Here is a 542,039-nt window from a genome sequence, read left to right as displayed (position 1 = left end):
GCTATATATTAGCTCAGCAAGTGTCCGTCCTGACAGCCGTAATGCCGCCTGTCATCTGTTCATAAGACCTCCGCGCAATACTGGAGGAATAAATCCCACTGCTGCTTTTCCCACCCTCAGCGTTTCTGCAACTCACAGAGGCCTGGAGTCAGCATCTCAGCAAACCCTTCCGTTTTTAATGCTTTGGGCGGTAATCTCTTTTACAGTTTTCACATGTAATAATACGGTGCCAATTGTGGACTAGCAGTCCCACTCGGGTGACATTTGGACATACGAGCATATCAGCAAAGCGAGGGTGGATTGCAGTAATGCAAGCGTCGTGTTTGCCTCATGAACGGAGAAAAAAAAATTGTGCGTCGAAAAATACTCTTGACCGACCCAAGTTATAGAGTAGATTGCGCTTTTTGCAGTTAATTTTGGTTTCATTTTTTGGTAGCAAACAGTTTATCTATTAAAAGTAATAAATAGGATGAGGAAATACCGAAGCATACGTTGCTACATTATCAATTTAAAGTAACGTAAAACTTTTTCTCAGTAGGCTGAAATGTAGGCAATTTAAGTATGAAGTGTGTATGAAGCTCCGCTCAAATCTGCTGTCAAAGGCAAATGCCTTCCAGGCGAGTACTGATTAAACAATTTCTTCTGAATGAGTAAATGGCAATATAATAGTCGAGCAGTTTTCAGAACGGAAATTAAAAATGAAACTACAGCTTGTTGAGGAGATGAATTATGAGGCGGAATTTCTGTCATATAGTCTTTACGTGTAAAGTGGGTTCATGCTGTCGCCTATAATTTAAAATAAAAAAGTTAAATCTGCATGTATTTACCCAAATATTTAAAATGACTTGAATTTCAAATTGGCTGAAGTGTTTTTTGTTATTTTAAAATTATTTCAAAAGAATGAAAATTTGCTAAACATGGATGTGGGTGCTTGAATCACCTGTGACGTGTAAGCTGTTTAAGGTGTGACTTTTCAGGAACCTCTTGACATTTTAGATATGTGGCATATAAACCATTTTCATGTGGTCATGTCATTGGCCCATGAATATTTCCTGCTTGTTATCAAACTATTTCATAACTGTAACAATGTTAAAAAAAACTATCATAACATTATTTATCAATGTGTGGCCCAGCTAAAGAAATTAAAAATGTAAAACAGTAAATACGTTAATTGGGACTATTGTTTTTTTTTTTGTTTGTTTTTTACATCCCTTAAAATGGTTTATAAAGCCTAAAATAGACGGCTTTGCCAACAAGGACTAGCCTATATCAGAACAAAAAAAAGGAAAATATCTGTAGATTTATTTAAATCGGTTGCACTTCATTAGAAAGTAATAACATACAGTTATCAGTTAGATATAAATATGTTTAAAAACTCAAATTTTGTTTTCATTAATAGACTATTAAATAAATGTTACTTTCATGAATTCACCTCGACAAAATCATGCCAACTTCAGTGTTAAAGCGAAGGCCCCGGTCACGGTGTTTTCTCTCCCTCTCTGCGCCCTCAGGCTTGAGCAGGTGCTCCACGCGAGGGCGTGTCCGAGCTCCTCAAATTATTCCCCAGAAAGACACGACGCAAATGTTTGTTTGATGCAAATCGTACAAATCCATTCATGTTTATGTAGTGTTGCTGGGTTGCGCTGGCGTCTCAATGCGAGCACAGTAAAACAAATACTCGTAATGTTCTCCTGAGCGAGGTGTTGATTCAGCTGCCAGGCCAACACATCAGTAATTATTAGCACACAAAAACAATGAAGCTGATTAAAGTCATGGGAATGTTTCGTCATTTTCTTGTTAGCAATATGCGCTTGACGTTGTTATTAAAATATGCAGAACGTGAAGTGATGTTATTGTTATAAAGTCGAGGTGCACTCTACATCCTATAGGCTTAGCTTATAAATATGTATTATTAATAATATTATTATTATTATGAATAGCTATAAATAAGAGCTTATTTTACGACTTAATACATGCCTTCCGTCCTGTGTTCAAAAGCATGTAAACAATTTACCTGTGCACATTCTTCCTATCCGCTGCTTAATCGACCAAAAGGAAACTTTTTCTGTTCGAACACGTTCATCTAAACAGCTTTGCCAAGCCCTTGTTTTTTTCTCCAGCTATTTCTTTAATGGCCCGGTGCCTGACGGCTTCCTCCCTCCCGCTTTTGACCCATTAACCCAGACCCACCCACGTCATTACCGAATCAGAAGAGGCGATATCGCTCCGGGTTATTTTGGCGAAACGCTCTTGTGCGCCAGAGCGAGCGGAGATTCTGCTGGGAAGCAATTATCGCGAGCGCATTCAATTACTACCTGATCAAATGCGTTAATAAATATTTAAGAAATTTTGCGGTGCCGTGGCCTTTACCAGTTTGCACAGAAAGACATTCAAACGAGTGGATGTTTTCGAAAGACCAAATGAACGGCTTTTACTTTTAATGTTTTACAGTCATAGGTACAGATTCATAGCATATCCATAGCAAATAACCGATTTATTAAGGACAAGCAAAAAGGTAATCCTTTTCACATAACGAAAAATTCACTGAGTGACATGCGATTTCACACACGCCTTTTTAGCCCCCCGCTGGAATTAATTGCCTCAAGTTCAGCTCAGACAATCATTCAACTCGAAATACGGTGCACATGTTAAAAAATAAATAAAGGTGTATTGGCCATGTGAACAATTATATGAACCCAAAATTAATGACCTTGAAACAAATAAAATCCATGTGCGTTTATTGTAGTATTTTTTACTTATTTATTCGTTCGTTGAAAATTGAAAACATTTGCAACAAGAGTAAATTCTGGGAGTTAAAAATCGCATATATCCCAGTCAGATTTCTGATAGTTAACTGATCTTTATTACGGACATGAATGTAATGGTCTGCGCCTGCAGTACATTCAGCATTTTCACTGGCATTTGGGAATTATTCTGTAAAACCACATCTTTTCATCCACATGATTTTTGTCGGTTAGAGCAATTAAGTCAAGTGCTGTTAAATGCATCCAACAATTGTAATCATGCCCGTGCATTTTCACCGCAACAAATCTTCATATTCTAGTTCACCTATTCAATTGAATATCACAGCCAAATATCCCCCCGATAATTAAATTTCTTTTTTCTTTTCCAAAATGCATTTTCCCCACATGTTCTCAATATAAAATCCTATTTATTTATTTTATCCAGGGTAACAAAAATTGGTCTCAGTATATCAAATAAGTCCAGCGGCCAATTCTTGATCTTTGGATTATTTGGGAAAAAGATTTACATAAAGTCGCTTCAAAGTCTTATTAAACCATTTGAAATCCAGTAACACCAACTAAATATGGTCAATGTAACTGACCCAAATACATATGTACACAATTCAGCTCCGTTAAGCTGACTAGAATCTGTCATCCTAAAAAATAACCATATTTAGAAAACGAAAACAGCTGTACAGGGTGTGAGAGGTGGAGGTAAAACGGTCGCTGAGCGTTCAGTGTCCCGTGTAGAAAAGCGGTAATCCAGATCAGGCAGGAGTGTGATGCGAGTCCGGCAGAACAATTCAGAACCAGAACTGTGGGTCGTCGAGGATATCTTATCAAGTCTCTTCGGGGACAAAAAGGGGAAAACTATAGCTTTCATTTCCCTTTGCGACTTTGCCATTTTCTGCGTTCTTTCCTCTTTAAAAAAGGGGGCTCACTTTTAAAAATGTGACGAACATCTAACTATTTTGTTAAAATCTGCAAGTCCATATATATTTATTCCTTAAACTCAGCACACTATTAAAACAGAGAGATGGTGAAAATGGAGGGCTTATTGGAAAGAAAAAAAATCAGATCACAAGACTTGGAACCTCCAGGACGCTTGGTCTTTGTAGTCCAAACAGTCTGTAGTGTTGAAGTTGAGCTTCCAGGAGGAGGCCGTTTGCTCCTTGTAATCCAGGCAGTCAGAGGAATTGAAGGCCAGCCCCGTGCCACTGTAGGCCTGGTGGTGATGGTGGTGGTGGTGTCCTGAGGACTGGCTGATGTGGTGATGGGGGTGTGTGGGCATGGATGAGGCCGTCATGGGGCTGAGCTGATGAGGGTGGTGGTGAGAGTGCATGGGGGCCAGATAGGACCCACAGTCCACCCCACTGAAGTAAGAACCGGACGGAGTCGGGTAGCCCTGGCTGTAGCCGGTGGTCTGGTTGTAGGGCATGGGGTAGGTGGAGCTGGTTGTGCCTGAGACGGAACGCTGCATGCAGGAGGTGTTTGAGGGAGCGACAGGCTCCGGCAGGGACACAGATGGGGGTGCTGAGCCTGGAGAAATGGCAGGGCTCCAGATTGAGGAGACAGTACTGATAGAGGTAGAGGTGCTACTGATGCCTGTGTTATTGGTGGAGGAAGAGGAGGAGGACGAGGAGCCAGCGCTGGAGACTGCAGGAGGGGTGAACTGGCCGCTGCTCTCAGAGCCTGTGCTCTCCCGGGTGGGTGAGGATTTCTTCTTTGCAGGCCGAGTTTTCGTGCTGCTGCCACTCTGCTGCTGCTGACGACATTTAGCACGACGATTCTTAAACCACACCTGCATGTTGGAGAGGAAACAAACACTTAAAAATCTGCTAGCAAATTATGTTTGAACAATGCTTTTAAAAATAGATATTCATGAAAATATGATAGCACAGAGTGCAACACACACACACGCACACACACACGCACACACACACACACACACACACACGGCTATTAAATGATTATGAAGACCTTCCGTGCATGTCTGAAGGACATGTTGGAGAGCCATTGTGCAATATCAGAGTGGAAAATAGCTAGTTATTAGCAGTTCCTGGCTTTATTTTGCATGCAGGGTCTTTCTACTTTACTGTGTGGATCTAATTTCAGTGCTTGTAGACGGCTGGGTGATAGCAGCCTATTGAGTTTCTCCGCAGAGATGGTAATTCAATAGTGGAAGGAGGGTCTGACCGTGTAAAGCGTTTTGTTTCATGTGCTTATTAAGAGCAAATAAAATTGCTTGGGAAATTGACAGAGGGCTGCTCCTTTAGGCCTTGAATCACTTCAGAAAAAGCATTATTTGCATGAAAAATCCACAGTGGACTGTGGGAGATTTCTCATCCCTGATATTTACGTCAAGTTTAAGGAAGAGTGAACTTTTAGCACAGTGGTCATTTGGGAAACAACTATGTCTAGATGTAAACATTTGTTTAGTGCAGGAAATTAATTCATTATGCTAAAAAAAGCTCAATTCTACTTTAGATAGTATAAGTTATTGAAACATAATTATTAAAATATTTCATGCTACATAATCCAAACATGTGTTTCCAAAATCAAATACAGAAAGAGAGAAGAAATCACCTGACAATTAACCCTTGTTCTGTATTAGTTGTATAACCAGGTTGTCAGATACACACACCTGGAGTCTGACAATAATAATTGCAAGCATTAATACAAATCACTACGATTTTCTACGAAAATCAATAGGGGGAGCAGCTGAGCATAGCGAATTTAACGAATATTTTGGAAAGTTGCCATACTTGTGTTTTTTCCATCCAAAGAAAACCATTTGAAACTTATTTTCGTACATGTAACATTAACATATAGCCTACCTGAACTCGGGACTCGGGAAGGTTGATCTTCAGTGCCACCTCCTCTCTCATAAATATGTCCGGATAACGAGTTTTGGCAAAGAGCGCTTCGAGAATGTCAAGCTGTGAGCGCGTAAATGTAGTCCTCTCCCGCCGCTGCTTTCTCGGTGTTGCTGCAAAAAGAAGTTATACTATTTTAAAAAAGTCATAAAATAGTTTACACAATAATAATAATAACAACAACAACAGTGTCTGAAAAACAATATCTGATAGGGTGTAATTTAATGGCTTGGACATTTTCTGAACCTGCACACCCTCTGCGGTTTTAACTATTTTAGAGCTATCTTTTGTAAATTCTTTCACTTACGCGTTCATTTGAAATGATACAATAAACAGATTTAATAAGTTGTTTAAACATTGAAAAGAGGCACATCAGACAAGGTTAAGAATAAAGGTTTTATTTAGGCTACTTAAGTAACTGAAACCGCTTAGAATAAAGGAAAAGACAGTCGGCATTCATGGCCTGATATTTAATGGTGCTAACAGTTGATGATGAACGTAAAACTCGTTTTGCATGTAGGCCTACCTGGGTATCCGACGGACGGGTGTAGTAGGTCCATGGCCGCGCCGCTCAGCCCCAGGCCGTTCATGGCGTAGGGGGGCTGTTTGAGGTATGACATCATGCTAGAGGCAGTCACGGGTCCCCCCAGATCTTGCCAATAGTTCGATTTCCCCCGATGTTGCAGTTTGACGAAGGACGGACCCAATTTATATTACTGTAATGTAATTGTAAACAAAAATGAATAAATAATTATTATTACAACAACAGCTTCAATGCCTAATAAAAGAAACTTAAGTACGAAATGAAATGTAAAGGATTCTAAATACAAGAACAGCGGAGTAGTTTTTCAACAGGCTTCTCTGCAAAATAATTAAACGAAAAGAAAGTATAAATGATTGGAAGACAACCGAACTGCTTTTTTTGGTTTTAAAATCAAGCGGGGAATTACTATTACTTTTAATGATGATCATGATATATATATATATATATATATATATATATATATATATATATATATATATATATATATATATATATATATATATATATATATAATATTAATAACAACACCAATAAAAACAAATTATATTTTCACTATTTTAAATCAATAAAATTATAATAATAGCAGCATTATGATGGTAGGATGACTGACGCGAATTAAAAAAACGTAATTATTCATTTTAAACATTTGGGATAATTCTTGTCATTTAATTGTTTCTTCAATTCATAATTTCAGATAATATTCAAAACTTAGAAATAACAAAAAAGTTTAGACTAAATTAGTCAACCTAAAATAATAAAAGAAAAGCTTTAAAAAAGTTTTTGCTATTAACTATTATTATTTCCATTAGTTTTTGGTAACGAATAGTAGCCAGATGAGTTATAGTTTTTTTTAAATACGGTTCAGCAGAAACCTGTCCATTCAAAATGTATATACGAGCAAATCTGCGATTTTTAAGTAAACTTCTTTTCGGAAAAATTACAAAACATCCAGACCTAATAAACATTGTCAATGTAAACAAGGGTCACACTACATTTAGCTTTAAATTTAATCTTATAATGCAAGTAATAATTTTTATTCTTCAATGTAACTCCAACGAATTTATTTAAACGTTTAAACAACAGAACAACCTAAAAACTCTCGAAATAAATAGCTAAAGAATGAGTTAGCCCATGCTGCTTCGATTAAAAAAATGTTTAACCATATTATTGTCAGTTTGGTCCTGTTAAAAATATTTTAACACGTTTCTGTTCATAAACGCGACGTTTTCTTTAGTTTGCCATTCCATTTTTAACCAAATTGAAGAGCTAAGTAGTTATCTAGTGGAAATGAATGTGGATGGGCCCCGTGCTGAGATGACCGAACCGTTTAGAGTTCTGTGTATTCCAACCTATTCCTTGCTTATTCTTTACTATGTAAAGACTGGCTAGAAAGAACACATCTACGTGCAAATTAACTCAATTACAATGCAGATTAGACCTCTGGGGAAACACCTTCATTTCTTGGCCTTATCACCAAAATAAATTAACAAAAACCAAAACACGCCTCTCCAATTACTCTCAAAATGAGCAGGTTTACACTGCGGCGATGACTTGAGCTTTGCAAATCTACTCGTGTTCGTTTCAAACGTAATGGTCGCTATTCTAAGATGCAATTCATTTTTAAAACATTAGCTTCTAAGTGACTGTGACATTGATCAGACTTTACTACGTAACTTAAAATCAACACTGACGTCGGTCGAGAGAATAGAACAACACAAACACTTTTACACAATTCTTACAAAACAGCCACATTTAGGCTATCTAAATAGAGAATTAATTAATCAATTAATACTTTTAAATAAAGACAAAAAATTTCAACGCTGAACGAAACTTTCATTAGCTCCGTTTTTGAGTGCCGAATCCCAACTATAAAACGAAATAATGCAAAGGCGCACTTATGTTTTTTTTATTACCTTTTTTTCTCCCCAAAACACTCCGTCCTTCTCCTCTGGAATTTTGTAGTCTGAGCTGAAGATAAAAATATCCAGCAGTGGAAGGCTTCAGGAAGTCAAATCGGCAGGAAAAACCTCAGGAAATAAATGTCGTCTAAAACTCTCCTCAAAACTGCAGATACACAGCAATGTTGGTATGACGCACGTGCCTGGCCTTTAGCTGGACTTGCTGTAGTCTATTCAGAGTGTGTTCCCGGGGTTTAGAAGCAAATACATCAAAATCATTTGCTTGGCTTTCTCGTTCGTGTCTGTCACTAGTTTAAGGTGATTGCTAATGTAGACGGATGGAGATTGATCACCTTCTCCTAACCCTGCCTCTCTAAGAGCGTAGGACACCTGCCGGTCCGCCCACTCCAGCCAATCGCCGCGCAAGCTCTGCTTGATTGACAACGGTAGCAACCAATCCACAGGTAGAACATCAGCGAAGGCCCACCTCCGCCGACTAAAGACATCAAGAACACGCACTGACCAAATAAATCTTTTAGAATTTCCAGAAGACCTAAAATAGGAAGAAAAGTGCAGACAATACTGTTAAAGGTTTCCTAAAAACGAGGACATGGAAAATATATTAGAACCCGGGATTCTCGTGCACTAATCATTTTGAAATTAAGGTAGGAGTATTAAAAATATTCAAACAATTTTAAATGACAGCATTTAGCCTGCCCGAAAGACCAAACAATTGAGATTTAGATCGAAACACCGATTAAGAAATCGTGTTAAATTTAATCTGTTGTAATTTAACGACTATAACCGTTTCTGCGTCTTGAAGTGTAGGCTACGCTATTTCATTTGGTAGAAGAAAGGAGGACACGTTTCGAAAAGAAATGTGTGGCTATTAATGTATCTATTTCGGTTAACCAAAACCAAATTTACCAAAATCGATTAAAAAGTTTAACAGCATATAATTAAACCTGTCCAATAATCAAGCATTAAAAAGATTTAAGTGCAGTAAGGCCTTTAGTGAAATATAGATCACATCTCAAAAAAGCCCACCACAAATTCACAAAGTAAGGTTTCATTAAGAATTTAAGAGTGCCGTATAAGCGATCGGTTCATGCAGTGCATCGATTTGAAAATGCAGCTAAAAAAAGTTTAATTTATCCACTTTATCTATTTTCATTTTTATTGTTACCCCACCTCATGAATATTAATGAGTGGCTAATCCCCACTTAGAATTACATTTCAGAATAGTGTGCGTAAAGTTTAATAGGCAGACGGAGAGGAAACGTGAAAAGGAGTGAAGAAAAACTCGGCCCTTCCAGAAAAGAAACGAAATCAGCACATAGAGAGAGTCTGAGCCTCAGAGAATCAAAGAAAGCACCTTTCAAGCCTCACTTTCCCAAAGAAATGCCAATAAAATACGGTAACAGAATATCACGGAGGGCGCGGTGTTTCCTTAACTGTTTCTGAAAGGCTCAGAAGATCTTAATAAGGCTTCGCTCGGTCCTTTTGTTGATCTCACAAAATCAACTCATTCTAATTGAGGCCTGAGCTGAAAGCGACCTAATGTTCAAAGCAAGTGACCGCCGGAGGAACGAAATTACATTTTTTACTATATGGGGCATCCAATCAAACGCCGGCCGGCCGGCTTTACACGTTCTTCAATAGATCAACAATGTCATCGACAAAAGTGCTCTTGGGAGTAGCAGAGATGCTGCTGTTAGCTGTCAATAGACGCGGAAAAACTAAAGGGAAAGTTATTGGATACTGCTTCAGAAGGGGGACAGGGAATGCGCATATTAAATGTTTATCCTGCCTGTTTAAAGCGCTAGTGCCTTCAGCCCACGCTTAAAAAAGACAAATTACACATGCCCTTAAACTGTTTCCAAGGATAATAATAATAACAACAAAAACGTTATCCTCAAACGAACATAACAGAAATATATAACAATTCCTGCATTTTGCTGGTTTACTCTGGGCCCCGATGTTGCTAAGACCCCGTGATAAACCCAGAACAAGTATCAAGTTATCAGGTTGCAAGAAGCTTTTGTAATAAGAGTATTTTGTCTAATCCCAAATTGCAGTCGAATTTTCTAAATGCTGAGCTCGTAAATCTTGGGATTAGAGGAGGCGAGAAGAGGAGGGGGAAAAGTTTGGTTTCTTTAGCCGGCAGGATGGGAGCGGGTCGGCGATGTTGTCGGTCCTTATTAAAACGATGATGCATAAAATTCGATATTGAAGCTCACGCAGAAGGCTCGGTACCGGCGTATTTTACCACGAAGGAAGGATTTTCGGCGGTCGAAGGGCTTTGGTGAAGTCGAACTGTTCAGCACCTGAAGTCAGGCCGTGGACTTCAAAGCAAGAGCCACAGATCGCGCTTCTCCGCCCGCGCTGAGATGCTCCACTTCTCTTTGCCACGCCGTTTGGAGAGTTTTATTATGTGATAAACAATCTATTTAAAAGAAGTCACTTTTTACCACTACTGGTTTAAGCTGGAAAACAATAGTTGGCAACAAAAAGAACAACAATCAGGTATGTAAACTGCATCTTGACATTGACACTGCATGTGAGTTTGTGAACTAGAAAAATTCAGATTAGATGTTTTTTTTACTTTGTGTTTTTGGTGAAATATAGACATATGCATTTTATATCTAAACATTTGGTAAATGCGTTGTTAAAAAAAAACTAAATTGTAATTCTGCAATGTAAAAAAAATTACGAAACTGTTTTTAATGTTTGCCCACTAAAATCATAATGTAAGCGCTAATAAAGGACACATGAAAATAAAAAGATAAAGGCTATTTTACATATAATATTACCATTCCACTCCAACACAAATTGCATGTATACAAACACACGTATAAAATTAGGCATCTGAATGGACTTCAGAACAGTTCAAAGCGGTCATTTAGATATGAACACCACGCTACCGTCTCATCGGGATTACACGGAGCTCGCCACAGGTCTAATGCATAAAATTATGACATGCGTTTTCAAGCCTCCCACATGCTCAAACTCTCCGATTAGTAAAGGCAACAAACGAATGTCCTTTTCTGCCGCCGTGTAATTGTTTGTGAGCGCCAATAAGTGTCTCACATTCAGAAGATTACAGTCATCTGTAATAACTGCAAAATAATAAATAAAAAAACGCCCGGGGGGAAACGGATGTACAGTCGGAACCAACCATCAGCAAATTAATGGGAAAGTATCAGAAGGGCTACGGGAGGACGTCAACTGTCAAAACTTATTTTGCTCGTTAAATGGAGGCTGCGAGGCTGCAGTGTTTGGCTGAGAAAGAAGTGTCTGGGGCAAAACAGATGCTTTAGACAGAGTGATTCTGCCTTAATCTCCCTCTGAGGAACGACCCCAGACAAAACAAAACGCAAACATTCATTTAGAAATAACAGTAAAGCGCTGGGGAATTTTCGCAGGATGTCTCTCGAGTGTCTGTGAATTGTTTTATTAATGGATAATAAAAAAGATCGTCTGTTATGTTTGGTCAAAGAGGGAGATCATAATGCTTTAATGCAACCTTATAATTCGAGAGAGAAAAAACACAATTAGCGGGAATTATTATTATTAAACCATTAGGCCAAATATGCAAGCAAATCTATGTGAAAATAAAATATATCAAATTAATCACTAAGAAATTAAACAACATCGAACAAAATATAGCTAAACGAGGGGATTAAATACACGGGTTTTACAATTAAAATTCTGCATTTCCATATCTGCTTAATAACAATTTGGTTTAGAGAAACAAGGCCACATCTATTAGCAAGACTCAAAAGCACACGCACTTCTGTTTGATCAGAGTATGAAATCATTTGATTTTTATTGAACAGTGAAACTTAAAGTACAGTGGAATAAATAAACCGGTGATGCTCGTACAATCAAGATGAGAAACGGAAAATATGCCGACAAGAAGAGCTTCCCTTCTAACTATACAATAAATATTAACAAAGTCCATGAGCAAAATGTACAGGATTGTGAAGATGGTTACTTTAAAAACGTCTCAAACAGTAATAAAAGCAAACAGTAATAAATTATTCTGATCGTGACTGAAAATAAAGTTGTTTTTAAGCCTCAAACAGTGAAATGTACAACATGACCGATTATTTCAGTATAAGCACTCGCAGTATTTCACCCTTCTCCCTAATGCAAGCTGTAAAATGTTTGGTAAACATATTAAACATAAAAAAGCCAGTAAAACACACTTTCTAAAAGCAACAAGTCCCCTTCTCGGATATGTAGAAAGTTGAGCATTTCAAACATTTCAGCTCTTGTTAGAGAACATGTTGATAGATTTTCCTAAAAGCGAAATGTGATATGATTTTGAAACCCAATCCTATTCACAAACAGAAAATGTCCCCAGTTTATGTGCTGCACTGAAAGTGACTTATAATTTCCTGCAAGAAAAAAAGAGAAATACATTCCGAAGGCTGTGAATGTCTCAGTGTTCAGATTCATCTGAATTACAACACATTTCACCATTTAGTCAAAGTTTTCTTTGCATCTCCTGGAGTTTTAGCTCCTTAAGTACCTTGTTTGTGAAAACCAACAAACCAAACCTAACAATAACAACAGTTTTGTATTTTTGTATGCGAAACGATAAATCTGGGAAACAGGATGCATCTCAGGGCGTTTATCAGTTCTCCGTCCCTTAGCCATAACAAAAAAGATCTACATAAGATTTAAAAGAACAATAATAAAGTGTATGCTGTGGTCTCTATGACACCAATACATTTCAAGACTTTGTAGTGTACATGTCATCTCGCTCTTCCTCTGCTCAGGAATGATCGTCACTGAAGGACGCACTTCTCCTCTTTCTTTGCCATCTTGCCTTTGTTCTGTTCCAGGGTTCTCTCCAGGTGTTCGTCTTCCTCTTCAGCCCTGCCGACACACACACACACACACACACACACACACACACACACTGGATCAGAGGTCATTGATGGAGAAGCATGAGAACAGCAGATGCACCTTCAGTACCTATGACCTGAACTCTGGCTGAAGGCTCACTTTGACTCCTGAAATTCTCACAAGTCCTGACTCCACCTAAACACACTCTGTGGCAAAGAGATGTGGGTGACTGCAATCTGTGGCGTTTAAAACCCTCTCGGAACAACACTATTGGGCCTAATTCTGTCCCACAATCCCACAGTGCCTTGCGGCAAGGAGACTCACTCTTTCTCCTGGGCGTCCAGGTCTCGGACCAGCGCATCTCGTTTGTTGACTAGAATGACCAGCTCATCCAGCAGCAGCTGCTCTCGCCGCTTCTGGGCCTCTGTCTTCTGCCAGTCTGGAGGATGGAGAGGAAAAGAGGAATGTTAGAGGGAAAAAAACTCAGGACTTCAAATGATGAACATGAACATGACAGGTGATCATTTACAAACCCTCCAAACCTGTCTGAATATCAAGCTCTAATAGATTTAGAAAAATCATCCAGACTCATCTGGGGTTCAAACTACACCAACCTTCAGAATTGCATTTTGTCATGTAGCATGGCTTTATTCCTCTGGTGCTGTTCATGTATCTTTATTTTAATCTAATATAATTTAACATAATTTATTTTAATGTAATTACTTTAATATTTTGTAATTTTATTTGATTTAATGGTTTTGTAATATATTTGTGCAGTATTTAAAATCTATGTTTTGCTTGTTAAACACTTTCTGAACTTGAACATTAATCTGCCAACAATGAAGGTTAAAGTAAAATAAAAAGTGAAATTATAAAGTTGTAGAAGTTTGCTTATTGTAATGAATAACCCAAGCAATACCTTTTTAGAAATATCTTTATTTATTTATATTGAATTTACAAGATTTTAATTGGGTGATACCAAATAGTTCCCTTCGATAAAATTATTAATTGAGGCCTGAACTAAAAGTGATATAATGCATGTTATTTAGGACAATTCAAGTAAAATAAAAAGTTTATTTATTGTTATGAAAAACACAAACAAAACCTTTTTAGAAATATATTTATTTACACTACAGGAGTTTTTTATTATATATTTATTTACACTACAGGAGTTTTTTATTATAAGTTTTATTTAATATTTTGTTCATTGTGTATGTGTTCATCAAGGCAGCATTTATTACATGTAAAAAAATGTTAAATACTTATTAAATATTTATTTATTACTTATTGTGTGTAGTTTCAAATGAAAATATTACTCGTTATTATTGCTTTAATTACTATTATCATTTATAATAATAATAATAATAATAATAATAACTAATGAAGGATCATGTGAAGGTGAGCTGAAGGTGACCTAATGTTCAAAGCAAACATGGCTCTAAAAATATGTGCGTAGTTTTTATAATCTTTTTTTTTTGCTAGTTATACACTTAAAAGGCACTCTAAAAGACACCAAAATAAAATCTTTGCTCAAAATCATTCATTATTTAAGAAAGATGAAGTAAAAAAAAAAAAGGTTAAAAAAAAGTGTTTATTGTTATGAAAAAAAAAAACTTAAAAAAAAATGTATTTATATATATTGAGTGTACAATATTTTGATTGGGTGATACTAAACATTTCTCTTATTAAATTATTGAAGCCTGAGCTGAAAGCTAATGTTCAAAGCAATAATGGTTCTAAAAAAAATATTTGTGCAGTATTTATAATCTATTTTTGCCTGTTAGACACTTTTTAAACTTTAAAATGTATCTTTCAACTCTCTCGAAAAGACACCCAAATGAAATTTTTGCTCAGAATCCTTCATTAGTTAAGAATGTTTGTTTATTGTTATGAAATTGTATATTTTGTAAATATTTTTATTTTATCATATATATAATGAGTTTACAAGATTTTGATTGGGTGAAACCAAACATTTCCCCTGGATTAAAAGTAATTGAGGCCTGAGCTGAAAGTGACGTATTGTTCAAAGGTAAAATGACTTTCCAGTTTGTTTCCAGTGTGGTCATTGTTGTGGATTTTGTCAGAACCATTTAATTCATGTTTAGGTTTTTCACATGGCATGCATGAAAACCTGAATGTTGAGTTTGTAATATCTTCATAAAACAGAAGCTAAACATTTTGATAAAAATGACTGAACAGCAGCAGAGGATTAAAGACAGGACTATCCTGTGATAAAACAATATTCAGCAAAGGCAGCTCAGCCCGTACTCTTGTGGAGTGATTGTGAAGTTGTATCAGGGCTCCAGTATGGAGGGCAGCCACATGGAGGAATTCAGACTAAAAGGATCTGATAACGCCAGTGAATATGAGGACAGTACAAGAAGTACACTAACTGCTTTCAGACGCCTCCCAAAGAGACGCACTAAACAGACAAAACTGAGATTGGTCCACTTCAGTAAACATGGAGTCCCATAATCTCAAAGCAAAAGACTTTTTTAAACAAATGATATAAAGTGCGTATAAAAGGTGTGTGACTATAGCGAAGGCCTCTGTGAGGTGACCTGCTCCTGTCCCTCTGCCAACAGCAGGTCTGAAATATCAGCCATGCAGACGAGATCAGGCCTTACTGATACCAGTGCAGATTAAGGCCCTGCTCACAGCCAAGGGGAAGTTATCTTACCAGGCCTATTCTTCAGCCTGTTGTACGAACAGACCATACCAGTGTCTTTACACTGCTTTATTAGTGCTCCCTCATGCACACACACACTTGTTAAAGAGCGACCAATTTTGTCCAGAAAGATAAACGCACCAAAAAGTCAATCTTAAAAACAAGAGCGCTTCATTAAAGCTACAGACTTCTGCTGCGTCTGTGTGCGGTGGGTCTCGAAAGGTCTGCTCCTCACTCTTGCTTAACCTCTGTGCCTTTGAAGTCAAGCAAAACCAACACACTTCCAATATTTGAGAGTTATTTGGCCCCCAGCAGCTAAATGAAAGTCTTTGGTGTTCTGACAGAGAGGCTAATGCTAAATATTTGAGAGGATTTGTCTCAGCTTTAACAAATTTGCAGCAGAAGCTGGAAAAAAAGTCATGTGAAAGAAGAAGCGCAATTAAGCTATTTGTAAATGAAAGCAGTTGTGGAAAGCAGTGGTGTATTCTCCTATATTCACACACTGAATTCTTATCATCCTACAGGCCAGCCTGTTTATCCTGCACAGTTCTCTATACGTTGCATGTCATTCACGAGCCTCCTCTATAATTCGCTCTGTCGTTTCTGCAACCCCTCCGTCAAGAACCACAATGCCCACTTCACAAAGCCCTGCCTGGAGGGTAGACTGTGACCAACAAAAACTTCTCCTGCATGTCCCAAAGAGGTAGAGGGCGAGAGAAAAAGCCCCTGGACTTTTTACCTCCTCCTCCTGTTCCCCTTCAGCGTTCTCAGCCAAAAAGCCACAGATCCTCCCCTGCACCTCCGGCAGAGGCCGCATGCAGCTGTCAATCAAGCCGAGCGGCGCCGCCCCCCTCATTAAGAAGGTAAACAATGAATATGGACGCAGAGGGACAGGGCAGAGCAAACCACTGAGCGCAACTTGCCAAAAAAACACTAACGGAAGCTGCTGCCTCCTCTCTTTTCCTCCGAGAAGAGACGGACGGACTATTTGGAGTTGGTGGTGGTGGTGGTGTTGGGTGGGAAGGGGGGGTTCAATCCCTTTTGGATTACTCCCCTCTTTTTCTCTCTCTCATCGCCCTGGGCAATCACGTTAAAACTCACATGGTCGGTGCTTATTCAGATAACCCTAACAATGCACACCAATGGTAACCATGTGAGCACTCACAACCCACAGAAGAATGCGCTGGTTCAAATCCCCATGACCCTCCTCCACAGCAAAATTTATTCAAGAGTGCAACCTGCTCGGCAGCTTCAGGAGGCACAGAGCTGAGCTTCTTCTGAAAGATCACCAAACACAAACTTCACACACATGCGGACACAACTTTTGGAGCCAGCGGAGTGGGTTTGAACTTATTTTGGAGGACGAAATAACAGGAAATAAGTAGTGTTGGAGGAATCCAGGGAAAATGCATGCTCTTATTACAGCAGATTTGGGTGAGCAGTGGGCAGGCTGAGAGCGCCAGCATAAGATGGAGCTGGAGAGAGGCCAGCTGGGAACCAGACAAAGACCAACATGGACAAGGAGGGTGACGGGACAACAGTCCCCGGATTCTTACCCTAAAAATACATGAGAATTAAAGTGACTTCATCAAATAAATAAATAAACACAAAGTGTCTGAATGGCTACTCTGCATCCCGTGTATATTTGCATGCATGTGAATAGAACTTGCTTAGTTTCAGAACAAGCAAAGTTTAAAGTTCAGACAATGATCTGTAAGATCAACTAAAGAATATTATGATCACCCAAATTAAATGAAACACTTAAAAGTATAACAACAACAAAAAAATCTCTGGTGTTATTTCCTAAACAAACACAAACATCGTCTATTAGGGGGCCTTGTACAAAAGTGCACATTGAGAGTCAAATGCAGCAAGCGAGGGCTAAATGGAAATGAACACAGATTTGGGTGAATAGTGGAGAATGAGAAAGTGTCGTCTCGCCTTATCTCCAGTTCCAGTCAACTAGCAATCTTGAAAGAGTTTGCAACATCATCAAAGCCGGCCATTTGATAGGATTCTCACACTGCACCCAATCAATCTGAGGAATACGGCAGCCCAGACATGTAACAAAGCTCAAATAGATTTACAAATGGGGTTGTAGGGGGATAAGCCCTTGCACAGGATTACATATTGATTTTAAACATATAAAAAAGCTTATCATATAAAACCGTAACAACAAAACTGGGGGACCTATGCAGAAATCCCTTGGCAAAAAGGAGCGTCCACTTTCAAATATAACGCCCCGGAGTGCAGCGCATTTGAGGAAAGAAAGAAATAGGGAGAGGGGAGGGGGAAAAAGACGAATTTGAGAGAAAGCGTGTGTGCATGGCAGGCAGATAAAAAGGGCAAAAAGGATCAATTTGGAGGCAGAGAAATAGGAGTCATGGCATATTGTGGAAGGCCTCGCCACTTTTCTTTGCCTCCCCACAGCGGAGCACAGACTGAAGGGGTTATCGTTTAGCTGACATTAACACTCACCCTGTTTGCTCTACACCTTTAACTGAATCCATCTCGCCTTTAGAATTGACTAAATATTTTCTTTGCCTTATCCAGGGGCTTCAGATCTATTAATGCGCAACAACAAGTGTTCTTCAATTTACCTCTGTAAGTAATGTCATCTGCTGCCGTATTAATATATATATATATTAATAAGAAGACAAACAAGAACAACCTGACAAAGGTTACTCCATATGTAAGGCTAGTCAAGGCTGGAAAATGTCAGATTTGAATAACTGGCTCTCTTTCAAAACTCAAAAGTGTCAATTTGAATGGAATTGGGCACACTCCACAGGAAGTTGAAGTGGAATGACAGGAAGATCAAATTACTAAATTGCAATAGTGCGCACTAAATTGCTTTCGGAATAAAAACTATTCATTTTCTCCATAAGAAAATCGATTTTAACAGTATCCGATGAATCTATTGTGGTAAAAAAACAAACAAAAAAGTAAAAAGTTAATTGTGTGTTATATCAGGCATGGGACCATAACCGTTTTCAAGGTATTGACTTCATTCTTCACGTATGAGTGGGCGCAGCCATTTGATTTTTTTTGGCTTGAGATTTCTGGTCTCGTTGACTTCCATTCATTTTTAGAGGTTAAAAACAGCTTGTTACACTGCCTGATGTTGCAAACTGATATTTTCTTATTATATTATTCTACTTTTTATGTATAGTTATGAGCATACTTGTTTGTAAAGCAAGTAATTTGACTGTTTTTTGCTGTTTATTATTCTTAGTCATCTCTCTTATAGGCAACTGAATTGGAAGTTCTAAAATATTCACAAAAACGAGCGCACTTCCGCATTGAAGAATAAGGTCAATACCACGGTATGGAAAAGTCAATGTTTTAAAAACACCCAAATTTTCTGTTATATCGTTCCTAGGGTATGTGTAAGATTTTTTAGTTTTTTAGGACAACCTGTATCTCTAGCAGAAAAGATCTCCAATGATGTCGTTTTAAATTGTAATTAAATCAGTGTTTTATAAACTAATGAAGACAGCAGAAGTCAATGAATCATTTGAATGATTTAGCCGGACATGTTTACTGCTACAAATATTATAAATGTTTCACAAAATAAAACCTATTGTGTTCAAAGGGGAAACGTTGTTGTGGTTTTTACCTAGACAATTAAAAAGAGCATATTTTAGAGGTTATCATATCGTCAGAATCTTATACCGGCCCATGCCTAGTTTATATAAATCAGTTATAGCTGCTATGTAATTGTGAGGTTAAAAGTTAAAATTTTTATTGTGTTTTTTATTCAGTGGCAGAAACCAACATCCATAAAAGACAGACTTGCTGATAGATCTGATGTTATTAACAGATTGTATATGGTTTTGTTGAAGTCATTTGTTCACATTAATTTGACTCAAAACAATTGTGTGCATTAGCAGAATTCATCATACAGAAAAACACCATTACCCATGATGCTGTAGAGATGGCACAGCTGTAGTGTAAAGCAGTAAAAATAAGTTAAGGTAATTAGGCAATCCATTAGATGACTAATGGCTAGTGATTTGTTCTGTAGCCCATTGAAAAAATATTATAGAGGGCTAATAAAAGTGGCCCTCAAAATGTTTGTTTGCTTTTGTTTAAATGTTAAAACTGCTTTCATTTAAGCCAAACTAAATAAAGACTTTCACCAGAAGTAAAAATGGACCCTTTTCACCAGACTGCTTTGATGCATTTAACAATCATCATAGTCTTAAATCCTTCAAAGTTTTAATATTTACATTCTTAAAAAAACTTATGAACATGTATATGAATTTATGAATGTGTGATATCATTTTTCCATCAAATTACAAAAAAACAAATGACCAATTGTGCGAGGAGTTACTAATGCAGCGTCTATAAGGCTGAGAGTACACTACAGCCATCTCACACTATTTTCTTCCTTTTTCTGAAAGTCTTGTTAACACCATCGTGGAGTTTTTCCTTTATTTTTTTCAGCAACTAGGCTTGTGAAAAAATGATCTGTTGTACTCTCTGATCTGCTGCGCTCTAAGTTCCACAACTATGATACATAACTCTGCCACAAATAAAAAACTTCATCCTGATACTTCAATGACTTTAGCATTTAGCATGAAAATAAAACACCCAAGTATACCTCGAAATGCAGACATCTAATCCTTTTTGACACTTCCTTTAAAAAAAGTCTCATAAAATACTGTAAAAGCTACCCAGTGGTGTCAGTGACATCTCTACGAGTGTTTAATATTCCTCATCTCCGGGTCACACAGGCTGTGGATTCTCCTCCGCGCGGTCGTGGGGTCGAGGAGGGTGAAGAGTATTTTTCTCTATCAGCAAGAGAGTGTGTGCTGATACCAGAGAAAGTGTGTGTGCCTGTCTGAACGCCTCAGCCGCTACACTTCCAATGTCATCAGCTGACCAAGCAAATCAGCAATTACCTGTCTGCATTGGCTGGGCGCGAGAGCCCGTCGGGGCTCCAAATAAGAAAGTGATGCACGAAGCTCCTCACCAGCAGCTCAGAACTATCTCTGACTCGCTTCAGAAACAGCCTGACTCTGAATGCCAAGTGCCGAGCCTCATGGGAGAAAAAGCGAGCGAGAGAGAGATAAAGTGTGTGTATGAGAGAGAGAGAGAGAGAGAGAGAGAGAGAGAGAGAGAAAATAACTGCGAGTGATAATTCAACAGGTAGCAGTGTGTGCACTGATAGGCTTGTTACAAGCAGCAGGGACTGAATTACCGCAGCCGCGGACGGACCTTGTCACCCTCGCACCAACACTTGGAACTCGCTCCGTGTTCACTGATAAGTGGACACAAGGCCGAGGCACTTCAGCATCTCAACGTTATTAGCTTAAGTTCTTGTTATCGCCTCCTGCATTTTGCGTTCAGTATCACGCCGGCTCTCGCTGTGCAGGAATCTTTGAGAAACAAGACAGAAGCGTGCCAAAATATAGAGATGATCTGCCTGAGGTGAGAAAGCGTCACCATACGCTCTCTCTCTCTGCTTGGCTATTCATGTCCGCTGTCAACCTCTCCCAACTAATTAGAATTGATTTATGATGGATCAGCCCGCTTATCAGGTGCAGAAAGAAATTACCATGGCTAGCCAAGGGGTGAGAGGGTCACCATCGAATTGTAAAATCAATTTGCATTGATTGTAAAAGGTTCATTTTGCGAAAGAGGACACAGTCAAAGGGATTAAACTTAACCAGACAACTTTGATACCGCACAATAGGCTTTATTATTTTTTTTTTAGCTGTCTGTATAACACACACTCAAAACTCTTAGAAACGCAAGCACGTCTGCAGGAGCCCCGGGGCACATCATAGAGATTCAATATTGATGTGGATGTGACATCCGCACTTGTGGCTGCAATACTTGCCATTTTTGAGAGCTACACATATATATGGTGTAGAATGCTCTGGGTGAATGTGTGTGTGTTTAAAAGGCAGGCGGTGTTTATGGATCAGGCCACAGTGGGCAGAGCCTCATCAGAGGTGTCAAACAGCATGTTTAATTAAGCAGGAGAGGATCTTTGTCTTTCACAGAGCACCTCTCAAATTCACCCCCCAAATCCCTCATTCGGTCCCTCTTACCTTCAATCGCCAGCATTGCCCTCAATTCTCGGTTCAGCAGCTCAAAGCGTCTCTCCAGATCGTGTTCCTTCTCCCTGGGCAAGTTGTAAAAGTTCATCAATATGTTAATGACTAAATCATTAAACACTTAAAGAAACCTTTAATAAACATTGATTCGTGAACTCGCCAACACCTTGCCTACCTCACATTAATCTACTGCAAATAAGCGATACACAAACCGGAACCAAGAGTGGCAAGATGACGGTGGGGTGAGAGAGAGAGGGGAGAGAGGAAAAAAAAGAAGCGGGCGGGCGGGCGGCGTATCACGCGGCAAATTAAATTTCACCACTTTCAAATGTATTGGAAATGAGCTAACTCTGTCCCTAATAGAATTTGTCCTTCACAGCCTGTTCGGTGACTAAAAAGAAAATGAAAGAAAGAGAAATTATCAAGGCCCTTTTAATTGAGCACTTAAAAAGCCCTTTTCCAGTGATATAATGTGATTAGAATACTTCAATCTGTCATTTGTGAGAGCTTTGAAACTCTGTCTCTTTCTTCTCCTCCTCTCTCTCTCTCTCTTTATGCAGAATGAACGGCCGCACAGATTTCTCTGCGTCTCACTTTTAAAGAAAGGGATGAAAGCTTTCAAAAATGAACATTATCATCTCTCTAGGCAAAAAAAATAACTGTGAAAGTAGTTAAAAAAAGAGGGTAAATATGCAGGTTATTGTTATAATGGCTTCGTCTTTTAGGTGAATGAAGTCATTTTTTCACTTCTTTTTTCGGAGAAGTGGGGGGGGGGGTCGATCCAATTCTCATAATGGCTGGAATAATACAGTCTTTGAAATCACATTATTGCAGACGCGTCCGCACTGATATGGCGTTTTGGAGGACCACAGGGGGAGGGGTGCGAGTGAATGAGGGGCCCGACCTTCTGACTGGGCTCTGGGTCTCCTGGGAAAATCATTTCAAGTGTGGGTCTCCATGAATTATAGGTGTACGCTTCTACTGAGAAAGCTAAGAAAGAGAGCAAACATGAACTTACAGCAGAGAGAGCTGGTTCTGCCGGCGGATCAGAGCGTTCTTCTTGTTGACCAGCGTGAACCATTCCTGCATCATGGACTCCTCTTCTTCCTTATTATTCCCTGTAGACACAAACAGAAAGAAACCTGAGTGTATAAAAGTTTATTATAGCAATCTTACTTTGTGTCATAGTAAACATGACTTAGCTGAAGGTCCCAGGACACTCAAGTGTTTCAGAAAACTAAATAAACACAATTGTGAATTCAATCAAATCAATAAAAATAATGACATTGCTTAACATGCCTCTTCTTTTAAAGACTGATCAGATGTATAATCAAAAGGTTGTATCTAGATTTCTGCATATATTAAAGTGTCATCCATTGTAAGTTTTGTATTAATACTTTTGTACAGAGTCTATTTGGATATCATTTCACATTTAAAGTTTTATTATTAAGTGACCCTGGACCACAAAATCTAATGTTATGTGAGCATATTTGTTGAAATAGCCAAGAATGCATAGTATGAGCTAAAATTATAGATTTTTATTTTATGCCCTCCCAAAAAACACAACTGATCAAAAGTTTGGGGTCAGTAGGATTTTTAAATGTTTTAAAATAAGCTTCTCCTGCTCACTAAGGCTGCATTTATTTGATCAAAAATACAGTACAAATAGTCAAATTGTGAAATGTTATTGCACTACAAAAATAACTGTTAAAAGCAGTTTATCATTTAATTTAATCATTTATTCAAGTGATTTTAAAGATGAATTTTCAGCTTCATTACTCCAGTCTTCAGAGTCACATGATCATTCAGAAATCAGTTTCATATCATTATTACTATAATTTTAAAAATATTATTATTATTATTATTTTTTTTTTGTTATCAATGGTAATAGTGATAAAAGCATTAATGACTGGAGTAATCATTTTATTTGAAACTACATACAATAATTTGTATGTAATTTGCACATATTTAAAATGTTATTAAATATTAAACAATTAACTTTTTTTTGTTTTTACATTTAATAAGTACCGCCTTGGTGAACAGAATCATTTTCTTTAAAATAAAAAAAACATGAAAAAAACTGACCCCAAACTTTTGATCAGTAGTGTATAAATCTATTGAATAAAGATCATGTTCAGTGATGTAAATGTCCTCCTATATCAAAGCTTAATTTTTGATTAGTATTATTCACTCAATTTGGAGAACTTGATTTGCTCTTTTTTTGAATCCTCAGATTTGAAATTTTTTAATAGTTGTATCTCAGCCATGTATTGTCCTTATCTTGTAAAAAATATATTAATGAAAATCTTACTTATGCAGCTTTCATATAATGCAAATAATCTCAATTTCCAAAATAAGTACTCCTATGACAGGTTTTGTGGTTCAGGGTCACATATATTGTTTTTGAATATTTTGAACTTCTCAGATTTTTTATTTTTATTTGTTTTTGTCATTTCTGTTTGTTTTATATACTATATATCCATTAGCTGCTCATCTTTCTTTTAAACTGTTAGTAACTTTTCCTAAAGTCTATAGTTTTTCATTTTTACATTTGATCTTTATCTATTTTAAAGCCTATATATAACAAATATATTAAACTAGCTGAAATAAAACACATTGTAAAAATACAAAAGGCTGGGTTCCATGATCAATTTTGTTTTGGGAAAACAAATAAATTAATTTAACTTACTAAATTTTATGAATTGAAGTGGATTAAATAATAAACAATTAAGTAAACTTAAGAATTGTGAGCTGCACGATATTGGAAAAATCTGATATTGCAATATTTCACTTTTCTTTAATAAATATTGTGATTTGAATACAGTTTTACAAGATGGTTTTAATAGCTCTATTTGGCATTTTTCTGGGGAGTCTTTCTGTACTCAGGTACAGAACCTAAATAATCACAATGAAAAAACAATGGTTCTCTTACTTTGTCTCATTGCGAGTCAAAATATTCAGTTAAAATATTGTTTTGTTTTCACCTTAAGTCAAAATTGAGAGCTGTTCCTTAAAATGAGCAGATTTATCTATGGGAGAAGTAAAATAATCTTGTTTTTGCTTTGAAATGTAGATATATGCACAAGAAACAAGACAAAAATTATGAAAAACATTAAATAACTAAATACAAATCATCTTTGCTAAACCTTTAAACATCATAACCTTTTGTACCCAATTGTTTTAAACTTTCTTGAAATGCTCATTCACAGGCCTTAAAAACACATGCAAGTGATAAACCTTTACTCTGTTCTGTGGCTCCTGGTCAACTGAAATTCAGACTCAACTTTGCATATCTTGCTATGTGACTATTGCGGATTCACACATTGCGATGTCGATATATTGTTCAGCCCTAATATACATTGTTATTTAGTTTAGTAATGGTAATAATGTCAATTAATTATAGCAACTCAAACCACAATATAATGGTTTCATTTCTAAAGTCTATCCCCCCCAGACATTTTCAAAATTTAACAGAGAGAGAAACACACTCTTTCGCTTGACTTTCTCTGGCACAGATAAGTTAAGCACTTTTCTCACACCTCCAACGAGTATAAAGTGCATCAAATGAGATTATCTGACAGGCTTTTCTTAACAGCGCAGACTGACACGCACGTTAGGAAGCCATCCAGATGTGTGTTCACTACCTACATATTAGACTCTGCCATTGTCAGAAAAACAGAGATGCCTCTGGATTAGAGCAGGATTAATGCAGGCTGTTACTTTCCTCCACCGAATGGGATTAAAGCCTCGGCTCTGGATCTTTGTGCAGCTTCAGAGCTTCAGATTCAATGTACATTCACAAGCCTATGCGCTGTGCCTCAGGCCTACATGAGAAGATGCTGGACTTACAGAGGCAGAAACTACTCCCTGTTCAGGGGCCCAATGATTGACAGCTAAGAAACTCAATCACTGACCAAGCAAAAATCGGCTATAAAGGACAAAAGGACACATAGGTGGGTGGATTTATTATTTTTAAACACATTGTTTTTTTTTATTAAGCAAGAAAGAATAAAATTTTTTGTAAAGTACCAAACGAATGTAAACTTTGGTGGGTAAATAAACAGTTTTAACACACAAATTGCTCAATAACTTTGTTAACTCAAATTCAAAATGTCTAAAAACGCAGCATGGTTTAGATCAAACAGCAAATCCTGTTGCAACTATTAAAGTATGCAATATGATGTAAAGTTTGATGTGAACAGCTCATGAAAACAGTGTTTTCAGTGTATTTGAATGGCTTAGTGAAAATAAAAATTTCACTGTAAATTTGCCCCCAAAATAAACTTCTATAGATTAAAGTTAAAACATAAAACATTCTGTGTAAATCTAATACATCCACAAGCCCATGCGCTGTGCCTCAGGCCTACATGAGAAGATGCTGGACTTACAGAGGCAGAAACTACTCAATGTTCAGTGGCCCGATGATTGACAGCTAAGAAATAAACAGAAGTTTCGCTGTAATTTTTCCAAGTTTAAAATAAAAAAACTATTAAATATATATATATATATATATATATATTAAGACTAATAATTTAATTAAACATACGAATTAAAACTTAGTAAAACTTAATTTAATGAAACATTAAACAAATACTATAATTTTAAAAATAATAATAATAATAATAATAATGCACCACCAAAAATGATATTAATAAAATAATAAAAAAATAAATAAAAACGATTAGATTTTTGCTTTCCATTGTTTATTATTATTATTATTATTATTATTATTATTATTATTATTATATAATTGACTATATCATTTATTATTATAAATAAGCCTTATTAATACAAAAATTAAAATGTTACAAAAAAAAAAGTTTACAAAAAGTTGTTACAATTAACATGTTGTTCATTAGTACAAATGAATGGCAGATAGTTAATTAATAACCTCAGAAACTTCCCATTTTTTCCATTCTTTTTTTGACAAGTCGATGCCATCTCAATTCAACTCTTGATTTGACCTCTGCAGGTATAAAATTAAAACAGACACTGGTAGGGTTTGGTATAGTTTGGTCCGTGGGCTAAACTGGTTAAGTGGGTTCAGGAAGAATGACTCCGATGTCAGTATTCTGAGCATTTTTGTGACACTAATTATGTCTTTGAAGAGGGATGAAAGAGGAGAAAAGATGAAAGATCCTTTAAGCTTATGTAATCACATCACCTAGTCTTGGCTCCTGTGATACCTGTCTGTTCCTGACAGCATCAACAATACAATTAACATCCGTACACAAACACACACACACACACACACACACACACTTGGTCTTTTCACTAACACAAACACTTTAACATAAACTTTTGAAGATCTTCAGATGAGAATCAGAGCATCACAGCATGAAATAAAGATGTGTGCATTGTGGATGGGCTTGCTGGAATGGTCAAATGTCTTTTTGTTTACAGATAAAAGTCAAACACAAATACAATTACTGTGTTTTTCATTAAAGCAGAACACTGCAGGTTAATAGAGAACAAAAACAACAACAACTAATAGTTAGTCCACAGCTAACAGATTACATTAAGAATCAAAATTAAACTTTTTTTAAACTACACTATGCACATCTTTCTAAGAATTTCTTTAAAAATGCTGAACAAAGTCAGGTTCAGATTCCTGATTTACTTTTTGTCATATTAGAATCAAAGTGTTTTGCAGAGAGGATTTATGAATCTCTTATCAGTAGTCCATAATAGGGCTGAACATTATTGGAAAAATCTGAAATTGCGATGTTTAGTTTCTCTGCTATATATATTGTGATATGAATGATATTTTACCAGATGGCTTAAAAAGCTCTGTTTGGAGAGCAATCATTCATTAATATCGATTGGGTAGATTTTGAAAAGGTGTGAATCATGTATGAAAAATAATAAACAAATTGCGGGCAAAAATGATTACAATAGAGCTCAGATAAAAGTCAAATAAACAGTGCTTTATGGTTTTCTGTAGAGTTACAGTATACAGTATACAGGTGCAGAAATTCAATAATGAGATTTAAAATAACACTTTAGAGTCTTCATTGTATTTATAATTCAGTAAAATTATTCTTTATTAAAGTTAAAAATTTACTTTTTTGTGCCTGAATGCTTTAAACTGTCTTTAAAACACATGCAAATGATAAAGTATCATTCTGTTATGGTTATATGTTGCAATGACTCCACAAATCTCACGTATTCTTAACTGTTGTTGATCAACTATAATTCAACTCAACATTGCATATCCTGCGAAGAGACAATTGTGGACACAAACATTGCGATGCTGAAATGATATATCGTTCAGGCTTAGTCTATAACTCACAAAATACTGCAGAAACAGAATAAACAATAATAACATTTGTAGAAAAAAATGTACATAATAATTTATATGTAAAATATATGTTTATGTATATAATACTGTATATAATTAAAAAAATCAAGTACGAACATATCACTGTAAAATTCTTCAGAATACAGGATAAGATCAGCTGAAGCAGAGATTTTTTGGCTCAGTGTAGAAAAAAACCCCTCAAAACTTCAAAAAGATTGTTTTGTAATTAAATTCTACAAACACAAATTGCTGATGTGCGACAAAAAAAAACTTTAAAATGTATTTTGAATATTTTATTTACATCCATCTAAAACAGTTTATGAATAGCCATTTCTCAAAACTGACGGGTACATGAAAAAAATCAGCATTTATCTGCATTATCTTGCTCTAGTAAGTCTTACTAAGACTTATTGAAAAACAAAAGAAGTTTTCAACAGTAGGCAGTAAGTAGAAAGTACCAATATAAATGAGGGTAAGTATTGCCCTTGTGCACTCTTCAACTGTACTGCACTTTTGTTATGTTCAGGTTAAAAACATGCACTGAATTAACTGAATTAAACTGAATTAAACCGCTGTAAAAATGCATTCGATTTTAAATTTTATTTGTATTTTTTTTTTTTACAAATCTGTTAATCAACCTCAGTCCTGATCAAAACGACTAAGTTGTTTTAAAAAATGACATGATTTTAACTCTTTAATTGCCAAGTTCACAAATGATGCCACTGAATTGGTGAAAAAAAAACACACAAAACATTTTCAATATCAAAGTATTTGTTGACTGGATTTTTAAAAACTTTTATCACAGTCTTGGACATGTGAAGGATTAGTAACAGCATTTGCTTTGATGCATTGTTAGATTTAAAAATTTCTCTCTGATGTACTGTTGGTGGCTGTTTTTGTCCTATTGACTTCCTTTATAATCACATTTGATGGTGCATAAATACAGTCTTTGTTTTTGTTTACTCCATGTAGTTCTGAGATCCGAGATGCATTCTTTGATTTTTTCAGACACATCAAGGTAAGTGCATAAAGGTCACTCTCATACACATACACACGCTTTAATTTGTTGTTATACTCCACAGAAAATCCAGAAACTAAGCTTTTTTTGGATATGCCCATCTAAAGGGTTAAAGGTGCCAACTGATAATCAACAGTAAAAATGACAAATTTTACCTTTTCTCAACAGGAAAAACCACCAACAATCAAAACTGCATGATTATATGGAGTCATGGCTTTGCAATAAAAAAATTAAAAAAACGTAAACGTAAAAAAAGCATAATGAAAGTCAATGGGGCAAAAACAGCCCTCAACAGTACATTAGGGAGAAACAAAAACAATGCATCTAAGCCAATGTTGTTTCACATGTTTATCTAGTCTACAATTACTTTATATATTGTAAATTCATCTTTTTGTGTGTTTCTTTCAACAAATTAGTGACATCACTTATGAATTTGACAATTAAAGCAATAAAAATCCTATAATTTTCTAAACAATTTAGTAGTTTTGATCAGGACTGAGGTTAATTAACAGATTTATGCAAAAAAAAAAATAAAAAAACTGTAAAAAATATTTATCTGATGCATTTTAAAGCAGTTTAACTCAGTAAATGTTTTTATCCCGAACATTACAAAAGGGTTGTAAGTTTGCCCAGAGTGTATTGTTGAGTCTTTTTTAATTTCAAAGCAATTTCTCAAAATATGTGTCAAAAAAAGATTTGTCACCAAAAATCATTCTTATAGCTGAAACACAGAGAAAGCTATGGCCAAATTAAGACACACAATAACCCCAGAGTGGATGAAAACGCCCCCAACAGCATATAAGGGTTAAAGGAAAATTGTATATCATAGATTCCATCATCAATGCTTTACTGACCCCTCAGAGGCCAGGACTAATAGACCAGTATCAAAAGCAGCATTATGACACTGTTCATCTGTCTGTATGCACAGAGCCGTTTGGAGGATGGGCCGAGTGTGAGAAAGGAAGATCTTAAACACAAGTCTGATGTGAGAACTTGCGCCCCTGATATTTTTTTCCATCACGCTGTTGCTTGGCACCATGTGACTGTGACGCCGGTCATGTGAGAGAGACAAATCCTCCAGCCACAACAAAGCTAGTGGCGGGACAACGGTCCTGTCATTTGCCCCCCTCTTAAAACTCCCAGCCTCCACCAGGGGAGCCGCTCTCATGTCTGCCAGTGCCAGATGTGTGAAATTTCCTATTTGACGACAACGCAAGGCAGAAAAAAAGAGAGGGGGTCCAGGATTTAGGAATCAAGCCTGGATTATTGTAGTCAACTTTTAAATAGTGCGGCTCGGAAGGGATAAAGTGTGCACTGACAGGTCATTGTAGCGACGCACAGTCAAATGAAACAAGCAAATAATAAATGGTAATATTAAGCTTGTGTGACATTGTAAGGGAATGACGGATTAGCAGCCGCATCCCGGAGGCCATTGCCTGAGCTTCAGCAACACTGACAGAGCTCTGACAGCATGAAAGAAGTCCTCGCTTTACCACTAAAACAAATAACACACACACACACACACACACACACACACTTTCTACAGTGGCAGCACTTCAACTATGACCTTTGTTGGGATGAGCCAAATAACTGATTTCCTGAAACTGCCAAGAGAATCAAGTAAAAATAAATATAGAAATGAACTAAATCCTCTCAGTCTTGCATTTTTCCTGTTTTTTTCTTTTTAACTGAATTTTAGTTCATGCAAGACCATATCTAGAAACACCAGAATTTATAGTCAAGACAATTTCATTTATTCATTCTAGAAATAATCGTTTGATTGGTTGCATGTACTGCTGTGCTGAGAAACCATGAATAAGAAAACATTTTCAATCATTTTAAAATAACTAAACTGAAATTCAATAATCATAGAAGGAAATGTTCGGTTTAATTTTTATGCATAAGTAAGACGTGAAGGATCTTTACTGGTAAACATTTCTGTAATTGTGTATATTATTACAATAAAAACAAATAAACTAAACTGACATCTGTGGCATCTTATATTATTTTATAAAGTAAAATCGTTTTAATATACAATGCACCTAATATGTAGATACATTTACATTGAAATACTTTTTTACAAGACCGGCTTCACATAACTATTAATTAAATTGATTGTTATTTTTTTGTTTGTCTATTAGTTTTTTCTTATCTACTGTATAGCTGTTCATAGATTTATATTTTGATTTCAGACTGTTCATTTTCAAATTTATTTACTTTTTAATGTCTAAAAAAACATTAACATACATTTCTTTTAGCTTTTTTAAGGCTAGTTTGAATGAAAATGCAATGTTTCCTAGAAAAATAGCAATTTTTTCTTCTTAACAAACAATATATATAATAAGTACACCCCTCACAAATCTATCTTTTAAACTCATTATTTAACAGGAAGCTATACAATATTATAGTTGTGCATATACATCAGATTAGTCAGTACTGAAGCTAAATCTGGAGCTTATCTAACAAAACAAAATACAATAATAGTCCAAAAACTAGTACAGCCAAATTTATATGTTAAAGAAAAATATTAAAAACAAATTTAAAGAAGAGGAAAAATCAAGAGAAGCAAAAAATAAAATTTGCATTTAGTAAAAAAATTGTAGGTGTTAATTTATTTAGCAGTGCTTAGCTTGAATTTAATTGTATTATCTTCAAATTTCTAAATATGTTTGGTGACTAAAATATTATTTTAATAAATATATCAGTTTAATAAATCAGTTTTGTTTAAATGCACCAAATACATTGCCTATATACATATAGAAATGGATAAAAATATTCAATTTCAAAATGGGATGCAATAAATTATAAAAAGCACTGTATAAATTTGCATAGTAGTCACAGACTGCTTCCCTAGCTTTGCTCTTCACTAACAATAGAGTTTTCTTTGGAATAAAACACAAAAAAAAAAAACTACAAAACAGAAATAGTTTTAGACAGCCAACTGTCTCTCTCTCTCTCTCTCACACACATACACAAACACACTCAATCAGGAGGGTTCAGGCTGGTCTGGTAGGCCCTCGGGCCTATGTCCATGGCAGGGTGATCTGGCTTCTTTAGCCGCATCAGATTAAGATAGTCATCTCAGCCACTGTTGCATTCAAAACAGATAGCATTAATGAAATCCTCACACATTTAGCCCTCTTTCCTACTAACCTTTACTGATTATTTATGGCTACAGCGCACACACACACATAAACAAACAAAACAAACATCATGTTGCATCAAATTTACACACACACACACAAACACCTGTTAAATTTAAAATAAACCCCAATTTAGCTTTAGGTACAAGTGTCCAAAATATCAATTAAATATGTGGTCTGTTCATTAAACCTTGATATTTGGCATACAAGATCTTTCCAAAAGTTGCCAGAATGCCTAAATAAGATTGTTTTTCATTTTCCAGGCATGTAATTAGGCCAAACGCTGTGAATAGCAAATTAATTATGTGAATTGAAGGTTCTATTCTGCTTTTAAATCAGAACCTTATTTAGATATTTACAGAATGATAAAAAGCAAATAACTCTGAAGTAAACCTCCGCAACAGGGGGATTGTTTTGCTTGGCATTTTGTTTAATTACAAAATTCCCCCTCATTTGATTTAGATAAAAATCTTTCAAAAGCATTAAGAAAGCAGAACAATTACAAATTAATCCTGAGTCCTGCTAAGAGCTGGGTGTCTTTACTGAAGGAAACACACACACAAACACACACACGCACACACACAGAGAATGGGGGTGGAGAGAAGAGGCCATAAAGAAAAGAAAAAGAAAAGAAATATATTAAACCCTGTGATCACAGCAAGCTCTTCTCATTTCTTATCCACCCGTTTTCTGTTTAATCCAATAGCCAGTAATCCAATTTGTCTATCGGAGTTTGAAGGGGAAGATCTCCACTCCTCCGCCACTAAGTCACTTTTTGAACATTTACGATTTATTTTAAGTGGGCTAACTCTCCTCACTCGTTCATTCTGTGCGTCTGACTGTCGTTTCCCACTCTTTTTGTTGTCAGGAGTTAACATGCATGAAAAAGAGAGGGAGAGACAAATAAAAAATAAATACGAGGGAGAAAAAAAAGAAAGAGGAGAAAAAGAACAAGATGAACAAGGTTTTGTGCGATTGAGAGGAAGCTCATTAAGGCCCAGTCAGGGAGACTTTTTGAATATGCATGAAGGCAATAATCAGATCTTCACTCGTCACTGAAGGAGAGAGCGGCGAGTACAAAAGGATTGATTTAATTACTCTGAGTGGGTCTGCAATGTGGAGAAGTCTTGTTAGCGTGGGCTGAAAGGGCCGCGCTCGCCCTGCGCAGCTCTGATGGAAGCTAGTTTAGCTTGAACCCACAATACCTAATCTCAGGATAAAGCCCCGGCCATTGTGCTTCAAGACGCCCATCGCTAGTTTCAAAATGGACCAAACACATTTTCTCTTGTTTAAGCCAACCTAGTTAACCGCTAACCTTTTCCCCTGTTTGCTATTTATCTGGGGATTGGCCTCTTTAGGTGAGCAAGACACCGAAAAAGCTAAAAGACATGAAGGAAATGGAGTTTGCTTTTTAAATTCCCTCCACTGAAGCAAAGATGATTTATTTAAACAGATTTAAATCACTATCAATTCAAATGAAATGAATAAAAAGCAGCCTTGAATCTTTTAAGCTGAGACATAATGTGTTTTATAATGTAATGTAAAGGTATCCAAATAGATATAAAATAAATTAGATAAAGACATGGACAAAACTGCCCTTCCATTAAAGAAAGACTAGCTGCAGTGGACACTGAACTTACTTGAAACTAAAAAAAGTAATGACACATCAAAAGTAATTCAAAATAAACGAATGAAATCAGATAATGCCTTCAGACTGTGCTTCAGGAGAAGCAACATACCTAAAGGGTACCAACAGATTTGTCCTTGTCAGTACATTATTACAGCTATTGTGAAGTTTTCTGAAAAATATTTAGATATTCAGATGAGCTGCTTTTTAATTTTATATGCAGATATATTTAAAACGGCAACAAGTTTTTAACCAAAAACATATTAGATCTCTAATTTTTGTCTTGGTTAAATTAAATATATCAAATTATCATAAACACATTAAAATATGATTATTAGCATGTTTTAAACCACCAAAAATACATAAATGAGGTAAATAAATAAATAATTATAAATAAACAAATGACAGGACAATCATTCTGCAATGAAATTCCATAAGTGAATAATAATTGAAATAATGACTCGCATAAGTGCAAAATAAGTTCTTTTCCTTCAAGTAAAAAAATAATTGAAAGGGGCTTTTAAACATATCAGTTTCATTACATAGCTTTAGATTGTAACTGTTGAGATATAAACAAAAATTATAGTTATAATATATATAAAACACTTCGTGTGTTTTAAAGCAACTGCACAAAGAGGGGTTGAAAATGCTAACTTTTGACAAATTTAGGGAAAATTACAAGATGTAAGATTAGATAATCAACATCAGAGTTATATACAGTAAAACCATTCAAATACAGCTAACTATAGAAAAAGACCAGTATAGACACAATAAGCTGCTATTTAGTTTTATGCACTTGTTCAGATAAATTTGTATAAAATGCAACAAGTTTTAACCAAAGGACTTGTAGATATCAATTCTTTGTTTAAATTAAATTTATCAAATTACAATAAACGCATAAAAATGTGATTATTGTCATGTTTTTAATAAAAAAAAAAAACATAAATCAGGCAAATAAATAAATAAATGACAGAACAATCATTCTGTAAAGATAACAGAAGACAACAAAGAATGAACATTGAAATAATAACTTGCATAAGTGCAAGATAAGTTCTTTTCCTTAAAGTAAAAAAAAAAATAAGGGGGGCTTTTAAAGATAACACCTGCATTACTTAAAAAGTAAAAATCAGCTTTGGTAAGTGTTGTTGAGATCTAAACAAAAGTTGATCAGTTTATAAGTTTGAAAATCTACAGAATATATGTGCATACCAATGAGGGTTTAAAGTGGTAATGTTTGACAAATTTAGGGAAAATATTTAGATGTAAGATTAGATAATCAACATCACAGTTATATAAGACCATTTAAATATAGCAAACTACAGAAACAGACCAGTATACACATAAAAAACTTTGTGTCTGTCATCCTTTGCCTTTAAAAAAACAACAACAACATTTTATTATTTGAACTGATCAGAGTATGTGATTTTAAAGCAACACATTACCACATTACAATCACAAAAAAACATATTTGTGGTAATGAAACACGAGCAGCCAAAGCGCATTACATTTTAATTCCTCAGAAAGTGTTCATTCACTAGGATTTCAATTGGCACCGGCATTACTGACCTTTAGTTGCTTGCTTTGCGGCTTATGAGGAAGGATTCATAAGCGGAGCGGCCTTATAGCAAGGAAAGAACCACCACAGGAGGAAAACAGGATCGCTTAAGTCGCCCTTAATGACAGAAAAGTCTTGGCTATACATACAGCGTTATCATACATCCTTTCATGTAATTGTTTGAACGTTCAGTGAGGGGCTGACAGAAGATAGGCTGTACCTTAATACTGGTCTCTCAGCTGCCCCTCAGCGCTGTTAACACAAACAACTCCTCTGCAAACACCACAGTCCCTCAGCTAATAGCAGACACCTCGCTCTTTACGCCAGCAGAACAAACAAATGCCACATAATAGATTTTTTTCCCTCCACATGCACAAATTGGAATCTCTCTAAAAATCTGCATTCCCCACAAATACGTTTCTACATAAGCAATTTCTGATATGGGAAGTCGCAGTGGAGACTATATGAATTTTAGCCTGTCTGTCTGAGTTAAGCACCGGGAATCACAAATATGTCCATCTCTGTCCGCAGGCCTCTACTCTATTAAACCGAGCTTGTATTCCCCCCTTCTTTTTAATCAATAAACATTATCACAGACTGACAGACTATCAGCGAGTGTTGGCCGTTCCTTGCTTCTTAATCCCTGGGCCGCCTGTCCACTATCGCAGCTTCACGATGAGCGCAACAGCCAAGACAGGCAGTTTACATTACAAAACAACAATTACAGCACTCTTCGTGACTGTACTCGCCACAAATAATGATGCAAAAATGACAGAAGTGTGGAAAACGGTTCCATGCGTGTTGTTTTTTTAATCCAAAGCAATTATGTCGCATTCAAGTTCCTGAAAATTAAACGGTTGCTGTTGCATCACGCTTCAGCATTTGAGGGATAGTAATAGATTTGATAAACAAATGCACATTTCTGCATTATAATCTATTTTATATAAGAAAATATTATATTTTATAACAAAGAAAATGCCCAGTAAATGATTTCATTGTAAATTTAAAGTCAGAATTATTAGCCCCCCTGAATTTTTAGCCCATGTTTATTTTTTTCCCAATTTCTGTTTAACGGAGAGATTTTTTCAACATTTCTAAACATAATAGTTTTAATAACTCATTTCTAATAACTGATTTATTTTATCTTTGCCATGATAACAGTAAATAATATTTGACTAGATATTTAAGACTAGATATTAATTTAGCTTAAAGTGACATTTAAAGGCTTAACTAAGGTAATTGGGTTAGGCAGGTTAGGGTAATTAGGCAAGTTATTGTATAATGATGATTTATTCTGTAGACTACTGAAAATAAAAATAAAAAGCTTAAAGGGGCAAATAACTCTATTAAATTAAATTAAATTAAATTAAAAACTGCTTTTATTCTAGCCAAAATAAAACAAATAAGACTTTCTCTAGACTAAATAATATTATCAAACACACTGTAAAAATTTCCTTGCTCTGTTAAACATAATTTTTGAAATATTTAAAAAAGAAAAAAAATTCACGGGAGGGCTAATAATTCTGACTTCAACTGTATTTGCAACGATAACAAAACTCTGATTTCAGGAAAAGCGTCAAACTATTAAGGGGTAGATTCTGAAATGATCCCAGTAAAATGAATATACAGTGCTTAGCATAATTGAGCACACCTCATTTTGAAAATGAATATCTTTTTCAATTTCTCAGTGAATATAGGCTATGTATTTGGTGCATTTAAACAAAACAGATTTATTAAACAGATACATTTATTAAAGTAATATTTTAATCACCAAACAAATTTAGAAATTGAAAGATAATATAATTAAAGTCAAGCAAAATATTGCAAAAATAAACTGCAACCTGCAAAATCTCATCAAAATGTTTTGCTTCTTGGCTTCAGTACTGACTAATCCAATGTATATGCACAAATATAATATTGCATAGCTTCCTTTAAAAAATATGAATTTAAAAGAGGGATTTGTGAGTGTACTTGTATATGGTGAGCACTTTACATTGTCACCAAGTACGAGTAACTATAAAATTGACAATTTAATAAATGTATATACAAAAGATAATTATATTTATAATTTATATAATTGTATTTATATATGGATCAAATTTGAGACCAGATCAAACCAAATGTACAAAAGTGATTTTATATACACAAAAAACATATAAAAAACCCTATTTTAAAACACTTTAATCAGTTTTTTTATCAGTTTTAATCATTTTTATTCTATGTTGTTTTTATTTCTTATACTTGTTTCTTTTATTATTGTTTAAAGCACTTTGAAATATCATTGTGCATGAAATGTGCTATGTAAATAAACTTGTCTTGCTTATTGTACTGCCTAAAACCAAGTAAAACTACTTAAACACTTCAAATACCCTTTGTGACAGTGGGTCAGATATATGTGAAGTTTTGGTTAACTAAAGTACTTATTCTGATTATAAGCATTTGACTATATATTATATTTTTATAACTAAAAATGTCTTCCTGAGAATTAGGTAAAATTTTGTGGTTTTACTCATAGTGAATAAAGATGTTAAATTACAGTTGAATCAGAATTATTAGCCCTCTTTGAATTTTTTTCTTTTTTAAATATTTCCCAAATTATGTTTAACAGAGCAAGAAAATTTTGACAGTATGTCAGATAATGCGTTTTCTTTTGACGAAAGTCTTATTTGTTTTGTTTTGGTTAGAATAAAAGCAGTTCATTAAAAAAAACATTTTAAGGTCAAAATTATGTGTCCCTTTAAGCTGTATATTTTTGATAGTCTACAGAATAAACCATTGTTATACAATAACTTGCCTAATTACCTAACCTGCCTAGTTAACCCAATTAACCTAGTTAAGGCTTTAAATGTCACTTTAAGCTGTATAGAAGTGTCTCGAAAAATATCTAGTCAAATATTTACTGTCATAATGGCAAAGATAAAATAAATCAGTTATTAGAAGTGAGTTATTAAAACTATTACGTTTAGAAATGTGTTGAATAAACCTTCTCTCCGTAAAACAGAAATTGGGGAAAAAAATATACGGTGGCTAATAATACGGGGGGGGCTTCTGACTTCAACTGTACAAATAATCAGTTTTGTCAGATATGCCTTTTCCCATTTACATATTTGACCAATTTTTAAACAAAATATAACAAACTACAACTATAAAGACACATTCACTATGTAAGGCATAATATGTGTGAGGTATAATAAGAGATCTTAAATCATGACCTTCAGGGTAAAACACAGGAGCCAGAGGTCCTCTCTTTCCTTCCCTTTCTTTCTTATTTTGACAAATACTGTCATTTCATTCTATCACCCACTTTAAGCCTGCTTTTGGGAGTGCTGAACACAGGGCCAGAATCAAGGGCCTTTGGAAAAAGCTGCGTACTTCAGGTAATTAAAGCTGGGTGAGTGGCAGACGAGAGCACTAAAAAAAAGATCACCTGGTGAAGCCCTCCGAAAAGGTGTTTCATTAAAAGCCTTTTACCATACAAGCACGGCACAATGTGGGGACGCCGTTTTTTACCACTTGTGCTCAACAGGCCCTCAGAGCAGCAGCTCGGATGAGAGCAGAAACCTATCCCGGTTAATAATCTCATAACAAAAGCTAAAAGACATCATCCTATTAACTAGTGGTCTCCAGTGCTAATGCGAGCCACAGCCCTGTGCCTCTGTATAGAGAACGCAGCTATTAAAAAGGAGTGTGTGAACAGCCGGCAGGAGACTCAGATTGTCAGATCCCGGGCCCTCTTTCACCCTTCATCTGTTCAGGAGCTGTCAGTGATATCATGAAGCTTGAGGAAATCAACATGCGTCTGAAATTTGGCTGTGAAACCAGAAACTCAGAGGTCACGTCAGTTGCGTTTCACGATTTGGATCCTCTGCGATAACTGAAAATGGGAGGAATGCTAGCGACGCCTCCCCCTTTCTCTCCAGCACCTCCAACTCCTTGTTGCACATTTTACCTTTTTTCTTTTCTTCTTTCCTCTGTCCTTTCTTTCTCGGGGGGAATATTAAATGAGTGAGCCGGCTGAAAGGCGCTGAGTCGCTGACACAAAAAGCGTTAAAAATTCTCATTTGGTTGTCTTTATTTTGCTAGCGCCATGTGGTCCTTGAAGATGTTGAAAACACGGGAAGCAGAGGAAAGATCAGAGCCGGCTCATTAGCATTGGGACAGAACTGGAGAGGCAGCGGTGTATAGTGGGCCCTACTCCAGAGCTCCAGTGAGAGCGGTTGGTGGTAAGCTCCCGGTTTCATTGTGCTTTTGTCTTTCCTCCGGGTCTACCTCACAGCGGGGAGCAACGCTAGCCCCAGGTTACACAAGGGAATTATGGGAAAAAAATTATTTTGACCAAGGTGGAGAGGACTCAAGACATGGTCAGACACAAAGATGATATTCTTGGCGAGATGATAGAGGAGTAAATGATTCTTCTTCAAAGTCTCCATCACACTCCCGCTTGCTCAGCCTACTCAAACGCTCTAAGAAATGCTCTCTGAAAATCACACTCGCATGATGAAAAGGTTCAAACACATTTCCGCTGAAGAGTTTGGTTCTGATGACAGCATCCACACTGGCTGACTAAACGCCTTACGTTTTGATGGGAAACATCACTGCTACCCTGTCTCCATCTCACCCCTGCCTTCCCCAGTCGTAGCGAAATGGATAAAGGTCTAGTTGGATGGGTTTATCGGGTAAATCCTGCTGGTTGGCCTGCTATCTTGGATGATGACCCTGAAGAATGTCAACAGCTCATTTCCCCAAAGCAGGAAGGAGTCACCATGGAAGTCATAATCTGCTCCTCTGTAAAGCCCTCGATTTAAATGGCGAATCTCTCCATCTTTTCAAATATATACTTACAGAAATGGTCTACTCCCAAGACACTACGCATGAGGAGGATATGATTAGTACTAAATACAATTGTGTTTGAACAATGTGCTTTACAATATTAGTTTCTTTTTGTCACGGTTTAGTTGATAATATGTATAAATGGAAAAAAACTTAGAATAAAACTTGCATAAGTGTAAAGTTTTCACCTATTATAGTTGCTTGCTTGTCATTGGTTCGCATATTTTTGCCTGAGATAGCCACAGAAACCCTGCATTTTCTGATCAAACCAACAGGGCGACGGCAAAAGCACAAGACACCAGAGTGATTTTTTTTGGCCATGTTGTCGGGGGTCGTCTGGTTGACTCTATCTGGCCTCCAAAAAGCGCCCAGGACCAGATGTTACCGAAATGATCAACAACCAAAGCAACAATAGCTACAGGGGGAGGGAGAGAGCAGCATAAATTAATGGCTGATTTCTCTGGCTTTGATGGAATTAGCGGTACTTCTTTTCTCAATGTGCCATGTGAATGTCCTTGCGTTAAACGTTTTTTTTTCCTATTCTCATTCTCTCTCTCCCCTTTTTCCCCCTTTTTGACAAGTAAGGCCACCCAGCAGAAAGCAACTGATGCAAAACCCCCAAGTAATCCCTGTGTTTATCTCTCCACTGTGGTAAGTCTGAACACAGACCCCATTATCTCACGGATTTGAGCAAACTTTCATTTATTTGTTGGCCTTGGGTATTCTCTTTCTTCAATTTCGATGCCTGAGTTTAGGATCCCCTGATTCCCCTATTCCAATGTAAATAGATTTGCATAGTGTCACAATGCATCTAGCTGAGGTACTGATTAGCTGACCGAGGGGAGGCCTGGTTGTGTGGGCGGGGGGATCCCAGCAGACATGTACATGTAAAAAGGTGCCTTCCAGGAGGGAGCAGTGAGCACATACATATGTATCTGTGATTGCACGAAGCTTCTCCAAATCTCCACACAGCCAAACAGAAAAGGGCTGCTTGGATTCCTGCCCCCATCTATTGAACCAAAACTAACACAGACTAAGTCAGCTAAGACTGCAAAAACTGTCTCACACATATCATTAAAAGGCATAATTCTCTGAGACATCTATATGACATGCATCTTTTTCCGAGCTCTGTTTTAAACAGCCTTTTTACACAGCTTTCAAAACATAGTCAATGAGCATGGATGAACAAGTTTGACACATGCACAGGTGTCACCTAGTTTTGTTTTAAACATTCTGCCATGGCTACATACTTTCTGTGCAAACAGACAGGGTGTGGGTACATATGATGTACACAATGATGAAAATCATGCCAGAAAAACAGAACTTGGGCAACTAATGTATACTTTTGGTTTTAAAGAAACAATTATTTAATAATTTACTCAAGTTGTCATAAAAAAGGCGCAAGGACCAAACACTGCTCTATGGATAAGACAAATGTTGTCAAGCCTGCCATTAGAAAAATAACTTGCATACTAAAAGCTAAACAGCATGTATTTAAAAACATATGGAGTCCTTTTATCAGATATATTGAAGGTGTAATTTTAATACTTCTGTGAACATTTTAAATAAAGATTAATCGTTTACTATCCATATAATTAAATTTACTGGGGGTTTAAACAACATTATATGGATACAGTTTTTTTTCTTTCAATGGAAGAAAGAAAGGTTTAAAATGACATTGGTGAGTTATTAAAATAATTTACATTTTTGTGAATTACATATTTAATATCCCTTTAGCATGTCAGCATAATTAGTTTTACTTGTATGATTTACCACACATTTCTAAATATAGAATGTTAAATAATGGTAACAATGGCTTTGAATCCCTTTTGACAGTCATCTGAAAGGCTGCAAATCTTGTGGGCCACAGAAGTTAACTGTTTCCAGTTACAGTAACAAACTAGAAGTAAATATGAGGTACAGGAGATATTTAAAGTAGCATTAAAGATAGTGCCGCACCTATCTAAAATGCAGGCGTTTTGTTAAGACATTAGTGTACATTCAGGAGTATCTCTGTTATCTTTTTAACTTAAGACCTGCTTTACTACTCTATTTACATTCTGGAGGTGTGAAATTCTGGGGGGGGTTATCAGAGCTTCAGCAACACTTTATTTAGATTCACACCCGACCCCGAGAGATGCTGAAATGACTACCTGTAGAGACGACAAATTAGCACAAGCAGCAAGATCCCGTCAACACCTGCAGAATGTTTTTCTTACTAATATATGATTTGCTTTTATTTGCTTAATCCGTTTTCCAAGTAAACGTCTGAGCAAACGACTGGTGAGGGTGAAGCGCATCTGCTGGCCTCTGAGATTTTCAGCATTCAGATGAGTGTCAAAAGCATTCAAAAGGTAGAAGTATTTAATAGAGATGTCAGCATATTAGGGTGAATAACATCAAATATGTGTTAAAGAATGACTCAACCAATTTTATTAATAAAAAACAACAACACTGAAACCCATAGACTTCCACTGTATTGGAAAAATCCACCCAAGAATATTTTAGAAATACTTCTGTTGTGTGTCTGTGTGCGTGTTTCACAGTAAAGAAAGTCAATCATATAGGTTTGAAATGACATGTCAATGAATTTTGCCAGATATTTGGGTGAACTATCTATTTTAGGTCATACAAGTGCAATAAGTGGCAAGGTTTCGAGTAAAGGAAAATGGTCTAGTTGAGTGTGGAGGTGCTACTCCCTCTGCGTTGTAATCATTTCCCTCCCGCCGTGTGCCTTTGCATAATTTGCCCCTCCTCCCCCATTAGAGCGGTCGGCTCGTCTCCCCGGGCCATGTGTTAGAACAAATTTGAGCAGTGTCATATTGCACGTATTTCAACAGGGCCAATACGGTTCCCGCCCAATTTGCTTAATGAATTAAGCTGAGGAGAGTAATGGATGTGCTAACACTATTAGCCGCCCTCCACACATCTGCATTGTGGATTCTGGCGTTTTCTTTTCTCCCCCTCTTCTAACCCTCCCATTTTCCCCCTCTCTTTCTCTCCTCAGGTTTGCTTAAGGACAAATTGATAATGAGTCTCCTCCCTACAGTAACTATAAAAGTAGCTTCCCTCGCTATCTCTCCATCTCTACTAAGCGGCTAACAGCAGAACAATAGCATTTAAATGGTCATTTCCATTAGCTCAAATGAGCTGCTCTCTGTGTCGTTAGCGTGTTTTAGCATGCTAAAGGTGGGCTGGGGAGAGAGCCAGTGTGCTGATAAGGTTCAGGTAGTACGTTAGAGGAATGTGTAGCCTAGAGAGGCCCATACAAAGGGAAATGAACAACAACTGAGCTAGCATAGCGGGGCTGTTAGCACGTGAATGCCCCTAATTACAGGCCAACCCCGCGTCATTACACTTAATTGTAAAGTGTGTCTTAATCAGTTTCCATATGAAAAGGTCTATTAATTAAGTGCATGACTGAAATTCAATTATGTTGTCAGGAGACAATTTGTAAACCAAATAATGATCAATTATGCAAACAGAGTCCCGCACACCCAAACTGTTTTGCTAAGCCTTTCATACTCACAGAAGTTGTAGGAAAAATCAGATTTAATAAAACTCAAAACAACTACATACTGAATGGCATACAAAGCCCGACTTGCAGTACTACAAAAAAAAAATATATATACAATCTACCGGTCTTCTTAAACCTAAATAAAGACAATTTTTAAAAATGCACTAACGTTTTGCTCATGGGATGCAATTTCAAGCCCAGCCTGCTTTATACAATCCCATTCTCGTCTTCTCTTTACTGTCCTCTACATTAAAGATGAAAATCCCATAAAAAAAGAAAAAGACAGACATGCACACTAGTGCCATAAAAACACAACAACAACAAACAAAAAAAGAAGCAAAAAAAGCTCAGCAGATCATTGAGGTCTTGGCTGGCATTGTGGAGAGCAGCTCTCTGTTTTTCTGTGCGTATGGAGCCGCAGTGGCACGGCACTAGCTGCTTTTGGCTGGGTCTTACTGGAATGGCAGTCAAAGGGGGGGAAAGATGAAAAGGCCTCAAGATGCTTCAATAAAGGAGAGATTATAATAAGCGCCATCATTGTGCCCCTTTTGAAAATGTTAATCAGGCATATCACTGCCTGCCTGCAATGCCACATGTAGCAGCGTTTAACTTAACTTCACACCAACAATTTAGAGGACAGCAAGGCCACTGCAAAACACATGGGGGGGACGAAAGAAAGGGATAGAGGGAAAGGGAAAACAAACAGGAATTGAGAGGGAGCACAACGATGGCCATTCGTCATTATTTCCATGCCGTTCTAAAAAAATCTAAATTACATGTTTCACAATACGGGCCATATCTCCTGCAACCAACAAACCCTCCCCCCAAACACCCCCTCCGCCAACACTATCCACCCCGTGCGTTTTATCTTAAGATTCTCAGACAATGCCTGGAGGATCCCCTTCTCTAATCTTCCTTAAAATCCCCTTTCATCCAACTGTTAAAGAATGTTTGAAAGCCTGACACCAGACCAAAAAAAACCCTCTTCACATCTGGGAAAAGCTTTCGGAGGGAGGGGTTTACTGGTTGGGGGTTTAAATGCGAAGTCAATGCAACTTAACTAATTAAATTGTTTTTGCCTCTCGAACATTTAAACTGCCTCAGAGATTAAAAAGGGGCTGATGTGAGGAGGAATAAGGTTTTCCTGCCTCGAGGAGAAATCACACTCATTTTGGGGAGTGCTAATGTCTTACGACGTGCATTAATTGAGGCTAAAGGTCTAACCTGTTTATATTAGGTAGCCAGAATACATGACTTTACAAAGGCGATCTACACTGGTCACGTAACGGTCCGCTGAGAATTCAAACCAGCAGGAAGAACAAAGGCCGCAAAAGCCAGCAGCTGAAAATGGACCATTCTGATGTTAACCAGCTCTTGAAAGTCGAGCACATAGTCTAGCACTAAACCTGAATAGGCGGTCACCTCCTGATCCAGCACTGGCCTTTGGTCGTGCCGATAAAAGCCATCCTTATGAGCCGAATTCCTGCGTTTGTCTCTAGGCTTACTTTTCCTCTACTCATGGCGCACGCATAGCAGGAAGGCTAAACGAGCTCTTTGGTCTTTAAAATTAGAGTGGACAAGCAACCGAACTAGCATGCAAATCCCATGGAGGATAAAGAATAGGACAGAGGGGAAAAAAGGAGCACTGAAAGAGAGACAACAGAAGAAAGCGAACAGCAGAGAGGGAGAGAAAAAGAGTTTGCGATTACGCCGATAGAAGCCGGTGTGTGTCGATTGCGTGAGACATCACAAAACCAGTCTCGTCCCCAGAACCGGGGCGAGTATTATGCTCTAAACACTTTTCCTTCTCTTACTGCGGAAAGATTATACTGGTTATCCTATTAATGCAGCTGAAATGCCATTCTAGTGTCTTTAAGCTCTTGCATAGGAGGTCAAGAGGACTATGCCACCGCTTACAAGCATGCTGTGGATGTAATCTTCCCAAAGTTACAATAATTAATGTTAAGCTTCTTTAGCAATACGTTTCTGAAAGAAGTTGCCTGATAATATACTTAAAGCTGTGTTAGCTGTTAGCTGTTGTCTGAGCTCGGAGACCATTTCCCCATGCGACTCACGTAGCCAAGCTTAAATCTTTAGTCAAACTAAGGGGTGGTTACAAGCATGTTGCCTTAGCCACACGAGCAATTCCATTTCAGTCTTGGCGGAGCTGAGATCTATAAATGCAGACACTCAAGCAATTATTTCTGCATGGCCAACACTGCTTTGGAATGTGGGCACAGAGAATTAATGTGGGAAAACTGAGGGGGGAAAAGTGAGCAAAAAAAAAAAAAAAGGGACTGACGTTTTTGAGACTAAAATATAAAAAGGTATGCAAGAAGCCTTGAAGAGGACAGCCACGTCCCGGAGAATAAAACAAACATAACAGGTCGCTTCTAACACTGCTGTACATCTGTTTTTTTTTTCTGGCAGAGATTGTGATGGCTTGTCTGTAAACTGCATTAAGCTGATGATATCCGTCTTGTATGAATTTCTGTGACCGCGCCGGAGAAAAAGAGAAAGGATTAGCATGCAATAAAACCTGTGTCAATCTTATCAGACTCAAGTGCAATTTTTAAACATATGTTAATCTGGCCTAAAACTCATTCTTTCCCTCTGTGCTTTTTTTAAAATCTCTTATCGAGAACTCTGTAGGTGTGTGGGTTTTAGAGCGCCTTTAAATGCCATTATTTTCATAATTGCGTTCATTGTTGCAGGTTATAAAGCAATTTGAAAATCATATGTGTGCATAAATGCATGCTGAGCAGATGTCAGGGAGATGCATTCAGAAGGGTTGCTGAATATCAAAAGGCGCGCAGATAACATTTACACACATTTCAATGCTGCGCGCGGAAAAATTTCAATGTGATTCGGGACGGTATTGTGCTCGGACAGAATGGCAGGCGAGCGAATAGCTCTCCTCTCTCGCTTCTGATTTCACCCCTAAAAAAAAAAACACGCTCAAAATTGATATGTTTAGAAAATTGGATGACAATAACGTATTTAGACGTAATTCTGCAGATGTGGCTAACTGAGGTAATGGTTGAGCTGCTGGCGAGTGTGTGTGTGTATGTGTGTGTGTGAAGGACACTGCTCCCTCTGGTGTGGGAATAACAAGTTCATTAGGCAGGAGCCACTGCAGGCCTCTGCGTTCCCCGAGCGCTCGCCTGCTCCGTTTACGGCCTCCTAGCCCATCAGCGGCTGCATCATTAGGGCTCTGCCATAATTAAGAGCTGTTAGAAAGTGAATTCTCCAACTGCAGATTAGAAAATTAAACTATTTACTGATTACATATTAATAGAAGACAACAATGGCAGTCGCCATAAGCTTGGAAGGCAACCAAGGAATACATCTGTGTACTTAATTACCATAAACAATGGTTGCATGGAAATAGAGTTTTATACGCATTCCCTTCTGTAATACGCCTGATATCAGAAGACACTTGACAATTCGTGTTCAATTATCTCCATTCTTTAATGTGCTGTGAACTGCACACAGTAAATAAATTAACCAGCCCAATTACTGTGAATTCATCTGGGAAACAAATGCAAAAAACCAGCAGACTAAGGCAGAGCGTATAATGAGAGGGGGAGGAGTATCAGGAATCATGAGGAGTTTTAGTTGAGTTTTTACATGTATAGAATAATAACTTCATACAGTATGTGAGCCTATACTGTATATACATATGCATATGTGTTCCACATATATCTTATATGAATATATGCATGTCTCTAAACATATACTTGTTAAAAAATAAAATAAAGCTGTAATATTGTAAAAAATTGACCAATACATTTTATTTTATAATATTTTATTTGGAAATGTCATTTATTAATGCAATGCAAAGCTGAATATTCAGAACCTACTGCTTCAGTGTCAAGGGAGTGTTCAGCAATCTTTCTAATTTGCCAATTTAAAGCTTATTGAAATCAATCAAAATGATAGTTTTACTTTTAAATATTTTTCTTAAAAAACATATTTATCAAATATCAAAACTTTACACAAATAATTAAAAATAATAAGAATCACGTTTTTCACAAATACATGAGACAGAAAAATGCATTGTTTTTTTTAAAAACACAAATAACAATTGATCCTTATATTGCATGAAACTCCTTACATTTATATAGCGCATTTCTGGACACTCAAAGAGCTTTACAATTTTTTTGCAGTAAATTTACAGCATCTATCTGGATGACGTGACTGCTGCCATATTGCGCCAGACTGCACACCACACACCAGCTGATTGGTGGAGAGTAGAAAGTGTGATGAAGCCAATTATGATATGGGGATGGCTAGGAGGCCATGATGGACAGAGGTCAATGGGCAAATTTGGCCCGGATGCCAGGGTTAAACCCCTACTCTTTATCAAAGGTCATCCTGGGATTTTTAACGACCACAGAGATTCAAGACCTCAGTTTAACATCTCATCCGAAAGATGGCGTATACTGAGCAGTATAGAGTCCCCATCAATATACTGGGGCGTTAGGACCCACACAGACCACAGGATGAGTGCATGCTGGTCTCACTAATTATATTATAAATTATATATATATATACACAATTATTTAACTATGAAAAATTGTTTTCAAATCCCTATTACATGCTAACACATCCAAACAATCTTTTTTGTTTGTTTTATTTTTAATATATTATAAATGCATTATTATTAATGTATAATACTCATACTGTACATATAAAATATATCAGCATATTAGACAAAATGCAGATCACATGACACTGAAGATGAAAACTCAGCTTAATCCAAGTTTTTATAAATTATATAAAAAAAACTCTTTAATCTATAAAGTTATTTTAAAAGGAAAATTATTCCAAAATATTACCTTTTTGTTGCATTTTTATTGTATTGAACAAAAATCTAGCCTTGTGGAGTAAAGAGAATGATTTCAAAAACATAAAAAGGAAACAAAAAAGTTACTCATCCCAAACATTTGACCAGCAATCTAAGTATTTATCTGAATAATTCAGACCACAATAACATAAGAGGTGAATCATATGAAAAATTAGTTGATAAAATTAAGTCAAACTTTCATTAAATGCCTGTGAAATTACAATATATAATACTTAAGAGACTTTATTAATTAATTAAGAGACTTAATACTTAAGTATTTCAAACCCAGTATGTGTATATTGAGCTTAACATATTGGTTTTGTGTATATTTGGCTATAGAGGCTGCTGTCTGTGAAGCTGACAGCGGTGTAAATTCACCTGTTTTCAGTGCTGAAATGCGTGCACTCGCTCAGACAGGTAAGCACATTAAGGTGAGACTCATACACGCGCTCTAGTGTGTAACAGTGCCTCTTATTTCTGTGTGTGAGTGTCAACCTTCCCAAAAAGTCTAGTTTGGTTCTGCCAGGGCATTCAAGCCATTTATCATTCAAAGTGTAGGGGAAAAAAAACCATAAAACCCCTTCAAAATGGACACAGTTGCTTTGACTTCAACAGAGTCCAGGTGAGAGTGAAGAGAGAGAGAAAAAGTGAGGGACAGTTGGAAGGCTGTACAAACACAAAACTGTGATAGTCATGATATCCCGATAGGAAAGCATTTTTATTTCCCAACAATACTTTTCCGAGAAATGATTGTTTCATATCAGCCTCAGCTTTTGTCAAATTTCAGTTATTGAGCTCCATATTTGAACAAAGACCCTGCTATATATACACCTGAAAGATCACCCCAGGTGCTTTCATATGTGTATATTTGCAGAGAAGAGAGAGCAAAAGAGAGAGAGAGAGGAGGAGAAGAGCAAGTGCATGTATCTATTAATATGTGTCTTTCATTATTTCAACATTTCCTTTCGGTCCAGCCCCCAAACATCAGCCCTCCCCGTTTTTCTTTCTCCCCTCTTCACCCTCTCTCTCTCTCTCTCTTCTACAGCATATCATTGAAGGCCAGATATGAGGTTCTGTTGCGCATGGCTGCACGGTACTGTTCAATAGTGGCTGGCTGGCGGACGCTATCAGCACTAGTTATCAGCTCCCATGAAGGCTCTCTTATCACGGCGGCCCAGAGAGCCTCCCTGCATCCTCACCGCCCCTTTTCATATCCCCGCTGCCGCCCCAACATCCCGGCTTCAAAGATTCACACTTCCCAAACTCCATAAGAGTTTGTGAACGCTCAATTTGCCAAAACTGTTTACAGTGTAATTGGGCGGCGTACCTGTGTCCATGAGATAGCGCAGACGCTTCTCCACGCGCGAGGCCCGCGTGTCGATCTGCCTCTGCTCACTCTCCAGCGCCGCCAGTTCTCCCACCACGTACTGACTGGTGTCTTTGAACGCTTTCTGCTGGGAGAGAACAAACGAGAGGAAAGGGGGAGTGATGAGAGGTTAGAAATGAAGCATCACATCCGGGCTTTATAATGCCAGGGGAACAGCGGTCATAATGATGACTGCTGAATGTGTGGCTTTAATTAATTAAGCAAGCAAGCCTATGCTCTTTTATGTGCTTTCTTTGGAAATTAGGGAATGGGAATTCTTGTTAAATGTGGATTCTTGCTAAAAGGTAATGGGGATTCTTGTAAAAAATTATGTCAAATTATTACCTAAATAAATAAATTAAAAAAAGGAAAAAAAAATGATAATGAGCTAACAGTGAAAAATGTTTATAGAGCATTTATTAATTTTAGCTATTGCATGTTTCAACGTTTACTAATACATTATTACAATTTAGATTGTGTTCATTAACATCAGTTAAATGGCTGTGAACTGTCATAAACAATTTCATTATTCTTAATGTTAATTGAGATTAATAAACACAATGCTAACTGTAAGCTATAAAGAAATGAACAATAAACACATAAAAATAAAAAATGAAGAACATTTGTTATTTTTATATCAACTAAAATGAAACATCATATTAACATAAAGTGGATGTATCATGTTAAAAATAGTATAAATGTATATTAAATAGGAGTATGATTTAAAAACAACTGCTGTTGTTGCTGAGTTGCTATTTATATTTTTTGTGCTGGTAAAAAAATCCATTAATTTCTTTACTGTCCTAATCCTTGGTACAGTAAAAATCTGATTTTGAAATTATAGACTTTAAATGCTTTGAATATATGCATACATTTTGCATGCAAAAAATAGCATACATGTGTAATTTAAATTGTATTTTAATGTAATTATAAATGTATACAAATAAAAAAATGTAAACAGAGCCTCGTAATTTTTTCTGCCTCTGTTTAAAGAGTTGTTTAAGTTATTTATGATCTTTTAGATCTCCTTCACGTATTGTTGTGCAGCTTTAAATGTAAATTTGAATATTCATGTCAGTAAATAAAGGAAATGAAAATGAAACTAATAAATCACATGTAAATAAAATACAAAACAACTCAAAACAGTCATTTAATTTCTTGTCTCACTGTGTTTTCTTTTTATAATTTATTAACTTTATATATTAAAGGACTAAGGGCTGAAGCTTAAAGTAGATGCTCTTACTTTTTATATTAAGTTAAAAATGGCTTACGTGTATATAAAAAATATAAATATATACGATATACATAAAATACTACAATTTCATACTTTTTTACTATGTGTGAATAATGATTGCTGAATTGATTTATGTATCCATTTATTAATTTACTTTCATGGATATTTCCTTCCTGAAACTGCGGCCTGTAGCTGTAAACGATGAGGTTTGACTTTACGTGTAGTGCCTCAGGCAGAAATGAGCACTTGCACACCAATATAAACACTCGCTAAATGACCTGAGAGAGAATCCAGCAATACAGCAGTCTGACACTGAGGCAAAATTGAAATATATGAGAGAGGTGGGTCAGTGCCTGAGGGCCTATCAGCAGGGATCTGTCAGATCCACACGTGCTCAGATTCACTCTTATGTACAGATTCAGAAACACTGCTGGCACCACACTCAGCTGAGGCGGAAGACTAGAGAGACTGTGATTAGGGAGAAATAAAACTGTTAAACTGCAAGCTTATTTCTGAAAATGAAACAATGTGGCATCTTAAAATAAAGAAAACATATGGGGTGCACTTTCTGCCACCTTAGTTGATTTGAACTTGAGCACAAGTAACAAAAATCAATCAAAATTAACATTCTTGTCATTTGATGGGGCTTAATGAATAAGAGAAGGATATGAAATGATTGCAAAAAGCCAACCGGGATGTGAATGTGGAAAGCCATGCCATCATTTTCAACAGACTGCATTTGGTTTGTTCACTTGAGTTGCCAAGTTTGCTTAAAATACACAACCTGGGCTTCTTTTTTTTAAAGATGCGCTTAAAAAACACAAGCCATACGTTGTGGATTTTTGGCCTTTAAAAATAAAGTTTTTTAAAAAGAAATGTTATTTAGGTCTGTTTTTTGAATGCATAAATTGACACTGTCAGTTTAATCATGCAAACAGCCACTTAGTGAAGTAATTTAAACGCTATAATCATCACATTCCTCCTACTTATTGAAAAACAAGTGATCTGGCCTAGCGATGATCATATACAGATGTAAAAAGATATATGAAAGGGATGAAATTCTTTCATAATCTTTACAAAAAAAATTAATAATATATGAATGATTATATATATATATATATATATATATATATATATATATATATATATATATATATATAATTTTTTAAATAATTTTATAAACTCTATAAACATCACATTTCTCCTATTTATTGAAAAAAATGTGATCTAAGGCCTAGTGAAGATCATATGTAAAAGATATACAAGAGTGATGATCAAATACAGATGTAAAAAGAAATATGAGAGTGATGAAATTGTTTTAGAATTTATAATTTTATACTTTTTATAATTTTTTTTAGAAACTCTTATAATTTTATATTATATATACATCTTTATCATATAATCGTTTTCTATATTTATAATTTAAAAAAAATATAGTTCTATAAGCTCTATAAACATCACATTTCTCCTACTGATTGAAAAACGTGATCTAGGGCCTAGTTATGATTATATACCGATTTAAAAAGACATATGAGACGGTTGAAATTCTTTTATAAGATCTTTTTTAAATAATATTGTAATGGATTAATTAATCACTACAGCATATAATTGCTTTATTGCAAAAATATATCTGTATTGTACAGCTATATTGATAGTACATAATATAATAATTAATAACTATTTAATATAATAATGAATAAACTAATATTGGGCATAAACTTCAGTTGAGAATTTGTCTTGTAAGAGTAGTACACTGAAACTCAACCCCAGTTTTTAACCTTAAATGGGGTGTGCAGCCTGATCAAAACTATTAGAGAGTCAAAATCTCTGGAGTAGTGTGGATGCCAGCTGTAAGTTTAGCCAAAGTTGCATGTTTGAAACTAATGCACTACTGTAAACACAGGCTAAGTGTGTGATAGTGACACACGCACACCTCCTTTATTCCTCTCTGCCCTCTTCCCTTTCCAACCTTCCTACTTGAGGGAGGGGGTAAAGAGCACTCATTGAAATTCACATCCTAAAGACTGCTGCAAAAAAAACACATATATTTTTAGTGCTGATGCACCTTATTTCATAATGGGAAAGAGGGAAATAGGGAAGAAAGTTTTTTTCCACCACAGACAGCACTTTTTCTGCCTGAGTCCTCCTGCTGTCCATCAAACTGCATCTTCCTCTTCCTCGCCGCTCTATCAAATACTTCTCCCACAAATCAATTTTACACATGATCAGCCCCCTCCCCTCCACTCTCGCCTCTCTGCCATAATTAAGTGTTGAAATTTCCATATATATTATATTAATGCAAACATCATTCGCTGGGTAATTCAGCTTGAGCTGGGTAATGGGCAAGTTCAACACCCATTAACCCCTACACAGAGAGGGGCAGAGCTGGTCTCCACTGACCTTGCCTCTCTCTCTCTCTCTCTCTCTCTCTGCCCAGGGTATGTTTCTGTGCTCTGGCCTGAGAGCCAGAGTGGTGCAGTAATTAAAATATTTCACAAAATCAGCCTGCATGTTGAAACAAGCAGTTAAAAAATGATTAGCCCTTCTGTGAAATTGTAATTCTTTTTCATATTTTTACCAAGTGATGCTTAACAGAGAAAGGAACATTTCACAGTATATATTACAATATATACTTTTTTTCTTATAGAGAAGTCTCATCCAATATGTGGATCAAAAAATCATTTTAAGGACAATATTATTAGCCTCTTAAAACATATTTGTAGATAAAAAACGAACATTTTAGTAACAGTTTTTTTTATTATATTACTTTAATTAATATATTTTATCATTTTAACATACTATAATTATAAGCATCAAAACTTATTTTATTTTTATAGTTATGATTTTTGTTAATTACAGTATAATTACTCTATGGATTTACAAACTATATGTTCATAAATAAATGAACAAATTACAACAAATTAAAAGGGCTTGTAGAAAAAGAAAGCTATATTCACTTCAAGTCATTTTGTGTCTTAATAGTTTCTTTATAGTTTCTTTTTTTTAGTTCATTTAGTTAAAAAAAAATACAAAAAATATTTATTTAGTAGGCATTAATTTAAAATATATATATTTTTAAATAAGTTTTATGATTTTAGTTAACTACAGTCAGTCTGATACAATCACATTAAATGTTTGATGAATAATTTTACCAAAATTTTTATTTTATTCATACTGTAATTAAAAAGTAAAAATTTAAGGGTAAATTTAGAGCAAATTAAAAGAGTACAGAGAAAAAAGACAAGAAAAAAGAGTAATGGAAAAAGGTATCACTGCTCAGCCTATTTCTTTTTCCCCTAATCTTACAATTATCAGGGAACAGCAGTCTAATTTGGCTGGTTTCATCGGCTTTAGGGAAGAACAGATTGACATCAGCGTTAAAACCCCTCTCTGGCCCTCAGACAGATGTGAGTGACTGTGTGCGAATGTGACGTCCAACTATGACCTGATGTCACAGACAACACCAGAACGAGCAGCGCTGACGGAGAATTTAAATATGCATGAAGTACTTCATCTTCAGTTGGCTTTCGTCCGTCCGCCTCTGTCAGAGCTCCTCTCTCCTCGACCGCTTCAGGCACAGATCTCTGCCTTTTCACCTCTGAAACAAAATATATTAAAGGTTGATAGAGCTTATTTTCACCTGGGCAAAGATACAAAATCACTATACATGAATATTCTGACATTTCATCTTTATCAAGCAAACCTAAAAGACAGTTATGATATCTTTATTAAAACAACTTATTGGCATATATAAATACATGAAGCTTGTTTGAAGTCCTCTTGGGGAAACCTCAGTATTATACTTAATCTGTTCATGCAAAAACAAAAACTTCTGCTGTCATTTACTGGCTTTTTGCAAACCTTTCCACAAAAGAAGATAATTTGAAAAGTGTTGGAAACCAGTAGCCATTGACTTCCATAGCATATTTTCGTTTACTGCTCTGGACATGAATGATTTCCAACATTCTTCATTTGTTCAACAGAAAAATTGTTTTTCATTTTCATTGTTTTTCATTTTGCAAAGTAATACCTTTGTACAGTGACATGAGAGCTTAATGTGCTGCACTTTAGAAAACATGTGCAATTACAAAAAATGACAGAAAATTGAGAAAAAGATAGCACACATGCAGCAAATAGACTCATCAATGAGCAATGGTCACGGCACAGCGCAACCGTCATGTTTTTGAGTCTCCTTAAAATATTTCCGTTGTGTTCTGATATTTTTGTGTTGTGAGAAAATGCAGTGCGTTTTCGAAAACTGTACGTGCTGTGAGAAAACGCAGCATGTGTTTCGTTATTTTTGTTTGCGTTTTTAAAAAATGCAGCGTGTTTCATTGTTTGTGTTTGCGTTTTGAGAAAATGCTGCGCGTTTAATTTTGTTTGCGTTGTAAGAACATGCAGCGTGTTTCATTATTTTTGTTTGTGTTATGAAAAAATGCAGTGCGTTTCATTATTTTTCATTGCGCTATAAGAAAACGCAGCATGTTTCATTATTTTTGTTTGCGTTTTGAGAAAATGCAGCACGCGTTTCATTATTTTTGTTTGCATTGTAAGAACATGCAGCACGTTTCATTATTTTTCTTTGCATTATAAGAAAATGCAGCATGTTTCATTATTTTTGTTTGTGTTTTAAGAAAATGCAGTGCATTTCATTATTTTTGTTTGTCTTATAAGAAAATGCAGCATGTTTCGATATTTTTGTTTGAGAAAATGGAGCGCGTTTCACTATTTTTGCTTGCGGTGTGAAAAAAATGAACCATGCGTTTCATTAATTTTGTTTGCGTTATGAGAAAATGCAGTGTGTTTCATTATTTTTTGTTTGAGTTGTGAGAAAATGCAGCACAGTTCGTTATTTTTGAGTTGTGAGAAAATTCAGAGAGTTTCAGTATTTTTGTTTGAGTTATGAGAAAACGCTGGGGGTTCCATTATTTTTGTTTGGGTTTTGAGAAAATGCAGCGCGTTTCATTATTTTTGTTTGCATTGTAAGAACAGGCAGCGCGTTTCATTATTCTTGTTTGCGTTGTAAGAACATGCAGCGCGTTTCATTATTTTTGTTTGCGTTGTAAGAACATGCAGCGCGTTTCATTATTTTTGTTTGCATTGTAAGAACATGCAGCGCGTTTCATTATTCTTGTTTGCGTTTTAAGAACTGGCAGCGCGTTTCATTATTTTTGTTTGCGTTGTAAGAACTGGCAGCGCGTTTCATTATTTTTGTTTGCATTTTAAGAACTGGCAGCGCGTTTCATTATTTTTGTTTGCATTTTAAGAACTGGCAGCGTGTTTCATTATTTTTGTTTGCATTGTAAGAACTGGCAGCGCGTTTCATTATTTTTGTTTGCATTGTAAGAACTGGCAGCGCGTTTCATTATTTTTGTTTGCATTTTAAGAACTGGCAGCGCGTTTCATTATTATTGTTTGCATTTTAAGAACTGGCAGCGCGTTTCATTATTTTTGTTTGTATTTTAAGAACTGGCAGCGCGTTTCATTATTTTTGTTTGTATTTTAAGAACTGGCAGCGCGTTTCATTATTTTTGTTTGCATTTTAAGAACTGGCAGCGCGTTTCATTATTTTTGTTTGTATTTTAAGAACTGGCAGCGCGTTTCATTATTATTGTTTGCATTTTAAGAACTGGCAGCGCGTTTCATTATTTTTGTTTGTATTTTAAGAACTGGCAGCACGTTTCATTATTTTTGTTTGCATTTTAAGAACTGGCAGCGCGTTTCATTATTATTGTTTGCATTTTAAGAACTGGCAGCGCGTTCATTATTTTTGTTTGTATTTTAAGAACTGGCAGCGCGTTTCATTATTTTTGATTGCATTGTAAGAACTGGCAGCGCGTTTCATTATTCTTGTTTGCGTTGTAAGAACATGCAGCGCGTTTCATTATTTTTGTTTGCATTTTAAGAACATGCAGCGCGTTTCATTATTTTTGCTTGTGTTGTAAGAACTGGCAGCGCGTTTCATTATTTTTGTTTGCGTTGTAAGAACATGCAGAGCGTTCCATTATAATTTGTTTGTGAGAAAATTCAGCACGTTTCATTGTTTTTATTCGAGTTGTGAGAAAATGCAGCACATTTTCTTTTAATCTATATGCGTTGTGAGTATTTGCAGCATGTGTGCTGTCAAACAAATAAAGATCAAATTTATTTGCTGGTGTTTTTTGTAATTGCATGTGTTTTCTTAAATTGCAGCACGTTAAGCTCTCTCAGCCACCGTACCTTTAATCAAATAAAGCCAATATAATTGTAGAACCCTGAGTTTTCTTATACAGTATAACATTTTATTAAAGGTTAAAACTTTATTAAAGATTTTATTAAAAATTCCAAAAGTCCAAAAATCAATGTATTTAAAAAAATACTAATTTCTAAAATTAACAATTTTATCTACCAAAAAAACCTCCTTTAATTCATATTTGTACTCAGTAAAACTTACTGTGGTGAAAAAATAACAGATATTAAAGAAGCCTCAAATCAGTCAGAATGATAAAAGATATAGAAATCTGTTTTTTCTAGCGTTAAGACACGAAAAATGACTTCACTGGCTTTATCCATAAAATATATTAAATAAGATTAGATATTAGATATAGATTACAGAACAGGAATTATGCTGTCTTTTTAAAGGAAGTGACACCAGCAAGAGTTAAAGGACCTCACCTGGCCTGGTCTCCACATATTGGCTGAAGGATTTGAGCTGCGTTTTCCTGACAGCAGACTCCTTTTGGAAGACAACGGGACTGCGCAGGCGCTCAGTGGCCCTCCGGAGACGCTCCGCATGTAATTCATCTACATTATTCTGTAAACGCATTAAAAAGGGGGAGGGATGAAGGGAGGGGAAGAGGGGAAAAAAGAGAAAGAGTAAAAGAGTAGTTAACTTAAAAGTAGAGCAGAGTCATTTGAATAAAAGTTGCTTCTGACGCCAGCCGACATTAAAGAAAAGAACAAATTAGACACACATGGGCAAGAAATGTTTAACGATGGAGCGGCACATGCCTGAAGAACGGTCGAGGGAAGGTTCTGGAGCATTTGGTACATCTCCGAATCCCACATTAACTCACAAGCACAAAGGAAATAAGGCAATTAAGTCTACTTTCAACAAAACCTGAGCCAGAAAATGTATTCAGATTATGCAAATTAAAAGCACTATTGTCTTGGAAGCGAACACGTGTTAGCAGCTTCTCACTGCGGCTTCCAATCACCTCAATATTGAAATGTGTTATTATGTGCTGGGGCCCAATAAGCCAAGCAGACTGGAAAGCGAAACGGCAGCGTTCAGAATAACATTTGCAACGTCAATAATAATAGGAAACGTCTAATAAAGTTCGCAATTAGCGAACACGTTCCACTGCTTGAGACTGAGAGGGAGAAACATTGTTAGCGCAGACGCTAGCTCACTGATGTGTGTACGCAAACAGCACTGCTAATAAAGACAAGGGCACACCAACAGATGCACACAGCGCCTCTGGCCTGTTTATTCTTAAATTATAACTTTTGAAAACAAAGCTGCAATTAGCCTGTCTCTAGAGAACAACAAATTTAGCCTGATCTCCGAGACGCTCCGAGTCTGTATGTGTGAATATTAACAGTTATGGCTGTTTATCCAACTGATCCCATGTGTTTAATAGGACAATATCAGCTGTCAAAACCCTAATAGGCAGCTTCTTTTTAGCCATCATGACAGGTTGTAACTTCACTTTCAGAGATCCCTTTAGGCTTGGTTAGATTCTGAACGCATATTTGTACATTGGACGACAATATAAAAGGCTGTGGTAATGATATAATGAAAGAAATATATATTTTAGTCAAATAAATAATAAAAAAGTATATGGAATGTTTTTTTAACCAATATAATTATCATAAATATCAACATCCTACTTTATAGTATGTGTTTAATTACTACACACCTCATTGTTATTAACACAAACACTTGATATTAAATGTTTACTTTAAATTTTAATACATGCTCTGTCTGCATTAAGTCTGACTCTGCACTAAAAAACATCAGAATCCAAGAAAGATTCGTGGTGTACAGATTTGCAACTTGACCTGACAGATTTAAAACTGAGCAAAATATGTGTTAAAACCCAGAACTTGTCAATTAATACTAGATTTTACAATTCAACGATAGAATGTATCATGTCACTTCCGAGTCATAGCCTTAGACATGTATTTATGTTAAATTTATATAAATGTGACAGGACTGACAGAAAAATGGAGTCGATTGTAAAATAGTATTTATTTGTAGAATTTATTTATAATTTCATGTTTTTAAATCAATTGAGGTGTTTGAAGTTTTTTTCTAAGTAACATAGTTCAATTGGGTTGAGGGCAAGGACAATGACAGGGTTTGTACATTTGTAAAGTGTTTATAATAAAGAAAAAAAATCTGAGAACCAAATGTATGACATTTACCTTTACAGAACAACTCTCAGAAATAAACCTATAAGTTAATTTTAGAAAGTTTTGGGTTGAAATACTTTTATTCACAGTAATTATGTTTTTTTTTTTAGGGACAGATACTGTACGCATCTAGTAGAATGTACTCTATGTAACATTGAGGGGGACCAATTTGCTTTATAAAAGGTATAAAAACAAAAAGAAGAAAATAATTATTCTAGTTTTAGTTTATTTCTAATTGGGAAGTAATCAATCTATTTGCACTTTTATGAACCCAAAACCCCACCTACACTAATTTGAACAAACAAACAGACACAGCAGTACAAGATTTTTAATTACTGGGGAGGACAATTTAGCAATTTCAATTGATTGTTTTTGGCGGTTATAGCCCTAGAACATAGCAGTTAGGGACATTTAATTTATTTAATTGAATTCAGTTTATTAGTATAAAGCTTTTTATAATTATTGTTTAAAAGCAGCTTTACAAAGGTGTACATTATTGGATTACACTCAAATTAGGGTAAAGATGCAATCAGATATAAGTTATTATTTAAAGTATAAAGATAGTTAACTACTGGTTTTATAGCATACAGGTGATCCAGAGTCTATGTGTACATGTTAATTAAAGTGTATTTGTCATCCTCGAAGTTCTCAATGGTTGACATCATCTCTTTAATACAATGTTGATCTATGAACAATTAATACACAATTATCATAAGGAGTCCAACTGCATGGCATATTAAACCCCAAATTAACAAATAAAAAACTAATTGAATTTAGAAACAACATCAAGCATATTCAAATAACTTAATGTACTGTAGAGTTATAATACTTCAGCAAGAAATTCTAAAAGACAAGATGAGTTAAAACAACAAAAAATGAGCAGCACATCATTGACTTACAAAACATATGTTGCCAGTCTGAGGAGAGGAAAAAAAAACCATTTCACCTTAAATCCACCCCATAAGTAGAAAGCGTAGCAGAGTCATCCCACAAAACCAAAGGCGTGAGCGTGTTACGTGTTAAAACGACACATTCAACAGCCTGGATCTCCAGAGACAGCTCAACAAAGCCCTTTAACCCCGTCTGATTCCTCTCATGTTAAAGTCCAAAGAAAACAAACAGGATTCAAACCCAAAGCCTCGCTAGAATCCCCCTTTCCCTAAGGGCCCAAGGCCTCCAACCCTCGCTAACAACCCCGTCCCTGAAACACCTGCCCCCACGGCCCCTCGGTACCCCTGGCTGGGGCAGATATCAGGGCTATCCCCACATCACGATCCTCGCCTTTTAATCTGTTATCGCCTGATCATTATTGTGGTGGTGGGTATTATTTTGGCAGAGGTGAGTGTGTGTTTGTGGGATGCGTGACTAATGTTGCGGTCTGCTGCTCATTGCAGGCGGTTATCGTGTGCCACCATGGCAGGAGGCTCACAGTGCATAGAGACAATTGCTAATGAGACACAACCGGGAGCACTGGGGGGCTGCACTGTTTGTGTGTGTGTGTGTGTGTGTGTGTGTGTGTGCGTTCTGAGAGGTAAAAAAAATGCTCTGTCCCAAAATATCCTAGTAAGGTCTCTAGGAGTTGTGGGATGGAAGAATCCTCAAGAGAGGAAGAGGTTGATTCAGATTCAGCTGGGCTTGAAACAGAGAACGTGATTCTAATGTGTTTGTCTTAAAGGTGCAATAGGTGATTGTCGAAACCAATTGTCATTATGCTGGTTTAAAGTTTCTTCACATCCTGGTAGAAATCATTAAATGAAATGGTTCAAACTGAATGAAGTGGTATTTATATGCATTTTAATATAGTGTGGAAGGTGTAGGACCAAGAAAAATTTATCCAATCAAAACATTCTATCCGAACATTACGATAGGCTGTCCATACACCTCTGCATACACTGGATTATGTCATGGGTGAATTCATGGACGAAGTTTAGGGACCATCAGGGAAACATCATCAACCTACCTTCTTTTTTAAAAATGTGGGATTGTAAATAAGAACGTTATGTGATGTATTGTAGTGATGTTGACTAGTGTGCGTTCATGCATTCAGACGGAATGGCTTTGGATGGCAATTTGCAGGGTGGGGCGTAGGCTTTCAGTGCTATAAAGCTAGTATTAGCATTTTCTATGATTGCAAATTTAAAAATGCCAGAGGAAAAACAAATGAACAGTTTTGACTCCTTTATCATTAATACAAGGTTGTGCTTGAGAAGAGGGTGAGGACGAGAAAGCAGAGGATGAGGGTCTCTTTCTTTAAAACTCCACTAAGCACTGGGGCTCAGAGCAGCAGCACTCGTAACCCTGCTGATCCTCCTGTGGGTTTTGGCCTGTTGTGCAGGCCTGCAGCAGGTGCTGGACACTTCACAGAGAATGAGAGAACAAGGCCCTGCCCACTAAAAGTCTTTCAGAATTACAATTGAACGATGCATTATGAGCAAATAAATGGCCCTCGTCTTAGTTACTAATAGGGATGTAATGATTCGGAGAGTTGGTTGAAAATCAATTCAAATAAATGGTGACTCAGATAGGTTGGGATGCTAAACGAAATGCATTGTTTTGAACAGCAGTAATCTGTTTCTGCATAATACAGTCATACTGTACAATACAGTATTGAGTTTTTAAATGACAGAAAATGGTGAGAGTGTAATTGATAAATCCACTCATAAAATTAAATTTAGAGTACTGCACATACTCTATTGACTCTACAGACCATCCATTAGTTAAATGGACTAGTGTTTGAATATATAAAACACAGAGAGTCTGTTAAAAATTGATTCAAATAAATGGTCACTCAAATAGGTTGAGATGATAAATGAAATGCAATGTTTTGAACAGCAGTGATCATTGTGTTTACTGCAAACTCGCATATCATGCACATTAGTGCTGATCATGTTGTAGTAGTCTAAATAGACAGCGAGTGTTGATATTGAGAAAGCTCCATCCTTATTTAAATGCAAGGAGTGACGGATTGTGGATTGTACAACTGCATGTTCTTTGTTTACTATCATTGATTATAGATGATTTAATTAGCTTGTAAAAACAGGCAGAGATAACAGTGCACTGAAGTGAAGTCCACTCTTCTGATGTCTGCTTGTCTGTGGAGTGGGGTTTATCAGCAGGGGACATTGTAAATGCGCAGAAATCTCAGCTTCAGGTCAAAAAAAAATTACAATAAAAGATTATTTTAAATTCAAGGAACTTATTTTATTACTTGTACTTAGTCCCTTTATTAATCAGGGGTCGCCACAACAGAATGAACCGCCAACTTATCCAGTACATGTTATAGGCAGCAGATGCCCTTTGTGCCCCAACCCTTTTCTGGGAAACATCCTTACACACTCACTCACATGGTCAATTTTAGCCTACCCAATTTACCTTGACCACATGTCTTTGGACTGTGTGGGTAACCGGAGCACCCGGAGGTAACCCACGAGAACGCAGGGAGAACATGCAAACTCCACACAGAAACACAAACTGATTCAGCCGAGGCTCCAACCAGCGACCTTCTTGCTGTGAGACGACAGCACTATCTACTGCACCACTGCGTCGCCTTATAATATATTATTGAATCAAATTTGACTACTAGTAAATAAGAACACTGGGAAATCCCCACACACACTACGGAAAATTTTTGCATATTCAATTCACCTGTACCACATGTCTTTGGACTACTGGACCATCCGGAGGAAACCCACGGCAACATGGGGAGAACATGCAAACTCCACACAGAAATGCCATCTGACCCAGCCGGGGCTCGAACCAGCGACCTTCCTGCTGTGAGACCTTCTTGCTGTGAGATGTCTTTGCAAAAGACATCTAATTAAGTGGTATAGATTTTATTGATTTTTCTTTTAGGTAATACTTTAATCAACAGAGCACTGCTGTAGTTTAATAAAACAACATGCTTTTAATTCTTTTAGATAACTCCTCGTCAAATTGGTATGAGATCTTGATTTTCATTTCCATGCAAATCATTTCTTATAATTATTTTCTGAAGATTTGTCCAGATGTGCAATCAATTAACAACATTAATGCAACTGCACTAGGAGTGCTCATGAGCAAGTTTACAGCACATAGGCTAGAGACATACTACAGAATACAATATAGAATTGCTGCTAGTGTCAAAAGAATATATAAATGAAAGAAAATAATAATAAATAGAGTGGAACTGGTAAATCCATTCATAAAATTGAATTAGAGTATAACACAAACTTACAGAATTTGGGAAATTGTGAATAAATAATTAGTTTTAGTAAAATCTGAATGAATTAAGAAAAGAAGAACTAGTGTTTGAGTATATTAAACCACAAATAGTCTATTTAAATAAGATGCCTTCATGCTCTTAATGTCTTTTTGAATGAATGTTGCAGTTTCCTTTCCTACACACGTACACAAAAATGATTCTTACAGTGTTTTTAGCATTTGTTTTAGTATTTTACCATTTCACTTTACAAGGAAATTAACTCACGAACTTCAGATTGTATTATTATTATTTTTTTTATAATAAACAAGATACCATTTGTAAATAATTTCCAATAATTTAATTCCTCTCCAAAACCAAATGTTATTATGTAATTAAAACTTAATTATGTGATTAAAACTTAATGCACCTACTAGTCTTTGGAATCTAACCTATAAGTGACCAGTCCTTGAGAAACCTCGACCAATCATTTCACACCTGCTGCTGAATGAGGCCTGCCAACCCAAATTAACACATCGCTGCAGTCAATGCATCAAAGTGCCTGCTAACATCTGCTCGCAGGAAATCCCCTCTGTCAGCAGAGAGAAAGAGAGCGAGAGAGAGGCAAACAGGTGGGGAAGGTAGTGAACATGCCCTGCAGTCACCACCTGGGGGCTCTGAATACAACAGCGAGACAGGAGGCCATCGCGCGCACACACACACACACACACACACATGCACGCACACAAACACCATCAGTCAGCAGTCCACAGGTATGCGTGATCTTACACACAGAAAGCTGGTATTTAATAAACACAGCAAATCAATCCAGTGCATGTTGACATCGGGAGCCACAAGCTGCTGTCGATACTCCTAAGCTCTCTTGTTTGTCAGTAAAGGTCAGGTGTGATGTGAGGTAATGGCTCTTTAATGTCATTCATGTGTTTGGCTTAATGTACGAATAAGAGGTATTCCTAAGGATAAACAATAACCAAGAGACAGAGAATGAAAGAAAACCAGCCCATCTTGGCCTTTAAACCTAACTAACACAGTCTAAGTGATGAAAAGATTCAGGAAAATCACTTCATATTGTAAACCTCCATAACATGACTACAACAAGTAAGCTACAGATGTCCTTCTGGAATGTTTAACTGCATAGCGAGAAACAATATCATGTCTTTCCTTGCAAATTGTTGTGTTAAACATGAATTATGCCAACTTATTTTTTCAATATTAAATGAAATGATCAAAAAAGATCATATATACAAATTTTTATTAGTCAGTTTTATTTATCAGTAAAAAAAACATCAACAGGTAAATCAAAGAAAACGGTCTCCCTTATCTACTTTTTGTGACATTAATCTACAAAATCATATTTTAAATCCCTGTTTACACCTGTATTAAGATGCAAATCTAAACTAGTGCTGTACAATATTATAAAAAAAACTGGCATTGCAATATTTAGTTTTTCTGCTATATAAATTGTGATATGAATATAATTTCACTAAAAAACAATGATCAAAATAAATTGTTTTGTGTTTTATAGTTTGAGCTGAAGAGCATTTAAGAACATACATTTACATTGATGACATAATATTGTTCTGTCTTCATTGTATAAAATATTAAATACAATTCAATTTTTGTTAAATCTATAAAACCAAGAAATTTTAAAGTTTTATTCCACTTGATATCTTAGCCACAGTCCTTAAAAACACATCCAAATGAAAATGGTTCACTTTATTAGGGTTAGATTTTGCGATAACTTCACAAATTACATTCTGAAATGTGGCTCCTGGTCATTATAATCACAACTCAATATGATCGCAGACCCCGCAATGTGGCTATTGCAGATCCACACATTGCGATTTCGATGCTGAATCAATATTTTGTGCTGCCCTAGTCTGAACACTACGGGGGCAAGAAAAATACAACAAACATTTCAATCTATATATAAAAACAACTAAAATGTCACTTAATGTATTTAGTAACAACTCATTCACTCACTATCTTTTGGCTTAGCCCCTGATTTATCTGGGATCTCCACAGCAGAATGAACCACCAAATTAGGGATGATTCAGTTTATTTTAAATAATTAAGACATTTTGTCATCTGCCAAGAAGAATTCTGATTGGTCAGTATTGTTATTGTTCATCAGCAAAAACAATTGGTATCACATTATTCTGAAGGTTGTTTACAATTTTGTTGATTGTAAGGTACAATGCAATTACATTGAAACTAGTTCTCTTTAATAGACTTATGCTCCGGTTTAGAGTTAGTGTAAGTTGACATGTACCTGCAAAGATTTCTTTAGTAAGAAGAATGTTGTAATGTAAATGTAATGTAATGTGTATTTATATAGCGCATTTATTATTAATGGCCATACACCCAAAGCGCTTCACAATCATGAAGGAGGTCTCTCCACACCACCACCAGTATGCAGCATCTACTTGGATGATGCGACAGCAGCCACAGGAAAACGGCGCCAGTGCGGTCACCCCACACCAGCTATTGGTGGAGTGGAGAGACAGTTATAGAGCCAATTCGGTGAAAAGAGGATGATTGGGAGGCCATGATCATAAGGGCCGATAGAGGGACTTTGGCCAGGAGTTACACCCCTGATCTTTCACTAGAAGTGCCATGGGATTTTTAATGACCACAGAGAGTAAGGACCTCGGTTTAACGTCTCATCCGAAAGACGGCACCCACTGACAGTGTAGTGTCCCCTTCACTTTTACTGGGGCATTAGGATTCACACAGACCATAGGTTGAGCGCCCCCTGCTGGTCTCACTAACACCACTTCCAACAGCAACCTAGTGTTCCCTAGTGGTTTCCCATCCAGGTACTGACCAGGCTCAGCCCTGCTTAGCTTCAGTGAGTAACCGGTCTTGGGCTGCAGGGTGATATGGCTGTTAGTGGATCAGTATTTGTAGATTTTAAGCAGACAGGCTATGTACAGTCTAATGAGAAATAATTTATATATAATTGCAATAGAACCAATAGTCAACAACATGTGCAAAAGAGACCAACAACTCTTCCCATAGATCGGGCTTGATGAACACGTAACACACTTCACACGAACTCTTCCATACCCCTCACTGCATACCGTCAAGATGTACCATGCACTGCACTTTAACCAATCCTAACTTAAAACAATATTGCGTACAATAATTTTGTACCAACAGTTAGACTATGTGTACACCTGTTCATAGTCTTCTTTGTATTACTGTCGACATTGCTAATTGTATATTGTCTTGGGTTTTTTGGGGGGAGAATGTTGTTGTATTTTGCACTATTGTTTTATTTTGCTGAAGCCAGCACCTAAGCTCCCCACTCATCATAGTATATGTGCTGCCGATGATGTGACAATAAAAGTGATCTGAACAAAATAAAGTGATTCTGGAAAATCTAATAAAAGTTAATTGTGTTTTTAGGTTTGATCACAATGAATCCTTAAGTATGAGCAGTAAAAACATCACTACTTGCTATGCAAACACAATTAAAATAGTTGTTTTTTTACCTGCATGCCGCCTGGTTCAGGGCTGAGGGGTGAAGTACTGGAGGCCGTCAGTGATGAAGAAGAGGATGAAGAGGAAGGAGAGCTTCCGCCATGTGGCCGAATCTCTGTGATCTTCTTGAGCTTCAGGTCCACATGCCTGCTGTTCGTCACACCTAAAGAGAGAGAGAGAGAGAGAGCGAGAGAAGGAAGGAAGTGTTATATGCAGTAGGCCACTCATCTTCAACACACAGATAAGCAGAGGACAGGACAATGTTTGCCCTCTAGCAAACTGGCCCTCTCACTCCACTCATACTCACATATACACATATATATGCTGGAGAGATAGTGAGATGCTGGGAGCACAACACACCTGCAGTTTCCCCTATCATTTGTAAATGACACTCACACACATCCTGTAAATTGACATATGTTTGTTTACAGTAAATTTTAGTTTGAATAAACCCTTTTGCGACTGAAAAAACAATAAAAAGATAGGTTAGTGTAGTTGTGTATGATTAAAGCGTCAATTATTACATCTCAGATTACAATTTCGAAACAGAGTAGTATAAATTTGGTTGGTAGCTTTTATAGAATAAAGTTATTTAGTCTCATAAAACAGCTGATAACCCAGTCAGGCTTTAATCTGTGAGAACAATCGGCAGGATGTATATTTTCCCTTACATAAAATATATGTACTTTATTTAAAAAAAAAAGGATTTATTTTTATTTTAGATTGATTTAAATAAAACTATGTTATTATAAACTGTCAAAATATATATTTTATAATTAAAATACTTTTTCATTCGTGCCAATAGCCTAGTGCAGTGGTTCTCAAACTGTGGTACGTGTACCACTAGTGGTACGCAGGCTTCCTTCTAGTGGTACACGGAGGAATGAAATATGTCATGCACATGCTACACACATTTCAAAATTTAACAAAAAATGATGTATATAATACGACATATATGACATATAGCCTATACAGTATGTATGAGATAATCTGCCACGTTTTTTTAACTTTACTGGGCCTACTACAGGACTGTATTTCAATACTGCTCATTTTGATGGTACTTGGAGAGACAATTTATTTCTGAGGTGGTACTTGATGAAAAAAGTTTGAGAACCACTGGCCTAGTGGATAAGTGTGCCGACATTCAGCACTACGGTGCTCATGGCGACCCCAGTTTGATTACCGGCTTGAGGTCGTATGTCGACCCTTTCTCTCTCTGCTCCCAATGTCTTTCCTCCACTATCCTATCCCAATATAAAAGTAAAAAAACACCTAAAAAATGTAAAATTCACATTTTTTATTAAAATGTATGGTCTATTTATAATTTAAAATTAAAATACATATTCATTACATAAAATGCATTATTAGACTTGTAACAATAAATATGTTATATAGAGATTATAGATTCTATTTGCAATATTGTTATGCCTCTAACTTTTTTTTTAACAAAAAAACAAACAAATAAACAAGTAAATAAAGGCAGCAGAACTTTGCAACTTAATAGAAATATGTAAAAATGCTTTGCTTTTGTAAGCCTCTGTATGTGCGACAATGAACTTTGTGTGAATTAATCCCCTGGGGAATTAATCAGAGCTGTGTATTTCAACACAAGACAGCTTCAGCTGCATACTTAAAAAAAAAATCAATGAATGCTCGAATAGACTCAAGTTGAAACACTCTCAATTCTTCTAGCTCTAATTCAGTGGACACTTGGACAGACTCCAGTTGAAATGTTGTCCATTCATTTAGCTCAAATACGATCTCTAGCTTTCAGCCACATTTTTTAAAAAATCTGACTTCTGCCCAAAGTTGTCTTTTTTCCATTAGTGAGGGGATGGAGTCAGATTTATGGCTCAGTGCAGAAAAAAAACAACTCTTTTTGAGAAAACGTAAGTGAATATGTCATTTAAAATCTACAGATAAAAATGAATAAAATGAACATTTGGATGTGTCTTTCCATTTGACCAATTATAAAAAAACAAAAAAATGACAGGTGCAAGAAAGTGTTTTTGCCTGCAGTGTCTTGCGTTAAATGAACAAAAACTACTAATTCTCTTTCTCCCCATAGAGACTAGTCTTCGGGTGTGTTTGGTGCACACGAGTTTATGTCAGTCTTTTATATTTCCAAGTCTGCCTTTCTCTATTAACCTTTCACAAGCAGGTTTAGCCTTGCCCTCTCTCTCTCTCTCTCGCTCACTCTCTCATCTGGGCTGGAGATGAAAGTGAGGTGAGGAAGCTTTTCATGTGGGTCCTGTTCTCCTCGTCTCCCAGCATCCCTCTCTCTCCCCCAAAAAAACACCACAGGAGCCATTTATCAGGCCTCAGCACAGCCTGGATAAAGGTGCAGGTGTGTGTGTGTGTGTGTGTGTGTGTGTGTGTGTGTACTGACCAACAGCTAACTCACACACACATCTAACTATATGTGCATCATCAAAAATGTACACACCTGTGAGTCAATGTGATATGTTAGTTAGCTTCCCAGTGATCACTTTAATTTGAGATATATTATATTTACAAGGTTAATGTGTGTCATGGAAAAAAGAAAAGCTCTATCCTACTTATAAAGTCACACTACTTAAAAAATAGATCCTCTTTTCACAATGGCAGACAAAAACAAAAGAATGAAACAAATAAAAGTAGATAATGTTCAAGTAAATAAAAGAGAGAACATTAGAGGTTTCTTTTAGCTATCTCTCATATGACTTAGGAAGACAAAAAAGTAATTATTAGTGACTTCACATCTCTTCAGGAGATATAATTGTTTGTTTTAAGAATACGTACAAATACTTTTTTAATTAAAAGTAAGAGCACAGCACAAAAGCATTAAAAACAACAAAAACAAAGGAGAGGGAAAATAATTTCAAGACAGTAGTTGTAGTTGATGATATACACTGTGACAGACAGGAGCAACTCCTTGGAAAAAGAGGAGCTTATTTGTTTTCTGAATGGCATTTTTAATTAAAAGACAAATTATGATGCTTTAAAAATGAAGTAATGCCACTTCAAAACTGGATGAATTTTAAATTGTGTTGAGGGATTATTTGTGATTTCTTTAGATAAAATCTGATAAAACTTTAGGTTAGCAGTCGTTGTAGGTTTGCAACCTTTAATTCCTTTAAAACCCTTAATATATATACACATGTATATTTACACATGTATATACTGTACTGTATACACACACAAACACACACAGTTGAAGTCAAAATAATTACCCCCCCTGAATGATTAGCCCCGTTTATTTTTTTCCCCAATTTTTTTTAACAGAGAGAAGATTCTTTTTTTTACACATTTCTAAGCATAATAGTTTTAATAACTGAGTTATTTTATCTTTGCCATGATGACAGTAAATAATATTTTACTAGTTATTTATCAAGACACTTCTATACAGCTTAAAGTGACATTTAAGGGCTTAACTAGGTTAATTAAGTTAACTAGGCAGGTTAGGGTAATTGGGCAAGTTATTGTATAATGTTGGTTTGTTCTGTAGACTATCAAAAAAAATGTTAGCTTAAAGGGGCTAATAATTTTGTCCTTAAAATGTTGTTTGAAAAACTAAAAACTGCTTTTATTCTAGCTGCAATTAAAAACAATTAAGACTTCCTCCAGAAGAAAAAATATTATCAGACATACTTTGAAAATTTCCTTGCTCAGTTAAACATCATTTGGGAAATATTTAAAAAATTAAAAAAGAAATAAAAAATGAAAAAATGAAAATGGAGGCTAATAATTCTGACTTCAACTGTGTGTGTGTGTGTGTGTGTGTGTGTATATATACAACAATAAATATATTACTATTATTTTAATTACAATTATTTTTTAATATGTAATAATAATTGTTATTGATGTTTAGAAATAACACATTTATTTAATAAATAAATGTAGAAATATATTCAGTGCTCAGCATAAATTAGTTTTGCAAACGAATATGTCATAAATAATTTTGTAATTTGTATAAATGAGTAATATATATATACACATATACACACACACACAAACACGTGTATGTATACAGACCTACATATGTACTAAAGCACTACACACACACACACACACACACACACACACACACAGACACACACACACACACACACACACACACACACACACACACACACACACACACACACACACACACACACACACACACACACACACACACACACACACACATATTTATAAAATTATTTAGATAATACAGTCTATAGTGCTCAGCATATATGACCACCCCCTTCAGAAATTATATATATAAATATTTTTTTTAGTTGTGAAATGAAGATAAGAAGCAAGGCAAAGCTTCATCACATGCAGAGTAGTTGTTATAGCTGACAAGGGTTCAGGGGTAAAAATAAATAAATAAATAAATAGAGTCATAGGTAGCTGCACCAATAAAGCACAAGCAGAAGTCATGCAGTGTTGTGTTACCCAGAAAGGCCAGGTCAGTGGCAGAGTTAGTAAAGTCATCCTCCATTAGACATAGGGATGACAGCTCCTCCTCGGGGTTAGTATGAGTGACATCATCAATGCGAGATGCAGACGCCGTCGCCTCAACATCACTCCTGCCTTCCTCATCCTCATCCTCCACATTCACCCCATCTACAACATCTGGCAGCACACAAACAAACAGAAACACCCCAAAACAAAACAGGAGGAAAGAGACAGAGGAGGTTAGTAAAAGTTGTGAGATGCTACTCCAGTGGAAAAGGGTCATTTTGCATGTTAGTAAAAAGTTAGACTCATTTAGAGATGGAAAAAACATTTTTCCTTTACAAAAAGTTTCGTACTGTCACATTGGTGTATGTTTGTGTGTGTGCATGTGTGTGTGTTTGAGTAGAGACAAATCAGGCAGATGGTGGAGAGTATCTGGCAGAGAGATGAGCTTTATGTGTGTGTGTGTGTGTGTGTGTGTGTGTGTGTGTGTGTGTGTGTGTGTGTGTGTGTGTGTGTGTGTGTGTGTTGCATGGCAGATTTGGCCTTGACGGCAAAATCTCCTCCAGAGTTCCTCTTCCGCATCCACAGATCTGAATCCCACAGAGCCCTTGACAATACACACTCAATCCAAACACATCGATCTCATTCAGTTATATGGTAACCAGAGCAGAGCTGCATGCACACACACACAGACACACAGACACACAGACATACAGACATACAGACACACAGACACACACACACACACACACACACACACACACAGACACACAGACACACACACACACACACACACACACACACACACACACACACACACACACACACACACACACACACACTGATAGGCCAGTTCAAAGTTAAAAAAGGGACTAAACAAAGAGGGCTGCATGATTTGGTGTGGAGAATAAAAATAAAATGCAATATAATAAAAGAAATCAGGAGTGCTATACAACATGTTTATACGGCTGTGCCATTTTTCTAAAACATTTGTGATTATAGATCCATATGACTACACATTAATAATAATTCATTTTTTACTTAATCTTCTTACTGTAATACTTCACTGTAAATAATTACTTAAAGCAAAATTATGTAACTTCTTATACATTACAACTGTAAATGTGCAGCACTTTTTCATTTTGAAACATCCTTTCATTCTGGTAAAAAAAAAAACAAAGAGATTTTTACACATATACTTTATACATGCTGTCAAAAAACTCAGTCTGCCTGCATACAAAGAGCACATGCTGTCAGTATTCACAAAATACTTCAGGTATACAGATTGTCTGTCATTTAAAGGGCACCTATGATGAAAATCATCTTTTGTAAGTTCTGTTTGGACAGAACAGTGTGTAGGTATAGTGTAGAAAATCTGTGACATGCTCACAGAATGCATGCATTGAAGGCCTACCACATGGTTTACAGCTGCACCTTTTTTACTATAATCATCAGCCCCTTTAAATAGTGTGGCTTCAGAGTGGCAGTATGCTCTGGTCTTTTACTGCTCTGGACTTTTCATGTGGTGTTGTGGCTGTGTGCAAAGGTGAGTTATGTTTTCATATGTTGTTTATTTATGAAGTATTGTTTGTACATGCAGTTTTTTCTTATGTTTATTTATGGTGTTTATGTTTATTGTTTATGTAGCTCATTGATTTTATTTGTTTGGTCTGTCTTTATGTATTTATGATTAGAAACCAATCTGATACCATGTGGAGAGTTATGTACTGGCACTGGTAAATAAAACCCAATGAAATGGATCTTGTTTCAAGTGTTTTTGACTGACACTCCATTGTGATACATCAAATAGTAATTGGGAAAGTTTTCACTGTAGTATTTCTCACAAACGTTACGTGAGATCTACTTCCTTCATCGCACGGGGCAAAGATGTACATTAAAGGGTTAGTTTACCACCAAATTTTTTTATTCTGTAATTAATTATTTAACATCTAGTCGTTCCACACTCTTGACAGCTTTGTTCATCTTTGGAACATAAATTAAGACATTTCCATTGAAATACAAGAGCTTTCTAAAGCTCCATTTACTGCTCCACATGAACCTCGTACAAACCTCCATGAAGACTTTTGTGTTCCAAAATACTGTAGCAATAACTTTCCTTTCATGTGAAATTAGAGTGCGCTTTAACTACGGGCAATAAATGCAGACCCTCTCTTGTTGCAGAAGAGCAGACAAAAGGAAACAAAGTAGTTTTACAGTTTTTGACACATAAAGGTGTTCTTGGAGCATTGTATGATTACAGTTGAACATGGAAGTCACATGGAATGTTTTGACAATGTTATTAGTGCTGCTTCTTTGAACATCTCAGGACCTTATTAATCTATGGAGAGTCAGAGAGCTCTGAAATTTAATCTAAAATTGCTTCATTTGAGTTCTGAAAATGAAATAAGGTTTCAGGTGATTACATCAACATGAGACCCCAGTGTTTCCTCCAGGATTTTTTCCGGGTGTGGTGGCAGGCCTTAGATCTACCAACTACCTGCATTATTTCAATGACAAATGTGGTGAGTGAAGTATAACAAGTCGAGATCGCATTCGTATCTCTTTGCTTGTGCACCAATTTCCTCTGTTCGTGCACAAAACTGTCTCCAACATTTATTAGATTTGCTAGGAATATTCATGAATCTCTCCAATAGACCTACGAAGCTGCATTGATGCGCCCTGAGGTAAAACGGCTATAAACTCCAGCTAGATAAATTCACTGCATGCAGATCCATAGATCTTTAACTATAAAGTATAATTATCGAAACTGTGTTCATCTTAACTGAAAGCTACTTCGTGTTTGCTAGCCTCACGCATCACACACCTGTCAGTCAGACCGTCAGTCAGCATGTAACCTTAAAGGGTTAAACAAATAACGCACAGCACTACTACGATTACAGTAACGTTTGTGCTGTCATATTTCACTTACCTTTTAATATGTTTTGGTGCATTTATAACCCGCTAATAAAAACAACAACAACAATGACTGAACATTTTGAATGAGAAGCTATAATGTAGACGTGGCGGGATAAATTTTGGTGTGGCGCCCCGCCATGAAAGAATGAATGTAGCAGAAACCATGGGGTGAGTCACTAGTGACATAATTTTCCCTTTTGGGTGAAGTAACCCTTTAATTAAATTACAACTTTTGCAACGTAACAGTCCCACCAAGCCAAATCATGATTTTGGTTTTATTTTGAAATAATCATGCAGCACTAAGTGAACCTGACATCCCCAGGGAAGCGCTCTGACAATCAGAGAAAAAGAGTAAACACGACAATGTGTTCCTTTTCCCCCTTTTGCTTGTGCTTTTTAAATTTACTTTCCATAATACGGTAATACACACACACACACACGGGGCAGTGCTAAGATAATTAACAGAACGCATGCTGCTGGAGCCGGTGAAAGTTTTGCTTGCGAATGTTTTGCTCTACTCAGCTCGAGCTCTCAGAATTACAGCCGAGTGTTTGTGTGTGAGTAAGTGTGTGTGTGTGTGTGTGTGTGTGTGTGTGTTGGTAGGATTATGCGTTCTGCACGATAGGCCTTGTGCATCAAGCCTATAGCATTTCCCTCCAACCTGATTTTTAATGAGTTCTACAATTAGCAGAGTTCAACAGCCCGAAAGGCCAAATAAACCTTTTTTCTTCCACAGCCTTTCTTGCTCTCCCTCCCTCTGACCCGTTTTTTACTCAGCTCTGCTCTGTTCTGTCTATACACGGGTTTGTCCATCTCTGCAGGCCACGAAAGGTGTTCTGTGGCATATCCGAGCTGCGGTAAATGCGTGATTGCAGAGGAGGGAACACTATTAGACAGACAGGGAGAGGATGAAGAGAAAATGGAGGGCGTCAAAGAGAGTGAGATGAAAGAGATAAAAGGAGAGGAATATTGTGTCTCCCCTTGAGCTGTGAAATGGTACACACGGACACGGGCCGCCACAGAATTAGGCACAGCGGCCAGCCTGCTATGTTAACACCTCGCGTATTAAACAAAACCTCGACGCGCTGCTAACACCCCTCTCGCTCGATGTGCGCGCATGCTTTTAATTATACGCAGCGGCTAGCCACAACGCTAACACCCCTTGGCGTAAACACATTTAATAACACGCCGCAGCTGCCCGCAATGCTAATGTCCCACTGTTTCTGCATGGTCCACCCAGCGGTTAGCGCTACACTAACGTGCCATCCCATTGTCCTGTAATGTGAAATAAAAGGAGAAATGGTGGCTGATGATAACGCAGGACACGGTGGGAAAGCCAAGCTGAAGAAGATGCGGTCCATAGGAGTGCTCTGTGGACAATGAGCCTCTGATTACCCGGCATGGGTGTGTGTGTTATAATGATGGCCATGATGAATTGGGGCATGCAGGCTGGTGTGTATGTGTGCGTCTTGGGGCATAGGGCACCGCCAGAGTTCTCCTGATGTATTTCCGAAGGATTATGTGGGAAGCGACTGCCTGAACAAATGGAAGTGAAGCCCTCTGTGAACACCTCAAATTAGAGTTCAGGCGACGTGGGTGTGTTGGTGTGTTTCTTAATGTAATGCTCCTTTGGGCCTTGAAAGCAGATGTGTTGGTTGCCATTAAGGAGTGAGGAACAAAATCGTTTTTTTTAAAGCCACTAATGGACATAACCGGCTCTTAATGGACATACAAACACAGACACACACACACTTATTTCTTCATGAACGAATTAAAAATCTCAGAAGCCAAACACTGCACACTCAGCCTTGAGGTTCTGTTAGAAACATTTTCACAACATTTTTGAGGAGCCTGTGGGAATGACAAATAACAGTGACAGAAAGTGTGTGAGAATAAGACAGAATAAACTTTAAACGTAATATTTGAATTCCCATCTTCAAGGACTGCTAATACAATGCAATATTAAAAGATTAGTTTGGAAAAAAATGAAAATTCTGTCCAGTGTTATTATAAACTAAAAGCAAGATGTCATGTCTGTTCCTCCACCACTATTGTTGTTTATTAGAAGGAATGTGTCAATAGAGCCGCCATTTTAGTACAGGGTAGCGCTCCTTTGAAGTGAATATGAATGTGAGTGGCCAGATATATACACATATATATACATACAGTATATCTATGATTGGGAGTTTTCCCGGTGGTCAGTATGCAAATATAATTTTACATCACTTTTCTACATTGATGGATAAGTGACTGCATGAGCATTGCCAACAAGAGCATGTGTTTGTGTGCATGGAAATGTGTTATTCACCCTCCCTGTTAAATTTGATCTAATCCATGTCCTGAAACACACCCGTTCTGCTTTCATTTCCCATTCTAACGGAGGGAGCGATTAGTTTGTGAATGAATCCCCATTATGAACGACTCGTTCACTTAGCTGAAAATAACACAAGTTTCTAGCACCGCAGCATCTTGTTGTCATATTTTATTTACATTGTTTGCTGAATTTATTCAATAGAACTAGCATAACCCTAGTATTTAATGCGAGTTGCTGCTACTTTGCCTAACGAACAGTGCAGTAAGAGACTGTATTACCATCAATAATGTCACTTTTTTAGCACAAAAGCTCGTAACATAGAAAAATGTAAAAAACTACATTTTACCTATGAAATGTTCTGCCTTTGTGCTTTTTCTTTGTTTGCTCATTACTACACTCATACACAGCACTGAAGTCCAGCATCTTCACATTCGCTTTAGTCTTGACTAATTCGATTGAATGACATTTGTCTTATGAGTGCTGTACAAATGTGACGGTGGTATTGACGCAGGCTCAGGGTCCATATGCCATATCTAGTGTATATATCTATGCCGTTCCCTCAGATGAAGGCATACAGCAGTACTAATGGACTGAACAATGAGACTGGAAAGCCTAATTTAAACCAATGCGTGAAGTTGCAGGTTTGGAGCTGCTGCAAATACAAGCATTAGATGCGTGTATAATGTATACAAAAATAATTATTCTTTTTTTTCTATTCTTCTTATTTTAATACTGTTCGTTTGATGCGCTTTAATCCACTCTCTCACGCTGGTGCAGCCCTGCCTGATGAGGGGATTCACATTCAAACTAAGGCAACCATTAAAATAATACATGACTTCATGCTTTATTAAGTCACGTCTTTGTGGATTGTCAAGACATATTCCCTTATCAAGTTCATCAACTCAATCTGGCAACCTCACGCTCTTCCTCTTGAAGCTAATACGGAAGTAGCTGAAACTGCAATTATTGAAATTCCACTAGTCCTGATTCCATAATAAAGCACATTTCTATGGAGCCCAATGTTAAATTGGACAACTTTTCAGCAGAAAAAATTTTGCTGATTTGCTGTTTGATTTTGGTTCATATCGCTAACATTACCCTTCATGACAACTGTGAGGGGTGTGAATTATTTTAGAACTCATCTGTTTTGTTTTTTTTAAGTTATATCAAGTCAGCATAATTAAGGGTGTGGCCACTTGTGTGACAGCTAGGTCTTGCTGGTCCCCATCACCCCAGTTGATTCCGGCTGATTAGCCGCTGAACTCGGCATATACATCGTATTCTTATTTTGTTTTATGTGGCTTCACACAGTCAGTTGCATTTTGGAATTATTTCTTACAATTATCAGATAATACGGCATGCTGTGTGCCCTTAATTGTGCTCAAAAACCATTCACATGGCCTCTATTTCCCAGGTGATTGTAATTCTTACATACTTATATACCATACTGTATCTATAAATGTATTTGTTTTATTTAGATAATTTATCATATATATTTTTCTTTAGACCTGTAAAACACTGCAGAATCTGACAGATTGATTAGCTGTAGGCTACAGAACAGTGATCTGAAACGTCATACAGTTTTATGCGTGGATTTCATAAATAGTCTTGCATTTACTAACATAGACTATAACTAAAGTATTTGAAAGTAATTAGCATTTTCCTCTTATAGAAAAACATCTTAAGAACAATGTTTATGGGCTCAATGTATTACAACATTGTTTTAAAGACTAAACACTTTATTGATATAGCGTACAACTAAGCACATGTGGTCAGAACAAAAACGAGTAGCAGGTAATCAAGTATTAAGCGTTTCTCCTAAAGAAAAGCCCATCTTAGCAAAATGCTAGCAGGAATCTGTAGCTCCACTCATAATCCGCCTCTTTGCCCTTGTTTGGTAACCCCCGTTTGGAGCAATGACACGTAACCAAAATGGCGCTGGTTGGCCATGCCTGCTTTTAACTTGAAAAGAAACTAAGGGCTGTAGTACTGAAAAGTACCAACCAGGAAAAAATGTTCATTATTATCCCTATAAAAGCAAGATGTAATTTATTATGGGGTTACATGATCATGAAGGATGTGAAGCTGACTTTTTCAGCCTAAACAAGACTTTTACATCATCAAGGTGTCATGTTTAAGTAGACAGCTCACTAGGCTTAGAGCAAAGCTTATGAGTGTGGTATTTCAGAATCAATGCATGCAGATTTGTGTGTACGTTTGCATACTTATGAGAAAGTGTGCATGCATATGTGCGTGTTTATGCATTGTGAGCGTACGTGCGTGTTCGGCCTATAAAAGCCCCCTGCACTCACCTCCAGCTGTCTTTGACCTTCCTTTTAAGTTGTTCCCAGCTGCACTACAGGCAATAGAGGTGGAGTCAGTATAGAGAGGCAGTTCAGCCATCTTTACTCCAGATCGAGCCTCCGCTATCAGCTGCCTGGCTCTCTCTCGCAGCTGCCTGCGCCGTTCTTCATCACGCTCCTGACACACACACACACACAAGCAGAGGGAAAGGGGGGTTATTGAACGGGTGCCATCTCAAGTAATTGACAGAAATGCCATTTTCACTCTCTCTCCCTCCCATCAGATCAGACTGATAGCAGCGTTTTTACTAACCTAGATGGAGGGTCTCTGGCACAGAGAGGGAGAGACAGCGACAGATTCACTGCATGGTTTATTTGTCATTGATTCTGTATATGTCCAGACATAATAAACCTGAGATACTTGCTGGAGTGTCTTTTTTCCCCATGACTACATGTTTATGAGTGGTTTGTGTGAATAACAAAGAGAAATAGACACAAATGTACACATCAGCTACAGTACTTCATGGTTTCCATCTGATAGTAGAAAGATGTGATAAAATCTTGCTGGGGCTTGACATGCAAAATCTTCCTAGTAAATAACTGGATGCATTTTATGCAGACTTTACACTATTTTAATGAATGCATCAATGCATTAATTTACTGCAAAGTATATTTACCACAAATAAAATGCCATTTACCATTACAGTCAAGTCAAAAGAGATGTGTCGACATTGACGTGAAAGGTCAAGTTCACCCTCAAGAGCAAGCATCTCAATGTATCAAAATAGCAATGCTGCTTTCTCAAATCTATAGCTGCTGGCTATTATTATTGACCTAACTTTCATTACATTCCCCAACCAGTGAGTGTTACCAGTATTGCTATGTACTGTAACTTCTTTTTAAAAGTAATATATTACAATCTTGAAAAAATGTGAAAGTATTTGTTACTTTAGGATTTTTTTTAAATATTAAAATATGATTAAGATTCTGATATCTTTGGTTGAGAGACAAAAACAGGCAAAAATATTAGCTAAAAAAAAAAAAACGATTATGCTCCACTGCACTGGTTTCAGTTCGCTGGTTTTACTCTCCCTCCAGCCTTAATCGCTGCGGGGTGTGAAGTGACTTTCACACCAGACGCAGAAAGCACTGCACTATAAAATGCATTTATTTTGATTGCTCCATTTAAAGGTGACCAAATGAAGGATTGCAATAAAGAATGGGAATCTGCATCATGGGCGAGATCAGTTCCGCCATGTTTTCAGAAAGCATAATGTAAACCAATGCAAATCACCACTGAAAAAGCAGTCAATTTTAAAGTAATAACTTTCAAAAACACCAACGTGCTGTGAAAGTAGCGCCGCTAAAATTATGTCTCTCGATTCCCTCTCTGTCAATAAAATGTCCTAAATATAACTTATAATAATAATTATTGGCTCGTGTTTTCAAAATAGTAAAACACAAGTTATTGAGCTAAATTAAAAAAGTTTTACAAAACTATATAATATAATCAAATAATAAATAAATATTACAAAGCATTTACAGTCAATTGCATTACAAATTTTTTGTTTCAGCCCAATATTTTCATTTCATGCAACCCTAAATATATTACTTTTAAAAGTAACTTTACTCAACACTGCTGCCAACTACTATACAGTCCCACAATTTCATGAATAATTCCACATGTTAAGTCACAACATGGTGCCAAAATTATTGTAACTGCTGTTAATTAATTCATGTTAAATGTAGATGTCACATTCGACTGACAGGTAAACAGGTAAAAGAGAACAATAAAGAAAAATAAGCATTATATACAGTAGCCTCTGGTTGAAAACATAATGGATGGCTTAAAGAAACAGCAGCCAACAGAAACAGCTATAAATGACGCATCTACAGCATGTCTATGTTATGTAGACCTGCCAATAATGAATATATGATTTAATGGAATATATGATTCGATCAACTGAACATTTTACAATACACTACACATTGCTCAAATGTTATTACAGCCTAAAATGGTTGTATAAGATTTACAGCACCACTACCATTTATTTACATTTAGCCAGGTTTGCTTATCCAAACAACACACACACACACACACACATATTTTTTCTAAGTGCTAACAGGTTTCTGGAGCAAAAGAGCAGAGAGTGAATTTACCCAACTGGTTACAAAAGCGTTAAGCTAATTAACCCCATTTCACCTGTTTCTGTGGACACTGTTTGTCTGAAGCCATTGTTCAGAAAGACAATAAAGCAGAGAGATGCAGATGAGGGAATCCCAGGAGCGCTTCTCGGGGGTCCAGCCATGGGCCCTAGGGGTCTCAGGGCAATTTGAACATGCAAGACAAAGCTAAGGCCAGGTTACATCTGAAAATGCAGTGCTTGTGCCAAAGCTAAATTGGGCAAATATGCTCTTGCAAAATGAATACATCTGATGTAAATGATGAATGGACTTGAAATAGCCAATAATATGGATGTGAATAATTTGAGCAATCAATCAAAACAAACAGAACCATAAGGTTTGTAGATTTTTTTTAAATAAATAAAAATGAACCTTTATACTAATGTTTGAGCTGTAAGGCTTTTCCCTTGTGCTCATCATACAATACAACTTAATATAATTGTCATTCTTTCTGCAGCTGAAGTTTGAAATGGCACATGATCAGTTCAACCTTGGAGGTATCATCACACACAACCTTCGACACACTGTTTTACATACAGTGATTCAGAGCTGGTCTAGCCATTAGCACCCAAAAATGAGATTCCTTGTGTGTTTGCGCCTAGAGGACAGGATTAGCAGCAGGCCCAGTGTAAACTGCTTTGAGGCAACTCTGGAAATGTTCTGTAATACTGTAGTCAAGGAAAATTAACAAGAGATGAACAGCAGCAGACAGAGGAAAGGGGAGATGATTCCATCCACGCCGACTTTGCTGAAACATTTATAAGGGGCTTGAATTGGTCAAATCTGTAAAGGGGCAGACAGGCACTGTATGAAGCTAATAAATGCTGATTCACATTAAATGGATGCTGACATTAGTGTGAAAAAATGACTTCTTATATTTTATATTGCATTTTCCAGGCCTGGGCTTTTTTTGCATTTGACTTGAACTGATAAAGACAGATTTTTTTGGAAACACTTCAGGCCTATACAGTAGGATTCTAGACATTAACATACTTTTACAGGGTTTATTAAAATAGGTTATAATTTTTGACATGCACTACCATTCAAAAGTAAGATTTTGTAATATTTTTAAAATCTCTTCCATTTAGACTGTACTGCTTTGATTCAAAATAAATACAATATATACAGTAATATTTTGAAACTTAACTTCCTTAATATATATATATATATATATATATATATATATATATATATATATATATATATATATATATATATATATATATATATATATATATATATATATATATATATATAAATGCTAATTATTCCAGTAATGAAGATACAAATTTCATGACTCTTCAGAAGTCACTTCAATTAATATACAAGATAAATGTATATTAATATACAAAGATACTTGAAAAATTACTTTTAGAAAAAACAGCATTCTCTAATGAATAGAAAGTTCAAAAGCATCACCCAAACATATTTTATACAAAATAGAAAATGTGGTAACACTTTATAATAGCTATAAACTATGAATGCTTTATTAAGCATTATAGCACAAAGATAATTCATTATCTGTTAAGCATTAACTTTACACTAATAGATGTAATAGATGTTAGTAAGCAGTTTATAAATGCAACTACAAATTCTCTTTTCTTGACTTAAAAGCACATTTAAAATGGACTTAATAATTGTTCTTTCATACTTATAATTATTCTTTTTTATTACTAAATTAAGTATCATTACTTACAAACTTATTTGAGAGAAGTTGCTGTTTTTTAAAGATTATTCACAGAATGAGTTAGTAAATGATTAATAAACTATTCAAATTAACATTTATATATCGTATTACTCAGGCATATTTTAATAGTCAATTTGTATGTTAATAAATGCTTTATTAACTTAACTTTATCCACTTTTGTGACCTAAAGTGAGGACTATTTATGCTTCATATATATATCCCCTAACCACTATAAGGAAGCCCCCGTACCACAGTTTGAAAACCACTGTTTTAATCAAATATTGAATCCATTACCATAAAAATAATATTTATGAAAATAAAGATCCTTAGTGCTATAAATAAAAGTACTGTGACAGAATTTGGAAAAAATGTAATGATTGAAATAAAACACTAAAACTACTAATAAATGATCTCTCCATCACTTAAGTCTTTTTTTATTTGTGATTTGAAATATTATTGTTAATATTTTATTAGTAGTAGTATTATTTAACCATGCCCGTGAAAATAACTTATTGAAAGCTTAAGAAACTGAAAGGGAACATTATGAAGGTGTGAGGTCAAAAAACATGGAGCAAAACAATCACTAGGAGATACAAATGGACTCCACGAAATGAATGAGCCCTGCACACTGTGCAGAACAACCACTGTGGAACGATCCATTTCTACAGCAGCAATGAGGTGTGAAACGTTCTCTCCTCTTATGAAGAGATTTCTTTAATGACTGTCTCTTCAAATGGACTTCAAGTGGCTCTTCTTCAGTTACACTGAAGCTTGACCGTTCAGTCTGGACTCTCCAACTGGGCTTTGCTGGGACTGAGGGCAAAAGAAAGAGGACGAAAAGGGAAAAGAGGGAAGAGAGATCAGTGGCCCATCCAACCTCCCAGCTGCAGATCTCCAAGGATAATAAGGGGAGCCACAAGAATGAGTCAAGCAAATGAAAAGAAGAACATCAGGGGAGGAAGGAATGATGACAAAGTGATAGTTAAAGGTGGTGAAGAAAGCGAGGTGTGTGGGAAGGCTTTGCTCCACTTTTTTGGGAAGCAAAAACAGGGGGGGGGGAGAGGTGCAAAAGCAGATAATGGAGGGCTGTCGGCTTGATTCTGGGCTGAAGATCCAGGGATAGAGGGGGTGGGCGGTAGAGCTGAGGCCCAGACAGAAGCACTCACAGTGGGCATGGGGTCCGGGTGGCTGCCCCAGCCTGGCTGCTCTTTTGGAGGGGGCTGGAGGCTGGGTGGGGGCTGTGGGGGTGCAGCGAGCCATGGAAGGAGTCGCTCGGCTGGGCACACACACAGGCTCAGGGCCCTGGCGCTAACACAGCCGTGCCAGCCAGCCAGAGACGGTGCCAGCCAGTGAAGCACAAACAGATATATTTGTCATGACACACTGAGTGTGGAGAGAAGAGGAGGACCACGCATACACACACATACACAAGCAGTGAAGAAATAGAACAGGGTATTTGGATCTTTATCCCGTCCAAATGCCGCACACATCAACACGTGTGTACACAGATATTACTTTATCTGTTGTTATTCTGATTCCAGGAATGATTCTATTAACTTCTCAGCAACCAGTTTTTCAAATAAAGAGATCTTTCTAGATTTCAGATAACAGTGTAAAAGATACAAAGATACAGATTCTTTTGATTGTAAAAAAACAAAATAAAAAAAAACTGTTACTAGTGTAAATTATTGTTATCAATCATTTTTTTGTAATATTTACAAAATTAGAAATCACTGTTAAACTAATATTTTAATAAAAGCTAATAAAACAACATTTAAACTTTGTTTGATTGATTATTTTATTATTTTTATTTTATTGTAAATTATAGATACCATATCAATACTATTTTTTCAGCTGATTTAAAATATATATAATGTTATTATTTGAAAAAAAATTATTTTTGCATACTGGTTTATTCAGTTTTTACCTAAATTAATTAATTATTAATTTAACTGATATGATTTAACTTAATTGTCAGAATGATCATGTTGTTTTAATGGTGTATATGTACTTGTGTACATTCATAAACAAATCAAATGCCATTTTTTTTTATAAATTGTGCATATACAGACTTTTGAACAGTAATAAATTACTTTAACATAGAGAGAAAAAAAAACTGATAGCCATGACAGCAAGACCAGTTGTAAGTAGCAACCAGTTCTTAATTCCCAACCCCTTTTAATTGTGAACTCATCCGCTTGTTAGGTGTGACATCTCGCGAAGCAACTTTCATATACATATATACAGTTGAAGTCAGAATTATTTGCCCACTTTTGAATAGTTTTTTCTTTTTCAAATATTTCCCAAATTATGTTTAACAGAGCAAAGAAATTTTCACAGTATGTCTGATAATATTTATTCTTCCGGAGAAAGTCTTATTTGTCTTATTTTATTTCGGCTAGAATAAAAGCAGTTTTTAATTTTTTAAAAAACATTTTAAGGTCAAAATTATTAGCCCCTTTAAGCTATATAATTTTTCTATCATCTACAGAAAAAAAAACATCATTATACAGTAACTTGCCTAATTACCCCAACCTGCCTAGTTAATCTAATTACCCTAGTTAAGCCCTTAAATGTTACTTTAAGCTGTATAGAAGTATCTTGATAAATATCTAGTTAAATATTATTTACTGTCATGTCAAATGAGTTGTCAAATGAGTTATAAAAACTATTATGTTTAGAAATGAGTTGAAAAAAAAATCTTTTCTAAGTTAAACAGAAATTGGGGAAAAAATAAACAGGGGGGCTAATAATTCTGACTTCAACTCTATATGCCTATTTCCGATGGCCAGAAAGTAATTTATATTTTTTTAAATATTGGTGTCTGAAATGCAGCCAGTCCAGAGATTGTTTTGCACAACAAAATTTTATATAAAATTTACTTTAATGTGAGATATGGTCATAAATGATTTTCTCAATTCAAATGAGCAGTGGGTTAGACACAGAAACATTATTCCATTTGACACCCTTAACAAGCAGATACAGACAACCCACAAATACAAAAAAAAACAAAAAAACAGATATTCAGGACTTTTACAAAAGCAGCCAAACATGAATGTGATGTTTGACGCATATTTGAGAAAATAAAAAACACTGCCACGTCTCGGGCTCATCAACCCTCTCTCACTCAGTCCTTTAGAAAGTGACCTGTGAAATAAAGAGACTTCCTTGTCCTCTTCACCTCCCTCTCTCCGCACTGTCTATCAAACCCTCCTCTCTTTTATTCTTCCTTCGCTCCCATTTCTGTCCTCTTTAAATGGAAAATACAGATCGTCTATGATCTGTCCCCTGGCTTCGTGGTCTGTAATGAGAAAACTTCACCTTGTGTCCCCGGCCATTCTGAAGGAAGCATTCGGCTGCTCCCGTTCACAAATCCAATTATATGTAGTCGAGAAAGAGAGGGAGAAAGAGAGAGAGAGGGCGAGAGTGTATGGAAAGGGAAGCATTGGGTGGACGAATGGGGCAGCTTTTCCTCTGTAATGTGGCCTCTGCTTGGTGTTGAGGTGTCAACTTAAAATGCAAGTAGTTGAGCATCAGCTAATCCTACAGCAGCCTGCTTTAGCCTCCAGCCAAACGAGAGTGAGCGAGCAAGCAAGAGAGAGAGAGAGAGAGAGAGAGATGCCACCGTGGCCTTATCGCCAGGCTGCAGATGTGCTTCCTGGATCAATGCACATACACCACGATCAATGCATTTGATAAAGAATTAAGAAGAAAACTGTACATGCTATCAAAGGCCGTTGTACATGGCATAATTATGCTTCTGCATGTGTGTAGATGATACTGGTGCGGTGCGAGGGTGAACAGATAAATCGGGAGATAGAGATAGATGTCTTGCGGGCTATACAGCCTGCCCTTAGCACCCGGCACAAAAAAAAAAAAAAAAAAAAAAAAAGTAAAACGGTTACAAACCCATTTCTCTTTAGAGAAGAATAAAAGCCACTGGGCCAGGTTTGTCCCTCAGAAAGACATCTGAAATGTAACGTACCTCATAAGGACATTTTTATGGAACTTATAGGGCTAATGAATTAAAATAACAATGTCAAGAACAAACTAAACTGGCAACAAACGTGCAACAACTTTAACCATGAGGTAAACACAAAACAAAACTTTCCATCCGGAGCTCCTTCACGGGACTCCACACTTGTAAACAATCGCTCATGCCATTCGCGCTGCTCTCGGTCCCGCCCAGACTCGTCGGCGCTAGCAAGCCGACCAATCACAGAGCTTGCGCTATGCGTTGTTGCGACGTGTAGTTACAATTTTTGAGAAGTGCACGTCAGTGACGGCGACGGCCACAGCGAAGGGCTATGCGTCAGCGCTGTAGCCTACGCCGGTGTTTGACGCAGAAGTATAAATCAGCCTTAAAAGTGAAGGGGACACTACACTGTCAGTTGGCGGATGAGACGCCCTTGAAAATCCCATGACACTTCTCCTGGCCAAAGTCCTTATGATCATGGCCTCCAAATAATCCCCATTCACCGAATTAGCCTAATCACTGTCTCTCCACTCCACCAATAGCTGGTGTGTAGTGAGCACACGGGCATCGTTGTCCTGTGGCAGCCATCGCATCATCCAAATGGATGCTGCACACTGGTAGTGGTGTGGAGAGACCCAAAAATCATGATTGTAAAGCGCTTTGGGTGTATTGGCCATACATAATAAATGTGCTATATAAATACAAATTACATTACATAGATGTGTGAAAACACCCTACTGAGACTTTTTTTTTATCATCTAATGGGTTTTATGCAGTTTTTTTCAGCAACCAATAAACTTCCAATAAAAGATTAATGCAACTATCCTCAACTTCATAAGATTGCTTTTACACATTACATCGATATTGTAAGTTAATCAAAATATAGTCAGTTTAATAGACCTAAGCAATCATCTAGTTGTTCAAGCGTAAAAATAGATGAAAGGCTGTTTAAATTCAAGCTCTGCAAGGAGTAGCAGTTGAGTGCTGAAAATCCATTGAAAATACAGTGGAAAATTAATGTTTATACATTTTAAAGATATGACACAGAAAAATATATTGTAATGCTGTGCTTCTATTCCTGTGGGAGCAGACATTTAAGTGCTGCCCGAAACCATAGTGGTTATTCTGAAATGCATTCAATCAATCCCACAATGCACCCTAACAATGAGTGTACAACCGATGTACACTAAACGAATAGAGCACCCATAATCCACTATGAGAGTTTGCTTGTCAAATAAATTTCCACATCTGATCACAACAGAGCATCCACACCGGCATCTTATCGATGTACATTTCTAAGTAAATTATTTAATTGTTAAATTGAAATATTTATACACAACAGAAAAATAAAATGCCTGGACAAATTCTAGACAAATCTCTAAGTGTTAAAAACAATCACAATGTCTGACCATGTAGTATAATCCATGGGAGGGATTTATCAACAAATAAAAAACGGCATCACTTCCAGTGTGTATTCCTCAGTGCTTTAATTCATTCACTCATTTTCATTGATTCATTTAAGTGAACCATATTAATGGACTAATTTAGGGAATAGAGGGTGATCTTGGTTTTCAATTTCCTTGTATCTGCTTTGTTCAGAAATGAATCAGATTATGAAAATAAACATTAATCCAACAATAAGAGAGAATATGGTCCATTTGTAATTTATACACCTCAAGAGAACATTGCAAATACTCACACTAAACTTCTAGGGAACATGAATGAACGTAACAAAAGCACAAATTAAACAGGACAAAACATGACTATTTTAATAACCGACTGTAGAGCCAGAGGAGAGATGGTTACAGAGCTAGAGGGAGATCTGAATGTGGGCAGTTGGAAAGACATACCCCTGATGCGGGTGAAACTGTAGTAGATGAACAGGTTGAGCAGGCGTTTGTGTGCTAGCAGGAAGAAAACTTTGTCCTTTACATGACAACATAATTACCCATCAGAAAAAGCCATTCACCACAAGCTGTTCTTTACAAAGCACAAACAACACACACCTGCTTCAACCAATATGAATGTTGGATTGCTTCCTTAATGTGATGCATTTCTAAGTTTAGAGAGATAAGTTTGATCAGGATTGAAGAAATGAGTAAAAGGAGTTAAAAAATAACAGGGCGTTGGTGACAGGATGTTCAATAGTATTAAATCACCTTTGCAAATTTATTGATGACTAGTTCACAATAACAACAGGATCATGTTAGGGTGAACATAAATTGAAAATGTCCTTTCTTCATATACTTTGTGGTTGCACATTACTGCTCTTATTAATGATTCACTGGTGAACACATCAAATCACAATCAGCGACATCCTCAAAACTTTCTTTTTTGTTATTCCATAAAGTTGATCTTTGTAACCTTTACTGAAAATGCATTAATCTATCTTCTGCTAAAATTACTTAATTTTTCCGCTTTCATCATTTACATGGAAAAGATTGACGTTTTTACGAGCCTTCCTGTGAAAGTTTTATTCTTTTTCAATTATTTTTCAAGTGTTGTTTAACAGGGATATTTTCACAGTATTTTCTTTAAAAAACCTTTAAGTCTAAAGTAAATGCCGTTTATATAGATTTTTTTAAAAACAACTTTAGGTTCGATATTATTAGCCTTCTTAGGAAATATCATGCCTAGTTAACACAATAACCTAGTTAAGCCTTTAAATGGGACTTTAAGCTGCATACTATCTCACAAATTGAGTGGAAAAATATTATGCACAGACACAATGGCAAGAGTTTAAAGAAATTACTATTTGAAAATAGTAAAACTGTTTTGTTTAAAAATATATTGAAATAAATCATCTCTCTGTAAAGCAATACTTGGGAAATATTTTTAAAATAATTAAAACTCAACAGGAGGGCTAATAATTTTGATTTTTTTCATCCATGTTTCAATGGAGTTATTATTGTGAAAATGATTCAATAATGGTTTGATTGATTTAAAATAATTCATATTGTTTTAATATATTTATAAAGTACTTCAATACTGTAATGATAAAGCAGAAATTTTATCAGCCATTACTGTCACATGATCATTCAGAAGTCATTCTAATATTCATTATAATACATCTGCAACTCCGGCAACTACTGGCTAGCTCTAAGTTTGGCCAGAAGCAAAATGGTTGTGCTCAACTGAGCCTGGTTTTTCTCAAGGTTTTTTTCCTTCACCTTCGCCAATTGGTAAAGTTTGTTTCTCATCACATGCTTGTTGGTTTTGGACTTGTGATGCTGTGCATCGATGGATTTGCTCTTCAGTGTTTGGACTTTCAGCAGTGAAATTTAAACCACACTGAACTGAACTAAACTGAACTTCAACTCTGAAAACTGGACTGACAGTTTAATTTACTAGAACTTCTATGGTTAGCTGCTTTGACAAAATCTAAAAAAGTATATACTATAGAAATAAGCATGAATTGAATATTCTGACACTGTGATTAAGAAACTTTTCTTATTATTGTTAAAAAGGGTTGTGCATTATGATAACATAATTAAATTCATTCTTCATGAATAAAAAAATTTTAGTTTAAAAAAAACAATTGCATGCACTTGTGAATAAATATCAACTAAGTAGCTAACGGACTAGTTAGGCATTGTTTTGTAAGTTGCAAATTGCATAAACTCTGGGTTTTGACATAACTCCCATGTTTCACCATTCAATTAATTTCTAAACTGACTAAATTAATTCATTTAGTACTTTATTTGTTAAACCAAAAAAAACTGTTTAGTCTTTTTAATTCCAAAATAGGTTTCAAATGTAAAAAAAAGTGTTTTAAACAGGAAATCAAACACTTACCCATAAAATATCTACTTATAAAACAGTAAATAAGTTCTATTTTTTACATTTCGTGTTTTATCTCTTTTGGTCTTAAGCAAGACTTGGAGCATGACCATTTAAAATGCATTAATGCCACAGAAAATCAACAAGTTAATGGAAAATATTACACTAATGCTTGTACTTACTTTCTTTAATTAAAGTGCTCACACAGACACTCCCTCTCTCTCTCTCTCTCACACACACACACACACACACACACACACAAACACACACACACACACACACACACACACACACACACACACACACACACACACACACACACACACACACACACACACACACACACACACACACACACACACACACACACACACACACAGAGAGAAAACAAATACTTTTTCAGCAAGACTGAAATAACTGGATTAAACAATTGCAATTTCATATCAAAATGAACTTAAAACTTTACGCTTTTATCCTTCATATTTTATTCATAAGCAAGAGACGTAGGAATGAGGTTAAAAAAACTGAAGGGCGGTAGGAAAGAGAGAAAGGAAGAGAAGAAAGCAGAGGTTGTTGTGGAAAGAGAGAGGGAAAAGAGGGAGACAAGGGGGAAAAAAAGAGGAGACAGACCCACTGAGAAATGACTGTGTGTGCGTAACACTGGAGAGAGCAGGAGCTTGATCACAACTCATCAAGAGACTGGAGGGGCGTCTCTCTCTCTCTCTCTCTCTCTCTCTTTCTCTCTGTGTTCCAACCAACCGCTTTGATCTCCACACACACAGCCCTTCAACTACCTTCTATCCATTCTGTTTCATTAGATGAGAATCCACCGGAAAAAGAAAGGTTTCCAACTTAAAAGACAATGGGAATGTGTAGTCACTCCCGTCAGCATGTTAAAATGCATATGGAGGACGCAGTCACGGTTCCTTTGAAAGTCTGAGGGGAATCGTTTGAGGGCGTCAGACCCAAAGAACAGGGAACAGGAGGACGACTGTGGCCTAATTGGCCCAATTAACTCCGAGTCTCTAGTGCTTGCTGGGACAATTGGTCTTCCCCGGGCCTTCCCACTGACTCTCACGCATCAGAGGTGGGCCGATGCTAACAACTGTGGACTACAGAGAGAGCCCGCCACACAGAAAACAGATCTGCGCAGAAGAAAAGCTACATATTTGATTACGTGTTGATTTGATGTGTGACGCTGCAGTGAAACGAGGCTGAAAAGCGAACATGATAGAGGCGGCCTGAAAACACACACACACAGGCGCGCAGGGAGGCCTCCGCCAGTTCAAAGGTTTGCCCCGTCTCTCTCTCTGAAAAGGAGGCTTGCGGGCGGCTCGGAAAAGTCACCGCACTGTCACACAGAGTCAGGAGGGTGAAGCAGGGCCTCGTCGGTAAAAATCAAACACAGTCCAATTAAACTAATCATAACGAGCCAGTGAACACGAGGAAGCTCACCTGGAATCTTTTTTGCTCCCCCTCTCCGACTCTCTCTCTCTCCATACTCTCCATAATTACCCTGGCCAAAGCGCTGTGAAATTACTGCACTGATCAACTAATGCTTGAGGAAATCTGAAGAAATGCACTGTCCCCTTTTTCTGACTCCCTCCCACCCATTTTATGATTTAAAGGACTACATAAATAAAAAATTATATCACTCGCTCTCCTCGGCTTTCTGTTCATTGAGGGCTGAAAATGAGGAAGAGACAACAGAGGGAAGATTCCTGACCATTTTTGAGAGTTCGAGGAATGTTCTTAGAAATTTAAGATCAAACAAAAGGCAATCGATGCAACAAAAATAATTTAAAATATTATAAAAATGAAAATGCTGAGAGATTAATAAAATAAATATAAACACTACACTGTAAAACCCAACGGTCAACTTTATCAAATGTTAAAGTTAATTCTACTTATTTGAAAAGAGTTTTGAACTCAGTGTTTAAGGTAATGAGTTAATTAAATACTTCAACTTAAATGGAGTTAGGTTCACAGTACTCCTACAGGTTAGTTTTTTTAAAACTTAATTGGTTTGTAGCAATCAGTTTCCTAAACCCGTTTGAGTTACTATAACTTTTTGGGTTTACATTGTAATACAAATATTTGATTAGGAAAACTTAAGACTGAAATGCTTAAACTGGTAGAAATGCTTAAAGCTAAAGTAAAATAAAATAATATATATATAGTAAATGCATAACAATATATCACACAATAAAACTACTGTATGAACAAAATGACAAAAAAAATTAAAGCTAATTTAAAATATGTATAAATGCTAAAACAATACACAAATAATACTTGCAAACTTTACAATGAATAGTAAGTTTATTCACCAAAATGTCTAAATTAATTTATTAATTCCCAATAATACTTAATGTTTATTAATATGAATTTAAAATATAAAAAAAGTAATTATTCAAAAGCTTTTATAAAAAAAAACAGTAATATGCTTCACACTGCATAATTTTAAATGTGTTCCAACCTCAATATTTGCTTTTGCTTAAAAAAAATAATAATAAAATAATGAAACAAAACAGTTTATCAACACTATGCCACAAATGCGTTTAACCTAAACATTCCTTTAAGAGTGTATGTGTGTGTACTGACATGAGGGGGGCGACGTGTGCTGTGCTTTTTCTAATTGTCGATTAATTAGCGATTTGCTCTCAGCAGGCGGTGAAGAACATGAGAGCGACTCAGAGGCTCGGCCCTAATGGATTGTGAAGGCCACCTACCCATAGTACAATGACCACTACTAAACAATTCATACTGTTATCCAGCTATCAAAGGCCTAAACACACACATATACACAGAGTTGGCAAGGAACAGGGAGACAGAGAGTGAAAAAAAGTGAGAGAGAGACAGAGAGCAGTGGCAAAGATCAAAGCAAGAGAGCCAGCACTGCACAATGAAGCATAATTAACATGGCATGTAAAAGAACAAGAGAAACACACACACACAGAGCAGTTCTGATGAGAGGGGTGGACACTCTGACGGGCCCACTGAAACACACCACTGACTTAGGACAATGACCAGCCTGCTGGCCATCCTCGCACACAATCAGCTCTGCATGCTAACTGCTAACAATATTGTAAATGGGGAGAAGCTGTGCTTTATTCAAAAGAGCTCTTGAAGTGGGATGACAAACATTGCTTTTCTCCTCTAAATCATGGTGAAATGGAAATCTGGGAATAAGTATTTATATATACACAGCTAAAGTGAGAATTATTAGCCCCACTTTGATTTTTGTTTTTCTTTTCTTTTTTATATATTTCCCAAATGATGTGTAACAGAGCAAGGAAATTTTCACAGTATGTCTAAGTCTTGTTTTATTTTGGCTGGAATAAAAACAGTTTTTAATTTTTTAAATGCATAAGGTCAATATTAGGTCAATATCTATTATCTATCTATTATCAATATTGTCTTGAAAAATGGCAAAGATAAAAATAAATCCATGATTAGAAATTAGAAATATATTTAAAATATTTTTTTAAATCTCCTCGTTAAACAAAAATTGGGGGAAAAAATAAACAAGGAGGCTAATAATTCTGACTTCAACTATATGTATATACATTTTTTACATTACAGATTATAACAGCAATACACCCCCCCCCCCCCAAATTATTTAATTAATTGTAAAAGATCAAGGCATATTTTTGTGTATTTTACAATGTTTTCAATATTTTTTCTATATGAATTATTACATTAAACTACTTAAATATACGTTTTCTCTATTTTATTATAAAATAACTTATTTATGAAAAGCAGATCTTTTTAGAAATCCATTACATATTTTGTTACAATAGTAAATATTTAAAACGCTGTGCTGCTTAAAAAAAATCTTAACATAACTGCAAGGGTTATTTCATAAATACAAAGTTCAAAACGCAACCGAATGCTTCTGTAGTATAAACGGCTCTACTGTTATCAGCATTCAAGATAAAAGAAACAAAAACTTAAAAATAAAACACTAAATGACGCTAAATGATCAAGTATGAAGGTTAGGGAAGGAAATTTATGTAATTACAGTATGTACAAACAGATTATAGTAGCACAGCCAAAGAAATAGCGACAATCAATGGTTTTCCACAATACATTTTACCCTCAAACAGAAGCAGCTTGTATTCATAATATATTAATTATTTATAAAGTTATTATCATTCAGGGTTTCTGCAGGTCTCACCAAGTCAAATTTAAGACTTTTTAAGACCATGTAGAATGAAAATTCAGACTTATAAAGGGCTAAACACTAAGGATTTTTTAAAGGCCCAAAGCCCAGGAAGAAAAATTACTTGCTCCATCAAAAAACTTTTCTAATTCCACAAATTTTAATAATGTTTAAAAACAAGCAGACCCTAGTTGTACACACATTTTTTTCAACACAACTTAAAATAAAACTTAAATGTATGCACAACAGTGTGTTAAAATATTAGCTATGAATAAAGTTTTGCTAAAGGTTTTATTAGAGTAGGATGTATAGTTGTTGATTGGACCGATTGGGTAGCTTTAGATAAACAAAGGAAAATTAAGACCTGTTTAAAATAATTTAAGAGCTACATGACATTATTTCACAATATTTAAAAACTTTTTAAGGCCTAAAATGTTGTTTTTGAAAGGATACCCTGTCATTAGTGTTGTTGGGAACTAGATTATATATATGGCAAAAATTTAGCATTACATTTTTCCAGAGTCACTGTAAACATTTTCCCCAACTTTTACTGATATATTAGCATACACACTGCCTCAAATCTAGCAGACATGCATTAAAAGTCACAACACAGCAAATTTAATTCAAAAGTTTTAACCTGAACTTTAACTCTAAAAATCAAATCAACCCTGTATTCTTATCTTTCATCTGAATGTCAGGACCAATTAGCAGTAAAGGGAAGCACATACAGTAATTCAGCCCATGCTAAAGTGCATAACTAAAAAGCTCTCTGCACCCCAATGACTTCATACCCACCCTCTCTCATTTTCTCATCCATCCTCACTTTCACCCCTCCATCTCTATCTCAGCTTTGAAAGAATGGAGCAAGTCTTAATTTAATTAAAATATTCCCTCTGCATGCTAAAGCGTAAAGTCTCTTCTTAGCGAAGGAGCTTCATGCAGAGGCCAGTGATAAGATAACAGGGCCTACTAATCAAAACAAGACATCAACTAATCTAATCTAAATCACTAACAATTACCAGCGTGCCAAGCCACGCTCCCGTTTGATCAATGTTTTCTATTAAAAAGTGAAACAATTCAATATTCCGGCACGCTAATGCACTGAAGCCTCATTAGCACATCGTCCTTGGGATGGAGGCGCTGCGAACGCACACACAGACGCTAATTTGTGGTTAATTTACGGGAAGAGCACCATCTCCCCTTCATCAAGAGCATAGAGGACTTTTGCTGGAGAGAAACAAGCTGACAGCCGGTGATCTACATTTAAAATGTTCAAAAGAAAACAAATACAAACAAAATATGTGCAAATGTTTAAATGAATGCACTACATTATAATTTTTAGAGTCAGCACTAGTTTTTTTTACATTTCTGAAAGGTTTTTTTATATTAAAAAACAGTAAAATAATGTAAAATATTTCAAACTTTGTCACATTGAAAAAATTACGTTTAATTTTATATTTTTGTGTGACATTTAATAGTTTTGTATGGAATTTTGTAGTGAACGTATGGAATTTTCAGCATGCATGTTAAAAACATGTTTCCTGATGCTTTTTCAAAAACCAGACAACATTTCAAGGATTCATTGACAAATACAAAGTTTTATTTCATATATGATAATTATTTTTTTCTCTTTCTTTCTTTCTTTCTTTCTTTCTTTCTTTCTTTCTTTCTTTCTTTCTTTCTTTCTTTTTTCTCTTTCATAATTCTATAAATAGCTTTCCAGTCAAAAATCTGCAAAGTTAAGTTGGACCATCTTCTGTTCAGTAGAGCACAGAGGACTTTTGCCAAAGAGAAGCAATCAGCTTACAGCCAGTGATCTACATCAGTTTGTTTTGTCTATGGTTTTTCAGAAACCAAAATACATTTAGAAGGATCCTTTGATAAATACAAAATGTTATAGCTTATTTGATATACAGTGGACATCAACATTTTTTGTCTTGCTGTAAAATTTGCATTCTTTTCCAAATATGAAGTGAGGAAAATTTCACAGTATTGTATGTTTAGCTCCGGTTTCCCCCACAGTCCAAAGACATGTGATGCAGGTGAATTGGCTAAGCTAAATTGTCCGTAGTGTATGAGTGTAAGTGTGTATGGATGTTTCCCAGAGATGTTTTGCGGCTGGAAGTTTTTTTTACTGCGTAAAAACATGTGCTGGATAAGTTGGCGGGTCATTCCACTTTGGCGACCCCTGATTAAAAAATAGACTAAGCCGAAAAGAAAATAAATGAATAAATGAATTGTATGTTTTTTTCTTCTGAGGAAAGTATTTTTATTATTATTTGGCTCTATTAAAAGCAGCTTTTAATAAAAAAAAATCATTACAGTATATCAAAATATCATCATTAGCCCCTTAAGAATGTTTTATTATTTAATTGTTTACAGAACAAACCACTGTTATCCATTAAATTGCCTAAATTATCCTAATTTGCTAGTCAACATGTCTAAGTCTTTAAATTGTATTTCAAGAATAGAAGTATCTTGCAAAATACCTAAAAAAATATTATACAGTCACCATGGCAAAGACTAAATAAATAATAAGAAAATTATTAGAAACTAATTAAATAATAGAAATTAATTATATTACTAATATTTTAAAATTAACTAAAATATTAGTAATAGAATTCAAAGTTCACAGGAGAGCTAATAATTTTGACTTCAGCTGTTGACATTTTTTCTTTCTTTTTTTATAATATTATAAATAGTTTACCTGTCACACATAGATGCTAATTTGGACCATCTTCCTTTTACCAGAGCACAAAGGACTTTTGACGAAGAGAGAAAAATGAAAATACTGCTCTTTTTGGAATGCGGAAAAAAAAGAGAGTAAAAGTTAATTTATGGCAGCATCACACTGACGTGCCATACTGTTCCTGTTCTTGGCTTTCTTTTGCATTTCATTCAAGGGCATCTCATTTTTCCATATTAAAATTCATACAGCAAAACGTCTGAATAAATCTGCTACATGCCAGATATTTCATCATGTCCTGAAAACCCCTTCTCTGCGCTTCTGAATCTTTATGCCGCTACGTTTCACACTGTTCTTCTTCTAAAACAGGATGTCAGGAGAACTAAAATGTTATTCGGATGTGGCCTGAGCTTTTTGACGTAAAGTGTCAGCCGTCCTGTAGCACACCAGAGCTCAGCAGAGCATGTTTATTTAGCGTTTGATGTTCTCTGACTGGTCACTACCTAAAGCCCTTGAGTAACCCTTAAAGACCTGTCCTGTGTGAAATGAAAGACTTTGGCATGCAGACTCTTAGTAACTGAACATTATTACTTTTTATTACTTACTTTATGTCTGACAGGTCCTGAGAGGAGCCAGAAACAGTGGTAAGGACCTACTATGTATATGTAAAATACTTTATGTAATAGTATACCAACAAATGTGTTTAATATGAAAAAAATCCTCTTTGGGAGTTTTTGGGAATCGCCACAAAGATTTGCAATGTTAAGCTTGAATTAGTTGACCAGAAACTACAGAATTGTATTTATTTAATATATTTATTCAGAATTTATACAATTTCTGCAACAAAAAGCTGCATAAATTGTATAAATTCTGAATAAATGCATCAATTAAACACAATTCTGTAGTTTTTAGGCAACTATAATTTCGACTCTTTTCCTTTAAAAATATTATTGAGAACATTACATATTCTATTCTATAACATTAAATCACTTACAAAAGCTAACACGTATTCTAATATCATATACCTATATAAATAAATAAATAATAAATACTTTAAAAGCAAATTACACCTAAGAGTGATGACTTTAATGCTTTTAATCATTCCAAGTTTAAATGTTAGAATGATCTAAATGAATCGGGCATAGGGGGGATAACTGGAAACAGAACACAGCCAGGAACTATGTTTCGAACTACAGTGCTACAGGCGTAGTTGCAAGCGTACAAGTTTATGACGCATTTTGCGAATGTTCGTTGGAACGATGGATTTGGGAAACGCCAAATCAACAAACTATGTTTGTAACAACGGAACTTGCAGCCTTAGTTAGCTAATAATGTTTTTTGGAAACGTACCCCAGGCTAAGAGCTAAAAGTATGGCAGTTTCCCCAAAAAAAAACCTTCAAATGACTATTTAATTATCCAAAATTAAATATGAAAATATAAAAACGCAGCAAGTTTTGTGTGACTCACATCAATAATCTGTGGAGTGTTTGTGGGCGACTGTGCATTGTTGGTGCTTTTGTTCCCAGCCTTCATTGCGGCATCTCTGCGGGCCTGTTCCAGAAGCAACCTGGCCCTCTCTTTCAGCTCCTCCTGACGGGACAATACCTTCTGCAATCAGAGGCAGAGCTTTCGTTGAGTTTTACTTTCAACAAGATGTTACTATGCATAACCACTCATAGAAACAGTTTCACCTTCTCCTCACTGGTGTTAGACACTGGGGCAGATGCAACTTCCTGAAAAAACAAAAACACAACATCAGATTGGAGGTCATTTCATCTACACGATATGTAGCGAGAGACAGATTAGCATCTTGTCCAAACGCTATCAGCTTTACTCTGTCATTACAGGCTCCAGCAGTCAGCTGATTGGTTTGGCTGTGATTTTGGCAGCTAAGTGATGATAAAGTGATGACTGTTAACATTGCATCTACACTGTGGAACACATTCAATAAAACAACCGAACATAACAGCGATGAATTTAAGGTGGTGCCAAATCACTGTCACCATGGTAACACACAGCTGAGGCCTTGATGACATGTCAAAACAGAATCAGGACAAATCTAAGCTGGAAAGTTATTCAGTAGAAGAAATGACAGTGATACATGGAGAGTGTGCGATAAAAGTTGGCTGTGCTGGAATACCTGCAAGTGTGTATGTGTGTGTGTGTGTGTGTGTGTGTGAACGCTATATAGATGAGGAGAGGCTCTCATGCGGAACACGCTATAACCCGTGTCAGTATTAGAGCTGCAGGCGGGACGGCCCGTACATAATGACATGCCACTCCGAGTGACACGCGGCTGCTGTCTGTGCCGATCAGGCGCCTCACAAAATGGCAAAAATATCAAACATGTTAAAAGCTTCAAACAGTTTTATGTGCTTTGATTTTATATGGCAGCTTTCCCATTTCAGCTGGAACTGCTTTTCTGCTGGGAGTGTTTAGGCATTATTCATGGAACAAACGTGTGTTTGTTACCTGAGTGCACGAGTATAGTTTGTGTGTTTTTATTTAATGCTTTGACTTGCTTGTGTTTGACTTTAGTCATGTGCGGTTTGATAATTTTGAATGCTCAACATGGTTCCAACAACTTGGCTCTAATGAATTTACATAATATTTCCATGACTTTTACAGTCGTTTGTGATGACTGAATAAGGAATTTTAAAAAGCATTTTACATCACACTCAAATTGCAGGATCATAAAATGAAAGATAGAGACAAAACATACATAGACCTTGGGGAAAGAGAACAATAAATAGAAAAAACAGATATATTTGACTGAGGGAAAATATTTAGGCCCAATTATAACCGGTTTTATTTATTTTTCATTATTTTATAATATCTTTTTGAAATTATTTTTATGGAAAAATTACAGTGGCCAAGAAAGTTTAATGTGCTGCAATTTAAAAAAACACAAGCAATTACAAAAATGGCAGCAAATTAGGTACGGTTTTTCGCAACATATTGTTTTCCATCCTATTTGCACGCATTATGGGAAAATGCAGGCATTTTGATAATTTGTATGCTTTGAAGTACATTGTTATTTGTTTGCATTGAGAGAAAACGTCGTAAGGATTTGCAACTCGTAAGCTGTCAAATCAATTAGGATTTTTTCTAATAATGCTGCCATTTTTTGTAATTGCACTTTTTCTTAAATTGCAGCATGTTAAGCTCTCTCAGTCACCGTAAAAAAATATTTTAGTTAGATTTTTTCCCTGGAATTGCGTTGTTAACAATTTTAGCTATTCTGACCTTTTTACATTGCTTGAATAAAATTACATGAGCTTGTTCAATTAAAACCATGAAACAATTTAACATTTTTTTAGTTCGTTCATTCAGTTTATTTTAGCAAACTCTGTTACCATTATAGCATATATAAAAAAATGTATATATATATATATATGTCATGAAGACGCTACAAAAAATTCTGTATGCACATGATTTGTAGGAGACCATATCAAATAAAATGTTAGGGCGTACTCACTGCACAGCAGAGATTGCTTTAGTTATATCGTTTTGTATTATTTTTAGTCGTTTGGGATGCAGTGACATGTCGTCAAATATTTCGTCAAATAGATCCACAACTTTTGACACTCATAAATTATTATAAAAGTCATTGTGCTGCATGTATTAGGAGGTTTGGTGAAGGTGCAGCAAGTGGTTTGCATCTTTAATAAACTACAACAGTTAGTGTTCATTGAAAAGTAAGAATGATTAATGAACCCATATGAAACAGTTCCATAATAGTAACATCAAGTCTTCAGTTTTAGGCTCGGGTGCACTTTGCACTCACACTACAAGTATACCATGCCAAAGCCCAATCAAACCACGCTCTGAAATACCTCTGCAGAACAGGCCACGGCTGGCACTAACACATGTCAAACAAACCAGGAAAGGCGACTGGGCACGGTTCGGATAGTATAGTGTGAGCGCAACCTTAAATGGTTGCGTATTTACAGACACTGGTCACTATCCTGAGTCCAACACCATAAAGCTACTTTAATTCATTTATTCATTTTATTTTCGGCTTAGTCCCTTTATTGATCTAGGGTCGCCACAGCGGAATGAACTGCCAACTTATCCAGCATATGTTTTACGCAGAGCCTTCCAGCTGCAACCCATCTCTGGGAAACATCCATACACACTTATTCACACACATACACTATGGACAATTTAGCTTACCCAATTCACCTGTACCGCATGTCTTTGGTCTTTGGGGGAAACCATAGCACCCAGAGAAAACCAATGCAAATGCGGGGAAGAACATGCAAACTCCACAGAAATGCCAACTGACTTAGCCGAGGCTTGAACCAGCAACTTTCTTGCTGTGAGGCAACACCACTACCTACTGCGCCACCGAGTTGCCCACTTTAATTTATTTATTTATAATTTGCAAAATTCTGTGAAAATTCATTTAAATCTATTTAAAATCTGCCATTTCCATCCACGTTCACCACATAGGCATATGAAGTTTACTGCATCACAGGGCATAAATGTGCAAGTGTGTGTGCGTTGACCTTTACCTGTGTGCGTTTAGCTGGTATGTGTGTGTGGTTGGTCTGAGAGCTGCTGTCTGAGGTGCTGTCGGATTCAGAGTGGCGCAAACTGGCTCTCTTCTTCTTGATCAGATCAGATTCTCTGTTATACGTGAAGCCCAGTTTGTGTGTGTTAGTTAGTGAAGACCCAGTTTGCCACATGGGCGACCTATCAGCAGGCCGCGGGGTCTCGTGTTGCTCCGGGGAGTCATTGACCTCAAATTTCTCCTTTTCTCTCTCTAGCCTATGAGGCAGGTCACCCATGTCAAGTGTATCAGCCTTGAGGAGCTTCTTCTGTTCTACAGTAGGAGGTCGGCTGCTCTCCAGGCTGGTTCTTGTGGTCTGGGTGGGTCGCAGGTGAAGCTCTGTGACAGATGGAGCTGCTGGCGAGTCTGCCTTGGATGACCGTAAAGATGGAGCTACTTCTTTTAAAAGTTCCCCTGGGGAGGCGGATAGAGAACCAGATCCTCCAGCTGTCGCGACTGACTTGACTTCCTGTTTTTCATTTCCATCAGAGCCACCGTTGGTTGCGGCAGCATCTTGATTGGTGGGCTCGCGGTGGATATCATTGAGTTCGGCATAGAACTTGTCTTGGTCGATGGAACTGTTTGTGTCCGTTTCAAAGTCTCCAACTTTATATGTGCTGCGACTGCTGTTAGCCTCGATCTGCACCACGTTGAGCTCCTCGCCACTGAAATGAGCCCTGATCTGATACAGGTAAGTCATCACTGTCAGCTTATCCGGGATCGCCAGTAGAACCATGTCTGAAGGCTCGAGAAGCCGAGAGATGCCCAGGTTGGCAAAACCATCATAGGCCTGTAGACAGAAGAATATAATGAAGACGTTTAAAACAATTTAAACACAGAAAAATTATGGTACTGATGGACCAAAAACATAAAAAAAAGGTAATAATTTAGATCAGTAAGACACCAGAAGACAATGTGGTATGGTAAACTGCTGGATGTAGGGTCCAAAATTCACTGTGTGTTGCTAGTGGGTGAAAAATAAAATATATTAAATTAAAGCAAAATAAAATAAAACAAACAAACTTTAAAAAAAACAGCAATAATTAAATAAATACGTTCACTCACCGGCCACTTTATTAGGTACACCTGTCCAACTGCTTGTTAACGAAAATTTCTAATCAGCCAATCACATGGCAGCAACTCAATGCATTTTGGCATGTAGACATGGTCAAGACAATCTGCTGCAGTTCAAACTGAGCATCAAAATGGAAAGGAAAGCTGATTTAATTGACTGGGCATGGTTGTTGGTGCCAGACGGGCTGGTTTGAGTATTTCAGAAATTGCTGATCTACTGGGATTTTCAAGCACAACCATCTCTACGGTTTACAGAGAATGGTCTGAAAAAGAGAGAATATCCAGTGAGCGGCAGTTCTGTGGGTGCAAATGGCTTGTTGAAGACAGAGGTCAGAGGAGAATGGCCAGACTGGTTCTAGCTGATAGAAAGACAACAGTAACTCAATAACCACTTGTTACAACCGAGGTATGCAGTAGAGCATCTCTGAACGCACAACATGTCCAACCTTGAGGCGAATGGGCTACAGCAACAGAAGACTGTGCCTACTGTGCCTACACTTCGCACAGGCTCACCAAAATTGGACAATAGAAGATTGTAAAAATGTTGCCTGGTCTGATGAGTCTCGATTTCTGCAGCAACATGATTGTAGAATGGTAGGGTCAGAATTTGGCATCAACAACATAAAAACATGGATCCATCCTGTCTTGTATCAACAGTTCAGGTTAGTGGTGGTGGTAGTTTAATGGTGTGGGGGATATTTTCTTGGCACACTTTGGGCCCATTTATACAAATTGAGCATCTTCTCATCGTTACAGCCTACCTGAGTATTGTTGCTGACCATGTCCATGCCTTTATTACCACAGTATACCCATCTTTTAATGGTTATTTACAGCAGGATAACGCGACATCACCATAAAGCATCGTCATCGTCATAAAGCACAAATCATCTCAGATTGTTTTCACTGAACTAAATTGGCCTCCACAGTCATCAGAGCTCAATCCAATAGAGCACCTTTGGGTTGTAGTGCAATGAGAGATTAGCATAATGGATGTGCAGCCGAAAAATCTGCAGCAACTACATGATACTCTCATATTAGTATGGACCAAAATCTCTGAGGAATATTTCCAGTTCCTCGTTGTATCTATGCCACGAAGGATTAAGGCAAAAGAGGATCCAACCTGGTACAAGTAAGTTGTACCTAATAAAGTGGCCATTGAATTTATATACTACATTTCAAAATAATAATAAAATAATAATAAAAATTATAAAATAATAAAATAAAATAATAAAAATACACATACTTACAAACATACAGTTGAAAGCAAAAATTTATTTGTTTATATTTTTCAAGTGCTATTTAACAAAGATTTATTTTAAAACAAAACAATAAACAATAGTTTTAATAATGAATTTCTAATAATCTTAACATTAAAAAGATGTTTACATATGTTTTTACTGGTTATTTTGCAAGATGTTACTATTCACCCTAAAGTGCAAATTAAAGGCTTGATAAGGTCAGTAAGGTAAACTAGGCAGGGTAGGTTAATCAGCCAAGTCATTGGATAACAGGTTTGTTCTGTAGCCAACCTTAAGGGCCTAATAATACAAAAAAAAGTTAAAAATGCTATTATTTTAGCTAAAGAAATAAGAGTTTCTTAAGAATAAAAAAAATATAACAGAAAATTATGTGAAAATGTCCTTGCTCAATTGAACAGCAATGTTTGACACAGCACAACAAAATAATTACTATCTCATATAATTATTTTGCCTTCAACTCCATGTTAACTTTACTTGGCGCATGTTGAAACTTAACTACTACACTAAAGAAAATTGGACAAAAAAAGCAAAGAGGGTGGAGGGAGATAATGAATGGTAGGGTGAAGGAGAACCGAGGTTACCTACAGGGTTACCTACAACAGGACACAAAGCAGGACTGAAGAACAAGAAGAAAAAGGTAAAGATGGGGTATAGGGTGAAAGGGAAGTAGCGGGTTTGCTGGGTAATGGGAAGAAGAAGCAGTTAGGGTGTAGGGTGCATGCCGGAATTAGATTTGGGATAAGACAAGCTGGGATCAGTAGGATGCGGCAGGCGGTGACAGCTAATGTCAAGGATGGTTCTCCATGATAAGAGAGCACGATACCAAGAAACACTAAACTAATCCTGCCTCAGTCTTATCGCATACATCTCCCTCTCGCCCTCCTTCCATCTCTCTCTCTCTCTCTCTCTCTCTCTCTCTCTCTCTCTCTCTGCAGTGAGTATAATTGCACTGATTTGTCCGGTTGAGGAGAACAGGCAGATAATCAAACAGCCAAACTCAATCCCTGATCGAAAGATAGAGTGAGAGAGAGAGAGAAAAACGGAAGGAAGAAGCGAAAGTAAACTGACTGACATTATCGTGATAATCCACCGAACGAATGAAAGAAAAGTTGCTTTCTCTTTCTCTGGAGAATTTGAGAACACAACAGTAGAAAGAAAAGCCTACAAATTAGCCTTGTGTCTCGCCCTCCCCTGATTCACTTTATCAGAGCTGCTATCAGAGCCCAGCTGATGGCCGACAGAATTTCAGCCTGTTGACTATTGTCTCAAGCTCAGCCGCTTACCATCTAGCGACTTTATCAGGTTTGTCCCCTTTATTGGCCTGAGTGAGAAAGAGAGAAGGCAAGAGAAAGGGAGGGGAGGTATAATCAAAGGTAAGCCGATTCTCAATTTACAATTAATCACATCTTTCTTTCTTTCTTTCTCTCGTGCCTTCTCTTTTTCCTGTTTGCTAGAGGCTAACAATAGTGATGGAGACGCAGAGCTTTGCAGAGCGGGCAAAATGTAAGGTACAGACAGGTGAATAAGAAAAAACGGAGAATGAAGAAGGGTGGGAAAACAAAATGAGTCTGAAGGTATGTGTTGTTTGGGTTTCAACTATAAAGAATGAGTGAATAATTGGTGGAACGAATGAAACTGAACTGCCTGACTGGGACTTTTAAACTTAAGCTATATTCACACTTGAGCAGAATAGGACCCAAAGCTCATTTAGTCCTTCACATGTGTGAGAGAGTATTTTTTATCTGGACAGTACAATGCACCTTTGGTGTCTAAGATTTAATTTTTTTGCGTTTCGGAAAGAAATCTCTTATGCAAACAAAGGCAGCATTTCTTTGTATTACATAATATTAATTTCAAATGTTCTGTATGTAAACGCATTTAAAAACAAATAATACTCCAATGTCACTGGATCCTTCAGAACATATTCAAATATGGGTGCTCCAGACAGCAAATAAATGGTTGCAATTTGCAACCGGTTTCCAGTCAGTGCCACTGGTTTTTATTAGAGGTTGCACTGACAACTCTTCCAATTTGCCTGATCAGAGTATACTGTATACTACAGGAATCAGAGAGTGAATTTCAAAACCTTTTAAGACCTTTTTTAAGACTCTTTCCATACATTTTAAGACCTTAAAACCCCCTTAGGTTTCAACCGAAAACATTGGCGAGATTTTAACTCACAGTATATTTACTAAATATTAATGTAAGAAAATAACTTTTAACTAAAACATCATTCATACTGTATATGATATAGAAATCTATTAAATCTAGCTAATTCAGCAGGTTGGCGCCTATAGAACTGTAGAAATAAAGGTGTTGCCTTTGTTGCGGCAGTAAACAAAGCAGCTTGATATCTAATAGCCTTTCATTGATTACATAAACTACACAGCACCCTGATATTCGCAGATTTAATTCAGGCAAACTTTAGCATACAAGCATACATTGCATAATCAAAAATTACATAAAATTGAATACCTATATATATATATATATATATATATATATATATATATATATATGTAAATTATAATTTATGCATGAATATAAATGTAATCTCAGTCAACATGGCCAAAATCTATGGCAGACCAGGCATTCTCTTCATTGGAACTCTTTATCCTCTGATATTTGCAATGCAAAATCCCTGAGTATTTTTAAATCATCTCCTAAAACAGTTGATTTTTAGATCTATTACTATTATTGTTATTTTTTTTAATTAAAACTTCTTTTGTATTCATCTTTGTATTTATCTTTTACTGCTGTACAATTTATGTCTGTAAATTGCCTTGAGATGCTAGTTTTAAGCCGCTATAAAACTAAAGTTTAAATTATTATCAAAGTTTAAAATTAAATTAAATTAAGTTTAAATTAAATTATAAAATATTTTATATTAATATATAATACTAATACTTCTTTCTTTTTATTGAACATTTTATATATGAACATTTTAGATTTGAACTTTAAAACAAAGAGATCCACCCAACAGAAAAGTAAATATTAATACTTTTCATAATGACTAAATTAAATAGATTATAACAGATTTTGTATTTGCAAAACTGTCTGTTTACAGGGACGATTCGAGCACCCAAGAAAAGGCAGAACAAAAAGGTGTCTCTCAGTCTCAAAACAACAAATCCAGCTTGATTAAAATAAACAAAGCCTGTAAACAGCAGTTTGAGTTTGTGTGAGCAAGCACATCCGGATCATTTAATCCCAAAAATCATGCTTCTAATGTACTACCAAACCCACAGAAACAAGCTGTTTGCTCTCGATCTGTGTATAAATAAGACTGCAGCACTAATAACCCTTGTGAACTGTGTGATTATTGTGTGTTTAAGACTTTCTCTTCCTGCTCCAATCATGCGCCCCTCCCCCACGCTAAACACACAATGAAAGCGTTTTGTTTTGTGAATGACATCGCTGAATGATTGACAGGTATCCATCGCTGTCAGTCACACACATATACACGCACACAGAGCCAGAGGGGCACATTTATCACGGCACACATGCACACGTGTGCGCGCAGATCAGATATCATGGGAAATTACTGCTCGTCTCTTTCTCTCCCAACGCACACACAGAAAAATAATTCTTTTCACTGCCTGTACGGGCAACCAGTCCTCTCCTCTCCCCTCTGCTATTGATTGCTCTTATCTGTCATATTTCAATGGAGATTATTGCAATCACGGTTGGGCCAGAGAGGGTCGTGCTGATTCTATCACATGGAAATGAATGCAGTATATATATATAAATGCGTGTGTTTGGGGTTTGTATAGAGTGCTCTTAACCTCCTCAGCTCGCAAGAGTCATTTATTGTTGAAAGAGAGCGAAAGCATGCACTTTTTGCTGTGTCGGAGAGAGAAAAACGGCGTATATGATAGTCCCAGAATGAGAGGGCAGGAAATGAACTCAGGAAGTGACTGCAGGTATTGAGTGCAGGGATAAAGTGATGACAGATGAAAGGAACAAAGGGAAAGGAGAGCACGTTAAATACACCTAATAAAGTCTAAATGGAGCTAATCTGAGGGCTGAAATAAGAGTTAATCTATGGTGCTCCAGAATACAGTGATCGTTCAGTGGAGCGGAGTTACAGAGGAATTACGTTTTATACATCCACAAATCCAAACAGATTCCAAACTAATCCAGGAAGCAACTCTTCGGTAAATGTACATTTGTTTGGTGTGGTGCGCTGCTGTGCATTGTGTGTGTGTTTTCAGAGAGAGAGAAAGAGAGAGATGCTTGGAGTAATCCTTGTTGGCACAGCCACCAGGCGGTTTATTTAAACAGACATTTGAGAGATGACAGTAATTTCCACACCTTCTTCGCTCTATCTCAAAGCACATCTCACTGGAAACAGCTGAATGGATGAAATAAGGTATAATGTGAAATAATGAGACTAAAAGTGAAGAAAAAAGAAGGTATGCGCAGCAGGTTCAGCAATTGCCCATTCAATTTTCAAAATATGCCCTCTGTATTCATTTCCAGGGACATTTTTAGATCTTCTTAAACAAAGTTTTCATATTTGGCTTATTAAATGTAAGTGTGTTTGTCTTATATTTGGGGCAGTTTGATGACAAGAACTTTAGCTCATTATTATTATTATAAGCAATAAATGAATAAATGGTTAGCTTCGGTCGAGTGGATAAGTCTCTTAAAGCAGCATGTGACATTATTAAAACAGTAATATTATGACAAATGTATTTTATCATTATTGTTTTCTGCTGCTTTTGATATTATCTTAAGTATTTCCTTGACTTTAGTCTTGTATTTTGCACTTTTATTGCATTTTTCTTAAATAAATTTTTCATTATAATTGTGTATGTATATATGTTTGTATATATATATATATATATATATATATATATATATATATATATATATATATATATATATATATATATATATATATATATATATAAAATTTATTTTTGTCATATAATTTTTTCTTTTAATTTCTATTGTTAGAACTGTATATATCAAGCTAAATTTTAAAACACTTAATTTGTAAGTAAAATTATTTCCTAAATGTCTAAAAGAAACTAGAAGTTAATTTGAGAAATCTATAAAGGATTAGGTCAGGTGTACCAATTATCTTTCGCTTAATTTAACACGAGATACCGGGAGTTCTTCACAAGTATGTGTAGACATTTATACAGCAAGTGAGTTTGCCTTCTATTTAGACTCCTTTGTCTTGAAAGTTCGTCCAAGTGTGTGATTAACATCCCTTTATTTCTCTTCCCTCCCTCTCTTTTCTCCGCACTCCACGGAGAAGCCTGTAAAGTTTATTTATAGCATGTTTATGAATTATGATGCTATCTTACGACTCCTAGGTGACTTGCTCCATCCACACAAACAGGAGCAAATGCACACAAACACACACACGCTTTTTCCATCAGTGTCGGCAGGGGAGCCGCATTCTGAAAGTGGCAATTAGAGAACGCTGGGTGGGAGTGAATCAGAGTTATAACAAAATAAATCACCTATGAGGAGGATTACTGATGCACAAACAAACGGAAAGGGAGAAAGAGAGTGTGTAGCATTTACCTTTTTGTTGTTTTCTTTAATATCTTGAGGATTGAGAGCCTTGTAGTCACTAGGAGGGAGTAAAGAACAGTGAGAGAGAGAGAGAGAGAGAGAGAGAGAGTTAGCTTTAAATATGCATCTCATGTAATGGCTGTAGAACTGTAACATGCAATTTCACAGCTCTGCAATCAACACAACTATTAGCGTGTGTGAGTGCAAGCAAAATTAGACACACACACACACACACACACACACACACACACACACACACACACACACACACACACACACACACACACACACACACACACACACACACACACACACACACACACACACACACACACACACACACACACACACACACACACACACACACTTTATTCAACATATTAAACATATTAATTCATCTGTGGTTCTCCATCAGCCGTGTCCTGAGGTGTTTTCTATTTAGCAAAGGAAACCGCAGAGAGCGACTCGAAAAACGAACTATATCTTTCATTAAATTGATGTTAATGAACCAGAATTCACTATGTGTTATTTAAACTTTGTTATGGGATGTGTATTGTCCTCTAGGGCATAATTTCTTTTAGAAAAAAAAAAAACCCAAACAACACTAATGAACACATTTAGAAAGTGTTACAAGCTATTCCATTTGAAACTGCATTCATCACTTGTAATACTACAGTATATATTTTATTAACTGAATGTTAAAGAATTATATATATTATAGATAAGTATTGGCGAAGCAGTGGTGCAGTAGGTAGTGCTGTCGCCTCACAGCAAGAAGGTCGCTGGGTCGAACCTCAACTCAGTTGGCGTTTCTGTGTGGAGTTTGCATGTTCTCCCTGCGTTCGCGTGGGTTTCCTCTGTTCCGGTTTCCCCCACAGTCCAAAGACATGCGGTACAGGTGAATTGGATAGGCTAAATTGTCCGTAGTTTGTGTGTGTGTGTGTGTGTGTATATATGTTTCCCAGAGATGGGTTGCGGCTGCAAGGGCATCCGCTGCATAAAAACGTGCTGGATAAGTTGGCGGTTTATTCCGCTGTGGCGACCCCAGATTAATAAAAGGACTAAGCCGACAAGAAAAACAATGAATGAATAGATAAGTATTAAACAAAATGCAACTAGGGCCTGATGTTTGTGATGGCCCAGATTGCAAAACAGAAGCATAGAGTTAAAAAAAATGTGAGGAAATAGATGCAGCAGACATACCTGTACAGAAACAAATGACATTGCTAAAATAATATATGAACGCATTGTAACAATGATACAACAATTGCCCTCTGCATTAATAAAAAAATAACAATAGTTTAGTGTTTTCTGCTAGTTAGCATCTAAACTGCTACATATCAAACTTGAAACTTCAATAAAAGCATATTAAATAACCACTAAAAATGCCAAAAAAAAAAAAAAATGAACATTTAAAAGAGATTACGAGGTATTGGTTACTTCCTGAAACCCCTACAATCCAAGAGTGGTTGGAAATTTTTATGTGACACTTATGTTATGGAAAAAAATTACATTTTCCCTTCGCCTCCTAATAAATGTATTCAGAAATATCTTTTCTTTTTTTCTTCTTTTTTTTTAAATGGACTGAATATGAAAGGTAGGCATGGGACAAAAACCGGTTTTGAAAAGTGAAGGTTTTAAGGCTGTTATATTTTCGTTTTGTACTTTTTTACGACTTTGTTTATGACTATTTAATTGATTTTTATTTTTTTTATGGTAACAGCATCTTCTGCAGAAAATGACCCTCCAAATCAAAAGCTATGATTTAGGAAACATCTGAAAAACAAATCATCTATTTACCAACATCCAGCATGAAGAACTGAAGAATGCAGTGACTTACTTTATATTCAAAGAAAATAAAGATATCCAAGATGCCTTTTTAAGTTGTAAAGAAATCAGTGTTTTTGAAACTAACGAAGACAACAGAAGTAAATGACTTATTTGAATTATTTAGCCTGACATGTTTACCATTTAAAAATAGTAATTGCAGTAATCACAATATGATGAAACCGTGATATTTTTATCTAAGGTTATCATACCGTGATAATCTTTTACCGGCCCATGTCTAATGTAAGGTCACTTTGTTCAGATTTTGTAGAAGCATAAAACAATTGCTGTTTGGCTTTAATCTGTAATGTATGCATTTTCTAATTTAATAGTCTCCTTTTTAGACCAAGACCAATGATATAATCTACTATAATAAATATTACCTAAAAAAGTTACATGTAACTTTTAAAGTGGTTGTAGTAAAAGTTAAAGTGAAAAATATACCCCTTTTAAGCTGAAATATTGTTTTGTTATGCTGCTATACTAAATAAAAACGTTAAAAATATACAGTTTTTAAGATTAAATAACTGTTTTTTTTCCTCTATATAGTGTTGATATAATAACTTGTAAATACTGTATGTTTTGTTAGCATATCTGGAAATGTTTAAACCATGTGTGTCACCACTATGCCCGCATTACATTACGTCTAGGCATGGACCGGTATAAGATTCTGACGGTATGAAAACCTTGGATAAAAAATAAATAAATAAATAAATAAAATCACGGTTTCACAGTATGATGGTATTGTGATTACCGCTCTAAAATATGTTTTTTTAAACGCCTGGGTAAAAAAAAAACTATTTATTTACCCCAATTGAACACAATATTTTATTTGACTTCTGCTGTCTTAATTAGTTTCAAAAACTGAGATTTCCTTACAACTAGAAAAGGCACCATTGGATATCTTTCTCTTTTTGGCATATAAAGAAAGCCACTATACCGCAGGACTATAGTATGCTTGGATGTTGGTGTATAGGCAGTTTGTTTTTCAGATGTTTCCTGAATCATGGGCTTACCCGTATATTTTAATTAGGAGAAAATTAAATAAAATAGCAGAACAATTCTGAGGTATTAAAAACGCAGTCAACCTTGAAACTGGTTATCATCTCATGCCTAATTGTGTCACGCTCAGTATTGTCAAAAAACATACAATATTTGAATGCAATAAAATGATTGTCAGATATTTCATTAAAGCAACGAAAATAATAAATCAGTCTATCTCTTCCTTAAAGAGATGGTGGCCAGATTCCTGGTACTTCAGCGTATGCTAAACCCAGAGGGTGGTTGGACGTGGCGCTGTCAGCACTGTGATGAATCTGCTGTAAGTGTAGTAATTAAGGAGGATTTGAGTCATTCCTGATGAGACCAGACAGAGAAATGTTCAGAAATAAGACAGAGGGATTAAAAACTCTCCATCATAAACCATATTAGACCCCCCACATAGAGTGAGATTCTCACATGGAGAGAGAGAGAAAGAGAGGTGAATTAAGTGGGATGTGTATATATAGAGTTTAGGGCTGTCACTATTAATTATATAGAGACTGCTGGATCATTTGATGATTATTCTGATCAAAGACAACAGCTGAAAATGGATTAACAGGATTAACAATTAACAATTAAACTAAACTATTCCTTTTTATTTCTGTCCAGTATATATGACTTAAAAACAATTACTTTCAAATATATTTTGATAATGTCATTGAAAAAGAAAACTAACAAGCACTAACTAACTTACATTGGTGTATAAGTCACCTTCTAAAATATCATTCAGAAATATATGATAAATAATTTAAAGTGAGAAAAGTGTGACTGGAAAATACCCCATACAAACAAGCACGTTTTTTTATTTGCCAAACATACAAAATCCTAGGTTTGTTTTACTATATTACATAAGCTGCTATGGAACAAAAGTCGTAGTATGTTTAAAGGCTTATAAATGTGGCTTATAACAGTAGTGTGCTGAGTAAAGAGCTGCAACTAAAATGACAACGGTAGGAGATATACATATCAAGTCGCCCTTTTACATCTAATAAACTGTGCATACTCTTTTAGAAGAGTGCTAATATGCCTGCAATCTTAAAGTGAACTTTCTATATGGCAGATGAAGTATTACGTTAAAGGAATTGTATTTAGGAATTAGTTCTGGTTTGTACTGAACTAGTTGTGTATAAAACCATGAAGTTTGAATTAAAACCCATAAAGAAGTGGCTTTAGGTGATCTTGACATTTTGTTGGATGTAGCTGTGAATCAACAGTCAACTTTCTCGATAACACAACTATTTTTTTTTCCATTAAATGTAAGAATTTATTTCTTGCTTTATTTCTATGTTTTTATATTCTGTCTTTTTAATTTTTCTATCTTGTCTTATGCACAGCACTTTGGTAAGTCTTGTGACTGCTTTTAAATGTGCTTTATAAATAAATGAACTTGAATTAGCTGATAGAAAAAAATTGATTTCAGATTGGAGTTTAAGATGCATTTGCTTGATGATAATGATATCCTGAAGTATTTCTGTCACCTTCATGTGTAGTGCTCAAAGTGTTTACCAGTTGCCATTGTCTTTCTCCTAAGAGCACATTATGTTAATGCTGTGCTAATCATCCTTCTGTCTTCTGTTTCTCTGATAATATGATTCACAAGTGTCTGTAGTGCTGGTCAGTATTCAAATTGTGTCAGAGATCAGAAGGGGGTGTTTTACCATATTAAAACTGAATTACATTGGGGTGTCAAGAGCGTGCAGTGGGTAGCACGATCGACTCACGGCAAGAAGGTCAATGGTTCGAGCCTTTGCTGGATCAGTTGGCAATCCTGTGTGGAGTTTGCATGTTCTCCCCATGTTTGCGTGGGTTTCCTCTTGGTGCTTCGGTTTCCCCACAGTCCAAAGACATGCGGAATAGGTGAATTGGATAAGCTAAATTGTCTGTAGCGTGTGAATGAATGTAAGTGTATAGTGTTTCCCAGTACTGGGTTGCAGCTGGAAGGGCATCCGCTTTGTAAAACATAAGCTGGATAAGTTTGTGGTTCATTTCACTGTGGCGACCCCAGATTAATAAAGGAACTAAGCCGAAAAGAAAATTATTGATGAATGAATTATATTTGATTTAAAAATGTAGGATATAAAGCATCTAAACTATTGAAAGTGTTCTTTCATTTACTCATCTGCATAGCACTGCAAATCTATCTTTAATATACCGTTAAAGTTAGAATTATTAGCCCCCCTGTTTATCCTTTCCCCTATTTTCTGTTTAACAGAGAGCGGATTTTTTCAGCACATTTCTAAACATAATAGTTTTAATAACTCATTTCTAATAACAGATTTATTTTATCTTTGCCATGATGACAGTAAATAACATTTGACTAGATATTTTTCAAGACACTTCTGTATAGCTTAAAGGGACATGTAAAGGCTTAACCAGGTTATTTAGTTTACTAGGCAGGTTGGGGTAATTAGGCAAGTTATTGTATAACGATGGTTTAACTATCGCAAAAAATATATAGTTTAAAGGGGCTAATAATTTTGACCTTAAAATGGTTTAAAAAAATTTAAAGTTGCTTTATTTATTCTAGCCGAAATAAAACAAGAAATAAAATAAGACTTTCTCTAGAAGAAAATATATTATCAGACATACTGTGAAAATTTCCTTGCCCTATTAAACATCATTTGGAAAATATTAAAAAAAAGAAAAAAAATCAGAGGGGGGGGCTAATAATTCTGACTTCAACTGTAAGACACACGTTTTTATTTTATGGTGAACAGTATATGGATGAAGTTGTGTCAAACTGATTCTGTGTATGTAAAGGCTTGTGTAAGAGGGTGTACTGACATGTTTTGTGTATGGCTTACATTTGGTCGGGTCTGAAGTGATGCAAAAGTGCGCAGAATGCCAGTCCATTCCTCCAGGAAGTGGTGAAGTTGGTGATTCTGACTCCTCTGTAGTCTTTCGTGACTTCACGACACCAGGCCAATAATGACGAACATGCGTTCGGCCTTCCACCAAGTACAGGACTGGGAATTGGACTAGGCTATGGAAAAGAAAAAAAGTCTAAATTAATTGTTTTGTTTTTATTGAAGAAAGAAAGAAAGAAAGAAAGAAAGAAAGAAAGAAAGAAAGAAAGAAAGAAAGAAAATAATTTATCCCAAAAAGTTGTTAAGTATTGTTGCTCCAGACAAGCAAACAAAACAGAAAAAAAAAACGACTTTTTTTCTATTGTCATTACACGATATGAATGTGTTGAATATTGCAGAAAAAAATAGGAAATGAATTAGAGAAACATGACTTGCAATTATACGGAAACATGAACTGTAAACCAAATAACACAAAACTCATTTAACCCGAGCCTTTACTGTTCTTCAAACACACACTAACATCTTTCCCCCACACACTCACACAACCCTCTTATTGTCCCCCTTTTCTTCGAAAGTCCTTAAATTCCAATCAAGAACATCAGATCCAACCCATCTCTCTCCAATTAGCTTTGTAAGCTCAGCTTTGTTAAAAGTCGCCTCTTTTGAAAACCCTCTGTCTAATTTGAACAAACACACACACAGAGAAAAAAAAATGCACACAAAAGACTTACATGCTCATTCTAATGAGAGCTTTGGTCTGTAAGGAGTGTATGACCATGGATAATGTAAACACATGATTAATAAAGACCAGCCTTTGAAGCTGTATCAGTCTGGATTAAGAGTCCAACTAAACGGAGGAACGAGAATTCTAATCCCACAAATCCAGAAACACAAAGCAGCAGAACCCCTTCGCACCGGGAGTCTGGCCACTTTCGGACATAATCCCGTTAAAAATGGAGACAGCGCGTTACGGATACGGTATCACTCGGAATTCACATTCTGCAGTGCGCGTGCTTGCATTTTTTCCCCTATCACAAGAACTTTTTAATAACCATAATCAAATAGCCTGAGACAAAACTTGCAGCTATCTGATGAATTGCAGCCCTGATAGATTCCGCATCTAAATACAAATCTAACATGTTATAAAAGAGTGCTCATCCTGCAGAAATACATTATCATAGGACAGGTATCTGTATGGATCTGTGTGTGCAAAGGAAGAGAGACGCTGCCATTGCCCTGATAAGAGCGCTATACATCAGCTGGTCAACACTTGACGCATGTACAGCAGCTTAACAACGCCCCCTTTTGGACACAATCTGCTACTGCAGGAGGATTCAAGGACGCACAGACTTAAAAAAGAAAAATGCTTGTGAGGGGCCCACAGAAGACTTATGCAAATTATAGACCCCAAAAATAAATAAATAAACTATAAAAAGAACAACAATATTATAAAGGAAACCGTGACATCCTACAGGTGTGATTTGAGTTGATTGGCTAGACACTGTTAGTTCCTTCAAATTCTTCGAACGCTTTCCTCTTAGATTATCATAATTAAATGCTAAGATGCGAACGAATGCCACTGAGGGCAAGTGTGTTATTTGGTGTGTTTTTACGTCTGTCTGCACAATCTGAAAGGTTAAGGTTGTCTTGAAAGAGACGGAGGGAAAAGTCAAGTGAGGGGCCCTTGGGGCTCCGAGAGCCTTTCTACTCAAGAGAGAGACACAAACAGACTAATAACAATGCTCAGGATGCCGACACAAACAAACACCTAATAATGAAGAACAGTAGTTGTATAATGCTATGATATTTCTTTACAAAACACATTCATATAGTCTAAACCTCATTAAACGGAAAACATAAATGATTTCATTTATCCTTTTTATGTGACTAATCTCGAACTAGGATTCAAGTGTTTTGCTTTAACCATTTAATTAAAGGGTCTCATAATCAAACAGAGATTACGAACAGTGATTTATCCACAGAACGGACTACACGAGTATTCACCGCATGCATACACGCACACATGCTACATGGGGGTGGTGACAGAACACGTTAAGCTCCACACCAATGCAAAACCCGCAACCACTTTTCCATGTCACTTTTCCGGCATGCATGATAAGAGAGCTGCAAGTTCCTGAGGCAGTCTTTGCTCCTTTTAAGAGATGTTTGAAGTAGCTGTCTAATTTCAGCTCAATAATTACCTGGGATTACCGGCCAGGTGCTATTAAAGCAATTAGAAGACAACAGCCGTTTAGGAGCACTCGGCTCTTTAGGCTAACAGTACCCTGTGGCACCTCTACGGCGGGAGGAAAACAGTAACACTGACACACCAAGACACGTCTCAACTCTCAGGAAGCATGGCTGTTATTTAATTCATCCTCTGCATCTGTGAAATGGGTTGAGTTGATAAAAACGCATGACTTACAGTAGTTCTTTATCAGTGTTCAAACTGTTAAAATGCCACCCATTGATTTGATTTTATTCCAGTGATTTCTGTCAGATTTGTTTAAACTGGAACAAAATGCATAAAACTTTTGCTTTTTTTCACAAGCTCAGGGCACAGAATGTATGTTTAAATGCCAATCTTGTAAAAATATATACTACAAACTAAACTTCAAAAGTACTCACCTGTAAACAGCTCTAAATTGTATATTTAAAAAACTGAACTGTTCTGTTCAGCCCTGAGTCTACGAAGATGAAAATGCAACTGGCTGGCTCATAGTAAAATGATTTAACCCTTGTGCACTGTACAAATTTACTAACCTTTTGTTATGTTCGGGATAAAACATCCACTGAATAAAACTGCTGTAAAAACGCATCAGATATATTATTTTTTTCAATTTGGTTTTGCATAAATCTGTTAATCAACCTCAGCCCCGAGGTTTAGTCTAAACAACTAAATTTTTTTAGATAATTTGAGGATTTTAACTCTTTAAGTGCCAAGTTCACAAATGATGTCACTGATTTGGTTGGAAAAAACACACAAAGTTAAAAAAATAATTAAAAAATCCAGTGAATTTTAAGTGGATGTTTTCATCCCGAACGTAACAAAAAGGTGATAAATTTGGCAAGAGTGTATCTTTGAGGTTTTTTTTTTTTTCAAAGCATTTTCTCAAAATATGTGTCAAAATAAGATTTGTTACCAAAAATCATTCCACTAGCTGAAACAGAAAAAGTTATGGTCAAATTAAGCCACAAAGTCACTCTAGAGTGGATGAAAACATCCCCAACGGTACAGCGGTTAAATGAAACATGTTTAAGATGTTTTCTAATGAACAGTTTCAAAAACCTTTATGAAATTACATTGTTTTATTGTAATCTACTGCTCAAGGCATGCAAACTAAAACAATGGTCCCAACGTACTTCCTGATGTACATTTTTAATTTCCATAGCTTCTGGGAACCTAAAAAGAACCACATATTGATAAATAATGATGTTTTAACATTAAGTTATGATTGCCTCGTTACAGTTATGAAATAGTTTGATAACAAGCAGGATATGTTTAGAGGCCAATGACATGACCACATTGAAATAGTCCATTAATTGCTGAATTATTTAAATAAAAATGGCACAGTTTTGTTTAAATATAAACTGCTGAACTGTACAGTATGATGCTCCAAACTTGATATGGTAAATATAAACTTTTAAGATGTTGGTTTTGTAAACTACCTAATTGTAGATTGTATTGTTAAAATTTACACTTCATTTCAAAAACTACAGAATATTCTGAAATGTTAAACTTTTCTATTGTAGACTATTAGTTCTAAACAAGTGATCTTACTAAAGACTAATTTGTAAACTGCAAAACCTAAATTCTTCCAAAGTTGTATTGTTTGCATGCAAACTAGGAATATGCAATTAAATGAAATCGAATCGCGATTTGAAACGTTGCGATAAGCTAATCACAAGAGGCAGCGATATAGAGTAGATACTGTATGTACTGTATTATTTAATTTCCCTTGTCCAGAGCAAATGCGTGGCTGCCATCTGTATGTGATAGTCTTACTAGCCAACTAAGTGAACATACTTTCATTCTGCCCAATAATTTTATGCACTCTAGAGAAAAATGAGTTTAATTTCTGAATATTTAAAAACACAATTTGAATAAATGTTGGAGAAAGTTAATATTTTTCAGTTCTCTTTTTAACACTTACTGCATTTTAGTAGTAAGAAGCTACGATACAGAATATTGAGCTGAATCTTTTTTAAAGTTGAAAATTTTAGCAAATTTAAAATTGCAAATCAAATCACAATCGAAATATCTGTCAAAAAAATGCTATTAGATGTTTCCCCAAATCGCACAGCCTTAATGCAGACTGCTAAAGCACTCCACTGTCCAAATATAAACTTCTCACCTGTTGCTTTAAAATACATGGTTCAGATGCAAAATAAAGAACACTTCCCCTGCACTAAATTAATAAACTTTCAGAACTGAAGATCAATGTTTAGATTTACAGACACAAAGCGATCATGTTTTAAAATGTGAATCACTTAACCAGATGCCATCCATAAAAGTGAGAGTCAATTTATGTACACAACAACAGTGATTTCAGTCAGATTTCTTCAAACTGGCGGAGGATAAAAATAACAAGTTCAGTGGAAACCACGTAAAAGTTGTGCCTTTTTTCGTGAGCTCAGGGCACAAAGTGTACGTTTACACTAAACTGCATGTATCTACTGAAACAACACTGACAGGGATTTTTGGTGTCACATAGAGCGCGTGTACTTATCAAACGCTGCGCTGTCTTGCCCTGAGCAGCGGTCGCGGGGGGAGGAGGAGAAAAATAAACGATTGGCAGCGGCGTGTTTCTGCGCTGGAGGACAGGATTACAGCGCCGTTTCTTCCCACAAACAGAACATATTAAAATGAAGCTGCATTCATCACTAACACACACACACACACACACACACACACACAGACACACACAAACACACACAGGCACACACACAAAGAGGGAAAAAACAAAAATCATGCAGCATTTCAACATCTGCCAAAAATAAGGAGACAGAAAAGATATTCATTATTCATGATGGCAGCAAACATACACACACACGCACACCTGACACATGGTGGAGGGCTGGGGCAAGGAGGAAGGAGAAGGTAAAAAGATATGAGGAGGGAAAAAACTTAATCTGTGTTGAATGAGAGTAAGGAAGATGAAGGGCGAGACAGAAGATGGAGTGAAAGAGTTTGGCAGAGGAAATGGGAGAGGTCATGTGATTAGAAAGCGATGATTCGAGAGTGCGATCCAGCTCAAAAATGTTGTAATCAGCTGTCATTCACTTTATATTCCATTAATATGCTTTTAGGATGTGTTCACACTTGGCAGGGTTTGGTTCAAATAAAGAAAACTGTAGTTGCTCTGTTTATTTGATTTGGTGTAAACATTACCATCCAAATCTTGCTGCACACCAAACAACTGGACCAAGACCATTCAAAAAATACATGACACTTCCTCCTCCACCTTTGACTGACTTCGGTACAAACTTTGGGTTCAGTCTTTAGCCAGTTTGACAATGTTTACCACTGAATCTAAGTGAATTAAACTTGCTTTTATCACTTAAGTGAATTTTGGTTCTTCTTTAGTTCTTCTTCCACAACCCTTCCCAAAAGACATTATGATTTGAACGGCCTCTATGCTTTTTTCATCATCCTGAGATCCCCATAATCCTAGACCAGGCCAAATCCAGCAGATGCTGTGGTGGTCATGGAGGAGTGGAGCACATGAGACTGATTCTTGAAAGACCTGCAGTGACAGAGGAGTCTCTGCACTGATCCTGTGGACCAGCCTGAACACCGCCGGTGACCTACTCACACACTGATCTGAACTAAACTGAACTGACACAGTTTTAATTTACTAGAACTTCTATGTTAAGCTGCTTTGACACAGACTACATTGTAATAGCACTATAGAAATAAAGATGAATTGAACATGCTTTTGATTCTTTCTGCTGATGAAGGTTTAGTCGCTGCAGATCATTCAATCCCAATTTATTTTAAACATAAGCTGAACCAGATCCATACAATGTTCAGAGCTGAACTGGTAATCAATTTAGTGATGCAGTGTTGATTCAATTGACCACTGAGTTTCACAAAAACATCCTATAGCCTCTAATGCATTAGTCTTGCGTGTGACCTGCCTTGTTGGATGACTATTATGGAAGCCTAAGACACTTCTCACAATCTTGCACAGTTGAGTTCCAGTAAATTAGCATCTCTAAGGTATCTGTATCTGTAAAAGTAAGGTATCTGATTTTGATCAGTACTTTTTTAAATACCTCATCTAAGTTTTTATGCAATACTTCAAAGGCTGCAGTTAACAATCATTTTGCTTTCAAATAATCCATCGTTTATTTAAAAGTCAATTAATCTGTTCTTAAATACACCTTCTTCCATTACCATTTCAAACGTTCATGATTTTTTCAAGAAAAAATACTTCAAATTTCATAGCATAAAAAGTGCAATAATAAAAACAAACAAGATTCTTGGGCATCATCTACCACTGATTTCACATAAATTCTACCTAACAAAAAAGCAAAAATACATGTATTTTATGTTTCATGCATTTAAAAGAGCCAAAAAAGTGCAAAACTATACTGCCTGAAACAAGAGCCTCTAAAAGATTAAAACAGAGTTTACACGATCCAAGTTGAACATAAAAGTTGACTGCATGTCTGCAGTCTTTCTTTTTTTTTTTTTTTTTGGTGATTTTTACCATCGCAATAATTACATCACTCCCTATTCTGTCACAGAATATTTTGTGACACTGTTAATAATCAGTGATTTTATATTCTAGTGACCACCACCCATCTTTGTCCACACCACATTTCAAAGCAAAGTAACATCAATAGGTCAAAGAGTATCAGTATGGTGCTCCTGAAGAAAGTTTTATGCAGCTTCTGCGCAGACTATTTACAAACTTCTGATGTTTGTGATCAGGCTTTTTGCAACATATTATCACTTTTATTTTGTCTTGGAGCAGTAGTTCCAGTTACTCAAAATAACCTATTTATGGGGTCTGCATAATTGATGACATTAAGTCATTGAACCCTACGTAACTCAAGCACTACGGGTAAAAAAAACTCTTATCAAGATAACTTTAAACAGGAAGTCAAACCTAATGTGAACACTTAGTGTGAACACCCAAGTAAAAAATTATTTTCTTAAATCTTTAAACCCAACATTTAAATAAAAATGGGCTTATTTACACTGAATATTTAAACCCAAAGACGTCTAGGTCCAAATAAAATCTTTGAAAAGCGACAGAAAGACAAGAAAAATGGCTTAACAAATGCACACTAAAAAAGGCTCACAAACAACAGAAGCTTTAATCACACACACTCTTTAAAAGTTGTAATCCACTTAAGACGCCTGTGGCAACATCTCACAACAGTTTTATGTTCATGTTTACACACATTCACAAGGTCAGCAGTCTTATAGACCTCTCTTCCACACAGCACAGATTTGGGACAGTCATTTGATTCATCAAGTGGCAGTCCATTTACCTCAATTATGCATCATTGTTTTCTCTTTAACCGCTTCTCAATTATTCAGCTGCACCTTGAATTTAATGATTAAATTGTCCCTAAATGTGTCTGTCTGCAATCTGCCTTTAGTTTCCAATTATGTTGGACTTTCAGTTGTGAAGGATTCATTGAACTGCTTTGAACCGAATGAAAAGCTCTATTATAAAAATTAGAATTCGAATGGAACAAGATGCCAAGAGAAAGCACAGTATAGACATATATTTAGTGTCATTTTAGAAATGCAAACACTGAAGCCCGCATAGAAATTCAATCACAAACCAATGGCCTCTTCAGTGTGCTACTTTTTGAGAAATCTGGCAAAAGAAGAGATTGAGGAAGTTATCAACACAATATGATCCATTTTTTGTGATATTATGTGACAAAAGAAAGATGTGTTCTGTTCAAATGACAGCACTTTCATGTGAATTTCATCATTTCACATTACAACCTTGCTAAGTTTTCTTGCTGAAGCGAGAGAAGTTCATTTGCCTAAGCTTGAGGCTGAGGGGGAGTTTTTTGGGCCTTGTACAAAACCACGAAATATGCAAGCATGACTAAATCACATTTCCGGGGCCTTTTTCCCATGCTAAGCTACACGGCTTTAAAAATTTAAACACAACAGCCTTCGCTAAAACATAAGGAAATTTGGGAGGATACGAGCGAGAGCAAATCTCCCGCACGCGCTTGTGTGCTATACATGTGTAATGTGGTGTAATCTAACGTCAGAGGCGGTGAAAACACTGCCGGAAAGGCATAGCCCAAAACTCTGAACTGTGTAAATGAGCTTTATCTAGTGAGGCCTGCACACGCGCACACATAAAAAAGCAGTATTGAAAAGCGAAAAAAAGCGACTGGCACAATGTTTGCTCTCTGATAGAGGGAGGCAGACGTTCACCAAACACACCGAATGACTTAAATTGCTGTAACGTTCAACATCATCAACATGCAAGCATATCTGGCAAAGCAAACAGAACTTAACAACAACCTTCAAATTACCGCCACGCTAAACAAACCCTCCAAGAAAAATGTGATTTACGAAAGCAAAACAGACGTGAGCCAAAAAACGTATAAAAGATTCTTTCAGTGTCGTTAGTTAAAGCAGAGATGAGAGGGTGTGTAAAGCAGGGAAAACTAAATCTATACAGCGCTAATCTGCTTTAGACAACACTCTTCAACAAACAAATTACAGGAGGCGAAGTTCAGCGATCTGCTCTGATAAAGCTGTCATTTATCAATGAATCCGCAATGCACACGGAAACTCATTAAGAGCAGAGCAGCAGTAATACTGTGAGGAAAAGGAGGGAGAGAGGGATGAGGAGAGGAGAAGAGAGAGAAACATCAGGTGTGCTCTGCTCCGCTCTGCCGTCAGATCGTTGTCCGCCGCGGTACGGTCTCGTTGGCAGATGAGAGCCCTGATAAGCGAAAGCAATTAAAAAGAATATAATTACAAAGTCACCCCTATCTGAACGAGGCCTTGATCAAAACACGCCCACGTCAATACGTCGGCCGGAGTGTGAAGCGGGATCGATGGAGTCAGTCAGGAAGGAAGACTTTTACTGTGGCATATTTAACACCATCAATCGGCATCGCGCATGAACGATGAGATGAGACACACATCTAAGATAATGGAAGACACAAAAACACAACCCGCAACACAAGACAAACTCTCTTCATGGAAAACACCAGCATTTCTTCACGTTAAATGCCCTGATTCAAAACTAGGGGTCAAAGATTCCGAACTTAGACAATATAAAGTGTGACTTTACAGTATGTTTACTTTATACACACTTCAACACATTGAATCACATTTCTGCATGGCAAACATTAAATGCACTGATTCAGAACTAGGGTTAAGTGTAGACTTAAAAAAATATTCTAAACTCACACAACAGACAGAAAATATAATTACTTTATATATACTTTAACACATTGAATCACATCCATGATGTCCATAAGAAAAATCTCATTCCAATGAAACAAAAATGAATGAATGAATGAATAAAAGAATGAATGAATGAATGAATGAATGAATGAATAATTAAAATTAAGATTAATTGATCAATTAATGAAAATGTATTAATTATTAAATTTTCTGGCCAATTCTGACTGAAAAGGAATAATAGTAAAAAATGGTCAAAATATAGAAAACTACTACATCTACATAATGATGATAAGGTGAATGAATGGATTGAATGAACAACCATAAAAAAATCAACATATATCACCATATATTTAAGTCAACCAATCATAATATATAAAAGGTTAAAGGGACAGAAAAAAAATGTCTAAAGATCGTAAAAATCGTAACAATTTTTTTGATACAAATGAATAATTCGATTCACAGAACTCTGTTATCCTCAATGCATTGCAAAAGTTACATTAAGGAGGTGCGCAACAACTTTCTTTTCCCGACTTCAACTTATATAGGCAGCTGATATTAACAGGTGGAGTTTAATAAAATTAGTCATTTGTCAGTCATTGTTCAATCCTCCATTGGCCGCACCCCAGACATAAGTCCTCTTTTCTATGAATTCTCTGCACAACAATAAAAGCATAAAACGTTTTGTGCTCTGTGCTCAGTTTTAACATCTTTCTTCAGACAGGAAGTTTCTGCAGAGCTGAATCTAGTTTTGGACCAGCATTTATCTACTTCTGCACAACTGCTAATTAGTATGCACAGCACTCACACACAGCAGTAGAAGTTCAGTTAATATATGATCCTTACATGACCATTACAAATAATTGTTTAATTAAAAGAAAAAGAAAAAAGAGACAAAAATAATAAAAATTGATTCCTATTTTCTAACAATACACATCACCGACAATTTTATTGAGTACATCTTACTAGTACTGGGTTGGACCCCATTTCGCCTTCAGAACTGCCTTAATCCTTTGTGGCATAGATTTAACAAGGTCCTGAAAATTTTCCTCAGATTTTGGTCCTTATTGACATGATCCCATCACGCAGTTGTTGCAGATTTGTCGACTGCACATACATGATGTGAATCTCCTATTCCCCAACATCCCAAAGGTGCTCTAATGGATTGAGAGCTGGTGACTGTGGAGGCCATTTGAATACAGTGAACTCATTGTCATGTTCAAGAAACCAGTCTGAGATTATTCTTGCTTTATGACATGGCATTTTATCCTGCTGGAAGTGGCCATCAGAAGATGGGTACAGTGTGGTCATAAAGGGATGGACATGGTCAGCAACAATACTCAGGTAGGCTGTGGCGTTGACACGATGCTTAATTAGTACTAATAGGCCCAAAATGTGCCAAAAAATACCCCTCACACCATTACACAACTACCAACACCCTCAAACGTTGATAGAAGGCAGGATGGATCCATGCTTTCATGTTGCTGATGGCAAATTCTGACCTTACGCTCAAATGTCACAGCAGAAATCGAGACTCATCAGACCAGGCAACGTTTTTCCAATCTTCTATTGTGAAATTTTGGTGAGCCTGTGTGAACTGTAGCCTCAGTTTCCTGTTCTTAGCTGACAGGAGTGGCACCCGGTGTGGTCTTCTGCTACTGTAGCCCATCGACTTCAAGGTTGGACATGTTGTGCATTCAGAGATGCTTTACTGCATACCTCGGTTGTAACAAGTGGTTATTTGAGTTACTGTTGCCTTTCTATCAGCTCGAACCAGTCTGGCCATTCTTTTTTGACATCTGGCATCACCAAGGCATTTGCACTCACAGAACTGCTGTTCACTGGATATTTTCTCTTTTTCGGACCATTCTCTGTAAAACCTAGAGATGGTTGTGTGTGAAAATCCCAGTAGATCAACAGTTTCTGAAATACTCAGACCAACCCGTCTGGCACCAACAACCATGCCACATTCCAAGTCACTTAAATCAGTGGTTCTCAACCACTTCTTTTTCAGGGCTAATAATTCAGAGGGGCTAATAATTCTGACTTCAACTGTATATAAAATACATTTGCTGTTCCTTCTATTATTTTATATTATAAGCATTTTATATATATAAAAAAAAAAATATATATATATATATATATATATATATATATATATATATAAATACACAAACTCAAAAAGAAACACAGGTCAACAGGGAGATTGCAAAAGACCAGCTTCTGCTTTAAACTGGACTGACTGAATTCCTACTATTAAATATCTACTTATCAAAAATATACAGAAAAAAAACACATTAAACCCCCCTAAAATCTGTTGAAACAGATCTGATAGTGGTTGAGTTTGCAGCCGGATATTTTTGGGAAATTGCTGACAGGAACAGTGAACAGCTCCGCCAGAGCGCATCTGAAGTTTACATGCAAGTTTATTTGAAATTCTGTGGCAGAAACACCATTGAGCCACGCTAGATTCTCCTGTATGGATACGCGTCCGTTATAAAACACTCACAGGACATTAATTTGGACAACTACGCGGGTATATTAAATAGTTCACACAAAAATATGCGAAGAGCGACTTTCACTTTCACTTTACGGATAGTTTGTGAATAAACTTCCGTGTAGCTGCAGAGATGATCATGAGGCTGTTTTTGCACCAATTTTTAAGTAATCAATTAGAGAACAAGAGGAAGTGCATAACTTAAATCAGTTTAATATAGCCTATTAATAATGAAATAAAAATTCTAGTATAATATTAAGAGTTAGTATCGCGGCCCACCTGCAGGACTGCAGAGGCCCACAAGTGGGCTGCGGCCTACCGATTGAGAATCCCTGACTTAAATCACCTTTTACCCCCCATTCTGATGCTCAGTTTGACCATGTCTACATGACTAAATCCATTGAGTTGCTGCCATGTGATTGGCTGATTAAAAAACTTTTAACTAGTAGTTATACCTAACAAAGTGGCCCGGTAAGTGTATATACCCATATATACATAAATGTGTTATTGTATATATATAATATATAGTTTAACATTCTATGTAATATATGGTTTAACATTCCATTTCCATGCAAATAATATGCAAGGTGTCTGTGTGTGTGTGTGTGTGTGTGTGTGTGTGTGTGTGTGTGTGTGTGTGTGTGTGTGTGTGTGTTTGTGTGTTTGTGTGTCTGTGTGTGTGTGTAGTGGCAGGGGCTTTAGTGGTTGAAAGGCAGAGGGGTAGCAGGGGCTGTTATTGATCAGTGCTGGGTGGTATGCAGACTACTGTGGGTAAATGACTCTCCCAGTTGAAACGAGTTTAAGGCCACACACCTTCAGAAGAGGAGAGACCAGGAGAAGATTAATCTAAAGTTACTCTCTCCATCTCCACCATGTCATTCAAACTGCCCTCGGCTTTAAAACCTCTCACTTACTCACTCACACACACACACAGGCCTCATCAGCTCTCTTACTTACACACACACACACAGACACACACACACACCCCTGATCCTTGTGTACACAAATGAACACACACACATATGATCATCAAACACATGAGCTTGCGCATACACCTGCCTCATCTACATCAAACATGCAGAATAAGGCGATTTAGCCAATCTGCGGCCTGCTAACTTCCCCACTCAAACAGGTTTTCTTTCTAGAGATTACACTAAAGATTTGTTTTCATTTCTTCGCAGCCTTTTTTCCTCGTTCTCTCCCTCTCGTGCTCCCTCTCTCTTTCTCTGAAGCCAGAAGTGTAATCCCTGGCAGATAAAACTAAGGACTTACAACAGGAAGATTACCGAGAGCTTTGTAGCCTGTGTGTAGCAAGTCAACGTGGGTATTGGAGAGCTCTTCAAGTGCTTAACTCATGAACTGAGCTCACACACATGCGCAGGAGAGGAGGATAATGATAGTGGTATTACAGTAACAGGCTCAAAACACTCACCCACACCTGGCCCGACTGCTCCAGGACTCTCTAAGCAGCGAAATGCTAACTACCGTGCTGTGAACTGCTACAGATCCGATGATGAGGACGCAGAGGCCGTTTAAAAGGTAAACGAGGGCCGTCCAAAAGCTTCTGGAAGGGGAACAACTTCTACGTTTGCCCAGAATCTGATCAGGATAGGAACACAGAGCCAAAATGCACACCTGGGCAAAGGTAAAGCCAGTACATTGATGCTTGTGACATTATTAGGTGCTTTGAGAAGGAAGATGAACTCCATCTCTCCTTCCTCTGCCCAAATAACCCTCACTTTATTTATATTTTCATCAAATGGAGAGATTTCACAGATAAAAGCTCAAAGATTTTTTCCTGAGGCCTTAAGGTCTTAAAGCGTCTCAGATTCTCAGGTTCTGTCCTGCATCACTCAGCAGTGGAGGGCCGGCTGTGGGAGATTATTCTGGTAGAGTTTCACAGATTATGAGGGCACTATTGGGGTCTTACTGCCCCTCTGTCAGTAGGGGTTTCGTGGCCTCTCCTCGGCTCTTTAAGGGGAAGACGGCCCATGTGCAGGAGCGGAACTGGGCTTCGAGCTGGGCTTAACCATGCTCCCGCAGCCTTGGCCCAGGGTTCAGAGGGAAGAAACTGGACTTGGGGTGAAACAAGGAGCAGGTAAAATGAGCTTGGTCTTTTTTTGAGATAGAGGCAAGTCGAGGCTGCCTTTTTGAAGAGAAGTGGTATTATTTACGGTCAATTTGGAGGAAAATGTATTGTTACATTCAGTTACCACATTAACATAAAATGTTTACAAGCACTGTAACTGACAATGTCCATCTGAGAAGTCTCAAATACTCACCCAGAAGGCATACATATACAACCAAAATAGTGCAATAGTATTAGTTTAAAATAAAATGTAATGTTATTGGTATGCCAGGTTGTTGTTGATAGGTTATTCCTCTGATTCAAAAGCTGATTTTGCAGATATTATTACTAAATTTTTAGGTAACGCATGATAATTTAGAATTTGTTCCAATATGCTGATTTAGTACCTTAAAGTTAATAATATGCAGTAGGGGGCGGCACAGTGGCGTGATGGGTAGTGCTGTTGCCTCACAGCAAGAAGGTCACTAGTTCGAGTCTCGGGTGGGTGAGTTGGCAGTTCTGTGTGGAGTTTGCATGTTCACCCACAGTTCGCGTGGGTTTTTTCAGAGTGCCCCAGTTTCCCCCCACAGTCCAAAGGCATGCGCTATAGGTGGACTGGGTAAGCTAAATTGTCCTTAGTGTATGTGTGTAAATGAGAGTATATGGGTGCATGATGGGTTGCAGCTGGAAAGGCATCTGCTGATCAAAAAATGCTGGATAAGTTGGAGGTTCATTCCGCTGTGGCGACCCCAGATTAATAAAGGGACTAAGCCAAAAATAAAATAAATTCACACATACACTACAGCCAATTTAGTTTATTCAATTAACCTATAGGGCACAAGATTGGACTGTGAGGGAAACCAGAGCTTTATCAATTTTAATTAAAATATTTTATTATTATTATTAATTTGTTTATTTATAAATCAAGTTTATTAACCATTCTATGTCAGATGTGTGTTTTAAGTTGACCAAGCTGAACTAATCCTAAAAACTGTGAAAGCTAATTCTGTTACAATAACCAGTCCAGTGTTCATTTTAGGCCTTGTACACAGAGAATGAAAAACTTTTATATTTTTAACATCAATTATTACATGCAAAATACTTAAATGCAGTCTTTAGCATTTAAAACAATAACCATTTTAAAAGAACTGCTTAATTTTCTATTGTTTAAATATCTCATTCCTGGCTGAAACACTGAAATGAGTAATGGTGCATCAGAGGAAAAGAACCAGAAGCACTGAAACGACCATGTGGAGTCAAAACCCACCAGTGTTCACACAAACTAATTAAAAAACGCCACTGCCATCTGCGAACTCAATTAAATAATGTTAATTTACTTTAATTTCAATTTATCTATGTTGCTGTCTGAATCAGACTGAGAGGCTCGAAAACAAAGAAGTGTAATGAAAGAGTGTAACCCGGCCCTGTCCCTCCCAATGTGGGTTCTCAGGTCTAGAACACCATCATTTAATTTGGCCTTGTGATTAGTTTCTCAAGCTCAAAACCTTTTTATAAATGCAGAGAAACTGGAGAAAACGGAAGGTTGCTAAACTATTTAGTTAAGATTTCTTTGGGGGAAAAGACAGATAAAATGAAACTCAAGTGAAAGTGAACATGACCGCACAAAGTTGCTAACATCTTCCTCAAAACTTTAAGTTTTAGTCTGCGTTGTGAAAGAACTGGCCCTAAAGATGCTGCCGCCGCCTCACTCCGAAGGGCTTTATGTAAATCTAAAGAGCTTTGCGGTGACTGCGTTTGCCGTTTCTTTATATTAAAATACAGACCATAATTTATGAAGCGTGAACTGATGAAAATCCTCAGATCAGTGCGTCCCTGTGTGGAAGACTGCTGTTAAACGACAGAGAGGAGAGATGGCTGAGCAGGGAGGTGTAAAATCGCTTTGCTGGAAAAGACAAACGGCGTCAGAGGAACGAAGGAGATAAAAAGAAGAGAAGAGAAAGATGTACTAGTGAATCAGAACATCCCTTTTGACTTTTTGCAGCCCAAAACGTCCTACTCCACTCTTCCTTGATTCTTTCAGATTAATTCTTGACCCGTTTTAAAAGCGACATTCTCAAATGCTTAAACATCAAACTTCTTGGGAGCCAAACATGTTCATCTAGATGTTTTAATCGCTGAAAATCATTTGTGAAATCCACTAAACTAACAGTGGCTTATGCAAAGTAGCATCTAATGAACAAAAAAAAAAGCTTTAAATTTAATTAAATGCAAACTTAGTCACAATCAGTAGTTTGGTTCAAATCGTAAGCACTGGCATAAGCAAAAGGGTGTATGGAGACAGTAAACAAAAACTTGCAACGAAACTCCGCACCAGATTTAACAGTGATAAGCTGCCCCGCATGTGAAAATTTTAAATCTTTAAGCCTAACATACAATCTAAAAATGCAGCAATCGTGTTGAGCTCTTTAAAAGATAAGATGTGAGTGTAATGGTCATACATGTTCGTCAAGTGCACGTTTGCATTGAAAAACAATAGAATAGAAGCGCATTGAAAAAGAAAAATGTGTTCTGTGTGAACGGCACGTTACTCTGCTTTATACTACAATTAAAATAAGTTTTGCATGAACATGACTTCTCCAGCAGTCCCATAAATTGTTAAAATTGTAAAAGAACAGCTCCCATGATTTCACTCTTAGTCAAGGCATCATCAGACTTTGCCTTTGTGGTGAGTACATACCCTCTTGCGGGAGTGGTGTATGCTGCGGGAGTGGCCTGTTTCCACTGACTGCTGCAGTATGGTATGGTTCACCTTTATCAGGCTTGTGATTCCATGGCTAAAAGGGTATCAAAGGTACTCTTTTGGTGGGCATGGTGTTCGACAGAAAGTTTCGGTCAATGTCTTTCTCGCTCGAGAAAATATCAAAGTAAAGCTGTACAGGTCGTTCATATATCATATGAGAAGCACTTCTTAAAAAAACAGATGCTTTATACACATAAATACGTGTGTATAAATAAATGTTCATTACTAACCTTTCTATGAACATGATTTCATTACAAATGCTGATCAATGATGGTGCGAAATAGCCTACTGCAACGTCTGCTATTATTATCAAATAAGTTAATAAATGAAAAGATATGAACACATACAGACCCTTACAGTCACCAGTATGTTACCAATTACAGGTAAAACTACACGCAGCATAAATTTAGTCCTTATTTAGGTTCAAAAAAAGAACACAAAAAATAGCCCGGTCAGTGTAAACCTCTCATCTGTATCTTTAATCTTTACCAGCACATGTAAATTCTGTTAGATTGTAATTCCGTCATTCCCAGTTCATAATAGTCCAAAAAACGATGATAATAGTTAACATGGCAGTTTGTTCATCTTTTAGGATGCTAAAAGAATCATTTGCTCCTGTGTTTTTTCGTGCTTCCCTCTTGTGTTTGTCCCTTTCTGAAAGGATCGGATTTCAGAAGCACTTCAATAATCACACGCGTGTTATAAATATATGCTCAAGAAGTTTGTTATTTTAAATATAGACGCACAGCGAGCTCTCTGGAGAAAGTGAAACCGCTCACACTTTTAGATGGGCTCGTAAAACAACAACAGGACACAGCAGATTTTGTTCTTCTTGGCTTTGTGGTTGTACATCAAGATGATAACAAGGTTAGTTTGAGCTTAGGTTGACCATGTCTCGTTATTATATGCATATAATATTACAGTGTAATGTCTCAGTTGTGTATTATTTAAAATTTGGCGATTCCTTTGTTTTCATTCTGGCTTGTCCGCAAGCAAGTGACGTATCTCTGTAAACCAATAGCATTTGGTTGTACATCTAGCTCCGCCTTTTGGTACCCTTTAGTCCTGCTAGGCACCCTTTACAAAGGGTAACCAAAAAGTGGTACAGTAGTTTGCTTTTAGGTACCTTTTCACAGTGGAAAAGGCCTTAAAAGTGTAAAAAAACATACTTTCATAAAAAGGAGAGACTGTGCCAGATACTGTTGCTTTATCTACTTGATCTGTACCTACGCAGACACAGGCAAAATTGTTAATTAAGGGTTGGTAGTACAAAGGCCAAAAATGTTCGCTTAACCAGCGAAGACAACTGGATAGAAAGTACCTGTGTGGTTACTACAGAATGGGTCTGAAGTCACAAGTTAGTGTGAACTTGAATATGGCACATACAAGGTGGACAAATGTGGTCACAGAGGAAATCCAAAGAAGGATAGGAAAGTTGCTGCTCCTTTTATTGTTCATCTAATGACAGGTTTCAAACTACTTGATACCAGACTGATATTGGCATGATCTGTTAGACTTTGATGTTAAGGTTACTTTCCAAACAATCATCAGTTTCTAGAGATTCGGTCACACTCCTGCATTCATGAAGTTTTAATTTTCTTACACAATTGCATTCTAAAGTCAGTTGTTAAGCCGCCTTCTCAATGCCATTGTCCACTTTAAAAAAGGTAAAGAATTTTCAATTCCTTGCACTTATTATTCAGTTTGTCTATGAGGAAAATCAGCTTTTTGAAGCTGTTTGAACAAAACTGTGTGTACATACAGTATAGTGTGTCCATAGTCATATTGGGGTGATAGGAACACAATAAGTCTTTTTTATGTTAAAATAGGATCCAAATCCCTCCTGTTTTGAGGCCCACCGCAACGTGATGTAGGAGTGCAGTTATCCCCGCCCACTAAATTGATTGACAGGTGCCATGTCTCCATAATAACATGTATACACATGTCCACACAACATTTTTTTTGCAAAGAAACTGGGATTGAAACATGCTACTGTTACAACTTTCAGTGATTAGCTGCTCCTTAAATAGTCTAAGAAGTTTAAAACATTTTTAAAACTGCATTTTTGTAAAAAAAAAGACAGTACAATCACTATGTAATTCTTAACCGCTATAATCTCCACAGCCGCATGGTGTCAGTGAACGTGCATATGTGTGTGTGTATGTGTTTGTGTGTACTGCAAACAGCATTTGTGTGTGACTCATCATTTCAGAAAGGCTTGAATAAACTCCACCACAAATTCATCAAATAAACTTACTTGGTATTTTTGACTAGTGTCCTTATTTCAGTTTCATCCATGTCTGACTGCTGTTTATCTGATGTAATGCATATGAGAAGTAGACACGCACATGGGAATGGTGGGCGGAGAGAAGCAGCTCACTTGCATTTAAAGCCACACGCTACAAAGACAGCTATACTGTAGTCAGACACCAAAATGGACAGATTCCATATAATATAATAAATAATCTGATTAGTATTTGAGCTGAAACTTTAGACACATTCTTGAGACACCAAAGGCTTATTTTTACATCTTGTAAAAGGGGTAAAAGACATGCCCTTTAAGATCTCAATGTGTCTTCAGGAGGCAGGGCTATTAATTTTGTTGAAACAAATTGATGATCATTGCTGACTTGTAATTTATCACCAAAGACCATGTTTTTACTGAAGAAAAAAAGTGCCCTACATCTTGGATGTAAATAGGGGAGTAAATTTACAGCATTTTGATGGCTGAACTATTTATTAACATATTGCTAGTAATCAGCATAAGTTAGAAGCAAACAAAAATAAATGAAAAACTAAACTGCAGGATGACATTTTATACTTTGATATAATTTATATTTATATATATATATATATATATATATATATATATATATATATATATATATATATATATATATATATATATATATATATATATTGTTTATAGATTATAAATACAAACTTAAAAAAGTATTAATTTTAAGATTTTCTAAAGATTATATTAGTCATTTCCCACAGGCAAGCTTGAAGATCATTTTGAGTCATTGCATGCCAATACACCGTAGAGTGAGCACCCTATAGAAAACATTCAAAACTATACCAAGATTGTGTTTACAAGACCATGATGACATTACCATGTACTACCAGACTCCCTCTATGAATGTATGTGTCTTCAGGGCTGCTCTAATCCACCAACTACAGCAATTTTAACATTTCCATTTCTTTTGTGTTTTCAGAGATTATCACTGCGTCCAATTCATTTGTTTTTCAACCTGCCCCTTCTGCCTCACCTCAGGTCTGTGAGCGTGTGTGGGGCTTCCTCCAGCAAACACATAAACACACATAGAGAAGTCATAAACAAGGCCTTTGGGCTTCCCCGTATCTTTACTCTGAATGTGTTTGTGTGTCTCTAGCTAATCCCATTTGACTTTATTCATGCTAAGGTCATCTCCTACACCACATTCAGAGGAAACAACCAAAGCATACAGCAAGAGAATGAAATCATAATCCGTACGGTGTGTGTGTGGGATAGAAATCGAGAAAGCACATGATCGGAATAAATGGGGTTCTGCTGAAAACATGACAAATCTGAACACTGAGAATCATTTTGACAGACCAATCACACTGGGTTTAGTCGGACTGATCTGGTGTGTGTCCTGCAGCATCTTCATTGGGCTAAACCCATGAAACTTTAAGCTGAAGCCTGGACATCACTTCCAGTTTCTGAAGAAATGTGCCTATTTTCCTGTCTATGTGTGTGTGACCTAACTGTGTGTGTGTGTGTCTTTACAGGATACTGAATTTGGGTAATTAATTGTTTAAGTTGGTTAGGACTTCTCAGGCGCAGACACACACACAAGTGGTGCGCTGTGATAAACCCCTCACTATAATTAAATATGGACTACATTATAGCGCACACACATGCAGCCGTAAATAAAAACACTCGGCCTGCGGGGATTTAATCTGGCCATGTATAAGCCACTCGCTCTCATTCACACTCGGTGGGCTTCCCTTCGCCCCCTGCACCCTCAGCCAGAGAGCGGCCGCAGAGCCAGTTAATTAGACTCACTAAAGCATTGAGTGAAGAGAATCATAATGCATATATAACGATCCTACAGAGCAGCTAATACATGCCTGTATTCAAATGCTCAGAGTGAAGCGTGGAGGAAGAGGACATACGGAGGGATGGAGTGAGCGCTCCTGAAAGTCGAAAGAAAAAATGAAGCGAGAAAACAAATAAAATGCGGCACTGCTGAGAAAAGAGGGACTGAACTGATGACTCTGAAAACTTGATGTTTGTCTTTTGTTGATCGAAAAACCAAATAACATCACCCAATTACTTGAAATGTAGTGATCTTTCAGTTTTTGCATACAGTGCTCAGCATAATTGAGGACAACCCATTTTGAAAATGAATATTTTTCTCCATTTCTCAGTGAATATAGGCTATGTATTTTGGTGCATTTAAACCAAACAGATTAATTAAACATAAATTCATGAAAATAATATTTTAGTCACCAAACATATTTAGAAAATGAAAGATAATACAATTAATTCAAGAATAATATTGCAAAAAATATATTTTCAAAAAAATTATATTGACTTGATTTTTCCTATTTTTTAAATTTGTATTTAATATTGTTCTATAACCTTTACATTAGGTGTACTAGTTTTTGGACCATTATCGTAAGTTACTATGTTAGATAAACTCCAGATTTGGCTTCAGTACTGACTAATATACTGTATATGCACAAATATAATATTGTATAGCTGCCTATTAAAAATATGAATTTAAAAGACAGATTTGTAAGGGGTGTATTTATTTATGCTGAGCAGTGTACATTATATAAGCAACACAGGTGCATTCAAGACACACACAACCTTTTTTTCTGAAATGAGTTTGATGGGTAAAAAAAACTACCCTTTTGCTTTAAATCTAAGCCAAAATTAGATCACAGTCCCTTAATTGATTGTGAAAAGTTCAGAAAAAAAAAACAGAAAGATGAGGTAATATTTTACAAAATATCAATAACCTAACTGAATTTAAATATTTGAGTTTATTTGAGTTTTTCTTAGAGCTTTTTTGTGGCAAAACAACTTGCTAATGTTAATTACTAGTTAAGAATCAAAGGAGGCAAATTATTCTTATCTGGGGTTTAAATGCATGTGCTGACTTCTTTAAGGAGACAGTCCATGATGGATGTTTTTACTAGTATTTCAAATCGTTTGATGTAATAATGCAAAACAAAAAGCCTGCACAATTTTAATACCAACTAGGAAAGAATGGATTGGATGGGCTTTTGTTTCTGCTCTGATAATCTGAACCAAACTATACAGAACACTGGACTGGTAAGAGTTCATTGGGCTTTCACATATTTATGCTTAAAATTTCAGACAGCAAAGTTGTCTAAGAAATTACTAAGAATTAAGCCAGTAGACAATGATACCAATAATTTAATCAGGACATTACTCTGATTAAGGGTCTACCATGTAAATGGTGATTTTTATTTCCCTTAATCGAACTAAACAGAAATAGAATTAAGACATGGAGTACGCCGATTTTAGTGGCATCCAGTACAGACATGTAAACACCGCAATCAAACTATTATCGTTGTGTAGGATTTTCGCCGCATTTTGTGACAGGATAGTCTATACACACACCTAACTGTTTGACACTATTCTCTGCACCTACTGAGTCAGTGAAGGACCACAGAAACCTGCATCCTGGAGAGTTTTTTTTTCCCCATTCGGCATGCGGTATCATATTCCATTAAATTAACACACTTCCAGCAGTTCATACTCCAATATCTCGTTTGTCACAGAGGCATACATGAAATGTTTAAGTTAAGCCAAGTCTAAACTGTTTTCGTTTTATTAGAAGATTTTTAACATATAACACTGCAAAATTATACATGCACACAATGATAACTCTCACTTGATGTATTGCATTACAACTTGGTCACAAGCCTCTTTAACTATAATATATAAACAAGCAGTTAAAATTATGGACTTAAAGCCTATGCGATGGCATCATTGTGATGTTTTATGTAAACATAACCTTTTTAGTTTTGATAGTTTTATTCAATTTAGCTATCTTAAATTGTTTTTTAAATGTTTAAATAATCATGTTCCAATCCAGTTTTCTGAGCTAATCAATCGGCATCAAACCTCCCACAGAGTTAAACGGGCAACTGCTAATGGTGACTGTCTAGTGCCAAAGTGTAAGACCTCGTTTGGTCAATCTGTCTTCCCTGTAAAGGGAGCCAAACTGTGGAATGATTTACCGGTTAGCTTAAAATCAGAAAGTAATAAAAATATTTTTAGTAGTGCTCTTAAAAAGTGGTTAAAAACAAAACAGCTGTGTTTGCACAAATAGTCTACTGTTAGTTGGTAGGATCATGTCGCCTTTGCTTTTGCCTGCAGTAATTTTATGTAAAGAATTGTAATGCTATGTATGTTTTTATTATATTTCTATTTTGTCAATTTTTAAGCCTTCTGTGGACAGGAGTTGAAAATTAGCAAGTTTGCTAAATCACCTAAACAAATGCATTTGGTTGTCCAGTAAAATTGTGATGTCCATGTCAAATAAATATATACAAAAAAATGAAAGTGAAAGTTCCAAACTGCAGTTAAAGCCGACAAAGTAAACATAAAAGACCCAAAATTATTTGAAACTATGGATAGCATGGTGACGCAATGACATAAATCGAACTACGTGCTGTAACATGTAAAACGGGATCATGAAAGAAACATTCAAAAAGAAACTCATGTAAACACCTTACTCCTATAATAGTAAGTAAATCCTTTATAATAGTACCTCCTTCTAATAATTTGATTACTGATGTCCATGTAAACGGAGTCAATGTAGACTGCAATATAGATTAACACAATCTTCATTTTAAAGTGCTAAAAAAATAAAAGTACCAGATGAAGATCTACACTTTTTGTAAGCATTGTCCACTTCTGATGAGACCAACAAAACTGCATCTTAGTACAAGGTGTAATCAGGGTCACAAGGACGGGAGGAAAACTGACCTTAGGTGAGGATGAGGCCAACTCTCTCCCTATCACAGCTGTCAAAACTGAAGGAGCCAGTGCTGGTGGAGTGGATGTTCCTTCAGGAGATGAAGTCTTTGGTATAGGTGTTGGTCCAGGGGTCACAGAAAGGTTCGGTCCAGCACTGGGAGGCTGTGGGGCCCGGCGCTTCATGCTCTTCTCTAAGGTGCTACTGTCTGAGCCAGACAATCTGGGCTCATAGAAAGGATTTGATCTGAAATAGGGAGAACAAACAGCCACATCAGGAAATAAAGATTAAATTTAAATTTTGCTATGTTTATTTAGCTAGCTCACATTGTGATTCTTAAACTGAATAATTATTCCATGCAAGTTTTGGTGATCCTCAAAGAAAGTCTGAGGTACAGTCAGTCCTGTCAAACGCACATCACATGACAGCAATTACTCAAACGTCTACAGACTTGTAAACAAAGAGCATCAGTTCTGGAGGAGAATTACCATCAAGACCAAGTTGTGGATTACTTCAGAAGAGCAGTGCCATCAGACGGAGCATTATCCAGAGGATGATAATGTGTAGAACGGCCATAAATGAGGTTGGTGTCGTGATCTCATTCCTTTTGAGTGTGCATGCATATTAGCTGAGCATTAGAATCTGTTTAATTCGGACATTTAGAAATTGAACTTGTTGTTTAATTTTATTGGTGGTTTCCTCATTTAGACAGAATGCCCAAGCATATTGCCCGAGAGGCATTTCAAAGATGACCGCCGAATGAAATGACTTGCCTTAAAGAGACTTTCTTAATATCCTCTTACTGTTAGTTTGCTATTAGCAAATGATGCGCAAACTTCCTCTCATGCTAATTTTTAATTTGAGGTAAATTATTTGAAGTTGTAAATAGATGCAATTGAGGCAAAGTACACGTGTATGCAGCAAGCGCATTACACATTTGACATAATTCGTGCCACAATATTGAATTTCTAATACTTCATTTTGTGCAGTGTAATCTCAGCATTGAAGTAAGTGAGCTAGAAACAGTATTAAATCATGTATGTGAAGTCCCCCTGAACCTCATATGTCAGTTTGTGTGTGTGTGCGTGTGTGTGTGTTTGTGTGTGTGTGTAAGAGTGTGTGTTTTCAGGTAAAAGAGGCATCAGCGAACATTATTAGCCAATAAAACGCTCTGCTGACTTCGAGATAGACCAGGTGCTCCAGAGGTCACTCTTCGTGACCTCTGACCTGTGGCCTCACCGGAGAGTTTACTGACAGGGGCACACAGACGTCCACTGGCATCAATACACACTGCTGTGTAAAGGCCCATCACTCATCACTGACACACACGCACAATGAGGAGACAGAGCTGAGAAAAGACTGAGCAGGTATTCAGCTGAAAGACAAGGTTAAAGACACAAAGTATCCCAAGCTCCCAAGCTTACGGACAAAGACAGAGCGAGAGAGAAAGAGAGAGACAGCAGGGAGGAAAGAACTGGCAGCAATACAAACAAGTTTAGAAAAGAAAGAAGTGGAAAGTGCAGTCAAAACAAGTGGAGGTGAACAAGAGGACGAGAGATAGAAAGAAAAAGGAAAGTGAGAAAAAGAAGGTATTAGCGGGATTTGAGAAGATGCATTTTCAAGAAAATTTATTTCATGTACTATAGAACATCCTTTGGGCAAATGTTGTGATAAAAATCACAAATCAAACAGCGAAAATAATGATAATTTTCATTTATTTCAGTTAAGAAAGTCCATATAGATATATCTAGACCGTTTTCAAGCTATACCGTGGTTTGGAAAAAGTTTTAAAAGTGCCAAAATTTTTCGCTATACTGTTCCTAAGATATGTGTAAGATTGTTTATTTACTTTTTTTTTAGGACAACAGTATCTCCAGCAGTAAAGATATCTAAAGATGCTGTTTTAAATTGTGTTTTTGAAATAATAAAGACAGCAGAAGTCAATGATTCATTTGAATTATTTAGCCTGACATGTTTATGGATCCAAAATATCTTAAATGTTTGCCAAATTAAAATATATTATGTTCAAAGTGGAAGAAAGTTGTTGTTTTTAACCTAGACAATTAAAAAAAAATATATATATATATATATATATTTATATATATAGATAGATAAAAAGACAGTTAAATATAAATTGGTTTTATTTGTATTTACATTAGAAATAAAGTACACTGCATAAAAAATGCAAATTAAAGCTAGTATTTTCAACTTTTTTTTTATCAAAAACTATTTAGTACATTTGGGATGAGGTTCTCAAGGTAAATGCATACCTTGACTCTAGGGGGCAAACAACAAAAAAATAAGGTCAAGAATCTTGGTGTTCGCAGTGAGGACTTGGAGAAACTTGTTCATGTTTTTATCAGCAGCAGGGTGGATTACTGTAATGGATTTCTCACTGGCCTTCCCAAAAGACAGTCAGACAGCTGCAGCTCATCCAGAATGCTGCTTCCAAGACTCTGACCAGAACCAGAAAACCAGAGCACATCACATATCTCCTTAGGTCTTTACACTGGCTCCCAGTTATATTCAGAATAGATTTTAAAGTATTGTTACTTGTCTATAAATCACTAAATGGTCAAGGACCACAGTACATTAGAGATATACTCAATGAATACAACCCTAACAGATCACTCAGATCTTTAGGATCAAAAAATTAGAAATTCCAAGAGTTTAGTCAAAGCAGGGTGAATCAGCCTTCATCTATTGTTACGCCACCCGCTGCAGGAATCAGCTTGCAGAAATGATCAGATGTGCTCCACTTTTAGACGTATTCAAATCAAGACTGAAAACACATCTGTTTAGCTGTGCCTTTACTGAATGAGCACCGTGCGCACCGTCAGACAGATCGCACTGTTATGTCTTTCTTTTCTTTTTCATTCTTTTATAACCTGTTTTAATACATTTTAATTTGTTTTTATCTGTTTTAATCACTTTTATTCTTTGTTTTTTTCTTACCTTTGACTCTTCTATTCCTGTTTATGTAAAGCACTTTAAATTACCATTAAGTACGAAATGTGCTATAAAAATAAACTTGCCTTGCCTTACAAATTATCAATCATTTTACATGACACTATGAAGCAATACAAAATAATGTGTGCTGATATTTGTAAGATTCATTATTAGTGATTTTTGTACCTGATCATAATAGAAGAGAAAACCATCATATTACAATGATCTCTTAAAGATCATGTGACACTGAAGACTGGCGTAATGATGAAGAAAATTCAGCCTTGAAGCACAGGAATGAATTACATTCTATTAGAAAACATTTGTTGCAGTAAATTGTAATATTATTTCACAATTTCACAGTTTTTATTGTATTTCTGGTCAAATAAATGCAGCATTGGCAAGCAGACTCACCTTTTCTTCCAAACTTTTGATTGGTAACGTACATATAAAGTGTTTTTATAAAGAATTTTTTTTCAATTGAAGGATGCATTCAATTGATTGAAATTGTCAGAGAAGACTTTATAATGTTACAAAGAACTATTTCAATTAGGTGATGTGCATCCAAGTGTAAACATGTATTTATTTATATAAAAATACTTCTTGTTGGGCATTTCAGTAGAAAATAAGGTATTTTAATAATGAAAAAAATACACTTCTGATTTGAAAAACAGTTATCCTTCTCTTCTCTCATTTAATCTACATAATGTTAGGTTTAGAGGTGTGTTCAGGCTGAAGCTGTGAAAGAGTGAGAGACCGCAGAAATGCAGAGATGAACAGACAAGGCCAAAGAATGTTGGAAACAACAGAAGCCTTGTTCCTGCTGAAAGAACTCGCTCACCACTTTCCTCTGCTACGACAAGTGCTTTTCTCATTCACTCAAACATATACACACACACACACACACGAAATACTAATGAACAGTAGAAAAGCAAACTGCGCCCAGATTTGTTTTGAGTGTAATGTTTTGACAACTCAAAACAAATCAATAAAGCCCAAGGCCTACCCACAATGTATCCCAGAATTCCCTGACTCACTCGTCTAGCTCCTCCTCCTCTGTCCGGGTTGTGTTGGCGTACAGGTATTTGCTCATGTCCACCGGCCGGACGTTCTTCCTCTTGCTGCTTCTGGGTGGAGACACTTTAGGCTGGGGTTCAGGCTCGGGCTCAGGTTCATCAAATGGGTTCTCGTACTGAGAAGAATCTGGCTCTGTGTCAGCCTCTTCAAATGGGTTGAAGGGACAATCAGGCGCATCTTGATCTTTGATAGTGGGTTGCACATGGGGTTGAGGAGATGGTTCTAAAAATACACAAACAACAATTAATCTCTTAACTTATGTTGTAAATATGAAACTGATCATTGCAGTACTATTAAAATGCATCAGCATGAAGAGATTAAATAATTTATGGAAATGAACTGTGTAATTGTTTCATTTTTGCTTGTAGCCCTTTGTAAAATTAGGAGTAAATCTAATTTACCAAAGTAATTTTGCAAATCATATAAAACAGGGGTGTCAAACTTAAATTGGCAGGGGGCCATTTCAGTAACTGACAATTCAGAGGAGGGCCGTTTTAACATTCAAGCACATGAAAAAAAGTGAGGCAATTGATGCATCTTAGGACAACAGTCCTGATGTTTATAATTCAAGCATTACCTGTCACTAATGATAATGCAAATCAGCATCTTTTTTGCTTCACACAACTGCTGAAATATATCTGTGGTTGTTTTAGCATTTTGACATTTAAATAGTCATAATAATGATAATTATAAATATTATTATTCTGTCCCAACCAATTGTTGCATTACCAAAAGTTTAACAGATAGCGTAAGAACAGCAGAAAGCAGTTTGGGTAAATTTACTGGCAATTTTTTTTATGGATCTTTCTTTTTTGTAAAACTACAACTAAGAGGGGGCAAGTAAGTAATCACATTTACATTTATTCAATTGTTCAATTCAACTAGCAGTAAAAATGTACATAGTTTTCATAGAAATTGCAATACGCATATAAGGAAAATCTGTTAAATAGACTACTTTATCAAATATAAGCACAATTAGCATATTTTTAAACCCCCAGCATAACGTGTAAGCAATGCAAAAGTGTTTACAGGTGGTACAGGCGGTATGAAACTGATAATAATTAAATGACCCTTGAATATTTACAAAAATAGATTTTTAGTAAAATAGAGCACTTATGCACATTTATTTTTTGATTACGTTTAAATCAGCCACAGAAAAAATCTGCATGTGCTTTACTCTCGACCGCACGCTAGGAAAAAACTAAAGTAAAAATAAAATAAACTACAATATAGTGCAGTATTGTAAACCAATATGTGGGGGGTCGAAACCACAAGTGGCTATATACGACAGCACAACAATAATAGTGATTCAAAAACATGTGTCGTGGCGGGCCGAATCTCGTTAGATTTTCGACGTCATTTGCAGTTATATTTCTATTTTTTTAAAGATTTTTGGTGACTGAAATGTTATTTAAATAAACATATCTATTTAATAAATCTGTTTTTGTTCAAATCCACCATGATATATAACCCGTATTCACTAAGAAATTGATAAAAATATTAATTTTCAAAATAGGGGGTATTCACTTATGTTGAGAACTGTACATAAGCATCAAATGAGTAATAACTATTAGTTTATTGAAAAGTGGCAAAGTATAAAATATCTAATGTATAGGGTTTTTTTCCATAATTGAACCCCTACAATGTATTATAATTTTTTAAGCTTAAACAGTACATAACTGTAAAAAAAATTATACATAACAACACATACAAAACTTAATATCTATAAATTGTAAAGTAATGGAAATATACACTACCGGTCAAAAGTTTAGAGTCAGTAAGATTTTTAATTGTTTAAAGGCTGCATTTATTTAATCAAAAATAAAGTACAAATGGTAAAATTGTGAAATGTTATTGCACTATAAAATAACTGTTCAAAAGTAGTTTATCATTTAATTTAATAATTCCAGTTATTTTAAAGATACATTTTCAGCTTCATTACTCTAGTCTTCATAGTCACATAATCCTTCAGAAATCAGCCTAATATTAATTATTATTATTATTATTCAATTCAATTCAGCTTTATTTGTATAGCGCTTTTACAATGTAGATATTGTCAAAGCAGCTTCACATAAATGGTAATATTAACTGGATCAGGGTAGTTCAGTTTTTAGTGTTTAAGTTCAGTTCAGTTTAGTGTGGTTTGAAGTCATTACTGAGAGTCCAAACACTGAAGAGCAAATTCATCGATGAGTAGCTTTTCAGATCCTGAACCATGCAAGCCAGTGGCGACAGCGGAGAGGGAAAAAAAATTTCACCAACAGGAGAGTGAAGAAAAAAAGTTTGGCACGACCATTTTAATTTCTCCGCTGGAAAAAAGTCTTGTGCAGAGCTGCAGTCTCAGCAGTGGAGGCTGGAAGCTGGCCTCTGCGAAGACTCGTCTGTCCCTGGAATCAGTCTCATGCTCTCCACTTTCCCATGACCACCAGCGCAGCAGCAGCTCATTATTACTATTATTATTATTATTATTAATGGTGACAGTAATAAAAGCAGTAAAGACTTAAGTATTAATAGCAGTATAGAAAGTATTCATTTGAAAATAAATACAATAAGAAAGCAGTTATTTAATTTTTGTATAAATATTTAACAATTGAACTTTACATGTAATAAATGCCGCCTTGATGAACAGTTTAAAGAATAATTTTCTTTTCAAAAAACATGAAAAAAACAACAACAAAAAACTGACCTCAAACTTTTGACCAGTAGTGTATATAACCACATGTACTAAGAAAATCATGTCAATTAGCTAAAATCCAGAACAAAACAGAACAAAATCCAGCTGCAGTAAACATTTCCTTTTCACTTAATACATCATCACTAGTCTCAGATTGTTAATGAGTACAACCTGCCCTGCTGATAAAAGTGCAAAAGGGTCACACAAAGGGTCAAGGGTCACTCCTTACCATCCTCATCCGGGTCACCAAAAGGGTTAAGGTCATCCGGGTCATTAGGTTCATCGAAGGGGTTACAGCTCATGTTGCTCTGGTCCTGGTCCTCCTGATCCAGGAAGTTTAACTTACTGATCAGCTCTAAACCATCCACAATGATAAGAGAACAGGAAGGAAAAGAAAAAAAAGAGAGAGGATCATTCATCAGTCCGAAATGGGCAACAAGGAGAACCGATGGATAATCAGATGAAAAGCAAAACTGTGGCAAAACCAACCAATAAATAAAAAATAAATTGCTGATATCTGCACTTTGAAGTGAACCACACCAATATCCTTCAGGTCCAATGATCAGTGTGTTCCAGTAGAGCTGATGTGGGGTTTTCATTGTGAACATGAGCCAGCGGGACCAAAAAGAGCATGTGTGAAGAATGACCGAGTGAAGTGCTCTCTGAGGTGATAAGAAAAGTGTGATGTCTCTTTTCAACCCATATAAGTCCACCAGACTTCACTCAATCACATGACCAGTGGTGTGACACTTTCAGGATCATCATCTCAGTGGTCATGGAAACAAAGTTTGAGTTACTGGGTTCACTACAAACTGCAGAAGGTGAAACGAGGGTAGCCATCACAAATGAAGAATGCTAAATTAGATCAAAACACAGCATTTGAAAAAATATATATACATAAATGAACTTTTTAAGGATGTTCTACTACACGGCACGTCCACAGGGATGGAAGAAAGAGGAAAGAAGGAGAAAGACAGAGAGATAGACAGTGGATAAAAGAATGAAAGAAGGTGAAAGCTGAAAGACCTTCAGAAGAGGAGGCAGCTTTATTTGCTTGCTTTAGGCAGTCATCTGGATCTCCATCTATAGAGCTGAGAGCATTCAGCTGCCTCACAATCTCTGCAAACAGCACAACATACAATCAATACACTCTCAAACACTCGTGCGCGCACACACACACGCACACAATCTAACCTGTATAATGCAAACAGAGGTATGCAATACATACAGATAGTGACTGTGTGAGTCTGTGTGTGTGTTGAGGTGTGTCTCTTTTAAAAAGAACCAAAACTGTGTCCGCTCTAACAAACTGTGAAAAACAGATCTGCGGCATCGCTGTGGAAACAAAGAAACTGCTAAACCCATACGATGAATAAACAACTCAAGCATTTCCATAGGCGCTCCATACATACACTTATAAAGGGATAAAAGCACATGGGTGTAATGTCAAGACTCCACGATCTGAGGGGTGATGGGCGGCTGGATTATATCACAGCATCCCACACACACTCATAAGACAAAACGAAAACAGCTAATCAGTAACTTATTATCAAAAACAGGACAAATGTAAAACAGGAAGAAAATAAGAATACAGGAGAAGAATAAAAAGTGCACATGCACAAATAAACTAAACAATAAAAAAAAACATTTGAAGCTTTTGCTCAAAGTAAAGTCGTACTCGAACTGATCTGCAGCTGAACAGAACAATCTAAAGGAAACACAGAGCAAACACTTTCATTCAGTATCTAACAACCACACATAATTATTCTAGCTCGTCTCAATGTTGAAATAAATATCTGGATTATACTCTAAATAAAATACACCATACAGCCCTCAGTAACCACATCTCAGAAATTACAGTTTAATGAAACAACAGAAAGAGCAGAAGAATAATAAACAATAAGAATAGGAAAAAGATAACACAATAGAAGATGTAAAGTTTTATAAAAGAACAAAGAAAATCATTAACCAAGAAAAACAAGAATTAGAAATTAGAAATAAAAATTATACATAATAAAACAGACAGCATGTACAAAAACATGAATAAAATGAAAGTAAAATACAGAAATACAGCTCAACACATAGAACAGAATTGAAAGAAATTATTAACTACAGACAGTTTTTCCTGCAATTTTACAGCAGTGCACAAACAAATTCAAGTTTGACCTATAACAGATTGAGGATGTAGAAACTGAACATAACCGGAAACTCTTTGGTGGATACTTTCACTGTAGAGCGTGCAGTATTATCAAATTCATCTTAAAAGAATCTTCAGATGCATGTCTCACCTGTAATTTTGGCTGCCTTCTCCTCCTGATTGACTCTGTTCTCCTCATCTTCCTCATTCTCCTCCTCAAAATCATCCAGGTTGCCAATGTCGGCCTGCTTCATGCTCATCAGACTGGCCAGACTCTGCATATCTTCATCACTACACACAAAAAGAGAGAACAATCTGATGAAATCATCATAAATGAAAAACACGATAACGAGTACAGGTATGTTTACACTACAGTGATGATCTAAATACAAAAAAGATTTGTCCCTGTATTAAAATGTTTTACAAAGAGTCCAAATCATTGTCAAAACAAACCCCATTCACATATATCTGTGAAAATAAGTATAAAAAAGACTTCAGAACTTTCTAGTAACATGTAACTTTGTAAGGAAACATTAAGGGCCCTGTCATACACCCGGCGCAATGTGGCACAAAGCGTGACGGAATAGACAGAATAGTTGTTTGCTAGTTTCAGCTTGTCGCAAGAGTCAAATGCATTTGCGATCATATTTGCATAGGATATAAATATAAATGATTAAAATATTACAAAATGTATTATTTTCTAGCCTACATAAATATAAAAAACAAACTTTCATGCCTTCTACATCTTTGGGGGCTTTTTCAATTTATTCTTAACGATTTGCTTTTGTATAATGTTATTATTATTGGCAGTATTATTTATTATATGCATGTGTAAATTTGTTTTATTAACAAAAAGCTTATAGATTTGTCCACCTGTCAGGTTTTAGACCATATGGGGCACAGCATGTGTATTAGGATATAACTTTTTTTTTTTACCTTACTTTGTCATTATTGTTCATTTATTCGTTTGCTGGAAATTAGAACTGAATTTAGAAATAGTTTTGAAACAAATATTTGCCCTAAACAAGTTAAATTAATTATTTATAAGCTAATTGATGTCTGTGCGTACAAGGTTTCCCTATCCACGAGAGCAAAAGTGAAAGTTAATGAAGAGGCTCATCTCTCATTCTCACGCTGTAGGTGCTCTGTTTAACTGTTTTCTTGCTAGTAAAATGCTCAGTTTTTTCACTTACAAAGTGTGTCATGTAAATAGCAAATGCGCTATGGCGCGATGCAACTGGTTCTTAAAGTGAATGGGAGATGAGACTCTGATTGGTTTAGTCTCAAAACACCCCTATAACTTATTAAGAAAATAAGCTCAACCCTTTTAGACCATGCGCCACGGCACAAAGCTAATTTTTCCGTCCTTATATTAGCAAAAGGGGATTCCGACATGCCTTAATTGCTTTCATCAAAATAGAGCCCTATATGTGTGCACACCATATGCAAACATACCTGTCAACCCTCCCATTTTTCCTGGGATTCGTAAAGGTATTTTCCCATAATTCTCCCATATTTTTAATCATTCTATGAAGGGTGGCAATAAACATCAAAGAGCTGATCCTCCCTATACACAATCCATACTGCTAAACCACCAGGGGACGCCCCTTACTCTTAGATGTAAATCAGCCCTATGCCTTCATTTTATTTAGGCATAAAAATACTTTTAAATAAATATAAAAAGGTGGGATTCCCTGTCTTTGCATTACAGGTGCCATTGCTCCTCTGATGCAATCCTCAAAATAATCAGTTCATGTAGCGGTGCGTGACTGTCAGACGTACTCCATGGTGATAAATAGATGCTATTACCCAAGTAGATTCTGTACACGCGATTTGAAGTGCAGCGAAAGTAGACACTCTGGATTTTGGGTGCATGTTTGAACAGACATATAAACATACTACTAATAATAATATTAATAGTAATGATAACAACAAAATCTAAACATGTCGATCTTTTTTTTTGGGGGGGGGGGGGGGGGGGGGGTTAACACAACAAATTGTCTTAAATGAGCATAAAAAGTTAGAAAAGTAATTGAATGCTTTCATCATGTATCTGTGCATTTTTAAATGACACCTCTGTTATTAAATGTAAAAAAAGGAAAAATCTAAATGCGAGATTTATCTGCTGCTCTTCAATGTTTAAAGTATACAGTGAAGATTCAATTTCTTTATAATAGCTATTCATTTTAATAGGCTAAACTTTAAATTATTCACAGCTTTTTTATTATGTTTTTTCTAATGTATGCTATTTATTCCATCCCTTGTAAATACTAATTATAGCTTAAGCGTATTACTGGCCATTTCAACTCTTTATGTACACATTTAGTAATTCAGGGAATTTCGTTGAAAATTTTTTTAGGGGGGGTTGAGATCTTCTATAAATGTTTATGGCTGTCATGTACTCATGCATAATCATTTCTAACACTTTCCTGGACTTAGAGGCAGCAGTATCATTTTTAAAAACTGATTTTTTTGGCCCAGTCAACACTGCTGTGCCGTAAATAAATGGTAAATAAATGCAATGAAAGTTAAAAAGTGTTTTGTAAAGTTTTTTCTAATTTGCTATGCTTATTTTGGTGTAAAATGGATTTGAAATGGATTTGAAAACAGTAAAATTGAGAATGGTTAGAGAATTGTTGGTTCATTTTTTGATAACACCTTCCCCAGACTTGCATAAAATACTGACAACTGTTAGCAAAGGGAAAATATGGCCTTCCATTGACTGCGTTTTTGTGTACAAAGCATTCTGTTGCACTGAAGGAGATGGGTGGAAGAAGAGAAGAAAGCCAGGCTGACAGAGAGCGAGAAATGAACGTGTAAAGGGAATGCCCTTCATGGTCCTGCTCATAAGAGGCAGTGCAATACGGACATGCATTCCAGCCAGGGCATTCACAAGCATGGCGAGATAACGCTCCAGGATTAACTCGCTCGCTCTCTCCCTGCCAATGTCCCCGTCTTCCCCTTCTCTCTGTCTATCTCGCACTTCTTTATGAATGCCGTCCAGTCTTTCTTTGGCAGCCATGGAGCTTATTTGAACTTATGTAATGGGGTTTATTTGTGTGCTGTTGACATCATTCCCATGGGTTAAGAGTGGTTACACTTGCGCCACGCAACCTCTGTCGCACACACATGCCACATAAGCCACACAAACACGCACATATCTCATATAGCGCGAGGGTGAAATCACATACACTCACGCTTCTTGCTTCCTTTATTTCGAGTCGGGAAGAGATCAAAAGTGGGAAACGTGGATATTGTGAGATGAGAGAAGGAAAGATTTTTACAATCTCAAGACCAGTGGCTGGAAATATTTGTTGTTAGGCGCATCTCAAAGAGCACCGTCTCACGTCTCGGGCAAAAGTTTCAAACAGGATTTAATTTCTTTTAGTGTATGCCAGGAGAATGAGGTACAGCCCTAAACGTGCGTTTCCAGATACCGACTACCAGGGTATGAAATAAACAATTCAGCAGGTGCTTTGAAATATGCATTTTCGACATTTGTGAACTGAAACTAGGGCTTCGCGATTAAAAAATTAAAACCTTAATTAATTGAATTTTTTAAATTCAATTACAATTAATGAACAATTATTCTTTTTTTTAGCCCTTTTATTTCACTGACAAGTTTTGTACAGTAGAAAAATGTATAGAACTTTGTACAGTTCTGAGTGTCAATTTTGATTACTTTTCAATTAATTGTCCAGCCATAACTGAAACATAAAGACAGGACTGGACAAAGTAGCACCTCCTCCTCAAAAAAAAAAAAAAAAACGCCAATAGCTTTTATTTTTATCACATCTCTGCTTAGTGTTGCAGAAGAGACAAACTGCCGTCTTTGGGTATTTATGTCTTCTAAATGAGAATTTTGTCACTGATTTTGTCAAAGAGGACCGATTATGCCCCTTTTCACACAGGGTATTTGCAGGAATCCTGAAGGGATTTTCAATACTTTAAGACTTATTAAAAACCTTCTCAGAATATTTTAAGACCACATCGTCACTTCAAGTTCTAATCAGTATCAAACATATCTTAATAACCAGTTGTTAATATTAGGAGAAAAATAAATATAGTTATGCTTTTTTGGAGTCAAACACTTTCGACAATGCTTTAACTAAATTTAGGACCTCGTAAAATTGTGATTAAGACATTTTAATACCTTTTAATGGCCTTAGTTTTCTCATAATTGATTTATCAACTTTTAATACTTTTAAAGACCCGCGGACACCTAGTTACAAGATGTAAAATAAGTCACTGATGTCCCTAGAGTGTGATGTTTCAGCTTAAAATACCCCATAAATAATGTTTTATAACTCTTTGACAGTGACAATTTTAGGTTGTGATTGTAATTATGCCGTTTTGGTGAATTTTGCTTTAAATTCAAATGAGACTGTGCTCTTTTAAAAAGAGGACAGAGCTACAAATGCTTACGTGTCAGCATAGTGGCAGATTCAAAAACAATATACTAATGTTACCTATACTAACGAGGGGGAGATTGTCACTAATGGGTGGGACTTTCCCCCTGTGATGACATGTACAAAGAGAGACTGTCAACCAAAGTGTTTCTGATGTTTTAGCACAAAATACCTGAAGTTAGCATAAAATGTTTTCATGAATTAAGGCATTTTTATTCAGGATTTGGTGCTTCCATCAATCGTTTCTCATGTAATACTTCAAAATGCACATTAACACAGGATAATGGAAACTCAACTGAAGCTAATATTTGTACATTCAACATTGAATTTCTGACATTTGTTCACGGTCTACAACATTGATTCCTTTTTAAACCTCTTTTAGCTTCTCCCAAAAAAGTGTTCCTGCAGAAGTCAAGTGTGATAATAAACATTTTAATGAATGCTTTTTTTTTACCATCAGAAGCTGGGAATATTCACAGATTGTTGCTACACAATAGTTTTTAAACACCAAAGGTCCGATTCAGGGCTAACATACAAATATTAGCATCTAAAACTTATAGTTAATTGAAATACTAACTTAATAGTAATAAAAAAATTAACTATTAATTATTTTAAATGTAAAAACAAATACAATATTACTCAAATTGTGTTTTGGTGTGGTCACATAAAAATCTCCTCTATCTGTTGTCAATAGTGGATGAAGCCGCTCATACAGAGGTCCCTTTCTAGCCAAACACACCTCTGTTAATAATAAAGTCATAAAACTATTGAGATGACTACTGAATGGAATACTAATACTGAATAACATGTAATAAAGAAATCCCTTTTCACCCATCAATGAAGTATGTTCAATAAGTTTGAGTGTGTGAAGTGTGAAAGGTACTATTCCATACAACATAAAGACAAGTTCCAATTTGGCAGGACAAACGAGCACTAACACCTGACTGTGGTGTGTGTATAGAGAGAGAATGAAATCAGAGAGGGAGAAAGAGAGAGGGGGAGAGAGAGAGAGAGAGGGAGAGGGAAAGAGAGAGAGAGGGGGGGGGGGTACAAGTAAAGGAATGTTGAGAATGTAAGGTATTGTCGCTGCCTATGTTGGAAGGCAAAGGCAGGAATGAGAGAGTAATTTAAAGTGGCGAGTTCCTCGAGGGTGGGTGTAGTCAGCTGGTTTAGCAGGTGTGTATGGTGGGCTTCTCTTACGTGGCTTTGCCCTCTCGCAGGAAGATGCAGGACAGGGAGAACTGGAGTGTTGCTGAAACCACTTTCTTGGACAGAGGTTTGAACTTAAGTTTGACGTCGGTCTGTGTGGGCATAGCACTGGCATACTGCTTCATGTTAATGCAGCTAGTGGCCAGCGCTTTCCGACGACCCGATGGGGACTCCTAAAATAACACACAAAAAAAGAAGAGATGGCAAGTTAAAATGTACTATATTTCATACTGTAACAGAGTTTAACCAGTTCAATTTAAGACCTTTTTCTACTGGCCCAATTGGGATAGTTGTACAGATTCTTACTTCCCCTGCAGAAAATGTGAAATAGTTATTTCTTAGCCACATATTTAATATAATGTCAAAATAAGCCAAATATAGTTGTACATTCAACATGATTTTTATAATAATTGTCACGCTGAGGAAGATGAGGAGTCGACTGATTCACAGTAGTATTTGCTTTTTATACAGTGTTACTGATCATATATATGCACATGACAAACACAGGCTTGTGTTTTCTTTACACAGTCTTTACCAGTATTAACATAATTTTAGCTTAGCAGCCTTCACTCATGTTCTATCAGTTACCTTCACCTTCAGCCTTCCCTCATGCCTAGTTACCATAGATGCCAGGGGAGCACATTGAAAATGGTGAAGGAAACCACACGCCATGCACTTTTCACATGCTTTTAGATGCATTATGTAAATGGACCATTCCTTAATCGATTGTAAACAAATATTCATTAATAATCGAATGATGTGAAACATTATCATGATTTATTTTTGCTGTATCACCCAGTTCTACTTTAAGGCCTTTTGGGTCAAAGATTACAATGAGTGCGAAATATTATGACTGAGTAAATTTGATCGGTTAATAATTACTGACTTTATTTATTCACCTATTCGTTCATTTTATTTATTTATTTATTTATTTATTTATTTTATTCTTACATAGAATTTTGTACATATTGAAAGTTTGTATTTAATTATAGCAAAGTTGTGACCGCAATACCTTTGTTGGGGACTAGTTTGTTTGGGTTTGTTAACAGGGTAAAATGTTTACTCTGTAAAGAGATACTGTTTTCTACTCTGTTTTGCTTAAGAATCAATAAAACTGTTAATCCCTAAAACTTTAAGGCCAGTTTAACAATTAAGGACTCTTAGCCACCCTGTGTAAAAGTAAACATTCACTTCAAACTCTGCCAATATCAACTAAAGTAAAAAAGGAGAAAAAGATGTCCTGAAATTAGAAAGCTTTAGACACAGTTAAATGCATGTGACAATATCACCCTATAGTGCTGTACTATTAAAAAAATACACTCAAAAAGTATGAATGAAAGTTGCTAATCCTCACAATTATGGGTAAAATGATCACCTGTTTTAACACGTACAAATCCCACACAACCAGCACTCCTAACATGTGCATACAAGTTTACACAGACTGCCTCAAAGGAGTACGAACTTTAAATAAATAATACAATTCCAGTAAACAGAGTGACATGAAACTAGGTTTGGAGACATAGAGCTTCATTTTGCAGTCAGTACAGGTCTATAATAATGTCTTTTTTCAAACCAAGAAAAGGTCAAATTAGAGCTAAAGGTGATTGTTTGCATAAATAAACGTAAATTATTTAAATAGTTTGTCACCTCTGACAGAAGTGGAATGAAAAGGAACTCTCATAATAGCCAATGGCGCCCCCTGTAGGTCAGAGGTAGAAAATTGTTTAAAAAGATAGTAAAGTAACCCAAACTTGACCTGATTCTGCTCTGCCATTAGCTGGCTCTGCTTTTTGCCTTGTGTATGATTGGTGAAATCCGGTAAACATTATCAATGTGGATATTTCAGGATGTTTAAAATGAGAAGATGAAAAGATAATACCAGCCATCTGTCAAAATAACTTCAGGGAGACAACATCTAATAAAAATGAAACAAAACACTAGACCACCTGCACACTTTCTATTTGCAAAATAGGTCGGAAACGAAGTCAATGACCAGACCTGCCTCTTCTTATTCAGCAAAGATCAAATATATGCCATGTTTCGTTTTTGTTCTGAGGGTATTTTCTCAATTTGCTGACTATGTATCAGCAATTTGCATTTGGATGAAGATACCACTAAAACAAGTTTCAACATCACAGAAGCACAGTGCAGTTTCTCAATATTCTCCAGCTCGTTGTCAATATTAGATGTTATCAGTGGTGTGAAGTAACAAATTACAAATACTATTGTAATTGAGTAGTTTTTCTCAGGAACTGTAATTTACTAAGTAGTTTTAAAAATGTGTATTTTTACATTCACTTGAGTACATACTTGAGTGTCTATGGGAATTGGAAAAATCAATCCCGCGATTCTGTTTGGAGGCATTAAAAGTGTCCAAGAAGATACGTTACACACAAGGACCCCAAAACTGTTTTGACTGAATGTCACTGATGAGATGACGACAGATGTTTACTGTATGATGACCCCAAATGGCCATAAACAATACACTACAGAATGTTACATTTATACACACACACACACACATGCACGCACAAATTGTATAAAACACATCAACATTTCACAGCGTAATACTCTCTACTCATGAACACTTTTAAAAGGGCTACTTCTTACTTTTTTTGAGTAATATTTACAACAGATACTTTTACTCTACTTGCACTACAATTTTAGGCAAGTAATAATACTTGAATATGATTTTCAGTCCTCTTTCCACCACTGGATGTTATATAAAAAAGCTTATATGGTCTAAAATGATTTTTGTTTACAATAAAGTGAAGAAAAGTTTAACCAAACAGCAAGCAGGTTTAACATGATTACACTGGGGAAAAAAAGTTGAAGTTAATTTATTGTTGATTAATGAAAAAACTGTTTTCATTAAAAATGACATAAATTGACATTACATACAGATATTATTCCATCATTTGAAACCAATGGACCAATACTAATAGCCAAATGATCTTTATTTTTTATTAACAAATAAAAACATTTTTTAAAAATGTATTTTTTTTTTGAGGAAAATTGAAAAAAAAAAAAACTCAAAATGAGTATCTGTACATTTAAAATTTGGACAAATTTTTATCAGATCTTAACAAAATAAAAACAAACCTTTACATTTACGCAATTATTTTACTCATGCATAATAAATCCATACAAACTGACACTTTTAAAGTGGCCCCTAATTTTTTTCAGCTGTAAAGAAACACACAGACACATTTATTTGAGTGAAATATGCAACCCAGTTGTTAAATCATGCCAATGCTAAATCAAGATTACAATAAAAGTCTCTTGAAAACATGGTGGCTCAGTGGTTAGCAATGTCGCCTCACAAAAAGAAGGTCGCTGTGTGGAGTTTTCATGTTCTCCCAGTGTTCGCATGGGTTTCCTCCGGGTGCGCCGGTTTCCCTCACAGTCCATAGGCATGTGATGTTTTTATGCGGTATAATTCAATAAACTAAATTGGCCTTAGTGTATGAGTGTGAATGAGTATGTATAGCTGTTCCCCAGTACTGGGTTGCAGCTGGAAGGTCATCCCCTGTGTAAAATGCTAAAGTGCATATGCTGGATAAGTTGGTGGTTCATTCCGCTGTGGCAATCCCTGATGAATAAAGGGACTAAGCCAAAGACAATTTTTTTGTTCCATTTCTGTTTTAAGCCCTCCTCTACAGTTTCTCTGATTTCAAGCTATTATTTAGCTCTCTGTTCAGCCAACACATTTCTCCTTGAGCTTTCACAATGGGCAAGATCCATTTAGGCCTGTTTTTCTGTCTTTTATGCTCTGCTCACTTTTATCTCATCAGGCCTGGTGCGCAGAGTAATCCAAAACAAAAATGAGCAGAGCGAGAAATGAAGGTCTGTGTTAAACACACTCACGGCAGGCCTCTCAAAGAGCCTGTATTCATGTGTGCATATGCTGAGTGACTATATAGATCTCCAGATAGAAATCTCACTCGCAGGCGAATGTGTGTCTGAACGTATCAGTGGTCCCGTAGGTAAAGAAGAGCCCTTATCAGGAAGATTGAGACGCAGAGTGGTGTAGATGCGTTTAAAGCCCTTCACACACCTAAAAATACACAGATTCACCAAGTCAACACACGCTTCCCCTTTCCAAACCTTCAAATTGTTATGAATCTGACCAAAGTATAGTGGGAAAATCACGCCACATACTGGCGGCGGAAACAAAGTCTGATACATAAAGCATTCGAGCGGGTCTGACCCGATCAAAACAACGGTGCTGCCTGCCAATCTCGCACCCAGACAAATTACCCACAATCCCCCACTCCAGCTGGGCCGGGAGATGGTCCTCGGCGACTCCTTCAGTAAATGAAAACGATAAAAGGGAAGAAAAAACCTGCGTCTAAGATTCAAAACCGCTCGCTGACGAAGCCACTTGACATTTGTGTTGACATTTGAGCCCCTGTTGAATCGGTCGGAAATACAGCATGTCATCCCTGAAGAATCCAGCGCTCCAAAGCGTGTCTTATCGCTGAGATTATGCACTGGCATTATACCGAGCTAATAGTGCATGTAGGTCCTTTATGAATGAATTTCAAAATGCATCAAACACTTAAGGATTTAGTCCTTCTCCGAAAAAAATACTTAAGAATATGCAAATATGCGGGGAAGAATTAGGTTTAACAGATTTGACGGGCGCAAACAATGAGGGTGTTCTTTTCCCTGGCTGCCGGTGTCAATCAGAAACCCAGATTATCGTCCAGGGTTATGACAATGTGTAAAATGAAAAGAGACAATAAGACACTTTTAATTTATCACAGGGATATGACTATCAATACACGGCTATTGTACGCGCAGAATTGCTAAATACCTGGCGGAGAGGGCAGATGGAGGAGGTGCCAGAGTGGCTGACTGCTGCCCCCTGCTGATCCCTTCAGGGCGCATCACCATTCACACAAATACGCACACTCTCTCCTGCTACAGGGGAAACATTGGGGTTTTTAAAATGCATTAAAGAACGGCGCGCATGTTAAATGTATTAAGAAATCTGACTCTACACTATTTGTAAAATCGTATTTGATCATTCTGAGATTGTCAACAGTCTAGTCGATGGATAAAAGATCAGAGTGTGCCAAACATGGTCGAAAACGCATTCCCCAGCACTGCTGCCCTGAGGCAAGTTTTTAAAAGCCCCATTTTTAGTACATGTTTCTTTAAATAAACAAAAGCATTTAAAATGGTCAAAGCATCAAAGAAATAGTCCGAGGAGGTGTGAGGGTCACTTTCATGCTCAATTTGAAGGTCAGCGATCTTTTTCTGACAACCAAAAAGCGCATGATGTGAGAAGATTATCTGCTTTAGTAATCTTGTTAAAATGACATGAACTACAAATATAAGTGTGTTTATGAAGGTGTACAATCATTTTATCAGTTCTATATAATTCTATTCAAAATTGTGCAATGAGAGGTACTTTTCAAGTATGCTTTTCCAGACATTGTGTTTGGAGATTATCACATTCATTAGTTAACAATTTATTTTCAAAACAAGAAAAGAGGACAAACAAATGGAAGGACTTCAAGTTTTACATAATGAAATGTCATTACATGAAGTAAATAATATGACACGACATGCAAAACTATCAGTATAAAATTCAATACATCAATGAGTTTCGAGTGTTTCACATTTCTACTTAAAGAGACAGTTCACCCTAAATTGAAAGTGTTCACACCATTTACACACCCTCAGGTAGTTTCAAACCTTTTAAGTTTCTGTTAAACACAAATGAAAATATTTGGAAGAAAGCTGAAAACTGGTAATGAAATATTATGGAAGTCAAAGATTGCAGGTTTCTGTTTTCTTCTGTGTAGAAAGAAAGTCAATCAGGTTTGAGACAAGTGAAGGGTGAGCAAATGATGACAGTGTTGGGTGAACTCTGTATCTCTTCAATGATTCTTTAATGATTTACAAAATATAATTATTTTGTTTTACTCTTTTAGCTTAGTGTTATGGGATTTTAATAATATTTTATCTGTGATTCAGTACCAATACATATTTTGAAAGAAGTATGAAAAAAGATTTTCAATAAAATGATCCAAAATGAACCGATAAGTAATATGGTTAATAATTTTGATCATGTACCATTCAAATGTGTTAAGAAGAGGGATAACTTTCATAACTTTTTGTACATTTTATTACATTTTGGTGTATATCCTCTATAATATCCTTAGATGACTGCCAATATTTAATCCCTAAACATTATGATGATTAAATTAATAACAGTGCTCATATTCAATAACCTGTACAAAAATCATACAGTAAATAAGCCTAATAGTGTTCCACTATTGTTTCAACTAACAGTCAGTAATAGTTTTTGTAACTGAAATTATGTAAAAGAATAAAAACATTAGATGAAATAGAATAAAAATTTGATAATGAAAACTAATATAAAAATAAATCTTAATTCAAAATAATAATTAATTCTAAATAGGCATCACTATAACACCTAATATGAAAAGAAAAACGAAAGAAAAAGTCAAATTAAACACTGCAAAAAAGTGACTTAAAAGTTTCAGTATGTTGCCAGGTATTTCTGATATGCACACTACTGGTAAAAAAAAAAGTTTTCTAAAAGTTTTCTTTTTTTTGTTCATTTTTTTGTTTGTTATTTGTTTTTTAAAGAAAATTATTCTGTTCATTTATTAAATGCAAAGAAAAATTTAATTGTTAAACTTTTATTTTTATTTTAAATAACTGATTTCTTATTGTATGTAGTTTCAAAAGAAATTATTAATCCAGTAATTATTACTATTATTATTACCATTAATAATAATACTAATAATACTACTACAACTAGTACTACTACTACTACTACTACTACTACTAATAATAATAATAATAATAATAATAATAATAATAATAATTTATATTAATATTAGAGTGATTTCTGAAGGATCATGCGACTCTGAAGACTGGAGTATGAAGCTGAAAATTCATCTTTAAAAATCAATGATTTAATTAAATGACTGAACTACTTTTGAACAGTTATTTTATAGTGCAATAATATTTCACAATTTTACAGTTTGTACTCTATTTTTGATAGTGAAATAATGAGCAATTTTGAACTTGTTGACAGAATTTTATAGGATGGCAATTACATGTAATCTTTACAACATTGTAGGATTTAGCCCAACTCCAGACACATTTGCCCTTTTCTGAAAACACAACGGCAATAACTGTAAAACAAGATAATCCGCAGTAATAAGTATTTAGCAACATGACTCTGGATGACGTCTACAGTGCTCTGGCATGTTTAGGTTGTCCACAGTTTTTCAAAGTATCATGGACATGACCCGAGTTGAAATGTTTGTTTTGTTAACATAATGATAAGCTAACGGCATGACTGAGGAAGACATGATACCACAATTGACAACAACATTACTATTTAGTATTTCCCATCTGTGTGTGTGTTTGTCCCAGTTAAAGGAGAACACACCAAACCCCTGCAGGCGATCACACCTAAAGTGAACCTCAAACTTCCTTTGACTGACATTTGCAGGAAGCGTGAGGAAGAAAGGGGTGCGACCGGGAGCTTCATCCACTTTAGTGTATGTGTGTGTGTGTTTAGGCGGGTGGCAGTCCCAGCTGTCCCAGTATTGATCCACAGCTGGTGCCAGTATGGGGGGTGGGGGTCAAGACTGTGGGGTTTCCTTCTAAACACACACACAAACATGCTGAAGAGAGCGAGAAGAAAGGACCTGATGTACTCAAAGTAAAGTGAGGTTTTTATTCTTCATTTAGGGCTAAAAAGTGGTTTTGAAACACCTGAGCTGTGGGAAACTGTCAGCCAATATTCCAATACTGCTAAATGTGCTAACAGTGCCATTGAGATGAAAATTTAAATGTGCGTTGCATGTTTTCTTAATACCGAAATAAACATACAACAGGATTGCAGAGAAGAGAACAAGCAGTTTAAAATTGCAGCTGATAATAACAATGTGGAAGCTACTGTAGCATGAGATCTGCAACTTGCCAATGCTGTCAAGTAAAGGCATTTATACAGTAGACTTCTTTAAAGATGTAGTTGACCCAAAAAGTCTGGCAAGTATTCACTTGCTCTCAAGTTGTTCCAAATCATTAAGAATTATTTTTTTTAATACTAAGGAAGATATTTTAAAGATTATTAGAATCCAGTAGTCCATGAAATCCGAAGTAGAAAAATAATCTTTGAAAGTGAATGAATACTAGTTTCCAACACACTTCAAAATATCTTTCTTTGTGTTCAGCAGGAAAAACAAATTGAATTTCTTTTAATTTTGGGTAAATATTGGGTAAACACATTTACAGCATTAAATATGGAAAACAGTGCCAGTGTTGCAATCAGTTAGATTTACAACTTGACTTTCTGCTATGAAACAGATTTTCATTGTTTATGTTTTATCTCATGAAGGTCAGAGCTCATCAAACTGAATCAGAGAGATTAATGAATGAGAGGAGATTTCCAATTTATGAAGGCGGAGCCCCAGAGCCATACCTACTTTTTTACATTATCATCCAAGCAAGTGGTAGTGCAAAGGTGTTTACCAGATCATTTTTTTTCAGAAAGTTCACTTTAGAACTAACTATGATCAGATTTCATTCTAAATTACACCACATTTTGTTTGCCATCAGGCAAAAGCATACTGGAGGCTAAAAAGAGTGCTATTATGTTAAACAAAAATAAATAACATAAAATCTTGCTAACTACAATACAATTAACAATTCCTTAAAAAAAGTTTTTTTCTAGGTAAAAAAAAAAAAAGTCTTTTAGTACTTTGATTCAAAACCGACTCCTAGAATCAGTTCTTAAAATTGGATGCTAATTAAACATGTCAACTCAATGAATGATTCTTTTAGTACTCCATCCTTTTGACTGAATCGTTATGAAACTCGACTCATAAACCCAGATCTCAATGTTAGATGCTAGATAAAATAAATGCAACAAGTGCTTTTCTTTTCAGTTCAATTAGGCCAAATATTTCTTTTAGTACTTCAAATTTTTGACTGATTCATTATAAAATCAGAGTCAAATAAGCAGTTTTCAAAGTGTGATGCTAGATAAAACAAAGCAAACAAACCCTTCTGTTTTATATTCGATTAATGATTCTCTTAGTACTTTGACATTCGGACTGATTCAAAACTGGCTCATAGAACCAGTTCTCAAAATTGTTAATTAAATATGTAAATTCAATTAATGATTCTTTTAGTTCTCCAATCTTTTGATTGACTCGTATGAAACCCGACTCATAGAACAAAATGTCAAAGCTTGGTAATGCTAGGTAAAATTATTGGAACAGATTCTTTTAATTTCAGTTTAATTAGGCCTAATAGGCCTAATGAGTCAAATAAGCAGTTCTCAAACAGTGCTGGGTCAATTTAATGGAACAAATCATTCTCATGTCAATTCAATTAATGGTTCTTTTAGTACTTAGATTTTTTGGACCGATTCAAAAAAGGCTTGTAGATTCAGCTCTCAAAATTGGATGCTAATCAAACATGTCAATTCAATTAATGATTACTTTAGTACTTCAACTATTTAATGGATTCATTGTGAAATCAGACTCAAATAAGCAGTTATTAAAGTGTGATACTAGACAAAACAAACAGAACAAATCGTTCTCTCTTCTATTCAATTAACGATTCTTTCAGTACTTTGACTTTGTCTTGATTCATCATGAAACCCGACTCATAGAACAGGCTCTCAACCCGAGATGATCCCTGAGGGGATCAGAAAAATGTAGCTCCTTAACAAAAAAAAAGCTGCATCAACATTGAGGGTGTTTGTCAAAGAAACGGGCCACAATAGGCTGTTCTGTCAATAAATGCCAGTTGCGGGTTCCTGCATGAATGCGGAGCTGAAAATAAATATATAAAAGAACAGACAAAGAGAGAAAGAGAAAGAGGATGGATGACACATTTTCAGTTGGCATCACCCAGGGCCTATTTCTGTCTGTCATCACTCATCTGTTGTGATTCAAATGTGATTTCCCCAAACTGTCATTGAGTGGCACTCACACACACTCACACACGCACACACACACACACACACACACAGATTAGAGGTAGTGTCATTATTTGTGGGAATTGTGCTATTGAGGGTAGGGCCGGTGGCTGGGGGATTGCCATTGTTCCAGATGAACATAAAAGACGAGCAAAGCCAACAGACCAAGACTTATGGAAATCAAAAATAATACCAGCCACCAAAATAATAAAAGAGCCCATAACAATAACAGCCTATTATAAAAGAGAGGAAGAGAAGATGCCAGCTTAATACCTTCAGAGAGAGAGAGACAGAGAAGAGAAGGGGGAAAAATGACAAAAAGCTGTGTTCAAATACTGGAGATGTTGTTTCGGCAGCATACCCACGCTGGGACACTGCCTCGTGCCTACAAACACACAAAACAATAACAATAGACAACAGAAAATAAAGCTTTATCCACAACCCACCAAACGCCATGACCTACAGTCTCTTTTCGGCTCTCAGATGAAGGACAAGCAGACGCTGCCAAATTTACTCTTAACACAGACATCACACACACCAGGCCAAGGAAAAAGATCTGTAAATTTGTCTTAAAAAGTGTGAATGATGTGAGAAATGGTTGACAAAATAATAAACGTTAAATTGGCTCTATAGAAAATGGTCAGCACAAGAGTCTATGTTTAAAACAAAGAAACGTTTTAAATATACAATATTGAATCTACCAGACTACGTCTTTATCTCTCTCGTAGTTTAATTTGAATATTTTATTAGTAAAACTATTCAAGTGGAAAAATGAGAGCAAATGAACAATCATGATAAATAAAGTGTTCAAAATGAAAACAATGATAAGTGTAAATAATAAAAATAAATGTTATTTACCATAGTATTAAATGTACATTGTGCATAACTACATGACGTAACCCAAAACCAAATATTATTATTGACCCTCACAGTATGTACCATTTATTTGTATACTCTAGATTTACATGTACAATTGCATTATAGCATAGACATGGTAAACATAAATAAATAAGAAATAAATGTAATTAAATAAATAAAATTTAAATTAACAAAGCAAATTTAATTTATATTAAATTTTAATTTTAAAATGTATTTATTATTTATTTTAAAATAAAACTAAATAATATAAAAAAAAAATGAATTAAATAAGTAAAAAAATAAAAAATATATACAAAATAAAAAGATAAAACAAAATTACATAAATTAAAATACGATGAAATAAGACAAAATAAAATAAGATAAAAATAAGACAAAATAAAATAAGATCAAATAACCCAACTCAACAAAGTAAAAAAATAAATAAAAATAAAAAAGAGAAGCAAAGAAAACACCAACATCCCATTTTTAAAAAGTGCCAGCAGTTATTACATAACTGTAATTATAGACATCCTTAACTTAAATCAATGCTCAGTGTGTCCATCACAGGTATAAAGACAGTTGTCAGGCAGCAAAAAATCTAAATGTGTGTGTGTGTTTCTTTTGAACAGTAGAGAGTAAAGACCCATATACTAACCACTGGATAAAACAGATAAGAGAATTATGGATGTGTGAAAGTTCTGGAGAACCAGCTGTCACATGTTTGACCCAACAACACTAAAGCAAATCACAGTCCAATTTGTTACAACAAATACAACATGGCGGCTAAGTGCACTGAATGAACCATATAACACACCATATTTCTGGAGCCCTTATGATCAGCCTGTGAGTTTGAAAGAATCACCTGATCAGACGTGGCTGTAAGAGCTTCTGTCAGAGTAGTAAAGCAGGTTCAATGGCAGTGTCGTCCCGCAGGCTTTGAGGGTCATATCTGTGTTGCCTCTTGAGTTTTAAGCCGTTTAAGACCGACATAATAGGTTTAATCCATCACATAGAGTCTATGGTTTTAAAAAGAGTTTAAGTGACAGAAGATACTTTACAGTCTACCTGTCAGAGTCCAATTGAGCTCAAACAGACAGTTAATTAAACAGATGTCATCCTTTCTTTCTCTTGTTTTAATATATACCTTCGTTTAAAGAGTATAGTGCAAAGTTTTCAAAGTCTCTCATAAAAACTTCATTTAATTGATAAGATACAGTAAAGTAGATATAATAACATTATGAGTATTTAATTCATTTTAAAATTAATATAATGATTTAAAATGAATGTTATTTTAGATTTAAAAATTAATTTGTTCCTGGTAGGGCTGCTCAATATATCGTTTTTGCATCGATATATATGCACATCCTCAATAGTCACATCACAAAGATATGCAATGTCCAGTCTGAACTATAGTTGACCAGGAGCTACAGAATTGTATTTAATCACTGTATTTATATAGAAAATATATGATTTATGCAAATTCATTTATTATTTCCAATTTTTGTCTTGTTTCTAGGCCAAATATCTACATTTCCAAGCGAAAACAAGATTTTAATGTACCCCACTGGCAGATAATTATCTTAAAGAGCCAATATTATGGGTTTTTGAAAATTCCCCTCCATGTAGTGTGTAACACAGCTCTAAGTGAAGTAAAGTATCTAGCTAAGGCTTAAATCTGTAAGAGTACAGTGTTTAAAACGGTTGATTCATCTATAAAAGAGTCGACTCATAGTGCTTCAAACGAGTCGCCTTGATACCGAGTCATTAGGTGTTTCGCCATGACGTACGAACGAAACCAAGTTATTCACGTGCACGCGCAAACCCAGGAGATTTCAAACCTGAGGCCCTGCCCTCTGACGCAGAAACGCAGACACACACACACACACACATACCCACAAACACATGCACACAAACAAGCCGGTCGATTGAAGTCACACTGCAGATGGATATTATCGAATCTCTACCCAAAGATGAAATCTCAGCATTATAACCAAGCAGTTGGAAACTACTGAAAACTTCTGCAAACTACATGCTACAAAGAATACTTCATTGGCGTTTGTTAAAGGAAGGATCAGTAAAGAGTAACTTACTGATGGACGTCAGGATGGGTTTCTTCCTCCATTTCTCAAGTGTAAAGACGTGCGATTAAAGTTGTTGCCTCGTTGACTCTAGCTTGCAAATGTATTTAGTTGTGATTTGTTGCTTGTAACCGCGTGTACTGTATCAGGTTAACTGGCTATATTCTCTTACCGCGTGCAAAGTCACGTTAAAAACGCGACGCGTGCTGCTTTGTTTACGGAGCTCCGTGCGTAGAGGTCTGCATTCCCGCCGCGGGACCCGACTAGATTTCTGCGGTGCGGGAATAAATTTCCGAAAAAAATCGCGGGAGCGGTCGGTAACGGGTTTAATTTGGGACGGGAGCGGGCTGTCTAGCAATATCGTGGATATTGCTATGCGAATGAAAGAGAGAGAGAGCTTTGCCTGTGTGTCTGCTTGGTGCTTGTGTGTGTGTTTATACAGACAACTTGGCTGTCTGGACTGTTTAGCTGGGTGATTTTCGGTTATGTTCTCCCCCGCTCTTTAGCGGGATCGGGCGCGGCGGGCAGAAAACAGGGCGGGTCGGGCACCGGCACAACAAATTCTTAATATAAGCGGGAGCTGTCGGGTTCAGGCCAAAAACTGGCGGGTGCCGGCGGAAGCGGGAGCGTTGTCGTCCGGAGGTGTGTGTGTGTTTGTGTGTGTGTGTGTGTGTGTGTGTGTGTGTGTGTGCGCGCGCAAGGACGAGGGCAATATGTGTGTTTGTGTGCATTTCACTCTCTGACTGAAGGCAGTCGACCAATCGCAACAGACTGTCATCGGTCCAATCAGCGCAGATTAGCTTCGCGCTAAGGAGGGGTTTGGGAACAAATGAATCACTGGACGATTCATACGGGAGTCGCTGGAATAATTATGTAAAAATAAATGCAGATTATAAGACCATGAAAGTGTTTTTTGACCTTGCATGCATATTAGACTGTTGTTGGAGACCCTTACAACCAAGATATGACCCTATTTTATGTATAATATGGGCTCTTTAAAACATAAAAAAAAAAAACTCTTAATTTTCTCTTATTTCTTCTAATGGTGAAAACTAAACAATAAGCATTACATTTACTTGCTCTGCGACACAGTAGGTAGTGCTGAAGGTCGCTGGTTCGAGCCTTGGCTGGGTCAGTTGGCATATCTGTGTTGAGTTTGCATGTTCTCCCTGCGTTCCCGTGGGTTTCCTCCAGGTGCTCTGGTTTCCCCCACAGTCCAAAGACATGCGGTACAGGTGAATTGGGTAGGCTATATTGTCCGTAGTGTATGAGTGTGTCTGTAAATGTGTGTGTGGATGATTCCCAGAGATGGGTTGCAGCTGGAAGGGCATTCGCTGCGTAAAACATTTGCTGGATAAGTTGGCGATTCATCCCGCTGTGGCGATCCCAGATTAATAAAGGGACTAAGCCGAAAAGAAAATGAGTGCATGAATGAATTTACCTGATCTAAGATTTTTAATATACATATTTGGACTGGAAACAAGACAAAACTAAGTAAGAAAATCTTTTTTTTTTGCATTGTGATTATTTTGTATATGAATACACGCCAACAAAAAAAATCTGTACCCCAATAATTAATCATCAAATAGAGCTATTCAGACCCTTTTCTGAAACTGTATTCATAATGCAATATTTAAAAAAATCGCAGGAAAATAAAAATCGCAATATCTGATTTTTTATATAATGCAGTTATGCAGCCCTGATTCTTGGTATGTACTTGTGAAAACCTTCTCATTTTGCAGAATTGTTTTTATATAAATTCTGACTATTGATCACACCAAAAAAAATATTCATTGGATTTACAGTTGTTTTAAGGTAAGTGGTTGCAAAGAATCACTGGCTGTTTCTCAATATTCCTTCTTCAGCAATCTTGCGTCCTTGTGTTCCCGTGTAAAGTCATTATGAACTGCCAAAGTACAGTTCCACAACTCAAGACTCCAAGAACGAAGGACGTGTGAAAGTTCTCGGATGTGTTCTTGATATAGAGTATGTGTCGTTCTAGACTTGAGCACAACAACTCACTTGACACGTTCAGTCTCCCCCTACCGACTTCGTTCTTCCGAGGTGACCAGGCAAGACCGGCCTCCACAAGAACGCAAGTTCATTCTTGAAATTGAGAAACAGCCTATATGTTCACAAACCATTCATTATTCTGTGCTATAAATGCCCATATTTGTATGATAAAACACATCATATTTGTTTTTATCTTTGAATGCAAATATTAAGCTGCCAATCCTCACACCTTTTTCCAGAAGAGGATGAAGACGTTACATTATGTGCCTCAGATACCCCTCCAAAAAAAAAAAGAAAAACAAAAAGAACAAAACACCTGCCTGGCATCACATTTTATTAAGGATAAAAGAATATATAAGTTTAATTTTCATAACAGGTCCTTTTACAGATCCTTGCTGAATAATACACAAATTTTTCAACAATTGTGCACATATATTAGTATTTATTCAAACCTAAAATCCATAATATGCAGACAAAAAGAGCTACAAACGTAATGCTCAGATATTCATTTAATGCTATTTAAAAAAGCACAAGAAATTCAACTCGAACACAAGAAAGATTACAGGTTCTCTCTCCTTCTGTTTTCTCTTTTACTAATCCCTTTTTTTCTGTTTTTAGATGTCCATTTGAGATACTGAATGAGTGCTGCATGTTTGTATTTCCTGTAAGTGTTTCTGAGGGTGAACGACTATGATTGTTCAACAGCTCTAATTCGCTTTATCGTGATTGCCGTTCGTTTCTCATGAACCGAAACAACAGCAAAGCGGAACAAAACAAAAACAGACAGATGAAGACAAATAACACAAAGGGATTAGAAGTGTGTGTGCATGTGTCCCGTTTAACGGTAAAACACTAAATCTAAACATTCTTTTCAACTACATTGTATGAAACGACAAAGAGTCACATGCAGATGTTCAAAACACTCACATACTTTAAGAGATTACATTTGAAAACACATGCAGGTGATATTTATAGTACTGTTATAGCTATGGAAAGATATAAAAAAAGGAAATTCTCAGGTTCTCACTATATAGTTTGTTTGTACACTACCTGGTAAAAGTCTTGTCTTCGATCCAAGTTGTAAGAGCAACAAATAATAACTTTAATTCTAGTTGGCAGAAGGTAGATTTGTTCGATATATCGACTGCTGAGCTGCATTCCAATCATCACAAATACTGCAGAAAACCTATTAGGACCCTCATGTACCCAAGATTCTCACAAAATCAGTCAAGTTTGGTGAATGAAAAATCATGGTTTGGAGTTACATTCAGTATATAGGGCGTGCAAGAGATCTGCAGAGTGGATGGCAACATCAACAGCCTGAGGTATCAAGAGGTATAAAGACATTTGTGCTGTCAACATCAAGAGAAATATTGATAGATGTAGTATTTCATACATGCTATGAAAAACAGACCTTGCAAGTTAGGGTTTTTGTTTATGGTGGACAGATCCTTAAACTAAATACTAATAAAAATATGATAAGACTATGACTATACAGGTAATATGTCCTTCAAGGGAGATGATATAGGAGACAATGAGGAGACGGAGTGAGAGAAGGAACACCGGGGTCAAGCTTATGGATAAATATTTGACTTTGAGAAATATTTTTTCAGAGCCACAGAAGATCTGTCTCTATCAGCAGGCACCATCTTAAGAAGAAACAAAAAAAATAAATACGCCAGAGATCTGGGGAAAGAGATAAAGAGGGAAGGACAGACACAGAATGGAGAAAGATAAAAAGAAATGTGAAGGCAGGCAGGTGAGGAAGAATGGACGACTTTGAAAAAAAGAAAAACAGTCAAAGAAGAATGAAGGACCAGTGAAATAAACACAAACTCTAGAGAGAACTGTGTGTGTTCATGGGTTGCTACAGCTTTAAGCCCAAAAAATAACAAAGTACAGAAATGCTGCAGACAAAACACACACACAAACACACAAACACACACACACACACACACACACACACACACACACACACACACACACACACACACACACGAGAGAGAGTCTCCTGAGAGAGTTTGTGAGCAGCAATGTGACCTCATAAGTGAGAAACAGATTAACACACACGTGCATGTTTTTTCCTGCTTTCATCTTACACTGGAGGGGCAAAACAAAAAGAGTTTCTGTTTTGGGTATCTTTGGCTGTGTGTGTGTGTGTGTGTGTGTGTGTGTGTGTGTGTGTGTGTGTGTGTGTGTGTGTGTGTGTGTGTGTGTGTGTTGGGCTTAGAGCTGACCGTGACCTTCCGTTACATCTGATATTCACTCCTGTTAAAAGAAACCTGTCAGTCAGACACACATAGAGACCAGAAAATAAATTGCACACCTGTCAAAGTAACATTTAAGTTATAAATATGTTAAATAATACAATTTATATATAACTTTGATTTTATAATTATGTTTTTAATCATCATAAGAAAAAAAATGCATGATGTGTCCCATAAAAACCTCCTTTTCAAAATGTACTTTTGTTTGACAAGGAACAATTAAATTGAGAAATAAATAAATATATACTTTTAAATTAATTCTATTATTTTGCTACTTAAAGGGATGGTTCAGGCAAAAATGAAAATTTTTTGTTGAACACAAAAGATCATGTTTAAAAAATGTTAGAGATGTGTAACCATTGACTTCTATAGAATAATAACAAACACTATTATTATTGTTAATGTTAATGGTTACAGGATTTCAACATATTAAAAAATGATGTTGTGTTCAAAAGAAAAAAGAAATCCAAACAGGTTTGTGACAAGTGAAGGGTATGTAAACAATGACAGACTTTTCAGTTTTGGGTGAGTTATATCTTTAAGCAATAATTATTTGATTATGCCTAAAATGCAACTTTGCCGTTGCAGTCAGGAACAAGTAACACTTAAAAAAATATTATAATCATAAACAGTTTTTTTGTCCAAATGTTAGATTTGAACATTAGTTTTATAATTATACTACCATTTAACTGTATTTTTGATCAAATAAATGAGACTTCTTTCAAAGACATTGATCAAAGAATACAACCTGCTTGCTACTTGTGCAACCTCTGGAGAACGTTAACACACATTTATACATACACAATTCTGTATACATATACACACAGACACACCATGAATCCATAGATGAATATCTGCACTAATGCTGTCAGTGACAAACAAAGTTTGTTTTAATCTGTATCAGTGGATTTTCTTTAAACGTCCAGGGGAACACTGATGTTGAATTATATACTGTTCAAATCGTAATAAGTTGATAAGCAATCTTGATAATACTATAGCTGAAGACAAAAACTTTAAGTTTTACATGACACTCAAAAAGGCGAAGCAGTGGCGCAGTAGAAAGGGCTGTCACCTCACAGCAAGAAGGTCGCTGGTTTGAGCCTCAGCTCAGTTGCCATCTCTGTGTGGAGTTTGCATGTTCTCCCTGCGTTCGCGTGGGTTTCCTCCAGGTGCTCTGGTTTCCCCCACAGTCCAAAGACATGCGCTACAGGTGAATTGGGTAGGCTAAATTGTCCGTAGTATGTGAATGTGTGTGGATGTTTCCCAGAGATGGGTTGCGGCTGGAAGGTCATCTGCTGCGTAAAAACTTGCTGGATAAATTGGCGGTTCATTCCGCTGTGGTGACCCCGGATTAATAAAGGGACTAAGCCGACAAGAAAATGAATGAATGAATGAAACTCAAAAATTTTAAAAACAACTGTTTATTTTACAGAACTGTTTAACAATGCCATATAATGAAATACTGAATATGCATAGCGGAATAATACGAGTTCAATACATGCAGATGGCATACTGAGAGCCTTAAACACCAGGTTTCCTCGTTTTCATCTAAATCATGTGATAGTAAAATCCTGGTGAAAACCAGGCCAGTAAAAAAAAAAAAATCAAGCTATGTTTGCATCCACAAATGCAAATTAAATTTATGCACAAAACAAAAATATTGAATAATAGATGTGCAAATTAAGCAGCGTTTCCATTTAGTAAGACAAATTCGTCACTTTCTGATTAACTGGCGCCAAACATGAACAGTAAAAATGGAATTTGCTGCAGTAGGAGAAGCTGCGCCAATCTTTTTTATTCAAGAAAATGACTTTAACCTCAGAAGACGATGCCTACTGGCACGTAGGGCTATTTTGCCAAAATGAAAGGATTCTCGTCCTCTCACTCATACTCAGTGGATTAGAGAAACTACGTCATGTCTTTATTAAGAAAAAAATCTGGTTTTTATTAAGAGGGTCGGAGGGAAGATTTTTTTTAAGGTGTGGCAACCTTTTATTGATTAGGGAGACACAATGTCTTAAAATAGTTTTTATACTTTGCTAAGCAACATGTACAGATGTCGAATGGAGCCCCCGGTGTGTGTACCCTCATAAAAAACATTATTTAGTATTCCAAAAGACATGATGCGACACTTTGCGACCTATATGTGATGTGTCTTTAATAAGGAGAAGTTCTCCACTAGCCAACTGCTCAAAGTGTGTCACAACACACAATGCAGGATATACAGATCTAAAATATGTTTATTAATTTTATGAATTGTATATTTAGTAAAATTTGCCATTTATGTGTGTAATGAGGCAACAAACACATGTAGAATGCTAAATATAAAATGCTTAATGCACAATAATGCATCATATCATATTACTCATCTCTTACTCTAATTTCTCTTGAGTGAAAGGACGCCAGCTCACTTTATAAAACTCATCTGTTTATGCAGTGCAGAGTTAACTATAAATTTCTGCCCATGTTTTCAGATTTTTCAAAGCTTCAAAACACAACTCTTATTGTGTCTCTATCAGTCTCTTTTTTAAGAATTATTGTAATTGATCCTCTTTTATGAAGACACTAAAAGGGCACATATATATAAAAATGCAACTGAACTTAAGAGATTGGAGGTTAATATCCCATTTGAAGTGAAATCCATGTGCGTCTGAGGCTCAGACAAAATTACACAAAGCAAAGCAGCAAAAAAAAGTTGAGGGCCAGTTACATTCAGTTGTGATTAATCCCTGGAGAGACACACACAAACTTTTCTATTTCATTCTCCACACCAGCTTTGCTCAGCATGCCTGGCTGGGTGGCTGAATTATTCTGCATGGTCTCCAGAGAAGCGCAGGACAGGGGCAGCGTGTGGACCAGTAGGTCACGTAATGCAGCCTGCGCTGGGACCCCTGGGCAGAGGACAACTGAGGTGGAAATGACTTTAAATGTTTTGGATCAAGTCCACAAAAGGCAGCAGATCATCAGAAAAAAATGAAAAAGCAGCAGCAGAGAAAAGAGAATAAAAAAAAAGATTTAAGAAATGAGGAGAACTAAGAATTGGTTTGGAATTTGGCAAACAACAACATGCCAAACTGTGCTTTTGTTTTAAAACTGCAAAGCCCTAAAGACTTAAACTTGAAGAAAAACCGTACACATGGAAAAGAAGCTTATCGCCGTTTGAACAACAGGAAGTGAATCATTCAGCTTCAACAAATTTGTTTCTTCTCTTTTATCTATCAATGTGTTTACTTCTCATCGTTTCATCTTTCCTCTTATTCTTTTACTTGTATCTATTCTATTTCAAGAATTGAGGACTTGTGAACAAAACCTATTTCTGCATTCAGTCACATGCCGCCCTCTGGTGGCTGGAGGAGAAAATGAGAAATAAAAAAAGACCATTCTGCCGTGAACTGATTTTCTTTTGGAACACAAAATGAGAAACTCTTTTCCATACAGTAATAACGGAAAAAGTAAATGATGGGATTTGTTGTTCCTTGAACAGTTTTCCTTTATACATTTTTTCCATTATGCATTTTGAAAGAAATGACATATATTCTTCCAAGTCTGATTTTTGTTCCCATGACTCCAGTGGGGAAAATAATAGAAAACAACGATTTGCACAACTGCAAAAACAAACTACAGACACAATTAAACCCACAACTAAACTTTAAACCCAGAGTAAACCAGAACAGACGCTGATATGAGGAATAAAAGACAGAATATATCTAGAAATGCTCTCACAATTCTCTCTCTCTCTCACACACACACACACACACACACACACACACACACACACACACACACAGAAATGTGGTGCCAAATAGGGCAGCTCCAGGAGCTTTGATGTCGGCCTCTCTTGGAATGCTGTCTTCTCCTCTACCGCCTTTATACTCCTTTCTTTCAATCCCTCTCTCATTCTTTCTTTGGTTTTCCTTCTAGTTTCTCCCAGCAGGCAGCGGCATAAGGCATGAGAGAGAAAAAAAATCCAAAATGGCTTGGATTTATTATTATTTTTTAATTGTCAATGATATAGAGACTGTGCCATGATTAAAGTTACACAAGTGCACAAACTTACTGCAGGTGAAAATATGACATTTTATATAATGCTTGGAAAATCTTGTTTTTGCAAATGTTGGGTGAGATTAATTTAAAGGGAAATTAAAGGCCTGTTAGAATTTACTTGTCAGTATAAAAATTTTTTGCAAATACAACAAAAGTCAAAGAATTGATTTGAAGGAGAGTAAATTATGACAAATCCCTTTGATGTTTAAAAATGTTTCAAAATACTTTAAATGTGAGTAAAGTTTAATCTGTGAAAGTTAGACAAGGTATCACGTCGTATATTAGCATTAAAAAAAATTTTTACTGGACTAATATTACAGCGAAATTTCTGTCAGTACAACAAACTAAAATAAAAGAAACAGACTAAATTATAGCTAGATTATGTATCACGCTTGATTCATGATCTATATGGATCACAACCCACAGTTCGGAACACAGTTCCAACATTTATAACAATTGCAGAGAGATCACCTCCCGCATCATTTAAATCATGTGCATGAAAGCTTTTTGGCTTCCCTGTAAAATATAATGATGATGGAAATGTTTTGGTGGGACCTAAATGCTTTCTTAGACTATTAATTAAAGGTGTTTTCTGTCACTACTTGTTTAGCCTGCATTAATGCATTCAGTGTACAACTGCACAAGTAAACATTGAAAGATTGTGATCTCAATTCAAACCTGTGCAACATGAATGATAAATAATAATGATTTGCATATGTTTTTAATCCTTAGGAGTGCTGCATTTAAATCTGTGTTTAACTGCGAGAGATTCAGTTTTTACACCTTTTTAGTTCGTTACAAACAATTAAATAACACAGAAGTGCTGGAATAACAGTTTATAGTTCAGATAGAAACACTGGTGTCTATTGTTAAGTTTAAAATCACCGTTTAATGGAACTTGATGCTGGTGAATGTTGTAGCAATTAAATTGTGTAACCAATGGGTGGCGATAAACAACCATCAAAATTATGCCTGTGAGTAGGTTTTCAAAAATGATACACCTATAATAAAACAAAAGGTTGTGTGTGAGTTGTTGAAGCATTAACTGAAAATAAATATTATATGTTGTACAATATGTAAGATTTCTATATTTAAGATTATCAGCAACAGTAGCAATGACTTAAAAAACAAACCATAGTGTGATCAGAAACGTTAGATTTGTGAGTCGTTACACCACTAGTTATTATCTTTAAAATAATTTTTGAAAAGAGGTTTTAACATCAAGCAGAGCTTCTCCGCAATGATGTCTATAGCTTTAAAATATGTGAGCACTTTTTATAGTTCAGTAAACTCCAACTGGCTGTTACAGTTATCATTCTTGTTTTGAACGACCCCTTTTTTGTTAAAGATATGCACCAGAGCATGATTCATTGTGATTACTGCAGCATCTAAAAGACATTTTGTGTGGCTATAATACACAGCTTTAGGGTGTGTGTAAGGTTTATTTGAGTTTGTGGGAGATGGGAGTGAAGGAGGAATTCAGAGAGCTTGTGGGAACCTGGTGTGTAGATCTCTGGATTGCTAGTGTCGGATGACGGGCATGTCTTTGATCAGTCTGTTATTACTGAGGTGTGTATGGACAAGAGGAATTCTGATCTCATGCTTTGTGTTCTCCATCCACTCTCCAACCATTCCCCTTTTGTGTACAAGTAATCCAAATGAAGAGGAATCCCATATCATGCATTCATTTCACATCACAAATACACACACTTATGCACCGAGAAATGCCGATTGAGACATCTTTAGTGTGTGCAAAAGATTTTCATTCTGTCATGAAGACATAGAAGTAAACAAGAGGTTGCCAGAAGAGGAGATACACGTGAGTTTATTATTGCTTGTGTTGATGTTTGTGCTTGTGTGTGATATGTGTGTGTGATGTGTGTGTGTGTAGATGTTTGCCCACGTGTCTGCTAAGTAGACAGAGGGATAGAAGAGCCTCGTCTGGACCACTGCCCATGTTTGCGGATCCAAACAATCTCTCTCTGGAGACACAGACAGATGCCATGTCCAAAAACAATCAGTCTGCAATATGCAAAAATGCACCAATATGCAACACTGTAAAAGTTAAAATTAAAACTTTGGACAATGGTTTTGAAAAGATTTTTTTTTTCAAACACTTAGAGAGTGTTTAAAAGATTAAAAAAGCTCTACCCAAGTAGCAGTTTTTACAGCACTATATACAGTGCATCCAGAAAGTATTAGCACTTCACTTTTTCCAAAAGTTACAGCCTTATTCCAAAATTGATAAAAATCAGTTATTTCCTCTAAATTCTACACACAATATCCCGTAATGACAATGTGAAAAAAAGATTTTTGTTATTTTTAAGCTTTTTTATTTTGAATAAATTTGCAACAATTTAAAAGAATGTTTTTTCACATTGTCATTATGGGGTATTGTGTTTAGAATTTTGAGGAAATAAATGATTTTGATACACTTTGGATTAAGGCTGTAACATAAAAAAATGGGAAAAGTGAAGTGCTATGAATAGTTTCCGGATGCACTGTGTGTAAAAAAGGTCATGTGATTTTGTTATACAATATCATGTGATATTAAAAATGTGTGTGAATGGATAAACCAGCAGGCTGAGCACACTGTAAAACTTCTGAAATGTTGTTTTGGTCATTCTAAAACGCTGTAAGCATTCCAGTACTAGTGTTATTATATTATTAAATACCTCCAGAACTGTCAAGAGCATCTGTGCTTTGTGTCAGAATTGACAGAAACAACAGAATTTCTTCTGAGGTGAACGTCATTTATTAAAAAAACTAAAAATTTACGCAGCTTCTACCGCAGAAAATTCAGTTTTTACTGCTGATTTTTAGTGGCAGTTAATCAGGAAGTGATGATTTTGTTCTCTTTGACTAGATTGGATGTAAACATAGCTACTTACAAAGGGTAATAAAAACTTTAAAGATGCTTTAAATGATTTAAAGGACGCTTTAGCTCAATTATAGTTTGTGTTAGTTAATGCATTACTTAATGTTAAAATTAAGTACTTAAAAAAAGTTACTTAAATGAATGATCATGTTGTATTTTTTTATATATTTTAATTCTGATTATTCCGGTTATTGCTTTTATCCTGTTAGATACATTTTCTACAGTATCTACAGTATTGTCTTCAGTAAAACAAGCCTTCAGAAATGCCTCATCAACGTGTGTCTTGCTGACTAGATGTTCAAATAAATTTTAAAACTACCATCCATGACAGCATCCATGACAGCGTGAAAGCAAAATGAACCAGGACTATATGCATCATCTTTTTGTTAGCCACACTACGACAAAGAAAACATTAAACCCCGAACAAACTTTGACATGACCACCCAACAGCTTGAGATGTTTACTGATCTCTAATCAGTAGCCTGTTAAAAAAAGGAAAAGCGAGAGAGAGAGAGAGAGAGAGAAAGAGAGAGAGAGAGAGAGAGAGAGAGAGAGAGAAAGAGAGAGAGAGAGAGAGAAGGCAGCTATTTAATACATCCCTCATTAACATATTTTGTTCAGCATGTGTTATGGAGTTTTTTTTTTTTACTACTACTACTATTTACTGTGTGTACTGTTTTTATTACATATGTTACTTTATAACTGCTTTGGCAATATATTTGTAACATTTGTCATGCCAATAAAGCAATTATTGAATTGAATTGAGAATTGAGAGAGAGAGAGAGAGAGAGAGAGAGAGAGAGAGAGAGAGAGAGAGAGAGAGAGAGAGAGAGAGAGAGAGAGAGAGAGAAGGCAGCTATTTAATCCATCCCTAATTAACATGTTTTGTTCAGCATGTGTTATTGTTGAGTTTTGAGTCTGTTTTATTCAGAGGCCTGTGTTTGTCTTTATTAAACACATGCAAAGAAATTCCAGCCACAAGAAGGTCTATTCTCCAAAAGTATAAAAGAACAAACAGCTAAAAGTAGTACATGACACAAGGGTTTGCTTATTCCGGTTTCCTAAAAGAATGGTTTGACAAGCCACAAGATAATTAGCCAACCAGATGCCAAACACTGCTATGTTTAGGCATTTAGACAATCTCCCTATAAAGAAAATCTGCACTCTAAAAAGGTTGAAAACATAAATTATTGCTAAGATAAACACTTGCAAATAGGGCTGAATGATATTGGAAAAATCTGACTTGTGGTATTATGTTCTTCTAAAAAAAATATTTCACCCGATGATTTGAAAAGCTCTATTTGGAAAGAATTCATTAGTTTAGATTGATTAGGATTATTTTGTAATAGAGTGCATCTGCATAAAATATTATAAACAAATCAAAAGCATACATAAATACAATAGAGCACAGATAAAAGTGAAATAAACAGTGCTTTATGGGTTTTCTGTGGTTTAACAGTATCCAGGTACAGAAAAATAAATAATAAATATGGAATAACATTGTATAGTCTTTGCTGTAAAAATAATTAAAAACAATTAATCAATGTTAAAGCTACAGACTTTATATTTTTGTGTGCCTAAATGGTTTAAATTCACTTGAAATCTTTTACAGGCCTTAAAACACATCTGAAGGAAAAGTTTTTATTCTATATAGAATTAAAATAGCAATGAGTGCACAAATCTCATGTGTCCTCCCCCTAATCTGTGGTGTCTGGTTATGATAACTCCAATTTAACATTACAGATCCTGCGATGTGGCTATTGCACATGATATGACTGAAACAATATTTTCTGCAGCACTACACCAATCAATGAAAAACTAGATGAAAAAACACTTGGCTGGGTGATGAAACAATATTAAAATCCGTTTCATATAAAAAAATAAAATAAAAAAAAAAAGACCAACTGAAATCCAAATCCAACTACCGAGCAGCGCAGCTCAGGCAAGCTTGAAGCACCACAAAAAGAGCTGCTTTTAGTCATCTGTGAAACCATAAAGCACACAAATGCTTAAAATAACCAGAAACAAAGAGTCATATAGTGTCAAACACCTTCAGCATCAAATCATTCTTCATTAGCACTGGTGTGATTACTCCATCCGACCACTAGGTGTCAGGCGGCACATTGCAGAGTTCAACAGAAACATAAAAGCATACTTTAAGTACTCACATTTTCAATGACAAAGGTCCACTCTTTATCTTCAAACTCCTCAGCATGAGGATCCTGAAAAACAGAAGACAGAAATCAATTAGATGACACAAAAACTGAAAGAGGAAGCTCATTAAATACAGTCTCAGCATAAAAAGCCCGTCTAGCGTCTTTTTATCTACTGGAAGCACTTCACATGTCTTCCTCTACACATCAATATTACAGAACAAAACATCATCCACTTTTCCTTAAGGAAATACTATGGAAAACATGAGGGATGTGGAGACGTTGCCATAAATGACTTGATCTGGATATATCTGTCAAACTGACTAATTCTGTCACAGAATAGAATAAGACAAAGAGACACTTTCCTCGAATAATCTGAGTTTATTTCAGAGTTCAAACATGTTTATTGTTCAGCTAAATATGCACATATTCATTTAGGCTCAAGTGAGCAGCTCTTCTAGAATGGTCATGGTCAGCTGACTGATTGTTTGCTGGTACACAAATGAAACATTGATGGACTCTTGAATGCCAAACTGACCCACTGCAATGTACTCTGGGAGATGTAGTTTTACAAGACAGTGTGCTGTGGGGACAAGGCTGATAAGAAAAATGTTTGGACAAGCACTTTGTGTGTGTGACCTTTGTAAACAATGTGGAGACTGTTAGAGGATATTCAACACCAGGTCAGCCTGTCAGCGCAAGCTCGTAATGTAAGCGTGTGCATGTGTGTGTGTGTGTGTCAGTGACGTGCGGTGAGGTTTGTGGCTGGTGAGGCACTGACTTACAAATGTATGCACTCAAATATATTTGACACCTACCGATTGTGTCACATCTCATATCAACATTATTTAAATACACATAGCAGGTACATGGGTCTATTGGGCCAAGAAAAAATGTAAAATGTATAGCAGTTCAGTATGCCTCTCAAAAAACAACAAGGTGAACACTACAGACAACTGTAATAAGGGACACAGCACCATGGCGGATGCACACGCTCTCTGTCTGTCTGTCTGTCTGTCTGTCTGTCTGTCTGACAGACAGAAAGACAGACAGACAGACAGACAGACACACGCACGCACGCACGCACGCACGCACGCACGCACTGAAATGACTTGAATTACTTTGAAATGATCGAGTTATGTTCTGTCCAGTTGTTTGAAGCAAACCCTTTAGACACCCTTTAAAAACAAACTATTGCTTTTAGGGCCACTTTAACTATAATTTATTTACAGTCAGAATCTCATCATGAGTTATTCTATATCTCTTAGATATTTTTTTAACAGAATATTAAAAAAAAAGTGTAACCAAACCATAAAGAATTAACATGATATACTAGAAAAAGAGCAAATAAATTGCTTTTAAAATGCTGTCATCATTAGAAACCTCAGATCTACAAACCACTTTCTCTTTCCATTTTAGATAAACACAGTCCCTGTGTGGCTGCATCTGGGTCTGACAAATCAGGATGTAAGGTCTCACTTCTTTCATGGCAGACGTAAAAAACTGCTAACTGGCATTTCAAAAAGACTAAAATATCAAGCGAGCACTTTCTGCTGCAGTGTCAGTTTCAGCTCCACACATTTGAGAGGGGAGTTAAAATCTTGGAATGGCAGTTAAATCAGAGAGGAATCTGGACGTCTAGACACCAGCAGACCCCAACCAATCAGCTTCTGGAATACAGCCAACCATTTCAGCTTGCCCCAGTAATGTTTAGGCCTACCAGCTATAGGCCCCTAACATGCGAAAGTGTGTGTGTGTGTGTGTGTGTGTGTATGTGTGTGTGTGTGTGTGTATGTGTGTGTGTGTGTGTGTGTGTGTGTGTGTGTGTGTGTGTGTGTGTGTGTGTTTACCTTAAATAAGGTGACAGTGATCTCGATATTCTCTGGAACAGGCCACACCACCACTCCTCTATAGGGATTCTTGATGCCAGGCTGCCAGCTGTGAGACTACAAAATAAATGATAATAAAATATGATGAAATGGATATAAAAAAAACAACTACAGAGAAATTTAATAAAAATGTAAACAAATATATTTTCCCAGTATAAAACATTAAAATAAGCCTTGTTGGCTGAAAGTATGTTAATTTAAGAACAGGAACTGAGATATTGGGATATTGTGACAATACTGTATGTTTAAGTGAAGCAATTGATAAGATTCACATCAAGTTAGTTTCATCCAAGTGCTAACATTCTGTATTTTACAGTACAAAGCATTCAACCAAAATGAAAAGATTGTACTTCTGTTTTCAACATTTTATCCTAACATAAGTAATTACTTTCCTTTATATGTATATGTATAAAATCTAACATTGCAATGTTTTGTTTTTCTGCAATATACATTGAATATAAATACAATTTAAATGACTTTAAATACAATAAATGACTTAAATATCTCTAAATCGGTAAAAATTCAGGTAGAGAAATTAAATAATCAAATATAAAATAGCAATGCATTGACTTCATTGTATAAATAGATCAATAATAAAGAACTTAAAAATGTTTTTTTTAAAAGTTAAAAATGGTACAATTTCTTGTGCCTGTAACATTTAAACTCTCTTAATAAGCCCAAACAGTCTTAGGCTGTAAAAACACAGGTAAATAATCAATTTTTTCTCCATTATGGTAAAAATCTTCAATGATTCTTGGTCAACTATAATCTTAATTCAGCATTGCAGATCCTGTGATGTGACTATTGCAGATGCACACAATGTGATATTGATGCTAAAATTATATATTGTGCAACCTTCAAATAGAGTATAGTTTTTTAATAAAAAAAAGTCTGTGCTATTACATTTGAGATTTCCCAATTTCTATCTGTTAATTAGGAAAACAAACTCTCCCAAAAATGTTGCATAGATCCTCAAAATATTATATTAAAACTTTGACTAAAGCCCTGTTTACACTAATATACTTTACTTGTAAAAGTAAGTTAAGTTTTAAAAATGGAGCTTTTTGGAAGTGCTGAAGAGGTCGTTTTGGCTTTAAAATGCTGCTGTTTCGTGTCAGTGTGGATGGCGGAAAATGAAGACATCAGATTGGGGCTTTTTCCTCAATATTAAGTGCACAAAGTTTAATCTTGCATCATTTCCTTAAGTTAAGACTCCGCAAGTTTGAAAAACAAACTCTAAAAGACACGTAGGGTAAAAGCAGTCTAGGCTACTTTATAACGTTGTTCACTTTACCCTGGCTACATCGTTTCACTTTCAATAAAATAAAGCAATAAAATTAAAAGATGATATAGGGAACATTGCCCATTTACATTTTTTAAATTAGCAACTTAACAGACACTAAAAATGTTGAGGCATCATGTAGCTACATATTTATATGACCGTCATCTTCACTGTATGCATATTTATAAAAAAAAAATAAATAAATAAAATAATAAAACGGAGCCTATAACAACTGCCTCCTTTCATTTTCATTGAAAATACGAAACACCCTCTCTTTTGAAGAGTATCAGTTTTAATAATCAATAATGGCCATTAAAAAAGTATAACGTACAAAAAGTTTATACAATATAGGAAATAAAGGCAAGCAATCAGTCAAATGTGCTGAATCAATGTACATGATTACATAAGTTTACATACTATCTTATCTTTGCACTCAGCCAAAACACGCTACCTGAGAGCAAGTAACAGATTCAAAAGACCATTAGAACATGACAAAATTATTTAAATATTTGTAAATAAAAGTTTAACAACTATAGTGAGATGAAATAAAACAGAAGAGCCTTGATGAACTGTCTAACGTACGCTGCTCTCATCTGGGGAGTTGTGCTCATAGCACTCGCTGACTGCCTAAAGCTCAGATGTGCGCTTACACTGCAGCACATGCTAGAGTGTGTGTGTGGTCATGTGATGTGCGTTTTTAGCGATATACTGTGTGGACAGAGAACTTTTCAGAAACGCTAGGTGAAACACCTCAGTGTGGACGTGGATCGTTTTCATTCTTAAACGCCATTTTAAAACTATAATGCATTAGTGTAAACAGAGCCTGATTCCACAGATTGTCTGAAACATGAGATAAATCCTCATTTTATATGTATTGTTCGTAGTATGATTATTCAGAGTGATTGGATGGTTCATTCTTATCGTGTAAGTACATTAATAGTGGCATTTTGGTTAAGAGAACTAATTAGACATGCAAACCTAAACATACTACTATAAACTGAAAATATGTAAGAAAAAATGTATTAATTAAATAAAAATGACACACCTTGGAAGATTTCCTTCGGCTCCTGCGAGTCCAAACTACAACTAACTTGTCCGGTTGCCTAAAAAAAAACAAGATTAAAAAATAAATAAATGAAACAACCAGTGATAATAAAGCACTACCAATTTATTAAACAAGCACAAAACGCAACAGAGCTTCAATTTTCAGCTCTACAGTTCACAAACCACCAGAGAATAGAGTCTGAATCACTTGAGGCTCAATTAGGAAAACAGAGAATAATGTCTGATGAGAAATAAGAGAGAAAGATGCTGACCAGCCTTCCCCTGATAAGAGCTCAAAGTCCAACTGATGCTACAAATCAAATCAAATCAAATCAGCCATATCACACACACTCAGCCTAACCAAACAAAAAAACACACCCTTTTTGCTTTGAGTGTGAGCACTAAAATGAATATCTACTAAAGCAAACACATACAGTATGCTATTTTCATCCCTCACACTAAAGCACAAATACACCTTACAGCACAACATTCACAACACACACCAATCTGAAAAAATACACTCACAGACAGATAAAAAAAATAAAAGCTGAATGTACTTTTAGAGGAGAAAATGGTTTCAGCATATCTAAACTGGAATGTGAGAGAACGAGTACGCGCACACACAAACACAGGATCCAGGATTCGTGAGTTGAATTGGATTACCAGCAGTAAGAAGCTTGACCGCAATCTGCCAGGTGTGTGTTCATGTATGTGTGCCGAGCGCGTCTCATTTTTATAACATCACTGTGCTCATGAAAACCATGATGGAGCAGACAGGAGACTGATCTCTAACCCTCTATAGTAAGTTACACCTGCTGTGTGTCTGGATTATTTCAGATTATGGGACGCATCGGTTTTCCACAGTGAAATGCTTCCCAAAAAGTATTTTCTGCTGAGAATTACCATCGATAAGGAATTTTAACTAAGGACAAAACGAAAAAGTGTGTCTGGAAACAAGAGAAAGAGCATTGTAGAGAAACCATACACAGACTCTCCATTGTGTCTCTACATGATCAGAAGACACACATACATAACTCACTCGTGCCCTACGGCATCATGCTGTGTGTGACATGGACCAGTGAAGACAATCTGGTTTCAGTCATGTCCTGCTCAGAAAAATTACCCGTTTATTCTCTTTTTCTGTTTATTCCCATCGTCCTCCTTCTTGGATGTGTGTGTGTGTGCGTGTGTGTTAGTGTGCGTGTGTTTGCTCTAGGCTAGTTGACATGCTCTTCTGCTGATCCCTCTGCACATGATCTTATCAAAGTTTTGCATAACAGCATGATGTTTCCTCTTAAGAATAATGCTGGTCTCGTAGCTTTTAAAACATAATAAGGCAGCAAATTTTAAAAGCATACTTAAGGAGAATAGAACTATAAAACATTCAGATCTGCTTAGAAAGAGTAAACTGCTTTTTAAAATATAGGAAAAGGCTAATCAATATATGGACTAAGGGACCAAAAAGCAATATACAAACTCAAATGAAATACACACACACACACACACACACACACACACACACACACACACACACACACACACACACACACACACACACACACACACACACACACACACACACACACACACACACACACACACACACACACATTTTATATATACTTTTTTATTTATAAACAAGGACAACACTGATGGCTCAGTGGTTAGCACTATCGCCTCACAGCAAGAAGGTCGCTGGTTCGAGTCCTGGCTGGGTCAGTTGGCATTTCTGTGTGGAGTTTGCATGTTCTCCCCATGTTTGTGTGGGTTTCCTCCGGGTGCTCCGGTTGCCCCACAATACAAAGACATGAGCGTTAGGTGAACTGAATTACCTAAATTGGCCTGTAGTAGTGTATGTGTGTGAATGAGAGTGTATGGGTGTATGGATGCTTTCCAGTACTGGATTGCAGCTGGAAGGGCATCCGCTGTGTAAAAGATATGCTGGATAAGTTCGCGGTTTAATCTACTGTGGCAACTTCGGATGAATAGTGACTAACTGAAGGAAAATGAATGAATTTTTACTAAAATATTGTTTACATTGTAATCAAATTAGAATAAAGTATATACTGTTACATCTTTATGCTACAACAGTAAATTTAATTGAAAGAAATGTAATAAAGTCACAAACAAATCTTTTTTCAAAACAACACTAATATAAGCAATTTTAGATGTTCACGAAACAGACAAGCTTTTTTGTTAATTATGGGGACAATCCATAGGTTTCCAACGTTTTGAACTGTATTTTTTTAATCACCCTAGCACAACCCTATACCTTAACTTCACAGTAAACAGTGTGCACTGCATTATTAATTCCTGGGTTGGGGGGTGGGGGGATTTGGGGGAAATCTGTATGATTCTGTATAAGCCTTTTGAAAAATAAAAACAAATGGCCTCAAAAGTCACATTCTCCTAGTAATACTAATATCATATCCATGTCTTGATACAAGTTTGTGTCCTTATGTCCCACAATTACATGCACAGTGCACATACACTTCCCAAGTGGCCAGTGTTACAGGATCTGATTTAAAACAGCAGGAGAAAATGTTCTCACTACATGTCGACTGTTGAAGAAAATGTCCATTTCTTTTTAAACCAGACAAAGCTCTTTGCAAACTCACTGTTCCTCTGACTGTCAGCAGGAGTAACTGGAAGGCTTTCAGAGCTGAAAGTCTATGGTAATAAACTAGACAGTACATCCAGTCCATTTACAGACTGCTGCATACCGTACACCAAAATGCCAAATGCTGACTGAAAATCCAAGTTTGAGTTTAATTGACTGTCTTTGCGTTGAAGGATTGTGAACTCTACAACCAGAGCTCTGTCCTCTGCATTTCTACAACCAATGCCAACCCAGTGAGAGAAAATGATTGCACTCCACAATCACTGCAACCACTTTAAACTCTAAACACAAACAGCACATGTTTAGCAGAACTGCATCTCAGTATCGCCATTGTTTCAATGCGTTTCCTGCAGCAAACCCATCAGCATCCTGCCAGACACAGAAACAACCACACCTGGAACTCATTTGCTGGTTCATTTCTTGCATGTTATATCTGCACTCTGTGCTCCCTAGAGTACACTTTGTTTCTCAGACATTTACCACACGGATTCTTAAAGTCACTCAGTTGTTTTAGCTGAGATTTGTGGCTGCGGGTCATGCAGTTCTAGATACATTAAGATTTACCTTACCCGAAAAGGCAGAGAGTCTTAGGGCTGCTATTTTAAAGTCGATTTTAATAACTACGGCCCTCTACAAAATCCCTAAAATAAAATTGTCTTCTAGTTCATTATTGGCAGTCTGTGTAGATTATTGTTGGCATTGCCGACAGCTAGCTCTCTGCAACTCTTATATGGTCGCTCACTGAAGCTAAAAACGTCCATTTCCCGCTAACATTTAAGCACCGCTGAGCGAGTTCATAAACAGCGCTGATTTGCCATAGTATTCACCAGTGTTTAACAAAAATGACTGTGTCTAATATAGTTAAAAAATCAGTTCATTAACTCGAGTTTGATAAAAGGCATCTAAAAAATGTATTTGGAAAAGAAAATGTTAGCTAACTAGTGCCGTTTCCCCTTAGCTGAAAAATTATCTCTTTTTATTTTCACTATTCATTCAGAACGGAGTTTTGGGTCACTCAGAAGTTGGTGAAATTATAAATTTGTGTCACTTTCTCTTCACTGATAAGATATACAGCAAGGTACACAACATTCCTCTGTGACTCAGGTGATACTTCTGGGTTTCTTCCCACCACAGCCTCGATTTCGCTGTTCAAAATGGTGGCCGCATGAAATCGTTCTATGGATATTGGATATGGCCAAGCATGCAGCCCCAAATATACAACTATCTCACTGAAACTTAAAGTGTTTTTACAAGAGAGAAGTTAAAGGCCTAAAAGTCTTTGAATGCCAACAATTTTGTTTTATGTGGTCATGTGCAAGAAATAATGTTCCATGATTACCAGATTCGAAACCATGTAGTGCTAAATACCGAGGTTCTGCCTATCAAAGACAAGGGGAAAAGACAAAGTTATACAAGGCCTGGGTAATGATAAACAAGTAAAACAACTGCATTCTGACAGCAAACTGCACCTGTATGGCAGGGTATGTGAACTTACACTTTTACATTTCATTCTAAGCATTCATTGTCCGCAGTTTAATTCACCATATATTTTTTGGTGTTTTTGCTGAAATCATTGCTGCAATCAAAAATGAGTGTTGTTTCAGCATAGCGGGAACTTCCCTGATATGAAATGAGAACTGCAGAGTTGAGCATTTTTAAATAGGTCGTCACTTTATTCACCTACCTTTTAGCCAAAGATGTCTGTGGTTGGCATTAAAAGCAATGTGGTGTACGGTAAAAGTTAAGTTTTCTAATTTTGGACTTTGGGCGAAATGGCGTCCTACAGCACAACACAACATGTTTGCAATTGCAACTAGTCTCTTTTTGTAACCAAGAACCCGTGTGACGTCATGTGTGATGTAGTTTAGTAGGTCCTGTTCCTCTATTGATGGTTACTCTATACTGCTCAGTGAGCAGTATAGAGTCTTATTAATATTATTATTATTATATTATTAGAGTCTTATTAATCTTATTATTATTATTATTATTATCAGACATATGGCAATTTTACATCACTTATTACTCTATAAAAACCTTTACAAATGTCCTAATACAAAAAGAAAGTTAAGTGACATTAAGGGAACTCAAAATACGCATTTAGTTGGACTTGTTAGACCTACGAGTCATCTGAATTGCTATAAATTGCTTTAAAAAAGTTTAAAATGCTGGTATCTGGAAAAAAAAAAACTCTTCATTTGTTGTTAACATAGTAAAACATTGTGAACTATTTTTGCATGATGTATATCAATTTCATCAAAATGGTTTAATTTATATATTTTTATTCAAATTTATTCATGGCAATGCTGATTTTGTGAAAGCATTTTTTTCTATATTCTTTAATAAAGAAAAAAATAAAAAAATAATAATAACTATAAAAAATAATTAATATCTTTCGGACCACAAACTTTTGAAAACAAAAATGCTTCAAAACAAACAGTTCTAAAATTTCTCCGCTTGTCTGTCCATTAAAAACGGAGCTCAATCTGTTCTGTTTAAATAGTAAATATAGATCATAAACATTCATTAATAGACGAAAGGCCACATTAATAGCAGTGGAAAATGCTGTGGGTGTGAGAGAGAACATTTCTAAGGCCTTTACCAAGCATTCTTTAAGAGACAAAAAAAAAAAACACATACCTCGTTAAAATTCATCAACGCAACACACTAATAGTCTCTGAGAGGCAATTTATGTCAAGATGCCATTTACACTTCTGTTTACAGCGAGACAAAAGTTGTAGATTTGAAGCTTGTCATAAATAAATAAATCAAAAAGGAGTAACAAAGTGGGTCATGGCACAGCATGAGATGTTATCAGCAGGAAGTGAAGCAGGGTAGAGGGGGAACACGGATAGACACATAGCAAACCCAAGAGAAAATGTTTCACTGGGCACACAGCTGCACCAATATACAGTATGTGAGAGACAAATCAAACAAAGACGAAACAAAACACGATATTGGACTTGCTAGGGGTGAAAGAATATATCGACATGAGAGTATTGCAATTTTTTGTGTGGTAATACTGCATTGATTCTCAAAAAGGCAATATCGATATCTTAAAAAAAAAATTTAAGATTTATAGCAGTCGTTTTGTTTTAAATGTAACATTACATCCCGAAGCTAGACAGCAATATCTTTAATAGGCAAGACGAGAGTTACTAGTAGGATGTACCAGAAGGGCACATAAGTTTGCTGCTTTATAAAGCTCGTTGCTGGTAGATGAAGGATGATAGATATGGCTAACTAAACACAGCATTCAACTAAACACAATTATTAACTCTTTGCTTTTGGTTTTTGTATTTATCGTTTAAAGAAAAGTTTTAAGAATGAAACAGTGCTAAAAAAAATGGACTGAATCTCTAATTGTGACATTTGATGTGGTGAAAATCTTAGCAATAAATGGGACCCAACCAAAAGAATCTCAAAATAATTATATGTATTGCATGCTGAGCAGTGTAACAGGACTGCCCACTTGTTCTGTTAAAATTACTGTTCTGATATTTGCCATTTTTATTCATTTAACAAAACTAAGGCCCAATCCAAATTCTATTTTTGAACCCTTACCCCTTCACCCTTTAAACAGAGTGTGAATGAGAATAGATTCAAAATTTACCCCTAATAAATGGCACTACAGCACCTGCACACATCATCATGTCATCAAGATCTCTTACTACATATGAGATTGACGATGGTGACTTTTAAAGACTTTATAATTTTAAAGCATGACAGTAAAACATGAACGCGATAATGAATGTATTAAAACATAATATGCTTGTTTGTAGTAAAAATTGATAATGATGAAAAACAATTTGTAGGGGTGTGACTATACACTTACTTCAAGAGATGAGACGAGACACGAGTTTGGGTACACAAGAACGAGACAAGATTTTTACACAATTTTTAAGAAATCTTCAATGATGAAATATATGAATGGAAAATAGTATTTTATTCAAACTATTTAGGTGCTTTTTTAAATCAACTTGTAATGGATGTTATTTTGTTTGTGTTTTAATTCTATACAGTAAAGGACATGCAAACACTGCTAAATATTTTGCTAATAGCCCACATGAATGGAAAAAGTGTCTTATTTAGAATTGAAATATTAGCTAAATATTTGCAAATATATGCATTGAAAAAAGATTTTTATTCAAATGAAAAGAAAACCACAAACTACAAAACTATTTAGGTGCTTTTTTATTTAAAAAAAATGTAATGAATGGTATTTTATTTCTATTTTACTTTATTTTATTTTATTTTTTTTCATGAATTGTATGCCGTAAAGCACATGCATACACTGCTAAATATTCGCTGTAAAACTCTACTGACAGGTTTCTTCCCTGTACAATTGCATATAAAGAATCAAACTTTTTTCCAGAAAAACTTATAAACTTATATTAAACTCCTTACAAACATAAAACTCATGTCATTTTTTGGTACTTCATTATTAATTTTTTTGCAGTTTTACTCATTTAGCTCACTCATTTAGCAAGATTTCATTCATGCCCCCTTCACAAACTCTGAGCTACTGAATGCAAATATGAAGTAAGGAGGGCCCACACCGACACTAAACGTGTTTAGTGATGATAAAGGCATGTATCACGAGTCTCCAGAAGTTCACTGTGGGTTTGTGTTTCTGCACACACTTAGAGATGTGTCTGTGGTCTTTTACCTACTCTGTAGGTGTAGAGAATTAGTGTCAAACAGCCAAGTGTGTATGTCTTATCCTGACGCTAAATGCGGCTAAAAGGCATACACAACGGTAATAGTTTGATTGCCGTCTGTACTCCCTTCACTTCAATAATGTGACTGAAATAGGAATACTCCAAATGTCTTAATTCCATGTTTACACCAATTATGACTTTAAGCATTTCTGAAGTGCCACTACATCACATGGATAATGTATGTGGCTGCAGTTGTAGCCACTGTTGGACAAGACAGCCGCTGGAAAAAAAAAAAAGAAACGGTTACGTCCCACTCGCCCAAGCAACCAAGTGACACACGCTACTCCCACTTGATTTGCAGTTTAAATCAATTCCTGCCTTCGATTGTCAGTGCGAAATTCACCCTCATGCTCCATCACAACATCACAACTCACAAGACAACTTTTCACCTCGATGAGGGGAAGAGCTAAAAGGTAGAATTGTGATTGAGCTTAAGAGTATTATTCAATCATTTCAGTCATTTCAAACACTGAAAAAATATTTATTAAATTTACTAAAATATTTTAAGGAAACTTTTGCAAACAATTTATATGAGCTGATTTTAAAGTGACAGAGTGGCTCAGTGGTTAGCACTATCGACTCTCAGTGAAAATGTCATTTCTTCAAGTCCAGACTGGGTCAGTTGGCATTTCTATGTGGAGTTTGCATGTTCACCTCTCATTCGTGTGGGTTTCCTCCGGGTGCTTTCCCCCATCCACAGTCCAAAGACATGCACTATAAGTGAACTGAATGAACTACATTGTCCATAGTGCATGCGTGTGAATAAGTGTGTATGTTTATCATTTCTGGGTTGCAGCTGGAACGGCATCCACTGTTTAAAAAATATGCTGGATAAATTGGCAGTTCATTCCGCTGTGGCGACCCCTGATGAATAAAGGGACTAAGCCAAAGTTGTTTGTTTAAATTCAGCCCATATACATTTTTTGCAACCACTTGCCTTAAAATAAGTAGTAAATCCAATGAACCTTTTTTCAGTGCATTTGCAATTTTTCTAAAAATTGCATAAGTTACCTATTGAAACTGATAGCGAAAACTGGGGGAATTTTACCAGTATTGGTAAAGAAATTTTAATACAGTGACACATTGAATGGTCTGCAGTTTACAAATGAATCTCTCAGCTACAGTTTGACTTTGGCAAGGGAGTGTGTAAAAAAAAAGGTTAAGGGTTAGATTTGCATTTATAACAAATAATTCATTTGGGTATGTGTGTTTGTGAAAACAAAATCAGGTATTTATGCATCACATCTGTAAAAAGCCATTTAAGAGTAGATGCTCTACCAATCTGTGACCTTACAGACTACGTTACTCCCTCCACAGGGAAAGGGAGGAAAAGGAAGGGATGAGACGCCACGAGAGGAGGAGTGGACAGACTGAACCACATCCTGATTTAATAATAATACAGATGAAGGAAAAGCCTTCCGCAACCATCACCAGGCTATAAACAGCTCCATCAGTAAAAAGGGAAGAATACGTGTGACAAAAACACACAGTGATGCTGTCAATCAGAAAACCCCCATCTGAACATCTGAGTTAAGAAGGAGAGAAAAACAAAGAGAAAGCAGCAAGTGGAACAGAGTGATATTAAGATTAACACACTAAAGAGCTTGAAACAGGAGATCAGGAACACACAATACAGTTCTGCCACACAATACCACTGAGAGAGAGAGAGAGATTCAGACGAGAAGCTTATTGATTCGGCTATCCAGGCCTGTTTTTAAATTATTAAGTAGAATACAGTGAGAGAGTGAAAGAAAACATATCAGACTTGAAATGCTCGTGGCTCATGTGTAAAGAAAAGCCGTCTGCTTGAAAGAAACATTCATTACATTTTGTAAGAAAATATTTTCAGGTGATTACATTGCCATTAAAGGGTCACAAAACACCAAAACACCTTTTTATGAGCTGATGACAGTCATATATGTGTCCCACACTGCTAAAAACACTATTAGGACACATATATTTCACAAAAAAGTGAAAATTGGTTGTTTTTACATTATTTAGAGCAAATTTGTTCTTCCGGTTTTAAACTAATTTTCGAAGCTGCGTTATGCCAATTAGATCCTTGCGTTTAAACCAGCGTGTAGACTGTATGCCAAAACAAGTGGAAGAGGAAGAATTGTTTGGAGATATGGGTCGTCAGTGTTGCTTTTATAAATTTGCTGCAACAAAGGTTTTGTTTTCATTTCCAGTTATGAGAGCTCAGCTGAGCTCAAGTGTAGATTACATTTTTTACCCGAGAGCTTTTCTCATCTGGAAATGGTGAAATCCGAATTTGCTGCTCGTCTCCTTTTAAAAAATATGTGCCTCCAGTTGGTGTTGATTGTCTTGTCTCTACAGATTTGGTAAGTAAGCGATCAGTGGTCTTCGTTTGTTTATTCAGATGGCAAAGTTAGTTTGTTTGGTCAGCAGTACTCTTTCAGCGTTTAAAGACAGACCTTAGTCAAAATGATTTCTAAGTTACTAAAGTACTAAAGAGATTGTGTTGGAATTAGGAACAGTGAGCTGCTCTGTCATAAATATGCAGTATTTATGAAATAAATTTCTCAGATTTAAAAAATATCACACTCATTTAAATTAACTTATTTAAAAAGTGTGTAATTTCATCTAAAAGTAGCAATGTGTTTGCCTGAAGTCCCTTATGACAGAGTTTCTGATCTTACACACAGACAGACTTCTCTTCCCACAATTTCGTAATGGAAATATCCCCTTAACTTTACAAACCTGTAAAAAACCTCTTTTTATTGAAGTCATTATGAAAAACTGCAATCAGTGCTGTAATCATTCAATGAGCAAGAACGGAGTGAGAAAAAAAAGATTCTTGCCAATAAAAGAGAAATGGGTCTACACCAATAAACATTTTTACCAAAATCATCATTTTTAAAATCATCACATTTCAAAACCCCTTTATTAATAACTCTGCTGACACAACATTACTTGCTCCATTACTTTTAGGCATAGATTTTTCAACAGCACACTGAACAAGTCATCAAAATTTTAACACACTCTAAACTGTTTTTTTTCACACTCTACAAGTTTGGTTAGATTGAAACAAACTCTGGTGCAACTCGACTCTGTTAGTGCAGTTCATGTAGATAAGTGTGAACAAAAGTTATGCTGTCCATTACATTATAGACCAGGGATGCCTAAACTGTTTCTAATGAAGAGCCAAAAACTAAACTTAACTGAGGCCTGTGGGCCTTTTCTCTTTAAAGTTTCCATAAGTAATCTCCTAATTCATTTCTAATATTAAAAAATATGTAGAAAACATTACTTTTAATTATAACAAATGCAGTGCATTTAAAAACTGTTTAACAAAGTTAGTACAGCAAAAACAAACAAAATCGCATTTTACACTATGGAGTTCAATGCTGAATACACAAAACTGCACCTGCCTTTGATTTAATTTGCTTGCTGATCTTTTGTGCTTCGCCTGACAGTATTTACATTTTTTTTAATGTGATGAATTTACAAAAATAAAGAAATTATAAAACAAACTAATAAAAGGTTACATTACATTCGAAATAACAATATTTTTTAAAGATATTCGACCCAACCACCAACCCATTATTCTGTTTTCAGATGGGATGGTGGGCCAAAATTAAAGGTTAGAATGGGTCAACTTCGGCCCCTGAGCCCTAGTTTGAGCATCTCTGTTATAGACCGTGCATCAGAATTCCTACTTTATTCCAGCAAATCGTTGTGCGAGATGGAGAACCTTTGACATGATTAGGCCTGTCGCGATAGTCAATATATACGGACTTATTGCACAATATATGAAAATGAGGGCAGTTAGTTTTGGAGCCACGCAATATAGTCTATTTTATATAAAGGAATTTAAGATGATGATGATGATGATGATGATTAGGCCACATAATATAACAAGCCAAGTTTTTTGTCAAATGCACTGCATTCTGCTTTCTGTCGAAGGCCTATGCAGTATCTCCATACACGCTGTGCGCGCACACACACAGACAGTGTGCGAGAGAGAGAGAGAGAATAGTGGAGAAGGTAAAACATGAACCCACTGATTCATGTTTAGGAACAACAGTCAGTTAGGATAAACAAGTCGCGATAGACTTTATTTCAAAGTCATAGTTTTCTGCTATGATGTGGCAACATTTTGGCTTTAAGCCAAATGAAAACAGAGAGCCGGTTAATGCGAACGAGCTGATATGTTGAATTTGTTTCAGAACAGTGGCAATGAAAAAAGGCAACACAACTAACTTTAAACCACACCTAAAACATTACCACTGTGCCCTTTTTTCAACATGGGAACAACAACTGCAGATGGTACTGCGGGGTCTTCCAGACAGTTTACTGAAATGGATGCGTTTACCTGGCAGTGCAAATATAAATGTGACAGAGCGAAATAGCACACATTCTCAGACAGTTATCATTTAGCTAAAGAGATGCAGCCATTAAACACGCTCAAAAAAACTGCATTTAAAAAAACTGCTGCAAACCTTCAACAAACAGTCCTGTCTCGGAATCTGCCTGATTATTTAAAAGAAAGTCTACTTTTCACGTATACTTTTTTGTTTACATTTACTATTTATTATTACTTATTTGTTTTAAGATATTTTCAAATGTCTAAATTATGGATGCACTGATCCCGATACTTAGATCAGATATCAGTTCGATACTGCATATTTTTGCTGGATCTGGTATCGGCCAGCTGGTACTGATCCAACTTTGATCTTGTGCATATGCTATATTCGGTGTAATTTATAAGCCAACAAAGACATGAAAGTAGCCTATTATAAGGCACTAGAAAGTTGTCATGTATAGGCCTACTATATCCCAAATGTTCTGAAGCCATTGGATAGTTTAATATGAAGTACAGTTGAATAGTCAAGTGCTTAAATTTATGTTGAATTCAGCGCTTCCCTCCGCTGCGCCTGTTAATCATTCTCTATTTATTCACGATTTAAACTGCGTGTCGCATTTGTTTATGACAACACGAAAAATTTTCTCCAAAAGTGTTTGATCCTATTAGTTTAAATAATCAGTGGAGAATTGCATTTAGATTTGCATTAAATGGCTTCATTTTGACCTGCAAGGAACAAACTTGCAGGAAAATATCAGGCTTTGCTTAAAGGCTGATTATTTTACCAACGATTAGGATCAATAGTGGTAATCTTTTACAGATGTCAAAGAAAAATCTTAATATTAAAAAAGGGCACGGCTAGTTTACAGCAAGCTTCATGTTTGTAGTTAGATTGTGTCATCTGTCATATACAGTAGGCCTATAGGTCTGTTATTTTTACTAAAGATATATTATTTGAGTTTATCACCAGAACTATAGAAACTGTATAATGCTTAAAAAACTAAACAAAAAAAGGCACAGTATCAAGATCAGATCTGTATCGATCGATACTCAGAATTTTGGTATCAAGATCAGATTGGTTCCAAAAAATGGTATCGGTGCATTCTTAGTCTAAATATTCTTAAAAATAAAATGTTCTTTGAAACAGTAAACCCGAATTATTACAGTATTATGTTGTTAAAATGCATTATTTACTATTAGTAATACAAGTTATAAAAGTGGCAATAATACCGTTTATCGCAATTAATTTGGGTGCAATATATCGCCCAACAAAAAATAGATATCGTGACAGCACTAGACATGATGCGAAATATTTTACAGAAATTACTAGACATCCAAAACAATGATGTCAGATTACTTTTTTGGTTTTTTATCTTTTGATTGGTTATATAAATTGTAGGTGCAAAACCAAGCCAGGTTGAAAACATTTTTCTAGTTTGGTTAGGACCAAAAGCACTCTTAAATCTCCACATTAACATAACACAGACATGCCTATAAGTTGATTCATGTCTACATTCATGCCTAGATTTAGCTGATTAAAAAGAAAGTATAACAATTTTGTGATTCAAGAAACCTGATTAACACAGACTAAGTGGAAAATAAAATAGCACAAAAATGTAGAACATGATCCTGCATATACTGCAAGCTGTGCACGATCACTGAAGTCTACAATACTAATGGTTTCCTTCAAGCCATTTCAAGTTGCTGAAAATCTCCTCTTATCTGGTCTTGCTAGCAAGAAAAGTCTTTAATTTGAGATGGTACACAAACATAACATACACACCCAGTGTCATGAGGCCCATGAAAGAGCTTAGACTAAACTTACTCAAACATGCATAAAGCCAAGATCCCTACATTATGAGGCCTGACTGCATTCAGATGACGTGATTCCAAACCCAAATGCACAGAGCGAAAGAGAAATACAGATCTGCCGTCTGTGAGGTTCATTGATCAATGAAAGCTAAGCTATACATCATGACTCCCCTCTGACTCCCTGATCTCTTACATGACCTTATTAAACCTTCAGTCGGCAGCATGAGTAATCACACACTTATACACACACAGACACACACAGATCAGCATCTTGACAGGCTCCTACACAACATCAGTCATTTCCTCACACATAAAGCAAAGGCCAGGGGACTGATGAAAAAAAACTTACAGAGATGTGCCAATCAAATGATTGAATGAACATTCTGGATCAATGCAATTAGGCTGTCAAATACATCAGAGGAATAATGTATCAAACATCCGCAGATCATTTACATTTACAATCAAAGCACATGTTAAAATGTTAAGTACCTCAGTTGATAGCTGTTTTCATCCACAGATGCAAAAAAAGACTAAATATTGCATGAAACATTTGCAAATAAACCATCCAATGAGTCAAAGAGAACAAAATAATTACTTCCTGATAAACTGGCATCTAAAATCAAAAAGAAAAACTACATTTGCTGTGCTAGGAAAAGAGAGCAGAGAGAATCTGCCAAGTATGAGCATCCATTCACATGAGAAATGACAAATGAGGGTCTGTTTCCTTCACACCGAGTGACTAAATTCAGAGTGACATGGAGTGAGGCATCTGTGTGCATTGTGGACTAGAGAGTGATGGATTGTGGCAGACAGCAATGAGAGCATTAAATTGGCATTTTTTCAGACCAATTTTAGGGCTCTTGGCCCCATAAAAGATGCAATATATAAATAAATAGAATTCCATTATTTATGTATTAAAATTCAATAAGACTGACAACAAATATTTTATGCAATGAAATCGCAAAAAGTGTCACCACAACATAAAATACTGATTGTAGATTGATTTTTCAGGTTTCACATTTCATGCTAAATATAGGTATTTGAGAATGTAAAATGTCTGCAAAGTATCAAAGCTCAAACTAATTGATTAATTGATTATTTTATTATTATCAAGTCAAATTTAGTAGCTAATAAACAAAGGCAGAAATACACAAAATATGAAATAACATAACAAAAAAGGTTGCTTCTTAAATACAAATAAGAAATTATTAAATGCACAAAAAAGCAGATGAATACTGTCTGAATAATCGAAATTGCATGATTATTGTTTGATTATAATCACTGCATTCTGATGGTGCTATCGTATTATTTTGTAGTGTACTATTGTATTGTATAATTCAGTTTCTTTTTTGCTTAGCCCCTTTATTAATCTGGGGTCACCACAGCAGAATGAACCGCTAAATTATCCAGCACATGTTCTACGCAGCCTACAATCTTTGTCAGCTGCCTGCTAGCCACACCCACTGATTTACATATCATGGTATACACAGAATAAAAGAAATCTTGAAATTTTATTCCACAGTAACGATATAGTAGTGGTTATATAGCCCAGGACTACAAACATTAAAACAATCATAAATCCAGGGGTAAATGGAGTAATTTCCATGTAGCACAGACCTTCCAGAAAACTCTCCTCAGGATTCACAAAATGCCTCATAAGCATCAGATTTGATAGTTAAACATGACAGTGCTCTAAAGAACATGAAAATCCATTGTTAACACAGTGCTTTCCTGAGCTGCTCTGGTTACAATGATTTGAAATCCACAGCAATTACTTATTACGAACATCGCATTTTGAAGATACTTTCTGAATATAAAAATGCAGCGACCAGTAAATACTACAGGCTTGAAAAACAGGAAAAAAGCAACAGTGTTAAGTGTGATTTGGTTTACCCAAATTTGATGTTACTAAACCTCAGCTACAAAATAAAACTTGATAATTAACAATAAAATATTATTAATCCAGTGCATAAAAAATCAGTAATCACCAGTATGCCAAAAAGAACACAGGGGTTGCGCAGCATTTACATCTAGCAGGAAGCAGGTACCTCTTTCCCTCATACCAACTGATATCTGGAAAATGAAAACACTTGTATGAATCTGAAAAGTTTTGGCGTAACAACTTTATAAATGATTTACATTAAAAAAATAATAATTCTGCTTGTTTAACAAATGAAGCCCATTGTGAGAATGGAGGTGATTTTGCAAGGAAAAAACATGACAGACCAAAGCCATCAAACCGTCCTTGCCAAGAAATAGAGGAGAAATTAAAAATTTCCAAAAATGAAAAAGAAAATGGATGAACAAGCACAACAAAACTGTAAAAGAAAAATCCACTTCTACTGACAGCATGTATATTCAGCATGCGCTCTATTTAGCTAAATTTCTTTTCCCAGAAGCACATGACACAGAACAGATGTCCTGTGCTGTTTTTTTTATTCACTCTGATAAGTAACATATAATCAAAGCCCAATTTAGCACCCTGAATCACAACAGTGCTGAAGGCTGATGAACCTTGTGCCTAAGGACAGGAGAGCCAATGGAGTTATATCACACCAAAACAGAGGTAAAAAAAATCCAGTATCGCAGTATTGTGACTACTACTCTAAAATAAGATAGTTTTAAATGTTTGGGTAAAATAAATAAATACACAAAATTTCCTATTGAGAAAAAAACTCCACTGTTCGGGTCCATGAAATGCTTGTCATACTGTACATGTAGGTGATAAGCAATTTGTTTGATGATCAGTAGCTTTTGTATCAATGGTCCTTGACAACTATGGGGATTTTAACAACATGTTTAAAAAATTCATACAAATACCTTAGGTAAAAAATTGCAGCTTTAAAACTGGACTTTTCCAAAACAAGTTAAACCTTAAAACTGGTTATAGTCGCATCCTACTTTGCTGTTAGTATGTAAAAGTATTTCACACCCCAAGCCACAATCCCTGTCTTTCTCTTCCATCCTCTCCTCTTATTCTCCACCTCTCCAAAAAGAGCAACGTAAAAAGGTGCAGTTATTTTGGGTTTGAGTTTTTTTAAAGCATTTTAAAGACTAAAATTCAAACTATGGAGATTGCTGTAGCTCATGATGTCATTTTGTATATATACCATAACTGCAAAATCATTACAGGCTCAGAGTCAACATGCTCCTGGGTCAAATATAATTCACCAATAAAGATGAGATTCTTGGCAGTCCTGATATGCATAATGCTGGGCTTAAAGATAAGTGAAATCCCACATGAAGCATGCTGGGATTTTAAAGGTTTGAGTTGAGGTTTGGCCGCCGTAGCACTTTGAAGGATTTCCCTTCCTCATTCCAGTCAGACTGACCTGTGGCACTGAGCCTGAAAGCAAAAGCAGCTGTCAAGCCCAGGCCAACAATTTAAAGCAGCTACATTTCACAGCTGCAATACTGGACAGGAGGGGTTTCTTTTGATACCAAAATCTTTTTGTAAAGCAACCGCATACCAAAAGTATGGTCTTATAATTTTTGTGATAAAGAAAATGGGAACAGAATAATTAAATCCATTCATAAATCTAGAATAAAATTAGTCTGGAGTCATGGAAAATCCAAATCTGGAAATTTAAAATATCATAAAATTGGGCAAACTTGGATGAATAAATCAAAGTAAGCTTGCTCACTAGTGTGTTTGAAAATTAAACCACTTCATGGTTTATTTTAGTCATTAAAATGCAGCCCAAACAATGATAAACAGGGGAAACATTGAAATGAATAGTGTCTGGAAAAAAATTAGCTTGTCAAAATTAAAACTATATTTTAGAAGTATAAATGAAATCAAAAGAGGCTCTATATTTTTATGTATTAAGACTCTTTCATAGAAAGTGAAAAATACATGCAATAGCATAGTAGCTACAATACTTCCAAAAACAATCATAAGCCAAAAATTTTTTTTAAATAGTACAAGTTATTAAAAAGTATCTTTTTTTTCTGCCTATTAGTTAAGATTGATGTTTGCATATCCAGTGTTGCGCAAGCTTAAATTTAAGTCAGTCTTAGTGATCAGTAAAACTGTCAATGAATCATATGAGGCATAATTGTTCAGTTCAGTTATTTACTGCAATTAATGTGCTGTACTAAACAGAAACAAATTATAGAATATTACAACAACAAAAAATGTAAAACTAGATGTTAAACATTTTAAAATACTATAGTAATTTATAGAGAAATATTTAGGAATTAGCATTATATTTTATATATATTTACAACTCTTCATTAATGAACTACACTACATAATGTAGCATCATTAACTATCATGAACTATCAGTAATAATTACCATAGTAAACTTAGACTTTACTAGAGTAAACTTATATATTATATACTTATATATATATATATATATATATATATATATATATATATATATATATATATATATATACACACACACGAGCCTCGGCTCAGTTGGCGTTTCTGTTTGGAGTTTGCATGTTCTCCCTGCGTTTGTGTGGTTTTCCTTCAGGTGCTCCGGTTTCCCCCACAGTCCAAAGACATGCGGCACAGGTGAATTGGGTAGGCTAAATTGTCCATAGTGTATAAGTGTGTGTGTGTGTGTGTGTGTGTGTGTGTGTGTGTGTGTGTGTGTGTGTGTGTGTGTGTGTGTGTGTGTGTGTGTGTGTGTGTGTGAGAGTGAATGTGTGTGTGGATGTTTCCCAGAGATGGGTTGCAGCTGGAAGGGCATCCGCTGTGGAAAAACTTGCTGGATAAGTTGGCGGTTCATTCTGCTGTGGCCACCCCGGATTTTTGTGATTTTGTTTTTTTTCTTTTTTTATAGAAAAGTACAAGTACCAGAACAAATTAATTTGAGTACTTCACTATTGTGTAGTTCAAAAACATTATAGTACTTACTATGAATTACAAAAGTATTTTTGAGCACAGCATCAGAATTAACATTATTGCATCTCAACATATAAACGTACTTCTCGAGGTATGGTCATGAAGAATCCGGCTTCAGAAATAACTCAGTCATCTTTCCATCAAGCTAATTTCTTGTGTTAGCAATGTCACACCAACCAGAGCGAGAGGTGGCCCTAACACACCAAAATGTTTGTTGTCCAACACAGAAAATCAGGAAAAAAAAAATTGTAATTCTCGCCATCATTTGTTTTTACTTTCATCAGCTAGACACCAGCCTCACAGCTCCATGAATGTCGGTGCAGTCACTTAATCTCCGATCGGTAAATGTAGCTTGTGTGAATGCTACTATGTACTTGATTAAAAAATAGCTTTACTACTGAAAAGCTATTTGATTTAGAAAGTATAGTGACAATACTGAGAAATCTAGTTAAGCTAGTAGTGCCACTACTTGTAGCAACGCTACTGCCAAACAATGTCTTACAATTATATGATTACAAAATGGCTTCTGGCAAATCAGACTTTACAACCCATAGAATTTTTAAAAAATTCAATTAATAAAAAAAATCTCTCCTTCTAAGTTAAACAGAGGAAAATTATTTACATGGGTTAGGAACATGTAGATGTTTTCATTTTTGGGTGAACAATCCCTTTAAAATGGTCAACACCATTTTATGCATTACTGCTGCAATTCTCCACAGTAATAAAACACCGCTGTGTCGCCCTATAGAGGCGTGGGAATTGTCAGGATTACACAACAGAGCTTCAACTAATAAACATTTGATGTTGCCAAGGGACAAGAGAACTGCAAAGGCCAACATTCTAGAAGGCACTGAATCAACAGGCGGGGATACCCAAGCAGGCCATGGCGTGTCCCGTATCCTAGCAACATGTTCTGGAGCCCTGCACTAGGTGGTGGTTGAGGCTTAACTGGATGCTTCCTCTGCAGTAGCAGAGCTCTTGAGATTGGCTTGTCACCACCAAATGGACATCAGATATCAATGATTGAAAGATATGATGTCAATACAATAGTACTGTTTCCAACCAAATTTGCAACTTTGTGTACGAATCGTAAACTTTAGATCAAGTTAAATCCATTGTGCTCGGGAAAATGAAAAAGAATGTACTGCACTGTCACAGTGCTTTTTCATTATGTTATATACTCTGCAACATTATCCATAACAGGAGCAGAAATTTAAAGTTTAAAATAAAAATGATCTCTTTATTTAGTCAATTGGTGAATCACACATCCAGTCATTCCTCCAACACACTAATTTTCTTCACCACTGAATTCCAGAACAAATACTTGTGGGTTTTTTCTACATAAAAAGTGTAGAAATTGAGTTTTTACTCAAGCCTGGAGAGCTTAAGTAAACTTCAGGCCAAATGTGGGAAACCTTGTATCAGAACAATAGCACACGGGACAGACAAACCACAGAGATCATGTAGCCATCACTCACACTCACACTCACACTCACACTCACACTCACACTCACACTCACACTCACACACACACACACACTCACACACACACTCACACACACACTCACACACACACTCACACACACACTCACACTCACACACACACACACACACACACACACACACACACACACACACACACACGAACAGCAGAGGCACAAACATCTTCCCATAAAAACGCATTTGAGCTTCTTGTCAGAAAGTGAATAATGCTCTTTCATCAGCACTGACTCTGCATTGGTCCACACATCACTATGCTGACAACAGTATGTGAATCCAAAACACACATACAAGGGGCAAAAGGAATGTTTTCTGGTCTTAAACTTGATTAAGAAATACTGTTTTCCACAGAAAGACATTTTGTTCCCAGTCAGTGCCCTTAGCAATCCACATTAGCGCGTTTCTACCATACCATTATCTGACACATTCACATCTGAAACACCTCAGGGGTGTGTTTTCGTCAAACCCGAGAGTAAAACACTCAATTAGACACATGCCTCCAGGACCCAGAAACAATCCTGCTGCACCTGAACTCTTCAGACTTGAGTTGAGTAAATACGAGTTATGATTCCCTTGTGGAGAAACCGAATGTGTTGCCAACTGCCAAAACTGCATGAACTAAACCGGGAGAGGCTAGAAACCGCCAACAGTCCAGAAGCAACATTCTCAAAAAAACCTGAGAAATTTAGCAGAACTGCTCCATGCTTGACCTCTGATACAGAACAATCCACAACCTGACCTTAACCTCTTAGGAGCATTCCTAAGAAGACATGCAGCAAGAACATAACCAAATAATCTAGACTAAGACAATTTTTATTCATTTTTTGTTATATGTGTTATGAGTCCAAGACAGAAAAAAGGTGTAGGTCAAATGTTCACCAATATATAAAATATATACATATTTTTTTAAATGGCACTAAAATTAGTATAACACATTAGTAAAGTATTAAAAATAGCTTAAAGAACATGTATCAAATAAAAAATATATTCAAATAAAGCTGTTAATCATAATTATATTAACATAATAAATAAACTTAAAAAAAACAATTGGAATAATTGTAATAAATAGAATAGAAATAAATAACTAAAGTTTAATTACATACACACCTAAAGATATAAACAAATACAGTGCTAGAATACTGTAGAAGAAAAAAATGTAAAAAAGAAAATTATTAAAATGAATATATCCTCCATATTACCACGCAAAAACATTTACAAAACTTATTAGGCTAAAAAACATGTTTACAGTCTCATCTGATCCCATTTGAGTAACATCTTGTCTGACAACTCCTCATGCAAATCAATTCCTAAACAGTCAGAGATGAGAGAAAGTAAACAAAAAGATGTGTAAAAGTATAGCTGTAAATTGTCTCTCCCTACACACAGAAACGCCTGAGGGAACAGATAAATCATCGCAGTTAGATACGTCACAGGCCAACTCAGCATTCCAGAAGCCGGTGCTCACACACACACACACACACACACAAGCTAGGCTGAAAATGAGTAGCGGCACGCGCAAGACATGCAAGCAGTGACAACTCACCATTTCTTTGTGCATTCCACCATGAGTTCCTGGTAGGAGGCGACAAACTGGAATTTGGAAGCATGTTTCCCAACACGCTGCAGTCTCTTCCACACCGAAGCCATGGTTTTTCCTATTTAAAGAGCTGACAGTTTGTTTAAAAACACTGTCGTATTCTCTGACGCCACCTCCTCACAAATCCTTTTCCTGGAAAAGTTCTCAAAAGTATCCCTCCAAAATTGCCTTGTGTGCATTCATTGATTTTTAAGGGGTTTTAAATCAGGTAAAGAAAAAGAAAAAAACACCTAGATCCCTTGCTATCAAAACATTAGCATGGATGATCTCAGATCAGCATGATGGCATGACTTGTTAAATCCGCCGGAGTGACTGACAGCACTCACAGAGCTCATTCCGTACAGCAAATCCCTCAAAATAAACACAAGGAGTGCATGGTAATCCAATATTCCTCATTTCCATGTGTCAATAAACCTACAGAGACAAAGAGGGAGCCGGTTAGATCTGAATGATAAAGCTTGTTACTAAAAAATTATATCCATTAATTCAACAGTCGAGATTTAATTTTACTTTTCTGCGTTCAAACACTAATAGTCTTTAAAATCCTACATTTAAGCAGTGATTCATAGCAGCAACAGAATATCCTTATCAGGTATCAGTGAATAGCAATGGAAAGCGATGATATCAAGAGACATTTGAGAGACTTGTTTAGCTGTGCCACCAAATTTCATAACACCAGCAGAATGCAGGCAGATTAGATCTGCTGGACCAGTTGCAATTATTTCAAAGACATGCAAGCATTTCTGAAACATCAAAAATATTTTTGTTGTTATTACCCACCCCTGCACAATATATATTATCTATGCATCTACATCATGTGTGATGTCAAGGAGGATCATAGATGACTGCTGATTTGTAGATTAATTATTAAGGTTTCATCATAAAAATATTATCATCTGCCCATTTTAAATATCCACAGTATTACGGTGTAATTTCCACATGAGTTTTAAATTAAAAAAGCACAGTAAACAATAATGTTTCCAGCTTTCCAACTGTATTTAATTTATAGAGTGAAGACCAGTCAGTGTTACTGTTATACTTGATTATTGCATTTCAGAACCTGAATATCTAAACCCTATTTGTTGAAAAATTAATAAGAAAAATGTTTTCAAAAGCAAGGCTGATGGATAAAGTAACAGTTGCATAACACCAATCAAACTAGTTACCATTTTCACAGTAATGCTCTGCTCTAGCCAAAGAGTGACACAATACACGAGTTTGATAAATAGTGTTTTACCAGCATTGAAACAAAAGCTAAGAAACACCTTAGGCTGTTATATTATCAATGTAGAAGAAGGTAACTAAATATTACTCTGCTATTCCCTTTATTTACAATGACAACAAGAAAAATCACAGTTGTGACAATTTTCAGTACAAGTCCACTTTTACTCACGTGTTACTGCCTGAATGTCAATTAGGCTACAATTAGATTATCTGTAGTGTTTGTTTGTTTCATGCAGTCAAACTACTATAAATAAACCTGAAATCAAGCAATATTATTAATTTAAGATTCAATAGGAGCTAAAAGTAGTAATGACCATCTTTAAATTATCATTTAAATTATGCTCACAACTGTTGCTGTTCAAGCATACAGTTCTATCAACACAAGACTGCTGCTGAAGGCGTCTGTAGACAACTCTCCTCCTCATCCACAACTGCTACACTGTCAGTGCTGTCAAACTGACCTCTTCATCAGCCACTTCAAGGTATTTGCTCTCAGGTTACTGGTTAAAGATCCTCTTTTAAAGTCGCAGTCTTTTTACAAACGCCGGACTAGCAATACGGTTTAAGAATTCATCCCACTAATCAATAATGAATCTCGTGCAATCACAGAGACACTTATCGTGATATTTTCCTAAACATCTCGGCCGCATTCCTGCACTCACCCGGTCAATAATGAAGCAGCAGCAGTAGCGGCTGAACGCGCCCGTTGCGGCGGGAGGCGCGTGGCTGCATTCAGCCGCTAGCGAGCTAAAGAGCCGCTCCGGATGGATATCCCCATAGAGCTCCGTTAGCAGACTAGGCTAACCTTAGCCAGACAGGCTATCCCAGGGCAAAGAGCGCCAGCTAAACCGAAATCCTTAGGGCTCTCCGGCGTATACCGGCGACGACCGCACTGAGGAGTTTGAAGGCAAGCAGCAGCGGCGGTTCTCCCGGTCGAGAGGAGGAAATTCCTGCGCTGTTTTCTTATCCACACACAAACTCAGCGTATCAAGACTCCATCATTTTCCTCCCCAATCCCACATTCAGTCAAACATCTGTGCTGAGTCTCCGAGAAACGCCCCCACGCGCCCCTCATTGGCTGCCGAGCCGTATATATTTACATATTCATGACAGTTCTTAACGCTTTTGTTTCCAATGCTCGCTCCTATTGGTCGACAGAGACATCTTTCAGAGATCTTTAACCCGCCCGTGTGTGTGAGTGAGCAAGCATACTGAGCTGACTAGCAGCAGAAGTAATGTAAACCCTCTCCTCCTGTGAAATAAAGAGGAAAACTAAATGAGGGGATATGTTTGGGATTTGTATAATGAAATCAAGGGATTTGAATAATGAAAAAAAAAAAAAAATATATATATATATATATATATATATATATATATATATATATATATATATATATCAGGGCTCGAAATTGCGACCATTTTGGTCGCATATGCGCCCGAAAATTAATCTATGCGACCTCATAATATATTTGGGCGCATTAGTGCGACTGCAGATAATGGTTGTAGTGCGACCTGTTTTGTTTTTTTCTAAAAACGTGCTGAATCGCTCTTCCCTGCCTCTATATTGGTTCATATTAGCTGTCATTCACTCAAGGTATTGCGCTGTCAGATGACAGGGAAGGAGCTTTTATGACCACAGGAAATGCAAACGGCTGAAGAGTAAAAACTTAAAGCTCACAAGTTTGAAAACCCCACCTAAAGTTGAGGCGCAGATGAAAGCGATCATGACACGTCACGTGGTGAATAATGATCCGCCAGCTGTGATCAATCGAGTACGCGCTTCTTGGAGAAGGTGCCCGAATCTCCATGTGTCGCTTTCACTGCGTGTTCAGCGCAAATGTCCGCTGAAAGTCAAATCTAATACTGTACATATCATCGCCAAAGAAGCTCGCCTTTACTAAGTTTACACTGAAACTGCGGCTCATAACAAAGACCGGATTTGCGCCGATGGTTAGCGCAAGAATCTTGCGCTGCCTACTTATTAATTGGGTTGGCTGACTCGCCTGCTTTTCCACAAACACAGAAAAATGAAGATCATCTCAGACTGAACCTTTAAATTGACACAAACTGAAACCAAAACTTTAAAAGAGTGATAGAAGCGAGACTTTACTTTCTTTCTTTTGTCTATTCTTTTTTAAGGTATATATTATTTTTTTATTTATTTACTGATGACTGCTTTGCAGCTTTCATCATTGAATTGAATGATTTATTATAATCTTTTGTTTGTTTTGTAGCAGAAATATTATTTATTAAATTGACATGCATATAAAAACAGCAGTACAAAATTAATATTTCTTACTGCAATGCTTCATTTTTGTTTGATGCAAACTATACAATTATTTTTCATAAAGTAACAGACTTTTAATAGCAGATAACCTACATTCATGCACATTCAAGGCAGTATCATAATGAGAAATGGAATTCATTGTTACTATTATTGTCATTTTCATCATCATTAATATTCTATGGCCTAATCATTAGACATTCATTTTGGAATTATTGCACACAAATATCAATGTCTTCGCAGCATTAGTTAGATAGTTGTTTCTGGTTTTTGTTAGTCCTATTAATGTTGTTTTAAAATACAATAAATCCCTTAAAAAACAATTTGCAGCGGTGCTCATTCATTTTTGGTGGGTGCTCCTAAATTTTTTCTGGTGCTCCTAAAAATTTTTTGGTGCTCCTAAATATTTGAAGTTGGGAGCACCGGTGCTACCAAGTAAAAAAGTTAATTTCGAGCCCTGTATATATATATATATATATATATATATATATATATATATATATATATATATATATATATATATAAATATATATATATATATATATATATATATATATATATATATATTTTTTTTTTTTTAGTTTTAAGCAAAAGCCCGGACCAATTGAAACATTTTAGCAATATCTTAATATAAAAATAAACGTATTATAATTTTATTTTTGTGTTTTTACACTTTTATGTAAGAAATATGTTCATGTAATAATAATAACAACAATAATAAAAAATAATAATTAACTAATTTAATTTATAAACCTGAATAAAGTGTTCATTCACACGCTTATCAGAAAAATCTTGATGCCTGCCTTTACAGAGAGACACACCACGTGTCAAAAAATGCTTTGAAGCAGCCAACATTCTTGCAAAGACCCATATGTCTGTGAGTTTGTGGAGGGAGGAGTTCACAGATTCTTTCTGCTGTTTCTCCAGCATCTTGATACTTATCTTTGAGTGCATGAGCTGGGTTTCCTCCCTGATGAACGGATGTGTGTGTGTGTGTGTGTGTGTGTGTGTGTGTCAGAAGATGAGAAGATGTGGGCATACAGGGCAGAGGAGGGCGTGATCTCTACTCAAAAGCAGCCACAGTGTCCACAGGGAGTCGAAACATCCTGACGGCAGCGTTGTGGTGCCAAGAGCTCTTTGAAAGACAACTAATCAGACACCTTTGCCATGTGTCAGATTCAAGAAGCCTGTACATCAGATCCTGCTCTTTATGGGCTGCCAACACTTTAGGACATGTGTTAGTCAGCATTAAACCTCTCGTGCCACTGCTCTGGAGGCTCAAGAGCTGCCAACACCATCTTGTCACAGATAAGATGTTAAAACAGCTCCTCTGTGATGTAAGAAAACTGACCAGATTTTTTATAAAGGACATATTCCCATTTATTAGGATGTAAAATAGTTCTCTGTGAAGTTTCATCACAAAATAGCTAACAGATTTGTATTTTATATGAATAATATATATATGTGTGTGTGTGTGTGTGTGTGTGTGTGTGTATATATATTCCTGCTACTTTCCAGAGCAGGGTGGAGACTTTATGCACGATTCCGATTCTCTAGAAACAACAAAACAAATCTAAGGCCCTATCCACACAAACAAGGCTATTTTCAAAACCGTATTTTTTTTTCTATTCAGCCAGGTTGAAGACTTTCAGTTAAAATCTTTATTTCTATAGTGCTTTTATAATGTAGAATGCGCCAAAGCAGCTTAACATGAAAGTTCTAGTAAACTGAAACTGTCAGTCCAACTTTCAGAGTTGAAGTTCAGTTTAGTTCAGTTCAGTGTGATTTAAATTTCACTGCTGAAAGTCCAAACTCTGAAGAGCAAATCCATCGATGCGCATCTCCACAAGTCCCAAACCTAGCAAGCCAGTGGCGACAGCGGCAAGGAACAAAACTTCATCAATTGATGAAAGTGAAGGAAAAAATCCCTGAGAGAAACCAGGCTCAGTTGGGCACGACCATTTCTCCTCTGGCCAAACTTCCTGTGCAGAGCTGCAGCCTTGGTGCCAGAAGCTGGAGAACGCTGGATGTCTATCATGAAGAAACAGCGTGTGTATGAGTAGATCATCGGCGGGTGTACAGGCTTCAGGATGAATGCAGAGACTCTTCTGTCACTGGGGTCTTTCAGGAATCAATCTCAAGCTCCCCACTTGTCCATGACCACCAAAGCTTCTGCTCAGGATACGGCCTGGTCTAGGATTTTGGAGACCTCGGGATAATGAACATGAATGGTGGAACAGGAGGTTTGCAACATGGATTTGCAGCCGACAAATCTGCAGCAACTGTGTGATGCTATCATGCCAATATGGACCAAAATCTCTGAGGAAATTTTTACAGTACCTTGTTGAATCTATATCACAAAAGAATTAAGGCAGTTTTAAAGGCAAAAGGGGGTTGAACCCAGTACTAAGTAGTAGGGTGCACCTAATAAAGTGGCCGTTGAGTGTACATCAGTGGTCACCAAACTTGTTCCTGGAGGGCCGGTGTCCTGCAGATTTTAGCTCCAACCCTAATCAAACACACCTGAACAAGCTAATCAAGGTCTTACTATGTATACTTGAAACATCCAGGCAGGTGTGTTGAGGTAAGTTGGAGCTAAATCCTGCAGGGACACCGGCCCTCCAGGACCAGGATTGATGACCCCTGCTCTAGATGTTATATTGAGCAAGAGTAAATGTGAGTTAATGTGCAGATTAGGGATTGGTAATATATAATAAGATCTTCTATGTCACTAGGGGAGAAAAATCTGAACAGTGTGTTTTTTCACACGCTTGCAGAAAAAGGCTTGCCAAAACAAAGTCACTGGGTTGCCCTTTTTTTTTTTTACCTTTTCTGGGTTAAGAAACATACCAGGGATGCAATAATACATTTTAAACACGGAAAACGTCGTATTTTTCACTATATGTCTTTTTAAAATCCTTTTATTCCCAGTTTAGTCAATGAAATGTTCAGAAAGCCAGTTTTGGTGTGAAGTGAGTCTGCAGTTTGTCTGTGTATCGACTTTACTTTCTCTCTTCCTCTGTGTGTCCCAGTGGTAATGCGAGTGTGTTTCGCTGGCAGTGAGATAAGCACACTTACTGTAAGTGAATCACTCCCTCATGCATGGGGGCACATACACACGGGCACAGTCCAGGGTGAAGACAAAGAAAGGAGAGAACACTGATGTAATGATGCTTCAGAGTCTCAGACTCCAGAAAGAGACAATGACATCACACAAGAAACTATAGACCATTATTACGCCTCATTATGAGGAATTAAATGTTCTTTACTGTTTCTCCTGTAAATAAAGGCTGCTTTTAGTTTCGTTTGTACCTTTTAAACCTCATTATAAAGAACCTAGTGTTGATGAGGTGTTCTGAGTAGCATTTTTCATTTTTTGTTTTTGAAGGCAGATGTTGAATAGAATAATCTGTTAATAACTGAGACTGAATGTTGTTTACAAACAAACAAAGGAAGCACTGAGCACAACCTCAGCATACTCATGATGGATTATTTATTAGTGTGTGCAGAAAGATGTAAACAAAGTCTGAAAAGCATGCAACATTAATTATCTACAAGTAATAAAAAGTCAGTGGTTAGACTTTGTGTGAGGTTGCATGTAAGGTTTATAAGTGAACAAAAAAATAAGAATTACAACATCTTTTTTTAAGAAAGCATCTTAATAAAAAAATATAAAATAAAATGTATTATTACTAGGGATGTCCAGATCAGGGTTTATTTTGACCTCGAGTTAGAGTCATTTGATTCAATTTTAATTACAGTCTTTTATATGAAACATAATTATTAATTATTATTATTACATAATTATTCTGTATTCCAAAATAATAATCTAAAATGATAATAATAATAACAACAACAACAACAATATTAAACTAATATTGATGATAAAAAACAAAAATGGGCAGCCATTCAATTTTATTTAAAACAATACTAATAATAATAATAATACTAATAATAATACTACTAATAATAATACTAATAAATTAATAAGTATGATAAAAAAACAGGCAGCCATTCAATTGTATTTAAACTTTATTTAGACTTTAACTCTGGCTGAAGATTAATATGATGAGTGGTGTTTTGCTGTGTGTAGATAGGTGAGAGTATGACACCACCTCCTGCGGTTTGGCACTTCAAATCACACAGTGGCCTATTGAGACCAACAAGGGTTTCCAGCGGCTCCCAAGGGCCAGCCAGGCCTGTAAGGGTCCATCCATCTATGCAGCACAGATTTCACCTCTGCAGGGGGACACACAAACATCATGTTAGTTTTTGGTGCAGATTACCGTCAAGTGTGTTCTGGAGGATTTTGAGATTCCTTGTAGTTCAGCTGATACTGTGGTGTATTTGTTTTACTCTCACGCTCCAGCACTGGGTAATGGAGAACAGATGGAGCTGTTAATTTGAAGCAGAAACGGCAACTTTATCTCTTTTTTGGGCTCACAACCCACAATCTTCACATGCATGACTTAACAAAATATAGAATACTTCAACATGAACTTAATATTCCAGATGAAAGAGGTCAATACCATGCAGATCAATTCAGTTTTGAAAAGTATGTACTTAAGTTTTCTGATTCAAAGAGAGATTCAGACAGAAAATGAGAATGCTTGGCATCTGTTTCTTCACAAAAATGAACTATAGTCTTTTCCAAGAGACTGGATGCCAATCAGGTCTGTCAAAATCCAGATCAGCTATACCATTTTTACCATGCAATAATGTAAACTTCTTTAAAGGTGCAGTAAATGCTATCTGTTAGCATAATATCTTTGAAAACACAGTCCCTCCCCTATCGTCCAAGGCCACGCCTCCTGAAATCATGAACGTGCACCTCAAAGATGACATTAGACAACCCACTAGATCTTGTCATTCGCCAGAAAGAAAACTTTACAGTACTTTATAATACTACAACTCCGAATGACAAACTGTATTATATCTAGCACATTTTCAGTTGTGTAGCAAGCAAAACTTGTCATACTGCACAATATTTCATGCATGCAAGGATTGCTGGTCTCACTTTCCTGCACACATTGTCTTAAAGCGACTACTGTATACTTTATGCTTTACTGTATGCCGTGTGCAGGAATTACACTTATTACTAAGCCACATGCTACTTCATACCGAATATTCAGAGTAGGATGGTAAACAATATAGGGAGCGCGTCACAGGCTATCATTGTTCAAAAATAAACCAATGTGATGTGAATATAAAACTAACTTTACACAAAGAGCTTAGAATGACCAAGAGGCGACACTCAATAGAACGTTCCATTGCAACAGCAGCGCCCAGCAACAGCTCCGTGATTCCGCCAATTTGAAGTGAAAGCGATTGCCCGTCCATTAAATCTCATTGCTGTTGCGAAGGCAAGCAGCTGCTTTGTTTTTTTATTTATTTATTTAGATTAAAGCTGAGATACAACCTGACAGAAGACAATATAACACTTACTATCACAATCATCAGCACACAGACTTATAATGTGCTGTTGTTCTATTGGATTTTTCTTTTCAAAATGGCTGCGGTGGCATCTAGAGGCTTTTTCCCAAATCGCACTAGAGTGTCGCCTCTTGGTGATTCTATGCTCTTGACTTTACCTCAGTAAAGGCCTGTGCACACCGGGATGCTTTTTTCCTGCATTTTTTGTCAAAGTTTAACACCTTGTGACTAAATAAAGGGTGCCAATGTGATCAAGCACACCAGGCGTAAAAGCTTAATTTTTGTTTTGAAACCTTCTCCACCAATCAGACCGGCACTTTTTTTACCTACACGGAGCTGCTTAAGTTACAGTAAACAGCACTTGGAGGCACTGAAGCGCAAAACTGTCAATGCAAGCGCACATTGAAGAAGATGCCCAGAGGTGATATGAACGTGGAGCTGCTTATTGCACTTGACGTGAACAATAATAATTTCTCCATCGCTAGAGCTGGAGCTTCTACTTGAACCTTCTATGCTTGTTCAAATCACCAGTAACTTTAACAACAAGTGTGACAACCATCTGTCTTCTTCTTCTGTGTTACACCAGTGGAAATCGCTTGGGTTTAAATCCAGAAAAACGTCTCGAAAAAGGCTGACGATAAACGCAAACGAAAAGCGTCCAGGTGTGTACGAGCCTTTAAGCAGGCTAGGCGGAATATCTATTCACTTATGTTTTGTTGTTGAATTAAATAAAAATAGTCACATCAATCTTTCGCCAGATAATTTAGTGGCTGAACAATACTTCTGTGTATATAACAAAACAACTAAATCTAATAAAACAAAAGTGTGACAAAAAGCATGACTAAAAAGAGCTTTAAAACATAACATTACCTGTCAAAAAGAAATCCTTCAGCCAATATTGATTCAGGATTTTAAGTTTTGATTCAGCATTTTTTTACCGCTGTCACTCTCTCGTGTGACCGTAAACGCATGTGCATGCGCAAATGGCATTTCTGCGTGAACGAGGTGCGCAAATGTACAAATTTACATTTGTTGACAGACAGTTTGGGCTACTTATCAGAATTATGGGAATTATTAACCAGACAAATTTTAATTGGATGAACATTTTTTAGTCCTACGACTCACCTAGAATATAAAAATACATATAAACACATTTGGATCATTTACTTCAATCAGTACTATTGGAATGTGAAGAAACTTTCAACCAGCACAAAAAAAAAAAATTTCTGAAGACAATAATTTTCTGCAGCTTTAATGCGCAAATAAATAAATCTCAGACATTGTTACGCCTGTGGATTGTTTGCTTTTTATCTGAAAAAGGAATTAAAAGGTTGCAATTTCTTCTTGGCTTGGTTTACTTTCTTAAGGCAATATTTCTGAGTGGATCAAAATTGGTCACATGCCAGAAAACTTATCTCATTGGTCACGGTCCACATGTTAATGTTTTGGGATTCTACTCATAGCATTCATCTATCAGAATACCAGAATACATAACATTTACACAAGACTATTGTGGCTTTCTTTTGTCAAATAACATTATCATAAGCCAGAATTAAGTCTGTATTTGTATTTGCATGTGTTTTTGTCTGTTCTTCTAAACCAAATTGCATTTAAGAATAAAAAACACCACATAAGTTCTTATAGTTTCAACAATAAATACAATTTAATATACATCTACTGACCTTTAAAACCAGAACAATTTAATGTTTTTTGGTGTGTTTTTATACATTTTCCATTAAGATTTAGTAACACTCCACCAATAGAAGGTAAATTCTCACACATTTCTTTACAGTAAAGGATCTTCATTTTTACATTTTTTCAAAAAACTTTATTCTGTGTATTAATAAGGCATTTTCCTCATGGGGAACAAAAAAAATCTATATTAGATAGTCCAAAATTGATTAGCATTGCCATACTTGTGGGGGCAAACAGTACACACACAAACATAGCAGATGCAGATGCTGCCTAAGAAATGGCAGCAGTAAAACATCTTTATGGGTAGTATGCTATCATTCATGCCTTATAAAACATGTATGGAGCCAACGCATGACCCGTAATAAAAAAGATTTCAACTACAGGGCAACTTGTAATAGTTCTGCTGCCTGTCGAAATCACATTTATCTTCTGCAGTGATGCGTTCAGTCTGTGGAGAGTATATCAGGAGGAGAGAGCAAGCTGTTATCTGCCATGAGCAAGTCACACACAGACACACACAAACATGCAACAACACCAGCTGAGAGCCACACAATGAGCTTTGGCAAAATTCTCAGCCCACAATGCAGACGAGCAAAAGAATTCTGCGAAATTATTTGAAGAGGAGGGAACAGAGTGTGATCTAGTGTTTATAAAAAGAGCTTTTACTCTGGAGTAAATGCATGTAGGCAATATTTGGCTCCAAAATTAAAATTACTCACTAGAAAATATTGTTTAGCAAGTATTTTCTTGAGAGTAAGGTAAGTACACCTACGTTTAAAAATTAATATATTACAATAGCCTTAAGACCCTAGAGTTTTTGAATATTAATATAAAAGATTTTTTTTAAATATACAAATAGGGAAATTAAAAAAGAAATTAAATCTAAAAACGTAAAATATAAAAATGTTTGCTGCCATTAAAATAGCCCACATTTTTTTTTATTTAACTGTTATATATGTTTAGATATAATAATCGGCATTCCAATAAGAAGATTTCAGCAAACATACATTGCACATCAAAATAGTTGAAATAGTCCAGTTGAAATATAATTAAATAGAGTTTTTTAGAGTCCTAAAACTTTAAGACATCACTAAAATAATGAATCTAAAATACTATAGGGACATTAATGAAAGGTACTTCTTTTGTCATACTTGCGAACTGCAAGCACTGAATGACTTGCTGGAGGTAAATGTTATGCTATGTGATGTTGTTTACAAACTGTTTTATTGATGTCTTTCCATGGTTAATATTGATTGGATGATTACATGAAATCTGAGATGTTTATTCATATTTATTTGGTGCTATAACTATAGTAAAAAGGATATAAAGAAGCTAATTATATCAACAGTTTGAATGAGAAAAATTATTACTTATAGAAAATATTAAAACAACTTATTGTAATTGTTGGGCAGAAGGTACATTTTAATGACTTATTGAGTTTTATGCAGAGTAAAATGAAACTGATTTAAATATTAAAGTTTGTTTTAATAAACAAAGATATAAAAAACTACAAGTTTCAAATGAAGTTCTGCATATTTGCAGCAATGTATTTGTTCAATGCATGTGTAACAAAATTGAAAGACTGAATGTATTAAATATAACTCTCAATAAAATGTTTACTGTTTGCTTTTATTTTTTAACAGCTTTAAGAAAAAAAACACTCTCAGAGATAAAGACAGGAGTTGTCACTGGGCTGATACCTTTCCAAAGGGTCTACATTGATACCTTAAAGGTACACATTAGTACTTAAAAAGTACAGAAGTGTACTTTCTGAATTATTTAGATACTAATATACACCAAAATTTTATCCAATGATATTGTTCCTCCATGTCCTTTTTTTATTTAGTGGCTGTAATATGGATTTCTGTATTTTCTAACAAATCTACAGAATGAATATTTAAAAATTTATTGTAATCCTATTCATTTAGCTTTTAAATTTTTATCTTGGGGTGACTCGGTGGTTAACACTGTCACCTCACAGCAAGATTGTTGGGCTGGGCCAGTGGCTAGGCCAGTTGGCATTTCTGTATGTTCTCCTCATGTTGGCGTGGGTTTCCTTCAGGAGCTCCGGTTTCCCACACATTCAAAAACACATTCAAAAAACATGTGCTGTAGGTGAACTGGATGAACTAAACTGTGCGTAGTGCATGTGTGAATGTGAGAGTGCATGGGTATTTCCCAGTACTGGGTTGCAGCTAGAAGAGCATCCACTGCATAAAACGTATGCCAGAAAAGTTGGTGGTTCATTCCGCTGTGGTGACCCCCTGATAAATAAGGGACTCAGCTGAAGGAAAATGAATGAAGTATTATCTTCACTGTAAAATGCTGGTTTCACTCAATCGATTTGTGTTGGGACAACATGAGGGATTTAAGCTAACTTATTCGTATTTACAAATTTAAGTGAATTAAACAAAACATTTAAGTTGCTCCAAAAGAACCTCAAGAATTATGTTGTTTCAGCTCATTTAAAGTAAGTAATTTAAACAAACAGCAAACGTCATTTTTTTTGGTGTGAACAGGTCTCTATAAAGAAAAGAAAGCTAAGCAAATTTCTAAGTAGATGACATTCAGACAGCATGTGATATGAGAGGAAAACTGAAGGAAGGTGGAGGGTAAATGATCTCCTTGCTGATATACTGTAGTGTGCGATTTGGCTCTCATTGCTAACAGGTGAAATAATAAAGGCCTCAATGGAACTGCAGGAGGGTCGAAGAGAGACCCAACACTGGGAGCTTCAGAGCTGGTTATTTTAAGGGGATAAAATGAACTCTCTGCAGCAGGGCAAACACAGCATCAGCTTATTCAGTCATATCGGTGTCAAGTCTGAACTGGGACAAGTGTCTGACACAGATCCTAAAGGGTGTTTATGCATTTGTGAAAATGTGTGTGTGTGTGTGTGTGTGAATGAATTGAGCCCAAAAATTAGAAGAACATGTATGTGGGGAGAAAGCAGCTTCATGTTCACCCACACACTCATTCCAGCTCATCAAGAAAGTTTGTTGCCTGAGGCAAATCTACAGAAACTGAAAAAACCTTCCCATTAATCGCTCTCTTTTTCTAGAACAAACTTCTGCTTTGTTTCAGTGCTGATTCCAAGTCTCTATCCACAAACATGTTAAAAAAACAAACTGAACCAAGCACTGATTCTAAAACTTAGTCTAAAATCTTTTGCCACATCAAACTTCAGGTGTGCTTCAGGTATTTCGTAAGTTGTGGAAAAAAATATCCCCACAAAGATTAAAACAGATTTTTTTTTTTTTTGACATTGCGAGTCTCCACTGAGGAAATAACTTTTGATGGTGTTGAAATATACCAGTATAGACAATAATTACAATTTGTATTAGACAAACGAATGCAATCATTATTGCAGTATTAAAGCAGTATTAAAGCAGCATTAAGGATAATCATGATACTTAAAGATAAAAAGCAAATGATTACAATGTATTTAATAAAAATACTACACTGGCCGTGTTTTATAGCACAAAACTCTCACCTGTCATTTATTTGTCGCTGTAGCTGAATAGATGTAAGAAATTATTTGACTGATAAAACATCAAGAGAATGAAGACATGACATTATCCTCTTTTATTATTTATTATCCACAGTATTAATAACACACAAAATAAAGCAAAATAACTGACACAAAAGCTTTATAGTATCTGTTGTACTTTTGATTTAAATTTTTGTTTTGTATCTTCCGTTTTCATCGTAATATGTGAAAGATTTGTTTATTTTGTTGTTGTTTTTTGTTTTTATAAATGATTTTTTAAATGTTTCTATATCTTTTTGTTTTAGTTAAATGATTTTACATATTATAAAAAGCTTATATTATAGGTATAATGTTTTATATATTGTTTTAAAGTTAAACTAAATGATAAAGGGGCTGCAAGGTGGCGCAGTGGGTAGCAAGTTCGCCAGCGGCGATTTTAACCAATAAGCAAGGTAAGCAGCCGCTTAGGGCCCCAGGGAATTAGGGGGCCCCGACCAATGCCAAGAAGCCTATATTAATCATATATCTATTTTATTATTTTTTTATCATATGCTGTAAAATCTGTCTATAATTATGATTTTAACATTACTTGTTTGCTAATCTAGGGCGCCCCATGAATAGTGGAACGTTCGTTAGCTTGTTAAGAAGTGTCTGTTCAAATAAAAGAAAATTTCCACCGATTCACAAACAGCTATTGTTCAAATAATAGTGAAAAGACTACTATTATAGAGCTTGAAAAATGACAGAGAGAGTGGCGCAGTGGGTAGCATGTTTGCCTTACAGCAAGAAGGTCGCTGGTTCGAACCTCGGTCAGTTAGCGTTTCTGTGTGAAGTTAGCATGTTCTCCCTGTGTTCGTATGGGTTTCCCCCGGGTGCTCCGGTTTCCAAAGTCCAAAGACATGTGCTCTAGTTGAATTGGAAAATTGTCCGTAGTGTGAGTTTGTATGGATGTTTCCCAGTACTGGGTTGCAGCAGAAAGGGTATCCACTGCGTAAAACATGTGCTGGATAAGTTGGCGGTTTATTCCGCTGTGGCAACCCCAGATTAATAAAGGGACTAAGCTGAAAAGAAAATGTATGGATGAATAAATGAAAAAAAATATCTTGCAAGCTGAAAACATAAGTTCAGTTATTTTATTCATTAATTTTAATAATTACATTTAAATTAACTTTTATTTTACCTAACTTATATTATAATTTTATTTTATTGTTAATAATATTTTAGTTTGTAATTTTTTATAATATCAATAAATTGCATGAAATATTGTCTTGTTTTTTGTGGTAAAAGTGTTATGCCGACAGCCTTAAATCATATGAAATTGTTTTCTGTTATTCTTTTTTATGCAAAATGTTGAATATTTATTGTGGGAGTTATGTCTAATCTTAATGACTAAAGTAACTAATTTATATTACTATAATTTTTAAGCGTGATATATAAGTGTTAACAATTTCTGTATCTGATGGTTATTTCTTTGGAAATACTGCTAAAAAAAGTTAATTAAATTAAGCAAAAGTCATAGTATCTCACACAGGCCGTGCTTCTAAAAGATGCTTTCTTTGTCTGACTGACTACATCATAAAGCAATAAAAGCATTCAGTGCAGAAGAGACCATTTGTCTTTAAAAGAGTGCTAGCTGAACATTAACACCACGTAAAACAATTCATCAAAGGACTGCCAAGGACAGACATTTTCCAGCTCTGTTGAGTTTCCAGTCGGGCAACATGGAAAATCTGAGAGTCTTTTTTGCCATTTTCTGCAGACAGAGAGCGAGTGTGTGCAAACACAAGTCATAAAATCTTCCAGACAAAATAATGATTCACAGTAAAGCAATCAATGCTTTAGGACTTGGGGCTCCAAACGATACTGAGTCCAGTCAGGCTTTTGTCACATTGCATTGGCTTATGTCAGAGCCAACTATCTTTACCAGGCCATGTGAACATTGGTTATGCAACAATTACTGTTATTCTGAAGCTCCATTTTCAAGCGGACTGCTGCGTCAAAGGAAGCATGCACTGATTATTTTATTACTCTGAACAAACAAAAGTCACTGTGGAAGATTTAATAACTCTGATGAAGGCTAGCTCTTTCCATTTATTGCTCTCACTCTAGTCTCATTGTCTCATCTTAATTGACAGACAAGCCGAATTTAACTGTAGAAAACAATACTCTTGGAGAAATTGTATTATGCCTAGAAAACACATTGTAAATTATTCATTAATCATTTGTTTTTCCTGGTTGTTTTCATTTATTTACATTTTTAAATTCTATTATAGGATCCTCATATACTTAAATTGTGGGGGAAACTGGAGCACCCAGGGGAAACTCACATGAACATGCAAACTCCACACAGAAATGCCAACTGACACAGCCGAGGCTTGAACTAGCGACCTTTTTGCAGTGAGTCGTTCCTGCTATCTAATCCGCCACCACTTTGCTGCAATCACAGATATTTGTGTTATTATTTAGAGTGTTGAAAAAGAGCAGTATTAACGATAATCCTGATACTTTAAGATAGCAAGTAAGCATACAATAATATGAATTTAATATGTTTTAATTATTGTTTCAAGTTAAAATAAATGAAAAAATAGTATCTTGCCAGCTGAATTACTAAACACAAAATAAGTAAAAAAATAATACATCAATTTAATTTATTGTAATTGAAAAACCTTTAAATTGGCATTAATTTCACTTAACCATTTTTTTATTTTATTTCATTGTTCTTACTATTTCAGTTTGTATTTGTTATTTATTAAATTATTATTACATCTGTAGGAAACAATGTTTTTGGAGAAATTGTATTATGTCTAGAAAACACATTGTAAATCATTCATTAATAGTTTGTTGGGTGTTTTCCATTTATTTACATTTTCCAACTCTATTATGAGATGTTGATTTCTGCTCCAACATTACTTAATGTCGAAAGTGTTTTATTGTATTATTCATTGTAGTAGTTTGAAACTATATATTGTCAGGTTTGGTAAAAAATACTTTTAAAATTATAATTAAATAAACTATTTATTAGCGACACAGTGGCGCAGTGGGTAGTGCTGTCGCCTCACAGCAAGTAGGTCGCTAGTTCGAGCCTTGGCTGGGTCAGTTGGTGTTTCTGTGGGGAGTTTGCATGTTCTCCCTGCGTTTGTGTGGGTTTCCTCCGGGTGTTCTGATTTCGTTAATTGGGTAGGTTGAAATGCCCGTAGTGTATGAGTATTCCCAGAGATGGGTTGCAGCTGGAAGGGCATCCGCTGCATGAAACTTGCTGGATAAGTTGGCGGTTCATTCCACTGTGACGACCCCGGATTAATAAAGGGACAAAACCGAAAAGAAAATGAATGAATAAACTATTAATTATAATTTTAAACAACATATCCAGTGTAAAAACTATCTGTAAAATAAATGTCCATATTTTGTGATTCATGTTTTTCCCCATTTATTAATGCTATTGAATTGCATTATGGAACATGAATCTTTTCCCAACAACTTTTAACCATGAAAGACTAAAAAAAAAAGTGAGATTTAAAAACATTGTAATAGTATAATGTGATATATTTTCTCAGTTGGTGTTGTATATTAAAGTACAAAAAACTATGTCATAAACTGCCAGCACATTTTCTGTTATTTTACAGACTTATTTTTCTATATATTATTTCCTCATTTTCCTTCATCTTAGTCCTTTTATTCATCAGGGTCACCACAGTGAAATGAACTGACAACTTATCCAGCTTGTTATACACAATGGATGCCCTTCCAGTTATAACCCAGTAATGGAAAACACCTAAACTGATTTCAACAAGTAGGACATATTCCTGGTTTACATCTATGTTGATTCTGGAACAACAATCCAATCAGCCAATCAGAATAAGGGATACTGTACTGTACTGTTTATCGTTTGTGTTAAGTTTAGGGATACGGTTAGGTTTATGCAATTCTACATGATTGTTATCCAACTATTATTCCCCTGTGATTTTGGGAATAATTTACAATTATGGTTGGGTTTATTTAGGGATAGAGAAAAGGTATTGATTACTTTTTCAAACAAAAATGATGTTCCAGGATCAACATGTTAATCCAGGATCGCATCTTACTTGGCAAAATCATAATGTGCCTGGGAAACATCTCTACACACTCATTCACATACACTACAGTCAATTTAGTTGCGACCCATGCGATCATGGTGAAAACTTGCAAACTCCACACAGAAATGCCAAGCCGGGACTCAAACCAGCGACCTTCTTGTTGTCTGGCGACATATATGTATTATTTAAAATGACTAAAATGTCAATAAAATTCACTTTGTTAAAAGTGACTTTGTGAATTTTCAACATTAAAAGTGGACAGTGCAGAGATCAACATCCCATAATGCAATACAAAACCGTCAATATAAACGGAAAAGACTTGTGAATCACAAAGTGCAGAAACTGTTTATTAGCTGATAAAATATTGTTTCAAACGACTTAGAATGTCAGTAAAATATTTTGTAGTGAAATTTTCAAATCAAAATGTGATGGAGTAAAAAAAGATTGAGGTCCCAAAATGCCACTTGCAAACCTGTATAAACACATGTGAATCATGGGAAAATTGTTTAATGTTTTAAATTAGGTCAAAACTGAATGAAATAAATGAAGGATATGGATAGATGTCATCAGATTCTAAACAGCGTAAAATCTCACACCAGTACAGCTCATTAGATATGGGCTCAGATGAAATCAGGTCACAGACAAATTGGACACATCATCAGATAATTATAAAATGCCACACGCCTCATTATACATGTCAGAAACATCATGTCAGGTACTTCACACATTTAACACCTTTCAGTAATATTGTATACTTTCTATTACCTGAAGAGTCAGTGCATGAGGATGAATGCAGAGCAGCGGTCAAACCCAATAATCCTCCTCCTGAGGCTGACATCTTGTCTATTTTTTCTAGCCGTATCTGTGTCAGATCTCCAACTGTCTGTCTAAACAGTGTGCTGAACAGAGAAACATCAGTCAAAGGAAACAGAAAGACCGAGTTTGAAGTAATTCGTCAAACTGTGCAGCAGATCTAGCAGATGCTGATGAGTGATTTATATGTATTCATTCATTCATTTTCCTTCAGTTTAGTCTCTATTTTGGAGGTTGCCACAGCGGAATGAAGTGCCAACTAGTCCTGCATAGGTTTTACACAGCAAATGTCCTTCCAGCTGCAACCTAGTATTGGGAAACACCCATACACACTCATTCACTCATACACTACAGACAACTTCATCCATTCATTCATTCATTTTCTTTTCGGCTTAGTCCCTTAATTCTTCAGGGGTCGCCACAGTGGAATGAACCACCAACTTATCCAGCATTTGTTTTACGCAGCGGATGCCCTTCTAGCTGCAAACCAACACTGGAAAACACCCATACACATACACTAGGGCCAATTTAATTTATTCAGTTCACCTATAGCACGTGTTTGGACTGTGGGCACCCGGAGGAAACCAATGCAAACATGAAGAGAACATGCAAACTCCACACAAAAATGCCCACTGGCCCAGCTGGGACTCGAACCAGCAACCTTCTTGCTGTGACACGACAGTGCTAGCCACTGAGCCACAGTGCTGCCATATATATATATATATATATATATATATATATATATATATATATATATATATATATATATATATATATATATATATATATATATATATATATATATATATATATATATATATATATATATATATATATATATATATATATATATATTTGACACCTAAAAGCAATAGTTTACACAAAAATAGAAATTAAAGCAAAAGTTTGATCAAAAACTTTTATTCTGACCTGGTTTACTCACCCCCTGCTTGTTCCATGCCTTTATGGATTTTTTTTTTCAAAACAGAAGATGTTTTGAAGAATGTTAGTAACCAAACCACTGTTCCACAGTATAGTGTGGTTCTGTAAAGCTCCCCCTCGCACTCCTCTATGCTCTATGTTTTCTGAATAAAACACAAAAACATTACAGAATGATCCCATGCATCATATTTTCCTAAAACAATGAAACTTGAATGTGATTTAAGAAAAAGCCTTACGTTGACTGTCCACAACTGTCCATTTTTAAGACTCTATTAGCACCACTGTTCACACTGACTTGCACAATTAAAGCACTTAAGTTGAGAGAAATCAAGATAGAAATGTGAAAAATGTCCATAGTATGGAGAAAATTAGGATCCCTAATGATTAAAGAAATCTGTGGTCGCCATTTCTTTTATTATAACACACATCTGAGTGAAATGGCTTCTCGATCAAGTAAAAAAGAAGAAGAAAATAAAACATTTGTTATGGTTGGGTTCAGTGGCATGCGTTAAATGATCATTGGCTTCAAAACAATAGAATGGCCACCACTATGACAGTAAAACAAATGTGTGTGTTTACAGAGAGATGAAAGAGTGTAATGACTCCCCGTGGGGTTTCTGTTTCCAAGAGAACCGATTCTCTCAACCACACACGGTTCATTTTTGAAAACTGTTCAAATCCTCCATCCATGTCCATCTTCTTCAGGAAAGGTTACTTCAGATGAAAGGATACTCCATCATTCATGATCATTCTACAAACTCCTCAAAAGGTCAATCAGCATCAGGTCATCAAGGCTATGGGGTGTTTGGAATTTTCTTGACTCTACTAAATCTTAAAACATAATTTGCAAGTAGAGATGTAGGAAACATTATTATTAGTTCTCTGAACAACAAGATACAGCTAGATTGTTGTGATTGACAGCAGTGTTTTCTCAGCCTGACATTAATTACCAAACTACAGCTCCCAGAACTCTTTGCACAACTGCCACAGCTGACAATAATCCAGACACTCACACTCAAGCCATGATAACGCTAGAGTTTGAGCATGCAAAACTCTGATGTATGGCACTGCGAAATGGAACAGGATGATTAGACTTTTTAAAAAGTGAGCGATTGGTCTATATTTTACATTTCTGCACAGAGAGGTCATGTTTTGATCTTCGATTGGTCCCACACAGTCACATGATGCGATTTCGCAGGTCAGAGTTCACCAAGCTTCAACTTTGCAATCCAGCACGAGCATGCGTTTCCGGTCTGCCACATTTGTACACGTATGAATGGAAGTCTATGGGGAGAAAAGTGCAGTGTGACCACAGCTTCACACTCACACATAGCTGTTACTCATGAATACTGGACTATATATATCACTCACTTTCACAGGCACTTTGCTGAGTTTTGTTTTGTCCTTGTGCAGCAGTTTGAAGGAGTTTTTCTCTGTTTTTTCTGCTGTGGTTTTAATCTTTGCCTTGGTAATTGTTTCTGGTGGTTCTACTGTATGCTGCCTGTCCAGAACTTTTGACTGATTTTTGATCTCTCTTTTTAGATTACCTGCATGCTCCTGTTTGTATCTGTTCACTATTGCTTGCTTGACTGTTCTGTGTTAATAAATACTGCATGTGGATATGCACGTTCGATGCCAGACTCAGTCGTTACATAGGTATTCTACTTTGAACAGTTTGTTTCAGTTTAAATTGTTGTTTTTTGTAAAAGTCTGTCCAAGGGCATTGCCAGCAATTTTGAGGCCCTTTGCAAAACTATATTTCAAGAGGGCCCCCAGGGAAAAGGTTAATTAATAGGTTATTTTCACATGGCGTCATTGATGACATGCGGAATTCAGATGGAGGGCAGGAAATGATTCTTCTACATCTTCATTGGATTGCTATCAATATTTCTGTTTTATGTTGCTTATAATTGTTACTTAATAATGAACTTCCAAAAGTTTTTGCTAAAAAAAAGAAGTTCAAGAAACTGGCTGAAAAATGGAAGAAAAGGCAGCAAGTAATAAACATTTATCAAGTACATCCATGTGTACAAACTTTTTTTGAACGCAATAATTTGTTTGACAGCACCAATAAAGATATACAGGCCTTGCTATGTACATATGCATATGTTAATGTGTTATATAAAAAACAGATAGAAGCACCACCACAATTTATACAAAATCCAGGAGAGTATTAATAACATACCCAATCACTGCAATGAAATCTCTGTCTTGTTTTGCAATAGTCCATGTCTGTACTGGCGTTTCGGCAGAATAAACAACCGTAACATTAACAGTATCATGGTTTGATGTGGTGATGGTGACGTTAGCAACATACGCGAGCAAGAGGCACTCTGTCACCCTTTACCCCCACTTACTACTCCCCTGGGTCTGTTTGATCTTACCCAATACCAACTTACCCTGTAGTTTTTACACCATTGTCATTTGTACTCATTCCTAATGATGTTGCCAATTTGCCAACCTATGTAACAGTATTTGGCTGCAGTCATAAACTATGAAATGACATCAAACATGGTAAAGTTAAATAAAAATAGATCACGAGCAGATAAATTGTGTATGGTGAAAAGCACATGGTTACTGTAAGACAAATGGCAGAGATGTTGGAGCTTTGAGGAACTCTGCCACACCAGGAGGACTCATCCTGTGCTCAGAATGTCCCAGTAGTCCTTCATTAGCATAGAAGTAATAATATATCATATTTTCTCAGCTTAAAGTCACAATACTTACTTGGTCACATGTCACAACTTTCCTTGACCTTCATCAGCTTCATTGACTTGTAACTTTCTGCACCTTTAAAATTGCCAACACGGTGGCTCAGTGGTTAGCACTGTCGCCTTACAGCAAGAAGGTCGCTGGTTCAAGTCCCGGCTGGGTCAGTTGGCCTTTCTGTGTGAACTTTGCTTGTTCTCCCCATATTGGCATGGGTTTCCTCCAGGTGCTTCAGATTACTGCACAGTTCAAAGACATGCGCTACAGGTGAATTGAATAAACTAAATTGGCCGAAGTGAATGTGTGCGAATGAGTGTGTATGGGTGTATGCCTGTACTAGGTTGCAGCTGAAAGGGCATCCGATGAGTTAAACATAAGCAGGATTAGTTGGTGGTTCATTCCCCTGTGGTGACCCCTGATGAATAAAGAGACTAAGCTGAAAGAACATAAATGAATGAAGGAATGCACCTTTAAAATTTGACTCAAAGTTACAAAAGCAGCAATAAAAGCAAATAAAAGCCACTACCTACTATTTTTACTTCCATTTTAAACGCAAAAAAGGCCTCTAAGATCCGCATCTGACATCTGCATCCCTTCACCTGTGAGACTTATCCTCAGAGGTCAACGATTGTATTTGTGATCTATTGTACAAGCAGAAGAAAGAGTGAAAATACAGTTCCTAAATTTATATCTGTCCAATGTGTGCCAAAGAAATTAGCTTTCACACTCCATGCCAAAAACAAAATTGGACGGGCGGTGGTGCTTGGTGAAAATCTCTGCCACAGAGAAACACATGTGCACAAAAGGACTTTGTCTGTTGTGAAATCTCTGTCAGTGCAGCAGGGCATGGAGCTGTAAAGATTAAATACAGACCCCGGCTCTTTTACAGTCCAGTCCAGTCTTTTACAGCCTGACTCTCAGTACAGAGACATCCTTCAGAATAAGACAGTTTGGAAGCAGGGAGCAAAAGGAAAACATGAAGAGATTCTGCTGGCTGCTTATAAGAGAAAGACTTGGCAAAGCCAAATGCACCACAGCCAAGCTGAACAGAAATCAGCTCATGCTTCTCCATCTACTAGATTTCTGTGATTCCACTGTGTCTCATTTCTGCTTTCTCATATCCATACATGGCTGTAAATGCTCACTCACTGTGTGTGGAGGAGAGGGGAAGTAAAAGGTGATGATGTTATATTCCCTATGTGCTCCAACACCTCGTCACTCTTCATCTGCTGTAGTGTGTTCTCATGATGAGTCATCAACATAAACAATGCCACTCAACCAAACGAGACTAATCTTTTGCTGATTATTACAGCTGCAAATGATCAATTATAGTCATGTTTCGACTGTATTAATCTGCCATACTGAAAATATACATATAGAGTAGTACTAGACTGCCAAAAGCTATAACAAATAAAACACAACAGTGATAAAAGATTGCGGTTAGTCAAACTGAACCATGATACAGCATTTGTTTGTTCTAATCATTTTCAGTCAAGTAAGATAAAGTAAAATATTAGGATAATATCTAAATTAATGCTGCTCATGTGTATAATTTATCACTCATTAAATTAGCTTTGACAAAATTTGGCACCCTTTTCTGCTTAATAAACATAATTTAGTACCTTTCGCAGATTTTGTTTTCGTTTAGACATCATACATTCACAGAACGACGATTGCAGTAGTATATGCAAGTCATGCTGTTTACATCCGAGACCAGATGCCAGTTATATCCGTCAGCATACTCACATAGGAGGCGTTCACGTGTCGTGCTCAATAGCCGCGTTTCCACTATCCCGCCTATAGCGAGCGCGAGCGGGCCAGGGCGAGCCAAGGCCAGTCGCGTTTCCACTGGGTCGTGCTGCTGACGTATTCGTCGGATTCGCCAATAGAGGTCGTGAGTGAGCATTTTTTGGGGAAAGGGTTGCCCTATGCTGCCAAATAGGGGAAGAAACTCATTTACAAGTTGAATAAAATCATCTCTCATAGTTTGAAAACATTAATAGAACCACCGAATACTGTATTTTGAGGATGTTTTTGGTATTTTTCTGGAGTTGATATATGAGCTAGGATCTTTGCTGTCTATGGTGGATGAGGGAGCTCTCAGATTTAATGCAGAATATCTTACTTTCATTCATTTTCTTGTCGGGTTAGTCCCTTTATTAATCCAGGGTCGCCACAGTGGAATGAACCGCCAACTTATCCAGCAAGTTTTTACTCAGTGGATGCCCTTCCAGCCACAACCCATCTCTGGGAAACATCCACACACACATTCATACACTACGGACAATTTAGCCTACCCAATTCACCTGTACCGCATGTCTTTGGACTGTGGGGGAAACCGGAGCACCCAGAGGAAACCCAAGCAAAGGCAGGGAGAACATGCAAACTCCACACAGAAACGCCAACTGAGCCAAGGATCGAACCATCAACCTTCTTGCTGTGAGACGACAGCACTACCTACTGCGCCACTGCTTCGCCCATATCTTACTTTGTATTTCGAAAATGAACGAAGCTCTTGGGGTCTTGGAACTACATAAAGGTAAGTAATTAATAATCTATATAAATTTGTGGATTAACTAAAACTTAAACGTGTTATTCAAATCCACTGCTGTCAGTCACACAAACACAATCTATTGAAAATTTCCAAGACTAGTTTACTCAATCCCGAGGCTGTGTATACTACAACAATGTTTCGAATGTATGCATCTAATCAGGCCGTCATCTAAGACGAAATTTCACTCATTTTGACGCTCATTGTTTTACCGAGGAGCATCTCTTCATTCATCCCGAGAGAGAAGAAAGTCTCTATAGCAACTCCACACTCGTCCTCTTAATCTGGGTCTTCAGGGACAAGGTGATAGAGAAGGGCAGGCGCGCGCGCACACACACACGCACGCACACACGCACACACTCAATGCATTTAGGCATATAGACATGGTCAAGACGGTCTGCTGCAGTTCAAACTGAGCATCAGAATGGAGAAGAAAGGTGATTTGAGTGACTTTGAACGTGGCATATTTGTTGGTCTGAGTATTTCCGAATCTGCTGATTAGATCAGGTTTTTTTTTTAAAAAGAATTAACTCTCGCAATTAGCATTGTCACTTTAAACCGACCAAAACCAACCAAATATCACCAAGGAGAGGAACTATCTGTTTTATAATGTTTTATAATATATTTAAAAACATCCATGCCTAAGCTGCTCTTTTTTTGGCAGCCACCTTCCTCTCAAAACAAGAAAGTGCATGTACCACATTGTAATCTCTGCAGGTAGTAAATGACACCAATCAAATGGGAAGTGTGAATAAGATTTAGTGCTTTTTGCACTGGGGAAATGTTAAATGCAGTTAGGTATGAAAATTCTGTTTAGGGGATCTCTCTAGGCCTCTTACAGAGCCGCAGATGATTTGTGAGCGCCGCTATAATTAAATGTCAGAGTGTTGGAGGAAAAATTACTCTGCATGTTGGAACAAGATAGTTTCACAGCACCGATCATGACAAAGCACCTTCGTAAATCATAGAGAGAGTGACATCCAGATTTAAGAAATTACTGATAATGTATGTGCAGAATGGAATGACAAAAAAATGAGCACTGCAAAGGCTCCTGGCACACTGAATGCCACTAAAAGCACCACCTCGCCCTCTAGTGGTTCAAAAGTGTAACAAGCAGCAGGAATTAAAATATACAGCTACGGACAAAAACACTTGAACGTGTCAGATTTGCTTGATCTAGGGTGCCCACATTTTTTCATATGAAAGGCCAAAAAACAAATATTATTACAAGCCGTGGGCCGAAGGTAAATATACCAGTATTTCATTAAAGTTGTCATGGGAAATTTCCTAATTTATTTCCTAATATTTTTAAATAAATAACTTATTGCAATAAAAACACAAACAATTACAGTGATAATGCTGAATACACTATTCAAGCAGAATCTGTCTTTGACATAATTTACTTACCTAAGTGTCTGTATTGCCAGGTGTCAATATGTACATTTAAACAAAATCTGATTAATTTACACATTAAATTAAAACATTTAATTTCAGTTAGCCTGTACAATAAACAAAGGGTTACATTACATTTGAATTGTAATTTACATTCTCTCTCTCTCTTTTGAGAGAGGTGATGGGACAAATTAAAGGTTACTATGGGCCAACTTTGACCTGCGGGCCCTAGCTTGGGCATGTCTGATAATATTAATTTAATATTAATATATTAATTAATTTACATTTATGCTTTTGACTAAAATACAATTACATTCTGTAAAACTACTGATAATGTTTCTGCCATAATTAAAATAAAATAAATAACAAAATTGTGCCATGATGTCAGTATTTTTTTGGCAAAACAATGTTTTACCTCCTCAAGAGTTAAGAGGTCAATATTTGGTTTAAATAATCACGATTTCAAATCAGAAATTTTAAATCCTAATGTAAAAACCCTGAGTGTTATAAAGACTTTAAGCTGTGTTTCAAACAGATGAATTCAGGAGTTAAAGCTAGTTTTTTCCAGTTGAGGCAGTTATCCAAACTCAAGTCTTTTCTGTCTTTTAACAACTTAAAACATATTTTTATCTGGACTCGACTCGATTATTGTAATGCCCTCTTGTGGGTATTCGCCATGCCTCCATACTCGTCTGCAGATGGTGCAGAATGCTGCTGCTCATTTGCTGACAGAGACATACAAACGAGAACGCATTACACCCCTATTCTAGCTTCTCTTTACTGGCTTCCTCAGTGTAGAATATATTTTAAGATTTTAATTTCGCGTTTAAATGCCTAAATAGACTAGCACCAAGATACCGGTCTGCATTAATTTACCTGTACACTCCAAGGGCACTTTCGGCTACTTTTGACTGTTCCACATATAAGATTAAAAATAAGGGGAGACCGTGCCTTTGCAATGGTTGCCCCTAAACCATCTCCATGTTATGCTGACAATACAAACCCTTACTGTTTTTAAATCTAGTCCTAAAACCCATTTTTACTCTTTGGCTTTTAATACCATGCAAGAGTCTTGTGTCTGTTGTATTTGTCCTTTGTTTGAGATGGTGTATGTGTGTACAGCACCTTTGGTCAGCACTTGTTGATTTTAAAAAGCTTTTTATAAATAAATATTGACTTAAGAACAAATTGAAATGCTTTTTTGACCAAATGTCATTTTCTAAAATAAAAACATTAAATGTGAATATTTTCTATTTGATCTAAATTATTACAATTTTTATCTCAAATGTTTAGATCACAAATATTAATATTGTACCTTTTCCAATGGTTCTAGCAAAAGATGCCACTTTAAGCTGAATTAAAGAGAAAATAACTATTTAAACAAAAACACAAGATGGAAATACCAGAGGTACGACAGTTTAAACATTGTTTTGATAAACATCTGATCAGTTTGTCCATTTATTAGATCAATTAAATCAGAAAGAGGCAAGGCAAAATAAACATACATGTGCATTTTCAGTTACAGAAAGACAAACAGGCAAACAATCAATCACAATTATTAAAGGCACATGTTGGTTGCAGTGTTTGAAGGGTGTCAAAACATCTTCCTAAAAAATTTAGTCAAGTGAACGCCTTTACATTTTAAAGAAATCGACAGATATGGCTGAGAAATGAACAAATCATAAATTCAAAACAATCATTTAATAAAAAAGCCGCAATTATTTCTTGTTTAGAACTGGATTATCACGATCTGACTTCTTAGCCTTTATATAGCTACACATCCACATAAATACACAGACACGCACAACACTAAAGACACACTTAATCCAACACATCACATTGTAACATTTGAGTTAATTATGATGCATCATTAAGGCAGAAGCAAAAAAAAAAAAAAAAAACTCAACTACACTTCCGGTATACAAACATTAAAGCTGTGAACAATATCATCTATTTCGCTCAGAAGCACAAACAATGTCCTGTAGACTTCACAGGAGTACAGTAAATACCAGTGTATAAAAAACCTGTCTATCATGATTCATATACTAGAAAACACAAGCTTTTCTCACTGTTTAAGAACACATGTAAACACTTTGTTTCTTTCACCAAACACTACATCCGGTGTGCCTTTCTGACCATCAGCAGAGAGACGATATGAAACATCCTTATGGTCCTCATTTTTCCATAGCTTGGTGGACAATTTGATTTGAAACTCTATAAACCAAGTTGATTAAACTGTTCAGCAAACACGGTGAGGCAGACCGCAGAAAAATAGAGAATATTTCGTGAGCAGAAAGATTACTAGGTGTACACCTCTTTATATTCGTAAGAGAAACAGCTGATAAATAGTCCCCACTCAAAAGTGAGAGGGAAATATACATTTGTTCTACTACAGACAGGCCATATACAGGATTTAAAGCAGGGGTGCCCAAACCCGGTGTCCTACATATTTAAGTTCCAACCACAATTAAACCTGCACCAGCTAATCAATCTCTTTCTGCCTATACTAGAATCTTCAAGGCAGGTGTGTTAAAGCAAGTTGGAGCTTAACTATGCCGGACAACGGCCCAAGTTTGGGTACCCCAGACTTAAAGCGATAGTTAATCCAAAAAAATTAAATGATATCACTCACTCACAGTTCACTCATTGAAAAGCGATTTGAGTTTCATTCTTCTGTTGAACACAAAAGAAGATAATTTGAAGAATCCTGGTTACTGGCCCCCATTGACTTCTATTCTTCTATGGTCATTTGATGGGTGCCAGGAACCCACATTCTTCAAAATATCTTCATTTGTGTTCGACAGAAAGAAACTCAACAGTTTTAAAAAGCAAATGAGAGAGACTAAATGAGGTAATGTGCATTTTTTTGGGTGAGCTACCACTTTAAAAAAAGAGGTCCAGTGTTGATTTAAAAAAAAATATCATTCAGCCCAGCAGGGGTCATCGTAACACATAATAATCAAGTCATCCAGCCGAGACCTGCTTCCTGGCCTCTTTTTAAAGGGGGAAAATAACAGCACAAAAACACTACAGCAACAGGATTAATCCAAAACTGAAAAAGTCAAATTGAATGCGTTTAGCCAAGAAGCTACATTAGGTATGTTTCTTATTTGAATCACAACCTTGATATTTTTACCCTAAGGAACGTCCTGAGAAGGTTTAGAATCAGATCAGAGACAGTAACAAGCTTTTAGTCGGTTTTGTTTTTCTGTCAGAAATTATTTTTGTACATTCTGCTGACAATAACGCAACCTTGGGTAAAATGTTAATACAAAAAGTTCCATTGTGTCTTGAAATTGATTGTCTGCAAATTAAATAAATAAATCAGAAGAAAGAAGGTCTGTGCACAAGCACATATTTCCAAGTGTGTGTGGGCAACCTATATTTAGGCTAAATATTTAGGTTTCAGAAACCGCTGTCCCAATTAGCAGGGCTCTAAAAGGAGCAAACTCTTCATTTCTCTGAAAACACACTCGCCTCTGCTTTTAGGCTGTTTGTGTGCAAAACAAGAGGGCAGCATGTTCATTCACATTGCAGAGAACTAAAACGGCAAGTACAGACCAAGAGATTAGGCTTGTGATGGCTGCATAAATGACCTAAAGCAACAAAAAGTAAAGTATAAAACATCCGATCCTTTAAATGCATCTCAATTCTCCCGTAGGAAAAAAAAACAAAAACAAACAAAACAAAAAAGTTCTACATATGTCCAACAGAGTGTTCATGTGAGTGGTGAATTGCTTGTGCCATGTTCAGACCAGCTGAACTACATTTCCCACAATGCTTAGTACCTCTGATAACACAAACCAGAGAGCACTGTATAAATACTTGTAACATTTTTAACAGAATGTCAACCAAAAGTTAACCCCTTGCAATACTTGTGTGCAGTAATTCTGAGCCACATTAAAATATATACATCCAACAAGCTTAGGGCTCTGACCTTTGACATGAAATGAAGTACATCAGAATGCTAATAATAAATGGAATTGTAAAACATTAAAGGGAGAGCTCACCACAAAGAAAATTCTGTCAATGTTTACTCGCCCTCATGTCATTTCAAACTGTTGTCAGACGAACACACACGAAAATATTTAATCTATAAACAAAGTCAGCGGGGTTCAAACACAACTCTGAATCTCAGATAATAATAATAATAATAATAATAATAATAATAATAATAATAATAATAATAATTTGGTTCATAAAAACCAAGAGAGTTCAATCCCACAGTTTTAAAAATACATGAGAGTGAATAAACAATGACAGAATTGTGATTTTTCAGTGGACTATCCCTTTAAAGCAGCCAATCCCTTGTAGAAAAACCACATGAGCGTCACATGCTAAACTCACTGGAACTGGTTTTGAAAATGTTCCAAAATCACATTTCAATATGAGACGCCCTTGAGTTTTGTTTAATCTGTAAAACCTATGAGCAGCAGCTGTTCACTGACAGTTCAAGGCTGGGTCATTCAGCCAGGCCCATATTTTGATCATATGCTGAGGACTTCTGGGATGGACCAGCATCAAGCTCTTATAGGCACAGGCATTATCACGATATTTCTCTTCGATATCAAACGTCCTGAAGCCTTTGTGCTTCTCAGGCGCGAGGCCCATTTTCATAAGGCACATACCCGTGTAGACATCATCAATGGGGTAGAGGGGCACCAACTTCGAGATGTTGTGAAGTCTCTGCGCCAGCTGTCCCGAAAACAAATAACCTCCCCCTCCAGCGTATGCAGGGTACATTCCAACAAACATGCTCTCAGGTATAAAATACTTCACCTTTTTGTCCCTGTGTGGCCCAGCGTTAGTAATCACATCCCCCACAAACAGTTCCCTTGCTTTGGCATTAGAAAGATTAGTTAGGAAGTCTATGATGTGGATGGTGTTAACAAAAACATCGTCATCGCCCTTAAAGATGAAATTGGCTCCAGGACAGCGCGTGCTCAGCCATTCCAGAAAAAGCACCTCCTTGATAGTGAGGTTGAAGAAGGTGTCCCTGTAGTCCCACTGAAGGATATCTCTGTGAATGGAGCTCTCGTGATGGAGCATCTTTGAGAGGTCAGGAAAGTGGTCCTCGGTGGCCGCATTTCCCAGAAGAAACACCGTAACGACGGATCTGTTCGCAATGCGGCCAACTTTGCCCCATGACTCACGGATAGCTTGACGTCGGTCAAAGTGTGGGACTAAAGATTTAATGGCTAGGAGAAGGAACGGTTGTTTTTTGCATATGTTTGGTTGGTCCACAACTATGGGATAGGACCTGCAGCGCATGTAAAGCAGGAAGTCCTTGAATCGATCAGGTAAAGAGTTGTAATCCTTCACTTGGGTGGTCACTCTATAGTCTGGGTCACATGAGTCCAGGCTGACGGTGTCGTTTAGCCAGTCTGGAAGATTATCAATTGTGTAGTTGAGCTTTTCTAGGTTGCGGTTGTTGATGTAGTTAATCTGCTGCTGTTGCCGATTCCAATAGGCGTCGCTGGGAAGATCTTTTGCCCAGAAACGCTTCAAGGGAACCAGAGACTTGTTTTTACTGCTGCTGCCCTTCCCAGCATTGCGAGAGACCTCCACCACTATGAAGAGAAACACCATTGTCATCATCGCCATGACCTTCACCTTCCTCCGAGGTCCCTGCATGGTGTCGAGTCTCACCACCTGAACAGCAGAGACCAAAAACAAAAACAAAACAGAAAGATAAGACAGATGTTAGAATCTACTAGCATAGCTACATTTGACTTCAAACAAGTAAACATTCAGGAGCTAAATGACTTTAGTTTACAAATCACACACACACACACACATATATATATATATATATATATATATATATATATATATATATATATATATATATATATATATATATATATATATATATATATATATATATATATATATATATATATATATATATATATATATATATATATATTTGGATTCATTAATTTTCTTTCAGCTTAGTCTCTATTTCAACTATTCCTGCATATCTTTTACACTGCGGATGCCCTTCCAGCCGCAACCCAGAACTAGGAAACACCCACACATATACACTACAACCAGTTTAGTTTAATTCACCTATAGCTCATGTCTTAGGAGTCAGGGGAAATCCCGAGCACCCGGAGGAAACCCACACCAACACACGGAGAACAGGCAAACTATGTGCCATCAAGACTAGGCATATCACGGTTTACGGTATTGTGATTTTTGCTCTAAAATAAGTTAATTTTAAATGTCTGGGTACATAACATAAATTTTCCTCCTTTGAACACAATATATATTTTTTTTAAGAAACATTTAAAATATTTCGGAACAGTAGTTTTTGATGTGGAGGGTCCTTTCCTGATGGAAATATTCTTGCCCTAAAAAAAAAATATTCACAAAAAAACATGTAAGACTAGGACTAGTTCGCAAAAGTAGGTTTCGCACAAAGCTTGATGTAGCTGAAAAACAGTGCGTCATAGGGAAAATCTAAGTGACCCTACTTTTGTTCAGGCTGACCCGAGGATTCCAAATATGTACAGTTTTTAAGTCTACGTAAAACGGTGTATGAATGTGGGCCAAAAAAACTAAAATTTGTGTTTTCAGTGATGTAGCACCACTTATAGGCCGGTTTGGACAAGCCTTTGGATCTGAGTAGCAGTGAGGACTATTACCATCTGACAAATTTTATGGTAATTATATTGGCAGAAGTAAAATAATAATAATAATAAAAATAATAATCCTGACAAAAAATTGGGTTTCAGCACTTCGCTCAAACTCCCCCAAAACAATCAATTGTAAACATACCATAAGAACGGTATAACAGACAAATTTGGCTGTTTTAAAACTTTGCCTTTCTAAACTGCAGTAAATCTTAAACAGGTTATCATCCAATGCTAATATGTGTGTGCGTTCTGTGTATTAAATGTAATACATAAATGAAATCTTGATGAGATTTATGTTGAGATAAAATGCATACAATGGAATGTTTCCTGTTCCTCCTATGTCTCTACATTTCTCTGAAACAAGTTCAAAGCAGTTAATGAGAACAGTTTAACTGAATCCTGTATAAAGAACTTCCCCACAATGGTTAGCTCACAGGTTTTTAATTAACGACATACCCAGAAACTGACAAAACTTACCACAAGGCAAATTCCATTAGAAGACCAAGCATGCAGAGCTCAGTTCATATTGTGTGTCAACAACTAAATGCTTGAGTACTAATGAGTGTAAACGTCCGCCGTAGACAAGTCGACTCCTTAAGAAAACACAAGAGGCTAGGCCTGTCAAGATATCTATTTTTTTTGTTGTACGATATATTGCACCAAAATATATTGTGATAAACGATATTACTGCCATTTTAAGACCATTTTAAAACATTTATTATATGATGCCAGAACAATATAATATCACAATGCAAGTACATACTTTTACAGAACACATCTTATTTAATTCTTAAGAATATTGAATTTAATTATAGTCATTTTAACAATCTAATAATTAGGCACTGAAATCTGAATGGGAACGCTATCCTAAATAATAATAATAATACTAATAATAATAATAAATGTTAACAAAAAAGTGCAAGGTAAAAAGTAACAGAGTCTACGATATCTGGTACCATATATGTTTTCAGTTGTCAGACACCCACATGAAAACATACTACAGTAATTTATGGTAAATACTATAGTGTTTTTTTAACCTCCAATAAAAATAGAGATGTGGCACAGTCAGCTAAAATGTTGCTAAAATAGGTTTTTATATATGGGCAATATATATGGGCAATATATATATTGTATAACCAAAATGATTGAGGTGGTCATGTCCATGTGTTGTGCTATAAGCCTAGAAAATACGAAAAATTTCATCCACTGAGGCATTTAAACTATTGGTGGACACAAAGACGTTACTTACTTAAAGAACTTGTCCTCATTTCATGCTTGGTCATTTTAATTTTAGACCGCCAAGCTAAAATTAAACTAAACCTCTTTAATGTTTAGCTCTATATGAGTTAACTCCTAAAGGACACTTATTTGGGACGACACAGTAATTATCTCTTGACATTTAAAAGTCCATTTCTGAGAATTCACACTTGCTGAAGGTTAATATCACTACTTCTTCATCTGCTTGATCTCAACATGTGGCGTTTTCTTCATCCACCTGTTGCTTCTCTTTCACCAGCTCCTCCCTCTTTCTCTTGTTTCGTTGCGTTTGTTTCCCGGCAACCCCCTCTGCTCTGTTGCACATGGTTTCTCTCATTTATTCAACTCCACATTCTTCAGTTTAGCTTACATTTCCCATTCTGTCTGCTCAGCCCTAGCCCATTTTCCTCTCCCATCTTCGTGCATCCCACACCCACCGCAGGAACTCTCTAAGGTATACCGGTATAAGGCCAGGTATCACCTATGGAGTGCAGATGGAGTCTGGTGTTACAGGCATGACATAAAGGACTATGTTTAGAGAGGCCGCATGGGCCAGCTGGCCTTCTGGTGATTTAAAGGCCACATATGAGCCTGTTAGTCACAGAGAGACATTCATTTGCAGTTACAGAAAATAGTGCAAGTTCTGACTTTAAAAATGTACAATGAAAAATATTCTGCATTTCAAATATTTCTGTAAAAAATTCACTACTATTTGTTTTACACTGGTGAATTTGCAGAGTTTGTGTGACTCTATCCAAATAGCTGTGATCAAATGCTTTCTTCGATGCATTTTTTTTATCTTCATCAATGTTTTTGCAATTATTTTGCAATTATAAACACAGAGTGCAATTCATAATGAAATATTCCTTTGAACGTCACCCTCAGACGCATTGATGGCGTGATAATGTTTATTATATTTATAAAAGTATAACTCTTTTGTACTCAAGAGTGTTTCAGGACAATAAATCACATGGATCCTTATCACAAGACTGACACAGACGTGTTATGACATCTTAAATCCTTGAAAGTTTTTAATATTTTTAAGTTTTTAATAAATTTTCAACAATGTATAAACATTTTTATGCATTTATGGATGTAATATTTAATCTTTGCATCAAATTACAAATAATGAATTACTGCTTATGCAAGAGGTTTCTAACGCAGCGTCTATGAGCCTGAGAGGAAATTTGACATTATTCGCTCCTCTGGCTGTCGTTATCAGTCTCACACTATTTTTCCCTCTTTTTGAAAGTCTTGATAACACTATTGTGGAGTTTATCTGTTATTATTTCAGCAAATCAGATTGTAATAAAATATTTGTTGTTCTTTCTGATTCACGGCGTTCTTAGTTTACCCAACTATGATCACAAAAACCTGGAAGTTCATCATTGGCTGAAAAACACTAGCAGTGCATATAGCCCATTCAACATACAGACTCATTTAAAACACTTGCTTCATATTTACAAAATGACCAAATATCGTCAACAAACCAAAGATAATCATTTAGTATATGTATAATCAAACTGCATTTTACTATTTAATTGTCAGCATTATATGTGCAATCATTAGTCAGTCACCTGGCTTTCAAACTAGAACTAGTAGGCAAGTATAAAAAAATACTGGTTGACTTAATTTTTTTAATGCTGAATCAAATTAACCTTGAACCCATTGAACTTATTTTATGGTAATGTTAAGTTAGAACATGATTAAGTTAGTTTAATAGGTTGCAATGAACTAAAAACAGATGTTGTCATGACTAATTGATCATATTATTTTATACAGTATAATAAAAATCATTATACTTCAACATATCCAAGATTACAACTGATACCAATCAAAGTAGCTTTTTGTCTGAAATGATAACCTCATGGCTGAACTGTTTACCTGTGTGCAGGTGAGACTATGAAGGGTCCAGGTGTGAGTTGCTCAGGTGCTAGCAGTTGTTTTTAGCCCATCCTGACAGACCAACCACGGAAACAGGGATGATGTGGAAAACAAATCCAGTTCTGGAGAAAGAAAAACAGACACGCAGTAATGGTTACATGCTGGAACAGAGTGAACATTAGAAACAGCAAGAGTAAACAGAGTCTGTTCACACATGAGGATTGGTCCAAGTGGTCTGAGAAAGTTAAGTTTTTAACCTTGCTCGAAATAATGAGTTCAGACGGACATACACTTTCACATTTGAGCAAATGAAATTAATTTTGTTTTCATTTGCTTAACATTTTTCAATAAACCAAAAATACTAATCCAATTTTCCATTTGAAGGTCTTAAGAGAACTTCACTCTTACATGCATCTCTTCCTCCGAAACTCCTGAAGGAGTAGAAGATGTGGGAAGACAGAGTAAACACTGTTGCCATGGAGCATAATGAGTCTAGGAGAAATAGCTTCCCACTAACATTATTTAATAAGAACAAAACTACCTCAATAGGGTTACTAATATAAGGCAACTCAATTCTGTGAAACAAAGGCAACATCGAGGAAGCTGACGTTCAACAACTTCTTGTTAAAAAACAATGTCTAGAAAGCAGAAAATAATTTTGAGGGCACTGATGACTACAGTCCAGGCTCTAAGTGTTCCTACTTAGTGCACTTATGGTCAGACAGAAGAACAGTGGGAGTTTCTATGAGGTGAAGTCTCTTATTAATAATTAACACCACATTTACTGTGTAAACAATGACTGACTCTCTCTGCCTCAAATCAACACACTTTCACAAGGCAAATTGTTTAACGTCGGGCTGGATTGTAAGAGTGAACAGACAATGCATGCACTGCTTGTGAAAGAATTTTACTGGTTTGTAAAACCAACCAGGTTGCTGGTTAATCATACTGTTGTTGGTTACCACCAACGTAAGCAACTGTGAACCCGTAAGCAACAAAAACCCTAGCAACTAATGCAGAAAACTAATAGGATTATACAACATGGGGTGGTCGATTTAGTGCTACAGATCTAGATTAATTTGTTCTGCAGTTATTAGAAGACAGAACATATTTACACTTTCTAACATGACAAAGAAAGTATGTATTGTAAATGTAATGAGAGGAAAGAAAGAACAGCACATCCTGGACAGGTACAATAAAGAAGAACTTGTTGTTAAAAAATATGCAAAGCAGAACAGAGTTTGTTACAGTTGCCAAGAGACACCACAACTTCATCTATTAATACAAATTGACATACATTGTTGCTATTTCTTTTGGTCAATTTTTGCAAGATATATAACTGATCCTGTACTGCGGGCAGATTTATTTACTTGCACTGCCATTATAATAATAATGAGAAAAATTTGACATTTTCTTAGGTATTTAAATTGTACAAAACACTCTTTAAAATACTTATTTAAAAAAAAACTTTTGTTCAACCCTTCTATGATATAGGGTTCTACAAGCAGTGACCAAACTCATCACCAAATGTGTGCACCAAACAGCAACAAACAAAAAGTCCTGTCATAATCATGAGCCTAATATACAAGCAAATATATTAACATGTATATAATAGTAAAAAAATTGTATGAACAGTTTTGTTTTGTCTCTAAGTTTCCAGTTCTCAGGGTTTCCTTTGTAAATATTGTTTGCATGAATCATGTTTATTCTTAGTGCAGGTAAAAGAGTGGATAATATTTTCTTTAACCTTGCATAGTTTGGTCAAAAGATTTAGAGCAGGGGTGCACAAACTCTGTTCTGGAGGGCCAATGTCAGATTTTAGCTCCAACTTACAGTACTTTAACACATCTGCACGGATGTTTCTTGAAAGTCTAGTAAGAGCTTGATTAGCTAGCCCAGGTGTGTCTGCTTGGGGTTGGAACTAAACTTTGCAGGACACCGGCCCTAGAGGACAGAGTTTGGACACCCCCTTGATTTAGAGGATGACTGTTTGCCAAGAATAAAGCCAAAAGACGGAAAACATACCACTAATCCTTATAAATCATTCTTAAATCTGAAATGTGTATATTAGGGCTGATAAATCCCAAAGCTTTTGGAAATGAACTTGATTACGATTCCTACTTCTTTAAGAATCAATTCCTCAATGTTGTTGCGATTATTTTTCTCTTATTATACTTGAAGCTGACAGACTATGCTAAAATTGCAAGCATGCTGTCCTATCATGTACGGTCAAAAATGCATGTATCTGCATGTAACTGTTAGACAGACACAGCTAACAGTCCATCAAATTAAAACAATGAATTTCAGCACTACTTATAATAAAAATAAAGTTTTTTTTTTCTTTTCAGGTCATGCATCAGTTATATTTTTATTTTTCAATACTGAGCTCAAGACCTTCTGTTGTAGACTAAAACTCAGTTTCACCATATACAGCAAAGACGTTGTGTATCAATGTGATGTGTACAGAAATTACGTTAAAAACTTAAACAAATCAGCAATACATTGCAGGAAGCTGATGTCATGTGCGTGCATGAATCAGAACAGAGAAAACTATATTTAGCACCTTGTCTGGTTAACAGCATTGTCTGTTCATCTACTCTGATGATAATCTGCATGTGTGACTTCAGCCCTTCACAGGTTTTTTGAAGATTATGGTTACACATGATTGACTACGTTAAAGGATGAAAACAAATCAGTCCGTCTGTGATAAAAAATTAAAGGGATAGTCCAGCAAAATCATAAATAAAAAATAACTTACTAATTTTGCTAAACCTCATGCGGTTCCACAGCTTTATTATACTCATTCCTCTGCTGAATTAAAGAAGAAAGTTTGAAGAAAGCTGAATACCTGTAACCATTAGGCCTGGGACGATAACCGCTTGCAAGTTATACCACGGTTTGGAAAAGGCAAGTTTTTAAAACTGCAGTTTACTGTTACAAAATATCTGAAATGTTTCTCAAATTAAAATATATTGTGTCCAAAGGGGAAAAACTATTTGTTTTTAGCCATATATTTAAAGAGAACATATTTTAGAACAGTAATCACAATACCCTGAAAGCCTGGTATTTTTATCCAAGGTTATCATATACCATCAGAATCTTATACTGGCCCATGCCTAGTAACCACTGACTTCCATAGTGGAGAAAAGCAGATAAATTGGAAGTTATGAGTTACCGGTTTCCAGCTTTCTTCAAAATATCTTTCCTTTTCAAAAGTAAAAAAGTCAAAAAAAGTAAAGCGTGAGTAAATTACAACAGAATTTGTTTTTTTGCTCGAACTATCCCTTTAAGAGAGCATTTCTCAAGCAAAGGCTGCAAACTCATGGCTGTATAGAGATCAGGAGAAGATCACAAACACACAAGCTCAGAAAAATGGACAGAATAAATAACATGCAAAACCAAGCTTTACTTAGCAGAATTGATGAAAAAGCAATGCATTACTATTTATTCTAGTTATTTTAAAAATGTGTGTCTCTTATGCTTTCAAAACCAGCATTTCTTATTTTTTTTTATTATTATTAATAATAACAATTAAAAAATTTATTTAATCAAAAAATAAATAGTAATAATCGATAAATGGTGACACGGTGGTGCAATAGGTAGTGCTGTTGCCTCAAATCAAGAATGACGCTGATTCAAGCCTCGGTTGGGTCAGTTGGCGTTTCTGTGTGGAGTTTGCATGTTTTTCCTGGTTCACGTGGGTTTCCTCCAGGTGCTCCCGTTTCCCCCACAGTCCAAAGACAAGCGGTACAGGTGAATTGGGTAGGCTAAATTGTCCGTAGTCTATGCGTGTGAATGAGAGTGTTTGGATGTTTCCCAGAGATGGGTTGCAGTTGCAAGTAAAACATATGCTGGATAAGTTGGCAGTCGTTCCGCTGTGGCAACCCCAGAATAATAAATGGACTAAGCTAAAAAGAAAATGAATGAAAGAATGACTAACAATAAATTGAGCCATTGAGATTTCTATGGCAGCTGGGCTTTCCGATTATTTGAAATCGAATCGCTATTTGAAACATTGCAATTTTTTTTAATCACAAGAGGCTGCAATATAAAATATATATGTGTATATGCAAGCAAGAATAACGAATAACATCTGAGGTGAAGTGCTTTTTAAAGAGTCTGCTATGCTTCAGAAAATTAAACTATGCTAGAAATGCTAGACTTTCTGCGATGGTGTTGTGAGGCATCGCAGACATAATATCGGTTGTCATGCCACATTGCATGAGAGGAAACGATTGAAGCTTGTGTCACGATGTCCATTTGTCATTTACAGTATGACTCCCAATGACACCCTACGTCAAGGAAATTATGCAGAAATTGTGTGAACTGACCAGGGCTTTATAACTAGTCCATTGAGTGGACACACTTTTATTCTGCCCAATAAGAATTACGCAACGGAGCTACGCCCACAAATAAAGAAAGAAAAGAAAACAAGAAAGTGCTGACAAGTGGGATTATGGCGTCTGTTGCTTCAAAAGCATTAATATACAAATGAATATCAAAGAAACATCATTTATAATGTGGGAATATTTTAGTTTTAAAGTCACAGACACCGAAAAAACAAGTCATTTTTAAGAGCAGTCGCGGAATTGTTGCCATGACTTACATATTTTTTAGCTGAAGCTTGAATTCAAAAAATCAAAATCACCTTGAAATACAAAGTAAATATCTGATTGTAAAAATTGTATATTCTCACTTTCAGAAATAAAAAACTGAATTACAAAAAAAAAGAAAAGAAATACATAGTAAAAAAATAAAATAAAAAAAATAAATCCCAATTAGATATTTTCCCCAAATTGCATAATAATTGTAGATAAAAATATCATGGTTTCACAATATTGTGATTACTGCTCTAAACTGTATTCTTTTTAAATGTCTGGGTAAAAATAAAAACTTTTTTCCCTTTTGAACACGATACATTTTATTTTGAGTAACAGTTAAAATATTTTGGAACAGTAAACATGTCAGGCTAAATTAATTATTGACTTCTGCTGTCTTCATTTGTTTCAAAAACACATTATTATTATTAATTTACTATTTAAAATGCCATCTTTTGGGTATCTTTTCTGCTGGAGATACTGTTGTCCTAAAAAACTAAATAAAATAATAATAATAAAAAAAAAAATACAAGAAATCGTACACATACACACATACCTAAGGAGCGGTATTGCAGAAAACTTTTAAAACCTTGACTTTTCCAAACCGTGGTATATCAAGAAAATGGTTATCTTCCCATACCTACACACGAATGCCTCAAAAAAAAAAATATTATGTTGATTTAGTGCCAAGGAAATATTACTTAAATTGACTATAATTATGAAATCTATTATATTTTTCAGAATTTGATGAAATTAGTATTCCTTAACAAAATAATAATTTAATAAAATTAAATCCATGTACACATGAAATATGATATTTTCTGTACATGCAGCTTGCCAAGCGCAAAAAAAACAACAAAGCCATTAGCAGCCTCATCTGCCCTTTAACAGTTCAATAAATCTGAAGACACTGAGCAGATTTCCTGGAAGAGGGTGAACACTTTATCACCAAAGTGAACGGTCTGGAGTTGGGTGGAGTATTTCCCATGTGGTGGCTAAATGGAATGCCAGTGACCAAGAGAATAGGACATGAAACAGAGTGTATTAACAAAAGGACACTTCCGAAGAAATCCACAAAATGCTAGAAAGTCCCCCTCCAAGCCACACCTCTTAGTATGTTTGCTGGGATCTCTTAAGATAAACCTCTTCACTTTAACCACATCCTGTAGGTTACTTTGAAAGGCTTCCATTTAATTGATTAAAATGAAACAGGGTAACACCTTACGGCCACAAGCGTGCACTGAAAAGCATTACTTGAGTCATCATGGAACTGCTTGATGAGTGTAACTCCAAGGGATTTACCCTGGTTAGTTAAAAACCCCACTGACTCACATCGCGCAAAACCTGGTCCTAGTCTTCTCGCCACAAGCACAAGGAAAATAAAACGTGGTTCAATATGTAACCAGCACTTCTTTCATTAAAACATGTAGAATTTACAATTCAAACTACATCAGATTTACCTCACAAAATCTAAATGAACTGCAACAGCCTGGAAGAGCCTGGTATGAAGGTTGTGTGAAAAATCAAGCACAGACTTGATGAAGACTCTGCATTCCCTAAGAGCATGCAATGTCTTTGTAATGAGGCTAACATTCTGTATGCTAGTGAAAACCAGGCAGGAATGAACCTCATTCTGACTTCACAGTCGTTAATATGGAGGAAGAGATTGTAAATGTGTACTGTTAATGAGGTAAAGCCACAATGGGGAAATGTCATGCACGTCGATTAACAGTTAAGCCAAAAAAGGAAAGTTCTGGTTTCCATAAAGTCAGTTAAGATGCTCCAGTGACCACAAAACACAATGGTATGCCATGAGGGGGAGACAAGGTGGAAAATATTTTGAGTTAATTTGTAAATTAATGAGTTTTTTTTTTCCTATAATGTGTAAAAATTTCTTTCTAAATTCTGAACGCACAAGTAAAATAAAAGATTTTTATTAAAAAATACAGTTCAGTTCATAAGCAAATCACTTCCCTTAGTTTTCATAAATTTTTCACAAACGAAAATGTGACAATTGAAGTATTTTGAAAGACAAAATTCAATAAAATTATCTACTGACATCTTTGTATCCTAATAAAGATGAAATGGGTGACACGGTGGCACAGTGGTTAGTGCAGTCGCCTCACTGCAGGAAGGTTGCTGGTTCGAGCCCCGGCTGGGTCAGTTGGCATTTGTGTGGAGTTTGCATGTTCTCCCTGTGTTTAAGTGGGTTTCCTCCGGGTGCTCCGGTTTCCCCCACAGTCCAAAGACATGCAGTATAGGTAAATTGGGTAGGCTAAATTGTCTGTAGTGTATGCTTGTATGTCCTGGTCCTCCAGGTTGGGGGTTGAGTGTTGGGCTAACAACCCACCTCATAAAAAATAGATGTTGCAAAACACCAATGTTGTGCGCCTAAATGTCAACTTCAAGATAAATGGCCCTGGGAGTAAGTAATAAAGATGAAATGACAAAAAAATTTATGATTTGCGTGGGTTTCCTCCAGGTGCTTCGGTTTCCACCACAGTCCAAATACATGCGGTAAAGGTGAATTGGGTAGGCTAAATTGTCCGTAGTCTACGAGTGTGTGTGGATGTTTCCCAGAGATGGGTTGGGGCTGGAAGAGCATCCGCTGCGTAAAAATGTGCTAGATAAGTTGGCGGTTCATTCCACTGTAGCCACCCTGAATTAATAAAGGGACTAAGCCGAAAAGAAAATGAATGAATGAATGAGTTATGATTTGTTAACATGCAATGAGGTTTAAGGTTGGATGTGCACATTTAAAATCAAACTGATCACATCTAATGCAAGAAAATATTAAGAATTTCAAAGTTGTACAATGACATAAAAGAGAACTGAATTTGCTATGTTTTTCTATGTTTATCTAAAGTTTGTACATAGAATGCCACCTCTTGATCACCATACAAGAACGGAAAGGCTATTTTTAATTTATGATATAATTTCATTTACATTTTTGATGAATACCACTGTAAACTTTTCATATTATATGGGATTGACAAAATATGTATTAGATCTTAAAGTGACAGCAGGCTAATCTACTGTATCTGCTGGTTTCTGGTAATGTTTAAAAGTCAAAGTAAAAAACAATCAGTCACTCTTGACTTGTTCTTATCATTTATCTTATTAAATTAATGTAAATGAATGTCCACCTAAACCTTTAACAAGCCCTTTGCATTGCCTAACTTCTAATGTCACTATTTAACAAGCTCAATGCATTTTTTTTCAACACATCCTATAATTTCTAAAATATCAACCTCTTTACCAAATGGTAGTTGTGTTAGTTTATGGTAAAAGTAAAAGAACTCAAACATATACTATGAAAAATCCAAAAATTTTAAGTATACGACCAATTTATTTAAGAAAATATTAAAAATAAAACATTTTTAAACACTAAATCATCTTTTTTTTATTTAGGTTTGCCATAAAATATTGAAGCCAGATTCTTATTTAACATGTTTTTTTTCTTTTTTAATAATAAATCCAAAATCAAGTGAAGTAGTGCAACAGGATTAAGTTTGTTTGATTTTTTTGTAAATCAACAATGCTTTGTGTATAAACCGTTATTTAAAACTATTTGGTAAAGCAGGCAGTTAAAGGATTAAATTAATGTAAAATGTTTTTTTTTTCTATAAAGGATGTACACTAAACGCCATGTTCTTGTTTCTTTATATGTGCTTTTATCTTTAAGAAAAATAAAGAGAAGTAAAAAGTAAAACATCTGTAAAAATTGCAAACCTTAATTTCAATCCCATTGATGTGAGAAAATTCCACCACACTAAATTTAACTAAACCCACACATTTAGTCATGTAAATTGATTTAGATACCTAAAACATGGATAAAACAGAATGGCATCTTTGTCAAACCACAAACATTCAAATCAATATCTACAGTCAAAATAAACACTGCAGTTTGCAAAATGAAAATAATGTTGTGTGTATGACATATATAGACTTCTGCAAATACTGACTGTCACTGTAGTGCCACTATCAATGTGATGATTAGCTACAGTATATCAAAGTCTCAGTTCAGTTTTCTCACCCAAAGTTAGTCAATCAGATTGCCAAAAACGTCACCAAAACCAAGCAAAAAAATAGAAAATGTCTCATTTGCACATCATTTTAATGATTGATTACTTCAGAGTCCGCCGGTACTCATGCAAAACCCTTAAACTAATTAGAGGACTTTGTTTTCTCAAGTTTCTCTTCGATCAGAATCAAACAGGTATTACTCCTTATTCTGATTCCTGGAAGTGGCCACTGATTTAATCTTCAGCTGGCATTTACTTCCCTTCAGGAGATCGTCTGAATACATTTAAGTTACATTGTATCACTGATAAAAGCAAGCACTTGATGTTAAAATACAACAATAACACCAATGAGAGCTTAGAAGCTTGAAGCAAAACCTGTAGCTAAAATAGCATCTTGCTTAAACTAGATTTTTAGAAAGTAATTACAACAAAAAGTTGCCCAAACAGCTAACAACCAGATACAGTAGGCCTAAACAATATCATTGTTATAATCAAACTGATTTTTTTTTCACAGTCTGTACAAGAGCTGCAATGCAAATTATATTCAAATAAGAAGTCACATAGCATAAAACTGCACAGTGCTTAGGCGAAATAAAGCATGTGAAAAGTTTGTTATGGCAATTGAAGCATCAAGTTAAACGGGAAGTGCTCCTGTTCATACGTTAACTGAAACCACAGTTAGCCAACCATATAGAGCCTACTATAGAACTACAGAGCAGACATGATCAGACAGGTCACACAGCTCCATTAAAGACACGATAACCTAATTAGTATTCAATCAAATCAGTTGTGAAACTGAAAGTAGAGAACAATTCGTATCCATTTTTTCTACCATAGTAAATAGGCAACAGCCCAGCACCTACTTAAATGCACTGGGCAACTACATACACACGCGTAAGCATAGTTATTATAGGATACACAGTTTCCACTGACACACACCCTGTGACTAAATGTTAATGGCTGTTTTGGATTATAGCGGAGTTCTCTGAATCGGTTTGCGAGTAATTTATATTTCCTGAAGCCATTTGCTGTTTTAACCATCATAATGTAGCATACTTAGAGACAGAATAATGGCCAACGATCTCACCAGGTGACGCCGTACAGATAACAAATCAAGCGAACTTTACTTCAGACCGGGAAAAACGTCAAAAACACAGCCGCAGTCGCTTTAGCTTTACTCAACACAGCAGTTGTAAAGTGAGAGAGCTTCCGCCATTATTTTAACAATGGTATAAAGCAAAAAGTAAGTGTTTGCGGATGTGTTTTAGCGAACCTGCTAACGTCAAAAACTCACCCGCACGCACGCCGAGGACTTCTGTCTCGCGCTCCTCACACAGCATTAAAATAAAAACCGAAACAAACAAACTTAACAGCCAGCAAATCCCAGCGCTCAGCAGCCAAACCCGATTTTAAGAAAAGCGTCTGTTTTTGTCTTTGTTAAAAGTCATGGTTACCTTTGGGTTCCAGCTGTGAGAGCGTTCACATCCTGCTGTCTCCAGAATCTGTCCTTGATGCATCCACTCCTCCCAGTTCTATGTAAAACAGGGCGGGGTATTAAAAAAGCGTATTTACCATACAGTAGCCTACATTGACTTTCATTAAAGTGATCAGTGGGAATAAAAACGATTTGCCTGCTGTTTGCTTTTCCTGGAATTTGGACTACTTGTGAGTTTTTTGTACTACAACTGGTTGATTTGGGCTCAGTATAGGCTATGTTGAGGGCAAATCTATAGAATGTAAATGAATAGTTGACGCAAAAATGAAAATTAACTCAGGTATTTGCCACATTTTCTATTTGATTGAGGTTTAAATGTAGAATTTTAGTGACGTTTAAGAACAAAGTTGGCTGGATTAGCTTGATAGATGGTGATATAACCACACTTTTTGATGTAACAAAAATATTTCCTATCGTTTTGCCAAGTTACTTGCATTAGTACTTTGTGTTTATTTACAAATGTGCATTTAAACTAAGTTATTTTTAAAAAGTAATGTTGAGATATAATAATGTTAGCATTTTAAATTTAAAAGTTTAGAATAAAGAAATAGGAAAATATACTTATTTTTAAAATACAATTTTATAATCATTCATGTTTCTTCGGCTTATTCCCTTTATTCATAAGGGGTCACTACAGCGGACCGCCAACTACATTCAACTTACCTCAGTCAGAATTTGGCCATTTGAATAATTCACACACACATTTTATTCAAACATGATAATAATAATAATAATAATAATAATAATCCAACAGGAGATTCCTATTAGTCTAAAGCCTTCATTGATTGGTTAGTTTCACAATTTATGATAGCATAGAAGTCAAACATAGGATAAATGAGCTCATATAGGGGATCAATTCTGGACTTTTGTCAGTGAGGGGTGGATTTTTCAAACCACCCAAACCCCCCTGGCTACAGGCCTGATTTAGTTATGCTCTTGTGGTTTCAAGCCTTTATGAAGGTCTTTTTCTATTGAACTGAACAAAAAAATTTATTTTTTAAAGCAAGTTTAAAGCCTGTAACCATTAGGCTAACTTCAAATATGAAAGTCAGTTTTTATAGGTTTCTAGCTTTTTCCAAAATATATTCTTTTGCATTCAGCAGAAGAAACTCAAAAAGGTTTTAAACAAGTAAAGGCTGAGTAAATGGTGACATAATTAACATTTTTTTTGAGTGTATGAACTGTTCCTTGACTTAAAGGGCACATATGATGAAAATCATCTTTTGTAAGCTGTTTGGACAGATCTGTGTGTAGGCGTAGTGTGTCCACAGTCATATTGGGGTGATATAAAGACAATAAACCTATTTTTAAAAATGTACTGCCATTAAAATAGGACCCAAATCCCTCTCATTTTAAGGGCCACAACAACATAACATATGAGTGTGGTTTCCCAGCTCAACGGTTTGATTGACAGCCGCATATTAACATGTCTCCGTAGTAACGCATATAATCATATCAACAAGACAGAATGTGTGCAAAGCAACTGGGATTGAAAGATCTGTTTAGCTCGCTGTGATCATCAATCATCATCAAATGTGATCAAGAATGAGTTTTAACAGTGCATGTTTGTAATGAATTACAGATATTTTACCATCTTTCCTTTAACACCACAACCGCATGTCAGTACAATTATTAAGAAGGCAATTCTATCTTAGTTTGTGGATGTTAAATCAGGTTTATTTTGTACATTAATATAATGGATATTTATACAGCAGTGGATGTTAACGTGTATCCTGTCACATTTGCCATGCAAAAACAGTGCAAAGTTAAACCGCACACTGTGTGTGTGTGCGTGAACTTTGTAATGACAATGACTCCTCCTTGCAGAAAGGCTTGAAATAATTCCACAACAAATACATGAAATAATCATTGGTAAAGTTCTTACTGTAGTATTTCTCACAAACATTACGTGTGATCTGCTTTCTTTATGTCTGTCACTGTGCTGTTTATCTGACACAGGCAGCCAGAGATTGAGGCACACTCTGACAGCCACATGGGAACAGTGGGTGGGAAGAGCTAGCATAAAAGGCACAGGCAACAAAAAAAGCAAACAACATATCTTTAATCTTGAAAAAGGGGGTAAAATAGGTGCCCTTTAAAGGTTTAAAATATTGCTGGTAGATCATATTGGACCAGCTATAAAGCAGATAAAATCTAGCCCTTCTATTAAATGCAATGTTTACCTAAAAATGAAAAATCAGAAAGGAATTTATTTTAACATCAATTATTGGTCTGGAAACTTGACCAGATGCTGCTGTGATGTAATAATGCTGTACAAAACAATCTTTCTTGAACAAATTGATTGTTTTATTTAATAAAACCTCAAAGATTCATCAGGAGTTGTGAATATTAATAGTTTTGACTGTTGCTACGCATCGATGGATTTGCTCTTCAGTGTTTGAACTTTCAACAGTGAAATTTAAACCGCACTGAACTGAACTAAACTGAACTTCAACTCTGAAAACTGGACTGACCCAGTTTCAATTTACTAGAACTTCTATGTTAAGCTGCTTCGACACAATCTACACTGTAAAAGTGCTATACAAATAAAGATTATTTTCTTTATTTTATTATATAAAATGTTTATGTCATGTTGCACTACATGAATAGCAAGGGCTTTCAGCTAATAACCTTCTAAAGGGTGAGTTTACCCAAAACGAAAAGTCTCTTATCATACCACACACTTGTCCAAACCTGTTTGAGTTCCTTTCCTCCACTGAACACAAATAAAGAAACTTTGAGAAATGTTGGAGACCAGCAGCTCCCATAGTATTTCCCCTCAATAACATTCTTCAAAGCATCTTCCCTTCCTTTTTGTTTACCAGAACAAAAGAAACCACCTGAGGGTGAGCAAATTTCCACTTCTGGTTAAACTATTCTTTTAAAGACCACCAAAACAAACTTTTCAAAAGGGTAAACTGAGTAATTTCACCATCCCCCCAAAACCCAACTAAAACCAACCAATCCAGACTGGAAAACTAGATAATAACCAGGTTTCACCAGGCATGTGTTGAAATTCACAAGCTTCTGCTGAACACTGTGCCAGGTTCACTGCAGTGAGGTCAGATGTTATGCAAGACGTTATGAGTGGTCAGTCACAGTGGGAAATAAGTCACGCTTTTTTTTTTCAAGTTTCCATTGTTTGCTCAGCTCAGATGAAGCTGTTCCTATACCGCCTCCCACTGCCTTCACACAAAAACTCTCCGCTCATATTTATTTGTCCATATCAATGTCAAGTAAGCTTATCTTATTGGAATACAACTGCTCACCAGGAACAGATGTTGGTTTTGAAGGGTGTGAGCTGAGAGAAAGAGTGAGATCATGTGTCCGGAAGAGTTGTGTCTGTTTTGATCTCAATAGTAGGTGAAGCTTTGTCTGACTGCCACTGAAAGTTCCTCTTTGTGGTTTTAGGAGGAGCATGTTGACTTGAATCCTCCAATCACAACACTGAGGAGGTCTAAACAGCTCTTACCTCATTCCTTACGCTTCTTTTGGCATTCCTGTTACACCCTAGCCTTTTTACCAGCAAGCTGAGGCCTGAATTAGAGTCCGTCCTCTATTCACCACGCAAAGCACTGTACATAGCGTACATTCCTTCACCTCTATATATTGCATAGGAACAGGAATTTTAATTTATTCAGCACATTTTATACATTGAACAGTATTGATAGAAAACAAAGTGCCTTACATTTTATCATGAATTATTTACCACAGTTCTAGAAGAAAAATATAGTAGAAAATTATTTGATATAGCATATTAATGTACTATTTTGAAAATACTTTCACTTTAGTTTGTTTATCATAAACATAGGGTGTCCGAGTGGCGCAGTGGGTATCACGATTGCCTTACAGCAAAAAGGTCGCTGGGTCAGTTGGCCTTTCGTTGTGGAGTTTGCATGTTCTCCCCATGTTCGCGTGAGTTTCCTCCGGGTTCTCCGGTTTTCCCCACAAATCCAAAGACATGCGCTGTAGGTGAATTGAATGCAGGAGTGCATGGGTGTTTCTCAGTGTTGGGTTGCAGGTGGAAGGGCATCTGCTGCATAAAACATGTACTGGATAATTTGGTGGTTCATTCTTTTGTTGCAACCGCAGATTTATACTAAGACAAAAAGAAAAAGAATGAATGACATGAACATCACAATTACACTGGACAAACCAAATGCATTTGTTTAAGTGTTTTGGCAGACTTGCTATTTCTCAACACCTGTCCAAGAAAGGCTAGACATTTAAAAATAAAATGAAAATAAAATAAATACATATGCACATTAGGTCTTAGCATAAAATAGCTATAAGGTAAAAGCAATGGCAGCATGTTTAAACTAACTAATATTAGACTATTTGTGTAAACACTTGTTTTGTTTTCAACCCCTTTTTAAGTACACTACTAAAAGTACACTACTAAAAAACATTTATATTACTTTTTAATTTTAGGCTAACAGGTTAATCATTCCACAATTCGGTTCACTAAACAGATTGACCAAGAGATCTTACACTTTGGAACAAGACAGTCACCATTAGCAGTTGCTCATGTTACTCTGTGAGAGATCTGATGCCAACTGATTAGATCAGAAAACAACAATGGTACATGATTATTCAAACTCTTCAAAACCAATACTTGAATGACCTGAGTTAATGAACAGCAGATTTACACACCCTCCAAATTAATGCTGTTTTAAAAACTGAGTATGACCTCTTTAAATAAAATAAAAAGTAAGCATTTTTTTCATAAATGACCATTGTTACAAAATGTTGATATTTTAAAGTAATGCTGTTCTATTCATTAGTTTATCCTGAAAAGTGTTAGGCACGAATCAGTATATGGAAATGTTTTCTGAAGGATTGAGTGAGACTGAGGGCTTTTAAAGATGCTAAAAATTCAGCTTTGCCACCACAAAAAGGAATTACTTTGAAACATTTCTTAACAAATAAAATGGTTATTTGAATTACAATACAATTCTGTATATTAAAGGCGCAGTAGGTGATTATCTTCACACATCTTTTGTTGTGCTGGCTGGAAGTCTCTTCACATTTCAATAGTACTGATTAAAGTAAATGATCTAAACATATTTAAATGTATTTAAATGTAAATGTACTGGGTGAGGCATAAGACTAAAAAAATGTTCAACCAATTAAAATTTGTCTGTACGATTATTCCCATAATTCTGATAATTAGCCCGAACTGTCAACAAAGATTTGTACATCTGCACACCCTGTTCACGCAGATTTACTGCTTGAGTGTGCACACGCGCTTAAGTGCACACAAGAGAGTGACAGCGTTAAAAACAAATGCTGAATCAAAACTTTAAAATCCTGAATAAATATTGGAGTTACTTTTGCACGCTGGAGGAAGGATGACACCATGGCTAAAGGATTTCTGTTTTTAAACTATTTTAGTCGTGCAAAGCTGATGTAGATTTAGTTGTTTTAAGAATGGGTTATATGCACAGAAGTGTTATTTAGCCACTGAAATCTCCCTGTAAAAGATTGATGTGACTATTTTTAGTTTCATAAGGGACCTTTTACAGTATCAATAATGTAGATTTGTATTTAGTTAAACAACAGAACATCAGTTAATAGCGCTATTCCGCCTAGCCTGCTTAACCCAGGTGAAGTTGGTTGTATATTCACGTTGGTTAATTTTTGAACAATGACAACCTGTGACACACTCCCTCTATTGTTTAACATGCTACTTTGAATATTCAGTCTGAAATAGCATGTTAGTATGGCTTAGTAAAAAATGTAATTCCTTCCTGCACGCAGCTGGCCAACCACTACAGTAGTCACTTTAGGACAAAGCGTGTGAGAGAGTGACACCAGCGATCCTTGCATGCATGAAATATTGCACATTATGACAAGTTTTGCTCTCTACACAACTGTAAATGTGCTAGATATAATACAGTTTTTTGTTCTGAATAGTAGTTTCATGATAGTATGACATGATCTAGTGGGTTGTCTACTGCCATCTTTAAAGTGCGCGTTCCTGATATAAGAAGGCTTGGCTTTGGATGGCAGGAGAGGGACTGTGTTTTCAAAGTTATTATGCTAACAGCTATCATTTTAGCATATCACCTACTGCACCTTTAAATAACTTGGTGATCATAAGACAGCTCTTTCTAAACCAAAAAGCCATTTACCCCAAACCTTTATGCAGTTGTGTATATTATATAAAATAATGTGAATGATGTAATCGTGTCCTCAAGCTTGATTTGAGATGGTTTAAAGAACCTTGTACTTCCTGAAAAACAAGAACATCTGTGCAGTAAATCACATGATCAAAGTCGCGGATATATTTAATTAGCAACCTACAGACAGTTCAGAATCTGCTGGGGTTTATTTATTTATATATTTGTTCATGATCAGACCTTTGCATGCTACTCTAAACTAACATGTGAAATCAAAACCGAAGACCAGCCTCGCTTTTAGTTAAAAATAGTCTTCCAAATACAGACTCTCGTGACCACAGAATAACAAATTGGCCGTAGGAAAACCTTCACACATCTGTCAATCACGTCTGCTGCTTGTTCTCTGACTGGTTTGCATGCGAGCCGTGGAAGCAGCAAACATAAATTCATAGTTATGCAAAGACTGGACTTAATATAGCACTCGGCATGCGTGTGGGTCAGACAGAGATCACAGTCGTCACCAACTTTAGATTTTGCTCTCTCTATAAGGGAGAAGGCAGAGTTCTGATTAAAATGCAGATAATCCCGCAATGTTTAGCTGAGTTAAAAGGGCAGATGAGAGGAACTGAATGTCTCATTAGCGGGTGATAAAAAAATGATGCCAAGAGCGCTCTGTTAGTGTGATTAGATTACTTAGAGAGGGTCACAGAGGATGTTTAAGCTTTTGCAATTTGTAACAGAGCCTGAAAATGCCCACAGCTCTAATCTCATTGAGGTTATTCTCGGAGCTGCTTTCCTGATCCACAAATTAAGTCTATTTATGGACAAAACAAGTCAGTTCTTTTCATTGAACCAAAGCAAATATTGTGAGAGCTGGCTGAGAATGTAAATTCTTTAATGGAAAATTATATTTTGGGAGAAAAATATGGATTGTTTTGGACTTTTTTGACTGTCATTATATGGACCGCCAGAAGCTAGATTCTTCAACTTCGCAGAAGCTTATCATTTATAGACATATGGGAATACGGTCCACAGGCGGACTTTCAACTATTTGAGGTCATGTGAAAGGATATGCTGAAATATTTTGTTTGTGTGTCTGTGTGTATGTGAACATCCTTTTGTTTTGAAACTAACATGACATTACGCTAACATAATCAATGAAATAAAATGCAGAAGCAGTAGTCTTGACATGTAGTATAAACACTATCTTGTATAGGGCAGGGTTTTAACACAGTACCCTACAGTTTCTAGGTCATGACTTTGATAGATTTGCAATCTGTGCATTTCCTGTTAAATGACACTGCAAAAACCACACTGTGGTAGATTATTAAATGTACCTTGCTTGATATCTGTAAATGGTAAACTGCCATGCCCACCCAGTTCATTATTGACAATCAAACAAAATTCTTAAAAAAATAAATACAGAAAAATATTGGAAAAGTAAGCAACAAACGTATAGTCAAATTTGTTGAAAATTGAATCAACGGTCGAGAAAGAATTTGCAAAAGAAAAAGGTTTTTGAAAAAAATCAATATGGCGGATAGGAAGTTGCCTCAAATAGGGCATGTTTGGTATTAATGTTCCCGACATGACCCAAGGCATAATTTGATAGCAATTTTACCACAATAAACCTATGCAGTCAACATTTATTAGCCATTTTGGAAGATTTATAATTGATGGTTAGGTAAGGGATTTAATGCGTGATCACTGGGTAGCGCTGTTACCAAATGTTATGTTTAAACATTGCAGATGATCCAGCACATTTGTTGGTAAACGATAACCATGTCGCATATCAACTTGAATTACATAATAAAGAGACCCGTTTTATGAGTTTTAGACAAAGGGGTGAAAAGTTAAGCAAAAAAAATATTTTTTTTGTATCTCCAGATCACCAGGGGGCAGTGTGCTGAAATGCTGCAGATAACCTCAGACTATAGTTGTCAAAACACACATCAAGTTTGGTGTGAATATATCAGTGCGTTACAGAGATATCGCCTCAAGTACATTTTTGCAAGTTCTACGTTAAATTTGTTTGCAAGTTAAACAAAAACGGTTGGTCTGACCAACTTGAATATGGCTTTGTTTTTTTTCTATTTTTCTGATATAATAAGGACTGTTGTATATTTTTACTATGGTTTACAGACTACAACAACTAAAGTACTAAATTTCAGAATAACCAACATGATCTCAATGCAATTCTTAACTTTTTTCATTTAGTGACTCCTTCGTATGAATTCGTACAATCTCATTCATACAATATAGTACGATTTGCTCATTCTCCAATGACAGTTGGGTTTAGGGGCGGGGTTGTGTGCCATGCCTACATTTTTTTTCAATCCTACGTTTTCGTATGACTCACAAATTTGTACGAATTAGCCACTAAACTGAAAAAATGTAAATAACTTGCGTTTCCTTGTAGAAGCAGGCTGGAATAACCGTTTAAATACTAAATATTTGACGTAAATAAAGTTTTATACTTTACTCATTTGTCAACTTTTTGTATTATATTAAAAGGATTCAGAATAGCCAGAATCAGTGAGTTGTTCAATTTTTATTTATATTACTCTAAATTATTTCACCCATATTTTTTGTTATTTACAACTAAATAAATTTGAAACATTTAATCAGACTCTTATTTGTAATTAATTTGTTTTAAATGACTTTAAAAAAGGTGACAGTGGCTCAGTGGTTAGCACTGTCACCTCACACCAAGAAGGTGCTGGTTCGAGTGCCAGCTGGGCCAATTGGCTTTTCTGTGTGGAGTTTGCATGTTCTCCTTGTGTTCGCATGGGTTTCCTTTGCGTGCTCTGGTTTCCCTCACATTCCAAAGAAATATGCTATAGGTAAGCTGAAGAAATTGGCCATAAAATATGAGTTTGTGTATATGAATATGAGACTGGGTGTTTTCCAGTTCTGAGTTGCAGCTGGAAGGGCATCCGCTTTGCAAAACATATGCTGGATAAGCTGGCAGTTAATTCGACTGTGGTGACCCCTGATAAATCAAGGCACTAAGCTGAAGGAAAATGAATGAATGACTATAAAAAAGCCTTATGTAATTTGATGCAATACAAAAATGCAAGGAATTTGACCTGTTACAGTTGCAAAATCACATTTAAATCATTCCTAAGCAGAGATAATAAAGCTCCACTTCACACAAAAAGACACAGGAAGAAAATACCCCTGATGTGCTTTTACAGCTTTTGATTGTGATATTTGACAATTTTTCTGTATTTTTCTTCAGCATCATGCCCCACTTCAGCACGATTATAGATTATGCAGTGTGCAAGGTTAAGATGGCTGCTATTAATCCGGCAAAACTTGCTGAGAAGAACAAAATGTGCTTTGTTCTGTGTGGTCTTGCGGTCAAGTTTTTTAAAGGCCATTAAGAACAGAGCAAAGTCTGCGCTGTTTATTTTTTGCTTGCTCGGTACAATAGTATTCACAATGGTTTTGTAACCAAAGTGACGGTAAGACTGCATTATCGCCACCAGGGGAAAGAGAACCACGGAAACGTAGCGAGGGACACCCCGAGTGTATATTCAGTACACATTTCAAAGAAAACCCTGTTGTCTTCTGCTTTGAAAAGTTCCAAAAATACAGAGACCCTTCTGTCATCTTTCTAAGTGTGAGGAGGTTTGTTTTGCTGCTGTCGTCACAAGCTCTAATAAAGAGCTTGAAGCAATCGCCTGAATTCTGTACCATGCCTTTAAACAAGCAGATAGGGAGTGCAAAAGACAGACTGCTGTTTTCCATTGGAGAGCATTAGCTCTGTGTCCCCCTGAGGGTTGTCTTTTTAATAGACATTAAGCACAGACTATTAGGCTTAATTTCCTGCAGAGTCTTCGTGACATATAAAGCTCATCATCTGTACTCTATCTGTCTGTACTCATACTGCACGCCATGTGTGTATAAACTGAGCGTTTTGGTATAGCTATATGACATATTGTTATAAAGGAAGTTTAAAGGGGACCTGTCATGCAAAAATCACTGTATATAATATAACCAGCTTCTAAAGATAAAAATATATAGATTTTATTATTTATAATCATACTTGATAAAAAAAAAAACAGCCTGGAGAAACATTTTGATTGATATTCTCCCTTTGTACATGTCATCAGAGGGGGAAATCCTTGCCCATTAGTGACAATCTCACTGTCATTAGCATAGGACATTAGACTTGGTTTTGAATCTGCCACTTTGCTGACACACAGGCGTTTGTAGCTCCGCCCTCTATTGAAAAGAGCGCTCATTTAAATTTAAAGGTGCTTTAACACCTATAGAGTAATTGTTTTTGTAACGTGAATTGACACTGAGAGCAAAGGTGCAGATCCAAATGCAGAGTCTTTATTTAGACAGAGTGGTCAGGCAAGCAATGGTCAATAAAGACAATAAAACAGGCAGAAGGTCAACAGGCAGGCAGCAGACAACTTACACAAACAAACAAGGCAAAGGTCCAAAACACAGCAAAGCAAGGTAAGGAAAATGCGTTGTAATGTTTACTTAACAGTTCGACAAGACTCAATGCAAATGATGTGTATGTGCGCGCAGTTTAAATAGTTCTGTGATCAGTCCATAAGCAGCTTCAACTGTGTGTTTGCCATCAGTCAGGTTCAGGAACTGGAGTGAGTGTGTGTGTTGCATGACTGGAACTGTTGTAGTTCTCTGTGATCTGTGTGTTAACCAGCAATCCAGCCTGTGCAGAACCTTCAGATCACTACAAATCCGCCATTTTATGGACTACAGTTACAGTCATGCAACACTCACACCGGTTCCTGATCCTGAATGATTGCAAACCGTGACAGATATGTTCTGAAACAGGGATTAAAATTGTTAGAATGTTGCACTTTGTTCTTGGTGCGGTTCGCTTTCACATGGCAAAGTTTCTAAACAAACCAAAATAGCTAAAACAAGTCACATGCGAGTAAACGCTCCTCATATTCAGAGTTCCACCTATCCCAGCTGTCCCACTAAGCTGTCATGCATCCTTATTTAATTTATGACGATGAGTAATATGACATTATAAGCAAAATCTGCGCTTTAATTTTAACTGGTGATACCCATAGACATCATAACCATATATAAATCAGACTTTCTCATAGCCGTTGACTAGAATTATGCATTATAGGCTTTATATTTTAGAGAAAAATAACAGATAAACCAAGACTGCAGTTCGGTCAATTTACCCAACAGATAACCAGCTTTCATTAATAGTTTAGCGTGCTTTTACTTATGTATTTGACATGAAACGCACAAGTACCGGTAGGAATGATGACTTCTCACCCTACTCATAATTCTTATTCATATAGCCACATACAGTTGAAGTCAAAATTATTTGCCCCCTTTGAATAGTTTTTTCTTTTTTGAATATTTCCCAAATGATGTTTAACAGAGCAAGGAAATTTTTACAGTATGTCTGATAATATTTTTTCTTCTGGAGAAAGTCTTATTTGTTTTATTTTGGCTTGAATGAAATTGGTTTTTAATTTTTTTTTAAACTCATTTTAAGGTCAAAACTATTATTCCCTTTAAGCTTTTTTTTTTTTTTACTCCAATAGTCTACAGGACAAACCATTGTTATGCAATTACTGAATTACCCTCAACTGCCTAATTAACCTAGTTAAGCCTTTTAATGGCACTTTAAGCTGTATAGAAGTGTCTTGAAAAATATCTAGACAATAATTATTTACTGTCATCATGGCAAATATAAATCAGTTATTAGAAATGAGTTATTAAAACTATTATATTTAGAAATGTGTTGAAAAAAATCTCTACATTAAACAGAAATAGGAGAATAAAAACAGGGGGGCTAATAATTCAGGGGGGCTAACTGTACTGTATGCCTACTACATAACCATTATACACTGGGATATAGCCTGGTTCTTTAGTTCGTTTTGCTTTCTCACTACAATCGATCTGCTCCCGAGTCTATTTCATTCAGGCTATCTTGAACCAATTGTTTTGGCGTGGATCATAATGCGATTGCTGGATTCACATATGTCAAATGAACCGTGCTACCTGAAGAAACGCACCAGGTTCCAAAACAAAAGTGTAGGTGTGAAAGCACCCTAAAGTGACAGTCATCAAAAATAGTCACAACTAGGATCCGAGCCTAAAATGGGCAGTTTCAAAGAGTTATAAAACATTATTCGTGGAGTATTTTGAGCTGAAACTTCACACACACACTCTAAGAACATCAGAGACTTATGTTTCATCTTGTAAAAAGGGGCATAATAGGTCCCATTTAAGGCCTCTTCACACCAAGCATGATAACTAAAAAGATAACGATTTAGACAGAGTTCTGTTCATATGTATAGTTTGGTGCTCAACATTAGTGTTCCTGAGGTCTTTGCTCTATACTGACAAATTGAGTTTTGTATGTGTATATAAATCACTGCTCTGGATACTCAAGTCTCTGCTAGAGGTATATTTACAGTTTTGGTAGCACTAGGCACATCACATTACATCCAATACAACCAAATGCAACTGCATAGTTTGCATGTTGGCTAAAGGATAATGGCATTAATATGGCTATCTTTCTTTTTCATGTTAAAAGGAACAAAATATATACTGATCTTTTCCATCTTTCTTTTCATGTTAAAATGAACACAGAACATATACATCAATCTTTTCCATCTTTCTGTGAATGAGAAAAACATTGGATGATCAGTCACAATCTATCAGTATTTGAATAACACACATAATAGCAATGTTATTGTATCATTACTGAGATATGAATCTAATATCTCATCACCAGGTCACTATACTGACTCCCTCCCCGAGCATGATCCTCATCATTTTAGATCTGGAACAGAACATACTGCAAGATCCCAGAGGTATTACACATACCAGTGACACATTCACAGAAATAGACACACACACACACACACACACACACACATACAGAGAGAGAGAGAGATACTCACATGTACAGAGAAAGAGACATATATACATACACAGGCCTGAAGAGGGAGAGATATACACACAAACACATTCACACTAACAGACACACATAGAGATACACTCACACAGAGAGACAGAGAAAGATATGAACACACTCAAAGATAGAGACATACAGACACACATACACTCACACATACACACACACACACACACACACACACACACACACACACACACACACACACACACACACACACACACACACACACAGAACAGAAACAATCTCACACACAGACACACACATACACAGACATAAACAGAAGCACAAACACACACACACACACACACACACACACACAATCAAACATCAGTGTAGTGGTTCAGATTACAGAGAGTTTTACAACAGACTCCCTTCACACAATCTGCCACACCTTTATCCCATTAGCTCTGATCAATAATGCAGCGCTCAAGCGTGTTTATCTCAGATCGTCAGTGAAGCCATGACAACACAACCAGAACTCTGACACCACAGGGCGAGATCAAGTCATCGATTAAAAGAAAACCAGTCATATTCCAATTTGCTATCAACATATAGATGTGAAATACCTCTGTAATGGGGCACAGACTTTTCATTTCAGTCAGCCAGCACCAAAGCTTCTGATGAATAGGTTATATGAGGAGCTAGTGTTTCTTCCCATACTGATAAACTTCTGGTGAACGGTTAATGTGACTTTCTTTCCATTTAAACGGTTCCTTTTACAACAACGATGTTGTAATGTAATTAAAATACAGTCAGTTAAACAGACTTTGGCGTTCATTTAGTTCCTCAAGCGTAAAACGAGATGAAAAGCTGTTACTCGCACGTGCCTGTCAGATTCGGCAGGCTAGCGCAGAAGCTCCATTGAATATACTGGGGTGAAATAAATGTTCTTATTTTAAAGACATGCCGGGGGAAATGTAATTTCATGCAGTGGTCTTGTACAATCTGAGACCCACTTTATACGGATATCACTCAGCCAGTGGAGATCACTGTTTTTTAAAGAAAACAGACCTTAAACGTGCTGATTTTGTAATGGCTTACAGTTCACCTAAATCGCTTAACCCAGGTTGCTGACAAGTTTAAAAGTCCTTTAGCATACTTCCGCACGTACCCTATTGTTATCCCAAACAAAATCAAACACTGCCTGACACAATATAAAGGTGGGTCTCAGACCAAACAAGCCCTGCATTCAATTCTACTTTTCCACCTCATGTCTTTAAAATATGGAAATTAATTAGATTTTCTGAGCTAGCCTGCTGCTAATGACGACACCTGCATTTAAACACGTCTTTCATCTCTTTTTACCCTTTAACAACCAAATGGATGTTTAAGTCTATTTAACTGATTATATTTGAAATACATTTCAACCCAGGCTCTTTCTGATTATGTACCCCTATATACATTTCTGGAGAGTGCCAAATACCTTCCAGGGGCTACATTTCTTTGCAATTTTGTTTTCCCGAATCTACCTGATGCCTTATTTGGACTAGCAGTGACTTTGTAGCTGCCTGTCGCTCTGGGTGGCAACCTGCTGCAAATGCAGGTCTGTGTTGTTATATACAGCATGAATACAACCACAGACATCCCAAGTTTCCCGGAAGTTCCAGGAGTATCCAGCAAATGCATAGAGGCTCCCAGATGCCCGTTAATGAATGATAATCTCCCGGAAATCGTGCGTCTCCTGCCTGGTCCTTAAAAACGATGGACACCCCTCTCCACCGCATCGCTCCCAGCTCTTCAGGTACGTCGCACGCAACTCACCCCCACCTCTCCATTGAAATGAATGGTCGCTTGTTGTTTTGCTGCTGTGAGTTGCTTGTAGTGTGAATGAGGCTTGAGGCCGCTGTGTACACATTTTCAGATCTCAAAATTCTCTCACGTGTGCCATTCACACCTGCTCTTCTCGCGTAAATCCACTAGAGGCTGCTGTTGACTGACTTACTGAATGACTGACTGACCGATCAACTGACCCACCCTCTTCCCTCCCTAAACCCAACCAATAGTATTTTCTACAGCACAGACTGACCCGGTGACCCACTTCTCTAAACCCAAACGACAGTGCTTTAAAAGCAATGCAGAAAAAGAAAAGCCATCGCCTGATTTTTACTACATTTTCAGATTTTATTACATTCTCACCCTGTTATTTACTTGTTTATTTTATTTTTGGATTTTGTTTTTGCCTTACCTGCTTTCTGGAACTGTTCCTCGCCAGACTCCGGAACCCAATTATCATGGTTAACTCCTCTCTGCGTCTCAAGACTGCCGATGTGCTACTGGACAAACTGGTAAAAGTGGGAAAGTCGTTCATATGGAGTTAAGTGGTCAGCTGGTAGCGCAAAAAGGAACGACGTCATACCGCCCCGTAGCATTCGTTTTATAAATAAAATGCAGCCATAGGTAGTTCTGGCTACATAATTTGCAATCTCCAAAAACGTATATAGGGCTACTATTTCACAAGGAGCCTATGTTGATTACATTACAACATCGATGCTGTAAAAGGAAGCGTATGAAATTGAAAATACTCACATAAAGCTTTTACCGGAAATTCATCATTTAAAACACTAGCTGTGCATATAGTCTATTCAGAGCATTTTGTCAGGGCCTCCAAAGCCATTCACAGTTCATTAACCGTGAAATCACCAACCTGGAGAAACCTGAGAAAGCACAACGGTGATCATTAAAGTTCATCTTGTCTAAAATGGATACCATTAGCATCTATGCATTTTTTCCTTCTTGCACTCTTAGTTTAGGATGTGACCTGGCTCCGACTCAGGGTCAGTACCTCATAATCTTTTGTAATATCAAACCACTAAATGTGCCGGATCTTCAAACTGCTGACTATGGAATAAAACAGAGCTTGTCTTTCAGCCCAGTCATTGAATCCATGTGGGCGTTTTCAGTTCTGGCACAGAGGAATGGTTGTCCTCAAGAGGAGCAGTCACCTGAACCAAAAGAATGTCTTCAAAAAAAATCAACCTGAAAACAAAACTTTATCTTAGCATTTATTCCTGGAACTGCATTTTCATATCTTTTTGTATCTATTCCAACAGTCCATTAATTAATGGAACATCAATCATTTTTAGGTCTGGTCTGGATTGTTATTTCCAGTAACATTCAATGACATAAGGGATTTTGTGCTTTCAATCGTTTAGAAATCAAAGATTTAATTATTCATGAAACAAAAGGTCACATATAAGCCCTTTTGTTTGCATCTCGTCTAATTTGATTTCACTCAATAACTCTTCAGTAATGACATTATTACAGAGAAAATGGAGGCATTTATTTTTTGCCTCTCCTGCCTCTCAGATTTCTATGATATATCTGTTTTCTCCAGAAGTAAGCCCAAAGTGCCACATACCTTTCTTTTTTTACACACAGCCTTTCAAAGCATGCCCAACTGATAGCATTTGTATACACATGTGCTAGAAAGAAATATCAGGTCATGGTTTGAACTTTTTTCTACAAATGTCATGAGAAAGGAAGCAAAAACTACTAAACGGAGACATTTTCTGTAGGCATATCAAAGTGCAATAAATTACATATTATAGTATTCTTTGGCCATTACAGTGGACACCAACCTGATTTCAGCAAGTAGGACATGTTCCTGAATTAACGTCTATGTTGACCCTGGAACAACATTCCAATCAGCCAATCAGAATTAAGGGACATGTTTAAGTTTAGGCTTCTACATGATTGTTATCCAACTATTATTCCCTTCTGACTTTGGTAATAATTTAGTTATGGTTGGGTTTAGGGGTAGGAAATAGGTATTGATTACATTTTCCATATATAAGGTAACTTATTATGTTCTTTTATGTTCTAATTATGTTCTAATATGTTCTTTTTGTTGTCTTTAGAGTGATATAACTAAATATAATAATTATCACACAAATCGAAATCAATGTGTGCAAGCGGATGGCCTTGTTTCTACTATGAACGTACACTTTTAACCCTTACTGTAGATTATGCAGTAAATAACTGTAAAATAGCCAGTGTTATGATGTAATAAAAGGAAACAGTATTTTACTGTTAAACGAGCAGCCTTTATATGAAATTGTGTAGTGCAAAGAATAAAGTATAGTAATTTACTTTATTTAGCCATCACAGGTATAGTAACTGTGATAATAAATGGTAAATTACTGTTCAACCATTACTGTCTCATCTACTCTGATGCTTTATGGTGCTATATAGAATATTGCTTTTATCTTAATGCAAAAAAAAAACATTGATTTAGACATTGACAAACAAATACACAGGATGTCTGTCTTATTCTAAACTCAAATTTGTGAAAACAGTTTTCAGAATATGCTGGCCCTTTAAGGGAGCCAGGTGTTTAATTTGTTTACTTCTGAGTGTGCTCCATTCTCTGTTTAGCAGTTCAGAATCAAATGCAGAATCTGGTGTTTTAAGCCTTAAATAAGAATCTACAATGAGTAAGTAAAATGTGTTCAAATGTTTTTGAGAGTTTCTAAAGTAAGTCTGTGCATTAAGTTATATTGTAGTTGTCTTAAACTGTGTACTTGAAGGTTACATTGTTAGCTAGTTAGCCTTTCCTCATATAACTTCTCACATTACTTTAATTTAAGTATATTTATTCATTGGATATTGCCTTTTCCATAATGTACAGTTTTTGGCAAATAAGCTGATTTTATACACATAAAAACTATTAAATTCCAATCTCCTCAGTTAGGTAGATAATGTGCACAGGAGTCACCACAGGTATTCGCAAACCTCAACTGTCAGGTCCCAGGGTGTGAATTTGTTGCTAAGTATTTTTCAGAGCTGTGTTTCCAACTGTGAATTCCTAAGGACGATAAACACGTTTGTTTTCTTGAGCTTTTTAAAGTAAATAATAATAATAATAATAATAATAATAATAGAGCCTTTGGATTCTCTGTGGTGCCAACTTTATTTTATTTTTTTTTTTTTACAATTATTTGAAACTTTTTATATTGTGAATTGATGTGTGTGCCTGTTTTACAATCATGTTTCTATCTAGAGTAAGTTTGTGTGTGTGTTCTTTTGATATGATACTTTTTTTAATTATTTAAAACTTTTAAAAAAACTTAATTGTCTTTTTTCTTTTGCATCTTTTTATGTTTTTAACCTTATATTACTTTAACCTTGTAAATTAGGAGTCAAGTAATGCCACGTTAGAGCTTATTCAAAGGTAAGTATTATACTGTATATGAACAACACATTTAAAGGCGAAATTAAAAAATATCTCTCTTAATTTTTGCAGAGGCTCAATAAAGTTTATTGGAAAACATCAAATGAAGTAGGTAAAAGTGATATTTCTAGAATAAAATGTTTCTTAAATAAATTCATAAATCAGGTTATTTGTTTAGTTTTTTTATTACTATAGGTTTGATACAACATGAGGATCAGTGCTGAACAATTTTTATCATATTTATTTTTTTGCTTTGGATGGAGTTCGTTAATTAATTTATTTATATTGTTTTAATTGGATATATGATTGTAATAAATGTTGGCAGTTGCTTAAATGTTGTCAATGTTGTTCCTGGAGGGCTGCAGCCAGCAGAGTTTAGTTCCCACCCTGCTTCAACATTACCTGTAGATTTCTAATAAGCCTCAATTAGTTTGATCAGGTGCTTAATTAAAGTTAATGCTGAATTGTGGAGACTTGTGGCCCTCTGTTATATGTCAGATCATGATACTTAAATGTTTCACACCTTTGTTATATACGCTGCATGTGTTGTTTATTCATTGAACCTTTTTGTATCATTGTAAATAGAAAATGTATTGATATCTGCTGATTTCTTTAACTTTGTACATTTTCTGTTGTATATTTGTTTGCTGCCAAAACAATAAAATACATTTGTCTGAAGAATTGATATGCTTTCTAATAACACTTAAGAATACTGATTAATTTTAGTAACACTACAATAACTCTAAATGACATACAGTACCATTAATGTGTATGCAGTATAATGCTGTAAGTTGTAACACTACAGTACAGTAAGTAACTGTAAGCAATTTTCAGTTAGTTACAGATACTGCTCTACAACAGTAATTAACTGACAACACTGTTGCCAGCAACTCACTGTAATGATTCAGTAACAGTAATTCACTGGCAACACTGTTGCCAGTATTCTACGGTAAAAAAAAAGCCTGGTAAGGCCTAACAGTGTAACTAAAGGAGTTCCACAGGGTTTTTACTATAAATATATTATACTACATATAATATTGATAAAAATATTTTTAAAAATGCATATTTTCATTATTACCAAGTTATTAACCAATCTGATACTAATTAAATTAGTAAAAAAACTGTCCTTAGCGATGGCCTTCGGTCACAGGATATTTATTTACTGTCTGTTTCTAAAGTGCGGACTGAGATGGGAGAAAATAGTTGTAAATAAGCAGCACCTTTTGCATGGAATAATCTACAAACAAAGTTTCTGTTGAAATAATTGATTTTAAAAAGAGTATAAATAATTTAGAAATTGAAACACAGGCTTGTAGATGTTTTAGAAGAACATTTCAGATGGCATTTAGAGGCTTTTTGTATTTGAAATCTTCAATGGTGTTGTTTCAGCTCATTTTAAATAAGTAGGTTGAACAAACAGCAAAGCTCATTTTTCGAGCGTAGACTTAAGCAATAATGTATTATTTATAGCTATAAAGTCTAGTCTGGCAGAAATTCTACTTGTTACAAACATTCAAAAATCTTCTTGATAAAAAATTGTATCATTTTCAATAAGAATGATTTTTGCATTAGAGCAAGGTTTGCAGTTTTAAAAGAGTCGCTTTTTTAAAAGAGATTTAAACATTGCTACAATATGAGCATTTGATTTGATTTATTTATTTATTTATGTTTTGCCTTTGAAAAATGTGTCAATGAAGCTACTTTAACACTGTTAAAGATTGTCTGCAGTGATATCTCGTGTAGCACTATTGCACTGCAGCCATCTTGAGTTAGACTCTTGGTTTGTTCATACATTAATAATAGACAGTGGCTGTTTCTCAATTCCAAGAACGCAGAGAACGGACTTGTGTTCTTCTGGAGACCGGTCTTGCCAGGTGTCCTCGGAAGAACGAACTCAGGAGACTGCGAGGGCAGAGAACGCGTCCTTTGAGAATTGAGATGCTGCATACTTCCTGATGGTCATGTGACTTTCACGTCTTTTAAATGGTAACTTATTTAAACATTACAGCCTTCATACAACGATTTATTGTTTTTCCCTTTTCAAAATATATACTTTGCATAAAAAACATTATAAATCTATAATGCACAATATGAATAAAACAGATTTTTATACGAATTTCAGCAAACAAACAACCTTAATGTGTTTATTCCTTTATTAAGATGTCCATGGTAATGTTTACTTTCACCGTTTCATTTAGGGAAACTCCTGATGTAAATAAGTGATATCTCTGAACTTTAATAATAAATCTAAATAAAATGCAGCGCTTCCCACCTCCAGTCGCAATGACTTCTGAGACTTCCAGAGCGAGTTCAGTGCTCAAGTCTGCATCGTTGTGTCCTCGATATCAAGATCACATCCGGGAAGTTTTACGCGTCCTCCGTACTTGCGGTCTTGAGTATTGGAACTGAACTTGGGCAGCTGATGATGACGTTACACGAGAACACAAGGATGCAAGACCGCTGAAGAAAGCATCTTGAGAAACAGCCAGAGGCTCTTTTACAAAGCTCAACACCTCTGGCCAAGCTGTAATATAAATAAAACACTATTGCTTTTTTTAAGAGGTGGAGCTGCTCAAAATGTTCAATCCTGGCTTCCTGTTTCAGTGGAAATTACATCAACACACCAATTAACACTAAACAAATGCATGTGAAACAGTTATATAGCTAGCCTCAGCAAGGTATTAATCCATTTCAAATATTTCTTCTGTGTCATACATTCTTCACCAGATGGAAAATGTAAATCATCTAAATTTTTGCAAGCATACTTAATCACACACACACACACACAGCTCAGGTTTTCACCCACATCTGCAATCATGCATAACACAATATGAATGCAAACACTTAATTTCCTCCAGGATGACTATATCTATTATATTATCATAACATTTTATCATATTCTAGGATATATTTAATAATGTCAAAGCTCTGCTCTCCCTTTGTCAACAACTGCCTAATTCATCTAGATTGTAAAGATTTAAGGAGAAACGTCTAAGGCCAGATTAAACAAAACTAAGAACTGCATTAAGCCTCACGAGGTCTGAAATGAGGTCATCAAAGAAGGAGGCTATTGAAATACTTCATTATGAGCAGTATTGGGATCACATGTTTTATGAAGACCAGCAATCTGATGACTGTCCTATAAATAAACAGTATGACCCAAGTCAACACTAAGACATTTCTGGACCATATTCCCTCAAAAAACACAGGGATGGATTTCTGATATGCTGGTGATGTAGGCACTTCTTATTCAACACTTTCTTCAACTTGAAAATGGTTGGTCAAAATGTTGCTCAAAATTGCAACATATTTACTACTTTTTTATGCCTATTTTTAGTTCTGCCCACTTTTAATTGGATGAAAAATCCCTCAAACATTACCCCAACAGGTTGGTTATTGTTTGGGTTTTATCAGTTTTTCCAGTTCCGAATTAATACTTTAAAAATGATCCCAGTGTCTAAACATTGAATAAATATTACATTTTGACAGAATAGGTATTTCACAGAAGTAATTGATAGAAATTTCTTAGTACTTAAATGCACAGCAGCTGATATTCGTTATTCCTTTTGCACATGCACTTCTCAGCTCATATTTATCTGTTTATCCAGATCTGTTGCTGTTTTGAAACAAAAATGGTCCAGTTCAGTGTTGACATCTACAAACAAACCAAGTAGTCCGAAATCGATTCAAAGCACATGTGCGAGCTGCTCATACATCACATGAATAGTTGGAAAAATTAAGTTGCAAAAACAAAGTACACAGTTAATGCCGAGTTCAGACTGCATGATTTATAAAGTAGTTGTGTCACAGTTGTTTTTACATTGCATGACTATCTGGGCTAGCGTTTTGTTCCTGCTTTGTTGACACTGCAAGATGGATCGGCGACAGGGGCTTACACATTGCATGACTTTACAATAGGAAGAATCGTCGACAACTTTGTCCAAACTACGTCTCACAGCCAAAAACACGTAGTATCTCTTTTGTTATTAACTACATAACGAGAAAGAAGCCTTTAATGGGTTTGAAGAGAATTAGCAATTTCTCCTCAATTTCTTTAACTTTCTGTATGACACGTCAAACAGACACAGGTGCTCCTGTCAAACCTCCACTTTTTAAACCTTTATTAAGATTGAAGAGAAGTCTTTTGTGTCTCCAGAATGTGTCTGTGAAGTTTCAGCTCAAAATACCTATCAGATAATTTATTATACTTTTTTAAATCTGGAAAATTTTAACTGTTATAACATTGTAGCTGTTTTTGTTGCTTGTGCATTTAATGCAAATGAGCTGGTTCTCCCTACCCAACATGTCCACGTGTGTGTCAGAAAAATAGCCTACACATAGACAAACAGCACAGTGACAGACAAGAATGAAGCAGTTCTCTCTTACAAAGGTAAGAACTTTCCCAACGATTGTATTTGTTTTGGAGTTAGTTCAAGCCTTTCTGCAATGGTGAGTCACACACAATGTCATTATAAAGATCGCTCGCGTGCATGCACACACTGATTTAATGTCCACAAACTGTGATTAAATCGCCTTCTTTTCATAATTTTACTGACACTATGCAGCTGTGATGATGAATTACATAGCGATTTTACTGTCTTTATTACAAACATGCCATGTTTTAAAAACATTTTAAACTTGTAAAACTCATTTTTGATCACATTTGATGATAAATGATGATCACAAAGAGCTCTAAAGATCTTTTAATTGTTTTAATGCTTTGCAAATGTCCTGTCTTGTGGATATGATTATACGCATTACTATAAAGACATGTTATTATGCCACTGTCAATCAAATCGGTGGGCAAGAAAACGGCAATCCTACGTCACATTGCAGTGGGCCTCAAAATGGAGGGATATAGATCGTATTTTTATGTCAGGAAATTTAAAAAACTTCGACTTGTGATTCTATCAATCCTGTATGACTGTGGACAGACTATACCTTCACACAGTTCTGTCCAAACAGCTTACAAAAGTTGTAAGGTGCCCTTTAATGCAAATTTAAGTAATTTTACTTATGGGTCACTCATTTAAATAGTAGCCTGTTGATCTCTTTAAATACAGAAGCAGGCAGGTGCTCAATAACTCAAAATGAAATCGCAATCACAATTAAGCAAAAGCAGGGATTTTCATGCACATCTTGTCATGGAAGCACAGTTCTGTGATCAGTAGTAAATCTCCATCCGAAGGCCAGTGGGTGCTCTTGCAGAAACACAATACAGTAAAAAAAGCCCATAGAAGCTGCTGAATAAGCTTTTTTTTCCAAATTTACTGTTTTCGTTGATTAAACGCAAGTTTTTAGCATAATTTTCCTTACTATAAAGTGTTTAATAATGCAATGCATTTGACACTGCTGAGAGTAGATTGTTGCATGCCTACATGCTCACATGTAGAGTGAGAAGCCACATCCTCCCACTAGAGGATTTTTTTCGAACACTAGCTAGACTGAAGTCATAAAGTGAGTTTGGTGTAAACAGATGTTAAATGTGGCATTTTCACATGCTTTCAGCTTTAGCAGCATTTCCGACAGCGCAATATCACTGAGAGGCTATGCAAACAGCAGTCATTATCACAGAATGGTATCTTCTTTGATTTCATCATCGTGTGATTAAATCACCTGTGATGATTCAATACTGTGTAATCAGTCAGTGAACTTTTTTCAGTGTTTCCGCAAGATTTTTTTATCTTAAAATGTTGCCAAACTTCGACAAATGCTATCAATGTCTGATGCAGAAAAGCTTATTCATGCTTTCATGACCTCTCGGTTAGATTATTGTAATGTGTTACTAGGTGGTTGCCCTGTTGGCCTGATTAACAAACTTCAGCTAGTTCAAAATGCAGCTGCTAGAGTGCTTTAGAACAAAGAAATATGACCGTATTACTCCAGTTCTTTATTGCATTGGTTCCTTATAAATATTGATAGTTCATACTGTTATATTGTCAATCACGTGTATGAGCACCGATTTGCCCGTGATTTCAGGCATTTGTTGGCGATTTCTCAAAACCTGTCGAGTCAAAATCGGGGCTAAAATCATGCAGTCTGAACTCGGCATAAAGGACACCAATTTTTAAACCTTTATTAAGATTGAAGAGAAGTCTTTTGTGTCTCCAGAATGTGTCTGTGAAGTTTCAGCTCAAAATACCTATCAGATAATTTATTATACTTTTTTAAATCTGGAAAATTTTAACTGTTATAACATTGTAGCTGTTTTTGTTGCTTGTGCATTTAATGCAAATGAGCTGGTTCTCCCTACCCAACATGTCCACGTGTGTGTCAGAAAAATAGCCTACACATAGACAAACAGCACAGTGACAGACAAGAATGAAGCAGTTCTCTCTTACAAAGGTAAGAACTTTCCCAACGATTGTATTTGTTTTGGAGTTAGTTCAAGCCTTTCTGCAATGATGAGTCACACACAATGTCATTATAAAGATCGCTCGCGTGCATGCACACACTGATTTAATGTCCACAAACTGTGATAAAATCGCCTTCTTTTCATAATTTTACTGACACTATGCAGCTGTGATGATGAATTACATAGCGATTTTACTGTCTTTATTACAAACATGCCATGTTTTAAAAACATTTTAAACTTGTAAAACTCATTTTTGATCACATTTGATGATAAATGATGATCACAAAGAGCTCTAAAGATCTTTTAATTGTTTTAATGCTTTGCAAATGTCCTGTCTTGTGGATATGATTATACGCATTTCTATAAAGACATGTTATTATGCCACTGTCAATCAAATCGGTGGGCAAGAAAACGGCAATCCTACGTCACATTGCAGTGGGCCTCAAAATGGAGGGATTTAGGTATTAAATATTGTATACATTTTAAAATTTTATTGACTACCTACAAAGCCCTGAACGGCTTAGCTCTCCAGTATTTGAGGGAGCTCGTGGTGTATTATAGCCCCTCACGTCCTCTCTGCTCAATAAATTCTGGACAATTGATTATTCCCAGAATATCTAAATCAACTGTAGGCATGTCAGGGTTCTGCCAATCTGGTCTTGTAAATTCTTGTTTTGGTGGCAGAGTCTGGACACTAGCTCTAGTTTGTTTCGGTTTCGGTTGGCGCTGGGATGAAACATGCGTGTGTGAGTACACTGTGGGTCATTTCATTCATCGTGCACTCATCTCTCGCGTTCAGTCTTCTGTTGGTGTTGTGTTTAGCACGTGATGCTTGTTTACATGCACCGCGTGCTTGTGTTGTCATATAAACACGCGGTTAATGAGTTCTCTCATTGGCTGCGTGTTCTAGTCTCGTTTTACATGAGCACATAGTTTGTTGTCTTTGTGTCATGTGCTCTCCTGTCTATTGTCTAGTCCCACCCTCCTTGTTAACCCATTATTAGTTTATTAGTTTCACCTGTTTGTGTGTCAATTTATTTCTGCTTAAAATCTTCTCATGTCTGCTGTCCTGTGCTAGTTTTTCGTCATATGTTGCCTTGTCCTGATTGACCTAGACCGCTGTGTTTCAGCCTGATCCTTGCCAGCCTGCCCAGTCTTATTTGTTTATTTATTCCATTAATGTTTTCCCCCTTGGGGTTGTTTGTTTTGCCTTTTATTTTATTTTACTATAAATAAATAACTATTATTTCTGCAATTGAGTCCTCGTTCCTTCTCCCCACCACAAACCGTTACAAGGCAGTAGATCTTTCTCATATCTGACATCTAAACTCTGGAACAGACATCCTAGCACAGTTTGGGAGTCAGACACACTCTGTCAGCAAACTAGATTAAAGACACATCTCTTTACATTAGCATACACATAAAACACAAATGCTTTTGAAATCCAAATCATTTAAAGTCTAGTTGTGCTATATTAATTAGGGCAACCGGAGCCGGGAACACTTCCCAAAAGACATTATAATTTGAACGGCATCTGCACTTATGTTAATCTGTTTCTATTATTCCCGAGGTTTCCATAATCCTGGACCAGGCCGTATTCTGAGCAGCTGCTGTAGTGGTCATGGAGGAGTGGTGGGCATAAAACTGATTCCTGTAAGACCCCAGTGACAGACGAGTCTTTGCAATGATCCTAAAGGACCAGCCTGTACACCAGCCGGTGACCTCCTCACACCTGCAGTTTCTCCACAATGGACGTCCAGCGTTCTCCAGCCTCTGGCACCTAGACTGCAGCTCTGCACAAGAAGTTTGGCCAGAGGATAAATGTTCGTGCCCAACTGAGCCTGGTTTTTCTCTAGGTTTTTTTTTCCTTCACTTTTGTCAATTGGTAAAGTTTTGTTCCTTGCCGAGGTCGCCACTGGTCTGCATTGTTTAGGACTTGTGAAGCTGCACATTGATGGATTTGCTCTTCATTTTTTGGACTTTCAGCAGTGAAATTTAAACCACACTGATCTGAACTAAACTGAACTTCAACTGGACTGACAGTTTCAATTTACTATAATCTTCTATGTTAAGCTGAATTGAATCTACATCATAAAAGCGCTATAGAAATAAAGATGAATTGAATTGAGCTATGACTGAAACCACATGCTGTAGATTTACTACCACTTGCTGGAGATTATAGAACCACTTTTACTGACAAAATGTGAATGAAACATGCCTTTATCAATAGTGCAGCCCTAGAAGCAAGTTAGCAATCTTCTATATCTCGGATTTCAATCGACAGCTGAGACATTTAGAAGCCACCAAAATAAAGTCTTCAAATCTGCATTGTAATTTGAGACCCAACCCTAATCCTAATAACAGGCATAAACAGGGCCATTAAAGATGAATGATTGTGCCTCCCATCTCCTCTCCTACACAATACAAAACCTCTATACTGGAAAAAGAGATTGAACACATAAACAGATGCCCTTTTAACTTCAGGCAGGCATGTAAACAAAGCTCTGGAAAGATTCCTAATGTTCCTTAGACAAAGAGAGAGAGAGAGAGAGAGAGAGAGAGAGAGAGAGAGAGAGGAAGAGGAAAGAGTAGCATACTCACTGTTTACTTTGTCCAGGCTCCTCTCTCCAGCTATAAAAGGCAAAAGTCTTCAGGCCTTGATCTCACTCTCAGCCAGCTGAAAACACTTCACAGGCTCTTGACCAGGCTTGACTTGTGTGTAGATTTGTTCTTGAGTGCTTGCTACACAAGATACCCTGAAAGACAGTGTTGCAGGGCACTATTTATGGAAGCAACAGTGTCTAAACTACACACACCTGAAGGTCAGAGTGCAAACTATCTCCAATGGATGGATTCTGGAGAGAAGTAGACAAGAATTGCACAAAGAGAATACAGGCTTGGCTTGTTTCCGCTTCTGCCAGAACAATCTTTAGAAAATGAAGCAGCATGGAAATTATCAAGGAGAGAAAGAGAGAGGAGAAAAGAGAAGGTCCCGTTGAGATCTAGAGCGCTGATTAAATCTGGAAAATAAAGGAAGCCTGTGTTCTTAGAGAAAACGGACAAAATTACCCAAGAACTCAGTTACACAATTATGTGAAGTCAGTTTCCATAAGCAATAAGTCAAAGCATGAGAAGAGACTTTTTGATGAAAATACAGTATACATGGAATCTTTTCATTCCACAAAAGGGTCTTTATAGTGGGAAAGGTTATTTAAATTCAAAAGAAAATATTTATTTTTCACATCAACACTGCAAAAAAGGATTTTCTTAATATTTTTCCTACATTTTTTTATCTTGTTTCTAGTCTAAATATTTAAAAATTCTTAAATCAAGAAGCATTTTCTAGACAAGCAAAAAATATTGTCTTGTTTTAGAAAACTATAATCCAAAAACAAGTGAATTTTTCCTACAAAAAAACATGTCAAAAGATATTTTGCTTACCCCATTTGCAAATTATTAGGAAAAACTTTAATGTTTAATGTAGTTTTGTTAATAATAACAGTTAATAATAATAGTGATAATAATAATAAAAGTAATAACAATAATGGTTAATAATAATAACAGTAATAACAATAATAATAGTAATAATAATAATAATGATAACAGTTATTAATAATAAGTAATAATAACAATAGTAATAATAACAGTTAACAATAATAGTATTATTAATAGTAATAATAATAATAACAGTTAATAACAATAGTAATAAAATAACAGTTATTATTAATAATAATAACAACAGTTAATAATAATAGTAATAATAATAATAAAAGTAATAACAATAACGGGTAATAATAACAGTAATAATAATAATAATAATAATAACAGTTATTAATAATAAGTAATAATAACAATAGTAATAATAACAGTTAACAATAATAGTATTATTAATAGTAATTGTAATAATAACAGTTAATAACAATAGTAATAATAATAACAGTTATTAATAATAATAATAACAGTTAATAATAATAGTAATAATAATAATAAAAGTAATAATAATAACAACAGTTAATAATAATAATAACAGTAATAAAAATATTATTAATAATAAAAGTATTAATAATAATTAATAATATTAACAGTTCAGAGCATTTTTAACTGCCCACAATATTAATAGTGTGCCAGTTAATTCCCACAATATACTGATAACTGATTTAACATCGGTCTCTGTGTGTGTGTGTGTGTGTGTGTGTGTGTGTGTGTGTGTGTGTTTCAAGATGTACCTGGGCACACGTTCTTTGTCTTTGATCTTGCAGAATAAACTGCTGCTCTTGTTGTGTTTTTTTTGTGGAGTGTACCGGAAACATTATTGTTAAAACTTATGCGTACAAGATGAGCAGTGTGTGTGTGTGTGTGTGAGCGCGCTCTTCTGTGGCTAAAGGGGAAATTACAGTAGCCTCAAAACTCGTTTTCATTTTCATAAGTATCGTTTTCCACAGAAATAATCTAAATGTCGATAAAACGAGGAAATTACAATAGTCATTACAGTCATTTCACAGGCTTTTTAGTCTGCAGTAAAAACATCTGAATACTCTTACAGATATGAAATTATGGTATCTTCATCACAACAGAAAACGCACGTTTAAAGCATCTGTGAGGCTATATAACAGCAACTCTTACTGACAGCCCGTTTACCCCGGCAAATGAGACACTAAAGGTTTTTCTTCATGTGAAGGTATAAATAAATGGAGATATATAGATAGAATAGATAAAAGTATATACATTTGGTGAGTGTTACTGTGATATCTCAAGCTAACACCCTTTTGATTTTGTATATTTAGTTTTTTGAGCATAATTTTAAGTTGTTAGATATTATATAATTTTATATTATATGTTAGATATTGTATAATTTTTAGTTGTTATAGTTTTTTATATAATTTGTTGTATTTTTAGTTTTAGTTGTTTCTTATTAGTCTTAGTTTTAGTTGTATTCTGGATTTAGTTTTTTTGTGCACCTGCATAAATATGAGTAATAGCATGCAAATGCCAATCTTTCTATGAATAAAGTCAAAGTTTTCACTAAAATAGCTAAACCCTTTCTAAGTTTTTTTGTGTAGTCTTGTATTTTACAGTACCTTAGAAATACAAAAAAAAACTGTTGATGTTTTTAAACAATTATATTTGATTTACCAAAGCCACACAAGTGCCAATTTCACATCTGTCACATCCATAACAAAGATGTGATTATTGCTCATAAATGCATAAATGTCAAATAAAATCTATCATGTTTATTCTACAGACAGCCGCTCTGCATTATTGCTTTTGGGTTGTGCAGTTTAATTCACAGAATTTCTTCAAAGTATGTTGTACACTGTGAGCTTCTTTGGTCACATGCATAACGCATGTTTATTTTCCTCATTTAAAATATAGAAAAATGTTTACAGATTGATATTTTTCTGATCCCATAACTCAGTGGTTGGTTGTTTTGGAAAGTGTACATAAAGATATAATGTTAACATAAACTTTCTCTGTAAATTTATGTTAAGTTTTTAATACAAATGTCACACCCATAACGCTGGAAATGCTCATATTCTTCACTGTGGACTGTGTTTTTTATTGGCACAGTAAATCAATTTCACCTTGTACTGAAGTGCTTTTGCGAGATACCAATCTTTTTTTTTTCACTACAATAGGAACCACACAACTTCTCTTATCCGTTTAAAGCAAGCAGTGGTTATAAATATGAGGGCTAATCTTTTGGCTGTGCATTTTTAGTCTAAGCTCACTCTTGCTTTAGAACAGCCACTGATTGGTCTTTACTCTTCGTCAACTATACTTGAGGAACACTTTCTATTGGTTGGACTATTCAAAGCACTTTGCAAAATGGGGATCTCCTCATCCAGTGTGCAGCTGGAGGATGCAGCGGCAGCCATATTGCGCCAGACCACACACCAGCTGATTGGTGGAGAGTAGACAAATTATGATATGAGAATGGTTAGGAGGTCATGATGAACAGAGGCCAGTGGACTAATTTTTCAAAGGACATCCTGGAATTTGTAATGACCACAGAGAGTCTCATCCGAATGACGACGCTCACTGAGGAGTATAATGTCTCATCCTAATGATACTCATGAATATACTGGGGCATTAGGACCCATACAGACACCAGGTTGAGCGCCCCCTGCTGGTCTCACCAACACCACTTCCGGCAGCAACCCAGCTTTCCCATGTGGCCTCCCATCCAGATACTGACCAGGCGCAGCCCTGCTTAGATTGAGTGGGTGACCATGTAAGAGTTGCAGAGAGCTAGCTGCGGTTATCTGCCGGGATATCTATAATGATAAGAGCTATTCAATATGCATAGTAATATACATTTGTCTTATTTGCATCAACACCTGCTAAAAATAAATCTGTGATCTTCTGTGGAAGCGCTTCCAAAAGTTTGGACTACAGTCTGGATCTGCACCCACCTGTAAAGTATTTCAGGTAAAGGTAAATGGTTTTATTAGCTGCATGGTGGCACGGTGGCCCAGTGGTTAGGGTTGTTGCCTCACAGCAAGAAGGTCGCTGGTTCAAGCCTTAGCTGGGTCAGTAGGCATATCTGTGTTGAGTTTGCATGTTCTCCTCGTATTCACATGGGTTTCCTCCGGGTGCTCTAGTTTCCCCTACAAGTTCAAAGACATGCGGTACAGGTGAATTGGGTAAGCTAAATTGTCCAGAGGGTTTGTGTGTATGTCCTGGCCCTCCAAGTTGGGGGTAGAGTGTTGGGCTAACGACCAACCTTGTAAGAATTAGATGTTACGAAACACCAATATGGTGTGGCTAAATATCAACTTCAAAATAAACGGCCCTGGGAGTAAGTATGTATTCCTTATGTACTGTAAATCATAATGGTAAAAATAATGGCATAGCTTGAAAAATTTTATAGAAAATTATTTCATTTATGTAGTAAATGTCAATTGAAATCTTGTGGATATCTTCCTTCAAAAAGGTGCCCTTTTTAAAATAGCCATTTTTTAAATTATCAATATAATGCCATATTTGTCATTTAAAGCATCAATATGATAAACATCGATAACTTGCTATTGCTGTTATTATTATTGCATGTGTGTGTTTGTGTGTGTATCAAACTAAAGTTAACTAAGTGGGGCTTTATTGCACATGTGCAATGGCCCTGTAAAGTCACAGATTTTTTCAGTCAATAATCCAAGTATGCTGTTATGAACAACACTGTAAATGCAGCGTGAATATTTAAAAAATACCCTGAAAGATTAAATAATAAATAATTCTTCACGCATATTGAAGTGTCCACAATATTAATAATGAATATTCATTCATTTCAGAGAGTCATATCAGGAGTCACCACAGCAATTAACCGCCAACTTATCCAGCACATGTTTTACACAGCGGATGCCCTTCTAGCTGCAACCCAACAATGGGGAAACACCCATACACACTCATTCACACACATACACTACGGCCAATTTAGTTTATTAAATTCACCTATTGCTCATGTCTTTGGACTGTGGGGGAAACCGGAGCACCCAGAGGACACCCACGCAAACAAAATGAGAACATGCAGACTGAAATCTCAACTGACGGGACAACCAGCGACATTCTTGCAGTTAGGTAACAGTGCTACCCACCGAACACACTTCATGTCACCCAACTCAATTCATTAAAAAAAGAAAGAAAATGCTCTAAATGGAAAAACGAAGACAGACAGAACACAACAAATATCATTTACCAAACACGCATTTTCCAAATACCCAAAGAAAGTGACCTTTCAGTCATTTCCCACCTCAAATACTCATATCGGAGACGAGATCTTGCCACTCACAAACACACATCCAAGAAAAACCACACACATTCACACGTTTGGCGGGAGCAAGACCTGTTTACACAAACTGTCCCTTTACAGAACACAGAGCCCTTTCATACCCACACCAGAACAAGAAAATCTCAGTCTGGTCCAAGAGCACGCGTGACTTAACGGTGCCTCTCCACCCGGACTGACGTCATCACGGTACCAGACCTGAGCGTTATTTGTGTCTGTACTTTTTCAGTCGCACAAGCCTATCAACAACACATTCCGTAACTTTCCGTTATTCAGCGCTGACCTCGAGAGAAGCCTGCAGCAAATCATTGACTAATGTACTCAGGACTGTCTGACCTCCACTGGAAAGCTTTCTAACACACTCGTATGAGGACACTGGATGCTATGAGGAAACTATCGAGGTCACGCAACTATAATTTGACAAATGTATTTGAGGAAGTGCAGAAAGAGGAACGAAGCTCAAATAAAACAACCGAATTTCAGACTTACTATCACATGGTTTCCTTCATGAGAATTGCACGTGTGTAGCGACGCAATAAATACCCGCAGCGATGACCAAATGAGACTTTAGCGGAAGATTTGATCACTTCCTGAACGTGTAACGTAATAACTGACATGTTGAGCAGTTCAACACATTGAAGTGTTTCACAATGAAGCCTTACAAAACCTAAAATGATGATGTTTTTTCTTCTCTTGCCTAGTTTATCCAACTTCAGCAGTTAAGTCGTGATTTCTGTTTTTATCGCTGTCAGAACAACATTGCCACCATGTGGACAGTATGAAATGCTGACATTCGAGAGCTGCTCAGTCTGACAGTCCAGTTTTATCTTTGATCTCAAGAATAAAAAAACAAGTTGACCTAATATTCTTGATTTTCTTAGCTAAGATCTATTATACATGATAAAACATATAATATAACGTTAAATGAAGAGCAGGGTCCAAATTACAGGGGGGTATGGGGGGGGGGTGTCAGTCTTTTAATACTGATAAATATTTCACTCTGATATGTATTTTAAATAATAATGTTAAGAATTAAAATAATAGATATATAAATATACATATGGCGCCGCAGTAGGGACTGCTGTCGCCTCAGCAACAAGGTCGCTGGTTCGAGCCTCAGCTCAGTTGGCTATGTGTGTGGATGTTCACTCTGCATTCGCGTGGGTTTCCTCTGGGTGGTCCGGTTTCCCCCACAGTCCAAAGACATGGGGTACAGGTGAATTGCGTAGTGTATGAGTGTGTATGTGTGAATGAGAGTGTGTGGATGTTTCCCAGAGATGGGTTGTGGCTGGAAAGGCATCCGCTGCGTAAAAACCTGTTGGGTAAGTTGGTGGTTCATTCCACTGTGGCAGCCTCGGATTATTAAAGGGACTGAGCCAAAAAGAAAATGAATGATGAGTCACTGCAGAGATGTATGGATGTAGTCCTCTGGGAGTCATACACAATATTAATTATTTTTCCACTGCACCATAACATTATATGCTATACTGTACCTTTTTTTGTTAAGTGACAAGACTTTTGTCGAAGCACACTCAGGCCTTACTGTCCTAATTAAATAATTAAAAATAAAGACATGATCATATTCTATTTTAGTAAAATAAGTATAATCTAAAGGCCTTTGTCTTTCATATAAGCCACTTCTGATACCAAATGATCAACTTGAAGACAAGTTATTATTTGTTGTTCCTAAAACTTGGATAGGCAACAAGACTTTTGTCAGGTAGTGTATATAAATAAAACAAACAAAAAAAGAGTAAACAGGTGAAACATTTTTTAAAAAGTTGACTGAGTGTTTACTAAATAATTTGCTTTAACATATTTGAGATATAAAATGTCAAGGTTTCAGAAGTAGGCCGGAATGTAGGTTGACGTGTGCTTGTGTTTGCATCAATTGTGGTGGCAGATGGATTGACAGATTGAGGTGTCAGCCTGTCAGTGTCTTTTAGCTGTAGGAGTGTGAACACTGGTTCCTGCATTAAACTGATTAACCACAGATTTGACCAGCACCAACAAACACATACAAGCGCTATAGGCAGAGTTTCATATGGGCGCCACAGGGTTATACCAGTAACTGAGAGTTTAGAGTTAAGAAAAATCAGGTCATGTTGTAAGATAAAAAGCCACCATTATGATATAGTTGCGAAATTGTGAAACAAAATGAAAGAAAAGCAGATTTAAAGTCAATGTATGCTGCAATTGTGAAACACAAAGAAAGAAGAAGTTGATTTACAAGAAATAATGCAATTTTGGGAAAGTCAATTTGAAAAGGCTCAAGCCAAAATGAGGAGAAGTGAACTTGCAGTCTTACTAAATGTTGCAACTGTGAGAAATAAAGATTCAAGTGAGATTAAATCTTTACCATGAGAATCTCAACCAGAACCCAGTCTTAACAGAGTCACAGTATATATGAGAATAGTTTCGTAATAGTCACCTTTTATAGCCAAGGTGTGAACAGCTTGTGACTAAATTAAAACACTTGACTTCCACCAACTTCTTAGGTTTTAAATGTCAAGAACCTACACTGGAACAAATTATTAGTTGACTTTATTAGAAAATGTGAGTTAACCTGATTAACTAAATGAACTACACTACCCGTCAAAAGTTTGGGGTCATTTATTTATTTATTTATTTTAAGAAAATTGTTCTGTTCATCAAGGCGACATTTATTAAATGTAAAAAAAAAAACTGTTAAATATTTATAAAAATTTTAAATAACTGCTTTCTTATCGTATGTATTTTTAAATTAAATTATTACTCCAGTCATTACTGCTTTTATTACTATTACATTATTAATAAAATTATAATATAATAATAAAAATAATAATAAAAATAATAAGGATAATGTAACTCCAAAGACTAGAGTAATAAAGCTGAAAATTCCTCGTTAAAATCATTGGAATAAATGATTAAAATAAATGATAAACTACTTTTGAACAGTTATCTTATAGTGCAATAACATCTCAATATTTTAATCAATTGAAATAAATGCATCCTTGGTTTGCAGGATAAGCTTATTTTAAAACATTTAAATATCCTACTGACCAAAATATTTGACCGATAGTGCATGTGCATAAAATAAAATTGCCTTTTATTAAGAAGAGTCAACTTGTTGCTTTTTTTAAGGCAAATATTTACTTATTTTTAAAATTAAAGTTACTCGGTTTTTACTAAATTAAAATAATTACAAAATATTATCAACGGATGTTGGTAAATTGCAGAGCTTATGTAAACATGGCTATATGGCTGTGATCAAATGCTTTCTACACTGCTGTTTTCTCACTGCTGTCATTTTGTTGTGTGTTTTACTATTGAGAGAAACTCGAGGGAAATTTTGTCATGGAAAGCTTGCAGCAGAAATGTACTGTACATATTCATCTAAATATTATTTATCAACATAATTTATTTACATCCATTAATTTTTAAAATATCTGTGTAAAAGATATGTTCATTTTCATTTTACTTTTAATTGAACAAAAAAATTGTACTGAGGTGCTGAATCTTGTATAATTTCTTTAATGTTAAAGGTATAGTTCATGGCAAAATATTCTAACTCATGGCAAAATATAAACTCAAGTGGTTCTAAAATTTTGTTCATTTTCTGTCCTCTGTTGAACACAAAAGAAGATATTCTGAAGAATGTTTAAAAAGCAGCCATTGATAGCCACCCATAGTTAGAACAAAAAAATACTATGGAAGTCAATGACTTTTATTTCAATCATTTCTCAGAAAATGCAAAGAAAAACATTACTTTTAATATTTTATCATCTACACCGGAGCGGCACAGTGGGTAGCACAATCGCCTTACAGCAAGAAAGTCCCTGGATTAAGCCCCGGCTGGGTCAGTTGGCATTTGTGTGTGGAGTTTGCATGTTCTCTCCGTTCTTGCGTGGGTTTCTTCTGGGTGCTCAGATTTACCCCACAGTCCAAAGACATGTACTATAGCAGGGGTGGCCAACCCTGTTCCTGGAGAGCCACCTTCCTGCAGATTTCAGTTGCTACCCATATCAAACACACCTGAACCAATTAGTTAGGACCTGAACAACACGTGATAATTACAGGCAGGTGTGTTTGATATGGGCTGCAACTGAAATCTGCAGGAAGGTGGCTCTCCAGGAACAGGGTTGGCCACTCCTTTACTATAGGTAAATTGAATTAACTAAATTGGCCATAGAGTGAATGCAAGAGTGTATGGGTGTTTCCCAGTACTGGGTTGCAGCTGGAAGAGCATCCGCTGCGAAAAACATATGCTGGATAAGTTGGAGGTTCATTTTGCTGTGGTGACTACTGATTAATAAAGGGACTAAGGCGAAAAGAAAACTAATGAATGAATCATCTACACCTGCCTTTAGAAGTCAACAATTTTTTATGACAAGACACTATCAATGTTTTTCATTGCCAGCACACTTCAGCCACCACTAAACCACACACCACCTTTCACCTAACATTTACCTTTAGCACATTAATAACACCGTGTGACTTCCACATGACATCGCAGCTTCACTTTGCAGAAGCACATTCTTTGATAATGGTTTGTGTACAATCTCAATTCAGGGACTGTATTTTGGTATGTTTTAAAGGGATAATTCACCCAAAAATGAGTTTATCATTTATCTCATGTGATTTTAAACCTTTATGAGTTTTTTCTTCTGTTGAACACACAAGAGGATACTCTGAAGAATGCTGGTGCTGCATTGACTTCCATAGGCAAAATATTTACCATGGAAGTCAATTAGTCCGAGCGACAAGCATTCTTCAAAATATCTTCTTTCGTGTTCAACAGAAGAAAGGAACTCAAATAGATTTTGAACAAGTGAAAGGTGAATATATGATAGCAGATGTTTCATTTTTGACACTTTAAATACTGCATGTTTACTGCGAGAGCATCTTCAGCTGAACCCTCTTCACATGCTGGATTCCCTCTGTAATTAAGAGTGCTGTTAATCTCTAAATCTTATTTGGGATGGTTCACTTTGAATCACATCTGAAGGTGTAAATCGGGGTTTAAAGAAGATATAGGACATATGGTCAGCAAGCACCAGGCTCTAAATCGTGACCTTTTAGGGTTTATCCACAGGGATAAACTGAGATTGGCACATCTGGGTGTGAGAAAGCATCCTAACCTAGTGTGGCAGTGCCATACCTGTGAGAGGAGCAAAGCGAGTCGAAAGGAGAAAGGAAGGAGAAAAGCAGTGCTGTACTTCAGATCTGGACAATGAAAGCGATACTGCGTACAGAGAGACTGCAGCCCAGTGAACTTCAGGCTCTGTTCGGAGAAGAGAAGGATTATTCATGCTCCCTGAATGATATTGTTCACCACACAGAGGTATGCATCTTGCATCTTTAGACTTATACAATGTAAAATATGAATGTGAAATTGTACAGTATGAAAACAGTACTTTTAAATGACATAAACTGCAGATGAAGATATTGTAAGATAAGTTCAGAATCGAATATTCTGGACTGTCGTCTATTTGTAAAAGCAAGATGATCCAGAAACAAGGCTAAAGGATGTGTGACTGGTTTAGAAAAGAATGAGGATATGCTACTGTAATTAGAAAACATGAAACTGAGTTTGTCATATTTTAGTCACATGGTGTCAAGGGACAAAATATCACTGAAAATGGACATTGAGAAAGATTGAGGACACAAGGTGTAGAACCACTAGTACTACCACTACTGAAATGGGATACAGTAACATAACAGACACTGGAGGTTCAAAACTAAAAATCTTTTTTAGCTCTTTAGTCTACAAAGTCAGAGATTTACTCAAACCTAAGCTGTTGGAACAAACCAACAATAATGGGTCAACTACTGTACCATTAGTGTAATGTAACATTTCAGCTTTTTTAAAATTCAAATTGGGTGACATGATGACTCAGTGGTTAGCACTGTCGCCTCACAGCAAGAAGGTCACTAGTTTGAGTCCCAGCTGCGTCAGTTGGCATTTCTGTGTGGAGTTTGCATGTTCTCCCTGTGTTCGCTCCAGGTGCTCCGGTTTCCCCTACAGTCCAAAGATATATGGTATAGGTGAATTGAATAAACTAAATGGCTGTAGTGTATGTAAATGTGGGAATGAGTTTGTAGAGGGTACTGGGTGGCTGCTAGAAAGGCATCTGCTATTTGAAACATATGCTGGATAAGGTTGCGGTTCATTCCGCTTTGGCGACTCCTAATGAATAAGGGGACTAAGCTCAAGGAAAATGAATGAATGAATTAAACATTCTAATTTACTATTTAAACTAGAGTCAGGTCTACTGACTTTAAATTAAGATTTATTTAAATTAAGGTCAGATTTGCTAACATTTTTGGCATTAAAATGCTATAATAGTGGGTTCTTACAACTTTATATGGGTCAAATATGGACAAAAACAACCTCGGATGTCAATTTTCTGATTTAATTTGAAATCATTTAAAAATTTTATCCAGATGTTAAGTTTGTAAAAACAACCAATTTATTAGTTTACCAGTGGTGTCCAAACTCAATCCTGGAGGGCCGGTGTCCCGGAGAGTTTAGCTCCAACCCTAATCAAAAACACATGAACCAGTTAATCAAGATTTTACTAGATATAATAGAAACGTCCTGGTAGGTGTTTTGAAGCAAGATGGAGCTAAACTCAGTAGGACAATGGCCCTCCAGGACTGAGTTTTGACATCCCTGGACCCAGTTTTTCAAAAGTAACAAAGGGATTTTGAATTACGATCAGACCATAATCCAATCTTACATTTGATTTGGATCAGACCTGCGCTTTGGGTTATTAAAACTCAGATTGGGAACTATTTGATAAAAAAAAAAATCCCATCAAAGGGGTGGATTCAGTGTTGATTTTTGAACCAAATTAATAAGATAAAAAAAGTTTCATTTTTAAGTGAATGATCACAAACTTAATGGTTACTGATGATATATAAATTCCTTCATATTTTAATCCTATATGAGGCATGTCACATCTAAGACATAGTAAACAATAATGTAATTATTGTTTAGTAATTCTGAAATTTAGCATTTGGACCACAGTGATTCAACTCAATGTTCCTTTAATATAAGTAAGATATCTCAGTTAATCTTGGATAGCAAAACATGGGACTTATAAATCTGGACCAATCTGATCCAGAAAAAATATTTTGAAAAACTGTATACGAAGACACATTAAAAAGAATTAAAAGATATGGACAAATGTTTGCCAGCTGACCTTATTTCACAAGAATGTGTGGGAGTTTCTCATTCATATGCAAAATTGATGGCAAGTGCTGAAATTACTCATGCCATGTGGTTTACTAGGGTTTGCGGTGGTCGGTTTACTGGTATTTGCATCTTCATTAACCCATTTTGCATTCAACATGCTGTGATAATTGCAAAAAACAGAGACTGATTTTGAAACTGCTGTCATTATTTACAACAAATAACAAATTGAAAAAAAATATTTAAACACATTAGTTTTCATTTTTGCTGCTCTTAGATTTTGGTCATTTTAAAAATATAAGCTTCCTCATTTAGATCCATTAATTTGGTCATTATCATAACTTCCTACTACCATCAGCACTTTTATGGGATTAAATATATTAATCTGGTGTTGTTAATTGTTCATGTTCTGCTCTTTTTGCTCCCTCAGGAGTGTGATCAGCATTACAACAATCAGAATATATCAGCTTTTGACTTTCCTTTTCTCTCTGATGTTGACTATGGCAAGCAGTATGCAGTCCATCATCAGCAGAGACCTGTGTTCTCCAACCAGGATTACTACATCAAACTAGATGAGCTGAAGAAAGAACACCTAAGAAACATGGCGGAGCTGGAGAATCTCTACCTGAGCCAGATCAGACCTGCTCAGAGAGAAAGACCCATCAGTACCAGCTGGAGACACAGTGGAGAAGATACAGAGAGGTCTATGACTAAATAACTCAGTATTGAGATAAGCCAAGCTGAAATTTAAATAGATAATTCACTTCACCCACAACTGAATCATTTACTCACTATTTACTTGTTCCAAACCTATTAGGGTTACTTTGCTCTGTTGAACGCAAGAGAAGATACTTTGAAGAAAGCTGAAAACTTGTATCCATTGACTTCCATTTGTTTTTCTTACTATGGAAGTCAATTTTTACAGATTCTCAACATTATTCAAAATATCTTCTTTTGTGTTCAACAGAAGAAAGAAACTCATAAAGATTTGGAACCACTTGAGAGTGAGTAAATAATGAGTAAATGTTCATTTCTAACTATCCCTTTAAACTAGTCTGTTTTTTATGAGTAGATGTTTGAATTTATCAATTTGTTTTAGATATAGCAATCCCTATAAATAATTGTTTGGGGCTAAAAATAAATCAATGAACCCTTTAGGATTAATCCTAACCTTTGACTTTCTTTTTTTAGTGAGCAGATGGAACTCATCCAGGTTGGCAGAAAGGTGTCAGTGGGCCGTTTGAAGAACGAGGGCCCTCAATCCAACTATAAGGTCAGTGAGATAATCAGCAAGTCTGACATGAAGAACTCACTCAACTATATTATCATCATGTTCAAGAATCCTTAAAGCAATAGTTCACCCAAAAAGGTATTTTCCGTCATCATTTACTCATCCTCAGTTTAATCTAAAACTCTAGCTTCGATCTTCTGTTGAACACAAGTCAAGTAATTTCAATCTATACAAAGATGCACGGAAAAAGATTTATTCATTGGATTTACAAATTTCTTTAAAGTAAGTGCTTGCGAACAATTTACATGGGTTTAATTTAAACAACCAAATTAAGTTTAGTAATGTTCAACTTAATCTGTTTAAAATCAGCCCATATAAATTGTTTGGAACCGCTTACCTTAAAAAAAATGAGTAAATGAATAATCTTTTTTTCAGTGAAGCAGTGACCATCATTTCAACATTCTTCTAAATGTCCTCATTTGTGTGTTTCATATAAAAATGAACAACTTGAGGATGAGAGTGACAGATATTTCAGTTTTGGGTGAATGATCCTCTTTATGCTCATAAAACAATGTTGCAAATGTACTAATGGTTGTTTTGGAGCATAAATAAGATGTAAAACAAAATTAACCTTATTGTTCTCTACCAGTCTAAACTTTTCTGACATTCAGTGGCCTTGTCAAGTAATTTGTACTATTTATAGGAAATACGTCAGTTTCCTTTCCACTAAAAATACCACAGTGAGTCTTTGGGCCCTGCTACTTTCTACTTGCTACTTTCAGCTCAGTGCAAGGGTCATTTTGTGGTGTTGCGCCACACTGTTTAAATACCAAATGCATTTGCGCTCAAATGTGCGCCCATAGGCGTTCTGGTCTAAAAAAGTAGGCGTGTTTTGGCGCGTTGCTATTTTGAGAAACTGTAAATAGTCTGATCTTTAGACCAGAACAAAGTCAGTCTATTGTCTGGCGCAAAGTGCGCCTGGCTTACACACTACACACAAGATGTAGAGCAATACGTAAATATCTTTACATATGAAAAAGATATAATATATTAAGGTTATATATATAATAAGGATATATATAGGATATAAATATAAATGATTAAAATATTACAAAACATAATAATTTCTAGCCTACATGAATTTAAAAACCACTGCCTTACTTTCTTCATCTCGGGAGGCTTTTTCAGTTCATTCAATTTGCTTTTGTATAATGTTATTAATTTTAGCAGTATTATTTATTATATCCATATTTATATTTGTTTTTTATGGTTTTTGACCATATGGGGCATGGCAGGTGTATTTGGAAATAACTCTGTATTTTGACCACACTTTGTTATTATTATTATTCATTTATTCGTTTGCTGGAAATTAGAACTGAATTTAGAAATAGTTTTGAAACAAATCTTTGCGCTTAACAAACAAAATTAATTATTCATAGGCTAATTGATGTCTGTACAGTAAGGTTTCCCTATCCACGAGAGCAAAAGGGAAAGTGAACTTACTTTACGTCAAAATGCACTTATGGCGCGACACAGCTGGCTCTTAAAGGTAATGGGAGATGAGACTCTGATTGGTTTATTCTCAAAACACACCTATAACTCATTAAGAAAATAAACTCAACCCTTTTAGACCATGCGCCACAGCGCAAAGAGGATTTTCCCGTCCTTAAATTAGCAAAAATGCATTCTGACACGCCCAGAAAACAATTGCGCCCTGCGTTTTGCGCTCTGCACATGGACCATCAAAATAAAGCCCATAGTGTGCATTTCTCATTCTTTGTGGTTATGCAGATAAGATTTAGAGACTGCACTATAGTCATGATGATCCAGTCAATCGTCATAATCCTTAAGTCAAAATGCAGTGGTGCGATGGTGTTTATATTTAAACAGTTTTTCACTCTAATTGTTTATAATTATGTATATTTTATAGCATATGTGCATCATATTTTTAATGAGTAAAAACATCTTGCTGACAAGTGGGTAAAACTTATTGAAAGGATGGGGACAAATGTATAAAGTATGAAAAAAGAAGATATTTAGTTTTTTGGGGGCTGCACTGTGATCCTTTTAGTAAGTTAGTTGAAAATTATTTGTGAAAAAAATATGCCTGATGGAATTTTTGAGATATCTGGCAGCTAGCTCTCTGCGGGGCTGCGCCTGGTCAGTACCTGGATGGGAGATCACATGGTAAAGCTAGGTTGCTGCCAAAAGTGGTTTTGATGAGACCAGCAGGGGATGCTCAACCTGTGGTCTGTGTGGGTCCTAACACCGCAGTATATTGATGGGGACTCCATACTGCTCAGTGAGCACTGTCTTTTGGCTGAGACGTTAAACTGAGATCTCAACTCTTTGTAGTTATGAAAAATAATGGCCGAATTTACCCACTGGCTCTCATATGGCCTCCTAACCGTCCCCATATAATAAATGGCTTCATTACTGTCTCCTCTCCACCAATCAGCTCGTATGTGGTCTGGTGCAATATGGCTGCGTTCGCGCCATCCAGGTGGATGCTGCACACTGGTGATGGATGAAAAGATTTCCCTAAAAAATGTGTACAGCACTTTTGAGTGTCCATAAAAAGCTATAAAAATGTTTGGAATTAATAATATTATATATATGTATATATAGTTACAACGACTGAGTGGATTCTGTAAATCATGGTAAAAATACATGGTAGTCATTACTTTTGCTCATGTCATGAATGCTTAAAACTTTTTAGAGTGGTTTGTAGATCCATTGCATGTTGCTAAAAACAATAGGCCTATATCTGCAAAAAGGACTTTTTTATTCTAATATTCTAACTTAAAATCTCAAACTATAGTAGTGTAAAGGCTGAACTACAAGATCAATTCAGAAATCATACTAATAGAAAAACTACAAAAATCAAACATATAATTAGATATTTTTTCCTACTTCAGACTCAACAGATCTCAATGGAGGAGCACAAGATGCTGCACCAATCATCTCACAGCGCAGCCAATCAGCTGCCAGAAAACCAGAGACGGTACTCCAAAATAACCATTCCTAAACCGTTCCGTATGATGCTTCGTGAGGATGATCGGAAGCGGCGCAACGTCAAAACGCGCTCTGAGATAGAGCTAGAAAACGACAGACTAAAGAAAGAGCTGGACGAGCTGAAAGAATGTGGCAAGAAGTTTCGCGCAAAACCAGTTCCTGCCACCACTCACTTACTCCTCTACGAGATCATCAATCAGCGCCCAAATAAACTCCAGCAGCAAAAAAATCCCAGCAGCCAAAAAGATCAAGGCCGCGGCACATCAAACCAAGCTCAGAGGCATTCCGCTCCTCTGCCGTTTAGCTTCATTGAAAGAGAGCGAAAGAAACGCGAGAAAAAGCTAGCAGACGAGCTAAACAGCATGACTCCCAGAGCAAAACAAACGGTGTTTAAAGCCAGACCAGTGCCGAGGTCTTTATACAGGTCCAGCTCCCCAAACTCAGATTTATATGAACCAATTAATCTGAATCACAGATGCACCACACTGCACCCAAGCATCCTGAAGGAGGAAGAGGAGTACCATAGGAAATTTTCAGGGCCAAAGAGCACAGATATATCACGTCGTGGCAGCAATTTTAAGAAGTGGAAAAACAAGGTAGAGGAGGAGATGGAGAGAAAGAGGAACCGAGAGAGAGAGCGAGACTGGTCCTACATTCATCCGCTTCGCAAGACCAGCTTCTGCCAGGAACCACAGAACACCTGCAAAAATGACTACATCAGTGTTTAAATACTGAGACACATGAACTAAACCAGAACCTACAATACAGACAACTTCCCGTCAGTTCTATAATGATAGATCAAGATAGACAATTTGGTTTTCTTTGTGTTACTGTATGATGTAGCGGTTAAACTTATAAATCTGTTGCATAAACACTCATTCAATAGTCTTCATTATTTGTCTCAGCTGATATTAAATGGACTCTAATGAATTAAATTAACTGAGATTACTCAAACAATGGCATTGTTTGTTAGAACTAAATGAACAGCGGGGTTACTTTAGTTACACTAAGTAACATATCAGTTTAAAAGTACTTAAGGGAATAGTACATAAAAAAAAAAATTTCTGTCAAGTTTACTCACTGTCTTGTTTTTCCTCACTGTTGTGACTTTCCTTCTTTGGGTCATTGTGTAGCATGTAATTGCAATAGAGACAAAAGCTTTTAAGATTTAAATAAAAGTATTCTTTATGAATCATGCACTACATTACAAATCTTCTGACTACAGAAGGACATGGCTTTGTGTGCGAAACTGACCAGAAACAGACTAAAAACCAATCATCATATATTGTTAATAATCAGAAACAATTAAATCATAAAATCTGACATTGTTATTACTTTCATAAACACACGATTCTGCATCACATTGCATATTTATATGCACTCATACACAACTTTGGCTGGTTGATCAAACTACTTATTAAAGATGAGCTGAACCAACACAATTCTTCAATTTTTCTTGGGGGACAACTTAATTGTTTGATGTTAGATCCACTTAAATTTCCAAATTTTAAGTTAATGTAATCGATTTGTGTTGGGACAGCATTTTTAAAACGTGTACTTTTCTGGCTTTCACTTAATTCCTTCATGTTGTCCCAACACAAATCGATTAAGTTAACTTCTATTTAGAAATTAAAGTGGATTGAACATAAAACAGGGTGACACGGTGGCTCAGTGGTTAAACTGTCTCCTCACAGCAAGGAGTTCAACAGCTACAAGTTCATTTATTTATTTTGTATAGATACATAGTCAGCTGCATGTTCTCCTCGTGTTCTCGTGGGTTTCCTCTTGGTGCTCTGGTTTCCCCCACAGTCCAAAGACATGCAATACAGGTGAATAAACTAAATTGGTTGATTCAGCTCATTTTAAATAAGTAGTTTGAACAAGCATCTAAAATAATTTAGCTACTCAAATTATTGAAGTATAATATACCTACTTATCTAAAAAAAATGAGCTGAAACAATGCAATTCTTGAGATTTTTTGGTACAGCTTAATTGTTTTATGTTCAATCCATTTAAATGTGTTACATTAAATTAATGGAACATGAATAAATTGAGTGGAAGCCTGCAGTCTCTACATTGTCATTACAATAAAATCTTTACATTAGCACTAAAACCGTCTAAAATATATATTGTTTAAATTAATAAAAAATAAATAAAAAAAAGTTCTAACACACTATTTAGTAGCATTTCAAGAGTTCACCCCTAGCTCATGATGCTGTCCCGGGACAGAGCCCTTTGATCCCCCTCCCGTTTGAAGGGTGAGGGGGCAGTTTTAGCTCGGGTGATTCTTGAGAACTCCCCTGCTATATGTGACAAAGTATGAATTACTTTGGAAATATACTACTGGCTAGAGTTTGTCTATAATGCCAGTTTGGTTTGTTCAATTCGCCTATGTCGCATGTCTTTGGACTGTGGAAAGAAACCGGGGAACCCAGGGGAGACCCACGCAAGCATGGGGAGAACATGTAAACTCCGCACAGAAACATTGGCTGGCCTGATAAGGACTAAACCAGTGACGTTCTTGCTGTGAAGCAACAGTGCTTACCACTGGGCCGTCATGCTGCCCTGTCTAGAAAAAAAGAGGAGTAGAGGTTGAAGAGGGGATTCATCAAAAACGAAGATACTGAGGTAAGAGATTCTGGTTATTTACAGTTAGGAGTTAGGAATTGACTGATTGGTGGATCGTGTATTAGTTAATGCTGGACCAGCTGTGTTCAATCATAAGCACGTGCTCCTCTGGAAATTACTTTATAAATAAAGGACACTTAGTGTAGGGGAAACTGTTCATTTTGGTTATTAGTGGAAATATTATACAACTTATTATAGGTTAACGTTGAACTGTCAGCCACACAAAGCTATTTACTGAATGTATGACATCAGAAGCTATATGCACAACCTTTACGATCATTTTACAGTGTGTTTGTGCTCTTTTGAGCTTGCTTTGTAGACTAATATATACTGTGAATTTAATTTTGGGGACAACTTTCACTTCTTTTATTCACTCACACACAAGTTCACAGTGTTTAGTCTATATCCTCAGGCCTCAGGCCACACTTTCTGAGTGTCCGTCTGACGTACGGTATGGCGTCTTGCAGAAACCACTCTCTCCTGTACAGGACCAGCATCACGTCCAGCAGCAGACTGTGCTCCCTTCGCCTGCAGAGACAAGCACATCCAATATAAGTCGAATGACGGTCAAATATAAACTCCCAAGTCTCATGCACATAAGTCCAGAGGCTCACAGCTGTTTGTAGAGGTTTTGGGGTTTATAAAGATGCTGTTCACAGTTGCTGTCGTTTGTGGTTTGAGATTTCTCAGTAAACCCCTCCTCAGAATGCTGAAACCCTCCATCCTGACTGAAGCAACACTCACTTCCTGTGAAATCACAAAAACAAGCACATCAAATGCGACTGATACAGATGCTAAAGCTGCTTTACTTTTCCTTCATAAGATAATGGAAATATGATTGTGTGTCTCTTGCCTTTTGTGCCAGCTGCTGGACACTGCTGAGACACGTGGTGTGATACAACGATCATCTCTGTGTTGCTTGTGACTGTGTGTGGAGTGTTTGTGTCTGGACTGCTGGAGCCTATAAAGGGCGCTGAGTTGATCTCTCGCAAAAAAGACTTTAGCTTCTGTCTCAAAGCAGCATTTTCCATGCACACCTGTAAAAGCAGTATACATGCTTTAATACTTGTCTTTATTTATTTTCAATGAAAACAAGTATGCTATTTAAATAAATTACAAGTGCACACTACCATTTAAAAGTTTGGGGTCAGTAATATTTTTTCAGTAATACTGGGGTAATATTTTGTTTATGTATAGTTTCCTAGCTAGGATGTAGGGGAACGTGGGGCGCAAAGTAATGCAGGGTAAAATGTAACACAGAGTTTTAAGGTATTTGCTCAGGGTTAACCATGGCATTCGTCAGAGGTTTGTCACCACAGTGTCGGCAGACGTCTTCCTGCTAAGTACTGAAAAAGTTTGAAATTTTGACGAGAAACACAGGAAAAAACATTTTTGCAGCATAAAAGTATTTTTATACAAAAATTTTAATAATTTGTATTTTTATCTGAAAATCTGTGAAAGTATGTGTGTAAAAATCTTATATTGTTATGATTATTGTCGTCTAGGCTAAATTTACTATTTGAAGTAAACTGGATTTAAATTAATTGTGTGAAATCTGCCTTTAAAAGCACGTGTTACAACTAACCCTCTGTCTGTTACAACTTGCTCCGCAGGTGGGGTAAGTACTAACATTTTTACTCCTGGCACTTTTGGCAATACTGTACAGAAGCCTTAGGTCCGGCGATCATACAACCAGTCCTCATTTGTAGGAATCGGTTATGTGTTGTTGGTAAAAACATATGGTTTGTCTAACCCCAATACTTTGTTCATCATTTGGCCAAAACCAAAAATTGTTACTTTGTGCTCTGCTCTCCCCCATAGGGTATATGCACACAGACTTTTAATTTTCAGCCAGGCAGCCCAAGGGCTTCCTGTGAACTGTCTTTCCATTACACAATTGTCATTTTTAAGATCTGATTTCTTTAAAAATCAGTGATCTACACTGGCTGTTAGATATATGATATGAAGTGGGTCTCAGACTGGACAAGAAACACTGCATTAAATCCCATTTCCCCCAACCAGGTCTTTAAAATATGACAGTTTATTTTACCCCAGTATTGTCAATGGAATTTCTGCGCAAGCCTGTTGCTTGTGACGACGCTAGTGGTTACAATGGCGTTTCATCTCATTTTACGCTTGAACAACTAAATAAATGCTGAAATCTATTTAACTGGTTGTGTTGTAATTACATTACAACATCGATGTTGTAAAAACAACCTTGTAAAATTAAAAATAGTCACATTAAGCTTTCAAGTTTATCTTTGGCTTTAAAACTCTAGCTGTGCATAGAGCCCATTACATTGATCCTAAGTGCAAGATGCTGCACTCTGAATACAAATGTTTACAATAAATGCTGTTCATTTGAACTTTTGTGAATAATTGCAGGGTTGGTAAGCATAAGAGACCTATTAAAAAATACTGAGAAAAAAATTTACATTTGCAAAAAAAAAAGGTTTTGTTCAGCAGTGTAGGATACCTTTTCATAGGAACTATTTGCTTCCTCTAATCGTGACATCAGTTCTGTCTGTAAAATGAAAATAATGTGTTATTCGCAAAATCACATGTGTGTGTCACATGTTAAATAAACAAAATACACTTTTATTGTTTTGATGATTGAAAACATCATCTGTAATTTACGTAATCAACCAATAGAGGGCATCACACATCTAATTTCATTATCCAGTGGAGACTAGTGCAGGTGTGCCCAAACTTGGTCTGTGCCCTGCAGATTTTAGCTCCAACTTGCCTCAAGACACCTGCAAGGATGTTTCTAGAAGGCCTTTGGGGTTGAAACTAAACTTTGCAGGACACTGGCCCTCCAGGATCGAGTTTGGGCCCCCCTGCTGTAAAGACTAAATATCAATGTTAAAAATAAATAAATAAATAAATTTGATGAATTTGAATTTTTCATTAAGAATATTTTATCTTGTACTGAAGGAAAAAAACAATTATCTATGAATGAATAATAGAGAATATAGAATGGCAGTTACAAAATCAATCAATTTAGCAAATAAACAATACTTTAAAATAATAATATGAGGACAGACAGATGAAACCTTTTCAGTCGTGAGCTGGCTGAGGGTCAGAGACACACTCTCTCGAAATCTCTCAAGCTCCTCTCTGCTGGTCCTTAGTTCAGCCAACAAGCTCTCCTGCCATACAAACCGCAGAACAATGTCACAATCAATCACAGACAAATAACTGCACTTTTTATTTAACATGCTTAAACTCAGTGTTGGCAGGCTGTGTGTGATATGCACCCGCTGGTTGTTTAGGGTTGACACAATCTGGCTGTTTGTCTCTGTGGTGCAGTTGATCTGTGTGAGCAGGTCCTGGACGTCCCGGCTCAGTCTGTCCCTGTCAGAGTTCAGCACTCTCTCTCTTTCATGACACACGCTCAGCTCTGCTCTCAGACCTGCTGCTTCTGTTTGCAAACACAACTGCGGGACGAACAGAGACATTCCTGTCACACACACACTCTGGATTGCGCAATGCCCTTACACCATCAGTTTCCATTTAAAGATAATGTTTGTAGCTGGAAACAAGACACAAAATTTTTTGTAAAATGAAAAATTTCATCTTAATGAACCAATAACTTTCTGAATCGCAGTGCAGAAGTAAGGTTATATATATTATATTATGTTATATTTTATTATATTATATTATATTATATTATATTATATTATATTATATTATATTTTATTATATTATATTATATTATATTATATTATATTATATTATATTATATTATATTATATTATATTATATTATATTAGATTAGATTAGATTATAATATTCATTGATTAATTTTCTTTTCGTCTTGGTCCCTTTATTAATCTGGGGTCGCCACAGCAGAATGAACCGCCAACTTATCCAGCATATGTTTTGCGCAGCGGATGCCTTTCCAGCTGCAACCAATCACTGGGAAACACCCATACACACTCATTTACACACATACACTATGTACAATTAAGCCTACCCAATTCACCTGTACTGTATGCAGAGGAAACCCACGAGGAGAACATGCAAACTCCAAACAGAAACGCCAACTGACCCAGCCGAGGCTAGAACCAGCGACCCTCTTGCTGTGATTCCATGGTTTGAATGATTTATGCTACACTAAGCTAAAAAAGTGACTAAATGGATTCAAAAATGGTTGAACTCAACTGATCATCTTTGTTTAACTCTAGGTCATGTGTAAAATGAGCCTATTTCCCAAAAAAAGGTACTGTTTCTTTAAACATACAATGGCAAATGTGCCCACCAGTGGACAGTTAAAAGGATAGTTCATCCCAAAATTAAAATTCCCTCACCATTTATTCTGCCTAATGTGGTTTTAAAACCATGTAACAAAAGAGAATAATTTGAAGAATGCTCATTGCGGCCACCCATCGAACTCCATAGTACCAGAAAGTACTAGAAAGTTATAGGGTCACAGCAACCACCATTCTTCAAAATATCTTCTTTTGTAAAAGCAGAAGAAATCAAGAAACTCAAATAGGTTTTTAATCAAGTAAAGGTGAGTCAATTATTTTTATTTACTTTTTATTATTATTATTATTTTCTTAATTTTCATTTTTAGGATAACTATTCCTTTAAAAAATTAACAACTCCTTAAATATTTTTTCTTAATGTAAAAAACCTTTAAATAATTTAAAGAATATTTATAAATTTTCCTTCTGCTTAGTTCCTTTATTAATCAGAGGTCGCCACAGCAGAATGAACCACCAACTTATCCAGCATATGTTTTGCGCAAAAGATTGCAACCAGCTGCAACCCAGCACTGAGAAACACCCATGCACTCTCGCATTCACACATACCCATACTCTACGACCAATTAAGTTTATTCAATTCACCTATAGCGCATGTCTTTGGACAGTGGGCGATACCAGAGCACCCAGATGAAAACAGGGAGAACATGCAAACTCCACACAGGGGGACTCGAACCAGCAACCTTCTTACTGTGAGGCAACATTGCTAACCACTGAGCTCTCCCCAGAGAATATCATTTTCCTATTTTCTAAAAAGTAAACCTACAGTTTAATTTAAAATCGCCGGACTCCTCTAAAGAAACAAAATGACATGGATTAGATGCTCTGATGTGTTTTACCTCAGCAGTCTGAAATATTCCTTGATCCTCAGATGTACTGCTGCTGGATTCTTCCTCCCTTTGTTTCTTCTCCCAGCTCATTGCCTCTTCTCTCTCCTGAGTTTCTCTCTTCCTCAACTCATCCTCCAGTTCTGCTACTTTTTGACTAAGTGAGTCTTTGTCTCTTGTTGCCTGAACAATGATCTTGTCGTATTCCTCTCTGATCTTCCGCTCGCGGGTGCAGTTTGGACACTCCACAGCTGCTGGAGATGACACAGGTTCAAGAGAAGATATGGAGAGACGTTCAACAGACCGCCGCTGTGCAGATGAAAACTCTAGTGTCTTTCCAGTTCTGTCTCTCCCTCCAGTATCATGGAGAACTGCACTAGACAGGCAACGAGACAGTGAGCGGGTCATTCTACCTGTAGAGAGGTTCAGATTTCAAGTTTAGTGATTCCTGATTTAAGTCATTATAAAACCGATAATGCTGCTTTTGCTACCATCAGTTCTGTTAATTTCATCTACAGGTCGAGAGCTGCGTCTGTTATGCCCCGGTGGGTCTGCTTGGCCTGGTTTCTCCAGCTGGGGGAGAAAGGTTTTGAGCTCCGGTCCATCCGCACAGTGACTTAAGCCGAGTTTAGGTTCTGTGGGACTGACTGAACTCAAAAGCACTGGAAGCAAGCATGCCTGTGACTGAAAATAATACAATGAAGCACAAAGCATGAAGATACACAATCATACTGTGTCCAAAAAGATAAAGATAACAAAAATAACAAAAACAAGATCTTTTTAAAATTATAATATTCTTTCAAGTCAACAACCAAATGACATTAAACTAAAATATATCTATAATTAGTGTGGAAGCTTGTAAAATTTTTAAAAGATACAATTTTTGTTTGAATATGTTTGCACTTTACTTATTTGATTCACAAACCACAACTAATTTGTTATACAAAAAAGTTATACAAAAAAAAAATGACAACAAGGACCTTGGCTCGTAAAAATAATTAATATAAATCCTCTGACTTTAATAAAATCATTATTTATTAATACAATCTAGTATGAATCTAGTATAAACCAGCTTTCTACTATAATAGATTCTGATTGCTCAATTATGGCATCAAGCAGTTATTCATTTATGGCAGGGATGTTCAAACTCGGTCCTGGAGGGCTGGTGTCCTGAATAGTTTACTTCAACTTCCTTTAGCACACTGGAAGATTTGAGTATACCTAGAAAGAGCTTGATTAGCTGGTTCGGGTGTGTTAACTGAAGTTGGAACTAAAATATGCAATACACCAGCCCTCTAGGACAGAGTTTGGATACCTCTGCTTTATGGCAATTAGTAAAAACTGATACGGGTTTAGCTGGAGATGGCACGCCATGGAAAACAATGGAAATAGTATATATGGGCATATATAAAAATACAGCTAATATATTTAAACATATTTGTACATATAGTACTTGTAATTCTAGTGTTTTAAATTTTATTTATTTATTTATTTATTTTTGGCCTTTTTTGCAATATTTAGAAATTTATGTTGAATAAATTACATATATTTTATACAATCACCAGCCACTTTAGTAACCTATTCAACTGCTCGTTCACTCAAAGGAAACGCAAAAGAGCATCTCTAAACGCACAACACGTTCAAACACTATTGTCAGCTAAGAACAGGAAACGTAGGCTATAATACACAGAGGCTTATAAAGGTTGGACAATAGAAGATTGTAAAAATGTTGCCTGGTCTGATGAGTCTAGGTTTCTGCTGCCACATTCAGATGGTCAGAATTTGGCATCAACAACATGAAAGCATGAATCAGTCCTGCCTTGTATCAACAATTCAGGCTGGTGGTGATGGTGTAATGGTGTGGGGGATATTTTCTTGGCACACTTTGGGCCCATTAGTACCAATTATGCATTGTGTCAATGCCACAGCCTACCTGAGTATTGTCGCTAACCATGTCCATCCCTTTATGACCACATTGTACCCATCTTCTGATGGCTACTTCTAGCATGATAATGCACCATGTCATAAAACGTGAATCATCTCAGACTGGTCTCTTAAACATAACAATGAGTTCACTCTATTCAAATGGCCTCCACAGTCACCAGCTCTCAATCCGATAGAGTGCCTTTGGAATGTGGTAGAACGACAGATTCACATCATGGATGTGCAGCCGACAAATCTGCAACAACTGTGTGATGCTATCATGTCCAGAATATGGACCAAAATCTCTGAAAAATATTTCCAGTATCTTGTTGTATCTGTGCAACGAAGGATTAAGGCAGTTCTGAACCAAAAGGAGGTCCAACCTGGTGCTAGTAAGGTGTACCTAATAAAGTGACCGGTGAATGTATTTGTGAAATCAAAAAATTGTATATGAAATATGTATTTTGCAAATATTGGCATCGGATCAGATTTCTGTAAGGAATTATTTGATTGCTAAGTACTATGTGTTGTTTGGTACAAATTCTGTTATTGAGCAAAAAAAAAAATTTTTTTTCAAAATATCAAATCAATGTACTGTTTACAGTTTGTCACAGTGTGGAGTCCTATTTTATATCTTTTAAGTATTTTGAAAACTTTTATATGTTGTTTCTAATAGAATTTGACCTGTTTGACCCAGTTTTTGTTCCATGGCACTGTATGTGTATCCCAGTTATAATTTACACTAGGTCTGGATGTGGATATTATAAATTCAGATAAACTGTGTCTTCTTCTGGTCTTCTTCATTCCTGTTACTGTTCTCTCTCACTATACTGTAACTTTAGAAACAGGCCACAAGAGGCAAAACTATTCAAATGAGGAGTGAAACTGACGAGCACATAAAGTTGCCTCTTTCATTTTTACGACTCGCTCAGCTGCAAAAGGGCACTTGACATACGGACACATTCAGGGTTTAAAGTGAACCTATAAATTATGTCTATGGGAGTATGTGCTTTGTGTGTGTGTGTGTGTGTTTAAATCTCACCCTTCTGTCAAATCCAACCGGTGGTAAAATCTGCTGTCTGTTCAGATGATTAATGTCCTTCTTGCCGTTTAGATATGCGCATACCTACAATATGTTTCAGGAGATTACTTGAGTTATAAAATTAGATGATTTTAGAAAACAGTAAATTTGTGTGTGTAAGGTTTTACCGGAATTGTGTGATGTGTAAATGTAAAGTGTTTTACATAATCACTTAATACATAATGCTTATGACCATAGGAAAATGGGATGTTTATTATTGGATAATTGCGTATTGTTATGTTTTTCATGAGATGAATTATAGGTGTCATGATCCTAACCTGACAGTCTAGTCTGTCCTGTCGGTATCTAATGTTTCCCTGTTTGTCCCGTGCTTGTTTACATGTCTTACGTCCTTGTTTTTAGTTACCCTGGCCTCTTATTTAGACCTTGTTCTCCTGATTGTTTTCACCTGTCTCTTGTGTGCTTTGTTCTATATACTGTGCTGTGCATTCTCATTTCTTTGCTGGTTTTCTCCATGTGAACTTGTCTTTGCTTATTTTGTATCCTAGCCTTGTATCCTCACGTAGTGTTTTGTCTTTGCCTGTTTTTCTAGTTTTCTTGTTTATTTATTGTTTGTTTGTAGTTACTACTTTGTTTTGTTTGTTCCTGATGTTTACTTAATTTTGAGTTCTAATTTTTGTCTTGCTTTTATCCTTATAACCATTTTGTTCCATTTTTCTGTCAATCCCAGTCTAGTATTAGTATTGGTTTTATTTCTCTCTTTAAGATTATAGAAGTCTTTTTTTCTGTTTCTGTTTTGCCCAAGTCAACCTAGATTTATTTTTCTACTATGATATATATTTGATTTCCTATTTTCTTTTTTAGATTTAGTTTTATTGTAAAATTATTGCTGCCTGTTTGCTACCCTGTGTCCTAATTTTCCTTAGGGGCCATTTTGGGGCCATTTTGTCCTTACTACTGGCTCCCCTGTGTTGTTGCCCCTTACTGTTTGGACTTTGTCATCCCTTCGTCTGTCTACTTGTGCTTAATTCTGTCAATAAACATCTTTGTTTTGTTTATTGCTACAATTGGGTCTGCTTTCTTGCAACCAACCGTAACAGTAGGAGTATACTGTAGAGATTAACAACCTACTTTAACAAACCAATTTCTTAAATTTCAAGGTTACTTGTTACACTTTTATTTAAACTTACATGAAAATGAGAAAGTTAAAAAAAAACATATTTCATATTTCATATATATTCTAATCTAAATCACAGTGAAAAACTTAAATGAGATATTTGAGTACACCTTCATATTCCTCCCAAGTTATTGATTGTAATATCTAAAATATTTCTAGAATTGCTACTTAACAATGTGACTAACTCGTTCTAGTGCTTCAAAAAGCCTGGTCATTTATGAAAAACATAAACAAAAGTGTCAAGGTTTAGTGTCCATTTCTGCATTATGAGTTTTTGGCTTCTTATAAAGCTTCAAGGCAGTGAGAATGCAAATGTTTTTCAGAAGCTCCTTTAGTAACGTGGTTGCTCCCCTGAGTTCATTTGCCCAATCAGCATACTTTTTATGCAGGACAAGGAGGCATCTTACAGCCAAATTGGTAAAGCAAGTTCTTTAACACTGAAAACTCTAAAATAATGAAATGGCAGCCCAAAGTCCTAAACCTGATTGAAAATGAAGAATCAAGATCACAGGAGAGCAGTGTGAGACTAGTGTGAGTGTGTGAGTGTGATGTGCTGTGAGACACTAGTAATGTTTGTGAAAGACTAGTTAGCAAAAACCAGAACACTACTCATTATCAAGAGCCGTAACGGTCAGAAATGATATTTTTAATCTTTCTTTGTGCAGTAGACATTCTGTTTTCTAATTAAATATGTGCCTTGGTTATTTGTTAAACACTGTTTTACTAAAATTCCTTCATATTTTGAAAGATTGAGATTACACTGGTTCTGAAAACAATCAAGCGCTCATAAATTGTGCTCTAATTTTGATCTCCACTGTACCTCTAAAGATTTGTTCAAGTGTAATGTACTAAATATTCAAAAGTATGTGTAAATGTTTTAGGGAGAGGGTGAATACCTGTTCTGGTGTGTAATGTAACTGAGATAGGAATAAGGGTCGTGAAGGAACAGCCATGGCTCTGGAGGCAAACTGAAGAGAGCTGAGAGTTTCAGATACTGACGATGACTGAGATGACACTGTGACCACTAAACATGTCCGACAGTTCCCTCCTAAACTAAGGCACCGAAATAAAAGTCAAACTCAGAAACAGTTGGAAAATTACATGAATGTTGAAGAAAAGCTACAGTATGTTGATGATACTCACCAGTCCCTAAGTGCTCGGGTCAACTTTGATTCTCTGTATGGGACATGCTGGGATCCTGCAGAACCGAGGGCAAAAATCACCTAAAAACATAATAGGTTTTTCATTTTTTTATTGTAATGCATTTAATTACTGCACATTTTCTACTAGATTAGGTATACCAAAATCATTTTATTGGATTTGTATCTAAAATGACAGAATTTTTTGGCAGTGAGAAATTTCAAAGCAAGGAAGAAGAGGTCTCGGCATTATCTAAATGTAAATAAGCAAACAAAAAGGCCAGTATTCTGCAGAAATAATTTTCTCTGTGTTAGATATGACATGACAAGTCCCCCTTCCCTAAATGGAAAGCTATGTAACCCTACAGATCATTTCCTGGGTCTAATTTCCTGCATATGCAGCCAACACATTGATATGATTAAGATACGGTCCTTACACTGATAAATAATCACTAGAGTACGTCTTGGGATACTCAAAACAATGACTGTTCTTCAAAAATGCCCTCTGTCTGACCGGGACAACATCGATAATAGGATAGTACGTGCTTTTTTGTGAGTGTGTGCTGACATGTTTGAGGTTTTACTAACATTTCCGAATATGGTGAGGGAGCGTTTCAGCATCTTGGTCTCTTGCAGGTTTTCATTTGTGGCATTGAAAGTTCTCTTCATGTCAGAAACCACAGAAGCACGACACTGATGAAGCAGTGGGTGAAAAAGAAAGAAAGTGAACAATAGAACCGAAACTGGTATTTGTCATATAAAACTGATAAATATCTAAGAGTTTCTGATATTTGGTAAAACAGCACAGCTAAGAAAATTGTTTTCCCATTAAGTGTTAATTGAAGTTTTCAGAGCATAAAAAGTAGAACAGCTAATTATGACTTTTTATTTGCTTTATTTTACTTGCAATATCATTTTTTCTTAAAGGTGCTGTATGTAAGTTTTTCACTCTTCTAAAGCACAAAAATACCACAATATGTTTGCAGATATTTAATAAACATGCCAAGTGAACATTCTTGTTTATCTAAAAAGCAATGCAGCAGTCAGATTTTCTGCTTTGAAAAGGTGTTTTCTATGCCAGAACGTCTGTCTTTGTTTTGGTTCTTTTAACTCACCCAATGCCAGTTTAGCCAATTATATTCCAGCGTATTTCATTCATTCATTCAGAAAGGCTCTCAAAGCGTGCGCTCATGACTGAAATGCAACCTCCGGTGGACAGTAGCAGACTCTGAAATGAGATGCAGAGTCAGAGTTCCACATGAGGTTATTAATTAGCAAATAGTGTAAATATTACGGGCGTAAACATTAGGTGAGCAGGTTACATTGTAACCCCGTGTCCTAACAACACGCTGGGTGATGAGGTTTGCAGTGATAAGCAATTTGGCTGTTTGCACCAGACGAAACACGACAGAAATTTAAATACAGCCATTTAGAAGCACAGAACAATGCACTCACTCACGAAATGGTAAGGTTTAGAATATAATTAATACATAATAAACCTCTTTAACATTAATAAATTAACATGCGGAATAAATTTCATGTAAAATGGCATTTAAACTCACATTATTAGCATTTAATACTGAGTAAAGCACATGGGGTGTACCTAAGGTGATCATGTCTGTCTTCTGTTATTCAGTTTAACTGCGAGAAATAGAAGCCGTTTCTGATGTATAAATTGGTGTTGGTTAGAACAAAAACGTAATATACTCCATTTAATATAGAAAATATTCCTTCTATCGTGTGCTGTTGCTTTTATATAGAGCACGGTTTAAATCAGCTTTTAGGTTGAGTTTAGATTCAAGTTAGATTCGCTCCTTTTGGTCCTCAATCTGGCAACCTGAACTTGCATTTATTTTGATCCAGAAATGCAATACCTAGTTCAACCACTGGGTTCAAAACTTACATACTGCACCTTTAATATTCAGAGGAAAAAAATTGTAAGATATAAAACTGTCTGATTTTTGAGTTTTTATCTTGCCATACTAAATGTACAACTTTTTGTTTTGTTTTGTCATTTATTTGAAATTATAAGACATAATGTAGAAATATACAACTAAAAATTTCTTGCAAGTTCGAGAATATTTTCCTTATAATTCACGCACACACGCAAGCACGCACACACACACACACACGGTATTTACTATATTGTAAATACTAATATATCTACAATATAGTAGTAGTTTCTTTGAGTTTATCTGCAAAGTAGTTTTTGAATGATTTCAAGCCATGCTTGTACAGTACATGCAGTTGCTTGGTTTTAAGTTTCTGAATGAATCAATGTTTTGAATCAATTCATTTATAAAGATAGTGACCTGTTGATGTTTTCAATGACATGCTTTTTTATTCCAAAATCACATATCATTCATTAAATTTTCCTCCGGCTTAGTCCCTTTTTTATCAGGGGTCGGAATGAACCGCCAACTATTCTGGCATATGTTTTGGCATATTTAAGCCAATACTGAGAAACACCTAAACACTCTTATATTTACACACTACATGAAGTTTATTTATAAACTAATTTTGAGAGGAGATGCTTATAATTGATCAAGGCTGGTCCCGCATTAGCTATTACATGACTTACCAATTAGATGATTCCTAAACTCACTATAATTAACCAGAGTCACTTCAATTACCTTTACTGTGAAGAATCCCCCCTTCCACTCATACTCCACCTCTTTTTTCTTCAATAGGGCAGAATGGCAAACCAAGTGGCTAGCACTGTTGCCTCACAGCAAAAGCATCACTGGTTCAATTGGCCAGTCGATATTATTGTGTGGAGTTTAGAAGTTCTCCCTGTGCTCGTGTGGGTTTCCCCTGGGTTTTCCGGTTTCCTCCCACAGTCCAAAAAACAAGTGCCATAGGTTAATAGACCAATCCAAATCGACACTATAGTCAAGCTCTTAACCAATAGTTTATCTCTATACAGCAATAAGGGGGAGTTCGAGACCCACCTGAGCTCAAACTCCCCTCTCACCCTGCAAAAGATCACGGATCTTATGAGTTCAGGGCTCTCTCCTGGGACAGCATGCCAAACTCATTTTATAATCAGCCATCAGCTAAGTGTGAACTCTTGAAAGTCAATTTAGTTCATCCAATTCACCTATAGCATATGTCTTTGGACTGTGGGGGAAAACTGAAGCACCTGGAGGAACCCCACGTGAACAAGGGGAGAACATGCAAACTCCACACAGAAATGCCAACTGACTCAGCTGGGACTCTAACCGACGACCTTCTTGCTGGAAGGTGACAGTGCAAACCACTGACCCACCGTGCTGCCCAATCACATAAAATAAAATTATACAATCATTATAAAACAATCAATAGGTCAATGAAATGCTCTCGCTCAATTCAGATTAGCACCTCAACTTACTTTTCCTGAGCTTGCCAGATCCACCTAAAAACAAGAACAACACTCATATAAGTCCCATAAATATTTATTAATTCACAGACAAATATGCTGCTTACCACAAGTATGCTGAGAATGTGTATTTCATGCAGAGAGTACCTAATATTTCAGTAATGGTGAAAGGAGTCTCCGATGCTATCATCTTACCAGAGTGAGCTTGCTGGCTGTCAAAACTCCCTCTGCAACCATTCAACAAAAACACACACAAAGGGAGGTGGTTAATCAGATTTGTATTAATAGAATATAATTACACTTCAACACTGTGGGCTTGCAACACACCGCTGCAGGGGGGCACTGGGAGACCCTGTGGGAGGCTCTGGTATGTTCATATCTCTCTACAATAACAATCAGACCGCAGGCAGAGGTTCCTAGAGCTGAATTATGTGTAGGGGTTTGACTGAGGGGAGTTACTGACCTACAAATGGACTGAATTACTCATTAAAAACAAGTTACAGAACATCATTGTAACTTATAACTTTAACATCTATGTATACAATGAGGAATTTACTTTACAAGTGTAGTATGATGACAATATGGAAGCCTGTTAACGCCACTAAATTAAAAATGTAAACAATGATAATGAATGTGAGCCTTTTGTCACACAATTCCAAATTTTTATATATAACAATTTTGACTTTTTCAAAAGAGAATTGCATGATAAAAACCCACATTCGGCACATTATTTCACTGTCTTTGAGAATGTCCTATGATTGCTAATTTTTGGATTGGTGTTTATGATATATATGATATATAACTTTCCATAATACATAAACAGAAGGTTACAGCCTCCCCATTAATGTGCTTACTAGGAGTTCTGCCCACCACTTATTTAGAACATTCTGATATTGAACTCTTAGTAAGCCGTACATCTCTCTTTAGCCATCAAACCCAAACTCCTCTCTCGGCCTGCTATCTGGAGGGAGCCCAGAGCTCGAGGATCCTATGAGCTTAGGGCTCTCTCCCAGCACAGCATGCCAGACAAGTTTTATTATCAATCTTCAGCTAAGTGTGAACTCTTGAAACATTAAAAAAAAAAGTATGGATACTAGCTGATCCTTACATTTTAAAAACATTTATATTTCCACTATATTTGCAGTGTTTATTGAGCTCATTAACTTATTGTCCAAGGTTTAGGGTATTCTAGGTCATTAAATCCGCCAGAATCTTAAAGGGCCATGAAACCCCCTTGTTTCAGCAGGGTGTTTTCACACCTCTACTTTGGAAAAAGTCAGCAAAGTGGGCATGTCCAGCTCTGCTTAGGGGGGAGTGTTGGAAGAGGAAAAAAAGGCATGGTCCGTTAAAATTTGCATAAAAATGGGAGTGTCAATTCGGATTTGATTTTCACACAGGCAAAACAAGCACAAAGATGCAGAGGAGAAAGACAAGTGACTGTGTTTACATGGACATCAGTAATCGAATTACTTGCCAAATTGTTAAATAGTGGACTTTAACTGCAGTTTTGGCTCTTTCATTCAGCAATTTCTTTCATGCCCCTCATGACATACGAAAGCGAATTTACAGCGGATTTTTCAGTCCATAATATTGTAGTGATGTTAACGTAAGGTAAACTTTATTAACTTAGAAATCATTTGACTAAGGGTGCTTTCACACCTAGACTTGTGTTTCGCAACCTGTTTTGTTTGCCCAGTTAGCGCAGTTCGTTTGGCATATGTGAAACCAACTATCGCGATTGGATCTGCGCCAAAACAATCGCTCCAAGATCGCTTGAATGAGGTGGTCTCGGCTCGATTGAAACGAACTCTGGAGCAGATCGATTGTAGTGAGAAAGCAATACGATCCGAGCCCGGTTATATCAGTGTTTTATGGATATATAATAGGCATACGGCTGTATGAAGAGAGAATTATGAGTAGGGCGGGAGGTTATTCCAGACATCCCAAGTCTCCAGGAAGTTTCGTGAGTCTCCCGCAAATGCACAGAGTCTCCCGGATGCCCGCAAATGAGTGATAATCTCTGAGAAATCACGCGTCTCCCTCTCGGTCCTCAAATATTTCGCACACCCTTTCTTACCCCTCCCCACCGCATCCGTCCTCGCTCTTCAGACACGTCGCACACACCCTGTCAAACACAACACCAAACCACCACCTCTTCTGTCATCTGAGCGGGACTCTGCAGAAAAAACTGTAAAACTGACCAATGTAAGGAGAGTTTACTCACACGTGACTTGTTTTAGCTCTTTTGGTCCGTTTAGAAACTTTGCCGTGTCAAAGCGAACCGCACCAAGCACCCTAAGGTCCGTCTTTAAATGCTGAAAGAGCTCTGCTGACCATACAAACTAACTTTGCCTCTGAATAAACAAACGAAGACCACTAGTCGCTCACTTACCAAATCTGTAGAGACAGGACAATCCACACAAACTGGATTTGTGTCTTTATTAAAAGGAGACGAGCGGCAAATCCAGATTTCACCATTTCCAGATGACAAAAGCTTTCGGGTAAAACAATGTTCCTTAGACACGTATTTTTATGGCACGTTGCATGCACTGTAATCCACACGTGAGTCCAGCTGTGCTCTCAGAGGGAAAATGAAAACAAAACCTTCACTGTAGCAAATTATAAAAGCAACACTGACGACCCGTATCTCCAAACAATTCTAGTTCTCCCGCTTGGCAACACAACGTGGCGTCTCTCTGCCGTCTGAACACTGTAACTATCATGCATATTAATGAAGTTGCACCGCATACACAATAAAGCGCGCTGATTGATTTGAACAAAGTCATACTCATGAATGAATGCAACACACTCAGAGACGTAAAAAGGCACTCCCAGGTACAGACGTCCATTCCACACGCTGGAATATATGCTAAGATCTCATGGCCGTGACGCAGCTTCAAAAATTCATTTCAGACCGGAAGTACGAATTTGCTCAATGCAAAAACAACCAATTTTAACGTTTTAGTGAAATATATGTGTCCTAATAGGGTTTTTAGCAGTGTGGGACATATAAACGACTGTCAACAGCTCAAAAAATGTGTTTTGGTGTTTCGTGACCCTTTAAGCCTTTGCTGATGCTGGGGAGGAAATTAATCAATCCAGGCTCATTCTGAAAACATACCTCTATACAGATTTCTGGAGACCACCAAATACGTCTCAGGAAGTTTTGTTTTCGCTAATCCACCAGAGACCGCTGTGTATGCTTTTTGAGATCTCAAATTCCTCTAGCGAATGCCATTTGTGCTGCTGTCGACTGACTCTTTGACTCTTTTGACTAACTCTTTGACTAACCGATCGACTGACCCACCCACCCCTTTCCATAAACCCAACCAATCGTATTTTAAAAAGCACCGATTGACCCTCCCACCCACTTCTAGAACAGTTCGTTACCTGACTTAAGCCCTGCCGTCATGGTCAACTCTTCTCTGCATCTCAAGTCCACCAACGTACATGGTGAGCTAACTGGAGAAACTGGCCACAGCCAGAAAGCAGTCCATACGGAGGTAAGCACTCAGTTGGTAAGCACGAAAAGGAATGACATCAAACTGCCCCATAGCTTTCATTTAAAAAATGAAATGCAGCCATACGTACTTCTGCTTAAGATTTTCACAATCTCCAGAAATGTATATAGGGCTACGTTTTCAGAATGAGCCGGAGGTAAAATTAATTATTAATAAATTTGGACAGAACCCCCTCATGTCAGACACTGGATAATCCTGATTAGAGAAATCATAATTATGGAAAAGATTGGACATACACTACCAGTCAAAAGAATTATTATTTATATTTTATTATTTATTATGATTTTTTTTCATGCTTTGTTTTTTTTTAAGAAAATTATTCTGTTCATCAAGACAGCATTTATTAAAATGTAAAAATAATAATAAATTGTGAAATACTTATTTATTAAATATTTATTTATAACTTCAAATAAAAATATTACTCCAGTCATTATTGATTTTATTAGTATTAGCATTAATCTAATCTAATCATAATCTAAGTAATTTCAGAAGCTGTAAGAAATTTTTTTGACCTGTCTTGAAATTGATTATAAATCTACTGTTTATCATTAACTGTGCACACTACGGTGTTTCACTATTGTTTTAAATAAGACCACAGTGCTGTTTTTTTCTTTTTTTACTTTTCTTTTTTCCCTTAAATACTGTATACTGTTTATGTTTTACTCAGTCCTGTGTATGCAACTCCTTCTGAATTCTGAAAAACTAAATAAAAAAAACATGACAGAATTGTAGGATATGTGCTCATATTTGCAAAAAAAACAAATTTTTTTTGCAATTGGCGGCAAATTCTACTTTTCTAGTCTTTTCTTTAATTTCAGGTAAAAAAAAATAAAATGCGAGATATAATCTTCAGAATTGCAGGTTCATATCTCACAATTCAGACGGTTTGACATGGATTTGCGGGTTTATATTTAGCATTTTTAGTATTAAACAAATCAAAATTTATTCAAAATTGTAAGAAAAAGATAAAGGTAAAAAGTTGTGGGGTAAAAAGTCGCAATTACCTTTTTAATTCAGAGGGCAAATCAAGCTTTTATTTAAAAAGCATAGCAAACATCACAAAAAATAATTCTGGGAAATTCTACACAGATATTCCTGTTTAGCAATTATGAAAACACCTACCAGGGGCTTGAATCATAGTGTTAATGACCACAATGTTGAATACCATGTGGGTCCTGTTTGGAAAATCTCCCTTTGAGATCCCTGCAGAAAGTTAGAAATGTATGACAAACCGTTTATGAAAGCAGTGTTTCTCAACCACGTTCCTGAAGGACCAATAGCTCTGCACATTTGCCATGTCTCCTTAACCAAAATCACCTGATTCAGATCAGCAGCTCATTACGAGAGACTGAAAGATCTGCAATGGGTGTGGTAGACAAAGAAGACATCCAAAACATGCAGTGTTGGTGGCCCTCTAGGAACATGGTTAAGAACCACTGTGTTAAAGCATGCTTAGATCAGTCTGATTATCAAACTTTACTGAGCAGTCTCTCACCTGTGTGCCTGAGGGCGGAGCCTCTGCGATGCACCTGTAGCAGATTGTGGGCTGAGCTGACATCCACCTCTGTTAATCCATCAAGACGCACAACCTCCTCACAGTCTCGCACCCAGATCACCTCACTGCCCTTTGGATCCTGATGAAAGACAGACAAAATTGCTTCTGAACACTTTCCTTCTGTCACCATTTACTCAACCTTTACTTTTTATGAACTTGTTTGTTTCTTTCTTCTATTGAACACAAAGGAAGATATTTTGGAAACTGGTAACCGCTGACTTCCAGTATTTGTTTTTCCTATTATGAAAATCAATGGTTACAGGTTTCCAACATTCTTCAGTAAATCTTCTTTTGTGTTCAGCAGAAAAAAAAAACTCATAAAAGTTTGAAATCACTTCAGGGAGAGTAAATGGTGAACTCGTTTATTTATAGATAAACTATGCCTTTAAGACATTAACAAGAACTAGATAAATATCTAGAAAAATAAATAGGTAACACTTTTTTACATGGTATAATTATCAAGTTTTACTGATTTTACTCAGTTTCAGCTTGCATTTTGCCCTGGATAAGCTGATTATAAGCACTTCTAAAGCACATTTAAATGCCTTATTCTGCATGACCATAGCGGTGGTTAGCACTGTCGCCTCACAGCAAGAAGGTCGCTGAGTCGAGTCCTAGGCCAAGAGACATTTCGGTGTGGAGTCTGCATGTTCTGCACGTGTTCGCGTGGGTTTTCTCTGGGTTCTCCGGTTGCCCCCACAATCCAAAGACTTGTGGTATAGGTGAATCGGATGAACTAAAAATTGAGTGTAGTTTATGTGTGCTTGTGTAAAACAATTCCGCAGTGGCAACCCCTGATGAATAAGGGGATTAAGCCTAAGTCAAGGAATGAATGTATGACCATATTCTGCATTAATAATTACTACCTCCACATCAACTATCTAATTATTAAGTGGGAAGCTTTATTGAGCAATATACTGTGAATATTGTCATCAAACTAAAGTGTAACCCAATAACTATAGCATCTACCAAAGGGCAATATTGATGTTTTTTTACTTCGACTGTATGATTTCTATTGTAATGGAACATTTGGGTTTCCACCAAAGTAATAACTTACATTTTAAAATATAATAAAAAAAGAGAACAGCTGAGAAAAACAGTGCTTCATAATATTTCTGTTTTAACTGTAAATTTCCAAGAGAAGTAACTAGTAAGACTTTATTTTGATGGTCCCTATTGCACATTATGTTGACTTAAAGTTGTATTGCCATTACATGCCAATTACTTCTCATTTGGGTATTAGTAGACTGTCTGCTTAATATCTGCTGATACTGCTTCTTCAACAGACATTTAACTGACTGTAAGATATAAGAAAGCTCAGATACTTTGATGCTTTCACATATGGACAATACAAACAATGTGTATAAACACAGATACAATTGCCTCTATAAACCCTGTGGAGTTAGAACGAGGGAAACACTCCTTCACCCACACTCCTCTTCACTCAACTCAAAAAACAAAGACAAAGAATGGTCATCTCAAAGTATGAATGCTCTGTATCAATCGAAGGATAAATAAAATAGTGAAACATATACAGTTGAAGTCAGAATTATAAGCCCCTTTTTATTTTTTTTTATTTTTAAATATTTCCCAAATGATGTTTAACAGAGCAAAGACATTTTCACAGTATGTCTGATAATATTTTCCTCTGGAGAAAGTCTTATTTGTTTTTATTTTGACTAGAATAAAAGCAGTTTTTAATTTTTTTAAAATACATTTTAGGGTCAAAATTATTAGCCGCTTTAAGCTATATATTTTTTCAATAGTCTACAGAACAAACCATCATTATACAATAACTTGCCTAATTAACCCAACCTGCCTAGTTAACCTAATTAACCTCGTTAAGCCTTTAAATGTCACTTTAAGCTGTATAGAAAAGTCTTGAAAAATATCAAGTAAAATATCATGCCATCATGGCAAAGATTAAATAAATCAGTTATTAGAAATGAGTTCTTAAAACTTTTATGCTTAGAAATTTCTTGAAAAAAATCTTCCTTCCGTTAAACAGAAATTGGAGAAAAATAATTCTGACTTCAACCATATCTAAATTAATTATTATAGTAAGATTCTCAATGCTTTATGATTAGAGTCAGATAAAACAAGAATAAATATATTGATATTCTAAACAACCTCATACTAAAACTGGAGTCAGATATGAGTTAAACTTCTACATTTAACAATAAAACAACATTGTGCACTGGAAAGACCGAACACACAGTAAACCTTCATCCACTAGTAGACACGATCATTGGACTAACTGACTGGACATTACACTGACTACCAGAAACTTTGCAAGTACATGTCAATTTACACTAACCCTAACCCCAACCTAACAGTCTACTTATAATCTAAGGAGAATCAGTTGTCATGTATATAATGTAACTTAAAATCAACAAAAATGCGTTAAAGGGACCATCAAACCAAAGTGATACCATATTGCTATCTTAGTCTTCATTCAGAAAAATAGAAATTCTTGCTGGCTCCAAACTTTAAATAGTAGTTTGTAGATACAGTTTCACAGTGACAGAAATGTTACTTACCAACAGGTCATAAATCTTCTCATTGAAGATGTGGTAGAATGACACTCTGATTTTGCAGTGAGATGTGTTGGGGGCTGGTTTATTCAAGTTAAGGGCTTTTTAAGAATCAGTTTTGTGTGTTTAGGAGAGCATACAAAACACTAGAGAGTAGAAAAAGGATTGTGATGTGAAAGCGATTTCTTAAGCAGCAACAGTCCGAGAGTTTGATACAGTTGAAGATGTCCTCAGCAGCGCGACTGATGATTCCTCTGTGCTTGGCTGAAACGCTGCATCCCTGCATGGTGTGAGTTTTACCACTGCCCGGAGAGCCAAAGACAATTACACAGCCATTATAACCCTGCATTAGATACTCCACCAGAGACTGGAGCAGAAAGAGAGAGGGAATGAATGTATATCATCTCAATTTACAAACCAAACATTACAGAACTAGGAATATTATATATATAATAAGAAAAACCTTTGTTGTTGACTCGTAAACATCTCTCTGAGACGCCTCCTCATTTAAGACATCATCAAAATCTAAAATGTGACGCTTGTGACTCTGGAAAATGATAACAATGTAGGAAAAAAACAGTATCGTGCAAACACATTCACTTGAGTTTATTACTGAGTATAAGGGGATGAAGAATGTAATTAAATGATATCTTTGATTCTACACTCACCCTTCCAGTGTCAACAACTAATCTGTTGAGATGTGTCACTTTGATGGAGGCTCTGGGTTCATCAGTGCAGACACAATGCTCTGCTCTGTTCACTGAGGAATTGAGAAGTTTGGGTTAAGCTTTGTTATGATTTCATGTATCATAAAATTATGTATATATCTGGATAAGTTTAAGTAAGTATAAAATCCAATCTGCGGTATACATTACATATGCATAGGTGAGTGTGTAAGACCTGTGTGTGAGTGTGTGTTTTCACGGGCACACAGACGGACGACCACTCTGAAACTCTTCTCTGAATTTAGGGTTTTATCTGTTCCAGACATTGTCCAAGTTTGGCCTCTGTCCAGAGGATAAATGTTGTTTACGTAGCAGTCAAATATAAAGATATTAATGCATGACTACAATCATAAGCAATAATCAAAGATTTTTTGGTTGTGAAAAAAAAGAAAGCATGCAAAATCAGTCGAAACGTTTCAGATGAATGATGTCAAAGCCCTATTTGTGAGATAATAATTATAATACACTGTATTTTTAACGATCATCGAAAACTTTCTTAAAATATTACTGTATGAATTGGTGTATAAAAACACACAAATATAAGAAAATGGGTAAAAATATCAAAATACGGATTATCTAAAACAGTGTAAGGTAAAAACCGCACTGTACACTTCAACAGAATTTCAAAGGCTATAGGAAATACCGATCAGGAACGTACACATACTTACTAAAGCTATGTAAATATAGTTTTACTTTTTCTAGAAGGATTCATATGTAAATTAGTTAATGTTATTATGTATCATGTTGATGCGGGTTAACATTCTGAGATGAAAAACTACAGGATAAGAAGATAAAAAGAAAGACTTACTTGAGTTCACCGACTTCATCTGTTTCTTCCTGAAATCAGGCTACAGTTTCTCCAGAGCTTTTTTCCTAGAATAACATCCCTGGAATCCCATTTCAGATAGTCAATCCGTCTCTGCGGAGCTGCAGATGTAACACTCAGAGCGTTGCTGACATGTTTGTTGCTTTAATATTTTGAGGGCTGCTGCTGCTCATCTCTCCTCTTCTCAGGTCGCGCGGGGTCTCGCGCACGGTTAATTGGCGTTCTTGTGATGCACGCGAGCGCGCGCATGGTGAGGTGAACTGTGATTGGGGTAAGAATGTTTGAACCATTGATTCGATACTGTACATGAAGCCTGAAGATTAGCTGCAACTTTTGGGTTCAACATTTTTACTACATTTAATTCGCTTAATCATTATAAATCCTAAAACAACAATATGGTTTTCTGGTTTAAGATGATCTCAAAAAGATTGTACACAATATAAGTACTATAGGGTTTTTAAATAATCCTATGGTAAATCAATTTAACAATTGTTCACGAATGCTACATCATACTGTAGAATTAAATAAGTGATTAACTGTAACAAATAGTGCAACATATCTACCTTATGTTTTACTACAGTAAACTGTGGTGTATTGTCGTGTAATATATATGTTGCTGTAGAAAACTTTAGTGCAGTATAGGGTTGTTTGCACAGCAACTTTAGAATTTCCAATACAGATTAATTGAAGTACTTTAATATTATTCAAAAACACTATACTATGTATATTTACAATATAGTATTTTTTTCATGCGAGTTTTCTGAGTCATATCAGCCTTAAAGCGTCTAAGACACCCTATTAAACCAGCAAACAGAGGCAAATGTTTTTCCCTTTCCCTCAGAGTAATATTATAAATATCCTTAGTACCACAGACCTTTGGGTTATAATTAAGCTTTGCATTTAAATAACCATCATGGTCATAGTTATGCACAAATACAGCCTTGTATTTTTTAACCATGCTATGCTCTTTTACACCCATATAGGTTGCCGGAGCACTGGTCTGGAATGCTTGTGTGTGGCAACTTATGGCTGATCCTTTTGACCCGCTGTACCCTTTCTCCAGAAGCGTCCTTTACTGCTCCTTTACAAGGTGCTTGGAGGAGGAATGTGCATCATAAAATCAGAATGTTTAAGCTGTTTGATGCTAATGCAAAAACACACATAATCAATGCCGAAGACGAATCGGCATAACTATAAAATATAATAAATATTGTCAATGCACTCTTAGAAATATTGCACTTCTGCATACCTGAATGAATGAGAGATGAAGATATACGCACAGAAACAATAAAGAAGCACTTCTCATTGTATAGTCTAGTTTTTTGTACTGTATGGGAACAGTGAGAGAAACAATGAGGGAGAGAGAGGAATCATGGGAATCAGTTTAGTGCTGCCACTGCCAGCTGTCTCCACGTCAAAGGCCACAGGTCCTTCATGCTCTGTATCTGTGTTTTATAGTCCAGTTTTATTGTGTCAATTTATCCGGATGTTTTCCTGGTTCTATAGCTGTTAGAATTGGTAATATTAGGAATTTTCCCATTATTAATATATTAATTGACAGGAATGTATTACTTTTTAAATTACTATTCACATCTGCTTTAGATTTTAAAATACGTTTGTAGTCTTTACACCAGTGGTTCTTACCATGATTTAAAAAGCTTTATAAATAAATTAGACTATACTAGAATGTTTGCATTGATTTATGTTCTAGCTCAGCTCTTGACAAATGTAATTACAGTGTTGTGAATAATGTGAGGCCTTGCATGGAATCAAAAAGGCTGACAAAAACAACAGAGTTAAACCCACCTGTAGATGGCAGTGTAGGCTTTACAATACTGTGAATGAGCAAGAACAGGTATCATTTCTCATGTCGTGACCCATATTTCAGAGCTGAAGCCATTCATCTTCTCTCAAAATTTGTATAATTACATAATACTTATGCTAATTAGATTATGTAATACATCAGCCTCTTTATGGAAGTGACAAAGAAAGTCACATTTAATACAGGCCTAATGCTGGATGCAATAACAAGATGTATTTGATATGTAATGTATTTTATACTGTAAAGAACACTTATTACATGACCTAACTCTTAAACTCACCCTCACAGGAAGCCTGTGGTAAATTTGAATGTCAGAAGACCCCGTTAAGTATGTTTATAAGCGTTTTGAATATTGAGGACACAAAGCTGTCCTTGTAAACCACCTAATGGAGTACAACTACATCATACCATGTCATTATATACATTATACATATTTTTTGTTTTTAAGACCATTCAAATTAGTGCTTGGTATTTGACACTTGTCCACAGCCATATCAGCCCAAGAACGGTTATACTCACTGAAGCTAAGCAGTGCTGAACCTAGTGTGTACCTGGATGGCAGACCACATGGGAAAACCCGGTTGCTGTTGGAAGTGGTGTTAGTAAGGCCAGCAGGGGGCACTCAACCTTTTATCTGTGTCCTAAAGCCCCACTAAAGCGAAGGGGACATTATACTGTCAGTGAACCCCATCTTTCGGATGAGACGTTAAACCAGGGGTCACCAACCTTTTGGAAACTGAGAGCTACTTCTTGGGTATCGTTTAATGTGAAGGGCTACCAGTTTGATAAACACTTCCTAATAAAAATTTGCTAAATTATTATTAATAATAAATGATATTCATCTATGTGAAGACACTAATCATGTTAATGATTTCTCACAATAGATGTCACCATTGATTGGAAACAGATAAATATCAATATTCAACACTTCATTTGTCTGAAATTGTTTTCAATGTTTTTTTTTAAATGTATAACTTAATGTCGTTTTAAATTTTACACCAATGCAAGTGTGATTTAAAAAGAATAGCTACAAAAATATTAGATGCAGCTTACAGGTATGTGGTGCTATGGTAAGCTAATTTTATAACAGGCCCACGGGCAACTCATGTGATCCTCGCGGGCTACCTGGTGCCCGCGGACACCATGTTGGTGACCCCTGCGTTAAACCAAGGTCCTGACTCTTGGTGGTCATTAAAAATCCCATGACACTTTTAGTAAAGAGTACGGGTGTAACCCCACAGTGTCCTGGCCAAATTCCCTCTTTCAGCCCTTAAACTGCTTTTCCACTGGACACAACTGTCAGAATGCACCCCTTGGAGGGAATGTGGAGACAATATTAAAAACCTATTTTTTTATTACTTATGAATAGAAATGTTTTTTAAAATAAACTTTTTTTTCTAATGATAAAAAAAAATGAAGGAAATGTTTTTTTATTTTTCATAACCGCACACATGGATCAGTTTGGGCAACACTGGAATACATCACATCTTGTCGACTGGTCGCATATGATCTAGTAGAGAGGGTGAAATAATTTAAGTGGTCCGCAGCGCAAATCAGATCCAAATTTTTTACATACGGAGATGGTCAGTACTGAATGACTTCTGGTCTGTCGCTTGTCATTTGCAGTGGAAAGGCGACTTTACTCATGGCCTCCCTATCATCTTTATCCACCAAATTTGCTGTATCACTGTCTTTTCACTCCACTTATAGCTGGTTTGTGGTGAGCGCACTGGTGCCTTTGTCATGTGGCTTCCATCGCATCATCCAAGTGGAAGCTGCACACTGGTGGTAGTGTGGAGAGACCCCCCCCACTTTGTGTGTATGGCCATACCTAATCAATGCGCTAAATAGACACTACAAATGTGCTAAATCATATAGAATCACAAGCTTGCAATACAATTTTTCCACTTTTCCATATCATTTATAATAATATAATGTAAGGGTGATGCGGTGGCGCAGTAGCTAGTACTGTCACCTCACAGTAAGAAGGCTGCTGGTTCGAGCCTCAGGTGGGTCAGTGGGCGTTTCTGTGTGGAGTTTGCATGTTTTCCCTGCGTTCGCGTGGGTTTCCTCCAGGTGTTACGGTTTCCCTCACAATCCAAAGACAAGGGGTACAGGTGAATTGGGTAGGCTAAATTGTATGTGGGGTATGAGTGTGAATGAGCGTGTGTGGATGTTTCCCAGAGATGGGTTGCAGCTGGAAGGGCATCCACTGCGTAAAACATATGCTGGATAAATTGGCGGTCCATTCCGCTGTGGCAAACCCAGATTAATAAAGGCACTAAGCCGAAAAGAAAATGAATGAATGAATAATATAATATATAAAAACATATATTTTAAAGGGAACAAAGGCTTTCAACTAATACACAAACAGATTACATATTTCAAAAATAAATAATGGAAAAATTAAACATTCTGTTCATAAATGAGCTGAAAACAGCAAAACATGTCCACCTGGCCTTACATTAAAATATAAACTGTTTACTTCTAGAAATAAAATGCTCAAGTTCTGTTCAGCGCTAATCTGCCTGTTAACATGAGCAGAAGTGAACTTGACTGACCCATGAACAGCATTTCTGGAACCCCTGGACTGGATTCCTGTAGTAAAGTGGGTCAGGGGGAGAGAGAGAGAGAGCTCATCTTTCATTGCACTGGCTAACAGGAAATGGACTACCACTTACAACACAGGGCCAGTTAAGAAAGAAAAATTTCAGTGTTTTCTTAAAGTTCTAGAACTAGGATCTCCAGAAACTGTGCTTAAACTGATCTCTAGAGCCGTTCTCGATGCAGCAGAGGCAAAAACAAACAGCGGTAAGGCATTCCAACCACTGTCGCAGCATGTCAAACGAGACCTGCAGATCACCAAAAAGAAATGCGTTTCTTGGGACATGCACATCAGAGTAGAACCATTCACGGAAACTACACCCGAGAAGTAACTCAACACGGCTCTACTGTGCCAGTCAAATCGTTCTGGAATACTGTTCAAACTGTAAGAAGGTGTTAGAGTTTCAGTGGATCACTCTTTTCAGTTCAACAGTCTTGGATAAGCACTGCTGTGGAAATGGATCTTGATTGCTGTAGTGGACGGATCGGTAACCTGTATATAAAGACTGTGTTCAGTCCAGATCATCTTGAAGGCCATGTGCCTAAATGCTTCAGTCACTACTATGTGAGTGGCTGATTAAGAAAAACAAAGCATTGACTGATAGCATTTACTTTTAGGTTGGATGATGTTAAAAAAATGCGAAGGCAACATCAAAACTAAATATTAAAAAATTCAAGTTTCCTATCTAACAATAAACACTTTAACTACTCTATAAATAAAAAAACAGAGCTACTTTAATACTCTGTAGCTGAATACTGGCAAAACAACACATATTAAGAAAAATTCCAAGGTCCAAATAACCTTGTACCATATTATCATAGGTCTCAAACTTGATCCCTGGAGGGCCGCAGCTCTGCAGTTTTGCTCCAACCCAATTCAAATGAGAGACTAAAGCAGTTGTGAGTTGAAGGTGGTTGGAGCTAAACTATGCAGAGCTGCAGCCCTCCAGGAATTGAGTTTGAGACCATATAGTTATTAAAAAAAATTAAGATTTCCTTTCAGCAAGCTTTTTTTGTGTGTGTTTTTTAAATATCTAGATGTCTAAATATAGACATCCTGGCTAAAACGAGGCTAAATTTGGGCTGTTGATGAAAATCTAATAAATTAGAAAAGTCTTAGAATAGGTTTGTCATCAAACACACATAAAGGACTATGTGTAGTCGGTTTAATCAGTGTATTTGATGACTTGTCTACTTCTGGGTTATTTTTTGACATATATTAGATTTTAGTCACTTGACTGATTTTCAAGGCCCAAATTTAGCCTTGTTTTGACTAATCCATCTATGTTTAAACGTCTATAAAACATGAAACTGCTTGGTTGGATGAATTCTCTAAAGTTCAAACGTTGGTCCTGTTTTCTAAAACATAATAAAAACATGCCTGACAACGTGGCACCTTTTTTTGTTAAAAGCTCTTTCATTCATTCCTTTTCCTTCGGTTTAGTGCCTTTATTCATCAGGGGTCGCAACAGTAGACTGAACCACCAACATGTCCAGCATATGTTTTACACAGCAGATTCCCTTCCAGCTGCAACCCAGTACTGAGAAACATCCATACACACGTACACTATGGCCAATTTAGTTTATTCAATTAACCTATACCGCATATCTTTGGACTTGTGGGGGAAACTGGAGCACCCAGAGGAAACCTACATGAACAGGGGGAGAACATGCAAACTCCACACAGAAACGTCAACTGACCCAGCCAAAGCTTGAACCAGCGACCTTCTGGCTGTGAGGCAACAGCGCTACCCACTGCTCATACATTTTCCTTCGGCTTTGTCCCCGTTTATCAGTTGCCACAGCAGAATGAACTGCCAACTATTCCAGCATATGTTCTATCTCCAAAGCAAATTCCCTTCCAGCTGCAACCCAGTACTGGGAAACACCCACACTTTCTCATTCATACACACACACACACACACACTATGGACTTTTTTTTTGAAGAAACTCACATGAACACCGGTAGAACATGCAAACTACACACAGAAATACCAACTGGGACTCGAACCAGCGACCTTCTTGCTGCGAGGCAACAGTGCTAATCACTGAGCCACCGTGCAGCCCAAAACGCGTAATTATAAATGTTGAATGAGAAAATGATAACCATGTATGTGTATACTGTGTATATAAACCAAGTCAACCCAATAAAAAGAAGAAACCCAAGAGAAATGAGCCAGAATTATAAAATTCCTCCAACTTTAATCAGTTCAAAAAGTTTCACAACAAATGCAACACATAATAATAATAATAAAGGGGAAATTCACCATTGATCATCGATATCTGGATTGGTACATTCTTCTTCCTAATGAGAATGTTGGCATTTATGTCGTTTTCTCAGAATAAAAACTTTTGTGTTTTATCTGGACAGGAAATAAAGATAAAAAGCAAAACAAAATACAAAATTAAATGTAAACTGAGATTTATTTTGCTCTACGTAGTGTCCTGCAGCACTACAGCATGGTAAACAATGTAAATTAGTACAATTCAGGAAAGAAAACAACTCCAAAGCAGTCTCCGAGTGAGAGTTAACATGAGCAGTTATAAAGGTGTAGCCTACAAGAACCCATAAATATTTCAACCACTTGTTTTTTTAAACTTCAATTTAATGAAAGCTCACAAAAGGAGCAACCGTCCTCATTGAGGAAAACAAAAAACCTGATGTCGGCTCAGCGACAACACACACGCACACTCGCACACCCACAACAAAACAGGACGAAACATCTGCGTGTTCCCTTGGTAGTAAAGATGCTGTACAGTGATGCTGATATGAACATGTAGAAGCTGCTGAACACTCCTGTGTAGAAAAAAAACGAAAAGCGCAAATGGAGCGCCGCTTCAAAGCAGCATCGATCAGACTGTTCAACTCAGCTATCCGCTTCACATTCTGCTGAGAGCTACTGTAGTCCCAAACCACACCAAACGCCAGCCAATGAGCACGCAGCACCTGTGCAAACTCACCAATCGCAGACATTCGTTGACATTCTCATTGGCTAAATCACACACACACATAAACTGACACGAGGTACCATCTATACCTGCTGTCAGAACGCACACAGCTCCCTGCAAACAAAACAAACTGCACTCTGGTCTTCATATATATATATAATGTACATGAACAAATACATGACGTGTGGAAGTTGAAACGAAAAACGCAAAAGCACAAGCGAGTTAACTGTACAGATGTGACACTTCATGCACCGTTCAGGTTACAGTGACCAAACGTAAGCTGTTGACAATGGAAAAGTAATACATAAAAGTGTCTGTATGAAACGCGTACTATGCAAATAGGGCCACTGGGTGACAGCATCGTTTACATATTGGCATCGTTTTGGTCAAGAGAGAGCCAAGTGCGGAAATCACCTCCTCGCATGAAGAGCCTAAGTATTTACACACACACACACACACTTAGAGAAAACACACAGAAGAGCAGCCACAACAACACTTTAGTTGTGTGTTGAGCTTGTTTAGGAGTCAGCGCAGTGTGTCTGTGTGTACTGTGTTTGTGTGCAAACTCAGTCACACATCTCTTCTGGTATTTCATGAGGGTTGAGGATGCCAGGCACGGACATCTGCAGCTTGTGTTTCTCCTCCTGGGCCTGACGCAATGATGCCTCCCGCTCCTCCAGGAACAGATCAGATGTGTCCTCACCGGCAAACTCCTGCAGGTACACAGAGAATCCAGTCAGCGGTTTATGGTTGCTACTAGCACAGATTGATCTCTGCTATAATTGTCCTCTCTCTATCTTTCACACACAGATCTGGTCAGGACGTAATAATGTTCAGGGTTCACACTCTAAACCAAATGGCAAATTCCCTGATATTCAGCTCCTAAAAAGCTGAATATCCATGAACTATAATGAACAGTACACGAGCAGCAGTGTTGAGCAGTCTCTCTAGATCTGAATAATTCCGCAGTCGCTAAATTAAACGCAAAATAAAACATATGGTGCAAAACCTGAAAACAATTTTTAAGTGCTGGAGGTTTTTCCTCGAGATTTTGGCTAACCAGGACACTGTTCAAATTTCTACCATGTCATCTGCATTATTTATTATTATTTTTTATTGTATTTTGCCTAATTACCCTAACTTGCCGACTTAACCTGGTTAAGCCTTTACATGTCACCAGAAAAATATCTTTTAGTCAAATATTATTATCATTATGGCAAAAATAAAATATATTAGTTATTAGAAATGAGTAATTAAATCTATAGAAATGTGTTGATAAAATCTTACTGGTAATAATATAATATATAATCTGTATACCATTTTATGTTAAAAATAATGGTTAAATGTTATATTTTTGATGGTTAAATGACTAATGTGCGCTGGGCTAATCAGTTATTCCATTAAACAGCAGTTTCTTTAGTTATTCCATAGTTACCATTAATAAGGTTCAAATTGGGTTAACACTACATGTTTTTTTTTTTTTTAGGTGGAGCTGTCATTAGTATGTTTAAAAATTAGGTTCTCAATTTAATGCCCCACAATGACAAAAGTACATATGAGACCATGCATTCAGGTTTAAGTGTTCACCTGGACTGATATTGCACAAAAGTAAGAGAAGGAATTAAGCGGGGACTATCCTTGGTGAATTTAGTCTTGACAGGCTAAATTAAGTTATTCTTTGCAGCTAGCCTACACCAGAGCAGGCTAACAACCAGGCTAAGATTAATCCTAGTGATTTATAATGTTAGTTTTAATGTCAATGCTACTAGAAATGAATGCGTTTTACATATCTTTTTTGTATTACTTATTATTATTATTATTATATAGTTTTTTTTTTTGATGAAACCTCAAATAAAAGATTAAATAGTCTCAATTATGAAGAAAAAAAGTATAAATGGAAATGATAGATAAATGATTATACTGATAAAGATTAAATAAACTTAATACAATAAAATAAACAGACAACGGGAGTTTCCAGATTGGTGGACAATAGAGGCATTTTTTAACTCACATCAGGTTTTATCAATATTTGTTACCATTGATTCTGTAATCGATCCTGTAATCTGTTAACATGTGCGTGAATGTCCACACATCCTGGCTATCAACATCAGGTTTGACATAGCGGCTTGTTCTCATCCTGGATAAGCAAATGTGCAATGGACTAAGCCTAGAGGACCTAATTAAACTAGGTCAAGCCATGCTTCTTCTGTTATCCTGGCTTTCTTGATTTCAATTTTCTACAATAACGCTCAGGATATAAAAACATGTACGTATACACACACACACACACTCTGTTCCCATGCACTTCAGCTGACCCATACAGTTTCACCACCCTTCATGGTCTCTTAAAAGGTCAAAGTTACAGCACACTTGCTTCCTCACACCATCTCCATTTCCTCCACTCACACCCTCATCTATCATCTGCTCAAATACGTCATTACTACTGACATTGTATTAAAGGCAACCCAATTTATTTAGAGATTATTAAGGCTCTCAACTGGTTTGCAGCTCACCTTGATCTGTACAAGGAAATCCCTCAAGTGCTCCTTGAATGCTGCGATGTCTTGGTTTAAACTGAACAGGCCAGTCACAAATACTTTTACCTGGGCACTACAAAGAGGAAGAAAACAATCATACAGTCAGATTGGAAATGAAACTAGACATGAACAGTTTGCAGACTGTTGCTGCAGAACTAAAACTGTATTAATTAATCTCACAGCAAGATGTCTACTGAGAACAAACAAGCTTTTACCTGAGAGATGTGTTGCATGACATTCAACCAAATGCAATTATCACCAAAACAACTGCAGTTAGTGGATTTACTGACACTGATTTTATTATTAACCTCCTAATGCTCTGAAAATCTGTATAGTACTTGGGTCCTTCTAAACCCAACGCATTAGTATTCCTTTTTCAAAAGATGCAGGTTTGTGAAGCATCAGCTCAGGTGCATTGTGGGATACTCACTCTTGTAAGTGTGGGAAAGCTGATTTAAGCAAGTTGGCCACATACTCCTGGATGAACACTTGGTTGTTGACTGGGTTTGATGGGTTCAGAGTTGTACTGATTTTTCCTTCCTCGACGAGGTTAAACATGTACGCTAATATTGATGCGTGCATAGTTAAACCTAAAGTTTTAATGCAAAAAAAAAAATGACATATATAAGAACTGAATTATAAAAACTAGAGTCAAGCCTGAAATTATTCATACCCAAGCAAATTCTGACCTAAAGCTTTTGTTCGAATGTGAATAAAAGCTGAGAATTTGATGCCTCTTGTACATAGTCCTATTGTCTTTTAGGAGAAGCCCATGTCGCTTCTGTAAAGTAATTTTAAGTCAAAATTTGCCAGGGGTATAAACTATTTCAGGCTTGCAATGATTTAAAATAATTAATAGAGTGTTTTAAGGAGCAAGTGATAGGAGCTGACCGGCTGTGTGTGACGTGTCCGTGACGACAGAGAAGATGTGTTGAAGGATGTCACAGAAGTATGTCTGATAGAAGCTCTGAGCCGCTGCCTCCTCCTGAGCCACATTCTGCAGCAGAGTGTAGAGGATCTGCAGGCCTGCAGGACATTTCACATTGTATGTTATGCTTAATGATTATGGTTTATCAGTTAGGCATTACGGTACATAAGATATCAGTGTTCTCACCAGTGTCTGCCACATTTCTCATAGTGTGTTTAAAAGCCCATATAATGGAGTCCAGCACAAGCTTAAACTGGGCTGGGGGTATGGCCAAGAATGCAGGGAAACAGTGAGAGTTCACCGCCTGAAGCAGGTAGAAGAAATGCGTCCGGTGCTCTGGGTACTCTTCAAAATCCTAAACAAAAATATAAATGTATACTAGTTATTTAGTTGTTTATTTTTTATATCATGGAAAATAAATGGGGACTATATTATATAATATTTTCCCTTTTTACATCATTTAATAATTTTCTTTTTACGTGATAAACATTTATTAATTTCTGGTAAAATCTTATGCATTTCATTATAAATTAATAAATAAAGTAATAGTACTAGTGTTAAAAGTTTAATAAAATGTGTTTGATGAAAAGCGAATCGTAAAAAAGCGAATAATAAATTAATTTATCCATTCATAAATATTAGTACTAGTATTAAAGGTTTTTTTTATCTTTAAGCAAAATGGTTTTTGCAAAAAAAAAAAAAAAACATTTGATCAAATATTGAAAGTCTCTTTATGATTTAGGAATTAATTTAGGTAAGGCTTTATTTTTATGGTCCCTATTGCACATTTTGTTGACAAAGTTGCATTGCAACCACATGACAATCATTTCTTATTTGAGTATTAGTAGACTGTCTGCTTAATATCAGTTGATACTGCTGTTTCAACAGACATTAAACTGACTATAAAAACTTTGCAAGTACATATCAACTTAAACTAACCCTTACCTAACAGTCTACTTATAATCTAATGAGAATTAACTGGCATGTAGATGCAATGTTTGTTCAATTCAACAAAATGCGTTTAAGGGACCATCAAAATAAAGTGATACCGTAATTTATTGTAAGTGAATGTACATAAACCCAGGTAAAAAAGGAATATAATGCAATTCAATGTGGGACACAATCTGCCCCTCGAGGATTTTGCTGGGAAAATTATTTTTATATTTGTGGCGTAAAATGACAGATTTTGTGATGCTTTCTCAAAACGTATGACATTGTGCACTTCAATTCTTGTGTTATGCTTTGAAAATACACAAACATTTTACAATTTGTATATTTTTGATCTCAAGAACCACTAGATTCAAAATTCTGGAGGGACTGAACAACAAACATGAATATAAGAAGTATGATGCAATCTGGCTTTAATAATAAATGACAATGTACTATTAAATATTTATTTCATAATAGTGATGGATAAACAAATGCAGCTTACTTTGTTGATCATGTTTAATGTGCACTCAAACACTGCATCAAATATCTGTGGGATCTCTCCAGTGATGTGTCCACCCAGTTTGTTTACGATTGTTGCCATGGTGCTGAGGACTTCCGGTTCTCTCGCCGCCGGAACATTGCGCTGATAATCAATGAGCACAGCATCCAGCAATGGAGGGACAAAGTTCTCCCCCACCTAGAGCATGAACAAAAAAAAAACACACATGCGCACACAGGCTTAAAGGATGAGCGGATAAGTGTGTGTTGCGTAAGGACATCACTAATCTCAACAGGTTCAGACTGACAGACCTGAAGCAGGTAGAACAGCATGATCTGCATGGAGACAAATACTGAATTTAACAAACGGACAGATATGAGACTTTCGGCTGCTGCAATCATTTCTTGCTTATTCTAAAATAAATTTTGGCCGTTGTGGAGTCTTGTTTTGCTATATTAAAGATAATGATTTTACTTTGATTTAATCACTGAGTGCTATTTGTGAACACAAGAATGGTTTGATTGGTTAATTAAATTTTCATGGAATGCTCAGATAAGAGCACATTTTTTTGTTTGTTGTTGTTATTTTCTAAACCACATTTTTCAGGGTGTGGATGGATAATTTACTGTTAGCTTTTCTCATTGCTTTTAACACTATTTATTTGTTATTATTCACCAATAATGCTATTTGTTTTTATCCATTTCTCCCATAGACAACTGAATCAAATAGCAAAAACGCACTTCTGCATCGCAATATAAGGTCAATAAGCAAAGTGCATTTCTTATGTTCTGTTACATGACATGTTTTTTTTCCAACAATTTTTTATGTTGCCACTGGATAACATTAAATGCATAGTTAAATATGGATTAAACACTTTCTTTGAGCAATTCCCATGTTATGGATGTGACATTACTTGGCACTAAAAACTTAAAACATAAATGCACAGAGAAAGTACTGTATGTTAACTTTATATTGAAACATCTGTTTATATTTTCCAAAACAACTAAACACAGAATAATAAGATGAGAAAAATATCAATCGGTAAACATTTTTTATATTTTAAAAGATAAAAATAAACATGCGTTATGGATGGGACCAAAAAAAAAAGTTTACAGTTTACAAAATACTTTGAAGCAGGGCTGCTCAACCCTGTTCCTGGAGATCTACCTTCCTACAGTGTTCAGCTTTAACCCTGATCAAACACACCTGAACCAATGAATTAGGGCCTGAACAGCACTTAATAATTACAGGCAGGTGTGTTTAATCAGGGTTGCAACTGGAATCTGCAGGAAGGTAAATCTCCAAGAACAGGGTTAAGCTCCACTCCTTTGAAGAACGTCAGTGAATTAGCCAAAAGCACAAGCCAAAAGCAATAATGCCATTCAAAAGGATAAGAGTTGGCTCTCTATAAAACAAAATGATTGCTTATGTATGTATATATGTATGTATATATATATATATATATATATATATATATATATATATATATATATATATATATATATATATATATATATATATATATATATATATATATAATTTTTTTTTTTATTGATGAGGAATAAGCTTTATTATTAAATGTTTAGATGAAGTGTAATAAGTCATACTGGAAGACAATATATTTACTTAATTATTGTTTTATTAAAATATTAATAAATAAACTACCAAGAACTTACATTGAGATTATAATGCTGCTTAAGACTACAGTAACATTGCAAAACAAGTATACTTCTTATATTATTTACAATAATATGTCATTATTATTTATTTATATTATTTTCTTATATTTTTGTAAGTTTTGACAAGTCACTAGTACTACAATTTATATTTTTCCTTTTTCATTCTGAAAAGTGTTAAATTTTGTGGATTTGCTGTGGAGTGAAGATAACTTAAATGGATGTTTATAATATTTCGAAACATTTGCCTCATTTTTCTGTTTAATGTGAGAGTTGTTTTCCCTCTCAACAATGCAGTTTTAAACCTATGCAACTTACATTCGGTGAGACTTCTTTTCTGGAAAAATATAGAAATATACATTATATATTTAACAACTTGATTTTCTTCTGGACTTCCAGCCTTAATAAAGCTTTGGGTCTCACCATTTGTGGGTCATTAGAGCGGCTGACCCAGCCTGAGATCAGCTTTAGAGTCTCCCTCTTGACTGTGCGCATACTCCTGATGAGTGGCTGCTTGGTTACCATCTCACCTATAAAACAAAACAAAAAGAAACAAAAAAAAAAAACAGATAAGCACATACGTAAACAAATCTCTTGTGGTCCTGACTGTATTAATTGTATGTTTACATAATTCATAAATGGTTCAAATAAGCAGATTAGAATTAATAATAATAAAACTATTAATTCAACATTGCTCGTTTTGTGTGAATCTGCAGTGCTATATATAGCTGCTCAAAATACCCTGTAATGGACTGCTGTTCACATACACACATGGTGCTAAGCTCTGTGGCAGCCTTTTGTCTTCCAGCTGAGTGAGTTTGTGTAATCAGACTGACTTCAGTTGAATGCGGATCACTCTGAGGCCCCGTTTACACTAGTGCGTTTTAGTTTTAAAACGGCATTTTAGAATGAAAACGATCCGCGTCCACACTCGCGTTTTACCCAGCGTTTCTGAACTGCTCTCCGTCCACACCAAAACACTGAAAACGCACATCACGTGACCACACACACACACTTTGGCAAGTGCTGCAGCCCATCTACCCAGATGAGAGCTCTGCTGGTCGGACTTCTCATCAAGCATCTCCCACTGGATCTAATCTCACTATATTTATTAAACGTGATATTTCATTCATCTTGTTGTCTTTATCTAACGACATATTCCCTGACTTTGGTCATTGGAATCTATTACTTGTTCTCAGGTAACGTGTTTCGGCTGAGCGCAAAGATAAGTTTATGATTAATGTAAGCACGTAGCCTATTCTGTATATTGACTGATCGCTTGCCTTTATTTCCTATAATGTATAAACTTATTGTATGTTATACTTTTATAATGGCCGTTATCGATTATTAAAACTGATATTCAGCAAAAGAGAGGGTATGTTTCGTATTTTCACTGAAATTGAAAGGAGGCAGTTATCGGCTCCGTTTTGTTATAAATATCCACACAGTGAAGATGACGCTCAGGCAGCACGACGCCTCAACATTTCTGCTGTCTGTTTAGTTGTTAATATTAAAATAAAAATAGGCAGTTCCTTATCAAGTTTACATTTTATTGTTGAGAAAGTGAAACAACGTAGCCAGGGTGATGTGAATAAAGTTATAAAGTACACTGTTCCCTTTGAAGATTTACCCGTGTCCTCGGTATGTTTTCCATATCAAACTGAGAAGAAGAGATGCAGCCTTGATCAAACTTGCGAAGTCTGAACTTACACTGAGAAGATTCAGGACTGAACTGTGTGTTAGGCTACTTAATATTGAGGAAAAGCCCCAATCAGAGAGGCGAATGTCTGCAGCCCCGCCTCCGTTTTCAGATGTCTCCGTCTTTCCCCATCCACACTGAGACGGAGCAGCAGCGTTTCAGAATGAAAGCGGCCTCTCCACCGTTTTTTGAAACGCTCCGTTTTCGGCGCTCAAAAACTCCGGCGTAGTGTGGACGGATGGCGTAACCGTAGCAAAACTTATGCGTTTTCAAACTAAAACGCATTAGTGTAAACGGGGCCTGAGGCCCCGTTTACACTAGTGCGTTATAGTTTTAAAAACGGCGTTCTAGAATGAAAACGATCCGCGTCCACACTCGCGTTTTACCCAGCGTTTCTGAACTGCTCGCCGTCCACACCAAAACGCTGAAAATGCACATCACGTGACCACAAACACACACACACACTCTCGGGCAAGCGCTGGAGCCCATCTACCCAGATGAGAGCTGTGCTAGTCGGACTTCTCATCAAGCATCTCCCGCTGGATCTAATCTCACTATATTTATTAAACGGGATATTTCATTCATCTTGTTGTCTTTATCTAACGACATATTCCCTGACTTTGGTCATTGGAATCTATTACTTGTTCTCAGGTAACGTGTTTTGGCTGAGCGCAAAGATAAGTTAATGATTAATCCATGTACATTCCTGTATATTGATCGCTTGCCTTTATTTCCTATAATGTATAAACTTATTGTATGTTATACTTTTATAATGGCCATTATCGATTATTAAAACTGATATTCAGCAAAAGAGAGGGTATGTTTCGTATTTTCACTGAAATTGAAAGGAGGCAGGTGTTATAGGCTCCGTTTTGTTATAAATATCCACACAGTGAAGATGACGCTCATATATACAGCACGACGCCTCAACATGTCTGCTGTCTGTTAAGTTGCTAATATTAAAATAAAAATAGGCAGTTCCTTAAATCATGTTAACATTTTATTGTTGAGAAAGTGAAACAACTTAGCCAGGGTGATGTGAATAAAGTTATAAAATACACTGTTCCCTTTGAAGATTTACCCGTGTCCTCGGTATAGTCTGCAGACTGCAGCCTTAATCAAACTTGCGAAGTCTGAACTTACACGGAGAAGATTCAGGACTGAACTGTGTGTTAGGCTACTTAATATTGAGGAAAAGCCCCAATCAGAGAGGCGAATGTCTGCAGCCCCGCCTCCGTTTTCAGATGTCTCCGTTTTCCATCATCCATACTTAGACGGAGCAGCAGCGTTTCAGAATGAAAACGGCCTCTCCAGCGTTTTCGAAATGCTCCGTTTTTAGGCGCTCGACAACTCCAGCATAGTGTGGACGGATGGCGTAACCGTAGCAAAACTTATGAGTTTTTAAACTAAAACGCATTAGTGTAAACGGGGCCTGAGACAACCAACAGAGATGCAAATACACACATAATCTTAAACTCGTGCCTACCTGTAATGATAAAATCTGCAATGTACACAGAGAGGCTTGATTGCTAAATTAAAAAAACATACCATTGGTCTGGATGGCAGCAGAGATGTTTTCACTGAGGCACTTGTATACGTTGAGCATATCCAGGTATATTCGACCAAGTTGAATGACAAAAGGGTGTCCCACTGCTTTACACGCTCTAACATTGGTCTTCAGGATGCTGCCCAACTGCTTCACTGTCTCCGGGTCCTTCAGAATGTCCACGTTCTACAGCAAGACAACACTATTTACTTAAAGTCAGTTTTACAAATGGGTTTCAAATCAGGGAAAACAGCACACAGTTCTGCTTAATACAAAAGCTTTCTGATTGGTTCTCTGTAATAACCTGAAACTAATTATGATAACTGGTGCTGTTATATTAGTTGTAGTGTGGAATATCACATTTTTTATTAATTTTAATTACATGTTTGTTACTATAAGCTTTTATGGTGTAAATGAACAAACCTTGCTTTCTGAAACTATACACACCTTTGTGGCCTGCTGAATAATGCTGTCCCACACCTGGTTAGGCAACAACATGTACTTCTCTATCAGGTGTTCCTGCACAGCCTGGTCGGTCTGCGCTCCAATCATATACCCAACAGCTTCGTAAAACGTGTGCACCTGAAAACAGGAAATGGTGACTCAAGTCCAGCTGCTTTCCAAGAGCATCTCAATAGTAGTATATTTGGTATATGTGGAACAGTCAGAGTCAGAAAAGGCTAAAGGAGACAGATGAGTTTATCTGGTACCTGCTGGGGCTGCAGGTCACAGATGATGGTGTTGATGTTGTTGAGGATCTCATCAATGAAGGGCATCACCTCCCCCACCTGCACCTGCACAAAATGCCTCCTGCACTTCTGAGCGATCTTAATGAACGTGTCACATGCCATATCCTGCACTCCATCATGGGTTTCTGAGAAAAACAAAAAGTGAAACACCACATGACTACATCAGTCCTTTTATAATTAAGTTAAAATTAGAAGGTCAGCTTAATGTATTATAACCAATGCTAAAATAGCTAAAACAATAGCAAAAAATGTTGAACTTGCTGAGTATGTGTACTGAAATGACATCAAACATGCTGCTATTTTAAAATCAAACAAAAAGATATCACAACTGTGTACAGACACGCATATCTGATTCTATTCTAAGACTCAAAGCCTTTGAAACTCACCATGCATGAACTCAAATAATTTGTTGACAACTGTTTTCAGGAATTTCCAGTGCGCACGTAGGAATCGTGGGTACTGGCCCACTATGTACATGATGTTGGAGGCAATGATGGCCTTATTATCCTTGCCTCTCTTCTGCTCACACAGACCTAGTAGGTCCTGTAGATGACATAGGCATGTTATTATGGTTTTAATGTTATGTTACAGAATTTAACAACAGCTATATAACAGACCTTTGATTAAATAAGTCTGCAAGTCATTGACTTAAACTGATGTTGTCTTCAGGCCACTTAAGTTTTAGCTTATACGATGCTAGGCAACATCTTTCTCTCACACAGATTTAGTCACAATGGTTAAAAAGGTGCAAATTCATGGATGACCAACAGGTATTAGGCAGAAATATTAATAATTAATTAATTATTAAATTAACATAAATAATTAATTACTCATAGTGAGCCTGATGGTGGGGAGTCATTAGGTGTGAGTGATGCATCTGGGCTCATTTCAGCATCATAGCTGATGATTAAAAATAATCATAAATATAAATGTCTTCAAACAATAGTCTCTGGACTCAAATGCACAATACAGTGATACAATAAACCTTTTAGCCAAATCAAAACAGTAGTCTTGTTCATGGGTAAAGTGTACCCTCTGGCAGTTTTATGTGTTAAAGAGGTCCACACCTTTATGACTGTGACGAGGAACCGCTTCTCATCTTCCTCATGCATGGCTCCACTAATGGAACCAATGGCCCAGCACAGTGTGTTTAGGTTCTTCCAGGACCACTCAGTACCGTTCACCTGATTATGAAGCTTTTCTGTCATAATACGCTCTGTGTCAGCATAGTCCAGATGGGTAAGGTAGACTACAGAGCAAGAAACATATTCAAAATGTGATGGAAACCAACAATAAAGCATAGTTAATTAGACAAAAAATCTGCATTAAAAGTGAAGAATGACTAAGTTCTCACCAAGTGTCTCCCTCATGTTCTTGTATAGATTAATGGAGTCTGTATCCTTCATGAATTCTCGAACCACCTCTCCCTGATCGTTCTCCACCACCAGCACTTCCTCTGGCTTGGCCATGCGGCTGACCATCAACAAACGCACCTGCAGGACAGCGACACACTCACTTATGGGTGCTGCTATCCAAGGTGAATTATTTCTGAGTGGTGTGTTTGTGAGCTAACCTTAGAAAGCACAGGCAGGTAGAGTTGTCTGCGGGGCGGAACATCAAAGTGCTGGCTCCCTGAGAGAAGGGGAGAGGTGGACGTTGAGAAAGGACTCTCTCTGTAGAGTTCAGCTGCAAGGTGGTTCCAGTACTCCAAACAGATCTTAAAGATCTCAGTCTCCTCCACTTCTGACACTAGCAACATGTAATGTAGAGCCTAAATGCAAAAACAAATAGACCTTTAACATAATGGCACAAAGGCTGATTCTCCATAATCAACAGTTTGTGCAATTACCTCCATAAGAGTCTCTCTGAGGTTTAGTCTCTTTTCTATCAGCTGTCCGTGCTCTTTGAGAAAGGTGCAGAGGAACAAGCTGAGGTTCTGAATGAAGTTTTGCTCGTCATCTTTACCGTTGGCATACGCCAGTCGGATGTTAGTGTTCAGGGGAAGCATCTTCAACAGAAAATAAATAAAGAGAACATCAGAATGGCCCAAGGCTGACTTGTACATGATAATTTTGCAGCGAAGAGGAAGTTACTTGTTTGAGCTGCATCATGGTCAGAGTGAAGAGATTGACAAACTGCTCTTCATACTGGCTGACGCTGACTCCTGCTATCTCAGTCAAGCACTTGAGGGTCACGTTGCGAAACATTGGAACATTTAAAAACTATGGACAAACCCAACAATTAGTACAACAACTACAGGCTTTATAAGTGTGAAATGCTTTAATGCTCAAAGTTTCTGGTAAGAACTGCAGACAGGTTACCTTGTATACAAGAGTACTGATGAGTTTAGTTTCAAAGATATAACCTAATGGAATCCAGTTGAGAAATCTCAGAAGAGTCTCTAAAGTAGCATGTACCAGTGGAGCGTTCTGAGAATTTTCCTGAGAAGCAGGCAGAAGGAAAAAACGGTGTTAAGCCAATAAAAAACTCAACAATTAACAAAGGTTTGAACAAATGGCTGATTTTAAAATTTCCATATGGTTCAACTTCAAAACTTTACTCTTGAGACATTAAAAACCAAAGACTTATAAACTATGTTCATGGATTTGAAGTTACTTATCGCTGCAATACGTATTGACAGAGAGGAGAGGAGAATGTGTGCATGATTAGGGGAAAAAAAGTCTGCATAGACATTTACAAAAGGGTGCATTTGGAATGTGTGCATTTTTGCAGGAGAGAAAGACGAAATGAAAACAATATGTACCATCACAAACTGGCACAACTGGAATATCTGAGAGAACTCGTTGCACATGCTGTGGATAGAAACCAGAAAACACAACAATACTGATTGAAATCTAAATCTGGCCTCATTTAATAATCATCAAGTTTAAATTAAGACCGTTATTTTCTTCCTCTTTTAATTCAGTCTCACCTATCCTTCAGATGTTTGGCTTTCACTTGTGTCATCTGGCCACTGGAGAAGTCAAACACCTCCTCACTGAGGAGCTTCAGAATGATCATGTTGTTCTGGCACAAGCTCTCACTGGTGCGACTTGCACCCACAATATCACTAATAAATGTGGGCCAGTGTTTAGGCCACTCCTGCTTCAGAATCTATACAGATCACACACAGACATTTCCACAGCAGTCATCAAATGTACACACATTTATGTCAAGTGACATTTTTGTAAACCTGTAGCATTGAATATTTAATGCTAAACAAACCTCACCTGTACCAATATCATGTTGAGTTTTCCAATGTAAACCTTTTCTTTCTGAAAAGAGGCAGAGCATTTCATAAGACAAACAGCAACCACAGAAAACCGCTAAACGATACAAGTGGAATTTCACTAACCTCAACATTAGCTGCATCTGATGATGTCTTGATAATGAGACCCACAACATATTTTTTAATGCCTGAAAAAAAAGCAGCACAGTGAAGAAAGTCAATGCTTGCAGTTAAACTCCACAAAGGCCCATGAGCTTTCCAGTCGGATGGAAGCAGCTCATCTCGGAGGACTTGTTTCTGTTTGTACATCAGCATATTAAAGATTTGTAGCATTTCTCACAGATGAACAAACAAACAAAAAAAGGCTAGCTGCAACTGAAATCAAATACTGCTTTATAATTAACATATTTTTATTTATTGAAATCATTCTAAAAATCACTGTTAAATCATAAAATAAGCTTTATTTTTTTAATAAACTAGCCTATGAATAGGTGTTTGTCATTTTTTGTTTCACGCCATGCTTTAAAAAAAGAGACTCTATCCTTTTTGGAAACAGATGAACATTAAGCCGAGCAGACGACCTTCCATGCATTTTTAAAAAGGGAATTCAGCTCAACTTGGCAATCACACACTTGATTCTAATGAATGTCTTGGCCTGCTAGAAACGTCTTGTAAAGTCAAGCCTGTCACAGAGGGAAACGTTGACTTCTACATTTCAATGATCCCTCGCTTGTCCAAATCCAGCCTTTGAGCTGCTTATGACTTAAGAATTGATTTAGACTGGATATTAATTACTTGTTCATGTCAAAGTGGCGAGGGGAATTTTTGTGAGTCACTCTTACCTTCGCACTGGTTTCTGGGCAGAATCTTCCATCTTGTTTTAATAACTGTTTCCAGAATCTGCAGAGCATAGTACTGTAATGCCAAGAGAACAAATCAAGCATTAATGACCCAAGCTTTAACCAGCCGATCTGCCAGAGCTGCACAAGGAAAACAAAAAAAATTGCTCTTAACTTTGACTGCCTAATACATTTCCACATATTCTTTTTGATTTCAGATTGAAAACAAAAAACATCATGCAGATTTGACTTGAGTGATAATTGTTGTAATAAAGAACTCAAAAAGGAGAACAAAAAAATCATTCATAATCCCCCATCAAAATCCTAAACAATGTTTGTATGAGATTCTGCAGAAGTTTTGCTGTTTCTGGCCGTGTCACACCAGAATGTGAAAGACAAGAAAGAAGGCATTAAATGGCAAACAGCTAATGGTTTGCTTCTCTGCCCGGCCGGAACGACGCAACAACTGTGTTCGAAAACAAAAAGAACCGTAGAATTCTTTGAAATGCTTTAAACGTCAGCGATACGTTTTCTCATTGGTCGACTACTGACCACATCCCTTTCTGTCTTAAAGTGACACTACTGTTTCCACCAATAACTGGTGTGGGTCTCAAAAACAGCAAGACGAGCCACAGGTTTGGATCTATAAAACTACCTTAAAATGTTTTACATGCTGCTTTTAAGAAAGTATTCATGGTGCATTAGTGTCCTTGTTATGGTCACTAGTGTTATTAGGATCATCAGCATTTCGACTGTAGGGATTAATAAGAAGAGGCAAAAAACGTGAGACAAAAATGTTAATGTGTTAAAGGAAAACAGAAAATACTGATGACAGAAGGATATTAAAGGTTGAAGGCCTGGAGAAATAGGTTACTTGCATATGCAAAGATTTCAGGGTTTCTGCAGGTTTCACCAAGTTAAATTTAAGACTTACGACATTTTTAAGACCATTATCAATGAAACTCAAAAATGGGCTAAAGACTTAGGCTTTTTTCAAATGGCCCAGATTAAAAATATTTTTATTTGACCTATTAAAAAAAACATATTATAATTTAATACATTTAATAATACAATAATAAATAACATTAATAATAAACAATGAAATAAATTAGATTTTATTTCTTAGCTAAATAATTTAAATATTGTGTAAAAACAAGCAAGCTCTACTTTCCATACACTTTTTTTCCAACATAAACTTTCTTTTAAAAAAAATAAATGAACAAAAGCTTTAAAGTTTTAAAAACAAATTATAAACTTAATCTATGCGCAACATTCCAACAGTCCAGGTCGGTGTCATCAGCAGAAAATACATGAAGAATTTTAAACAAATGTTATTGTAAAAAAAATTATTAAACCATTATGATAAATAGAGTTAAAAATGACCTCTATAAAGAGTTTAAAGTTTTACTGAGATGGATTCTTAGTGATTGTATGGGTTTTGGCTAGATTGGGTAGCAATATATGAACAAAGAAAAATTAAGACCTGTTTAAAAAACATTTAAGACCTACAACATAATATTTCAGTAAATTGAGATGTAAGATTTTAAGACCCCACAGAAACCCAGTATTTCACCCAATGAAAATCACCAGTAGGCGTTCACCTTTAATTGTCCCAAGAATTCAAATAAATATTAACATTGCAACAGCATGCAAAGTATTATATTTTGACTGCTCACATGTGATGTTGCAACATTTCTTGGTGCATGATTGGGAGAAAAATTACAGGGCCAGGATAGAAATGCAGAAATGCTTAGGGAGAAAACGGATTGCACAGCACAGACACTGATAATCCCTACAGTGAAAATAGCTGTAACCACCCATGATTGGGGTAGAAATAAAAATGGGGTAAACTGCCTGCCTATCTCCCTGTCGTCTCTCAGCTCCATATGAGGCATGTGCAGTGTGAATGGAGGCACAGCAGAATTGAGAGTAAGGGAATGAAAAGGTAGACCTTGTGGAGGCCTGCCGCCAAAGCCTAGCTGTGTCAAGGTGCACAGGAAGACACACCCCTTTTCGTCCTATTACAAGCAATCAACATAATGGAACATTGTGATTAATATCAAATATGAACAACTTCAATTAATTGAATTTGTTTGCTTTTTCACCGACTGTAAAATAAATTAAGCAAAAAGCCAAATGTTCAACAGCACTTTAAAGCGCTCGTTCTGTATTTTTCTTGATCAATTTAGACAAATTCAAAGAATTTACCTGCTCTGTATTTTTTCCTGTCTGTTCCTCTAGAGGCCTCACTTTTGGGCCATTATCATTTTGATATTATCGATACTGTTGATAAATCAACTCAAACATTAGTAATGACCAGAGTGTTAAGAGCAATCTTAAAAAGGCAAGCAGACGGCAAACTGGGTCAGCAGTACTTTGAGGAAGTCTATTAACACAGTGAGGAAAACCATTCATCCCAAATACAAAAAAGACTTAAGGTTTTATCAGTGCAGAAATGTTTACTTGTAAAACCAGAAATTGTACATGGATCCTCTGCTTTCCTTTATATAAAAATGATAAAATAAGAATTCATGGATCACTGTTTTAATACATCCTGACCTCAAACAGTCAGTCATCAAAGCACCTCTGGCTGCTGTACAGATGGAGGTACTGAGGCATTTCACCGTCAACAGAGGATCCTCACACATCAACTTTAACTCTGACTTTTCTTGACCAGGAAACGAATGCGAGGAGAGTGAAGGAAAATGTGATCTCACATGTGCACAAAGGAATCTGTTTCTGACTTGATGCTAAGCAACCCCAGTACGCTTAAAAAAGGGTCTTGCTTACATAAGGCAACCTTCCTGGTTCGAAAGAAAGAGCCAAAAACCAAATTGTGATTTTGTATGATGTGTGATAAGAGATCAGATCTTCCTCAAAGTATAGAAACCATGACCCACCAACTGGAGCAAGTTGGGTCTCTGCTTACTTTGGTGTTCATGTTTTGAGAGAACTCTAGAATGGTGTCGACTCGTGTCCACGCATCTGGGTGCTCCTTCAAATGAGTCAGCACCTCCTGGGCCATTCTTTGCTGAAACAAAAAAACATTCATCTTAACTTGTATAACACTATGGTGCAACAATATACTGGCTGAGTGTTAATGATGTCAGTGCATTCACTAATGTATATAGTAAATAAACAAACACTGCCATTTAAAAAGTGACATATATATATTTGTACAATTGTAAAAAGCTGCCAACTTTTTATATTATTTTTGAGTACAATTTATTTCTAAGATGCATTTTGAATTTAAACGAAAGAAGAATATTTTCAGTGGTAACAGAATGTCACAGTAAGGTTCCTCATGTAAAAATACATAATTTCTGCAAACCCTAAGGATTTTAAATAACTAATAAAAATAAATTAATTCAATTTAATCCAATTAAACAAAATTTTTCATTTGTTTGTTGTATTGTTAAGCTACACAAAAGTAAACTCAAATTTAATGTTGTAAATGAATCTGTTATATATATATATATATATATATATATATATATATATATATATATATATATATATATATATATATATATATATATATATATATAAAACATACTGTCACTCAACAGATAGAGAACAATGCAGAATACATCAGTGAGCAAATCAATGCAAAGGCAGGTGCAGATTTACTACCGTTTTCTGCATGAACTAGGCCTGAACGATTTGTCCTAAAACCTAAATCTCGATTAATTAAACATTTTAACTCGATTACGATTAATGAAAGATTGTTTAATTTATTTGTTTTATGTTTTTGCCCTCATAGTTCACTGACAAGTTTTGTACAGTAAATGTGCTCACATATTACAAGTGAGAGATTTTTGATTGTGCATTACTTGATTAAAATTAAAGGAAACACACACTATCTACTGTCTATGATTATTTATTGAACATCAATATTGAACAACTGAGATAAAGACAAACAGTGCCTAAAACGCGGCTCTCCACGCCGCGCACCCACGTCACCTCTACCAAACTGACCAATCACAAAGCTTGTGCAACGTGTCGTTGTGACGCGCAATTACATTTTTTTGAGAAGTGTGCAGGTATGTGAACGCTTTGCTGGACTGTATGTGCCCTTGGCAGAAGTATAAAATGGAATATAATAGGATAAATTGGCCTTGAACAAGCGGGGTCACGTAACTCAACACATGGTAGGGAAAGTAATTGAAAAAATTTACTTGGAAAAATTTGATCAATTACAGGTTCTAAATGTCGATTTCGATTACTTTTCGATTGAGCTCCTTTGTGTTATAAATGGAATTATGCTTTCATTGTAATTTGTTTATCTTAAAATGTTTTGAAAAATCATGCATAAGTTCATATGATTAAATTCAAGATATATTAATAAATATTTATTTTTTTAAATAAATCAGGAAATTATCCACTGCCATTTTGTAATACATTTTATTAATCTTAGGTCCAAAATCCATAATTAAGTTGGCCCATAGTTATGTTTGGCCCTTCATTAGAAAAGGTTAGGGCGTTCCTGACCTAGATGATCTCACCCAACTACATTGAATAGGTGTCTAGGAATCTATCAATCAATATATCAATCGAAATACATCATTCAACATCAACACAAAATTTAAATGAATTGCTTTATATATTTTTAAATGCATTTGGATCATATAATTGTAGTTATTTTCTTGTTAAACTTATCAAGTACACAGTTTTGTACCTTTGTTTTCATCAAGTTTTCATAATCATCTTCGCTAGTAATATTGTAAATTACCTCAAAGTAGCTTGGTTCCATTAACGAGTTACATGATGTTTTATTTTAAAATACACTGCTGGTAAAGTGCAGACAGGGTTATATTTATCCAGTCTTTTGTCAAATGATCACCAAATTAATGCTTATTTCAGGACTCTTAGAATAATACTTTCCCTTTCAATCCATTTATTGTTATTTGTATTGACTATTTTATTATTTGATGTGCACTGGATAATTATCAGCTAATGTTATGTTATATCTTCAACACATACATCTGGTGCTGTATTTACCAATTTGTAAAATGATCTTACTTACCTGTGGCCCAACTCCATGGTACAGGCAGTTGACCACATTATCCAGCAGGTTGATATCCAATTTCTGGTTAAAGTCCAGCAGCTGTCTGGCTGCGTGGTCGGCTAACATTGTCATAATTGCTGGCATAGAGCTCTGTAGGGGACAGGGAGGAAACATCTAGCAGGGGCAAAGTCATGTCAAATGAACATATGGGTACAAAAATCCAAACAGCTGACCATTACGCCCCTCCCTCAACCAAACTCGGGATCACCCAAAAAGCCTTATATGTTCTAGCCTGTCAACACAGTAGTGCCTAATGGAGGGTTTAATCCTTAATAACAATAGGATAGGTTGGTGGCGTGATAAAGGTAACATGTTTGCAGCTTGGATATCCTGATGTGTGGAGAAACAAGAGACACTCACTGGGCTCATGATCATCACACCAGCCATTATTCTCTGAATGAGACCACGTGCTAGGCAGCCCTTTCGCTGACGACATTGTTTACATATAACAGAGGCGTAGCGTTACCGAGCGCTCTGCGTTAGTACACACTTTCTTTCTACTTTCATAAGACCACAACCACAAGACCTAATGCTGACTCGTAGTAGACTGAAGGACACTTGAATGGCCATTGCTCAAGCTAATTCAATTTGTACCCCGAAGCCAAACTGTTGCGTAACGAGGTAAGCATTACGGCCAAGAACCAAAAGAAGTTTGGCATCGGAGGAAATTTCAAGAATTTATTTAGACACGACAGTCAAGCTTTATGAGACCACGGGTCTCGCAGGCATAAACAAAGTGATGTGGTGTGCCATAACTAATCGTCAGTACTGCGCAACCTGTTGATTTACCCTCCTTTTCCACACATCACCTTATTTCATTCAGTAAGCTGTGACCACAATAGGATCTGTAACCCAACATAGAGCTACTAAGCATGCACACGTTTTCAAAACACAACTGGGTTGGACTAAGATAATGCCGCTTATGATGTTCTAGTTGTGTTGATATAGACTAGAACCCCTAATAATGCGTCGCTGTACATGACAGCAACTGCGTATGCATACAATCGTACAAAAGCGCTTGAATGGACGCTTTAGCGCGCGACTGACGTTAAAACGTCCAAGCAAACACCTCTTCCGTGAGAAAACACTGACGTTTCTGACGGACTACACCCGTTTTTGGATGACTTCTACGGGGGTGACTTTGCAAGGATCTCCCTCGCTGACTCTGGAGCAACCCCTCCCACCAACAGCATGCTCTGCACCCTACACCTGAAAGCTCTGCAGGCTTCACCAGCAGTAAACCAGGTAAGTAACACACTGTGGGTGCGTTATACGCGTTTAAATAACTAATGCTTTGGCTCTGGAACAGTCCGGAATGCGGTTTACAGTTGAATGACGCTCGCTAAACCCAAACAAGCGTGCTGCTGAAGTCTAACGTTAGCTCGTGATCGGAAGCGATGCAGTTGTTATTGTTATGATGTTACGTGAGATTAAAACTATTTTTCAAACGAACAAACCCCAAATATAACGTTACCATTTAGTCCAGCGTGACACCAGGAGCCATCACGCCACACACCCGCAACATCCAACAAACACTCAGCAGCACAACCAGCTCACTTTCTTTCGACTTCAACCTCCATACGTGCAATTTCTATTCATTTCAACACAATCTCACAGCATCATCATTCTCCAAACCAACCCAAGCACTCTAACTAGAAGTTTGCACCCCAAATTTACCTACCTAAAGTCCAAGCCTTTGAGAGAAAGAAGGTGGGCTTGTCTGCCAGAGTTGCTAAAATAATGTTTATTTGATCCAGTATCGCTGGTGCCTGTTTGTACACGCTTTCTGGAAAAAAAGCTTTAGGATGAGCCGTTGGCTGGTCAGCCACACTATTCCTCTGTGAAGACTACACGAGCTAGTAGCTTGATTTAAGGACCACTAGGATGTGAATTCCGCACCATCAATCACGGCGAGTTCAGTATTTTCTTACTCCGGTTCATTTTACGAAACAAAGTTAACCTTATTTCAGAAATGTGCTCTATACTTAAGTATATTTTGCACCAGGGCGGTATTAGAGTCTGAGCCTGTGCGCCTCTTCTTCTCACAAGCAACAAACTCGTAACCGGTTGAAACCGGTTCAGACTGGGAGATTCCATCTCGGTTTAGTTTTCAGCCGATGGCGCCGCGAAAAGTTTGGATTAACGTCACGCCCATGGCGGCCTGCTAATGGCCGTTGCGTTGCTAAGCACGTCCTCGCTCACACACCATTGGACGGCGAGCACGTCAATCAATCTATACTCTTTCTAGCGCCCACGCGACCGCTCCGCCCGTTTGGAGAAAAAGAAGGCAAACTGCGTGCAGAATGGACCTGTAATTCCTGATATTATTGCTCTCGTGTGTTTTGTTACTATTGTAAGGAAAAGCTAGTTTTAGCGTTAATAGTAACGTGTTTTGCACGACTCCGTCGATAAACATTCGCGTTTATATCCGCCGCGAGCTTTAATTTGATATTCCCCAGCAGTGCGCGTCTGATAATTGCATACATGCTCGGGAAAATGAATTTCAGGGTGGACTGAAGGAGATCGAGGGCATCGAGTCCGTGAGGCGGATGTTGGAGCTTGTACTTGTGCTGATTGTAAGCTGGTAATTTTCCACGAGCCACGAAGGGGAGTGGTTGTTCAGAGTCAGGGTATGAGACGCATGGCATGGGTCAGAGCTTGATACAATTGGCTTGTGATGGTCTCCATAAACTTAACTACCGCGAAATTGACTCCGGTATGGTTGTGATGGATGATAAACGCATCGAATCGCTCAAAAACATCATTATAAACAATCGGCGTGCTGTTTCATACAGACGTCAAACGCTCGCATGTTCACCCCCTCTTCGCTAGTCACGTGACGCAACGCCACTTAAACGTCAGTTGATGGAAAAATACTGGATTTTGTGTGCGCAAACTAATGTAGTGCCTGAACTGAACAAAGAATGAGAACAAGAATACATTGTCCTCTAGTCGAGCTGTCATTTAGGCTTAAATAAAACTTCGTTCCACAAGGTCACAGTGTCGAAGTCTTTCCGTTTAGTCCAGCATGTGGTCAGTATTACACACCTTCTGAAATGGCTAACTAAACAAGCAGTGTTACTGCACTTTAGGAATAGTAATTTTGTAAATGATATGCCCAACAACTGATCTCCCTTTTAGTAGAGGCCAGCATTTATTCCAGTGTTAGCTGGTGTTTAATTCAGCATTGCTGTTTTGTGCATTTAAATTGCTCCAGGTGTGATTTGATAATCAGCTGTTGTGTGAATCAGATCTATATTCATTACCTTTTGTTGTGTTTTATTATATGCAGGTCACATGCCGATGTAAACTTTGGAAGAAGAGATCAGTATGATGTGGCTTGAATGAATGTTTGTTTGTGAATCGTGTCTCAGTGTCTAGAAGTTTCTATGATATAGTTACTCATGTTTTCCAGGAATCAGAGTCAACTACTTTGTAACCCCTGTTCCAGTTTCTTTCTTTACAGCAGGTTTCCTGAAGTAATTAATAGATAGAGAATGGGTGTGTTTGGATAACACAGAGTAATATGTTGTGTTCAGTTGTGTGTCTTGTATTTAGTTTGAATTAAAGTGACAGTTCACCTGAAAATTGAAGAAGAAATTCCTCGTTTAAAAAATGTTGGAATACTTTGGTGGTCAACGGCTGCTGGGTTTTCGACATTCTTCAAAATGTCTTCTTTTGTGTTGAGGGTAATTATGAGAGAATTGTTTTTAAATTTTAGGGTGAACTATTTCTTTAAAACTCCAAAATTAAACACTAACTCTTTTAACGTTCACACATGGTGAATGTGCTCTTATTTTAGAAATGATAAGAAATCTCTTGTGTTTCTCAGGCTATGACTTCACTTTGTGTAAAAGAAAACTCACCATGCTTCATTTCTTTGTTGTCTCAGCTGTTTTGAATTATTTTGAGAAATACAATAAAGCATTGAAACTTCTCTGGAAGTCTGGTTTTGTTTATTGTGGGTTCCTGATCATGCATATGTACAAAGCATCAAAAGTATAACTGTGGCTGATGTGAAAACCTTGTATGCTTCCTATATTAAAGTGTGCCATTAATCAGCTCATTACAGAGGGTCTGAAAGTTAACAGGGTCAGGGGGCGAGTGAAAGAGGTCGTCCTGCCGAAGTGAGCTTAGGAGGGCTACACGTGCACTGTGGCACATACATGTGAATGAAATGGGCTGCTCTGTTTGGATTGGGCTGGATTGAGCCCGTTCCCACCGGTCCTACTAGTCCATTTACATGCATTATAATGACATCACCTGCTCCTCCCCTGTTTGACAGTTGTCATACTTGTGGTGTTTATGTACTGTCTAATAAACTGTTAATATTACCTTATTTATTGATTACATTTTTTTTAAATTGTTGTTTAGCAAATTGGTCACTATAGACAAACAATAAAACTAGACTGTAAAAATCCTGGTCGTCTTAAATTTTTAAGCTAAATGAAATTAACCTTATGAGTTCATTAAACTTGTTTTGTTGAACTGACTTAAAACAGCTTGTGCAACTTACACAATTAAGTTGGAACTTGAATAACTTAGTTTAATAAGTTATAATGAACTAAAAAAAAACACTATTATGACAAATTGATCATGTTTATTTTTTACAGTGTAGTTACTTGAAATAAAATAGAAATCATTTACTCACCCTTCCCTTGTTCAAAACCTATTTGATTTTCTTCCTTCTACACCAAAGAAGATATTTTGAAAAATGCTGGTTGCTGGTCCCCATTTACTTTAACAGGAATCTTTTTTCCTATTAAGGAGTTTGATGGGTGCCGGGCAGCAACCAGCATGTTTACAAATATCTTGTTTTCATCAGGAGAAAGAAGCTCATAAATGCTTTTTAAAAATGTGAGGGAGGATAAATGACATAGCAAGTTTTTGTTTTTTGAGTGTACTTCCTCTTAATAAAATATCAAAAACTAAATGTATTATAGGGTGACAGGGTGGCTGAGTGGTTAGCAATGTCGCCTCACAGCAAGAAGGTCACTGGTTCGAGACCAGACTGGGTTAGTTGGCATTTGTGGAGTTTGCATGTTCTTCCCGTGTTCACGTGGGTTTCCTCCGGGTGCTCCGGTTTCCCCCACAGTCCAAAGATATGCGGTATAGCCAGGGGTGGATTTAGTGATTTTAGATGTCCTAAGCAACTCCAGCCATAGGGTCTCAATTCCTGAAATGCCCCTTTCTACTTTTATTAAATTGTAATTAATTCAGCTGTTTTTTATATCACTTAATCTTTTTTCTTCACATTAACTTAACATTTTAAATAATCAGATGTCTCAAAATGAATTTACAACTAAAAATAACACTATATATATATATATATATTTTTTTTAAATTTGACAGTAGGACTGCTTCATGTGGTGGATATTTTTTATTAATATTAAGTAACATTAAGTTTTCATAATATATTTTATTGTATAATAAATAATATTTAATTATGTAAAATGTATTTGTTTGATTCTCATTATACAAAATATGATAGACAATTATGAATATATAGTTATATATAGCTTATAGGTGTAATTTATAGTTCTAGATATTTATTGTGGGCCCCCAGATGTCCTTAGGCCCTAAGCGGCCGCTTACCTTGCCTATTGGTTAAATCAGCCTCTGGTTATAGATGAATATAAATAAGCTAAATTGGTCATACTGTATGTATGTGTTTGTGAATGAGTGTGTATGGGTGTTTGTTTCCTAGTGTTGGGTTGCAGCTGGAAGGGTATTCTCTGTGTAAAACATATGCTGGATAAATTGGTGGTTCATTCCGCTGTGTTGACCCCTGATTAATAAAGGGACTAAACCGAAAAGAAAATTTACTGGATGTAATTTATTTCATTTTCTGGCAAAGGAAATGTTTATGTTTATTTAGTTTAACCCAATGTACTAAAAACTAGATTTTTTAGATGATTTTTTATGTGTGAACTTGAAAGCTGAAATCAATCTACAATTTAAAAAAATATCAACAATACTAAGATAATGCAGGTGGTCAATAAAGGCAAATGTATTGTGAAAAATAAATACAAATAATTTGACAACAAAATCAGAGTCACAAAGCTTTAGATATGTAATTTGAGGCATGTTTTCATAAAGGAATGAAATAATTTACATTATTATTATTTACTATTTAACTTGTGGACTGCATACTAATGCATGATCCGTTATTTGTTCTTGCCTGGTTATTTGAAGCAGTGTATTTCTAATGGCGGTCACTATAAATAGCCCTGTCCTTCTTGAGAGGTGAACTTCATGACAACAACACAGACACAGACAATGAACGAGGCCTTTTGCTGCACTGGAAGTTTGGCTTCGTGAGGAACATGTTCAGGTATAAACAGCTCCGTCTAGTGGCCATAATACAACAAAAACAGAAGCCATGACTTGTTTTCATCAGTGCTTCATTCCGTCGACGGAATGTTTACGATTTCAACAAGTAGTTATTAGTTATGAAACTTAGCTTTAAAGAAACCGAATGTATTTGTTGCGCATATATGTGAACAGGTGGATGTAAATAGTGTCAGAAATAATATACCTTAACCCAAAATGGTTGCAGTAGCCTATACTGGCAGACTTGAAATAACAAACCCGTGCCATTCAAAACAAAAGCACAGCGCTAATGCCAACACAACATTTGCCACAAGTAACAATAGACAAAAGAGCATTGAATGATTAGGATGTGACCTTTGGCCGAGCACTGAGAGACTGTCCACCACCTTTAGCCTGGCTCTGCTCAATCCATGCTCTTTCTGTTTTTTTTTTCCACTGGATTCCTGTCAGATGTAGGTTTTACCACAGACTTTTTCCAATAGAGATAACAGTTCATGAAGAATTTACATGCAACCATAGGAATCTGGTTTCAGAATATCAATAAACTATGCCAATAAGCATTATGATATGATCATACTGTTATATTTTATCTGAGTACAAAAGAAAAATCTATATTTACCGATATTATTAAAGAAAGAAAAGTTTAAGCATGATCCTTCAAACATTCTCAAACAAGGGTTTATTAAAAGTTGCTGACACTATAAAAATATACTTTTTCCTCAAGTTCATTGACTACCAGTTCAAAATAACTGTGAAATAATTAGATAAAATTGGTTGAGCTAGGACATTTTCACAGTATTCTGGAGAAAGTCGTATTTGTTTTATTTATTTTTTTAAAACCATTTTAAGGACAATATTATTAGCCTCTTTAAGATATATTTTTTAGTCTACAGAACAAACCATCATTATACAATATACAACTTGCCTTATTACCCTAACCTGCCTAGTTAACCTAATTAACCTAGTTAAGCCTTTAAATGTCACTTTAAGCTGATAGAAGCGTCTTGAAAAATATCTAGTAAAACATTTTGCACTGTCATCATGGCAAAGATAAAATAACACGAGATGAGTTATTAAAACTATTATGTTTATAAACGTGTTGAAAAATAAACAAGGAAAACTAATAATCCAGGGTGGCTAATAATTCTGACTTCAACTCTATGTTTAACTATACACTCTTATGTACATAAACATATGTTTTGCGACAAAAATCCTTATTTTTTTCGATTTGCATGATTAATAAATAAAAATGAACATTCAAAAATGATATTAATATTAAAAGCATGAAAGAATATCTACTAATATATTTACTGTCATCATGGCAAGTAAAAATAAATCAGTTATTAGAAATGAGTTATTAAAACTATTATGTTTAGAAATGTGTTGGAAAAATCTTCTCTCTGTTAAACAGAAATTGTGGGAAAATCAAACAGACGGGCTAATCATCATGACTTTACAACATAATGACCAAATCATAACATTCATTCATTCATTTTCTTTTTCGGGTTAGTCTTTTTATTAATCTGGGGTCAGCACTGCGGAGTGAACTGCCTACTTATCCAGCATATGTTTTACGCAGCGGATGCCCTTCCAGCTGCAACCCATCTTTGGGAAACATCCACACACACTCATAAAATACCGAAATTTAACTTTGGACTGTGGGGGAAACCGGAGCATCCGAAGGATAAACCCATGCGAACTCAGGGAGAACATGCAAACTCCACACAGAAATGCCAACTGAACCAGCCGAGGCTTGAGCCAGCGACCTTCTTGCTGTGAGGCGACAGCACTACCTACTGCGCCACCACGTCACCTCAAATCTTAATATTAGAATGATATCTAAAGGACTAAGTAAAGTGTTTGGCAAAAATAAAATTCTATTTTAAAATAGTTTATAAGGTGGTGAGTTATATCAAAATTCTAATATTTCACAGTATTTTTAAACAAGTACATGCAGCCTGGGTGAGCAGAGGTCATACAAAAAAAGAAACACTACAACATCTGAATGACTACTGGAAACAAAACAGGAACGTAAAATGAGAAATAAAATGAAAACACTGATGCACCGCCTGTTCTGCTTCCTCAGACCTGTCAACTCTTCAGAGTAAGAGAGATACACAGGGCTCCTGGAAAGAGAGAGATATGTCGCATTGAATACTGGGGGGTTGTGATGGATCTGGTTCCCACCAGCAGAGAGGGAATTAACACATGATCATTTGTGATTCTGGTTGGCAGGAGGCCAAGTACTGTAACCCAACCTGTCTGAGCTCAATCAAACTCCATCAACTGCCACCAAAAACAACTCTTTCACCTTTACACACCCACACACACACGCGCACACACGCGCGCACACACGCGCACACACACTTCTACTTCCCTTTCTGAAGTTATGATGATAACAGTCATGTTGAAAATCTGCTTCAATAATATCATGAGATATACAGTGATCATGAGATAGTTTTGCAAATGAAAAAAAGTATTAAGCAAAAAATGTTTAAAAATGCCTTTATAATGCATTTAAGTGTATTTTTGTTTAAGTATAAGCTTTCTGTTATAATGTCTATGGGTTCATGCCACATTTCATTTGACACATCCCCCCGCCCCTCATCAAATCAGTGTCAGACAGTAAAATGTGCAAGTATGAAATGCAAACAATATCGCAAACTCACAATTGACTGAAAAAATAAAAATAAAAAATAATAATATATATATACACACACACATATACATATGGTCCATCCAGAAAGTATTCATAGCGCTTCACTTTTTCCCACATTTTTATGTTACAGCCTTAAACCAAAATGGATTACAATATTGAATTTATTTCCTCAAAATTCTACACATAATACCCCATAATGACCATGTGAAAAAAAAATTATTTTGAAAAATTATTAAAAATAAAAAAACGGAAAAATCACATGCACATAAGTATTCACAGCCTTTGCTCAATACTTTGTTGATGCAGCTTTGGTAGCAATTACAGCCTCAATTCTTTTTGAAAAGGATGCCACATGCTTGTCACACCTGTCTTTGGGAATTTTTGCCCATTCTTCTCTGCAGAACCTCTCAAGCTCTATCAGGTTGGATGGGAAGTGACAGTGAGTGTACAGCAATTTTCAGATGTTCAATAGGATTTAGGTCTGGGCTCTGGCTGGGCCACACAAGTACATTCAACGAGTTGTTGTGAAGCCACTCCATTGATATTTTGGTGTTGTGCTTTGGGTCATTGAAGATGAATCATCGCCCCAGTCTGAGGTAAAGAGCACTCTGAAGCAGGATTTTATTCAGGATGTCTCTGTACATTGCTGCATTCATCTTTCCCTCTATCCTGACTAGTCTTCCAGTTCCTGCTGCTGGAAAGCATCCCCACAGCATGATGCTGCCAACACCATGTTTCACTGTAGGGATGGTATTAGCCTGGTGATGAGCGGTGCTCATTGGAACTTTCAGAGTAGCAAAAAAAATTTCTGTAACTTTCCCCTGCCTTGTGCCTCGAGACATTCTTGTCTCGGAGGTCTACAGACAATTCCTTTGTCTTCATGCTTGGTTTGTGCTTTGACATGCACTTTCAACCCTGGGACCTTATATAGACAGGTGTATGCCTTTTCAAATTATGTCCAATCAACTGCATTTACCACAGGTGGACTTTAATTAAGCTGCTGAAACGTCTCAAGAATGATCAGTGGAACCAGAATGTACCTGAGCTCAATTTAGAGCTTTACAGCAAAGGCTGTGAATACTTATGTACATGTGATTTTTTAGGTTTTTTATTTTTAATAAATTGGCTTCTTTCACATTGTCATTTTGGTGTATTGTATGTAAAATTTTGAGGAAATAAATAAATTAAATTCATTTTGGAATAAGGCTGTAACATAAAAAAATGCGGAAAAAGTGAAGCACTATGAATACTTTCCAGATGCAATGTCATTCATTCATTCATTCATTCATTCATTCATTTTCTTTTCAGCTTAGCCCCTTTATTAATCAGGGGTCGCCACAGCGGAATGAACCGCCAACTTCTAGCTCATGTTTTACGCAGCGGATGCCCTTCCAGCCGCAACCCAACACTGGGAAGCACCCACACACACACTTATAGGCCATATCAATTCACCTTTACCACATGTATTTAAACTATGGGGGAAACCAGAGCACCCAGAGGAAACCCACGCCATCACGGCTAGAACAAACTCCAAACAGAAATGCCAACTGACCCAACCAAGGCTTGAACCAGCAACCTTCTTGTTGTGAGGCGATAGTGCTACCTACTGCTCCACCATGTTGCCCTTTTTTATATGTTGCAAATATTTTCATTTTTTTGCGCTGCTCATTTTTATTTTCAGTTCTTTAGTTTTGCTTGCAAAATTTCTTTTTATTTCTCATAACTTAACTTTCCCTTTGTGTTTTTTAAGGATTTGCATTTTATTTGCTTAATTTATTTTTCATTTACATTTCATTTATGATTTGTTACATATATGTTATTTTGAATCTCAAAGTGATGGCATGCACTGACCACCATTACATGAATACCAGAGGACGACAGCTTCAGCTAAAATATTCTTCTTTACCGTCATATTAAATAAAACCCTGTACATCTTGAATGGCCTGACGGTGAGTAAATTTACAGAAAATGTAAATTTTTGGACAAACTATCTCTTAAAAATGACAATGCAATAGTCAAACCTAATCTGTTTTAATTTAAAGACTTTTTAACAACATCTTTTTGTGATACCAACCATAATATAACCATGTTATTTGTAATAAACTCTAGTCATCAATATACAAAAAACCAAACTTACCAATAAAACCAAGGTTAATTCATAAAGGACGTATGAACTTATGTTCATAAAGGACGTATGAACACTGAATCAGTGTACAAGTAAAACTTTTATCCTTACTCATTTGATAAGAACATTTACTACAAACAATTCTAAACAAGTAAGAGTCCCACGCAGTTCTTTTTTTAAATGATTTATTCTATTTATTCTGCGTCTACTCCACATCACATCGGTCCAAATGGCACAGTTCTAGTTCCAGTGCAACAAAACGATGGACCACACAGGAATTAGTCGTCAGCGTCACTCGTAACCCAGTAGCTTCTTTGCGTATTATACAGGTTTGAGTCATTGCATTAAGACGGCTTAAAGTGCAGGGTCAGAACCACAGAGATGAGCTTTGTCTGGTCACCTGAGTTGGCTAGAATGAAGCAGGGACACCACAACAACACCACGGCTGGGATGAATCCTGAGCTAGACATGGGATGAGATGAAGCAAACTTTGCTAAATAAAGATTGTTTTCAGTAGATGCATTCAATTCAATAGCAGCCAAAAGCCTTTACTGTTTACAGTGCAACCGAGGGTTTTATTAGGTCCATTGTTTTTGTTCTGCAGCTACAATTATGACATCAGCGACCACACCAGTGAACCATTCTTCTCCAGGGATTGTAATGGAAAAGATTAATGCTCTTTCTGCTGTGTCAGGAGGGAGGTGAGGAGGAGTGGAGAAGAGGATGGCGGAGAGAAAGTGATGCTTTCTTCTGCTTCGTCAAACAGCAGCAAGCTCTTTTACCTCCTCCTTTTCAAAAACTCATCCACTTAGCTCAGTCTTTTGTCTAAGTCGGTCTTGACGGCCCCGAGCGTGTCTTTGCTCTAAAAATAGACCAAAGAGCTAGTTAAAAATGGAACGGAGAGAAAAGGAGCCAGAAAAAAAGTTTTAATTTAAGCCACAAACAGGTGCATTGAATAAAAAGTAAAGCAATAGTATGCCAACAGTGTACTTAGTTACTTAAAATAGTCATTTTAGCAAGTGTATGGTATACTATGAGAAAATGTTAACACATCTGAGTACAAAAAATTATCAAAATATAATAAATTGCCCTAAATTTAATAAATATTTAATTTGTTTTTTTAAATAAACAAAATTCCCAAAATGATTAAACAAAAGCTATTTTTATGTATTATTATGCTAACCGTTTTTTTTAATGAAAAAAAAAACATTATTTGTTAATTTAAACTATAATTAACAAATAATGCACTTCTTGTTATTACATGGGATTAAATAGTGGAATATAAATGAGGATATTTGTTCATTGTTGAACAACAAAGAAAAAGAAAAGTGAACATTTTCAATTTTATTAAAAGCAACCTATTTGACCCCATTTACAATATGTAACACAAGGCTTTGGTGTCTACAGGATGTGTATGTAAAGTTTCAGCTCAAAATACCCATCAGATCAATAATTATAGCCTCCAGAATCTCCCCATTTTGGTGTCTAAATACACTGTAGCTGCTTTAAATGCAAATTAGCTCTTTCTCCCTGCCCACCACTCCCGTGCGTGTCTGCTTCTTATCTTGCGTTAAGTCAGATAAACAGCACAGTGACAGACACAGACTCGGATGAAGCTGAAATACAGCTCATTAGTCAAAAATGGGCGGGGAAAACCACAGTCCTAAATCACATTGCGGGGGCCTCAAAACACCTGGGATTTAGGTCCTATTTTAACGTCAGGAAATTAAAAAAAAAAAGAGACTTGCTGGGTTTATATCACTCTAATATGACAGTGGACACATTATACCTACACACAGTTCTGTCCAAAAGATAATTTTCATCATAGGAGCCCTTTACTGCATTTCTAATGATCCTAAAACATTAACATACACCAAAAATGTCAAGCAAAAATGAAAACAGCATGAGTTTATTATTTATCCTTTTAAGCCTGCATGACGAGATCAGACATCCCAGTTTAGTTAGTGCACAAACACGTTCCTAATCCCTCCAAATCTTATTATTACCATTATGAATCATAATCTGAAATGCTTTTACTTGTTGCTTGTCTGTGCAGTGTCTTTACTTCAGTTGGAGGTGAATGCAGTACCTTAGAGTTTTCTCTGAGCTGCTTTGTCTTGCGCTGGACTGTGAGGAGGCCTTAAACTGGGCCTCAAGTCTTGAGTAGAGGCCTCCTGCAGGCTGAAACCACACAAACACACATGGGTGCAAAATACTAGAGCACAGTGCTGAAATATTGTGGTATAATTGAAATACATACAGAGAGTCTTACAGATGCTTTAGCAAGTTTATCTAAACCCTAAGGTACAGTATATTTCTCTTTTATGTGCAAGTGAGTGTTGGTGTTCACAGTTATCATTCATTCATTCATTCATTTTCATTTCGGCTTAGTCCCTTTATTCATCAGGAGTCCCCACAGCAGAATGAACCGCCAACTGATTTAGCATATGTTTGACACAGCGGACACCCTTCCAGCTGCAACCCAACACTGGGAAACACACATAAACTCTTACATTTACACACATACACTCCGACCAATTTAGTTTACTCAATTCACCTATAGCGCATGTCTTTGGACTGTGGGGGAAACCGGAGCACCTGGAGGAACCCATGTGAACACAGGGAGAACATGCAAACTCCACACAGATCCAGCCGTGACTCGAACCAGCCAGCGACCTTCTTGTTGTCAGGCGATAGTCCTACCCACTGCACTACCATGACGCCCGGTGTACAGTTAGTGGGACACAAATTTGATCATCAGTCTGGCTTCAAAAGCGGAAGCTACAGAAACTGCCATGATCTCAGTTGTTAATCTTGTTGGATTTGTCCACTATATTTGAGTATGTCAATCACCAAATTCTCCTTGACAACAAACTTGACGATGGGCATCACAGGACCTCCAGTGGTTCAGATCTTACTCCTCAGGTAGGTCATTCAGAGTGTAGGGGTGAACTGTCTAAAATATAATATCTAGTTAGCGGGGTGCCTCAGGGCTTGGTTTTTGGACCTCTCATCTTCTCTTTCTACATGGCATCCCTTGGATCTGTCATTCAGGAACATGGCTTTTCCTACCACTGCTATGCTAATGACACAACTCTCACACCTCTCAGTCCAGTTGGATGATCAGACAATAATAAAATGAAACACTGCTCGAATTTCAGCATGTCTGACAGAAATTTCTTGCTGGATGAATGTTTATCACCTCAGTTCAACTATACCTGGCCAAGATTAGGCCTGTCATGATATCTATTTTTGTTGTACGATATATTGCACCCAAATATATTGCGTTAAATGATATTGATTATTGTCACAGGCCTAGTCAAGACTGTGGTATGAATACATGTTTTAAGTATATCTACAACCTATAAATACTGAACTGGGTTGTTGTCCCACCGTCAGAAAAGTGATGGAACAAAAAAACAACAATAAACTACTAATAATGGCACAATAGATGTCCATTTTGATGAGTACATGAGTTAGGGAAATTAAAGATAACTAACTCAACACAACTATTTTCATTGCGCATACATTTGGTAGCGAAAAGTGCAGAAGATCAAAATATTTGGCATTTTGAATAGTTAAATGCAGATGAACTGAAAAGTCAATGTGTTTGCAAAAATGAAGTACACTACCTGACAAAAGTCTTGTCGCCTATCCAAGTTTTAGGAACAAAAAATAATAACTTGACTTCTAGTTAATTATTTAGTATCAGAAATGGCTTAAATGAAAGGCAAAGACCTCTAGATTACGCTTATTTTACTAAAATATAATATGATCATGCCTTGATTTTTAATAATTTAATTAGTACAGTAAGGCCTGACTTTGCTTAGACAAAAGTCTTGTCACTTAAGACAAATAATGTACAGTATACAATATAAAGTCATGCTGCAGTGGAAAAATAATTAATATTGTGTATGACTCCCATGAGCTGCATCTATACATCTCTGCAATGACTCAAATACCTTAATAAGTCATCTTGAATGGCAAAGAAAGCGTTTTTGCAGGACTCCCAGAGTTTATGGTGATTCTTTGGATTCATCTTCAATGCCTTCTTCATCTTACCCCAGACATGCTTAATAATGTTCATATCTGGTGACTAGGCTGGCCAATTCTGGAGCACCTTGACCTTCTTTGCTTTCAGGAGTGTTATGTAATGTAATGGGCAGCACAAACATCCTGATACCTCAGGCTGTTTATGTTGACATCAATTCTGAAGATCTCTCGCATGCCCCCATACTAAATGTAACCCCAAACAATGATTTTTCTTTCACCAAACTTGAATGATTTCTGTGAGAATCTTGAGTCCATAAGCGTCCTAATAGGTCTTCTGCAGTATTTGTGATGCTTGGAAAGCAGTTCAATATGATTCATCGGAAAAGTCCACCCTCTGCCACTTTTCCAAATGATCAAATAGAAGTCAAGTTCTTATTTGTTGCTCTTACAACTGGGATCGACGACAAGACTTTAGTCAGGTAGGTATGCTTTTGCTTAAAAATGAAGATGTTTAGTACCTCTTTTGTGTCTTTAAACTTTGTCTGCTCCTGGTCACCAAAGCGCATTTTAGTGAGATTGGCTATAATCTCCTCCATTCTCCTCTGATCTACAGTGAGTTTGAACAAAAAGACATCCGTCAAGATCATTTCAAATCTACGTGAGCTACACGAAGTCTTTAGTGCCAAAAAATACCTAATACTACTGATTAATTACCATTTTAAATCTCCACAGGCTTAATCCTATTTTGAATACAAAAGTGTTTATAAAACAAAAACATAAGTGACCTATTCTTCTAAAGAGCTGGCAGATGCACTTGCTGATGGATTTTACTTTCTCTGATGAGATTTTCTGGGGTTTAAGTGGTTTTACAAAAAAGGCTTGTTAGTATAAGACTCGCTCTCACACTGTGCAATTGTGAGGATCTTTGTTACAGTCAGAAAATTTGAAAAAGGCTCCTACCCTCCTCCCTCTGTGCATCCTGATTGTACCTCATGGAGCGATTGCTATCCCACTTATTCTTCTGGATGCTGACGCTGAGAGCCAAAGAGAGAAAGAGCCCAATGTAAATCACACATTGTGACTGGCTTGATTTTCTCACAACTGCAAATGTATTTCTGGTCATTTCATTTCTTACACTGTCAACTTGTCATAATGCATCTGCAATTTTATATTGCAATTTTACAGAATGTTATACCCCAAATGATAGTTTGAATATTTTCCTTGTTTGAGGATCAGTTTTTTATTTATTTATGCCCTTATTTAGAAATTCCTTTTTAATCATGTGCTACAACAATGTGCTTTAATGGATAGTTCATGCTAAAATTAAAATTCAACAGAAGACAGAAAGTCAAACAGGTTTGGATCAAAATGATGACAGAATTGTTAGTTTTGGGTGAACTATTCCTTTAAATAGAAAATTAAATAAATAATAAGATCAGTCCTATAGAAATAGAGATGTCCAGATCCGATCACGTGATCGGAAATCGGGCCCAATCAAACAGCGCAAAGCGAGAATATGTCTGTGGTCTCAAGGTATTATAAAGTTGACGACGACAACCTTGCCATAGCAAACTTTGAGATATAAAAACTTGGGATTGCCTGCTGGGTATTTTTAGTTGAGGTGCTATTTGTTTTATTTTAGATTACTGTTACACTGAAGTCCAAACAGGAAGAATTAATGTTATTTATTACTTGATTGTTCAAGCTACCTCACAGAAGTTTTCTGTTAGTTAACAGATTTGTTGAATGGTAAAATAATAAATAAATAAAAAACACAGAACGACCTGGATCCGTTTCTTCGTTCTTCTTTATTTTTTTAAATATATTATAGAAGTATCAGATTGGGTTTCGGTATCGGTAGATACTCAAAATCAAATGACTCTGACTCAGACTCGAGGGCAAAAAAAACCTAATCGGACATCTCTATATAGAAACAGTAGGTTTTTGGAGTTACTCACGTGAATGGGGTTGTATCTCGAGATGGTGCCTTTAAAATTACAGGATATATGAAAAAAAGAGAAAAATTACACATATCTTTTTCATTCTTAAGCAGTTCTTCTTTCAATTCTTATTTTCATGGTTTAAAAAAATCCAGCACTAATAATTTTGAGAAAGTCACTCTCATGGAAAAAATTAACTGCACTCACCTTTTCACCAGATTTCTCCTTGCGGTGAAAATTGGGAGAAGACACTTGTCTTTTCAAAGGTTTGCCAGATTTTCTTGCTTTCTTTGCAGCTATGTACACAAAGTCATATAAAAATCAGCAGTGTCCTTGAAATTGAACATGACTGCCACTCCTTGGCCATAATTAGGTACTGCCTATTAAAGAGCATGTATTGATTTTTTTTAATAATGTAAGATTTTTTAGCTTGCCTTGTTTTTTTGATGTGTCTTCTTCATCCCCAACCTCATCCTCGGTGACCTCTGACCCTGTAGTGTACTCCTCATCTTCAGACAGCAGAGACTGCTGGCGCTGCACAAGAAGAAATATGGGTGAGATGTGTGATTTTATTATAGGTGTGTAGGAAGTTGCATCAACGCTCGGTTCTTACCAGCTGAAGACTCCAATTTTTTAAGAGCGAAAACTGCACCAGAAGGGAAGAAAAGTGCTTTCATTATTCAAAACTGGACAAATACATTTAGATTGAGAATAAGTCAATACACACATGCAAAAAAAGGTAATTATGTCCTTATATTTCACAATAATGACTTTATATCTCAGCATAAAATGTTATATATAATAATGTATAAATGCAAATTTTCTCAGTTATAAATCTATTTAATATAACGGACATTGTACAGCACAATGGTTTATGATCTAATTAATTTTAATGATTAATTCATTAATATTATTAAATGTAGAAGCTGAATCACTGATATGTGTTGGTTTGCATTATTTCACAGTTCTAAAGTTCAATTTCAAATGGTTTATTTTATTTTCAAGATCTAAGGTAAACTATCTGCTGCAGCTTTCAGTATATGGCAATAAATGTCATGTAAAATGGCATTCAAACTCACACTGTTAGTATTTAACATAAATAAAGCACATACGGTGTACCTGAGGTGATCGTAATTAACAGGTACACCTAATAATAACTCCTTTTAAAATGGAAAATATTCCTTCTATCGCGTGCTGTTGCTTTAATTTAGAACACAATTTAAATCAGTTGTTGCGAATGAAAGTGACGAGCGGTGGGTGTTGACGCTGACGAAAGTAAAAAGTGGGAGGGAAGGGTTGCTGACAAAAGTGGAAAGTGGTGGTGGGGTGTCACTGACAAAAGTGGGGGATGGGAGTGGGGGGGTTGTCACGGATGAAATTGAAGAGCGGTGGACGCTGACTGTTGACGAAAGTTGAAGGGAGGAGGCTAGGTTGCTGACAAAAGTAAAAGTGGTGGGGGGTAGGTGTCGTGTGTATTGTGTATTGTATATAGCACATTTATAGTGTATGGCCATACACCCAAAGCTCTTCACAATCATGAGGGAGGTCTCTCCACACCACCACCAGTGTGCAGCATCCACAGGACAGCGGTGCCAGTGCACACATCAGCTAATGGTGGAGTAGAGAGACAATGATAGAGCCAATTCAGTGGATAGGGGATGATTGGGAGGCCATGATCATAAGGGCCGATTGAGGGACTTTAACCAGGACACCAGGTTCACACCCCTTCTCTTTACGAGAAGTGTCATGGGATTTTAATGACCACAGAGACCACAGGACCTCGTTTTAACGTGTCATCCGAAAGACGGCGCCCATTGACAGTGTAGTGTCCCCTTCACTTTTACTAGGGCATTAGGACTCACGCAGACCACAGGATTAGCTCCCCCTACTGGTCTCACTAACACCACTTCCAACAGCAACCTAGTTTTCCCATGTTGTCTCCCATCCAGGTACTGACCAGGCTCAGACCTGCTTAGCTTCAGTGAGTAACCGGTCTTGGGCTGGAGGGTGATATGGCTGTGGAAATTGAAAAGTGGTGGGGGGTGTCACCGCCAAAAGTGACAAATTAGGAGGGGAAGGGGGATTTTGGGTGGGTGTTGACGCTGACAAAAGTGACAAGTTTGAAGGTTGGGGAGGACATTTGGGCTCCTAATAATATCTCTTGGGGCCCCAAAACTGTGTGAGCCTTAGAAATGTCATAACTTTTACCCCCTAGCCGCGCCCCTGACAATAATAATACTGACAATAATTTTGCTAAATGGTTAACATTTTGGAGAGTCTACAAGGTGTATGTACATTTATGACCACAATTATAATCTTCATATTTGTCTTTTGGTTCTTTTAAGTTGTGTTCCAGGTGACCCAATTCCGAGTGTGATTGTGTGTTGTTGACAGTTACAACAAAAAGTTAGACTCACAGCTGTGGTTTCCTTGGGTCTGTGAGCTGTAAGCACCCCTGGCTCAAGCATAACATCACATCCTGGCACATTTTCACTGCCTACAGAAAGATCCTCAGAGCTACAGCAAAACAAAATAGATAATGGCATAAAACCATCAAAAGACTAGACAAATGACCAGACCGTTTAAATAATGCATAAAACAGAAAGCCAATCATTTATACAATTTTTTTTTGCTATAATCTAACCTCTCGGCCACACACACAGCGTCTCTGTGCAGCAGCAGGTCATTGAGTATTCTGGTCTGGGTTGAGTTTACATTGTGATCGCTACAGTCACCACCATCTGCCGCACTCACAATGTGGTCTCTTATTTTACAGCCCTGCGACAAGGAAAACAGACATTCACACATGGTGGGATGGGTTTAAAGGTCAAACGAGTTCACAAAGACAAATTCTAGCAATAACACAAACCTTGGGCATGAAAGAGGGATCAAATCGTAGGACTTTCTGGTTGCAGCAAGGATAAACACCAAGGCCGTGCCATCTATGATCTGCTCCAATGCCAGGATACACAACTGCCTCTGGGTGATACCTACACTGACCCAATTCGGTACACAAGAATGCCTGCCAAAGGCCATAGAACATGCACATATTACATTTTTATGGATATTAACTTTAATGTAATATGTAAGTGTAACTGATTGTAAATGTTAAGTCTGCAAAGTTCCAAAGAGCTTTCCAAAGTACTTCCAAAATAAAGAACTGCATTATACAAGTTACCTTACTTTCTGCACAAATCTATGTAGGTCTGTAACAGATTTTGATATTGTCAGCCAATGATCTTCAATGGCAGCTCATGAATGTGCATTTTGTCTCTCAGACAATGTAGTTGCAACTATGGTCTGGAAGAGTGTGTGCACCAAAACTTCATGTTTAGGAGATATAAAACTAATATAAACATGTAAAGCTTGTAGTAGAAGTCTGCATTATATACTATAAATTTCCGAATAAAGTACGGGAGCAGTCGGTAACTGGTGTATTTTTGGACGGAGACGGGCGGTCTAACAATATCGCTCCCGACTCCTGAGCGAGCGAGCACGCGTATGTATGTGTGTAAATGAGACAGCGTGATGCTGCGTTTAGCATGTTTGTCGCTGTCTGTGTGTGTGTGCGCGATTCGGTTTTGTTCTCCCCCCGCCCATTAGCGGGAACGGGCGCGGCGGGTAGAAAACGGAGCGGGTCGAGCAGTGGGACAATGAATGCAGAACGTAAGCGGGAGCGGTCGGGTTGGGGCTAAAACCTGGCGGATGCGGGCGGGAGCAGGATTCAAAATTTAGTCCCGCGCAGATCTCTAGAATGTAGTTTGAACTTTCTCCTAAATGGATCAACAGTTTTATTCCTCTCACCTCATACTTAAGTTTCTCATGAAATCGTGACCAATCAAATGCAGTGTCTGACATGCCCCCTTTAAGATGCTTCACATTTGATGCGGTTGAGCTCAATCACTCTCACTAGCAGAGCGGTGATAAAACAAAACGCTATTGGCTTAAAAGGGGAGAAGGTTCCACCCTCTCTTTATGGTTTAGTTGAGATTATGTCAAAAATCAAATTAAGATGCACATTTTAAAGCACTTCGTGGGACCTTTAAAAACAAGCTGCAAGTTGTCCAATCACAACACATTGGTTCATCTGGCCAATCTGATCACAGTATGCTTTAAGAAAGGAGGGGTTTAGGGAAACCAGACCCTTGAATGAACCATTTCAGACACTGTGATAAACAGAGGTGATGCTGTAATGTATATCATGAGCTAAATTTAAGCGTTTAAACTTGGATGAATGCAAACCTATTATCAAAAGTAAAATTAGGAAACATTAAAGGATTACTTCACCCACACATGCAAATTCTGTTGTAAATTACTCATCCTCATGTCGTTCCAATCTCCTGCAACATCATACATTATAGGAACACAATTTAAGATATTTTAGATTAAATTTGAGAGCTCTGTTATCCTCCATAGGATAACAATGTCCAAAACATTCCACGTGATATCTGTGGCTGAACTGTAATCATACAAAGCTCCAAGAACACTTTTGTGCACCAAAAAAAGTTAATATAAATTTGTTCTCAAATGTCTTCTCTTTTTCTTTCAGGTCGGATTTCTTTTCATGTCATTGGCATTACAGTCTACAGCATATTGTCGGTAGTAAACAAGCATTTTGATCTGACATGGAAGAAAAAATATTCCTGAACAAAATCATATTTTCCCTTTTTGGTGCACAAAGCTATTCCTGGAGCTTTGTATAATATAAATATTCCTTGCTTTGAACATCTTGGGACATATTTTGTTGTATATGCGGTTAGAGGGGGGGGATTGAGATGACAGTGGCTCTGTGGTTAGCACTGTCGCCTCACAGCAAGAAGGTTGCTAGTTTGAGTCCCGGCTGTGTCAGTTGGCATTTCTGTGTGGAGTTTGCGTGTTCTTCCCATTTTGGCATGAGATTCCTCTGAGTGCTCCAGTTTCCCCCACAGTCCAAAGACATGCGCTATGGGTGAATTGAATAAACTAAATTGGCCATAGTGTATGTGTGTGAAAGTGAGAGTGTATGAAAAATACATGAATGAAAAATAAATGAATGAATGCTGTTAGAGAGCTCTCAGATTGTATCTAAAATATCTTAATTTGTTTTCTAAAGATGAATGAATGTCTGAGGATTAAAATGACATAAGCGTAATCAATAAGAGAATTTAAATTTTTGAGTGAACTAATGAGCTATGCAGTCTTGTATTTTGTTTTTTCTTAATATTAAAAACCTTAATTTCAAAACTGCACAATGTTAATACAGCCTGTGTTACCTTTGACTAATATTTAAACTTGTTTGTTGATCTGAAACATTAAAGTGTGACAAACAGCAAAAAAAAAAAGAACACAAAAAGAAATCAGTAAGGGGTAAATACTTTCTCACACTACAGTTCATATGCATATTGTACTAAAATGACTATCTGTTTACCTGTTTGCAGCGTGAACATGTAAGGAAGTTGATAGTGCCCCAGATCCTCCAGTAGACCTGAACCCATGACTTTAACTCTTCATAAAGACAATTCACATACTCATGAACCTCCCAGGCCTTATGTCTACACAAACAAGCACAATTATTAACATATATCCTCATATGTGTGTGTGTGCCTAACACTTAAATCTAAGACTTTATTATTCGTGTTCGTGTGATTGAAATAGTGTCTTATATAACCTGCTGTGAGTGAATACAATGTTTCCTCTGGCATCTATGTTGATCTTGTTTGGAACACAAGGGATTTTTCTCTCTGTTTCTTTGGTTAGAAGTTTAAGGCAAAGTCCACATCTGCGGAGGAACCACATCAACAACACATTATCACTTTGAGATCCATATTTATGATATTTATTGTGCATGTTTAAACTACAAAAACACATCATATTATTTTCATAATATTAACAGGCTACAATCCAGCATAATGCAAATGTCTCACCTGTACAGAGTAGATGCATTACCAGGGGAATCGTGATTCTGATAACCATGATCAAATATTCTCTCAATCTTCTTTTGAAACAGTTTACTGATGGAAAGTTGAAAAAGGTGAGAGTAAAATATGATTAATAACATCATTAAACATGTTTTGTATAATAAAAATATTGTATTAATTTATTATTATCTTTAAATTACCAAAAGTTTTCTTTCAGTAATATTTTTTTATAAAACAAATGAATACAAAAAAACTAATAAATCAAAAGCGACAATAATGACATTTACAATCTTATAAAAAAACTGTTGCGTGTAAAATGAAAGAATCCTGAAAAATCTAACAAAATACTTAGTACCATAATGGTTTTCATTGTAGATAATAACAATAATTGTGTCTGACACCAGATAATCATATTAGACATTTCTGAAAGATTATGTGACTACAGTAGTCTGGAGTAAAAAAGTAATGAAAAATCAACAGGAAAAACATTTGATTTTGAATATATTACATTGTAAATGTTATTATTATTTTTATTATTATTATTATTATTATTATTATTAAAACAGGCCCTTTTCACACTTCTGGGTTTCTTAGCAGCAGAAGTCTTCATAATAGAGAGCAGTGAATGGGAGAGAACCACAAATCTTTTTGTATTAACATTTGCTCAAATATTAAATAAAACTTTACGAAAGTGTATTCACGACTTTTAAAACAAAAAGAAAAAAATGTGTTAGACTGATTGTGGAAGCCAGAAGAGAAAACATCAAATTTACTCTCCTGCACCTGTCCTGTACTTATACCTATTAGTATTAAATATGATATAATACAAAGTATAGCTTTATGAATGTACATAGAAAAATTAAAAAGATATTAAAGTTATTTTAGCTATATTAGTTAAAATGTATTTTAAATGTAAAAAATGCACATAAGACACATAAGACATTTGGGGCTCTATTTAACTGATCTAGGTGCAAAGTCTAAAGCGCACGGCGCAAAAGTATTAAGGGCATGTCAGAATCCACTTTTGCTATTTTAAGGACAGAAAAACATGATTTGCGCCCCAGCACATGGTCTAACTGTGTTGTGCTTATTCTCTTTATAGAGTTATGGATGTAATTTGAGTATGGATGTATTAAGAGTTTAAAGGAAGTGTGTAAGACTTTGTAAGTAGAAAAACTGAACGCTTCACTAGCAAGAAAACAGTTAAACAGATCATCTGCAGCGAGAGGATAAAGAACGAGACTCGTTCAATCAGCCTCTTTACTTTCTCAATTTATTTTACTGTACGCACTCCACTAAAGTCATCCATTTGCCTATGTATTTAATTTTGTTTAAGCGCAAAGATTTGTTTCAAAACTATTTCTAAAATCAGTTTTAATTTCCAACAAACCAATAAATGAACAATAATAACAAAGTGTGGTCAAAAAACTGAATTACATCCAAACACACGTCCTATTCTTATGCCTCATATGGTGATGTATACATCTCAAAAACCTGATAGGTGAAGAAATCTAAACTTGTTTTTATTAAAAGAAATATATATATATATATATATATATATATATATATATATATATATATATATATATATATATATATATATATATATTATACTGATATTAATAATAGCAATATAAAAAAAAATCATTATTGTCAATAAGCCTCCTGGACATAAAGAAGGCATGGAGGTAGTGTTTTTCATAACTATGTTGTAAATAATAATTTTTGTAACATTTTTATCTTTTTTCCATATAGTTAATTGTGTATTGCTGTACATCCGGTGTGTATTAAGCGTCTGAACCTGCATAAGTGCATAACAAATGTGCTTTCCACAAGACAAGCTTTTCCTGGCCAATGGCACAGTCTATTTCAGTTACTCAAAATAGCAATGTACCAACAATGTGCCTTGAAGCCCCCTTTATAGAATGGCACACCCATGAGTCCACAAAGTAGCACAAATGAATTTGCTATTTAAACAACGTGGCGCAAAACGTTAAAATTAGGGTTGCGTTGGTCTAAAAATAGCAACAAATCGCACAAAATACATGTACATTTAAAATAACTATCATACTAAAATAATCTATGAAATATTTTTATATTATTATAACGTCCTAATTTTAATATAATTATATTAAAAACTATATAAAACAGATCACATTTAAACTGAACATAGCGTTTACATGTCCAATATTGACATTTTATTACATTCATCCAGCACCTCCGTATGATTCTGTAATGTGCTGTGTGTGTTTGCTCTCATCTACCTTTTGAATTTGTCTTTTTTGTCCTTGAGATCATCTGCCTCATTATGGTTGAAGAGATCAGCAATGCGTCCGGCCAGGTTGTTGTTGATGCAGTTCATATTGCACGGCGTTGCTATGATGGCACTCATATGCTTGTGACAATACTGGATACACTCCTCGACCTTCAAATCCACAAAACACAAGTTGACCATCAACTAAAGGCATGTTAACAAATGAATAAATAACTTCTGATAAAATCAACCAACATGCTCTCAACAAGCACACTGCTCAGACAAGTGTTCATATAATAATGCCCATCTGATTATGAATTGTTTTGCTTCATCAAGATTTGCCATGTCTGATAAATACAGTTCTGTGTCTCATTGGTGTTTGAGCAGTGCACCCATTCGTCCAGAAGCACAACACAAATGATGAAACAGCCATCATGCATCATGCTCTTTTTACTGTCCACTACACCCTAAAGGTCAGTCAGCTCAGAGCACACTTACTACATCACCCAAAACACTGTCACCCCTCACAACACTTACTAAAGTTTCCATCTTCAAGAACTCGGAGGAGATCAGGATTGAGATGACATTGCTGTGCTCTGCAACCAAACACCACATAACATAACCGACAACATCACAAACAGCGAAACGTCCAACTCACAGCCAACGCAAAACTGTTTACAACACCACCCACCATCACTTACAAACACCATTCAGCCAGGTCAGAGTACACACGACAACTCTGATGGTATATTTGGTTAAAGAAGTAAAACACACAATGGTGAACGCAAAAAGACAATTACCCAGTTTCGGTTTCTCTGTATGTTTCCCGTGTGATTGTTCGGTGTTGTGACTCTTGGCGTAGTTCATGAGCCAGTCGAAGATCTGGACGTCACAGTGAACGGAAATGTCCACCTCGTCCCAGCGCTGTGGGTCCACAGATAGATACTCCTCAAAGTAACGCATCTCTTTCACTAGAAGGTTCCTTGGACACACAAAGTCCTGCTTCAGGTTTTTGGCCTCGTCACAAACGTGAATGACCATGTTGGGGCTGTATGACAGGAAATAAATGCATTTAGTGAAGAAATTATTAGTACAGGATGACTAGATTGACGTAAATGTGCCTCACCTTTTATTTTCTTCTGTTTTCTCAATGTTCTTGGCAGGATCTGCAATCTCAGTCTCAATAGAGGCTCCTCGACCAGTAGGGAGAACATTGAGGCCTAAAAATAGATAAAAGCCCCATTTCAGAACATTCTTTTTACCCAAAAATACCAAAAATCACCATATTAACGGATTAGTTCACCCAAAAATCTTACTTTTATGAAATTCCAATCCCCACCTTTGTTCAACACCAAAAAACACAATTTAACCCCAGTGTAATGTTCAAATTTACTATACCCTTTCATTATGTTGGTGGCTGTTTTGCCCCATTGACCTCCTTTATAATGAGATTTTTGACAGCAAAGCCATGACACCATATAACACGGCTATTCAATTAGTTTGTCATGGGGGCCAGTTTATGAAAAGCATCCCAAATGAGGGGCTGGGGAGATATGACTTGCAATATGTGATGACACAACAGCAATATTAGAGCCCATATGTTGTATTTTTGCTCCTTACGACACCCACAATGGCTTTTTCTACATTAAATCAGTAATATGTTGTATTTTGAACCAACATAACATCAGTGCATTGTACAATAGGCTTTTTTAACAAACATATTCAAATGTTGTATTTCGAAGGCAAGCATAACAAAATCTACAGTTATTTAGAAACTTAAAGTAACTGAAACTTAAGTGTACATACTGTAAAAAAAATATACAGACTTAGAACCGACAGATGTAAACAAATACTTCTGTCCATTCGCTGCTGAATTGTTTTCTGCATCAACTTTTCTTTTTTTTAACTTGAAAGAGACATTTTGTCCAACTCAGCTGTTTTTAGACTAAGTTTCCCGATATTTTTGCAGAACAAAGAAAGGAAAAAAGAAACAGAAGAAATGAACAAAAATTAGCATCTATCATCATCCTGTTGCTGTCAGAGAGGCTGTTCATGTTGCGTCACTTGCTTAATATAACATGGTTCTGCGCAGCCTTCAACTACAGCTCATGCTGTATTGAACAGGCGCAAGTCACTTCATAGCTATAATGACCATTTTTTCGACTAAACAAAACTTTTTTTTTGATGCCTTTGTCTCACTCTTTGAAATGCTGGAACAAATTGACTCGGGAACCGTGTTTGGCCTGCGGGTGGCCAATTGAATAGCCCTGCTATATAACCATGCATTTTTGACTGTTAGTGGTTTTCCCAGATAAGAAGAGGTAAAATTTGTAAATTTGTAATCAATAACTTGCCTAATTATCCTAACTTGCGTAGTTTAGATGATGACTTAGTAATTGCAGATGAATATTAGTACCTTGCAAAATAAGCAGTAAAATATTATGTATGCTGTCATCATGCCAAAGACAAAAGCAATCAGTTATTAGAAAATAGTTTTTAAAACTATTATGTTTAAAAATGTGTTCAAAATATCTTCTCTCCATTAAGCAACACTTATAATATATATATATAGTAACAAATTAAATTTTACAGGAGGGCTTATCATTTTGCATTTTGACTTCAAATGTGAAACATTAGCTTTCTGAATGTGTATGTTTGTAACACTTTACATCACAGTGCTGGCATGCATTTGCCAAAAAGTGTACAATTAAGTCCCTGTAGTTCAGTCAATATTGTGTTGGATTAGAAACAGCTCTGAAAAAGGAGCTAATTTAGTTCCTCCAAATGTTTTTTGAAGAACTGAAATTCTTCCCAGATCATAAAGTGTGGACAGGCCAAAAAGCAGGTACTTCCACCAACAGTACTAGGAAATGTGAAAAAGTTCAGTGCAAAACTGAATGGGGACTAAGCATTTTTGGTGAAAACCCACTCATTTACACACCTGACACTGAGAGAGTGGTCTGATTGGACTGTGGTTCCCCTGTATCTCTGGTAATGTCCAGTACATTGGATTTGATATAAGTGGAAAAGGACTCTGACGGAGAGCTCACTGCTCCGGTGAGTGGGTTACACTGCTCATCAACATGAGGGAAACTGCCTGTAGTCTTCAGCTCTTCAAACCTCCGAGCACACTGCAAAGATATAGATGAAGAAGCTAAATGAGTCCAAAAAAATTTTTCCTGATCTTGTGAAAGGAGAACATCTATATAAATTGTGTTTAGGGCTGTTCAAATCAGGAGCAATAAATATAATGGTACCTATATTAGTGTCATCAGCATGGTGATATCAGTCTGTTTATTATTATCAGTCTGCTGCTAAATCCTAAAACCAGGATGGGATTTTGACTGACTGTCATTGTTCTTATCCTGATTCCAACTAGATTGTTTCTTTTTTTTTCTTAAATAAAATGTGAACATGATGTTAAAAACTATATCTTATTGATTATAGCTCCTTGGTGTGAACAGGCTTTTTTACAGTAAATCATATCACAAATTATTATATTGTACAATTTATATTGTTATATTATTACATAATATACTATATTCAAATATTTTATTACATAAATAAGGTAATGTAAGTAGACTTTTCACAAAATGATCCACAAAGGAAAACTGTAATGGAAAAAAATTAAAGAAATTTTTTTTTTCAATAATTTATTTAGAATGGCTTTTCAATACATTTTTCATAAATATGGAATTTGTTTAGGACCTTTTTGATGTCTAATTAATGTAATAATTAACATTAACAGTAAAATGCTTGTTACCATATTGAGACGGATTTGGGGCCTCAAAGTCCTAATATACACACTTTGTATTTATTTATTTATTTATTGTTTATTTATTGTGCTGTCCCTTTCTTGTGACACTCAATCTTCCTTTCAACACTTTTTTTCTTTTTCTTAAAAGAAAAAAGAAAAAAACTAACAATTATAAATAGGTTGTTTTGTTTTTTAAACTAAATCTTGGTCTGATTGGACTGCACCATGATGGGGTGGTGGGACAAGTTTGCATGGATTTAATAATTACGCTATAATTTAATTTGTTAGCTACCCTAACCATACAAAATATGACAAAACACTATGTTATATATAAATTATAGCTATAGTTTAGGGTGACAGTGGCTCAGCCACCTCACAGCAAGAAGGTAGCTGGTTCGAGTCCCGGCTGGGTCAATTGGCATTTCTGTTTGGAGTTTGCATGTTCTCCCCGTGTTGGCGTGGGTTTTCCCCACAGTCTAAAGACATGCGCTATGGGTGAATTGAATAAACTAAAAATTGGCCTTAGTGTGTTTGGGTGAATGAGATGTTTATGGATGTTTCCCAGTGATGGGTTGCAGCTGGAAAAACCTATGCTGGATAAGTTGGCAGTTCATTCTGCTGTGACGACCCCTGAAGAATAAAGGGACTAAACCGAAAAGAAAATGAATGAATAGTTATAGTTTTATAGGTATTTATTGAGGGCTCCTAAGTTTCCTGGGGCCCTAAGCAGCTGCTTACCTCACTGATTGGTTAAATCCGCCCGTCAATGCAATTATTCATTTATATTAATTTATATTAGCTCACATAATAAATAAATGTTTTACTAAATGTTGAAATTAACTAAGATGAATAGATTTTTAACAGTATTTGTGCTTGTTAGTTCATGTTAACAACGAACTTAAAATAAAGCGTGTAATATATGGTAAGTCTGATCTGTCTTACCTCTTTAGGTGTGAACCCCGGCACTAGCTTGGCAACATTCTCCCAGTTGATTGGCTGAGGTGATGCCCACAGCGAGCTCAGCACAATGTCCAGCACCAGGAGGTTGTTGTCATACGGAAAGTTATTATTAACAGAGCAAAGACGATTCATTTCTGTGGAGGAAGAAGAAAACGGTCACCTATTTTTGAATAAAACATTTGTTTATAAAATCAACCTTGACAATCATGCCATCTACTGGCTCTCTTTTGTCCCATTGTATTGAATTTCAGAGAACCAAAGCTCAACTTGACAGGATGACAGCTGTGATTTGACGCATCACAAAGCTCATAATGTCACAAATAACAGCTGACAACGCCAAGAAAACTATTTTTATGATATGACGGGCTAAGCACGTTCAGTGTGTGTGAAGGTAAATGTGCTTAGCCAGCATAATGAATAATATATCGTGGCACTCCTGCGTTTTGTGTCACGTCGCCGTGTGAAATGCTAAGCTAACACCCAACCGCCGGTTTACCCTGTTCCAGATGGATGCGCGGTTTCCTCTGAAAGCAATGCTCTTCTTTCATTCCAGCTGAGCGGGGCTGCAGACACCGGGCTGGATTTGAGCAACATCAACGGAGATGCTGTGTGGCTTACTTTGATTTGATCCGGGTAAACCAGAAAAGTTCGCATCCGCTCAGCGTATGCAAATAACAGTAAAAACTAAGGTTAAAATCAAAGGATCGGGTGGGCATGACTACCCACGTCCGTGTGTCTGCTCGTGTTATAAAATGCCAGAGATGTTGAAGAGAGAGAGCGTGCTGCTGATGATGATGTTGCTGCAGTGTCCCCGATCGAGCCTCCTCCTCCTCCCTCTGCCGCCTGTCTGTAACGTTACGCCTGTCTGCTGCGATTTGTTGTGATGCCAAAGCTCGTTGACCTGAGCCTGATCAAGCGAGCTGGATAAAACGATTGAAAGCCGCCCGTGGAAGAGGATTAGCTCCACATCCTGCGCTCTGCCTCTGTGCTCTCGATTTCCGGTGCCGCAGTGCAGCAGGTGCGCGCCGGCGTCCCCGTTGCTTGGCGACATCCCTAACATTACATGACTAATGGCATTCTTGCTTTTTTAAGGCCAAGACATGCAGGTGAATACTACCGTGATAGATAGTTATTCCCATACTTTTAACTGTTGATTGATAATATTAAAGGAACATTAAGATGAAATGAAAACTTCCCCTCAAGTGGTTCACAATCAGTTTCTTTGTTCTGTTGAACCAAAAGAAAATATTTTGAAGAAACCTGTGACCATCGACTTACATAGTAGGAAAACTCAATACTATGGAAGTCAATGGTTACAGGTTTCCAGATTCAATTTTTTTTCTTGTGTTCAACAGAAGAAACGCAAACAAGTTTGGAACGGATGCAGGAAGAGTAAATGATGACTGACGAGTCATTTTTGAGTGAACTATCCCTTTAATATTACACAGAGTCAAAGGTTTTTCCTGAGTTTTTTTTTTTTTTTTGGATACCACTTTGTATCACTATCTATAATTCAGAACATAGCTGTGAATAGTTAACGTAGAAAAACAAATTCACCTTTTTTTCAGAAAAAAATGTATCCCTACTGAAAAAACAGCAAATGCTGGTAAGGTATGTTTTTATCCTGGTCTTGCTGGTTTCAAAGCTGGTCTTAGTGGTGGTCAAGCTGCTCTCAATGCTGGTCTCAGTGCTGGTCAAGACCAGATCTGAGGCCAACACTAAAACCAGTAAGACCAGTATAACCAAAGTTGAAACCAGCAAAACCAGCATCAAAACATACCTTAACAGCAAACGCTGTTTTTTTCAGCAGTCAAGAAAATGATGTATGAAACTATTCTTTCATAAATTTTTTAAGAATATAAATAAATTGAGCTGAAGTGGAAACTTATGGCTTAACGCTGTAGGGGGAAAAAACGATTTGAAAAATAAGTTTTATAACATGCAGACATACACTACAAGTCCAAATTTTAAGGTCAGTTCTTTTTTCATGTTTTTAAAAAAAAATTTTATTCTGTTCATCAAGGCAGCATTTATTAAATGTAAAGAAATGGTTAAATTGTTAAATATTTATAATTTTACATACCTGCCTTCTTGAAATTATTACTCCAGTCATTATTGGTTTTATTACTATTACCATTAATAACAATAATAATAATAATAATAATAACTTATTTATAATAATAACTACTTTTGAACAGTTATTTTATAGTGCAATAAGATTTCACATTTTTACAATTTGTACTGTATTTTTTATTAAATAAATGCAGCATTGTTGAGCAGGAAAAGCTTATTTTAAAACATTTAAAAATCATATTAACTCCAAACTTTTGACCGGTAGTGTATATATTGTTAAAGTGTGATGAATGTAAAAGTTAAATTCTTTCTTTCCATCAGACGGAAATGTAAAGCTGTAAAAACCCAATCTCAAAACCGACATCTGCCTTAAAAAAAACTATTTTTGCCTGCAGTGTGGAACCACAGAAACATAAATACATTTTCTCGCTATAATCAGGTCACAGAAATTGGTGAAAGATTAACAGATCTGTAAAAATGCTGAGCCACTGAATTATTATTTTTAGAGGGATGGGTTCTAGAGCTATGTGGCATATAGTGATCAAATCTGATGTTTCTTGTAATAACCACAGTGTATGCTAATTTGAACACCGCCTTACAAACGTCCGGTGACAGTTACATAAAAAAAACATAGAAATGAACATTTATATTCAGCAAGGATTTAAGTGATCAAAAGTGTTGATATGATTTAATATATTAAAAGATTCCTAAAAAAGTATAATGGTTAAAAAATGATTATGTTGCACAAAGCATTGTATGATTTCTGTTGGATCCTGTGATGGTGACTACTCAAGTAATGAATGCTAAAGATTCAGCATTACATTGTAATTATGTGAAATAAGAAATCTGTTGCTATGTCAGCAATTAAAAATGACAGGAGGTACTTTTTACTGGCAAAATAATTGCTTGTATTTACATCATTGCACATTGTGTTGTCAGTGCGAGAAAACAAACAAGCCTGAAAACACAGACAAATTCACAAACTAGTCCTTGATACAACACAACTTAAAATGGAAATATTAAATAGTCTTTACACTGCAGAAAGATGAACAGCAATCTAAAACATACATTAGGAGAGGAAGAACATTATCCCATATTGAAATTCTGCATTCTCCTTGGAAAACCTTGTATTAGTTTCAGCCTGCTAAAAGCTCACGATTTAATCAGATGCACTATCATATTCATAACATTATCTGCAACAAAATTTCACAACATATTTGTAACATTTTATGCTTGATACGAGCATATCAAAACTAATTGTGAAAGCAAAAATCCATTTTGCCTAATTACTATTAAAAAAACAATTTATTGAACAAAAAAAAACCTTTAAACAAATATTGGTAATAACTTTGAGCCTAACAGTCTAGTAAAATCTCTGAAATGATGTGCTATAAGCAATTAGAGGGTTAACGAAAAAAAAAGGGTTAGTTCACCCCAAAATTAAATTAGCCAATGACCTCAAGCATCCTAAGTGCACACTGTAAAAAAAAATGCAGGGTTCCACCCAACTCCTTTTTGTTGTCACAACACAAATCAATTAAGTTAGTTTAATTGTTTTTGCCAATTTAAGTGGATCGAACATAAAACAAATAAATTGTCCCTAAAAACTCAATAATTGTGTTGATTTAGCTCATTTTAATTTAGTTTGAACAAGCATTTAAAAAATCTTGTTCAAGCACTACAATGGCAATGGACAGCTTTGTTTTTTTAACAGTTCAAAATAAGTCCAATAATGTGATTCAAATAATCAAATATGCTTCACTTGGCTCTGGGAGGGTGAATAAGTGAATTGATCTATTTTTGTAAGAAAAATATTCATATCTAAAACGGCTTTATGTAACTTCCAGTGAGATATTTTGTCATCATCATTTTAAGAGGTGCATTTATCATTGTCTGCTGGAGAGGACTGTGTATTGTTTATCTTTCTTCTATGTTCGTTTCAACTGCACATGCTCTTCGTACTATTGTCCAGCTGATATTTTTCTTACAAATGTATCAGTTTGCTAAAGAAGACCTTTTTTTTTTTTACCTTCCAGAGTCTAATAGACACTTTTTATGATGAATGGAGGCTTTTTATTTGATTGTTGTGGACTGTTGAAAAAATTGCCATTGTAGTGCTTGTTGTATTTTAACATAACTCTGAATGGATTCAGCAGAAAGTAGAAAGTCATATGTATCTAAGATGCCTTAAAGGTAAGTAAATAAAGCTTTGTGTTCATTTTTGGGTGAACTAACCCTTTAAAGCATTATTCACCTTCTCTTCAACACCCCAGTATTTTCATTAGCTTCTCTTGATTTTTTGTGGTTGAACTGAATTATATCAAGGGTGATACATTCAAAAAACAAAGAAGACATTTTCCCTACAGAAACACCCACCACCTGCACATATCGATTACTCATAAGTCCATCTTTTCTGAATGCATCACTAAAGTATCACGGCTGTTGTGTGTGGATGCTTGCACCTCCAGTCCAAGGCCTTGTGTTTCCCCATAAACGGACTCCAGCAGATCCTCTGAATGTGTTGTCGTTGGGACAGAAGCTGTAATGAGGGCCGTTTGAGGTGCTGGAAGGTTCTGTGCAGGCTCCTGGGCCTGTGCCATCCTCTCTAATTCAGCATGCTTTCTGCCTCTCCTTCGGCCCAACACTTTGACGTAGTTGGCAGGGACGAGGCCGGTAGTTTGCCCATCCACACTGGCTAACAGCCAGCCACGCACCCGTGGCTGTTGTTCTGAAAATGAGAGTGAACAACAGTGAGTACATGGTGTAGGTCAGCGCTTAGGACATAATACTTGACATTAGTGACACAGTGCTATTTTTATTTAGTTGTTTTGTTTTCCATTTCTATTCTTTTATTACCTCACTATTAGTGTTGACAAGGTACCAACATTTTTGTAGTTGGTAAAATACCAGAGTAAAATGTCAGGGTTCTCTTTAACACTGCAAAAACTACTGTATTTATTCTTTCTATTATTTACAAAACACATGACATTAAAGTTATTAATAACTATAAGGAAATAACATATCAAAAACATTTTTAATTATTACAATGTAAAAGAAAGTACTTTGCAGCATTAAAATATATAATTCATTCACTCATTCATTGATAGTCTTATATTTATCAAGGGTGGCCAAAGCGGAATGAACCACCACTATTCAGGAATAGGTTTTACACAGCGAATGCCTATCCAGCAACAACCAAGCACTGGGAAACACACATTCACGCTCTCGCATTCACTCACACATTAACTATGGACAATTACATTCATAAATTTTCCTTCAGCTTAGTCCTTTTATTCATCAGGGGTCGCCACAATGGTATGAACCGCCAAATTGTCCAGCATGTTTTACAGAGCAGATGCCCTTCTAGCTGCAACTCAGTACTGGGAAAAGCCCACACGCTCTCACATGCACACACACTCATACACTACGGACAATTTTGTTTAATCAATTCACCTATACCGCATGTCTTTGGACTGTGGAGGAAACCAAAGCTCCCGCGAAAAACCCACGCGAACATGGGGAGAACATGCAAACTCCTAAAATATATCTACATTTCTAATTATTAATGTGTCGTATACTGAAAGCAAAAGCAGTACAAGCTCACAGACTCAAAACTTTAATTGTAATAGAAAAGAAAATCTGTCTACACTGAAAACAAATCTCTTTATTTTTTATTTTGCTTACAGTTTGTTGGGTCTAATAAAACAATTTGAGATTCTGGCGCATTGAATGCATTTACACTACCTTAAAAGCTTTTGACAGGCCAATAAGTTAATGAGCTCAATAAACACTGCAAATATACTGGAAATATAAATGTTTTTAAAATGTCCAGACACTGAAGTAAGAAACTCTAGTCACTTATAGTGAGTTAAGAATCACATGATTGATGAATCATGTATTAGCTAATGCAACCATTGTATTAGACCAGCTGTGGACAATCATAAGTACATGATTGTCTCGAATTTAGTAATAAACAAACTTCACTTGTTTGCCTTTTTGGTACATTTTAAATAGGAAAATATGTAGACAGGAAGCAAACTTTGAAAAAAAAAAGGAAGAATATGATCGGCAAAAGTCTATGACTCAAAAGTGTGGAAGCCTGAAAAGTAATGTGCTTTTACAAGGATCCACTACTAACAGTACTTTTGAAAACATCAGTCAGTATGTCTGCATATATTTAAATGTTTCTGTATGCAATATGTCCAGAATATGTCCTGTTCTTTTACCTTTAGGGGCCAGATTTAGCATGTCTCCAGCCTGTACAGAGATCTCCTCCTCAGATGCAGCAGTGAAGTCATACTCGACTCGTGCTACTACATGATCATCTTCCCCACTTGCCCAGTTAGTGGCTACAAAACAGAACAGAGAGACATACTTCAGAACTTCCATAAAACACAAACATACAGACACAACTAAGTATAAAACTAAGTCTTCAGACATGAAGACATAAAAATATCATTAGATGTATTCAATAGTGTGCTGATGAAGATGTGTAGGGTTTCTGACTGGCTCATTCATAAAATTGCATTACATTACAGCAGAATGACAGAAAGTGAAGTGAGAGAGAGTGGGGAAAGGATCAGGAAAGGTCCATGAGCCGGCTTTTGTTGGTGCATTAATTACTGGGCTATCACACCAACAAAAAATTACTCTTTACTGTAGTACATTCTTACAAAAGTACTACTTTTTTAGTGTCGTTTCTTTAGTGGTTCAGTATACACAACTGTTAAAGCTTTAAGTAGAGATGTCCAGATCCAATCATGTTATCTAAAATAGGGCACGATCATGTCGATTTAGACTCAATCAGAATCTGACGTTACCTCCCGATCAGGACTAGAATATATATGTATCTATATATTCTCATAATTTTTTTGACACATCTATAGTTATGCGGGGCAGAGAGTTAGACTTCTTTCTTGACTTGACACAGAAACAGCAAGGCATGCGGCATGACATCACTTTTGATGAGACTCTATTGGTTAAATGAAATCAAAGATAAACAAGAAAACAGCTTGATGCAGAAAGCACGAGTATGTCTGCGGTCTGAAGGTATTATAAAGTTGATGACGACAACATTGCCATAGCTTAACTTGGGATTCCCTGCCAGGTATTTTAAGTTGAAGAGCTATTTGTTTATATATTACTTTTTTTTTTGTATTTACTGTTGCACTCCAAAGTGAAGAATTGATGGTATTTATTACTTGATTGTTCAAGCTACCTCACAGAAGTGCTCTGTTTGTTAACAGAGTTGTTGAATGTTAAAATAAGATTAAGTAAAAAACAAGAAACATTCTGGATCTCTTTTTTTGCTATTCTTTATTATTTTTTATGTATTATATAAGTATTGGACCGGGTTTCGGTATCGGTAGATACTCAAAATCAAATGAAAAGCTGATCGGGACATCCCTAGTTTTGAGGTTGGTATGATTTGTAAAAATGTTTTTGATAAGTCTATTTCACTTGTAGTTGCAATTTTATAAATTGAAAATACAATAAAAACAAATACTTGGTAAAATTTAAATTAATTCTACTGACATTTCAAAAGCTGTCATTTCACACGATCCTTCAAAATTCTAATATTATTTGGTGGTCAAGAAACATTTACTATTATTTTCTATCATGAAAATAATTGTGCTTTGATTTATGGGAAACAGAGCTGTTTTTTCTGGATTCTCTGATTAATTGAAAATGGAAAAGCATTGCATTTATTTGAAATAATACATTTTCTGAAACACTATAAATGTTTTCATTGTCAATTCTGATTATTTTAAATGTGTCCTCGGTAAATAAATGTATACTTTTATTTAAAAGAATACCCAACTCTTCTGAATCTGAACGTTAGAGTGAAATCCTTCTCATTAATGGCCCCATGTTAAAACAAAAACAGCAGTTATAAAAATTGTCTGGAAGTTTTGTTATTGAGTCAAAGTTTAAACACATCTTTAGCTCTCATGTCAGACCAGTTTATCACAAGAAGGACAGTCAAGGTGTAAGACTAGAATGAGAACAAACTACAGCAAGTGGATAAAAGTCTCACCATTTTCCTCAGCACCCTCAGCAGAACTTAAAAGCCTCCAGATTAAATACGGCCCTCCGAGAACAACAGCAAAAAACAAGAAAATAGGCCATGATTTGACAGAATTCACTCCGGGTTCTTCAACCCCTGCACCTCTGGCTCCTGAAGCAGACACCACTGAAGAAGAGGCTGCGCTGTCTGCCCACAAATCATCCACCTCTGAACCCTGACGCAATCCCATCAGCCTCTGCAGCCTGCGATACAGATATCGAAGAGTCCTAACCAGGGCAAAAGCTGACAGCACTTTTGTGAAATGTATGCGTAAGCGGGAGAAGTGATTGGCCACATCCAGAACAGCTCGGAAGCTGTTGTAGACGGCAGAGAAAGTAGCATCCATCATCATGCTGACTGATGAAAATGCATGGACGATGCTCTCAATAGACTGAAATGCTCCGCGGCTGCTTTCCTCGGCCTGTTGGACAAAACGACTGGGTGGGATTTCGTCCATTGTGTTGAATCGGTTATATCCCAGGCCGCCTCCGACTCCATAACCACTGTAGCTGTAGGGGCTGTAGCCACCATACATGGAGTTCCCATAAGGGCTGTACGAGGAGGGAAACGAGCTGTATGTTGGGCGGTATGACTGTCGAACAGATCGTGGAGGAATCGGTGGCACCACTCGTGTTAGAACTGGAGGACCAGAACCTGATGGCCCACTTTGGGATACTGATCCAAAGTCCGTAGAGCTTGATAAAAGAAAACAAAAAGTCAGTCAAATGAAATGTGTAAATGGTAAAAAACTAAACAAAAATAAGAAAAAAGTTGACAAATGTTCTTTATTTAGAAGCAATCATGGACGGTGACAATATTTTATTTAAGTTCTCCTCATTTAAGTACATTTTATCATTATCAGAGTATTTGTATTTAGGCAACTTTTACTTTGCTACATTCCAAACCATAGTACTTTTTACTTTTACCATTACATTTCATAAATGTAGTAAAAAGATATTTTGAACTGGAGCCAGTGCCCCCGTGTCAAAAAGCTCGGCTCCCCTCTAGATTTGGACATGTATTTTTGTGTCACAACTACGGAGAAGCGAGATCAGCCATTGGTGGCAGACTGTGGAGATATGACTAAGGCCTCTTTTGCAACTCTCTCTCTTTGCGTCACGCGCACTTGCTGTCTCTGCTTTCCCTCGACTTTTAATATAGGAAGTCCTCAGCTATGTAGAGGCTATTATTAATCAGAAATTGAGTGTACGTAGTTTTACGTTAGGAAATGAAGTCTTGAATTTACAAACAGTCGGCAATTACCAAAGAACAGATGTAACACATTGATCAAATCTAGTTTTTAGTCACGCTCATGTAAAAGTAATATTCAACTCGTTTAGTTTTGCCTTCATTCATTTTTGTTTTCAGTCGTGACATAAAAACCAAGTCTACAAACACATTATTTTTTTACAACACAATTTTAAACATAGAAGTTTAATTAATTTTTAATAACTACTTTTTTTGTCTTTCCCATAGTGACAATTTGTGCATAACATTTTACTAGTTATTTTGCAAGATTTTGTATTCAGATTAAAGTGTAATTTAAAGACAACTAGGTTATGTTAACTAGGAAAGTTAGAATTAGTCAAGATATTGTATAACTGGTTTGTTGTGTAGACAATCCAAAAAATACAGCAAATATTTCTTGAGGAGGCTAATAATACTTACCTTAAAAAAATTTTAATTGATTTTATTCAAGACAAACTATAAGAAATATGACTTATTATGACTCTAGAAGTATTTTTAGGAAATACTGTAGAAATGTCCTTGGTTTGTTAAAGATCACTTGGGAAACATTATTTTAAATTAATGGGAGGGCAAAAAAATGACTTCAACTGTATCTGGTAAAGTTAACAGGTGAAAAAATGTGCCTTGATGTACTTGAATGTTAAAAATATGTTATCCTACTACAAAGTTACTTGTCAAAAAAATTAACAGAAAGATTATTTTGAGTTTAAATTATTTAATTAGCTTTTTTAAGAAGACAGCAGAGTGATGCATGGAAAAAAATGACTTTGAATAATTGTTTAAGTAGTTTGTGATGTATGTTAAAGTGTGCCGCCTAAAAGTATTAAGGGCCCCTTAATATTTTAAGATCTATATCTAATCTAATTGTATATAAATCTAATTATATATATTATATTATTATATATATATAATAATTAATATTTTATATTATACAATTATATATATATATATATATATATATATATATATATAAATATATATATATATATATATATATATATATATATATATATATATATATATATATATATATATATATATATTATATAAATCTACTGTAAAAGGTCAAGCTGTTGAGGCCTACAGTATGAAATGTGTGAATGTGAACTTGTCCATATTTGTGTTATACTGCCAAATAAAAAAGGCTTCAAACCTAAACAATGTTATAAAAACCCTCAAAATACCTCAACCCCCAAGCACAAAACAGAATTAAAACTCATAAGTTTGCATGTTTCCTCTTAACACATTTTGTCATATGAGACATTTATTTTTATATATTGTAAAATGTTTAAATTAGTAAGCCCACATTTAGTTTTATTACTTTTTTATTTACTGAACTCTATGATATATTGTGTTTTCACTTGGTAGAACTATAATTACTTTTCAGAAGTTTTAATGGTAGGTCAAGTTATAATAAGAAAGTGTTTACAGTGTTCAATAATAAGTACTTTTTACTTTTGATACTGTAGAACTGTTGTGCTTTGACTCAAGGAAAACTGAAAAGGGCTACTGCCTTAGGACATCTGTACTTATAAATAACAGTTACTCCCTGACAAATATATTTCGCCCATATGGAGATAAAATTGGTTTTATATTCACAAATTCGTTCATTTTTGAGCAGTGACATGCTCCCTATATAGCGTACCACGCTACTTTGAATATTCGGTCTGCAATTTCATGCAGGTATGACTTTGAAACAACTCAAGCACTATTTATTTGACTGTGAACAATGTTCTTTGATAGTCATTGACTGCTAATATAATCTCACTATTTAGAATTTAAAGGAATGCTTTTCTGAATTTATATTATTGATGAGAAAGTCAACTTTACCCCAATTTCGCCCACCCCTGTTTAAAAGTATATGACAGAACACAGCATGGGTATTCTGGAGTGAACTTTGACACTCACATGCAAACACTGACGTGCTCGTAAACGAGCCAAATATCAAGTTTATGAAACACACTAACGCTCGGGTACAAATGTCATGATAACCTAACGGTATATTTATCAGCACTGTAGTAAAACCAAAGTAAGTAAAACTTACAAAAATATCGTTAGTAAGATTTGTATGTTGTGTGTTAGGTGGCTAAGTGTTTGCTAGCGTTGCTACATTTGTAAATACTGGGCAAAATACAACGAGTTTTTACAAACCGATAGTTTAACGGTGCTGTTATGGTTCCTGGGATTCGCCTTTCCCATGGTTTTGGAGGAGGCTGAGCCATTATTTTTATATTTCAGGCCAAAGTCGAGCTGCACTGAGCAACAACCGTTAACACGTACAGTATCCCATTCGCCAGACTAGAGCAATCGATCATTCACATCGCTCTTACTGGCTGGCTACACGAGACTAAAACAATCAACCACTGAATCGATTGCGAAGTACTTGAAGGCTGGCTTGGCTATATAATCGTAAACTATTTACCAAGCATAGCCTGTGTGATGTGCGGTTATAAATTCAGTACAATGCATGTCGGAAGATATGCCACCAAAATTGGCTAAAACAAAAAATGCTGCTTATTGTTCTCACCAAGTAACTTACGAATGTATGTGCTGTATATTTCACAGTAAATTCGTGACAATGTAACTGCTGTAGATTCAACACTAGTAAGTAGCGATTTCTGTAATTCTTGTCATAGACGTTTAATTTAAAAAGTGACATGTCAAAAGTGGAATACGAAGCCACGCCTCTATTCGGAGTCCACTCGGCCATCCTGACACTACTGTGGAGAAGCAATCATTCTCTCGTAGCGATGCATCAACAATCCAGGGGCCAGGTCCCATGTAGAGGATATTTTCTAAAGAGACTTTCAGAGTAACAGACTTTTTGTGGTAAAGTTAGCAGAATAATTTTTTTCTAATAAAAATCTTATAGAATTATAATTTAATCATCAATCAAAAGGCAAATTGAGTTAACTAAAATAAATAAAAGTATACAAAATGTAAGCAACAGAACCCATCATGCTATTGTAAAGCACTTTGTATTTATTTATTTATTTATTTATTTATTTATTTATTTATTTATTTATTTATTTATTTATTTATTTATTTATTTATTATTTATTTATTTATTTATTTATTCATTTATTTATTTAATTATTTGTTTGTTTGTTTGTTTGTTTATTTATTATTATTAATATTATTATTATTTTGTATGTTTGTGTATCTTTTTGTTTGTTTGTTTTATTAAATTTTATTTTCCACCAAAATACTATAGGACCATACATTTATTTTTGGCTCATTTAAAAAGGGTCAGGGACACCACTTTGAAATTTGTTATTTACAAAAAGGGAAATGGCAATAAATATTTTATACTATTGTCAGTTCATTGGGATTTGTTTTAGATTTATAAACACTGCCTATTTGCTTGAAACATTTACAAGTAGACTTACATATTGCTTTAAAGTCTTTATTTTAGATTTACATAAATTACTTCAGTTGAATCTTGTAAAATGTGCTGTCAGAAGTGGGATTTGAACCCACGCCTCCATTCGGAGACCAGAAGCCTCATCAAGTGAGAAGGTTTAACCTTGAGTCTGGCGCCTTAGACCACTCGGCCATCCTGACACTACTGTGGAGAAGCAATCATTCTCTCGTAGCGATGCATCAACAATCCAGGGGCCAGGTCCCATGTAGAGGATATTTTCTAAAGAGACTTTCAGAGTAACAGACTTTTTGTGGTAAAGTTAGCAGAATATTTTTTTTTTATAAAAATCTTATAGAATTATAATTTAATCATCAATCAAAAGGCAAATTGAGTTAACTAAAATAAATAAAAGTATACAAAATGTAAGCAACAGAACCCATCATACTATTGTAAAGCACTTTGTATTTATTTATTTATTTATTTATTTATTTATTTATTTATTTATTTATTTTTTTTTATACATTTATTTTTATTTGTTTGTTTGTTTGTTTGTTTATTTTTTATACATTTATTTTTATTTGTTTGTTTGTTTGTGTATCTATTTGTTTGTTTGCTTTATTTTATTTTACTTCCCCCCCAAAATACTATGGGACCATACATTTATTTTTGGCTCATTTAAAAAGGGTCAGGGACACCACTTTGAAATTTGTTATTTACAAAAAGGGAAATGGCAATAAATATATTTTATACTATTGTCAGTTCATTGGGATTTGTTTTAGATTTATAAACACTGCCTATTTGCTTGAAACATTTACAAGTAGACTTACATATTGCTTACAAGTCCTTTTTTTTTAAGATTTGCGTGAATTACTTTAGTTGAATCTTGTAAAATGTGCTGTCAGAAGTGGGATTTGAACCCACGCCTCCATTCGGAGACCAGAAGCCTCAACAAGTGAGAAGGTTTAACCTTGAGTCTGGCGCCTTAGACCACTCGGCCATTCTGACAATGGTAAACATCAAGAATCGATCTCTGGTAGCGCTGCATCAATAATCTGGGGGCCAGGGCCCATGGAGAGGATATTTTCTAAAGAAACGTTTAAAGTAAAATAATTTTTGTGGTAAAGTTAGCAGTATAATTTTTGTAATTGAAATCTTATAGAATTATAATTCAATCGTCAATCAAAAGGGAAGTTGAGTTACCTGAAATAATACAAAGTATAGAAAACTACAGCAAGAGACCCACTCGTACTATAGTAAAGGACTTTGGATGTGTAGGCCATACACACTAAATGCGCTAGATAAATGCACACTAAATTATATACAATGGTTAATTGAAAGTTTAAATAATTAGTCTATTTTTAGGGTCATGTTATTTATTTATTTATTTATTTGTTTGTTTGTTTGTTTGTTTGTTTATGTATCTATTTGTTTGTTTGTGTATCTTTTTGTTTGTTTGTTTTATTTTATTTTCCCGCCAAAATACTATGGGACCATACATTTATTTTTGGCTAATTTTTAAAAGAGTCAGGGACACCACTTTGAAATTTGTTATTTACAATGAGGAAAATGGGAATAAATATTTTATAATTTTGTCAGTTCATTGGGTTTTGTTTTAGATATAAAAACTCTCAATTTGCATGCAAGTAGACTTACATATTGCTTAAAAGTCTTTTTTTTTAGATTTACATAAATTACTTTAGTTGAATCTTGTTAAATGTGCTGTCAGAAGTGGGATTTGAACCCACGCCTCCATTCGGAGACCAGAAGCCTCATCAAGTGAGAAGGTTTAACCTTGAGTCTGGCGCCTTAGACCACTCGGCCATCCTGACACTACTGTGGAGAAGCAATCATTCTCTCGTAGCGATGCATCAACAATCCAGGGGCCAGGTCCCATGTAGAGGATATTTTCTAAAGAGACTTTCAGAGTAACAGACTTTTTGTGGTAAAGTTAGCAGAATATTTTTTTTTATAAAAATCTTATAGAATTATAATTTAATCATCAATCAAAAGGCAAATTGAGTTAACTAAAATAAATAAAAGTATACAAAATGTAAGCAACAGAACCCATCATACTATTGTAAAGCACTTTGTATTTATTTATTTATTTATTTATTTATTTATTTATTTATTTATTTATTTATTTATTTATTTATTTATTTATTTATTTATTTATTTATTTATTTGTTTGTTTATTTGTTTATTTGTTTACTTATTTATTTAATTGTTTGTTTGTTTATTTATTTATTATTATCATTATTATTTTTTTGTTTGTTCGTGTATCTTTTTGTTTGTTTGTTTTATTAAATTTTATTTTCCACCAAAATACTATGGGACCATACATTTTTTTTTGGCTCATTTAAAAAGGGTCAGGGACACCACTTTGAAATTTCTTATTTACAAAAAGGGAAATGGCAATAAATATTTTATACTATTGTCAGTTCATTGGGATTTGTTTTAGATTTATAAACACTGCCTATTTGCTTGAAACATTTACAAGTAGACTTACATATTGCTTACAAGTCCTTTTTTTTAAGATTTGCGTGAATTACTTTAGTTGAATCTTGTAAAATGTGCTGTCAGAAGTGGGATTTGAACCCACGCCTCCATTCGGAGACCAGAAACCTCATCAAGTGAGAAGGTTTAACCTTGAGTCTGGCGCCTTAGACCACTCGGCCATTCTGACAATGGTAAACATCAAGAATCGATCTCTGGTAGCGCTGCATCAATAATCTGGGGGCCAGGGCCCATGGAGAGGATATTTTCTAAAGAAACGTTTAAAGTAAAATAATTTTTGTGGTAAAGTTAGCAGTATAATTTTTGTAATTGAAATCTTATAGAATTATAATTCAATCGTCAATCAAAAGGGAAGTTGAGTTAACTGAAATAATACAAAGTATAGAAAACTAAAGCAAGAGACCCACTCGTACTATAGTAAAGGACTTTGGATGTGTAGGCCATACACAATAAATGCGCTAGATAAATGCACAATAAATTATATACAATGGTTAATTGAAAGTTGAAATAATTAGTCTATTTTTAGGGTCATGTTATTTATTTATTTATTTATTTATTTGTTTGTTTGTTTGTTTGTTTATGTATCTATTTGTTTGTTTGTGTATCTTTTTGTTTGTTTGTTTTATTTTATTTTCCCGCCAAAATACTATGGGACCATACATTTATTTTTGGCTAATTTTTAAAAGAGTCAGGGACACCACTTTGAAATTTGTTATTTACAATGAGGAAAATGGGAATAAATATTTTATAATTTTGTCATTTCATTGGGTTTTGTTTTAGATATAAATACTCTCAATTTGCATGCAAGTAGACTTACATATTGCTTAAAAGTCTTTTTTTTTAGATTTACATAACTTACTTCAGTTGAATCTTGTAAAATGTGCTGTCAGAAGTGGGATTTGAACCCACGCCTCCATTCGGAGACCAGAAGCCTCATCAAGTGAGAAGGTTTAACCTTGAGTCTGGCGCCTTAGACCACTCGGCCATCCTGACACTACTATGGAGAAGCAATCATTCTCTCGTAGCGATGCATCAACAATCCAGGGGCCAGGTCCCATGTAGAGGATATTTTCTAAAGAGACTTTCAGAGTAACAGACTTTTTGTGGTAAAGTTAGCAGAATATTTTTTTTTAATAAAAATCTTATAGAATTATAATTTAATCATCAATCAAAAGGCAAATTGAGTTAACTAAAATAAATAAAAGTATACAAAATGTAAGCAACAGAACCCATCATACTATTGTAAAGCACTTTGTATTTATTTATTTATTTATTTATTTATTTATTTATTTATTTGTTTGTTTGTTTGTTTGTTTGTTTGTTTTTTATACATTTATTTTTATTTGTTTGTTTGTTTGTGTATCTATTTGTTTGTTTGCTTTATTTTATTTTACTTCCCCCCCAAAATACTATGGGACCATACATTTATTTTTGGCTCATTTAAAAAGGGTCAGGGACACCACTTTGAAATTTGTTATTTACAAAAAGGGAAATGGCAATAAATATTTTATACTATTGTCAGTTCATTGGGATTTGTTTCATATTTATAAACACTGCCTATTTGCTTGAAACATTTACAAGTAGACTTACATATTGCTTACAAGTCCTTTTTTTTAAGATTTGCGTGAATTACTTTAGTTGAATCTTGTAAAATGTGCTGTCAGAAGTGGGATTTGAACCCACGCCTCCATTCGGAGACCAGAAGCCTCAACAAGTGAGAAGGTTTAACCTTGAGTCTGGCGCCTTAGACCACTCGGCCATTCTGACAATGGTAAACATCAAGAATCGATCTCTGGTAGCGCTGCATCAATAATCTGGGGGCCAGGGCCCATGGAGAGGATATTTTCTAAAGAAACGTTTAAAGTAAAATAATTTTTGTGGTAAAGTTAGCAGTATAATTTTTGTAATTGAAATCTTATAGAATTATAATTCAATTGTCAATCAAAAGGGAAGTTGAGTTAACTGAAATAACACAAAGTATAGAAAACTACAGCAAGAGACCCACTCGTACTATAGTGAAGGACTTTGGATGTGTAGGCCATAAACAATAAATGCGCTAGATAAATGCAAAATAAATTATATACAATGGTTAATTGAAAGTTTAAATAATTAGTCTATTTTTAGGGTCATGTTATTTATTTATTTATTTATTTATTTATTTGTTTGTTTGTTTGTTTATGTATCTATTTGTTTGTTTGTGTATCTTTTTGTTTGTTTGTTTTATTTTATTTTCCCGCCAAAATACTATGGGACCATACATTTATTTTTGGCTAATTTTTAAAAGAGTCAGGGACACCACTTTGAAATTTGTTATTTACAATGAGGAAAATGGGAATAAATATTTTATAATTTTGTCATTTCATTGGGTTTTGTTTTAGATATAAACACTCTCAATTTGCATGCAAGTAGACTTACATATTGCTTACAAGTCCTTTTTTTTAAGATTTGCGTGAATTACTTTAGTTGAATCTTGTAAAATGTGCTGTCAGAAGTGGGATTTGAACCCACGCCTCCATTCGGAGACCAGAAGCCTCAACAAGTGAGAAGGTTTAACCTTGAGTCTGGCGCCTTAGACCACTCGGCCATTCTGACAATGGTAAACATCAAGAATCGATCTCTGGTAGCGCTGCATCAATAATCTGGGGGCCAGGGCCCATGCATGGAGAGGATATTTTCTAAAGAAACGTTTAAAGTAAAATAATTTTTGTGGTAAAGTTAGCAGTATAATTTTTGTAATTGAAATCTTATGGAATTATAATTCAATCGTCAATCAAAAGGGAAGTTGAGTTACCTGAAATAATACAAAGTATAGAAAACTACAGCAAGAGACCCACTCGTACTATAGTAAAGGACTTTGGATGTGTAGGCCATACACAATAAATGCGCTAGATAAATGCACAATAAATTATATACAATGGTTAATTGAAAGTTTAAATAATTAGTCTATTTTTAGGGTCATGTTATTTATTTATTTATTTATTTATTTGTTTGTTTGTTTGTTTGTTTATGTATCTATTTGTTTGTTTGTGTATCTTTTTGTTTGTTTGTTTTATTTTATTTTCCCGCCAAAATACTATGGGACCATACATTTATTTTTGGCTAATTTTTAAAAGAGTCAGGGACACCACTTTGAAATTTGTTATTTACAATGAGGAAAATGGGAATAAATATTTTATAATTTTGTCAGTTCATTGGGTTTTGTTTTAGATATAAAAACTCTCAATTTGCATGCAAGTAGACTTACATATTGCTTAAAAGTCTTTTTTTTTTAGATTTACATAAATTACTTTAGTTGAATCTTGTTAAATGTGCTGTCAGAAGTGGGATTTGAACCCACGCCTCCATTCGGAGACCAGAAGCCTCATCAAGTGAGAAGGTTTAACCTTGAGTCTGGCGCCTTAGACCACTCGGCCATCCTGACACTACTGTGGAGAAGCAATCATTCTCTCGTAGCGATGCATCAACAATCCAGGGGCCAGGTCCCATGTAGAGGATATTTTCTAAAGAGACTTTCAGAGTAACAGACTTTTTGTGGTAAAGTTAGCAGAATATTTTTTTTTATAAAAATCTTATAGAATTATAATTTAATCATCAATCAAAAGGCAAATTGAGTTAACTAAAATAAATAAAAGTATACAAAATGTAAGCAACAGAACCCATCATACTATTGTAAAGCACTTTGTATTTATTTATTTATTTATTTATTTATTTATTTATTTATTTATTTATTTATTTATTTATTTATTTGTTTATTTGTTTATTTGTTTACTTATTTATTTAATTGTTTGTTTGTTTATTTATTTATTTATTATTATCATTATTATTTTTTTGTTTGTTCGTGTATCTTTTTGTTTGTTTGTTTTATTAAATTTTATTTTCCACCAAAATACTATGGGACCATACATTTATTTTTGGCTCATTTAAAAAGGGTCAGGGGCACCACTTTGAAATTTCTTATTTACAAAAAGGGAAATGGCAATAAATATTTTATACTATTGTCAGTTCATTGGGATTTGTTTTAGATTTATAAACACTGCCTATTTGCTTGAAACATTTACAAGTAGACTTACATATTGCTTACAAGTCCTTTTTTTTAAGATTTGCGTGAATTACTTTAGTTGAATCTTGTAAAATGTGCTGTCAGAAGTGGGATTTGAACCCACGCCTCCATTCGGAGACCAGAAACCTCATCAAGTGAGAAGGTTTAACCTTGAGTCTGGCGCCTTAGACCACTCGGCCATTCTGACAATGGTAAACATCAAGAATCGATCTCTGGTAGCGCTGCATCAATAATCTGGGGGCCAGGGCCCATGGAGAGGATATTTTCTAAAGAAACGTTTAAAGTAAAATAATTTTTGTGGTAAAGTTAGCAGTATAATTTTTGTAATTGAAATCTTATAGAATTATAATTCAATCGTCAATCAAAAGGGAAGTTGAGTTAACTGAAATAATACAAAGTATAGAAAACTAAAGCAAGAGACCCACTCGTACTATAGTAAAGGACTTTGGATGTGTAGGCCATACACAATAAATGCGCTAGATAAATGCACAATAAATTATATACAATGGTTAATTGAAAGTTGAAATAATTAGTCTATTTTTAGGGTCATGTTATTTATTTTTTTATTTATTTATTTATTTATTTATTTATTTGTTTGTTTGTTTGTTTATGTATCTATTTGTTTGTTTGTGTATCTTTTTGTTTGTTTGTTTTATTTTATTTTCCCGCCAAAATACTATGGGACCATACATTTATTTTTGGCTAATTTTTAAAAGAGTCAGGGACACCACTTTGAAATTTGTTATTTACAATGAGGAAAATGGGAATAAATATTTTATAATTTTGTCATTTCATTGGGTTTTGTTTTAGATATAAATACTCTCAATTTGCATGCAAGTAGACTTACATATTGCTTACAAGTCTTTTTTTTTAGATTTACATAACTTACTTCAGTTGAATCTTGTAAAATGTGCTGTCAGAAGTGGGATTTGAACCCACGCCTCCATTCGGAGACCAGAAGCCTCATCAAGTGAGAAGGTTTAACCTTGAGTCTGGCGCCTTAGACCACTCGGCCATCCTGACACTACTGTGGAGAAGCAATCATTCTCTCGTAGCGATGCATCAACAATCCAGGGGCCAGGTCCCATGTAGAGGATATTTTCTAAAGAGACTTTCAGAGTAACAGACTTTTTGTGGTAAAGTTAGCAGAATATTTTTTTTTTATAAAAATCTTATAGAATTATAATTTAATCATCAATCAAAAGGCAAATTGAGTTAACTAAAATAAATAAAAGTATACAAAATGTAAGCAACAGAACCCATCATACTATTGTAAAGCACTTTGTATTTATTTATTTATTTATTTATTTATTTATTTATTTATTTATTTATTTATTTATTTATTTATTTATTTATTTATTTATTTATTTATTTGTTTGTTTGTTTGTTTGTTTATTTTTTATACATTTATTATTATTTGTTTGTTTGTTTGTGTATCTATTTGTTTGTTTGCTTTATTTTATTTTACTTCCCCCCCAAAATACTATGGGACCATACATTTATTTTTGGCTCATTTAAAAAGGGTCAGGGACACCACTTTGAAATTTGTTATTTACAAAAAGGGAAATGGCAATAAATATTTTATACTATTGTCAGTTCATTGGGATTTGTTTCATATTTATAAACACTGCCTATTTGCTTGAAACATTTACAAGTAGACTTACATATTGCTTACAAGTCCTTTTTTTTTTAAGATTTGCGTGAATTACTTTAGTTGAATCTTGTAAAATGTGCTGTCAGAAGTGGGATTTGAACCCACGCCTCCATTCGGAGACCAGAAGCCTCAACAAGTGAGAAGGTTTAACCTTGAGTCTGGCGCCTTAGACCACTCGGCCATTCTGACAATGGTAAACATCAAGAATCGATCTCTGGTAGCGCTGCATCAATAATCTGGGGGCCAGGGCCCATGGAGAGGATATTTTCTAAAGAAACGTTTAAAGTAAAATAATTTTTGTGGTAAAGTTAGCAGTATAATTTTTGTAATTGAAATCTTATAGAATTATAATTCAATCGTCAATCAAAAGGGAAGTTGAGTTAACTGAAATAACACAAAGTATAGAAAACTAAAGCAAGAGACCCACTCGTACTATAGTGAAGGACTTTGGATGTGTAGGCCATAAACAATAAATGCGCTAGATAAATGCAAAATAAATTATATACAATGGTTAATTGAAAGTTTAAATAATTAGTCTATTTTTAGGGTCATGTTATTTATTTATTTATTTATTTATTTATTTGTTTGTTTGTTTGTTTATGTATCTATTTGTTTGTTTGTGTATCTTTTTGTTTGTTTGTTTTATTTTATTTTCCCGCCAAAATACTATGGGACCATACATTTATTTTTGGCTAATTTTTAAAAGAGTCAGGGACACCACTTTGAAATTTGTTATTTACAATGAGGAAAATGGGAATAAATATTTTATAATTTTGTCATTTCATTGGGTTTTGTTTTAGATATAAATACTCTCAATTTGCATGCAAGTAGACTTACATATTGCTTAAAAGTCTTTTTTTTTAGATTTACATAACTTACTTCAGTTGAATCTTGTAAAATGTGCTGTCAGAAGTGGGATTTGAACCCACGCCTCCATTCGGAGACCAGAAGCCTCATCAAGTGAGAAGGTTTAACCTTGAGTCTGGCGCCTTAGACCACTCGGCCATCCTGACACTACTGTGGAGAAGCAATCATTCTCTCGTAGCGATGCATCAACAATCCAGGGGCCAGGTCCCATGTAGAGGATATTTTCTAAAGAGACTTTCAGAGTAACAGACTTTTTGTGGTAAAGTTAGCAGAATATTTTTTTTTAATAAAAATCTTATAGAATTTTAATTTAATCATCAATCAAAAGGCAAATTGAGTTAACTAAAATAAATAAAAGTATACAAAATGTAAGCAACAGAACCCATCATACTATTGTAAAGCACTTTGTATTTATTTATTTATTTATTTATTTATTTATTTATTTATTTATTTATTTATTTATTTATTTATTTATTTGTTTGTTTGTTTGTTTGTTTATTTTTTATACATTTATTTTTATTTGTTTGTTTGTTTGTGTATCTATTTGTTTGTTTGCTTTATTTTATTTTACTTCCCCCCCAAAATACTATGGGACCATACATTTATTTTTGGCTCATTTAAAAAGGGTCAGGGACACCACTTTGAAATTTGTTATTTACAAAAAGGGAAATGGCAATAAATATTTTATACTATTGTCAGTTCATTGGGATTTGTTTCATATTTATAAACACTGCCTATTTGCTTGAAACATTTACAAGTAGACTTACATATTGCTTACAAGTCCTTTTTTTTAAGATTTGCGTGAATTACTTTATTTGAATCTTGTAAAATGTGCTGTCAGAAGTGGGATTTGAACCCACGCCTCCATTCGGAGACCAGAAGCCTCAACAAGTGAGAAGGTTTAACCTTGAGTCTGGCGCCTTAGACCACTCGGCCATTCTGACAATGGTAAACATCAAGAATCGATCTCTGGTAGCGCTGCATCAATAATCTGGGGGCCAGGGCCCATGGAGAGGATATTTTCTAAAGAAACGTTTAAAGTAAAATAATTTTTGTGGTAAAGTTAGCAGTATAATTTTTGTAATTGAAATCTTATAGAATTATAATTCAATCGTCAATCAAAAGGGAAGTTGAGTTACCTGAAATAATACAAAGTATAGAAAACTACAGCAAGAGACCCACTCGTACTATAGTAAAGGACTTTGGATGTGTAGGCCATACACAATAAATGCGCTAGATAAATGCACAATAAATTATATACAATGGTTAATTGAAAGTTGAAATAATTAGTCTATTTTTAGGGTCATGTTATTTATTTATTTATTTATTTATTTATTTGTTTGTTTGTTTGTTTGTTTATGTATCTATTTGTTTGTTTGTGTATCTTTTTGTTTGTTTGTTTTATTTTATTTTCCCGCCAAAATACTATGGGACCATACATTTATTTTTGGCTAATTTTTAAAAGAGTCAGGGACACCACTTTGAAATTTGTTATTTACAATGAGGAAAATGGGAATAAATATTTTATAATTTTGTCATTTCATTGGGTTTTGTTTTAGATATAAATACTCTCAATTTGCATGCAAGTAGACTTACATATTGCTTACAAGTCCTTTTTTTTAAGATTTGCGTGAATTACTTTAGTTGAATCTTGTAAAATGTGCTGTCAGAAGTGGGATTTGAACCCACGCCTCCATTCGGAGACCAGAAGCCTCAACAAGTGAGAAGGTTTAACCTTGAGTCTGGCGCCTTAGACCACTCGGCCATTCTGACAATGGTAAACATCAAGAATCGATCTCTGGTAGCGCTGCATCAATAATCTGGGGGCCAGGGCCCATGGAGGATATTTTCTAAAGAAACGTTTAAAGTAAAATAATTTTTGTGGTAAAGTTAGCAGTATAATTTTTGTAATTGAAATCTTATAGAATTATAATTCAATCGTCAATCAAAAGGGAAGTTGAGTTAACTGAAATAACACAAAGTATAGAAAACTAAAGCAAGAGACCCACTCGTACTATAGTGAAGGACTTTGGATGTGTAGGCCATAAACAATAAATGCGCTAGATAAATGCAAAATAAATTATATACAATGGTTAATTGAAAGTTTAAATAATTAGTCTATTTTTAGGGTCATGTTATTTATTTATTTATTTATTTATTTATTTATTTGTTTGTTTGTTTGTTTATGTATCTATTTGTTTGTTTGTGTATCTTTTTGTTTGTTTGTTTTATTTTATTTTCCCGCCAAAATACTATGGGACCATACATTTATTTTTGGCTAATTTTTAAAAGAGTCAGGGACACCACTTTGAAATTTGTTATTTACAATGAGGAAAATGGGAATAAATATTTTATAATTTTGTCATTTCATTGGGTTTTGTTTTAGATATAAATACTCTCAATTTGCATGCAAGTAGACTTACATATTGCTTAAAAGTCTTTTTTTTTAGATTTACATAACTTACTTCAGTTGAATCTTGTAAAATGTGCTGTCAGAAGTGGGATTTGAACCCACGCCTCCATTCGGAGACCAGAAGCCTCATCAAGTGAGAAGGTTTAACCTTGAGTCTGGCGCCTTAGACCACTCGGCCATTCTGACACTACTGTGGAGAAGCAATCATTCTCTCGTAGCGATGCATCAACAATCCAGGGGCCAGGTCCCATGTAGAGGATATTTTCTAAAGAGACTTTCAGAGTAACAGACTTTTTGTGGTAAAGTTAGCAGAATATTTTTTTTTTATAAAAATCTTATAGAATTATAATTTAATCATCAATCAAAAGGCAAATTGAGTTAACTAAAATAAATAAAAGTATACAAAATGTAAGCAACAGAACCCATCATACTATTGTAAAGCACTTTGTATTTATTTATTTATTTATTTATTTATTTATTTATTTATTTATTTATTTATTTATTTATTTATTTGTTTGTTTGTTTGTTTGTTTATTTTTTTATACATTTATTTTTATTTGTTTGTTTGTTTGTGTATCTATTTGTTTGTTTGCTTTATTTTATTTTACTTCCCCCCCAAAATACTATGGGACCATACATTTATTTTTGGCTCATTTAAAAAGGGTCAGGGACACCACTTTGAAATTTGTTATTTACAAAAAGGGAAATGGCAATAAATATTTTATACTATTGTCAGTTCATTGGGATTTGTTTCATATTTATAAACACTGCCTATTTGCTTGAAACATTTACAAGTAGACTTACATATTGCTTACAAGTCCTTTTTTTTAAGATTTGCGTGAATTACTTTAGTTGAATCTTGTAAAATGTGCTGTCAGAAGTGGGATTTGAACCCACACCTCCATTCGGAGACCAGAAGCCTCAACAAGTGAGAAGGTTTAACCTTGAGTCTGGCGCCTTAGACCACTCGGCCATTCTGACAATGGTAAACATCAAGAATCGATCTCTGGTAGCGCTGCATCAATAATCTGGGGGCCAGGGCCCATGGAGAGGATATTTTCTAAAGAAACGTTTAAAGTAAAATAATTTTTGTGGTAAAGTTAGCAGTATAATTTTTGTAATTGAAATCTTATAGAATTATAATTCAATCGTCAATCAAAAGGGAAGTTGAGTTAACTGAAATAACACAAAGTATAGAAAACTAAAGCAAGAGACCCACTCGTACTATAGTGAAGGACTTTGGATGTGTAGGCTATACACAATAAATGCGCTAGATAAATGCACAATAAATTATATACAATGGTTAATTGAAAGTTTAAATAATTAGTCTATTTTTAGGGTCATGTTATTTATTTATTTATTTATTTATTTGTTTGTTTGTTTGTTTATGTATCTATTTGTTTGTTTGTGTATCTTTTTGTTTGTTTGTTTTATTTTATTTTCCCGCCAAAATACTATGGGACCATACATTTATTTTTGGCTAATTTTTAAAAGAGTCAGGGACACCACTTTGAAATTTGTTATTTACAATGAGGAAAATGGGAATAAATATTTTATAATTTTGTCATTTCATTGGGTTTTGTTTTAGATATAAATACTCTCAATTTGCATGCAAGTAGACTTACATATTGCTTACAAGTCCTTTTTTTTAAGATTTGCGTGAATTACTTTAGTTGAATCTTGTAAAATGTGCTGTCAGAAGTGGGATTTGAACCCACGCCTCCATTCAGAGACCAGAAGCCTCAACAAGTGAGAAGGTTTAACCTTGAGTCTGGCGCCTTAGACCACTCGGCCATTCTGACAATGGTAAACATCAAGAATCGATCTCTGGTAGCGCTGCATCAATAATCTGGGGGCCAGGGCCCATGGAGAGGATATTTTCTAAAGAAACGTTTAAAGTAAAATAATTTTTGAGGTAAAGTTAGCAGTATAATTTTTGTAATTGAAATCTTATAGAATTATAATTCAATCGTCAATCAAAAGGGAAGTTGAGTTAACTGAAATAACACAAAGTATAGAAAACTAAAGCAAGAGACCCACTCGTACTATAGTGAAGGACTTTGGATGTGTAGGCCATAAACAATAAATGCGCTAGATAAATGCAAAATAAATTATATACAATGGTTAATTGAAAGTTTAAATAATTAGTCTATTTTTAGGGTCATGTTATTTATTTATTTATTTATTTATTTATTTGTTTGTTTGTTTGTTTATGTATCTATTTGTTTGTTTGTGTATCTTTTTGTTTGTTTGTTTTATTTTATTTTCCCGCCAAAATACTATGGGACCATACATTTATTTTTGGCTAATTTTTAAAAGAGTCAGGGACACCACTTTGAAATTTGTTATTTACAATGAGGAAAATGGGAATAAATATTTTATAATTTTGTCATTTCATTGGGTTTTGTTTTAGATATAAATACTCTCAATTTGCATGCAAGTAGACTTACATATTGCTTAAAAGTCTTTTTTTTTAGATTTACATAACTTACTTCAGTTGAATCTTGTAAAATGTGCTGTCAGAAGTGGGATTTGAACCCACGCCTCCATTCGGAGACCAGAAGCCTCATCAAGTGAGAATGTTTAACCTTGAGTCTGGCGCCTTAGACCACTCGGCCATCCTGACACTACTGTGGAGAAGCAATCATTCTCTCGTAGCGATGCATCAACAATCCAGGGGCCAGGTCCCATGTAGAGGATATTTTCTAAAGAGACTTTCAGAGTAACAGACTTTTTGTGGTAAAGTTAGCAGAATATTTTTTTTTTATAAAAATCTTATAGAATTATAATTTAATCATCAATCAAAAGGCAAATTGAGTTAACTAAAATAAATAAAAGTATACAAAATGTAAGCAACAGAACCCATCATACTATTGTAAAGCACTTTGTATTTATTTATTTATTTATTTATTTATTTATTTATTTATTTATTTGTTTGTTTGTTTGTTTGTTTATTTTTATACATTTATTTTTATTTGTTTGTTTGTTTGTGTATCTATTTGTTTGTTTGCTTTATTTTATTTTACTTCCCCCCCAAAATACTATGGGACCATACATTTATTTTTGGCTCATTTAAAAAGGGTCAGGGACACCACTTTGAAATTTGTTATTTACAAAAAGGGAAATGGCAATAAATATTTTATACTATTGTCAGTTCATTGGGATTTGTTTCATATTTATAAACACTGCCTATTTGCTTGAAACATTTACAAGTAGACTTACATATTGCTTACAAGTCCTTTTTTTTAAGATTTGCGTGAATTACTTTAGTTGAATCTTGTAAAATGTGCTGTCAGAAGTGGGATTTGAACCCACGCCTCCATTCGGAGACCAGAAGCCTCAACAAGTGAGAAGGTTTAACCTTGAGTCTGGCGCCTTAGACCACTCGGCCATTCTGACAATGGTAAACATCAAGAATCGATCTCTGGTAGCGCTGCATCAATAATCTGGGGGCCAGGGCCCATGGAGAGGATATTTTCTAAAGAAACGTTTAAAGTAAAATAATTTTTGTGGTAAAGTTAGCAGTATAATTTTTGTAATTGAAATCTTATAGAATTATAATTCAATCGTCAATCAAAAGGGAAGTTGAGTTACCTGAAATAATACAAAGTATAGAAAACTACAGCAAGAGACCCACTCGTACTATAGTAAAGGACTTTGGATGTGTAGGCCATACACAATAAATGCGCTAGATAAATGCACAATAAATTATATACAATGGTTAATTGAAAGTTGAAATAATTAGTCTATTTTTAGGGTCATGTTATTTATTTATTTATTTATTTATTTATTTGTTTGTTTGTTTGTTTGTTTATGTATCTATTTGTTTGTTTGTGTATCTTTTTGTTTGTTTGTTTTATTTTATTTTCCCGCCAAAATACTATGGGACCATACATTTATTTTTGGCTAATTTTTAAAAGAGTCAGGGACACCACTTTGAAATTTGTTATTTACAATGAGGAAAATGGGAATAAATATTTTATAATTTTGTCATTTCATTGGGTTTTGTTTTAGATATAAATACTCTCAATTTGCATGCAAGTAGACTTACATATTGCTTACAAGTCCTTTTTTTTAAGATTTGCGTGAATTACTTTAGTTGAATCTTGTAAAATGTGCTGTCAGAAGTGGGATTTGAACCCACGCCTCCATTCGGAGACCAGAAGCCTCAACAAGTGAGAAGGTTTAACCTTGAGTCTGGCGCCTTAGACCACTCGGCCATTCTGACAATGGTAAACATCAAGAATCGATCTCTGGTAGCGCTGCATCAATAATCTGGGGGCCAGGGCCCATGGAGGATATTTTCTAAAGAAACGTTTAAAGTAAAATAATTTTTGTGGTAAAGTTAGCAGTATAATTTTTGTAATTGAAATCTTATAGAATTATAATTCAATCGTCAATCAAAAGGGAAGTTGAGTTAACTGAAATAACACAAAGTATAGAAAACTAAAGCAAGAGACCCACTCGTACTATAGTGAAGGACTTTGGATGTGTAGGCCATAAACAATAAATGCGCTAGATAAATGCAAAATAAATTATATACAATGGTTAATTGAAAGTTTAAATAATTAGTCTATTTTTAGGGTCATGTTATTTATTTATTTATTTATTTATTTATTTATTTATTTGTTTGTTTGTTTGTTTATGTATCTATTTGTTTGTTTGTGTATCTTTTTGTTTGTTTGTTTTATTTTATTTTCCCGCCAAAATACTATGGGACCATACATTTATTTTTGGCTAATTTTTAAAAGAGTCAGGGACACCACTTTGAAATTTGTTATTTACAATGAGGAAAATGGGAATAAATATTTTATAATTTTGTCATTTCATTGGGTTTTGTTTTAGATATAAATACTCTCAATTTGCATGCAAGTAGACTTACATATTGCTTAAAAGTCTTTTTTTTTAGATTTACATAACTTACTTCAGTTGAATCTTGTAAAATGTGCTGTCAGAAGTGGGATTTGAACCCACGCCTCCATTCGGAGACCAGAAGCCTCATCAAGTGAGAAGGTTTAACCTTGAGTCTGGCGCCTTAGACCACTCGGCCATCCTGACACTACTGTGGAGAGCAATCATTCTCTCGTAGCGATGCATCAACAATCCAGGGGCCAGGTCCCATGTAGAGGATATTTTCTAAAGAGACTTTCAGAGTAACAGACTTTTTGTGGTAAAGTTAGCAGAATATTTTTTTTTTATAAAAATCTTATAGAATTATAATTTAATCATCAATCAAAAGGCAAATTGAGTTAACTAAAATAAATAAAAGTATACAAAATGTAAGCAACAGAACCCATCATACTATTGTAAAGCACTTTGTATTTATTTATTTATTTATTTATTTATTTATTTATTTATTTATTTATTTATTTATTTATTTATTTATTTATTTATTTATTTGTTTGTTTGTTTGTTTGTTTTTTATACATTTATTTTTATTTGTTTGTTTGTTTGTGTATCTATTTGTTTGTTTGCTTTATTTTATTTTACTTCCCCCCCAAAATACTATGGGACCATACATTTATTTTTGGCTCATTTAAAAAGGGTCAGGGACACCACTTTGAAATTTGTTATTTACAAAAAGGGAAATGGCAATAAATATTTTATACTATTGTCAGTTCATTGGGATTTGTTTCATATTTATAAACACTGCCTATTTGCTTGAAACATTTACAAGTAGACTTACATATTGCTTACAAGTCCTTTTTTTTAAGATTTGCGTGAATTACTTTAGTTGAATCTTGTAAAATGTGCTGTCAGAAGTGGGATTTGAACCCACGCCTCCATTCGGAGACCAGAAGCCTCAACAAGTGAGAAGGTTTAACCTTGAGTCTGGCGCCTTAGACCACTCGGCCATTCTGACAATGGTAAACATCAAGAATCGATCTCTGGTAGCGCTGCATCAATAATCTGGGGGCCAGGGCCCATGGAGAGGATATTTTCTAAAGAAACGTTTGAAGTAAAATAATTTTTGTGGTAAAGTTAGCAGTATAATTTTTGTAATTGAAATCTTATAGAATTATAATTCAATCGTCAATCAAAAGGGAAGTTGAGTTAACTGAAATAACACAAAGTATAGAAAACTAAAGCAAGAGACCCACTCGTACTATAGTGAAGGACTTTGGATGTGTAGGCCATAAACAATAAATGCGCTAGATAAATGCAAAATAAATTATATACAATGGTTAATTGAAAGTTTAAATAATTAGTCTATTTTTAGGGTCATGTTATTTATTTATTTATTTATTTATTTATTTATTTGTTTGTTTGTTTGTTTATGTATCTATTTGTTTGTTTGTGTATCTTTTTGTTTGTTTGTTTTATTTTATTTTCCCGCCAAAATACTATGGGACCATACATTTATTTTTGGCTAATTTTTAAAAGAGTCAGGGACACCACTTTGAAATTTGTTATTTACAATGAGGAAAATGGGAATAAATATTTTATAATTTTGTCATTTCATTGGGTTTTGTTTTAGATATAAATACTCTCAATTTGCATGCAAGTAGACTTACATATTGCTTAAAAGTCTTTTTTTTTAGATTTACATAACTTACTTCAGTTGAATCTTGTAAAATGTGCTGTCAGAAGTGGGATTTGAACCCACGCCTCCATTCGGAGACCAGAAGCCTCATCAAGTGAGAAGGTTTAACCTTGAGTCTGGCGCCTTAGACCACTCGGCCATCCTGACACTACTGTGGAGAAGCAATCATTCTCTCGTAGCGATGCATCAACAATCCAGGGGCCAGGTCCCATGTAGAGGATATTTTCTAAAGAGACTTTCAGAGTAACAGACTTTTTGTGGTAAAGTTAGCAGAATATTTTTTTTTTATAAAAATCTTATAGAATTATAATTTAATCATCAATCAAAAGGCAAATTGAGTTAACTAAAATAAATAAAAGTATACAAAATGTAAGCAACAGAACCCATCATACTATTGTAAAGCACTTTGTATTTATTTATTTATTTATTTATTTATTTATTTATTTGTTTGTTTGTTTGTTTGTTTATTTTTTATACATTTATTTTTATTTGTTTGTTTGTTTGTGTATCTATTTGTTTGTTTGCTTTATTTTATTTTACTTCCCCCCCAAAATACTATGGGACCATACATTTATTTTTGGCTCATTTAAAAAGGGTCAGGGACACCACTTTGAAATTTGTTATTTACAAAAAGGGAAATGGCAATAAATATTTTATACTATTGTCAGTTCATTGGGATTTGTTTCATATTTATAAACACTGCCTATTTGCTTGAAACATTTACAAGTAGACTTACATATTGCTTACAAGTCCTTTTTTTTAAGATTTGCGTGAATTACTTTAGTTGAATCTTGTAAAATGTGCTGTCAGAAGTGGGATTTGAACCCACACCTCCATTCGGAGACCAGAAGCCTCAACAAGTGAGAAGGTTTAACCTTGAGTCTGGCGCCTTAGACCACTCGGCCATTCTGACAATGGTAAACATCAAGAATCGATCTCTGGTAGCGCTGCATCAATAATCTGGGGGCCAGGGCCCATGGAGAGGATATTTTCTAAAGAAACGTTTAAAGTAAAATAATTTTTGTGGTAAAGTTAGCAGTATAATTTTTGTAATTGAAATCTTATAGAATTATAATTCAATCGTCAATCAAAAGGGAAGTTGAGTTAACTGAAATAACACAAAGTATAGAAAACTAAAGCAAGAGACCCACTCGTACTATAGTGAAGGACTTTGGATGTGTAGGCTATACACAATAAATGCGCTAGATAAATGCACAATAAATTATATACAATGGTTAATTGAAAGTTTAAATAATTAGTCTATTTTTAGGGTCATGTTATTTATTTATTTATTTATTTATTTGTTTGTTTGTTTGTTTATGTATCTATTTGTTTGTTTGTGTATCTTTTTGTTTGTTTGTTTTATTTTATTTTCCCGCCAAAATACTATGGGACCATACATTTATTTTTGGCTAATTTTTAAAAGAGTCAGGGACACCACTTTGAAATTTGTTATTTACAATGAGGAAAATGGGAATAAATATTTTATAATTTTGTCATTTCATTGGGTTTTGTTTTAGATATAAATACTCTCAATTTGCATGCAAGTAGACTTACATATTGCTTACAAGTCCTTTTTTTTAAGATTTGCGTGAATTACTTTAGTTGAATCTTGTAAAATGTGCTGTCAGAAGTGGGATTTGAACCCACGCCTCCATTCAGAGACCAGAAGCCTCAACAAGTGAGAAGGTTTAACCTTGAGTCTGGCGCCTTAGACCACTCGGCCATTCTGACAATGGTAAACATCAAGAATCGATCTCTGGTAGCGCTGCATCAATAATCTGGGGGCCAGGGCCCATGGAGAGGATATTTTCTAAAGAAACGTTTAAAGTAAAATAATTTTTGTGGTAAAGTTAGCAGTATAATTTTTGTAATTGAAATCTTATAGAATTATAATTCAATCGTCAATCAAAAGGGAAGTTGAGTTAACTGAAATAACACAAAGTATAGAAAACTAAAGCAAGAGACCCACTCGTACTATAGTGAAGGACTTTGGATGTGTAGGCCATAAACAATAAATGCGCTAGATAAATGCAAAATAAATTATATACAATGGTTAATTGAAAGTTTAAATAATTAGTCTATTTTTAGGGTCATGTTATTTATTTATTTATTTATTTATTTATTTGTTTGTTTGTTTGTTTATGTATCTATTTGTTTGTTTGTGTATCTTTTTGTTTGTTTGTTTTATTTTATTTTCCCGCCAAAATACTATGGGACCATACATTTATTTTTGGCTAATTTTTAAAAGAGTCAGGGACACCACTTTGAAATTTGTTATTTACAATGAGGAAAATGGGAATAAATATTTTATAATTTTGTCATTTCATTGGGTTTTGTTTTAGATATAAATACTCTCAATTTGCATGCAAGTAGACTTACATATTGCTTAAAAGTCTTTTTTTTTAGATTTACATAACTTACTTCAGTTGAATCTTGTAAAATGTGCTGTCAGAAGTGGGATTTGAACCCACGCCTCCATTCGGAGACCAGAAGCCTCATCAAGTGAGAATGTTTAACCTTGAGTCTGGCGCCTTAGACCACTCGGCCATCCTGACACTACTGTGGAGAAGCAATCATTCTCTCGTAGCGATGCATCAACAATCCAGGGGCCAGGTCCCATGTAGAGGATATTTTCTAAAGAGACTTTCAGAGTAACAGACTTTTTGTGGTAAAGTTAGCAGAATATTTTTTTTTTATAAAAATCTTATAGAATTATAATTTAATCATCAATCAAAAGGCAAATTGAGTTAACTAAAATAAATAAAAGTATACAAAATGTAAGCAACAGAACCCATCATACTATTGTAAAGCACTTTGTATTTATTTATTTATTTATTTATTTATTTATTTATTTATTTATTTATTTGTTTGTTTGTTTGTTTGTTTATTTTTATACATTTATTTTTATTTGTTTGTTTGTTTGTGTATCTATTTGTTTGTTTGCTTTATTTTATTTTACTTCCCCCCCAAAATACTATGGGACCATACATTTATTTTTGGCTCATTTAAAAAGGGTCAGGGACACCACTTTGAAATTTGTTATTTACAAAAAGGGAAATGGCAATAAATATTTTATACTATTGTCAGTTCATTGGGATTTGTTTCATATTTATAAACACTGCCTATTTGCTTGAAACATTTACAAGTAGACTTACATATTGCTTACAAGTCCTTTTTTTTAAGATTTGCGTGAATTACTTTAGTTGAATCTTGTAAAATGTGCTGTCAGAAGTGGGATTTGAACCCACGCCTCCATTCGGAGACCAGAAGCCTCAACAAGTGAGAAGGTTTAACCTTGAGTCTGGCGCCTTAGACCACTCGGCCATTCTGACAATGGTAAACATCAAGAATCGATCTCTGGTAGCGCTGCATCAATAATCTGGGGGCCAGGGCCCATGGAGAGGATATTTTCTAAAGAAACGTTTAAAGTAAAATAATTTTTGTGGTAAAGTTAGCAGTATAATTTTTGTAATTGAAATCTTATAGAATTATAATTCAATCGTCAATCAAAAGGGAAGTTGAGTTAACTGAAATAACACAAAGTATAGAAAACTAAAGCAAGAGACCCACTCGTACTATAGTGAAGGACTTTGGATGTGTAGGCTATACACAATAAATGCGCTAGATAAATGCACAATAAATTATATACAATGGTTAATTGAAAGTTTAAATAATTAGTCTATTTTTAGGGTCATGTTATTTATTTATTTATTTATTTATTTGTTTGTTTGTTTGTTTATGTATCTATTTGTTTGTTTGTGTATCTTTTTGTTTGTTTGTTTTATTTTATTTTCCCGCCAAAATACTATGGGACCATACATTTATTTTTGGCTAATTTTTAAAAGAGTCAGGGACACCACTTTGAAATTTGTTATTTACAATGAGGAAAATGGGAATAAATATTTTATAATTTTGTCATTTCATTGGGTTTTGTTTTAGATATAAATACTCTCAATTTGCATGCAAGTAGACTTACATATTGCTTAAAAGTCTTTTTTTTTAGATTTACATAACTTACTTCAGTTGAATCTTGTAAAATGTGCTGTCAGAAGTGGGATTTGAACCCACGCCTCCATTCGGAGACCAGAAGCCTCATCAAGTGAGAAGGTTTAACCTTGAGTCTGGCGCCTTAGACCACTCGGCCATCCTGACACTACTGTGGAGAAGCAATCATTCTCTCGTAGCGATGCATCAACAATCCAGGGGCCAGGTCCCATGTAGAGGATATTTTCTAAAGAGACTTTCAGAGTAACAGACTTTTTGTGGTAAAGTTAGCAGAATATTTTTTTTTTATAAAAATCTTATAGAATTATAATTTAATCATCAATCAAAAGGCAAATTGAGTTAACTAAAATAAATAAAAGTATACAAAATGTAAGCAACAGAACCCATCATACTATTGTAAAGCACTTTGTATTTATTTATTTATTTATTTATTTATTTATTTATTTATTTATTTATTTGTTTGTTTGTTTGTTTATTTTTTATACATTTATTTTTATTTGTTTGTTTGTTTGTGTATCTATTTGTTTGTTTGCTTTATTTTATTTTACTTCCCCCCCAAAATACTATGGGACCATACATTTATTTTTGGCTCATTTAAAAAGGGTCAGGGACACCACTTTGAAATTTGTTATTTACAAAAAGGGAAATGGCAATAAATATTTTATACTATTGTCAGTTCATTGGGATTTGTTTCATATTTATAAACACTGCCTATTTGCTTGAAACATTTACAAGTAGACTTACATATTGCTTACAAGTCCTTTTTTTTAAGATTTGCGTGAATTACTTTAGTTGAATCTTGTAAAATGTGCTGTCAGAAGTGGGATTTGAACCCACACCTCCATTCGGAGACCAGAAGCCTCAACAAGTGAGAAGGTTTAACCTTGAGTCTGGCGCCTTAGACCACTCGGCCATTCTGACAATGGTAAACATCAAGAATCGATCTCTGGTAGCGCTGCATCAATAATCTGGGGGCCAGGGCCCATGGAGAGGATATTTTCTAAAGAAACGTTTAAAGTAAAATAATTTTTGTGGTAAAGTTAGCAGTATAATTTTTGTAATTGAAATCTTATAGAATTATAATTCAATCGTCAATCAAAAGGGAAGTTGAGTTAACTGAAATAACACAAAGTATAGAAAACTAAAGCAAGAGACCCACTCGTACTATAGTGAAGGACTTTGGATGTGTAGGCTATACACAATAAATGCGCTAGATAAATGCACAATAAATTATATACAATGGTTAATTGAAAGTTTAAATAATTAGTCTATTTTTAGGGTCATGTTATTTATTTATTTATTTATTTATTTGTTTGTTTGTTTGTTTATGTATCTATTTGTTTGTTTGTGTATCTTTTTGTTTGTTTGTTTTATTTTATTTTCCCGCCAAAATACTATGGGACCATACATTTATTTTTGGCTAATTTTTAAAAGAGTCAGGGACACCACTTTGAAATTTGTTATTTACAATGAGGAAAATGGGAATAAATATTTTATAATTTTGTCATTTCATTGGGTTTTGTTTTAGATATAAATACTCTCAATTTGCATGCAAGTAGACTTACATATTGCTTACAAGTCCTTTTTTTTAAGATTTGCGTGAATTACTTTAGTTGAATCTTGTAAAATGTGCTGTCAGAAGTGGGATTTGAACCCACGCCTCCATTCAGAGACCAGAAGCCTCAACAAGTGAGAAGGTTTAACCTTGAGTCTGGCGCCTTAGACCACTCGGCCATTCTGACAATGGTAAACATCAAGAATCGATCTCTGGTAGCGCTGCATCAATAATCTGGGGGCCAGGGCCCATGCATGGAGAGGATATTTTCTAAAGAAACGTTTAAAGTAAAATAATTTTTGTGGTAAAGTTAGCAGTATAATTTTTGTAATTGAAATCTTATAGAATTATAATTCAATCGTCAATCAAAAGGGAAGTTGAGTTAACTGAAATAACACAAAGTATAGAAAACTAAAGCAAGAGACCCACTCGTACTATAGTGAAGGACTTTGGATGTGTAGGCCATAAACAATAAATGCGCTAGATAAATGCAAAATAAATTATATACAATGGTTAATTGAAAGTTTAAATAATTAGTCTATTTTTAGGGTCATGTTATTTATTTATTTATTTATTTATTTATTTGTTTGTTTGTTTGTTTATGTATCTATTTGTTTGTTTGTGTATCTTTTTGTTTGTTTGTTTTATTTTATTTTCCCGCCAAAATACTATGGGACCATACATTTATTTTTGGCTAATTTTTAAAAGAGTCAGGGACACCACTTTGAAATTTGTTATTTACAATGAGGAAAATGGGAATAAATATTTTATAATTTTGTCATTTCATTGGGTTTTGTTTTAGATATAAACACTCTCAATTTACATGCAAGTAGACTTACATATTGCTTACAAGTCCTTTTTTTTAAGATTTGCGTGAATTACTTTAGTTGAATCTTGTAAAATGTGCTGTCAGAAGTGGGATTTGAACCCACGCCTCCATTCGGAGACCAGAAGCCTCAACAAGTGAGAAGGTTTAACCTTGAGTCTGGCGCCTTAGACCACTCGGCCATTCTGACAATGGAAAACATCAAGAATCGATCTCTGGTAGCGCTGCATCAATAATCTGGGGGCCAGGGCCCATGGAGAGGATATTTTCTAAAGAAACGTTTAAAGTAAAATAATTTTTGTGGTAAAGTTAGCAGTATAATTTTTGTAATTGAAATCTTATAGAATTATAATTCAATCGTCAATCAAAAGGGAAGTTGAGTTAACTGAAATAATGCAAAGTATAGAAAACTAAAGCAAGAGACCCACTCGTACTATAGTAAAGGACTTTGGATGTGTAGGCTATACACAATAAATGCGCTAGATAAATGCACAATAAATTATATACAATGGTTAATTGAAAGTTTAAATAATTAGTCTATTTTTAGGGTCATGTTATTTATTTATTTATTTGTTTGTTTGTTTGTTTATGTATCTATTTGTTTGTTTGTGTATCTTTTTGTTTGTTTGTTTTATTTTATTTTCCCGCCAAAATACTATGGGACCATACATTTATTTTTGGCTAATTTTTAAAAGAGTCAGGGACACCACTTTGAAATTTGTTATTTACAATGAGGAAAATGGGAATAAATATTTTATAATTTTGTCAGTTCATTGGGTTTTGTTTTAGATATAAAAACTCTCAATTTGCATGCAAGTAGACTTACATATTGCTTAAAAGTCTTTTTTTTTAGATTTACATAAATTACTTCAGTTGAATCTTGTAAAATGTGCTGTCAGAAGTGGGATTTGAACCCACGCCTCCATTCGGAGACCAGAAGCCTCATCAAGTGAGAAGGTTTAACCTTGAGTCTGGCGCCTTAGACCACTCGGCCATCCTGACACTACTGTGGAGAAGCAATCATTCTCTCGTAGCGATGCATCAACAATCCAGGGGCCAGGTCCCATGTAGAGGATATTTTCTAAAGAGACTTTCAGAGTAACAGACTTTTTGTGGTAAAGTTAGCAGAATATTTTTTTTTTATAAAAATCTTATAGAATTATAATTTAATCATCAATCAAAAGGCAAATTGAGTTAACTAAAATAAATAAAAGTATACAAAATGTAAGCAACAGAACCCATCATACTATTGTAAAGCACTTTGTATTTATTTATTTATTTATTTATTTATTTATTTGTTTGTTTGTTTGTTTATTTTTTTATACATTTATTTTTATTTGTTTGTTTGTTTGTGTATCTATTTGTTTGTTTGCTTTATTTTATTTTATTTCCCCCCCAAAATACTATGGGACCATACATTTATTTTTGGCTCATTTAAAAAGGGTCAGGGACACCACTTTGAAATTTGTTATTTACAAAAAGGGAAATGGCAATAAATATTTTATACTATTGTCAGTTCATTGGGATTTGTTTCATATTTATAAACACTGCCTATTTGCTTGAAACATTTACAAGTAGACTTACATATTGCTTACAAGTCCTTTTTTTTAAGATTTGCGTGAATTACTTTAGTTGAATCTTGTAAAATGTGCTGTCAGAAGTGGGATTTGAACCCACGCCTCCATTCGGAGACCAGAAACCTCAACAAGTGAGAAGGTTTAACCTTGAGTCTGGCGCCTTAGACCACTCGGCCATTCTGACAATGGTAAACATCAAGAATCGATCTCTGGTAGCGCTGCATCAATAATCTGGGGGCCAGGGCCCATGGAGAGGATATTTTCTAAAGAAACGTTTGAAGTAAAATAATTTTTGTGGTAAAGTTAGCAGTATAATTTTTGTAATTGAAATCTTATAGAATTATAATTCAATCGTCAATCAAAAGGGAAGTTGAGTTAACTGAAATAACACAAAGTATAGAAAACTAAAGCAAGAGACCCACTCGTACTATAGTGAAGGACTTTGGATGTGTAGGCCATAAACAATAAATGCGCTAGATAAATGCAAAATAAATTATATACAATGGTTAATTGAAAGTTTAAATAATTAGTCTATTTTTAGGGTCATGTTATTTATTTATTTATTTATTTATTTGATTGTTTGTTTGTTTGTTTATGTATCTATTTGTTTGTTTGTGTATCTTTTTGTTTGTTTGTTTTATTTTATTTTCCCGCCAAAATACTATGGGACCATACATTTATTTTTGGCTAATTTTTAAAAGAGTCAGGGACACCACTTTGAAATTTGTTATTTACAATGAGGAAAATGGGAATAAATATTTTATAATTTTGTCATTTCATTGGGTTTTGTTTTAGATATAAACACTCTCAATTTGCATGCAAGTAGACTTACATATTGCTTACAAGTCCTTTTTTTTTAAGATTTGCGTGAATTACTTTAGTTGAATCTTGTAAAATGTGCTGTCAGAAGTGGGATTTGAACCCACGCCTCCATTCGGAGACCAGAAACCTCAACAAGTGAGAAGGTTTAACCTTGAGTCTGGCGCCTTAGACCACTCCGCCATTCTGACAATGGTAAACATCAAGAATCGATCTCTGGTAGCGCTGCATCAATAATCTGGGGGCCAGGGCCCATGCATGGAGAGGATATTTTCTAAAGAAACGTTTAAAGTAAAATAATTTTTGTGGTAAAGTTAGCAGTATAATTTTTGTAATTGAAATCTTATAGAATTATAATTCAATCGTCAATCAAAAGGGAAGTTGAGTTACCTGAAATAATACAAAGTATAGAAAACTACAGCAAGAGACCCACTCGTACTATAGTAAAGGACTTTGGATGTGTAGGCTATACACAATAAATGCTCTAGATAAATGCACAATAAATTATATACAATGGTTAATTGAAAGTTTAAATAATTAGTCTATTTTTAGGGTCATGTTATTTATTTATTTATTTATTTGTTTGTTTGTTTGTTTGTTTATGTATCTATTTGTTTGTTTGTGTATATTTTTGTTTGTTTGTTTTATTTTATTTTCCCGCCAAAATACTATGGGACCATACATTTATTTTTGGCTAATTTTTAAAAGAGTCAGGGACACCACTTTGAAATTTGTTATTTACAATGAGGAAAATGGGAATAAATATTTTATAATTTTGTCAGTTCATTGGGTTTTGTTTTAGATATAAAAACTCTCAATTTGCATGCAAGTAGACTTACATATTGCTTAAAAGTCTTTTTTTTTAGATTTACATAAATTACTTCAGTTGAATCTTGTTAAATGTGCTGTCAGAAGTGGGATTTGAACCCACGCCTCCATTCGGAGACCAGAAGCCTCATCAAGTGAGAAGGTTTAACCTTGAGTCTGGCGCCTTAGACCACTCGGCCATCCTGACACTACTGTGAAGAAGCAATCATTCTCTCGTAGCGATGCATCAACAATCCAGGGGCCAGGTCCCATGAAGAGGATATTTTCTAAAGAGACTTTCAGAGTAACAGACTTTTTGTGGTAAAGTTAGCAGAATATTTTTTTTAATAAAAATCTTATAGAATTATAATTTAATCATCAATCAAAAGGCAAATTGAGTTAACTAAAATAAATAAAAGTATACAAAATGTAAGCAACAGAACCCATCATACTATTGTAAAGCACTTTTTTTAAATTTATTTATTTATTTATTTATTTATTTTTTTTATTTTTTTATTTATTTATTTGTTTACTTATTTATTTGTTTGTTTATTTATTTATTTATTTATTTATTATTATCATTATTATTTTTTTGTATGTTCGTGTATCTTTTTGTTTGTTTGTTTTATTAAGTTTTATTTTCCACCAAAATACTATGGGACCATACATTTATTTTTGGCTCATTTAAAAAGGGTCAGGGGCACCACTTTGAAATTTGTTATTTACAAAAAGGGAAATGGCAATAAATATTTTATAATATTGTCAGTTCATTGGGATTTGTTTTAGATTTATAAACACTGCCTATTTGCATGAAACATTTGCAAGTAGATTTACATATTGCTTACAAGTCCTTTTTTTAGATTTACATGAATTACTTTAGTTGAATCTTGTAAAATGATTTGTCAGAAGTGGGATTTGAACCCACGCCTCCATTCGGAGACCAGAAGCCTCAACAAGTGAGAAGGTTTAACCTTGAGTCTGGCGCCTTAGACCACTCGGCCATTCTGACAATGGTAAACATCAAGAATCGATCTCTGGTAGCGCTGCATCAATAATCTGGGGGCCAGGGCCCATGCATGGAGAGGATATTTTCTAAAGAAACGTTTAAAGTAAAATAATTTTTGTGGTAAAGTTAGCAGTATAATTTTTGTAATTGAAATCTTATAGAATTATAATTCAATCGTCAATCAAAAGGGAAGTTGAGTTAACTGAAATAATGCAAAGTATAGAAAACTAAAGCAAGAGACCCACTCGGACTATAGTAAAGGACTTTGGATGTTTAGGCCATACACAATAAATTTGCTAGATAAATGCAAAATAAATTATATACAATGGTTAATTGAAAGTTTAAATAATTAGTCTATTTTTAGGGTCATGTTATTTATTTATTTATTTATTCATTTATTTTCTTGTCGGCTTAGTCCCTTTATTAATCCGGGGTTGCCACAGCAGAGTGAACCACCAACTTATCCAGCAAGTTTTTACGCAGCGGATGCCCTTCCAGCCACAACCCATCTCTGGGAAACATCCACACTCACATTCACACACTACGGACAATTTAGCCTACCCAATTCACCTGTACCGCATGGCTTTGGACTGTGGGGGAAACCAGAGCACCCGGAGGAAACCCACACGAAGGCAGGGAGAACATGCAAACTCCACACAGAAACGCCAACTGAGCCGAGGTTCAAAGCAACGTCCTTCTCGCTGTGAGGCGACAGCACTACCTACTGCACCACTGCCTCTCCTTTATTTATATATTTATTTATTTATTTATTTATTTGTTTGTTTGTTTATGTATCTATTTGTTTGTTTGTTTCATTTTATTTTATTTTTCCGCCAAAATACTATGGGACCATACATTTATTTTTGGCTAATTTTTAAAAGAGTCAGGGATACCACTTTGAAATTTGTTATTTACAATGAGGAAAATGGGAATAAAAATGTTATAATTTTGTCATTTCATTGGGTTTTGTTTTAGATATAAACACTCTCAATTTGCATGCAAGTAGACTTACATATTGCTTAAAAGTCCTTTTTTTTAAAGATTTGCATGAATTACTTTAGTTGAATCTTGTAAAATGTGCTGTCAGAAGTGGGATTTGAACCCACGCCTCCATTCGGAGACCAGAAGCCTCATCAAGTGAGAAAGTTTAACCTTGAGTCTGGCGCCTTAGACCACTCGGCCAATGACACTACTACCTGTCTCCTAACAGTTTTTTGTTTACTTTTCAAATTGGTCAGATGTATCCTTTTGCCAACTTTAAACTAATTGAAATTATGCAAGGTCATTTTTCTATAAATACAGGTCCTTTTAAAATATTATCTGTTAATCATCAATCGTATTTATAAACGACCAACACTACATGATAAGCACATCCTCTGCCTGGACGTTTTTGCTGCAATATCTCCAATAGCCCACGAGATGGAGCAGCAGCAATGTTCTCCTTAATTTGGATTTGGTTTACCCCCACTTTTGTAATGTATTATAAATGTGTGCCTCTGGACTGAAGTAGATCAGATCTCCAGTAGCAGAGAAACATGAGTTGATAAAGATCAAACAGGATTTGTGAGAGGGCATTCCTGCCAGCCAACGTGGGGATTAATTGTTTCAATCAAGGTAATGGCTGCATACCCAGTGTTTAAACATATGCAATGCTATTGGCTGAGAACTGAACACAGACCTCAGAAACAGGTCCCTGGCTCAGTATTAGCGATGCATTTTGACCACATTAGGCTTGGTAGCCTTTCAAGAGAACAAATAAATAAATAAATAAATAAATAAATAAATAAATAAATAAATAAATGAAGGGCCTCTTTCCACCACTTACAAGTTATTTTACTTGCAAACTCTATTATGTGATTTTGGTAAACTGATTTTTTTAATCTGACATGGTTTTTACAGAACTGTTTACTTCACCTCACCCTACCCCCTCTCATCCCCTATTTTGCTCTACTGTTTATCATCTATATAATTTCTACTGTAACATGTTGTATAGTGTGATTTGTATTGTAAGGATATATTTACATGTTTGCACTGAGTAGTGAGATGCACTTAATCTCATCGCACATGTGTAAAATGCACATTGTATATGTGTACAGTGACAATAAAGGGCATTCTATTCTATTCCATATTCTATTTATTATTTCATAAACAATGTTAGGTAAACATAATAATAATGTTTTTGCACTATATTCACATAAAAAGGGTGTCCTCATTACAATATTTACAGTAATGATGCTTAAATATTAATCAAAATAATATCCAATAAAATTTTAATAGGGTACTACTACTACTACTACTACTACTACTACTACTACTACTACTACTACTACTACTACTACTACTACTACTAATAATAATAATAATAATCATCATCATCATAATGGGATGACACGGTGGCTCAGTGGTTAGCACTGTTACCTCACAGCAAGAAGGTCACTGATTCAAGTCCTGGCTGGGTCTGTTGGCATTTCTGTGTGGAGTTTGTATGTTCTCCCTATGTTGGCGTGTGTTTCCTCCCGATGCCCTGGTTTCCCCCACACTCCAAAGACATGCACTATTGGTGAATTGAATAAACTAAATTTGCCATAGTGTATGAGTGTGTATGGGTGTTTTCCATTACTAGGTTGCAGCTGAAAGGGCATCCGCTTTGCTGGATAAGTTGTTGGTTCATTCCGATGTGGTGACCCCTGATGAATAAAGGGACTAAGCTGAAGGAAAATGAATAAATAAATTAACAATAATAACAAAAATAATAGTAGTAGTAGTAGTAGTAGTAATAATAATAATAATAATAATAATAAAATATAGCATAAGTCCTTAATGGAAGTAATTAAACTCTAACAAAACACTTTGATACTGATATGTCAAACGAGATTTTAATTATTTTTATTCCTTAATTATTAACACAATAAAATTGTTTGTGGATAAAATCATCAATATGCTAGAAAATACTTTTATAAGTAAGAAATAATAATAAACATTCTAGCCGAAACTCAACAATAATTCTTTTATATATAATTAGTATTTTTCGCAATATTGTTGTATGAAAAGTATGCCATATTAATGTATAAATTGAAATATAAGGACATTTAATTTTTGCACAAACATTAGCTACAGATATGCTTTAATTTAGAAATAAAAATAGGTTGAGTATGGGCCATTTAATTAATATAAATAACAGCAATTCTAACAGACATGCTTACTACATTCCTGTGTTATCGTCATTGTATTTTCGCATTTCTTTCTATATTTAGGCTATTGTATTATAGTAAAAAATACACAAATTATATAAAATACTCGACAATTTTGTATTATATAAAAACTACTTATATAAAATAATACAAATTGATAATGTAATAACATTTATTTTTCATGATAACACGAGAACAGTTCATATTCAGCTTAAAACCTTACAGTACTTGTTTCTTGTCAATAATATGTGCATTAAATGTGTCGCGATCAAAGCCATTCGGTCGCAGCCCGGCAGATGCCGTCATGACGCAGGGCTTTCAGCGCAATGACGCGACGTTACGTTCCACCAATCGGCGGCCGTTTTCCGAAGCCCAGGAAAGGAGCAGATGATATGGCAGCTTTGTGAGCGGCCAGGTGGAACTCGCTTTTGTTTAATCGGGCTGACAGCGGAACATGAGTACACTCTAACCCGCAAGCCGCAGCGGGGGATCCGAAGATGATATACCTGATATTACTGTCTGCCTTCTCCGGGGCCGTCGTCACGCTCCTCCTGCAGCTCTTACTGCTGTACCGGAGGAGCCCCGAGCCTGTCGCCAGAACAGTGCAATATGTCAAAGTAGTTCCTGATCCTGCGCTCAAGGATTATTTTAGCAGCCAGCAAGCCGATTCAGCGCCGCAACAACCGGACAGCCCGTCGCCAGTCTCCAAACAACCGGAGGCCGCTTCTCCCAAGCAACAAGAGACCCCCGTCCCCGGCAGCAGCCCCAAACAGCAGCCATCCTCGCCGCCACCGCCTTCCCTGAGCGACCCTCAGCACAGCTCCAAAGCCGAGACATGCGACTTCCTCAATGCCATCATTCTGTTTTTATTCCGAGAGCTCCGAGACACGCCGGTCGTCCGGCACTGGATCACCAAAAAGATCAAGGTAGAGTTTGAGGAGCTCCTCCAGACCAAGACTGCCGGGCGCCTGCTGGAGGGGCTCAGTCTGCGGGATGTTTCCCTGGGCAACTCGGTGCCCGTTTTCAAAACAGCCAGACTAATGAAACCCGTGGCTGTCAACGAAGACAACATGCCGGAGGAGCTGAATTTCGAGGTTGACTTGGAATATAACGGCGGCTTTCATCTGGCCATCGACGTCGATCTGGTTTTCGGTAAATCGGCTTATCTGTTCGTCAAGATGACCCGGGTCGCAGGCCGCCTGAAGCTGCAGTTCACCCGCATGCCTTTCACGCACTGGTCCTTCTCGTTCCTGGAGGACCCGTTGATAGACTTCGAGGTGAAGTCTCAGTTTGAGGGTCGTCCTCTGCCTCAGCTCACCTCCATCATAGTCAACCAGCTCAAGAGAGTTATCAAGAGGAAGCACACCTTACCAAACTACAAAATAAGGTAATGTCTTGCTTCAGTAACTTTTGGCTTAACGCTGAATTTTTTTATTAAGTTTTTTTCTGGGATCTCAGGCGTGGAATGAATATGGTCTTGTGGGTCAATCATTGTACTTGATCCTAAAAATCATTCCTGAATTAAGGTTTATTTTGTGGCTGTGAGGTGTGTGTGTAAGAGAGACAGCTTTTGATGACTAGTGTTATTATGTTTAATGGTTTGTGATTACTGAAATGTCAAACCAATTTCTAAATATTATTTCCTGTTTTTGGCAAGTAGTTAGATAAAAGATTTGGGATATGCACATATTAGCATTGGCTGATAAATACTAATTTTTTTTTATTTTGGATCATGAAAAAGGATTAAATTATGGATTTGATCCACTTAATATGTGAAATATTGTAGTTGTAGTTAGCTTCAATCAGATTTTCCATATCGGTGCATCCATGAAAAATGCAATATACTGTAAATAAATGTTTTAGAAAGCAGAATGAACGATACCTTTAGTACTATAAAGTCACAATAAAAACAGTAATCTTACCATTAGTAGTATTATGGTTCCAGTACAGACACACATATACAAAAACTAGACCAAAGGTGTCAAATCCAGTTCTTGGAGGGCTGTAGCTCTGCACAGATTAGTTCCAATCCTAATTAAACTCACCTGATCAAAGTAATTGAGTCCTTCAGTTATGTTTGAAACCTATAGTGTGCTGGAGCAGAAACTTGAAACTAAGCTGTGCAGAGTTGCGGCCCTTCAGGAACTGGATTTGACACCTGTGAATTTATTAGAAAAACTCAAAATATTCACTTTCATTCCCATACATAGATGCACTTTTATTGTTTCTGTTGTTACACACAGTTTTACATTTAAAATCACTGAAATCAATTCATAATGAAGCTCAAAAGCGGTTCCCCTTCTGCACAAACTTCATAATGTGGAACAATTTTAAGTCATTTAGTAAATTTTGCATTTAGTAAAATGCAAAATATCACTTCTTTAAGCCATAATGTAAAACAAATAACCTGTGGAAACAATTTAAAAGTAGCTGTTATTATTATTATATATATATAGCAGAAAACACTGTTATTATAATTCGTAATAATAACAATTTTTTATTATGGTTTTGTGATTTGTTTATTTGTCTTAATATTAGGCATGGGCCGGTAAAAGATTCTAATGTTATGATAACCTTTGATAGAAATATCACTGTTTCACGGTATCGTGATTACTGCTCTAAAAATATTATTTTTAAATCTGAATAAAAAGCAACAACTTTTTTGCTTTAGATACAATGGCTCCATACAAAATCACATATAGTACACTAAAAACAGTATGCGAGCTGAGTAGTATGTATGAATTCCCAGAATTCAAAAACAGTATATGAGAAGTACCCATATGACTTCCGGTGAGATTATAAAGTGTGTATCCGATGGATGCTATGCTTTCCCATGATGCACCATGAGAGAATTCATGAATTGGAGTGAAGCGGGTATGTCATGTGATAATAACAAAATGTCATCTGATTCTGTACTACGTCCTAGCTCCATTCATACTAGTCCCATTCCTACTGTATAGAACATACTTTTTTTGAACCGTAAACATTCCAGCAGGCACAGGACGTCAACATGACATCAGATTGATGTTGTGGGGACGTTGCATTTTGCTTGGAATTAAAAATCAGGTTGACATCAGAACCCAACACCCAACCTAATGTCGATCAGACGTATGTTTTGGTTCCTATACTTGAAGAATAAACGTCAGTGTTTGATGTCAATATGACGTTGGTTTAAGATGTTGGCTCGACGTTGGATTTTGATCACTTTCCAACACAACATAAAATCAACCTCTATATTGGATGTCAAATTAATGTTGTCCTTAGATGCTGGCGAGACATTGAATTTTAGTCGTCTGATTTTACGACCTACATCTAACCTAATATCAACGTCATATGATGTTGTGTGCCTGCTGGGATGTTAGGCTAAAAAATCTAAATATCTAAGTGAATCAATCATTCTGCTATCATCTTTTGTTTCAAAAACACAGATTTGTAAATAAATGTAAATTAAAAAAAATCATAAGTTACCTTAGGAAGGGTATAGCAGAAATTTTGAAGGTTTTAAAACCTTGATTTTTCCAAACCACGCTACACCTTGAAAACGGTTATCAACCCATGTCTAGTACCTACAGAGTAGTAGGCGATTTTAGCCAATATATATTGTTTTCAGAAACACTTAAACTATTTTGGAACCGTAAACATGTCAGACTAAACAATTAAAGCAAATCGTTGACTTCTGCTGTCTTCTTTGGTTTCAAAAACACTGATTTCTTTACAATTTAAAATTAAATGTATTAATATCCTTTCAGCTGGTTTGTCTTTTGCTTGATCCCACACATTTCCCTTTGTTTTGTTTTTTCTAACTATCTGTTAAAGTAGTTCTTCAATTTTAAAACAATATAAACAGCACATTAAATAAGTTACCAGCATTCTGTCTTTTTAGTTCCTTCCCAAATTGGTAGACCTATCATTAAAGACCCTATTAAGTTGAGAGTGTAATTATCGGCAAAATATACATTTTAAGCTATTAAGTGAAACTTGCTTGGACTGCACAGAAAGAATGTTAAGAGGTTGTGAAACTGGTAGTGTGTGTCTGACTGGGATTGTGAAAAGCGAATAGACTGAAGTGTCGTAGCATGGCAGTAAGAGATTTCTGACTTGATTGTTGGATCATGTGACAAGAACATGTTCATTTTTGTTTATTTTCTCTGAGTGAAACTGGAAATGGAGGCCACTTTCCCTCTTCGCTCACGAGTCACTTTACTGCGCTCTTATTCTTGACCTCCTAAAAAGTGAAAACAACTCTTGTAGCTTGTGTTACTTCCTGTTTTTAGCTACGAAAAATATAAAGTCTGTGACTAAGTCATTCAACCAAGCTGTGGATTGATTGCTTGCAGGATTCATCCACCTACACCTCACTGCTCTCTATTACTCAGCATTACTTGGCACACCTAAAACAGTCGGTTGCCAATAAACATTAAGATGTCTCAGCAAGTGTGTGCGGTTTCATTGGATTTCTCAGCTGTCGTAGGTTCTTTAGGTTCAACATTGTCTTTGTAAGTCAGCGTGTGCACAAATGCTCTGATGATCAGTCGTTTTTGGCTCATCATTCAACTTGCTCGTCTTTCTGTTGATACGCTGCGTCAGTCAATATGAACATAATGTGCAAATCACAAAGTCAAACACAACACTGATTTTTATCCATTTAGTTAATTGTAGTGTCCTGGGAAGACAAAAACGCATTGATGAATTGCGTCGTAATCTTTATCGATTTGAATGGTGCGTTTGAACTTTGACCCCACACAGCTAGGATTTTTGCTTGTAAATTAAATCACTGCACTCTCTGTTAAACGTCACACTTAAATATTGATTATGTAGTGGTCAGTAGTTATAGTCTTAATATAAGAGCTTGATATGTGATAAACGTGAACTTAAGACATCAGAGGCCGATTAACATGCACAAGTAGATGGAGACTTATTCCTCATTACACCTGGGCATCTCGTTTGTCGAATTTGGACCACTTTCCTGATTTCTGTGAGGAAGATCTGTATTGATCTTTTAATTTAATATTGTAAAAAAATTGCTTTAATTGTGTAAGAGAAAAGAGACAATGAAAAACAACACAGAGAACAGTTGGCTAGACCAAGCACTGTGGGTAGTGGGTGATACTAAATAACTATATATACATTCATTTTTTGGAAGCTGCAAATTGATATATAGACAAAATACAATACAAAATCTTATATTAATATGATTTTAATATTTTAAACTTGATTACAAAAACAAAATGCAATCTACGGCTGCTACTAACAATTATATGTATTCTTGTAACCCTTGCACCCTATCACTTTAAATATATAGCCTAGTTCTCTTATTTAACATACCCAAAATAGATAACAGTTCTTTAGATTAAATCTTTACTTCAGCTTGGAACATTTATTCAGGGATTTGCACTGCATTACAGATTGCAGCGTCATTACACACAGTAAAAACTCACAATAAATCTGTAAAATAATGTACCTCTATAAATATATATGGATTAATAGGGTCACATAGTAGACACAAATGTATTGGAACATACACTCTCTCGCATTTCCAATTTGTAGGTCAATTGATGTTGAATTAGAAGCACACAAAATGTGCAAAGCGGTGGATTGCCTAAACTTGCCTGTGTTTTCTTAAACACTTAAAAACAACACCAAGAACCTCTTTTACTTACAGTGTTTAGAAACTTAAATGACAGCAGATTTGAAAATTTCTGCCTACAACAGCAGAACTACTTTAGCCTACTAGACAAAAATAAGGTGGCTTTCCCTTGTCTTGTGGCTCATCATCAATAATAGCCCATACAGTATTTTTTCTCTTCAAGTGTTCATGCATCATGCTTTTATTTTAGTCAGAGAATTAATATTTAATTTAAAAGGTAGAATAATCCAAAATAGGATTAAAAACATGAATGTTGATTTATTATCAGCCTCGACTCTCAGCAGCCCTAAGGCAGATAGAAACAGCTGTTTTTATTTTAAAATCCCTTATTGCAGAGTCTTTACCTTTCTTATTCCAAAATTATTCGAGAAATTCTTATCGAACAAATTTTTCACAGTACAAAAACCCCCAAACCTTTCCTCTAGTAAAAACGTTCACTAATGTTCTGTATGCTGGAAGGCTAGCAACGCATTCGAAGTGGATCAAATGGTGCAAATAATTTATAATTTGGATGCTCATTCTATTGTATTCTTAAGTGTTCCTTCACTTTCATATCTACAGCTTATTTTTCACAATGTTTGATTAACACATCAACTGGTGGAAATGATCCAGAATTTTTCAAGTTTAATAAAGCGCGCCAATAGTTAACTTTTCAGTCTGAAAATGTAACATTTAAAATAACCATTTATTGGCTTAGACTAGTCTGGTAGCCTATAAACTGTGCATCCTTTAAATAACATTTTTTTCTTGTTCAATTTTAATATATGATGACAGCTGGCAAAGTTAAAATGCTGTTTGGGTAGCAACACGAACCTTAAGGCTGATTCATACTTCTGCGTCACGTGCAATTGTGTGGTCCGGCGCAGCTTTCACACAGTCACATAGCCCTTGCCGTGGCTGATGCCAAAGCTGACATGCACCTCTTGAAAAATGTAACAACACGTCGCAACAATGCATATCGTAAGCTCTGTGGTTGGTCAACTTGGTAGCGCTGTCCCTTGGATTGAGCAGGCTGGTAGCTGGGTGCACTTTGGATTGAGCAGGCGTGGTAGCACTTTCCTTTGGATTGAGCAGGCTGGCATTGATTCTGTGCCCTCTGTTATACTCCATAAGGACGCGTGCTGCAGAACTAAAGAGTTTTAGTCATCACAACACACAAGCACAGCCGGCAGCAAACTTACTGAAGCTAAGCGCTTTACATTACCCACAGGGAATGAACTTCTGAATGATGTGAGACATTAAATGACACGCTCATTTTCTCGGTATTGACATTTTCTCAAAAGTCTGAATCACTTCATTGGCGGTTGAGATGGCAGATAGTTTTCTTTTATGTGTGATAAAAGTGGATGATACAGTGTCGAATTCATGCACTGGTCATGTTTTACTGCCTCAGAGTTTAATGGCGTTTGCTTTAGGGCTGAGATGAAAAGTACTTAGTGTTTAATTTGTCACGTGGGAGGTGACGTTAAGATGCTGACAATATTCTCTTTTAAACAAGTGTGTGAGTGGGAACTTTGTTTAAAAAGCACGCAACATGGCCCGAGGACAAAACAAGCAGGCAGGACACAATTCATTTGTCGTCTCTGTGTGGGATGGAAGTGTCACAGATGGAGGAGGTGTTCAAGAACAGGACAAGAGTATGTGTATGTGGACAAAACTGCCAGAGACTTGGATGTACATACTGTGGTTAAAAAGCTTTTAATATTCTGTGGTAAGAGGTAAAGGGTAGAGAATCAATATTTCATCTGTCTGTGTTTTAGATAACTATATGGTCTTACTAAGATAAAGAAAGACTTGGTTGATGTATAATATAATATAATATAATATAATATAATATAATATAATATAATATAATATAATATAATATAATATAATATAATATAATATAATATAATATAATATCTCACGAGTAGCAGTGCAATATGGCTGTATATTGGCACTGGTGGGAGGCGTGCGTTGCGGCCGAGTGCCTCAGTATCCCACCAATAACTATATACAGCAACTGCTACGAGCGATATGGTATTTATACAACAGTTTGACGGCATAATTGTGTATATAAAAAAACAAACACAGAGTCTAAAAATCCTTTGGTGTGATGAACTACTTTTTTCCACCATTCATTCACATCTGCAACTGACCGTCAGAACAGGAGAAACTGTTGCTACTTTACAAATGTCACTTTAGAGCTGGTGATTGAATGATTCTCTAGCCTAATATCTAAAGTGATTACAAAACAGGTGATTTTGCTGACATTTTTATTATTATAAGGTTGAATATCATCATCATGCCATCAGTCTACAGAGATTTCCCAGTATTTCTCTGTTGCAATCAGGAGATCACAATAATTAACACAGAAAAAGCCAAAGCAAAGCTAACACTAGCAGATTACTATGGTATAAATAGACCACTATAATATATAACCGACCTGTTTTATGATTTGATCAGCTGTAGTTTGAAATTACGCAGTTTTTTTTCTCTCTAATTATTATGCGGTCACTGATGACATTTTGTGGCAGACGTCAACCGTCTTTGCTTTGCTCAGTATGACAGGCTGATAGATGCCGACGCGCTGTATCTATAAATATTTAAAATAGGCACTGTCCTAATAAATAAACTGCATAGTTGCAATCTACTACATTTCTGCCTTAAAAAATCCTCAAAAGTACAGGGTGAAGAGGCTGTACGAGTGCTGATATTGCAGAATAGTGCACGGCTATCACCCAATCAGATTCAAGAACCAGACAAAACTGTTGTAAATCATATTTCATATCATATCATAGGGCAGCACGATTAATCGAAAAAAGATCACAATCTCGATTCGACCTTACACATGATCTAAATTCAGCTTTTCTATGATTCTGCTAATTATATTTTCAAGGTCAAGAGAGAAGCAAGGCAGTCACACAAGTCTTCACAGCAACATTGACACCTTCAAATGGCATTAAAAGTGTCACATACTGTATTTATAAGGTATAATTCACCCAAAAATGTCATTTTTGTCTTCATGTAAAGATGTATTCTTGCGGCTGTGAAATCAAACTTGAGCAGACCGCAAGGTGTTTGTTTACTTCAGAGAACATGCGCGTGCACGCATGATGCATACTTTAGTGAACACAACCTGCATAGGCTGTGAATAACAAGTAATGAAATTATAACTAACGTTCAGTTTGTTGCACAGAGCGATCGTTTGAGGGCTGTGCGGGAGGTTTGATTTGATGTATGTGTTTTTTTCTCACCGTGACAGCAGCCATGGGCCACACTTGGAAGTGAAACCTGTGCGCACATCGTTTAAATGACCATATCGCATTTTACAGTTATGATTACGACAAGCATCTGATATGTTTTTTTTTTTCACAGCGAACACAAAATGTTGTGCATGAAAATAAATGTTTATTGTGTCAGTATAACAACCCTAGTCTATATATAATGTTGAATATAATCTAAGAAGGAATCTGATAATAACAAAATTCTAATTTTACCAGTGAAAACAAGTGGTCTAATAATGTTGTTAATGATAAATGAAAAGCACATGTCTTAAACATAATAAATCTATTTTATAATTATGAATAGTTATAATTAGGGCTGCATTTTTGGGAAAAATCATTATTACGATTATTTTGGTCATAATTGTAATCACGATTATTCAAAACAATTATTAATTGAAGTCAAAATTATTAGCGCTCCTGAGAATTTTTAAAAATAAAAATTTCCCAAATGATGTTTAGCAGAGCAAGGAATTTTAACAGCATTTCCTATAATTTTTTGTTCTAGGTTTATTTGTTTTATTTTAGCTAGAATAAAAGCAGGTTTAAATATTTTGAAACCTATTTTAAGGTCAATTTTATTAGCCCCCTTAAGCAATATATTTTTGGTTGTCTGCTGAAGAAACTACTGTTAAACAATGACTTGCCTAATTACTCTAATTAAGCCTTTGAACTGCACTTTAATCTGAATGCTTGTATTTTGAAAAATATCTAGTAAAATATTATGTGCTGTCATCATAGCAAAGATAAAAGAAATCAGTAATTAGAAATGAGATTTCAAAACTGTTATGTTCAGAAATAAGTTTAAAAAAACTTCTTTCCATTAAACAGAAATTGGGCAGGAAAAAGGTTGCTTATATTCAGGAGAGCTAATAATTCTGACTTCAACTGCAAATATACAGTCATTTCCACCCTGCAAAGGAAAGAGAAATAAATACAATAGAATAAAAATATGAAACAAACTGTGCTTTAAACATCTTCCCCCTAATAAAAACACTTTAGCTACAAAAATTCTTCAGTCAAGAGCAGTCAGGGATTTTCTCGTTTTGTTTGAATAATGATAAAAACAGGTGGCAGCAGGGATATTTCACGCTGTCAATTTAAGGGTTTCTCTTTCACGTTTCTTTTGATTCTCAACTCGTTTGATTATTACACAAATGAGGGTTAATAAGAATAATCACACCGCATTTTGACACCTATTTGACCATTAAAGCGTTCGCGTTAAGATGACTTTAGATGTCTGCGCTCCTCTGCTCGTCTCAGTGTGCGAATGAGAACGAATGCTGACCGGCCGCATGCTTCTGAATGTGTGCGCATGCCGCACACACACGTAAGCACTCAGTCTTTCGCGCTTTTAATAGCAACAAGTGTGTACAGCTGGAAAGGGGGCGGTATATGATGCAATAATCGTTTATCTTGATTAATGATTTTTCATAATCGTTTGAAGCCAAAATCGAAATCGGATTTTCGATTATTGCACAGCCCTAGTTATAATCTGATGTCATAATTTTACTGGGAATTAACAAACAGGACATATTGAAAGTCTGTCCATTAAAAGTCCACTATAATGATCATACAAAATTTAGCATTTTAAGCAACAGTATACCTACACATACTGTAGGCCTAATATTATTAGTTTTGTTTTACCATATGTTTGAGAATTAACAATAATAATAGGCTAATCATATTAACTTTTTTTATATTTACAGAATTGTGAGAAAATCGTGATCTTGATTTTAAGCAAAAATAAATCGTGATTCACATTTTTGCCAGAATCGTGCAGCCCTATCATATCATATATCATATCATATAAATGATTTTTAAAAGTATTTTCTTACTAGGGGTAATGGGCAGAATTTCTGATGATTCATCCCGCACACATATTTTGTGTGAATATTTAACCTTTTACATGTTCATGTAGACATCGTTGTTACAGAAGTGCTGTGTTTAAAATTATTATGTTAACATAAAGGTTGTTTTCCTTTTCTCAGCAAACCCATTCTGTTATTGTATAGAGGACGTTCTGTTACACTGAACCCAATCATTTGTCTTAATGTAGATCTTAGCAGTTCTTGAAGTGAAGATGATCCAAAGTATATTCATAGTCAAATAAGTTGCCATCGTTAGTCTGTAGCAGGCCCTCAAAAGGTCTTTATATTGGACAATATGTCAAACACAGTGTGTTTAATAGCCCAAAATGACTCACTGAAAAATGCTGACTAATATCTGAAGTACAACCTAACTGAAAAGTTTTAATATAGACCGTTTAGTACCGCAGGTCAAAATGAGATCATCTTTGGTGCATCCTGGATGAGCTCCATGTCACAGATGGCCAAAACCCGAGAGTCAGAAGTGTACTCTTGTTATTTATGCACGTTTACCTGTTCTTCAGGGCATACTGCTGCAGATTACTGTAATAAGAGATGTAGTTTGTCAGGGTTTATCGCTCTATATCATTATCAATTACGGCATCCCAAATGAATAATGAATGATGTTGTAGATGTATGATATACGGTGAACGATGTGTGCGTAAGAATGTGTTTTTTGCCATTTTTAAGCCGCATTGACTTATACTGGATCTCCGGTTTCCTCTAGTTGATGTCATGTCTGGTGTGATTGCGTGGCCAGCTGATATTGATAGGTGTTTAATGACACCTTCCATTCTCAAAGATGAAGCGACTCTATCTTGGTATGTTTGGGCCAGTCAAGTCCCAGTCGGCATGATCTGCACAAAATAGCCACTGATAGACCCCTATCAGCTGCGTGCCCTTGAGTGAGGCTCGGGACAAATTTTCCTGACTGTGCACATTTAATGGTCCAGTTCCTCAGAGGCATCAGAGAAACACATTCTCAGTAGAAAAAAAACACTGCATTCAGTCCATCCATCCTTCTGACACTGATGCCGTTTGGCTTCTTAAATGCCCCGTGCCACAGAGACTCACTGTCAGCTGCACTTTAAAACTGTCATCTGTGATCTTACAGCTTCTTTACATGGAGAGAATTTAGTATAAACAGGAATTTATGTGTAATGTAAACTAGTAACCTAGATCAAGGTTTTTGTGTATATGTATGTAAGCTGCAGTTCCAGTTAGATCCAGATTGGAAGGCTTTACTTCCAGGATTACAGTTTTTGTGACTCATGGGTATTTAATGAAGGGCAGAGAAGCACCAAAATGTTAATGCCGTGGCACTCTCTTGTGGAGTTGTGGAATATAATCGCTTTTATAATGCTTTGCAGTAAAATATGAATGACTTTGCGTTGATGCATTACAAATATATGAAAAGAAAGGCTATTATATTAGCGTATCATGCTAATTTATTTTCTGTTTTATGGTAAATATTGAGACTGAAACGACAACATCAGATGCAAGGGCTTTCTTTTCAAATGACGTCTATAATGTGCGCAACTTTTCCAGCTATCTTTTGGATTTGGAAAGAAAGCACTTCTGATATTCTGCTTGCAGCTTGTGCACAGTATGAATAATTTATAAATCATTTCTGGATTGTTTTTTAAAATTTCCAACAGAGCTCTAAGAATGGTCTGCAATATACATTCCGGTTATTTATTCAGCATCGGGTTGTACAATATTTTAAAATAATGACGGTGAGTTCATTTGCTTTTCTGCGATGTTGCCAGTATTGGAAAGAGTACAGAAAAATCATAAGTAAAAGTATCATTACTTGCATAAAAATGTAGTGCGAGTAAAAGTATATGTTGTAAATATTACTCAAAGTATGAGTAAAATGTAGACCTTTTAAAAGTACTCAAGTAGTGAGTAGTGAGTATTACACTATAAAAAAGCTGATGCATTTACATGTAATTTGTGGATGTGTGTAAACGTAACATTCTGTAGTCTGTTTCCCGATGTTAATATTAGGTTAGATTTAGGTGGTAATTCCAGGTGACCAAAATTCAATGTCTAGCCAGTGTCTAAGGACAATGTTATTGTGATCACCAATAATAACGTCAAATGACGTTGATGTTTGGTTGATTTTCAGGTTGTGTTAGAAAGTGACCAAAATCCAACATCGAGCCAACATCTTAAACCATGTTGAAGTCAAAAACTGACATTTGTTCGTCAGATATGGCAACTAAAATCCAACGTCTGATAGATGTCATACTACCAAACATTTTGCTGCAATTATAAATTGCCAATGTCATGAGATATGATGCAATTTACTTTCTATGTGCAATTTGATTGGACAGAAATCTACTATTGTAGATTTGCACATTGTGATATCAATAATGAAACAATATATTGTGCAGCCCTAATTCATGATATAGAAGTAACTCTACGTTAGTTTTTCACTTGGATTTATACTTCAGACATAAAAAAGCAGTATTTTAACAAAATAAAAAACACTCTGTTAAATTTGAGCATTTTTATTGCAGTCAAACCTGATGATGTTGCTTGTGCTTTCACATGAAGCAGCATTTACTACACAGAGTCATAGTTCATTGACAAGCTACTCAAAAATTGCAGTAATAATTTTTTTACATTTGTTTAAATTGCATTCTGTTAACATTGCTTACTTTGCGGATTTTTTTTTACATCTATTTACATTGCAGAACTGCAATGAACTGTGCTTCTGTGTTGCTGCTACATCTGAAAGCACGTGAAAATACCACATTTATTAACATTTTTGCTTCAAACTCACCTCATAACTAGGCCCATACGAAATCTGTGCGTACATTCTGCACGCGCAGATTTCCGCAGATTTTTAGCACATCATTAAGTCTATTTATTTACTTGTGTAAATGTGTGTAAATTTATATTTATTCAGTTTTTTTTATTAATTACAGTAATAATATTAACTAATATGAAAATTTTCATATAATTTATTTACAATACAGTTTGCAAAGTAATAATTTCTGTCTTTTAGTAGGTATATTGTACAAGAGATTTGCTTCTAATTGGATTTGCATTGTAAACATTAATTAAAAGTTAAAAAGGTATTATTTTTTTAATTTCAAATATTAAGTTTTAGTTCTGATGCTTCCAAAATAATTCTGCACAAATCCGCTGATTTAAAAAAAAAAATTCTGCGCAGAAATGTCAGCAGATTTTTATGGCCCTACTCATAACTAATGTTTCACGTAATTGTGAAATAATTGTTTAGATAAATGCTGTACAAGTAAACTTGAATAACTTCAATCGAGTGTTTGAAATAAATAATTCTGTTAGGTGATTTTGTAGTTTTTAGTTATGTTGGATTTATACACGCTGTTAAATCTTCTGGTCTGTTTGATTTCTCATGTTAATTCTTTAAGGTACATTTGAAGTTTCTGCACGGGATGGCCCTTTGGCCTTAGAAAGAGATTTACTAGTGATCACAGTGCCATGCTTACCTAACAAGATGTGCGTGAAAATTTTATAAATGAAAATTTTATAAATACTTAAGAAAAGCTATATGTTCTGCTATTTTTTTCTAAGCTTTAAAATAGAAAATGTTTTATATATGTCTCTAAACATGTATATACAAGTAGCTTTTGCTCAGTTAATTCTGTCTTGCCGTCACATTGTAAAGGACATCCTTAAGTAACGATCTGTCCATGACTCTACGCTCATCATCTGTGATCTCAGATCATCAGCAGTGATTGACTTGACCATGATAGAAACATACATCTCATTCTCTCTGCTTTCGCTCTGTTCACGTCTCCGGAGTCCACTTATGTAAGTCCGTGTCGGAAAACATCTGTTATGCTTCTGTTTGCACACTCTTGCACATGCTATTTTACACCCCAACTTGCTCTCTGTCTATACTTATAAAAAGTGTTTAACCTTTCCAAAGCCATATGGCATCATGACATTTGATCATTTCATCAATGTTTCATCAGTGATTAAACCCATATGTCAAAATGTAAACTTGCAGGCAAAGAACTTCAGTGTACTCTGGCAAATACACGCAGGCCAAAGTTCAGAGAGGATGAAACGCCTTGATATTCTTCTCTTTTGTGATCTCTTTATAACCATTAAATGCTACAGTCAATGATCATGTTTTAATCGCTTTTTAGTTCATTAAGTCACAGAATCTCTTGGGAGAAAAATAAACATTCGTGAGCTTAGTTTCCAGTAGGGCTGCACTATTCTGGCTGAGATGCGAATCACAAATTTTTTGCTCAAAATCAAGATCACGATTTTCTCATGATTCTGTAGATGTAAAATAAAGGTTAATATAAGTACATAAAACATGGCGGTCATTTCAACTGTAAAAAACTGTAAAAATACGTAACCTGGTATATAATAACCATAAGTTGACTTTCCCAGAATTCACTGCATTGCACATCACTTTTTTCATAATATTTCTTTTTAGTTGTTTAGTTGTGTTACATCTAATGTTGATAAACACAGTTTATTTCATGACTTTAATTTTATGCGTGTTACCACACTGCTGCTTAGTAGCTGTGTGAATGACACTGAGCACACTTTACAGCTAGTGGGAAAAGTTGTTTGGGATGAGCATTGGTTCATTATGTAACTTTCTCGTCACCACCTGCATATGGCTGTGTTAATGTGTCCATCTGTGTAACAAAAGATGTGTAGATGTTAGTAATTCAACATACAGACATATTACCTCTATAAATTAATGAAATGTGGTAGTTTACTGTAAAATTAATAAATTACATTTATGGCTTGTGCTGTATTTTTAATGGTGAAATACTGGCAACCACATAGCTGTCGTTTTTTGCTGTAAAATTAAAAAAAAAATATTATTGTTAATTCTTGAACGTATGGTAAAACAACAAGAATAATATTAAGACTATGTGTGGCTCTACTGTTGGATAAAATGCTAAATTTTGTATAGACTTTGAAAAATGGACTTGACTAGACTTTAAATGTGTCCTGGTTGTTAATGCACAGTAAAGTGATAACATCAGAATACAGCCATTCATAATTCAAATTCTTAACTTATTCTGTTTGAGATCTTGTTATTTTGTCATTGACGACATTATTAGAACATGTTTTCACTGGTAAAATGAGGCATTTGTCATTATCAGATTCCCTCTTGCATTATATTCAACATTATAGAGGGTAGAGTAGTTATACTGACACTGGAAACACTTATTTGCATGCACAACACTTTGTGTTCGCTATAAAAGAAAAAAACATATAAAATGCTTGTCGTAAACATAACTGTACAATGCAATATGATCATGTAAACGATGTGCACGGTTTTGCTTTCACTTTCACTGCCCAGTGCGTTCATGTCGTGGCTGTCGCCACTTTGAGGAGAAAAAACATACCTGCAATTCATACTTGCCTCGCGATCCCAAACGATCAATCAGTTTAACAAACTAAATGTGATTTACAACTTTATTACCTGTTATTCACTGCCTATGCAGGTTCTGTTCACTAAAGTATACATCATTCACGGCCGTGCACACATCCTCTCAGTAGTAAACAAACAGTTTGTCATCTCATGTGTGATTTCGCGGCCACAAATACATCATTACATGAAGACAGAAATGACACTTTTGGGTGAATAATACCTTATAAAAACAGTAATTGACACTTTTAACACTATTTGGAGGTGTCCATGTTGCTGAGCAACATATATAAAACAACGTGAAGACTTTTGCAACCGCCTTATGCTTCTCCTGAACTTGAAAATATAACTGGCTGAATCATGAATATGCTGGATTAAGATCATGTGGGAAGTCGAATCAGATCACAATCTTTTTTTGATTAATCGTGCAGCCCTAATTTCTTTATTAATGCATGCAACTGCTGTTTTGTTTTCTTTACTGAGATTTGTTTAAAATATGATAACACAATATTAAATACTGACTAATGTAGGCAACTCAATTACTTTCAATTTAAATATTATTTAAATATTTGTATGTTTATGGTGGATTTGATCAACAAAGTGCCTATATTCTATATTACTTAGATTAAATAATTTAAACACCTAAAACTAATACATATATTAGTTATATATATATATATATATATATATATATATATATATATATATATATATATATATATATATATATATATATATATATATAATTATTTTTATTTTGAAAGTCAATTTAGGCATCACAACATGTACATGTAATATTATTTTTTGAGAATAGTTAAATATTTCATGATATTATGCTATTTATATTTTAAAAGTAACTAAAATTGACAGACGTTGTTATTATATACTTTACATTTCCTGTTATATATTTTAATCTAAATTCATTTTTTATTTTATCTGTTGATCTTAAGCAGTTTTAAAGTGGTTTTATTTGTATTTTCAGCAGTATGAAACAATAAAAAAAATGTAGAAGCAATTTTCTAAAATAACAGGAAGATTACTAGAAGCTCATTACCTGGCTTTTGTAAAATAAATGACATTGAAATAACAGACAATAAATGAGTTCAAATTACTTAATGTCAATAAAAGTAATTTGTTAAACTTTTAAAGGTCAAGTGTTGTCAAAAAACATTCAGAGATCAAGTTTGGATACTGCTATTGGAAATAAAAAAAAACAGAAATTTTAGACGGGGAAAAATTTATGGGAAATTTATATTTTTACTTTTTCTAATTCTAGACGATTCACTGGCCATCTTTGAATTACTACAGAATCAAAATAATGAAATATGTAATCACAATAACAAATCTGCTTTCTCATGCATTTACATTAAATATGTAATATTGTTGTCTGTAACCATAACAAATGCATAAGAGGAAATAAATGGTAACAATCATGACATTAAAGTGAAATACTCATTGTGCTGTTTGGCTGTACTTGCATGTGAAATGGAATTTTTTATTTTGGAGTCAGAACACACACATAAGCTGCTGGCACTCCTACCCGATTGGCAAAGTCATACATTTCTTCCTGCTCCACATAAAACAAAGCTGATTTGGTTTGTCCTCAGTGACCTGGCTGTGGTGAATATGAGGTATTTAGAGATGAGTTGGTAATATGAGTGGAATTTAATCCGGTCCGCAGTGCTTCTAGTGAAAAACACAGCAGGTCTGTGTTTGTTTGTGTGGCTTACATACATCTCTGACCCAAAAAATCGTTTATATGTTTTCTTATTCTACTAATGACTTCTAAGTTTCGTTGCTTTAATTGTAAATCTAAAAAAAAACTGTGAGTCAACATTGAAACAATTTATAAATATACTAATTTAGGGAAATATTTAATCTTCGTCATTTTATCTTCGTCATATTTTGTTGGGTGTATACCATGCTAGTACACCAGAGAAACAAAAACCTTCATCACACAGTGATCAAAACGAGAGAATAGTTGTTTTTTTCATGCTACAATTATTCCTAATGTATCTGAAGGTTAAACAGAAATGAGTCAGAAGTCTACAGGTCCTTGTTTTAAATCATTACAGCACATCTGCAGACACAAGACATAACTAGTCTCTCAGTTGTTTTTATTTTAATCACCACTAGATTTTAAGTTAAATATGTATGTATTTCAATAATGCATTGTTAATTATATCATATGCTTATATAATCTCACTGGATTTTGTGTGCATTTGTGTGCCACTGTTTCATATATGTGTGTGTGTGCGTACATGTTTGTAGCGCTGCACAATACTGGTTTTTATTTATTAATGTAGTGTCATACTAAAATAAATAGGTAATAATGGATATTTTTCATATTTAATATTACTTTTTTTCGGATTAAAAAAGCTGTAAACTGCAAACATTTAGACACTACAAATGAACAAATATCTTGGCAGGTATTGTGACTCTTATTGACTGTTGTTATTTTTCTGTCTTGCATCTTTATTTTCAGTTTTAAGTTCACCAGTAACACTTAAGAATAATGGTCCATTAGTCAATGTTAGTTAATGTATTTACTAACATTATAAACTTGTACAGGATTTATTAAATGTATGTGTCCTGGCTAAAGGTCCCATGTCACCAACTACATATAAATGAGAAGTTAATCTCATATTAAAGCAATGTTGTTGTAAAAAAGATGATTAAACAATATTAATAAAAATAACTGTAAGCAATAGAAAGCAGGTAAAAAAAAAATCATACCATGATCATGAAAGGATGATCACGTGGACGCGGTTAATGTTAGGCCTGTTAATCATCTGTTTAAAAAAATAATTAAAGCAAAAGCAGAGTCTGCTGCTGCTTACAAAAGGATATTTTTTTTTAATATTGAGCTCTTAAAAGCAGCAGGACTGTGGGTGCACGATCATCACTTTTTGTCCAGTCTATTTCAAAGAGAACCGAACGCACCAGTTGCGCATACTCTAGGCAGTAGGCACGGTTGCCTCGCTTTTTAATTTGTCATTTTTCATCATCTGTTCACGCGAGTGATCATCCTCTTATTCGATGTTAACCTGCTTTCATTGTTCGCACAAACACAATTACTTTTGTCAGTCCTGCTGCTTCTCGATTCTAAGATCACATTTTCTTGAATATTGGGCACTCTTTTGGGAAATATGTTAACATACTATGTGATTGCTGTTCCGGCATTAAGTCCCGGCTCACAAACCTTTTTTCGATCCCATACCTCCTTTCTCTTTTCAACTTTGCTTCCTCTCAATATACTGTCATATCACAATAAAGAAAATAATTGCAAAAATAAATCAGTAAAAAATAGCTTGGGGCAAAAAAATACGGATGCACTGAATTTTCGAGAAATAAAGAAAAAACAGCAAAAAATGTAAACCTAAAAAAGGTTATTTATTATACCTCACTGCGAAATGTTGCATTTATCACGGTATCACGATAACAAAAATTTCCTTCACTCCAACTTTATCTCTTAATTAACAGCTTCAGTTTTTGTGTGTTTTCCATTCATATACTGCTGTGAATTGCATTATGGGACCCTGAGCTCTGCTTTGTCAACTTTTGATTTTGAAAATTCGACTCTACAGTTTAACAAACTGACTTTTATAGGCAATTTAGTAGCTTAATATAATATTATTCTTATGAAATAAAATATAGAGAAGTCTGTAAAATAACAGAAAATGTACAGTCAGGTTTTTGTAGCGTATATATAACACCAACCCAAACAATATATCACTTTAAACTATTAAAAATGTTTTTTAAAAGTCACTTTTTCCAACTTTTCAAGGGTAAAAGTTGTTGGAAGAAAGCGGAAGTTCCCATAATGGAATTCAAATGCATAAATAAACAGGGAGAAAAAAATAAAAACATTAATCACAAAATGCGGAATATTTTTCACTATAGTTTGTAGTTAGTCTCTTTGCAAACCAGGAAATTTTTAGTGGTTTCAGAAAGACTGCAGAAATCTGTTATCTAATGCAAATATTGTGCCATGTGATTAATGAGAATTCTTTTTTTTTTAACTGCCTACACTTAACACCTCTGGAGTGGAGAGTAAGAAAGATGGTGAGCCCAGGACAAGGTCTTCACAGTCAATAGTCTCTGCTGGCTTCTTTCCCTCAGAGCCGCTCACCACAAGTATTACTCGCACTTCTGTTGGAAGCCCTCGAAAGTACTTTAAATGGCAAAGTGCTTCATCATACAGGTTAAGTGTTCTTCATTCGAGTACAGCAAAGTTCATTCCTAAGAAGCTTATCTTTTGTGTGCTGCAGCGAAGAGCACACAGGATGCTATTGTAAAGGTGATGCACTGATAACAGTATCACTCTATTTTTATAGCCTACGGTCTCCGCACTACGGTCCCTGTGAGAAGAGAGAAAGTTTCCTTAGAATGAGTTTACGTTGACTGAAGGAAGTCTACCAAAAAAAATTTTTTTACTTCGTCATTATTGTGTAAACTTTTACCCTCATGTCTTTCCTGACCTGTTTCTGGCTGTTTTTGTGAAAAACAAAGCAGACATTTAAAGAAAAAAGTTTAATGAATACTGAAAAAGAAAAGTAGATGTAAATAAAAAATGTAAATGGCAGAGGTCATTTGCAACTTTTTTCTGCATGATGATATCATGCAGCTCAAATGAATACAGTAATTATTATAAAGCAAATAAATATTCTAAAATATTATACAATATAAAAAGTGGTGAAATATGTCGGGCGTATTTAAATGTATTGAGCTGAAATGATGCAAACATTTCAAGCTAAAATTAAAAGAAATAAAAATTTAAAAATGGTGATTTTAAAAGCTAATAAATAAAATAATAGTATATAAATCAGTTTTTCTCAACCATGTTCTTGGTGGATGCCCAGCTCAGCACTTTGTCCTTGTCTCCTTAACCAAACACCTGATTCAGATCATCGAAATCTGAAAGAGGACATCCAAAACATGCAGTGCTGGTGTCCTCCAGAAAGTAAGAAACACTGATATAAATGATACTGAAATCACACTGGTTTTTTGTGCAAGGCATCATTAATTGTTTTGTTTTTTTATAATGATTTTCAGGGTTTTTCGTATTTTATTGGGATAGAATCGAATTTGGGTAGCCGTGAGCACCATGGTGCTACACGTCGGTGCACTAAACTACTAGGCTATTGGCGCCAACATGCAAGGCATCGTTAATTGTTAACGGTGCTTTTCCACCGCCGGGTCGTGGGGACAGCTGTCTCAGGAGAGAACCCCTGACTTGCCTCTCCCCAGACACTTTCTGCAGCTTCTCTGGGGGGATCCCTATATGTTCTTAGCCCATCCAACAGGCATAGCCCCTCCAGTGTGTTCTGGGTCTTCCCCGAGCCCTCCTCCCAGTGGGACATACCTGGAACACCTCCCTAGGTAGGCATCTAGGAGGCATCCGAAACCGATGCCTGAGCCACCACAGCTGACTTCTCTCAATGTGGAGGAGCAGCGGCTCTACTCCAAGCTCCTCCCGGGTGACAGAGCTCCTCACCTTATCAATAAGGGTGCACCCTGCCACTCTGCGATGTAAACAAATTTTGGCCGCTTGTTTCCGAGATCTTGTCCTTTCGGTCATGACCCAAAGCTCATGACCATAGGTAAGAGTAGGAATGTAGATTTACTGGTAAATCGAGAGCTTTGCCTTTCGGCTTAGCTCCTTCTTAACCACAACAGACCAGTACATTGACCGCATTACTGTGGCCGCTGCACCAATCCGCCTGTCAATCTCACATTCCAGTTTTCCCCCACTCATGAACAAAACCCCAAGATATGAATAGATATACGGTCTAAAATAAAATAAATATAAACAATGGTAAAGATTTGTCAGGGATATGAAATTCTTTTAACTGAAATGAAACGTAAAGCTAAAAACGGTTCGGTTACGATTATCATGCTATTAATTCAATTCAATTCGATATCTCTGTGCAACACGGTGCATTGACAATGCTTTCCATACACAATTTTATATTTTACTTCCCAGCACAACAATTTTTGTATTAAAATGTATAAATATATTTATATATTATTAATAATACAATTTTGTCCTTTAGTACAGTCAGATATATGAACTGTACCTGAGTTAAAAACTCCAGTACATGCATAGAACAATATGAGCATTTATAGCAAATAAACAAATTTAAATATCCCACACGCTTTATGAGCCTTGTCGAGTGAGTTCTTACACCACTCTGATTGGTCACGTGCTCAACAGAAAGGGCTGCGATTTGCTCTAATGCTCTGGCGCAGTTCACAGATGAGTGACACTAATAAACTGCAGCTGCGATAACAGCTGATCTATGATAGACACAGTGAAGAAAACTCATGCAGTTGTGTCTGTATTCAGAAGTATTGCTGTAACAGCCGAGAGGAGAGGAAACGTTACCTCACGCCAACAGGTCAAAGGTCAACAGTGAGAGATAGAGAAGAGAGACAGAGAAATGGAGTTTACTTACAGTTTCTCCATATAGTGAAATGGGGGCTTCTGCTGTAATTTCAGTGGTAGTTTTTAAGTAGTTGGAAAATTTTAATTACTCGCGCTCGCCTCCCTCGCCATAGTAAGCTACCGCAATATAGCGCATATGGGATAAATGACGTCAGTACATATGATCTATTACTAAGCCGATACCAGTTCAGGTTTGTAAGATTGTCCAGGTTTGCATCGTGGTGCACTGAAGAAACAATTAATTTTGACACCCTTAAATTATATTATATAAATTATACTAAAATCAGACCCAAATGGCACTCCAAACTTCACATAAGCTTCATAAATACACATCAACAAATGTTTACGTTACATTTTCCAAATTTGAATATTATTAAAAGTGTATGAGATTTGAGAATGAACTATTTTAATACATATTTAGTTTAGAGTTGCATTAATAAAACAAAGAGCTGTTTGTTTATAGTGTTATTACCTTCAGCTATAACCACACAGTAAATATTCACAATTAGAACAGTGCATTAGGATGAAATAATAGGTTCATTCAGGGCCTGAATATTGCTTATTAGTTAATCATTGTTAATATACACCAGTGCATGTTTGTGCATGACCTGGAATTTCTTACAGTTGGCATGTGAGGTCCAGCATGTGTGTGTGTGTGTGTGTGTGTGTATGTGTGTGTGTTGTATTTTTAATGCGTCAGGCTGGCTGTCTTCCTGTAAGGGTGTTTCTGGTAAGTGATAGGGCTGTGCTCTGTGCCCTGTGTTTCTCTGAAACAAACTGAAGTCGTGTCCTGCAATTAAGCCGCAGGGAAGTGAAGAGAGGAAGGGGTGCCATAGACCCACTGTTACCACACCGCCATCTTCTTCCTGCAGTTGCGTATCGTAAAAACATCTAAACAGGAAGTAGAATCACTTAACTGCATATGAGTCACACATATTGTGAACTTCTGTGTTTACACCAGTGCTGTTGTATTATTGGTAGCATTATCATTTTTTGTAATAGGTTGATTTACTTTGTAAAAAAGCTCTGTTCCACAATCGATTTGTGTTGGGGCAACATTAAGAAATTAAGTTAACTTGTAGGTTTTTACATATTTAAGTGGATTGAGCATAAAACAATTAAGATAAATCAATATTTGTGTTGTTTCAGCTCATTTTGAACAAGCATTTTTAACAAACAGCAAAAGTTTTATTTGTGTTTATACCATGTTTACAGTATTTCTTTCAGTTTAAATTTTAATTATAGGTAAGGTGTTGTTTTTTTACATAATAATAATAATAATAATAATAATAATAATAATAATAATAATAATGATAATAATAATAAAAATAATAATAATAATAATTTCTATTAGGAATTTCTTCTTTTTCATTTATTAGTTTTACAATTTGAAATATTTTATTCAAATAAAAACAACTTTAAGTTTTTCTTTTTTAAAACTCTTTAGGTATAATTAATTTAAATTAATTAGCATTGTAGATTTACTTTTAGTTAACTAGTTATTACACAGGGTTTATTTTAGTCGTCTGTGGAAAATAAAATTAGAGACTATTTGGAAATTCTCAGTTTGCTTGATTTACTATCTATAGATGTGTGTTAGAAAATCTGAAAGAAATCTTCTCAGATCTTTTATAGGATAAAACAAGCTTTAATGTTTTACTCAAACTCATAATACTTTTAGTAAAGAGAAATGGAGAACTTTAATGTCGTCTGTTTTGTTTAATTTTTTAATAATAAAACCTTTGCATTAAATACAGATATTAAATATTTGCACTGTGGAAAGAAAGTGTTAACTTCATTATATGATTTGTGATATACAGTTATATAATAAATATAAAATAGTATAATATATCCTTTATATGTACATTTTATTAATAATATAAAGTTTATTAATGCTTGTTTACACAGGTTTTGTTGGTTATGGGTGAAAGGTCAAGGTTGTCACAGTTGGTCTTATATTCATAGTTTTAGTTGTTCGAGGTAGAAAATGCTTACAAAATCTCAGCAATGCATCTCATTAAAAAAAGGATTCAAAGATGATTTCTTGGATTTACTAAATTTAAATTGTTGTATGAAATTTATGAAATAGATGGGCTGAATTTTACAATTTTGCATAAATAATTTTTTCAGTGCAGGTTTAGAATTCAAACAAGACTAAAGAAGTGCTTCAATGTTTACATTCTCTCTCAGCTGAAAAAGGTCAAACTACAAGCTTTATCTTTATTCAATACTTGCAATATTGACTGGTCTGTATTGACTATACAAAAAGTTGACAGAGGAAAAGCAAGAATAAATGTACAAAGAATCTGAGCAGTGCAGACACACATCAGTGGTATTGATTTATTGAATGCAGAGATGTATTAATATATAGAGGCTTTATTTGCCCAGCGGGTATTGTTTTTCATCGTGACTTTTCACAGTATTATATCCATGTGACTCAGCTAAATCTTGTCTTAATCTCGGGATTTTGCTTGTGAAATTGTTTGCATTAGAGAAGTCAGTGAAATTGCCTTTTGTCTGTTTATGCTGTTTAGAGAGTGGTTCAATTCTCTTTGACCTCTTTAGCGTAAGCATGTGATTGTTTGTTTTTCACCAAGTACATTAACTGCTTGGCACAAGATATATGGACATAAACCTTTTAAAATAGTGCACCCAAAACAGAAAAAAATCATAATTTTCTCACCCTTTATGTATTGCAAACCTATGTAATTGTCTTTCTTCTTTCTTTTGTTGAATGTAAATAATCTATATAAATATTTATGTAATTTATTTTTATTATTTATTTATGAATGCATAAAAATCTGGCTGCAAAATTTGTGTACACCATACACAACATTAGAAATGGTAAATCAACTAAATTCAGTTGCCTTTTTTAAACAATCTACACTTTTTTTTTTTTTTAGATATATTTTTTAAAATTGTTTATTGTCATTTTAATTAGTTAGATAATGTTAATATATGAGATGTTTTATACATGCCTAAAATGCTTTGGCAATACTGTACACAATGTCATGCCAGTATAGCAACTTGAACTTAAAAGAAGATATTTTGAAGAAAGATGGAGACCTGTAACCATTAGTATTTGATTTTCCTACTATGGAAGACGATGCTTTTTTTGCTTTCTTTGAAATGTCTTATTTTTGTTGAGCAATAAACGACTTGAGAGTGAGTAAATAGTGAGAGCCTTTAAATTCTAGCCCTTTAAATGATTTTTAGCTTACAGTATATCATAAGTACTTTTATACGTTATTAATTTTTATGATAGTTTAATATTTTCTGTCTGAGGCATGTATAAAACCTAATCATTCCTTCTTTTTTTTTTTTCAAAGGCTCTTCTTCTGCCAGTTTCCATAGCAATTTGCATGATGATAAAGTGGGAAAAAATCTGTCTGGACTTTCAGAAAAAAGCTAATTTCTTAGACCGATGGGTTTTGTAATATTTTGTACCTCACAAGGGCAAAGTGGAGGGGCTTTGTTCTATGGAGAGAGAAAAGCACTTCCTGTTTTAGGAACACTAATCCTTTAGGTTATTATTAGCAGTAAAGTGTCTTGAAATAGAACAGAACCATTCTCCTCAGAGGAATTCAAAACTGCATCAGCTCTGCATCCGGCAGGAGGAATTACCCTGTTTGTACAATTCTGTGTATCAGAGCAGTTTACCTGACAGTTTTGATCATGTGGTTGATGTTTTTGTTGTGAAATAAATACTTACTCAATGCTGGAAGTTTTAAACGCTGTGCAATATAATGGATTACTGGTCATGCTGCGGAATTCAAAATAAGAGAAGTCTTTAAGAAAGAGGAATTTACTATTATTTTTTGTTCAATCATTAGTTTAAATTCATATGCTAGACAGATTTTTGCCTAATATTGTAGTCCCCGTTAAGTCATAATATGCTAGTTGAATTCTTTGGTGTATTGTTTGGAGATTTGTTTTATTACATTTTTTGTTTTTACTGTAACTTTACACGTAATGTAGGAGGAACAGAGACATTGCATTTCCTAGATACCACAATTGAACCACAAGGCTTTGTATTCAGAACATTTTATCATGGTGACATGAAAGGGCTCCACAAATGGGGCACAATGTTTTTGGGCCCTAATATATACATCCATCCATCACTCATAGTTCATATCAATCATTCTTTAGTTTTTCATTATGTAGTTGTTTCCATTTATCCATTGTACTATTGTTTCAAACATCTATGCACTGTTTTTTTTATTTCTAACAATAATTCTGTAGTTTGTTTTGTTCTGGTTCCATCCATGTCTGCCATTTTTCAGTTATATATATCATTGTGTAATTCTTTCATTCCATAATTCTATCCCACGTAAATCCATATACTGTATACATCCATCATTCTTTAATTGTGTTCATCTATCCCCCACTCTAGTTCTCTCTGCCATTTTCTAGTTCATTCGTTCTATACTGTAGCTCTATCCATCCATTCATTCTCTCTGTTATTGTATAGTTAATTTGTTCTATAGCTCCGTCCATCGGTCAATAGCTCCATCTGTTGTTCTATATTATATGATTTCATAGTTAATTTGTTCTATAGCTCCATCCTTCCATTCATTGTTCTATAGCTCCATCTGCTGTAAATTATATCATTTAATAGTTCTTTCATTCTTTAGTTTCATCCATCCATTCACCCATCAATCCTTCATTCTGTAATTCCAAAATTCTATTCATCAATCCGTCTATCCGTTTATTTGTTGTATATAAATCATTTAGTAGTTGTTTTGTTCAGTAAATCCATTCATTTCTCCGTCCATAGTTCTGTCTATCCACCTGTTTGTCTATCCATCAATAGTTCTGTCGTTCTTCCATCCATAGTTCTGTCCATCCATAGTTCTGTCTGTCCTTTCATCCATAGTTCTGTCCATTCATTTGTAAATCTATCCATGCATAGTTCTTTCCATTCTTCTATTCATTGTCCTGTCCGTCCGTCCGTCCGTCCATCCATCCATCGTTCTGTCCATCTGTCACTCCCTCCATCGTTCTATCCGTCCCTCTATCCATCTGTCTTGCTCTATCCATTCATCCCTCCATCTGTTCTTAGTTCTATCCATTCGTCCATGCATGCCTTTATAGTTCTGTCTGTCTGTCTATCTATAGTTCTGTCCATCCATTGTTCTGTCCGTCTGTCCATCCATCCATTGGTCTGTCTATGCATCCGTCCATCCATTGTTCTGTCCATTTGTGGATTCCTTTATCCATAGTTCTGTCTATCCATGTGTTCGTCCGTACATAGTTCTGTCCATCTGTGCGTTCATCCGTCCATAGTACTATCTATCCGTGCGTTCGTCTAGCAATAGTTCTGTCTATCTGTCCGTTCATTGTTCTGTCCATCCGTGCGTTCGTCCGTCCATAGGTCTGTCCGTTTGTGCTTTCGTTCATCCATAGTTCTGTCCATTTCTGCGCCCATCCATCCATAGTTGTGTCCATCAATTTGTCTGTCCATCCAAAGTTCCGTCCATCCGTCTATCCATCTATCTGTCCATCTATCCCCCCTCTCATCTGCCCATCAATAGTTATGTTCGTCCAACTATCTGTCCATTCATAGTTATGTAAATCCATCCATCCCTCTGTCCATCCATTTGTCTGTCTATCTAACAGTCCATTCATCCATCCATCTATCTCTCAATCTTTGAGTAGAACTCATGAAATAAAAAATGTGATGTTTTACATTCATTTCAATCATTTATATCATTCTTTTGTTCTCTATAATCCCCTGTCCATCTATTGTGTTGCAGTTTTGTCCATTTAGGGATTAAACATGGAATGCCAAAATGTACTTAATTCCTAGAATTACCATGCAGTAGCAGTGAGAGTCAGACCTCGAGCAAAGGCATACGGTTTAATTTCACCTTGATGGAGTCTGACATTTAACATCATAGTTTTCACTTTAGTTTTGCTTGAATGCTTACCCGTCTTGATGATTTGCATAATTTATATGGGCCTAAAAATCCTTGCTGCAGTATTTAGCTAAACCTGCTCTTCTCCTCTTTACATACTTTCTGCTCTAAGGCAATAAAGTTTTCTTTGTGAAAGGACAATATACACACACTCACACACACACACACACACACACACACACACACACACACACACACACACACACACACACAAGCTGAAATGCATGTTTTTCTGGTAAGGGCAAGGTAAAGAGGTTGTACACACCCAAAATGTCCGCTGACTTTGCAAACATTTCCTATTGACCCTATTAATAGTGCAAAGAAGGACAGTATTGTTGATTGTTTGTTGTCTGTTTTTGATTGACAGGTACAAGCCCTTTTTTCCTTTCCAAGTGCAGCCACCTCTGATGTCGTCATGTGACCTTGACATCTCCATCCGAGACACGTTATTGGTGGAGGGGCGTCTACGGGTCACACTTGTTGAATGTAGCAGGTAGGACAACCTGTTCTTTCTATGAGAATTCTATTAGCATTTAACTTTGGTTACACTTAATTTTGATCATCCATTTAAGTATTAGTAGACTGTCTGCTTAATATCTGTTGATACTGTTCCTTCAGTAGACATTTTAACTGACTATAATAAACTTTGCAAGTACATGTCAACTTGCACTAACCCTAACCCCAACCTAACAGTCTCAGTATAAACTATTGAGAATTAGTTGCAATGTAACTTAAATTCAACAAATGGACCATCAAAATAAATGGTCACAATGGAAATAAGCCCAGGGCTTTATTGTGTTTTTATCCTCGACAGTTTTTTTTAACAAAGTGTATGGAATACTTTTTGTACAGTTTGTCTCAAATCTGTCAAATAAAATTCAATTCAATTCAATTCAATGGTGACCTTAGCTGTTAATGCCTTTATTTATTTTATTTATTTATTTTTAATAGTTCACTCAAGAAGGAAAATTACCGCATCATTTATTCTGGTTTTTAATTTTTGAGTTTCTTTCTGCTGTTAAACACAAAAGAAGATATTTTGAAGAATGCTGGTTGCTGGCACCCATCGATTTACATAGTAGGAAAAAAAAGCTATCAGCATTTTTCAAAACATCTTCTTTTGTGTTGAAAAGAAGAAAGACACTCAAATAGATTTTAAGCAAGTGATGGGTTAATATATCATTTTAGGGGGTAAACTCTCCCTTTAATGTTTAGAAATTAGTAAATTACACTTTATTGTGTGAAACAGGGATGCACTGTTAGTAAACCTCTAGCCAATGCAAGCATTAGATTCTTTTCATTTTGTGGCTGATATGATAAATCTGTACCATTATGTCTGAATAATATTAAAAACAATCCCCATATTTTATTTGGTAATAAATATGATGTATTTATTGTATGTGATATGAAAGACGCAGGTGAATTTAGGCATTAAAACATCACAAATTATATTTTCATTTTTAAAAATTGATGAATATTACATTTAACAATCTTGTTCAAATGTTAGTATACCATTTCTATCATAATGTCACTTTTTAATCACTTTATACATGCTGCAATTCATATTCCATAGCAATTGATGTAGTTCAGTAAGTGTAATCCAACTTTATAGTGAACACTATCATAATGTTTGTTTTAAACAGTAACCTATTTTACTATTCATCCTGAAAGGAATCATAAAATATGACTTATCTTTGTTGTATTTCTCTCAGTATTGCAGATTTAACCCTGTGTGACTTGTTTTCCAGAAAATACAGTAATTACAAATTGGGTTACTTACACACTTATATTAGCTGTTAGATGAATGCAAATGTAATCAAGACTGTACAAATAATGAAAATTAGTACGTATAGTTTAATAAAATATTGAAAATGCTAATATTGGCAGATCAAAATGTGGCATTATTGAACATTTCTAGCACAGAAAAGCCAAACAAACACTGATTATAAATGTTGTATCACTGCAGTTTTCCAAGAATGGCTTGCCCTGTATCTCCTTTTGTGTTTTCAGTGTCATCACATCACAGATATTGTAATCATTTTCTATTGTTAGCCTCTATCCAGTTATGTGTGCATATACACCTCTTTGTTTTCTTTAGTTTACTCACATACATAGTGGTTCGAACCGACGATGCATATAACATTAAGTTTAGTACAGTGACATTTATATAAAAGAGTCTGTTCAGGGTAATATACACTGCGCTTGCTGATTTCTTATTCATTTGGGACACAAAACTCATACGCAGCCATTGCATTCCTAGTCAATGAAATCTGAAATGGCCTGTTTGCAAGCTGTTGTATTTGAGAACCTCCACACAATGAAACAAAAGCGTCATTCTTTTCGCTATTGTGTTTTTGTCTGATGGTAACTGACTACAATGGTGTTTGTAATAGGTTTTCCATTAATAATGCACAACGCTTGACAATTACAAACCCAACTCAACCCTCGTGTGCTCTCGTACAGACAGTTTGTTTTCTGTATACTTGGTTTCTGTGTGCGGCATTAAGACGAGAGTTTGTTAAACCTGTGATTTGTTGAATAGTCATTCAGTTTGTGCCTATTGCAGCTTTGTTTCATTTGTTTTTTTAGCTGTGCTGAGGCTTTTCCACCAGCAGAGGGTAGTAGTGGACTTTAACTTAACCTGGGTGACCAGTCCTGCTCCAGCGTAGATGTTGGTTTGTAGAAATTCTAGTGACAGGAATATGCTAGATGAGGATTGTTTAACTGGGGAGCTCAAATGCAGGAATGTCACGTCTGATTTTTTCAAAATTTGTGTGTGTACAGTATAAAAAGTAGTCAGACTTTAATTTTGAAGTCAAATCAAATTACATTCGATCATACTTTATATTAAATGGCATTTACTACTATATACTTGCATCAGCAAATGAATACAGTGTAATTACTGTGTTCACAATGTATTTCAGGACACATCTGGTGCTTATGATGTATGATACGGGTTAGGGAAAGCTTTGGTGATATGTGTAGGTTTAAGGGTGGGTTAAGGTGTAAGGGATGGCACATATGGAAAGAATCTGTTTTGATATAGGTTTTTAATATATGTGACATATATAAAATTGTATATATGCACATATATGTTCACCTATGTTGCAAAATTATTAAAATCCATAGCAGCTAGACAACATAAATAAAAGCCTATGTATAAATTGACACATATGTATATATATATATATATATATATATATATATATATATATATATATATATATATATATATATATATATATATATATATGTATATATATATATATATATATATATATATATATATATATATATATATATATATATATATATATATATATATATGTATAAAGTTAGAATTATTAGTCCTCCTGAATCGATCCATTTATTTTTTCCCAGCTTCTGTTTAACAGAGAGAAGATTTTTTTCTACACATCTCTAAGCATAATAGTTTTTAATAACTCATATCTAATAACTGATTTATTTTATCTTTGCCATGATCACAGTAGATAATATTTTACAAGATTTTTTCAAGACACTTATACAGCTTAAAGCGACATTTAAAGGCTTAACTGGGTTAATTAGGTTAACTTGGCAGGTTAGGGTAACTAGGCAAGTTATTGAATAATGATGGTTTGTTTTGTAGACTCGGAAACTATTCAGAAAAATAATTGGCTTAAAGGGGCTAATACTTTTGACCTTAAAGTGGTTTAAAATGTAAACCTCCACTTATTGTAGCCAAAATAAAACAAATAAGACTTTCTCCAGAAGAAAAAAAATATTATCAGACATACTGTGAAAACTTCCTTGCCCTGTTAGTGTTAAACATCATTAGGGAAATGTTTGAAAAAAATAAATAAATAAATAAAATAAATAAATAAATAAATAAATAAATAAATAAAATAAAAAAATATAAAATAAAAAAATTTAATTAGGGCCTATAATTCTGACTTCAACTGTCTCTCTCTCTCTCTCTCTCTCTCTCTCTCTCTCTCTCTCTCTCTCTCTCTCTCTCTCTCTCTCTCTCTCTCTCTGTGTGTGTGTGTGTGTGTGTATACATATATAAAATTATTGCTTAGTAATGAAACGTTTGAATAGAAGTATGATAAAGTACATTTTCAGTGCTTGTAATAAAAATTTTCGTTTGCTGTAAACTATGTGCACCAGCAGATGGCAGTAGTAGCTTTATAAACAATCTATTGAACTTAATGACCATCGATGAGTTTGCAGAGCTAAATACATATTGCACAAGATGAAAACATCATTTCCTTTTCATTTTGTGTGTCTGAACACAGATTCGGCTCTTTTGTGTGAAAAAAAGTACTTTAAAATAACAAAAGTGATATGTTCCCTCATTTACCTGTGTTTTCTCTCTCTAGGTTGTTTATCCTGGGCTCATATGAAAGGGAGACGTACGTTCACTGCACTTTCGAGCTCAGTTCTGACGAATGGAGGGAAAAAACTCGTAGCTCCATCAAAGAGGTACACGTTTCATGTGTTGCTGCATGTCTTTCACTCTGCTTGAGGGTGTTGTAATTGCGTGCATGTTTGATATGCATTTATTAATACAAGCACAAGCAGACATGCATGTTTGTTGCATATAGCACAGGTTAAAGGTCAAGGAAATATAGATGAAATGGTAAATATCCAGCTATAAATGAACTATAATTCTTTACTATTATCACATTGTCCTGAATTTAAAAATGTCTGGATATGTATAGTGGATATAGTGTCAGACACCAGACAGTTCTGTAGACAGTGATAATAAATGCTGTTTATAGTGATGTCACTATATATACAGATAAACAGTTGAAGTCAGAATTATTAGCCCCCCTTTTAATTTTCTTTTTCTTTTTTAAATATTTCCCAAAAGATGTAAAACCGAGCAACCGGTTTTCACAGTATGTCTGATAAAATTTCTTCTTTTGGAGAAAGTATTATTTGTTTTATTTTGGCTAGAATGAAAGCAGTTTTGATAAAAAAATTAAAAAAACATTTTAAGTTAAAAAATATTAGCATTTAGGCAATTTAGTCTACAGAATAGTGGAAAAGAAAAGCGATAGTCTACAGAACAAACCATCATTATACAATAACTTCCCAAATGACCCTAACCTAATTAACCTAGTTAAGCTTTTAAATGTCACTTTAAGCTGTATAGAAGTGTCTTGAAAAATATCTAGTAAAATATTATCTACTGTGATCATGGCAAAGATAAAATAAATTAGTTATTAGAGATGAATTGTGTGAAAACTTTTGTTTACAAATGTATTGAAAAAATCTCTCCGTTAAACAGAAATTAGGAAGAAAATAAACAGGGAGCTAATAATTTAAGGGGGCCTAATAATTCTGACTTCTGCTGTATATGGAGCAAATTAAGGGGCCACTTTTTAAAATTAAAGTGTTGTCAGTTAGAGTTTTTTAATTGTTCAGAAAATGAAATTTGGTCATAATAACAAAGGATAGTTTTAGCCATTTTATAGCAAGTATTTATACTTTGTGATATGAAAATGAACCCTTTTCCACCAAATATTGATTCTGAGGGTATAAACATACATTGGTATTGTGTTGTCTAAATATGAACATAAATGTGTAAGAACTTTGCACCTTTTTTGTTATTTTTTACTTTGCATTTCAAAGAAATGTCATCTGTAACTTTCATTCATCCATTTGCTCTTCAGCCGCACAACTCGAGTAACTAAAAGAATCAAGCAAAAGTAATGATTCACTCAATCCACTGTAAATCATAAATGCAGACACACTGAGAATTTCCAGCTCTTTTACTTTTTTTATTTATATTTCAATTCTGAATGCTCTTAAATCTGAAGGATTTAATTAAATTATTTTTTGTGTGTGAAAGGAGGGAAGCTAAATGCTTTTAGTGTAACCGTTGTAAACGCTGCATTTCTATCCATAGCTGTATTCTAAATGAAGTTATAAATGTGCCTTAAATACCAATGCAACATATCTCATTTTCTTTTTCTCAATGCAGTTTTGACCTAGTGCATCTTAGTCATATTAACCTTATTGTCAATGTATAATTCATTTCAAACACACTTCTTGTTTCATATTTGATAGACAATAAATGTCGTTTACAGTGGTCACTTGAATCCTTAAAATTAAGTTTCTAATAATACTGTTTATATTTAGAGATTTTTTCAATTAATATTGTTCAGAAAAGTACATATATAATTCTATAAATATATAGAATTGTTGTGTGATTTGAAAGTTGGGCTCATTCCAACAAAACATTGGTTTTGTGTTGTCTGAAAATAAAAATAAATGTATGAAAATAAGGCACTTTTTATTGTAATTTTAAAGAAATGTCATCCGTAACTTACAAAATAAATGAAAAAAAATGTTTCATCCAATTAACTAGTAATCCTAAATCCAAAGAAACTGGGAAATTTCTGTTTTGAATGCTTTTACAACTAAAGGATTTAGTTTTTGTGGAAAAAGCAGTGGATCTAAATGTTTTATTTTGTGCAACAAGTATCTGTATTGGGCAACACAGTGAGCACTGTCGCCTCACTGCAAGAAGGTCGCTGGTTCGATTTCCGCCTGGGCCAGTTGGCATTTCTGTTTGGAGTTTGCATGTTTGCCCTTTGTTTGTGTGGGTTTCCTCCAGGTGCTCTGGTTTCCCCCACAGTCCAAAGACATGCGGTACAGGTGAATTGGGTAAAACAAAATTGTCCGTAGTGTGTAAATGAGAGTGTGTGGGTGGGGTATCTGTATTTGTGATGCAACATTTCTTTTTTTCTTGATGCAAATTTGCAGTGCATCATATATATTACATAATAAATATTACATATTAGACTTCTTGTCTGGGAAATACTATAACTGTAGTGTTTAACAGAAGAAGTTTATTCAAACCATACAGGTTAAAATTACTGGGGAAAAGTCTCCTCTCTTTGGGGTGCTGTTTGGGAATGCTAGCTAACATGGGAAATATTCTAGGAAGTATGTGTTCGTCATCATTAGAACTGACGTTTCTGAGGTCATTTCTTGGGTCATCTGTTGTTTTGCTGGGAGTTAGTTCTGCTCATGTGCTCTTCTCTGTGAGGAGTTCTTTTCATTTACTTCTACAGAAATTGTTATGGGCTGGGTTAAAAAGTTATACATTAATTATTTATTGTTCAGTGCATTTATTTGTTGGTGATATCCACCAAAATTGGCAGCTTTGTGAAGTGCTTTGCATCCATAATAAATATGTAATTTATTTCTGTCCGTTGTAAATGTCTGTTTGTCTATCCTTTGGGCACAAATACCATCCAAGAGCAATTGATTTATGAAAAATTAATGTTTAGCACAAACACTTTACTTTTCTACTTGCCGACCGAGGCTTCTCTAAGCGGTCAATGACAGCAGGTAGAAAATGTCAACTTAAATTGCTCCGTTCTAGTCATTTCTCCTGTCCTATTAAATCCAACAGCACACTCACATCCGCTGTAGAAGAAGTAGGCTGTTTATATTTCCAATCAACGTCACAGCTTTATTTTATGTAGAGTTCAACTGATGGACACACACGTGTGTTCGTACAGCAGCTGTTTAATATTTGGCTCATTCTGTCTTGTCATTATTTACTTACCCTTGACTTGTTCCAAACTAGCTTGAGTTTCTTTTGAACACATATGAAGATATTTTGAACAATGTCGGAAACCGGTAACCACTGACTTCCACAGTATTTGTTTTACTTACTATGGAAGTCAATGGTAACCGGTTTCCAGCATTCTTCAAAATATCGTCTTTTGTGTTTAAAGCTCAAACTGCTTTGGAACAAATTAAGGGTGAAAACAATTGACAGAATATTATTTTTTTTGTGAACTATCCCTTTAAGACTTGTTTTTAATGTGGATGTTACATAAGGTGGAGCTGTTTGTGCACTGACACCAGACTGATTCAATTGTTAGTAAATCTCATCTTATCAGTTCATCTTATCAATCCAGTGATGCTAATAAAAAAGAAAATAATGAAATTGAATCACCTTTCATTTGTCAATCATTGAACATCCAATCTACTAACCCTCAGCTTTTTCCAAACATGTTTGAGTTTTTGTTCTTCTGTTGGACACAAAAGAAGATATTTTGAAGAATGTTAGAAATCAGCATAATTGACTTACATAGTATTTGTTTTCCTTGTGTGGGACCACTTTACAAAATGCTTTAAAACATCATCATTTATGTTCAGCTTATTAAAGTATAGCTTATTTTTATATAAGAATTTATATACAGTATTTAAAGTCAGATTTTGGGAGTACTGGCCACTCCTATGAGTTTTCTCAATTGATGTTGCTGTGACTTCATTTTAAATTAAAAAAAACTTTCTATATTTGCATGGAACATGTGCACTGTTGAAACATAATCACATTTAATATGATTCTTTTTGTCGTATATATATATATATATATATATATATATATATATATATATATATATATATATATATATATATATATATATATAAACACACACACACACACACACATACATATACATATATGTATATGTATGTATATGTATATATGTATCATTACTTTAATGTATAGCAGAAACATTTAATTAATATAGAGATCAAATTAATTATTATAAATGTTCAGTTTTTTTGCCTTTCATGTCTTTAATATTGTATTTGAGTCCTCTCTCACATTTCTTTTTTATTTTTGTAAGTACAATGATGCATGAGAAAATAACAGCTGAATAATGGAACTTTTGTATTTCATCTGAAAAGCACAATGAGCTAGTGTCTGTGAATGAGAGACTAATTCAGGCATGAACCAGCATTGATACAGCATGTGTTTAAATGCTTCTCTTATACTCTTATTTTTCAGTCTTAGGGGTACACACATTGCACTGTGAGAGAGAAGTTATGGGACACCATCTGTCAAAATTTAATTGATTGCTCTCACGCTCCTTTTACGGTGGGACTTTTTCTTATCGGCAAACCACCATTTTAAATTATACTTCCTAACCTGTTAACATCAACATTATCTTTCAATTCCTTCTTGATGGCAAAGTTTATTTAAAATTATAATCTACATCTGTAACTCAACTATAGCAATTACAGGCACACACACACACACACACACACACACACACAAATACAGTACAGTTGTCACGATACTGGAATTCGGAACCAATTGATACTGAAATTTTAAACAGCGTTTTTAAAATTTTTGTATTGATTTGTACCAAATTCCAGTATCGCGACAATCCTAATCCACAGACAGTTGGCTTAAACAATTAGTAAATTTTATATTTAAAAATCTATTTTTTATAAATATATATATATAATTTAATTAGTTTAAATACTATCTAATTTCTGGAGTTATCATTTAATTGAACTGAATAGAAAGTATTTACTGGAAATATTATATTAATTTAATTTAATCGATAAGAATCAAATTACAGGAATTTTAAGACATATAGAATTCAATTGCATTGGTTAGAATATATTAACAGATTTATAAAAATAACAGGGTACCCGCGGGGTCTTAAAGTCTTAAAATGTCTTAAATTAAAAAACAAAACTTTACGACCTAAAAAGTCCTAAATTCGCTGAAAATGTGACTTGTAGATTTTAAATTATTTTAAACAGGTCTTAATTTTCCAATGTCCATGTAAATCAGGCCAACACCTGTTAACAGTATACATTCACCAACAAAGCAGCTCAATAAAACTTATAACAAAACTCTATTTACAAACCTATTTAACAATATGGTTCCTTAAAATAACGTTTGTAAGTTCTCCATATATTTATAAACCATATGTTGTAAGGACACTGACCAAGACAGACAGAAAGGAATATATTTTTGTTTGTTTTGACACATTATCTAAGTATTATTCAAGTAATAATTTTTTTTTTAATGGGGCAAGTAAAAATCTGAAATCTCTAGACTCCTTAAAAGGTCCTAAAGTTGACTAGGTAAAACCTGCAGAAACCCTGAATAAAACATTAATATATATATATATATATATATATATATATATATATATATATATATATATATATATATATATATATATATATATATATATATAAAGAGCAGGACTTAGACTGAAATGTCCCATCCTTAAAAGGGGCGTGGCATCCATCAATCAAATTTTGACAGATGGTGTCCCATAACTTCTCTCCAGCTTGTATGTGATTGTGCATGCGTGTAGATGCTAAAATGAATGTTCACAAGTGCCGGTATGTTTATGTGTAACAACCCAAAACTGTGCATGGCACGGCAGACTTACACCGGCTGCTGTGCATTTCGGCTCATGTTTATCAGCTTCCCCCAGATTCAGAGACCTCAGCAGGGATTCAAACACAGGATTAGTACCGATATCATCTGGAAAAGGTCATTGTTTTTCTTTCCTGCTCTCTCTCGTGTTCTCCCACCCTTCTCTTTCTCTCTGTCACTTATATCTCTTTCCTTTCTTTGTGTCTTTCACCTCTCTCCATATCCTCAACGTGGGTCGTATGATTTACGCGAAGCCGAAAGCACGGATGGAATCTCGGAATCCAGTTCAAAAAACTAAATTAAGCCCTATTCAGACTGCAATGGCTTTTCATGGCAATGTCTGTAAAATAAAAATCTCTATAGCTTCTCAGTGATTTAACACATGCCTTCAGGTGATGATGAATATAACAAATTTAGGATCAATCTTCAAGTAAAAAAAAAATGTTGTTTAACTGTTTAACTGTCAGCTTATGATTTGAATCCAATGCGGAAGTAAGTAGTTCCTCATACAAAAGGGTTTTTGAGACTCTCCATGTTTGATTTTGTATTTATATACACAATTATGCTGTTAAACTGTTGTATAAATGCAATATCACACTCGTAGCAGTGCGATATGGCTGTATATCGGCACTGCGCACGCCTCCCACCAGTGCCAATATACAGCCATATCACACTGCTACTCGTGTGATATTGCTCAAATAAATATACACAAAGTTTAGCTCCAACCCTGATCAAACTCGCACTAGATTCACATGAGATGACAACCAATTACAATGGACACCAACAGAACTAAAAAAGACAGTCTTCGATAGCTAGTCAGTAATTAAACAGAGAACACTCCATTTCTAGCACTTCGATAATGTAAACATTCATTTTTAATACACAAGATGCTACTTTTCTAACGCCAGTTACCATAAAGAGCAACTGTACGTCTGTTTTGGTGGCCAAAAAAGATTTACCAAATGACTTTGGATTGATTTCTGTTAGTCACTAACTCTGCATTCAGACTAAGCATGTAGAAATGTGCATCACACTACTCGCTCTAGCTTAATCTCTGCGTTTTACACAATTGAGGCAAATTCCTTGCCTTTGCTAGAAGCTTGTGATGCACATTTTGCATCATTCGTGCCATCACGCAGAAATTTGCCTCTGTTGACACATTTGTATTTATTTTAGTATCTATTTGCTTAAATATTTAACTTCATATTTGGCGTAAACTTGGTATCTGAGATGTGGATTCGAACAGCAATTACTGTATTTTACCACAAAACCTCAATGTTTTTCAGAAAACAGTAAGTGTTTCTGTAATTTGGCCAGGATTTTTGGTTCATTTGGCTCAGACATTCTGGTTTCTGATGTCTATTCAACCAAATACAAGATAGTAAATAGTGATCCCTTAATGTCCTTTAGAAACAAATGTCATCGGTATAGGACTCTAAGCTGTGTAACAAAATGTCACAGAATTTGTCAAATTTTGGATAAATAAAAAAATGAAAGTAGCAGTGTGTGTGTACACCTAATCAATTGACAATATGGGCTTATTGTTTTTTAAAAATCCAACTGCAAAGAGTGATCTCTTCACGTCTTTATGAATGAATGACGCAGTTGGATATACCACATTAATCTGATGCACATGTATCATTCATAGTGTTTTCAGCCTCTGACAATTTGCTAAATGAGGATGTAAACACATGAATCTCAGTGTTTTATTTGATTAAAGCTGTCTTTATATTTTTTACGCATTGAAACTCACAGAGTCTTCAGGGAAACTTGCCAAGATAAATGTGTTTAACTAGGGATCTGATTTGAGAACACTTTAATATTTCATATGGTTCCTGAAATGTAAAATTAGTTTAATTATTCCTAGATTATTATTAAATAGAAACAATTTCATGATTTCAATTGGGTGGACGTGAAAATGTATTGTAAATGCTAAAATAGCCCATACTCACATGCAAAAATACTATAGTTATTTAGAGTAAATAGTATTTTTGTGCCTTAGTATAGTAAAGTGTATTGCTTTGTTAGTGAATTCTACGGCATATTATCAACTCTAATAAATACTGTTGTAAATTTTAGTTTTTACTATGATAAACTGTGGTGTAATGTAATATACCCTACTGTTCAAAAAAAAAACTTGGCACAGTATTGGGTTGTTACATTACTGTAGTTTTTTATATTACCATAGCAAATATAGAATTGCCGCAACAAATTAATTCAAGTACTTTAGTGTGGTTTAAACACCGTACTATTCACTATAAACTACTATAGTATCTCTTGTTTGTAGTCAGAAAAAAATTCAAATAGACAAAAATGGAATTCAGGAAACAAATCGTATGGATTTCAGAAGGCCCTACTCAAACAATTTCTCATCAAATATCATGATCTCTGTTCATAGGCTCATATATAAGGCACTGCTGGGTTTGACTGTGATATGTGCCTGAAAAAAATGTGTGCATGATATGGTAGCAGCCCTTTTGTCTTCATGTGCATGCTGGAATATCGTTTTTTTTTTTTTTTTAACAGTGAAGTGTTAAAGCATGTTTTCTTAGCCTCCGCCTGTGGTGCAGAGAGGCTAACAGCGCTATCAGTAATAAGTAAGTGATACTGAGCTTCTGGGCTCTTTTCATTTGTTCTTATCTCCTGCTGTTTCAGCCGCTCTCACCATCGACCTGCAGCGGCCTGCAGTCACGTTCCCGCCGATGCCCATTCCCAGCACAGCTCAGTGTACGTGCTCATCTAGATATGATAGACAAGCCTGGAGGGAAATGTTTATTATGCAAAGGAAAAACTTTAATGTGCATACATTTATCAGGTTCATGTTTCTTAAATTGCATTATTATTAAAATAGTAAAAAATTATCTGTTGTAGATCATAAAGTAATTTCTATTAGTTAATAGAAATTACATACCTGCCCTTTTTTAAACAACAATATTATAATATATTATATTATATTAAATTAAATTATATTATATTATATTATATTATATTATATTATATTATATTATATTATATTATTTTATATTGTATTAGATTTTATTATGTTAGATATTGTATTAGATTTTATTTTATTAGATTTTATTATTTATATTATTAAATTAAATAATTTTATATTATATTATTTTGTTTAATATTTTATTATTTCATATTATATTATATTATAATATATTATAATTTTTTATATTATATTATATATTTTATTAAATTATATATTGTATTAGATAGTATTTTATTAGATTTTATTATATTACATTATATTATATTATATTATATATTTTATTATATTAGATATTGTATTATATTATATTAAATTATATTATATTATATTATATTATATTATATTATATTATATTATATTATATTATATTATATTATATTATGTATACACTAATAAAATCTTGAACTTTTGGATTTTTTAACAACAATAATCTGAGATTGTATTTAATTTCGTGCTTGTATATAGATGGATGATGTCTGAGATTGTATATAATTTTGTGCTTGTATATAGATGGATGATGTCTGAGATTGTATATAATTTTGTGCTTGTATATAGATGGATGATGTCAATTTTAATATTATTATTTTTACAACTGTCCTAAATGTAAAAATAGTTAACAAATTCAATTTTAATATAATTTAATAACATATAAATAGTGTATATTGGATATATTATACATTATATTACGATTTATTACACTATATTTATTTTATTTTAATAAAATATTTAATACCTGCCCACCAAAATAATTATAAAATTATTAAATTGATTATTTTTTAAAAATAAAATAATTATATAATAAAAAGTTACATTAAGTATACATTCCAACTACTTTCTTAAAATATGTTCAAAAAGATTAACATTAAATGATCAGGTATTTGCCAATGGCTGTAAAAATCCTGTTAAAAACTAAAGCTCTCTTTCCAAAAGAGCAGAGCTGGAGGTTAATTTTTAGTGTTTAAATTGGCTTATATTTGCACATCTGCTCTGATGCTTGACTGATCATCTCTCTTAACAACCAGACCGCAGTGAACAAACCTATATATTGATGTTACTTTGCAGTCATAAGGCTTTTTCTCAACCATATATTTGTATTATTATGATTATTTTTTTAATTCAGATGCATTAGTGATTCAGATGCTTGTCCTCATTGCTGTACCAAATGTGGTCTATGTGAGTTTTATAGCATCTATATAACACCAATGAGCTCTAGGGGGTGTGTTTGTGCTGTATATTTGTGTGTGTGTGTGCATGTACGAGTGTGTGTTATGGGAATCTTCCGTCAGTGTTGTTAACAGAGTCGTGACATTGTTTAAAACATGTTGCTTCTCATCATTTCAGATCAGTGGCTTTTATTTCCTTAAGGTTTTGCTTTTACGCCCATATACATTTGTGAACGTGTTTGTGTATCTTTTCATTCATGTTCAGTGTTGCTTGGACATTCAAACACACACACACACACACACACACACACACACACTCAATTTTACTTTCTGGTTTGTTGCCTGGCTGCCATGTTTGTGTGTTTCCATTTGTCCGTGTAGATTTAAATCTCATTTAAAGCAAAGACAAATAACCCTCTGTGTACCTGCTTTGTTAGGATATCACTGCAGAGTCCTTTTCATCTTGGCTTATTCAGGTCCAGACTCTCTCATAATGGCTCTGAGATTCCGTTTCGTCTTATCACAGTCTTTTCTCCTCTGGCCACCAAGATCCAACCTTCGATATGCTATTAATATTTGAATATATTTTATGTGTTACAAAGCTAAAGTAATGCTTCATTTGGAAGTTGGTGCATATTTATTTTGTGTTTTTAAATATAGTATAAGTCTTTTTTTTTCATCAGAAGATACATGAATGTGCACTACAATTTTGTGTGCGTCTCTTTGTGTGTGTAGGCTTGAAGGTTGGATATAGTGGTAAGGTAAGATCATATAATAAGTGTTTTTACTGTATAAAATACTTTATGCCTTAATAGAGTCCTCTTAAACCATGTATGTGTAATTATGTATATGTGTTTAACATGTAAATCTGTTGTCCACTAGTTTTCCCCCTTTTTGTCTCATTTTTGTAAAAATTAAGAGAGCAATTCTCAAGTTTCTTTGGATTGACTCGATTTATGAGGTAAAATTAAATTTTTTTTAATTATTCTAAACCCTCAAAAGAAATTGGTGTGTTTTCATTTAATTTTGCCACACATTTTCAACTTATTTTTGGCAAGTAAAACTAAAGGGCAAAATTAATTTTGAACCAATGATATCAAATCATCTTTCATTTGAATTACTAAGTTGCCTTGAAGTTAACAGTTAACTCTTGTGAAGTCAAGTAGTGATTTGAACAACTAGAATTTTTTATTTATTGCAATTTAAACTTAACAATTCCTAAATAATGCTTACTGTTGACAGTGACTGATGTCAGAACTTTTCCAACAAATTACAAAAATTGTGTGTCTGTGAGTGTGTTTTTTAGCTTATTTTTAGACCATTTTTTTGTTTATTTACTTATTTATTTTTTTACTGAAACTGACAAATGTTCAAAATAATTTTTCATTTGATTGAAAATGAGAGGATTATTTGACTAAATATTATTTTCTTAACTTTTCTGAATTTAAAACAGTGGTTTAATTTTATATAATGTCTAAATGATCGGTAATTAAAAGGAGAAAAAAGAAAAATAGAATGAATATATTTTTGTATTAGACACACATCTGATGCTTGTATTTGCACCATCTTCACACCCACAACTTCAGGCATTTGGTTAAATTAGCCTTTCCAGTCTCTGTGTTCAGTCCATTACTTCCATTGTATCTGTTCAGCTGAGGGAACTGAACCAACCGCGTGACATCAGACATAAGATAGCGGCGCCCTAGGTCTAAAATCTATAGTGAAAAATGTTGTTTTCCACTGAATGGTTACATTGAGTTTGTTAAACATATTTCCATCAAAGTGGAAATCAACTTACAAACTAATGTAAACTTGACTGAGTGCTTTATTTCCTCTTTAATGTTCCTGCTACAGTTTTGAAATAAATTATATAATTAAAAACCAAATGGTGTAACTTTTCAGTATTAATTTGAAACTAGATTATATAAATTTATATTTCTACACCAATTTTAGAGCTGTTTTAATATTAAGCATCTGAACGATGTCTTTATGCGTGGTACAATCATAATGCAATCAAAATGATTGACTCCACTTTGTTAAAAATTGCGTGTTATTATTAAATAGTAAACAGCTCATTGTTAATTTACAATTTCTTTTTCCCTGTATATGTTTGATGTATCATTCAGAGCCTGTCATTATCTGTTTTGCTGGTTTGTACTTCCAATTGATTTTGCACCCTGATGATGATCCAGCTAAATTGACAGTGGTCATTGTGCATGGCGGAGCGCCTGATGTGTGTATTACCATCAGCAGCACATACACACACTATCACTCATTCTGGCCCTTCACTAAATGAATCTCAGCCTTGTCCTGCAATACAGAAAACACAGCACACTGATTGGTTCTGAGGAACGTATTTTACAGATGACGCAAGTCACAGCAGACAGTGGGAATGTTGTAACCGGCCAGATCATTTCTAATAAATCAATATTTTGAAGATCGTTTGTTTTGAAGAGGTTTAACAGATTTCTATCTCGAGGCACAAACAGGATTCGTGCACATGCAAATATTTGTATTTTAATGACAGCGTTGTTTTTCATCAAATGGATCTGTCTTCATTTACTCATCATCCCCTTGTTTAATCTTTTTTTTTTTTGTTGTTGAACAAAGGAAGATATTTTGCAGAATGCTGTAAACCTGTAACCAATGACTTCCATAGTATGTTTACTTGCAGTGGAAGTCAATGGTTACAGGTTTACAGTTTTCTTCTGAAAACATCCCTTTGTATTCAAAAGAATAAAGACATTTATAAAGGCTACCTGAGGGTAAATAAATAGTGAGTAAATGTTCATTTTTCAGTGAACTATCCCTTTAAGTGCTCTTAATTGTCATTATCCATTAAAGCAATATTTGAGTGCATGTAAAATATTTGACATTATTCTGCATTTGTTGTGTAGAGAATTCACAATAATACTAGATATGTCTTCAGTGGAGTGGAGGGTCAGGGCAGAGTGACCTTAACTTAGTTGTGAAGTATGTTGTGTCCTCATTCAGCTGCTGGCGTATTTGGAGTTAATTGTTGTTTGTTGTGGGGTGTCTGACAGGCCAGCTGCTCTTTGTCTGTGCTTTTACGGTTTGATGCAGTTTGAAGTATATTGCAGCTAAATCTCATTTTTATGCAGTTTATTGCTGCTCTCTGCTTGGCCGGGCACCTCTTTTGGAAATAAAGGCAATGGAGAGAGAGAGAGAGAGAGAGTGAGAGAGTGAGAGAGAGAGATAGAAAGAGAGAGAGAGAGAGATGCAGACAGATCTGGATCAGAGAGGATGATCATGAGGCTCTAATGTAATATAGCTTTACTCACTACAGTCTTTGCTTTGTTTTCTCTCTTTTCTTTTTTGCTTTTAACATGATCTTGATTTTTTTTTCCCCCTTTCAATTATTTTTAAACATTTCCTTCCTGACCATAATAGTTACCAACCATTATGGTTCCTTTCCTTTTTCATTAATTCTTTCCTTTCCTTTCCTTTCCTTTCCTTTCCTTTCCTTTCCTTTCCTTTCACTTTTTCTTTCTCTCCCTTTTCCTTTTCTTTCTTTTCACTTTTTCTTTTTCTCTCCCCTTTCCTTTCCTTTCCTTTGCTTTCCTTTCCACTTTCCTTTTCTCTCCCCTTTCCTTTCTTTCCTTTTTTTCTCTCCCCTTTCCTTTCTTTTCCTTTCCTCTTTTTATCTCCCCTTTCCTGTCCTTTCCTTTCTCCTTTTCTTTTTCTTTTTCTTTCCCCTTTCCTTTCTCATTTTACTTTTATTTCCCATTTTCCTTTACTTTACGTTATTTTCCTTACCCATTTTCCTTTTCCTTTCCCATTTTCCATTCCCCTTTCATTTGTCTTTTCTTTCCCATTTCCCTTTACATTATTTTACCATTTTCCTTTTCCATTCCCTCTCCTTTACCTTTTTCTCATTTTCCTTTCCCATTTCCCTTTGTTTTCCTTTCTCATTTTCCTTTACTTTCCCATTTCCCTTTACCATTTTACTTTCCCGTTTCCCATTTCCCTTTCTTTTCCTTTCCTTTCTCATTTCCCTTTACTTTACTTTCACATTTTTCCCCTTTCCCATTTCCCTTTCCTTTTGCATTTTCTTTTCCCATTTCCCTTTTCCTTCCTCTTCCTTTTCCTAATTCTTCCCCCCTTCCAGTTTCCCTTTTACCGTTTGCAATTTCCCCTATTTTTTTATTCTTGTCTCATTTTCCTTTCCTATTTCCTATTTCTTTTTTCTTTTCCTTTTCTTTCCCTTTTTGCCATTCCACTTTAATTTTTTTTCATTTTCTTTCCCATTACCCATTTTTTTCTTCCTTCATTTCCTACTGTCATAGTTTTCTTCATGCCTTTTATGTTGGCCTAATCTTATCTCACGTATGTTTTAATAAACTTTTCCTCTTTACCTTCCCAATAGTATTTCTTTCTTTCTTTCTCTTTCTTTCTTTCTTTCTTTCTTTCTTTCTTTCTTTCTTTCTTTCTTTCTTTCTTTCTTTCTTTCTTTCTTTCTTGATAATTTTATATGAATAATTTCCTGCTTTCTTTTTCTTTCTTTGTCATTTTTTTCCTTCATAACTTCTTTATTGGCCTAATTCATTCATTTTATTTTCTCTGTCTTGTTTAACATCTTTTTTTTAAATAAATAAAAATAAATAAAATGTCCTCCTTTCTTTTTTTCTTTCTTTCATGGTTGTTTTTTCATGTTTCTTGCTTTCTTTCTGTCTTGCTTTCTTGCTTGCTTTTCTTTCATATTTCAGAAATGTGATCTTTCTTTGATACTGGAGCGGTTATTGTCCTCAGTCACATTTGAATGAACAAGTAGCAATTTATGTCAAACTAAACTAAAGGAAGAAGCTACAGTGCTGTCTTTCTGATGGTTTTGCTGATGGGCCTTTAGTGGAACCATGATTGCCATTGTTTAACACCATTTGACATATATTGGGAGTTTTCTCATCAGCTGCTCCACCACTATCACTGGATACTGGATGTCCATTAATTTCACGTGGTCTACCCTTTACTCAGACCCCACAACTCTTTGAAGCAAAATGTCACCTGTTGAATGTAGAGTTGGGGTGGAAGATGTTATAAAGCTATGAATCTTCAGCTGCTGATTGCATAGGAAAGGGACATTTGAAACTCCACTTTAAAGTAACAGGCTCGGTTTAAGCTGAGAGAATGGAAATGACAAACAAAATGCCATAGTGATAAGGACGTGCTCTTGGTTCCCCCTTCAACCCCCCGCATGTTGGCTGGCCTTTGAGTGCTGATAGCAGAGACTCTTCATTTTCCCTTCTACCCTTCGTTCGGTCGTCCTGTTAGTTTGGGAGTTAAACTGGAGGCTGATCCATGTGGATGAAGAGACCGATCCTGAGCAGAGGAATAACAATGAAGGTGCTAAAAACGTAGCCGACTCAGATGGACGCTAAAGAACACTCTGGCCTCTGTGAACAATTGCAAATGAGAGGGATGAGAAGGGTCTTGTGTTTTTTGAATGTCTCCCGTCTCTATAACAACCCTCCCTTTTTTCACCATTCTCTGAAAAGCCTCCTGCTATCACACAAAAAAAAAACATAGCGGCAACATGAAAATTCAGTTCATGATGAGATGCGAGCACATTCATCCAAGCTTTGAACAAAACGCGTGCAGATCAGAGTGTTTCCTGAAATAGGTTCATCCACGGACAGAAAATGAGAAGCAATTAGTGCAACTTGATGAACCCATGATTGAGGGTTTTTAATTTATTTAAATTTTTTATAAGCAAAATTATTATTATTATTTTTTTAAATGAACAAGGTTTAGTACTTGCACTCTAAAAAATGCTGGTTTGTTTTAATTAAAAAATTAGTAACATAAACAAACCAAGTATTTGGGTTAAATGTCAAAGGGTTAATTGGGTTAATTGATAACCCAACTGTTGGGTTGCTTCATATTTTATGTTGATATTTTGTTTTGCTGGGATTTATATACACTCACTGTAAAAAATAATGCCTTAATTTTTTAAGCTGAATCAAATAACCTTATGAGTCCATTGAACTTGTTTTACCTTAAACTGACTCAAAACAGCTTGTGTAACTTATACAATTAAGTTAGATCATGATTAATTAGTTTAATAAGTTAAAATGAACTACAACAGATGTTGTCATGACTAATTGATCATATATATTTTTTAAATATCCGTAAAATGACAATTTTTTTGTTTGTGTTTTGTGATTCATTTTTTCACTTATTTATGCTTTTTGAATTGCATTATAGGACTTTCATCTTTCTTCCAATAATTTTTAACCTTAAAGTTTGAAAAAGTAACTTTTATGAACATTTTTAATAGTTTAAAGGGATATATTTTCTGGGTTGGTGTTGTATATTATGCTGCAAAACCTGATAACAAACTGTACATTTTCTGTTATTTTACAAACTTGGTTCTCTATATATTATTTCTTAAACAATATCTTGTCTCAAACTATTAAAATGTCAATAAAAGTAACTTTGTTAAACTGTAGAGTTAAATTTTCAACATCAAAAGTCAACAGAGCAGATAATGCAATTTACAATCATAAATATAAATGGTAAACACAAAATACAGAACTGTAATTAACAGTTATTTATAGTGTAGACTCAAAATAAATGATTTTGCTGCTTGTCAAACTACTCATTTAAAATGAGTTAAGCTAACTTAATCGACAACATTGATGAATTTTGTGGAAACCTGCATTTAAAAATATGACTTTTGCTGCTTGTTCAGACTAATTTAAAATTAGATGAAACAACATAATTAAGTTTTTTTGGGACAACTCCATTGTTTTTATGTTCATTCCACTTAAATTTGTAAAAAGGATTAAGTTAATGTAATCTATTTGTCTTGTGACAACATAAAGAAATTGTGTGGAACCCAGCATTTTTACAGTGTATATAAAAATGATGTTTAGTTAGTACTGGGTGATTAATCGTAAAGTAATTGTAATCGACATTCGGAACCGATACAGATGTTCTGTTTCTAACTTCTGTGGCCACTTTGAAGTCACATCTGATCTCTAGTCAGGTAGGATGATGGACCCATTCTTGAGCCTTAAGGGGGTCACACACCAGAAGTGCCGCTCGGCGGCGCACAGCATTGTCATGCAATTTAGAATTATAAACTTAGGTTTCTATCAGTATACACACACTGGCGGACACTGTTCATATTTCTGCCGTGCCACAGAGCGCTATCTGATAAGTTTCATTTTAAATAGCATGCGAATGTGCGCATTTGGTGTGCGATATTTCCAGCGGTCATGTGCATGGCGTGTCGCAGCGTGTGTGACACCCTTTACATACTTTTGCACATTGATGTTGATTGGAAGCTGCGCCAGAGTCAAAGATGCATTGAGACGGCAAATTTTCCATTACATTAAAATATTTACATGAAATGTATTTTTTATAGAAGATGCAAGGTTTAAAATATTATTTGTCGGATAAACAAGATTTTATTCAGTAGAGATGCTGCTAATTTTCTATTTTTATTATAAAAAAACATTTTAAAAAATTGTTAATTTTTTTTACAAAAGTGCAAGAAATTTATTTTCGCTATTTATAGGAAAAAAATGACTACTGGTTTTAGACAATTTGTGTTTTAATTTCTGTTGTTCAACGTTGATGTTTGATAAATAATCACATATAGTAAATAGTTTCTGTTTCCTTCAATTATTTTAAAATCAAGTTGTGCACCGTTCGTTCAAAAACCTGAACGAAACCTGTCAGTGAACTTTAAGGGCAATAAATAAATAAATAATATAATTGTTCATTAATTGTAATCAATAATCAAAATTTTCAATTAATTGAGATTTTGATTTTAGGGCAAACCACCCAGCCCTATGTGTAGTGAAAATTATTTTCTAATGTATAGTTCTGAAGATGATTTAGTGGTGTATAACCTGATATCATGTAACTATGGTGCGACGGCCTGTTTTGTTAATTTTCATGGATTGGAGGACGTGTACAATGGAGAAGAGCGAGTGATTGAATTAGCGGAGTGTTGGAAAAGGGCAGTGTTGACGATATTCCATCACGCCATCGGTTATTATGCTGCATGTGGCTGAAACCAGACAACTTAATATGTCACATTAATCCACAACTGCTCTTCTTGTCCGCTTTGTCTGTCATATGATTGATTTGAAATTACATTTACCTCGAGCAATATGAATTCTTAATATAACATTTTCACTGTTTAATTTTAACTTCGTTTGTAATTGGATTATTTTGGATAAATGGTTTTGTTTTGTCTGGGAATGGATGATTCCTTGTCATTTTGGTGTAATAGCCGAGTGGAAGAACTTTAATAAACTTTACAGATGTAAAATGGTTAGGGTTATGTCGGTTTTCTTTACTAGAGACAAATCAGTGTTCCTGCTTACCACATTTTAGCATTGATTTCAGTTTGTGTGTTTTTTCATTTACATTGATTTATTAAAAGCCACGTCATCTGCATCTGGTCATTATTTTGCTTTTCACTAAAAAGATCTAAACTTCTTTTTAAAAAAATTGCAAATTTTAAGAAATAAAAGCTTATTTTTTGAAGCTGCTTCAGCTTTAATCTAGTCGTAAGCATTAATTTAATAGCCTTCAAATCCCTACCCATATGTCAGCAAGTAGTTTTTAATCATTTAAAATGTTGTGTGCTGTGAAAGTTTAACACAAATATTTTGGGTTATGCTAAAGCACTATTTTACTCATATACTTTAACATATATTTTTAATTATTTTAGGTTATTTTAACCATTAAAGCAGACACTTTACTTCAATTCATGCTTTATTTGTTTATAAACCTTTATGTACTAAATCAGATACAGACAATATTATCTGAATATTTTATACATTATTATATGCATATTTCATACATAACCTACTGAACAGAATTACTACGAAAAAGGGTTTTGGTGTATTACACCATGTAAGATTTGCAACCTGAAAAAAATCATTCTCTTATGAAATCTTCAATCCATGCACTTGTTCTGGTCAGTCTAACTAAGAGCTGTTTTTTTTCCATTTTTCTTTTTCACGTATCTGTTACTCTTTTCTTATTGAAATACACTGTTAATCGCTAGAATTCTCTTAGCCTCGTGTGTGTGTGTGTGTGTGTGTGTGTGTGTGTGTGTGTGTGTGTGTGTGTGTGTGTGTGTGTGTGTGTGTGTGTGTGTGTGTGTGTGTGTGTGTGTGTGTGTGTGTGTGTGTGTGTGTGTGTGTGTGTGTGTGTGTGTGTGTGTGTGTGTGTGTGTGTGTGTGTGTGTGTGTTTGTTTGTGTGTGTGTGTTTGTTTGTGTGTGTGTGTTTGTTTGTGTGTGTGTGTTTATGCCCTGCGGTGACTGCTACCCTATACCCTAACACTAATCTCTCTGACATGTGCCAGATGATTGGATTACTGACCATTGCTCTGACGGCTCTGACTACTGCGTGCGGACACTGAACTCAGACATTTTGTGTGAGACAAACCCCTCAATATACTGCAGAATAAAAAAATGCATATATCTTTATTTCCTTTTTTTCTTAGGTTTTGCCTAGAGGTGACCAATCCTTATTGGTGTTGTGAAATTGTCAGAGCTGATATTGAGCATTTCACAAAAAAGAAAAAACACACAAGCAACAAAAAAAATTCTTTAGTTTAAAGTCTCAAAGCTTTATTAGCCTAATGAAGCATATTAGAATGACCTTATATTTATACTATTTGACCAAATGTTTTTTTTTTGTATTTATAAAATATCATACTGTTAAGTAATATCTCACACAAGCACAAGTGACCGTTTCCCAAATATGAGCAAAAAGTGCAATTGCAAATTTCATATTGATTTTACAAAACAGTTGTATTAAAAACGTGAAATACACAGTTGAAATCAGAATTTTTAAACCCTTTTTGAGTTTTGTTTTCTTTGTAGATATTTCCCAAATGACGTTTAACAGAGCAAGGAAATTTTCACAGTATGTCTGATAATATTTTTTCTACTGGAGAAATTCTTATTTGTTTATTTCAGCTAGAATAAAAACATTTTAAATTTTTTTTTTCAATATTATTAGCTTCTTTAAGCTATATTTTTCGACAGTCTACAGAACAAACCACCATTATGCAACAACTTGCCTAATTACCCTAACCTGCCTAGTTAACCTAATTACCCCAGTTAAGCCTTTAAATGTCACTTTAAGCTGTATAGAAGTGTCCTGAAAAATATCCAATCAAATATTATTTACTGTAATCATGGCAAAGAAAAAATAAATCAGTTACTAGAAATGAGTTATTAAAACTATTATGTTTAGAAATGTGTTGAAAAAAATCTTTCCATTAAACAGAAATTGTGGGGGAAAAATAAACGGGGCTAATAATTCAGGGGATTTAACAATTCTGACTTCAACTGTAAAAAGTAAAAAAACAAAGCAGCAGTTTAAATGATCTGTTTTCACTTTTTCAGTAAGTAAACCATATGTTATCCTTGAGTGGAAAACCAGTCTTATGTTGCATGGGTATATTTAATTTGTGGGAATAGCATAAAATACATTGTTTGAATAAAATTGTAACTCACTTTAACTGAGAGCAGGATTTCCATCCAATAAATTTGATTAGAAAAAAAAATCTATTTACACAATTAAATGCAATTGAGTTGGTCCAACATGATTTTATCAAATGAAAGTTTAAATTTGTATTTTCATTTAACTTGATCTCAAAGGTCTGATAATTTCATGTATGTTTATTATATGTCGTACATTTCGAAGTCTCTTATTAACTTATAAATTTTTCCCAAATTAACTAAAAGAGCCTTTTTAAGTTTATGTGAGTTACATATACAGTTGATTGAGACTGATCTCAGAACTCATTTTGGGACAGTTATTGCTCACTGAGCAAAGCAACAAACGTTTTTTTTTTTCTTTTCGCTAATTTATCTGCCAACACCCAAAACATGGCTGCCTCTGCAAGGTGGTAATCTCAAAACTGAATGCATTGCATTAAAATATTCTACATCTTCAAACTAAAATGAAGATAAAACACGAACAAGTCTTTATCAACATCTAAGATTACTTACTGTATATTGTCAACATTTCCCTCTCTTAATTCAATACCACGCCAATCATTATTTGAATTATATTGAATGATCATGATATTGAATATCATGCAAAGATCTATCAAGAAATCTTTAACATTTCCTTTCGTAAAACTATAAAGACTACATTTTGGGTTAGTAATGTACATTGCAAATGAAATTTTAACATCTTAACAAAGATTTTCTCTATTTAGATTTTTTGTAACCCTCACATTGCAGATTTTCCAATAGTTTATCTCTGCCATGTATTGTCCTATCTTAACAAACCATACATCAATGAAGGAGTTATTTATTCAGCTTTCAGATAATGCAAACAAATCTCAGTTTATATTCACTTGTATTACTCATTTTGTGGAGGTAGCATTCAAATAATCTGAATTCTTTAAAAAAAGGACCTATTTAATGAAACTAACAGAAGAAAAACTTTAATATAGTTAAACCATGGCATTCATAATTAACTATGGTTTTGCTACATTTACCATATTCTGTAGTTTATCCATTAGTGATAAAAGTGTGTTTATAAAATGGTAATAAATAAAAGAAAGCATGGTTAATTTACATTTGCTATATTAAAGTATCTCTGTTGTGAGTAAAGTTTGTTTTAAAGATTCACAGAAAAATATATTTGTCTGCTGTTGTTGTTCTGCTCTTTGGTTGGTGTTTGCTCTTTTTGCCAGCTGGTGTGGGCGAGTCTGTATCTGTTTGTCGATCTTAATATCATTAGCTCACCTCTGTACGTCAGGTTGCAGATAAAATAACAGATTAAATCCCAAACCTTCATTTGATCAAGAAACAGACTCTCAAAAGACACACACAAAAGATCTGTGCTGCTCTTCTTTTCTCTAAGATACTTCATGTAAACGTACCGTTTATGTCAAAGCACATTACATTTCCAGTGGGTTGTTTGACGATGGATCTTTTTACCAAACTCTTCATTCAGTCGTCAGAAGCATAGAATAAACCTGCCGCTTCATTGTTGATTCTGTTGATTTATCACTTGATCACTCGTGGCACGAGTGTTTGCCTTGGCACGTCGTTCTCTGTCGTCCCGCAGGACTGCTGTGTATTCGATCTGGAAGCTTAATCACGTTCAAATTCAACCAAGGTCTCGCTTTGTCAAATGTCTTAATTTTATGTAGCAGTGGGGATTTAAATTGATCACAAGTGGCAGTAAAGTTTAAACTGATCACGTTATAAAAGATTTCTATTTGAATAAGTGCTGTTCATATTTATCAGTGAATGAAGGGGGGAAATGCGTTATAGATTACACAAAAAATATAATGAATTCTGACTTTAAGGCATTTTTGAAGGGTCATGTGACGCTGAAGACTGGGTCAATGCTGCTAAAAATGTAACTTTTCCATCATATATATAATAGTTATTAATGTATAAAAGTAGGTGCGTCAATAATTTGTTAAAATATCTCAATTCAAATACCCACACACACAATCGAATTGCTTATTCCAGTGTTTTCTACCACACAGTTTTGTTATTTCTGTCTCAAATACTCGTATAATCACAATTGTAGCTTGATGTAAACATAAACACTGTGGAGCTTAAAATAGTGATCTCAAATAATAAATAATAAACAACCTTTAATAATGTATGACACTGAATCATTTAAGTGAGCTGTATAAAATGCTTATACATTCATCAGTGAAATGAGTTAAGTCTTTAAAGAGTGATTCAAATTTTAAAGACTTAGCTCATTTCATTGATCAGTCATTCATTTCAAGAAAAACAAAAATATATTATAATTAATATTTCAGCAAATACAAATTTGTCTTAGCCTCTTGTCAATTAATTCTTTTAAGTTGTCTATTAAAAATCTGATATGCTGTGATCTGTTTTAAACAAAAAGTGTGATCTCAGTTATATCCAGAATTGAGCAGCTGTAATAAACAGTACTTGAAACAGAATAAAAATAACAACATTGTTGTTTCTTTACTGTATTTATAATCAAATAAATGCAGCATTGGAGAGTACGGTTACACTTCATTTTAAAGCACAAGATCTATGTATTTAATATTATAAGTAATTGTGCATGATTACCAGTGTTGGGAAAGTTACTTAAAGTAATAAGTTACTTAAAGTAATAATTACAAATGACTGACTACTACTGAAAAATGAATTCCATTCACCTTTATTTCTATAGCGCTTTTACAATGTAGATTGTGTTAAAGCAGCTTCACATAGAAGATTATAGTCAATTGAAACGGTGTCAGTCCAGTTTTTAGAGTTTAAGTTCAGTTTTACATTTACATTAAGTCATTTAGCAGACGCTTTTATCCAAAGCGACCTACAAATGAGGACAAGGAAGCAATTTACACAACTATAAGAGCAACAATGAATAAGTGCTGTTTCAGGTTTGTAAGGACAGTGTAAAAAGCAAAGCATTAGTAATTTTTTGTATTGTTTATTTATTTTTTTGTTAGTGGAGGAGTCAGAGAGGGAATTGCATATTAGTAAGGAAAGTGGAGACTAAAGAGTTGAGTTTTTAGTCGCTTTTTTAAGACAGTGAGTGACTCTGCCGTTCTGATGCAGTTAGGGAGTTCATTCCACCAACTGGGCAGATTGAGAGCGAGCATTCGGGAAAGTGTTTTCTTCCCTTTTTGGGATGGAACCACGAGGCGACATTCATTCACAGAATGCAAGTTTCTGGAGGGCACATAAATCTGCAGAAGTGAGAGCAGATAAGAAGGGGGGCAGCCAGATATCGCTTTGTAAGCAAACATCAGAGCTTTGAATTTGATGCGAGCAGCAACTGGCAGCCAGTGCAAACGAATGAGTAGCGGAGTGACATGTGCTGTTTTAGGTTCATTAAAGACCACTCGTGCTGCTGCATTCTGAAGCATATGAAGAGGTTCGATAGAGTTAGCTGGGAGCCCGGCTAGAGTTCAGTTTAGCTCAGTTCAGTGTGGTTTAATATTCAATGCTGAGAGTCCAAACACTGAAGAGTGTTACTAATTACTTTGCTTTGAAGTTACTTGAAAATCATATAAAACATAAACAATACAATAGAAACTGCAGCTCTCAGTAATTTAATATTCACTGAAAAACATTACAATGGCTTTGACAAAACAGATTGATACGTTCAAATCTTTTGAAGAGATAGTTCACCCATAACAAAGTTATCTCCTTATTTATTTAATCTTCACTTGTTACAAACCTATTTGTCTTTTTTTTTTTTTTTTTTTGAAAACAAAAGATGACATTTTAAGAAAACTTGAAACCTGCAACCATTGACATCCATAGTAGGAAAAAAAGACATACTATGTCTGAAGATGTGGAGACAAACTGTAAATGCTCAAATGTCGAATACATGAAATCTGCAATATGTAAGCATAATACAAAAGACGCAATATGTTGTGATATGTGAACAGCCCCATAAGCAGCTACACTTCACTTCTTTACACATTTTTTCACAAAGTTATCTTCACTCCCATTCCGGCACAAAAATCCAATTTAGCCTGTTTAGGTTGAGTTGGTCCGCTGTGTTTTTGGGGGCGCCATGTCCTCCTTGGCAATGAGTATTGTTGTAGAATGCTTTCTGTTCAAGTGCTTGAACAAGTTACTGGTCGAGTTAAAAGCAGTCGAAAGTTTTTTTTAGAGACTGGGCAACGACTGCATTTCACAGCAATAGTCAAAACAATGTCTGTATTTCCACTTGAAGAAGCTGCTGCTCGTTGTTTCAGCTTGTGTTCTCAAGCAATTTAAAAGCGCATGCTCATTAACTGACATTGCAGCAGAAATATGTCATGATTAAAAAAAAAAAATTTATATATTTTTTTCTCTAAAATCTATATTTGTAACGCAAGTAATACAATTACACTTTAGTAACTGTAGTCAAATTACACTCATTTAAAATGTATTTCGCTACGTTAAGTTCTAAGTTCCATAAGTTATAATTAGTTAATATTAATCATTTATTAAATAAATAGGTACACTAAAACAGACACCTAAAAAAAATAGCGCAACCAAGAATTCTTTCAAAAATATATTGGAACCCTCAAACTTTTTGTGATTTTTTTTTTTTTTTTTTTTTTTTTTTTACTTGTGTATCTTAATTTTATTGTGTTCGGACAAAACCAATCAGTTTGTGAACAACCACAAATACATTTGGAGCCTAAATTGCAGCAACACACAGGACATTTGGCCAGAGGAGAAATGGTCATGCCCAACTGTGCCTTTTCTCAAGGTTTTTTTTTCCTTTACTTTCGTCAATTGTTGAACTTTGCCACTGGTTTGCTTGATTTGGTAGTTGTGGAGCTGTGCATCGATAGATTTGCTCTTCGTTGTTTGGATTTTTAGTAGTGAATATTAAACCACACCGAACTGAACTAAACTAAACTTCAACTCTGAAGACTGGACTGACACAGTTTCAGTTTACTAGAACTTCTATGTTAAGCTACTTTGACCCAAACTACATTGTAAAAGCACTATAAAAATAAAGATGAAGTGAACTGAAATACAAAATATGTTTTAAGTGAATTAAAATACAAAATAAATAATTTTCTTTTTTTTGTTGTTTATGGATGTGCCAGCATAAAGCAAACCATGTATACTCTCTGTTTTACATGCTTTGCTTTTGCTTTATATGCTAACTTGTGCTAACTATGTGCTAACTTGGATGCTGATTTGTTTCATTTATTCTGCATATTTTCATAGAGGATTTCTGTAAAAGATAAATGTATGACATAAATAACTAGAATCTTGTTTGCATGCAAAAAAGTTGCTATCATAATAATCACTTCAAGTGATTCTATTTGTAAAATAATAATTTTTTTGTTAGAAAAAAAAACTATATATTAACAGGTGTGTGTGTGTGTGTGTGTGTGTGTGTGTGTGTGTGTGTGTGTGTGTGTGTGTGTGTGTGTGTGTGTGTGTGTGTGTGTGTGTGTGTGTGTGTGTGTGTGTGTGTGTGTGTGTGTGTGTGCGCGCGTGTGTGCGCGTGTGCGTGTGTGTGTGTGTGTGTGTGTGTGTGTGTGTGTGTGTGTGTGTGTTGTCTGTCGGACATCATCATTATCACCTGTGTTGCTTAAGCAAAGGATGATTAGGTCTGTTCTGAAAAGGGTTGATTTATATAAGCAGGTCGGAGAGAAAGCTGGGGGATGAGGGGAGTGGGAGGATAAATGAAATGGATAGCTGGAAAAATGGAGGTATAGAGAGAGTGAGAGAGAGATGGAGAGTGGGAGGTTTGGCTCCTCCAGCAACAGGTGTACACACAAGGCAACTGTCTGTTCTGTACAATGGCTTCAATGGGCGTCTGTCAACAATCACACCGCTGCACCAAACGCATCCGCCACCTACAAAACATACACACTCACTGACCCCTGATGACAACAAACTGCCATACACTTGTACACGCTGTGCCAGAACTGCCCGGGCTGATGTTGTGTGACATGTTTTCCTTCACGGAGCTGCTGTTCATCTGTCCGTCTGTCTCTTTGAGCGTGCGCTACGATTTGATGGCTGTGTGCATTTTGAGGCAGTATTAGGGTGGCCATGCATCACATTACACATGCCTTTTGAGAGAAAGTCATCGGGAGGAAAGTTGAAAAATAAATCCAATCAAAAGTTAGATGCTGTTTTATGGGCTTTGTTAAGGATTGTGTGTTTTCCAATTGAAATGGAAGACACTCGTGTTCAGCTAAGAAAATAATCAGTGTTCATTAAACTATTTATTTATCTACTATACTTACAAAGTTATTATGTCAATTTAGTTTTACATTTCATTTAGTTAAAACATGGGTATTTTTAACAAAATAAACAAAAAAATAAAATAGGCTCATGCTTTTTGTGCATGTGTGTGTGTAAGAAAGAGAGAATGTTGAATGTTAAATGTACAGTTTATTCTGAGTTATTATCATTATTATTGTTATTTATTTATTTATACTGCTACTATTTACTGTTTACTATGTTTTTATATGTACTGTCTATGTTCTATTTGAGAGTCATCAGAAAAAAACTATTAAGGAAATAAAATAGAAAATGTATATGTTGTTTTCTGAGATTTCTATTGTGTCCTCAATAGCATTGTTAACTTTTAAGATGGCATCACTTAAAGTCTGTGTGGAATTAGTATGTACAATGTTTATTTTGCTAGTGCACTTTACTATTTTTTTAGGTGAACTTTAAATCTGTTAGTCGACTGGAAAACAAGTTTTTTTTTTTTAATCTTTAAAGTTTGTTTCTGCATTTGGAGTGGATATCTTTCTCTGATGTCAGTTCAGTAACTGCTTCAGCCACAATTTTCTTAACTACACTCCTCTTTCCATTAACTACAAGGGAATGATGCGTAAAGTCAGTCGCTCTGCTTCCAAATTCTGGAATTCTCTTCCTCCTGACATTCGCAACATTGACTCTCTCCTTCTGTTCAAATCCAGACTTAAAACTCATCTGTTTAAAATAACATACTCTTCAGTGCTTCCCACAGGTTTGAAATATACTTGCGGTGGTAGGCGGATTGAAACGCACCATTTACCCACATCACATAAATAGTTAACTACTGTTTAAGTCAGAATTATTAGACCCCCTTTTAATTTATTTTCTATTTTTTTCCCCCCCCAAACTATGTTTAATTAAGTTTTCACAGTATGTCTGATAATATTTTGTCTTCTGGAGATAATCTTATTTGTCTTATTTCGGTTCAAATAAAAGCAGTATTTAATTTTTAAAAAACCTTTTAAGGTCAATATTATTAGCCCTTTTAAGCTAGATTTTTTTCAATTGTCCACAGAACAAAACATTGCTATACAATAACTTGCCTAATTACCCTAACCTGCCTAATTAACCTGATTAACCTAGTTAAGCCTTTAAATGCCACTTTAAGCTGAATTTTAGTATCTTGAAAAAATTCCAGTAAAACATTATGTACTGTCATCGTGGCAAAGATAAAATAAATCAGTTATTAGAAATGAGTTATTAAAAATATTATGTTTAGAAATGTGTTCAAAAAAATCTTCCCTCCGTTAAAGAGAAATTGGGGGGAAAATAAACAGGGCTAATAATTCAGGGGGGCTATAATTCTGACTTCAACTGTATATGCAACAAACATGAAATAATAAATAACATTCAGTTTCTTGCATATAACAATGATTTAGCTTTTTTTAGCTGTCAAACTGATTGTATCACCACAAGCATTAGTATTAATTTTGTTTTGTCTCTTTGTGTGTATATTTTTCATTTTGTAGATACCGATAGCCATTGACTCGCATTTTATTATGAATTTGAACTGATTTTGTATAGGTTTCTCATAGTCTAATATGACTGTATAGACTGGGCTACTACAAAACCACTACATGCATATTGCTTTAGAAGATTTGTAAATTCCACTTTTCAACATTTTAAAGTTTTATATCATTGCAATTTAAGTAAAAAGAAGCAATATACAGTATATTATTCACACTTATCCCTTTTATATTTCATAGGGGATAAAAGGGATGCACTGATATGAATATTTTGCCCCTTGCGATAGCTGATAACTTTGTAAGCTGATAACTGATTTGTAGGCTGATAAATATATATCTTATTATCTTTTTCTTATTCACATTAATATTTGGTAACATTTAATCTCATTTTCATTTATTTAGTCATATTAATTAATTTCATGTATTACTACACTGTTAAAAAAAAGTTGACAACCTAAAATTGTAAGGCAACTTTCTCCTGATATTGTTTTAGTTAAATTTACTTGGGTCAAAGGTTGTGTTGACTCAAAGCTGTGTAGCAAGTTGCCTTATTTTAAGTTGAGTCAACTTTTTTTTTTTTTTTTTTTTTTACAGTGTACAGTTTTTACAGTTTTATTTATGTGCAATTATGCATATTTCATTGTAATTACTATAGTAAATACATGCACTCTAAAAAATAATGTTTTGACAAAAAAATAAAAAATTACGCTGTTTGCTTTAATATATTCAAGTTACGACAACATCCAACAAAATGAGGTTCAGGCAACAAACTTTGTTAGCCAAATCTTTTCCTCTTCAATATGAGGCAGTTTTACATAGTAAGTTTTTAAGTTGAATACTCAAAAAAAAAAAGTTGTTTCAAATTGTTTTTTTTTTTTTAATTAAAATTGAAAACAAATCCAGTGGTATATGTGTAATAACATGTCTTCAAGTTTAGAACCTCAAATAAATTAAGTAGCTGTAATTGTTTAAATTTTTGTTTGTTTTTAAATTTACTGTTCATGCTCGTAAGAAATACATTTAACAACAACATTTTTGTTTTCCGGTATTTTTTATATTTTTTTGTATTAAACCACTGGTTTTTATTGTTTTACAAAACAAAACATGTACTATCCTATCCTTAGAGTGTGGAGCTTGTGTAAAGGACACCTTAAAATCAATTGTTTCCTGGTTTTCTTATTGAGCCGATAACAATAAAATTAAAATATGCATTAATTAGCTGATCTCAATAACAGCACGCATCTCTAGATATAATCAGTTATACCTGATTGCCATGACGCTTGGTTGAGTACATTACGGCATTGTTTTATTGTATCAGCTCTAGGCTTGTTTTTATTGCGGCTCTATTGAACGCATGTAATGGTATGTTGTAAGTGTTGTGTTTTAATCCTGACATTTATGCTGTGATCAATGGAATTGACCTGAAAATGTCCCACAGGCCCCGGTGTGTGTTTGTTGTTGAAAAGCTGTTTTATATTTCTGAGACACTCGATGTGAGGGTGTATCTGTGAACCGTGCAATGATGAGGTGAGCCGGGCAGCAAATTGACACATGAGCAGCGTCCTCACGTAGCATTCGGAGCGACAGCAGTCCGTTTACCTGCACTCAACACTCTCTCTCTCTCTCACACCAACACACACAAGCAATGAGTGCGTGTATGTTTCTCCTGCTGTGCCTTTCCATGCTTGTGTAATTACCCCTTAGCCAGCGCTCAGCTAGAAATCGCCTGTAATTGCCGCTCAATGTCGCCGTTTGGTTCCTGTGTCAGACAAATCTTTCTTTCCCTCTTTCATTTCTTCTCTCTTTTAAAGCGTGTCATTTTGTCATCTAAAAGTGGGGAAAACAAAGGTACATATTAAGCACAGGTGTTTCTTTCGCCCTCTGCTATATATAACATTTGTATTTTGGTTTTATTGCGTTTTCTTTAGATTTTCTCCTGTAATTTTAAAGGTCTTGGTTCACGTTTTGTTGCAATTAAAGGGTTACCCCAGAATGAAAATTTATCATCATTTATTAAACCTCATCTTGTTTCAAGAACATTGCATCTTTATTTTTAAATATTTTAAACACAAATCAGGATATTTTTTATTTTATCTCTGAGATTTCTGTCAATTATTTTCTATTTTTATTATTACTTTTTGGGTCCACAAACATTACATAGAGGGACAGAAACCTCTCGGATTTGGTTAATAATATCTTTGTTTGTGTTCCAAAAATAAACAAGTTGAATTTGTTTGGATTGACATTAGTAAATGAAGACAGAACTTTTATTTTGTGGTGAAATTTACTAACACTTTCAGTCTGCTGGTAATGCTTTCTGTGACTGTCTTTTAATGCATATAACTTCATTAAATGTTCCTTATTTCATTTCAGAGTCAGTGCATATATTTAGATGTAAGTTTGTGATGCTGAAATACAATACGTACCTGTATTGGAAGGCTTTGATCTGGATGTTTGCAAGTAATTTTTAGGGGTTGTTAAGGTTGATATTGGATGAAAGTCTACTCTAGATCACAGCCCTTGTGAAATTAACCTATGCAAACAATGGAGTCTTGTTTTTCACATATGGTCTGTTTGTTTCATCAGTTGAATTTATTAAATCTAGATCATTCAGTTGATCCTAGATTCACCCAGGTGGTGAATAAGGGTATTCCGTACATTGGCTTTGCTTTCAATTTCATTCTCAATGGCAATGAATTATCGGAAGAATTCCTGGAAAAAACACATCAGTGGCCTCAAAGAAGCCTGAAGCTTTTGTTTTTTTCTCTCACAGACCCTCTCTGACATGTGTAAAAGGAGGGATCAGGTTGTGTCCTGAGGGAGGAAATGTTCAGAATTAATCATCTCTGTGGAGCGTTTAACAGCAGTCATTTAGATTTATGTTCCTGTGTGTTTTTGTCTGTTATAAACAAACTTATCTCCAGCCTTTCAGCTAAGCTGACATGTATGCAAATAGTATTGGCACAAGTGTTCTCTCTTTGAATGGAACCCTAAAATGGCTACCGCAAGTCCACTCTTTCAATAGCAATGTAGTTAAGTACATTACTTGTTTTTTTAACCAGGATCTTCATACATTTTTATAAAAATGGTATTAAAGAGTGTGTGAATTACTGACCTTTTTTATTTTTTGCAGTGGCATGCAATATTTTTTAAACAATGAACACAGCATTAAGATGTCAGTGTTAAATAGATTGTTTTATTATTAATAACATTACGAATAAATAAATCATGAGCCATGTAATGTAGTTCATTACTCTAAAAGTATTGCTCTTATAGTTGAGTTATTTTAAGGTGGATGGATGGATGGATGGATGGATGGATGGATGGATGGATGGATAGTATTAGAATTTATTGGGATGAATTTTTTAGTTGCCCTCAAAGAACTTCCCAAGAGTTAGTAAATGTTTCTATAGACAGTCAGTCATTGGTCAAAACTGGGCAAGTCAGTCTTCTGCTTGCCATATTGAGTAGATTGTCTGTTTTTTCATCCCATGTTTAACTCAATCAGTGCCCTTCTCAAGGGTTATAACAAATGACAGCAGCAAAATTACAGTCATCCATCTCAGCAGTGTGGATCTGCATCCTGTCTTTACTTGCCCACCCCCAGCACAAATGACTGAGAGAGAGAACAAGGGAGACATACACAAAGGACATATCATGGAAAGATCAAGCATAAACAATCTTACTGGCATTTGTGCAGATATTGTACAGTTCAGGCCATCATTTTTTTGTTTCTTGGTGGAGCTTGTGGAATTTTTCCTCACATTGGCAGACTAACATTCTCCTTGTGTTCTTGGTAATATATTGGTGTCCCAAATGAGCAGGTGGAGCTGCAGGTGGATGTTGTAATGCCGGCTTTGTGATGCAGCCGGCGTCGAAACAGCAGCTGCTACTTCGTGGCACATTTGGAGTGAAATTAGCAGTAATTGCAGACCTCCCTTGCCTTGGTTTCAGAGAGCATTGTTTTATCACCGTGAAAATTGTTGGATGTGTTGGAAAGAGAGGGCTTTGTATAGAAAGTGATGGCTGTCTTATTCACATCATAATGTAGGTTGTCCGCCCTAATTATAAACTGCTTTTGCTGTCAAAAAACTGTCTTTTGACTTAACCACTTCCGTTCCTCTCGAATAAGTAGCAACATCTTTTCTAAAGTTTTCTTTCCTGACAAGTCTCACTTTGTGATCTAATAAATAATGTTTCTCTTTCTTCTCCTTTTAGACTGAGGTGATCAAAGGACCGTCCGGGAGTGTGGGAATGACATTCAGGCATGTTCCAGCTAGTGATGGTGACACAGTGCATGTTAGCATAGAAACTGTCACCCCAAACTCCCCAGCTGCCCTGGCGGATTTACAGAGAGGAGATCGCCTCATTGCTATTGGAGGTTAGACATTACATGAATGTACTCTTTGTCATTAAATTACATGGTGGGAATTTATGTGCCCAACTTGGCACTGTTTCATTGTAGATTTGCAAATCTTTGAATGTTCTTCATGTCTGTTTAAACAGGAGTCAAAGTGACATCCTCTGTCCAAGTGCCGAAGCTGCTAAAACAAGCTGGAGAGAGAGTGATAGTCTTGTATGAGAGGCCTGTTCGGCACCATGTGCCTACTGGAGGTCTGGGGATGCTCCAAGAAACTCTAGGCCCAATGGAGGAGCCCAGCTATCTTCCACAGCCTGGGGGTTATGAGGAAGACCCAGCCCCAATAACCACAATGGACATATCTGAAAATAAAGACAATGACTCTGAGTTTGAGGAGCTGAATGTCGAGTCCAAAACAGCTGCAGCACCAGTCACCATTGACACTAAGGAGGATTTCCTGCTCTCTGTAAACCAAAGTCCCAAAAAAACTGTGGCCAACTTGGCCAAACCCCTTGGTTCTATTTCGCCAATTCTGAACCGCAGGCTGAACCTTCAGTCCCCACTTAAAACCCAGCCCAAAGAATCACCAAAACCACCAACTCTCAAAAATGCAGAACCTTCTGAACAGCCACAGAGACCAACAGTGCCCCCTCCTCCACCACCTGCACGCCCTCCTGTTCCTCCAAGGCCTCATATAAAGGTCACATCTGCCTCTTCAGAAGCCCAAAGCCTGGTAGAGGGTAATGAACCTACAGTGGAAAAAAGCCCAGAAAAAACACAGCCAAATACTGGCAATGGGGAAAAGCCAGTAGAGAAAATCCCTGTTAAGCCACCAGAGCCGAAGCCTGTGAGCAAGCACCCAGAACCCACAGAGGACATTCTGAATATTCCAGCCACAAACAAACAAGATTCAGCCAAAGACAAGATATCTGAGAGCTCGTCCAACACTAGGGACAGTGTTGATGAGCAGGGTCTCTGGGAATCATCTGAGACCATGTACCGCAACAGGACTGCTCGCTGGAACAAAGCCTCTGTGATCTTTGAGGTGGAAAGCAACCATAAATTCCTTAATGTAGCACTTTGGTGCAAGAACCCCTTCAAGCTTGGTAGTCTCTTGTGCTTGGGGCATGTCAGCTTGCGCTTGGAACATCTAGCACTGGAATGCATTTCTACGTCATCTGCTGAATATCAGAGCACCTTCCGTCTTTGTGCTCCTGAACCAAGGGCCAGCGTCAGCCGTACTGCTTTGCGCAGCTTGAGCACTCACAAAGGTTTCAACGAGAAACTGTGTTATGGAGATGTTACGCTCAACTTCACTTACCTGGCGGATGGGGAGTCAGACCTCTCCAGTGGACTTATGGAACGTGAGCGGAAAGGGAGTCTTCAGGAAGAGGACTTAAAAGATCGGGAAAAAGAACGGGAGCAGGTGCTTATGGTAACCCGGGATGAACCAATTTACAGCGGCATGCAGATTGGAGAGATGCGGCACAATTTCCAAGACACTCAATTCCAGAATCCCACTTATTGCGAGTATTGCAAGAAGAAGGTGTGGACCAAGGCTGCCTCACAGTGCATGATCTGTTCCTATGTCTGCCATAAGAAGTGTCAGGAAAAATGTCTATTGGAGCACCCTTATTGTGTAGCCGCCTCAGACCGCCGTGGGGCAGACCCAGAAGCAAAGTCCACAATCAACCGGGCAACTACTGGCCTTACACGTCACATTATCAACACTAGCTCTCGACTTCTCAATCTGAGGCAGGTGCCCAAAGCCAGACTTGCTGAGCAGGTGGCAGACATGGGATCAGGTGTGGTGGAACCTTCTCCAAAACACACACCTAACACATCTGACAATGAGAGCAGTGATACAGAGACCTATACTGGGGCCAGTCCCTCCAAGCAGCCGGCGGGCAGCAGTGGCTCAAAACTTGTCCGCAAGGAAGGCGGACTGGACGACAGCGTCTTCATTGCTGTCAAAGAGATTGGTCGAGATCTTTATCGTGGCCTCCCAACTGACGAGCGTTCACAAAAATTAGAGTTAATGCTGGACAAGTTGCAGCAGGAGATTGACCAGGAGCTGGAGCATAACAACTCGCTGAGTACTGAAGAGCGAGACACGATTGACTCTCGACGCAAGACCCTCATCACTGCAGCTCTAGCCAAGTCTGGGGAACGACTCCAAGCTTTGACTCTGCTCATGATTCACTACCGTGCTGGCATCGAAGACTTAGAGTCTGTAGAAAGCACCTCTCCATCTGAACAGCATGGCTTTCCAAAGGCGAAATCTGAGGGTCTGGAGGAGGCACTGATGGGCACTGAAGTCTACGACAGTGACATGTGCAGTCCTGTTGATGTTCAGATGCTGGATGAGATTACAGAGGAGCAGATCTGTGTGGAGGCTTTGCCATAAAGATGACGACAGGCATCAGGGGATTGGAACTGAGGAACAAAGACTTTTTAGCACGTTTAAGTAAGGGTTGACCTGTGAGCAATTTACAGGTGGGAAAAAGTTTTCCTGAAGATCACTGCAGTGTACTGTGATTTGAGGAAATTTCTGAGTAAAAGTTACCAGAATTTTTTTTTTTTTTTACATTTTAATTTTTTTTTATATTTTGTTTCTCCCAGTCACTATTGTAGAGGACAGCACCATCAATATGTAGACTTTCAGCAGTATTACACAAATTATGCGTTCCCATTACATGATCAAACTGTATGTTTTACCTGCCTTACCTGAAAGGTGCAATCAGTTTTTTACAACAAGCTTCAGAAGGAAGTCAGTTTGTGCTTGAATATAGTTTTGTATTCAAACTTTGTGTACTGGTAGAGACTGAATTGCATACATGTGTGTTATTGATGATGATCGTGGTTGGAAATACACCATGCCCAGTGTGTTTTGAGCTTCTCTGCCTTACACTATATCCACTAGAAAAGGTAGAAATATCCAGTCCATAGAACATGATGCCATTCCCAACCAACATTGTCCTCTTTGCTAAGCACCTTTTCTTATGTTACTTTACAATTGTTGCTCATTTTAAAGCGTAATTTCTTTAAAGTTTGTTTTTTTAAAAGGTTCAATGTTGAAATGAGCAAGATAATCTTGATGTTATGTTATTGGGGACCATTTGTTTTTGACTAATTTATAAGTCACAATGCCAATGTGACGATTTCTTTTTTGAGGGATATTTATATTGCTTTATATGTTTCATAATATATGTTTCCAATGATTATCATGGTCTCATTATATTTTAATATCCAAATTAATATACTTTAAAAACCTTCATGAGTTCTAAAATGGTGGCAACTTTTCTCTAACCAATTTGGATGTTTGTTTTTATCCTCATCAGTTGGTCTGGGTGAATGGTTATGCTTGTGTGAATGTGTAGGCCTTCATTTTGTTTGAATTGTCTTACATCTGTGTGCTAGAGCTTGTTTTGTCACCGTTTGAAAGTTAATTTTACAGATGTACTAATGAATGTATCTCTAAAATTACTCGCTTTACATTCATTATTTCATTCGCCTCTCAACACACCATCTCTCAAAGTGTAAAACTACATCATTAAAAGCTCTTGTCAATACATACAGTACTCATTAATTCCCAAAGCTAAAGTACAAGTTCAATAACACTGTAGTTTGTCTGCTTGCCTCAAAAGCTGCAAGTCTTGTGGCTTCTGTCTGTTCTGTCAAGTTTCTGTTATCACTCCCATTTTACTGATTTCATGTGGTTTACACATGGATATCTGTCATTGGCTGCATACATGTTTTCCTAAGTAAAGTTTTTTAGTAAAAACAAACAAAAAATATATAATGAGGCCTTTAGGTGGCAAGGATAGAACTCCTAGTCAAACCAACCTGTATTAACAATTGTGCTATCCTGTTTAAAGTTTCTGCTGCTATAACTGTACTATTCACTGGGCCTGGCACATACATTTAAGGGTTATTCCCCTGAATTTGGCCCAATGGTTCTGTTTCACAGTGGTCCTCGCACAGCATCCTATTCAGCTGAAGAGTCAACCTTATTTTTGACTTGTGCAATATAAGTCGAATCACCTGAAGAAATAACATTTAGGTGTAATCTCACTAAATTAGACTCTCTTTTTTTTTGCTGTTTTAATTCAACTGTCTAGTTAGAGCTGCTGTTATCCTGTGCTTCTCGAATTCAAATGATCTCTGTCACAATGGAGGCGCAAAAAACAAGTATAAATCAACACATCTACCATGGCAAACTTTGGTTAAGGTTTTTGGGAAGCTGTTGTTCTTATTGGAAGCTGTGTCATGTTTTAAAGCGCTATTGTAAATAGCCTAGTATCGTAGGTGACGTTAAACTCTGTCCTTTCTCCCTGAACTTATACAGTGCTCAACATGTGGGTTCATACTTTTTAGTTGTTGTTGTTTTTGCTTCATGTAAATATATTATTTTGTTCTTTTGTGGGTTTTAATTAAGGTGGAGGGCTTCTACCGACTAAGTGCACAGCTTTTAAACTTGCTGCAAGACCTTTACGCACTGACATATCACATTTGCTTATGCACTTGAGATAAATAAATTATTAGAAATAAACAAAAATGCTCCTCTGTAATTTTTGCACATTCACAGAGAGGTCTAGTGTACGTATCGCAATCAGCCTGATGCAACCATATTCAAATATTTGGGTTTTCTGAAACACCAGTGTTTCTAAACTGAAATGTCTCATCTTCTTAGTGGGTCAAAAATGTCAGTGAAATGTGGACGCCAGGCATAACGATAACAAAACTTCTACCTTTTAAAGCAAAAGTGAACTAGTGAAAACAGCACTTCAGACTGGAATACTGAGTAAAAAATATATTTTAAAGACCCATGAAAGCCCCCCTGTCTCAGCAGGATGTTTTTACACTTCTAGTTTGAAAGTCAGGAAAGTGGGTGAGTCCAGTTTTGTTTAGGTGGGAGTGTCGAGTGGCGAAAGAGGGAAGTGTTTGCATTAAAAGTGGAGTTTCATTACGTGCACTACAGCTGATTTTCACACCGGCAACAGACACACACAGATGCAGAGGAGATAGACTGTGATTCAGAGAGCAGCATTTATAGCGGATCTGAGAGCTGTGTGGAAGTGGAGGATTTTCAGTCAATATCATTGTAGTGATATTACTGTAAACTTAGTAACTATATCAGTTTAACTAAGGTAGATTGATCACACACTTACCAAATGTCTAGAGACAGGACAATCAACACCAACTGGTAAAAATTTTTCCTTACAAACATATTTTTGCAGCATGTTAGCAGACCACTGTAATCCACACATGTTCGTCCACACATGAGCTGTGCTCTTATCGCAGGGAAATGGAAACCAAATCTTTGTTACGGCACATTTATAAACAACACTGATGATCCATGTCTCTGAACAATTTTTCTACTACTTGTTTGAATTACAGTTGGCAACATAATGTAGCGTCTCTCTAAACACTGTAACAGCTCTTCAAAGCTATATCATCTATATTGAGTTGCATCTCATTTACAATAGAGCGTGCTGATTGGTTTGAATTAAGTCTTTCCCATGATTTAATGAACAGATGTGCTGAAAACTTAAGGTCTTCATTTTGTACCGGCCAGTACAGGCAGCCAATCTCCACACTGGAATTTACACAATGACCTCATCAGCGTGACGTATCTTCAGAATTTATTTTCAAACTGGAAGAACGAATTTGCTCTAAACAATGCAAAAACAACAATTTTTTTTTGACTTGTTAGCTAAATATTTATGTACTAATAGTGTTTATAGCATCGTGGGACACATGACTATCAACATCTCAAATAGTTTTGGTGTTTCTTTTAATATAAAGTGCATGTATTTAACTAGCTACTAATCATAATTTTGACCTTCAAAGTTAACTTGATATGATTGACTACAATTGATTAGGCTATTTTTAAAAGACGAATTCTACTATTAGTGTCTAGCAATGAAGACATACTAGATAAGATGAAATATTGGACAAAACATTATTTAAAAATGTGTACTCCACCTACGTCTCTTTTACAACCTAACCATTGCCGATGCAGCATGTTCAGCTGCTGAAAATGAGCTCTGTCAGACCACTTCAGACACTGTCTCACTGCTTATCAGTATGGTGGGAATTGAGCCTATCTGTTACGTTTACTGGGTTTAACTGTATGGATGGTCACTCCTGTTAGCCAAGTGCTGATTGCCTTATTACAGTCATCTGAATGTCCATAACATTATCCAATAAGAGAGTTTGGGAACAGCTGGCATTCTGTTAGTTAGCAATAACCACATGGAAGAATCAATAACACTAATAAACCATGCGCTCATTGACAAAACCAACACACCTTTTAAATCAATAGATAATATTAAAATTCCATTTAATTGGATTTTCATTGGACATTTTGTTCTCTTTTGTATTGTGTAAATGTTTTGTCGATGATGTAAAAGACGATTCGGGGAAAACAAGCGTTATGTCCTTTTTAAACATTTATTTTCTTTTGCGGTCACACACACATTACCTTCAGAGCTCTAAAGCCGATGTAAATCCTAACCACCAGACCAAACACTGGATATAAAACCATCAACTCAACCTCTTAGTTGATATGGATTGAACACAAACAAGACATACCAGTCTGAAGGCACACACTGACATTGGCACATACACTAACTTCTGAGAAAAACAGTTTGAAAACAGGCGACATAATACTCTCAACCCTTACTGGGTAAACATTAAAATAAATTACAACAACAACATGAAGGTTTAAGGACATTGCTGCACTCGGAAACCTGATTAAGATATGCAGCACATTTACCAATCTGATCAAATCTGTGGAACCAGCCTGTGGATTTCGTCTTAATTCATGCACATTTGTTTTGTCCACAACTGCAATCGCAAACACGAACAATCTCCAGTTGTGCAGATATAGTTAAAACAACACTCGTTTTACAATGAATAGAAATAGACTTGTTTTACAACTTCCCTAAAGTTAAATCCCACACCGAATCGCAACATTTTGATTTAGTGGCTAATTTGTTTGAATTTGTATGTTCTTGTTTGTACATTTTAGTAAGATTTGCCAGCCTGATCTCACAAGGAAACGGAAGTATTTTAGGTTTTGTCAGTGTGGTGGTTATTTCAGTTGTATGAAAATTTATGATTTTAGAAAGGAGGCATGGCGAACAGCCCTACCCCTAAACCCAACCGTCATTGGGGGATGAGCAAATTGTGCAAATGAGATTGTACGAATTTATATGAATTAGCCACTAAATCAAAAAGTTCCGAATTGCAATGAGATTGTGTTGGATATGCTCATGCCTAATGATAGTTGCGTTTAGGAGTGCCACGGCTCTTTTTAAAAATGGTACATTTTCGCACAACTGAACTCGTATAAATTTGTACAAATTAGCCACTAAGCTGACAATAAAGTAATTACGTTTTTTTCATTTCTCGGCTGATTAAACAGTTGAGTTTTACCATTTTTGAATCTATTTAGCGAATGAATCTGGCAGCTTAGCAGAAGTCATTCTATTGAATTGGACCAATAGCATCCTACTCAAAAATGAGTATGTTTACATGGAAAACGATAATTACATTTTAATAGGATAAAGACGATACTCTGATTAAGAGTCTATCATGTAAACAACGATTTTTGATTGCCTTAATCAGACTAAAGTCATAATGGAACTAAACAGAAATCGGATTAAAACATGTGGAGTTTGCTGATTTTAATCGCATTATTGAAGTGTAGTACAGACATATAAACACTGCAATCAAACTATTACTGTCATGCAGGACTTTTTGCCGTGTTTTGTGACAGGATAGTCTACACACACACAGCTGTTTGACACTATTCTCTGCACCTACTAAAGCAGGGAAGGATCACAGACACCTGCATCAGGAAATGCGTTTTTTAATTTTTTTCATTTTATCAAATTCCTTAAAAACAGCAGACCCGAGTTGCAGTTAAAGTTGACAAATTGACAATGAAACGCCCGAAATTACTTGAAACTCTGGAGAAAACATGGATAACGTGGTGACGCAATCTATGTGCTGTGACCTGTAAAACGGGATCATGAAGGGAAAAAGCAACTCATGTAAACACCTTAATCATATAATTGTCTTATTCAGATTAAGACAAATAATTTGATTACTGATGTCCATGTAAACATAGTCGCTATCAAAAAAAAAAAAAAAAAAAAAAAAAAAAAAAAAAAAAAGAGTTTAAAAAATTTTCCTATTTATAGCTTAACTCTTCTGTAGTTGCATTGTGTAGTAACACTGACAGAAAATGAAAAGTTGCTACATGTATTTTGTAGGCTATTTGATATGGCTAGGAACTAGTGTAAGTCTGGCATAATAATCAAGGATCTTTGCTACTGTACCATGGGTGCAGCAACCAACTCTTTCAGCATCTGAATATTATCTCTAGCTAGGTTATAGTGCTGCACAATGATTGCACCTGCTTTAGCCTCAAACCACTTAAATCTTTGAGTGAGAAGCTAATGGTCTAATCTGATTCAATGATTTATGCTGAGCTAAGCTAAAAGTGCTCCGACCAGAGCTAGATAGCATTAGTTAAATTAATTTAAAAATGATAAAACTCGATGTTTATCTCTAAAGCAGGTTGTAAAATGAGCCCATTTTCAAAAAAGTGTTACTTTAAAGTTAAATGACATGTTTATTCTTAAAGGCTAGTTCTGATTGCAACTGCAGCGTGAAACTGATTGTACCTTTTACATGCTGTGTAAAAAATACACATTTACATTTTCTTGTGGACAAGAAATCATGCTTCCCTCAGTACACAAATGCCAAAGAAAACAAAGAAGTGCCCAGAAGGATTGAAGACATATTTCATCATTATTTTACATACAAAGCCAACCAATTGAGCACAAAAGCACACGTATAGCTAGGCTTGCCATTAAATGCTGCTTACAGCAGCAGAACTATTCGAATTTAAGGCATTTATTTAAAAAAAACTGCAAAAACAAAATAATAATAATCTTCAATTGGATAATAAAGCTAATCATTCCTTATCTTTAAATAAATTAATATACAAAGCTTAATATTTATAAGCTTGACACTAACTTTATATATGGCTTTAAGCTTTTAAGATTTCAGGAGCTCAATTTAAGACCATGTTTCATTTCACGGCCAGTTCAGTTCTTAAAAAGGAGGTCAATATTACCCTTTAAAAAAAGAAATGGAAAAAGTCACAGATGACAGGAGGAAAGAGCTATTTTGAGGCATTCTTTACAAATGAACATTCCAGCACATTCAAAAGATTTACTAAAATATATAAATATATTTATATATATATATACTATATACACTTTAAAAGCAAAATATAATCTAAAGTACCTAAAGTATCTGAATGCTTTACAGCAATAATTTACGTATTTCTTTAAATTAAACTTGAAAAACATTTCCACCATGTATAATTTAAATTTATCTGTGGCTCAATATTGATAGTACAGTACATCATTTTCAGCAGTCATCATGCAAGTCATACAAACAGAATGAGAAAGCAAGACTTGTTGACATCCTGCTTGATTATCTGATGCTGTCAGACCTTTTGCTATTTGACAAAAATGAAAAAAGGTGCATAATCTGAAATGTTCAAGGGAACGTTCACCATAAACTGAAAATGTACCCATCATTTACTCACCCTCCAGTCTCTTTATGTTATACTGTTTTTTTTAAACAAAAGAAAGAAATATTTGGAAGAATTGGAGGATGAGTAAATGATGACAGATTTCAAATATTTAGGTAAACTGTCCCTTTAAGTCAGGGGTGTCCAAACTCAGTCCTGGAGGGCCAGTGTCCTGAAGAGTTTAGCTCCAACCCTAATCAAACACATCTAAACCAGCTCATCAAGCTCTTACTAGATATATTACAAACTTTCTGGCAGGTGTGTTGAAGTTGGAGCTAAACTCAGCAGGACACCAGCCCTCCAGGATCGAGTTTGGACCCCTCTCCCCCCACACACACACACTTTAAGCTTTAGCTTTTTTAAGTTAAGGGTGTAAGACTCTCTCAGAGGTCTAAATCTCTCTTAAAAGTCTAAATTAAACAGCTGCAATGTAGTAAAACCATAAACCAGATTTAAAGCGATCAACACCAATAGCAAAAATTCAACTTTTATTTGCTTAAAATATCTGTTCTCTATGGCCCTGTTTACCACTGGTATTGAAAGGATAGTTCACCAAACAATTACAATTTCCTGAACATGTACTCATACTCAAGTGGTTCTAAACTTGATATGAATTTCTTTCGACTCTTGAACACAAAATGAAATCAATGAACACTTGAAATCAATGGCTGTTTTTTCTCAACATTCTTTAGCATTTCTTGCTTTGTGTTCAACAGGAGGAAAGGAACTCAAACTGGTTTGGAACAAGTGAAGGGTGAGTAAATGATGACAGAATTTTTGATTTTGGGTCAGCTATCTCTTTAAGAGGATTTTTGTCGATCTCATCACAAGTCAACATTCAAAACAAGTGAGCACGGTCAACCAGAGGTAGTTGATAATGCAATAGACATCATAATGATAATGCTCATGTGGTCAATTGCACTTTCTAAAGCCACAAAAAAACATGCTCTCTGACTGCTGACCTAATTCTTCAATATTACCTATCATGAAGTTGAAGTGCACTAGCCAAGTGGGATTTATACATCGCTGTCTGGAAGTGTAAAACTATATTCTTACTGGTACTGTTTGCAGCTATCAGAGCATATATGAAATGGTTGCTCTCTATTTGTTTTCTCTTGTGTTTAGTGTTGAGTTGCTAACCCTGGCTCACACTATGATTATGGCCATGATTTGGTTGTCTGAGACAAATTTTAGAAATGCTAGAAAATACTGTAATTGTAGGCTAAAATCTATAATCTCTGGTTGAGTTGACATGTTCACCAATAGCCGATTAACGGTTGTAGCAACCAAATTTCTCCTAAGATTTTGGACACTTTCCTGCACGCTTGTCTTATGACAACATTAAACCAAAAACCAATAGGAGCGCTGAACCTCATGATGCAATCAGAGTGATGACTTCAAACCACCTCAAGGTAATGTCAAAAATGTTGCTGTTCTTCCCTCTGATTTCAAGATTAAAGCATGTTATGAGTAAAATGAATGCTAAAGAATAGCATTTAGCTACAGAGTAGTTGGGACAATTCTTAGGGCCCACACACTTCTGGGCCCCCCAGAGATACTATTTGAAAACACTATTTCTATGTTTATTAACAGTGTTGGGGAAAGCTACTTTTGAAAGTAGTGCATTACAATATTGAGTTTCAACCCCCAAAAAGTAACTAATTGTGTTACTAAGTTTCTTTTTATGGAAAGTGATGTGTTACATTAGTTTTGAGTTACTTTTCTTGCCTGGCTGAGGTTTGATGTCTTTCAGAACTTGCAGGTGTTTTTTCATCTTTTTTTATAGAAAAGCTCTGCATTTAACAACCACATAAAGAACCTACACCTTTATTTTCCTGTAAAAGATGTAGGATACAATTATATTTTAAGAATTTTCCACAGCTACACATGCTGTATATACAGATTAATGAAAGCATATAAAGAAATGTGTTTGCTACTTCTGTATGTTTTGTGTTATTAGTTAAGTAAATTCACTTTCCATTGAGATGAAGATTGCAATAAAGACTAAGAGTACGAACGTGAAATAATTTATTAAGGCAAAAACAGATTTTAAACCTTTAAAATGTTTAACAACAAAATGAACAGTAAGACGATAAAAAAAAACTAATCAAAATGAATCTTTGAGCTTTATACATTGATTAAATTGCTTCATTAAATGGCCTTAACAAATGTGTCAATCTTTCTCAAAAGAGACAAAAAATCTTACTATATTACAAAATGTGGTCTCCTCTACAGTAGACAGTGGCTGCATCTCCTCAACAATAAAAGCAATAACCATTTGTTTTAGTTTAGTCGAACTAATTGTTTTACCTGGAGAACGTGAACTGACGTCAATCATAGCTAAAGATGGGGTGTTTCTTGCAGTTGTCAAGAGTTTTATTGCAGATAATCTACACTTAACAACAATCCACTTCTTTTCTTCGATCAGTTCAAAATAACAAGAACATGCACAAACGTAAGTCTCTGGCCTGCCATTGTTTTTCTTTCTAACTGTCTGTAGTGATGATGGGCAATTCGCGAAGGAATCGTTTGTTTTAACCAGATCTTCTAAGTGTACTTGTTGTCGTTAAACAGTTTGCATCTTCAGTAAGTACTCTATCTGTCGCGAAATAAACCCTTATCAGTTAGTATAACAGTCAGTCAGTTAGTGACTGACTTATCTGCTGTGAAAAAAAGACATCTGATGATGATGAGTGCGACCCTCGCAGCACGCTCACTCTTATTGAGCGTGTGATTCAACCCGACTAAGGTAAGTTTGTTAAATATATTTTGTAAAAGCCAATTAAGCAAGGTAAAAAGTAACTAAAAAATATGACTTCTTTTTAAAAGTAATGCATTACTTGGAAAAGTAATATTATTACATAACGTGAGTTACTTATAACGCATTACCCCAACACTGATCAATAATCTCACACTGCTTTTATGCGTTTAGTTTTACCTGGTTTCTGGAACCGTGCCTCACTGGGGACTCAAACCAGTCACAAGAGAAAAGTCATCCCTACAGAGGTAAGCAGTCAGCGGTACTGACCCGTAGCGTTCGTTTTACACACAAAATGCAGCCGTATACAAACTTGCACATATTTGTTGGTTCTCAAAAATGTAACCCTGGGCACATTTTTCCATTGAAACTGTTTTCAAGAGTTCACACTAAGATGATGATTGATCATAAAGCTTGTTTGGCATGCTGTCCTGGGAGAGAGCCCTAAGCTCATAAGATCCTTGAGCCCGGGGCTCCCTCCTGTTTGCAGAACGTTGGCTGGCTTGGTAAGGACTAGAACCAGGGATGTTCTTGCTGTGTGGCAACAGTGCTAACCACTGGGCCACCGTGCCACCCATCTAGGAAAGGAGGAGAAGTAGGGGTGGAAGGGGAATTCATCAAAACGAAGGTGGCTGTCATATGGATCTTAGGGTATTTATAGTGGCTTAGGGATCGTCTGATAGTTGAATCATGAACTGAATAATGCGGGGCCGGCTGCAAGAATCATAAGCGTGTGATCCTCTCCAAATTAGTATATAAATAAACTTCACTTAAAAAAAAATCAGGAAAGTTGTCGCTAGTTGAAAAATGAGATTTAAAACACTGATAAGAAATGTGTGTCCTTCGTCTGCTTGTGATCAAATCATCCAAATGCATCTTAATACCAGTTGTAAACAGGGCCTATAATATATGGTTTTATTTGAACTGATCATGATACGAATGGCAACATTTTAAGGCCCATTTCAAGGTGAATTGTAACCCATTAATCTGACTCGAATGCACCTTCACTGACATTTACGCCTATAAAAAGACTTTAACAGGACCGATAGATACATACATACATGAAGACCAAACTTTCCTACCACCACAGACTAACAATAAATATCCAATACATATCTGTCCATTACTGAATGAATCTTATCAACTGCCCTTCCTGACTCTTGAATTGGGAAAAATTACTCTTTGTTATGCCTAATAATGAATGTTTTCCCAATCATCCACTCTCAAATCCCATATTTTGATCATATCTACATGAATAAGGCTGTTGGTTAGATATTTCACCTCTCCCACATCAAGAACAAACAGCGACGAGAACAACTTTGGTTTGCTTCAGAAAAACATGACCATCACGAGCACAGGACACCGTGGGACAGATATGGGACATTCGCACAAATCAGCAGTCAGTCTGTTGTTTTCCTCTTTTCGTACAACAAAATAGATACTCTGGGTGACATACATGGCCGGAGGTTAGGAGGACGCCTATTCAGGGCTTTCGGGATCAAAATCATCACCCATTTGATAGCTGGAGCCCTGGGTGGAGTAGGAGCGGGTCTTCATTGAGCAGTTAGAGTCCATAAGAATGGCCTGAAAAAAAACACAAAAAACATGAGTATGATTACATTGTAGGATTACATTATTAGTTATTTTACTTCACATATAGCCTAGAAAATCTGTAAATGTAGCCAAATAACCATTTTTAGTCTTATAATTTACATGACCGACTTAGACAGTATACAAAGCCCAGCATAAATGAGTACATCCCCTACACATCTCTCAGACATATTACTATTATACGTTCCAATGCTAGGACTGCACATCTACCGTTAGACTCAGCAAACGATAAAAGAAAAGTTTCACCAGCGATCCAGCCTTCATAGATCGCTGGAGAACACAGCTGGAGAACACTCACATTTACACAGACTACAATCTTGTATTAATATGAACTACAGGTCCTGTAGCACACACACACCTGCTCCAAGTCTCCATTGATTACACTCACACAGCTGATGCTGCTCATGTACTGATCACACAAACATCTACAGTTGAAGTCAGAATTATTAGCCCCTCCTTTGAATTTTTTTTTCTTTTTTAAATATTTCCCAAATGATGATTAACAGAGCAAGGAAATTTTCACAGTATGACTGATAATATTTAATCTTCTGGAGAAAGTCTTATTGGTTTTATTTCAGCTAGAATAAAAGCAGTTTATATTGCTTTAACATCATTTTAAGGTCATAATTATTAGCCTCTTTAAGCTTAATTTTTTTTTGATTGTCTACAGAACAAACCATCATTATACAATAACTTGCCTATTTATCCTACCCTGCCCAATTAACCTAGTTAAGCCTTTAAATGTCACTTAAAGCTGTATAGAAGTGTCTTGAAAAATATCTAGTAAAATATTATTTACTGTCATCATGGCAAAGATAAAATAAATCAGTTATTAGAGATGAGTTATTAACACTATTATGTTTGAAATGTGCTGAAATAAATCTTCTCTTCGTTAAACTAAATTTAGTTATTGTGGAAAAAAATAAACGGGGGTAATAATTCAAGGGGGCTAATAATTCTGACTTCAACTGTTTACGGCTCACTTTGAGACACTCATTGCTGAGTCTCGTTAAACTGATTGTGAACATAACGACGCGTTTTCCTTGCCTTGCCTTGTTTGACTCTAAAGCTGTGGTCACAATAGAGTTTGAGCATGCGAAATTCTGCCGTACGGTGCTGCGAGAAGGGGCGGGCTTAAACAAGATGATTAGACATATATTAAATAGCGAGCGATTGCTCCATCTTTTGAAATTCTCTCCAGGGAGGTCATGTTTTGATCTTAGATTGGTCTCACACAGTCAAGTGATGCGATTTCGCAGGTCAGAGTGCAGTGAACTGTGAAACTTTTCACACAAATTTGTTTCCGGTCTGACGCATTTGCGTGTGTATGAATGGAGGTCTATGGGGAGAAAAGTCCTGTGTGACCACAGCTTGACTTTGTTTTGTCTATGTTGTCTGCTTTGCCTTTTTGACCATCTGCCTGTTGCATGACTATGACTCTGGATTTACCTGTGTACACCTGTTTGCCCCCTTCTTGCAGTTGCTTGCCTGACCATGCCTGCTTAGAAACCTGCGTTTGGATCCGTACTTTCTATGTCAGAATCTCACTTCACAATACAGCTGTTTATTTGATTTGTATCTTTTTCTTTATTCTATTGATCTGTGCTGATAGATTGTTATTAGATTATATACAGATGCACTCACCTACATAATCACCCCAATCAATCTAAAATGATAAATTCTTTCCAAATACAAATGTTCAAGGGATCTGGTGAAACTGCATTTATATCGTAATATGTATACAGTATATCGCAGAATAACAAATTTTTAATTATCAATATTGTGCAGCCCTATGCGATTGGTTAAAATAAGACATTTTTGCAAATATGGTTTATTAATTTTGCATTAGATTGCAAATAGAAGTCAGGATAAAAACCAAAATTGTAATCATTCTAACAAATCATTTGTATGATCATGGCAGAAAAAATTAGTACACCCCAGTAAATATGTGAATATGTAAAATTGTAACCTATAGGAAAAATCAAGGAGGCCTTACAAAATATTTCATTTAGTTAAAGGTTCAGGACACCCTGGATAACTTTTTTTTATATTAACATATTTGTGTATGTTGAGCATCAGTTAAGACAATGTTAGCACCTGTCAGCTTTAATTGTGGGGAAAACTGGATAATTTTGAGCTTTTGTCAGCTAATTTCAGCTTCCGGTTTTAAAATGATTTTTGGGGCGGGATCAAAATCGGCGACGTACCGCAGTACTGCAAATGCAATGATGACGCGTCGGTTTCTCATTATTATTCATAGCGGAGTTTTCTTATCCTATGAGAAGAGCCGGCTGCTTAATTGTTCATGAGACCTGCCAGACCTGCCAGAGTCAAGCCCGAGCTGTGAGACACGTCACGGACCCACGGGCACACAGTATTTAGCCGTTCATGAAGGCTCATTTGCGTTTGTTTCCATGATCCACGCGGTTTGTTGCATGTTTTCCCCCACGATCTTTTCAGGGCCGATCATACAGCAAAGCTGTGTGTGTGCTGCTAGCATTTTTGTCGGGAGAGCAGCACGAGAATTAGAGAATAGTGGACGCTGTCTTTTATCAGGAGTTCATTCACATTCAGACACATCACTGTGCTGCTGTGTTTGCCTAAATCCTCCAGATTACCAGCAGGGCTAATGGTTAAAATAGACAGGTCAGGAGACCTGCTGCACTGAGTCTGCTGGATACAGGGATTGAGGGAGAAGTCCCCATTTATACGGTTTACATGAACACACTTATCTTTATAATTATATAAATTGTGGTTGTGTATATGAAATTAAGAATAACAAATGTAGCAGGGCATTAAATCACTATTTATTTCTTTGCATTTTAACTTTGTAAACTATAAACTCATGCGTCTCCTCACGGTTTATCTCATTTTGTGAGCTAGCTTCGTTCGCTCACGTTCTCCCCTGCTGGCCACGCCCACTCCTGCCCGATGCTCGCGGAGCTCCATGCCCATTAATCATGCATCTTTTGAAAAAATTCTGAAGTAGACTATAACCATAAGTGGGGGGTGTCATGGCCCTTTAAAACAAATTGTAAGTTGTAAAAGATTTGCAGCTACTCATTTAAACTAATAAGTGTTATTTGTCTTTTCCCGATGATGTTAGGTGGCTGCACTCTTACATTAGGAATGATAATGCCTAAATGGTTTTGTAATAAAGCAGTAATATAGATGATTACACATTCAAATAGATATATTACCTTATACTCTTATTATACTCTTATATTACCTTATGTTCTGTCAATTTGTTCTACCTTGTCTGCTTGTCCTAGCTCCCATTAAAAAAGTAGGTAGCACATTTTAGTGACGCAATATGCTACCCATCAGATTTTGCTACCAGAGTAAATTTTAATGAAGAGTAGTGTGATATGAAGGTGTAATATCACTGTAATAACCTAATTAATCCCAAACGCCAACCTCAATACAGTGTTGGTAGAATAATCTGATGGGTAGGATCAAATGTCAGGACACCAGTACCTTTTTTTTGTACTTTTGTACTTTATCTTTTGCAATTATATTTCTGAGAGTGTATATCATTAAACTATTAAACCCTAAAATTCAATAAAATTTACTTTGTTAAACATTTTAACATCAAATGTTCCAAAAGCAGAGATGAAGGTCCCTTAATGCAGTTAAAAAAGGTGTAATTAAACATCAGTGGTTTATAAGCAATAGTGTTCAAATATGGATTCAGACAACTGTAAATTAACATTGCCTTTACAACATACAAACCACAACCAAGCAAATATATTTAGAGTTAACATAGACTAAGATGAAACGGGTCTATTTGCACACGAATTAGCTATACTGTATATTCAGGAAACAATGGATGACATGCACAGACGTTAAATATTGATTTATAAGTGCAAAAGAAAAAGACGCTCATTGACCTGGCAGAGAGAAAAGTTTTACATTAAGCTTCGTCAACAAAATCAATAAATCACTTCAGTCTATAATGGGAAAATGTATATATTAAAAAAGTATGATATTATACAGCACATTTTAGCTCTTATGTTTTCTATTTTGTTACAGACATACAGTGACATCCTGCAACTGTTTTGCAGCATATGAAATGTCCCAAACACTATTTTAACTGTCCAAAATTGGCAAAAAAAAATTTTTTTACTAATAGTCAAAACATGTTAAAAAAATATGTGTGTGTGTGTTATTAATGCATTAAAAAAAGTCAGGAAAAACTGCTGTGTTCAAGGCAGAAATAAAGAGTTTTTCATTCTATTTCACAAAGGTGACTTTATTGTGTTTTATGGAAATTCTGACCACAAGTCTACATATATGGACATAATAAATTTTTCTCTAAAAGTACATCATATCAAAAGATGATACTACATGTAAAGAAAACTTAGGCCTTAAGAGGTTAAATATGTTATTATATTTTATTACTATAATTTTATATTTTTATTACTGTACTAATAATTATTATTAAATAAATAATAAACCAAATAACTCACTTTTCGATCCGACTATATCTCATACATATTTAAATTAATGTAAAAAAATTTATTATTAAAATATATATTTTTAATCAGTTTTTATTTACTTGTTAGTTTTTAATTAATTATTTAAGTTTATTTTATTCGTATGATGTTGTAATTTTATTTTGAGTTCAAACGGACTCAATGTTGGCCTAATTTATATTTTCTCATATCCAAAACAGCCACTAGTGAATGATATCATCCGTTGTAGGCGGGGCTCTTCTCATCTGTCGACGCCCCCTAACAGTAAGAGATAGTGGCTTTATTGTGCTGTGATTGAACGAGGCTTTGATAAAGCGTGTGTAAAGCAGGCACAAACAGATCCAGCGTATATGCGTGTGTGTGTGTGTTAGTGCTCTTCAGAATCAGTGTAGTGCTCCTCTTGAGAAAGAAAGACCCCGATGCTCAGCTTTGATCACACAGCATTTGAGGGCAAATGCACGAGTCTGTTCAGATCAGCATCACTCTTTGATCTTGGCTTAAGGGCCATTTTTATTTGTATCTATTATGTAAGAAATTTCCTGTGGCAGTCAAATTCTGTCATGTCAGTGACTTGATAGAGATCAAATCAAATGGGAAAGTGTGTCTGAATGCCAGGTGGAAAGTGAACATATGGATGTTACTGGAAAATATGGACACACTTAATTAAAAAAATAAAAAAATAATCTTTTTGGAATTAACTGTGATAAAGAAAACTCAAAAAACACACTTTTTATAGTGGACAAAGTTTTTTTTAGATTATTAAAATGTTTTTCGGACAAAAAAAAAGCGCTTTAAGCAAATGGGCTGATTCTTCTATGGCAATGCTACAAAAAACATTATTATTATTATTATTTTTAATAGTGTATGAGTCAAGATACATCCACCATTTTGTATTAAAGCTCAGAAATCATAAATTAACCATATTATACTTATTTTCATATGATAAATTATTCACATTTAATTATTTACTATTATCAGCCGAGACTTAAACAGACGGCATTCACGAGAACCTACTAATAAATGCATGCAGCATAATATTGTTTTAAATGTTTGTTTTAGCTCTAGGATTCTGTTCAAACTTGATAGATTTGGTTTGATTAAAACTAACTCTGGTCCAATTGTTCTGCTAGTTAGTTATTTAGCTATTAGTTAATATAAAATTAGTTAGTTACCTCTATTTCTAAAGCAAATTTGTAGCTCATGTTACCTATTTAACCTCTTAATAGCAATGTATTAACAAACACACATTCAGTATACTGTAAAATAAAGCGATTAAGAGACTTTTACTTAAAAAAGAGGGTAAACAAGTTGTCTTAGATAATTAAAAAAATAAGTTAACTTAACAATTTTACAATGTTTATACAAGTTACAATCGCTGTACTCGCATTTTTAAGGTAAAGTAGCCAGGGCTTGACATTATCATCTGCCTAATGCAGGTAGATTTTAGCTGTGGTGGGTTAGATAGTCAAACCAACTAGCCACTTTGGCTGGTTGAAAATATTTTTTAAATTGCCAGTGCTGGCTAGTCACTAAAGATTAGAGTTATAGTTTATGACCATTTGTCAATAAGCGTGCAAATGTGATCTTAGAATCGAGAAGCAGCATGGCTAACTGTTAACAAAACTGAAAGGAGGTAAATACCGAATGAGAGGATGATCACACACACAATGAGACACAGGCACGCTCCCGTTACCTTGTGCGAAGTAACTGTGCCTGGAAACTCAACTGGTACAATGGGTTACCTTTGGAATAGACTGGACAAAAAGCAATGCTCGTGCACCCAATGTCCTGCTGCTTTCAAGAGCTTAAGAGTTTTTATGTATACAGCTATTATTCGCTTGTTTTGACACTATTTACAATTTCTGGCAAAGAAATAATTAGTTTGATGTGGCCAGAGAAAAATTTTATAAATCCTTAGGTGTTGAGCCCTAAAAAGTCACGTGAAATAAAACTAAATGCAATGCGACACTATAAAACAACAATCCATTGAGCAAGGTCACACCACACAAAAAAGTTAAATGAACGAGGAGGCATGTAGACATAACATAAAATTTAAATCAAGTAATTTTTTTGCATATAAATATATTTTCCAAACAACAAAACTGTGGCTAGTGAAAATGTAACGTTGGAAAACTACTAGCCACAGTGGCTGGTGATCAAAAATGTCAATATCAAGCCCTGAAAGTAGCTAATTACTTTTTACATTGCACGCTCCCATTGTTATTTGCAACAGCCATCATCTAATCAATACCGGACGGATGAAACCACTAAATTTTTAATTTCTAATTAATTCTAATTTTCTAAATAATTAGAGAAACCTGTGTCACCTAAAACATTTTGTGATGAAAATTACTTTTTTCATGAGTGTGTAGATTGCGATGGGTATAATGTATGTTAGTATATGTATATATGGTGGATTCTAACCATCTTTTCCTCGTTGGCGGGAGGATTTCGCAGAAAGAAACAAAGAGGAGCAAACATGATGTCCACTAAACCGATGATGGTCATGAGCCAGGGGAAGCCGATGCTCCGCGCGATCGCTCCACCTGCTGATGGACCTGCACAATAAACGCGAGTGTTAAATGCTGCTAAACACATAAAAATGAATGAAGGCATTTCTAACAGACTGAATTTTCATTTCAGACATTACCTAAAGCAAAACCCATGCAAAAGGCGACATCAGCAATGGCGTACACACTTCCATACACCGACACGTGCCTCAGATCGACCAGATAACCCATGATAGGCATCATTGAAGAGTCCACCATACCTGCAGACCACAAAATACAGGCTGTTTATGACACGCATTTTACACCGACACTGAATATTATGCACATTAACAGTAACATAACAATATATTACACATGCCCATTCATGACAATGTCTCTTATTGTTATGTCATTTAATGATCAAATGTTTAGACAATCCCTTCACACTAACAAGCTAAAACATGTTAGCAACATGCTACAAAATTAGTTTTATGCTATCAACAATCTAAAACATGCTAGTCACTATACAATATTATAAATATGCTATCTGCAATCTAAAATATGCTAGTCATGATACAATATTAGCAATATGTTAACAACACGATAAAACACGGTAGTCATATTATAATACTAGCAATATGCTATCAACAAGCTAAAACATGCTAGTCATGATACAATATTAGCAATATGCTATCAACAAGCTAAAACATGATAGTCACTATACAATATTAGCAATATGCTATATATAAAGTTAAACATGCTAGTCATAATACAATATTAGCAATATGTTAACAACACGATAAAACACGGTAGTCTTATTATAATATTAGCAATATGCTATCAACAAGCTAAAACATTTTAGTCATGATACAATATTAGCAATATGCTATCAGCAATCTAAAATATGCTAGTCATTATACAATATTAGCAATATGCTATCAACAAGCTAAAACATGCTAGTCATGATACAATATTTGCAATATGCTATCAACAAGTTAAAACATGCTAGTCATGCTACAATATTAGCAATATGCTGTAAATAAGTTAAAACATGCTAGTCATGATACAATATTAGCAATATGCTATCAACAAGCTAAAACATGATAGTCACTATACAATATTAGCAATATGATATATATAAAGTTAAACATGCTAGTCTTAATACAATATTATAAATATGTTATGAGCAATCTAAAATATGCTAGTCATGATACAATATTAGCAATATGCTATCAACAATCTAAAATATGCTAGTCATGATACAATATTAGCAATTTGCTAACAACAAGATAAAACATGCTAGTCATTATACAATATTAGCAATGTGCTATCAACAAGCTTTAAACATGCTAGTCATGATACAATATTATAAACATGCTATCAACAAGCTAAAACATGCTAGTCAAAATAAAATATCATAAATATACTTTTAACAAGCTAAAACATGCTAGTCATGTTACATTATTAGCAATATGCTATCCACAATCTAAAACATGCTAGTCATGATCAAATATTAGGAAAATGCTAGCCACATGTTACAACATTAGCAACATTTTATCATCAAGCTAGCATGTTAACATTATGGTAAAAACATACATTAAATTATAGTTAGAAACGCCCTGTCATGCAATTTTAAATACTTCGACACCATGTTGTGCACAAATAGCAATGCAAAATTTAAATAAGAGTAAAACAGAAAACACAGGTCATTATTGGAGACATTATTGAATATTCAATTAAAAAAACATTTTAGACAACCATAGGCATGGAAAAATGTGTTAAAAAATGTAATTCATGCCAACTGCTGGTAGATCTTTAACTACTGGGATTTGAGTATGAATGGGGTTAATTGTGTTACATGTCTTTTAAAGTGATTTGTGATATATATGATGATGTTGAATGTAATAACATAGATAATCTATTAACAAATGTCCTTTTCCTCTTTGCTTTTGCATACTAAATAAAGTAAACCAGTCAAACTGACCCCGAGCTTTGTTAAAAATGTTTTTATAAAGAAAGAAAAAATTGTATTAAATTATTAAATAATTTTAACTAAATTAACTATAACTTCAATAAAATAAATAAAAGCTTATTTGTGCAGTGCTTTTCACAATAAATATTGTTCTAAAAGAGCTTTACAAAACATGTATTTCATTACAGTCAAAATCAGAAAGACTTAAGGTAATGCATATGGGATGGATAGCATATATACATAAACTGCAGTTTTACAATATGTAGTGTTTTTTTTTTTTTTTTTCAAAAAGGTAATTTTTATGTGTATAATAGAAAAGAAAAAGGAGCATTACATGTGTTAAGACTCACCAATGGCGAATCCAACACCAAAGTTTGGTACAATGAGTCCATAAATGTCTTTTGCAAGAGGCACCTGTTGGACAGTCAGAAGAGCTCAATATGGTAAGCAGAATCTTGTTATTAGAAAATACCACATAAACACTCTGTAGAGTATCAGAAGAGGGTTTGCACAGAACTATTTGTGATCCTGTACCACAAAACCAGTCATATTTTACACATTAACACATTATCTTATAGTAAACATAAGCCTTCCATTGATTTTTTATGGTATGACAATATTTGGCCAACAATTTGAAAATCTGAAATCTTAGGTTTAAAAATAAATCAGAATATTAGAAAATCATCTTTAAAGTTGTATAAAAAAAATGTACAATATACTTAATATTCAATTGATTTCTGGCATAAACGAAAATCATTTTGACCCATGCAATGTATTTTCCTTTATTTCCATAAATATAACTGCAACAAAACACTGGTTTTGTGGTCTAGAGTCACATTTTTGTGCTTTGTTTTTTCATAACCTTTTGTGTCCATGTTTTTCCATAAGCACATGTGTACTTGACTCTCATATGAACTTGTTTTCCCATCTAATCTGATAAACATCTATAAGAGAACAGACTGTCTTCCTGGTAAGCAGGATATGTCCAAGACAGCAAGAGTCCGAGCTGTCAATTCAAAATAAACTTTCTTTGCAGCCCTCAACCGAGCTTGAGGACAGCAAATGATTTCAGGCTCCGTAATCCACAACTGTATTTATAGATAAATACTGAAATATTCACAGTTGTGAAATGTTAATCTTAAGGTGGATTTAGTCAGGAGGAACTTACGCAGAGAATACTGATTCCAACCAGCAGCATGCCTATAAGTGAGCACAGCCATCTGTAGAGAAAGAGGAGACAAAAAATGAAGATGAACCAACTAATGTCTGCTGTTCTGATTCAGAGGTATCTGAGGACTAAGACATTCGGAGGGTCACAAAGCCACAACAACAGAACTTGCCCTGATAGGGACGAATGCAGTTCATTAAATGTCACAGTGCAAGTCTACAAGCTCTGCAGTTTAACTACTGACAGTTCTGCTGCTTCGCCAGACATGCTTATCTTTTCTTTTCTTTACAAACCCCTCCAGGCATTTTTTAAGAAAATGTCACATGAGATGTGGAAATGCAAACAAACAGTTATCCGATGTTCAAAATTAAAACACATAAAGTGCCTGGTAAATAGACTTAAAGAGGGTTTGTTTACAGCAAAATGTAATTATTTTTATTTGTTTGCCTCATGTTGTTTCAAAACCTTAAGAATTTTGTTCAAATTCAGAATACAAATGATGAAAATTAATTTAAAGTCAGTTCACTAAAATCTGAACATTCATAATGAGAATAAAATCAATACATACACTCGCAGGTCACTATATTAGGTACACTTGTCCAACTTATCATTAATGCAAATTTCTAATAAGCCAATCACATGGCAGCAGCTCAACGCATTTGGGCATGTAGACATGGTCAAGATGATCTGCTGCAGTTCAAACTGACCCTCAGAACGGGGAAAAAAGTGATTTATGTGGCATGGTTTTTGAACTCAGACGGGCTGCTCTGAGTATTTCAGAAACTGCTGATCTACTGGGATTTCCACGCACAACCATCTCTAGGGTTTACAGAGAATGGTCCGAAAAAGTGAAATTATCCAAAAGCATTGTTGATGCTATAGGTCAGAGGAGAATGGCCAGATGGTTCCAGCTGATAGAAAGGCAACAGAAACTCAAATAACCACTCGTTACAACCGATATATGCAGAAGAGCATCTCTGAACACATCCAACCTTGAGGCGGATGGGCTACAGCAACAGAAGACCACACCAGGTGCCACTTCTGTCAGCTAAGAACAGGAAACTGAGGCTACAATTCACACAGGCCCACCAAAATTGGACATCAGAAGATTGTAAATACATTGCCTGGTCTGATGAGTCTGATGGTGGGGTCAGAATTTGGCATAAACAACATGAAAGCATGCATCTATCCTGCCTTGTATCGACGGTTCAGGCTGCTGGTGGTGATGTAATGGTGTGGGGCAAATTTTCTTGGCACACTTTGGGCCCATTAGTACAAATTTAGCTTTGTGTCAACACCACAGCCTACCTGAGTATTGTTAAATTAAGGCAGTTCTGAAGGCAACAGGGGGTCCAATCTGGTACTAGTAAGGTGTACCTAATAAAGTGGCCGGTGACTGTATACTGTGTAATTTAAACAGTTTAATCTTCTTTCTATATTAATTCTCAGAAATAAAAGTAGAAAAGCTTTATAGGCCTAATATTTGTTAAATTAATTAAACAAATAAAACAATTTTACTGTTTATTTTTCAGAAAATGATAACTGGTCAGAATTACAAATGTTTTCATTTACCGTGACTGACAATCAGGATTATTCAGCCAAAATAGTTTTTTTTTTTACTCTTCTAAAGTCAAACATTGATGTCATGTTGCTTAAAAATAAATAAAAACACGTCGGAAAACATGACACCTTCATGATATTGTATGCAAAAGGCCATTATCTTTTCTTATCCATAGATGTATTGCATCAAATGTGAAATTTTATAATGTGAGAAAAGATTTCTATTTGACTAATCATAAGAACAAATGAAATAATAATAATGAATATTTATTAAGCACCAAATCATCATAGGATAATATGACACCGAAGACTAAAGCAATGTTGCTGAAAACACTACTTTGTCTTTAGATAAATAAAATAACATTTTAAAATATATTAAAAATGAAAACATCAGTTGATCAAAACTGATCACTGTCAGTTTTGTCACTTTTTAAGGAGTTAATTTCCATCACCATGGAATAATGTATATTCCCTTTAAAAGTGCTTGAGCTTCATTATGACTAAGTGTAAACAACAAACAAACAAACACCCGGTATGCTGAGACTGATGTTTAAAAACATAAACACAAAACCTGGCGACAGAAACTCATTTAGAGCCATTTCAAAACAGAGGAAGCTGATAGCAGAGCGGAGGAAGATAAGGAAAGAGAAGAGGAGGAAAAAAAACACATTAATTTCCCTCTCCTACCTCCCCATTTTGTGAGCCAAAACGGCAAAGATGTTGGTCCCTATTAGATATGAGATGCTGGCTGGCACAAATGCAATCCCTAAGAGCAGAGAGAGAGAGAGCAGATAAGACGACACAATATCAGTTTGATCTCAGAGCTGCTGTTGGTCTCACAGACGCTGTTATGAAGCAGCTTCACTCATTCTCCTGCTCCTTCTCTTTCATTAGCTCTCGTGCTTTCCCTTTGCCTGTCAATGACACCTCAATATCCTGCCTGCCCTGTTTCCCTGCTTTCCTTTCTCTTTATTAGCTGTCCACGCTTCGTAAACAGCAGGAAAACCACAGAGGAACTCAGAAGTCACTGTGTCTGGAGTATGTAGTGTTTTGGATGGTGAATAAGAGTTCACTACAGTCTTTATCCAATTCTGGATGCATGTGGAAATATTTATTTTGTGTTTTTTTGATAGTGGCTGTTAGATGCTTCTTTTGTGCACAAAGCTGGAAACATCCTAATTAGTGTGAGGTGGTCCAATGATCTTTTTGGAATAGCATTGTTTGTATATAAAATTGTCATGACATTTTCATAATTATAACAGAAAAAGCACTGTCACTACTAAATTGCTAAATCACATTTATAAACTACATTACATTGTTAATTACAATTTTAAAAATCATCCAATTCATTCACCAATTCATTCACCAATAATTTTCTAATAATTAAAATCTGAGTAAATTAGATACAATAAATAAATGAACAAATAAATTTGGCATAACGGAGTATTTTCATGCAATATACTGTATATATACAGTTGAAGTCAGAATTATTAGCCCCCTGTTTATTTTTTCCCCCAATTTCTGTTTAACGCAGAGAAGATTCTGCAACACATTTCTAAGCATAATAGTTTTAATAACTCATTTCTAATAACTGATTTATTTTATCTTTGCCATGATGACAGTACATAAAATTTTACTAGATATTTTTCAACACACTTCTATCAGCTTAAAGTGACATTTAAAGGCTTAACTAGGTTGATTAGATTAATTAGGCAGGTTAGGGTAATTAGGCAAGTTATTGTATAACGATAACCATATTGAGCTCTTTTGTTCTGTAGACTATAGAAAAAAATTTTAGCTTAAAGAGGCTAATTATTTTGTCCTTAAAATGGTGTTTAAAAAAATAAAAACTGCTTTTATTTTAGCCAAAATAAAACAAATAAGACTTTCTCCAGAAGAAAAAAATATTATCATATACTGTAAAAATTTCTCTGCTCTGTTAAACATCATTTGGGAAATAGGAGGGCTAATAATTCTGACTTCAACTGTATATATATATATATATATATATATATATATATATATATATATATATATATATATATATATATATATATATATATATATATATATATATATATATATATATATATATATATATATATATTTATTTATTTGTATTTTATTTCATTTAATTTAGCAGTTTGAAAGGAAATTACATCATGAGTGATTTTAAGAATCAAATTGAGTAATCTAATTATTAGTAAATTAAGAAATAAAGCTAATAAATAAATAATAATATTTCATGAGTACTTTAATTGATAAAAAATCAATACTCAAGTAATAATGAGTATACATTTTGCAATAAAGAGATAAAAAAGTGTGACATTTAATCACAAATGTATATAAAATCAAACTTTTCTTCATACACAATACCCAATTGCCGTGGTATTGGTTTGCTGAAGCATGCTTTGAATAATTAATTAATACAAATGTAAAATTGGGATTAAATTCCTTTATAAAAGTTAATTTTTTTTCTTTATGCTAAATTTTAGATTCAAATATTTCCTGGCTATTATTTTGATATTTTCTCTCTTTAGTTTGTGACCTTCTAATCAGATAAAACACACTTTGGGCTTTACTTGTTCTCTCTCTTTTTCTTTGCCTGTTCATCTTTACCAACAATGAAAGTGAAAACCCTGGAACTGAAGATTTAAGTGAATGTGCACATCAACACAAGGCACATCCTCCAACCTAGCTGCCATTTCCGGGGGCACATGGTCTCCATCATCCAGATGGGCAACGCCGGCTCCAGCATAGCAATGGCCATGTTAGCAAAACAAATGGAACCTGAAACAGAAAATGAGGAGGGTCAGTGTCCGTCTCTCGCCCTCCCTTGGATATAATGAGTATCATGTTGGCCAGTGTTATTGGAGAGCACAGATGTGTTTCTTGACCACTTCACACACACATACACACATTCTTATTTTTTTCTCACTAAAAACATTTCTGAATTTGCCTGAGGCCTAAAACACATCCGGTGCCACACATGCAGCAAAAATATCTAAACAAAAACATTGGTTTCTTTCTTTACACACTTTGGAAAATGCTGGGTTATTTCAATTCAAATTTGGTTTGGTTTGAAATAAAATGTTGGTTTAAAACTTCTCAGCATTTTTTTTTCAGCTCCAAAGAATTGAATCCATCGGCACCAAAATATTTTACCTTTGAACAAATGTGAGTAAAGAGTGTTTTATGAATAGAAACTAGTTTTCTGCTTTTAGGAATAACATTTTTAATTGTGTCATTTGGTCTAACCTGCTGCAATGAGGATGTATGGGTCCTTCATGAGGGTTATAAGTGAAGTTCCTTTTTGACTCTGGGAGAGTAAAAAGATAAATAAATAAAAATTTCATTAAAATAAATTAGCAAAAAAGCAAAGAGAGCAATTAAAATAAACAATGCCATAAAAGTGTTAAATACTTGCTTTCATCACATAAAACTTGATATCTTGATTGTTTATTTATTGTGATTCAGATTTCTTTCAAAACCTAAACAGGCATTGTAACTGCACTCAGAATATTTCACAAATACCTTACAAGATAGATATAGTTCTGACAGGAACATAATTTAAAAGGAAAAACTTACAAGTGCCTGTTAATGTTTTTTTTGTTTTTGTCAGGTATGTTTTCATAAAGGGGTGTATGTCAGGGCAAATGACAAATACTGTCCTCATCACCACAGCAGGTCCCATTAAGATGAGTTGACTACTTGAGAATCACACAAAACAATATATATGAGCCCCATATGCCTTTTGCTCCCTTTATGACTCCTCTATGCGATCACCCAGAGGATCACAGACATCTTAACTCTCCATATTGATGTGGGAATTATGGCATCTGGTGCAAACTCTACAGTTCCTAAAGGAAGTGAAAGATCTCAATTTATTTCTAAACTTGGAGTGTTTTACTCGTTAATAGATTTACAAGATAATCAGTATAGAAATATTAATTTAAAGCAGATATGTTCAAATTTTTAAGTATTTTATGTTTGTCAATATGAGCAGCTCATCATTAACCTTAAAGATAAAGTGATATCTGTACTCTAATAATTTTGAAAAAGCTGAAAAAAAAACTTCTGCAATGTCACTGTCATGAAAAATGGCCAATTGCAAATCATTTATCAACCACTGGTATCGCTAATAACAATGTTTTCTGGACTATTTGTTCAGTAGCTTATTTAATGTACTAAACTACAATTTCAGGGTTTTTTAACCAAGGTGTTTGTATCGCAGACCACAAGGAAACGGTCTCTTAATTGTTTGTACTGTAGGTGAAAATTGGCAATTTTTTCATCTGTTGATGACAAAGCAGTGATGTGGCAAAAATGTGAGAGGGGTCTGAATGCAGACTTGGTGTAGTGCAATCTGAGCTGCATCAAATGCTTTTTAATTCACTCTCCTAACCCCACCCTTAACAGTGATGTCACTAGCTTCACTGCGTGCATTGTGTCTGACATTGCATCGCTGAAATATGCAGTCTTAGCTTGCATCAAGGTTACATCCAGATACTATTGAAAAATGCAGTAATTACTAACACATCAGTGTGTCATATTATTAATTAAACTGTTTAATTCCTTGTGCTTAATAATTCAGAACAACACACATTGCTTTGATTTGAGACACACTTAACTGTGACAGTGCATAGTTAGAGGTGTGTTCATTGGTCAAAAGTGATTATCCATTCAGTCTTTTACACAGTCTTTGCTGTTCTTTGATATAACAGATAAAATGGCGTATATAAACAACAAAATACATCTTTACAGCTACATTAAAATATATTTTCCTGATGCAAAGTAATACAAACAGCTGTGCATTTATTTTATACACTTTAAAAGTACTATTTAAAAGTTTGTTGTACATATAATAGTTCTATTAATATCTGAATTGTTCTGAAGAACTCTTTTTAATACTTAAATGGTTTGTTATGTGAGTTTTAAATTCTCACTAGGTTTTCCCGCCTATTTGTTTTTCAAATCTATAACTGACAATGCTCTACACCTGCAGCTCATTACTGATTTTCTGAAGATCAACAATTAATAACTATCAACTAGCACTCTCAACAGGTAAATGAATTCTTTCTTCATTTGTCTATTTATTGTATCTTTCAAAATGTAACTTGTTTCCTACCAATAATGTTATCTTTCTGTTATTTTTATTTTTATCTTAACAGAACATGTGACAAGTTCTGTTCAGCTAAGAATGCCTCTTCTTCTCTGGGTAGGTACAGAGAGGCTTTTTCTTCTTCTCCCTAATTATACTTGGGTTTATACATAAAAACTAAAATATACCCCATAATTTTTCTTGATAATAAAAAAATCAATTGTATTATTAAATAATATCTAAACTTAATATTCTAATATTAACAGTAATATTTATGAAAATATAAATAAACATTTTTTTAAGGTCCTATATAACATTTTCAAAGCATGTTTCTTTATAGAACCGTATGAAAAGCGTTTGCAACTATTCGGAACCAAAAGTGTTTCTGCTATTTTTACAAGCTTAAGAACCATACTTGGCACTAATTAGAATATTTTTTCTAAGAGTGTAGCAGTCAGGGGTGTGAGATAAGGTAACCTTACAAAACAATATAAAAATAGAATATGAGCTAATTTTGTTGCATGTAACAGTGATTTGCAGTGTGTATTTGTGGAAAACTTGTATGCTTTTAACTGAATGAGAGTAAAGTTAACACACTCTCTATTTCAACATTTTTAAAAATTTGTGATAAAACAAGGTTTCATGACCATTCACAATTAAAAATAAAGGTTCTCTATTGCCATTGATGGAAAAATGTTCTTTAAATGATTTAAAAGTTCTTTGCAGTTTAAAAAAAAAGAGTGTGTATGTATGTGTTTAAGGAAGTGATTACATTTTATGAGATAATACAGACAATGAATAAGTCTTTTCTAGATACAGTAGATTTGAAACATTGCTGCATGTTTAAGCATCTATATTGGCTCAGCCAATGGTGTGAATTTGACTGCAAATATTACTATTTGTTTATTCAACCAGTGGCAGATGGGGCATTGGTTAGACTTTTGTTTATTCATTCATTTTCCTTCAGCTTAGTCTCTATTTCAGAGGTTGCCACAGCAGAATGAACTGCCAACTATTTCAGTATATGTTTTAAGCAGCAGATACCCTTCCAGCCACAACCCAGTGTTGGGAAATACTCATACACACGCATTAACATTTACACTCATACACTACAGTCAATTTAGTTTATTCAATTCACCTAAAGCACATGTCTTTTGACTGTGGGGAAAACTGGAGCACCTGGAGGAAACCCACGTGTTCACGGGGAGAACATGCAAACTCCACACAGAAATACCAACTGACCCAGCCGAGGCTCAAACCAGCAACCTTCTTGCTTAATTTAATACAATCATTCTTTAACGGTGACATACTTAAATATCTGTTCAGGAGATTTGTATCATAACTGCGGGTTGGATGAAATGCCTTTAATAATTTGTTTTTTCTAGTCCCATAATCATGCCTGATAAATACACCTTTTGTTAAATCAGCATTTCTTTCTCTATTGAGATGCCATTCCACTCAAAACACATTTTCACATTCATTTGTACTGCTCTAACCAGGTTAATTCATTCTGCGAATGGTCTCTCTGAAGATCACAGCTCCCAAACAATTAGATTTACCACTGCTGTTATTTAACATAATCCTGTTGAATATTGACACTGAGCAAATCTACCACCTGATGTCAAAGCAATATTGATTTTTTTTATTGATTACTGATTTGAGATGGCAGGTCCATCATTTCTTGGTCTTAACTTGGTATGAGGACAAAAGAGACTGACCTTTTAACAAATGTTGTGTGGATCTGTTGATAAAATGTTTATGTCATACAATAGATATTGTGATTGTTTCAAAAGCTAAACAAATAGCTTGACTTGACTATACAAATGGGCGACGTAGTGGCGCAGTAGGTAGTGCTGTCGCCTCACAGCAAGAAGGTCGCTGGTTCGAGCCTCGGCTCAGTTGGCGTTTCTGTGTGGAGTTTGCATGTTCTCCCTGCGTTCACTTGGGTTTCTTCCGGGTGCTCCGGTTTCCTCCACAGTCCAAAGACATGCTGTACAGGTGAATTGAGTAGGCTAAATTGTCAGTAGTGTATGTGTGTGTGTGTGTGTGCTGCATTTGCTGCATAAAAACGTGCTGGATAAGCTGGCGGTTCATTCCGCTGTAGCGACCCCAGATTAATAAAGAGACTAAGCCGACAAGAAAATAAATGAATGAATAAATGAATGAATGAATGAATGAATGACTATACAAATGTACATCTATGGCAGAAATAAACTATTTTTATTCTCAGTTACTCTAATTTACTGCTTTTAATAGAAATAGGCTTAAAGTGTTAGCATTTTATTTATTCTAATATTTCTTTTAAATGTCAACAATATTGTCATTTCGAGAATTTCTTTCCTAGAAAATGACAGCGGGACAGAATAACAATTGTTTCAATCATGGTTACTCCACCAAATATTGATTTCTGAAATAATGTCAAAATTGTGTTGTCTAAAATAAACGTTACCATGTCTGAAGGAACCATTTTTATATTATTAGATTATTATTAATAAATATTTAAAAAATATTTAATTTAAAACAGAACAAATGCCATCAGTAGTTTACAGAACCAAACACACATTATGATTTAATCAAACACAGAACTATAAATTGGAAATCAAGAGGAGAACATTCTAGTGGTCTCTTAATTTTTTCCTTAGATGTACAACATTTTAGTTTTTTTATTGTTTGAAAAAGTTTGTTTCAATTCGTCATTACTCATGAAAGATGACAGAAACTCACAGATAATCCTAACACAAGTAGCTACACAAATACACTGTCTGGAGGGGCACTCGGGGTCTCTGCAGTAACTGATACCCATCAGCACCATTGATCAACGTCAGCTATGTTTGATTACATCAGACACTCCATTGTATCTTTCTTTTTACAGTGACGCAAACTGAGGCACATGTTCACATTATTCCTATTGCAGCCTGCACAAACTGTGCTATCATCCGGAGCTACAATCTACACACACAAACAGCATAGAAATGATGTATTTTTAATCCCGAATATATATCGAGGTTGAAAATTCCCAAACTCCCGTTACAAATTATTCTAGTACGATTTCTGATAAGACTAGATCAAAAATCATCTCCAAAGCCAACCAGGAATACCAAGTAAACAGAAATCCCTAAGTTACATTTTCCCATAAACTCGTATAAAACTGAGACCAAGCCTCACTTGATTCCCTCTTTCCTTGCCACTGATAAATGGTTAACAATTTTTTTGGTTAATGGTAAGGAGTGCAGAATCTATAGACACAAAAAAGACAAGTGATTCTAAATATGTAGTCAATCATTTCTAGCCATTGAAAACTGCTTAACACTATAGAATTACATTATGTTCAGGCTTGAAAATTACAATTAACCTATTATTTTATTTTATCTTATATGACACCTTGTGACTTTTCTGATTTAGGATCATGGCCATGCATACACAATTTCAACATTCTAATGTGTTGCAAAATGGCTTGACCAAATTTTATTATTATGTATTTGAGGTTTGCAGGTCAATATTTTGTTTCAAGAAGGTGCACAGAACTGGAAAAAAATCTAATAAAATGTCAATTTGACCCTGCCTTTAAAAACTACCTTAATTTTTTATCATAATACAATGAATATAAGGGTTGAATACAAGGGTTATTGAAACACATATTCAAGTGCTGATATATTTAATATTAAAGATGTTCATACAACATAATATTTTGGGGGCCATGAAAGTTTTGTTAAAATGACCATGCTGTTTCCAAATGTTTTAGAAAATGCCAGCAGAGAAAGGTCTATTGCCAGGTCATAGTCAGCCTTTTCCCCAGAATATTAGACTACAAATTGACATTTTACCTCTTAAATACCATTGCAAATAACACTGGAGTTATAAAACCCAGGTACTCACACTAAAACCACATTCTTTCTTAAAATGCTCACAAAAACCTGCCAAATGCAGAGTTTGAATTTAATGCTGTACAACATCACTGCTATAAACTAAACCAAACACTAATGTTGGAAAATAGAGGGTTAGGTCAGATTAGTAAAAAGGTTATGACACTCACCTCTGGTTCCACTTTTGAAGGCTGAAGCACAAAAAGCTGCAGAGCTACTCAAAAAAATTAGGATGAAAAGAAAAACCACATAAAAATATTAATATATTAACAGAAGTATTGTTCAGAAATTCATTTATAATGAGTCAGCAACCTTTTTATCACCATAACATAAATCTAAACGCTGAATCTTGAGATTTTAAAGAACAGATATTGATTCTCTCACCTCCATCAAGCACTGCCAGCACTGCCAGGATAAGAAAAGGAGCTGTTTTACCAACAAACTCATACATGACACTGCCAAATGGAGGACCAACTGTACAAAACAAACAAATATACAGTATAAATTAGACAAGAGTGACCACTCACAGACTTGTGCAACCAACAAAGTTTCTTTGAAAAGTTTTGATGCTTTGTTTTAAAACAGGCCACAAATCCAGTACTAACAGCCCTTCAAAACAAAGTACATAACCATAATTGCCAAACCACAGTAAAAAAAAAAAAAAACTAATGTGTTCCGCAGGAGCAGTACCTTTACAAATATCTGGATGAATATAGTTTTATGTTTTAATCAAAATTATTGTGCTCCATTTTCCGGTTGCTCTCCATTTGATTAAGTACAGTATGACGACAGCAACATTTAATCACTGTTTTGCAAGATGGCTCTTATCCAGTAGATCAAAAATATATTTTTAAACACTTGACATTATGAATAAAAATAATGGACTATTAATGATTAAACATCCTGAGATTAAAGCATGATGCCATTATCGGGAAGCACTGTGTTCTTCTGACCACTGCTCCAGGGCTTTTTAAAGTCAAAGCCACTTAATGCATATCCACCCCGCCGACGTATGATATCTCTCTTCATGGGATGAGTTCCAAAAAGTAAACTAGGACTTTGTCAATTTCTCTTGTGCCAAACAAGTATTGTCAATGAAAATATTGAAAAGAATTTTAAACAGATCATGCACCTAAAACTCCCATTGCTAGTCCTCCCAGTGCAATCCCAATAGCGTTTCCTCGTTCCTCGTCATCTGTGTAAACACTTGCCAGCATCCCCATACCTACACAATAATAAACAGACAGCTTTATCAGGAGTTACAGAAGAATGTACAGCAAAAAATATACAAACTTTTCACCCTTTTTGATTTATTTAAATAGTCCAAAAAACAAACAAACAAACATACATTTACTAATCAACATGACTAACACAACATACATATAAACAATGCTTTTACATTGTGTACATACAGTGCATCCGGAAAGTATTCAAAGTGCTTCACTTTTCCAACAATTTTCATGCTATAAACTTATTCCAAAATGGATTAAATTCATTTATTTCCTCAAAATTGTACACACAATACCCCATAATGACAATGTAAATTTTTTTTAGAAATTGTTACAAATTAATATAAAAAACCTGAAAAATCACATGTACTTATAAGTATTCGCAGTCTTTGCCATAAAGCTCTAAATTGAGCTCAGGTACATTCTGTTTCTACTGATCATTCTTGAGATGTTTCACCAGCTTAATGAGAGTCCACCTGTGGTAAATTTAGCTGATTGGACATGATTTGAAAAGGCATACACCTGTCTATATAAGGTCCCAGGGTTTACAGTGCATGTCAAAGCACAAACCAAGCATGAAGACAAAGGAATTGTCTGTAGAACTCAGAGACAAGATTGTCTCGAGGCACAAGGCTGAGGAAGGTTACAGAAAAATGTCTGCTACTCTGAAAGTTCCAATGAGCACAGTGGCCTCAATCATCTGTAAGTGGAAGATGTTTGGAACCCCTAGAACTCTTCCTAGAGCTGGCCGGCCATCTAAGCTAAGTGATCGGGGAGAAGGGCTTTAGTCAGTAAGGTCATTAATAACCAGATGGTCATTCCGTCTGAGCTTCAGCACCTGTATGTGGCCAGACGGAAGCTACTCCCTGCCTGGAATTTACCAAAAGGCATCTGAAGGACTCTCAGACCATAAGAAACAAAATTCTCTGGTCAGATGAGACTAAAATTGACCTCTATGGAGTGAATGCCAGGCATTACGGGTCGAGAAAATGAGGCACCGCTCATTACCAGGATAATACCATTCCTACGATGAAAAATGGTGTTGGCAGCATCATGCTGTGGGGATGTTTTTTAGCAGCAGGAACTGGAAGACTAGTCAGGATAGAGAGAAAGATGAATGCAGCAATGTACAGAGATATCCTAAATAAAAACCTGCTTCAGAGTGCTCTTGACCCCAGACTGGGTCGACGGTTCTTCCAGCAGAACAATGACTTAAAGCACACTGCCAAAATATCAATGAAGTGGCTTCACAACAACTCTGTGAATGTCCTCGAGTGGCCCAGCCAGAGGCCAGACCTAAATCTTATTGAACATCTCAGAAGAGATCTGAAAATGTCTGTACACCGTCGCTTCCCATCCAACCTGATAGAGCTTGAGAGGTTCAAAGAGGAATGGGCAAAAATTCCCAAAGACAGGTGTGCCAAGCATGTGGCATCATATTAAAAAAGACTTGTGGCAGTAATTGCTGCCAAAGGTGCATCAACAAAGTATTGAGCAAAGACTGTGAATACTTGTGTACATGCGATTTTTCAGCTTTTTAATTTTTAATAATCTTTCAACATTTAAATTTTTTTTTTCACATTGTCATTAAGGGGTCTTGTGTGGAGAATTTTGAATAAATTAATAAATACATTACATTAAATAAATTAATGTAATCTATTTTGAAATAAGGTTGTAACATACAAAAATGTGTAGTAAGTGAAGCGCTATGAATATTTTCCAAATGCACTAAATATTTAAACACAAAGGAAATAAAAAATAAAAAAAAATCAGTTGAATACAAGTAAAACCTGACAGCATCAGCATCAATTTGTCCACTTACAATTACATTTGGCATTGGAAGTAATTTATGAAAGGACACCACATGGCAGTGATCTTGGACCCTGAACTATTTAACTTAAGTCTTATTATTTCTAAACTAAGGACATGCAACACATCATTGGTCCACTGTTTAAAAGAAGGGAAGTTTAAAATTGAATAAAATCAAGCGTCGTGCCAAAAGAGAAGTAAGGGCAATGCAGGCCATTCCACTTTTGGACATATTATTATTATCATCATATACAACGCCAAAGACAGCAGTTAAGGGATTTGCACAAATATGTTTAAGATGCAAACTTTTTGGATTTTAATTTACATGAAAGAATGCAATTATCAACTTGAACATACTAATGTTTTTAAAAAGTTAAAATAGGTTAAAACCCTGTTTCTTTGTCATTCAGAGTAACAGAAATATTATTGTAAAAACAAAACATTCTGTTTTTTTCGATGTGGACTTATTAAAAGTTGTAAAATAATTAATCATCATGATTATTCCAATTTTTGTAAAAGAATGAAAAACCTTTTATTGACAAATTGGTCAAACCTAGTGATTAAAAGGATAGTTAATAACACAGTATAAACATTTAAAATTACCATTTAATTTATGATAATAATATGACATAATAAATTAACATTTCTTTTGCCACATTCATATACAGTATGATGGTTGATTCAGTAAACTCTGAAAACGTGAATTCTAATAATAACTATTAAGATTCTAACATTGATTAAATTTGATTTGTTAATTGAAATAACTAACTTAGGAGTTTCAAGAGTCTATCCAGATCTAAGATCTGTAACCCTTTAACAGGCATTGTAACCAGCTGGTTAACCTTTTGTCCATAAATTATCATTATCATAGATTATCATAATATTTATCAGAGTTGTGTCAGTATATTATCTAATTCATGTGTGCGCTAAAAAAAAAAAAAACATTTTCAAGTAGTGCACCTTAAAGGGTTAAATGAGAATGGGATCCATTTTACACTACTGTCATTATCAGCAGATGTTTGCATACAGAATTCAAAGAAAACCAAAGTCAAATGCAATTCAGTGCACTCAGGTTTGCAAAATATGCTAAATAAGGCATCATAAAGAATTTCATTGCAGCATTTGACAGGTTTTTTTTAAATTCTAACATAACATTGCACAAAACATGTTACCTGCCACAGAAGAACAGGACGAGCCAACACCTTGCAGAGATCTGGCCAAAAACAGCAGCGTGTAGCTTGATGAAAAGGCAAACACTTCACACAGAATAAAACCCAGACAGAAGAAAGAGGAAAAGTAGATCCATTTATCGTATGAATATGACACACCAGAGAGTTTAGCTGCTGTTATCATACTTTAAAATCATGCATTGCACATCTGCAAGATCTTCTCAACTGCTTTCTCTTAGAAATTAGATTAATGTTAAAAGCAGCATTAAAAATATATATGTTTTATGTACTCACTGATCGTAGAAACAAACATGATGCAGAAACCAGCAAACATTGGGATCTGGTATCCTATTCTGCAATTACAGATAAGAAATGCTTCAGGGATGTATCGAATAAAACGCAAAACTTTTAAGTGCATCAGCATTTTTTTTTTCACAAACATTTTGAAGTGAAATGTTTTGTTACATGTTGCAGTGTTTCACTGAAAAGAAATATGTTGTGATTAAGTTGTAAAGACTGGATGAAAAGTTTTTTTGGAATATTTATATGAAAAACTATTTTAAATCAATTCAATTCATGTTTATTTCTATAGCGCTTTCACAATCTGGACTGTGTGTCAAAGCAGCTTAACATAAAAGTTATAGTTAATTGAAACTGTCAGTCCAGTTTTCAGAGTAGAAAATTTAAGTATTTTAAAATATTGAAGTTTTTAAAATTTATGTTCAATTCAGTGTGTTGCTGTTTTTTGTAGCTGCGGATGTAAAATTTACTGACAAAATATTCATTAAATATTCATTTTCCCAATAGTCAGGCATCTCCTATAAGAAAAGATGCTGTTTTACTACAAGAATTATAAAATATAATGTGTTTTTGTGTATTTTTTTTGCTTCTTTGTCAAATTCTGTGAAAAAAAAACATTGGTGTATCATTCGTGTACACTGATTTTGTAATATATTATGGTTGAATAACTCTGACATGAAGCCACCGGTTTGCTCTAGTGGGATCCATTCAGTGCTGTGGTGCCAAATTTAGCTGGATTGGCCAAATCTGAGCATGTGAAGATATGACGGCACATGCACGAGTGATCACACTACTGCTGATCATTGAATAGATAGAGCTGTAGCAGAATAGCACAGCAATATTCAACTTACTTACACTCCATTTACACTCAACACACACACAAATGTCATGCAATCCCATCCTGCTTTTAAGAGAAACACTGCTGTGTTTTTTTTTTAAGTTAAACTAGCGGCTGTACCTGTTGGTTAGTGGTCCTATGAAGGGGTTAGTGATTAGCTGTACTGTTGCTTTAGAGGCAAACAACAGACCCACTTTCACATTCTCGTTCAGAAGCTGGTCATCTGCTTTGGGACAGTCGGACTGGTTTTGAGGGCTCACAAAAGTAGGAGCCAGGCTCATTGGACCAGCTGTGCTCATCTGCGGGCTGAAGCCTGTCACACGTGTGGTGTTGTCATACAAAGACACAATGCTCTGAAAGGTGCTCGATGGAGAAAGAGGGGTCATGGAGTGATTCTTAACCATCTGAGCAGCCTCGTCGTCCACTGTGTACAGGTAACTTGGGATAATAGGCACTAGAGAGATGAAATAGAGGAAACAACATAACCACCGTGCTGAAAAAAACATTAGAAACCATTCAAGAATTTGTATTTCTTTCAATGGTTCAAATGGAAGTTACATTGGTTTTAATGGAAAAATAATGAGTCCCTAGTTTTATCTTATTGGCGACATGTTAAAGCTAATTAATTTTAAGGAATGTGTCTTAAGCGCACAAGATACCATTAACATGTTTTATTGATTGAAGTCTGGTGGTTTTTAATGTATTTAATAGCATTTTTAAACCATTAGAGCCTCTTCTGTGTTTGTTTTAATCATTATTGTATTCATTCGACTTGTTCATAACCTGTTCAGAAAACCACAGATCAGATTTAGACAGCTAGAAACGCTGTTTAACACTTATTTGCTCGAAAAAGTGCAGTGCGACGATTTATCAAGCTGTATGAGACCACATTTGACCTTTCACGTGAACAATTGGGTCTGCTTAGATGCGTTTGACATTATCAAGCGTAAATAACCCACAGGGACACCGTGTGCGATAACGCTCGAAAGCCTCTTCACTCAACACTTGTGCCAAAGAACGACAGGTTCATTTTTCACTTGGGTCCATCTGTATTTACACACACACAACGTATTCATCGTGTGTATTTCTAGCTTAATTGCCGTCCCCGTTTCTTGGCTCGCGGACGTGAGAACAAATAGAGACAGTTTAGCGCGCGTCAGTGTCACATTCAATGAGAGAGCGCGCGCGCGGATGGAGATCGGGCAGCGCTCGAGGACATGATACCTTAATTCAGGGACAGTTTGGAGTTTACAATCGCGTAGCATCGACAAATGCATTTCGTGAATTGTCTGTCGCGTATTAAAATGTTAGCCTGTTATTTCACTTTTTAATGCATTTTTAAGTTGGGGAAATATTTTTAATCAAACATCAATGTTTACGGTTTTAACGTGTATTCATCAGCCTAATTAACATACACATTGTTACTGGATCAATAAGGGTGTTCAACCAGGAATAATCTACAATCTTGGTTAAATCACGCATATTCTAGTCACATTATTATACGCCGTCGAGAATTAGAAATATTTTTCTTCTGCTTTTTTTAGTATGTGTAGCCTAGAAATGCATGCATAAATAATGCATAAATAAAATATAGCAATTTAATTTTAAGGTCCGTGCTTATTCGACTTTTTGAGAAAAATGGAAACCATCTATGTACTGGTTTTAATGGTTACATTTATCTAGTTTGTGATATTTGTATTGGAAACCATAGATAACCAAGATAACCAAGATATTATGTGATGCTCTGTTGTTTTATTTTCAGCAGGACTATTCAATATTCACTGACAATATATGAGGTGATATATATAATGCCTTATGTTTTTTAGCACTTTGCATGCATGTTTGGTGTGTGCTCGCACATGTAACAGGTGTGTGAACAACACAGCACTCACCGACCACCGTCAACAGCATGTTGTCCAAGAGCAAAGCAATGAAAACGATCAACAGAATCAGCCTCCGAGACTGTCTTTCTTCTCTTAGCCATGTTAATAAACTAAAATCTCTAAGAGCATCAAATAGTCCCATTTTAAATATAAAAATCCAACTGCCAGAGAGCGAGGGAGAAATAACCTGCAACAGAGCAAGAAAACGAGTGTCAAAGACCACAGTGACATCTAATAAGGCAAAATGTGTTTAATGATCCTGCAAAGAGAGGCGCCCGAGGAGATGGCCATTGTAAGGAAAACGACAAATATTTAAGTATAAACAAAGCATTAAAATATAAATGCGTGCACTTGAGCACTCTGAAAATTATAAACTACCAACTCAGTTTTTATTTTAAATATAAGTCTAAAATTATGGGCTGAATTATACATCGAAATAGATATATTCAGAATTTGATCATTCTTACCTTATAAGCACATTTGCATTGAGCTTTGCTGTCAGATCCCGGGTGAAAGGCACGCTGGATGCGGAGCGTTTTAGTTGCTTGACTGGTGTTTGACGTCACGCTGTTTCACAGAGATCTCAAATGGGGTGTGCTGTGCCACGAACGAATTAACCATCACAGTCACACACACACACACACTCACACACAAATAAAAGATAGACAGGACCACCTTATTTGCTTTTATTTTGTATATTTTACCCATTTATTCAAAACATATACCAACATATGTTTGAGGTCTTCAGAAAGTTCTCTTTAGGAAGTTCTTTGAAGGCTATGCATGCTTTTATTGTGTGCAGATAGAATAGTCTCCACACGGTCATGTATGTGCTTTAAGATTATGATGCTGTTGTTTTAATCAGCTTGACTGGTCTTAGGAAGTTATTTACAGAAGGAAAGCTGCATTCACTTGTTGAGTTTAAACAAACTGTTTGGCATCGGTAAAGTATCCAAATGCATCATCTAGTTTAACCAAAAGTCTCCTTTTCAGCAGTTTTACATTAGCGCCATCTTGTGGCGGTGGAAGATATGAGATGTTACATTTATTATTTTGGTTTTTCAAGTCTGTTCCTGGAACTCCACTGTTTTGCTAATTTCCTCGCCAACGCTAATAAAACACACCTGAACCAGGTAACCAAAGTCATTAAAATCACTAGAAACTGCTGGTTCAACTCAATTATAGATGATTGAGTTCATAAAATGAAAGGTTCTTAAATGAAAGCAGTTTCCATAAAGAACCTTTAACATCTATTGAACATGTCAGTTGCACAAAAAGTTAGCAATAAAGGTTTCTGTAGATCGAAATGTACTTTATGCTAAATTGGCTAAATCGGGTGGTTTGGAAGACCCACCCCACACTGACAATGGTTCAGAATCTGTCTCATACATGAGCTTATTTGTCTTACTTTTACTACTATGCCAACATAAATAGTGAAAATAACCTATTGAAAAAGGCTTTAAGACTGCTGGCTGTCACTTCAGTGTAACTTAAGCTAATCAGGTTTGGCCAACTCTAACAATTACTTTTCATGAGTCCAACATTTATCTGTGAAACGCAAGCTAAGTCATCTTCCGCTACTGTATTGTTTTTAAATACAGAAAATTTTACAAGTAACTAAATATTATTATTTATATTTTAATACTTTTTTATTCAAAAGGCCAAATTCTGACTGAGGAAAATTGAATGCGCTGGCCAGTTTGATATTTACCTATTGAATGTGTAACGGAGGGTCTGACACAGAGGGACCCATTTGCGGTATATTTGTTAAACAGAGTTTAATACAAACAGCACACAGATGTTAAGCGTGTGCAAACTCACATAAAACACAGTTGTAGTTAGTCGAAGGGCTGGCGGCTGGCTAACACAAGGTGAGTATTCAGGCATGGGTCAAAGGCAGGCGGCGAGGATCAAAGTCAGGATGCAGGCTAGAGTTCAGGGAAGGTAGCAGGCAAGACAGAGTCGAGATACAGTCTAAAATTGTCAACGGGGAAAGCAGGCAAGGATCAGGGAACGCTCAGTAGTGTTAGCCAGGGCAAAACAAGACTTTGCACTGAACTTCTTCTTCTTCTTCCTGGTGTTTATTGGCGGTTCGCATTCTTATCAGAGCATTACCGCCACCTACTGTGGGTTATGGATCAGAGACTCACTTATTTTTATTTATTTATATATATATATATATATATATATATATATATTTTTTTTTTTTTTTTTTACCTCTTGACTCTTCAAAACCCGAGCCTTCGATGTTGCTGCGTGTTCAGCTCCTCCATCTACAGCTCAGGTCCTTCACAGCCGAGACATAGAAAACATAGTAGATGAGAGGAGAAAGCTTAATATTGTTATAAATAAAATAATAATTAAGTTAATTAAATAAATATATTTAGACATTCTATATCCTATGTATTAACTGAGTTCTTTTTAAGAATTGAATCAACCATTTCTTTCCTTCCTGATATAAAAACTCTTTCAGTGTTATTTGTTCATCATTTATCTGTAGGTCATTAATTAACATATTTCTTTCCTCTGTGTATTTATTGCAACTAATGATTACATGTTCTACTGTCTCTCTTTCTCCGCATCCATCACACAACCCTGTTGGATGTTTTCCTATCATGTGTAATGTAGCGTTCAGCCCTGTATGTCCTATCCTTATTCTTGAAAGAATACAATCCTCCTTCCTGCTCCCCCATGATTTCAAAATCTGTCCTACCTTTGGTTGTATTGCATATAAATGTCTGCCTTTTTGTTCATTGTCCCAACTTATTTGCCACTTTTTGTGTATTCCCTTTTTAATTACTGATTTAAGTTCAGCCCTACTATACCTGATTTTCATTTCTATCCTCTCTTTTGCCATTACTGTTTTTGCTAATCTATCTGCTGCTTCATTGCCCTCAACTCCTGAATGTGCTGGTACCCATACAAACTCAACTATTTTGTTTTTCTGTTCTAAATTTTGTAATAATTGAAGAATTTCTATTATAATGTCCTGTCTAGTTTCCGATTTTTTAATATCCAGGCATAGTAACGCTGAAGTTGAATCAGAACATATTATCGACTTGTTTAGATCCATTTCATAAACTTTGTTGACTGCTAGCATAATTGCTAGCAGCTCTCCTGTAAATACTGACAAATGATTAGATATTCTTTTCCCTTCTAACACATCTAAACTTGGAATAATATATGCGATCCCCACCCGGCCACTTTGCGGATCTTTTGATGCATCTGTAAAAATGTGTGTATACTGATCATATTTTGTCCCGATATACTCTCTTGTTAGATATCCCTCTGTTAACTCATGTCCTTTTTCCTGTCTGTCTTTCAATAATTTGAGGTCTATTTTTGGTTGTGGTAATATCCATAAAGGTGTTGTTGGTAGAACTATTGATGGTATAATATTATATTCATTTAATTTCATTTCCTGCACTAATTCCTCAATAATCCAGTTAAAGCTATTAATTTTCTTTTTCCCATATTCCCAACATACCTCCATTAGTGTTTTTACAGGATGATTAACCTCTTGGCCTTTTGTTCTTGCCCAGTATGTCAATATCAGTTGTTTCCTTCTTAGTTGAATTGGCATTTCCCCCATCTCCACCTGCAAAGCTGGAACTGGAGAGGAAGGATATGCTCCGCAACAAATTCTAAGAGCTTGGGATTGTATTCTTTCAAGTTTTTCTAATTGTGACTTTGCTGCTGAATTGTATGCCACACAACCATAATCTAAAATTGCTCTGATCATTGTTACATAAATAGTTTTTAAAGCTAGTCTATCTGCTCCCCACTCACGCCCAGAAATACATCTCATTACATTCAAAATTCTTTTGCATTTCTCCTGCATCTTACTGATGTGATTACTCCATGTAGCTCTAGAATCTAACCACATACCTAAAAACCTGATCATTTTTACTTGTTCTAATTCTATATTATATATTTTCAGTTTTAGGTCAATACTACTTTTTTTGTTTGTAAAGAAAATATATTTGGTTTTTTCCACTGAAAATTTAAAACCCCATTTATTTGACCAGTTCTCAACTTTAATTAATGCTGTTTGCATTTTATTAACTATATGATCCACATTTCTGCCTCTTAACCATAGAGCTCCATCATCTGCAAACAGAGATTTATTGATATTTCTTTCTAAACTTGAAAAAACATCATTAATCATAATTAGAAATAACAAAGGACTTATAACACTGCCTTGTGGAGTACCATTTTCAATAATTCCTCTACTCGACACATCTTTCCCAATCTTTACTCTAATATATCTTTCAATTAAAAACTCTTTAATCCAATTAAATAGTCTACCACTTATTCCTATTTGGTTCAACTTAATTAACAGGCCCTCCTTCCATAGCATATCATATGCTTTCTCAATATCAAAGAAAACTGCCACTACTGTTTCCTTATTAGTTAACGCTTTCCTAATGTCTGTTTCTAAATTAATAACTGAGTCCATTGTACCTCTTCCACTTCTGAATCCACTTTGATAAGGGGAGAAAAAGTTATTTTTCTCCAAGTGATACCCAAGTCTGTCAGTGATCATTTTTTCCATTAATTTACACATGTGTGATGTTAGTGCTATTGGTCTATAGCTTAAAGGATTACTAGGGTCTTTACCTGATTTTTTTATGGGTATAATTAATGAATCCTTCCATTCTAGAGGCAATTTTCCTTCTTCCCACACCCTGTTATAAAATTCCAGAATTTTCCTTAGTGACTCTTCACTTAACTTTTTTAACATCACATAGCTTATATCGTCTTGTCCTGGAGTTGATGTCTTGGTGTATTTTAATGCCCTTTTCATTTCTGAAAAGGTGAACAAGACATCTAACGTACCTTCGGTAACTGTCCTTTTTTCCATTATATTACAATTCCCGGATAACACTCTTTCTCTCATATTCTTACTTTCATTTGTCAAGTTATTGGAGCTGTTTACTTTTAAGAACTCATTTTTAAACATTTCTGCTTTATCTTTATCATTTACTGCATTCTTGCTTCCTACATTTAATACTGGGTATTCATATTCTCTTCTAATACCACTCATTTTTCTTATCATATTCCATACTTCCTCAACCGGAGTACTTTTCCCAATTTCATTACAAAACGATCTCCAATATTCTTTCTTGTTTTCTCTGATTATTTTCCTAGTTTCTGCCTGAGCTTTCTTATATTCTATCAAGTTTTGCAAGTTATGTGTTCTCTTTAGAATTTTAAATGCCTTCCTTTTTTTTCTTACTGCTATTGTACACTGGTCATTCCACCATGGGACCATTTTCCCTACTCTTTTTCCTGAACTCTTTGGAATACTTTCATTTGCTGCATGCCGAATTACATAACTTAACTCTGCATATAACCTTTCAATTTCAATATCTTCATTCATCTTAATTTTTTTCAACCCTTCTTCACTTATTTCTTTGAATTTCTCCCAATCAGCTTTCTCATACTTCCATTTTCCAGAATTACCTTTATTAACATTCTTATTCTCACTATTTATAATTGAACTAATAATAGGAAAATGGTCACTTCCAATTGAGCATTTCCTTATGACCTCCCATACTGTAATTCCACCCAGTGAATTTGACACAATTGTTAGGTCAAGTGCTGATTCTTTGCTTGTATTTACATCCATTCGTGTATATCCTCCATCATTCATGCATACCAAATTTTTCTTTTCTATAATCTCCTCTATTACCATACCATTTCTATCTGTTATTATTCCTCCCCATAGTGTATTATGTGCATTAAAATCACCACACCATATAACCCTTTCTTCATTTAGACCTTTAATTTCTTCCATACTATCCATTGTTAGTTTTTTTACATGGGTTATAAAAATTTATTATTACATACTCTTTTATTCCATACCATATTTCTATCACTATATATTCCAGGTTTACTCCTTTTTCCAAAGTTCTATAAGGCATTCCTTCTTTTATAAACGTGACACAACCTCCACCTATACCTTCTTCCCTGTCCCTTCTTACACTTACATATCCCTTTAAAACAAAATCTAACCTTGAGTTCAACCAAGTTTCCTGAATACATATTACATTAGGTTTTTCTTTCATTTTACTTAAATATCCCTTAAACTCTTGTCCATTAGCACATAGACTTCTTGCATTCCATTGTAGGATTCTCAACATAACCCTACTAACCTATTCCTATCTCCTGACTCTCTTGAAAATCTGAACTGAGGCTTCTTCTTATATCATCACTCTTCAGACCCTTTATTTCCAGATACCTTTCTGCTGCTTTAATTATTATTTGTATCTTTTCTGTTCTTCTTTCTGTTTGGGCAGTGCAGTTAATTACTTCTACCATGAAGAGTACAAAATTTTTCTTGCTTACTAACGCCAAATCCTCTGATGACCTACTTTCACCAATTCTTTCTTCTCCTTCATTTTTCTTACCTGAATCCAATCTTACTGTTTCATTTGACTTCCTCTTTTCCCTCACCATCTTTACTGCTTCAGCGTAAGTTAGATTGTTTTTTTCTTTTTCCTGCTGAACTTCCACTGCCCTTTTTCTTGCCTCACAACCTCCATATGCAGCATTATGTCCTCCTCCACAGTTGCAACATCTCACCTCCACTCCTTCTTCACACTTTCCAAATTCGTGTTCCCCTCCACATCGCGCACATCTTATTTTTGATTTACATAAAGCTGCTGTGTGCCCATACCTCTGACAGTTGTAACATCTCATTGGAGGTGCATTGTATTCTATAACTGGGTAGCTGATGAATCCCATTCTGACTTTATCTGGCATTTCTCTTCCTTCAAATTTAATGCGCACCGACAGACTGTCCATTCTTCTTCCTTCTCTATTCATCTTCAATCTAACTGCGTCTATGACTTTACCTCCATCAAGATTCTTTTTTAATTCCTCCATTGTTACCCCAATAGGAACTCCTTTTATCACGCCAAATATCCATGAATTCTGACCTATGATCTTACTACTCGTAACAACCTTCTTCCCCACTGTTTTTACTTTCATTGCCTTATTTTTCTGTTCTTCGTTTTTGCACACAATCATTAACGCACCATCCTGAAGCACCTTTGCGAATGCGATTTCACCTACTTGTTTCTTTAATTCATGTGTCAACATCATTGGATTTATTCCTGAAACTCCCGTTTCTTCCTTGAATCTTAATATTATCCTAAATCCTAATTTGGCTTTTTCTCCAACCCCTTCCTCCTCACTCGCTAGCGAACTACTTTCCGATGCATCCTCCTTACCTTTTTTCCTTTTCCTAGATGCTTTTTTCCCGTATCGTCCTTCTATTTGTGTCCATCCTATATCCATATCATCCTCTTCCTCCTCTTCACCACTATTCTCTACTCTTAGAGTCTCCGATCCATTCCCAACTTTATTTTCTCGATTTCTATTCTTTGGATTATTTTGATTGTTTGAATTCGCCGCCATTACTCTGTCGACGTCATCAACCTTCCGCCCCGTCATGACGTCTTTGCACTGAACTGGAGTGAGAGTGTGGCTTATATAGGTGAGTGTGGGTCGTTAGCGGGGTGAGGAACAGGTGTGTGTGCTTATCAGTTTAAGTGGATGATGTAATGTCTAGAAGTCCTGTGATGATGACCTCTGCTGGCCAGAGAGGGGAATGACTGGGACCGAGTCGGTGACAGAATGACAATAGGCTACCGTTTTTCATTTATTACTGAACAGATTCTTATTTTCTTAATTTTTCTAATTATAAATGATGTAATAAATTAGAAATTTATAAATAAGTATTTTTTCACATTTCTTTGTTCCGCATCTTTAGGAAATAGTTTTTGTAGGCTACATCAAAAAGTGTGGTTATGATGACCACCTGACAAGCTAATTCAGCTAAAATAGTGCTTAAAATATCCCTAAAATTCAGTATATAGTTCTCATAATTAAATAAAAAATTTGGCAAATAAACTTCAAAAAGGTCCTCTTTTTGAGAAAAAAAAAACATCCCTTTACACCAGGCTGTCTACGGGCTATTGAATATGGTGCAGGAACTGTAGCACCAGTTGAAACCAGTTATGCTTCAAGAAATACTAAAAAGGAATACAAACTCATGACTGGCACAGAAAGATATTTATTGATTTAATTTCAAAGTGCATTATTAATTTATGTACAATTTCACAGCCAAGACATCACAGGTGGTCGGTCAATTCATTTACATGCTAGCTTTTTTATTAGTGGATCAATTAACTTAAGAGACACACTCCAATTTAAATATAGCATTAATGCTATCAAGAAAAAGATGATGCATTGTTTAAAAAAGGCGAATCATATGTACACTATTATTTGCCATTGAATGAAAAAGCAAACTCACTGTCTAATATCATCATATATATTCCTGTCAGACTTATACGAGTTACAGTACATATATTGCATCAACATGAATAAAGGAGTTTTTAAATTAGACTGCATTGCTAGTGCGTACATCTAAACAAAAATAAACAGTATGGCATGCCATTTTCCAAATAAAACAACTGAGGCCTCTCTCATGGCCCAAATAGTTAACATACTTCATCCTGTGCCTGATTCTCTCCTGTATTTGTTTACTGCAACAGTACTGTGGCTCATTCCCTTTCAACCCACAATATCAAACTGGCTGTAACATAAATTAAAGCCCATTACCATCTTATATTCGGAGTAGCTATGCTTTCTTCTTGTGCCATTAGCAAAGCCACAGAAACCAATTGCCTTCAGTTGTTGTTTAAGTCATTGTGAATTCTTACCTTGCCCATGCTTAGACTCTTTATACACCGCCTGTAAAAGCAAACAATTTGCGATTGGCCAAGTTTAAAGGCCATACTCATAATGGCCATGCCTGTGATGATGAACAAAAAAGTAACCATGAAGAATTTTGGGTGTTCAGGCACAATGTCGCCAAAGCCAATGGTGGTTAGGGTGATGAAGGTGAAATAAAAGGCATCAGAATGGTCCATCTGCTTCTCCCAGCATTTCAGAATCTGACTGCAGATCACCATGTAGGCAAACACCATCAGCAAGATGACCAGCAGAGGGACGTCCAACTGCTCCATCTCCTGTCCGATGTCGTTGAATAACTCATCTTTTGGGGTTGGCACACGGTCCAGTTCTGGGCATGAACAGGATTTTGAAAGAGTTCCTTTGATCCTGAAGCTCTCCCTTACAATAATGCGGTCAAAGATCTCTTTGTTGTTACGGAGCTGAAAGGACCCGCGCCTGATGGAAGACCTAGTTTGTATCACCTGTTGATTGTTTGTTGTCTCGAGCACCACGACATCCTGATTGAACTTATAGGTGCCGTCAGTATCAGCTTGAACTTGTGGGAGAGCTGATGTCTTTTCATGGCTCTGAAGTCTCCATGACTGATGTCCTATCCATCGTCTGAAGAACAGGTTAAGGCGAGTATATGCTTTGGAGAGGAGAACAGCTAAGAGATCGCCCACATCCGAGATGACCAGCAGCATCAGAGGGATGCCCACCATCGCATACAGGACACATGCCACTTTCCCTTTACTTGTCAACGGATAAATTCGTCCATAACCTGATATACAAAAAAACAAAACAGAACAGAGTTACAAATTCTTTTAGTCACAGTACTGCCGCCTGCTGGAGGTCTTAATCAATGCATCAGAAATGCAACGCATCTGCTCAGTTTTAGCCAAGAAAAGGAACATCAGGCCCGTAGTCAGCCTGGTGAAGTGAGTGGTTCTTTTTTTTTTCTCAAAATTTTAACTTTTTGCAGTTATTTGCCATTTTCAGATTTATCACATCACATATAATTAGGATATGAACAAAATAGCAATCTGTTAAAGTTTCACATTTAAAATTGTAACCTGCTGTTGTTTACTAAATAACTAACTGACCAGCACATTCAAATTTCCACATTTCACAATCAAAAATTAAAACATAATATTAAAGTAGAGCTTTACGATTTTTTGAGCCTCTCTTGTATAACATTTGTAAATTTGAAAATTCACGGATAACAATAATAGCCAAGTTAGAATTCAAATTAACTGTAATACGGGCCACTTGTGGTGTTTCACAGCATTTTATTGATCATTTTTGGTTTAATAAGGTCCAAGATTTGAAATAAAGCTACTTGTAAAATGTTTTCTCTATTTAAAAACTATACAGTAACATAATATGACTTGACTTTATGTTTTCTTGCACACCTGGATGCTTGACTAATAAAAAAGTGGTTTGCATTGGCCAAAACTGATTAGCTGAAGTCATAACAGTCAACAGAGGATTACATTCTTTTCACAATTTATATTGGCATAGCAGTCAAATAGGACAAATAAGCTCATGTATGGGACAAATTCTGGACCTTTGTCAGTGAAGGATGGGTCTTTTGAAACCCTGAACCCGCTTGCAACAGCTATATTGCCTAATGCCCTGTCATAGATACTAAGCTGAAAAGTAAATTAATGAAATATTATTATATTAATTATTATATATTGCTAGTAGGGATGTAACGGTATCAGAATTTCACGGTACGATAATACCTCGGTATAAATGGCACAGTACAATATTTATTGAAAAATTTACAGGAAAAACAAAACTAATGAAAAGACTCGAAAAAAGTGCCAAAAGTGTTTATTTACCTTAGCACTGAACATATCAATGACATACAAATTAGCCATCTATCTGTAAGTTTTGAAACAGGAACTTCAATTTTTTCAATTTTAATAACAAAAAAATATTAAACCATATAAAAAAATAAAGTTTCAATTTAGTATTGTTGAAAACTCATTACATTCAACATTTAATCACTCACTCACTTAGATAGAGATGGGTTTTTTCAGGAAAATTATCATATAACTATAATCTGGTAAAAGCTGGGATCTCTGGGCATGTCCCCTGCAACAGAAAAAAAACCCTCTCATTTGGGACTGAGGTTTCTGGGACAGAGAGATATGATTTAGCCAAGGCTGACAGCAGTGGGTAACATTGTGCATTGTCTTTCCACCACTTGAGAGGACAAGCCATGAGTGAGATAGAGGTCTCTTTGCAGTACAAGTCAATGTCTGCATCTATCTAACAAGTGTGCTGTGTTCTGCAGTCCCCATGACTGTTTTTAGTCGTATTCCCCGACTTATATTTCACCACAGTCTGGCATTGCCTACATACTGTTTTTTTCTTTGTCTGTCACCTTTTCTCCTTTTTCGTATCTTTTTAGAAAGAAACCGAAATGCTTCCACACATCCGATTTAAAACTCGCTTTAGGTTCGATCATTTTCAGCTCTTTTTCTTCCCCGCTACTAGCAACACACTCCATTTCCCCATTACTGGATCTGTAGTGACAACAGACCGCAAAGGATGATGGCCACGCCTAGGCTGATGGGAATTGTAGTTCCCGCTACCTCCTGTTCGCCTTATTCGCCTAAGCAAACTTTTCTCAGAAATATAGTTTGATTCATGCGCCTACGGTAATATTGAAAAAAATTACTATTGCTGTATGACGGTATTTGCAATATTGTTACATCCCTAATTGCTAA

General features: G+C 35.5%; 11 protein-coding genes, 2 long non-coding RNA genes and 36 other non-coding genes across 80 annotated transcripts in view; 4 read left to right on the top strand and 45 right to left on the bottom strand.

The window, feature by feature from the left end:
• Window positions 1-2,721: 2,721 nt before the first annotated feature.
• otx1 (orthodenticle homeobox 1) lies at window positions 2,722-8,409 on the bottom strand. The gene is given in 4 exon segments (NM_131250.2): window positions 2,722-4,545; window positions 5,582-5,733; window positions 6,147-6,336; window positions 8,078-8,409. Coding segments are annotated over 3 exon segments (972 nt in total). The 5' UTR covers window positions 6,244-6,336; window positions 8,078-8,409; the 3' UTR covers window positions 2,722-3,822.
• A 1,802-nt stretch (window positions 8,410-10,211) lies between these two features.
• Window positions 10,212-17,213, top strand: LOC108179765 (uncharacterized). The gene is made up of 2 exons (XR_015513397.1): window positions 10,212-13,436; window positions 16,112-17,213. It is a non-coding gene; the product is annotated as an uncharacterized LOC108179765 (long non-coding RNA).
• ehbp1 (EH domain binding protein 1) lies at window positions 11,862-208,059 on the bottom strand. Of its 10 annotated transcripts, none has more exons than XM_087290470.1 (26): window positions 207,706-208,059; window positions 205,766-206,233; window positions 184,389-184,446; window positions 182,023-182,118; window positions 180,188-180,241; window positions 153,888-154,069; window positions 148,430-148,569; window positions 147,168-147,260; window positions 146,371-146,496; window positions 143,428-143,689; window positions 139,456-139,690; window positions 115,706-115,884; window positions 110,043-110,091; window positions 102,131-102,958; window positions 99,305-99,346; window positions 99,081-99,221; window positions 79,147-79,315; window positions 71,599-71,778; window positions 67,188-67,339; window positions 57,750-57,888; window positions 54,605-54,693; window positions 49,823-49,949; window positions 22,674-22,773; window positions 21,650-21,723; window positions 13,244-13,358; window positions 11,862-12,949 (listed from the first exon to the last, which is right to left on the bottom strand). In XM_087290470.1, the coding sequence occupies exons 2-26, from the start codon at window positions 205,867-205,869 to the stop codon at window positions 12,859-12,861; spliced, it is 3,825 nt and encodes a 1,274-aa protein (XP_087146596.1). In that variant the 5' UTR covers window positions 205,870-206,233; window positions 207,706-208,059; the 3' UTR covers window positions 11,862-12,858. The 10 variants fall into 10 exon arrangements, 9 of the variants coding, with proteins under 9 accessions (XP_087146596.1, XP_087146597.1, XP_087146600.1 ...); XM_087290471.1 differs by having other exon boundaries at window positions 49,823-49,946; XM_087290474.1 differs by lacking the exon at window positions 71,599-71,778.
• Window positions 208,060-233,853: 25,794 nt separating this feature from the next.
• b3gnt2b (UDP-GlcNAc:betaGal beta-1,3-N-acetylglucosaminyltransferase 2b) lies at window positions 233,854-252,334 on the bottom strand. Of its 8 annotated transcripts, none has more exons than XR_015512804.1 (5): window positions 252,125-252,334; window positions 242,208-242,329; window positions 240,694-240,804; window positions 234,309-238,077; window positions 233,854-234,245 (listed from the first exon to the last, which is right to left on the bottom strand). XR_015512804.1 is itself a non-coding variant. In XM_087289589.1 (4 exons), exons 3-4 carry the CDS (start codon window positions 240,700-240,702, stop codon window positions 236,866-236,868), a joined length of 1,221 nt encoding a protein of 406 aa, XP_087145715.1. In that variant the 5' UTR covers window positions 240,703-240,804; window positions 242,208-242,329; window positions 252,125-252,334; the 3' UTR covers window positions 233,854-236,865. The 8 variants fall into 8 exon arrangements, 4 of the variants coding, with proteins under 4 accessions (XP_087145715.1, XP_087145714.1, XP_087145716.1 ...); XR_015512803.1 differs by having other exon boundaries at window positions 252,285-252,334; XR_015512805.1 differs by lacking the exon at window positions 240,694-240,804.
• A 37,347-nt stretch (window positions 252,335-289,681) lies between these two features.
• LOC141378567 (protein FAM161A) lies at window positions 289,682-298,181 on the top strand. 2 transcript variants are annotated; one of them, XM_087290504.1, is made up of 4 exons: window positions 289,682-290,015; window positions 292,300-292,571; window positions 293,061-293,142; window positions 296,019-298,181. In XM_087290504.1, the coding sequence occupies exons 1-4, from the start codon at window positions 289,905-289,907 to the stop codon at window positions 296,841-296,843; spliced, it is 1,290 nt and encodes a 429-aa protein (XP_087146630.1). In that variant the 5' UTR covers window positions 289,682-289,904; the 3' UTR covers window positions 296,844-298,181. The 2 variants fall into 2 exon arrangements, with proteins under 2 accessions (XP_087146630.1, XP_087146631.1); XM_087290505.1 differs by having other exon boundaries at window positions 289,689-290,015; window positions 292,381-292,571; window positions 296,019-298,178.
• Window positions 297,283-321,846, bottom strand: si:ch211-63b16.4. 2 transcript variants are annotated; one of them, XM_087290483.1, is made up of 22 exons: window positions 321,624-321,846; window positions 320,991-321,097; window positions 320,759-320,850; window positions 320,554-320,637; window positions 320,307-320,457; window positions 320,097-320,170; window positions 317,497-317,635; window positions 317,124-317,204; window positions 312,676-312,707; window positions 312,493-312,516; window positions 309,711-309,815; window positions 309,127-309,206; window positions 308,880-309,036; window positions 306,807-306,890; window positions 304,333-304,525; window positions 303,854-304,254; window positions 302,004-302,183; window positions 301,800-301,895; window positions 301,220-301,267; window positions 299,597-299,780; window positions 299,358-299,490; window positions 297,283-299,271 (listed from the first exon to the last, which is right to left on the bottom strand). In XM_087290483.1, the coding sequence occupies exons 2-22, from the start codon at window positions 321,079-321,081 to the stop codon at window positions 299,139-299,141; spliced, it is 2,562 nt and encodes an 853-aa protein (XP_087146609.1). In that variant the 5' UTR covers window positions 321,082-321,097; window positions 321,624-321,846; the 3' UTR covers window positions 297,283-299,138. The 2 variants fall into 2 exon arrangements, with proteins under 2 accessions (XP_087146609.1, XP_087146610.1); XM_087290484.1 differs by lacking the exons at window positions 312,493-312,516; window positions 312,676-312,707; window positions 317,124-317,204; ... (5 more) ...; window positions 320,991-321,097; window positions 321,624-321,846 and adding an exon at window positions 310,238-311,190.
• Window positions 321,847-328,249: 6,403 nt separating this feature from the next.
• xpo1b (exportin 1 (CRM1 homolog, yeast) b) lies at window positions 328,250-350,781 on the bottom strand. Of its 4 annotated transcripts, none has more exons than XR_015513385.1 (25): window positions 350,398-350,781; window positions 348,675-348,806; window positions 346,578-346,679; window positions 343,652-343,724; window positions 342,936-342,997; window positions 342,811-342,855; window positions 342,513-342,694; window positions 342,345-342,393; window positions 341,902-342,021; window positions 341,674-341,802; window positions 341,430-341,588; window positions 341,154-341,351; window positions 340,935-341,073; window positions 340,648-340,829; window positions 339,967-340,123; window positions 339,542-339,705; window positions 339,279-339,413; window positions 337,646-339,017; window positions 336,010-337,585; window positions 333,914-334,108; window positions 332,668-332,836; window positions 332,445-332,579; window positions 331,984-332,143; window positions 331,530-331,626; window positions 328,250-329,729 (listed from the first exon to the last, which is right to left on the bottom strand). XR_015513385.1 is itself a non-coding variant. In XM_087290480.1 (25 exons), the coding sequence occupies exons 1-25, from the start codon at window positions 349,101-349,103 to the stop codon at window positions 329,583-329,585; spliced, it is 3,249 nt and encodes a 1,082-aa protein (XP_087146606.1). In that variant the 5' UTR covers window positions 349,104-350,781; the 3' UTR covers window positions 328,250-329,582. The 4 variants fall into 4 exon arrangements, 3 of the variants coding, with proteins under 3 accessions (XP_087146606.1, XP_087146608.1, XP_087146607.1); XM_087290480.1 differs by having other exon boundaries at window positions 336,010-336,116; window positions 338,834-339,017; window positions 349,077-350,781; XM_087290482.1 differs by having other exon boundaries at window positions 336,010-336,116; window positions 338,834-339,017.
• On the top strand, window positions 349,185-352,653 carry LOC141378566 (uncharacterized). Its single transcript, XR_015513396.1, has 2 exons — window positions 349,185-349,961; window positions 352,009-352,653. It is a non-coding gene; the product is annotated as an uncharacterized LOC141378566 (long non-coding RNA).
• A 7,351-nt stretch (window positions 352,654-360,004) lies between these two features.
• Window positions 360,005-383,361, bottom strand: sanbr (SANT and BTB domain regulator of CSR). 10 transcript variants are annotated; one of them, XR_015513389.1, is made up of 22 exons: window positions 379,131-379,650; window positions 378,617-378,768; window positions 376,859-377,048; window positions 375,044-375,137; window positions 374,718-374,965; window positions 374,455-374,513; window positions 373,928-374,088; window positions 371,670-371,756; window positions 371,414-371,524; window positions 371,174-371,297; window positions 371,019-371,049; window positions 368,636-368,788; window positions 368,411-368,544; window positions 368,184-368,283; window positions 366,380-366,412; window positions 366,201-366,300; window positions 365,974-366,062; window positions 365,785-365,813; window positions 364,787-364,860; window positions 364,345-364,433; window positions 361,923-362,014; window positions 360,005-360,695 (listed from the first exon to the last, which is right to left on the bottom strand). XR_015513389.1 is itself a non-coding variant. In XM_087290487.1 (21 exons), exons 2-21 carry the CDS (start codon window positions 378,764-378,766, stop codon window positions 360,659-360,661), a joined length of 2,154 nt encoding a protein of 717 aa, XP_087146613.1. In that variant the 5' UTR covers window positions 378,767-378,768; window positions 383,170-383,361; the 3' UTR covers window positions 360,005-360,658. The 10 variants fall into 10 exon arrangements, 5 of the variants coding, with proteins under 5 accessions (XP_087146613.1, XP_087146611.1, XP_087146612.1 ...); XR_015513390.1 differs by lacking the exon at window positions 364,787-364,860; XM_087290487.1 differs by lacking the exons at window positions 371,019-371,049; window positions 379,131-379,650 and adding an exon at window positions 383,170-383,361.
• pex13 (peroxisomal biogenesis factor 13) lies at window positions 381,592-390,380 on the bottom strand. Its single transcript, NM_200645.1, is given in 4 exon segments — window positions 381,592-383,435; window positions 384,934-385,056; window positions 386,745-387,469; window positions 390,174-390,380. Coding segments are annotated over 4 exon segments (1,251 nt in total). The 5' UTR covers window positions 390,245-390,380; the 3' UTR covers window positions 381,592-383,103.
• Window positions 390,381-391,477: 1,097 nt separating this feature from the next.
• Window positions 391,478-391,586, bottom strand: trnal-caa (transfer RNA leucine (anticodon CAA)). Its single transcript has 2 exons — window positions 391,549-391,586; window positions 391,478-391,523 (listed from the first exon to the last, which is right to left on the bottom strand). It is a non-coding gene; the product is annotated as a tRNA-Leu (tRNA).
• Window positions 391,587-392,282: 696 nt separating this feature from the next.
• On the bottom strand, window positions 392,283-392,391 carry trnal-caa (transfer RNA leucine (anticodon CAA)). The gene is made up of 2 exons: window positions 392,354-392,391; window positions 392,283-392,328 (listed from the first exon to the last, which is right to left on the bottom strand). It is a non-coding gene; the product is annotated as a tRNA-Leu (tRNA).
• A 715-nt stretch (window positions 392,392-393,106) lies between these two features.
• trnal-caa (transfer RNA leucine (anticodon CAA)) lies at window positions 393,107-393,215 on the bottom strand. The gene is made up of 2 exons: window positions 393,178-393,215; window positions 393,107-393,152 (listed from the first exon to the last, which is right to left on the bottom strand). It is a non-coding gene; the product is annotated as a tRNA-Leu (tRNA).
• A 745-nt stretch (window positions 393,216-393,960) lies between these two features.
• trnal-caa (transfer RNA leucine (anticodon CAA)) lies at window positions 393,961-394,069 on the bottom strand. The gene is made up of 2 exons: window positions 394,032-394,069; window positions 393,961-394,006 (listed from the first exon to the last, which is right to left on the bottom strand). It is a non-coding gene; the product is annotated as a tRNA-Leu (tRNA).
• Window positions 394,070-394,784: 715 nt separating this feature from the next.
• trnal-caa (transfer RNA leucine (anticodon CAA)) lies at window positions 394,785-394,893 on the bottom strand. Its single transcript has 2 exons — window positions 394,856-394,893; window positions 394,785-394,830 (listed from the first exon to the last, which is right to left on the bottom strand). It is a non-coding gene; the product is annotated as a tRNA-Leu (tRNA).
• Window positions 394,894-395,558: 665 nt separating this feature from the next.
• On the bottom strand, window positions 395,559-395,667 carry trnal-caa (transfer RNA leucine (anticodon CAA)). The gene is made up of 2 exons: window positions 395,630-395,667; window positions 395,559-395,604 (listed from the first exon to the last, which is right to left on the bottom strand). It is a non-coding gene; the product is annotated as a tRNA-Leu (tRNA).
• A 716-nt stretch (window positions 395,668-396,383) lies between these two features.
• Window positions 396,384-396,492, bottom strand: trnal-caa (transfer RNA leucine (anticodon CAA)). The gene is made up of 2 exons: window positions 396,455-396,492; window positions 396,384-396,429 (listed from the first exon to the last, which is right to left on the bottom strand). It is a non-coding gene; the product is annotated as a tRNA-Leu (tRNA).
• A 720-nt stretch (window positions 396,493-397,212) lies between these two features.
• trnal-caa (transfer RNA leucine (anticodon CAA)) lies at window positions 397,213-397,321 on the bottom strand. Its single transcript has 2 exons — window positions 397,284-397,321; window positions 397,213-397,258 (listed from the first exon to the last, which is right to left on the bottom strand). It is a non-coding gene; the product is annotated as a tRNA-Leu (tRNA).
• A 717-nt stretch (window positions 397,322-398,038) lies between these two features.
• On the bottom strand, window positions 398,039-398,147 carry trnal-caa (transfer RNA leucine (anticodon CAA)). Its single transcript has 2 exons — window positions 398,110-398,147; window positions 398,039-398,084 (listed from the first exon to the last, which is right to left on the bottom strand). It is a non-coding gene; the product is annotated as a tRNA-Leu (tRNA).
• A 727-nt stretch (window positions 398,148-398,874) lies between these two features.
• trnal-caa (transfer RNA leucine (anticodon CAA)) lies at window positions 398,875-398,983 on the bottom strand. Its single transcript has 2 exons — window positions 398,946-398,983; window positions 398,875-398,920 (listed from the first exon to the last, which is right to left on the bottom strand). It is a non-coding gene; the product is annotated as a tRNA-Leu (tRNA).
• Window positions 398,984-399,694: 711 nt separating this feature from the next.
• On the bottom strand, window positions 399,695-399,803 carry trnal-caa (transfer RNA leucine (anticodon CAA)). The gene is made up of 2 exons: window positions 399,766-399,803; window positions 399,695-399,740 (listed from the first exon to the last, which is right to left on the bottom strand). It is a non-coding gene; the product is annotated as a tRNA-Leu (tRNA).
• A 715-nt stretch (window positions 399,804-400,518) lies between these two features.
• trnal-caa (transfer RNA leucine (anticodon CAA)) lies at window positions 400,519-400,627 on the bottom strand. The gene is made up of 2 exons: window positions 400,590-400,627; window positions 400,519-400,564 (listed from the first exon to the last, which is right to left on the bottom strand). It is a non-coding gene; the product is annotated as a tRNA-Leu (tRNA).
• A 689-nt stretch (window positions 400,628-401,316) lies between these two features.
• Window positions 401,317-401,425, bottom strand: trnal-caa (transfer RNA leucine (anticodon CAA)). The gene is made up of 2 exons: window positions 401,388-401,425; window positions 401,317-401,362 (listed from the first exon to the last, which is right to left on the bottom strand). It is a non-coding gene; the product is annotated as a tRNA-Leu (tRNA).
• A 720-nt stretch (window positions 401,426-402,145) lies between these two features.
• On the bottom strand, window positions 402,146-402,254 carry trnal-caa (transfer RNA leucine (anticodon CAA)). The gene is made up of 2 exons: window positions 402,217-402,254; window positions 402,146-402,191 (listed from the first exon to the last, which is right to left on the bottom strand). It is a non-coding gene; the product is annotated as a tRNA-Leu (tRNA).
• A 717-nt stretch (window positions 402,255-402,971) lies between these two features.
• On the bottom strand, window positions 402,972-403,080 carry trnal-caa (transfer RNA leucine (anticodon CAA)). The gene is made up of 2 exons: window positions 403,043-403,080; window positions 402,972-403,017 (listed from the first exon to the last, which is right to left on the bottom strand). It is a non-coding gene; the product is annotated as a tRNA-Leu (tRNA).
• A 686-nt stretch (window positions 403,081-403,766) lies between these two features.
• Window positions 403,767-403,875, bottom strand: trnal-caa (transfer RNA leucine (anticodon CAA)). Its single transcript has 2 exons — window positions 403,838-403,875; window positions 403,767-403,812 (listed from the first exon to the last, which is right to left on the bottom strand). It is a non-coding gene; the product is annotated as a tRNA-Leu (tRNA).
• A 712-nt stretch (window positions 403,876-404,587) lies between these two features.
• trnal-caa (transfer RNA leucine (anticodon CAA)) lies at window positions 404,588-404,696 on the bottom strand. Its single transcript has 2 exons — window positions 404,659-404,696; window positions 404,588-404,633 (listed from the first exon to the last, which is right to left on the bottom strand). It is a non-coding gene; the product is annotated as a tRNA-Leu (tRNA).
• A 715-nt stretch (window positions 404,697-405,411) lies between these two features.
• trnal-caa (transfer RNA leucine (anticodon CAA)) lies at window positions 405,412-405,520 on the bottom strand. The gene is made up of 2 exons: window positions 405,483-405,520; window positions 405,412-405,457 (listed from the first exon to the last, which is right to left on the bottom strand). It is a non-coding gene; the product is annotated as a tRNA-Leu (tRNA).
• A 664-nt stretch (window positions 405,521-406,184) lies between these two features.
• Window positions 406,185-406,293, bottom strand: trnal-caa (transfer RNA leucine (anticodon CAA)). The gene is made up of 2 exons: window positions 406,256-406,293; window positions 406,185-406,230 (listed from the first exon to the last, which is right to left on the bottom strand). It is a non-coding gene; the product is annotated as a tRNA-Leu (tRNA).
• Window positions 406,294-407,013: 720 nt separating this feature from the next.
• On the bottom strand, window positions 407,014-407,122 carry trnal-caa (transfer RNA leucine (anticodon CAA)). Its single transcript has 2 exons — window positions 407,085-407,122; window positions 407,014-407,059 (listed from the first exon to the last, which is right to left on the bottom strand). It is a non-coding gene; the product is annotated as a tRNA-Leu (tRNA).
• A 721-nt stretch (window positions 407,123-407,843) lies between these two features.
• trnal-caa (transfer RNA leucine (anticodon CAA)) lies at window positions 407,844-407,952 on the bottom strand. The gene is made up of 2 exons: window positions 407,915-407,952; window positions 407,844-407,889 (listed from the first exon to the last, which is right to left on the bottom strand). It is a non-coding gene; the product is annotated as a tRNA-Leu (tRNA).
• Window positions 407,953-408,648: 696 nt separating this feature from the next.
• On the bottom strand, window positions 408,649-408,757 carry trnal-caa (transfer RNA leucine (anticodon CAA)). The gene is made up of 2 exons: window positions 408,720-408,757; window positions 408,649-408,694 (listed from the first exon to the last, which is right to left on the bottom strand). It is a non-coding gene; the product is annotated as a tRNA-Leu (tRNA).
• Window positions 408,758-409,476: 719 nt separating this feature from the next.
• On the bottom strand, window positions 409,477-409,585 carry trnal-caa (transfer RNA leucine (anticodon CAA)). Its single transcript has 2 exons — window positions 409,548-409,585; window positions 409,477-409,522 (listed from the first exon to the last, which is right to left on the bottom strand). It is a non-coding gene; the product is annotated as a tRNA-Leu (tRNA).
• A 657-nt stretch (window positions 409,586-410,242) lies between these two features.
• On the bottom strand, window positions 410,243-410,351 carry trnal-caa (transfer RNA leucine (anticodon CAA)). Its single transcript has 2 exons — window positions 410,314-410,351; window positions 410,243-410,288 (listed from the first exon to the last, which is right to left on the bottom strand). It is a non-coding gene; the product is annotated as a tRNA-Leu (tRNA).
• A 712-nt stretch (window positions 410,352-411,063) lies between these two features.
• On the bottom strand, window positions 411,064-411,172 carry trnal-caa (transfer RNA leucine (anticodon CAA)). Its single transcript has 2 exons — window positions 411,135-411,172; window positions 411,064-411,109 (listed from the first exon to the last, which is right to left on the bottom strand). It is a non-coding gene; the product is annotated as a tRNA-Leu (tRNA).
• Window positions 411,173-411,887: 715 nt separating this feature from the next.
• Window positions 411,888-411,996, bottom strand: trnal-caa (transfer RNA leucine (anticodon CAA)). The gene is made up of 2 exons: window positions 411,959-411,996; window positions 411,888-411,933 (listed from the first exon to the last, which is right to left on the bottom strand). It is a non-coding gene; the product is annotated as a tRNA-Leu (tRNA).
• Window positions 411,997-412,664: 668 nt separating this feature from the next.
• On the bottom strand, window positions 412,665-412,773 carry trnal-caa (transfer RNA leucine (anticodon CAA)). The gene is made up of 2 exons: window positions 412,736-412,773; window positions 412,665-412,710 (listed from the first exon to the last, which is right to left on the bottom strand). It is a non-coding gene; the product is annotated as a tRNA-Leu (tRNA).
• Window positions 412,774-413,484: 711 nt separating this feature from the next.
• trnal-caa (transfer RNA leucine (anticodon CAA)) lies at window positions 413,485-413,593 on the bottom strand. Its single transcript has 2 exons — window positions 413,556-413,593; window positions 413,485-413,530 (listed from the first exon to the last, which is right to left on the bottom strand). It is a non-coding gene; the product is annotated as a tRNA-Leu (tRNA).
• A 665-nt stretch (window positions 413,594-414,258) lies between these two features.
• trnal-caa (transfer RNA leucine (anticodon CAA)) lies at window positions 414,259-414,367 on the bottom strand. The gene is made up of 2 exons: window positions 414,330-414,367; window positions 414,259-414,304 (listed from the first exon to the last, which is right to left on the bottom strand). It is a non-coding gene; the product is annotated as a tRNA-Leu (tRNA).
• A 712-nt stretch (window positions 414,368-415,079) lies between these two features.
• Window positions 415,080-415,188, bottom strand: trnal-caa (transfer RNA leucine (anticodon CAA)). Its single transcript has 2 exons — window positions 415,151-415,188; window positions 415,080-415,125 (listed from the first exon to the last, which is right to left on the bottom strand). It is a non-coding gene; the product is annotated as a tRNA-Leu (tRNA).
• Window positions 415,189-415,908: 720 nt separating this feature from the next.
• Window positions 415,909-416,017, bottom strand: trnal-caa (transfer RNA leucine (anticodon CAA)). Its single transcript has 2 exons — window positions 415,980-416,017; window positions 415,909-415,954 (listed from the first exon to the last, which is right to left on the bottom strand). It is a non-coding gene; the product is annotated as a tRNA-Leu (tRNA).
• A 703-nt stretch (window positions 416,018-416,720) lies between these two features.
• trnal-caa (transfer RNA leucine (anticodon CAA)) lies at window positions 416,721-416,829 on the bottom strand. Its single transcript has 2 exons — window positions 416,792-416,829; window positions 416,721-416,766 (listed from the first exon to the last, which is right to left on the bottom strand). It is a non-coding gene; the product is annotated as a tRNA-Leu (tRNA).
• Window positions 416,830-417,479: 650 nt separating this feature from the next.
• On the bottom strand, window positions 417,480-417,588 carry trnal-caa (transfer RNA leucine (anticodon CAA)). Its single transcript has 2 exons — window positions 417,551-417,588; window positions 417,480-417,525 (listed from the first exon to the last, which is right to left on the bottom strand). It is a non-coding gene; the product is annotated as a tRNA-Leu (tRNA).
• A 717-nt stretch (window positions 417,589-418,305) lies between these two features.
• Window positions 418,306-418,414, bottom strand: trnal-caa (transfer RNA leucine (anticodon CAA)). The gene is made up of 2 exons: window positions 418,377-418,414; window positions 418,306-418,351 (listed from the first exon to the last, which is right to left on the bottom strand). It is a non-coding gene; the product is annotated as a tRNA-Leu (tRNA).
• A 715-nt stretch (window positions 418,415-419,129) lies between these two features.
• trnal-caa (transfer RNA leucine (anticodon CAA)) lies at window positions 419,130-419,238 on the bottom strand. Its single transcript has 2 exons — window positions 419,201-419,238; window positions 419,130-419,175 (listed from the first exon to the last, which is right to left on the bottom strand). It is a non-coding gene; the product is annotated as a tRNA-Leu (tRNA).
• A 692-nt stretch (window positions 419,239-419,930) lies between these two features.
• Window positions 419,931-420,039, bottom strand: trnal-caa (transfer RNA leucine (anticodon CAA)). The gene is made up of 2 exons: window positions 420,002-420,039; window positions 419,931-419,976 (listed from the first exon to the last, which is right to left on the bottom strand). It is a non-coding gene; the product is annotated as a tRNA-Leu (tRNA).
• A 3,544-nt stretch (window positions 420,040-423,583) lies between these two features.
• pdzd8 (PDZ domain containing 8) lies at window positions 423,584-493,270 on the top strand. The gene is made up of 5 exons (XM_087290479.1): window positions 423,584-424,614; window positions 452,140-452,265; window positions 456,134-456,236; window positions 488,571-488,733; window positions 488,859-493,270. The coding sequence occupies exons 1-5, from the start codon at window positions 423,725-423,727 to the stop codon at window positions 491,117-491,119; spliced, it is 3,543 nt and encodes a 1,180-aa protein (XP_087146605.1). The 5' UTR covers window positions 423,584-423,724; the 3' UTR covers window positions 491,120-493,270.
• An 8,473-nt stretch (window positions 493,271-501,743) lies between these two features.
• Window positions 501,744-531,117, bottom strand: slc18a2 (solute carrier family 18 member 2). 2 transcript variants are annotated; one of them, XM_087289061.1, is made up of 16 exons: window positions 531,024-531,067; window positions 530,566-530,743; window positions 528,868-529,127; window positions 527,830-527,888; window positions 527,539-527,622; window positions 524,461-524,553; window positions 523,713-523,802; window positions 523,499-523,542; window positions 517,623-517,683; window positions 517,059-517,154; window positions 515,052-515,130; window positions 512,805-512,856; window positions 511,987-512,050; window positions 509,826-509,945; window positions 509,600-509,733; window positions 501,744-502,673 (listed from the first exon to the last, which is right to left on the bottom strand). In XM_087289061.1, exons 4-16 carry the CDS (start codon window positions 527,867-527,869, stop codon window positions 502,569-502,571), a joined length of 1,062 nt encoding a protein of 353 aa, XP_087145187.1. In that variant the 5' UTR covers window positions 527,870-527,888; window positions 528,868-529,127; window positions 530,566-530,743; window positions 531,024-531,067; the 3' UTR covers window positions 501,744-502,568.
• Window positions 531,118-539,255: 8,138 nt separating this feature from the next.
• Window positions 539,256-542,039, bottom strand: part of kcnk18 (potassium channel, subfamily K, member 18) — a 7,781-nt gene continuing 4,997 nt past the window's right edge. The window contains 1 exon segment of the mRNA NM_001190307.2: window positions 539,256-540,082. Within this exon segment, the coding sequence (NP_001177236.2) occupies window positions 539,256-540,082 (827 nt within the window).

The sequence above is a fragment of the Danio rerio genome, chromosome 17, assembly GCF_052040795.2.
Source record: "Danio rerio strain M-AB ecotype USA chromosome 17, GRCz13ab, whole genome shotgun sequence".
Lineage (NCBI taxonomy): Eukaryota > Metazoa > Chordata > Actinopteri > Cypriniformes > Danionidae > Danio > Danio rerio.
Note: the sequence above shows the minus strand (reverse complement) of the source record. Positions and strands in the feature narration are given on the sequence as shown.

Bases quoted from the DNA above. Each gene is read 5' to 3' on its own strand.
- ehbp1 (XM_087290470.1), bottom strand. From the start codon at position 205,869: ATGGCTTCGGTGTGGAAGAGACTGCAGCGTGTTGGGAAACATGCTTCC. The intron at 99,347-102,130 runs GTAAAGGTCAAC...TTGTTTTTTCAG, and splicing joins TACCAGCTAAACGCACACAG to GAAGTTGCATCTGCCCCAGT. The intron at 71,779-79,146 runs GTGAGTGCAGGG...GTGTGCTGCCAG, and splicing joins AAGGTCAAAGACAGCTGGAG to ATGTTGTAGATGGGGTGAAT.
- LOC141378567 (XM_087290504.1), top strand. From the start codon at position 289,905: ATGAAAGCGATACTGCGTACAGAGAGACTGCAGCCCAGTGAACTTCAG. The intron at 292,572-293,060 runs GTCTATGACTAA...TTCTTTTTTTAG, and splicing joins AGTGGAGAAGATACAGAGAG to TGAGCAGATGGAACTCATCC. The intron at 293,143-296,018 runs GTCAGTGAGATA...TTCCTACTTCAG, and splicing joins GCCCTCAATCCAACTATAAG to ACTCAACAGATCTCAATGGA.
- si:ch211-63b16.4 (XM_087290483.1), bottom strand. From the start codon at position 321,081: ATGTCTGGAACAGATAAAACCCTAAATTCAGAGAAGAGTTTCAGAGTG. The intron at 320,638-320,758 runs GTGAGTGTAGAA...ATCATTTTCCAG, and splicing joins TAGTTGTTGACACTGGAAGG to AGTCACAAGCGTCACATTTT. The intron at 309,816-312,492 runs GTAAGTTGAGGT...CTGCTTCATCAG, and splicing joins ATCTGGCAAGCTCAGGAAAA to TGTCGTGCTTCTGTGGTTTC.
- xpo1b (XM_087290480.1), bottom strand. From the start codon at position 349,103: ATGGCTGGTGTGATGATCATGAGCCCA. The intron at 342,856-342,935 runs GTTAGTGAAATT...GCCTCTTTTCAG, and splicing joins CAGATGCAGCTAATGTTGAG to AAAGAAAAGGTTTACATTGG. The intron at 341,352-341,429 runs GTAATTGCACAA...TTTTGCATTTAG, and splicing joins TCAGAGAGACTCTTATGGAG to GCTCTACATTACATGTTGCT.
- sanbr (XM_087290485.1), bottom strand. From the start codon at position 379,182: ATGAAAGAAGAGCATTGCTTTCAGAGGAAACCGCGCATCCATCTGGAA. The intron at 375,138-376,858 runs GTGTGTAAATGA...ATCTATTTTTAG, and splicing joins GACCACTCTCTCAGTGTCAG to GCCTCAATGTTCTCCCTACT. The intron at 368,789-371,173 runs GTAAACAGATAG...GGCCTTTGGCAG, and splicing joins CATGTTCACGCTGCAAACAG to GCATTCTTGTGTACCGAATT.
- pdzd8 (XM_087290479.1), top strand. From the start codon at position 423,725: ATGATATACCTGATATTACTGTCTGCCTTCTCCGGGGCCGTCGTCACG. The intron at 424,615-452,139 runs GTAATGTCTTGC...TTTGATTGACAG, and splicing joins TTACCAAACTACAAAATAAG to GTACAAGCCCTTTTTTCCTT. The intron at 456,237-488,570 runs GTACACGTTTCA...TTCTCCTTTTAG, and splicing joins CTCGTAGCTCCATCAAAGAG to ACTGAGGTGATCAAAGGACC.
- slc18a2 (XM_087289061.1), bottom strand. From the start codon at position 527,869: ATGTTTGCTGGTTTCTGCATCATGTTTGTTTCTACGATCA. The intron at 524,554-527,538 runs GTAACATGTTTT...ATTATTGTGTAG, and splicing joins GTCCTGTTCTTCTGTGGCAG to GTATGGGGATGCTGGCAAGT. The intron at 502,674-509,599 runs GTTAGAATCCAC...GTTTTTTTTCAG, and splicing joins CCGCCAACGAGGAAAAGATG to GCCATTCTTATGGACTCTAA.